We start from the raw sequence: 576,716 nt of genomic DNA on the forward strand, positions 1-576,716 counted from the left end.
GATTTCAACTGATGTCCTGGCTTCTGAAAACCAATCGGACTCCTCCTCCCCCCGCTCCGGTCATCCTGCCCCGAGAGCCCTTCAGCCCTGGGTGCCCTCCTAGCCCTGCCGCGACAACAGCTACTGTCCCTGGTCTCCTCCAGAGCGGTCCCCTGGCTGCCTCCTCTCAGGTATTCACCTGTGACCTGCAGGGCCTGATGGGAAGAACTCGTTAAGACAGGGAGAAGTACAATGAACACATTGGAACACAGCCACTGGAGAGTTCCGCCAGGGTGGCTCAGGTCTGAGGTGGCCGTGTTTCTTTCTTTCTTTCTCTCTCCCTCTCTTCCTTTCTTTCTATCTTTATTTTTCCTGTGGTACTGAGGGTGGAACCCAGGGACTTTCTACATCTGGCCTACACCCCTAAACCTATTTTATACTTTATTTGGAAACAGGGTCTCACTAAGTTGCTGAGAGCCTCACTAAGTAGCTGAGGCTGGCTTCGAACCCGTGATCCTCCTGTCTCAGCCTCCCAAGTACTGGGATTACAAGTGTGCGCCACCACGCCCGGCTTCATGGTCATTTTCAATGAACCGCGTTACCCCGGATGTGTTAATGTAGATGGGCACCCCATTTTCTGTCATTTGTACTTAGAAATTTTTTTAAATGACATAACTCTGGTATAAGCTGGGGACTGGGTGACATACCACTTACGCACTCAAGTGATCCTCTTGCCTCAGCCTCCTGAGTGTGCTGCCTGTGGGAGTAGGATTATAACCACAGAGCACCATACTTCAGATATCAGTGCATATATTTCGAAAGATATAAAGAAGAAATCTGTGAAAAAACAAAAACAAAAGGATTTTCCTAGAAAAAAGGTCGCTGTAGAAAAAGGAAGGTCACTTCCATCTACAGGATGCAGAGATGGAAATCTCCGATGGCAGGGACTATGAAACGAAATAAAGGTAGGTCAACCCGGAGTTTACACAGAGATGGTCAGCAAAAAAGACTACTAATTGGAAAAGCCAAATAGCCTTAAGTTTATCTTTCACTGTTTTAACCTGGAGCCTAAAATTTCTACGACTTCCATGAATGATCTCACATTAGTAAGAGTCTAGCCTACTTAAGGATAAATGTATCCAAGAATAAATGATAACTTGTAACATTGTTTTTCTAGACCCAGTGTTTCTAGTAACAATGTCTCTATTATTCTAGCCTCTCCTCTCTTCCTCTTCCCTTTTTTCCTTCCATCTCTCTTTCCCTTCTTCCTTCTTTCCCTCTATCTCCTCTTCTCTGCAGAGCCCCTCAGGCAAAACTCTGACCTCTGTGCACTCACGATACCTGTGGCTTCACCCTAAGGGACCCTGGGGACATGGGCTCCGGAGGACAGGGGCCCGCAGCTCCCCTCAGCCCTCTCTTCCTCCTGCCCTGGTAAAGGAGAGGACTCTCGAGCTTCCTGTTCACCGCCAAGGTGAACCGCCCTGCGTCACTGCGTCCTCCAAACCACGCGAGTGGGGCTGACCCTGGCCTGACTGTAAAAGAGCCCCCACTGTCAGTGTCTGCCTCTGCCTCCCAAGGAGCCCCGGGGGCTGAGGCTCCACAGGCTGGGTGTTGGATAGGCCGGGAAGTGCGGCCATATTCGGGTGCACACGCTTCTTCCGATCCTCAGCGGCTGACTGTTGATGAGGGGGTGTGAGCAGCGCTGTCCCCAGCACACAGGGCAGCCTGCCTGCTCCATGGCCGCCCCTTCTCCTTCTCCTTCTCCTTCTCCTCCTCTTCCTCCGCTTCCTCCTTCTTTTTCTTCTCTCCTCTTTCCTCTCTCTCTTTCTCCCCCCCCCCTTCTGCTGCGACAAGCAGGCTTCCAGGAATAGATCTATAATATATTCAAAATAAGGTGTAAATAACTGATAAAAGTTCAAGGTGTTACTTGCACAAAGCAAGTTTTCATTTTGACAGGGTGCAAAGCTTTTGGAGAAGGGAGTCAATTCATAAATCGTTAATGGGGAAACTTTAATCATGTGGCAGGAGAAATATTAGGAATTGAATACATTATATCCGATTTCCTGAGATCTCACAATAGCCGGCTCTTTTATTTAGAAAGTTTAAAAATGCACACATTCGCATCCCTCTTTCACCATTTAATTTCAAGAAATATGTTAAATGCTATTTATTTATTTATTTATTTATGCTAGGAGTTCTGCCTCCTAGTTACACCCCCGGTTCTTTTTAGTTTTTATTTGGAAACAGTCTTACTAGACTGCCGAGAGTCTCACTACATTGCCGACGGTGTCCTCAAACCTGCGATCCCCCTTTATCAGCCTCCCAAGTATTAGCGTTACAGGCACATGCCATGACACCTGGCTAATATGTCAAATGCTTTCAAGTCTTTCATTTAATTCCCCACCCCAAATCATAGAAAGGGGATAGTAGTGTTTCATATACACCCTGGTACACAGCAAGGGTCAGGTAAGCTTCTAAAATGCCCACAGCCAATAATGTGGGGCTGGGGTGTACATCCCACTTCTGTCTTAGAGGCCACGAAGCCCCTCGTGACCAAAGTCTCTTCCTGCGGGTGAAAGCAGTTTTCCTGCTTGCCTCTTGGCCTGCTGACTTAGGGAACATAGACAGCTTTAAAAATATTTTTATAAGTCTTCTTTAAAAGTCTCATTTCTAGCCGGGCGTGGTGGCGCACGCTTGTCATCCCAGCATTCGGGAGGCTGAGACCTGGAGGATCGCGGTTCACGGACAGCCTCAGCTACTTAGTGAGGCCCTCTGCAACTCAGTGAGACCCGGTTTCAAAATAGAATAAAAAATAGGGCAGGGGGTGTAGCTCGGAGGTCGAATGCCCCTGGGTTCCACCCCCAGACCCGCAAAAAGAAAAAAAAAGTCTCTTTTCTAAAATCGTCTTTATTTATGTCCTCTCTGTAACAATGTACCTGAAATGAAACCCAGTAGCCTGGTCTATTTTCACTTTTCAGCTGATGCAGAATTTAAAAAAAAATAGCATATGGAGAAAAGTTAATGAGATTAAATTAAGTTCATGTAAAATAATCCACAGGCTTTTTCACACGTGTTGCCTTTCTGCTTTTCAAAACCACAGTTGTGCGGAGCGTGGTGGGCACGCTTGTCATCCCTGCGCTTGGGAGGCAGAGACAGGAGGATCGCGCTGGTTCGAAGCCAGCCACGCTGGCTTAAGAGACCCTGTTTCCAAAAATATATATATACATATATATAAAATAGGTCTGGGAGTGTAGCCTGGAGGTAGACGGGCTTCCAGGAACCCCAGTACCACCAAAAACAAACAAGCAGACAAAAAACAATAAAACCAAAAACCAAAAACCACAGTTGTACTGTGCTGGAGACTGGGCGGCTGTTTTGTATTGGGGTCAACAGGCCAACAACCGTGTGGAAGCCACAATAATAATTATGTCGTTTATCAGCCAGCGCCACCCAGACTAGGTTCAGAGCACTTGGCGCTGCTCTCTGCAGTTAGGAATCTCCTGGCCACGCGGTGCTCCTTTAGCTAACCAGCGTAACAAAGAGCCTACCTAGGGAGGAAGGTGGCAACACACAGTGAGCTGCTGAGAGCAGTAGTCCCCAAACACAGCTTAAAACTTGTGTTACCATATCAGATGGACCTGACCTTTCATGAACAATTTCCTCTAACTCCCCCCACACACACACACACACTCAATGGTACTGGAGATTGAACACAGGGACAGTCTACCTCTGAGCTACACATTTATTTATTTATTTATTTATTTATTTATTTATTTATTTATTTGCAGTACTGGGAATGAAACCCAGGAGCATTCTACCTCCGAGCTACACCCCCAGCCCTACTTTTTTTTATTCTTTATTTTAAAACAGGGTCTCACTGAGTTGTAAAGGGCCTCACTAAGTAGCTGAGGCTGTCCTCAAACTGTGATCCTTCTGTCTCAGCCTCCCAAATGCTGGGATTACAAATGTGCACCACCACGCCCGGCTAGCTACACTCCTTTTTGTTTCAAAGCAGGGTCTCACTAAACTACAGCACACTGACCGTGAGCCTGCAACCCTCCTGTCTCAACCTCCCTACACACTGGAGTCAGAGGTGTGTGCCACCTATACCATCACACATGGTACACACCCTGTATTTTAAATATATGAAACAATAACCACAATGCTGGGCATGGTGCGCACACTTGTAATCCTCCCAGAGAGGAGGACCACAGGTTTGTGGCCAGCCTCAGCTACTTAGTGAGACCCTGTTTCAAAGTAAAGAATTAAAAATAGGTCTGGGTGTGGAGCTCAGAGGTAAAATGCTCCCTGCTTTAAGCCCCAGTTCTGCAAAACAAAACAAAACAAAACAAAACAAAACAACCTTAGGAATCCTGTCTTTATTTTATTTTTTATTTATTTAGTTTTTTGCGGGTCTGGGTATGGAACCCAGGGGCATTTGACCTCCGAGCTCAGCCTCCCGAATGCTGGGATTACAGGCGTGCGCCACCACGCCCGGCTCTGTCTTTATTTAAAATGAGCAGCGGTGGAGAATGCCATTGCTTGCTGGGTGATGGTACATGCATGCCTGCAATCTTGGTTCCTTGGGATTGCAAGTTCAAGGCTAGCCTTGACTAATTAGGGAAACCCGCTCAAACAAACAAACAGAAAAATAAGAGCTGGGGTGTAGCTCAGCGGCAAGGCACCCCTAGGTTCCATCCCCACTATTTTAAATGAAAGTCATTGTTGCTTAAGCTACCTTTGTTCTCTGCTTTGAGAGAACCAATGAACTTGACAATAGTTTTACGTGCATGTTTGTGCTCAGCGGCAAAGCTCTCCGAGCAGGGAAGTGCCACAAGCCTGCGGTGGGGCAGCGCTGTCCTGAGTTCAGGGGAAGAGAGAAGAGAGAGTGAAGACAGATCTTTTGTCCTTGAAGAGATGATAATCCAGCTAGAGATGGAAGGTCCTCAGTGAACTAAAGAATAAATGACAATTATTGCAGTGTGCCAGCGCTGTGCTCGTTCTTGGCAGGAATGACCTCACCCAACCCCCAGCAGCAGCCCCAGGGAAGCAGGCACTTGTGTGTGTGTGTGTGTGTGTGTGTGTGTGTGTGTGTGTGTGTGTGTTGTGGTACTGGAGATGTTTTGTTTTGAAACAGGGTTTCACTAGGCTGAGAGTCTCACTACACTGCTGAGGCTGTCTTCAACCCTGGGATCCTCCTGTCTCAGCCTCCCGAGTACTGAGATGACAAGCATGTGCATGGCTGACATGCCTGGCTTCTATCTCATGCCTGGCTTCTATCTCTATTTAAATGGGAAGAAACCAAGGTGAGAGGGTCACCTCACTTTTTTAAAGGGTGCTGGTGCAGATTATATGAGAAGCCATGACAGGAAACCTTCCTGAAAAAAAGAAAAAAAAAGGAAACACGAAAAAGTAAAACAAAACCCTAAAACAAAGCCAAAGCTAATTTAGTCTAACAAGATGGATGTTTATTTTTCTCACTATACACACAGGCTGGAGGAAGACAGTAACTGAGCTGACAGAGAGCCACCTGAGTGCGCAGCCAGGGAGGCTGGGAATCACAGCCTTTAAAAAAGCATAGATAAAAGCCGGGTGTTGGTGGTGCATGCTTGTAATCCCGTTTGGGAGGCTGAGACAGGAGGATCGCGCAGGTTCGAAGCCAGCCTCAGCTACTTAGTGAGGCTCTCAGCAACTTAGTGAGACCCCGTTTCCAAATAAAATATTTTAGGTCTGGGAGTATAGTCCGGAGGTAGAAAAGACACTGGGTTCAACCCCAGTACCACCACCAAAAAAAAAAAAAAAAAAAAAAAAAAAACATAGATAAGCCGGGCATGGGGCGCGCTCATCATCTTCGTAGTTGGGACGTTGTGACAGGAGGAGGCTCGCCGATTCTCAGACAGCCTCAGCTACCTAGTGAGGCCCTCCCCAACTTAGTGAGATCTTGTTTCAAAATCAAGACTAAAGCCAGGCATGGTGGTGCACGCTTGTAATCCCAACATCTGGGAGGCTGAGACCGGAGGATCGTGGTTCACAGACAGCCTCGGCTGCTTAGTGAGTCCCTCGCAACTTAGTGAGATCCTGTTTCAAAATAAAGAATAAAAAATAGGGCAGGGGGTGTGGCTTAAAGGTCAAATGAACGTAGATTCCATCCCCAGACCTGCAAAAATAAATAAATACAATTTTAAAAATAAAAAAAATAAAAACTAAAAAAATAGGGCTGGAGGTGTAGCTCATAGGTAGAATGCCCCTGGGTTCAATCCCCAGTACCGCAAAATAAATAAATAAAAGTAAAAAAAGCCTAGATGGTCATGTGCTCAGCTAAAAACTGGGACTTTAATTCCTAAAGAACAGAGCTCGGGTCAGGCAGCCTGCTTCTCTGCCTTGTGTGTGCAAAATGGTGGAAACAGGATATACATCACAAGTATTGAGTAATGATCGTTACAGAGCCTATAGCGGCCTCCAGGAGGCTTGGCACAATGGTTAGATCAAGTATTTCTGCCTGGGATGATCCTGAAACAGGGAAATGTGTAAGGAAAGAGGCAGCGGCTCGGCTCCCAGGGCTGGCCTCTCCTTCCCACCTCCGGAGATTCACTGGTTGGCCCTGAGGTTTGACACCTGTGGGAAGGTGTCAGGAAGCCAGGCGTGATGCGAAACAAGGGAGCTGCCCAGGCCGGGGCTTTTGCTTTCTGTCAGAGACTGTGGATGAGAGGCCTGGCCTCTGGCCGATGGGGAGCAGGGCAGACGAGTGGTCCCACTGCAGAGAGGCAGTGTTCATATCAGTGACAATAGGCAAGATGCCCCCGTGAAACAGTGGCCTGGAAAGGGGTCTGAGCGGGCGTCTGATGCAATAGGTTGTTTTGAAAGGTTTCCATGGACCATCTCTCTGTACTTTGGTTCTTGAACACCCCCCTGCCCCAGGCCATGTCTTAAGTGAGGACCATTGGGATGTGATGGGCCCTTTGAAAGACGGGTTCTAGTAGAGGGTCTTAAGGCCATTGAGACTGTGCCTTTTCTTTTTCCTTATGCTACTGGAGATTTAAACCAGGGACGTTCTACCTCTGAGTTACACCCTCAGCTCTTTTTTATTTTTGTCTTGGAACAGGGTCTTGCTGGATTGCAGAGAGTCCTGCCACATTGCTGAGGCAGTTCTTGAACCTGAATCCTACTGCATCAGCTTCCTAAAGTACTGAGATTATGTGTGCACCGCCATGCCCTGCGAAGGCAACTAGCACGATTTCAACCTTACACATTCCTACACATGAGGGCAGGCTCTCAAGCCACAGAACCCCCACCCTGTGTGGACTTGAGGGCTTGTCCTGGGCTTCCTAGGCCTGTAGGCTTCCTTTAGCCTAAGGGTCTATGTGAGCAGAACTGGCTTGTCACAGCAGTGGGGAGGGATGCGTACTGAAAACTGGGTGGGAGAGGGCACAGGAGAATAGATGGCAGAATAAACAATAGGGCTGGGGGTGTAGCTTGGAGGTAGAATGCTCCTGGGTTCCATCCCCAGTACAACAAAACAAAACAAAACAAAATCATGGTAGAGGCAAAGGTTGGGCTTGCCGGCTAGTTCATACATTGGCAGGTTTGGGCCAGAGAGGGTGGAGAGGAAAAGATGCGAGAGGTGTGATCTGGACCCTTCTTCCCTCACCTCCCCATCGGATCACTGGCAAGTCCTTCAGGATCTTCTCACTGTCTCTCTCTGGGAGGGCTGCTGTATGCATGCAGGGTGCTCTGCACAAAAGAGGATGGGACATCCTCCTGAGCCAGGACTCCAGGGCTGACCTCAGCTCCCACCCACTGGCTTGGCCTTGAACGGTAAACATTCATACGCACAACCCGGAGTGGCCAATCCTTTGGGGTCAGACTTCTGTCTATCCCCGTGACCCCCGTCCCATCGCACTCCACCGCCGCTCATCTCCCCTTGAACTACACACAGTCCCAGTTGACAAGCAGGAGAGCAGTTTACAAAGAGCCCTCGATTTAGACTCTGGCGCTGCGTTGCTGCCAAGTCAGGTCATACATTTGGTCCTAGAGCTCTGACATCTGCATTAAGAGTTGTTCGTCATAGTTTTTGTTTTTAACCTCGTGATCTGCTACCAGACCACACTGTCTGTAGGGTCCCAAGAATTACTATAAAAATAATAAACCTTAGGAGTTGTTCTGTGAAAAGCACACTTGTATTGTGTTGCATTTTTGAGGCCAACTACATCTTTTTTTTGGTGTACTGGGGATGGAACTCAGGGGCCTTCTACCTCTGGGCTACACTCCCAGACCTATTTTATATTTTATTTGGAAACAGGGTCTCTTAAGCCAGCGAGGCTGGCTTTGAACCTGCGTGATCCTCCTGTCTCAGCCTCCCAAGCGCAGGGATTACAAGTGTGTGCCACAACGCCCGGCAACTACATCATTTTTTAAAAATAAAATGTAAGCATTAAGATAAACTAATTTTTATGATTTATTATTTTGTAATTTGGTAGGAAGCCTGGGAGTGGATTTGATCCAAGTAGTCTCCTTGGACCCAGAAGCCTGACCCTAGCCTAGTTCCCATCACTATGGCTCCATGATCATCACCGTGGCTCTGTGATCATCACCGTGGCTCCATATTATCACCGTGGCTCCATATCATCACCATGGTTCCGTATTCATCACTGTGGCTCCATATCATCACCATAACTCCGTATGATCATCACCGTGGCTCCATGATCATCACCGTGTCTCTGTATCATCACTGTGGCTCCGTGAACATCACCGTGGCTCCATATCATCATCATCACTGTGGCTCTGTGATCATCACTGTGGCTCCATCATCATCATCATCACCGTGTCTCTGTATCATCACTGTGGCTCCATGATCATCACTGTGGTTCCATATCATCACCGTAGCTCTGTGTTCATCACCATGGCTCCGTGATCATCACTGTGGTTCCATATCATCACCGTGGCTCCATATCATCATGTGGCTCTATGATCTTCACCCTGGCTCCATATCATCACCATGGCTCTGTATCATCACTGGGGCTCCATGATCATCACTGTGGCTCTGTGTTCTTCACCGTGGCTCCGTGTTCAGTGTGCTCTTCCCAGTAGCCAGTAAGGTCTTCCCCATCCCAATTCTGATGTTGGTCCCCTGCTAACGCCCTCAGTGACTGCCCACTGCCATCCTGTCATAGCTCTGATCTTGTCAGGCCTGCAGGGCCCAAAACAGCTGCTTACCCGCCCCGCTTGGCCTTCCAGCCCCTGACCTCCTGCTGCCCCGACCCTCTTCCTGTTTTCTCCTTGTTTTCCAGTGTTCAGCCCAAGCTACATTCCTGGGAGAAGACTTCCCTCAGCCCACAGGCTCCGGGATTACTTCTCTTATAGAACCCCGTGTCTTTCCTTCAGAGTCTCTTACTGTTTGCAGTTATACATTAGTGGTATGACCATTTGATGAATGTTTAGCAAGTACATTCAGTGTGATAAATTATTACTTTTCTTTCTTTTTTTGTACTAGGAATTGAACCCAGGGGTATTCTAACTCTATATTCCCAACTCTTCTTATATTTATTTGGAAACAGGGTTTTCCTAAATTGCTGAGGCAAGCATTGAACTTGTGATCTTCCTGTGTCATTATTACAGCTTCTGGGATTATAGGTGTGTACCTCCATGCCTGGTTGCTGCTGCTGCTGCTTCTTCTTCTTCTTCTTCTACTACTACTACTTCTTCTTCTTCTTCTTCTTCTTCTTCTTCTTCTTCTTCTTCTTCTTCTTCTTCGGTGTGTGTGTGTGTGTGTGTGTGTGTGTGTGTGTGTGTGTGTGTTGCCAGGGATTGAACTCAGGGACAGTCTAACCTCTCAGCTATACCCAAACCGATTTTATTTCTTATTTGGAAACAGGGTCTCAGTAGTTTGCTGAGAGCTTCATTAAGTGGCTGAGGCTGGCATTGAACCTGTGATCCTCCTGTCTCAGCCTCCCAAGCACTGGGATTACAGGAGTGTGCCACCATGCCCAGTTTATAATTTTTCTTTATTGCTCACTGAGGAGACTATAGAGTCTCGTGCAGGGCTGTGGGCTCTGCAGAGTAGGCTCTTGGCAACCATTTGCTGAATGGCCGAGGTGGTACAAGCTTGGGGCTTGTGCTTGGGGAAGGAAAACTTTTAGCTTGTGTGGTCCTTGAGAAAGAGGGTCCCTGGTGCCACCGAGGGGACACTTGAGTGAGGAATCCCCTGAGGGTCAGAGGAGATGCTGGGGGAGTCCACGGAGTTTCTTAGACTAATGCTGTGGTGAGGAACATTCCTCTAAGTAATGGGAAGGAAAGCATGCTTTATACTTAATAACTTGGGCGTTTTGAGGGGAGTGCATTAATATGCAAATCCCTTAATTAAATGATGTCATTTTCTATAAGGAAAGCATATAACCAAATCCTTTGGCCTTTACCAGAATAATCAGATGACTGTCAATAACTCACCCTGGAAGAGGCCCACTGGCTCTCATAATGAATCAAGGACAAAGCATTTGAAGATAAATGGGCTGAACTAAAAATCGGAAACCTACTATGTTCACGTGCGTGAGTTGTTGTTGCTTGGGCTTTATTGTGCTTGAAAAGTAGTTTTATTTTCAAAATGTACATGTACCATGAAGCAATTAATCACATCTGTGAGGAAGGCCCAGAAGGCCTTCAGATAAGTCCCTGAAACCCTTCCAGAAATATTGAGGTGATGAGACCTCCGAATGACTTCCCTCCGCATATGTGATTATTACGTATTATCTCGACCGTGTTTAGCACCCACGTGTTTATTTTTGAGGAACTAGATGGTGTCGCCTATAGGGCCCCGTTACTCAGGTAGCAGCCATCAGTGAAACCAGCCATACGGTGATTACATAACACGACGTAGGCCAGCGTACTGAGAAGCGCCCACTAATGATCTTCAGTCCCGGCAGGATGAGTGACGACTCTAATGAAAATGAAAGAAAAGGAACGCCATTGAGCAGGTCTGTGTCGAAGTTACAGGAAAGTTATAAACAAGGCTGCAGTGAAAACAGTCCTCGTACGCTATTCTCGAGGGACACCACCCATGGTAAGATAAAAAGCACGTTTTAATGTGCTTCTTTATTTTACTGCTATGACTGTTTCCAGGAGCTTTGGAGAGACAGTGTAGGGGCCCAAAGGTAACTTTGACTTAAGCTTCTGGAGGGACCCAGCTCAGCACTGGGTCAAGTCAGCGTAGATGGAGGGTTAGGGCGAGGGGCCTGGGAATGGCAGCCCAGAAGGTGGGGCTGCAGGAAGTGCTTGGGGGCCTCTGTCCTCACTGGACAAATTCTCCACGACAGTGTAGGTGTTTTATGTATTATTTATGTTTTAGTGTAGGTGTTTATGGTTTATCTCTCCTACTAAGGATAGGGCCAAGGAAATGTTTATCTTATTACTCTTAGGACATGCCACAAAGCAGATTCTAGGTAGATCTGTTGAATTATTAAGTATAAATTATCCCCATCTGGCTTATTAACTCCACTGTAATTTTCTTTTTCTCTTTCTCATTTGTTACTGACAATCAAACCCAGAGGTATTGTACCTCTAAGCCATGCCCCTCAGCCCTATTTTACTTACTTTGTGGTATTAGGGATTGAACCTAGGGGTGTCCTACCTCCAAGCTACACCCGCAGCCCTTTTTATTTTGAAGCAGGCTCTCACTAGGTTGCCGAGAGTATGAATACACTGGCGAGGCTGTCCTTGAACCTGTGATTCTCCTGTCTCAGCCTCCCAAGTGCTGGGATTACAGTAGTATGCACCAAGCCTGGCTTACTGTTTTTATTTTGAAACGAGGTCTCAGCAAGTCGCTGAGTCTTGCTATGTTCCTGAGATGGGTCCTGAACCTGCAGTCCTCCTGTCTCAGCCTCCTAAGTCCTGGGATGACAGGCCTGTGCTCCTACTTTAATTCTCTTAGCAAGGATAGTAGGGCATCTTGGCCATGGTTCTCACATTTATTCAAATTATATTCTTTTGCCCACTCTACCCCTCAAATCCTAATTGTTTTATTCTGAACTTAGGGGCCAGTGATAACGTGCACAGTTCCTTCAATTCAGATGTTGTATCCCCCTTCCTAAGTTGACTCAGTTGTTCACCGCTAATGTCTAAATCGGAGAAGTGAAAAGGACAATTGTTTAGTGCTTTTTAAAGTCCCTGACCAGGATCCGAAGGGAAATCCCATTAGCTCCATTCACCGCATTTCTCATAAATCTAAAAGGAGAGCAACTATCCAAAGCCTTATTCTTTAATAGTTCTTATTTGTAAAACCTTGACAGGGCTTTATTCTAAATTGCTTCCAAATTACGTAAAGAATACTGAGAAATATGATGGGCAGTGAATCGTGATAGCTTCAGTCATCGAGTAAATAAGCAGAACAGTACAAGGGGGCTAATCTGAAAGCAAACAGTGGGATGGGCCGCGCAGAGGCAAAAGGAACTGAGGACTTCTTAAACTACCATCTGGCTTCTTAGAGTGGGCAAGTTGAAGGGCCTTTATTCAGTTCTCTAAAACTTATTCAAAAGGAGTATTTGAATATTAATATTTCCATATAGTTTAAAAAAAAAAAGGAAAGAAGACCTTTTGTAACCAAAGAAGAATGTTTAACAAAATAATGGGTAATCTGGTAATCCTCAGAGCGCCCCGTGGGTGGGAGGTTTGCAGCGGTGCCCACTGGTCCAGGCAGAGAGCAGCTTTCAGCCTTCACCTCCGCCGCTTCCTTGTGGCCAGAGTAACTTATTCAAGTTGTCATTGTGGTTTGAAATTGAGGCAAGAGGTGTAAAATTAAGGAACTCATTCAGAGAAATGCACGCAGTGATTTGTTACCTTATTTCATCAAAAAGAAGCACTAAGGTCGGGCTGACCCTCAAGGAGAACTGAGGCAAGGGACACGGCGGAAATTACACGCCACCGATGAAACTGAGCTTTTGAGAAACGTGAGGCCATTTCTTCGCTTTGGAACAGACCCCTTACAATGGCTGTTTTGTTTACTAAGCCTGGGATTTTTACATGCAACTAAAAGTGACTTCTATTGTGCTTTCCTGAGGTGTGTTTGAAAAGTTGAACGATGACGAGCCTGCCATTTATCTTCAGCAAAGACGTGTTTGAAAGGGTATTTTAGGTTTCTCCATGGTTGAAAAGACAAAACCAAGTCCTGGCGGCTTTGTGTGGTGTTCCCCTTACAGGCTGCGGTGCCTTCTGTCCGCGTGAGGGTGTGGCATCTGCCACTGGGGAGGGAAACTGGCATGTGTTGCCTTTTATAGCAGCCTGACTTCATTGTGTGTGGGGCCTCTATTTTGCCTCCTGGATCCAGTCTTCTAGTTGACTTGCTGAAGCAAATGGAATTCAAAGAGATTCTGACTTACATACTTAGTTCCTTTTTTTCTTTTGGTTTCATGATTTTCTGACATAAAATAAGTATTTGTAAACAAAGGGCAGAAGCTGAACTTGGTGACTCACTTTCCCTTTTAGGAGTAGTTATGGGAACAAGTTGCAACATATGGCTACACTTGTATGAATTGACTTTGATATGTCTTATCAATTTGAAAAAATGCACTCATGATTATATGCATATATTTAGTTTGACTATAAATGTCTAAAAGCATAAATATGTAATTGATTTTAGGATATATGTATATAGACACATACACAACAGACATATTTATATTTGCATGTGAAAAATTTAAAAAATTCAACTTACATGGTGTAATGCATATAATTAGTGTGTATTTGAATCTATAAAGAGAGAAAACCCAGGGAAAAATGTCAAAAAGCCACACTAACAAAGATGTAGTATTCTCTTGACAAAAACTGATGAATGATTTGGCATGAGTTCATTTTACGGTTCTGTTATTCTCTCTTACAAATGATGATATACTCGGGTTATCCAGTTGTTTGCACAGAATTGCAATTTGCTGTTTTTACACTCTGTAATGACCCTTGGGTGTGCACCTGGTTCCCCCTCCCCCCGATTAGTCACCATTTTTTCCATCTACCGGTTTCTATTTAGCCATGTACCATATTTCCACTCACCCTAACAAACAAATAACCGCCAGACTTGAAATAAACTAAAATAGCTTTTATGAAAAGCTGAAAAATGAAATGACTTTGGAAAACTACCCTGTACTAAAATCTTACATGTTGATTTCTGCCGGTGTGACCTCTGGGACACTCTGGCTTCAGATGTTTTCTCTCAATGACAACTGAGTCTATGCTGGCACAGCTGAGCCACTTGCTTGGGTTCAAAAAGTCTTCACGTATTATTAGGTGACACATTCATAATCAAAAGTTTAAAACTAAATTAGAGCGCTAAAACTAGAGATACTGTTTTTTAGAGAACAAAGTATGAACTATTTCTGCTTTAGGAGTAGACTTGGCTATTTCATATTATTATTGATCTTTTATTTACTAAATATAACATCTATTAGTTTTGTTTCCCATTACTGGGAGGGTCAACTGCACACATTAACCTCTGAGATACGGCGAAGGGTGTCCTACAGATTTATGTAGACATGAGATAAACTCAGCTGTCACTAGGATGGCACCAATGGCGAAGTGTTCCTGTGAAGCTGTTTGGGGCAGGCCACACCTCTCCCGAGCGCGGGCCTCTGAGTCCCGCAGGAAGCGCGCTCCTCGGGGCAGGCTCTGAGTGCTCTACCTATCCGAGGCGCCTTCACAAAGGCTTCCGTAAACATCCTCGTCGGGGCGGGCGCACTCCATCCGGGGCTCGTCCTGGGTCCGCGGCGCCCCCCCCGCCCGACTCCCCGCCGGCCCGGAGCCTGCAGTGGGAACAAGTTGCGGGGATCGGCCGAGGGCCCGGGCTCCGCGGCCCACGTCGGGGACCATTACGTAACTCCTGGGAGAGCCCGCGCGTGTGCGCGCACCGCCTGCTGCCCCTGCCTCGCCACCTCGGAGGCCCACCGACAACTTTGTTCCCCGGCCCTTTCTCCCTCTTTTGTCTGCTCGTCAGACTCCTTTTCCACCTTTGTACCGCTCCTCGTAGACGGGAGAACAAGCACGCGACGCCGTTGGCAAGGAGACGGCGCGCGGGCGAGCGCAGCGGGGCGGCCGCGCCACCCGCGGGCCGGGGCCGGGGCTCGGCTGGGGCCGGGGCCGCGGCTCGGCTCGGGCTCCGGGCCCCGCGAGGCTGCGCCGGCCGAGTCCAGTCCGCGTTTTGCGAGTGCGCGCCGGCGGCCGGCCGGGAGCGGGTCCTAGCGGCGGGGCTCGCCCGGCTCCCCTCCGGCCACGCCGGGCGCTCGGCGCGGCCGGCCGGGCGCCTGCCCATATCCGGGCTAGAGAGGAACAGAGAAAAGTTGCATTTCCACCCGAACCCAAAACTTTGGCGGCGCCGGCCCCGCGGGAGCAGGCCCCGGCCCGGCGCCGGGCCGCGGAGGGAGGGAGGGGCGCCGGCCGCGTGGTGCGCAGGAGGGGCCGGCGCCGGCTTTGTCTCCCCCCGGCCCCGCCACGCCGAGCATGGCCGCGCGGGCGGCGGCGCCCGGGGCCCGGGGCCTGCACGCGGCGCACCCCCAGCCCCTGCGCCCCCGCCCCGAGCGCGGCGCCCCGAGCGCCGGCCCCGACGCGCCTCGCAGGGAGGGCGCGGGCGCCCCGGGCTCGGCCATGGAGACGGGGCTGCTCCCCAAGCACACACCGCGCGCCGCCGGCGAGGCCCCCGCCGCGCCGCCCCGCCACCTCCACCATGCCCACCACCGCCACCATCATGCCCACCACCTCCACCACCGCCACGCACCCCAGCCGCAGCTGAGCCAGCTCCCGCCGCCGCCGCCGCCGCCGCCGCCCAGCCCCAGCAGCAGCAGCCCGGGCGCGGGCGGCGGCGCCCCTCCGCCCGGCCCCGACATGGAGCAGCCGCAGCATGGAGGCGCCAAGGACGGCGCCGCGGGCAGCCAGGCCGACCCCGCGGGCCAGCCCGCGCCCAGCCGGCCGGCCGCCGACGACGACGCGCCGCCCAAGATGGGGGAGCCGCCGGCCGGCCGCTACGAGCTCGCGGGCCTGGGCGCCCTGGGCGCGCCGCCGCCGCCGCCGCCCGGGGCCGTCGCGGAGTTTAATAATTACTACGGCGGCGCGGCCCCTGCGAGCGGCGGCCCCGGCGGCCGCGCCGGGCCTGGCTTTGATCAACATGGCGGACAACAAAGCCCCGGGATGGGGATGATGCACTCCGCCTCCGCCGCCGCCGGGGCCGCCGGCAGCATGGACCCCCTGCACGGCTCCCACGAAGGGTACCCCGGCAGCCAGTACAACCATTATCCGGGCTACGGCCGGCCCGGCGCGGGCGGCGGCGGCGGCGGCGGCGGAGGAGGAGGAGGAGGAGGAGGAGGCAGCGGAGGAGGAGGAGGAGGAGGCAGCGGAGGAGGAGGAGGAGGAGGAGGAGGAGGAGGAGGGGCGGCGGCGGCGGCGGCGGCGGCAGGAGCGGGAGCTGTGGCGGCGGCGGCCGCGGCGGCGGCAGCAGCAGCGGGCGGCGGCGGCGGCGGCTATGGGGGCTCGTCCTCGGGCTTCGGGGTGCTGAGCTCCCCCCGGCAGCAGGGCGGCGGCATGATGATGGGCCCCGGGGGCGGCGGGGCCGCGAGCCTCAGCAAGGCGGCGGGCGGCGCGGCGGCGGGGGGCTTCCAGCGCTTCGCCGGCCAGAACCAGCACCCGTCGGGGGCCACGCCGACCCTCAACCAGCTGCTCACCTCGCCCAGCCCCATGATGCGGAGCTACGGCGGCGGCTACCCCGACTACAGCAGCCCCAGCGCGCCGCCGCCGGCGCAGCCCCAGCCCCAGGCGGCGGCCGCGGGGGCGGGCGGCCAGCAGGCGGCCGCGGGCTTGGGCTTGGCCAAGGACCTGGGCGCCCCGTACGCCGCCGCCAGCCCGGCCTGGGCGGCCGCGCAACAAAGGAGCCACCCGGCGATGAGCCCCGGCACCCCCGGGCCGGCCCTGGGCAGAGCGCAGGTAAGCGCGGCGCGGGCCTGGCCGCCCGGCCTCGGCCGCGGCACTTTCTTTCTTCGCCGGGGACTTTGCGCGTCCTGCGGCGGGGCGCGGCGCCAGGCCGGGGCTGCGGCCGCCTCCCTCCCTCCCGCCGCCGGCCGAGCCCCGCGCCGCCCGCCGCCCAGGCCGCGCCGAGCCAGGCCGCGCCCGAGCCGCGCGGCCCGCGGAGCCCGGCGCCGGCCCGGAACTTTGTCCGCCGCGGCTCGGCGCGCTCCGCGGCCCCGGCCCGGGCGGGGGCGGCCCGGGCGGCCGGCGGGGGCGGCCCCGGCCCCGGCTGCCGCCCCGAGGAGCCCGGGGCGGGCTTCGAGTCCGAGGTGGGCCCGCGAGGGCTGAGCCCCGGCGGACGAGGGCGCGGAGGCGAGGGTCGATCCGGCCCAAAGCATGGCCGGGGAGAGCCATGACTGGGCTCCGGGCTGCCGGAGAGGAGTCACCTTCAGCCGGGAGGCGATGCTCGGGGGGCGCCTTCCGGATCGATGGGACTTGTGTGGAGCGGGGACTGGGCGTACGTTTTATTCGGCCCCGCTAGGGAGGCCGGGGACCGGGGAAAAGGGCCCTTTGAGGACCGTCTTTATGGGGTTCGCTTTATTTTGCTGTCACCCAAGTCCGCCCGCGGTGTCAGGAAGTGCCCTGCGCGCTCGCTGCTGCTCGCTCGTAGGCTGAGCCTGAAGACCGACTTGATCTCCTTTGCAAGGTTTGGAATTTGAATTGTGGAGGTAAACTGGCTGTAATAGTCTCCAGACAGCTGCCTCTGAGTTGACATCTAATCTGCCATCTGATTGGCTCCCCTCTCACCATTGGGCATTTAGCACTGCTGATGTAAATAGAAGTGCCGAGCCGCACAGTCACAAAACCTACCACAAATAATAACCATCACCAGCAGATGCGAGGTTGGATCTTAGTTAGAGCTTAAATTGTTACGAATCCTAGCTATTAATGAGAAGATGAAATACAGACAGACGTCGTGCTGGGGTCCAGGGCTGACCGAGCATTGACAGAACTCAGACGTTTGCTGACAGTCTTACGATGTGGATTTTACATATATCATGGAAGAGTCATTGTGGACTGGCGATAAAACCGTGCAAAAATAATTAAGCCACAGATTGTACCCGTTTTTGAATTTGTAAAGCTTTCCTAAAAGACGGCCCTTTACAGATTCAACTGCAGGGGAAAAAATGCGATCCGAACAGCACATGTAGTTAAATATCACATTAAAATTTTCGAGATTTGAGTACACAACAGCATCTTTGGGTGGTCATCACGTTGACAACAAGATTCCAGGTATAGATTTTTAGCGATTTGTGTCTTAACAGTTGTGATCATTTGAAGATAATTGTGGACGAGGACCCTCCTTTTAGTTTCAGTTGGCATTTTTACAAACCATGACACGAGAAAACCATATAATTTTTTGTAGAGAAAGATAGCTAAAATCTAAACAGTGACCATCCCCTGTGAGATATAAAAATAATCATTCTATAATCGCCCCTGATTTGGATGATCAGAAATGCCCCAAGAATCTTTTTCCCCACCTCTTCATGATTTTGTTAGATTAGGTGACGTGAGCCTTAGTTGAACTGCTTACACAGTGAATTGGGGGAACTGTATCACATGCAAGTTGTACTGGGTGCGTTTCTTCCAAATAATTTTTCTTTCATAGACATCTTAATGCTATGGAAGCTTTAACAGTCCTAATCTGTTCGAAGGGAATAACCGCGGTTGTTTATATAATTTTACTTGGCTCATTTGTTTAGGAAAGTGTAGTGTAATAATCGTCGTATATTAGAGGAGAGACTTGTCAGAGTGAATAAAGGCCCGAATTTAACAAATAGTCATGTGAATCCTGGCCGGAACATTGGTGCCCGCTGCTTTCAGATCTTTAGATAATGGAGTTTTACTTTTAATGATAATGGTTTCTTCTTGGTAGAAAACTCATGTTTTCAGTTTTTATTTTCGATTCACACATGTAAAAATATTACAGAGAAATCTGATGTAAATAAGCCCTTGCAATTAATTTTTAAAAAGACTTGTTTTGTCAGCTCGCTTCTAAAGGGGGAGTTTAAAACGATCATCTTTTTAAACTACAAACGAATGAAGTTAGAGGCAAATGTAGGTCCCTGTTACTTTATTTAGGGTATTATTTCTTAATGGAACCAATCATTTTAAATATTTTGTTTTCTTGGAATGAGACTGAATCCATTATGTCCTCAGTGTGACCCTTGGGAGTAGCTTTTTTATCTTTGAGGAGAAAAAACTACGGACATATGACCTCAATTCGCAGATTCTTTTAGATACCCTACCGGTAACGTGTGGAATGTGCCTTTTCCACACCCCCCCCTCCCTTTTCTTTCTAGAAGGCTAGTATTATTTAGTATTTGTTATGATCATTACATCAGAAAGTCATTTATCTAAAATATTAAATTATTACTTGACGGTAGGTCATAAAATACTTTTAAATCATGATGTCAAATGATGAAAATAATTCTTTTTGGCTTTTAATACATTTAGTTTCATTTTTGATTTTAGGAACTGGTTTATATTGGGGGGATAGCAAATGTTTTCAGAATTGGGAACAAAACATACACATATTGTAGGGAATGGGTCTTTTTAAGAGGAAAATAAACCATTTTAACATTTAGTTTGTTACTGGGATTTTTTTGAGATAAATACTCAGAGCAATCTCCAAAGGAATACTAAAGTCTGCTCACATACATACAGGTTTTATGATGTCTACATTTGTACTGAATCACATTAATGCTATTTTCTTATCTTCAGTTTTATAGAATAGAATTCAATGTAATAAAACAGCCTATTTACCATTAAAAAACAAGTGATTAGCTGGATTACAAAGCAGGAAGCTACAAACTTGTTCCTGATGACCTTAAAATGTGTTTAAGATACATTGTATCATAACATCACTTTCCCTATCCTCACTCCTGCAGAAGCTTAGTTTGTCTGAGATTTTAAATAGTGTAAAGACATGTTTTGGCCTAAATCTATGTATTTGCCAAGGTATGGATGGCTGCTCTAGACTTAGATGGAATTGGTAGCAGTGGTTCATATTAAAGGCCTAGCATTAAAAAAAAAGTCTAGAGTTTCCTGCTTTTCTATTATGGTTTGAAATTATAGGTTAAAGTTGTTTTTATTGGGCATCCTGATTTTTATGCTACTTAATTTTAACAGTTTTTTTTTAGTTGTAACCACTCTATAACAGCTATCACTTAGATTTATGTTTATATTAATATTGAATCAGTACATTCTAGGAAACAAGGCATTCTTACTTTTGATCTATAATGGACAACCTTAACCCTTTTTTTTTTTTAAATCTGTATTTAAGAATGAGCTTTTGACTAGGCCTTTTATACTTGTTCCATTTTTTGAATGTTATATTGTGTCAAAGATATGGAAATAATTCAGATCATACTTAGAATTTTTTCCTTTTTATATTTAACTTCTAAATAACGTGTTCCTTTACTCGAATTGAAAGGAAAGAAATCTTCATTCTGATATGAAAATAGTATTCTAGTGTAAGAGCTGATTTTAAAAACAGGACAATGTACAGGAAGAGTTCATATAAACTCGATAGTTTTTTTAGATACAGACATCTTTTAAAGAAAACAGTGCATTAGGAAAGGGTTGAGTTTTGAGTTTCATTTCTTATAATGGGCTTTATTCCTTGGTAATTTGGGGCTGGGTGTATCTAAAAGTACGATTTCTGATTTACTGGGAGCACTTACTTCTCTAGGACACGCACGGCCAACCCGGGAAATGATCGTGCATTTATTTAACCCTGTCCTTGCCTGGAGGATGGTGTGATTTAAATCTTTAGGGTGCATGAAATTTTCCTCTAGTTTACAGCCCGTCTGAGGTGCAGATTTACACGCACCGGCACCGGAAGCTCTTCCCTCCTCGGGTCGCGGATCCAGGGGCGGGCCTGGGCTCTGGGCTGGCTGCGCTGCCGGCTGGATCTGTGTGCGGCCGGGGATCTGTGCGTGGAGCGCAGTTTGTGGAAAGGGGTTAACATTCCACTCACGTTGCTTTCATTTTGGGCTGGGTGTAGATTTGTAAATTAGAGTTGATATTTATGTTTGAGAGAACTGTCGTGTGCTAACTTAAAACAACAGATTTATAGAGGCTGAAAATGGATATTAATAAAACCCAATCTTACTGTGTGTGCAATATTTGGGTTTTCAAAATGGATGTTATAAAGTTTTTATGACATTTTACAATACTGTTTCTACTTAAGGGGCCCTAGCCACCTCTTAGGGCCTTTTGGGATTGGGTAGTTTTCCGTCCTGTCCTTTCTCAGAGCTGTCTTCTGGACAGGAGGCTTTTGCAGGTCTGGGTGGACTGGGAAAGTGGCCTTGCAGGCTGAGGAATCCCCAGTTCCCGACCCTGTGGTGTGGGGAGGAGTGCCATTCCGACTGCAGACCCACCAAGAACGGGTTTCCTAGTTGTTGTTGGTGTACACAGCTGTGCTGTTTCTCCTCATGTTGGCAAATTATTTCCATAAGAAAAACTGACTCGTTTTGGCTGAATTGGGTGAATGAGTGAATGAATTCTGATTTTGGTATACCTTAGTGACTTTTTCTCTTACACATTTGATAAAACGGAAATGATTTAGGCATCGTTTAGCTCTCATTACCTGAGTGCTTCTGAGTATCCACTCATTTTACCCTGTGCTAACATGTGAGCAAATTATATTACTGATATGTGTGTACTATAGGTTTAGCCATTCCGGTTAATTGAGTGAGTGAATTTATCAGAGAATAGTATGTGACTCGACAGTAAGTTTTACTTTAATTTGGAGTGAGAGTAAGAAAACTATTTCCTTTGATTTACTTACTTGAATAGGATCCAGCAGGCAGTTTTCAAACCCACTTCTGTGTGGATCGATGCCAAGAATATTAGAAGGTTACCAAGTTTGACAGATGAATTAATGATGAAATTAATTTGTTCCTTGAATGATATTTATTGCTGGGAAAGAGACTAACGCTTAAAATCTTAAGCATAGCAGGCTTACCAGTGGATGCTCTTTCTGTTATTAAAGTCAGGTAGATGGCAGCAGAATCTGGAATAGGTCTGTTACAGCAAGACGGGCCTTTGGAGCTGAGGAGACTCTGAATCTCTGGGCATCTGCTGCAGGCCGTACCTCTCAGTGGCTTTCTGGCCTCCAAGGAAGATGAATCTTGACCACCAGTCAGGAAGTCATTCCTTAGCAGGCCTCTCTGGAGAGGCATCCTATGTGACAAAGTTGGAGAAAAGCCTGATGACAGTACTTGATTTTTTGTAATGGGATGCTAAAAAAAAAACTACACAGATAAGTAGATGTATCTTTTCTTTTTCTTTTTCTTTTCTTTTCTTTTTTTTTTTTGAGGTACTGGGGATGGAACCCGGGGGCATTCTACCTCTGAGCTACACACCTAGTACAATTTTTTTTATTCTTTACTATTTTGAGACAGGGTCTCACTGAGTTGCAAAGGGCCTAAGTAGCTGAGGCTGTCTGTGAACTGTGGTCCTCCTGTCTCAGCCTCCCAAATGCTGGGATTACAAGTATGAGCCCCCAAGCCCAGTTTAGGGGTGTGTGTGTGTGTGTGTTGTTGTGAAACATAGCATAACATTTGCCATTTTAACCACTTACAGGCAGGACACATCTTCCTTGTGGACAGCCATCCCTCCTGGCAATCTCTGGTCACAATTTCATCTTCCTAGACAGAAACAGCAGTATTTTCTTCTCCCCTTTCCATGCCAGTCTGAAATTGTTCCTATTACTGGGAGCTAAAAGTAACCCTAATATCGCCACCTTGTAGTTTCTTGGTGATCCTTCCTTAGGGTTGCGCTGGGATGCTAGTGATGTTTTTATTAGCCACACTTCTTCCCCATTCTAACTTTGGGGTAATCTCATAGATTTGGTCTTTTCAGAGATGTGTTGTGGAGGTTGTTTCTTTGCCAGATATGTCATTAAAAGCTTAAAAGCAGGATTCCAGAGCCTTTTAAAATTAAAAGGTTTGGGACATTTTCTTTTTGAGAGAAACCTGGGCCGGGTAGGATGATAGGATGCAGACACTTCCACACTAAGATTACTTTTCTGTGTTTGGTATTTCTCTCATCTTTTGCATTAGCATTTGTTTATTTATTTATTTATTTATTTATTATTTACTTTGAGGTGCTGGAGATGAAACTCAGGGGCTTTCTACCTCCGGGCTACACCGCCAGACCTATTTTTATATTTTATTTGGAAACAGGGTCTCACTAAGTTGCTGAGAGCCTCACTAAGTAGCTGAGGCTGGCTGTGAACCTGTGCGATCCTCCTGTCTCAGCCTCCCAAGCGCTGGGATTACAAGCGTGCGCCACCATGCCCGGCTAGTTTCTTTTTAAGCATTATTAGTTTCGTCTTTCTGTTATTAGAGAGAATCATTTATAGTGATTATATTTTCTCTTCCCCTGGGTGTGAAGTGTGTGAGCACGCCTGTCTCCCACCCCAGAGCAAACAGCCGGCCCCAAGGCGCTGTGCCCTCCCTTGGAGTCTCCTTAGCCCTGTACTTGTGTCCCCATGTCATTAGGTTTTAGTCCTCAGTAGAAACGCAGAAATTCTTTGTACATGTCAACTACTAAATATGATTGGCCTTTCAATTAAATTTTAAAGGCTGCTACTCAGGGATACTTCTTAGGTCCTTTCTGATGAACAGGGGGTGTGTGTGTGTGTGTGTGTGTGTGTGTAAAATGTTAGCAATATTAGAAATGCTTTTTAAGTGTTATTGATGTGAGTAGGTAGTCACCTCTTCATGTGATCAGGTACTGTACTTTTAATACCAGATTATTCTATAAAGGACACAGAAGAAACGGACTGTTATTTAAATAAGAGTCAGTACTGGGAAGCAACAATTATTAATTTTTGTGGGGACTGGGAATTGAACCCAGGGCCATTCTGCCTCTGAGCTCCATCCCAGCCTACTTTATTTCTTATTTTCAGACAGGGTCGCACTAAGGTAGGGTTTTAGTACATTGCCGAGGCTGGCTGTCAATCTGTGATCCTCCTGTCTCAGCCTTCTAAGTATTGGGATTACAGGCATGTACCACCACACCTGGCTTAATTACTTCTCTAAGGTGTAAACATTTTCGTATTTGTGTCTATTGTGAGGTGTATGTTGGATAAATATCTAGTCCAGATAGTTAATTGGCAGACATTTATTGAGTACCCATTTTCCCAATCGGCCTGTGTCGCACGTAGGTAGTAGCAGGGGTCTGGGTTGATAATGGGTACAGATAATGAAGAATATTTGCCAGAGCTCTGGATCATGGAGTTTTGGTATCATTGACTTAGAGTTGGTTCATTTTGACAGAGTGAGAATAGCAACCATGTGGTCAGCAGTCTCGTGGCCTGATATTTTGGGGGTGGGGGTGGGAGAGTGGATTTTGGCAACACAAGTAGTTGTAGGGTGACATGACACAGCTTAAGTTATTTGGTGGCTTTTCCATTTCTGCCAATCAGTTATTGGCTTTGTGCCAGAGCAAAGCATGGACCCACTACAGAGAATAATAACTAAAAAAAGGAAAGTGTAATAATCACTTTCAAATTTATATAGAATGGTCCTTTTTCTTTTTCTCAGTTTTCTATATTACATAGACTCTTGGAAAAAAGTTAAACAGTCTGCTCAGATTTAGGAAGACACTTAGATTGCTGGGGTATTTTTGGTAACTGTTTAGATAATGTATGCTGGCTGAGGAGTAAATTCAGCTACTGCTTCTGGGTCCTGAAATAAACCTTTCAGAGAGCGAGGCACTGATGATTAGTGGAGGCAGTTCCGGAATTCTTAGTATCATCTCCTGTTTCTTTTGCAATGAGCATCTTAGAAGTTCAACCATTTGCTATACTTCATAGCCTGATTTTGGAATGGTTGGTAATTCCAAAATTGATCCAGAATTTGGCATCTAATTTTTGAAACTTTAAGAACCAACTTTTAAGATCCCGTGGCTGTACATCAAGTTATAAACCTATTGTAGTATGCTTTAAATTTTACTTTGAGTTCATACTTTTTGTAATAAATTCACTTTACCCTTGAGTTATGATGACCTTGGAACTAGACATGTAAAACGTTGCTGTTGCTGAGCAAGTATCTTTCAAAGTAGCAGACATATTTCCCAGAGAACTGGTGTGTTTGCTGTGTATTGGTTTATTTCTGTGATTATGAGGATTTACGAGGGAAAGAGACTGCATTAGGAAGTATTCCGATGTCGTGGAAAGACTGCTGCTTAGAGCTGGTCAGGCCGGGCTCAGTGCGGCCTTCCGTACCTGTTTTCGCTTCCCCCCAGCGGGGGCTCAGTTTCCCTCTGGAATGTTGCTGCCGGACGGGGTTGTCGACAACCTCCTCTGAGTGGTGGAGATGCCCGTGGCATCTGTGTGCACCTTTCTGTGAGGCCCACCTGCTTCCCACAGCGGCCTGGCCTTGCGCTGTCTGTCTGTCCTGCCACCCTTGGGTGTGGTTGGGGACAAGCCCTTGCCTCTGTCCCTTAGGTGAGGCCCAGCCCCTTCCAGGCCTAATTCTGTGCTGCTCTGAATTTTTAAACAGATAATTGCTTAATCAGCTATGCACCACTGCACATCTTATTAAACTACACCAGATCCCAGACATGTTCGGTGAATTTAAACTGAGACCTGTGCTGATACTCGGAGTTTGCACATTTTATTGTGATTTTCCTCTTGCAGTGTAGTTGGAACTGATCTGGACTCCTGGGTTTGGCTGTCGATAGAGCTGCTGAGGGCTGTCCCATCCACTGTCCATCCTTCATTAGTAAATTATGTCCTCTGGCTAAGAAGCTTTGCTTTCTTTTTAGACCATCCCACATTCATGACCTGCAAAGATGACTAGCCTTTTAGGGGCACTAGTTTTTTAGGAACAAAATTCCAGAAACTTAGAACTAGAAGTCTGGGTGCTGGACTTTGGGTTCTTATTAACTAGAGACCTGGCTTCTGTATCTGCTTCAGCTTCACTGGGTCTATTATTCTTCTTGGTCCCTAACAAATTATAGTTGACTACACCTGGAGGTCAGTGCTGCTCTTGAGTAGTCAAACCAAGGGACATCAGAACTGAGAATGCCAACACCTGATTCAAACAGGTAGCGCAGAACAGTTTTATCTGAGATTTATAAGTCTATCAGGAACAAAATTTAATTCTATTATGAACAAATATTTACTGAACACCATTGGTGCTTAAAATATAGAGTAAATATAGCATATAATCTATAATTTTCTCTGGTGAATTATCATAAACTCCTGGTGTTTTACAAAGTAGAAATTAAAGTGAGTGGCTACATTACTCTTCTGTTCTTATGCAAAATGACTGTCTTTCAAAGTGCATTATCTAAGCAATGTGTGAAGAGTGGTTGATCTGGACCCGGATGAAGGCTTCTTGATGAATGCTTTGCTCTTTCAATACCAGTCACAAGGGGATCTGTGTGTGCACTGGCTTGGAGACTGTTCTTGGGCCGTGATGATGAGGAAGTGGTCCTAATTTGGATCTTATTTGGGCGTCTTTCGGATAGTGGTTTCTCTGCTGCAGAGACGCTTTCCCTAGCCTTGAGCGGGAAGGGTTCGACATTCAGGTCATTATCTCCACCGTCTTTGCCACTGTGGAGGGTCAGCCCGCGTGCAGAGCCTGCAGTGAGCTCAGCACTGCTGGATGTGGGTCCTTGGTGACTAGGGCCCGATGACTGAGGACAGACAGACATGCCAAGCAGGCTGGGAGAAGTTTTGTCAGAGTACCCTGCACATACAACAGGCTGGGGTGGGGCAGGAGCAGAGGGCACCTGTTGAAAAGCCCCTTTCTGCCTCCACGCCTGGCTGAAAGGGGCTTTTTAATAGCATGTCAAAAAAAAAAAAAAAAAAGAGAGAGAGCCAGGTGTGGTGGTGCATGCTTGTAATCCCAGCGCTTGGGAGGCTGAGACAGGAGGATCGCACAGGGTTGAAGCCAGCCTCAGCTACTTAGTGAGGCTCTCAGCAACTTAGTGAGACCCTGTTTCTAAATAAAAAATATAAAATAGGTCTGGGAGAATAGCCCGGAGGTGGAAAACCCACTGTGTTCCATCCCCAATACCACACACACACACACACACACACACCAAAAAAATAAATTAGTACTTTCTTAGGCAAAAAAAATGAGTACTTTCTTAGGCGTGGTGGTATGCACTTGTTATCCCAGTGTTTTGGGAGGCTGAGATGGAGAGCCGCAAGTCTGTGGCCAGCCTCAGAGTGAAGTCCCCAGCAACTTAGTGAGATCCTGTTTCAAAATAAAAAGTAGTGCTGGGGGTGTAACTCAGAGGTGGAATGCCTCTGGGTCAATCCCCAGTGCGCACCTCCCCACCCCTGCCCCCACAGACACACACGTGAATTTTACATTCTCATGAAGAAAGAATAAAAAATGAGATGTGATTCTCTGTGAGTTAATTTAACAGCCTATCAGTTTTTTCTCGCAGAAGAAGTAGGTTAATATTTGAAGCTTATTGTCAATCCAAATCAGTGCAGTGTGTCTTTACCTTAAGGAAAGTAGTTATTGAGTGATTCTAAAATATCTGCTGTAGTTTTTCTTGTTTTTTTTCTACGGTCATATTTTTAGGTAATGAAAAACAAATTCAAAAGATTGATATGCAAAGGGTTTAACTTCATTACTGTCGGCAGATACTTCACGGCTCCAGATAAATAGTTATACAGAATATTTGTAAATGGTTGAACACTGATGTCCTTAGATTACTGAGTAAGTAATGTCGGTGATTAAAATAGTTAAATAAAATGGTTTGGGCGCTATTTCGATATTACTCCCTATTTCACTTAACTAAAAATATGGATTGAAGCTGGGTGTGGTGCCGCATGCTTGTAATCCCAGTACTTGGGAGGCTGAGACAGGAGGATCACAGGTTCGTGGTCAGCCTCAGCATCCCGAGGCCTTGTACAACTGGCTGAGACCCTGTTCCAGAATAAAAAAACAAAACAAAACAGGGATGGGGATGTAGCTCAGAGTTAGAATGCCCCTGGGTTCAATCCCAGATCCCACCCCTAAAAATAAATAAAAATAAAAAGAAACGGATTGAATAACTGGCTTCACAGTGATCTCAATGTTGAGGCAAGGGAAGTGGTTGATAACATCCCAATTGGATCGCTTCTTCTAATTACTCTTCCTTCTGTGTTCAGTGGGTTAGAGTCACATTTGTTGTTAGGCAGTTGCTGCCTTTGACGTTTCCCTTTACCCTTGGTGCCAGCTTCCTCCGCCTTCATTTGGTGGGTACGGAAAGCGTGTGGGAGGTGCCATGCGGGCGCCCGCCTGGTGAGAGATGTGCCCACAGCCCGGTTCCTAGTCAGGAGGTCCTTGTGTGTGGCGAGACTTTGCCCTTCCCCCTCCTTTGTGAGATTTGTCAGAAAGAGACGACATTAAAACCCAGTATTTTGTTATATTCTGCAACTTGCCCAGTGAAGATGGGAAGCGAAACCAGTTTTGTGTTCTTTTATCATGCATTCATTTCCTGTGATTTCCCAAATGCAATACTAGTGGAAGGGAGGGAAGAGTGGGGGAATGGAGAAGAAAGGAATTTTATTTAAGACAGTTGTGTTTGGACAACTTAAAGGGATATGGCTTTTTTAGCCTAAATCCCTTTCATGGTATAGGTAGTTTTCTGTTTCACTGAAAACCTAAGGCAAAGTTGTAATCAGCATTAAGATATTCGCGCTAACTGGTTGTCAGTATGCTGGAGTTTGATTCTCGGTGCATCAGGAAATTCCATATAAGTATTTTATGAAGGGAAAAGTATATAAGCGGCTGTATGTAAAACTGAACCCTGAATTTGTTTTGCGTGTGTGGTATTTTTTAGGGACTGTCTAAGTTTCACATGTGAAGTAAACTAGGTAGTGTGTATGGTGTCACATGATCAAAATATTTTTCCCCTTGCTGCTGCCAGAAGCTATCTATTGCTTTTCAACAGTCTTTCTTGTTGGGCATCATGCCAAGATGTTTAAGACAACCCCTTCCGTGAGCTGTTCCATTCTTAACCTCTCTGACTGAAGTGCTGTGACCTTCACATATGTAGATTAGCCATGTGCTGTGTGAATTGAAACTGGCTGCCTCAGGAAGAAAGGGTTTTTCTTTTAATTCCACTGGGAATTTGACAGCCATTCATCCCTGACCTGGGCAGAGGTAATGCAAGGAAATTGGATTCACATGGACCGCGCACAGATCACACAGGCCTGCGTGCAGGCAGGCCGGCCTCCACCTGGCCCGGACCTGGCGCCAGGCGTGGGCACTGGGCCGAGGGCAGGGTCTACAGCAGGATGGACAGACATGTGCGGAATGTTGCCTAAGAGGAGGGGTTGTTTGTGGGCATTTTAAATAGTTCTGACCGCTTTCCCTATTTCTTTCCAACCTATTTTTTTTTTTAATTTTTGCAGCACTTGGGAATGGAGCCGAGGGGCATTTTTACCTCCTAGCTACATCTCCAGTCCTATTTTTCAGTCTTTATTTTTGAAACAGGGTCTCACTGAGTTTCAGAGGGCCTCACTAAGTAGCTGAGGCTGGCCACGAACCGTGATCCTCCCGTCTCAGCCTCTGGAACGCTGGGATTACAAGCGTGCGCCACCACGCCCAGCTCTTCCCAACCTGTTTTTGAAATCTCTTTTGAATTTTTGTTCATTTCCTGATGCTAAAGAGTTAAAAACCCTTAATATGTGGGCAGTCATGAGTTTAAGTGCTATGACGCAGATGAACTTTTCAGCGAGAACGTGAGCGCTATCCTGTAGTAGGAAGACATAGCGTGTCTGTGTTGTATGGCTTGGAGGTGAGTTAGTGTGTACCGCTGAACTCACTTGACCCTTCTTACTCTCCTTTGTAGGATTAAAAATGTAATTAATGACTAGTGAAATTTTGGATTTTTATTAGATAAAATACTTTTAAAAGACATCTAGTTTAAAAAGATGTTTCTCTTTGGCCTTGTTAATAAGCACACTTGGAATTAAGGTAAAACACAGTAAAAATAATAGTCATGCTGCTTGATTAGGTGATATGACAGGAGATTAGGAAGGAAAGCTCTTTTTATGAGAATACCAGGTCTGAAGTAGTACTCCAGCTCGTGTTTTGGAACATGAGGGTGGTTCGGGCAGTCCGAACGCTTTCGTGTGGCTTACGGCCGAGCCCTTCCTGTGTGCCTTGGGGTTTATGAAGCCGGGTGGATCTGAGATTCTGTCACTGGCACTGGGTTGTTGTTGATACCCAGCTCTTTCTTTGGGGTTCAGAAGAGGCCTATTCCTTAGCATATATGTGTGGGGAGTGTGCCTAATGGACATGGTGGGTGAAGGGGAAGCAAAGTTCCCCTTCGACCAGGGAAGAAAGGCTTGTTTCTTTTATGAGGAATGAGGAAGGGGCGCAGGAGAGGTGTCTCATGATGGTCCCGCGGGATGCCAGAGCGCAGCCTATCTGGCATTTTCATTCACTTGCAGACACGGGTCTGTCATCTCCCAGTGTGGAACTGAGAGGACCAAGCACCAGGCACATCCACGGACTTAGACAAGGAAGGAAGGTGATTGGAGAAGTGGCCAGGCCGGCATGTCATTGAGGCAGAGTGGCCAGACACAGGCTCTCGGGAGCACAGAGGGCCGGGCGAGGAGAGTGGCCAGCCGGGAGCCATGAGGCAGAGGCCCGCGTGTCACAGCCGTGAGTCAGCGGCCAAGCCTGTGAGCCTTGCCAAGGGCCGCCCGCCTAGGACCGTTACTCGGGAAATGACCTTGACCTGGTGTTCTAGTCTGGAGGGATTGGTAGAACGCTTGCAAACACACTCCTTCTCCTCCTTGGCCTCGCAAATGAAGAAACAAGAGTTTGCTTAGGAGGAGAGGCAGATGCTATGCAGTGGTTACGGGTAGCTTCAGTTACTGGACACCTGCGGGCTGTGTGTGCTGGGCATGCTGAGCACATGCCTGCGGTCCTTCCAGCAGTTGTAGGGTGTAGACAAGCGTGTTGGTGGAATCAGGGGACTTGTTCAGGCCCAGCTGTGTCTAATGCCGAAGCTGCGTCTTTTCCGGCCATCCAGCTAGAGGTTCTCCGGCCTACTGTGCGTGAGCAGAGCTGACAGCCTGGCCGCGGAGGGCCCGGAAGCCTGCCTTGTCTGCCCTCAGAGGCCCCTGCATGGCTAGGCCCCCAGTGTCAGCCCACTTACTTTCTGGTTATTGCTAATACATGTATTGATAATTTTATTGTATGATTTCATAGTTATCAGGTGAAAAAGAGAAAGGAGCTGTGCGGCCAGGGTACCAGGGTGTGTGCTGAGGTGTCCTGGCTGTGTCACCAGACAGTAACTGCACGTGTGCTCGTTGGGGCCATGCTGTGCTGTGGGCCTTTGCTTTGAGATAGTCAAGGACACCTGAAGTAGTCTGTTGGTGTTTGAAAGGAAGCGCAGACCCCCTTTTGCCTGGGCTTGTTTCAGCACAGTGTGGCTGAAGTTGCCACAGGAGGTGGCAGGCTCCGTTGATTCACACTCTGGCCTCAGAAGCTGAGAGAAGTGTGTCCGGCACATAGTAGGCGCTTTGCCACTTCCAGTGAGAGCCTCTCACCACTTGTGAGGCCAAAGTTGTGGCTCCAAGGCCATGGGGGGGAGGTGAGGAAGGGAGGCCGGCGACAGCCATGGGTGGACGGCAGGAGAGGAGAAGGCAGGCAGCTGGAGGAGAGAATCAGCCATGAAACCAAGAAAATAAATTGTGTTTGTTATGAGTTCAGAGAGAACTGCTTTGAGGGTGTAGATTGGCAACAAAACACCAAAATTAACATATCTTAAGAGAACCCAAACCAGGGACGGTGGCACACACATGTAATCCTAGTACTCATGAGGCTGAGACAGGAGGATTGCAGGTTCAAGGCCAGCTTCAGCAACCTAGTAAGATGGTTTCAAAACAAACTAAAATAGGACTGTGGGTGTAGCTCAGAGGTAGAATCCTAGTTAACACACACACACACACACACACACACACACACACACACCTGAACGGATTGAGTTTATTCACACCAAAAACAACAACAATAAACCCAAAAGAAAAACAAGTGTAAGTCAGAAAAGCCTTCCACTTCTTTGGTGAGGTTATTTCGTGGCATGCAGCTGTAACTGTCTGTTTGCCAGGGCCCCTTAGGAGCCAGGTTCTGTGCGCCTGGTCAGGGTGCTTGGGTGGGCCTGTCAGTCTTCTTATTAAGTCTTACGGTGCAGTACTGGGAAAAGTTTCTCTTTTATGTTTCCAACTATTCTTTTCTTTTAAAACTTGTCAATTAAACCAAATTTCACAGCTTTTAAGAAAGTCAGAAGCTGGGCGTGGTGGTACACGCTTATAATCCCAGCATTTGGGAGGCTTAGACAGGAGGATTTCTTTTTTTTTTTTCTGGTGGTACTGGGGTTCCCGGAACCCTTCTCCTTTGGGCTACACTCCCAGACCTATTTTATACTTTTTTATTTGGAAACAGGGTCTCTTAAACCAGCAAGGCTGGCTTCGAACCTGCGCGATGCTCCTGTTTCCACTTCCCAAGCGCGGGGATGACAGGCGTGAGCCACCACTCCCGGTGTACTGGAGGATTTCTATTGGATGACATCCTCAGTTACTTAGTGAGGCCCTCTGCAACTCAGTAACTCACTGACACCCTGTTTCAAAGTAGGGCTGGGGTGTAGCTTGGAGGTGGAATGCCCCTGGGTTCCATCCCCAGACCTGCAAACAAACAAACGAAAAGAAAGTCAGTTGTCACAGAACCTTGTCTTAGACAAGCAGCGTAAATGCCGCTCAGCCAGTCCTGCAGAAGTAGAGGCAGGGTGGAAGACCACAGTGCTGGCTCTTCTCAGGCCTGTCTCCTGGGCTTTCAACTTGTGTTTCCTGGCTTTCTGCTCCTTCAGAATATTGAGCTGAGAATATTCTAAGTGACATCCCCTATAATGCTGTTTTTTAAACATACGTATTTTTTTTAATTGAAAATAAATGGTATGCATTTAAACTGTACTCGGTGCCCTCTCCCGCCCACCTCTCCCCCCCCCCCAATGATTGTCCAGGGTAACCATGCCATAGTTATACTTTTACACATATTCGGATGTGGACCCTCATTAATCAAGTTTAGCCTTCTTCCTCTCCTATCTTTCCATTCAAACTTTGCTGAGATTTTCCTTCCATTATCTGGAGTCCTCTGGTATCCCCTATGCTCCCTAGTTTGGGCATATTAGAGGAAAGATATGTCTCTTCTCTTTCTGTGCTTGGCTGATCTCACTTAGCATAATGCTCTCCAGGACTTTCTATCTTCTTGCAAATGACATGATATAATGCTGTTTTTTTATTTTTTAATTTTTTTTAACAATTTTTTATTGAACATAAGTAGTATACATTTATACTATATTTGGTGCCCTCTCCCCCCCGCCCCCTTCTCCCCCCCCACCAATGGTTGTCCAGGTTAACCATGTCTTATTCATAATTTTACACATGTTCAGGTGTAGAACCTCATTAATCCAGATCGGCCTTTCTCCTCTCCTATCTTTCCATTAAAACTTAGCTAGTATTTCCCCTCTAATATCTGGAGTCCTACTGGTATCCTTTGTGTTTTCTAGTTTGGGCATAATAGAGGAAACATGTGTATCTTCTCCTTCTGTGCTTGGCTTATCTTACTTAACATGATGCTCTCCAGGGCTTTCCATCTTCTTGCAAATGATATAATTTTGTTCTTCTTTATGGCTGAATAGAATTCCATTGTGTGTATTTCCCACAGTTTTGCTATCCATTCATCTGTTGATGGTGATCTGGGTTGGTTCCATATTTTGGCTATTACAAATTGTGCTGCTATGAACATAGGTATGCATATGTTGCTGTATTTCTCTGAATTCAACCCCTTTGGAAAGATACCCAGGAGTGGTATAGCTGGATCATATGGTGGATCTATTCCCAACTTTCTCAGGAATCTCCACACAGATCTCCATAGTGGCTGAACTAGTTTGCACTCCCACCAACAGTATAAAAGAGTTCCTCTTTCCCCACATCCTCGCCAGCATTTTATAATGCTGTTTTTAAGCATTAAGTGAAACTTTTCCTGTCTTATTTTCTTCTATAATATTTATTTTTGCTATATTGTTTACTATAATTTTTTTTTTTTTTTTGTGGTGATGGGGATGAAACCCAGGGGCATTCTACCTTCAAGCTACACACAGCCCTATTTTTTATTCTTTAGTTTGAAACAAGGTCTCACTAAGCTGCAAAGGGCCTCACTAAGTAGCTGAGGCTGTCTGCAAATTGAGATCCTCCTGTCTCAGCCTCCCAAATGCTGGGATTATAAGCATGTGCCACCACGCCCAGCCCTACTATATCATTGTTTAATTCCAGAGCTAACAGAACCAACCATCCACATGGAGGTGTACCCCTTACTATAGGGCAGCAGTGTAGGGGAGCTCAGAAGAATTGATCATTGTTAAACTCATGCACAAAGACTTACAGAGAGGTACAGAAGGAAAAAAAAAAAAAACTTGCTTGCAACCCAGGACTCATCGGTTCAGTATAGGTTTTGTTACGTAAAAGAGGAATAGTATGATATATAAGAGTTTAAAGTGTTTTCCAAAATGTTTGCACTAATTTCCAATCCCACCATCAGTGTTTTGGAGTTCCCACTTCTCCACATCCTCGCCAGCATTTGTTGTTGTTTGTGTTTTAAATGATTGCAATTCTAGTTGGAGTTAGGTGAAATCTCAGGTAGTTTTGATTTGCATCTCTGATTGCTATTGATGTTGAAATTTTTTCATACATTTATTGGCCATTTGAATTTCTTCTTTTGTGAAATGCCTATATAGTTCCCTTGCTCATTCATTTTTTATTGGGTTATTTGTTTTCTTAGCCTTGAGTTTCCTGTATATTCTAGATATTAGTCCTCTGTCGGAGGAAGAGTCGGCAGACATTTTCTCCCATTCTGTCGGCTCTGCTGAGGTTCTTGATAGTGTCCTTTGCTGTACAGAAGCTCTTCGGCTCAGTGCAGTCCCATGTATTGACCCACCTTTTACTTTCTAATGCCTTTGGGGTTTTGTGGAGAAGGTTTTTACCTGTGCCTATGTGTGTTGCAGTGTTGGACCTATGCCATCCGCAAAGAATTGCAAGGTCTCTGGTCTGATTTCCAGGTCTTTGATCCATTTTGAATTGACTCTTGTGAAGGGAATGAGCCTACCATATGATCTAGTAATACTGCTTCTGAATACCCAAAAGAATGGAAACCAAACTTCCAAACTAATGCCTGCGTATCTGTGTCCATAGCTGCACAGTTCACCATTGCCAAACTATGGAACCAGCCAAGATGTCCATCAACAGATGAATGGATTACAAAACTATGGGATATGTGCACAATGGAATTTTACTCAGCCATAAAGAAGATCGAAATTACCTTATTTGTGGGGAAATGGATGGAACTGGAGAACATTATGCTAAGTGAGATTAGTCAGTCACAAAAAGTAAAAAATTGTATGCTCTCCCTAATATGTGGAAGCTAGGGAGAAAAAGGGTCATAGGAGGAACTCCAGATGAAGGAGAAACCATGGATGAGCAGATAAGGAGACCTAACTGAGGCGGATGGGAGGGGAGAGTCCCTAATGTACCTGATGTGCATTTACAAACATGTCAGTCAGTCACTAAGCCAAACAGGAGGAGGGGGAAGGGAGGCCAGGGGGCAGCTGGGGAAGGAGTGACGTGTGCATGGACGCCTCCACCAGCCTGTACTCCACTAGGATGAATGACTCCAGTGAGCCAATAAAAAATTTAAAAAAGAGTGTAAAGTAATGGGTTCTTTGGGCTGGGACTTGAACCCAGTGTCATTCGCCTCTGAGTCACACCCCAGCCCTATTTATTTATTAATTTTAATGTACTTTTATTGATGCATTATAATCTGGCATCATAATGAAGTTCTGAGTGCTAGGAACATACACGCACACGCACCTGGCGAGCTTCTCCCTGGCCTCCACCCCAGTCCCTTCTTCCCATGGACCTGATAGTGAAGTTGGCCTTGGCGATTTCACATACACGCCGAGCATCGGTGGACATGTTTTTCATTGCTGCTTCCTCTAGACCTCGCCAGCCACCCGACCTCCTCAGGTCTTCTAGGTTACGGAGGCTGGCCTCAAACCTGTGATCCTTTTGTCTTAGCGTCCCAAGTCCTGTGATTTACTGGTACGTGTGGTTTGTGATAACCACAAAAGGTGGTTTTAGGGCTAAAGAGCTAATGATTAAAAAACTTATGGCACAAAATAATTGAGTACTTTTAGAAATTATTTAGTTATGGCGCTGCGTGTGACTATATAATAAGTCACTTTGAAGAGGGGCCACCCGGGCTCTGCTGCAGGAGAGTTGTCAGATGCGGTGAGTTCGTTGTCGGTGGTTGAGGTGGCAAGTGGCGGCCCAGTGCCCTTCGTCTCCTGCAGCTGGGAGGACCAGGGGGTGCACAGCCCTCTCATCCCAGGAGCAGGGATCACGGGTGCTACTGTAGTTTTTTTTCAAGTTCTTGCCTTTGGATTATTCTTGGTTGATTATGCTTGGTTTCTAGCTTTGGTTTTGCACGTTAGGTTTGAGAGTGTTCTGGACAGCCTCATGCAGATGTGTGAGTTGGTAAAAAGAAAATAGGATACAGAGTGGCGGGCTCGTTGAGGGCTTGGTGTCTGTTCTTTGAGGGTGGGTGCCTGAGACTGCCCTTGGGAGTGTGCATGAAGAAGACAGGGTGCCGAGGAGTTTTAGGGAGCACTGACATTAAAAAGGACACCTTCTGCAGCAGTGTGGGAAGCAGAGACTTCTGGAAGGAAGATAGGCCCAGCTGGATGAGCACTGGGGACTGTCCATGAGAGCGGAGTGACGCTGGCGGGTGGTGGCCAGTGGGTGGAGGAGTGGCCGGGCAGAGGTAAGCGGCCGGAGCCAGGGCCGGGCGCTGAGGAAGAGGGCTCGGGATGCTTGCACGAGCAGTGGGGTGTTCTGTTTGTTCTTAGAAACTTGGCTGGAAGAGAGGGGCAGAGAACCCCTGCATGCTGGCAGCTCTCTGCCTGGGCATCGCGGGCCGCCTCGTGTCACGCTCCCCGCGCGTCCCCACGCACTCTCCAGCGCGCTGGCAGCTGTGGGGCGGCCCGGAGGCCCGTCTGTCTGTGTCCCTGTGCTGGCGTGTGCTGGGGCGCTGTGTGCCTGTGTGATCCGAGCTCGCCTACGTGGTCCTTTCTACAGCCCTGCTGGCAGAGAGGGCGGAACGTGAGCTTCTGTTTCGGGTAGCTATAAATAGAACAGGATCTTGAATAATCATTTTTGAAATTATCTTTGATGTACTCAGCAGTACACATGTATTGCGGCAATTTCAAATTAAAAGTAATTGTAAGAACAATAACACGGTATTATAGGGACAGATTCCTTTGTGTTGGGAAGTGTCTTTCAGGGTTCTGCCATGCTGTCTTAAGGACGTGAGGGGAAGGGGCCTGGGGTCCGCTTCCCTTTTCTTTCTTCCATCTTTCTCTCTCCCTTCTTTCCTTCCTTACTTGGCTCAGGCATCGTTCAGGCCGACTTCCCGCTCCTGATGGCGCAGGCCGTGCTCCTGCCTCCTCCTCCTGCGCAGGGGCCGCAGCGCAGGGAGCACGGCGCGCACCGGGGCCGCGGGCCTCTCGCAAGGCAGTGTGGAGGCTCTTGCTTGGTCTTGCTTCCTACCTGCGGAGGATGCACCGAGACCGGCCAGTGCTTCCTTCCCGGCGACGTCTGCGGCCGGTGCTTGGGTTTCACCTGTGTCGCAGCTCAAGCTTTAACCAGTGACCTGGTGGGTGGAGAAGAGTATGCATTTTGCTGTGGAAAAACTCAAATTGCTTTCTCATGATTGACTAAAATCCTGTAACTTTTCATAGCAAATGGGGCGCAAACAAATGGTCCAAAGGACAAACAGCAAATGGCCGCAGTGCTGCACGTGGTGCTGGCCGGAGTGTTCCCAGAGGTGCGGCCGAGCAGAGGACTGTCGGTACCTTTCTCCTCCTTCCGGCCCGGGCCCACAGCTGGGCTTCCCTGGAGGGCCTTCATCGATGTCAGAAAAATCACAGCCCTCCCAAAGCCTTAGATTATATGTTGCTGGAGGAATAATTAGGAAGTACTGTGGGCTGTGAATTACAAGAAATAAACTTCCTGTTTGCAAACATTTTACTTCACATCATCATTAGATGAAGCAAAAATACATTTTTAGTGTCTCTGAAAGCTTGATTATGTGTAAAGTATGTCAGTACTTTATGCCCAAATTCTTTTCTATTCATTCAGTGTGTATGTTCTACTCAGAATAATACTCTGCATTTTGGAATTTAGTAATTTGAATCATAATGCTTGACCTGAAAGGTATGAAGTGTTTACGTCATGGACTTCACTTTTGGGATATCGAATATTGATGTCAAAACGGCCGAGAAACGAAGGGAAATGCTGTTATGTTTGGCTGCTTCTTCACGTGCTGTTTTGAAGCTTTTTATTTAGGTTAGAATTTCTTAAGATAAAGCAAAAAGACTATAGCTCTCCCAGTGCACTAGGCCTTTTAGGTTCAAGGGTAGCCATAGAATGGTCAAGTGGCTACTCCATGCAGGTTATCAGGGAGAAGTTTTTTTTTTGTTTGTTGTTTTGTGGTGCTGGGGATGGAACTCAGGAGCATTCTACTTCTGAGCTACACCCCCAGCACTATTTTATTTTATTATTTATTTTTTGCAGTATTGGGGATTGGACCCAAGGGCATTCTACCTCTGAGCAATACCTCCAGTCCTGTTTTTTTATTCATTATTTTGAAACAGGACCTAAGTTGCTGAGGCTCGTTTTGAATCTGTGGTCCTCCTGTCTCAGCCTCCCAAGTTCCTGGGATTATAAGCATGTGTTACCATGTCTAGCTGAGGGAGAAAAGTTTTAAATAACGGATTATGTATTGGCCTTGTTTTCTTGTGGCTGAATATAAGTTAAGGGTTATTTTTTATATTGTTTCCTCTTTCTCTTTCTTTCTCTTTCCCACTGCCCCCCCGAACTGGGCCAGGGGTGTTATAGCTCTGAGCTATACCCCTCAGTCCTATTTTATTTTTTAATCTTTTTCTTGAAGTACTGGGGATTGAACCCAGAGGCATTCTATCTCCAAGCTACACCCGCAGTCCTGTTTTATTCTTTATTTTGAAATCAGATCTCACTAAATTGCAGAGGGCTTCACAAATACTGAGGTTGGCTGCAAACTTACCACCTCTGTCTCAGCCTCCCAAATACTGGGATTACAAATGTGTTCCACTACACCCAGCTTATATCTTTATTTTCAAATAGGGTCTCGCTAAATTACTGTGTGCTGGCCTCCAATTTGCAAATCCTCCTGTTTCAGCCTCCCAGGTACTGAGATCATAGGCCTGTGCTACTATGCCCAGCCTTTTAAAAAAAATATTTCTAAGTATTTGTGGCATCTCATAAGCAAAGACATAAAACACATGCATATTTATTTATAAAACACATATTTAGCCAGGCGTGGTGGCGCACGCTTGTAATCCCGTGCTTGGGAGGCTGAGACAGGAGGATTGCACAGGGTTGAAGCCAGCCTCAGCTACTGAGTGAGGCTCTCGGCAACTTAGTGAGACCCTGTTTCCAAATAAAATATAAAACAGGTCTGGGAGTATAGCCCAGAGGTGGAAAGCCCCTGGGTTCCACCCCCAGTACCACCAACCAACCAACCAACCAACCAACCAACCAAACAAAAACCCCACATATTTATGAGTATGTATGTTGTGTTTCTGTCAGAGTACATATATTAGTAGTTACATTTAATGCAGTTTTGTTCAGTAGAACTATATGTACGGAACACAGAAGAGGCTTGGCTCAGCCTTTTCTGTATCTCTTCCATGTGGTTTTGTTCCTGTTGGGTGTGTGAGCATTCTCACTTCTTTTCCACTGCCGCCCTTGTTTTTACTTCTGTAGCATTAGGTATCTGTATGACATATAATAAGCAACAGTACTTCCTTTTTATTGGACTGACTTGTGTGCCTGGCTCTGGTGTGCTGAGGTAATTGATTCCTTTTGCATATGATCTTACACATTTACTAAGCGTTTCCAGTGAAGATTTAAGAGCCAACATTTTACAAGTGTAAAGTGTAGTGCTTTCCACATTTATGAAGCTGTGCAATAGGAACGCAGGTGTATTTCCCGTGGACTTTTACACATGGGGGCCATGAGTCCTGCAGGGATTATGGTGAACGCCACGAGCATATGGAGAAGGCCCCGGACGTCTTCTTCCTCTCTGTCTTGCTTCGCTCTCGTGTTCGAGCTTTCTCCCCATGTCCACCTCGTGTCTGTACCCCTCCCGGGTACTTACCTGCACGTAGCTTTGCCTCTATGTGTGCATTCAGCCAAGAGCTTTTTTTTTTTTTTTTTTTTTTTTGGTGCTGGGGTTCCTGGAAGCCCTTCTACCTCCGGGCTACACTCCCAGACCTATTTTTACATTATTTGGAAACAGGGTCTCCTAAGCCAGCGCCTGCGGGCTTCGAACTTGTGCTATCCTCCTATCTCTGCCTCCCAAGCGCGGGGATTTCAGTGTGCGCCACCACGCCCGGCTCAGCCAAGAGTTTTTTTTTTCATACTTTCAGGGTATGTTCTTTCTTGCCTCCATTTGGTCTCTTCCCTTTCCTTGGTCCGTTTCTTTGGGCTTCTCAGCTACTCACGCAGTGGATCCATACCGTGTCCTGGATAGCTTTCCTACATTTCCCCTGTGTCTATTGTTAACAGTTTGACTCTTTTCGTTATATTTAGTAGACATCTGGCCTCATTTTCTTAAAAATATCTGCAGTTTAGGAATGGCAATACCTAATTTGTGCGATTGTTATGAGGACTAAATTAGATGACACACGCAAAGCATATAGCACGGGGTAAAGCAGCGTCAGTTAAATGCTAGGTGCAGCAGTGATAAAAGTTGAAATGAGGACTATCTGATACGACGGCAAGTGTTTCTAAAGAACATTCACCAGGCATGCTGACGAATGCTTATAATCCCAGCACTTGGCAGGCCGAGACAGGAGAATCCCAGCTTCAAGAACCTGTTTCAAAATAAAAAATAAAATAGCACTAGAGGTGTAGCTCAGAGGCTAGAATGCCCCTGCATTCAATCTCCAGTACAAAAAAAGAAAATAAGACAAAGCAAAACAATAGCAGCAACAAAAACCCACAAAGAATACCCCTCGTAATCAGGGTGGATCGTGAAGAGCTTTGTGAATCATGAAAATAAGATTACATCTCATTCTATAAGCAATAGAAACCACTGAAGAATTTTATTACCAGGAGGGATGTGATTTGGTTGACAAAATAAAAAATGAAGGCCCTTTTTATACCAGAATGTCCCTATCTCTTTTTCCCCCTAAAACTATAAAACTTAAAGAATCGCTGCTACTTATGCAATGACAGGTATTTAGAGTTTGACAAATACAGCATCTGTCAGAGTTCAGTGCCTTCCTCATGGGCCCTCCTCTGCTCAGTCAATAGTTGACTATAACTGTGTTTGCTTATTCTACTGGGGCAGAATATACCTCCCCAGCTTACTCCGGGTCTTGACAAGCCCAGTGGGGTTTGTGGAGTGAGTGTTTTTTTTGTTTTGTTTTTGTTTTTGCGGTTTTGGGGATGGAACCCAGGAGCATTCTACCTTTGAGCTACATTCCCAGCCCTATCTTTTTATTCTTTATTTTGAAACAAGGTCTCACTGAGTTGCAAAGAGCCTCACTAAGTAGCTGAGGCTGTCTGCGAACGGTGATCCTCCTGTCTCAGCCTCCCAAATGCTGGGATTACAAGTGTGCGCCACCACGCCTGGCCTGAGCGTTTGTTTTGAAGTGTTCCTGGCTGCTGGGGTCTTCAGGCACACCTGAAGTGTCGGGGTTCTCTTGCCTGCCTTGCCGGGCCCTTTGCTCAGTGAGGGAGGAAGGCGTGGGCTGGAATGCCTGGCTCCGCCCCCTGCATTTTGTAAAATGAGGTGGTGCGGACCCAGGCCCTAGCTCCTGAGGGTTGAGTGTGGCCGTATGTGGAAAGCAGAAAGTTCTTGAAACTGGCCGGTGCTGAGGCTCTTACTGCGGGAGCTGTTCCAAAGGCCAGTGTTGGTTTGCTTGTAGGGGTGTTCTCTCTGCTATTTGAGGTCCTACCAGAGACATTTTTCTATCCAATGTTACCTTTGCTTTTGCTTTTTAACTTCTTACCTGGGGGTGAGATGTGGAGAAAAAAAGAGTTACATATATTTTGCAACTTTGAGAGTTTGGGATTTTTTTTTTCAACTCAGAAAACTCATTCTTTTTTTTGGAGGGGGGGGCTACTGAGGGTGGAAATCAGGGGCTTTTCAACCTCCAGGCTATCCTCTCAGACCTATTTTTATACTTTATTTGGAAACAGGGTCTCACTAAGTTGCCGATAGCCTCACTAAGTAGCTGAGGCTGGTTTCGAACCTGTGCAACCCCCCTGTCTCCACCTCCCAGATGCGGGGATTACAAGCGTGTGCCACCACGCCCGGCTAAAAGCTCATTCTCAGTTTGCACAATGGCCCATCTGCCTGTTTCACATTCACTAAATTAGATTCAGTGCTGGGTACTAAATCTGAAATCACAAACATTGTCAGTCCTCTGTTTCTCCATCCATAAAATGGGGACTTACGGGAACTTCCATGATGTTGTACTGCCTTGGTCCTTAATAAATGATAAATTCACATACAACACATGAAAGAAACTTTAAAACATTTTTTTGTGGTACTGAAGATTGAACCCAGGGACATATTACCTCTGAGCTAGATCCTCAGCCCGATTTGAAACAGGGTCTCGCTAAGCTGCAGAGGGCCTCACTAAATAGCTGAGGCTGGTTGCAAACCCGGATCTTCCTGTCTCAGCCTCCCAAGTACTGGAATTAGAAGTGTGTGCCACCACACCTGGCACTTGAAAGCATTTTTAAAAAGCAAAGGCTTGTGGTCTTTGAGAAGTGCTCTCAGCTTCTGAGGTTGGGGCACTGCCTTCTGAGCCCCAGTGGAAGGCCAGGCTCTCCCTCCACTCACATCTTAGCGTGGGAGCCGGTTTGGGGCGGCCTGTGCAAGACTGGTTCTTCCTCTTGAAATCATACTTCCCATAAGAATACATTGCTGCTTTGCATTATATTTCAACCATTATATTTTAAATGTGGATTGTTTGTTTTTACCTACAAGTCTCCTGGTGCTCCTCACACTGACCTGGGGGGCGTGGATACTTTCCCTTTGACAGGGCAGAGCTGAAGCAGGGGTCTTGGTTGGGACACAGCTTGGGTTCAGGCGAGGCCTGCGACCAGGATCTGAGCCGGTGGTCCAGTCCCTGCTGTGATACGGCGGTTCTGCAGCTTGGAGACTCCTAGGCCTTTGGACTGGGGTCAGCCAGCGCTCCCTGTGAAGGGCCAGAGAGTAAGTGTTCACGCTCATGAGCCTGACGAGGTTGGTTTCAGCTCCTGGTCTCTCCATGCAGTACTGAGGCAGACATGGAGGAGGAGTCTGAGGAGGTGAAGCTACTGTTGCATTTAATTTTATATGCCATGAAATATTTTGCTTTTAATTTTTTCTTCCCAACCATTTAAAATATGAAAAACCAAAAATCGCCTTGGCTGATTGTTGCTACAGAAAGTAGTGAACCAGATTTGGTTTGAGGACATATTTTGCCATCCGCTGAACAGGGCGCAGTCCTTCATTTCAGGATCCACCCAAATCCTGTACCGTGCCCCCTGTTGGGCATCTTTGTTCGACAGCTCCCTGGTTTCCGGGATCCTGGCTCCAGTAGCAACACTTAGTTGGCATGCCACTAGGATGATTTTAGCTCTTGGGATGAAGGTCCTGAGGGTCCAGGGGAGGAAGCAGATTGCCTGAGTTTGGAAGTTTGTGAGCAAGAAGCTTGCAATCATAAACCAGGCTTCCGGGTTCTCCACAGAGTAGGTATCTTTCATTCAGTTTCTTTTTACTATTTAATTCTCCCACTCCCCACAGTTTTGAGTTTTATTCTTTATGTTTTTTTTAAATTACAAAAGTGTTTGTGAATGCATTTTCATTATAAAAATTTAACCACTTGCAAAATCATGTCCAATGACTACCTAAAATCTTATTTGCTAGCCAGGTGTGGTGGCATATGCCTCTAATCCCAGAATTTGGGAGGCCAAGACAGGTGCATCTATGATTTGAGGCCAGCTTCAGCGAGATTGTGTCAAAATAAAAAATGAAATGGGCTGGGAGTAGAGCTTGGAGGTAGTGTCCCCTGCCCAAATCTTACTTCCTGCTTCTTTTCCAAATGCTGTGACCTTTTTTCTAGTTGGCTGTCCATTTTAAAATGCTGGTCTGAACTTACAGGCTTTCCCAAGCAATGAGCACCCACAAGTAAGGTCCTCCACTGGCCTTCCCACCGCGCCTCCTGTGGGCGCATCGTGGTGGTTCTGTTTTCTTCCTTTGGATAATTTCAGGTGTGGGGAAGCCGGCGAGGGCCTGCCTGAGCTCTGCTGATGTCCTCTTCCACAGCCTCCGATGCAGTCCTGGGCCTCCTGGGTCCCTGACAAGGTTCTTTCTAGGAGTGGGCTGCAGAATGCAAGCTCTCCTGGCTAAGTGGTCTAACTGGTGATGCCTTAACCCTACTGCGTCCCAAAGCAGAGGCAGAGACAGATGTTTCAAAGTAATTGAATTTAGTAATTGAAAATTCAGAAGTAATTGAGAGAAGATGAGAGCATTTCCTATTTGGAAGTCATCAGTTGATTTTTTTCCCCCCCTGAAGTTATTTTCTATCCAGTTAGCTTTAGAAATAAGAATGGGGAGAACAGAAAGGAGGATGCATAGTGGTATAATCTAAATTTTGAAATAGCCCATTTCTTTTTTTAATGCATGGCACTAAGTAGACATCCTGGCTGAGTGCAGGCTATGACTTTATCGGTAGCCCCTCTTGAAGAAAAGGAGCGGCAGGGCCGGCTTGGATCCTGCCCCAGCCCAAACCCACTGTGACCTGGAATAGCTAAGTTGGTTGTCTCCTACTCCTCCGCCCACGGATCGCCTTGGGTTGTGCCTTCTCCCCTTAGCTCCCTTTTATACTTGAATGCTTTTCATAGTCTGCTAAATTTAAAAATACATTTTAAGTACACTAGCTCTATGTAGTTAAAGAACTTTTTGTAATCTGTATTTCATATATGCAAGTTGAAAATGAGGACATCTGAATTGTTTAATAAGGACTTCTGCATTGGTTATATAAATTCATTGCTTATTGGGTTTTAAAATATGAGAATATCCTGTTCTTCTGTTGTTCATGTCTTTGTTTGATGAGAAAGAATAAACTTTTAAAACAAATATTTTCAGAGGCACTAAAATCCCTGATTAAAAACAGTGTTAAGGGTTTTTATTTTACTGGGCTTTGGGGAGAAATATGTTAAAGTTTGTTCATATGAGTTTATCTGTGCTAAAGTTAATTAAAGTCACATGGCTCAGCAAATCTGAAATATTACTTTTTTGCTATTTATCTGTTTTACCCAGTTGATCTGCTGTTGCCCTTTTAATTTCTATTTTTTTTTTTTTTTTTTGTGGTACTAGGGATGGAACCCAGGGACTTCCTACCTCCAGGCTACACCCCTAGACCTGTTTTCTATTTCATTTGGAAACAGAATCTCACTAAGTTGCTGAGAGCCTCACTAAGGTGCCGAGGCTGGCCATGGACCTGTGATCCTCCTGTTTCAGCCTCTCAGGTTGGGGTTACAAGCGTGCGCCACCATGCCCGGCTGCTGTTGCCCTTTTGAAACACCAGTCATCTCGCGTTTTAAAGTACCTTTACAGCCTTGCTCTGGCTGCTCACGGTGCTCGGCCTGCACGCTGGCGCTGGCTCCTGGAGGGGAGGCTGCTGAGCTCTGGAACTGTGGTATGCGGCGGCGGAGAGACTGAGCTGATCGCTCTGCGGGCAGCGCAGGACGCCCACTCTGCAGCCCTGGTCTGTGCATGGTGAGGGGCACCTCACCGCACACAGGCCCTTACAGTGGGATGTTGACGCCTTGCTGATCCAGAAACCTGTGCATAAATTGTTGACTTTCTTTTTAAAAAGAAATTTTACAGTTTTGAAATTGTCGCCTCGTTTTAATTTTGAGATCTAGATGGAACATAATCCCCGGAGTGCGCTTTCACTGTCGCAGTATAATCTTCTCATGTGATACCTGATTTAGCTGGAAACAAATTAGTAACTGTGCATGCTTAAAGGAAGCAATTTAATAAACAGGATTTTAGAGAAACCTAATCAGAATTGTAAAATGATACTAGCGAATCAGTTGCATTATATAGAATTACTTGGGTAGATGTAGCCTTTAGATAAGCATGGGCAAATCTGTGTGACCGTTGTCACGAGCATTTAAAGGCCGGCCTTTCTCACTTAAGGGGGGGGGCAGGAGGACTGCCTTTGCTCTTGAGTTGTCAGTTCATTCAAAAATGTGTCAAAAATAGTCTTTTGCAGTCTTGGGCTGCGCCAGGTAGCCAGTGGCACTGCCGTAGCTGAGACGTGGCCTCCCAGTCTAGGCCAGCACACTGGCAAGGCCAGCTGTTTGGAGATGGGTGGTTTGTTATGGGTCGGTATCATGGAAAGCGCCAAGGCATGCAGCCTAGCCCCTCCAGGCTGTGGCACACCCTGCTGTTCCCTGTCAGTGTAGACAGTGGAAAAGGACCCATGCTGAAGTGGTCATCCACAGATACGCTTGCTCTGTTACATAGTTGCAGCTAGTTTTGACCACTTATTTTCAATTCAGGACTGCACATATGTTTCTGTATTGATATGATTGCTAGTATTTGTTTGCTTGTTTTTTTTAAGAGTTAGGCTTTAGGTTTTCCTTTCGAATATATTTAGACACTTCTTTTTTTTTTTTTCTTGTGGCACTGAGGGTGGAACCCAGGGGCTTTTCTATCTACAGGCTATACACCCAGACCTATTTTTTATACTGTATTTGGAAACAGGGTCTCACTAAGTTGCTGAGAGCCTAAGTAGCTGAGGCTGGCTTCTAACCTGTGCGATCCTCTTGTCTCAGCCTCCCAAGCACTGGGATTACAAGCATGTGCTACCACGCCCGGCTTTGAGTATATTTGTCTTACTACAGTGATGACCATGGTGCTAGGTTCTGGGTGTGACAAGTGTTGGGTGTAAGTGGCCACTTGGTGAGGATGCAGCGCCGCAGAGCACCTTGTTTTCTAGCTGAGGTCTGCGACGTGCAAGAGGGGCCTCTCCTCAGACCCTCCTACCAGTGCAGTGGCGTGGATTCCTGCTCCCACTGCACCCAGTGCAAGCCAGGGCTGTGGTCCTTTGTTTTTGAGAACTATCTTGCTGTTTGAATCAGCCTCTGCTTTGCAGAAGACAAGTAAACAGCAAGGGCAACCTGAGTGGGCCAGCTCCTGAGCATCTTAGCAGTGGTCTTCCTGGAGGGCTCAGTCGCAGAAGAGAGCACTGGTGCTGTGCCTGGTGCTCGCAGACAGGCTGACAGGGATGGATGCTTAGTCAGGATCTGAAGGGCGAGAAGGAGCGGACCTGGAGATGGGAAGGGCAAGAACCCTCAGCTTCTGGGGCTCTGGAGTGAGAATATTCAGAATGCCAGTGGCATTAACTTGAGTGTCTTTGTGTCCTGCTGGGAGCACTGAGGGCAGAAGCGGCCTGCACCTGGGAGAGGAGCTGCTATGAAACGTGGGCCACTCTAGTTCTCAGAGGACTTTCATTTTGCTGAATGGTGTGTGTGTGTGTGTGTGTGTGTGTGTGTGAAGATTGACCCCAAGTGCATTCCACCTCTGAGCTATGTCATAGCCCTTTTTTTATTTTTAATTTTGAAACAGGGCTCACTGGGTCGCTGAGAGTCTTGCAAGCTGCTGAGGCTGGCTTCAAATGTGATCCTCCAGTCCTAGCCTCCCCAGTACTGGGATTACAGGCTTGTACCCCACAGCCAGCTCCTCATGGCAATTCTAATGGCTTAAAAGAGCATGCTCTGTTGTCTCGGCGTCTCTGTGGGTAGGAGCATAGGCCTTGCTGTACCCTCTGCTCACGGTCCAGTGGGCTGTGTTGTCTCTGGAGGGGCGTCAAGCCAAAGCTCTGGAGGCTGTTGACAGGACTCATCCTGTGGCTGTGGAATGGTTACGGGTGTCTTAAAATATCACACTTCTCGTTTCATAATCTACTTATTGGTGGGATAATGAATAGTGCTCAAGGTAATTTTCATAAGTGGGTGAATTCATGGGAATCTTAGGATTTACAGATTTCCCAGAACATTGGGAATGGGAGGCCAGGCTGGAAAGTATTAGGACTTCAGATTAAAATGAAATGTCCCTGGCCTTTCTTTAGTCTCTCTTTTTAAAATGTCTCCTCTCCTCTCTCAACAGGACTGGTTTTCTTCTGTCCTGTGGCGTTTATAAGCTCGTATTTGTAGGTAGCTCCTCTGTTACAGTGTGTGTTTAAGTCAGAGACCGTCTCACTCCGCCTCTACTGCTCACACTGTCTTCCTGCTGCTGTTGGGCTTAGTGCTGTGAGTGAATGCATGTGTGGATGTGGCCTTTGAGGTAATGTGTTTTCTCTTCATCTAAATATTTGTTTCCCAATGTTTCTAACTCACGCCTCCCTTTGATAGACGTAAATTTCCGCACACCTTGCCCAGCATTCAGACACATCCTCCCCAAGCACTGGCTCTGAGCCCTCATCTCCCTTAAAAAGACAGAAACAGGACTTTTTCTACAAATCAACAGTTGGAATTTATCAAGGTCTACTTTCACTTGCTGTTTTACTTTGTCTTGTTCCTTAGAAGAAAGATACAATCTCGAATGCCCCCCCCCCTTTTTTTTTTTTTTTTTTTTTTGGGTGGTACTGGGGATGGAACTCAGGGGCCTTCTACCTCCGGGCTACACTCCCAGATCTATTTTTTATTTGGAAACAGGGTCTCTTAGCTTCAAACCTGCGCGATCCTCCTGTCTCTGCCTCCCAAGCGCGGAATAACTAGGGTGCACCACCACGCCTGGCCCAAATGCCCTTTTTACCTGCTGCCCCAGCTGTCGTGCTCCTCTGTGCAGCTCGCACCCATCTCCCGTCTTACTTCCAGGAACTGCATGCTGCGCTCCTCCATGGGCACTGCTAACCTTAGCATTAGTTTTTGTGTAGTGCTGTGTCTTCACCCTTGTGTGTGTGCAAGAGAATTTGTTTTTGTATGGAAAGGGGTTAATTGGTATAGATTTGACTTCCAACCCTGGTGTCCTGAACAGAGACACGCCCCAGTTGGCGTGGGGAATGCCTGTACTTCTAGTAGAACTTGGGAGGCTGAGACAGGAGGGTCACAGGTTGGAGGACAGCCTCAGCAACTTAGTGAGACCCTGTTTGAAGAACAAAACAAAAAACAAACAAACACAAAACCAAAACAAAGCAAAAAATAAAAAAGGGCTGGAGGTGTAGCTGGGAGATAGAGTGCTTCTGAACTCAATACACACACACACACACACACACACACACACACACACACACAGGAAAAAAGGGGAGGGTGGAGGTATAGAATAGAGTTGGAACGCCTCTAGGTTCAATCCTCAATTCCACACATACACACATAAAATAAATAAATAAAAATAAAAGAATATGTATTAAAACAAGAAAAGGTGGCCCTAGACACGCATTCGTGATTCATCTCTTCACATGCAGAGTCCTTCGTAGCCATCACCTGGTCAGTGCCTGGCCCTCCTGTGGGGAAGCGAGTGACCAGTGGCCAGCCCAGCCCAAGCCCTGCACGCAGCCCGCTGCCCGAACGACACCTGCCAGAACCTGGCTCTGAGCCCTCAGGATGCCAGGGTGGGGTGATGCACCAATTCGTTCTTTACCATTCCAGTGGATAAAACACGTTTGGCTACAAGATAATGCAGTGACTCTGTAAGGTGCTTTTTCTTTTTAAAGGAATTCTGAGGGTGTATATAGGCATCAACGTTTTCCTGTGCTGAAAGGAAAAGCTTGTCCGGTCTCCAGGGGCGGCCTCTGTTCAGTTCAGAGTGGCCCATTTAAAGAGGCCTTATGTGGAGTCAGTCTGCATTGCTTCGAGGGGGATTGTTTTAAACCAGCGCCCTCTATAAGTTATTTTGTGCCCACAAAAGCACCTTGGTTCCTGGTGCTCAGTCCTGCTTTTCTGGAATGCTGTGGGTGTGAGAGACCGTGAGCTTGAGGGGAGAGAGGGAGGTGCCAAGAGGAGGGAGCTTGGAGGAGGTGAGCATTCTTTCTGAAAGGCAAATTAATGGGAAAGAAAAATGGAATTTTTGGCTAGTTATAATCATGGTGCTTACATGATTATATAGTTTGGTGCTTACCTGATTATTTGGGAAGACTGGTAGGTACTCAGAGAGATTTCCCTTTTCTTTCCTTGTTTTGCCTCCACTTAGCATTTTCTTTTACTTTAAAAATGTTTTATGTCCTAATCTCTCAATTGATTTTGAGGAAAGGATTTTACATGAAGACTCATCAATTAATTATTGATAGGATATGAAACAGTGAGCAAGATGGCAAATAATAACTGAATGTAGCAGTAATAGACGTTCTGATATTGTTGAAAGATGAGTAAAAGCTTGCTCAGGTGTTTTGAGTATGCTTAAAATGGATATATTGTGATATCTCAGTTAAAATAGAGTAGAAATTCTTGATATTTCTGGTCATTTTTAAAAATTTTAATTTTTGAAAAGTTTTATTGGAAAGTGAAAGAAAGGAAGAGTGTGGGAAATTGCAATGGTTGGCAGTAGGGGGGCCTGCCAGTGTGAGGTGGTGCTGCCCTCTCTCTCCACGTGGCTGGAGAGAGGTGTTTACTTTTGACATAGGGCGACACTTAGCTCTAGTGGTAAGTCTGGGCGTTCACATCCAGCTCCTATTTTAAGGTAGGGAAACCCTGATGCCCTGGATGTAGGTTTGAGGCGATTGGAGAAGGGTGTCATCCGAGGGAGACGAGCTGGAGACTCACCTGGCTTCCAGGCCAGGGATCGTGGTGCTCTTTTGGTTCTCCTCTTTGATCTTTCTCCTCCTCACCCATTTTAAAATAGCAGTGCTTCTCACACTGTCAGAATCTCATGTTGTGACACCTGCTCAGGAGTTATGACAGCAGCTGCCTCCCGAGGATCAATCAGGCAATTAATTTTGTAAATGAAATGCTGATTATACAAAGCGTCACACGAGAGGCCCAGCGATTAAAATCAGTTTAACAAATTGTTTCAGGTGGGACTTGATTAATAATTTGCCACAAATGCTAAGGATATATGACCAGTATCCTTCGTTGCTGTTACTACCTGCCGACATGTAAAAATCTGCAGGTGAGCTGTGTGCCTCTGCCTGGGCAGAAGACAGGTAGAGCCTTATGTTATTTACACTTCAGTAGTTTGTCTAGACCCAGCCAACAATGAAATGCAAGTCGGCATCACAGTTTATATTGTCCTAGTTTATGTTTTCATGTTTTCTGCTTAAAAATAGTTGCCAGTCAGGGTGAACTGAGTTCAGTCAAGTTAAACAGGTCTTCTTTTTCTACATAAGATATTTATACTTTTCTTATAACATATGTTATGATTCTTAAACAGTGTGGCATGTGATTTATAGATTTATATTTCCTATTCTTAAGTACAGTAACAGAAATCATCATAGCTTAGGAAGTATCTTAATACTACACAGAGCTAGGTGTGGTGCTGCGTGCCTATGATCCTAGTACTTGGGAGGCTGAGACAGGAGGACCAGCTTCACGGCCAGCCTCAGCTACTTAAGGCAAGAGCAGCAAACTGGCGAGACCCTGTTTACAAATATAAATTAAAAATAGAGGGCTGGGGTGTAGCTCAGAGGTAGAATTTCCCTGGCTTCAATTCCCGGCACCAGAAAACCCCCCAAACAACAACAAAACTAAATCAAAACCCAAAGACTATTAGAATGAATGACATAATGTGGAAATAAAATACTCCTGTGTTCGGAGCATTATAATTTGAAGGTAGAGGGCACACTTGGAGTAGGGCGCAGCTGGATGTCTTTCTAGCATTCATATGACAGACATTAAGTGCCTGTCACCAGCCAGACCCCGGGTCTGGTCCTGTAGCTGTCATTTACGTATGAAACATAGCACAGTATTATTTAGAAGAGGATGTACACTCGAGTTTCCCGTATTTTGTCTTTATTTTTTATTAAAGAAATAACGGCAACACTAATTGTCAGAAGTTGAAGCTAGAAGGAGAATTAGGGTGGAGAACAAACACTTCTGGCCTGAAGGAGCTTACCGTCTGATGAGAGAGAGACAGAGTTGCAGTCAGTTGTGATCAGTGTTTGATGTCTGTTAATTAAGGGAGTTGTGGTGGGAGCCTGAGAAGGCAGAGTGTGTCGATGCAGCGGTGCTTTGGAGGGTTGGGAGAGCGGCCTGGGCTTACGGAGCAGTCAGGTACCCTGGGCAAGGCGCGTTCTGGACAAGTTGGGTGTGCAACGGGGCTAGCCAAAGGCTCAGAGGTGGCAGACTCACCTTAAGGTGAGCCTTGTTTGAATTTGTTTTCTCTTGGGTTTCCTTCTTCAAAGCAGATCTTTGATGATAATTGTGGTCAAAGAACGAGTCAGATAGGAGAAATGCTTCTAATGGTCCACATTCTTTTTGATACCATGGCAGTTAGTTGGAAGGTCTGGTAGGGAGGGAGATGATTCTAGAATTACAGAATGTTAGAGCAGCAAGGGCTCCCGCATCCCAGCCCAGCCCTTTCCATCCCATCTCCAGTCCCTCCTCTCCCTCCTCAGGAGCTGGGAGGCCCGCGGCTGAAGCTGCCTGGTAGCAGTCCCCAGCCCTGGGGGAGCACTGGCCTGGCTTGTGCTGGGCTCTTTGTGTCGACCTTGTTACTTATTACCTAGATGGTCGCAGAGGAGGCAGGTACTGTTATCAGCTGACTCTTCCTGTGGGGAGCTCTAGGGATCTGCTCATGGTCACACCGGAGGCCAGGGTCAGCAGCCTTGACGCAGGCCGGTGCCTGGCCCTGCTACCCTATCTGGAGAGCCAGAGAGTTGCCTCAAACCATGCCCCTTGTTCTTGGCACAGACTTCTACCTACCATGGCAAGCCCCTCCCCTGCTAATTAATTGGCTGTGTCTGAGCTATTCTCAGCACCCTCTGCTTCCTCTGAGGTCTTGTCAATCACAGCTTTGGGATAATCCACCTTTTAATTTGAACGGAAACTTCACAGTCCCAGGTGTGTCTCCACATGGGTGATTGCTTTCCTTACTGTAACAGAACCTGCCAGCCCGCCCCTTGTCTAGGAGCCTGGTCACCGTTCACTCTCCCAGTCTCGGGAGGGAAAGTGACGGCACAGAAGTTTTCTTGAACCTTAGGAAAGGTTCAGGGCTCACAGAGGGCACATTTCATACCTTTAAGAATTGGTTTGAGAGTTTTTTAAAAAAAAATGTGGTGAAAAGCCATAAACCAAAAGCCATATGGTGACTCTAATAACCTAAAAAGGCGATTTGTAGGAATAGGTATCTACCTGAGCAGTTATCACCTGACGGTGGAGGAGAAACCCCAGTGGAGTGACTGAAGTGGTGGGAGGGAGCGCTAATGAGGGGCACTTCCTTACACGCCATGTGGGCATACCATGTGGGCATACGGAGTTGTCAGTGTCAGCCTCAGTGTTGTGCAGGGGAAGGGGAGGGAGCCGGGGCGCTTTCACGGGCTGTGTGCTTGTGTCTCTGTTGCTTTGAACGTAATCATGGTGTATACTTACAAAGCGCCAATAAAAATTTAAAAAATAACTTTAAAAATGTGTTTAAAAATATGCATTTAATACATATTTTATTAACTTCAGGACTTTGGGGGGAGCGCCCCGTCCTGGGTGTAGTTCCTGCACCTTCTGTTTTTCTGCCTGAGCGCTCTCAGGGAGCGGCCGGCTGTGTGCTCCTGCCCCTGTGCCCTCGCCACGGCCCCTAGGTCCACCTGTTGGCGCCCAGGGCTGGCCCACGCGCTGCTTTCAGTGCTGGGGCCACAGGACCCTGCACAGAGAGGTGCAGTAGTGTTTTGGTTGTCAGTTATCCTTGTCTTTTTTTTCCTAAAGCTTTTAATTTGAGATAATTAAAAATTTATAGGAGAGTTATAAGAATACTCCAAAGAAATTTCATACACTTTCTCTTCTGACACATCATTTTAACATTCTGCCAGGTTCACCTCATTCTCTTTAAGCATCTGTAATGTATTTTCCCCCATCCCTGCGAGTAGGTTGTGTGTACCTTATCCCTTCATTTCTGAATACCTAAGGGCATCATTTCTAGGAACAAGTATGTTCTTGAAAACCTCAATGCAGCTATTACTATCAGGAAGTTTAACTTTTATAGAATACTTGAACTTAACAGCCAGTGTTCTCCTTTGGTCCATTGGTCGACTGAGCATCTCAATAGCAGTATTCTTCAGTATCAGATACTTTCTAGGTTTATATTTAGCATTTGGTCATCATCTTTTATTTTTTTTAAGTCCTCTTTTATAAGATTTGACTGTGTATTAGTCATGGTAGCCTTTTTTCTGCGAATGACCACATTAAAAAAGTCATTGTATGCTTTCACTTAATTATGGCTCTAATAAAGTAGATTCCTAATAAATAGGGCCAGATCTTCACAAGCCCTTGAGAACCAGGGGCTCAGAGCTTGTGTGTGACCATGGATGTACTCCTTGTCTAGGGATACGTAAGTCATTTAGCAATTTTCATGATACTTTACTTGGCATTTTCTGTAATGCAATTTTAAAGTTGTTAATTTTTAAACTTAGTAAAATAGGACTGACAGTGCAGCTCAGTGGTGGGACACTTGCCTAGCATGTGCAAAAGCTGGGTTCTGTCCACGACATTACATACACGCACACACATACATACTTGAGAGAGATGTGGTGACCACAGGGATTGAGGGGAAGCAGTGATTTCTTTTTTAGGTACTGCTCTGATGTATCTTTGAAACTTACATGCAGCTCACACTAAGCTCCTTTTTAATGGTTGACTTTGAAGGAGGTATTATTTTTTCTTCAAAGATGGGAAAATTGTGGCTTGGGGCTTTTGGATAATCGCACTACTTTTTTTTTTTTTTTTTTTGGCAGTACTGGGGTTTGAACCCAGGAGCATTCTACCTCCGAGCCATATTTCAGCCCTATATTTTATTCTTTATTTTGAAACAGGGTCTCACTGAGTTGCGGAGGGCCTAAGTAGCTGAGGCTGGCTATAAAGCTGTGATTGATCCTCCTGTCTCAGCCTTTCAAGTACTGGGATTACAAGCGTGCACCATCACGCCTGACTTTTATCCCACATTTCAAGGTAATTCAGGAGTGTAAGGAGATGAACCCAGGCCTTCCTGATGACAGTTATTTATTTATTTATTTATTTATTTATTTATTTATTTATTGTGATACTGGCAATGGAGCCCAGGGGCATTCTACCTTAGAACTGCACTCCCCATCCTATTTTTTATTTATTTTGAAACAGGGTCTCACTGCGTTGTGGAGGGCCTTGCTAAGTAGCTGAGGCTGTTCTCGAGCCACGATCCTCCTGTCTCAGCCTCCCATATGCTGGGATGACAAGCGTGCGCCACCACGCCCGGCCCCTGATGACAAATTTGATGTTGTTTCTATTGTGCCAGTGATGGCAAGTTGAGTTCTGCTTGTCTGCAAAATGTGATAATTGATAGTGGCTGCCTGCAGACTCACTGGGAATTAGGGAAACTAGAGTAGGATTGATCGGCAGTGTCCATCCTTGTACGTTGGTGGAAGAGTGGAGAGTTTCTGTGCCTCATATAGATTATTTGGAATTATAACTCCCTTTCATCATAATGTTACTAACATCTATCCTTATCAAAGGATAAGGCCTGTAATGTGCCAGAGAGTGGTATATATTATCTCCACCTCTGTAGAAGTTCACACTGGGAGTGGGTGTGCCCTTTGTGTGCGGATGAGTTCTTTGGAAAGTTTGCTGGTTGCTTTCTTCAGCACCACAGAGCTACACGGGATAGTAGGCTGTTGGACACATGTGCATGAATCTTGACTCAAATCCCCAGCATTCGGGAGGCTGAGACCTGGAGGATCGCGGTTCGCAGACAGCCTCAGCTACTTAGTGAGGCCCTCTGCAACTCGGTGAGACCCGGTTTCAAAATAAAGAATAAAAAAAATAGGGCAGGGGGTGGAGCTCAGAGGTCAAATGCCTCTGGGTTCCATCCCCAGACCCACATACACACACACCAAAAAATCTGTATTTATATGGGAAATATACTATGTTGTTCCTTTTTCTTTTTTCTTTTTTGCGGTACTGAGGATGGAACCCAGGGGCATTCTACCTTCAAGCTACACCCCTGGCCCTATTTTTTTTTCTTTGTTTTGAAACGGTCTCACTCAGTTGCAAAGGGCCTCAGTAAGTAGCCGAGGCTGTCTGCAAATGGAGATCCTCTTGTCTTAGCCTCCCAAATGCTGGGACTACAAGCGTGCGCCACCACATCTGGCTAGTTCCTCTTTCATAAGATCCGTCTATGACGTTGTCAATATTATATATGAATGTAAACAATATTACATATTAGGATGATAAAAGCTTTACAGTTTTTTGGGGGTGGCAAGAATGTTGAATTTGAAGAAAAATGAAAGTATATTCCACTATTATTTAGATACTATTTTTGATCTAATTTTCTTTTTAAACAATAGGTATGTACTTTTTATCCATTAAATTATTACATTTGCTAAATTAAATTAAAAGTGTAGTATAGTTCAACAGTAATTTACTCATTGAATTGACTTACAAGTTGCTGAGCTTTGGGAGATTAAGCTAATGATAAATTTTTGCCAGTTCATAAAAATCAGGCAACCAAGCTGATGGCACACCTGTAATTCCAGTACTTTGGAGGCTGAGACAGTGTGACTCACAGGTTTGAGACCAGCCTTAGCAGTTTAGTGTAACTCACAGCAACCTAGCAAGGTCCTGTTTCAAAAACAAAAGTAAAACAAGGCTGGCATTATAGTTCTGAAGTAGAATGCATCTAGGTTCAATCATAGAACCTCCTAACAAACAAACAAACAAACAAACAAACAAACAGACATTAAGGCCAGGGTTATGTAGTTCAAATGTAAAATGTCCTTGAGCTCAATCCCTAGTACCCAGAAAGAAAACAAAAACAACGACGTCAGTCCAAACTGGAGAACCTAAACAGTCTTGCTGTCTGGACTTCCTCGGTTGCACCTGGACGGCAGCTGCCCGAGGATTTGGTGTTGGTCTTCCCCAGTCACCATTTATATTCCCCGGGGCGGTCTAGGCAGGTTCCCCTGGAGGCCATGGTGCTTGGAGAAGTGGGGTGCAGCTGACCGACTCGGGGAGGACTTTGCTGTGGTGCAGAGGAGGGCGAAGAGCCAGGACTGGGCACACGGAGGGCAGAGGCCGGCGGGGGCTCCTGTGGACGTCCAGGCAGGACGGTGTCAGGTGGATGTGGAGCCCTGGGCCCAAGACAGCAGCTGAGGGACGCACGTTCGCGACACAGGCCTGGGGAGGTCGTGGGAGCGTGGTGTGCCCAAGCTTGTGGAAGATGCAGGCTTGTCTGCCGCACGTGGTGACCGGGGTGGCGCTCCTCAGCCCGGGCTCTTCTCCTTCAGATGCCGCGCCTGGGTGCTGTTGGCCTGGGTGGCGCTCCTCAGCCCGGGCTCTGTCTCTCTAGGTGCTGTGCCTGGTGCTGTTGGCCCGGGTGGCGCTCCTCAGCCCGGGCTCTGTCTTCTCTTGCGCCTCTTTGGAGTTTCTGTATCAGCGACATTGATGGAGGCTTGAACAAAACACCAATCTCACTGGTGATTGATGTCAGGTTGGAAATGGAGTTCATATGTTAGGTGTCAGGATCGGGATCTGAAAAAGTCTCATTAGGAAAGAGACTGTGACCAGAAAGAAGCAAACTGAAAGAAGCAAGCAATCAAGACATTCCCTGCTGGGGTCCACTTCCCAGCTGTCTAAAGAGGTGGGCAGGGTGGCTGTGGGGTGGGGCTACTGAGAGGACATGCAGATCTCAGGCCAGCCAGGCCTGGTGCTGCACACCTGTAATCCCAGTACAGGGGAGGCTCAAACAGGAGGATCGCAGCTTTGAGGCCAGCCTCAGCAACTTAGCAAAACCTTGATTCAGAATTTAAAACAGAATTGGAGTATAGTTCAGAGGGAGAATTTACCTGTGATTAATTTCCAGTAAACTCCCCCGCCCCAAATAAAAAGATCTCAGGCTACCTTGGTACTAAAGTAGGTTCTGGAAAAAAGAAAGCAAGAACTCTGCAATAGTTTTTGTGTCAAGGGGACTAAGAATGGACATTTTTCACTCAGAAAAGGGAAACAGCTATTGCTAATATGGCCGCAGAGCGAAGCCCGCAGATGTAAATACCGCCACGTGGCTTCTGTGGTCGAGAAGGGGGAGGTCCATTCTACAACACCCGTGGTTGTCGGCGCCACGAGGGGACTCATACACGCTTTGGGATGACCTGTGAGGCTCTCTTCTGTTCTAAGGTTGTGTGTTTTACTTCTGAACCTTTCGAGTGTTTTGAGAATTGCGATCTGTATACAGTGCTTTGGAAGCACATGGCATTTGCTGCTGCTATTTGATGCACGTCTTTGGATGGGATTCTAGGGCTCCGTGGATGCTGGACACTGCTATTGGATGGCTCTTCATGTTTTTAAGAGCATCTCTAAGTAAAGTTAATCAGAGCTGATAAAGTCAAACACTGTTACTTTTAATTGGTAGTTTATGGAAGTTACTTTGTACATATGTTATGACATGTTATAACCTGCACATGGGTTATAACATATTGACATTTTATGGTATTAATCTAAAAAGTGAAAATCCTATGATATTTTAGACTCTAGATAAAATTTAAAGTAGCTTGGAAAGGATAATGTGTCCTCTACTTTGGACTTATTTAATAATAATGCCTATGTGTGGAAAGCTAACTTCTTTACTTAAAATTACACAGGAGAGCCGGGTGTGGTGGCACACGCTTGTAATTCCCACCCTTGGGAAGTAGAGACAGGAGGATCGCGCAGGTTTGAAGCCAGCCGTGCTTGCTTAAGCGACCCTGTTTCCAAATAAAAATATAAAATAGGTCTGGGAGTGTAGCCCAGAGGTAGAAGACCCCTGGGTTCCATCCCCAGCATCACCACACACACACACACACACACACACACACACACACACACACACACACACACAAAATTACACAGTAGATATGTTTATGTCAGATAAAAGTGGCGCAAATAAAAATTGCTTCTGTCTCCGTCCTCCTCCTCCTCCTCCTCCCCCCCCCTCTCAACAAACATTCTCTTCTCATGCTCTTCTCCTTCAGATGCCATCCCATGATTTCACAAAACACATGTGTTCTCTGCACCTTGACTTAGGGCGACCAAAGCCAGTACCAAATCAGACGAAACCCACCCACCCACCCACGCTGGTCCTCTTCCTAGGTCATAGACGAGTGCTCGGGTCTCACCGCCTCTCCCCCACGTTGCTGATGGCATCAGGTCAGGGGCCGCAGTGGACTAACAGTGAAACACTTCCCCTGTCTTGGCCAGTTTCCTGGAATTCTACCCCTCGGTCCTCCCTGTGCCTTTGGAGATTGTGGCAGCGCTCTGCACTGGCGGCGGAACTTGCCACAGTGAGCTGATACCAGATTGGAAAGCACTCCGGGGTTTTAGTCCAGGTCGTAATGAACAGGTCCTGTGTGTCATGCGTACAGGTAACAGCAGTGAGCGTGGGATGCAGGCGGTCTGTCTCTCCACCCGAGCCTGGCGTTGTCTGAATCCGCAATGTCCTGCCGCTCACAGGCTTTCTTGGGTCACTTAGGTTGTTGGTTCTGTGAAAACTGCGTGGCTTCCAGAGGATCAGGCACTCTCTGTGAAACGAGATGAGAGTTTTTGTTGCTCTGCTCTTATTTTTGACAGGTTGGGAGAACGTGGCCAGCAGTGTCAGTTATGTATTACCTCTGACTTTGCAGATGTCTGCTGCATGTATACAGAATCGACAAATGATTCACTGATTAGCGACGTTGCCCCTTTATTTTTGCGAGGGTTTCATGAGGTCAGTCCGGGTTCCTAAGCAGTCACTGGGGAGCCGCGGCCCTCTGCCTCCGTGTCATGGGCTGCGTGAGATGTGAAGAGGCCAGGCTTTGTCATTTGGGTCCTCTTGGTAGGTAAAAGTCACACTCTAAAAATGAAAACCCAGAGGAGTGACAGAACAAGGGGTGACTCAGGACACCCCAGCAGGTGCCATCGCAGCGAGTGCTGCTGGGTGTGGGGCCGGTGGCAGTGCCCAGTGTGTGGCTGGGTGCTGGGGAGGAGGCCAAGTGTTATGCAAGGAAAGTGCTGGAAGGCTGGTCACAAATCTTCCAGCCCCCTGTGGAGAGCCAGAGCAGGGCTGTAGTATGCTTAGGGAAAACAGGGCTCCATGCATGTGTTTAGACACCCCAGCAAAACCATCATGGATTGCTCCACGCATGTGCTTAGACACCCCAGCAAAACCATCATGGATTGCTCCACGCGTGTGCTTAGACACCCCAGCAAAACCATCATGGATTGCTCCACGCGTGTGCTTAGACACCCCAGCAAAACCATCATGGATTGCTCCATGCGTGTGCTTAGACACCCCAGCAAAACCATCATGGATTGCTCCACGCGTGTGCTTAGACACCCCAGCAAAACCATCATGGATTGCTCCACGCGTGTGCTTAGACACCCCAGCAAAACCATCATGGATTGCTCCACGCGTGTGCTTAGACACCCCAGCAAAACCATCATGGATTGCTCCACGCGTGTGCTTAGACACCCCAGCAAAACCATCATGGATTGCTTCATGCGATGACAGCAGCTACGCACAGGTCTCTGGCCACCCCTGATCATTATCAACATCGTTTTCTTGTGCACATCATATTTTTAAAAGTTCACTATTCTGTGTACATCTCTAAGTCAGTATATATCCTGATGTGTTGATAATTAGAGCCTTTCACAACTCCTGTACCTGTTGAATAGCTGGTTTCAGTTTTCGTTGAACGGTTAGTAGGTGGCTGAAGGGTTCCGGTGGCTTGGTAGCTCTTTCAGCTTGGAGACCCTGTATAAGCTGTAACTAATGGCACGCTCACCATAATTGCCAGGGTAGGCATTGTCTTCAGAAGGAGCTTTATACTATTTTATACCTATTGTTTTAAATCTGCATTTGCTCACATCAGGTTAGATTATTTTTGCCTGTTTTCTAGATGATGGAGCACGAATTCAAAAGTTTTCTTTAGTTACCAGTAAGAGAACACTCCTCCAGTCAGTGATTCAGAGAGGAAGGGGCTCCTTCTTACTGAGCATGCTTGTTTAATCCAGATGTGTGGATACAATTTAGCTCGCCCCATGATGGCTGTTCTCCTCCTCCTACTCTTTTTGTAAAGCCTTTTCCCAAATTTGTGGTTTAAAGAATTGTGCTGAGAAAATAAGAGAACTTTTAATAAACTGTCCTTAATTTGATGCTTAGGAGCAAATACAGTTACATAGTTATCTTTCCTATAAATACATGGATGGACATAGTCTGAAAGAATGATATTAAAATATGAAGTATATCTGAAGGATACTGGGAATATATAAGTGAATTGTCCTTTAATGTAATTTTTTTGGGGGTACTGGGGATTGAACCCAGGGGTGTTCTACCTCTTAGCTGCACCCCACCCCTATTTTATTTTTATTTTGAAACAGGGTCTTACTAAGTTGCATAGATCCTCACTACGTTGCTGAGGCTGGCCACAAACCTGTGCTCTTTCTGTCTCAGTCTCCCACGTATTGGGATTACAAGTGTGTACCACCATGCCCAGCTTAATGTGAGCAATCTTAAAATTAAGCATCTGCATTCCCAGGCCAACTCTGAAAACCTGCTTACTGTGTATCTGAACTGTGCTACCCAGTATGATTGGAATTTATACACAAATATGTTTTTAAAAGTATACATCATAAGCTAGATGTGGTGACAAATACCTGTTACTCCAGTTCTAGGGAGATCGAGACAGGAGGATCACAGCTTTGAGGTCAGCCTCAGTAATGCAGTGAGGCCCTCAGCATCTGAATGAGATCTTGTTTCAAACTATAAAAAAGGGTTGGGAATATGGCTTGGATGTAGAACACCCTGGTTCAATCCCCAGTAAAACACACACACACACACACACACACACACACACACACACACACCCCACACACACACCCCACACCACACACACACACACCACACACCCCACACACACACACCCCCACACACCACACACACCACACACACCACACACCACACACACACACCACACACACCACACACCACACACACACCACACACCCCACACAGACACCCCCCCCCACACACACCACACACACACACCACACACACCACACACACCACACACACACACACACCACACACCACACACACACACAACTCCCCCCCACCCCACAGTTTTCCTTTCTTAGTTAAATAATCCTGGGGATGGAAACTTGAACTAGGCATGAAAAGGAAATCCAGGTAGAAGTGTGTGTGTGTGTGTGTGTGTGTGTGTGTGTGTGTGTGTGTGTGAGAGAGAGAGAGAGAGATACATATGCATATACACACATATATCTCCCAAATCTTATTTGGATGTGGAAGAATTGCAGCGGAGCCCTATCAAGTAATAAAGTTGCATTAGAAGCTGAGTTACTAAAACCAGACTGGTCTGTCTAAGACTCTTTGAAAATGATGGTGTATATTGTGACCTTCAAAGCACTAGTTTTATGGAATTGAAACACAAACTGTAGTAGTTGTAGATGCATGCTTGGAATCACCTATTTAGAGACGTATTTGAGGACTTTTTAAAGACCAGGTCTCACTAAGTTGCCCTGGCTGGTTTTGAAATTTTGATCTTTTTGACTCAGCTGCCCAAGTAGCTAAACTACAGGTGTGTGCCTCCATGCCTGGCCAGGGCCATTCTTAGTGTGGATGATGTTCCTGATATAGTGTGTATTTTATCTGTGTAATTAAATGGTCATACTTGCCGGGCGTGGTGGCGCACGCTTGTAATCCCTGCACTTGGGAGGCACTTGGGAGGCGGAGACAGGAGGATCGCGCAGGTTCGAAGCCAGCCGTGCTGGCTTAAGAGACCCTGTTTCCAAATAAAAATATAAAATAGGTCTGGGAGTGTACCTCGGAGGTAGAAGGGTTTCTAAGAACCCCAGTACCACCAAAAAAAAAAAAAAAAAAAAAAAAGAAAAGGCCATACTCTGGAAATATATCAATAGAAGGGTAGATAACATTTTTAGAAGGGCAGATAACATATATAATTGCTTTAGGTTAGATGTAAATACAAGGGACAAGTTGGCCTTTAGATTTTAGGAAAAGTCTTACATTTGATTTGGGTTTTGGTTTCTTTAAAGAGCTAGAGCTAATAGTGAAACTGGGGTTGAGATACTGCAGTTATACATATTTAATGTTAAAAATAGTAAGTACACAGTGGGATGAATTTGGATTGTGAATGAATATTTAATAGCAGGAAATAAGAGGAGGCTAAAATTAAATAATTTGCACTATATGAATATCTTCATGTCTAAAGTCTCACTGAAAGATACTTGATACGTTTTGAGAGGTATTGATAATCTGTATTTCATGCTTTTGATTTTTAGGAATCTCAGGGGTAAACTAACTTTTCTCATATGAGTGCAAATTAACTGAATTTTAATAGGACTGAGAGTTGGCAGCAAAGATGAGATGGGTGTTACAAAGCATATTACATTGCTGATAATATGAATTTGCTGTACTGTTATCTATTTCCTTAAAATATAGGTGTTCCAATAATTTTCCCATTAAAATTTTTTGCTTTAATTAAACCACTTTTGACTGGCCACTACTCAAAATGAAGTAAGGAGGGGCTCCTGTGCTGGGCTGTCCAGGTGGATGGGGCCTTTGGGCCTGGAGCGGGCTGTGCACTCCTTTACCGGCTCAGCCTTGGCGTCCACACTCGCATAGCAGTTCTGGTTTCCTTTTGGATAAAGTCTGGATGATAATCACATTTTTCTTTTCTCAGGCATAGCTTCTAATTTGAATGGCTCTGAGAAAGCCCTGTGAGCCTTAGATTCAGGTGTTGAGACAGACTTGCCAGCCTCTGTGCCTGTCTGACTGAGGCCGCGCAGGTTGCTTACGGTGGTCAGCCGTTAAGCAAAGGGTCATTGCCGTTCACTTCCGGTCATTGTAGGTCCCGGGTTTTCGTGGCTGGTCCAAGTTAGACAGGTAAATTCTGTAAAATTGGGAACTGGGGCATAACAGTTCTTTGTGGGAGGGGCCGGGGCAGCGCGCCATTTCCTCCTGGGTCCTCCATATGGTCCGTTCGGGTGGGCCTGGTGCTGGCCAGCCCTGGGGCTTCTGAGGCCAGGCCACGTGTTCCTGCAGGGCCAGTGAGCTGCTCCCGTCCCAGTCTACCATCCAGGGAGTGCCTGTGCTGCTTGGGTCTTGACGCTGTCCCCACCGGTGCACTCCAGGGCCTAACCCAGGCGCACTCTCCTGCCCCTAGTACCCGGCACAGTGCCGTGGTCCCTAGTCCAATGGTCAAAGTCAGTGTGCATCGCCCACTGGGCCCAAGAAGGGAGAGTGGTGGCACGCAGCCTTGGGGAGGCCTGAAGAGGGGCTGGCACTTGTTAGCTTCCTTCCTGAGCGTGGGTCTTCACCCCTGCGCCATGCCTTCCCTTTCTGTCGCTTCTCTGCAAGGAGACTGTCCTCACCTCGCTCAGCCAGCACCTCTGGTGGGGTATGGGCCCGGGCATACGCCCATGCTGCAGGCCTGCTTTGGTGCCTTTTCCTCCCAAGACACTGTATCATCTGGAATCTGACCAACTGTATTTTCTGGCCATTCTTTTGGCCTCTCTGGGCTCAATTTCCCCCCTTCTGTTTAAAATGGTGATGTTCTCTAAGGTTTCTCTACCCATTTTTTCTTTTCATGTTTTTTCCCCCTGGGTAAAGTTTGTCGGTTTACCTGCTTCCTGCTTGTTAGTTCATCCTGCACTTACTGAACCTTCCCTGTGCGAGCTCACTGCTGAGCTTCCCGGGAGATCCAGTGCACACACAGCCCCGCCTCCAGGCTCACACCTCCTCAGCACGCTGGCCTCCCCACTTATTGGCTGGCCTCCCCACTTATTTTTGGATCCCCGAGCTGCAGGCTCAGCGTGTCACTTCCTTCTTGGGCTTTCACCCGGTTTCCTCATTGGAGCCTCAGTGTTGGCGTGTGGAGTGTCCGTTCTGCTCCTGGTGGAGCCGGGTCCGCCCCTGTGTGGACGCGCATCCGCTGGTGCCTCAGCACCTGTCTCTTTTCGTTACTCCCCAGATCAGGGCCTCAGCCTCCTTACGCGGCGTGGCATCGACTCGCCACCAGCCACTCCCTGCGCCAGCAGCCGGACAGATGTGCTGGGCCAGTGCTCTGTGGGAGACCTGGTGGCTCAGCCCTGGGAGGGAGTCCCAAGGGCCTCTCACCTCTGCCTCGCACTTCCCCTGATCCCGATGGCCTCCCTGTCCTTCAGTGCGGCCTCTCTTGAGCATCGGGCTGCCCACCCCACCTGGAGCCCTTATCTGGTCTTCACTGCCATTCTAGGCCTTCCTGAGAGTCCTTTGTTCTCATGCCCGGGCCTTGAGTCTGGCACAAAGTAGGACTCTCTGTATGATTTTAGAAGGAAGAAGGGATCTACTGAGTGACCACGCCTGGCTTTGCAGCCCCAGACAGGGACTTCCTCCTGCTGCCCTCCTGTGAAAGTCCCTCCAGGTTCCCTCCTGGCTCTCCCCTGAGGCCTGGGGACTGACTCGCCAGACCAAAAAAAGTTCCAACTCTAGATACGTTTGTGAGATGCTTACCTGTGCAGGGAAGGTGGCCTGCGACTCAGTCTGGGACTCATTCCTACATTGTGGAGTTTTATCCTAGACATTTTGAATAATCTGAAATCTGTCCTCTCACATTTTTTTTTTAAAGTGGGTCTGCTGGGGATGGAACCCAGGGGCATTTGACCTCCAAGCTACACCCCCTGCCCTATTTTTGATACTTTATTTTGAAACAGGGTCTCACTGAGTTGCAGAGGGCCTCACTAAGTAGCTGAGGCTGGCTGCGACTCGCGATCCTCCTCGCCACCACGCGCGGCTTGTCCTCTCACATTTTAATGAATATTCAGATGCACTACTGCTTGATCAGGACTTGCAGACTCAGGTATAAAAAAATTAATTGTTCTAAGGACACTTTGAAGTAAAAAAGTATTGCTAACCACCCTTATCCTTTGCTCTTTATACTGGTAAATTAAAAAGAGCTGAACAAAGCCGGGCGTGGTGGGCACGCTGTAATCCCAGCATTCGGGAGACTGAGACAGGAGGATCGCGGGTCGCAGCCAGCCTTAGCGACTTAGTGAGACCCAGTTTCAAATTAAAGAAAAAATAGGGCAGGGGATGTAGCTTAGAGGTTGAATGGCCCTTGGTTCCATCCTCAGACCCACAAAAAACAAAACAAAAAGAAACAAAAGAGATGAATGAGATTAACTATTCTGTTCATTTTTTCTGTGCATAATAGAAGTTTAAATTGCTCATGATGCAAAAACCTTCCTAAAGGTTGAAAAAAAGCCTTAAAAAAAATCTAGTACGCTCCCCCCAGTGCACTTCTGGATTTCTGTTTGTTGAGTCATTGGTTTCACTGTTTTCAGAATTTGGAAAATTGTGCTTATAATATAATGAAAACTTCTATGTTTGAAATAAATGATAAATTAACAAACTTACCTTTGTTCCTTCGCAGGGCAGTCCGATGGATCCAATGGTCATGAAGAGACCGCAGTTATATGGCATGGGCAGCAACCCCCACTCCCAGCCGCAGCAGAGCAGCCCGTACCCAGGAGGCTCCTACGGCCCGCCGGGCGCACAGCGGTACCCGCTCGGCATGCAGGGCCGCGCCCCCGGGGCCCTGGGAGCCATGCAGTACCCGCAGCAGCAGGTGGGTGTTAGTTCTTCTCCTCACCTTTTGCCTTTGCCTGTTATTGTCTACCCAAGATTGGTGTGAAGAGAATTGAAGTTCATTTCACTGATTTTTTTCTTTTCTTTTAGTTTTTATTGTTTCTTAAAATTTTTTTTTGGTTTGGTGAAACAAAATTTATTACTTATTTACCTTTAAATATAAAGTCTTGGTGAAATCAAACTTCTTCAAGTGAACAGAGGTACCTGTAGTGCTGGCTGTGTGGAGCGTGGACCGTTTCTCAGCTTGGCCGTGTGCTGTAAAGATCTCAGCTCTGAAGTGAGTTTGGGATTCTTGAATTTCTGAGGTCAGACTGTCAGGGTCAGAGCTATGAAAAGGCTCTTTGTTGACTTCTCATTTACTTAAAGGTCTTTTCCATGCAGATATCATCAACTTAAAACATTTTTTAAATATCTTAATCACTTTTTTACATTTTAAAAAAGATTTCTGTATTTATTATGAGGAATTGTTCCTGTTTTCATAAATCTTGAGTTCTGTATTTTTACTTACATAAACTCTTCCTGCCCTTAAAAAAAATGTCTAACCTGCCCCCCTTTCTCCAGAATTTAAGTGGAGTTACCATAAATGACTGTTCACCTTCCAGCAGTATAAGCCTACAGTCTTTCAGAAAAACTTAGTCTCTTATATTTGAGAGTATGTCCTTGTTATTTGACCTGAAGAAGCATGAAATTTGGAAAAGACTAAATTAGATTCAGACTTGTCAGGGTATTTAGTTACTAAGAACACCAGAAAGGCTTATTTATAGATCATCACGCCGTGCCTGGTGCCCCAGGGAGCGTGTGGGCTGAGGCTGTGTGCGTTTACTGTCGCCAGCTTGGGCCGTTCCACAGGGCTGCCCAGTAGCCCTGTAGTAGTTCAGGGCTGAACATGCTTCCTTCCAGGAAATTCTTCACCTTACTGGACTACAAGTCTTTTGTGGGGGGAAAAAAGAGTTGGACAGAACCTTTGTTCTCCAGATGTGGAGAATCATTTATCATACTTTACATGCACACTAAGACTCCTAAGTTGCCTCTGAGCCTTCGCTCCTCTAGGACAAGCGCTGTCTTTTCCTTTTGTGTTTAAGGCAGTTAGGAGGGTCTCTGGATCCTGGCTGCTGGTTCCCAGGTGGCCTTCCTTATTGTCAGAAGATTTCATCCTGCAGTTAATAAACATCAGCTGTTGAAGTTGAGCATCGTGCACACACCTACAATCCCAGTACATGGGAGGCTGAGACAGGAGGGTTGCAGGTTTGAGGCCAGCACATAATGATTTAGCAAGATTTCATTTCAAAATAAAAAACGGCTGTGGAGCATAGCTCAGTGAACCCGGGTTCAGCCCCGGTCCCCTCCCCACACACTTGGAACGCCAGCAGTCAGTGGCGTGTTCTTTCTTCCAGCACTATTTTGCTTCCTACAGTAAAACTCTTTAATCAAGGCTGCTAATTGTAAGAGGGTGATATTTGTAAAATGATGAGTAGTAGGTGATTCTTTTCTCTCTTTGCCCATCCAACCTTTAGCCGCCCTTCTTAGTCTTTTTTTTTTTTTTTTTAGTGGTACTGGGGTTCCTGGAAACCCTTCTACCTCGGGCTATACTCCCAGACCTATTTTATATTTTTATTTGGAAACAGAGTCTCCTAAGCCAGCACGGGGATTATTACAAGCATGCGCCACCACGCCTGGCGCCCTTCTTAGTCTTAAAACGACTTTTTTGATGGGAAGAAATTCCAGGCAGCTGGAAGCCAGAGTCTCCATTGCACTGTAGCTGATTTGATTTTGGAGCTAATAGTTGTGTATGACGCTCCAGCCACAGGAAGAGAAGAGGTAGAGAGAGAAGAGTGGGCGAGTGGAGAGGGTGGCCCACCTGCCACGGCACTGCTCTTTCTGTACCTTTTTTTTATCATGTTCCCTGATGTGGGATTGAAAGTCATTCCAAAGGATATTTCATGGTGAGAACTGATGCTCCTTCATCTCTCTCATTGAGTTAAGGCTGTCTTGGAAGTTTTAGACATTGGCTTAGTTTGCAGAAGCAAAGTGTGAGTAAGACAAATGGAGACTGTGTGAAGAATGATTACTTGGGAAATTTCTATTATTTTCTTCCCCAAATATATAAGGCTAAAGGTAGAGGACATACAGAAATAAAGTAATCTCAGTTTCCTTGGCTTCTTGGTTTTGTTAATCCCCATGACTTACAATTTTTAAAATTGAGCAACTATCAAATATATTTGAAGGGACAAATTAATGACAGTTGCCCATCAGTTATTTCAGCAAGTTTTCAATTAAGATCTCCGTTGTTTTACTACTATCCAAAAAGAAATGGCCAGAGCTCTCTGATAGTGAAAGGAAAATGGCATGATTGGTAAGCACTGATGCTCCTGACTGCAGAGATGGCCAGCATTCAGGCGGAGTCCATTGTGACCCCCACTGCTCTTTCACCCTTTAATTTAGTTTTAATATGGTTTTAAAATACAGAATTTTGTTTCAAAATCAAAACAGCTAAAAATAACTGAATACATTTAAAAATGTCTGTTAACATTTTAAAGGAGACATACAGCTTTTATAATTCCTGTTCATGTGAACAGTTCTTAATAGTTTTAAAATGGAGAATTAGTGAAAGTTTTGAGCAGAGGTTATTAGAGTACATGCATTTACTTTGTTAGCTTTACTGTTTGTTCTTTGACAAGTTTTCATTGAGTTGCTTTGTTTGTAAGCTTTGGAGATTACAAATGTGGCCACAAACAGGAGCCCGGCACTGCGATTCTGCGCTGGTGCCGTCTGTATCCTCCCAGGGTCCATGCAGTTGGGGTAGTTATGCCTGCTAATGTTCTTCAGGGGAAAAGCTGAAAGATGATTATGACGTTGAGTATTTATTGAGTGGACATCACCACCTAGGCATGACTTGGCTCTGGATGCCTTCCAAAACTTTCCGTGTTTGGTTTGTGAACCTGTAATGAGCTGAATCCAGTTCATTTAATATTGCTCATCTATTTCTGCAGAGAATTAAAATGCAGGAATTCGAGTTTGTAAACGGAGTTGCTCACTTACCAGCTGAGTGGCAAGTTGTCTTTGGCTCTGGGGTCACAGTTTGCTTCCTGGCTGGCATTCTATTCCTGTGATAGGAATTTTAAATGAGTATTCTGTTGGGGGACAGTGCTTATATGAAATTTAACATGAATAATGTCTCTGCTTATTTTTTGTCCGAGAGTCAGGAGGAATTGGCCATTGAGTATTAGATTTTAGTGTTAACCTGGTGATTCTTGATTTGTATGGTGATAATTTTATTTTTGAAATATACTCATGGCTGGATAGTTGGAGCATGATGTGATAATAGTATATCATTTTAGTCTTTATTAACTGGAACTAGATCTGTGGTCTTTCACTTGCTGATTCTCCCACATCATCAGGCAAGTACAACCCTAAACAGATTAGTTTTTCACGGTTCCCTACAAACTAGTCTACTTGGGTTTTTATTGAGTTGAGAGGGGAAATGAATTTTCTCTGCCTCTGTGGAGAATGTTCTGCCTGGAGGCTCCTGGAATTTAAACCTGAGGATGGTTAACAGAAGAACACTGGTTGATTTCAGCGAATACAGAGCTACACAGATTGATAATCCTTTTAGTTACTAGACTCTGACTTGGAGTTCTTCAGATTTTTAATTTTAAACTTTAAAGACACCAAGGCCTTTGCTGGACCAGGGACGTGCGTGAGCAGAGTCCCTGCTTGGCCTTTGCGCTCTGTGATCATGACTGGATAGGCAGGCCTTTGCCAGCGCGCTTTAGAAGGGGTTTTTATGTAAAACAACACTTAGGAAAACTAGGCTGAGGAAGCTAAGTTTTATGTTTGTGTCAAGCAAATTTCCACTACATTTCCCCGAGTTTGGGTTATTTGATTGATAATTTAACTGTCCTGACATTGTTGCAGATGTCTGATGCCTGTTTGAATTATAAAACAGGGGAAAGGGAAAGAACAGAGAGGGAGGGGAAGGGAGGGAGAAAGAGAAAGAAGCTTATGAGTGCTTTTATTATGCAAAAACATGACTTTGTTTTTAAAAACATTTGTTTTGTGGAGAGCTTTACAACAAAGTACGGAATGTGATCATTGTTTGGAAAGTGACTGAATGACATAGAAATGAGTAGTTTGTGTTACAGTGACCATCTAAGCTCATCACTTTAAACTGAAGTAAGAACTGAGTTAGACTCATGCTCTGTTGAAGAGGAAAAGCGGTAGGTGTTCTAGACTGCCTTCAGTTATCATCAACATCCTTGGCTGTATTTTGCTGCATGTTCTTTGGGTAAAATATTTATTTCAGAACATAAGCATTTTATTTGGTAGTGTCTCCACAGCCAGGACACTTCTTCCAATGCAAATGTTTGTTTTGGCAGCAGATGGTTCTAAAAAGGAGACAAACATTACAATTGTTTGGCTAAAATAAATGTTTTCTTTGGGGTTAGTAAGGCAGCTGAGCAATTTCTAGGCTTCTCACCTGTGGTACTTTATTCTGAAAACTTTTTCTTTTGAATATAATTAAAATCATGTTTTGATGTACTTAAAACAATGTCTCTGAGAGGTAAGGCTGAGTGGAGAGAGGAGGATGGTTAAAGACTTCAGAAGGCCAGAGTATTTTGACATGGATTGTTTGATTTAAACACCGTCTCTGAATCCTAAATGGGAATTCAACGGTCAAGGTTAGGTTTTGGTTTTATCTACAAAACAGCTTAGACTTTCTGCTCTTGAGGACTGTCTGCGGTGTGGTAGGATGAGAAGGGAGATTTGGTGTGGCACACGCAGAGGATTGGTGCCTGCTGGCTCTTGGACATTTAGCCTTAAGTTTTGGTTAGCTTCTTGGGTCCCTCAGAGGCATCCACCTGTCTCTGTATGTGCACATGCGTATATAAAACAACATCTGTGCCACAATAGCCTTCTTGGGTAATGAGATGTGTTTGTATTAAATATATTTTATGTGTATACACATACACATATAAGGATACAGCTAAGAGAAGTGAAGGTAATCGTTTTGGTCATTAAAATAGTCTGTGCGGTCCATTAGCTGTGTGATGCACAGTATTTTCAGACGTCCGTGCTCTGCACTGAGCGGCTGCAAGCCAAGCAGCTTTGCTGTGCACCTGAACTGTTTCCGCTGATTGCAGGTTTGTATACACAATAGCTTTCGTTGGCTGAGGTTTGTGTTGGTTTCCTCAGTTGTTCTTCAGCAGAGAGCATGAAGGTATTTAAGGTTTACGAACAATACATTTACACCTCACATTTCTGTTTCCAAGTAGACAGCAGATGCTACTAGCTTTGATGCCAAAGTTCCCTGTACTTGGGATTTTGTACCAAGGAAATATTTTTTAAAAGGTTTTAAGATATGGTATATTTTCACTTGCTCCTTAAAATGTACATTTCTAGAATATAACTGGCTTTATTTACTTTTTATATCACTGTTGGATTTAATCATATTTGAAGCATTCAGTGTGGCATTCTTAGAGATCACATTCTGAGTTATAGATTTCTAAATCTTTAGTAATTTTTTTGAAAGAAGATAAAATAAAAATGTACTTGAAAGTTTAATGAGAAAAGACTAGATGACTTCACTTTTAGTTTGTAAAACTACTTTCATATTAAGTTTATATTGATACATTTGCATTTTATTGGGATACTTATATTATCCTGAATATCCTAGAGATTACCTACAGTGTAGATAGCCTGTTCTTCCTGGAAAGTTTATACAATTTTGTTATTCATATGATTTCTAGTATTTATTGTACATATGCTGACTTTTAACCTAAAATATCTGTTAAGCTTGTTGATTATAATTTTGTTTTTGAGATGTAAATCTTAAGTATATGTTTTAGGTGATATGGTTACATGCGTATATCATAAGTAAACTTTGCAGCTGGGTGTGGTGGTGCGCGTCTGTCATCCCACTACTTGCGAGGCTGAGACAGAAGGATCACAGGTTTAAGGGGATCCTTAGCAACCTGGCAAGACCCTGTTTCAAGATAAAAGAAAAAAAAAAATAGGGCTGGGAGTGTAGCTCTGAGGTAGATCCCCTGGATTTAATCCCAATATCTCAAACAAAACAAAACACTTGATTTGCTTTCACTAAAGAAACATGATATTTATGTTACATTTTAACAATTCAAATAAAGCTAACAATAGATAGCAGTGAAATAAATTGACCACATCCCACCAGTGCTTCTTGAAAAACACATACTAAACAATAACAGAAATCTCACAAATTGCTGGGAGTGGTGGCACAGTCCTATAGTCCAGTACTCAGGAGGCTGAAACAGGAGGATTACAGGTTCAAGGCCAGCCTCAGTAATTTAATGAGATCCCTTTTCAAAAACAAAGAAATAAAATAATAAAAAGTACTGAAGGTGCAGCTGGGAGGTAGAATGCCCCTGGGTTCAATCCCAAGCATATACATTAAAAAAAAAGAAAATATATGCCGGGCGTGGTGGTGGGCAGGCTTCTAATCCCTGTGCTTGGGAGGCGGAGACAGGAGGATCATACTGGTTTGGGAGTGTAGCCTGGAGATAGAAGGGCTTCCAGGAACCCCAGTACCACCAAAAAAAAAAAAAAAAAAAAAAAAAAAGAAAAGAAAACAAAACTAAAAAGAAAAAACTAAAATGATTAGGTGGCATATCTTAAGTCGGTTTAAATTTTGCTGAATACTAGAATTTCCTAGGGCATTTTAGGGATGTCCAGAGGTGCCCACGTCAGTGCCGTCTGACCACAGAGGCCCCTGTCATGTTCAGGGAATCTGTGTGGAAACTGGGTGTTTAACATAGGATCTCTTGCCTACTTAAATAGCCCCAACCAAAATCTTGCTCACTAAATACTTGTCTGTGATGGTGGGAGTTCCCCAGCTTCCCAGTTTCTATGGAGAAATGTGTTTAATGTAGAAAACAGACTGTATTAGCCAAATTCATCTCTTTTATTGGTATTGACTCAGAGTAAGAGCAGTAACTACCAAATAAACCAGCCAGTGGGATTGGCTGTTCCAAGTTGGCCAAAGGCTACAATCAAGTTCTATAAAACATCAAACATTCAGAGACAAAGTACAAGTAAAGAGTGAAAAACGTGTAAGTATCGAAGTCATACACAAAACTCTGCCACTGCTGAGGTAATGAAGTTTGACTTACTGGTCTTGAGGTAAAGTCTGAGCCTCCCCTGGACCCCGGGAGGGCTCAGGACCAATGCTTGCTGGGAAGGGAGCTCCCCTCGGATGGGCCATGGAAAGGCAGCCAGACAGGAAGGGTCCCCAGCCCATCCTCCGGGACGGGAGGGCAGACCTGAAGCCCGCTCTTGGAGCCCAGGATGAATGGCAGGTCTTCCTCAATCAGCAGCAGTGCTGTCAGTGCAGAGACCTGGGAAAGGAAAGGGCCAGCCGGTAACTGTGGGCCTGTGGGCTTTGTGACCTCACACGTGTCCTAAAAACTGGTGGCGGAAAGGGCCCGTCTTTCTGGTGGTTGGCACAGTGCCTTGCCTTCCCGGCAGCCTGTCGACATATCCTAGTAGTCCTCTTCCAGGCGTCTTGAAAGCTGTGTCTTTGGAGGGCCTCCTCAGGGTCTTGGGCTTCATGGAGAGGTAGCCTTCTTTCTTACCTTTCTGACTTGAACATCCTGTGCCTTTTTCAGGGATAAGACCAGATCTTATTCCCCAGGAACTAGTCAAAAAAATTTTTTTTTTTTTTTTTTTTTTACGGTACTGGGGTGGAACCCAGGGGCTTTCTACCTCCGGGCTATACTCCCAGACCTATTTTATATATTTTTTGGAAACAGGGTCTCACTAAGTTGCTGAGAGCCTCACTCAGTAGCTGAGGCTGGCTTCGAACCTGTGCAATCCTCCTGTCTCAGCCTCCCAAGTGCTGGGATTACCAGCGTGCGCCACCACACCCGGCACTAGTCAAATTTTGATGGTGGAGGAAAAGAGGAAAGACTACCAGAACGGCCAGGAGAGCGGAGCTTCCTTCTTTGCGGGGTCCCCTGAGTTCTCGCCATTCTCCTTCCTCTTTAGCATCAACAGTACAGGCGGAGTTGATAACCTGGTGACATAACTGGTCTTAGTCTTGATATCAGCTGCATCCCACCTCACTGAGAGTAACTCCAAGAGCTAGAGGATGTTTCCTTGGGTATGCGCAGGCCAGGAGAGTACTGAAGAGCAGAAGAGAGAACGACGTGGCAGTGGAGGGCCTAGCTTGGAGCTGGAAGTCCACACTGCTGCTGAAAAGCCCCCCGGAATTTGGAAAAAACATGCTTGCTAATCAGAATCTGCTGTGATTAGTCTGGCTGAAGGAATTTAAGTCACCTGGGGCCTGGGGATGTGGCTTAGTGTGTGAGCCTAGCCTGTGTGAGGCCCTGGGTTCAGCTCTCAGCACCACCACCAAAAAATAAGTCACCTGGACGAGTCCAGGTGGGGAGAGCGGCTGGGAGTGGGAGTTTAGCTTCTGTGGAGGCAGAGCTTTTGTACGGAGCCCCTGTAAAGAAAGCAGAGTATATATATTCTTGACAGCTCTGGAGTTCTCCTGTGTCTAGGTTTCCTCTCTTGTCACCTGCTGAGGTGTTCCTGCCTCAATAAATGGCAGGGCCAGCCTTCTGCTGCGTGGGCCCAAACCCCAGCCATCCCCTTTCTCAGTCTTCAGTCCATTAGGCGATCCACGATTCCTCCTTTAAAACACATGTGGAAGAGGTGCCTACGCGCCCGCTCCTGCCCCGCCGGCTCCCCTGCCTTGCCACCAGGACCTCCTCTCTGCCTCCTGGTCCCGCACTCAGTCTGGATTCAGTGTGGCAGCCCGCCCCGGGCATCCATGGGGTGCAGGTGAGGCTGGGGCTCCAGCTGCTGGGCCGCCTCCCAGGACCCCCGCAGGCTGGCCTGCTTCCTGCGGAGCCTCCGACTAGAGCGGGCGGGCACCACCACCCCACCTCCCGTGCCCTCCCTCCCGCGTGGCCGCCAGCCGCCCTCCTCTCTGTCAGCACTCCTCCTAGAACACCGGCCGGGGTGGGGAGTGGCTTGTCTCCAAGCCAGAACTGGCTGCACTCGGCAATCGAATGGAAGAGTTTGCAGCGTAGACCAGAGCTGCAGAGTTTGCAGGACGGGTTCGGCTGCTTCCCAACACCCCCTGTCCCTTGCTGTTGTAGGGGCCCCACGAGAGCCCCACGAGAGCCGAGGAGCTCCCCGTCGAGGCACTTAGCGTGGATGCTTTCGCTGTCACTTCCTCCTCGGCCCAGTCTCTTATTTGTAAATGAAATGGACGGTCACTAGATAGCAAGTAGTAACAACCTCTGCACCACGGCGACAGGCACTCGAACCAAGATGTCCTCAGTCCTGGCGTTCCTCCTCCTCTCATCCCCATTTTATGAATAACTCGAGTAGCTAAAGTGTGCCATGGGCTTCCCCATGTGGGGCCCCCACCCAGGCTTCAGGGCCCTGCACATCCTGGGGACAGGTGCAGGGGCCGAGGGAGGGCTGGCCGGCTGCTCGGGTGCGCAGACTGCACAGGCTGCACGTGACCCGTACTACCTGAACTCAGCCTGGCACACTGATGTGGGATCAGCTGGGACCGGGTGCTTCCAGGCACCAGGAGAATTCATTTGACTTTTTTTGGTGTGTGTGGTGCTGGGAATGGAACCCAGGGGCATTCCACCTCCAAACTATACCGCCAGCCTGATTTGTATCCTTTTTTTTTGAAACAGGGTCTCACTAAGTTGCGGAGGCCTCACTAAGTACCTGAGGCTGGCGGCAAACCTGGATCCTTCTGTCTCAGCCTCCCAGGTACTGGGATTATAAGCGTGCGCCACCAGACCGGCTTCATTTGCTTTTTTAAATAATGGGACTGAGCCGGGCACAGTGGACACGTTGTAATCCCAGCATTCAGGAGGCTGAGACCGGAGGATCACGGTTCACAGGCAGCCTCAGCTACTTAGTGAGGCCCTCCGCAACTCAGTGAGACCCGGTTTCAAAATAAAGAATAAAAAATAGGGCAGGGGGTGTAGCTCGGAGGTCAAATGCCCCTGGGTTCCATCCGCAGACCCGCAAAAAAAAAAAAGAAAAAAAAAGAAAAAGAAAAAAGAAAAAAAGGGACTGAATAGAACAAAAGTGGCTCACTTTTTTTTTTTTTTTTTTTTTGTGGTACTGGGGTTCCTGGAAGCTCTTCTACCTCCGGGCTACACTCTCAGACCTATTTTATACTTTTTATTTGGAAACAGGGTCTCTTAAAGCCAGCATGGCTGGCTTCAAACCTGCGCGATCCTCCTGTCTCCACCTCCCAAGCGCAGGGATTACAAGTGTGCGCCACCATGCCTGGCTTAAAAGGGGCTTCATTTTGACAGCACGTATTAGATTCATGGAAAGTCCTTTTAATGGGTATAAAACTGAATATTACCTACTATGTCTCACACTTAGAGGATTTTTTTTTTCCGAGGTGCAGTTCACATCACATGAAATCACCTGCTTACAGTGCATAGTCCGGTGACAGTCATCTGCACCTGGTGGTGCAGCTGCCACCTCGGGCTAGTTCTCGGACATTTTCATCACCCCAGGAGGATGCCTGTGCCTCCTCATAGGCTTCTCCATTGCCCCTCCATCCCCAGCCACTGGCAGCGGCCAACCTGCTTTCTCCCTTGGGCTTTCCTGTTTCTGGATGTTTGCTCTTCATAGATCCATGCGATACGGAGCCTTTGGGTTGGAGGCTTTCCATTTCATAGTTTCAAGATTCATCCCCTTTGAAGTAGTAAGCTATACATTCTTCCTTTTTAATAGCTGAATAATACTCCGCTGTATGAATATACCACATTTGATTTACCTGTTCATCTACTAATGAACATTGGGTTGTTTCTACCTTTTAGCCAGTGTGAACAGTGCTGTTCTGAACATTTCATGTGCAGGTATTCAGTTCTTTGGGTAGAAGTAGAATTGCTGGATCATAGGGTAATTTTATGTTTAACTATCAGTTAATTAATTAAGTAGTTAATTAATTTCTGTTACTTTGGATTGAACCCAGGGGCATTTTTACCTCTGAGCAATATCCCCGCTCCTAATTTATTTTTTATTTTGAAACAGGGTCTTGCTAACAGTCTTGCTAAGTTGCCAAGGCTGGTCTTGAACCTGCAATCCTCCTGCCTCAGTCTCCCAAGAATTGGGATTACAGGCTTGTTCCAGCATGCCCAGTTTATGTTTCACTTTTTAAGGAACTGCCAGACTTTTCATAGCTCTGGTACTGTTTTACATGAGAAAGATGTTTTTAGTATTGGTCTTTTATTGTCCGAGACTCTACTGTATGCCATTTCATATAGTGCACCAAATCTGCCAGGTGAATAATAGCACCTACTTTGACAGTGGGGACCAGGTGAGGTAGCTTGCCCAAGGCCATTCAGGGGCAGGTAGAGATTCTGCTTTGCTTCAAGGAGCAGCCTTGAAGGCCCCCTGGCCCGGAGCACCCCAGTGCCTGGCACGCGATGCTTGTTGATGAGGCCCTTTGGGTGCTGTAGACACGGCTTGACACCGGGTGGAGTCGTGGAGTGGAGAGTTGTTCTCTTCTGCATCTCAGGATGAACCCTCACTGGTGGTGTGAGCTTTCCGCTGCTCTGGGCCTCGGGTAGCATCGGTGTCCAGTGAGAACACAATCATTCCATCATTTTGGGCCAGCTTGGCAGGTCATGCCTGTAATCTCGATGACTTGGGAGGCTGGGGCAGGAGGATCCTAAGTGTGAGACCAGATTGGGCATATTAGTGGGACTCTATCTCAAAATACAAAGTAAAGAGGGCTGGGGTGGTAGCTCTGTGGTAGAGCACCCTGAGGTTCAGGAAGAGTGTGATCATATTGTACAGTCTTCATGGTATTCATTTTTGTGACTGTCTTTTATTTATGGCAAGTAGCATTGGTTTTATGCTTATGGTAGTAAAACAACATTTTCCATTAACATATATCTACTTGAATTAAAGTGACTCCCTCCTACTATAAGTTGTGGTTCTGTACTTTCAGGTTAACTCAGTGTACTGATTTCTAATGTGTGCTGCTGGGGAGAATATCAGATAACCACGATCAGGTCTTTGTCCCCGAGGCCTTTGGAGGGGACACTGTGCAGAGAGATGTTTGCCTTTGTGCTGTGGCAACATGGAGGGACGCTCACCTGTGGGATGAGAAGAGGACCTAAGGGAGGTTCAGGTGTATGTGTAAGGGTGGATCTTTGGCCCTCAGGTGGATACTGTCATCTCATCCATCCATTTCATTGCCTTTGGTTCATTAAGTTGAGAGACGTAAGGCCTTTGCTAGTTTGTGCACTTGTCATTGGACTTCTATGATAACCCTAGGAGAGCTCAACGTCTATTTGTGGGAACAGACATACACCTAGGGTTTAGAATTTAGTGTAGTGAGTGTTGGGTAAAGATTTGTAGGACATGCTCTGTGAGCTGCATAGGGTGGGGGAGCGGGCCTCCTGGAGTAGGTGACATTAGACCCAGAGCTATGGTAGGGCTTCTCTGGGTCTGGGGAGAGGAGTTCATGCTAGGGCAGGTGGAGGAGGGTATTTTTAGATTCAGTAATGCGTTTAAGGGATCTTTGTGAGGTTTACAGAATTTTCACATTTTAAGTTTGTACAGGGCTCTGAACATAGAATCTCAGCCCCTTGACTCAAAAATTTCTTTCCATCTTTGCCCTGTTCTGGTGCTTTGATTGATTAGTTCAGAAAGTGGTAGGACTGCTACCTAAAGGCTAGCTGGATCTTGTTTTTTATTTTTTATTTTTATTTTTGGTGGTACTGGGGTTCCTGGAAACCCTTCTACCTCCAGGCTACACTCCCAGACCATTTTTAAAAAAAAAAATTTTATTTGCAAACAGGGTCTCTTAAGCCAGCAAGGCTGGCTTCCAACCTGCGTGATCCTCCTGCCTCTGCCTCCACCTCCCAAGCGCGGGGATTACAAGTGTGCGCCACCACGCCCAGCTTGTTTTTTATTTTTTGAAGAGTAACTCTGCTTCCATATTTAGAGCCAGCATTTAGACTTCCAGAGAGGTGAAGGTTTCCTCATCTGTTCATGTATCGGGAGGAGCCAGTCATTTGATCACAGTACAGTGAGTATTTTTCGTATTTGTGGATGACCATCATCTTTTGAGTAACCTCTCTCTTTGGAGAAATCCCCACACCTAAAAGCTCTGCCTCCATCATTCTGAACTGAGAACGCCTACTTTGCAGCCTCTCTTGCAGCTGGGAAGACTCCATTTGCGTTAGGTCCTTTCAGTTCCACCGGCCTGGAAGACTGATTCGGGAGTTGCATACTTCCAGTTCCTGTGGCTTCTTCAGTAGCACTGATTTTCTGGTCAGAGCTGGGGTGGAGCCTCCCTTGATTTTGCCTTGATTATGCGTATTATCTGCTGTAGGTGTGTGGGAAAACTTCCCTTAGTTCTTGGAATTACTCTGCCCTCCTGAACGCTGATAGGGCATTTGCTAGTAGCTTCTAAGAATCAAAGGGTGCAGGAGGAATAATTCCTCCCTATGTTAGGACTCTCTTTCTACAGTTGTACTTGTGATTTAGGCCAGTATAGAATTCTCTGCATTAAGTTTCCCCAAATGCTCTGCTCCCTGTTACCCTAAAGTTTCTTGCAGTATTTCTGTTGAGACAAGGGCTTCATCCTTTGTATGTGCCCCTGCTGTTTTGGAGACCTTGCATGCTTTTTATTTCTTGTTTTCTGTTTTTCTGGGGTTTTTTTTGTTTTGTTTTTTTTTGCGGGTCTGGGGATGGAACCCAGGGGCATTTGACCTCCGAGCTACACCCCCAGCCCCATTTTTTTATTCTTTTATTTTGAAACTGGGTCTCACTGAGTTGCAGAGGGCCTCACTAAGTAGCTGAGGCTGTCCACGCAGCGAGATCCTCTGGTCTCAGCCTCCGGAATGCTGGGATGACACGCGTGCCCACCACGACGGCACCTCTTAAATTTTAAAAGTTTTTTCACTGGGCGTGGTGGCACATGGTTGTAATTCCAGTACTTGGGAGGCTGAGACAGGAGGATCTAGGTTCGCATTCAGCCTAAGCTACTTAGTGAGGTCCTCCACGGCTTATCTTGTTTCAAAATAAAGAATAAAATCGGGCTGGGGATGTAGCTCAGAGGTAATATGCCCCCAGGTTTAATCTTCAGCACTGCAAAAATATTATTAATTAATTAATTTATTTATTTATTGTGGTACTGAGGGTGGAACCCAGGGGCTTTTCTACCTCTGGGCTATACTCCCAGACCTATTTTTTTTTATACTTTATTTGGAAACAGGGTCTCACTAAGTAGCTGAGGCTGGCTTCGAACCAGTGTGATCCTCCTGTCTCAGCCTCCAAAGCATTGGGATTATAAGTATGCGCCATCACGTCTGGCTCAAAAAAAAAAAAATTAAAATAAAACCCTTTTTGTATCCCTTTTTCATCTGTTTATCTCTTTTTTTTATATTTCCTGGCAGATATTGTTACTACTATGGTGAGGTTTTTAAATTTTTGTCTTAATAGTTTACATAAACTTTTCTTTTTTATACCAACTTATTCTTATTTCACAGTTATGGTAGCTTATCATGTTGAAGATAGTTTTTAGGCTTTTAAGAAAGATTTTCATCTGGGCATGGTGGTGAACACCTGTATTTCCAGAATTTGGTAGGCTGTGACAGGAGAATTGCAGGTTTGAGGCCAGCCTCAGCAGCTTAGGGAGATCTTGTTTCAAAATAAAAAATAAAGTACGGCTGGGGTGCGGTTCAGAGAGAGGACGGCCTGGGTTCATTCCACGGTGGTGCTTCTTGGCCTTGTCCTTCTTTGCTGCAGATTTTCTTGGTGTGTCTGCTGGGCTTTGGCTTTCCCTTCTCCACAGGGAGGGCCTAGGACCCACAGGAGGTGCTGTGTCTCCTGCAGGGGAGGGACCCACAGTATTTGAGGGCCTGTTGCTGTTGTGTGCCTCCCTTCCTCCTCTGGGGATGGCTGTCGCCTGTGTTTTAGGCTAACCCTGCGTCCTAGGCTCCTCTCTGGCCTGGCTCTGCAGATGGCAGGCACCTGGCTTCTTACAGGACTGGGGAGAGGAGTGGGACGGGTCTGGATCTGGCCTTACAGATGTTTTATCCAGCCCTTGCCACCCTGTGATGCCTTAGTCTGGGGGTTCTGTGCTTTAATTAGCTTGTTTCTTTTCCTTCCACCTAGAACAATTTAAAGCTTTAATTATCACTTGTCTGTCTGCTTCTCTCCATCCAAAAAGGGTTTGACTCTTATCAGTTATCATCTTCATTGTTATTTTGTCCTTGTGGATTTATACTTTTGAAAAGAAATCCTTATTTTTAATGTCATTTTTAATGAGTGCAAACGGGAGTGCTCAATCCGACGCTAGTGGAAATCTCCATGAGACTTCCTAGTAAAGCAGCTCTCTAGCTAACTGTCGTTGCCTGGAGATTGCCACAGCGCGGCACCTGAGGATCTGGGGGGGGGGGGGTTTCAGTGGCTCAAGGAATTCAGAGACTAAGAATAAATGTATGAATAAAGGTATTAGGCAGACAGCTGGTGCCCCTGGCTGCAGGGCCTGGCCCAGAGCTGCGGTGGCGGGTGGCCCTGTGGAGGCTGGCCAGGCCATCACCTGGCCCTCAGGGAGGGCTGCACGGGGATGCTCGCCTGCTGTAGGGCCAGCCAGGGACACAGGAGGAGAGGCCAGCCCCCTCCCCCCATCCCTGGGAAAGCTACGCCACTGCAGGAAGAGGGCAGTGGAGAGCCTCCCCCACCCCAGGTGTTTTAGATTTTAAGAATACGTGGAGTGGGAATACGTTCTGTAAAATGGTTAACACATTCCTGCAAGTAGATATAATTTTTTTTTTTTTTTGGTTTTGCCTTTAGGAATAAAAATGTGGCAAGTAAAATAGTTTAAGCTTCTGTTTACTCAAAAAAGAAACGTGTGGCTTAGACCCGGGTTGCCGCAGGTCTGTTGCCTATAGTGCTGCTGGTTTTCCAAGCGCTGAGAGCAGCAGCGTCCTCCCCAGGCACCTTGGAAGCCTCTGGAGACTCCAGTTTCTTGGCCTCTTCTCCCCTGCGGAGGGACCTCTGTGCTGTGGGTATGTTGTGCTGGGGACTGAACCCAGGGGCCATTCTGCCTCTGAGCTATCCCCCTAGCCCTGTTTTATTTTTTATTTGGAAACGGTCTTGCTAAGTGGCCGACAGCCTCACCAAGTTGTTGAGGCTGGCTTTGAACCTGCAGTTCTCTTTTCTCAGCCTCCCAAGTGCTGGGATTACAGCTGTGTGCCACCACACCTGGCTTGTGTTTGTGAAATTGATATAAAGGCTCACAAAAGAGACTTTGCCAGTCCTTGGTCCTCAGAGGAAGATGAAATGGTGTATGTTTAAGGCAGAAAATTTCACTAGTACATATGTGTAAATGTAAGCTTTACCAATAAAGGATGAAATGAAAAGAACTTTGATTAACACTTGTTAACCCAGAAAATTGCTTCAGTAAGTAGTGTAACGCTCGGGCTCCTCAGCATTCAGTTGTGACCTTGCTGAGTTGGAGTTTATCTAAGGGAACAGCTTCATGGTATCTGCATGTGTGGCCCAGTGCCAAGACCAGTGTGAAACTAAAAACAACAGCAAACTGTCAGAGTAGTTATAACAAAAGTCAAGTTTGTAGCCTTATGTGTCAGGGATGAGAAATAAGAGTCCAATTTATTTGGCTGGTGTTCGGTGTTCACATTGCTGTTTGCATAGCTCTGCATATGGTCCTTCAAATCGAGCATGCTCTTTCAACATGACCGTCTACCCACTTTCATTGCTGCGTTCTCTCCTGTGGCAGCTTCATGGCTGCCAGGACACTGAGCCTGAAGGGTGAGACGAGCCTTCCGTACAGACCAGCGTCCTGGCTGGAGGCCGTCAGCTTTCTTGTACAGTTTTGATGTTCTCGTGGTGGCCTGATCCTTAGACCTCCCTTAAGTTAAAAATACTGGTGTGTGGTCCTGCCAGCTGGCAGGATGCCAGGCTTTTTATAGCCACGTCTGGCTTGGGAAAGGCGCTCGGGAGGGGAGGTGCAGGGGCTTCTCTGGTAGGCCAGAGTGGGGGAGCCTTGCTGCCTTACCAGGGCTGGCTCTGTCACCATAAATAAGTGAGAGCCATCTGACGTCAACCCTTCACTGATACCTTCAGGAAGATACTGGTTACAATAACCAAGGAACAACAACTTGAAGGGAAATTTCCCATTACTTTCGAGGCTGTTGAACCATCTGCTCGGGAGAAACTTCAAGGACCAAACACTTATACTTTAAGTAATTAATTAAGCGCCAGGTTTCTGGAGAAACATATTTATTAAATGTCACAACTGAGGACATTTAGTCTTCATTTTTGTTTTTTGTGTCCAGTGGCATTTTTCCTAAGTTATGTCCAGGGTTTCTGTGAGATTAGTTTTTATTCTAAATTGTGGCCTAGAGTCTTCTGAAGGTATCGTGTTTCTGTTCCCTCCCTCTACCCCAGTGGTGCCTAGGAAACCATTTCATCTCCTTCCCATTCTACCCTCTTCTTTGGATACTGTTTCAATTCTGAAACCCTAGGGTTAAATAGTAAGCAAAGCTGACACATTGCTTGGTTTTATTAATTAAAAATTCTTAAGGAATTTGTAAAAGTTATAATTTTATAAAATTTTATTACAAGTAATTGCTAGGCCATCCCCTGCAGTCATTCAAGACGTGTGACCCCCTGCCAACAGAATTTCATTTAATTCATGGAGAGCTGTCCGCATTCATGTGTTCTAAGAGGAGTCAAGTCTCAGTGCCGCCTAGGTCACCTGCTTCTGTCTTTGCAGGTTTTTCTGTCCTGAAGAGCAGACTAACACATTACATTTTTTACCTTTGTCTTACTCATGACTTGATGGAAGGAAAAAAAGAAAAAAATATTTATAAGGGCTTGTGGAGAGGGGGAGATGGGTTTCTTTTTTCTTTTTTTGGTGGTACTGGGGTTCCTGGAAGCCCTTCTACCTCCGGGCTATACTCCCAGACCTATTTTTTATATTTTTATTTGGAAACAGGGTCTCTTAAGCCAGCACGGCTGGCTTCGAACCTGTGCGATCCTCCTGTCTCCGGGATTACAAGCCTGCGCCACTATGCCCGACCCTTAAAACTTTTTTTTTTTTGGGTGGTACTGGGGTTCCTGGAAGCCTTTCTACCTCCAGGCTACACTCCTAGACCTCGTTTATGCTTTTTTGGAAACAGAGTCTCTTAAACCAGCGTGGCTGGCTTTGAACCTGCTCGATCCTCTTGTCTCTGCCTCCCAAGCACAGGGATTACAAGCATGCGCCATCACGCCTGGCGGGCCCTTAAAACTTTTAAGGAGCATAGTTGGTGAGCCAGTGATTAGTGTTGGGTGACCTGCAGGAAAGGCACCTTGTCCTTGGCCCTGACACTGATGGTTGAAGGACAGTTATTCACTCTCTCTCTTGGATTAAACATGCCCAGGGGCTCTGTGCTTACCAAAACCTCAAGGCTTTGTAGCGCTCCTGCTCCATTGGGTGCTCCTGCTCCCATAGGTGTTTTGGTGAGGCGTGTCTGCGAGAGCTGTAAGGTACCTGCTCAGCTCTTTGTGAACAGGCCTTGGACAGAGTGAGCAGGGTTGTTTGACGCAGAACTACCCACCACGGGCGGGGATATCTTGCTGTATGTGTTTATGTTTACGTGCAGAGAACTGGACCCGTTAGCACAACACTCACACAGCTACTGTACTTTCACTTGGAATCATTGGTTGATGCACTGAAAATAGAGAAGGGACAGAGGAGGATGTCTAAGAATCCAGAGGCAATTTATGGTTAGACCCTTGTGGATGTGTATGAATCTATTATTTTTATTATAGAAATGTGTGTGATTTTAGGACTTCAGCATTCATATTTAGGACTGGACTTTCCCAAGAAGTTATATGAATATTTTTCTTTTTGAGGACCAGTTTCTAAATTGTCATTTTCTTTTGCAAGCTTATTAGGAAAACACAACTTTGTAAAATGGGTAAACCATTAAAATAGTTCTAGTGCCGGGCGTGGTTGCGCAGGCTTGTAATCCCCAAGCTTGGGAGGCAGAGACGGGGGGGTAGCACAGGTTCGAAGCCAGCTGCGCTGGCTTAAGAGACCCTGTTTCCACATAAAAAAAGTATAAAATAGGTCTGGGAGTGTAGCCCATGGGAGTGTAGCTGGAGGTAGAAGGGCTTCCAGGAACCCCAGTACCACCAAAAACAAAACAAAACAAAACAAAACTTCTCTATTTTAGGTCCTTTGTATTCATAACTTTATGGAGTTACGTGCTGAGAACCACTTCAAAATCATATTGCACTTTTAATAAATGAGATACATATGACTACAAACAGATCTGATTTATTTCCAGGCAAATGATGGGGAATAGCAGGATAGTTCTAATATTTCTACTTATAAAGTACTATCAGTAAAATACAAAAAGGAAGCCAGGCGTGGTGGCGCACACTTGTAATCCCCGCGCTTGGGAGGATCGCACAGGTTCGAAGCCAGCCTCAGATACTTAGTGAGGCTCTCAGCAACTTAGTGAGACCCTGTTTCCCAATAAAAAATAAAAATAAAATAGGGCTTGGGTTATACCTGGGAGGTAGAATGCCCCAGAGTTCAATACCCCGTATTACCACTCCCCAAAAAACAACTTCACAAGAAACAGAAAAAGAATGAGAGTAGTATTTTGAAAGTATTTCTTAAAATAAATATTTGGAGTTGGGCATGGTGGCACACTCCTGTAATCCCAGTACTTGGAAGGGTGCGACATCACAGGTTCAAGGATAGCCTCTGCAACATAGGGAGATCTTGTTTCAAAACAAACAAACAGGCTGGGGGTGTAGCTTAAAGGTACTACAGAAGAAAAAAAGATCAATTCCTTCCTGGAAGTATAATTAAAGGCCAAAGGAGGATTACCTATCCTGTAATAGGAAAAAACAAAAAAAACCCAGCAATCAAATTGAAGAATTCAATGTTGACTAGTCTTTTGCCTTTTTAAAGATTATTTTTTCTATAACATTAAAATAACTGCAGTTTAGGGGAATTTTTTTTGATTAATTTTCTGTTTGGAAACAGGAATTTTTATCATTTAATGTTTTAATTTAGCCTTTGATCTGGCATTGAAAAACTTGAAAAGTTTTAAACTGTATTTTGCATTCTGTAATAGATGGATAATATATCGATAAACATGGACTACTGGTTGTGAATATTATTTCCTCCTGTTTCATAATTGTCACTGTTTACTGTAAATATTAGGAAACTTCTTTGAGCCTTTTCTTCGCCTTTGATTTCTTTTGCAGTTTTTACAACTATCAAAAAACTGTAGCTAGAACTATAGCTCAATTACAATTCAGAAAGTAGATTCTCCCCATTGGCCAGTAGTGATTGACCACCTTTCTCTGCAAAATGCTCAACAAAGTATATGAAAATCTCTGCTCTTTGGCACTAAGTACAGTGAGGAGGCCTTCGTGATGATTGAAAGTCACTGCACTTTTAAGCAGGGTTTAGGGAGCGATTGTAGGGTTTCCATTTACCCTAATAGCACTTTTCTTCCATCCTTGCTCTGATGTCTAAAAACCATGCTGTGCTCGGGGTAGCAAGAATTGTATACTTAAATTTTACCAACCACTGACCTAGTTGAGGAAGTCACGCTTATTCGTCATCCCTTCTTTGAAACCCTCTGCTTACTGATGTGCTGTTGATACACCTGTATTTAGGAAATACAATAAAAAGTCGGGTTTTTAAACTTTTTTTTTCTTTTTTCCTTTTTTGGTGGTACTGGGGTTCCTGGAAACCCTTCTACCTCCGGGCTACACTCCCAGACCTATTTTTTTATATTTTTATTTGGAAACAGGGTCTCTTAAGCCAGTGAGACTGGCTTTGAACCTGCACGATCCTCCTGTCTCCACCTCCGAAGCGTGGGGATTACAAGCACCACCACGCCCAGCCAAGGCCCTCTTTTTAATGTTGAAATAGATTTCTTCTAACAGCCCTGAATCTAGGTCATTACAGGTCTCACCTTCTGGAAGGTGGAACCATCCAACTGTTCTGCTGTTTTAGATGTTCGAGCTACAGAGAAAATTTAGAGCTGTAGGGTGTCAGGAGTGGGTTTGGACTGAGCCTGTACAACTTGGTATGGACTTTGCAAAGATTGTTAAAAGTACTATGTGCATTCAAATGACTAAGTACAGTAAACTTTTCATTGGCATAGTTAATTTCTTTGAATATTTATTGGTCAAATTCTTCACATAAAAGACTAAAATAATGCAAAAGTCCAGCACATGTTCAGAGTTGATTTGGCTTTTTAAAAGATTCTAGCCTTGAATATAGTTAGTTAAATGGTCTAACAAAATTGACTGGCAGTAAAGGAATCCCTGTGGACTGTGGCTCGAATCAGCCTCTTATTCTTTAAAGGTATTAAGGAGATATTGAAGGAGATACTGGTATCTCTTGTGTTAGGCTGGTCTAGAAAAGGGATACTTTCAGTTGTGCAATTTGTTTTTATATATTTCTTTTCTAATTGAGAAAGTTATCTCTTGCATAAGCAAATAGGGAGTTTGAATCAGAATATTTTTATTTTGTTCAAATTGCAGCAGCTTTCATAAATTTAGTTTGTTTCAATCTATTTTAAAGTAGACAAAAAGAGCCAGTGATTTAGACCTTCATTAACCCACTGTTTGCTTGAAAATTAGTTGAAGACTGCTTTTCTGCCAACCAGAAGGATACAGTTTTCTCCTTGAGCCCCCATTTTCCTCTTGATCCACACATTTAACCACTAGTAGATGTTTTTCCAAAACTGACCACAAGGAAACATATCTAGACTAACTCAGAAGATTTTACAATTAAACTATTATTTAATTATAGCAGTTGACTCTGGCTCTGTTAATAACAATTTGTATTATACTTTCCTGTACCTGTGCTGTTTTGGACCTTTAATATATAACCATCACCATCTAAGATACAAGATTAGAAGCAAGATCCTTTCTTTGCATTTTTGGTGTAGTTTAATATGCAGTCTTTCTTTCTCCCTCATTCAATTGGGGGCACAAAAAAAGTGGCTTTAAAAGCCCACACTTCGCCTTTGCCTGGTGAGCGTGCTGTCAGATGGAGTGGGCGCCTGCAGTTAGGCTGAGGAGGCAGCGCCCCTGTGCCTCATTTTCCTGAAGGTGTTCTGTGACTGGAGCATTCACCAGGACCATGGCAGGGCTGGCACTTTCCACCGGCATGTAGGGCTGGATTAGGAATTAGAACTGCAGAATTCTGGGCTTAATCCTGTGCTTTAAATCTTAACACATTGAGAGTATCCCTGCATTGAAATGTCTATGTGAACGTGATTGGCTACTTTGATACACTCTTTAAAATGATTTGGTCATTGTAAAATTCAGTCCTAGGGTTGTCCTGAGGATAAGCTTTAGTTCCACCTTGGGCATGATAATGGATCCTATGGTAGATCCAGGCCTCTGATTGGCTAGCTTGGAGCCCACTTCCTTTCAGGCCAGCCTCGACTCATGCCCGGGTCACCCTGCAGGCGGGATAGGCATAGCTGGATGCTTCTGGGAGCTGGCTTCTCTCCTTCCACTTAGGCATTATGTGGTAGCAGAGGGTGCAAGATGTAGAAATGTCTGACTGTGTTTCTTTTTTTTATGTGTGTGTGGTACTGGGAATTGAACCCAAAGGCATTCTACCAGCTGGGGCTGCACTTCTAGCCCTATTTTTTTTTTTTTTAATTCTTTATTTTGAGCCAGCATCTCATTGAGTTGTGGAAGGCCTCATTAAGTAGCTGAGGCTGGCTGCAAATCTGTGATCTTCTCGTCTCAGCCTCCTAAGTATTGGGATCACAAGTGTGGGTGCTGCACCCGGCTGTGCCTCCTCTGATTGGTCAACATAGCTTCTTATATTCTGTGTTGTGTCATCCTGACACAGTTCTCCTTGTTTCTGCACTTTCAGGTCCAGCCTTAACCTCTGAAAGATGGTTTCTGTATCTGTGAAACGGGTTTGACAGTATTGCCTCTATAGGTTTTTATGAGGGTTAAATGAGATTACACTTGCACAGAATTTGTATAACTCACAAAAAACCTTAATTATTTCATGTGAAAATAGTATGAATGCTTTTACAAAACATACTGTTCTTTAGTGTATTATGAATTATGACATTAACAGCTTTTTTTTTTTTTTTTTTTTTTTTTTGTGGTACTGGGGGTGGAACCCAGGGGCTTTCTACCTCCGGGCTATACTTCCAGACCTATTTTATATATTTTTTGGAAACAGGGTCTCACAAAGTTGCTGAGAGCCTCACTAAGTAGCTGAGGCTGGCTTCGAACCTGTGTGATCCTCCTGTCTCAGCCTCCCAAGCGCTGGGATTACAAGCATATGCCACCACTCCAGGCAACAGTTTTCTTTTATGAACCCAAACCAGCTATCTAAGTACCCTTCCTCCTCCTCCTCTTCCTCTTCCTCCTCCTTCTCCTCCTTTTCTTCCTCCTCTTCTTCCTCTTCCTTCTCCTCCTCCTCCTCCTCTTTTGTTTTGTTTTTTGGCTAATGATTGAACACAACTACTGTGGTGAAATAGAATGAACTTGAAATGACTATTTTCTTTGCTTTCGAGTGATCATTCACTTATATTTGTGGATTTTTCTTTGGAATCCACTCAGAAAACTTAGTAGACTCATCACCTAAGGCAGTTTAGAAAGCGTTGGGGGGGCAGGGGCAGGGATGTAGGTGAGTAATATGGAGTGTCTGGTCATCCCTCCAGGCCCAAGGGAGGCGCTGGACCGTTCTCAGAATCCCACAGTTATCTCAGGACCACAGGAATCCAGACTTTGTAATGTGCATCAGCTCCCATTGGTGAGCATGATTGAGGAGAACCCTCCTCATTTGAATGATCCAGTGAGTGTGGAATTGTATTGATCTTGCCTATCAACTAATACATGGTCCTGTTTAATTGTTGTGTCTGAAATATATAGGGCACAGATGAATCAATAAAGAATTTGGAGAGGTTTTATTATATTGATAGTTAATTTCTTTTACAAAAATATTATAATTATAATGTTATAATTTCCATAAATAAAAACGTGATCATTAGAATAAATGAACAAATGTGTTTGATTGCAACATGAACCTCTGTTTGCTTGTTGTGTTACCTTTTAGTGACTTGATAACCTTTTGTGATAAGTTATTAGCTCAGGGCAGTTGGGGCGAGGTAAATGCTTATCACATATAATGGAATATGTTTCGGTAAAAGTAAAATCCGAGTGTAATAATGTCACCAGTGTCAGTTTATGTTAACACGAAGAAATGAATGAACATACATCAGAGAGCTTGGGAATAGTGTCTAAGTTTGGAAGAATGAATTTGTAATATTACTAAATAATTTGGAATGATTAGCGATATATTTTCAAGGGGGGTATGGATGCCTCTTTTAAAGCCAGTTAATGAGCAGATTACTTTTTGATTTTCAAAGTCTTGGAAGTCAGTATTTATGCAGAGTGGATATTAGCCACAGAGGTTCAAACAGGTACAGGTTTGCCTTCTACAGAAGATAGGGATGGCTTTGTGGAAGGACCAATAGGGCAGACACATGCAGTGGTGTGCCTGTCCACTTTGTGTGTTCCATGGGATGTCATGCCATGTGTCTTCTTTCATTTTAGTTCTGTTTTGACAAAACATCACATATTTCAGGCAGCATTTCTGATAAGAGTTGTGAAATAATCCCTTTATAATTATATTAAGGTGAAATATTAATAATCAAGCTAAGCAATATGTTCTATGAAAAGTGGTTAAAACACTTAAACCCTAACTTCATCTCAGCAGTCTGGGGTTCTAAATGGAACCCTGACTCTGGCGCGCGTGTGTTTATATTTACAACCCAGAATTAGATATTTGGAGTGTGCGATCCATTGATTGACATTGGAGAAGTCATGCTGGAGTACAGGAACCAGCCGGCTACCCTCTTGTTCATGAGGTCCTCAGAGATGCTGGACTACTGTTTGAAAAAGACAGCTGATTAAACACTAATTTGAGAATTAAGATCATAGTGGTTTGTGTTCTACAGTAAAAAAATTTAAGAGTAAATTTGCTTATGTAAAAGCATGTTTTCACTTACTGTACTAGTAGCTGTGTTCTGTACACTGGCTGCAGAGTGTAGATGAGACTGGGCCCTGGAGTTGTACTGCGGAGGCTGTTGTGAGGGCTACACACACCCTTCCCTGTGTGTGGAGGTGTCAGAACAGTGTCCGGGGGGGTGCAGTTGGGCAGTGTATGTTGCTTGATGCTGACCCAGATGGACCCCTCGCAGGCGTCATGCGGAAAGACGTGTTTGTGCTTAGACAGATCCACTCGATGACTACATAGGACCCCCACACCACATCCCACGCCATCTGTCCTGTGCTTTTCAGAATGCTTTGAATGATGGTGTAGACACTTCTTACCACATGCTGTTTGCAGCATTTATGTACATTCTGTCATTTAACTCTAGAGCAGTTCTGTGCTGTCACCTCATTTTACAGATGATGAAACTAAGGCAGGGGAGAGAGTAAGTAATTTTCCCAAGCCCTCCTGGTGGAGAAGCGGGACTGAGTCTGGTGGCTGCAGGCCGAGCCTTAACCGCCGGGCTGTGCTGCCTCTCCAACACCAGCCGCTCCGGGATATTCTCAGAAGGACCCTTGGTTGTCTCACTCTCGTATATCTGCATATATTTGTAAATATATGTCATAGCCTGTTTATTGCATATATGTGTGTACATGTCCCCCCCCCTACATATAAAATAAGTGATGCCAGCTTTTTAAAATACTTAAGTGCCGCTGGGCTTGGTGGCACATGCTTGTAATCCGCGCGCTTGGGAGGCTGAGACAGGAGGAACACACAGGTTCGAAGCCAGCCTCAGCTACTTAGTGAGGCTCTCAGGAACTTAGTAAGACCCTGTCCAAATAAAATATAAAATAGGTTTGGGAGTGTAACCTGGAGGTAGGAAGCCTGTGGGTTCCATCCCCAGCACACCCCCCACCCCCATACGTACTTAAATGCCTAGGTCCGGTAAACACATCACCTTTGCTTGACTGTAGAATGTATCATTCATATTTTCTTGAAACTGTGGCATAAAATGTAAGGGGAAGAAACTTGGAAGACAGCTGGAGAAGCCATGGATGCAGTCTCTACCCTGGATAGCTGGGAGGCTGGAATCCTGGTGGTCTGATTGGGATGGGCTGGTCACACATGCTGCCCCCCACGGTTGTAGGCCCAGAAAGACCTGGAGCTGGGCTTTGCAAGTCCCCAAGCAGCAACTGTGCTTGAGAGAAACACCCGTTTTTGCCCTGGGCTTGCTTGAAATATCGCAGCAATTAAGACGTGCACAGTTGCTAGGTGCTTTTCGATCAGTAACCTCGGTCGATTGTTGTAACAGCCTGGTGTGGTGCTGTGTGTATCACTGTGGGTGAGGAAGTTGTGGCTTTGGGTACTGATGTTCCCAACGTTATACAGTTTTGAAGTGTTGTAGCTGAACCCTGTTTTTCTGATGATAAAACCGTGTGCTCTATTTCTGTCGTCCACAATTTTAGAAAAGTGTCAGGGCCCTGTCTGAAGTGCCTGGCATCGCCACCACACAGGAGGGAGTGGGCCCTGTGGCTAGAATAGGGCCCTTGGCCTGGCTTTGGCCTGGTCCAGTCATCTGGGATGGGAGTCCAGAGAAGCCATCCTGTCCAGGAACATTTGAACATTGGTACTTATCGGCGTCCTGGGGCTAACCTTGAGATGGAGGGCTTTTCTTATTTCTGTTTGGATTGGAAGTTGCAGGTAGAGCTGGGGTTGAGGGGTACGCAGCTCCACGACCAGGGCACAGGTGGGGCTGGGGTTGGGGGGACACCGCACCGACAGTCCTTTCACCCTCTCTTGTTGAAGAGACACAGGCAAATAGCTTTCTGATCCTTCATAGTCAGTTTTGCATTTCACCCAGAAATGAACCAGAAGCGTGTAATTTTTTCCTTTTTTGTTTTCCAGTAAACCTTTGGCCTCACCCTGGAAGTTCAGCTCTCTGTGCAGCCGCCTTTCACCTGACTTTCTGGCCAGGTGGAGCGGGGAGCAGTGAGAGGTCTGCTTCCCAGAAGAGGTGGTAGCATCCTTCCATGACTTGCCTGATATTTAGATTTTTAAGTTTTTTTTTTTAAGCATTACTATGTTTATTGGCATGCTGCAGTGTAAATTTGAAAAGGAAACTTAAAAATTTGATGATCTTGTAATTTATATACCAGCATTTTCATGGAGTGCTACTTACGGCAGCTTCTCAAAGCTTTTTTAGATTAAAAATTGTAGGTTATAAAAGGTGGGTTTTTTGCATACACAGTCATTTCTTTCTCACTGAGTTGTCCTTCCAAGCCTGATCTAAATGTGCTTGAAAATTGCCATCTGCTCCCTGCAGTGTAGAGAGGGCACAGAAGGACTAAGGTGAAAAGCTGTCACTTCTCATATTTTCATTCAGACTTTCACACCTTCCTGTCTTGTTGCACAGCTGCACAGTTGTGTGCAGCGGGAGTTGTTGACCATTTGGTTCTGTCCGAACTGGGCGCGGCCGAGAGGGCTGTGGGAGGGGAGTGTGAACAGAAACACCTACACTTGTGTGTCTTCTATTTTTTTGTGGGTCTGGGAGTGGAACCCAGGGGCATTATGCCTCCAAGCTGCACCCCCAGCCCCATCTTTTAGTCCTTAAAAACATTTATTTTGAAACAGGGTCTTACTGAGTTGTGAAGGGCCTCACTAAGTAGCCGAGGCTATCTGTGAACTGCGATCCTCCTGTCTCAGCCTCCCAAATGCTGAGATTACAAGGGTGTGGCACCATGCTGGCTTGCATTTATCTTCTTAAGCAGAATTTATTTTCTTCAAAAATTTCAATACAGTGTTTTCAAAAATTTCGTGTTCTGAAGTTTGAATGGCATAGATGATTTACTAGTTCTTTATGATTTTATTTGATGCCCACAATTTATTATAGACAATATTGAAAGAACTTTGGATTGCTTGTATAATTTATTTTTATAATGTTCTTGATTTAAATTTAAAAATTGATCTATTTTGGTTTTGATTAGAATGAGTGGCCATAATAAGATTTGGAAATGAAATATTATGGAAACCTGCGGGTGTAAACTGCCTATAATTTCAAATAATCAGGAACAAGAAGATCACTAAAAGGTAGGATTTATGTCAATAAAAAAGTAGCAAGATAAAATACTGTATTATAATATACTAATATGGCATTACTGCAGTCAGAGCAGTAAAGCTTGATCTGCAAGTTGATTACCCAGGACCCATACCAAGCTGAAGACAGTGTTCACCTTGTGATTTACTTGGGGACGGTCGGCAGAGAAGAAAGGCTCTTAGCCTTCAGTGGCAGATTGATGGCTCTGACCTGCATGTAATGGATCTTCAGTAATGTCTACAAAACATTGTTTAGTTAAGATGTGACTAGTCAAGTTTTGAAGAGTATCATTCTGTATGTTTCATGGTTAGAACTTGGAGCTTAAACAGAAGCCGTCTTTGGAAATGTGTCCTCCTAAGGTCCATGTAGTAAAGGTTTGGCCACTGGCCGCTGTTGTTTTGAGAGGGTGGAGCCTTTAGGAGGTGGGGCCTATTGGAAGAAGATAGGTTATTGGGGCGTGCCCTTAAAAGAGATCGTGCGGCCATGGGCCTTCCTCTCTCTCTTTTCTTCACAATTGCCATAAAGTTAGCCAATTGCTCCGCCATTTCCAAACCAAGTCTGTTACATTATAGGAATTCTTAGAAGATTGCACAAAGTACAAGTAGCCATGACACCAAAGGGTGTACTTACATAGAACCCAGGCTTTCAGAGCCTTCCCCAGAGAGATCCAGATTGCCTCTGGCTGGAAAAGAGGACCTTGGCCTAACTTTCTCCCAGGAGGCCCTGCCTCCTCAGGGTTCCACCCGCCCAAGCTCTTAACACATGGACCTGGGGGACGCTTGCCCAAACCGGAGCTCTGCGGTGACATAGCTGTGACAGGCAACAGGTTAGTTGGGTTTTAATGAAGGACTGATGCCTGTGTGTGTGTGTGTGTGTGTGTGTGTGTGTAGGGTGGGGGAGGTATATTTTTGATAGGCTGGTGACTAGGGGCCTGTAAGGGATACTTATTCAAACCATAGCAGTAGGTGACATTTGCATTGGGTTTAATGAAGAAACAACAGAAGTCGGTGTGTGGTGGTGGGAGCCATCTTCTTGACAGTGGCCACAGATTAGCCATGCTTCTGTAAGCTGTGACTTGAGTGTTGTGTTGATGAGGAGGACAGGGCACACGTTTGGATTAGTAAGGAGACTGAAGACAGCTTTTGAATGGTCTTATATCACCCCCAACGAATTTGAACTTTTTCATGGGAGCCCCTTGTGTTTCTGTGGAGAGCTTTATTGGGGCATAGCCTTGAAACCTGTACTCTAGGAAGGTAGTTTCTGGCCGTGTGGAGAGTGGCCTGGACAGGGAGCCTGAAGAAGGTGGGTGAGGCGGGCGTGAGCCCAGGGTGGAGGTGTTGGCATCGGGGTGATTTGAGGGGCGCGTGCAGGGGCGTGGAATGGGCTGAGTACTAGATCTGTGACTGACCGAGAAGCAGGCCAGGTGAGGCAGGGCTTCTGAGATGACTCTCTAGGGTACAACTGGGCAAATGTCAGCGGAGAGTTCAAGGAGTCCAAGATGGAAGCAGGTCTAAGAGATTGTGACTTGACTTTTGAACATAATTTCGTTTTGTGAGCAAAGCCTGTGGGAAAAGGAGTTGGTAGGCAGGTGAAAAAGTGTCTGAGGAGTTCAGGGTATTGAAGGTAGAAATAGGATATTCTGTTCTCAAGTGGTTCTGAGCCGGATGTGGTGGCGCACGCTTGCAATCCCAGTATTTGGGAGGCTGAGAGGAGGATCACAGGTTTGAGGCCAGCCTCAGCTACTTGTGAGGCCTTCCACAATTTAGTGAGACCCTGTTTCAAAATAAAGAATAAAAATATGGCTGGCGGCGTGGCTCAGGGTAGAATACCCTGTTGCTTAGCTACCTTTATCCACTGTGCACCCCTTCTTGGGGATCTGATTTTAATTGGGTCCTGGAGTCTCTTAACCAGAGTTAAGAATCACAATGATAGGCCCTCGTAGAAGCCACAGGATGTGCCCGCTTTGCCCCAGGAGGCTGGGACAAAGGCTGCACCCACTTGCTTACAGGGTGCCGATGAGAGGAGACTGGAGAAGCGTGATGGGGAGCAGAGAGGAAAGCAGGCCGGGAAAAAGCGTGTTGTGGAGCCCTGGCTGTGCAGCCTCTTCAGAGGAGCTGAGGGTGCCGTAGGCCAAGAGGAGCAGGGGCCGGGAAGTGCCAGGGGACCTTTTGCTGCGATTTGATTTTGAGGTCAGGTGCAGTGGTTTAAGGGGTGAATGAGGAATGGGAAAGGAGGCAGTGCACGAGGCTGTCCTTTGAGATCCGGGTGGCGAGCTCTGGATCCTGGCAGGCGATGCCCGGAGCCAGTTACTCTTTGTGCTCTCAGAGAGGAGTGAGTGAGGAGACAGTGAAAGGCTTAAAACCGAGCACAGACAGTGAGCTGAGTTCCAGAAGATGTGTAAATAGTCCATTCTGACAGCGGGAGTGAGGGGTAGTGCCACAGTCAGCCTGGAGCAGCTGGGACCTCTCCTGGAGGGCTGGGATGGTAGAGAGCCTCAGAGGCCGAGCTGGGAGGCCTGAGCCCATCCCTGAGGAAGAAGGAGCTTCTTCAGTACCAAGAGTGTTTGAAATTAGGTTTTAGGTCATTTTTGACCGCCGGTTGTGGGAGTAAGAAGAACTTAAAGGGAAAGAGCCTGAGACAGGAAGGTCTATTTTGACTCTAGGCACAGGAAAACCAGAGTAAGGGAGGACCTCTGTGGGTCTGCTCAGTGGGAGTTCTTCAGGCTCTAGAGGAAGGGAAGGCTTCAGATCTGCCCACAGGGAGGGTAGGCTGTGGCTGTTGATTGCCTTAGGGATAGAGGGCGGAGGGAGAACTCCAGGTTTGCAGGTTTGGATGGAAGAGAAGACTGGTCCATTAACCAAAAGCCTGGGTGTGGAAGCAGAGGCAGATTTTGAGGATGAGGACGGGAGTTTGATTTTGGATCTATTGAGTTTGACGGTGTTGTGCTGGTTGTGTATGCAGCTGTTCTCTGACTTAGAATGGCTCCACTGTGATTTTTCCCTGTTCGAGCAGTCGGAAGCCTACCCAGACAACTGTACCATTTTTTTTCACTTTGAACACGGTGTTCAGTAAATTATGTGAGTTATTTAACATTTCATTATAAAATTAACTCTGTGTCATATGACTGCCCGATTGTAGGCGAAGGTGAGTGCTCTGAGCATGTGCAGGGCACGCAGCGCTGTAGCTTGGTGTGCTGAATGCACTGTTGACGCACAATGTTTTCAGTTTACAGAGGGCTTGTTGGGATGCGGGATATAACTCCATCAGAACTTGACAACGCACCTGCTCTTGAGAATAACAAAGAAAGTATTTTGTATTTCTTTTCTGTCTTAAGAATCTCAGAGCAACCCATCTACTCCATTCTCATAAACTTTCCTGCAAAATACAGATAGTTGTGTTTCTATTTTGCAGATGGAAAACTGAAGCAATTAAATATTAAGTGACTTATCAAGGTTATAAAAGGAAGTGGAGCCAGGTCAGCGAACATTCCAGGTCTGTTCTGACTAATCAGGCAGTTGCTGAAGTGTGCTTTCGACCGTGACTAGGGCAGGGCAGGCGCACGCTGCTTCTCCTCAGGATGCTCGCACAGCTTCTGAGCAGCTAGGCTGGGCTCTGGTCTTCTGAGCCATGGGTAAAGTCCATTTGCAATTGTGGGTGTGAGGAACTTGCAGAGGGGAGGGGAGGTGCTGGGCCCTCTGCATTCTTAATAGCTCGAACATGACGTGTTTCTAGACTTACAGTACTATCATCTTGAAATTGCTCTTTAAAATAACAACAAAAACTAGTTTTCAAATCCTAACAGGTGATCCCCACCCCCCTTCTTCAAGTACAGAAAGGAAAAATTACCTCTGAAGAACACAGTAGGCTGGAAATGGCTTGTGAAAACTATTTTTATAGTCTCTTAAAACTAATCTTTTCCTCACAGCACAACCTTAAGTGCTTAAAGTTTCTTAAAACTAATCTTTTCCCTCACAGCACAACCTTAAGTGCTTAAAGTAATTGAATGGGCTGTGGGGTATTCTGGGAATTGTAGTTTTCTACTTTGTTTTCCGAAGATTAGTGATGTTGAAGAAATCTAAGCGGGATCAGGAGAGGCTACGCTCTTGACACATTGTGTCTTTTTGAAGGGTGTAGCTCAGAGGTAGAATGCCCCTAGGTTCCATCCTCACTATCGCCCCCCTCAAAAAAAAAGTTTTGAGCAGGGACTAGACCTTCAGTTGATCTCTGGGACTTTAGCCTGAGTCTAAGTTCTGGTAACATGACTTTGTATGGTAACTTACAAAGTATGGCTTTTTTTTGGGCGGGGGGCGGTGTATGCACGGGACTATGATATTGTACTTCCTTTCTACTAGCTATCTTTAATCTTCTTTTTTTTATTAATTTATTTTTTAAATTGGTGCATTGTAGTCATATCAATCACATTGGAGTACAAGACTTGAGAGGATATACAAGCACACATCATCCAATTAGCCCTCCTCCAGCCCCCATCCCATTCCCACCCCCTCCCTCCATCCCCCGCTTCTTTGGTGATTAACTTTGATACATTTGTTTATGTACCTCCTGCGTTTTAAAGAGGCTCCGTCCTCCAGTATTACATACCCTCTGATTGGTCACATTAGTTGCTTCACTATAGGGCCCTTTCTATAGCTCAACCTCTTCCTGTTGCCCTTTTCCCCCTAGTTATTGCTGATTAAGAGAAGCGTCTGATTTATATTTTCTGCGATATTTCTCTGTGCATGCTGCGTTGCAAGTACCAATCCCACTCTTGATGGTCCCAGTAGTGGCCTGGCTACTCAGTGGACTGATCCAGACCTCGCTGGCTCAAGCAGCGGCCTTGCCTCATGGGAGGCCCCAGTTCTGGTCTCGCTGGCCCCTGCACCGGTCTAACCGCTAAGCTGGCTTTGGTCCCGGCCTTGGAGGCCGCAGGAGTGAACTTGCCTCACGCCAGGCTCGGATGCTGGCCATTGGCCCCTGCACCGGCCTAACCCCTTGGCAGGATTCCAATCCCAGCCTCGGAGGCCCCAGCACTGGCCATGTCTCACGGCAGGCTCCGATGCTGGCCTCGCTGGCCCCAGCACCGGCCTAACCCCTCGGCAGGCTCTTATCCCGGACTCGGAGGTCCCAGTACCGGCCTTGCCTCATGGCAGGCTTCAATGCCGGCCTCGCTGGCCCCAGCATCGGCCTCACCCCTCGGCAGGCTCCAATCCCGCCTTGGAGGCCCCAGTACCGGCCTTGCCTCACGGCAGGCTCCGGTGCCGCCCTCGCTGGCCCTAGCACCGGCCTAACCCCTCAGCAGGCTCCGATCCTGGCCTCGGAGGCCCCAGTACCGGCCTTGCCTCAAGGCAGGCTCCGATGCCGGCCTCACTGGCCCCAGCACCGGCCTAACCCCTTGGCAGGCTCCGATCCCGGCCTTGGAGGCCCCAGCACTGGTCATGCCTCATGGCAGGCTCCGATGCCAGCCTTGCTGGCCCCAGCACCGGCCTAACCCCTTGGCAGGCTCCGATCCCGGCATCGGAGGCCCCAGTACCAGCCTTGCCTCAAGGCAGGCTCCGATGCTGGCCTTGCTGGCCCCAACACCGGCCTCACCCATCGGCAGGCTCTTATCCCGGCCTCGGAGGCCCCAGCACCGGCCATGCCTCACAGCAGGCTCCGATGCCGGCCTCGCTGGCCCCAGCACCGGCCTAACCCCTCGGCAGGCTCTTATCCCGGCCTCAGATGCCCCAGTACCGGCCTTGCCTCAAGGCAGGCTCCGATGCCGGCCTCGGAGGCCCCAGCACCGGCCTTGCCTTATGGCAGGCTCCGATACCGGCCTCGCTGGCCTCAGCACCGGCCTAACCCCTCGGCAGGCTCTTATCCCAGCTTTGGATGCCCCAGTACCGGACTTGCCTCAAGGCAGGCTCCGATCCCGGCCTCGGAGGCCCCAGCACCGGCCTTGCCTTACGGCAGGCTCCGATGCCGGCCTCGCTGGCCCCAGCACCGGCTTAACACCTCGGCAGGCTCTTATCCCGGCCTCGGAGGCCCCAGTACCGGCCTTGCCTTACGGCAGGCTCCGATGCCGGCCTCGCTGGCTCCAGCACCGGCCTAACCCCTCAGCAGGTTCCGGACCCGACCTCGGAGGCCCCAGCACAATCCTTGCCTCATGGCAGGCTCCAATGCCGGCCTCGCTGGCCCCAGCATCGGTCAAACCCCTCGGCAGGTTCCAATCCCGGCCACGGAGGCCTCAGTAGTGGCCTTGCCTCACAGCAGCTCCGATGTCGGCCACTGGCCCCAGCGCCCGCCTAACCCCTCAGCAGGTTCCTATCACTGTCTCTGTGGTTATTATTTCAAAGGTTCCAGGTGTAATGTATCAGATCTCTGCCTCCCCTGAGTATTGGCCACTGGCATTGCCACTGCCTCCACCGTTTCAAATCCTTCCCAGGCTCTTTTTCCACTCTGAATGTTGTCCAGTGTTCCTAAGCATGTGTGATGGTAGCATTCGACATTTGGTGTAATTTCTCCCCAAAAAAAAAAAGTTGGTAGGATCTGGTTTCTGCTTCTCCTGAATACAAGTCTCCACCACCATCGCGGAGAACTCTTTCAACACCGCATTTCTCCTTGGTCTCCGCTAAACTCTCTCCTTACAGGTGATGTCTGAGATTCTTAACAATATAGAGAAATAGCAGTCCTCTTTCACGGCGAATTTTTCCATAAGTTCCAGTGCATTTAGATAAGTTTTGTCTGCATCTCCAGTGTCCTGGCATTCATAACGGCTTTCTTACCTCCTCTCTGATATTTTTCTTTATCTTTTTCTGTTCTGGGCCCGGTTTCTCCAGGGGTCTGGCGTGCTACTCGCAGTTCGGCCCGGGGCCCAGAGTCCCGCGACCCGGGCCCCATCTGGCGTGCCCCGTGCGCGACCCCTGCCCAGAACCCAGCGTCTTACTGGGCCCAGTTTCTCCAGGGGTCTGGCGTGCCCCTCTCTTTAATCTTCTAACTTAGGTTTTAAGTTTTTATTTGTATCATGGTTATATGTATAAATGTTTACACGAGTTTTCATCTAAGGCAGCCCTCACCTGCCCTTCTTCCCCACAGACAGCTATCCAGCGCTGCTGGCTGGTGCTTCCTGTGCACCCCCGTGTTCTGAATTGCTTCCTGCACTGCTCCTTTGATCTGTAGGTGTTCATCTGGAAGATTATTTGGCATCCCTGTCTCCCCTGCCCTGATGACCAGATTGTTTCTGACCCTCTCAGCCTCTCAGTATGCATTTGTCGTCATTTATATTTGATCACCGTTAAAGCTATGTGGTTGCAAGACCGAGGAAATACTGTTCAGGAATGAGCCACGCAGCAAGCTGTTACTTGCTTGTCCTGAATAGTTCTTTGCTTTTCCTGGAGTGAAAACTTCTCTAGTTTTTTCCCTACGTCCTGTGTACTTGTCACTCATTAGCAGCTGTAACCGGCCCTCTCTCTTGTGAGATATTCAGCTACACGGGGTTTGTTCTAGAGGCTTTCTGGCTTACTCCAGTCTCTAGGCACTCACTTTATCTGAGGCACAATTCCTATCTTGGGCCCTTCCTTTAATACCATCCTGAAGTTCCCTCCCACCTGTTTCCTGGGTTGGATCTTTTCTTCACTGTATTTTGTTTTCTTCTTATTTTGGTTGGAGCCCATCCTCCAGAAGCTTTCTAGGAAGTGTTGCGAGGAAGTAAGATCTTTCAGGTCTGAACATGATTTAGAGATTGGAAATCAAATTTTGGAAATAATTTCCTTCAGAATTTTAAAGCAATTCTCACTTTGTGTGGGGGGGGGGGCAGTACTGGAGCCTTAACCCAGGGCCTTGCACGTACTAGGCAAGTGCTCTGCCACTGAGCTACTTCTGTAGCTCTCACCTGTCTTAACCACCAGTTTTGCCATCATTAGTGCAAAGCCATTCTTGTTCTGTCCTCTCTGTCGGCTTGCTTCTCCCCACCCTCATGTTATAGACCCCCACCCAAGTGTCCTGAGGTTACATCATGGCCCAGGTCTCTCCATTGATATGTGCAGCAGCTCAGGGTTTTGGTGCAGTCTCAGAAACTCTTGAACTATTTCATCCCCCTTCCTGTTTCATTCTTACTCGGCTCTTTCTAGAACCCTCTTCATCTCACACCATATTCCCTGTACTGTCCAGGCTGGCCTTGAACTGCTGGGCTCAAGCCTCTTTCCTGCTTCCACCTCCTGAGTATCTGGACTACAGTTGTACTACCACACCCAGCTTTGGACTTACAACTTTTCTATTGCTTACTATCTGTTCTGTTATTTTCCATGTCTTTTTTTCTGTCTGTTCCCTTTACTTTACTTGTACTACCGTATTTTAATTTCCCAGAGCTCTTTCTGTTCAGTCCAGCCAGCCAGCCAGCCACGTTCCCTCCTTCCCTTCCTCCCTTCATCATTTCGTTCCTTTCCAGGTACATCCTACCTCTGAGCTGTACTCCCAGCCCTTTTTATTTGGAAATAGGGCCTCACTAAGTTACCAGGCACTGGCCTAAACCTGCCATCTTCCTGTCTCAGACTCCCAAGTCTCCTTTTACTTTCTGAATTCTCTTTTGTTTTCCATATTCCTATACTTGTTTCAGTACAGATTATTTTTTCTTGTTTCTTGGAGATATTAACGATTGTACTGTTTTTCATTTTTTATTTTTAATTTTCTCCTTCTTGTTTGTTTTGGTCTCTGTTTTTGTGCTAAAGGCTTTCTTTCCTGAGCTAAGAAAGGCCTGGCTATCTGGGTGCCTGGGTGGGCGTGCTGGCCGTAGGTCTTCTTGGCGGGTGGTTTCAGGGCTGGGGACGCACTCCCATCCATCTCTCTGTATGTGCTCTTGCTGGCTGAGACTGAACGCTGGAGGCTGTTGGTAGGTGCTGTTCAAGGGGTCTCAGTTCTCAGTGGACGCTGTTGTACCTCCACAGCGGTGTTTCTCTTGCAGGGAGTAAACCTTCCGGCTTCTGCCAGGATGGAGGAGCTTTGCTTAGAGGGGCAGGCTGCTGCTTAGCCAGAGTGGTTGGCTTTTAACCATTTTTCCTGGTCTAAGGTGCCAGCCACCACCTGCCCCTTCTGCAGCCCTGAACCCACTTGCCCATTGGCCTCCACTCTGCTCTCGGGTGGCTGGTGCTACAGTGCTGAGCCTCTCCAGGACTGTCTAGCTCTGGATCTAGAGCTAGCGTCCTTAGATGGAAAGTAAGTTCCTACTGGTCCATCTGTTTGTAGCTTCCAAAATTTTGTTGCTGCTATTGTTCCTGTTCTTGTGGGTTTGTTTTTATAAAAACGAAAAGCAGGAAATGAAGAGCAAGCTGTATGTTGTTTTGTTTTTAGGAGGGACTGATAGGAGATGTAAGCATGGATTCTGCTATCTTTATTCAGACATCTCTTTAGGTTATAAACATGTAAGTCATAAAAATTAAAATAATTTTGCAGCTTTTATATTTGGAGGTCTGCCTGATGTTGTATGCGGCTTTATAAATACTTTTGTAATTTATGTGAATATGTACATAACTGTGGGTTATAATCTATCTAATATGTAAACAGAATTTTCACAGGCATTAAGATGTAATTAACAGCTATAAAGAACTGTCTACACCCTGATTTCTTCTGGGTGGCTTGTAGTATTTCCACAAGTTGAAAACTCAGTGTTTTTTGCAAGTATCACTGACACTACTTCATTTAAAACGCAGCTTAGTACATTTTATTTTCTGCACAGACATCTGAAAATTGTGACCACATTCTGCCCCCTTACGTGATTTCCCATTTAACATAGCCTGGCATGTACCGAGTTGTTGTAATGTTATCTGTTTCAGAAATATTTTCTTCTAAAGGGATGTGTGTATGCACACACACGTGCGTGACCCAGCCCACCGCACTTGTCTTCTGCTGATCGCGGGTAGCGTGCTCTGGGCCGTGGCAGGCAGTGTGCTGGGCTATCTCCCGTACTCCAGCCCAGCAAGCCTCGCACGCTGCGGCGGGTACTCCTGCCACTATGTGGTGGCACTTTCTGCAGTGTGTGTGGAGGGTCCTGGGGCCTCGCCTTCTGCCCTTAACTGCACCTTCTGATCCTGATGACTGGCAAAAGGTGCACAGATGACATTCCTGGCTCAGCTGAGGAGTGCAAAGGAAATTGTCTTGGACATTAGAGTGTAAGTTGAAGGTGGCATACATGCTTCCATTTGGAAGGTGAGGACTGGCGGGCAAGTAGGCACAGGGAGTCCTGGGGTGTGGCCGAAGCTGCAGCCGGGGAGGCGGGGCTCAGCACACAGATACTGTCTGGAAGGTGGCTCTGCTGGAGGGTTGGAAGAGGGCGCCAGGGTGCCATGCTGGCCTGGACTCATTTCCCTGGGTGCAGACTGCTGGCCGGAGCCCAGTGCCACAGCCTGGTGCTGTTGGTGTGAGCGCTTTGCCTCCTGGGGAAAGCTGTCTAGCTGTTTCACTGGAATATTTGTATTTCTAACTACATATACCAGAAACTACCTGGACATTGTTGGAATCAGAAATACCATTTGATTTTTTTTTCCTTTTGAAAAAAGGAACAGTCTCTGAATTATTATTTTGAAGCTTCAAAATAATGCTCTGGAAATATCTTTACTTTTCTTTAAGCCTTCTGAATGTCTTCAGATTAAGTATGAGAAAGGAAATTTACCCTTGGTATGACTTTTTATAAACAGCATTTCTTTTCAAAAACAGTCCAGCGGAGCGCAAGTTCCTCTTTCCACATGCTTCCCTTTTCTGCCCGTTGAGTCCAAGATGAGTGTCCTACAGACCAGGTGAGCTTGTGAAAGGAAGGGGAGAGCCGGATGGCTATTTGGAATCAGTAGAATGTCCCAGGCCAGCTGCTCCCTAGCAGGAGATAAGTGTCTCCTTCGTGGGGCGTTGTGAGACAGGCCCGTGCTGGGCTTGCGGCCATCAGCGCTCTTCACCACGATTGAGGTCCCAGGTCATGGTTACGGTTGGTTGGGGTGCCCCATGACAGCCTGCTCTCCAGCGCAGCTGGCTTCCACGCTGGATGGGCTGGAGGAGGGTCACTGCAGGCCTGGCTTCTGGCCCTTACGAGTTGAGGACCCTGTCTCTGCCACACCTTGCTGTCACCATGATGTCTCTGCCTTGGTGCTGGTGGACAACGAACTGAACCTTTGAAACCAGGAGAGAAGAGAAACTTTTCTTCCTCCAAGTCGTTCTTGACAGGCATCGTGGTCATGATGATGAAAATGCCGATAGTCACTGTAGCCCTGCTCTCTGTAAGGAGGTCTTGTAGTGCTGCCAGTGCGGGCTCGTGCCATCCGTGGCCTGTGTGAGGACCGGCTCACGCGCGTTGATCTCTCTTCCACGTGGTCTTCACTTACTGGTGGAGCTTTGTAGGTAGAGTATAGCCCAAAAGTATGTTCATTCACTCTTCCTTCCTGGAAAGAGAGTTGAGGAAATGTCTTTTGTTTTGCTTTTGTTGCTGAGGTATTTGAGTACTTCTATTGTAGCATTGTAACGTTGATAAATATTAAGGCTCTAAACCTAACACAAGGGGGAAGTGACTTTAGAAACCAACTCAGTCCATTTTGGCTGCTACAACAGAAATTGGTTTCTCAAAGTCTTGGAGGCCAGGGTCCACGATTGGGGCGCTGGTAACATCATTGTCCAGCGAGGGCCATCCCTGCTTCCCAGGCAGCGTGTCCTCATGTGAGGGAAGAGGGGCAGCCAGGCCTCTGCCCAGGAGTTCTCATCCCACCAGACGGCTGTACCCTCAAGGCCTGGAGGTTCTGCCTCCAGATACCTTCACCTCGAGGGCAGGCTGCCAGCATAAACACTGACACGACATCTGCTTAAGACAAAGCAAAATAAAAAAAAAAAACAGATGAGCTGTTCAGACACAAACCTCTCAGAACCGCAAATGCGGTCTGTTTTGAAATAGAATTTAGAGATGATTTTAGTCAACTTTTAACCCATTTTTTTCCCATGCTACAGGTGTAGAATATCTATAAAATATAAATATAGTGTATAATAACAACAAAATTATAATAGCTAGAGAACGTATTGCTATTATATATTAATATTATAATATTAATATATAACAATAGAACACATAATATGAGGTTATGATTTCCAATATATTTTAATTCAGCTCTGTTAATTTCACTGAAATATTGTAGCATTGAAACTTGGGACTTAGTGGGTTAGTAATCCTTATGGTGTTTTTTGTTTTATCAATGTGAAATTGAAAGATTTTGAAGAATTTAACAAAATTGTTAAAGAGGTAACTAAGAATAGTGATTTCTACTTTTGTGACCAGAAGTAGTCAAAAGAAGAAACATTTTATATTTTGTAAAACTGATTAAAATGACTCATCTTGCCGGGCATGGTGGTGCACACTTGTAAACTTGTAATCCTCACACTTGGGAGGCTGAGACAGGAAGATCGCACAGGTTCGAAGCCAGCCTCATCTACTTAGTGAGGCTCTCAGCAACTTAGTGAGACCCTGTTTCCAAATTTAAAAAAAAAAAAAAAAAAATATATATATATATATATATATATATATATATATATATAATAGGTCTGGGAGTATAGCTCAGAGGTAGAAAGCCTCTGCGTTCCACCAAAAAAAAAAAAAAGACTCATCTTTTATCTCTAATGCATTAAATTATGTTTTCAGTTGAAACTTTTGATTTCATTTTAATTGGTATACTGTGCAAACATTGTATCTGTATGTTTTCAAAAGTAATTTAAAGATTTGGACACATGCTTTTATATTTGATTCAGAGTGACTAGTGGCCATATTCACTGATTTAATAATTTTAGCTATTTTTTCTAATAATACTTCTAAAAACAAGTGACTGCCAAATATTTTTTGTCTCACATAGGTCATTTGTTTTGGTATAGTTTGTTCATCCTCTGTTGTCTTAGTATCTGGCTGTAAAGAATGAGTACTACTTTTTAAAATTTTAAATTTATACCTATAAGCTGGGTGTGGTGGCGCATGCTTGTAATCCCAGCATTTGGGGGGTTGAGACCGGAGGATTGTGGTTCAAGGACAGCCTCGGCTACTTAGTGAGGCCCTTTGCAACCTAGTGAAACCTGGTTTCAAAATAAAGAATGAAAAATAGGGCTGGGGGTATAGCTTGGAGGTAGAATCCCCATAGGTTTCATCCCCCGTACCATGAAAGGAAAAAAAAAAAAAAAAAAAAAAACCCTGTATTTTTGGATTAAGAATTTGTATATATTTTGAAGATAAACATTGATAGCTATATTTGTCTTATAAATATTGGCAAAATCCTGTAGTGAGATTACTGAATTTACAAGTTGTTAGTCTACACAGATTTGGTTTTCTTGAAAATTTGAAATTAAGGAAGTGTAGGTCTTAGTGACCTATATTGACTATTTGTTCTAAAATATTGGTACATGTAAAGACCAAATTTTATTGTTTGTTTTCATACTAATTTTGCAGATTTGTAAGCATGCAAGTAGAAGGCCACCTATAATACAGATACCAGATAATATGTGAAGAGATAGATTGTCTAGACTGAGCTATGGAGTGCGTGTCTATATAGTGCATTCTATATGCCCACTGAGGGTCTTTTAAAAAAATGTGATGCATTCCTGGAGGAGGGTCTGTTCTGAGAGCTAGTAGTAAATACATACTTAACAACTTTAGACACCTATTGAAAATATGTACTCAAAAGTATTTTAGACTCTCATTTCTGATAATGCTTTAATATTCATAGTAATCAGGCTAATGGGACGGGAATACCTGCAGTTGCTGCTAATGCATTGCTCATTCCCTGGCACACTGTCCTCACCCAGCAGCCAGCTGGAGGCTGAGGTGGGCAGGCGAGGCCGAGGTGCTGGTGGTGCCTTTCCCAGGGAGTCCTCACCCCTGTGGTCTGGTTGGCCCAGGGCTCTGCTTCTCCAGCCGCTCATGATTGCACTCTGTCATCTATCTCTAAGGCCATGGATTACAGTGTCTGAAAAGTGGGAAGGCTGGAGGCTGAAACGCTGCTCCTGGCCTTCTAGTGGGGCCGCTGTCCTGCATTCTGTTGGCTGATGGCAGGGGAGCCAAGGAGAGGTGTCTGTTTCACAGGAATGCCAGTCGGTCCTCCTGCCTCCCTGGCGAGGTGCGCATGTAGATGCCAGCAAGCGGCACGTTGGGCCCCAGCCTGGCTGAGTGGAGAGGCGGGATCGTGGCAGGGCACTCCCGCAGCATTCTGAGGCTGTTTATAGCCAGACCCTGCCTGACCCCAAACACGGGGCAGCCAGCCTGGTGCTGGAGGCCACGGACCTAGGCTGCCCCAACTTCAGGGTCACACGGACCAGGCAGGTTTGCCACTCAGCGAGTCCTTAAGTTTACGCTTCATTCGTTATCTTTTATATATCTATGGTTTAAAATTTCTCCTATGCTTTAGTGGCTGTGTTTTTAAGAGCTTGCTTAGAATTAAGTCTTGTCAACGACTGAATTTATTTGGTAACTTAGGACTGGTGGGAAAATATGGATTCTGGATTTGTTAGAAAAACAGAAATGCTTTTAAAGCAGTACTTAAAGTGGTAGTATAGATTCCACAAGCAGGCATAAGTGCTACTAATTTAGTATATGAACATAAAACATATGTTCAGAATTTTAAAAAATGTGTCTTTAGACCAATTTAATGACTATTGGACTTTGACCCAATTAAAATGAGAACATCTTACCAAGCCTTATTTTGCAGCAGTATTTAGTTGTTCTTTCCCTCAAGTGTCCCCCAAACATCTACCAACCAAATACCTTAATCTCTGCATATGCTTTACTTTTGGGATTTTCATTCTCATTTTTCTGATATCAGGAATCTAGAATGCTAAGCAAGATTAGCTGGTCTCAGAAAGGGAGCAGTTGTATGTTTTCCCTCCTATGTGGAAACTAGAGAAAAATGGGGTAACCAAAGGGCCCTCAGAGGACTCAGGACTCCAGCAGAGCGATGGGGTGGGAGGGAGAAGGGGTAGAGACAGGATCAGGTAGCAGTGTAGTAATGCTACGCACACCAAGTTGTCAGTCTCTGTGACAGGCCAAGGAGGGCGGGGCCTGGAGGGACTCGCACCCTATCACTGCACCTCTGGACGAGGTGTGGCTACAGGGTTGATCAGTGTATTGAAGAAGGGTCTGTGGGTTTTCTGGGGTTATGTCAGAGAGGGCTTTATTGTTATCTCAAGAAGTTTTACAATTAGAATATAAGTGACTTTTTCTCCTCTCTATTGATCTGGAAAAAGGAAAGATTGCCCATTAATAAAGACATACCAGAGCTTCGTGCACCTCGCTGGCCCAGGGCCTGGCAGGGGGTAGGCGATGAATACATACTTGTTAAATCAAGGCAATAATAAAGGTACATGAAACCCACTTAACAAGACTTAAAGTGGACTGGATGTCTTGTTTACTTATGCAGCAGACAGTATTAAAAATGAATCCTTAGAAGGATTGGAGATAGATCTCTTGCAATCCTTTTGAACATTGCATAGGTTATGGGGGGGCTAATATAGCTGGGGACTTAAGTGACTAGATTGCTCCAGGTCACGTCCTTAACAATTGGCAGAGCCAACATCTGGTCTGACCGACTCCACCTCTATTGCTGTTAATTACTGTTTTATACTACTTTCATGAATTTGTAGCTGCCACATGGGAAGGAATACCCTGGCTTGAGAGTATTTGCTTCCTGTACGCTCTCCTTCCACGAGGTCTTTGGGACAGTGTGACTGGCTGCAGAGAGCAGGAAGCCTGTTGTCACACCCTGTGAACAGGGGGCTCTTGCTGTGAGGTTGCAGAATGGTCACCTGCAGGTGTGTGTCCTGTGTGCCGTGTGATCGGTGCCTTCCTGGGCCTCTGGGGACTGGGCTCGGCGGGGATTTCAAAGCGTTCACTTCTGTCTTTCCTTCTTGAGGAACCATACTGTGCCCTTTTTCTAGTGGCTTCCTGGTGTTTGAATGGCATATATATACTTAGTTTGAAGACTGAGTTTGCCTGTGTTTCTTCATGTTCTTAGATTTGAAAATAGTAAACAAATTAATAAATGAGCAATGCACATTTAATATGGTTTGATGACATTATATATATATATATATATATATATATATATATATATATATATAATCATCCTGAAATGTGCTAAATTAAAGGGAGGGTTGGAGTAGAGTCTGGAATAAAATAAACCAAGATTGAAGCAACAGCCTCTTCTCTGGGTGAGTGATCTCGAACTCCAGTCCCTTTTTACTAAATAGAGTTGCACTAGATGAGATGCCGTGTCTGAAGGTGGGTGGCCAGGGACCTTTCACTTCGTGCTTAATAAATGCTTCTTCCCCCATTTCACCTTCTCTTGAAATCATCACTGGTCATATTAACCCGTCAGCCCCCACTCTGTTTTGCTTAATGGCTTGATGAACTTCCATCGATAATTTCCACTTAGCAAGTCGGAGCCTTCTGGGAGTCCAGATAAGGGGGCAGTAGACGCTGACAAATAGCAAGACACTGCAGATGGTGATGGCGTTCCATGAGCCTGCTGGAGTGGCCACACCTCCCCACATCCCAAGTGGACAGGCCCCTGCAGTCAAAGGCTGCTCTGTGTGCCGAAATCTTCTTGTGCTGTTTTCGTGTGGTTACTGTAGGCCCAGCCTCTCACGTGGTGACAGTGTGACCAGCCCATCTCCAGATCTGCTTCCGTTCCCTCTTATGAGCTCACCGGACCCTGGGGAGTGTGGCTGTGCTTGTGCTGTCCCTGGCACTTGCACGAGATCTGACAGATAGAAGGCTTTCAGGGTGCTCTAAGTAGGGCCTGCATACAAATTTGAAATCATGTAAAGCTAACCCATAGTCTAGTGACTAGAAAATTCTGGGTTAGCCCACTAGATAGAATTTTCTGTCACTGTAGTTGTGTAATAGTTCAGATCAAGAGATACTGACATTTTATTAGTTCACAGTGAGTAGTTTCTTTTCTTTTGGAAAATATCCTTCTTTAGAAGAAGTCAGACAGCGTAATTAATACGGTCTTTTATTGCTTTACACTTAACTATTTAGGCATTACTATTTTGTAAAATTTGATATAAAACTTAGTCATCAGTTTCTGAAGAGGAGGAAGGGTGATTTCCAAGATAAATGGAGTGTAAATGTAGACCCCTGAAGACACAGAGCAGTGTATTTGAGTCTACAGCTGGCCTGCTTTGGTGCTGTCTGTCTTGTTATAGTTTGCACATTTGATCATGTCATACAGTGTGGATTATGTTGCAAATCCAATAGAACCTTGTGCTGTGCTTTACTACAGCACTTTCAGCACTTTACTTTGATGGTGTGATAGTTTGGAAAGCCTCGTGCTCAGAGGTGGTGCTTTGCGGGAGTGATTGAGTCATGAGGGTGCTGATTAATCCATGAATGAATCCATTGATAGCTGAATGGAGGCAGGACAAGTCCGGGAAGGACGCAGCGGCTGAAGGCTGGTCCTGGAGGGGTTAGTCTTGTCCCCAGTCTGTTCTGTCTCTGCTTCCTGGCTGCTGCCAGCTGAACAGCTCCTCTGCCATTGTTCTGCCTCGTTTAAGGCCCAGAGCAATGCGGCTGGCCAGCCCTGGGCTGAGACCTGAAGTCATGGCCCAAACACTGCTTTCCCTCTAAGCTGTTCTTGCTTGGTGTTTGGTCGCAGCCAGGAGAAGCTGCCCCTAGCCAGCTGCCTGGGGCTGCGCAGGGCTTCCTCAGGTGTCCACAGCCTCCGCAGATGCAGCTACTCCTCTGTCCCCCGGCCCCAGGACTGGGTGTTTTCCTGGAGCCCTGTCCTGTGGGGCAGTGCAGAGAATCCTGATTTTGTTCTCCTTTCCTCTACTGATGAATCTCCTGAATTCTGGCCATTTTACCATGTGAGAGGAAGAGTCCTGACACTGGTACGCCCGCTTTCTGTTTTTTACTGATGGAATTGCTATGTGTGCTGTGGGGCCACTCACCTTTTTGTGGTAGAAAACCCAGTAGGTAAAAGGAAAAGTAATGTAGAACTTCCCAATGGGAACTGATTGTGAGTGTGCACTGGCTGGTTAGGTGCAGAGCTTTCCATAGTGCTAATTGGAGCACCGTAAGCTTTTCTAATATCTGTGCTCATCCTGCAGTTCAACTAGTGACATCTATATTTCAAAAGAATAATTTATGAGTTTTAAAAATGAATTGCATAGCTGGGCGTGGTGGCGCACGCTTGTAATCCCTGCACTTGGGAGGCAGAGAAAGGAGGATCGCACAGGTTCGAAGCCAGCCTTGCTGGCTTAAGAGACCCTATTTCCAAATAAAAAATATAAAAATAGGTCTGGGAGTGTAGCCCAGAGGTAGAAGAGTTTCCAGGAACCCCAGTACCACTAAAAAAAAAAAAAGAAAAGAAAAGAAAAAAAAGAAAAAATGACTTGCACTTGTGAAATTCAATGCTAAAGGCTTTGTAAGGTGGAGTGATTCATAGATCAGATAAATTGCATTCCGCTGTAAGTCTTAGCCTGAACGTGGTAGAACCGTAACATTATGATGGTCTCTCCCTGCCAGCTTCTCCTCGCAAAGATGCCAGACCCTGCTCAGATTTAAAACAGTGCCACACTTCTGCCAGCGAGCTGCTCTTTAAAATGAGTTAGTTCTTCAGGAAAAAAGGCACAGAGAAAGCTGCACTCACTGAGTATGTTTTGTATTTTTCCTTAATAGAAGGATGGCTTACTGCTGGGCTCCGTGGTTGTTGGATATTATAGAGGTTCTACTGCAGCTCTGTTGGCGATATCAAGAAGGATGCACGTTGGCTAACAAATCTAGCAAATGTGATAAATATCCCTGTGCTGTACATTTCTGTGAATAACATGTTTGGATAACATGCTCAATACTTTTGCTAGAGTTGCTGTCCTTAAATTGCAAAATCCATTCCAGATTTTAGTGTTACTGAAGCAGATTGTTAAATATTCGAAACCACAGGAGTATTTTAAAGGAGTCTCTAAAATTTATCTGCATATACTCTCTTTTTGAAGTTGGGCCTCTGAAAAGATTGAGAATTGTATCTTTTGATATTTATTGATTTTTTTTTATTGTGCCTAGTGGGCACTGAATAGAGTTACTTACAGAAATTTGACCAGGATTTATATTTTGGACTGACAGCAATTATGTGATCATGCAGAAAAAGCTGTGTTGGTAGAAGAGTAATTGACTTGTATTTCTGTTTATAAAGTGGTGTTGAGGCAGTGTATCGATCCTGAACCCATGCCCCGTTACCCATTTGGTCCTGTAGACTCAAGGTGGAGTCCTGACTTTTCTTTGTAGACTTGAACCTAGCTTGTTTCCTCTTAACCTAGCATACACCTGGATGTCCCTTGCAGCCTGTACCTTCCATCGTGGCTCCTGTTGCCCTGGACCACTGTCTGCTCGGACTGAGACTCTGGCTCCTGATTGGCAGCTGGGCATTTCATCGGGAAATGTGACTGGCAGCCCAGTTCTCGGGGGCCCATTGGTCTTTCTTGGACCTGCTGTTTGTTCCCATGAGATCGTGGCGCTCAGTCACCTGAGTCTGGAATGCTTCATTGCTCCCCTCCCTCACCACTACACCTGAAGCTCGTGCTGAGGAAGCTGCCGTCTCCCTCCTCACTGCCCGCTGTGGTGGAGGCCGTTGCCATGGCTGGTGTGGCGGCAGTGGTGGCAGCCGGTCACCTGGTGTCTTTGACAGTTTTCTTGGGCTTCTAGATCCTTCTCACCTTGAAGTCCACCGGCCCTAGGGGGCTGTGAATCCATTGGAATTAAATATTAAGGTTTCCGTGTATGTGTGTAGATGCATTTTTTCTGGCCTTTGTATTCTCAGGGATTCTGTGAATCCCAGATGGTTGAGAACCAGTTATTGTTTGATTATTCTTTCTGATAGAGCTTTTGTGATAATCTTTCTAAAATAAAATGTAAACACAATGTGACTCTTCTGCTTAAAGTTATTTAGTGAGTGAATACTGTCGGAAAATGAAAAACAAGCTCGTGAGCCTGATGGCCTGGAACCTCTGATCTGAATCCTGTCTTCTTTTTCCACTTTCTCTGTTCAGCCTCCATCCTAAGGAGTGAGATACCTGCAACTAAATGGCACCTAGTGCTGTTTCACTCTGTTTTCATGCTCTGCCCTCTGGCCACAGTGGTTGCCCGCCCTCCTGCTCCTGTTTGCTTCAGTGCCCTGCTGTGCAGTCTCCCTGCCTCCTGGCTCCTGTCTGCAGTTACCTCCCTGAGTTACAGTTGCTTGCTGCAGCCAGGCACGGTGGCACACACCTGTAATCCCAGTACTAGGAGGATTACAGGTTTGAGACCAACCACAGCAACTTAGCAAGACCCTGTTTCTTTTTTTTTTTTTCTTTCTTTTTTTCTTTTTCTATTTTGGTGGTACTGGGGTTCCTGGAAACCCTTCTACCTCCAGACTACACTCCCAGACCTATTTTATACTTTTTAATTTGGAAACAGGGCCTCTTAAACCAGCGCGGCTGGCTTCGAACCTGCCTGTCTCTGCCTCCCAAGCGTGAGGATTACAAGCGGGCGCCACCACGCCCAGCCTAGCAAGACCTTATTTCAAAATGAAAACTAAAATAGGGCTGGGGGAGTAGCTCTGAAGTAGGATGCTCTTGAGCAACCTTTGGTATCAGGGGAAAAAAATCACTTGTTGCTATTGAATGTGTCCCCTACTAAATTCCTGTGATTTCTTAGTACTTTCACAGTCGTGTATATATGGCCTGGACAGATGCTCAAAGGATTGGGCTAGACTGTCTGCCTCTGAAAGCTGGGCACTGTACCCTCTGGGCATCCTGGCTTCTGTTCGGCCACCTAGCATCTTTTGAAGGGCGCGGTCTCTCACTCTTGTCCTATGTACTGGACCAGTTGCCCTTCACCTTCCTGCCATTTCAGAAACTCTTTATCAGTCAGATTCTTAGCTGTAAACAGTGAAAACTAACTAAGTGTGGCCATTACAAGCAGAAAAGGAATTGACAGGCAACTGGGAAGCTCATAGAACTGCCAGGAGGGCTGAAGAATTGGATCAGAAGAAGGGCAGGAACAAGGGAAACTGCACTGCAGAACCAGGTCCTAGGTATAGGGAAGACACCCTGCCCCTGACGCTCAGCACGGGAGGCCACAGCCTGTCGCTCATTCCGCTCTGCCAGGACCCTGCACACACGTGCGCTCATTCCGCTCTGCCAGGACCCTGCACACACGTGCGCTCATTCCGCTCTGCCAGGACCCTGCACACACGTGCGCACACACACCTGAAATTGGGCCAGGAAGAACTTCTCCTGTCCTTGCCTCCTGTGTTGCTAGCTGATACGGCAAAGACAAGAGCATCTGCTCAGCTGGGCCGCGTGCCCGCGCCCTGGGTGCCCGCGAGATTGGGAGCTGCCTTTTGGTCCCTCTCTGAGTCTCTCACCAGATTCATCAAGTGAGGAGTTACCCAGATACCAGGAGAGGTCCTAGCCAGGGCAGGCAGGCAGTTGGGTCACCACACTGCTGCTTTAATACTTCGCCTGGGTACTTTAGGAATTTTTTATTGGTTTTGTTACGATGCGATTGTTTGCACAGTGGTTGGCCATTTAGCGTTTGTTTTCACATTGGCATCTCATTTGGTGAGGTGGATGGAGGACTATAATGTCATCTGATCAGGAGGGGAGGTGAGGGCACTGCCCAGCAGAGGTAATGCCTTCTCAGCAAGGGGAGGTAGCAATTAAGGACCCCGCTGAGCCCGCAGGCTCCCCTGCGGCACCAGCCTGTCCACCTGTGCTGTGCGTGGCGGCGTCAAGGTGTGTCCACACCCAATCCATGAGCACAAAACCACTTCCAATGGATTCAGTTGCACACGAGCACCACTGGTTCTGCGAGAGCTAATTTGGCGTTTTGTATTCTCATTCTGTCTACGTGTGTTGTTTAATGTTGTAACATCTCTCTGGTTGACTGCAGCCATATGTCATTCAAATGGAACCTGTACTTTGGCATTGGCCTGACAGTCACTGAGCTGTGGAACACAGCAATAAAAATTATGAAAACCGTATCTGTTCATTAGACCAGTGGAATTTATAAGCACGTTTGCGACTGTGCCCTACAACTCTGCACTGGCAAATGAGAGTACAGTAGATTAAGCCTTTGCACTCTTCCCCCGCTGTGAATTGTATATTTGTTTCACACTTGCAGATTGCTGTAAAAGCCAGATAGATGAGCACTTTAAAAGATTATAGCAATAGAAAATGTGTTTTGGGAATGAACTGCCTCAAAACAAGTGCTATAAGAGGCATTCTAGTGTATTCTTTTTCATATCACATTAAACACTTCTGCAAACTCTGTGAATTTTATTTTTAAGAGTATTGGGTAGATTTTCTGTTGCAGGAGCAGAGGATTTAAGCTGTGTTGTTTTGTAAAGTATTATGCCAGCTTTGTAAACATATATGCTGCATGCGTCTACATGCAGAAGGGCGCTTAGTGCTCCAGCAGTCTTTCACAGGAAAACGAAGTCCCTGTTTTCATGATGGCGAGAGAAAAGCAAGGCAAGAACTGTACAGCAACCCGCTCCCCGGCTCCCGTGGCGGCAGATGGTGAATTCATGAGAGGCGGAGGCTCCTCCAGCGTTGGCTCTGCTCCGGTGGGGCTGGTGCCCTCTGGGCTTCCAGACACCCCTGAGGGTGCATTTGAGCTGTCAGGTGGATCCAGGTGGCAGGAGAGGGCAGGTAATGTCACCCAGAGGGTGAGGCTGGGAGTAAACATAGAAAGAGCTCTTACCAGGTGGAGAAAGACTTCTCAGAGTGAGAAGATGGTGTCACTAGTTGAGTTAGGAGAATCAAAGCAAGGGAGGGATGTGATAGGAGACAGAAAGAGGAGGTAGAAAATGGAATACTGGTAACGAAAGGAGAAAGGAAAATAAGGAGACTGTGTTGAGGGGAAATAGAACTACAATGTGTTGGAAAGGTAGTAGGTAAGAAGGCACAGTATATATGTATCCGTTTTTGCACTGCCAGGGATTGAACCCAGGGCCTCACATGCTAAGTGCTCTGCCACCAAGCTAAAGCCTCAGCCCCACGGCCCAGCATTTAAAGTGTCAGACGTCATGCTGTATATGATTTAAGAAATGTCCCTAGCTAGGCGTGGTGGTGCACACCTGTAATCCCAGTACTTGAGGGGTTGAGACAGGAGTATTGCAGGTTCAAAGACGGTAAAAAACTTAGTGAGACCCCATTTCCCAACCCCCCCAAAATTAAAAAATGGGCTAGGGGTGTAGCTCAGAGGTTCAATACCCAGCCTCCTCGCCTGTGAAAATGTTTATAGTTGTTTAAAAATTTACTATGTAAGTTGTGCATAAGAAAGCATACGCTTTGAGGGTTTGAGTGGGTGGTGGCTTTAAAGTTTTATCATATGAGGAAACATTTGTTCGTTAGAATAGCAAGTACATTTTGAGTTGAGAACAGTTTGCACAGTCATTTCCCCTGTTCCTAAGGCATAGAAGGGGAGGCTGGAGAGAGGGTTTAGAGGTGTGTGCTGGTCTGGGTAGCTCCTTAGCAGATTAGAAGGATATTTCTACAGGAGTTCCTAGAGCTTGCCAGGCCTTCTATCTCTCCTGTGCATGTGTCTCTCTCATCTCTCTGTCTCACTCACTCTGGGTTGTGTGATCTGGAAATTACATGTGGGCCACTCTTAGAACCCCAGAAGGCTGATTTTCTTTACTCATGGTTGACCTGGGGAGTTGCAGCTTGTTACTCGGGGAGCCATAGAATTACTTATCTGGACCCAAATTGGGGTCTAGAATATGGTATTTGAAATTTTTGGTATGCCAGATTTTAAATTTAGGCATATCATATTTGGAGAAATTTCATAATTTAGTAGTTTTATGTCTGTGCTTAGACTGCCTTTTAAATGTATTCGTACACACAGGTATGTGTGACTCCATAACATCACGGGTAGAGCGTTCAGGCTCTTCTCTCGGTGTCTGCACAGGGGTACACCGACCTTGTGCTGCGCCCGCACTGCGCCGGAGCCCGAGGGCGCATGGCCCTGCCTCAGTCATCGGCTGCTTTCAGTCTGCTCACACAGTGGTGTGGTCCAGTGTGTGTTCATGGCCCCATTCTGGCAGGACCATTTATGTCAGTAATTCCAGTTCAGCTCTTCACACCGCCAGTGCCTGTTTGCCATCTGCTCTGCTTAGCCTGGCTCTGGGAGTTGAGCAGAATCCTTCTCTGTCATTACCTGAGACTGGCCTGAGCTGTTCTTGATCCCCTGTGTCCCTCTCTTCCCTGGCTGGTTACTGTGACTCAGCAGAGTCCCCTTTCCCCCCATTGCTGGGGGCAAGCTGCGCCCTGCCTCAGGCCGGCCTTGCGCTGCTGTGTGCACACGCCTGCGTGTATACAGAGCATGCTGCGCCCTCCTCTGCTGTGTGGGCCGGCCCCACTCCAGCTCCACGTGCACTCTGATCGCAGGTGTGTTCTTAGCTCCGCCTTTGGCTCGCACTCCATTTATGGGCAGCAACTGTGGACTGCCTTCGGGGCCTGGGATGCTTCTGTTGCCACCGTGTGCAATAGAAGGTTGAATTGATATATGGGATAGAATAGGAAATAGAAGAGATGTTTGAATCCATTGGGAAAACAAAGCACAGATGCCAATACTAACAGTAAGGTGGCTGCTGTGCCTCCATTCAATCTGACCCAGGGGACCACAGGCCTAGCCCAGGCCCACCGCCAGCTGCCTCGCACCCTCGCACACACTGGTTCTTGTCTGCACCGCACAGAGGGATGCATGAGAGTCACTGATCGGACTCGAAGGCTCCGCTTCCCAAGGAGCAGCACGGGCCAGCGAGAGCGTCTGGGTGTGGTTTAAGGAGCTTGGAAGTGATGTGAGGTGCCGCTGGCATCCCGGTGCGGTGGAGGGTGCTGTGTGACAAGTCTCATGAGGTGTGCTCTTGGTGACTGCTTGGATCTTTCTGGAGGAGAGGCAGAGCCCATTGCTTCACGCTATGTCTCACCATTGAGGCTTCTCTGGTGAGGTATCAGGGTGGAGAACAAAGTGTAGACTGTGCAGGGGCCTGCTCCCGGTGGCTGCCGGCGAGGGCAGCTTTGGGCTCTCCAGACACGCAGTGCTCTCCTCAGGGGCTCCGGGCTCATGCGTCTCAAGTGCTCAACGCTGACTGCCTTTATTCTTCTTAGAAGCTTTATTACCGGCGTTGGGTAGCAGCTATGTTTTTCTTCTAATAATTTTTCCCAGAGTGAGTATTTGTCTGAGTCTTCCTCTGCACCTGGCAAAGAACCTCGTAGTTCCTGTGGGACTTGGTGACGAGGCCTGCACCCGCACACCCGCATGGTTCCTGTGGGGCGCGGTGACGAGGCCGGCAGTCAGTACCTCCCACGGATCGGTGGCATAGTTTTCTTTGGAGATCTGTGTAAAAAAGCAAAAGAAGTCACAGCCCTCCCTATCGGCTCTTTAGTTTTATCCCCATCTCTCCTTCCTTTCCCCTACCCCCGGAACGCCGCTGGCTCCGTGCTTTCTCCTCTCCGGCTCAGAGTCCTCTGGCACTGTTTCTTGCTCGCCACGCAGGACCTCAGTCCCCATTGGCACTCGGCTCCTTTTCTTGCATTGGCGTTCAATTCTGACCCTGTGTTACTGCCTCCACTTTGAGCAGCGGCCAGGAGGTCCAGTGAAAGCTGCTGCCCCCGCCATGGGGATGGTCATCCAGACCTAACTCACTCTGATGTGGTGGCACTGGAACTGTTTACCTGGGGTTTTGGGGGAAAAGAAACAAAACTTGCCATGCTCAAATGCAATGCTTTTTAAACTCCGGATGTGATCTATTAATGGGAACATGTAAATAGTGTATCATACTGCAATCTGTTATTAAAAATGGAAGAAATTTAGTATAAAGAATAGAAAATATGGAGCCAGATGTGTGGCACAGGCTTGTAATCCCAGTACTTGGGAGGCTGAGACAGGAGGATCTCTGTATGTGGCCAGCCTCAGCTACTTAGTGAGGGCTTCCACAACTTGGTGGGACCCTCCCTGTTTTAAAATAAAGAATAAAAATTTGGGCTGGGAGTGTAGGTCCAGGGGTAGAATGCCCCTGGGTTTCATCCTGAGTGTCACAAAATTACACACACACACACACACACACACACACACACACACACACACACACGAATGCTTATCTTAGTAGAGGCATCCTGTGTGTTCAGTGTTGTTATATGAGATGTTTCTTCTGAGTTGGAAGAAATATTCAAAAGCCATTATTCTAATTAACCTTCAGTTTTTTTTCTTTCTTTTTGGTACTGGGAATTAAACCCAGTGGCATTTTATTTTATTTTTTACTTGGAGATAACGCTTCACAAAGTTGCTGTCACTGGCTTTGAACTTATGATTCTCCTGTCTCGGCATCCCAAGTATTGAGATTATAGGCATGTACAACTGTGCTTGGCTTAACTTTGGGTATTTATAAGCTTTTTTGATTTTTCCTTCTAAGGATAATTTAAGGATTTGTTTTATAGTTTGAAACATAGAACAGAACGTGGTACATTCCCAGGACAGCCTGATGGGAAATTGTCAGTGACAGGCGGCTCTCCTGGATGGTCTGCAGGGCTCTCCCACCTAAGCAGGTGGCCTCCAGCAAAGCCCCAGAAGGTGTCTGCTGGAGGTGCTTTCGCAGGTGGGAGTTCCATTGGGAGGATGCCTGTGGAAAGATGACCCTCCCAGCCCAAACACTGGGTGTATCCTACATGCTTCACTGACAGTGTGTGTGGTGGTCCTAGTCGGCCAAGGGAGTGCTGGGGACATTTCTGGGTTTACCAGGCTACTACTTGCATGGGACATGGAGTATGCTGGAAACAATTCGCAGTCTCAGGACCACCAGGTGATCAGATCACTACTATTGTCACTGTTTTTTTCTGGCAGTGAGAAATAGCTGTAGGCATTTATTTATTTATTTATTTATTTATTTATTTGTTTGTTTGTTTGTTTGTTTTTGTGGTACTTGGGCCAGAACCCAGGGGCTTTTTTACCTCTGGGCTATACTCCCAGACCTATTTTATATTTTATTTGGAAATAGGGTTTCACTGAGTTGCTGAGAGCCTCACTAAGTAGCTGAGGCTGGCTTCGAACCTGTGCGAGCCTCCTGTCTCAGCCTCCCAAGTGCTGGGATTACAAGCGTCGCCACCACACCAGCCTTAGTTGTAGGTTTTAAGTGAATAGTTTCATCTTATTGCTTTGGGGACAGTCCTTCACTGATCTTACAAGGAACATTTTTGATATGTCACATGAGTAACTAGATATCACCTTTCTCTATGACATGTAGTGTGTATCTTATAAAGGATTTATTTAAATGAAAATCATTGTGGGATATTGTTTGAAACCTTTTCCTTTTAATGTAATATAAGAAATAATTTGTATAGTTAAAGTAGAACTAGAATATGTTCTAATTTCAGGACTACTAAATACTTTGGCCTGAAAATCTTAACTCTGTCATGGGATTGGAAAGGCTATATCAATTATTTTTACTAGTTACTATCCTAGAAGAATAGCAAAGTAGCTTTTGTATTTCAGTAATGTCACCTGCAGAGTTACTCAAAATAAATGTATCATCTAAGAATATTACATCCACGTTGAAATGTTTTGAGGAGGTCAATTCAGATTTTATGATTGTTTATTTTCATGTGTATACTTTACAATGTCTAGTTTTGTTGTTTCGTTCATGTTTGGCGGAGGGTTCTGAGGATTTAACCTAGGGGCATTTCCTACCTCCAAGCTACACCTCAAGCTTTTATTCTTTACTTTGAAATGGCCTCGCTAAGTTGCCGATGTAAGCCTTGAACCTGTGACCTCCTGTCTCAGCCTTCCAAGTACTGGGATTGCTGGTGTGCTTCACCATACTAGGCTTATCTAGTTAATTGTGTGTGTGTGGGGGGGGGGTGGGGGGTACTGGGTATGGAACCCAGGGGTATTGTACCTCTGAACTACATCCCCAGCCCTATTTTTTAAAAATGTTTTTATTTGTGAAACAGGCTCTCACTGAGTTGCAAAGGGGCTCGCTAAGTAGCTGAGGTTGTCTGCAAACCAAGTTCCTCAGTCTCAGCCTTCTGAATGCTGGGATTACAGCCTGCGCCACCACGCCCAGTTTGTAGTTAATTTTAATAGAGGAGATGTGGAAGAAAGTGAAATAGTTAATTTGTTTGCAAATTCCACATTCTGTTTCTAGGTATCTTTCTATTAATGATTTTAAAATGTCCACATATATTTTTTCCTGACCAGTCTGTTGGGAATACTTGGCACATGTTGTTCCACATGATGAAGTGGAATTTCAGGTCATCTTTCTCAAGGGAAATGATTATTTTCTATTTTTATATGAACAATTTACTTTGAAATATTTTTATGTTTCAAGGGCTTTATTATTTTATCTAAGGCACCTTTATTTTATTTTATTTTATTTGTCCTGGGGATTGAACCCAGAGACATTCTACCTCTGAGCTACACCCCCAGCCCTTTTAATTTTTTTTTTTTTTATTTTGAAACAAGGTCCCACTAAGTCACTAAGAATCTTGCTAAGTTGCTGAAGCTGGCCTTCAACCTGCAATCCTCCTGTCTCAGCCTTGTACTTATTGGGGTTACAGCATGGGGCAACACACCCTACCTTACCATTTTTTTAATAATGCTACAACCTTAAAGTATTACTTAAACTATTATCACTAGTTTATCATGTAAGTTAAATTTATGCACTAAATAGTTCAAAATCAAGGACTCTCCTCCCACACATACTTTTACCTTAAATTTTATGTATCCTAATGTAGACTTAGCATCCTGTATCAAAAAATCTGACATCCAAAATCCAAAACTTTCTGAGCCCTGACATTGGATTCAAAATGTTTTAGATTTTGGAGCATTTCTGATTTTGGATTTTGGGTCTTTGGATCAGGGTCGCTCATCCAGTAATGTCTGTACAAATACTCCAAGACCTGAAAAATCCCAAATCTCAAAGACTTCTAGCCAAAGCATTACAGATAGGGGCTCTCAGCCTGTACTTTGTAAGTTTATCAAAACCACACCGAGGTTTACAATTTCAGGTTTTAAAATTCAAGAGAATGTATGCGTAGGTCTGTGTGGCCTGTCCCCTCCCTCTGCAACCACCCACAGCCTCCCTGTGTCCTTGCCCAGGGTGCTCTGCTGCCCTCCTCCCAGCCCTCCCCCACAGGCCAGGACTCCGGCACTTCCCAGCAGCCTTTGAGTGGCTGCTTCCTCCACCTTAACCTCCAGGTCCTCCCCAGCCCTTCCATTCACCGACCGAGTGTCACAGGGAGAGAGCCTGTGACTCCAGTGGGTGCAGTTGTGTGGTGTCCTCAGCCCAGCAAGCACAGGCTCAGCTGGTGACCTCTGAAATCTCTGCCAGTTCTCACAGTGTGTGCTGAATTCATGTCCAGTAAGCTGCAACCAGGCTCAGCAGTCCGAGGATGGTGGACCGGGTCCTTCTCCTGCCTGAACCTTGGTGTATTAATCCCGATGACACATCCACCATATGCACCGGGCACCCCAAGTGCTGCTCTCCACTCGCCCACACGGGCTGTGCTCCGAATCAGGGCCGGCGCTCGGCTGCTGCTGCGCATGCGTATTCCCTCTGGCTCCCCTAGCACTTGGGGTTCAGGGGAGGCATCACAGCTTTGTGAGAGAAGGTGGGCTGCGAGTGCAAATATCTCTAATGCAAAGCACTCGTTTATTTATAAACACATTCCTCTTTTGTTATGAGTACATTCTAAAAGCCAGGGAAAATTAAAATGAAGGCCGGTCGTGGTGGCGCACGCTTGTAATCCCTGCGCTTGGGAGGCAGAGACAGGAGGATCGCGCAGGTTCGAAGCCAGCTGCGCGCACTGGCTTAAGAGACCCTGTTTCCAAATAAAAAAAATGTAAAAATAGGTCTGGGAGTGTAGCCCAGAGGTAGCAGGGCTTCCAGGAACCCCAGTACCACCCCCCCAAAAAAAAAGAAAATTAAAATGAAGAACGCACACTTGATGCTTGTGCTGTTGGAGAGCCAGGCGAGGCTCCCCAGTGGAGTGGGGGCAGCGCCCTCCAGGCGGGCGTCCCGAGGCCCAGGCCTCCCGGGCTCCTGCACATGGCCCACTTCGCTCCTCTCCATTTCCAGGCTCACTTGCATTTACATTTAGGGACAGGTCAAGTAATGAATACATTTCTCTCTTGAAAGATTATACAAAGTATTAGACTGTATGTTTCCAAAAGATTATATTTTTTAATATGCTGGTTTCAAATTTATTGTTTTTGAGGAGTTTATGTGCATTTCTTAACCACTTCATCCACTTTTCACCCACTTCATCACCAAAATCCCCCAACCAACCGACCTTCCTTCCCTGCCCTTTCTTCCTTTCCTTGTTCCCTTCTCTCTTTTTGGGGTCCAGAGAGAAAAGATGTATAAAAAGAATATTGAAGCAGCTACCCCTCTCCAAGACTGAGCTTAGACTGTTGGTAATAGTATAGTCAGATTTTTTACCCCTTTGAATCTTTCACTAAAACAACACTAACAACCCCAGGACAGAACTCTAATTTGAACTTTACACAGTGTATTCATGTATCAAAACATCACCCGGGACTGGGGGTGTAGCTCAGTGGTAGAATGCTCACCTAGATGCAAAAGGCTAAGGGCTCAGTCCCCAGTAGACCCCCCCCCCCGCCCCAGCGCACCGTAGAAAAGCACCATAGCTCTTTTAAATCCACGCACACACCTCATGACCACCTTCCCTGTGCAGTAAGAAGCTAGAAGCTGGCCTGCAGAGAATGGTGTCTCTTCCTCTCTCTCCTTCCCCTTCTGCTCCCTTGCAGAACAAGGTACCAGTTGCTAGTCCTGCCACTGGCTCTTTTAAGATTCTAGTTCTCTTCTGGTGTGTGGTGATTTTCTACATCCCCAACCTCATTCAGTTATCTCAAAGAGCACAGTCTTTCAATCTGGCATTCCAGGCACACATGCACACATTCACGAGGTTGCAAAATCGACATTGCAGCCTCAGCAAAGGTTATCTCTTGAAAGCTCCCTGAAATTCCCCCTTGGCACATCCATTTTGGCAGCTGGTTTATATAGGAAAGTGGTAAGGCTCTAGGCTCTTCTTTTTGTGCTTTCTAAAAATAGAAATCTCTGGCCAGAGAGCAGATAGTTAAGACTGCCCATTGTGACCTCAGCCCGGCTTCCCCAGTGCTTCTGTGTGTGGCTATCTGGCAAATGGTGTCCTTACCATGTGCCATAGTCCAAGTCGGTAGAACTTTAAAACTGTGAACACACTGTAGCCGGACACTAAAGTCTTACTAGTATCTCCTGTTCTAACGCGTGAAGTACTGTTATACTGCTCTAACTTTTGATTTTGTAATCTTTCGCTCTTTATTTTTTTGTGGTACTGGAGATGGAACCCAGGGGCATTCTACCTCCGAGCCACACCCCCATCCCTATTTCTTATTCTTTATTTTGAAACAGGGTCTCGCCGAGTTGCAAAGGGCCTCACTAAGTAGCCGAGGCTGTCCTCAAACTGTGATCTTCCTGTCACAGCCTCCCAAGTGCTTGAATTACAAGTGTGCACCACCATGCCCCGCTTATCCTTTGCATTTTTTTTAAAAAAATGTTATATTCACCAATTTGGGATTACCTGTTACAGTTTGAGCAATAATGTAACAAGAAAGATGGAAAAACTAAATTGTTCTCCAGCCAGGTGTGTTCATTATCAAGGCAATGACCGCACAGGTGCTTTCTTTGGCCGACACTTTGTTGGATGGAGACAACCAAGTCCCGGAGGAGGAGGCAGAACAGGCCCGTTTATTTCTAAGCAGCTTTTTCTAGGAATCCATTGCTTCTGTGAGCAGAGCTGACCTATTTACTGCTATAGATTGCCTTCTGAGCCCATTCTTCCTGTGGAGGCTGTGACGCCACAGGAGCAGAGCCTTACAGAGTCTTGTGAATGTTTTGCCACAGCTGTGATTCTTGCATTTCAAAAAAATGACTGCCTAAGTTTCCTATGGACAATATGTATTTGTTATTTGGTTTCCAAATATAAGTAGTGGTAACCTAGTTATCAAAGCTTCCACATTATAAATGCACACAGTTCCTTTTGCTGTGGGTCTTTTTCCTTCTTCAATTATTATGAAAATAAGGCGCGTCCATAGATGGTTTATGAAGATTTTAGGGCCCTTTTTTTCAAGACTAGGCAGTGTGAATTAGCAATATTTTACTCTTTAACACCCTCCCCCACCTAAGAATTTTAGAATACAATGTATCATCCTGTGTATCTCACACACACACACACACACACACACACTCTTTCAAAACTGCACATTTTCCCTTTTATGCTTATGTTTTATCAGAATGTACACTGTAGACTTTATAGGTCCATGGTATCGAATGCCCTCGGTGGATCCTTGGGAAGAAAGTGTTTTAAAGTGCATAATTAGGGCACTTGAGCATAAAACTACAATTATACACTTGTGTGTTAATTTTGTGTACAGTAAGACTTTTAGTTCAACACTGGTTGTAAATGAGAGGAAGCATTTTACTGCCAGTGAATGCTTGCATTTTATGAATACTTAACTCAGATCTCCTCTAATTGGCTGACCTGGAAAGGAAGGTGAAACATCTGTGGTTAGGTGGTAGAGGAGAATACAAAATATTACTGGAGGTTTCTTTTTAGTGATAACTAGAAAAGCAATCCCGTTCTTGTGTGTTGCCGGGCTTGCTGTGCCTTTGGAATTGCTCGTGCTCTTTTAGCTGCTGTTACACAACAAAGACCGCAGAGTGAAAGCAGTTTATTTAAGTCAGTGAAAATAATCAAGAGTCAGAGGGTATAGATTGTGGCTGATCAAGAATCTTTGGTAGAAATAAAAGATTGGAATGATATGATTGACCCTCCTTGGCTGACCATGCACTTGGTAATCAAATTCTATACTTGAGAGTTAAGGCACATTCCTCGCAGCTTAAAGGGGTTAATTTATGAAAACCAAAAGATGAACCACTTTACAAAATGGATAATAATGTTGCAGAATTTGGTATCCTAAAGAGATAGTGCAGACTAGAAATATAAATTAATATCAGAAGGGTATAAATAAATTCATGGCTAATAGATTCATAATGGTTATTAAGAGGAGATAAAGGCTGTTTAGGACTTACCCTGACTTCTGGAAATTGAGGTCATGTGCGGCACCACCATTTAGTTCCCACCGCTTTAAAGAACAGTCACCCTGAAGAACATTGGTCCGACCTACTATTCACTTACGCTGTGAGTTGCTAAATATAGAACAGTTGAATTTAGAATAAGCAGAGAAATTTTGTAGGCAATTAGCGATTGTAAAGAAATAAAAAAAAATCACATGTATACTATTTTACCATAGTTAAAAATATTATATTGTGGGCACCCTATTAAGGAAGTTTAATAAACTTGTCATTTCTTTAAAAAAAAAAGGCTTATAACTGATCACAAATGAGAGCTTTTCATGGTTGTTTCACAAATCAAAAAATGTAAGTTTATTTTCTGATAAATTTTTAAAATTTCTAAGCTAGGGAGGGCTGAATTATTCCAGAGAGTAATTGTTCAGCCTGTTCAAAGTCGGCAGTGCTTGTGGCCTGCAAGGTCCCTACCTGCGGGGAGCCAGAGCGCAGCAGGGATGGCACAGGCTCCCCAGCCGCCTGCTAGCCTGCCCCGAGCAGGACACGGCGGCCTGGGGATGGTTAGCCAGGTCCTCTTGCCCCAACCCGGGTCTTCTCCCTGTCACTTGAGGGAAGCTGGAAGGCTTACTGTATGTACGATGCATGTAACAAGTGCTCAGTGCATTTTTGTTGAGTGTTTTCTTATTTTTCAAGCATAAAGAACTAATTTTGAGAAATTTTGGAATACTGGTTTCTTTAGATGAGCCTAAGGACAAGAGTTGTTTTTTGTCTTAAACAGAATGTGTGTGTGGGCTGCGCACCTCGCCATTCAGGAGTCTCAGTTGGGAGTTCAGCTTAAGCGACTATGGAATGGAACAGTTGTAAGAGCTTGACCTTGTAAACTTCATTTATTACCTTCTAGCACATTATTTCTGACTGGACATGTTGACATAATAAAATTTCCTCATGCAATTGATTTGGCCATGCATCAGCTTAGCATCTGAATTCCTTGCTGTGGGGAATTTTCATTCAGTCTCAGGCATGAAAAATAGCTTTTGATCTCCATGTGAAATCAGAAGCCAGCAGAATTGGCCAGAATTTGCGGAGCTGTTGTGAACCCGAGATTTTTCTTACACTTTTTGCCGCCCCTTTTGTATAATTTACCTAGAAGGGCCTAAATCTATGATGAAAACAAAAAATTATGGAGCTTCTGCTGTTAACGATAAATTGTCATAATATACTTTTTGATAACCCTTAGAAAACAGCAGCAGTATGTCACTGGAAATATTCCAGGTGAAGTGGCCCAGGCCTGTAGTTCCAGTACTCGGGAGGCTGAGACAGGAAGATCATAGGTTTGAGGCTGCCTTCAGCAACTCAGCGAGACTGTCAGTAACTTCATGAGACCCTGTTTCAAAATAAAAAATAAAATAAGCTAGGGAGTAACTCGGGGTAGAATGGTTCGGGTTTAATCCCCAGTACCAAAAAACAAATAAATAATAAAAAAAGAAACACTCATCGAGCCTTTAGGAACTATTAAGCATCTGTTGTTCAATTATCAAAGACAATTTATATCTAAGCATTAATAAAGCAACAGCAATCTAAGCATAACGATGTTGTTGGATTAAGAATATGAAAAATGTGGGGTCAACAGCTTAGATACTTCTGCATTAACCGTATATACATAATCTGCCAGTCGTTAAGGTAAAATTTATAAACAAGATGCCCAGATTTTAAACATACAGTTTGACAAGTTTTGATAAGTATTTACATCCATGAAACTGCCATCCAGATTCGGATCTGAAATATCTCCATCATTCCCATGAAGGACGCGCCCCTCGTGTCTCTCCCAGTCTGTCTCTGGGTCCCGTGACCATGACTGTGATCTCTATGACAAGAAGTTACACTTACCTGATTTTGAATTTCATAGAAAGAGATCATATAGTGTGTCGAGTATGCATACATACGATATTATTCTTTTTTTTTTTTTTTTTGGTGGTACTGGGGTTCCTGGAAGCCCTTCTACCTCCGGGCTACACTCCCAGACCTATTTTATATTTTTATTTGGAAACAGGGTCTCCTAAGCCAGCGCAGGCGGCTGGCTTCGAACCTGCGCGATCCTCCTGTCTCTGCCTCCCAAGCGCGGGGATTACAAGCGTGCGCCACCACGCCCGGCACGATATTATTCTTTTTAAAACACAGTATAGTTCTGGAGGGAGCTGTAAATAGCAAACTACTTTTTAGGACAAAAGAATATGAAGCTGATGTGAAAGTTACACTGAGCAAGAACCGTAGGTTCTAAAGAGTGGAATTAGTCCCCTTACCCTAAACCATATCCAAAATAACTCAGAGTGAGCCACAGACCTACATGTGAGAGTTAAAACCACCATAAAACCTCTGCAAGGAAACATAGGAGGAAACTCCTCGCATTGGAGTTGGGAGTGATTATGTGTATCTGACACTCAGCGTAGGCAGCCGAAGAGGAGCAACACAAGCTGGGTCACATCAAAGTCGAAATCATTGTGCATCTAAGGATACCATTAAAGGAGCAAAAAGGTAACCCACAGCGTAGGAAGAGCAATCTATAAGCCATGCATATACCGGGGGATTAATATCCAGACTCTATAGAGCACTCAACAACAGAACAAACACAAGAGCCAGGAGCGTCATCAACAGACTTTCCCTGGAGGCCGGTGTTCAGCGTACGTGATCACCTGGGCTAGCAGTGCCTGTCCTGTGGAGCTCACGTCCCACGGGGTGGGCTGTGCTGGTCACATCTGTGGGAGAGTCCTGGATGTAAAGGTGGATGTCACAGAGATGTGGAGGTGTGCTTTAATTATACGGTGTGCTTAGTTTTCAAACCTCTTTGACTGTAGAACTGATTTTATAAGATATCATGTAGGATGACTGGCCCTTGGAGGAGCCATGGGGAAATGCTGGCTCAAAGTCCTTTTAGCCAAAGATGGAGCAACCTCTAGGGACCCCTCTTTGTGGAGAAGACCACAGTGGAATCTTCCTCCTAGCCTTGTTCCAGATGACTCCCTTCAGGGAGGGGCTTGGTGTCTGCAGCCCAGGCCTGGTTGGCCTGCGCAGTGGAGTGGCAGAGCACTGTCCTGGGAAGGACCTCTTTTTGCCTGTGCTGCCTCTTCCTTTGCAGGTTGGGGCACCAGGTAGAGGTAGGATCTTTAGAATGTAAAATTATGAAATAATTTAAGCTTAAGTAAAATCCCAGAAGTGAAGATAGCACCTTGTGTAACTACAAGATTATAGATAGATAACTAACATTTTGCCAGTTTGTGTCACATGCTATACCTGCTTAACCAGAATTACACCCCGAGCTGCACACACACCCTCTCCCTCCTCTCTCCCCTCCCTCCCCTCGTACTGGGGATGGAATCCAGGGGCATCTGATCTCCAAGCTAAACCCCTAGCCCTGTGTTTTATTTTGAAACAGAGTCTCACCGAGTTGCAAAGGGCCTCACTAAGTAGTAGCTGAGGCTGTTCGAAGCGCGGTCCTTCAGTCTCAGCCTCCAGAATGCTGGGATTACAAGCATGTGCCACCACGAACAATATGCAAGGCTGACTTGCCACCCTGTACGCTCCTCTCTCTTCCCAAAGAGTTGTACACTTCCTTTTTGAGGCATGATTTGTACCTTTGATGTATGTGTGCTCATAAATAATATACATTGCTATTTTGTATATTATATGCATACACATGCTATGATAGTTCCTTGATATTTTCTTGCTTTTAACTCAATATTGTATAGATTTGAACTGCTGTGATATGAGTCTTATGTCTTCCTTCTACTACTGCATGGAAAAGTTAATTTTTTTCTCTCTCCCTTTTCTACTAAAGTTATATTATATCCTCGCTTCCGGGTGACTGTAAGTAGGACTACACTAAATATCCTTTCTGGTACACGTGGCTATAGAATGGACTTCCAAGGTGCATTGCTAGGTCATGGGGTCAGCATATCTTTAAACCTGGGAAAAACACTTTCCTAATTTATTTTAGAAAGAAAAAAGGAGAAGATAAGCTTTTATGATCTTGTTAATTTTGGATTGCCACGAGATGTAATACAGGGTCCAGAATAATGTGATACAGAGATTTGAAAGTTAATACTTCTATTTTTTACTAGGATGGTTTCCTAAAATAAATACTTGAAGCAACTGGATCATTTTTAGGTATACCTTCTTCTCCAATAGTGTTTTAAAGCATTCAGAATAATTTTCTGATACAATGTTTGCTTGTGAATCCATGAAAATTCCCTTTATTTAGAAATGAGTAAACCAAATACTTGTTTTTAAATAACAGAAAAGTTCCGGTTCCAGGCATTTTCTAGATATTTCCACTCAGTTTAGTTTGGTTGTGTTATTCTTATTTAAATGGTGCTAAAAGCGTGGAGCATTTGCTGGGCAGTGATGAAGTGTTCGGGTAGCTGCAGATGGGAAGAGTAGGCACCGTGTCCGTGTCCTGCTGGTGGGGAAAGGCGCACACGTGTCTGGGGCTTGGGTGCTCCATGAGATTTCCATTTTATGGCGTGTTCCTTGCTTGGTTCAAGTTTTGCATAGTGGCAGCTCTCCACTAAGCAACATTAATTCATTCAACCAGTATTACTTGGCCCTCCTGTCCTCTTCTGGGGACTGCCTTAGTATGGGAGCTAAGATTCCAGGATGAGAAGAGCAAGTACACAAGCACATAGCTACAGTGGTCACTAAACAACCAAGTCAGATGGCCTCACAGGCCTCACCGTGGCCAGGCGCTACATGGTGGGTTGGGCTGAGGCCAGAGGGGCCAGTGTGGAGGCGCAGTGGCCGCGCCCGGACCACCTGAGCAGCCAGTGGGCTCTGGGCCCTCGTGTTGATCCCGTCACATGGTAAGAGATGCGTAGGTTAAGAAGACTGAAGACCCCATAGTGGATCTTGGAGAGCCCAGTATCGGATTTGATAAAACAGCAATGGTCAGTAAAGACTTGGACCTTAATTCCAGGCACCTGGGGGTATTTATTATATTGAGAAATTGGACTTTATTGGTAACACTTTGAAAAGAGTTATACTTTAGAGACACTGCAACTTATAGTTTAATAAATAATCGCAACATTCATATAACCTTCTAGATAGGATTATTAATTTTTTACAGTATTACTATGAATAAATAATGATGATGATGATGATGATGATGATGATGATGATGATGTAGCGAGCGCCACACTGCAGTTGAAGATGTACATGTAGTTCATTTTATCCACACAGCTGAGGCACAATAGGAATTGGACTGAGATTTCCTACATTACAACCCCGAGATTCCTCAGCTGACCTAGAGTTTAATAGACTCTTATTCACCACTCTCAGTTCAGGACTGTGGTCCAGTTTCAGGTGACTGGCCCCAAACCCCAGGCCTGTCTACCAGAGAGCCCAATTGGAATCCAACGAAGGTTTCCTCATCCCAGGTTCACAGAGGGTGGCGTGCCAACAAGATTGGTCCCAAAGGAAAGAATAGATCGTGTGTCCACGAGGACAGCAGATCCATGTTCAACTGCAGAAGGCTGAACCAGGGCTCCGCAGCCGAGGTTGGAGGCCTGATCTGTGACTGTTACTCTGGCTTCCTGGGGGATTGGCTTATACCCCTCCTTACCTCCTACCCTGACCTGCCCAAACCTTTGTGGAATTAGAACAGATAGCAAGTTTGGTAAGTTTGTGCTTGCTCTCCGGTTGCTAGGTTCCTGCTATACGTCCAGTTGTTGTCTTGCTTAGAAGATACTGCCTCCGACCCAAACGGCGCTTCCATGTTGTGTATAAAGGTTTCTCTAAACCAGCAAGTCAACATATTAAAGCACAGCTCCTTGGGGAGCTGCTGGCTGTGTTGACTGAGCTCTGCAGTCATTTTAACACTGGCAGAAGTGTTATCCTCACTGCTTCAAATCAAACTGCAAAGATGCCGTGTGAAATATAGTATTAGATATCAAATCAAACATATGGGTGTTGAACGGGAGGATGTGTGTTGTCGTGGTGAACGGTATCCCAGCATGTGGAGTTGTATTTTATGGAAATTCTTTGGCTTGGCTTGTGGCAGGGACATACATTCATTACGAGATATCAAGCTGCAAAATAAATAAAAGCAAGGATTCGCCTGTGCTGTTAAATGGCTCTCATTGCAAACGGGTCTGCTCTGGGAGCCCAGGCTCCCTGGTGCGAGGTGTCAGCCATTGCAGCAGCACGTACTGTGACCATGCTGGTGGGCTTGGAAAATAACCTGCACTGGGCTGAAAGGAAGAGGAACTTTAGTTTTTGGCATCATTTTCCTTTTATCCATCAGATGTGCTATGAATCAGTGCATCAACTTGTCTTAGATATAGAGTGTTTTAATATTTTCCTCCTTTACCATTTTTCCCCCTCATCCAGTGTTTCTGTATGAATTTGGTGCTGCTTATTTTCTTAAGGGCTTCTGGGGCTCGCGTCCTTGGGGCGCATAGAGGAGCCTAATTGTGGGGTCAACAGAATGACTCCGCTGTTCTCAGACTTTTGCTGTCCCAATACTTTGCTTTTCTTTTCCTCTCTTGCTCTTGATCCCAATTAGGGGGGAAACCAACAAATTTCTCATTTAAAAAACAGAAAAAATATTAATTTTTTAAAAAAGTCAGAAATGCTATGAATAATGTATTTATTGCATGGGAAAGGATTTTCCTCATGAACAAGGATTTCAAGAATATTTAGACTTATGTAAATTAGACATAGAGAAGTATGATTTAAGACACTTAGGTCAATTTCTCTGATATTTACAGAGCAGTATACTTTGCTTCATTTGTTATTATTATTGTTATTACGATTACGATTATATTACTATTATTACTACTACTACTTATTTTTATTTCATGATATTAGAGATTTAACCCAGGGGGTTCTACCACTGAGCTATACCCTCCACACTTTTTACTTTTTATCTTGAAACAGGGTTTCCTTAAATTGCTGATACTGGCCTGATCCAGTCTCAGTATCACAGCTGCTGAAATTAATAGGTGTGTGCTACTGTGCATACCTTATTAGCTATTTTATAAACTAAGAAGAGACTGTGCCTTATTAGATATGAATCTCCATCAAGAGCTCATATTAGTGATTATATAGTTTGATACACATGGGTTGTTTTCTATGTATTTCTGCTAGTTTTCCACCATTATAGCAAAGACCTAGAGCAATCTCTAAGGAGACGTTTTCCCCTCAGTTTGGAGGCCCTGGGCCATGAGCAGCCGGATCCATGGTTTTGGGCTGGGGGTGGGGGGAGCTTATGGCAGCAGCGTGTGTTGGGGCAGAGTAGCTCACTTCATGGCCCGGAACGGTAAAGAGAGCCATAGGGTGCCAGAGCCCCACAGCTCCCTTCCAGGACATGGCGTTAAGACCTAAAGGCCTCCAGCGGGGCGCAGTGGCACATGCCTGTGATAATTTGGAGGCTGAGAAAGGAGAATTGCAGGTTCAAGGTCAGCCTCAGCAACAGAGTGAAACCCTCTTTCAAAATAAGCCAGGCGTGGTGGCACACACTTGTAATCCCAGCACTTTGGAGGCTGAGACGGGAGGATCGCACAGGTTCAAAGCCAGCCTTGGCTACTTAGTGAGGCTCTGTTTCCAAATAAAATATAAAATAGGTCTGGGGTAGAAAGCCTCTGGGTTCCACCCCCAGCAAACCCCCCCCCCCACACACACACACATACAAATAAAAAGCCTGGGAGTGTAGCTCGGAGGTAGAGTGCCCCTGGGTTCCATCCCCAGCACGAAAACAACAGCAGAAAAACCCTCTCCCCCACCAGGCCCTATCTCTTCTTACATATGTGTTTCCCACACGGGGGCCTTTGAGGAACATTTAAAATCCAAACTAAAAGTATTATTGTTTTTGAAGGGTCTCATTTGGTGGTAAAATAATGCATTTTTTACTTTAAGCAAAAATAGTAAGTGAATTGCTAACCGGCCCAGATCTGTTAGACATGCAGGTGGGCACTCCAAGTTCAGTTGTTCTGAACTTGGACGTGCAATGTAGGCGCGCTCGGACCCTAGGGTCCTGTAGAGCGTCAACGTGCGACCTCTCCACTCTCGCTGTTGCTTGGGCCGGGGCTTCACACAGTGCATCTTTAATTTTCTTGGGAGAGACTTTATTTATTTATTTTTTTGCCTCTATTAAACTTTATTTCCCATTAGATTTTTAAGACATTATCAATATTTGATATCTGATAAAATATGATTGTTCTTCAAGGCAGAGTCAAAAGTATCTTTTGACTTCATTGACAGTGTGCGAATAGAAGGCAGCAGGCCAATTTATCTAATCAAGAGAGGATTAAGATTATTGAGCGCCCAGGGAAGAACCCACATTGTTACTGAGCTGAACTGAAGGCATGTTTGATTTCATTTCCTCGCACCGTTTGGTCGTTCTCATTTGCTTCTCCTGACTTTTTCAACAGATGCCACCGCAGTATGGACAGCAAGGTGTGAGCGGTTACTGCCAGCAAGGCCAGCAGCCATACTACAACCAGCAGCCACAGCCCCCACACCTGCCGCCCCAGGCGCAGTATCTGCAGTCCCAGTCCCAGCAGAGGTACCAGCCGCAGCAGGTGAGCCAGCCCACTCGCCCAGGGCTCCATTCCTACCCTGGATCTTTGCTCAGAGGCAGACGGTGCTCTGAAATCTTCCTGTCCCGTTTTAATAATTATGTCTCAGGGGACAACACATGTAGTTTTGAGAGCTAACAGACCTAAACCTATACCTGCATTTAAGATCCAAGCTGAGTCCTCCCTCCTTCATCTCTCCCTGCATGTGGAGGTTCCAGAGTGGGAAGAATGACGCATTCGGTCGCTGCTTGCAGTGCTGGGTGGTGACGGCAGAAAGTGCCGTTCATTTCCTGTTGTCCTCTGTGTTTCGAATCTTTCAGGAAAGTGCGCTGCGTTCGTGAAGGCGGCTTGGAGCATGGTTGCACTCTTTACTTGCTCCTGCTACTTGGCACATGAATGATATTTTTATCTTCACCTTTTTTTCAAAATGTTCTACTGCATGAAAACATTGCTGCCTTTTGATAGTTTATTTCTCTTAAACTAGTTTATAAACAAATAATTGCATCGATTTCAATATATTAGAATATGCATGAGATCATCCACATTGAGTCAAGTAGTTTCTAGTTTAAATTAGCCTCATTAAAATACTCTCAGGTTATTGGGCGCTATATTTCAGTTCACTTGATTAAGAAAAATCGTACCTGTGTGTTTGGTAAAATGATCCGGTCTCCTTTTGGTTTAGAGGCTCACAAGGGCAGCGCAGGGGAGCTGGGGTGAGATGCTCTGCTGCTGAGCCCAGATGGCCCGCGTGGCCTTCGGGCCGAGCCTCAGAGCGCCGCCGCCCATGCTCAGCTTCTCCCCGCACCTCCCCTGCTGTGGGCTGTGGGCTGGAGGTGGCAAAGAGAGAGCCACGTGTGCCGTGACGTTTTCATTTCTAAAGGGCTTTTCATATGGCGTGAGTGGATTGTTGACCTTAAGGCAAAACTAAAACCATACATGGAGCATGACTTTAATCAACTTTGTGAATTGCTTAAGTATTTTCTTGAGTTTTTTCTTGTCTACTCCCATGTGACTCTCATTGCAGAATTCTAAGGAGAGTTTATGAAACTTTAAACAAAACATGTTAAAACCATGGGAGAGAGTCAAGATCCTATGCAATCTTGCTTCCTGCATATCTGTTTGAAAAATTTGGGTATTATAGCTAGGGTTTATAAATGTTGTGGTGTACATTATTTCAGAGTTGTCTGGTTTAGGTTTTATTAAAGTGGGAACATTTTAAAGCACTTCAGTACCAGCTCTTCTCAAATGAAAGGGACTGGTATCTGGGCTCTGGATAGATAAGAGTTAGGGGCTTTTTCAGGGGCTTTCAAAGCCTTATTGAACTTATCTGTAGACATAGAATGTTTTGTCATGTCATCAAATTTTAAAGACTCAATAGAGAGATTACATTACTTATTTTACTCTAGTGTGCTGAAATGAATCTCTGATTGTAAAACCAATTTGATTAAGGATTCGAGTGCCTGTCATTTCCTTCCAGACCAAGCTCAAAACCTAACTTCCTTTATGAAGGAAGCATTCACTGATGGCTCCCAGCAGATGGCAATTAGTTATTTAATATCCTTCACATTTAAATATGGAAAGCATACTACAGGTACCATCTCAGTATAATGAATACTGTTTTAATATGTTCAGTTCGTGAGGCTATCTTGTGTTTTGATGGTACCATTATCTTATAGATTTGAACGCAGTAAATTATTTGGTAAGAAATACTATACAACCATGATGTTTAATGTAAACATTGTCATTTTTATATATTCTGAGTAAACCCAAAATACCTCTAAGCATGTTGAGAATATCTTCTTGTACATTCACGAGCTGTACGAGATCTGCGTGCTCTTTAAGTATCACTAAACTTGTTGTAGGACACGAAGGCTGAGGTGGGAAACTTTAGGTGGCCATGGCAGGTGCCGGCTCCGAGCAACAGTCCAGATGTCTAGGACGTCAGAAGGCCAGGGTGCTCGGGAAAGGTTCTCCCGAAGTGAGATCTAGGGTTGTAAATGGAGAGAGTTAGCACCTTCAACACAGGCTGACACCCTCAAGTCAAGCTTAAGAGTAAAATTTACTAAGAGAAAAGTATCAAAACCAGGCCAAATTCTAATAAGAATTTATTAATTCATATGCATTTAAAATCTAAAAAGTTTAACTCTATTTAATCAGCCAATATCTTATAACAATCAGAACATTCCTTCATACAGTCTTTCCTTTTGCCTCCAAGAATAGTGAACGTAACTATTGATTTTATAGAAGACAGTAAATAATATTTTGTCTTTTGTCAATGTTACTAACGCAAAAGTTAGTTTTAGGGTCCCATTAAGGTCCCATTAAGGTGCCTCGCTTTTGTCTCGAGTGGCTTTTCTTTCTCTGTAGTGTTCGCGATGTGATCACTCTGAGGCTGAGCTACGTCCCCAGCACTTTTTATTTTTTATTTTGAGCTAGGATCTTGCTAAATTGCTGAGACTGGCTTCAAATTTGTGATTCTCTTGCTCCAGCCTTTTGAGTAGCTGGGATTCTAGGTGTGTGCTATTTGCCCAGCAACATTTTTTATGTTTAATGTTTTGGCTAATCAGTAGATTCCTACCTTATTACTATTATTTTGTTTATTTTTGGCAGGGCTCAGGATTGAACCCAGGGCCTTGCACATGCTAGGCGAGCTCTCTACCACCGAGCTGCATCCCCGGTATATACCTAAGTTTCAAGATGCAAAGGTGTCAGGATAGGACACATGGAGTAGTCCTTTCCCATCCTAGGCCCCTCACCACCCAAGCCTCCCCTTTTAGATAACAACTTTCTAGAGATTGAAAAATACTTTTTTTTTTTTAACTCTGGCAAACTATAATATATACTGTGTATATTCTTTTCTTGCCATCTTCTCTCATTTAAATATATTTTCTGGAGTTCTTTCCAAAGGAGAACATCAAGTGATTCCTCCTTCTTTTTTATAGCTTTATTTTACAGACATACCATAATATATTTAACCTGCTCTCTTTGATGGACATTTAGATTATTCTAGTTGTTTGCAATTAAAGTTATGCGGCCTTGATGCCACAGTGTGTGTCCTTCCATGAAGCACAGTGTCTGTAGGCTAAGTTTCCTAGGCACAGCACTGTTGGGTCATAGGGCGAATGGCTTGTTCTTTTAGTAGATGTTGCCAGATTGTGCCCCACAGAGGGTGTGCCACCCTCCCCCCGTGTGAGAGAAGGCTGCATCTGCACGCACTAGTGACACGGTCTTATGAAAGCCTTGGACTTTGGACAATCTGATAATATAGTTTTAGTGTATAATTATCTTTTTTTTTTTTGTGGTACTGGGGGTGGAACCCAGAGGCTTTCTACCTCTGGGCTATACTCCCAGACCTATTTTATATTTTATTTGGAAACAGGGTCTCACTAAGTTGCTGAGAGCCTAAGTAGCTGAGGCTGGCTTCGAACCTGTGCCATCCTCCTGCCTCAGCCTCCCAAGCGCGGGGATTACAAGCGTGCGCCACCACGCCCGGCTGTGTATAATTATCTTGCTATGAGTGATGTTGAGCATCTTCTTATTTATTTATTTATTTATTTATTTATTTATTTATTATTTTTGTGTGTGTGTGGGTCTGGGGATGGAACCCAGGGGCAGTCTACCTCTGAGCTACACCCCCTGCCCTTTTTTTAATTCTTTATTTTGAAACAGGGTCTCACTGAGTTGCAGAGGGCCTCACTAAGTAGTAGCTGAGGCTGTCCGCGAACCGGGATCCTCCGGTCTCAGCCTCCTGAATGCTGGGGTTACCAGCGTGTGCCACCACGCCCGGCTCTTCTTATATATTTAAAAGCACTTATGTTTTCTTTTTTTCAGGACTGTAAATTCATGTCTTTTAGTCTTAAACTTTTTATCAGGGAGACTAGATATTCATCTATAATGAATTACTACCCTTAAATCTTGTCATTTGTCTTTTGAAAATAATTATGGTAGGTTTTTTGTAATGCAAAATCATTTGTTAAAAATATTTTATATAATCAAAATTATTCTCTTCCTGTATGGTCTGGATTTTAATTTTAGTTAAAAACCTTGTAGTATTTTTATATAATTGTTTTACATTTCACTTTTTGCATTCTATGGAGAAAGATATGGTCCAACTTAATTGTTTTTTTCCTAGGTAAATGCATATATGTATATGTGTGTATGTATGTATACATATTTATATGCTTGTATGTCAATGTATGTATGTATGTATGTGTGTGTATATATAATTTTTGAGCCAGGATCTCTAAATTGCTTAGGCTGACTTCGCACTTACAGTCCTCCCTGTACTGGGATTACAGGCATGTACTCCTGTGCCCTGCAATACTGTACTGTTTATTATTATTTAGTATTGTGCAGGGTTAAAATATACTTTTTTTCTTTTTTCCTTTTTCCTTCTTTTTTCTTTTTTTTCTTTTTTTGCTGGTCTGAGCATGGAACCCAGGGGAATTCAATCACCAAGCTACACCCCCTGCCCTACTTTTTATTTTTTATTCTGAAACAAGGCCTCACTAAATTGCAGAGGGCCTCACTAAGTAGCTGAGGCTGTCCGCGAGCCGCGATCCTCCGGTCTCAGCCTCCCCAATGCTGGGATGACGAGCGTGCGCCTCTCAAATGCTGGGATTACAAGCTTGTGCCACCACGCCCAGTTTACATTTTCTTACTGTTGGTATCTAGATATATAAGAAACTTTGTTTTTTTATTCTTTATTTTGAAACAGGGTCTCACTAAGTTGCAGAGGGCCTCACTGAGTAGCTGAGACTGGCCTTGAACCTTCGACCCTCCTGTCTCAGCGTCTCAAGTACTGGGATTATAAGTGTGTACCACCACACCAGACTCTATTTTATTTTATTTTGAAAAAGGGTCTCACTAAGTTGTTGAAGGTCTTGCTAAATTGCTGAGACTGGCTTAGAACTCTTGATCCTTTTGTCTCGCCCTCCCAAGCACTAGGATGCAGATGTGTGCCACCACGCTGTTTGTGTATTAACTTTTTGTTTGTATCCAGTGAATTCTTACCAGTGCTGCAAGTGGTAATCTTATTTTGATTTTCTTAGGTTTTAAAGAAATGCTGTTCTGAAAAATCACCTCCTTCCCATTTTTTTTGTCTTTCTTCAGAGTAGCTTCTCCATGTATATCGAGTAAGAGGACTGCTGGCCATTCTCTCTTGTCCCTGACTAAAATGAAGGCAGCTCCAGCAGCCCCTTACTAAGTATAAGAATGTAATGTGCACTCTTTCTTTTTTCTTGTTTTTCTTGCCTACTTTTGGGCTGAGCAAGTCTCTTTTTCTGGTTTGATGCGATCTTCTTATGATAGAGGCTAATTTTTTTTTTTTTTTTTTTTGTGGTACTGGGGTTCCTGGAAACCCTTCTACCTCCGGGCTACACTCCCAGACCTGTTTTATTATTTATTTATTCATTTATTTACTTTTGGAAACAGGGTTTCTTAAGCCAGCGAGGCTGGCTTCGAGCCTGCGAGATCCTCCTGTCTCTGCCTCCCAAGCTCGGGGATTACAGGCGTGCGCCACCACTCCCAGCTAGAGGCTAAATTTTTTTAGATTCACAATTTTATGTCTTCTTTATTATTTATTGAGATTGTCACCTTTTTACTTATAATGCTACTGAGATAAATCACCTTCTTAACATAGTATTAAATCAAACTCTTGTTCTGGAATAAACCTAGACTCAGGATATATTGTCTTTTTTGTAATCTGTCATTGGATTAAGTTTACTAACATTTGTTTAGGTTGCTTGAATCAGTAGTCACGAATGCGCTGAACTGGAATTATCTTTGGGATCTTCCTGTGTGTAATGGGGGCTGTGACTGAATTGGAGGCTGGGCCCTTTCCTAGTCACGGGAGTCTGTTAAATTTGGGGTTATCCATCTTTGAGTCAGTGGTAGAAGCCATTGTAAAACCCTGCAATGTGGCTCTTAACTCTTAGCTTTTTTTTAACCTTTGGTGTTTTGAACCTCTGATTCTATTTTTGTGTATGTGAGAGTATAAATCTAATCAAATAATAAATTTCTTCTAGAATCAGTTTTGTGTTATATTTTAGGTATTATTATTATTATTATTATTATTATTATTATTATTATTATTATTTTACAGTACTGGGGATGGCACCCAGGGGCATTCTACCTCAAAGCTAAATCCCCAGCCCTATGTTTTAGCCTTTTGTTTTTGAAACAGGATCTCTCTGAGTTGCGAAGGGCCTCACTAAGTAGCAAAGGGTGTCTGCGAACTGTGATCCTCCGGTCTCTGCCTCCCAAATGCTGGGATTAAAAGTGTGCGCCACCACGCCCAGCTTTGTAGGAATTTTAAAATTTTACCCATTTACTTAATTTATTGACATAAAATACACAACAGTCTTTATTAGTAACTTCTGTGATATCCAGAGCTAAGGCATTTTGACCTCAGTCCTCCTCTTCCTCCCCTTTTTCTGGCTCCTCCTTCCCCCTTGTCTCTGCCTCCTTCTTGTGGTACTGGGGGTTGAATCTAGGGGCATTCTACCTCGCAGCTACATCCCAAGCCCTTTTTATATTTTAATTTTGAAACAGGATCTCCCTAAGTTGCTGAGATTGGCCTCCAGTCTCTCAGCCTCCTGTTTCAGCCTCCCGAGTACTGGGATTACAGGCATGTGCCACCATTCTTGGCATTTCTTTTGCTTTACTTACTTACTTACTTACTTACTTGCCTTATTTATTTATTTATTTATTTATTTACTTATTTATTTGTAGTCTGGGGATGGAACCCAGGGCCATTCTACCTCCAAGCAACACACCCAGCCCTATTTTTTATTCTTTATTTTGAAACAGGGTCTCGCTGAGTTGCAAAGGGCCTCACTAAGTAGTTGAGGCTGGCAGAGAACCGCGATCCTCCTGTCTCCACCTTCCAAACGCTGGGATCACAAGCGTGCGCCACCACGCCCGGCATCTTTTATTCTTGATTAAAACGTTTTCAAAGTAACTTTGGTTTTCTCTGTTAAATGTTATTTTAAAACACTAACTTTTTAAATTTGGTATTGGGGATTGAATCTGCAGACTTCTACCTCTGAGCTACACCCTCAGCCCTTTCTATTTTGTATTTTTGAAACAGGGTCTCACTCAGTTGCTAAGGGTCTTCTAAGCTGCGGAAGCTGGCCTTGCACCTGCGGTCCTTCTGCTAGCCTCGCAGGTGCCGGGGCCGCAGGCATGCGTCACCGTGCCCGGCCTAAAGAATCAAGTTCTGCACACGTTGAGCACGTGTCGCTCTCTGCGTTACTGATTTTCCTCCATCCCAAATCCAGTGAGTGCTTAGCCGTTTTGAACCTCTTTTGTCTTATTACATTAAATACATCTAAAATATTTCCTCCCAAGTGCAGCTTTGGCTGATTCTCTCAAATTTTGATATGCACTATTGTTTTGTTAACTTTAAGTTCAAAGAATGTTCTTACTTCCTTTAATTCCTTTTTCTTTTTGACTACTGAAGATTGAGCCCAGAGACATCCTACCTCTGAGCTATATACCCAGCCCCTCCCCTTCTTTTTGTGGTCCTAGGGATTGAACCCAGGGGCATTCTACCTCTGAGCTACAGTTCCAGCCCTATTTTATTTTGAAACAAGTTATTGCTAAGTTGCTGAGGGTGGTCTCTAATCTTTGATCCTCCTGTCTCAGCCTCCCAAATCCTGTGATTATTGGCATACGCCACTATGCCTGGCCCCAGCCTTTTTAATATTTTATTTGAAACAGGGTTTCGCTAAGTTGCTGATGGTCTTGCTAAGTTGGTGAGGCTGGCCTCAAACCCGCAATCCTCCTCCCTCAGCCTCCCAAGTACTGGGATTATCGGCTTCTGCCACCATGTCTGCCTTAGTTCCTTGCGTTCTGGATATGGTGTCATTGAGGCTGGCTTGCACTGTCAGAGGGATTGGTGGGCCTTCACTCTGTCAGTGCCTGTGGGTACTGGTATTCTGAAGTCCCATTTAATTTTTATTTCGTGAAGTTTTCATTGCCATCATCTCCTTGCCATGCAGGCGGATGCCAGCACACACACGCTGCCACCCAGTTCCACGTCACCAGTATTTGCCATGTTCATCTTGGCATCCCTCTCCTTCTTGCCCGTCCCTCTCCTTCCCCTCCACTGTCCCACCCCCTGCTTTCTGCAGAGTATTAAGTTACATCTCCAGCCTGACATCTCACCTCCAGATGGTTCCATAGGTGTCTCTCAAAAGCCAGGGCATTTTCTTCCGCAGCCACAGTTCTGACCTTACCCCTTGCTGCGGAGAGTAGAGTGGGATTCCTTCCACTACTCCCCTCCCATTTGGATGGTCCCTGTTGTCTCGAATGCCACGGTACTTGGTTTGTTTCAGGCATTATTTAAAGAAGGTTTATAAACCACTTTGCTTCTTAAGCCTTACTACCTAGAACATGCCCTGCCCTGCCCAGGCGCCTGGACATCTGGGGGACCCCGGTAGTTGCGGGAGTGGCCTTGGCTGTTTGGTCTTGATGATCCTTCATTCCCTGGCGGTGCAGGTGGTCCACAGGCTTGGAGGTGAGCTCTGTAAGTCCTGGCCTCAGTACGTGGGCGCCGCGCTGCCTGCGTGGGCCGGGCCGCTTCCCAGGGACCGCCGGCGTGGGGGACGCGGAGCAGTCCCCTCTGTGCTTCGTCTAGGCTCCCCTCCGCCTGCGTCCACATGGGGAGGCTTCTTGCTGGCATATCTTACCGACATGGTGTGCATGCTGTGAGCTCGCGCATTGGGCTGACATGACGCCTGGTGGTCCAGTAACAGTGACCCGAAGGATAGACGAGCAGGTTCAGGTGGGTGGTTTCTAGGACCACGTCAACTGAAATTCTCCCCGGAGGTTTTGTAGACCACATCAGCAAGTGCTCATTTTGACCAGACACCCTGGTGGTGGCTCGCCCGTGGTTACTAGTTCTCCAAGGAGCCCCGCTCTTCATTCCTCCCACCTCTGCCTCAAGTTCCAGGCTCCTTATCATGTTTCCCAGCTTACCCAGTGGCATAGCCCTTCTTGTTTCCTTACGTATTTGAGGGGAGTTGTCTCGTGCTTTGCACACCTTGGGGGCCTGGTTCCTGTTCCACGCAGTCGGCAGACAGAAGTTAGAGTGTAGCACTAGCCGCTTCTGTTGGTCGAGAGCTCCTCTCTCCTCTTGCCGCCTTTCACATCTGGCATCCCGCGATCCACCTGAGGGTCAAAACAGGCGTTTTGGTCAGTAGTCTAGAAAGATCAATTAGTAGACATTCAGAGTGTCCAATCTCCATCTTGCCAGAACTGGGATTCTTAAAATTTTCTACTTGTTTGATATCCTTGAAATTGAAAACTACATAAACATATAATGTATCCAACATAATTTGGAAATATTGATAATAATCTCATTTTAATAAAACTTTAATAAAGCTTCCTTATTCTTTTCTTTTCGGTGGTACCAGGGATTGAAGCATTCTACCTCCAAGCTATATCTCTAGCCTTATTTTCATACTTGATTTTGAAACAGGGTCTCATGAAGTCACAGAGGCCTCACAAGTTGCAGAGGCTGGTCACAAACCTGCAGGCCTCCTGTTTGAGCATCCTTAGTGCTGGGATTTCAAGTGTGCACCACCACACCAGGCTGTCTTTAAATAGATAATATCAGCTACACATAAAATTTCAAATAAGAATAATGTACTGAGTCTATATGAAAAAATAAAAGGAAAGTGGTATATTATGCTGTATATTAATCAGGCGCTCAGGCATGAGCACAGTAGAGGTACTTGATGTCTCTGTGAGGCCAGCATGACCTTGCCGGCGTGACCTTGCTGGCGCCAGAGGAGGCAGCTCAGCTCCTTGTCTTCACCTCTCATTCTAAGCGGAGCGACTTTACCCCTGAATTGGGGGGCAACTCTTGGTAACCTTCTCAACAAAACAAAACATAATCTTTTCTAAATATACATGGTAAGAATACATTGTTCGTATCCACATAATGGAGCTGGTTTCTAGACTTAGATAATTAGCTTTTGTGTTGTGCTGTTTTTACACCTATATGGATGCTGGCGCTTTTGAGGTGGTGTGTGATGTGGGAGGGTGATCTGTTGGGGCAGTGGACCATGCCTCCTGGCTCATCTAGCATCCCCTCCTTGAAACGTGCTTTATCTTAAGATAACTGTCTCTTGAAATCTTGTCAGATGAAGTTACCTGTTTCTTGAATTTTCTGAAATAAAATTTAGACATGGTATGACTTACTTATACAAAAGTTCAAACATCAGTTTTCCCTAATGTAATAGAAAGGAGCGAGGAAAGGACAGAAAATCATTTGTAATAAAAAAGTGTGTTTTTCTAAAGTAAATGCCCAGGCAAGCCTGCAGGAGAGGCCTGTGGAAGGGGCGGAGTCTCACACAGGGAGCTCTGGAACTGTGGGCCAATCAGGACGAAGGAGAATATCCTGCGGCCCCCACAGAACCTCAGCAGGTTAGAACCTGAGGGACCAAGGGCCACACCACAGTAGTTATGTGAGAAGAAATACAGAAAGACATTTTAAACAACATGCTCACAGGACTGTTTTAAAAAGTGGCACGCGTCTCAGAAGTACGAGACTGATCTAGGTTTATAAATAAAACAACTCATTGTACAAGTGAGTACAAATATTATCAAACTTATATAATGTACCACCAATTCCACCAGGACAGCAGATTAGATACCCTGTCTCTTGACCACACATTCAAAATGGCGGCTCAGCTCTTGGGGTTCAGAGACGTTTGGTCACGTTGTGTTATTTCTCACACTCTTCACATCATCTCTCCTCCCTACCCAGCTGAAACTCTCAGCGCATGTTATTATCTTTATAATAGCATACTGACCTCCCTGTCCCATTTACGGTTAATTCCTGAATTTACTCCATTATAAGCTCTTATTTAAGTGATTCTACTAAAATAGTTCTTTCAATATTTTTTTCTTTTTTAAATGACAGGTAAAAATGTATGCATTTACTATGCATAGCATGTTTTGAAGTTTACACTGTGGAATGACTGAGTCTAGCTCACTAACATGCAAAGCCTCATATGGCTATTTTTGTGGTGAGGACACTTTATATCCACTCTCTTCGCAGTTTTCAAGAATAGAGCATATTATTAACTATGGTCCCCATGTTGCACAGTGACCTCTTGGACTTTCCTTCTAGCTGGATTTTGTATCTTTGACCAGCATCTCCCCCATGTCCAGCCCTGGAGGGTGTGTGTGTGTGTGTGTGTGTGTGTGTGTGTGTGTGTGTGACTGAGGATGGAACCCAGGAGTATTATAGCTATACTCCCAGCCCCATTTTATTTTGATTTATTTTCCCCCCTCTCTCCTTTCTTCCTTTATCTCTTTCTTTCTTTCTTTCTTTCTTTCTTTCCTTTCTTTCTTTCTTTCTTTCTTTCTTTCTTTCTTTCTTTCTTTCTCTCTCTCTCCTTTCTTTCTTTCTCTCTCCCCCCCCCTCTCTCTCCTTTCTCTTTCTTTCTTCCTCCCTCCCTTCCTCCCTCCCTCCCTCTCTCCCAGGGGCATTGTACCTCCGAGCTACATCCCCAGTCCTATATTTTAGTCTTTTTATTTTTGGAGCAGGGTCTTCCTAGGTTGATGGGGTTTGCACTGCTTGCTAAGGCTATCCTCCGACCTGCGATCCTCCTGGATCCTTAATTCCAGGGTCTCTGGATCTCTTCCTGCCTTGCCCTACACACCCTGCTCTCCTTCCTGGATTTTCCTTACCTTCCTACCCTCCACGTGTCGGCCTGTGGTCAGAGCTCAGTGCTGGAGATGGAAACCTGTCTCCACACCCCCCTACCAGTGTGACTCATTTGGTCTCATGGCTTTAAATATCTAGGAGCTTGTAATTTGAGACACATCTCTGCAACTTGGACTCTCTTCTGCCCTCTATATCTTTGATTGTCCAGCTCTTACTCGGCTTTGCAAATTCATACGTCTACAGCCTTCCTAAACTTGGTGCTTCCGAAGCCAAACTCTCAGTCCTCATCCCTTCTTCCACAGATCTTCGAGGACAGCCCGGTGATGGGCCCAAGCTTGCCTTGGACCAAAGAGAGTGTGGGGGATGGGAGTTGACAGTGCAGTGGGCAAGCGCGTTGCCCAGCTGGGACTCCAGCTCAATAAGTACATAATCCATCCTTCCTAACATTGTGTTCAGAAGCTACGGAATCTTCCTTGGCTCTTCTCTTCAACTCATCCTCTTTACAAGATGTGTTTAGAGTTGGGCTCCACCCAACTGGTGCCCTTGCATCCCATATCCCAGGTCTTTATGCTGTTTCCTGCTCCTCGTGGGAGGAAGTCAGCTGTAGGAGAGGAAGGCCTTTGGTTTGTCATTAGTATTCCTGACCGGAGGTCAGTGCTTGACACAAGGTAGAAACATCGTAAGCACGTGGAATACTGTTGATTCAATCATTTGAAATGTCTCTTACTTGCTGGAATGCAATACGCAGCCTTCCGGGTGCTGAAGAAGATAAATGTTCACTGCTGGGTACCACGGGTATGAAGATTTTGTAACCTTTCTTTTTATTGCTTTGAATGTGCCTATAGCTGGCTCTCTTGTATGTTGTTTATACATGCATGGGGGCAGACAGCCTGCCAGAACTGCTGGGTAAGAGAACAGCGACAGCGTAGGCTTGGTTTATTTTTCCGAATTCTTCTCTAGAAGGACAGATTATACCCTCTACCAGCTCACATGTATTCATTTTAATACATATTTTCCAGTGGTTCTTATTTTATTACTCTTTTATTTCTAGCCATGATTCTTTGTAGTTATTTTCTGAGCCTCAGCAATGTGAAGAGACCCCGCAGAATTCTGAACTTGATCTGGAGCTGCCTGATTTCTTACTGTGGCTGTGGGTACATCAGCTCTGGAAGTCCAGTTGCACTGGGAGAAGTACAGTTGGACAGTTGTGATTTCCCGACTTCCTGCTGACCAGGGCCTCTGTAAATATCCCTTTGCTTTTCCAGTACCCCTTTCTCTTGTCCGCTGCTCCTGCAGGGGCAGGAAGAGCACCTCGGTGGAGGAGCCGCTCGCTCTGTGCCCCGTGGAGGCCAGGAGGCTGGCCAGCACCGCAGGAAGTACTGTCTCTCCCCCGGCCTCACTCTCCTCAGCACTCTGACTTGTCCTTCTCTAAAAATGTGTCTGTTTATTCTTAAGGACTTAACACTAAAAAGAATAGCCATTTGAGGAGGTTGCTTCCATTTTAAAGTATTTTATGCATCCTAGCCTACTTCCTCAAACCACATTACCTGAGACATTATACTTTAGTTAGGGGGAGACTTTTGTTTTTACTGTAATTTTTTTTTTTTGGGGGGGGCGGGTTTGGGGATGGAACCCAGGGGCATTTGACCTCCAAGCTATGCCCTCTGCTCTATTTTTTACTTTTTATTTTGAAACAGGGTCTCACTAAGTTGCAGAGGGCCTCACTAAGTATCTGAGGCTGTCTGTGAACCGTGATCTCAGCCTCCCGAATGATGGGATTACGAGCGTGCACCACCACACCCGGCTTTTACTATAATTTTTTAAACCTCAGGTCTATTGGGAAAAATGCAGAAGACACAACCACTAGGCGAATCAAAGCAGGAGCACTGTGTGGGAACCTCACACTGGTGCCTGTGACTGGTCCGCGCTTGCTGTGGACCTGAGGAGCCCATGGGGAATGCAGGAGCAGGTGCCCACCCCGAGAGCGTGTGGTCACAGGGGAGGCACGCTCTTGAAGAAGCACCAGCCTTGGTTAGTGAAAATAGAGGGGAGAGCTGGGCGTGGTGGCGCACGCTTGTAATCCCCGCGCTTGGGAGGCAGAGACAGGAGGATCGCGCAGGTTCTAAGCCAGCCGCGCGCGCTGGCTTAGGAGACCCTGTTTCCAAATAAAAATGTATAAATGGGTCTGGGAGTGTAGCCTGGAGGTAGAAGGACTTCCAGGAACCCCAGTACCACAAAAAAAAAAAAAAGAAAGAAAGAAAGAAAGAAAGAAAGAAAGAAAGAAAGAAAGAAAGAAAGAAAATAGAGGGGAGCCTCCCCACAGCTTCTGAACTTGTGGTCTGTGAGGCCGGCAGCAGTCAAGGCCGTTTAGAAGGCACACGTCAATTATGCTGGAATGGGTGACTTCTTTTGCTTTATTCTCTGTTACTATAAGGGAAATAAATGATTATTGTTCTTTCGCTTTTTAACAAAAAACAGTTGTTGCTTAGTAGGTCACTTCTCACAGTAGATCATTGAAAGTGGAACCAAGTGCGAGTCCACGTCTGCTCAGATATGAGGAGGGAAGACACATGTTTATATTTTCCAAAATGCCACTGTGTTTAGCCGTCTTCATGGTCAGCAGTTTTTAGATGGAAAGTGCAGTGAACTGAAAGTATTTGGCAAGTGGGTATTTGTTTTGAAAAGAAGGAAGTACTATTGGAACATGAAGGTAAAATATTTTAGAATTATTTAATATAAAGTATCCACCATAATCAACACATAATAGGTGTAATCCCATAGAGTTTAACTTAGGAGAAATATTTTCTGATATGCTAAACTTCAGTGAAATGTATTTCTGAATTGAGACTTGTAGGGACAAGCCACTGACGTCGCCCCAGGGGCACGCTGAGCGCGGTGGCTGCTCTGTTGTGTGGTATAAACACTCTTTGTTGCTTTTGTTATCTGACTACTATTTGAACCTTTGCTTGTTATTCGTATGGCAAAAATAATTCATAAGACGCTCCTCCTTCTGCAGCTTTTGGGAAAGTTGAACTCAGAAGGCCAGCATCATGTCACCAGCAGGTGTTCACTGCTTTCTTTTGCTTTGCAAGGTTCTGCGATGAAAGCAGAGACGAGAAAGGGCATTGAGATGCCGTCCTTAATTCTAAATTAGCTTTCGGACAACAACACAGGGGTCCTTTAAGTTACCTGATGCCAAAAAACGATGTAGGTGTATGAGCATTACTCCTTGTTTTAAAGGAGGTTACTAGTGAAGGCTTGGGCTGTGTTTGGATTTTGAATCCTCCTGCTCACCCCATTGGCAGTTGTCCTAGGCTTTGGCTGGAATCTAAGTTTAAACAATCTGTGCACACCTAGGAAGGAACTTCTAGACTACTTGGCGGGGACGCAAGGGCCACTCAGGACAGACTGCCTTCTGGGTCCCACTGGGGACGTGTCTCTGCCCTGGGGCTCCTTTGGGGCACCAGGGTGGGGAGGCCCGAGGTGCTCTCCTCTCTGTTCCTGCAGGAAGGCCTCAGTCACAGCGAAGGCCAGGTGTGTGTGCACTTTAGTGGTTGTCATTCCTGAGCTACTGAAAGATGCAGAAGAATGCTCTGCGCACATTAGAATGTCACTGGGCGTGGGCAGTGTGGCCCCATCCGTAGTGGTAGTGGCGAGCACACCTGCCCGGCCTTTGCATCTCTGTGATAGCAGTGAGAAAAGCAAGAGAGAGCCTTCATGTCTTATACATCGCTCTCCCAGTATTAAGGTGTTTTTGGCTTTTAATGGAAAGCTTAGAAGTTAATTTTTTTTCGTACTGGAGATTGAACCCAGTCTACCTCACAGCTACAATCACAGCCTGTTACTTTTTACTTTTTTAAATTTTGAAGTAGGGTCTTGCTGAGTTGCTGAGGCTGGTCTCAACCTGCAATCCTCCTGTCCCAGCCTCCCAAGTAATGGCAGTACAGGTGTGCTCTGCTGCATTGAGCTGATAGTTACCTTTATGTTTCCCAGTGTAACTGGGAATCTGACTACATTGGCTTTTAATTTGATAATGCCATTAATTTTCATGTTTAAGATATTTCTATATAATTTGTTTCTTTTTTTTTATCCATAATCAAAAAGGGAAAGTCAGCCAGGAAGCGAGGCATGAGGAATGGTGTAGTGGTGCCTTCGTTTTACTACTTGGCTTCAGAAGGCAGTAGAAGGCAGCCGGCTGAGGGGCGCCCTGGAGGCCGGGCAGCCTGGAGCAGCCTCCCAGATCTGGGTGCAGGTGCGCGCTGCCACGCCCTTGCTCTCTGCTACTTTCAGTTGCTCTCATTTGTCTTTAAATTGGCCATTTCAGTATATTGAACGTATAAAGAATGAAATAAAAACCCACTTTAGATATACATTAAAGTTCTTCCTCCATCACTTGCTTTGATTTAAAAAGTCTTACTCAGAATAACAAGCTATCCATACATTGGATTCCAGAGTAAATTTTTCTAAAAATATTTGAAGCACTTAGTTTTGGAATTTGCTTGTTACTCCCCCCTCCCCGCCCCTGGAATAAAACGACTAGAACAAGCTTAGTTTACTGACTGGTTTTCTCCAAAGTGCTGGGCTTCTGGGTGAGGAACAGTCCTGTCTCCCTGTATTAGCCTTCGGTGGGGAAAGAAGGAGCCAATTAAGAATCAGGAAGGGAGAGGTTTCGGATAAGTGTGCAGCTGTGTTTCACCAAAAACAAAAAGATGGGGAGGGGAGTATTTGCTTCAGAGTTGCCTGGGTGTTTCCTTAACACCCAAACCCTAGTCTGTGGGGGAACATTGGCATCTGCATGTCACTGTACAGGCAATTTGATGTATACCAAAGTTTGAGAGCCTCTGGAGTGCCCAGATACTGGCCAGCGCTCTCCAGACTTCCTCCCCAGCATGCCACCTCACTTAGCACTAGTAACCTCGAGAGGCTGCACAGCAAGCGGTGCCTGCTAGTGAGGAGTTTAGGCTTTATTCCAGCTGTTTAGTCTACTAATGGCTCATTGTCTCCATTACCATTTACAGTAGAGATACATTTTGCTCCAGAGCTGGGCAGATAGGTGAGCTTGCATTCTATTGGTAAGACCCTTGCCTCTTTCTTTCTTTCTTTCCTTCCTGCTCGCTTGCTTTCTTTCTTTCTTTCTTTCTTTCTTTCTTTCTTTCTTTCTTTCTTTCTTTCTTTCTACTGGGGATAGAACCCAGGGCATTCTACCTCTGAGCCACACCCCTCAGCCCTATTTTTCAGTCTTTTTTAGCTTTTGAAACAGTCTTACTGAGTTGTGAAGGGCTTTGCTAAGTAGCTGAGGCTGTCCGCGAACCGCAGTCCTCCAGTCTCTGCCCCCTGAATGCTGGGATTGCAAGTGTGCGCCCCCACGCCCAGCCCACGCCACTTTCTAATGCAGTATTTTCAAACTTGCCTGCACGTTAAAAGCACCCAGAAGGCCTGTCGTAATGCAGATTGCTGGACTCCTCCCCCAGAGTTCTGTGTCTCTGTGGCACTACCTGATTAATTCTCAAAGCTAGTGACTTCCCAGGTGTTTTAGTCAGCTTTGTCATCATTGTGAACAGAATAACTGACCAAGCAACTCGGAGTAGGTTTCTCACAATGGAGGGGTGTGGGGAGAGCTGCCTAGCTCATGGCAGCCTCCTGGCAGGGACCCTGTGCTCCAGGACAGATGAGGCCCCCAAGGTCACCCCAGCAACTCCCTCCTGCCGTTCCAGGGACACAGAGGAGCTTCGGGGACACTGCACCCTTTTTAAAGGCCGGCTCTGCAAACTGCCTCTATGCCTTGGGGTTGCTGGCGAAGGCCTTGCCGACTGGAGGCACACCGCGTCCTCGGTGCCAGGGACTTCAGAACCCACCCGCTGACCGCCTCTTTCGTCAGTTGCCGGAGTGGAGTATCATCCTTGCTGCACGGCACTCATATTTGTTTGCTTTCCTTTAAGAAAAGCAGTAAGGGATGACTTCAAAATGAAAATACAGCTCCCGGTTTGGAAAATTCAAGGTGTTTCTTTTAACAGGAAGTGGCTAAAATACATTTTACTTTAATTTTGATATAATTCACGGTGATCCCAAATTTTGAATCTTTATTTTTTCCCAAATAGAAATGTAACTCACTTTTTATTTTATTTATTTATTTGAGGGTTTCGGGATGGAACCCAGGGGCATTTGACATCCAAGCTACCCCCCCTGCACTGTTTTTTATTCTTCATTTTGAAACAGGGTCTCACTAAGTAGCTGAGGCTGTCTGCGAACAGTGGTCCTCTGGTCTCAGCTTCCTGAATATTGGGAATGCAAACGTGTGCCACCACGCCTGGCTGCAACTCACTCTTTAAAAGTAACATTTTTCTTATAATCATAGCAACACTGTTGGATTATGTTGCCATTGTAAATGAATCTCTAAAACAAATTAGATTTTCTCTTTATTTGTTAGAGAAGGGATCCTTTTGGCCTTTCATATAAGTAAAGGTTATAGTAACTGGATGCCAAGTTCTTTTGGGTGTATTTTTTCTTTCTGTATTCTTAAAACTATGGTGGTGAAAGAGAATTTCATAGATCAAATCACCCACTTTAACAACCTTTGAGAAGTCATGAATTATTATGCTAATGGTAAAATAATTCAACAGAATCTTTCTTGTGTTTTGCCATTTTGAAAGCATTATTGATATGATGCAAAACAGCAATCAATAGCTGGCTCATTCCCCGCTGTATTTTGTTGTGTCTCTTCTATTACTTGTTTCCCTTTAGCCTGCTTTCTTTTCTCCTTCTGCTCTTTTAGCTTTTACTTGATAGGCAGAAAAAAAAAAAAAAAAGAGCAGAGGAATCAGACAACTTTTAGAAGTAACTCCCTGTCCAGTTTTAGGGATGGGATGGCAAGGCCGGCTTGAGGCTGGACCATTCTAGAACGTCTTTCTCTTTGGCAGTGCAAACTCCACCTGTTTATAGAGCAGACGGCTTCGTCACTTCATTCCAGCAGGTTGCTATCATGCCACTCACGTCCCTCAGGTCACTCCCTCTAATTAAAGTGTGTGCATAATCATGCAAGGTGGCATGCGTAGATAACTCTTTAAACTGGAGTTACTCAGGCAGCCTGAGCTTGTATTGAATATGTAATCCAGACAGTCACAGTATATTTGAAAATTCTTTAGTCAGTAAGTTTGAGAATTCTTTAGTAATTTTATTTTTATTTCAGTTGTTTAGAGAAATACTATAATGTTGAGTGCAGTTATTTGTAATCTCAATGAAGTTATGATGTCCTCAGTTCTAGTGAATTCCTTTGTTGATTTTATCTTTGTTAGTTCTTATCCTTTAACTTTATTTTGGTTTTTAAGAATCTCATGAAAACTATGTATCTTCCCCTCAGGAAAATATGCACATACACAAAATATACTTGAATTTCAGGGAGTCTTCGATGCCCCTTTTTCTAAGGTCAGGAATGCAGGCTCTGGATCTGGGTAGGAAGGGGTCACCTTGCTTTCTTGTTTGGTGAAGGCCCCATGAAGTGTGAGTCTGAGCTCCTGCAGCTGAAGTGGGGCTCCTCTTGGTCAGGACCGAAGGGCTTGGTGTGCTGGGGTAAGGATTGGCACTCAGGGATATGAAGCTAGCAGCAGGCTTACTTCATTTCATGACTGATGAGAATCCTTTCAGGTGTAGAAGCCTTAGCTTGCTGTTCCCAGTCTATGTGGGGTAGGGACAGGGGGTCGGGGGGCAGGTATACCTGGATACTACTGCCCCAAAGGCCCGAGGCCCTTGCTAATGCTTGAGCAGAATTCCACAGTATAGGTGCCAAATGACGTCTTAATACCTCAAATCCCATGTTGTGGGAATCTCTTAACTATCGTAATTTAATGAAAATGCTACACTGTACTTAATCAGCAAGTCTCCAAATTTATAAGCATATCTGGGGAGCTTGTTGCAAATTCAGATTCCTGGGCTCTAATCTCAAGTCATGATTTGTCAACTGTGGGACAAGGCTCTGATCTCAGTCCTTGTGTGGTGGGTGCTGAGTGGGAAGGTTGTTCAACACACAGGCACTGGAGAAGGAATGTCTGGGCTCCCATCTCAGCTCCACCACTAGCCAACTGAGTGACTCTGGGCAAGTTCCTTGACCTCTTGTGGCTCAGATGCCACATCAGTGAAAGTGCAGTTGGCTTTCTGTATCCATGGATTCAGCCACTATCAGATAAAAAATACTCAAAAATACTACCATCAGATACAAAATACAGGAGGTTTGGTGGCATATGCCAGTAATCCCAGTACTTGGGAGACTGAGACCAGGAGGGTTGGAGGTTTGGGGCCCATATTAGCAAGACCATGTTTCATAAAAAGCAAAAAGAGCTGGGTGTCGAGCTTGAGATAGAGTGCCCCTGGGTTCTATCTCCACCACCCAAATAAATAAGTAAATCACAAATCAAATCACTCCTGTACTAAACATATACAGATTGGGCTCTTTGTCATTAACCCTCATCTAGACAGCATGGCAGCTGCTTATATAGTATTGTCCACATATTTGGTATCCTGAATCATCTGCAGATAATGTGAGGTTTGGGGAGGGTTGTGCAAGTTTTGTGCAGATGCTACATATTTTGGTAAAAGGGGCTTGATCATCTGTGAGTTTACTGGATGGGATGGGGTGGTACTAGAATCAGTACTTGACACTGAGGGATGGCTGTGCTTATTTCATGTGGACAATGTGAAGACCAGCATCCGGGAGGCTGAGACCGGAGGATCGCGGTTCGCGGACAGCCTCAGCTACTTAGTGAGGCCCTCTGCAACTCAGTGGGACCCGGTTTCAAAATAAAGAAAAAAAAAATAGGTCAGGGGGTATAGCTCGGAGGTCTAATGCCCCTGGATTCCATCACCAGAACTGCAAAAAAAAAAAAAAAAAAAAAAAAAAGTTTATTGAATGAGTAAAACACTTGGGAAAGTACCTGGCAAATAATAAATGCTGTGTAGTCATTAGCTGTTTCTGTGTCACCACCTTTAGTATTGTAGTTATGAGTTAAAGTCCTTGGAATTGAATTAGCATTTTGATTCTCATTCTTAAATGTGTTTTTAAATAACATAAACACCAATAACTGATAGTAATTGAGCACTTCAGTTGTGCCAGGCATGGGCTTAAAGGCATAGTTATTACTAGCTGTTAGGAGGTAGGGCCCTCTCTTCCAAGTGGGACCCTCTCTTAGCAGGCAAGGCAGGTCCCTCTGTCATGGCTTTGTAGATGAGGAAAGGAATTTTTTTGTTGTTGTTGTAAGTTTTAGAGCTGGGATTCTTGGATACTGTAGGTTTTAAAAGGTATTACTTTTACTTACATTACTTTTTACCTACAAAAAGCATGGGTAACTGAACAGTGGCTCGTTTAGCCTTGAGAGTTAAAAATATTGATTAGTAAAAGTCTTACTTATTTAGCTGGGTGTGGTGGCGCACGCTTGTAATCCCCGTACTTGGGAGGCTGAGACAGGAGGATCACGCAGGTTTGAAGCCAGCCTCAGCTACTTAGTGAGGCTCTGAGCAACTTAGTGAGACCCTGTTCCCAAATAAAATATAAAATGGGTCTGGGAGTATAGCCTGGAGGTAGAAAGCCTCTGGGTTCCACCCCCAGTACCATCACCACCAAACAACAACAACAAAAAAGTCTTACTTATTTAGTCAGCAGCTCCGGAGTGTTTCTGTTTGGTATTTTAGGCACTGTGATTTTAGGTGGCCACATACCTTTTCTCCTCACTGGGTCAAGTGGCAATTTAGGGGGATGTTGTTGTGGGGGTGGCGAGGAAGCAGGTAGACGCGCTGAGGGCACCGCGGCTCCCTTGGCAGTGCTGGAGGCTGTGCTGCTCTCCTGTCTCCACTCCCTGCAGACGCCATCTTTGCTGAGGCCCACACTGCAGAAGCCTGTGTTAGGGGCCGTCCTTGTTGGTGTGGCAGGTGTTTTGTAAGTGAGGAACCTGCTGCCAGAGCCACCCAAACGCATCAGTAACAGGAGTCACAAAATAAACTGTATGGGCCTGCCCCTTTTCTAGAATGGATTTTTTTTTGGGGGGGTGGTACTGGGGATAGACCCCAGGGGCTTTTTCTACTCCCAGAGCTATTTCATACTTTATTTGGGAATAGGGTCTCACTGAGTAGCTGAGGATGGCTTCGAACCTGTGTGGTCCTCCTGTCTCAGCCTCCCAAGCACAGGAATTATAGCGTGCACCAGCACGCCCGGCCTGTAATGGCTTTTAAAAAAGTAGAAAATGTTTCTTCAGGCCTCTCGTGCTCTCGAGCTGACCTGTGCTCTCCCTGGAACATGTCTCCTCACTTTTCTTTAATAAACCTCTGCCTTTGGAAAAGGAAAATATTTCTTCGAATGAATAGAAATCAAATAATCTGGACATCTCCCTTTGGACTCATCAGTGTGTGGTGTATTAGAGGGAATATGGCTTTAAGCTAAGCTTTGAATTGGCCCCAGGAATTAATAGCAGCAGAAAAGCATTTGCGCTTTGTGCATGTGACTTTGATCTAAGCTGGCCACGCAAGGGGACATTCCAGGGCGGACTTGGAAGGACTGTAGTGCTTGACCATTATTCTAAACAGTCACAGCAGTTAGCATGATCCGTGCAGGAGCCCTGCTTAGCTGCCTGTTGTCCTGTGCCTGAGACAAGCTGGAGGAGAAAAGAGGGTGCTCCGGCCCCCACCCACAGCTCACAGAAGGGAAACAGTTGTTCAGGGTCTCACAGGAAAGAGTGAAGTTGAAGTTGGATTTGGGTTTGTTGGCACGGGGGCAGCAGAGGTCTTCTTGGAGTCCCTGGCCTAGGAGAGCGGCCTGGGAGGTGGCCCTGAGTAGGGTCAGGTGTCAGATTTGGGCTATGAAGGCGGCAGAGACCAGCCCAAGCGAGTGTCCTGGCGCCAGCAGGAGCAGCAGGTCTCTCACTGTGGGGATTGGGGCAAAAATGAAGTCCAGGTCAATTCAGTTAAGATGACAGGGATTTGTATGTGTGCGTGGGGGAGTGGTTAGAACAGCTAAACATCAGGGTTAAATAGCACAGCAGACACGTTGAAGATAAAAACATGTGGGGTGTTAAAAAACGGAAAGATGAGAAGATCCATGCGTAAAATGTTTTCATCTGGAAGGCAGTGAAGGTAACTGGGAATTTGTTGTAGCTTTTCACATGAAAGTCCAGGTCCAACTTCAACCTCACCCAAAGTGGTCTTTCATACTTTTAGCTTTATTTCCATTTAAATGGAAAACTTTAAAATAAACCAAAAGACAGGGTTGTGACGAGGCCCATAGGCATGGCCCTGAGCTTTCCACGCCCCACGCAGGTTTCATTTCGCCTGTAACTGCCACTCCTGTCCCCGCTCTCTTGCCCGCTCCACTTCAGGCTTAGTTTGGGCTTTAGCTCAGGGCTCCCTGCGTGCCAAGCGTGCACTCTCCCACCTGGGCCACCTGAGTCCTCCAGCATTATGTTGAAATAAAGCCTAGACATTGTAGCATTTAATTAGTCAGTATTTTAGTGTGTGCTGCTAAAAGATAAAGGACTTGTAAAATACAGCTATCACGTTTAACGTTTCTTCTACAAATTATCTAGTAGTTCATGTTTTTGCTGGTCTAATAAATGGAATAAGCATTTTTATTTAGATTGTGTAGTAGTTTGAGCCAGCATCTGAATAAATCTAAATTCTGTTAGTATTTTTAACCTCTTCTTTCCTGAGGTTCCCTCCATCTTCCCTCCCTCCTTCCTTCTCTGCTTTTATTTTACTCACACCTATTGTTGAGGAAACGGAGTCATTTGTCCAGTGGAGTTTCCCAGGGCTTTGGGGTATATTGATCAATTTATGACAGTTAACATGTTCTTGTTTCTTTATCTCTCTTCTAAGTGAGGAGCTGATATGTCTGCAGGTTTTGTCTGGCTCATTCTCTTCTCTTTCTGTTTTGATTACCCCTTTTGCGATGACATCGTCACGGTGCTCTACAGTCTTTCCTTCCCTCTTGATTTCCAGCATGTTTTTGCTATATTCATGTGTAGTCATCCTTCTGCCTTAAGACTGACTGCCAGTGGGCTTTGTGGTACACTGTCCCCGACAGTTACCATGCTGTTAACATGGTCAGCGTTTGGATATGAGCCAGTGCTGCATTGGGTTTTGTGTTTGTCTTCATGCATTTATTTAGGTGTTGTGGTGTCATTTTCTAAGTGCGATCCCGTGAGGGCCATTCAGCTAGCCATTCCTTTGGCCTTCATGGGGTCCCAGTAAGTGCCAGGCACTGGGCATCCAAGAGAGCATGCCTTCTCTCTGAGAAATGCAGAGTCCAGCCTGGGAGAGTCAAAAACTTACGACGCAGCTCCACTCCTGTAGGAGGGTCTGCCTAGAGTTGCTCAGCGGTGTCTGGGCAGTGACAGGGCTCATTTCTAGTGGAACTTGGGGACAGCCAGGCAGGTGCTCTGCAGACACAGGGGCAGGCAGGGTGCCCACCTAGGAGCAGCTCTAGAGCCCTGCGGGCACAGAGGCACAGGACCAGCAGGGAGGGATGACACCCGGCACTAGGAGAGCCTCTGGGGGTGGGAGGAAAGGCTAGGCTGGAGTGCAGCCAGAGGGTGTGAAGATCGCGGACACTGGACTTGATTCCTTCCCGGGGGAGGTGATTTGACACCCACACAGGGGCAAGAACACAACGGGAGGTCATAACACACTTTCTTTGGCATAAGGATGGCTTCCCAAGGCCATGGCTGCCCCTGGCACCGGGCGTCTGTAGCAGGATCTCATCTTCCTCCCCGACTAGAATATCTTACATGACAGGACGACTCCTGTTTTACCTTTAGTAATTGGAGTTGATGATGGCATTTTCGAGGCGGGAAGAGAAAAGGTGCAGGAGAGTATTCTGACCTAGATAAGACAGTGTGTTAAGAGGCCACTCAGTCTTTGTCCCCTTGACGGCTGCAGTGAGGGGCTGTCTTCCCTCTCTTCCCACACACCTGTGCTTCATGCAGTCGCTGGAAACTTGGCTTAACGTGTGAGAATTGTCACGCTGCGGATCTGGAAGGCGGGCCGCCTTTTGCTTTGTGCGTCCAACCTGGAGCTCTCCTCCGCCAGCAGACCGCTAGCTCTGGAGCACCTCGTCCACTCCTCCGCAGCCGCTGCCGTCTGTTAGGACTGAGCTGTTCCTTTGCATGGCCCATCTTCCCTGCTCTGGTTTATATCCCACATGCTCTCTGGGGCTCTGTGTGTCCCTCCGCTCCCTGCCCTGTTGGTGGTACTTTTTATGTTGTAGGTAGATACACTGTGATGCCCACATAAACCCGCGAGTGTAAATTCACACTTTCTATCAGAATTTTTATTTATTTATTTTTAAAATAATTTTTTATTGAACATAAATGGTATACATTTAAACTATATTTGGTTCCCTCCCTCCCCCACCCCTGTTTTCCCTTCCCCCCTCCCACCAATGGTTGTCCAGGGTAACCATGTCATATTCATAATTTTACACATATTCGGATGTAGACCCTCATTAATCAAGATCAGCCTTCCTCCTCTCCTATCTTTCCATTCAAACTTTGCTGGTATTTCCCCTCCATTATCTGGAATCCCACTGGTATCCTTTGTGTTTCCTAGTTTGGGCATATTAGAGGAAACATATGTACCTTCTCCTTCTGTGCTTGGCTGATCTCACTTAACATAATGTTCTCCAGGGCTTTCCATCTTCTTGCAAATGATATAATTTTGTTCTTCTTTATGGCTGAATAGGATTCCATTGTGTGTGTTTCCCACAGTTTCGCTATCCATTCATCTGTTGATGGAGATCTGGGTTGGTTCCTATACCACTCCTGGGTATCTTTCCAAAGGGGCTGAATTCAGAGAACCACAGTAGCATATGTATACCTATCAGGATTTTGTATTAACAGAAATTTTACTTGTGGAGGTTTGTGCTACAGAAATATTTGCGTAAAAACTTTTCACGAGGATGCTTATTATAAAGTTGTATGAAGTAGGGAAAGACTGGAAATAACATTAATGCGCTTCAGCCGGGGACTGGTTATTACAGTAAGTTAGAGCGCCTATCAGTAATGCAGTACTGCATTTCTGTAAAAAATATAAATAGGTGTAAATATAGAATGAGGTCTATAACATATAGTGGCAAGAGACGGGAAATGATGCTATCTACAGAAAAATATCTCATTGTATAAGAAGGAAAATGACTAAATTCACATTATACTCCATGACATGTTTAAAAATTATGCAAAGATAAAAACTGCTAGGACAGCACCCTCTGCGGAGGCACGCTCTTCTCACTGGTGAGCTCTGTGTATTTTAGGCTATGGAAAATTTTCTCCTATTAAAAATTTTTAAACGCATCCTTGATGTTTTAATTGTTCTGCATTTCTTCAAAGTCCCATGTTGCCAGTGGTATTTAATTTATTTCATAAAGAAAGAAAACAACTCACACCCTTGGCTTTTGCTGTACACTTTTGTGACAGTTTCGATCTTAACCCTCTTGAAACAGAAATGGTCACACTTCATGCAACATGTGGTAAACGTACTCTAGTGGCACGCACGAGTGTCCACTGTGTTGTCAAACACCTAAGTGAGAACTTCTGAAACAAGTGTGCCCATGCCCCAGGCACAGCCTTTTCATACTGTCTGCAGGTCAGTTTCCTTTTATGTTTGATTCATAAAACAAAAAACTTAGATGAAGGTGGGCCTGGTGGCTAACCCTGTAATCCCAGTACTTGGGAGGCTGAGACCATGGTATTACAGGTTTGAGGCCAGCCTCAGCAATTTAGTGAGGCCTCTGCAAATTAGTGAGACACTGTTTCAAAATTAAAAAAATAGGTCTGGGGGTGTGGTTCAGAGGTAGAATCCCTGGGTCCAATCCCTAATTACCCCCCCTCCCCCGCACACACACATTCAAGAAGAAGGTTAAGAGCCCATCAGTTGTTTATAGGTGAGCTGTAGAACAATAATACTAAAAATTCTGGCTAGGTGTGATGGTGCATGCCTATAATCCTAGTATTTGGGAGGCCGATTCAGGAGGATCCATAGGTTCGAGGCCAGCCTCAGTAATTTAGTGAGACCCTGTTTCGAAATAAAAAATAAGCTGGGAGCCAGGCATGAGCGTATAATCCCAATTGAGAGGCTGGGACAGGAGATTCACAACCTGAGCAATATAGTGAGACCCTGTTTAATTAAACAAACAAAAAAAGACAGTGGTGTGGGGAGGTCGGGAGTATAGCTCAGAGTTGAGTGCCCCTGGGTTCAGTACCCCTATGTATGTATGTATGTATGTATGTATGTATGTATGTATGTTTGTATGTATGTGTGTGTTGTAACCAGCTGGTCACAACAGTACACACCTGTAATCCCAGTACTTGGGAGTCTTAGACAGAAGGATTTCAGGTTCAAGGCCAGCCTCAGCAATTTAGGGAGACCACTGTTTCAAAAAAAGTGGGAGGCTGAGGGTATACTCAGAGGTACAGTACTCCTGGGTTCAATCTCCAGTGCCAAAAACAAAAACAAAAAGGGCCAGTGGTGTAGCTCAGTGGTGGGATACTCCCGGGCTCCATCCCTAGTGCCACCGGATCATACTCGCCTCAGTCCCCATTGTGCACTGCGGTATTGTTGGAGTATGGTACTCGTTCTCTGTATATGAAGCAGATAAATGCAGCCACTCTTTATACGAGTGTACATCCACACGCTAGTGTGTACTAGGGTAGACTTATAAATGACCAAAGAGCAATCCGTAGAGGGCACTAGAGGAGCGCTGCGAGAGAAAGGGCGCCCCTTCCCGCCAGGCCTGGCCTCTGGCCCCTAGACACAGCAGCCAACCCGCGGCCTCCTAGGTGATGTCACCAGGAGCCTGTGGCTAGTTGCCAAGTAGATTTTCAGTGACCTCGAGGGGGGCTTGCCTAGAGAGTTCTGAATTATCCAGCTGGTTTTTGTTTTGTTCTCTTTTGCTTGTTAGCCTGGGTCTGTAATCATTCAGCCGACTTGGCCAACTGGTGGGCCAGCTCCACTCCCTGCAGTGAAACCCTCGTGCCATCCAGGGCGGGGCCTCCCCTGGTGTGGCTCTCCTTTGGACACGCTCTTTCAACCCTGTTGGTAGTGGGTCTTCATATAACTATTATTTTGGTATTCACTTGCTTTTTAACTAGTAGAGTGTTAATTCTCTTTATATGTTACATTTTTGTATTAAAATTTCCCTGATCAAACTGAAAAAAAAATATAAATCCATGCTCTCTTGTTTAGAAAATGCAATGCTAAACATTTTCTTTATATTCTGATGCTTACATTTTTAATTATTTATTAAATTACTTATATTTATTCTTCTCGAGATAAAAATAAATACATGCCAAAAATAAATACAACTGTAAAGGTGAAAAACCTCAAGTTTGCATGGGACACTATGGGATATCACTTTGGTATCTTTATTGAAGCAGCCAGACACCGGCTTGAGGCCCCTGGGTCTGGCGGTGGTTAAGGCGGGAGCCCAGTCACTCTCCTGTGTGCGGGCTCAGCCCGCTCAGTCCTCAAGCCAAAACATAACCTGGCAGAGCAAGTTCCCTCGTAGCAACTCCCACTGAAGTTCATTTCGGTTTTGCTTCCAAATATATTTAATAATGGAAAGCTTCTTGTGGTTAGGAAGAGTATTTGAGATTTTAAACTTTTGATAAGACCTTAAGGTGAGATGCGAAGCCAGAATACATTTCTCTGATAGCTTTCAGTCTGCGGTTCGCATTGTTTAGTTTCGAAGAATGGCATTTATAAATTGAATTGGGTGTCCATTAGTTGTAATGATTCTATCAGTTCCTTTTTTTTTTTTTTGGTGGTACTGGGGTTCCTGGAAGCCCTTCTTCCTCCGGGCTACACTCCCAGACCTATTTTTATATTTTTGAAACAGGCTCTCTTACGCCAGCACGGCTGGCTTCGAACCTGAGCGATCCTCCTGTCTCCGCCTCCCAAGTGCGGGGATTACAAGCGTGCGCCACCACGCCCGGCTATCAGTTCCTTTAAAATCAGTTCCTACAGCTGTGAAGAGAGTATAGGAAGCGGTGTAAACAGCTGCAAAGTAGAGCACGTGTGTCTTTACTGTTTCCCGACCGCAGTTCCCTGAGAAGTGCCCGGCACTGCCTGAAGCTGTTGGCACGTGTGAGTGGAGGGCAGGGTCTGCTCATTTCTGTGCCCATTGTGAGGCTGTCCTGCACCTTTGTGCTGTTTCTGTGAAGGCCCCTGAATGGAGGCCTTGTGCCTCACTTGATTTGAAATCCTGCCTCTTAATCTCAGGGAACTTTGGGGCTCCCAGCAGGGAGTCTGTGACCAGTGTGAACCTAGGGTCTGGAGCAGTGTGGATGGTGGGAGGGGCGGGGGTGGCCATGATCCCGCAGCCCCTTTGTCCCCCGCAGCCTAATAGTCACCCTCTGCTGGCAGCCAGAGTGAAGTGCTGCCCTCAAGTGTCCGGCTGCCTGTCCGTGCTCCCACCTCCCTGACTGGCTACTGCGGCCGAATCCTCTGACAGCACAGGACCAGTGGTGTCGTTTACATTATTATAAGTGGTTGACTATCTGATTTGGGGGGAGGTGGAGATTTCTCTTAAGAGGCATACGAGTTGTTGACATGTTCTTTATTTTGGAGCCTGGTTAGAGGCAGCTGACACTGGTCCCCAGCGAGTGGTGGCTAGCTAGGTCTTGTCTGTGCAGCCTGTATACTTTGTAGTCCCAGCTCCTGGTGCAGAGTTTCTTGGCATAAGCAACTGTGTAATTTTAAGTGTATACTGTGTGAGAAAGGGGTGGGGCAGCAGAAGCTTTTTATAGGGTTTCACTAATAAACAGTCATTTTCCAAGTAATATTTAGGGATTTAATAGGAGAAGTGGAACCTGTATGTGATGGGTCTTTAATGCCAACACCTATTTGAACTGACGGGGAAGGGGAGCTTTATTTTAAGACAGTATTTTCCATTCTTCATCTTTTTTTCCTTCTCCTTTTCTCTATGCAATTAGAAACGAGTTCTTCAACTTGTACTGCCAGTTGAGGCATGCTTTCATAAGCCTTAGCAGTCTGGCCTGCTGTTCCCTTCAGGTGTATAATGGCAGGCTGAGTAGCTGAGTGTGCATTCTTGAGTAGCTGGAGATCAGGTGTACAGGGTGTGGAGTGTGATTGTACACTATCATGTCTGCGTAGTGCTGAGGCCCCGTGGCCTGGAAGAACAGGCTCAGGATGCCAGCAGCCTGGCATCCTCTCGGCCCGTGGGGGCTCTGGGGGGTGTCTTGTCCCCACTGCTGTCATTCTCTGAAAACTGTGCCTCCTCAGCGCATGGACTTCTCTACATGAGTGTTTATTGGTTGTGTGGGAACCCCAGAAGACAGCTCAATTTATACTATTGTGTGAGTAATTGAGAGAGCTTAAGATTCAGTTAGTAATACATTTTTTGTCAATTATTTTGAAAGATCTGAGGTAGTATTAAAGGCAGTTTGGCCCCAATCAGAATTAAAAAGGTTTAAGCAACATGATGAACTTTTCATTTGCTCTTGTTTAAGAGTTTGGCTACAACTGACTTCTCCCCATTTTTAGCCAACTAGTCACCCTCCTGCGCAGTTCAGTTGCAGTGCTAGTATGGCCTCATAGTGAGAGGAGCTGCTGTGTGTGTGTGTGTGTGTGTGTGTGTGTGTGTGTGTGTGTGATTTTATATATATCAAATATATATGTGTATTTCTGTGGTTCATTCACTGCTTTTCTTTTTTTGTGTGTGTGTGTAAAGTGTACAGGCAATGATAGCTATCACATTACTTGATAATTTCTGGTAAGGTTTTGCTTCAGTTTGGTAACTGAAGAAGCTTAAAACTCACTGAGCTATTCAGGCATGGTGGTGCACACTTGTAATCCCAGCATTTGGGAGTCTGAGACAGGAGGAGGATTGTGGTTCGCGGACAGTCTCAGCTACGTAGTGAGGCCCTCTGCAGCTCAGTGAGACCTTGTTTCAAAATAAAGAATAAAAAACAGGGCTGGAGGTGTAGCTCAGAGGCAGAATCCCCCCAGGTTCAGTACCCAGTACCGACAAAAAGAAAAAAAGAAAGAAAGCAAGCAAGCAAGCTCACTGAGATATTCATGAAGTACTTTGTCTTTGTGTTTGTTTAGGATTTGTCTCAAGAAGGCTATGGAACTAGATCTCAGCCTCCTCTGGCCCCTGGAAAACCCAACCATGAAGACTTGAACCTAATACAACAAGAGAGACCGTCAAGTTTACCAGTAAGACATTAATGTGCTGATCTGAAAATGCACGAGTTAAAGCCATTCTTTGTGTTCGTTCTACTTTATGCTCTAAAGTGGAGAGAGAAATTTCTAACTATTGTTTTAGGGCCCAATTCTTAGGGCATTGTAGTTCTTGGCGAGCCCGTGCCCCTCAGGGCCTCCCGCAGAGGGAGGCCGCGCGGGGCCGCTGGTTGTGTGCGGGAAGCCGTCGCTGCGGGAGCTTCGCCATTCTGCAGCGTGTTGGTCTTTTGGGCAGTGGACGTAACAGGTGTCTATACACGAGCTGAAACAAAATCCCCCGTTGCAAAGGATAGAAGTGACGAGATGAATATTTGGTAGTGATTTGAATTATTCTTGGTACTTGGTATTTTTATAATGAGATTCTTCAAAAAGAAAGTAATGTAGTTTGAAATAAGAGTAGTAGCTATAGGATTCGGTATCAGGTCGTTCCCATAAATAGTTCATCTATTTTCGGTTTTATTTTTTAATAGAGAAACTAATTTAAATGAAGTTTCTTTTATTAACTAAAATAATAAGTCTCCACAAATAAATGTTAAGAATCACTGTTACTGCTTAATTTCAATTAAGAACATTTGCTCAAGATGAGAGTTCAGGATAGCCATTATTTTAATTTGAATTTCAACTGTGTTTATACTAAGTAAAATCCATTGTATTGTATTCCCTCTAAATAACTGAGAGCAGGCATTTGCAGTGAGTATTGTACATGACACATGGTACGCACACCACACCCATGTTAGGTCATGTGTCCGGCCTCGGAGAGGAAGGTAAGTGATGGCTACACGGTGTGCTCTGCCTTTGACTCTCTGGTTCAAGTGTTTGAAACCCTGTGGTTTATAGGTTTTATTTCTAGGTTGGGAGTGAAATCGTATTCTGTATGTTTTCCTGTTTTTCTAATCGTTGTGGCGTTGGTGTATTTATTGTCTAGTTACTTGGGTTTTGGAATGAAAAAGGCGACGGATTCTATGTTCTGTGCAGTAGCTTTTTTTTTTCTCCCCAGCAGATAACTCTAGCTTGGTGATCGTGGGGAGTATGGGGCACTGTCACTAAATGCAGCATTTATTGAATATTGGGAAATTGGTCTGTGGTTTTTTGAAATGTAAATTGACCCACTAGCAGCAGGTGGCTGGAGAATTCCACTTTTCCCCACCGGTTCTTTAGTGTTCTTGGAGCCAGTTCGGTGGCTTGGCATGGGCTGCCTATTTGTACTGTAACACAGGTTGGAAACTTTGTCATTCAATACGTTTTCTGTGTAGCCTTAAGAATAGTGTGTGTGTGTGTGTGCTGCTTTCTTCATTCCCATTGCAGGTGTCCCCCCCCCCCCCCTTCTCACGAGTTCCTGGCAGTGGCCGCTTGACAGCGACCTTTAGCATAAGTGGGATTGGAAAGAAGCATCGCACTCCCAGAAAAGTCACCGAAGCATGGAGCTCTGGGGTGGATGCCTTTAAAACAATGGCTTGGAAGAGGGCAAATGTATTTTGGGAAGTGAAACAATGTGTATATTTATCAATTATTGGATTTTTCTGAATTATTTTACTTAGATTTCTCTTTATATTAGGATAACTTAGTATCTTCTTATGATTTCCTTGACTGCGTCTAAGGATTTTTTAAGGTTACTGATGGTGAAAATTTATGAAAATTTAAGAAATATCCCAATTGGTACTTTCTGTTAGTTTGCAACTCAGAGATATATAGGCTTAAATCACATCAGTGTTTTGTTGTAGAAAGCAAAGTTTCCAGGTGCTATGGCGAGGATATAGAAGTACGGGCTGTTGAGTGGAGGATGTGATGATGGGCTGGTATACCTCAACCCTCGGTCTGCTGGGGCATCGGCTTCCTTTACACGAGGCTCAGCACACCACTTTTCCTCCACAGGGCTTTGCGTGTAAATGTAAAACACTTTTTACATTTACACGTGCGTGTAAAACATTTCTGTATGGCTTTACAGATCTGGGTTGCTGGTTGTGTGTGTGTGTGTGTGTGCGCTTCATTCATAAGTTGTTCATAATTAAGGCAATTAGGGCTTCAGGGAACAATTTGTTGGTGTTCTCCAAGGGTCTAGTATCATGTATTTTACAGTATTACTTTCATTAAATATTTTAGTAACCTTAACTTGTCTAGTTGATGCTTTAGGGGCTGTGAAGCTGCTATCAAATCTGAACTGGCTGTTGGAATCTTTGTAGATTTACTCTGAGGCTACACTTTTCCCTTCCAAGTGTCAGTGACATAAATTTTATCTCTTTACATACAGACAGCCCTTCATATTTTCATCTCTAGTTTTATAACTTTTGAGACTAAGCAAATTGTTAAGTCATAACAAAACCTTTTGAAAAACACAATAATTCTAAAGTGTAATTTTCAAATCTGCCCATTAGATATATGACTGTAACAAATAGGTTTCTCAAATAGTTATTTCTTAATCTTTTTTGCCTACATTGAGACAAATTATTTGTTTGTTTATTTATTCATTTATTTATTTACTTATGGTGGTACTAGGGATAGAAGGCAGGGGCCTTCTGCATCTGGGCTACACTCTCAGACCTATTTTATATTTTATTTGGAAACAGGGTCTCTTAAGCCAGGGAGAGTGGCTTCGAACCTGCGCGATCCTCCTGTCTCTGTCTCCGAAGCGCGGGGATTACAAGCATGCACCACCACACCCTTCTACATCGAGACAAATTTTATAACAAAACATTGAGACAAATTTTCTAATTCTTTCTCCATGTCTGTTTTTTTCTTTTTTCTTTAGTGTGTCTGTTATACTTTTACCAGCTTTCCATAAGAAATCACAGCATTCCCAGTATTCATGTGCTAGACCTTCAATGTGATCTCAGTAAGCTCTGGTCTCTCCAGGCTTGAGCCTGCTTCTGTGCCTGTGTGTGTCCTTAGGCTCTTGGCCATCTCTAGTAGTGAATGCAGTTGTGTTTTCCAGCTGACCCAGCTGGATTGTCACAGCACCCACAGAAAACAAAGAGCTGATAAATTAATGCTTGTTCTCTTGTCGTGGGGCCATGACCAGTAGTATTTACCTTTTGCTTAACAGACTCAGACTTAAGCTCAGAGCAAATCTCCCTTAATACCGTCCAGTTATTTCTGCACCTCTTCATTCAGCCTCTTCCCCACTGAGGTACATTGTTTAAATATCCTTGGCATTTTATTATTGATAAATCTTAGACTATAGCATGTGATATAAAAATTAACTTGAAGAGCTCTCTTCCATTATCATTTGAATTTGAGCATATTTATTAGTTTTCTCTACCTCTAATATTGGTAGTAATGAAGTCACAATTTAAGCAAGAGATACAGTAGGAGGTCTAAAAGATGCTTTAGCTTATTTACTCCTGTATTGTATGAACACTACAATCTAACAGTACCCCCTACAAGATGATTTAGGGGTACTTTTTGTTGAGCATTTTGTTAAATCCTTATCTTTTGTGTCATTTATTATTCATTTTATTTTTTGTTATTATTAGACAGTGGGGATTGAACCCAGGAGCATTCTACCTCACAGCTATACCCCTAGCCCTCTTTAATCGCTTTTTTTTTTTTAGTGTGTGTGGGTCTACTTCTAAGCTACACCTCCTGCCCTATTTTTTATTCCTTTATTTTGAAACCGGGTCTCACTGAGTTGCAGAGGGCCTCACTAAGTAGCTGAGGCTGTTCATGAACTGCGATCCTCCAGTCTCAGCCTCCTGAATGCCGGGATTACAAGCGTGCGCCACCACACCCGGCTTAATTGCTTATTTTGAAACAAGGTCTCCCTAAATTTGGAGAGGCTTGCAAGTACCTGAGGCTGGCTTTGAACCTGTGATCCTCCTGTCTCAGTCTCCCAAAATACTGGGATTACAAGTATGTACCATCATGCTCTGCTAGTTACTATTATTAAAATTTTTTTTTTGTAGTACTAAGAATTGAACGTAGGAGCACTCTACCTCTGAGCTATGACCAGCCCTTTTTTATTTTTTGTTTTGAAACAAGGTCTTACTAGGTTGCTGGGAATCTCACCAAGTTTTCTGAGGCAGATCTTGAACCTGCGATCCTTTTGCCTCAGCTTCCGAAGTACAGGGAACACAGGTATAAGCACCATGCTTTATTAGTTTTTTTTTTTTTAATAACTATCTTGGCTATTCAGTTTAAACGGGAATCTTTTCATGGTATTTATTACATTGTATTCAGTATTTTCTTAAAATAATGCACATAAAACTTATTTTTAATAATTCTTTAGCTGGGCATCGTGGGCACGCTTTGTAATACCAGTACTTGGGAGGCTGACACAGGTGGATGGCAGGTATGTAGCCAACCTCAGCTACTTAATGAGGCCGTTTGCAACTTAGTGAGATCTGTTTCAAAATAAAGAATAAAAAATAGGGCTAGGAGCGTAGCTTAGAAGTAGAATGCTTCTGGGTTCAATTCTCAGCACCACAAAAACTAAGTAATCTATATTTTCAGAATTATCTTTTAATTGATTATGAATCTTTTGGATGGTATTGAATTTATGCCAAGAAAGCTTCTGTCCTCTGTATGTTCATGATACCAAAGGTGGGCGTGACAGCTGCCTTTGCAGGGCAGTGTCATTTCAGTTTTACCATGTAACTTAAGTTTTAAGAAAAGAACATAAAATAGGACTTCCGAGAAGATGGTGACCAAGAAAAGCGGGGCTTAAGAGCCCCGCTAACAACCAATCTCCATTATCACAAAATCAGTGCCTTTCATAGCCAGAAAACACCATCACCAGAGAAACAAAAAAATTACCAGGCTCCAGAGAGGAGGGGGACTCAGAACGGAGCTCAGAGCCACAGAGGAGGTACGCTGGCCTCACAGTTGAGGATGCGGCGAGTTCACCGGATGGCTACGGCTACAGACCAACGCACTCAACAGCCCACCAGGCTCTACAGAGGAGCGGTGGACAGCGAGCCGAGGTGAGCCGCTGTGGATCAGCCTGGTGGGATTCGGCAGATTTTTCGGCGCAGGGAACATCTAAGCTCCCAGTGGCTGAGCTCAGCACACGCTGCAGGGACTCAGAGTGGAGCTCAAAACCAGAGAAGAAATATGCCAGCCTCACGGCCGAGGGTGTGGCAGCGGCGCCATATTGCTACCAGCGGCAGCAGCAGCAAATTCACTGAGTCCACTACAGCTCCATCTGCTTACTCAACAACAGTGAGTCAAATTGTGGGCCCCAGAGGAGAAATCCCAGTATTGACTCCCAGGGACTTGACCCAGTGGGGGAGTGGCGGTGGCAGAGATATCACACCATAGGAGAATGCCCAACCGGGCACCCCCCATAGTCTAAAGCAGCCTCTATTGACTCCCTGGGTCTGAGACTCTGTGATACAACCCAGTAAAGGAGTAGTGGTGACTGAGATACCACAGACTCGAGATCCAGAGCACCTTAAGTGAAGTTGTAGTGACCCAAGGGAAGAACCCAGAGAAGGCACAAACTCCCGAAATCATGGGAAAGCGGAATAACAATAGAGCAATGAATGCCCACAACTCCACAACATCAGAACCCGATAAAACAGAAATTCAGAGATTTCTAGAAGATCAAATCAGGAAAATAGCTGTAGAAATAATAGAGGTGTGTCAAAAAGAATTCAGAGAGAGCCAAAAAGAGATAAAGGATGCAATTAATGAAGTAAAGGCCTCAATTCAAAGCATGAACAACCGATTAGACCACATGGAGAATAGAATCTCGCTCTTAGAAGATGATCACTCCAAAAATGAATGCATAGTTTCTAATCTAGAAAAAAATATCTGACAGCAGGAATCTGACATTGAAGAAATATGGGCCCATTTTAAGAGAGCTAACCTAAGAATAATTGGAATAGAGCAGGGAAAAGAAGGTGAAACCAAAGGGATCAACAATCACTTCAAAGAAATAATAGCAGAAAATTTTCCAAACATAGAGCAAGAGGTCGGTACACAGGTCCAGGAAACTTATAGAACTCCCTTTAGACAGGATCGGAGAAGAGGATCCCCACACCACATAATTGTCAAAATGACCACTGTGGGAGCCAAGCAGAGAATCTTAAAGGCAACAAAAACAAAGGTCCAAGTGACATTCAGAGGCAAACCAATTAGAATCACTCCAGACTTTCCAAACCAAGTCATGAGAGCCAGAAGGGCTTGGAGTAACATATTCCAAACTCTGAAAGAAAACAACTTCCAGCCAAAAATTTCCTACCCAGCAAAACTTTCTATCAAATTAGATGGAGAAATAAGAAGCTTCCATGACAAACAGAAACTGAAGGAATTTATGTCTTCAAAACCAGCGCTAGAGAAAATACTCAAAGAGATTAACTACAAAGAAGAAATAGGTAACACACACCAGAACCAGAGAAACAAGATTTTCCATCCAACAGACAACTAAGATTAGTTATCTGTGGAGATTCATTATTTATGTTAGTCTTTTACCTATCTCTAAATTGTATTGTTTGCTTTTATTGTTGTTAATTTTTAAGATTTCTAGTTGGAATATTAATATACCTTCAGATATAGCATTTGGAAATATTTTATCCAATTTTATTAGTAACTTTTAACTCTGTTTACATTGTCTTTGGATATACAATATTTTTTTTTATTTTTTAGGGAGTTTGTATACTCTTCTGTTGCCTGTGCCATTGACATCATATCTAAGAAATCACTGCCAATTTCAATGTTGTGAGGTTTTATGACCCAGATTTTCTTCTAAAAGTTTATAGTCTTAAGATTTATATTTAGGCCTTTTATCTATTTTGAGTTAATATTTGTATATGGGATTAGGTAAGGGTCCAATTTTATTCTTTTTCATGTAATTGTTATTTTTCAACAATATTTAGTTAAAAGATTATTATTTCCTCCACCAAATGTTCGTGGGAACCTTGTGAAAAATAACTTGACAATATGGAAGAATGTATCTCTAGACTTTTATTTAACTCCAATGGTTTATATATCTGCCTTTAGAACAGTACTACACTGTTTCAATTATTATAGCTTTATATGGTTTGAAATCAGAAAATATATATATTCCAGCTTTGTTCTTTTTTGAGATCATTTTGCGTATCTAGAGTTCATATTCCATATTAGGATAGATTTTTTTCTGAAAAAGAAATATATATATATATATATATATATATATATATATATATGATAGTTTCACCTAAAAAAAAGAAAGCAAAAAGAAATATTGAAATGTTATCTTTAAGTTATCAAAAGCTTGGTATCAGACAAATGAAACTGTTATGTGAGATTATAATTTTTAATTTTGGATAAATTGCTATAATACTAGATGTCAACCACTAAGCCAAGCATGGGAAGGAGGGATGGGGAGGGAATGGGGTAGGGATCGGGTGGGGGCTGACTGGGCGATGTGTGCATGTATGTCTACAAAAGTTTTTTTGTTTCCCACTATGATGTATGAATACAGTGCACCAATAAAAAATTAAAACAAAAAAAAGAAGCTGGGCTGGGGTGGTGGCGCTCGCTTGTAATCCCCGCGCTTGGGAGGCAGAGACACGAGGATTGTGCAAGTTCGAAGCCAGCCACGCTGGCTTAAGTGACACTGTTTTCAAATAAAAATATAAAATAGGTCTTGGAGTGTAGCCTGGAGGTAGAAGGGCTTCCAAGAATCTCAGTAGCAAGCGCGTGCACACACACACACACACACACACACACACACACACACGCAGAAGTGTGCACTTTAGATAACCAAGGTAAAAGTAGAACAAAAATTTTCTTAACAACACATTTTTTACTTAGGAAAATTAATTGGCAAACACATGTATAAAAGGAAGTAAACCCAAAAAATGAAGGTTTTATATTTTTCCTTTTTGGCAAAGCAGTACTTTGCCCTCCAGTATTGTTCTGAGTTAATATTGCTCAGGATAGAAATACCTAGTTTGTTTTATCCTTGGAGGGGCACCAACCAGCCCCTGCACTTGAGATGGGCGGGAGGCCTGCACGGTGGTCAGCAGTGGCCACCACGTGGCTGCTGATTTCTAACTGCTTGTGAGAACGGTCTGCTGCGTCAGGATTTCGTGGACTATGGCTCTAAATGCTGGCTGTTCTGGAAGGCCAACCAGGCCATTAAACCTTTCTGACCTTTCCCCCTGACCTGGGAGGCGACATGGGAAGAGTTCTGTCTTCCTCAGTTAACTGAAGCCCGTGAGTGTGTGGAATAGTGCTTCTGGCACCTTCGTTGAGTTTGCAGTTCTTGGGCTTTTAGAAAGACGAGTTCCTTTTGGCCTTGTGAAAGGAGGGGTAATAAATGCACGTAGTTCTTTGAAATAAAGGGTGTTAGACGGGATATTGGAAACCTGAACGAACAGTTAGAAAACTGTTATTGCCAAGAATATTCTTTGGGGAGTTAGGTCTCAACAACGGAGCACACAGCGTTCTGCCCGCAGTCTAATAGCACGTGTCCTGTTGGGTCTTCGTCTGTCTGTTTTGTCTTTAATGACATGTTGGGGGTAAAAGGTCAGGTACTCTGGAAACATGGATATTGATGATATGTTAGTCAAACATTTAAAGTATGTAGATGCGATAATAACGTTGCTTTGAGTGATTGAAAACTTTTGAGAAATGTAAAATGAAGAAACTTTTGAACTGGGTCAGTTTCCCTCCACATTCTCAACTCAGCCATAGCAATATAAATTGTCAAGACAGCTGGGTGTGGTAATCCCAGCATCCGGGAGGAGAGACCAGAGGATCGCGGTTCACGGACAGCCTCAGCTACTTAGGCCCTTCGCAACTCAGTGAGACCCTGTTTCAAAAATAAAAAGACTAAAACATTAGGGCTCGCGGTGTACCTTGGAGGTACACCGCCCCTGGGTTCCTTCCTCTGGTACTGCAAAATAAATACATACATACATACATACAGACAGACAGACAGACAGACAGACAGACATAAATAAATTGTCAAGACTCTCTTAACCTGTTGACAGGTTTTTGGAAAAACTCTTTTGATACTTTTTTATTTGCAGCTTGAACTTGATTTAAATGGTTGTCATTAAAAGGTTAGTAGTGTAGCTGTCTTCCATTGATTGATTCTTCTCAAATCATTCTGAACATTTAAAAAATTAAAAGCTAACTAAGGAGAAATCTCATCTGTTGCTTCGCTTCTCTCAGAGTTCAGGCATGGATAATGCCTGTGAGCAGATAAAAACCCAGGTTCTTTGAAAAGTTTTCTCGAAGTGGTATTAAAGTGGAGTTCTAGAGGAAGCCCTCTATAAAGCGGGAGGGTGCTGGGGCTGGGGTGGGATTCTTTGCAAGTTGCAGCTCTATTCCCTGAGACATCTACTTAATCACTTGTGACGTTTCAAACTAAAGATACACACACGGGGGATCGAGTGCAGGGGTATTCTACCTCTGCACTGCACCCCTAGCCCTACTTTTTATTTTTTTGAGACAGGATTACAGGTGTGTACCACCATGCCCACCTAAATCCTGATATGTTTTTGATGTTTGGGGGGAAGTGTTAAGTGGAACATACAGTACTTCAGTTTCTCAGGATTTATCACGTTCAGGGAGGTAATTTTAATCCTTGATCTATTTTATACAGACCTCAATTCTTTTTAGATTAAAGTTAAGTGACTCTGACAAATATTTATTTTCCAACTGGATTATTTCTTTAAGATATGTTGTTCTATAATTTTATTTCCCAGGGTGTTTTCATGATACTGGTTGTCATTTTGAAAAGAGAGTAGACTTGAGTTTGACCAGTGTAGGCAGTGGGGAGGTATCTGTTTTCTGTCTCTTTTGTTCAGAACGCTATGCTATTTAAAATTTTATTTGTTCTGTAAGTGAAAATCCAGTGCAACCTCAACAGTTTGGAATTCTTCCAGGGAAAAACATACTAAATATAATGGAAATCTTAAATAAATTAATATTTAAAAGAACTATAGTTTGCTTTTAAATAACTCAAATGTTTGTGTTTAAAGTGTTTCCAAATTGACATCTCAGTCCTGCTGAGTAAATGGATGAGTTTTATTTTTAGTGCCACTGGGATGAAGTTCTGGCCCTGGCGTGTGCCAGGCATGTCTCCACCAGAGCACAGCTCAGCCCCAAGCGGGCAGTTCTGAATTCAGGGTAGTCAAGACATTTGCTTAGGGCAATGTGTTAACTTTACATTAAAAAAAATTTTTTTTAAACAGATCTTAATTAGACATGCACCCGCTCGTTCATGTAAATATTCTTAAGGTTTCTACTTAAAATATGGGTGGGTGAATTCCAACCCATCTTGTAGGGTTGCCATTTAGTCCTAAAAGTTAATGAAGGAGTAGTATACAGAATAGACACAAGACAAAACTGAAGATTAAGAAAGGCTGAAACATAACTGATTTGCAGGATATTAGTTTTGATACTAGAAGGATAATGATGATCTGTAGTTGATAAATGGGGCTCATTAAGCAAGGGATGAAAAATGCAGTTATTCCTAGCTAGCAGAAAAGTCAGCACACAAGTTTTGCCTTAACAAATGGAGGCCCAGCGGGCCTTTGACATGGCTCGTGGCTCTTGGGCTGGCCTAGGGAGGCCGCAGGGATCACAGATCGCTTTGCTGTGGTCTGAGTAGCCCCCAGGTCCCCACGAGAGCCCAGCTGTGATGCCTGGGGTCTGCCTCTTACCAGCAGGCAAGGAAGGGAGACCCACCCGAGCCCACTGAAGGGCTAGAGCTGGCGGGAGGCCACAAGGTGGGGCCGGGAAGACTGGCTTTGATCTCTCAGTCATTTTCATGTCTCCGGCCAGGAAGAGCCCCTGGGCCTGGTGCTGTGAGCACCCTCACCTGAGCCTGCTGCCTGGGTTCAGCCCTCCACACTGCAGGGCGGCAGAAGGGCCTCTTCAGAGAGCAGCAGCCCACGGCCACGCCCAGGCAGGCAGTGGGAGGCCACTGCAGCACTTTGCTGCCATCCTTCTTGGTGGGAAGTAGGTTTTAATTTACAGATTTCCACATCCAGGTAACGGGAAGGCACACATCTGCTTCATACAACAAGGGGTATAGAATCAGCAGGAGCTCATAGTAGCATCTGTGGACTAGTTATTTGCCTTTATGTTCTTTTGGGCCTGGAAGTAACCATTTTAAATATTAACTGTCAGCTTAGGAGTGGAAATAAATACATGTAGTGAAGGTTCCGCCTGAGCCAAAACTCTATTCTTCCATCACAATGTCAGATTTTAGAGGTGTCTCTCTCTTTTCTCATCTTTTTCTTTTGCCTTCTCTAAATTGTTGTAAAATAACTGAATGGTCTTGTTTTCCTTTGTTTGGGTCAAGAAATTTTAGCTGAAAATTGTTACTGTGTGAAAGAAGATTATTGACTCAACAAGCCTTCAATTTTCCGTGAATAACACTCCCACCCCCTAGCTTCGGGAACACGCCGCGCATGTATTCTATTTTAAAATACAGACTGTAATTTAAAACAGGCAGTTTGATGCCCCACTGAACTTTGTTTAAGCCTGGAATAAAAGAGAGAGAAAAGCTTTAAGCCACAAAAAAGTGACTAAGCTTTCCCAACTGCTTCTCTTCATAATGCATTCTATTAAGAAAAGCCAAAGCTTCCAGGTACTATTGTGCCTTTCTGCAGGGCCTAAATTTTACCATTTTTTTTAGAGTGTGGTATGTGCATCGTTTTACTTTATTTCATTATTGAACCATTATTTTTAAGTGCTCAGAAGAGCATTCATTTGTAGTGTTGGTGTGCATGTATTTGTGTATATTGTACATGCTCAATGTGTTTGAGAATAATATTAATTCTAAATTTAAGTATATAATTTTTAGTATTCATTTATTAATAGCTAATTTCTAAGGGTTGCTTTATTTAAGTAATACCTAGATAACATGACTGAAATTACAGATATTTAACTGTAATATTACTTGCGGTCAGATCACTATAAAAATTGATTATTTGAAAGTAGTTTATATCACTTGCCTTTCCCCCACCTCTCACAAATGATCAGCTTACCCTTGTAGGAGGGATGGGGACAGGCTTTCCGTTTTGATGGGACAGAGCGTTTGGAGCAGGGGGTCGGTGCTTATGGTGAAGCTGGATGCACACAGGCTCCTTCTTAGCCAAGCGACTGGTCGTGAGCAATTTCTGTGCCTTCTCAGGGTCTCTGTTTTCTTTGAAAGAAGAGTGATTTAGAGGTAGGAACCTCAAAACACCTCCCAGTTACTAAATTTACATCAAACGCCATCTGTGTTAGTACCCAAGAAAAAACACTTAAAAAAAAAAAAAAAAACTCCTTTCTCTGCTCTTGAGAAAAAGTCTAATGAATGAGTGGAGTGCAGGAATCTGGAAACCTTAAAGTGGCTCATAGTGGCTCTTGGTGCCTCCCTGCCATCTCGGGTGCCTGTGCCTTTATAAACTTGGACTTTAGACCAGGGGAGAGCCATTGACCTTTTTGAGGACTCTACCTCTAACATCCAAAGGTTTCGGAGGTCCCCTGTCCCCTCCATGTGCTTCGCTTGGGAATCTAGATCTAGTGTGTGAGAACAGGGGCCTGTGGACGGACACAAGGAGATGAGTTCACTAGGGGCGTGGAGAGGTAGGCAGACCCAGCTGTCTTTGTCGCAGAGAATGTAGCACTCTGAAGTCTCACTCTGTGACACCCAAGGGAGCCCAGCAGGGACAGTTTCCTAAAGCAGGAAGATTCACACCATTTGGTTTTCATTTCTTGCTGGTGGGAGGCAGGACATGAGGTCTCCATCCGCATCTGACACCTCACGTTATTTCCTTTCTTGAACTGCACAGTAGCTGAGTAAACGCTGCTCACGTTGAAGGTGAGATTTACCATGAATGGAAATGTTAGCAACCCAGGGGCATGAAAACCACAGCTGTCCTAACGGAACCCGAGCCGGTCTCCTGGGTAATGCCCAGCATTTCTGTGGATGGTGTGTCTCTGTCCTTGCAGTTTACCCCCACCCTTTGGAGTCCTTGGAGCTCGCCGGTTTCAGCTTGGGTAGTGGTGTGACAAGGCTTTTGTTGCCTTACTCTTCCTTTCCTTAGGGCACTTAATGGTGTGTATTAGCCAGGGGCACAGTGAGCGTCTCCCTTTCTCAGGTCAGGCTGAGGGGCCCCCATCCATCCAGTGAGCACCCCGAGACCTGTATCCAGGACTCTGATGTTGCGGAGCGTTCTGATGTGAGTGGGGAGCTCCGTGCACTGTCTTTCCTGTGGTGGCCCTTCTGATGACCAGAAAGACGCCTGACTAGTCTCGTGTAAGTATGCTGTGTAGGAAGGAAGTTTGGCTTCAGAATACCAATGTAACATTGTACTTACTGAACACTGTTTTCAAAAGTTTTATATAATTGAAAAATTCAATTAACAAACACTGGACAGTACTAGTAAAGAAGAATAAACATCCCTGGAATAGTGAGGTCTGTGCGGGCATGCTAGGTGTAAGGGCAGGAACACTACAAACCTGGCTTCCCCACAGCTTTCCCCATTCTTCTATAGTTTGAAAGTCTGGGACTTTCAGGTTACCAAGATAAGCAAATTATAATGTGCCTTTCACTTATCAAAGCCTTCATTTTCAAAATGCCATTACTATTGCTGCAGGCAGGGAGACAGCTTTAGAGAATTAGCTCACTGATGAGGTTGAATCCAGCTCTTAAAAAGTGGTAACAGCTAGAATTGAGACGTTGCTGAAAAAAAGACAGAGATGAATACTATATGCTCTTCAGGTTTTCAATCTGAGTGATCAGAATACGTTGGTCCTCTTGTTGACAAATGCGGGGAAATCGTCGTGTGGATTGGCTTAGAAGAGAAAAGAATACCCCAGTTTTTGTGCATGTGCGGTACTGGGGCTTGAACCTAGAGACATAGCTGCATCCTGCGTCTCACTAAGTTGTTGAGGCTGTGCATGCATCTGATTCTCTTGTCTCAGTCTCCCAAGTACTGGGATTGCAGGTGTGTGCCATCTTGCCCCGCATTCCTGAATAACTTTGCTTGAATTCCAAAACTCCAAAAGAAAGCATCCTTGCTAATAAAGCCTTATTTTTATATAGTTTTATACAAGAGGCAAAACATTGTGATAAACAGAAATTGTTGAAAGAACGGTAGCATTAGCTATAACTTTCCATTTCACTTAAATTTGTGGAGGTGGTCTGGAGAATGCAGTGGAAGTGTTTGTATAAACACCCTAACAAATCTATACCAGGTGTTCCTGTCTCGCCCCTGGCAGATTAGAGCACAGTCTCAACAAATGAGTGAACCTAGGCGGTTGGTTCAGCTGGGACTCTCAGCAAGTCTCACTTTTTGGCTCTAAGACAGGGGTGTATATAGAGGCAGGTCTGTCTTTGTGTGATATACTTTTGAATGACTGAGACTGTGCTTACCCCAGTTCACTTTGGAGAAAATTTTATTAATTTATCTCATAGGAATTTCTCCTTTTCTGAGATATTTTTGGGTATATATTTAAGCCTGATATATAATTTCGGCTCCTTCCTTCCTTCCTTCCTTCCTTCCTTCCTTCCTTCCTTCCTTCCTTCCTCCTCTTTTCTTCCTTCCTTCCCTTCCCTTTCCTTCCTTTCCTTCCTTCCTTCCTTCTTTCCCTCCCTTTCTTTCCTCCCTCCCTCCCTTCCTTCCTTTCTTCCCTCCCCTTCCTTCCCTTCTCCTTCCTTCCTTCCTTCCTTCCCTTTTCTTCCTTCCTTCACTTTCCTTCCTTCTTCCCCTTTCCTTCCTTCCTCCCCATTCCTTTCTTCCCTTTCATTTCTTCCTCCCTCCCTCCCTTCCTTTCTTCCCTTTCCTTCCTTCCTTCCTTCTTCCTCCCTCCCTCCTTCCTTCCCTTCTTTCTTCCATCCTTTCTTCCCCTTCTTTCCTTCTTTCTTCCTCCCTCTTCCATGAAGATAGTATACGTGAGTGCAGGACCTGAGTTTTAAACTTGCTGTCTTTTTTTTCTGGAGGCAGCAGGAGTCTAGCCCATGCCTTCACACTTCCACCTGTGCTAAGCAGGTGGTTTACTATCGAGTTACAGCCCTTTCTCAACGTGCTATTTTCAGAAAATGTTCTTAGTTTGTGAAGAGTCTCATACCTTTGAGCAATATGAGTATACATTTGAATCCTAGCAAAGAAAATGGAGCCTAAGTCAGATTACCCTGAGCTCTACAGGGGTATGTTAAAATAAACAAAATTCTCCCCCCTCTTTTTTATTCCTTAAAAAAATTGTCATTTTGCTCCCTATGTAAAAGAAAAAAGATTTTGCTTTAGGGATGAAAAGAAAAGCTTTTGGCTTAATTAAAAAAATTTTTTTAAGCCAGGAGTTGATAGTGCATCCTTGTAAGCCCAGTTCTTGGAAGGCTGAGACAGGAGGATTGGAGATTGGCAATCAGCCTAAGCAATTAGTGGCCCTGTGCAACTTTGTGAGACCCTCTTTCAAAATAAAAGAATAAAATAGGGCTAAAACAGGGCGAGGGTGTAACTAGTAGATAGAATATCTCTGTATGCAATCCCTGGTACCAGAAAAATAAATAATTTCTTAAAATCCTTGTTTTTATAAGCCAGCGCTGAAACATATTGTAGTAGTCAAGGACAGCCAATAATGAGCTCTTTTTCTTTTTGCAGTATTGGGGACGGAACCCAGGGACATTCTACCTCCGAGCTACATCCCCAGCCCTATTTTTTATTCTTTATTATTTTGAATCAGGGTCTCAACTGAGTTGCAAAAGACGTCACTAAGTAGCTGAGCCTGTCCACAAACTGCGATTCTCCTGTCTCAGCTTCCCAAATGCTGAGATTACAAGCGTGCACCACCATGCCCAGCTATTAATGCGTTCTTAACATGTGTGTGTGTATCTTTAATGTATTTGATTCCTTTCTTTGGAGCTTGAATTCTCAGATGTGAAAATAAAGACCCTGGAACGGCAGGAGAGTTGCCTGGAAGCCGGGCAGTTAGAGGCGGCAGGTGGAGTCGCCGCCACCCGTAGCTTGTTCTGTTCCCTGCAGCTACTCCTCCTGGGCCATCCATGCTGCTGCTACGGTGTCCTGGGCGCCATCACAGCCAGAGCTAAGACTCTCCGTCCCTGAAATGAAAGTCTTGTGCCCATCTCAACTGCGCCCATCATTTTGACGTTGGTCACAATTATGAGTGTTCTTGAATGAATAAAAAGCATTCACATTTTTCCTACAGATATCTTTGCTTTTCATAGCTACTCTGTTCATGTTTTCTTTAACCTGCATGCTTAATGTTGACATCTTTAATTAAGGCACAAGATCTCACATTATACAGAAAAATTCAGTTACATTTAGGAGTCATTTATTGATTGCCTCTTCTGTCTAGATTTTTGTATTAGACATAGAAATAATAAAGAAAAAATATAAATTATTTCACTGGCTTATTATTTTTATTTTTAGCCATAACATTCACCAGTAGGAAAAGAAATTAAGAAAATAAATAACTATTTTCAGGATGCCCGTTTCCGTTTGTTTTGGTACTGATTTTACCCTGGGTGCATTAAATCTCCAGGCTACACCCCAAGCTTATTTATTTATTCTTTTTTTTTGTGGCGCTAGTTGAACCCAGGGGGAGTCTGCCTACAAGCTATACCCCATCCCTATTATATTTTATTCTCACTAAGTTGTTGGGGGCCTTGTAAAGTTGCTGGTGCTGGCCTTGAATTGCAGTTCTCCTGTCTCGGCCTCCTAGGTATTGTACAGGCCTACAACACCACACTTAACCAGGGTGCCTTTATTTAAAAGGTTTGAACATATTTTCTCATATCATTCAGAAAACCATCTAAATATTGCAGGATCCTTCTTCCCAGGAGCCTTTGCCATCCTGTGGCAGTCTCCATTGGGAGAAGATAAAAGGTCCGAGGCTGCACTCTCAACGCTAGGGCTTTGGTCAGCAGAAGAGGGTGGGGACAACATTTCCCTTGCACTCTGCCAACACTTGCCTGGTAACTGGTGTGTGCCTTTTTTGACTGACTTCATGAGAATTTTGTTATTTTTACTACTTTTTGTGTAATTTAATTGACATTTTCTATTTTATATAAGGATGAAGACGATATTAAAAATCTAGACACCTTTGATATAATTCTGGCCTGTTTTGGAGATGTGAGGTTTTAAACAGTGCACCATCGCCAGGCATGGTGGTGCATGCCTGTTCCCACGACTTGGTGGCTGAGGCAGGAGGGTTGCTTGAGCGCTTGAGTTTGAGACCAGCCTCGGAGGAGATCTGTGCAGGTCACTGAAGGACCGCAGAGGTCCTGCTCATGGCTGAAGCTCCGCCTCATTGACTCCTTGCCTGATACTCCACTGTTAAACACTAACACCATGGACCTCTTTAGACCCAGAGTATGTTGGTGTAAATACCACTGGAATTATTTTATATTCATTCTGAGTTTTATATTTGTCACCTCAGAGAAGAAAATAAAATTGGGGGTGGGAAAACATACCTTGCAATAAAATCTCCCAATATTTTATTGTTATTTTTGGTTTGTTAAACTACTGAAGCTAAAATTATTTGGACTGGTAGTGAAGATGCAGAATCCTCTCGGATTTGTGTCATGACCAGCTAGCCATGAAAACTTACGGCTGTGTCCCTGAATACACCCATAATTCCAGGCGCACTGCTAGCCCCTGGTTCACACCTCTCTGCACTCCCAACATGATTGTTGACCTTGGACCGGGAACTGATTGGCCCTGCGATTTGAGATCACCCTTCCTTGGATCTTGGCAATTTGTGGAGTAATCAGTAAAACCACATGCAATGAGGCCAAGCAAAGGCCCGGAGAGAAAGGCCTTGTTGTGAAGTCAGCGTTCAAATCCTCGAACTTCTGAGCCTTCAGATTCCTGAGAATGATCTAGGAGCACCCACTTTGAATGACAGGACTGTTCAAGGGGGTGGGGGGGGCACATGAGAATTCTCTTTTTCCTTTTTCTTGTGTCTTTGGTGCCTGGGATGGAGCCCAGACACTTTTGTTCTACACTCCCAGCCTGATTTCATTGTTTTATTTTGAAACAGAGTCTTAAGTTTCTGAAGGCCCTGCTAACTTGTTGAGGCTGTTTGAACGTGTGCCACCATGTCAGTCTGATGATGTGCTGTTGAGTCAAATAGCTGGTCTTATTTTTTGGCAGTGCTGGGGATGGAACCCAGGCCCTCATGTATGCTAGGCAAGGGCTGGACCACTGGCCTATAACCCAGCCCCCAAACCTAATGTTGACCCTTATTTAAAATGTTCTATAGGTTGTGGTGAGGGGGTAACCCTAGTAATTATATTAATTATAAATAATAATAGGGAAATTACCTATTTAGATTCTGCCTTTATTTTTAAACCCAATTGGTTAGATGATAAGTGGTATTTTGCAGGGGCCAACACCTTGGAGATTCTTGTCCTATTCTAAAGCTACAATTTCAGATGGTTTTATTTATTGGTGTTTAAACTATATATAAGATCCAATGGTAACTAGTGGAAATGTCCCTGGGCAAGTTATAGATTAAATGAGAATAGATAAACACATCCTACTGTCTCTCAACATTCTTATTGATTCTCCTTTCATATCCGTAGTGTGTCATACTTATCAATGCCAGCTTTACTTTTTAATTTGCCTAAGAACAGAATTTCTCATTAAAACAATAAAAACATGTAAAGTATAATATAAATCGTGGTTTTTGGCCTCACTGATGAATTGTTTTAATACTGTCATTCCTTTTTTTTTTTTTTTTTTCCTATGCTGGGGATGGAACCCAGGGGTATTCTACCTCCTGGTTACACCCGCAGCACTACTTTTTATTCTTTATTTTTGTAACAGGGTTTCACTGAGTTGCAAAGGGCCTCACTAAGTAGCTGAGGCTGTTCTCAGCCTCCCAAATGCTGGGATTACAAGTGTGCACCACGCACAGCTATTATTGTCATTCTAATAAAAAGTATGTCCTAGATGCTCTAACTTAGTGATCAAAACTTAATAATTTCTGTATAAATTTGTTCAAAAACAGCCCAATGAATTATTTTAACATATTTATCTGAGATTTTTAAAGTTTATTTGTACTTATACCTGGGGCCACTTTTCGACCAGAGCCCTGCTATGATAGCATGCTTCCCTATTATGTGATTTTTATATAGGATTTGTAATCATTTTGTTTCTAAAAGAATTTGAGCTGACCTACAGTAAACAACTTGTGTATAAAGAGACTACTCCAAGTGGATTACATATGGTAAGAAGATTTTGAAAGAAGCAGATAATGCCAACACAGGCACCATGGGTGACCATTAAACTGAAGGCTGCCCTTTAACTACTTTGTCAAAAATCAAGGTTGCTTACTCATTTGTATAAGATGAAACGTATCACTTCTCAAGGGAAGAATGCCATTTTTCTTTTGTTATTTTGTAGAAGAAAATATTTTATAAAATATATAAAATACTTTTATGAAAATAATAAATAATGATACCAAAATATGGGTTTTCAAATAGTGGTAAAAATTATTTCATGTTATTTGGTTTGGTTATTCAAGATTAAATTAGGCCTTGTCACTTTAATGAATTAGTGATTGACTATTTTTTCCTCAAACTTGCTTAACTGCTTTAACTGCCAAAATTATACATCTAGCAATTGTGTCCAAAGGAGTAGCTTACTGACCCCATTTGCATTTCATCACAATTTAAAACGAGTGAAGCATAAAACAGGTGGCAGGTTGAAAATCCATTTTTCTCTGTTTCTCAGGTTAGGTGTGTGGCTTTGTAGTTGGGCACATTTTTATGTAGTAGGTTTTCCTGGGAGAAGATCGCTAATCCCTGGTTATGAGATCAGGCTCAGAGGGGGTGAGATTGGCGGTGGCCCACGCCGAGCAGTGTACTAAGTGCCTCCATGGTGTAACTGCTGTAGTTCATATCTGTGGCGAGATTTGTGCACTTCATTTTGTGAACCTCTGAACTTTGTAAAGTATAAAATTGTAGTTCTGTTCTTACGGAGAACCCATAGTCTCTTGAACTCCGTAATAAGTTTCTTGGAAATACTGAAGTTGCTTTGATTTCTACCCTCTGCACCGCCAGGACTGCTCACGGGAGGAAGCCACCTCTGGTTATATTTTGGTTGCTGCACCTTACACTTTAGAGAGTGGGTATGGGCAGCTGGCCACAGACCCACCATGGCAAGTGACACAGGCCCTGATTTGAAGCCACAGCTATTTCCCCTGGAGTGGAGGGGAAAATGGATCGATCTGCCCTTCAGATCTGTGAAAAAGGCAGCTGTGTCCTGCTCCTGCTCCTGCAAGGAAACGAGCCTTTTGGGGAACCGCAAACCATTGCATAGGATTCAACAGGAAGATAATTTATTATGCACTATATTTGATCTTTAAAAAGAAAACATTGTTATGTAGCTGGTTACAGGTAGAATATTGCTGGGTTCAATCCTCAGGAAGTGCACACGCACACACACTCACCTAATATGGGCTAAAACTCTCTGTTCATTTGTTTGCTCATGTAATAGTTTATGACTAACTTCAAGTAAAAGAAAATCCTGTAGTTTGGTAATTATTCCTTGTAAGAGACTCTTCAAAAACACTAACTTCAACTGCATTCTTTTGTAATCAGTAACCTCAGGGAAAATAACTTGCTTAGACTTTTGGGGCACTCTTAACCTTGGAGAGCTTCTGCTTTGCAAAATTGTTTAGCTGCATAATTGTGAAACAGCACTGTCTGGGCCAGCTATGTTCATTTACAGTCTGTAAAAATGGGCAAATTATTAGTCCGTGTTGTCCATGCGAGGGTTCAGAGGGTGCTGGGGTTAGGAGGGTTGGAAAGAAGCGCGTCAGGCGAGGCCAGCTGCTCTCCTGGAGCTCGGGCTCAGGCGCTTGAGCTCAGTGCCAGCTCCTTGTACTTACAATGCTCTTTGACAAATGCCCGAGTTTCCCAGATGCACAAGCAGCAGTTAGAGGGGTGGCGTGCAAGTCCCTCGAACATTCATAAGGTCTTCAGTTGCTCTTAATTTGAATGAGAAAGGAGATGGTGGAAACTATTTTTATTTTCTCCTGGGAGCAAGAGAAAAGGAAGGTGAATCTCTGTACTGTGTAATTTAAAAATCGGACCCCATTGAGAGCCACTCTTGTTTACCTCTTTCTGCCCCCTGGTGAGTTTTACTAATATAAGTCTTTCCCTAGGAATATGAGAATATGTGGTATGGTCCGCCTCATAACCTTCCTGGATATTTTTATAATTTATCATCAGCTGACACCGCCTGGGTAGAATATTCTTACCACTCCCTCTGGCTGCTGGAAGTCTGAAATTACATCTTTGTCTTTGAAGTCAGGCATACTGTTAGCGTTGCTATGGTGACAGGGCGGGTAATGGCCTCCACAGACAGGAGATTGGTATTTAGCGTTTAAATGCTGCTGTACACACGGCCTTGATTTTTAGAGTGGTTACTGAACTATCCCCTTTTAGTAAATGTTTAAAAATTACATTTTTACATGGTCTTACTAGATTAATAGTCATGGTTTATTTCATTTTAACTGCAAGGATAAAAGCATTATTCCATTAAATGGGTAGCTTCGCTCTCCTTTGGTTTATGCATTATTAACGCAGGCTTTCCTGTTTTGCTTGTAACATTTCATAGGCATTTCCAAACACGCAGTCAGATTCGCTCTGCTGTGCCTTTGTTTTTTGGACTTAACCCATTATCTGCCTGATCTCACATGATTTCTGAGGAGATAAAGTTCTAAGGAACTACACTTTAGAAATATTAAAAATGAAGTGTTTTGAAAACTGCATAATAATGTTGATTAATGAGTCTTTCTTCTTGAATTGTAGCAGGAACTTTATTTTAAAACGCCTCTCTCCTTTCCGGTTCTTACTTACAGCCTCCCCATCCCCTGTCCTTATGTGAGTACATGAAGGAGCAGTTCAGAGCTGTGGGGAACTGTGAGGTATTTTGAAAAGGTTTTAGGTGAAGTAAATTTAGAAGGAATATTCTCTCACCTGCTACATCTGTTTGGTCTAAGATCATGTACTTGTACATACATATGATTTTTAAAATTTGTTATTACTTTGTCACTAGCAAAATGGTGAATCTTGGGGTTATTTTTGGTACTGGGGATTGAACCCAGGGGCAAACTACCTCTAAGCTATACATACTCCAGTCAGTCAGTCTCTGTCTGTCTGTCTGTCTGTCTCCCGAGAGGGATCCCAAGATCCCTCTCTTTATTTTGGCACAGGGTCTTCCTAGGTTGCTGTATGTCTTGCTAAGTGGCCGAAGCTGGTCTGGAACCTGCAATCCTCCTGTCTCAGCTCCCCAGTTCTGGGATTATAGGTGTGCACTACCATACCCAGCTAAACTGGTGACTCTTAAAGGCTCATGTGATACACACACACGTCCATGCCTACCTGATATGTAAATTGCTTCTACCTTCATTTCACATGCCTCATGACACGGAACTTGTCACTTCGTGGACTACTTTAGTGATGATACTTTATTTAGGAAACACATCTATCTTTATATTAACTTGGATGTTTTCTTGGATCTGGGTTCTCCTGCTTTCTTAAACCACAAAAAGTAAACCTTAACCCCACTTTTGTATGCTGGTCTTTTCATTTTTTAGTTTTCATTCATCTCAAATTTCAGCAGTTTAACTAGTACTTTTAAGTATTTTTCCCTGCTAGTGGTTTCGAGTTCTCCTACCACTTTTTTTTTTTTTTTTTTTTTTAGGAGAACGGATGAGGTGGGTGTGATGATGCATGTGTGTAGCCCCAGTACTTAGGAGGCGAAGACAGGAGGATCATAGGTTTAGGGCCAGCCCCAGCAACTTAAGTGAGGCCCTCCACAACTTAGTGAGACCTGGTTTCAAAATAAAAAATAAAATAGGCCTGGGGGTGTAACTCAGAGGTAGAACACCCATAGGTTCAATTCTCAGCACCACCAAGAGAGGGGGTCTTGAATATTGCCCATGTTGACCTCAGGTACTTGGACTCAACCTGTCCTCCTGCCTCAGTCTTCAGAGAAGCTGGAACTGCAGATACAGGTCCCTGCATATAGCTTCTACCCCTTCTTAATTCTTTGACACATTTCATTTTGTATAATCATCTCCAAATTTGATGTCCACAGTCAACAGAATACACCAAGGGCATGGTGAGTAGAGCTGGCACCGCCCCCCCGTCCTGGGTGACCCATGGGAGTTGGGGTTCCAGGGCGTCCTCTCTGACAGGAGCTGCACTTGGGTGGGTGTCTCCCCTCTTTTGTTTTTGAAGTACAGTGTACACATTTACCCTACCAAATGCTGTGTGAGTAGTTTCAAGCCATTGTTCCATCTCGCTAACGTGTATTAAGATCCTGAATCCTGTAATTGTTGTTTTTAGTGTAATTCCTGCCTTGTGCCATTTGTAAATTTGTACCTCGTAATAGCCACTAATATACAGAGTTCAGTGGGCCAAATAGAGACGTTCTGATGCTCCAGCCATCCCCAGTCATCCAGGTAGCGAGTTCAGAGCTGTTTTCTGTTCCAAGCCATGTGCCTACCAGCCACACCATGTCCTAGGAGCCCTTGCCAGAGGCTATGGACTATTTTGGAAACCACAAAAATTAGGACTGTAGTCTTGCAGTATAAGTATTACAGTCCTTTTTTCAGAATTATTCATTGTGGATTATACATGATCTTCCAATGAAACAAGCACAAAGGCTATATGCTAGTTGAAAGTTATACATCATTTCCTATTGAGATAATTTTATCTTCATCAAAACAAGTTCTGTACATGAAAGAAGGAAATCAATCTCCCGTTCCAGTTAGTTGGTATTGCCAGGTTCATTCTAAGCCTCAGCTTTCCCTATGCCCAAGAACAGCTGAGAAAATCAAGAAAAGGTAGGAGGACCTATGCCCATCCTGAGACGAGCCCTAGAAACAGCTCCTGCGTATCATATGTCAGGGGTCTCACCTTGGGATCTTTGAAATTAAGCAGTCCCATTTGAAGGGCCCAGGATTTTAGGAAGGAGACTGGTGACCTGTCTTGTCAGGGGGGCAGTGGAGGCAGGGGCCTCCACTCCTGTTTGTGTTTAGCAGTGTATCTGTGCTTTACCTTCTACTGTCCACTGCTAGATGTCCAGGGTTGAGGGGCTTATAGACAGTAGGCATGTAAAAACTGGCCCAGTCTTCTCTAGGGACCTAGACCTTGGGCAAGACATGCACTTGGCCTAGTGCTGGGTAAAGGTGCAGGGCCCAGCTTCTGTAGGTCAGAGGGGCTGTGCCTTCTTGGGGACTTCGTGCAGGGTGAACCACGCTTCTTTCCTGAGTAGATTCCCAGGTCCTTTTGTGCACTCATGGGTAACAGAAACACAGCTTGTGCTTGGGTTTGTAATAAACCGTCTCCCTGCTCCTTCTCCCTCTACTCAGAAGCCACGGACGGAGGCGTCTGGATAGAGGTCCTTGGAAGGCAGAGCATTTAAAATTTAAAAATTTAGCAATAAACTTTGTAGATTGGGAAAGAATTCCTTAGACTAGTACTGGTTCATGGAGTGGCAATTAGGCAATATTCTCTAGATCTGGTGTCTGGTGATCGTAGGCCTTTCATTGGTCGACCAGAGGCCCTTTACCACTGGTGACCATTGAGCCATCTCGCACTAGCCAGCGGTTTTGGCTCTTGGAGTAAGGGAGGGGTAAGCTCTCACTTCACTGACATCCTAATGAGATTTCCAGAAGTGTATTTTGACCCTCTCCCCATGAATTTTGAGAATGCTGCCCTGTTTATTACATTTGCTGGTTAAAAGTACACGTATCCCTCATATTTGTAGAAGACTGGCTCTAGGACCCCATGTATAACAAAATCGTTGGATGTTTAAATCCCGTATATAAAATGATAGAGTATTGGAATATCATCTGTGCACATCCTCCCATAAGCTTTCAACCATCTCTAGGTTACTTAAAATGCCAGGTACAGTATCAATGCTATACAACTTTTATACTGTATTATAATGAAAACAATGACAATGACAAAAGTTCGCATATGTCCATTACAAACACATTTTTTTAATATAATCAATCAGTGATTGGTTGAATCCATTGATACAGAATTCTTGGACACTGAGAGCTGACCGTATGTACCAGGCCCTTGTATATTCTAGGCCAGCACTGTCCACCAGAGCTTCCTACAATGATGAAAACATTCTCTGCCTGTGCTGTCCAAGATACCAGCTACTTGCCATATGTTGCTTTATGGCCCTTGAAATATGGCTAATGAGAGGAATTGAATTTAAAATTTTAATTAAATTTAAATAGCCACATGTAGCCAACTCTAGATTATGGATGCTATATACTCAGTATCTTACCACAAACTGAGTTTTGGTGAAAACAACAATATGCTTACAAGTTTTCAAGGTCTTGGCATGTAAGTTACTGATTTGCAACGCATTCTGAACTAGCATTTAACCTGATCTGTATAAATAAAAAGAGATTGAGGGGCACTGGAGACTAAATCCAGGGATTTATACCTCTGAGCCACCACCTCAGCCCTTTTTATTTTTAATTTTGAAACGGGCTTGCTAAGTTGCTGAGGACCTTGCTAAATTGCTGAAGCTGGCCTCAAACTTGTAATCCTTCTGTCTCAGCTTCACAAGTGTACTAGGATTCTATGCATGTGCCACTGTGCCCAGCAATAAAAACAATTTAGATGTAGAGTTGAGTTTTTGTTTTGTTTTGTTACAGTTTTGTTGTGTGGTAGCTGGGATTGCTCAGGGGCATTCTACCACTGAGCCATACCTCTAGCACTTTTTAATTTTTATTTTGAGACAGGGTCTTGCTAAGTTGTTGGAAACTAGCATCAGACCTGTGGCTTTGCTGCCTCAGCCTCTCAGGTACTGGGATCGCAGGAGCGTGCCACCACACCCGCTCAGATGTGGAACCTTCATCCGGGTCAGGGTTGTGATATATGGCCCCAAAACTAACAATTCAGGAGTAAGAATAATTGCATATTCAGTGATTGAATCTTGTGCACTGGAATACCCTTGCTGTTGTTGTTGTTTTAAATTGTACTGAGGATTGAATCGAGGGCCATTCTATTTGTGAGCTACACATCCACCCCTGTTGTATTTAATTTATAAAATTTGGAACAGGGTCTCATCAAGTTGCTGAGGTCCTTACTAAGTTGCTGAGGCTGTCCTTGAACCTGCAATACTCCTGTCTCAGCCTCCCAAGCACTGGTATTACAAGCATGAGCCACCAGTGCCCTGACTGCCCTCTCATGCACACAGTGATCGCGGGCAGCAGAGCATCGGCTACCAGCAGGGCCCAGACAGTGCTGTAACCCACAGGAGCAGAGCTGCTCCGTGGTCCAGGTCCTGCTCACCTTACATGTAAGAAGCTTGGGCGGGAGGTGATGGCGGCAAGGTCTCAGCACTATCCCTGGGGCTGTAATGTGGGTCTCATTTGAGAAATAGGGTAGAGAAACTTGAGAAATAATGCCCTGAGTGTGTACTATAGACTCTTAAGTATCAATATATTTAAGATATTTTTGTTTCTGTTTAATTGAAAAGGCATCAAGAGATCTTTTCTCCCATGCCTCATCATGTACAGAGCACCCTCCCATGGATGTATTTGGGGCCAGTATAGGGGTGTTCATGTTTCTGACTTTCAAGGCCCAAGCCCATTTCTGCTGGGGAGGGGGTGGTGGGCGAGCTGGTAGCCAGCAAGGCTGTCAGGGAGGGCGCTGCCTCCCACCGTTCCCGCCTCCATCTGGGGAGGGGGTGGTGGGCGAGCTGGTGGCCAGCAAGGCTGTCAGGGAGGGCGCTGCCTCCCACCGTTCCCGCCTCCATCTGGGGAGGGGGTGGTGGGCGAGCTGGTGGCCAGCAAGGCTGTCAGGGAGGGCGCTGCCTCCTGCCGTGCCCACCACCGCCTGCCAGGTTCCGCTTTCAGGTCCTCCCTCCTTAGGTTCAGAACGTTCTTAAGACTGGACTTTACATTCAAAATGCTGGGTGAGGGTCATGTGAATACTGTGTTCCAGGACTTCCAGTTGGTTGCAGCCTTCTCCAGAGCTGAGATCCGGCCCATTGTCCCCGCCCAGCTGCCTGGACACTAGCTGCCCAGTGTGGACCTCAGACCTGTTTCCTGTAGCTGAGGGCTAAAGACCGAATTGTTGTTCTCAGAACTGTCCCACACCTGGAAGCATCTTTACGGTGTTAAACTGCTTGCAGTCTTTCCCCTCCCCCTTTACAGAGGGGGCAACACCAGAAACGAGAAGCACTTGTTTTCAGTATTTGATTCTGTGGCCTACTGTACTCTTCAGCTTCCGCATCAGAGTAGACGACGGCACGTTACTGCCTGTCGTTCTTAACTCATTCAGGGTATAGGCCAAATTCGCTCTGTTTATGATGGGAGAAGGGATATATGGACTCATTTTGCTCAGCAACTCTTGAGTGTTTGTGGTGTGCTTACATGATGGATACATAACACTCTTCAGCAGGCGTGTTGGTGGCAGTGTGCATTCACCCGTTTTACTGAAGATGTTCACACGTTCTCCAAATGTCTTTAGTACTTCTCTTAGAAGGGTGGGTATAGTCTTACAATTAAAATATTTTCAGCATAATTTTAGTAGTTTACTCATTTTTTGTGAGGAATCTTTAGAAAGGCTAACAGTCGTGGGGTTGAATTATCTGACTATATCCTTTGAATCAGTTTGTTTTAATACATTATCAGTTTTAAAAATACAGATCCTTCCACACCTCCCCCAGTAGATCAAATATATGCCACTGGTGGAGAATCGTGCTCAGTGTCAGTGAGACGCAGCCTCTGATGATGGCTTTGTTGACTCTTCCCTTCCCCAGCACTGAAGTGGAGTTATTATCTTAAAGCCATTTTATAATAAAATGAAATTACCTTTTCATTTGGTCATTGACTCAACCATCAAGACTCAAACTTGGCTTTATCGCCACTGTTGCGGCCATTTCTTCTGTAGAAAATCGACACATAATTATTGTGTATATTACCAGAGTACCACTTGATGTTTCAAAACATGTATTCATTTAGATTCATAAAGAAATTATAAAAAGGTAAAGGATATTCAGCAATAAATTAGTTTCCTTTTTTACCCTTTAATGTCTTGAAATAATTACTTGTAAAATTTTAAAATGAAATCTCAATGTTTTATTTACATTTTTTTAATTTTGGGAAAGACCTCTTCAGAGACCTATATCTGTATTTATTTCTTTAGAAGTATAGTGTAGTTGTCATAATTTATCTTGGTAGGTTCTGTTTTAGTTGGTTTAAATTTCACTCTAATTTACCTATACTGTATATAATTGCGTTACATTCTTAAATCAAGTAAAAAACTTACAGTTCCTTATAGATCAGAAAATAAGAAAAAATGTGTTATAAATTTTTTATTTAAAAATAACATTCCTGGTTATCCTAAGCATGCAGTTAGTAAGTATTTATTATAAAGGTGAGAGGATTGTTGTTTTCTGTGTCTTCAATTTTTCTGTGCATATACTGAGGAATCATCCTATCCTATGCACTGTTTTATAACTTGGAAGACTTAATGTACTGTCTTGCCAACATGGTTTCATACCATCATTTTAAATGATTGCAAAAGATCCATCTGGAGTAAGCCTATTTAAGAAAATGGCAAACCTAAGTATACTGTTTAATTAAGTGTTGGATTTTTAATTATCTTCTTTGTTATATCAATCCTTAGTGTTCATAATGATACTTGCACATTTAAAAATGCCGAATAGTTTTTACTAAGAATGATTTAATGCTACTTTTAAGATACATCAAAAACATGGAAGAGATTTTTAGTCTGTTTTATAAACAAATAAGCCTCCTCAAAATAAAATAAACTCAGTATATTTATTTGAATTCTCCTTATTTACAGAAATTGTATAATGTTTCTCTTGTAAAGCCTAAGTTTAATGTGCGCGGGAAGTCTGGTCTGAGAGGGAGAGCGCCTCATTCTCAGGAGCACTAGCTCTTTGCCAGTGTCAGCTGGATTCCAGGAAGCTTTTCCTTCCCTCTTGCCTTGGTGTGCCTTGCCTGCCCTGGAGGAGCTAAGGGCCCCTGCAGGAGCTCTTGCACTCCTGCTTCAGTGTTCTGTCTCACAGCCTGCAGTTGTGGGGCGTGGTCCCACAGCGACTCGAAGGGGATGCTGGCCTGACTCACTCAGCTCAGCCTTTCGCTCCTGAGCCCTGCCGTCCTGCTGCCCCGGTGGCCTAGGACATGAGTGATGTCAGTGTCCCTTGGTGGCGCGTGGAGTCAGCTTTTCTCCATTCCCTTCAGTGTTGCCAAAGCAGATGCTAAGTCTCCTTTGAGGAGCTGACGGTGTCTGCTGGTGGCACCTTAGAGTCCACTCTGCCTACCAGACAAATAGCCCGATGGAAGCTAATAGTTGTTTCTGGCATTTGAAGCCAGAAATCTTGCTAATTTCCTCCCCTGATTTAAAAAAAAAAAAAAAAAAAACAAAACTCTTTATGCGTATGTACTGAGACTTACTGGATGCATATTCTATGCAGGGAAAATTAAGGTAGAATTGAGAGATTTGTGCTTTTAAATTATTTTATGATAGCATAGTTTTATGTGTATACTCAGCTCATGGAATATTATATGTATGTGTTCTGTATGTAAAAATTCTAAGTTTGGAATTATTATTACAAAGCTTACATTTTATATCATCTTTTTGACAGCTTAACCTCAGTTGACATGACTTCTTGTACTTGAAAAGGCTTATTCTTCATTGTATTTTAGGAAGATTTACTCTTATGTTTGTGGTCTGTACAGATTTTGTCATGAGTATTTGGGGAGAATCATCCTTTGGTTCTTTTTTATCTTAGCTTGTAGATAATGAAAAATATATAAACAATCCAAGTATCAATGTAGATGAGGTGCTAAATAAATTGTAATAAGCACCAGAGGACATCCGAACGTGTTAATCTCAAAGCTGCATGATGATTTTAATGTTGTGAAAGGTTAGCTTTTCAATTGCAAGACTTAATTACTTTTCAGATGAATATTTCATAACAGTTATTTTTTCCTTGAATATAAAACTACATCTATATTCTGTTCCCCATGTGGTACATGTGGAACAGCTGGGACCAAGAGTTTCTGATTTTTATTTGAAAACTATTAATTTTAAAGGATCGAAGTTACAGTCGGGCAGTGCTCTGCGCCATTATTTTGCAGATTCTTGGCTGGAATGTGGCTGCGCAGTTGGGGTCCTCCACACAGAGGCTCCCCCCTGACCCACAGGCCCTGCTGGTCTTAAGCAGCTGGCTTTTGTGCTTAGCACCCCACTTTGTCTTAACGTTATGCAAAGTGGGTATCAATTCAGAAATATGATTGTTAATTATTATGTGTCAGCTCTGCCCAGTTTAGAGGAGGTTGATGGTAAACTAAGTCTGCAGTTCAGTTCATGGATTGTGCTAGTTGTAGAAAGCATAGATCAAATTATATATAGTTTAAAATAAAAATGGGGAAAGTTGTCATATAAATAGGGATCATCTTTACTAGCTTCTGTTTCTAGTTCTTTAATAGTAAACATACTATGGAAAGTTTGGAACCTAATGTGGAATGTTAGCTTCCTAAGTATTTGGATAGGGACTTTTTGAACACTAAAATTTTTTGTTACTACTTTAATTACCAGAAAGTTATCTTAAATGTACATTTGCAGTTTACTGCAGGCCATTAAATAAATCATCTTTACTAAGTTCTAAGAATTCAGAATAGATTTGCAACTTTTGTCTTGAGGAGGTAGGCAGTATACGCTTATAATTAGTAGGATATATTCTTTGCACATTTACAGCCCATGAAGTTTTGTATTTGTAATTAATTGTTTACTTTTCATGACATACCAGCTAGAGTGGACGAGAACAGACTCAGCAGAGGGGCCACAGCTTCTTACAGTGTATCTAAGATATTTAGGATCTGCTCCCTACTTTTTTCTTCGTAAATGGGCTCGTCCTCATCTCTGTGTACTGGTCATTTATCGTTTGCTAAGACAAACCTATAGCCAAACATATTGTAATTAACTGTTTCTTGCTTAACTTGAAATTCACATTGAGAATTTAAAGTGAGCAGGTAATACTTTAATATTGCTGTCGACAGTTTTCTAAAATTTAGAAATACACACTTTAAACTCTTCACTTTATTATTAGGGTAGTCTAAATGCTTAGGAGCGTAGTTTCAACGTGGGGGAAAGTTTCTACAGTACAAATATAGATAACTTTAGCAGCCATTGGGCTAAGTTATTAAAAGAGCTAGCAGAGAGGCTGTTACATTTTGTGGAAAGTTACCTGTTTTTTGTTAAGGTCGATAGGTTTTATTTTTTAGTTGCCTTGATTATAAATTTTATATCAACCATCATTAGAAATATCTAGTCAATAAAATGGTCACAATTTTATTATCTTTCAAAATCTACCTTATTTTTGACCATTGGAAGATATGTATTCTGAATATAAATTAGTTTTATACATCATTTATAGTATACATATACATCTGTGTACATACATATTTTCTTTAGATGAGAATGTTCACCGATATCAAGGTACAAATTTTCAATGGCTGTCTTTAAATAGGTATGAAAAAATCATGAAGATAAATGAGCTGTTACCCAGCAGATTAATGATTAATTTGGAGATAGTATTATTTTTGGTGCTTTTTTCTTTTGACTGACTTTCACTGCTCTGTGAATGATGAATAAGAAAGAGAAAGGGGGAGATAGAAGATGGGTATATATTTTGCACATTTGGTATGTAAGATTTGCCTCAGTGTTTTTACAAGGCAGTAATTTTAATTTGTCCTATAACTGAAACAAAATTTCCAGTCTGCTCTTATATATTAAATCCTATGTCATATTCATTGTTACCATAGTGAAATGTAAATTTTAGACTTTTCCCAATATTTAAAATTGTTTGGATTGGTCCTTTAGCCCTTTTTTATCATGTAGACATATTATATTAAAGCATAGATACTGTCTGAGCCTCCTTTTGGGGCTTCTGGTAATTTTGAAAGTGGAGAGTAGATTCATAAGGAATCTAGATTCATCTGATAGGGAGCTCAGTTTCAAGTTGTTGTTTAAGTAAATCTTTGCAGTAGATGTGTGCAGAGTTCAGAGTTGTGCAGATTTTGGGTTACAAATCCTCTAGTGTTTTCTGCTCACTGTGTCCTGGGAAGGCTGTCCCTTCCCTCTCCCGGGTCCCCAGTGTCCTTTGCAGTCCCTGCCCCCTGGGAGGGCGTGCAGGGCCCTGCTGGTGGGCCTGCAGTGTCCGGTGGGTCCTGTCTCTCCATCCAGCCTCTCGGTACTGTTGCACCCACCTGGGGAGCAATCATTTTAAACTGTTATCTGGTAATGTTGCTTGGTAGCCACATTTCCCTGTCAGTGCTGACTATTGCATGCTGCCATAAATACATGACTATTTCGTTCCCTTTGCCATCACTTTACAAAGATGAGGGGAATGGGAAGTTGAGAGTGAATATTAGTGATGAGGTGTCTGTGTCTGAAAAATATAAAACAAAGATGTGAAACATATGGAGAAGAGGAATGTGGAAACTCCTCTGTCTTAACTGGCTGTACATGGCCCCGAGCTGTCAGAAAGCCAGTTCTGGGGAGCTTGATTGAGAAGGCGAGTGTGAAGGGAGCATGTGCTTTTCCCCTGTGGTCCCCACCCTGTGCTGTCACCCTGTGGGGAGACCCCACTCACTCCCTGTGCTGATCAGCACCTGCTCTTTGTCTTAGAACACGTTGCAAAAATATGCTGGGTGAACACAGGACCCCTGGAGCCTCAGGCTCTCATCGCCTCTGGTGCCATCAAACATCTACTGCCGGGGTGAGGAGGGTCTGGCCTGAGTCTTGGCTGCCAGTCCTGACTCTGCGAGAGCAGCAATCCCTTCCACCCTTCTCCTCACTTGCTTGTTTTGCCAACATGGGAACAGAGGTTACTTTCCACCGAACCATTGTCCGGTTCCTGAGAACATGCATGCCGTGTCTCAGTAAATGGGGCTCCATGTCCGCGGTCAGTGGTCACTCTGGCTTGAGGATCTTTGCCGGCTGCTTGCAGCAAAGGCGGCCGCCCGCCTGTGGAGGCTGCGGGCCCCTCGGGAGTCCCTGCTGGCCAGGACTTAGCTTCCAGGCGCACTCGTTCTCTTCCTTGGTTGACATTTTTCATAAAGCCGAGAATTTCACTTTCATGAAGTGTATTTCTGGAAGACGCATTCCAGATTCCAAACAGTGCGACTTACAAGTGAACTTGAGTCGTGTAATTTATTTGTAAATTATTTTAGGAATAGACAGGGAGTAAAAATACACCCACTCTTCACATTTCAGTAGGTCTATGCTTATGTGCATGGAAGACTTCTCCAGAAAACACACTTCTCTTTATATCTCAGTAGATTTATGTTTATGAGCATAGAAAAACCACCCAGAAAATACTGTGTATGGATGCAAGCCTGTGTTCAGGCTGCTTCTGTGGGTCTGGGCTAGCTGCCCCTCTGCAGCCTCTGGGTCTGGGTGGCCCTGTCCGCCCCCTGGAGCTATGCTGCGAGCCCTCCTGTCTGCTGGTGTGTCTCAAGACCACAGGCTGCGTGCGGAGAGTGTCGTTTGGGCTCAGAACACACAGCACAACTAAGCTCCTGAACTCATATTTGTAGGCGTCATGAGGCGGAAATCAGGAAAACTTTTAGAACCTCGCAGTAATAGAACAATTGCTTTATATCTAATACCCAACAGCCGAGTTTTTAACCTTGACAGTCACCCTTCTTCCAGTGGTGCTAGTTTACAACCATATTAATCCATAATACAAATATGTGACTTTAAACGTGTGAGTTATGTGGTTAGGGGAACTTAGGTTATGCAACACTTACTAAAATAGAACATTAAAAGAACACTTCAGTATTATATTCGATTTTCTAAAGAAAAGACATTGACTGTTAACTAAGAAGGCTCCATGATTTTGTTTTCTTGAGTCTCGTTTGTTTTGTCTCGTTTGTTTTATTCCATGAGATGAACCAAATCTAGGTTCAAGCAATTCATATTTGTAAATTAATATTCCTTTTTCAGTTTCAGTCAGTAAAGGGCAGATTTTTTTTTTGGTGGTACTGAGGTATAGACCTCCAGTCTATACTCCCAGACCTATTTTATATTTTATTAGGAAACAGGGTCTCACTAAGTTGCTGAGAGCCTCACTAAGTAGCTGAGGCTGGCTTTGCACCTGTGCGATCCTCCTGTCTGCATCCCAAGCATGGGGATTACAGGCGTGTGCCACCACACCCGGCTAAATGGCAGAATTTAGAAAATTATACTTATTTTATTTTTTGTGGGTCTGAGGATGGAACCCAGGGGCTGTCTACCTCTGAGCTACACCCCAAGCCCTATTTTTTATTCTTTATTTTGAAACAGGGCCTCACTGAGTTGCAAAGAGCCTCACTAAGTCACTGAGGCTGTCCATGAGCCATGATCCTCTTGCCTCAGCCACCTGAATGTTGGGATTACGAGCATTCACCACCACTCCCCGCTGAAATTCATATTTAATAAGAATAAAACCTTTGAATTTTTAGATAAAGATGTTTTAAAATGAAAATATATTTTTAATGTGTGCTACTTAAGATTGAATGCTCAGGAACATTCTATTTCTGAACCACAACCCCATTCCTTTTTTATTTTTGAAACAGGGTCTTGCTGAGTTGCTAAGGCTGTCCATGAATTGTGATCCTCCTCTCTAGCCTCCCACGTACTGGGATTATGGGTGCAAGCCACCATGCCCAGCTCCTGCTTTTGATTTTTGTCTTTTAAAAAAGTTGGGTACTTCCCTGTCCTCTGTCACGTTAGAAATGTGTGTTACTTAACCATATTGAAATGCTGTACTTAAGATTATTCAGTGAATCTTCCATGATGTTTTAAATTTTAGAATACTGTAAACGATTTGTCCAAAGCTATTTTAATCCTATTTCTAATACTGTAAACTTTTTGTAATTAGTAATTAACACCAAAAAGCGGTGTCCTTTTAGGTTGTAGAACAGCTGTGTGTGCTACTCATGTTTTGAATGTCCCGCTCTTCCTGTGTGGCCCTCCCCAGCCCTCTCACGCGCCCTCCTCCGTGGGCAGTCTGGGCTCCATGGGCTGGCTGCACAGGCCGGATGCGCTCGTGGCTCCGGCTGCCTTTGGGCTTTGGTCGGCTCTGGGCTGTGGCTCCTTGGCCCACGGCGTTCTGATGCTGGTCACATCTGAACAGCCCGGTCGCCACTGTGTCCTCTTTGTTTTTCCTGGCCTTAAAATTAATTGTTGAAGAACATTTGGGAAATTTCTTTATAATTAAGAAAAACTGATTGTTGGGATTTGGGGGCTTTTTATTCTAAAAGTTTTGAATCTATGGCATTCCTTTTGCTTTTACTTGCTTTGTAATTTGGGAAGAATTATATTCTTTTAAATCTCAGTGCCCCTAGTGCAATGAACCTCTTTTCTGTTATTTTTCTTTTCCCTTTTGAATACCTAGCAACACTGATAGAAGCGATTGCAGGAGCTAACTGAGCAGAGCTTCGCGTGGGGCTTCCTGCAGAGGACTCCGTCGTTCATTCCCTTGTTACTTAGCCCCAAGTTCTTAACTTAAAGTGGGCGTGCTGACACGAAACAGAATGTAAAAAAAGGAGAGAGAGGGAGAGAGATTAAATAGAGAAAAATATCTGAACCAGACAGACCAGGCAGTAACAGTGGATGAACCTAGAAATGAGTGAGTTTTCTATTGAGCCTGACACATGTGGAGATTGAAACACCCGTTTATTACTTCATGGCTTCTGTACGCCAGGAATCTGCGCATGGCATAGCTGAGTCCTGTGCTCAGGATCCCGAGGGCTGACTTCAGAGTGTCGCTGGGGCTGTGAATGCACCTGAGGTGTGGGGGCCCTGCATTCCGGACAGCCGAGGAGTTCAGGATAGCCTGCTCACTTAGAGCCAGCAGTCTTCTAACCCTTTTCTCTCCCCCTTACTGAGGATTGAACGCAGGCCTCATATGTGCTAGGCAGGGGCTTTACCACCGAGTTACACCCCCATTTCTTTCTATTTCATTTTAAGACAGGGCCCAACTCAGTTGCTGGGGCTGGCTTCAGGCTGTGTGTCCTCTTTCCCCGGCTTCCCTGCTAGCTGGAATTACAGGTGTGTGCCACCACACCTATATGCTGATCTACTCTACTAATTAGGTCCAGCTAATTAGTAGAGACCTCTTAATTAGGTCCAACCTATCCAGGATAATTTCCCTTTCTATTAATTTGAGTCAACTGATTAGAGCCTTTAATTACATATGCAAAGCCCCTTGACCTTTGCCTTATAATGTAGATTAGTGTTACATTATACAGCAAAGGTAATTAATCCAACTTTGCCATATAATATAACTTACTGGAACTCTCAACATACAGAGGTCCTACCTGCCTTGAGAGAGAGGGTGTGGGAGAAGGGAGTGAATAGGATGTGCACAGTAGCTGGGACTCTTGGGATGGTCTTTGAATCTGCTGGCCCACGTGTGGGAATGGATTCCGGAGGACTGTGTTGCCTAGTTGATATAGTTCTGCATTTAAACATTTTTTAAAGAAATAATACATGAAGTTTTAAAATAATTCATCTTATTCATTGATAAGTGATTCCCTCAGAATTTCTCCCCCCCCTTTTTCCTTCAGAATTTCTAAGTGAAAATTAAGAGACCTAAATTATAGAAGGAATTTTAGCTGATATATGCCAAATCAAAAATAGCAGATCTCAAAGATGTTTATTTAGCATTTCCAACATGCCAGGGACTGACATTTAGAAGTCAGAAAGCAAGTGGTCTAGACCAGGAGTTCTGTTCAGTAGCTGGGGTGGGGCTGGCTGAAGACAGGGGAGGTGCGGCAGGCAGCTCCTGCCACAGGTGCAGGTGGGCTAGCAGTGCGCTGCCCCTCCCCTCCAGCCTTTGCCTTTCCTGGGATTAAAAGTGAGTAAACCTACTTCCTTAAGAATATTTATTTTAATGAGCTCATGTCATGTTGATGAAAGATGATAAAAACAAATTTGAACACCATAGTTTGAAGTGAGAACTCTAAGCATGGGATGACTCTTGGTTTCTAGTTATTTATTGAAACCGGAGGCTCTTACCTTTCTACTTTGACTCTTTCTCATTGGTATTCTTGGAACTCAGGTGAGCACATAAATAACATCAGTCTCCTCCTGTGGAACTGGATATGACCAGCAAAACCAGCAGGTATTGGAAGTAAGAATGATTTATATTTGGAATTTCTTTCTTTCTTTCTTTCTTTCTTTCTTTCTTTCTTTCTTTCTTTCTTTCTTTCTTTCTTTCTTTCTTTCTGTGGTACTGGAGATGGAACCCTTCTACCTCCGGGCTACACTCCCAGACCTATTTTATATTTTATCTGGAAACAGGGTAAGCCAGCAAGGCTGCCTTTGAACTTGTGGGCTGGCTTCTAACCTGTGCGATCCTCCTGTCCCTGCCTCCCAAGTGCAGTGATTACAAGCGTGCGCCACCACACCCGGCATGGATACTTCTTTTTAAAAACAAGCCATCTTCTAACAAATGACCCACCACTTCTTGACCTTAGAAGGGTACAGTGGTATATGCCTGTCCTCCTAGTGACCCTGGTGGCTGAGGCAAGAGGATCCCAAGTTCAAGCCCGGCCTGGGTGATTTAACTTGACCCTAACTCAAAATTAAAAAGGACCAGAGATAAAAGGGATATAGCTCAGTGTTAGAACACCCCTGAGTTCAATCCTTAATACCCCTCAAAAAAGGTTAATCTCATAATTTTGGTTAAAAAAAAAGTCCATTTAAAAGTCTTTTTTTTTTTTTTTTTTTTTTTTTGGTGGTACTGGGGTTCCTGGAAGCCCTTCTACATCCGGGCTACACTCGCAGACCTATTTTTACATTTTTATTTGGAAACAGGGTCTCCTAAGCCAGCGCGCGCGGCTGGCTTCGAACCTGCGCGATCCTCCTGTCTCTGCCTCCCAAGCGCGGGGATTACAAGCGTGCGCCACCACGCCTGGCTAAAAGTCATTTTAAACCTTCGGTTTCTTTGTGTTTTTAATATTTTTAAAGAAAATAAATAGAAAACTCAGAAATAAATGGTACGTTGGTGTTACTGTTGCTGGTGTTAAGAGTTAACACATCGTGCTCTCCTGTGTCTCACAGTATATGATAGGTTACAGGATGAGCAGCTTGTGCGGAATGATTGTGCATGATGGTGGCCTCTCATTGTGTCATCCCGAGTGAGCAGTGCTTGTCTAAGACTTTGTGCTGTGAATAAGGTAGCTAACAGCTGCATGTGGGTATTTTGCACTCGAAATGTGGAGGGAGTGACTAAGGAACAGATTTTAGATGTATTTAGTTTTAATGCATTTACGTTTACATAGCCTTATGCAGCTAGTGGCAGTAATGTTGGAGGGCGCAGATAGTTCTCTGGAACTGCGGGGAAGTAAGTGCGTTATGAGTTCACATTATGGAGTGGTAGCTGAATGAGCTTTGACTTCCCTTCTGATGCTCAGATTCTGTGCTTCACTCTTTACTCTAAAATACTTCCGATGGATTTTAATAGAATCTGCTGCGTTGTTTTATTTGTAAGTTTCTGATTGCTTATCATATCTTTTTACTTTTATGCTGTGAAATAGATTTTTTGGTTGTTGCTTTAAACATAACTTAGCTTTTAAGCATTACAGAATTGTCACTATTAAATGGAGATTGGGGACAGTGAAATTCATAAAGGAAACCCTCTTTTTACATTTATAACCTCCCAAACCGCCTCTCGTCAGGGAAAATGAGACTTGATCTGTTTGACTTGAATGATGGCCAGCTCCTGCCCCTCACTGGTTCTGGTTCAGTTTGATTGACCAGTTTATCTCAATAGTTATAATGCCCCGCTTTCTTTAAAAGTCCTTCATAATGACTTATTGACCTGCTCTACAGTGTTTATGAATAGAAAACAAGAGAGGAAATCTCCAAAGACACGTTTGTGGTATGTTGAAGTCTGTGCTGTGGTGTGTGTCTGTCTATGCTTTTTCCTGGCTCAGAGAGTCCTGGCTAGTTTTAACATGGCCTAAGTAGAGGTTCTCTCTTTATCTGAAAAATTTTTCCTTGTAGAACATTTTCCTACAATATTTTCCTGGGCTAATTTAGGTGTGATTTCCTAAAGACACCTGATGTGAAAACAACACCTTTTTTTTTTTTTTTTTTTTTTTTTTTTTTTTTTCTCAAGAAGGGACTGACAATGCCCAGGATTTTAAGAGAGAAAAAAAAATATCTGGGTAGTCAACTCTGAAAACTAATGTAGTTTTGAATTTTGAGTTTTTTCCTGGAATATATTTCCATTATATCTGTGTATATTTTGTATTATTGATGGTCTGAATTCTAGTAAAGGTGTAAAATCTAAACAAGTTCAGGTTGAACACCGTTCAGAATTCTACTACGCGAACTCTTCTGGGAGCTTTAGTTGTATAAACTTTGTAATAACGAAACCATATGAATTCTGGAATCATTCATGCTTCTTTGTTTCTCACAAGGGAAGCATTATTGACTTTTTTTGCAACACACTGAATTTTAAGACACATTGAATTATATTTATAACATAATTTTATTTTTGGATCATTAGCATTTTTAGCAATAAAATATTTTAAAATGAAAATGTATACTGTTTTAGGCATAGTGCATTGTACATTTGATAGGTGGCAGTATAGTGTAAGCATAACTTTTACTGGAAAACAAATTTCTCTAGTTCATCCTATTGTGATCATTGTTTTATTGGTGGTTGGGAACTGAACACAAAATATCTCTGAAGTATGCTGTATTGTGACCTCTTTATTTTTATCCTGGTGCTCTTTTATTTGAAAATTATTTTGACCATAGTAATTGTACTTATTTATAGGTTACAGTGTAGTGTTTGATACATAATCTGGGTAAATAGCATACCCATCACTTCAGACATTCAGCATTTCTTTGTGATGAATTCAAAGTCTCCTTTAGTCTTTTGAAATGTATACTACGTTACTGTTAATTCTGGTCTCTCTAGGTACAGCTGAACCTCAGAACCTACACTTCCTAATTGTGACTTTGGACCCACTGGCAGGTTTTCCCTTCGGACTTCCCCTGCTCTGCCCCAGTCTCTGGCAACCAGTGTTCCTTCTCTGCCACCTGGAGAACAGCCTTCGTGGACTGTTCCTGTGACCGAGTTCATGTGCTGTCAAATAGTTTTATCTTAAATAATCTTGTTGGCCCTATACCTGAAAGGCTAGTTATCTTGAGGTCTAGAGGAGGGTGATATAGTTGTGCCTAGGATTAGAAAGGATAAAGGTTAAATGGTCCCTTGAAAACATACCATGGAACAGCAACAAAGATCCCACATTTGGCCCTCTGCCGTCATCACATAGCACGTGCTGTATTGTGTCAGTGAAATTGTGATAATTAAAGGGCAAGTGAAAGCACGTATGAAACATCTCTTCTTGTGACTTACCTTTTGTTGGCTGTGGGCTTTTGTTTCAATGAGTGGGCAGCATCACCTGGAACAGTAAAATGTCTGGGCTCCGACTTTCCCTGTGGGTTTAACTGCTGCTGGAATGCCCATGTTACTTAGGGCCACCTCCTCCGGCTCCACTGCACCCCTTCACGTGGACGGTAAGAGCTCACGCGGTGTCCTGCTTCAGCATTCTGCTGCTGTCGGCGTGGGCCTGATTTCTTCATTGAGTACAAATGAAGCCACTGGACATCTTATTTAGCCACAAGCCATTTGGGTTGTTTCCACTTTCCGCTATTATGAATAGTTCTGCCAGGAACAGTCATGTGTCAGTCAGTCTGTAGATGGAGTGTTCTCATTCCTCTGTGAAGGTACCTGGAAGCGGAATTGGCTGGGACGTTTGTGCCTAACATTGTAAGAAACCCCTGAGCTGTTTTTACATTCAAAAAGGCAGTGCCATTTTACATTCCTCCCTCCAGTTTCCTGTCCACCCTCAGCAGCAGGCATCTTCTGGCCCGAGCCAGTGGCCATTCGGAGATGACGGGTTAATGTGCATCTCCTTGAAAAGCACCGCTGGCCATTCGAGGGCCTTCCCTGGTGAGATGCCCATTCACATCTTTTGCCCATGTAGATTGGATTATTTTGTCTTCCTGAGTTTTAGGAGCTCTTCGTGGGTAGAAGTCTTTAATGGTGTGTATGATTGTAGGTATTTTCTCATATTCTGTGCTTATCATCTCAGATTCTTAAGGTGTCTTTTGAAGCAAAAAATGAACTTTCTGTTCATCATTTTTAAACCATTTGGGCTTTTGGCATGAAATGCATGATCACCTACTACTGACGGGTATTTTTACTAGATATAGAATTTTAGTTTGACAATATTTTTTAATAGTATTTAAAAAATACTGGCTCGTGTTCTGATTTCTTTTGAAAAACCTATATTATTCTTGCTGCTCTTTATGTTACGTGTTTATTTTTTTCCTGACTTCTTTTAAGATAAGATAATTTTATTGTGATATGGCTGGTGTTGTTTTCTTTGTCTTTTCGCATTGGGTTTTGCTGACTCTTTGGATTTATGGTTTTATAGTTTTAATCAAATTTGGGAAAACTTCACCTTTTTGTTTTTTTCTTGTGTGCCTCTTAAGTTGCCGAGGCTGGTCTTGAACCTGCAATCCTCCTGTCTTGGCCTCTCAAGTACTGGGATTGCAGGAATGAGCCACCTCACCCCAACACCCCAGCCTAAAAAGTTTTTGCAATATGCTGTTTTAGTAGGTGGGTAGTTACTTAAAATCCGATTTATTTCAATAGTAGGAATATCTTCGATAATATAATTAAAAAGATAATATAATTTTGGAATTTTATTAGCTTTAAAGTACCATTTCCTTAGACAATCATTTTTTTTCCTTTTAATAGACTGTATTTATATGTGATGTATTACTTTTCTTGGCTACATATTTTGTAGTCTTCCTATGTCATTCTTTTTGGAAATTTTGTTTTATATCCACATTGAGGTTGACCCAAGTGTATATGATACCTTACATTTTCTAAGTTTAAAACAATAAAACTATTTCTAAGGTCACAGAATTGTTTAATGAATGAAAGACAGAGTGCATATTCAGCACTCATGTCTATTTATAAAGTGAATAATCTTGAAAGCACTAGTAGCATTGTTAATGTTACCAGGTTGTGACTTCTTCCTGTTTTGTAATTTTGACCTACTAGTCTCATTTATTAGACAATAGAATCATTTGAAAATTCTCAGTTGAGCTGGGTGTGCTGGCGCACAGTTATAATCCCAGCATTCGGGAGGCTGAGACAGGAGGACCGTGGTTCGTGGCAGCCTTAGCTACCTAGTGAGGCCCTTGGCAACTCTTTGAGACCCTGTTTGAAAAAAAATGGAATAAAAAATAGGGCTGGGGGTGTATCCTGGAGGTAGAATGCCCCTGGTTCCATTCCTAGTACTACAAAAAAAAAAAAAAAAAAAAAAAAAAGAAAAGAAAGAAGAAAGAAAGGAAGAAGAAAGTTCTCAGTTGAGGAAAAAAAGCCAAGTTTGCCAAGCGTCTATATTTTGCACACGTAGTAGCATGGAAAGCTGCATAGCTGCTGAGACGCCGCGTCCGGCCGTTTTCCTTCCTGGGCCGTGGTCCGTGGGTCCTAGTTCCCATATGCAGAGCACCATGCTAGGCACATTGGCTCATCTTTGAACTTTCTGAACCTGCCACGCTGGCACTGATGATTTTCATTGCTCCATTGAGGGTGTTGGGAATTACTACTGCTCCGTCTAAAATTGAGCGCGGCAGTATTTCAGGAACATTGGGATCTCTAGGAAATAGAAACGCGGAGATTTTAGCCAGTTACTTCCTTTATACTCTGATGCAGCATTGACTTCTCCTTTTTACTGCCTATCTTAAACACCTTTAAAGGAAATATGTGCAAAAATTTAGTATTTCATTTTCAATATTCATCTAAACTGCTTACATTCACAATCACAGTATAGCCATGACTTGATTTGTACACCCTTGGTGACAGGCACTGTGTGCCTTATTGTGACACAGAGGTGAAATACACGGCGATTTGCTTTAGGTTTTGTCTGGGCTTGGGGCAGAGCTACCCCATCTGTTTGTCCTGGCAGAGTTTCTGCAGGGTCCCTAGTAGGGCTCTTACCGGTGTGTGTATGGGGCAGGGTGGCGGGTTCAAGACAAAGGGCTGTGAGGTGGCCTGGATCTTGGTATGTTGGGGAAGTGTCGGCAGTTTTTACTGAGGGATACATACTTTTGGGATCATATTTTTATTTATTTATTTTTAGTGCTGGGCGTGGAACCCAGGGGCATTGGACCTCTGAGCTACACCCTCAGCCCTGTTTTTATTCTTTATTTTGAAGCAGTCTCATTAAGTTGCTTCACTAAGTGGCTGAGACTGTCTGTGAGCCGCGATCCTCCTCTCAGCCCTCCGAGCGCTAGGATTACAAGTGTGCGCCACTATGCCTGGCAAGATTATATTTTTAGAGAAACGCTTCTTTATGGTTTCAGGGGTATCAGGAATTAAATCATTTTCATTCACTGGAAGAAACAATTTTATGATAAATCTGCTCAGCAACTATTTTGATGCTTCCATTTTAGCACTGACTGTCTAATCTCTTATCTTTTGTTGTTGAGTACAAACAGTTTTGATTTGTTTAATTCAAAACTTAGCAAAAGCCAGAATGATATCTAATTTCTCAAACATGTAGGAAGCACCCTCCATTGCCGTATCCACAGTGGCCAGCGCCTTTCTGACAGTTAGCTCTGTGTGAACCTCTGCCTCTGACATCAGGACAAAGGTGTTTGGCTTTCTCGAGGGCTTTAGTAAACGGCTGTGGAAGGTTATTAATATATTGTTATCTGAACCAGAAAGGAGAAAGTATTGCTTTCTTAACATCAAAACTGTGGAATCAAGCATGAGAAAACATAAAGGAGTTGAAAGCACATATGCTCATTTGCACTAGGATAAATTGTAATAAAAATAAACTAACAAAAATAGACAACGTACAAATGTATAACTAATTTAAAGGTGGTAAAAAGGAAATGAAATTGTCTCACCTCTGTACTGTGGAGTAGCCCTTGGGAAAGCCCATATATTGTCAAAAGAATATGTTCAAAGCTGAAATGATTGAATCATGTGAGTTGTAGACTCATCTGTGGGTCAATCTGTGGATAGGCGGTGGGTTTATTGGCAGTAATGTAAGCGGGCACGGTGTAGGTGAGGAGGTCGGTGCCTGGGAGCGGACCTTGAGCATGGATGCCACGGCCACCGCCTCTGCAGTTGATACTAGCTGGCCCCATGGACTGACAGCTCTGTAACGGTGAGGAAATGAACCTCCCCTACGTTCTTCTTGTTGGGGATTTGGTCAGTTTCTGGGAAAGCAGACTGAAACAAAGTGTAAACACACACTCGCATATCACCACTGCGTGGTGGCTTCTGAATTCCTCAGTTTGGCACTGTTTAATCCTGCCTGCCTCCAGATGAGCTCACAGCTTGCCTTATGCCTCATTTTCCCATTCTTCACTGATGTCTCCATATAATCCAGTCTTAACTGTTTTGTTGAGACCATGTTATTGTTTTCCTTATTATATGGGTTAAAAGTACTGTTCCCTACTAAGCTAGGTATTATATTTTACTATATATTTTTTTCTTGGATAACTTTTGGTTTCGCCTGGAGTTTACAATTGCCCCAGTCCCCCCAGCCTCCATGTGCTGTATTTTCTTTGAATATCTGACTAACTCTCTGTACCCATCAACAACTGCACAAGATGAGTGGGGCATGGTGGCCCACATTTGTAATCCCCGCGCTTGAGAGGCGGAGACAGGAGGATCGCGCAGGTTCGAAGCCAGCAGTGCTGGCTTAAGAGACCCTGTTTCCAAATAAAAATATAAAAAATAGGTCTGGGAGTGTAGCCCGGAGATAGAAGGGTTTCCAGAAACCCCAGTTCTACCAAAAAATAAAAAATAAACCTTCTGACTTTTAATACTACTCTCTTCAAATGTTTTGTGTTGCTGTTGCAAACTGAAGTGCCATTTGATGACCGGCCCTCTCTGTATGTGTGACCTTTTCCTACATACCCTGGGAATAGAATTGAGATTTTCATCTAGTATGCTCTAAAATATGACTGCGCCTTTCTATAATTCTTTTTTTGTCCTTCCTTGTACTAAGCACTTAAGTTTGTACTGTTCTTCAGTTTTGTACAATTATCTTACAATAGTTAATTGACTCTCACTCTTTACCCCTAACTCTCTTGGACTCCTGGATGTTAGATACAGTGGACTGATTGACTGATCTTCTCTTTCCTCCAGTAATTCTCCCTTGCTTATGGTTTCTGTCTAGAAGATAAACTTAGCTTTATCTACTAATTGACTCCATTTTTTTTTACATTTTATTTCAAAATGTTTTTCCTCGCACCTTGTTTATTTTTCATAGCATTGTTTGTTTTTTATAGAAGCAACATTTTTGTTCTCTCTGAAACAATATTTTTTAGTGTTTCTTCTCTCTTGCATTGTGTTTGTTTCTTTTGAGTCTACATTTGCTTGTACTCTTTAATTATTTCTTTTATGCCAGAAGTTTACTTCAGAGTGTGAGCCTTGTTCACACTTGGGCACAATGCACATTGAAGTGCTGACCGGAAGCGCTCAGTGTGAACTGGGGCGTGAACGTTGGTGGTAGCTCTTCGGGATATCCTTTGGTCAGTCAGCCTTTTCTCTGGGGACTTGCTAATCCTGCTGTGTGATAGTCTTTTCTCTGGTGTACTCTATTTTTCACAGAGGACCACTGTAGTCTTCTGCTTGTATGCATGGCAAGTAATGTTTAAACCCAGTGGCTACATTCCAGAGCTGGATTGGCAGAGAGGTTTAAGGTCTCAGGACTGAGCACTTATTCTCAACATGACATGGTACCATTTCACAAATTGCCTGTATTAGTTAACTTTTTGTTGATGTGACCAAAAATACCTGACAAGAACTACCTAGAAGAAGACAGGTTTACTTGGCTCAGATTTTCAAAGGTTCGGTCCCCTGCTGGCCGGCTCCAAGGCAGAAATATCAGGGTGTGGCCAAGGGCAGCTCACCAGACCTTGGCAGCCAGGAGGCCAAGAGAGACTGGAAGCAGCCAGGGACAGATGTAGTCCTCAGGACCGTGCCCCAGTGACCCACCTCCTCTGACCACAGCCTGCGGCTCAGCACAGCAGGGAAGGTCCCGCGTTCTGCCTTTAGACTTTCAGTAATTTCCCCACATTTGTCTAGTGGCCTCTGTCCATTGAATTTCCCAGGTTATACCAGCTTTGCTGATGGCTCCTGACTGGCACCTTATTTCCTGTGCTTATTGAGGACTGACCTCCCAACTCTCCATGTTTCTTCTCTCCATTTTGAGCTTTCCCCGTCTGCATATATCGTTAGTAATATTGTGACAGTTGAAAATCGCCTCAAAACTTGATTTTGTTAAAAATAGTATTATCTCGCCATTTCCTTGTGTCAGGAATGCAGGAAGGGTGGGGCTGTGGCTTGGCACCTCTTCTGTTGCTGCAGACAGGTCCTGGTGAGAGGTGAGAGGGAGGTGGGCGGCGGCTGGGCTGGGGATGTCTCCAAGGATCAGGACAAATGCTTGGATGGGAGAAATGCAAAGCTCCAGCCTCTGGGTGAGCCTGGAGCACAGTCACCAGCAGACTGAAATTTATCAACTTCCTCTTGTTTTGTTTTTTGTTTTTTGTTTTTTTTTTTCAATTTTCTATCCAATTGTCTCTTCAGTATATAATTTTGAGGTCCTTATTTTTGCCCCAGGGGGCTGCCTGCCTCCTAAACATCACCGTGAAAGCAAGGGTTTCTGGGTACATGGGAATGTCCCAAAGCAGCTGTTTTCTGGATTAGGACTGGGATGTTGTGAAGGCCTGTGTGGTGCCTACTGTCTTATTAGGAAACTGATATGAACAGTTTGGAGGTGTAATGCAGTGACTAAATGTTACTAGAAAACAGAAAAGGTGAGCATCTATACATCCCTGGAGGGAGCCGCAGGGGTTGGAGCTGGGGCTGGACTATTCTGTGGGTGAAGCTTCCCTGTAAAATTGGAAAAATAATCAGACAGTTGAGCTCAGGCTAAAAGGAATTTATTTCAGAAGGGGACTGTTTTTTCTTTGGAAACAGGGTCTCAAGCCAGGGAGGCTGGCTTCGAACCTGTGCACCTCCTGTCTCCGCCTCCCAAGTGCAGGGATTATGAGCCTGAGGGCACCATGCCCGGCAGGGGACTGTTTCTTTGTGAGTGAAGATTTTATTTCCAACTGAAAGTAGGCTATTAAATACTGCTTTTTAAACATTTTAAGTTCTACCTGGGCGTGGTGATGCACGCTTATGATCCCCATGCTTGGGAGGCTGAGACAGGAGGATTGCACAGGTTCAAAGCCAGCCTCAGCAACTTAGCAAGACCCTGTTTCCAAATAAAATATAAACTATATCTGGGAGTGTTGCCCATAGGTAGAAGACCCCTGAGTTCCATCCCCAGTACCACCAAAAAAAAAAAAAGAAAAACAACAACAAAAAAAGTTCTATGGGGAAAAATTCCTGTATTTTGGAGCATTGGGATTCTTTCAATTTGTGTCTAAAGAGTAGCTAAGTTTTAATTGACAGCAGTCCTTAAGAAAGAAGCAAAGAAAAATAATGTGGTTTTGTAAATATCATAAATCACAAAAATGATTTGAAATTGATAGTACTTTTTAGATGACCTCACCCAAAAATCAGTGTAATACCCCTGCTTTAATAAACCGATGGCCAAAATCTTTGTTTTTAGCATTTGTAAATAGAGCGTGAAGGGAGATTTTTAAGTCAGAGGAAGTGAAATGTTCGTGTTTTAGAGAGAAATGTATGAATCTGGAAGAAGTAGATGTAAGTCTGCTCGCATTAAATGACACATGTCTTAGCATTGGCTGTAATGGATCAGTTGCCACTTAACTGACATAAGGGCCTCTTAACTCCTGTTGTTATATTGCATCGGCGGTTTATTTTTTGTTAATTTCCCTTTAGTATTCAACTTCCCATACAGTAAAATTTTTCCCTTACAGAGATAAACAATGAACATGTCTTGGTTCTCTCTTTGTATTATTAAAACTTACACATATATATTGGGTTTAATTGACTCCACTTTTCATAGCCTGAAAGCACGAGCCATATTGATAATAAAACTGGAACATCTGCGCGCTGTTGCACAGTTCTGCAGGAACTCCTCCTCCAGGGGGACGGCGCTGTCCACGCCGTCTGCAGAGCTGGCTGGCCACGCCTGGCTCCCGCTCGCTCGGGTCTGCTGGCCCAGCGTGATGGTCCTGCGCATGCGCCGTGAAGCTGAAGCCAGACCACACTGCTTTCACTTTGAGAAGCGACGGCCCACCACCGTGGATTGTTTTCAGAGTTAGCTTCTTGCCCCTTCCTGTCTTTCTGTCATTGTTAATTTCTAGCCAGTAAGTATCCTGTTCTTGGGATGCCTTTGCCTGATCTGTCAGGATTCTCAGGGCAGGGCAGTCCGTCCAGGGAGGCTCTTAGCTCCCCTTCTGCAGTTGTGTGTGGGGTGTAGACAGTAGGGCTGGAACCCAGGGGCATTCTACTCCTGAGCCACACCCCCAGCCCCATTTTCTTCTTCTTTTTTTAATTTGAAATGGGGTCTCACTTAAGTTCCTGAGACTGGCCATGAACCTGTGATCCCAATTCATTGTGTATTTTAAGTACAGCTTTTTAAAAAATGTCAGTTCTAAGTTTTGCTTAAAAGATCTTTTAAGTCGCCTGGCTGGTGGCCGCACACTTGTAATCCCCACGCTTGGGAGGCGGAGATAGGAGGATCGCGCTGGTTTGGAGCCAGCCTCACTGGCTTAAGAGACCCTGTTTCCAAATAAAAAAAATGTGTGTGTGTGTGTGTGTGTGTGTGTGTGTGTGTGTGTGTGTGTGTGTGTAAAGTAGGTCTGGGAGTGTAGCCTGGAAGTAGAAGGGCTTCCAGGAACCCAGTACCACCAAAAAAAAAAAAAAAAAAAAAATCTTTTAAATCTCCAAAGTTCAGTTGAGTAGTTTCTGTTAACCAAATCCACAGCACATGCTTCCTGCAGAGTACACTCAAGCTTCAGAGTCGGAGGAGGCAGGAGCGAGGCGCTGGGCTTGGGGCCTGTTCTGCCTGCCCGTCACTGTGCTGCAGCGCCTCACAGGTAAAACGGGCACTAGAACTTATGTCTTAGGTGCAGATTAGTGTGGCCTGCTTGGAGCGGTGCCTGGCCATAGTGACCACCCAGCCAGTGCTTGCCGTCGCGGCCACTGTAATCACTAAAGAGCCCATGGCCTTTTACACATGCTAAGGAATACTCATCTGGATCTTTTTTCTTTTTTTCTTTTTGCTGAACTGGGGGTTGAACCTAGGGTCATTCTACCTCCAAGCTAAACCCCCAGCACTATTTTTTTTTATCCTTTGTTTTGAACCAGAGTGTCACTAAGTTGCTAAGGGCCTCACTAAGTAGCTGAGGTTGGCTGGGAACCCAGAATCCTCCTGTCTCAACCTCCCAAGTACTGGGATTAGGAGCATGTGTCACCATACTCAGCTGGACCTAATTTTTTACAGGCAAATGCTACCAGTTTTGAAGGAATTACACTCTGATCATACAGCAGTAAAGGTTTTAAACATGTTTGAAACACAAACTGACTGTTCATCATAAGCAATTTGTAAAACACTAAAAAATTAAGGGAGGGGGGCACCGGCCTTTCTTCCATTCCAGAATGATTACTGCAGCCACGTCTCCTCCAAGGAGATGCTAGGATCCCCTAAGATTCCTAGGGGGATGTGCGGTACCTTTTCGGGCTTCTCCCTTGGCATGTGTTCTCTTCCCTGAGGACGCTTGGTTCTTTAGCACGCTTAGTGTGTTCTCATTCTTGGTAGAGTTCCTAATCGTAAGCTTTGCTTTCTGTTGATCCTCGATTCCGTTGGCTTGGTGGTTTCTCCATCCCTGTGATGTGTTTCAGGTTCACGTGTGACATTAATGTAGCTATTTAATCTATAGCAGCTAGTGAGCGTATGCTTGGCGGCGATGGAGCCCATAGGTCATTATGGAAATGGCAGCGTCTGCTCAGCTGCTGTTCCGCTCTAGCTGCTTGTTTTTGTATAGATGGACAACCCACTCTGAGGAATCTGAAATGAAGGAAAATCGGATTTGTCAACGGTTTTGGGGCTGAAGGTAGAAGGATTTAACTACCGATGGGTTTGCTGGTTACAAAGTGGAGCCTAAAGAGGGAGGAGGGGGCCTAAGAGGACAGAACACGAAGCAGACGGAGAACGTGAGAACTGTTTGAGTGACAGTCTTAATTAATCACGGGGGCCAAGAACTTAGTCTACAGTGTCCGACTTGAGCCGTCCGTGGGAGGGTGCTTCTGCTGCAGTAGAGAGACGACTCGCTGGGTCGTCTTCACCCATCTGCACCGGGCCTGTGGGGTGCCACGCACTGGGTGCTGAGCGCGGAGGAAGTCCAGGCGCACATGGCGCCCCGCCAGGCACCCCAGCCAAGCGGGCGGCACAGCCCCTCGCTGGGCGCCCCCTGCCTGCCAGCTCCGGTCACTTCATCTCCGGGTGCCTGGACGCCTCAGCCAACTCAGCCGCGCTGCCTTCGTTGCTGTGAAGTGGTTGTGTGCTTCAGCATAGGGAACCTGCCCATCACGGGGCCCTGCTCTCCTCGTCCTCCGCACCTGGAGCTGGTATTGTCCTTTTCTCCTTGGTACCAAGCTTTAGCTCATTAGAAAACAACAGTAAATATTAATGGCAGGTGTGTCGTCCTTACAGTGAGTGCTGTAGAATAGGGCAGTTTTCTTCCATTTCTGCTTGTGTATTCTGTTCATGAGTTGGGACCCGGGTCCATAAGGGCTTTGGCTCAGGGATCTGACCCCGTATTGGCTTCTGGCACCTTCTCGTGCGCACCCACCTTCCCTGGGCATTATGAACTAGAAACCTGGGGTTATTTTGATTTTTCTCCTATTGCTTTTGTATTGAGGAATTGAACCTCTGAGCTACACCCTCAGCCCTGTTTTAATTTTTGGTTTGAAACAAGGTCTCACTAAGTTGCTGAGGCTGTTCTTAAACCTGTGATCCTCCTCTCTCAGCCTCCCAAGTACTAGAATTCCAGGCGTGCACCCCCACGCCCAGCTCCCCCGTTCTTTTGGCCTCGTTTTAGGTTTAATTTCTTGGCCCTGGCTGATCTTATTTTCCCATTCTGCTGTGTGCGTGCGTGTGCTCGCTCTCCTCTCTCTCTTGTTCGTTGAACCCGGGCCTCACTCATGCTAGGAATGTGCTGTGCCCTCATTAATAGTATATTTCCACTCCCCTTTCTGTCTATCCCGTGAGCTCTGCAGTCTCCTCCAATCCTGCGAGCCACGCGCTTTCTCTTACATGGCTTCTCCTAAGCACTCCTCGAAAGAATTGCACAACTGTGGCATCAGTTGTTGTTTTTTTTTCCTACACGGTATCATCCTGCATCCTGGTGGTCAGGGTGAAGTAAGGCTCACATCTTTTCATGGTCCTCAAGATTCCAAGCAAGAAGAGGGATAATGACACGTTTTTAACAGCCACAAGATAATGCATGTTAATGTTAAGTGGCTGAAAGTTGTGGGAAGGTACCTTGGTAAGTATAGTAGAACAAAACAAAATAACAAAGTTTGCTGTCTAACCAGTACACTAGCTTTACAATTCACTAGATTCTTAACTTTTTAGTTTTTTCATTTTTGGTACTGGGGATTGAATCCAGGAGCATTCTACCCCCAAGCTGCAGCCCAAGCCTTTTTTATTTTTAATTTTGTGAAGTCTGTAAGTTGATAAGGCTGGCCGCGAACCTGGGATCCTCCCGTCTTTGCCTCCCAAGTACTAGAATTAGAGGAATATGCTGGCATGCCTGGCTAGCCCCTAAATCTAAGGGGAAACACCACCTCCTGTTGAGGTCTGTACTTCCAAACAGCAAGCTCAGTGCCTGGCAACCTTAACCACGTTGGCCCGCCTATCACGTTCTGTGCATAGCTAGGGTATAAATTCAAGTTCTAAAGTTTTTTAGTAAATTGTACTTAGATCTCCGAGGTCACACATTGGGCCACAGAATAGCTGCACAGCTGTGGCCAGATTGCTTACATTCTACAGACCCCTGTGTCCTCTTCCTGAGTCGAGGCCGTGGCTCTGGACGGCCGGGCTCCGGAAGCGGCACGAGGAAGCTGCTAATCGCCCAGCGCGGCAGCCAGCCCACAGGCCCGCAAGGCCACCTCAGTGGCCACAGGGCAGCCCCCTCCTGCCTCCCTGCCGTCGGCTACTCACCAGTGTTGACCCCTTTGGTGTAGTTCTTGACAACCAACATGATTTTAAGCCTTTATAATGAATAGTGTAAAATTTCTTACACAAAAGTCTTTCGCACCAATTCAGCAGCCCTGGAGGAGCGTGTGCTGTCCTGCTGGGCGCTGGCTCAGTCTCAGGAGAACAAACCTAAGCAGGAGGTGGTCGTCCTTAGAAGACTTGGAGTCCACAGAGTTAGAGTTAATGAGCTGTTTACACAGCAGATTTCCCTAACTTTTTAATTAAAAAAAATTTTAGTTCTATTGTACTTATCACAATTATGTATTAGCAATGGCTTTTTATAGCTAATCATGTTTCATATCCAAGATGACTAATAATTATGACTATAATGGCAACAACCAACATTGAGGCTTTACTTGTCAGCAGGCACGTTGGCAAGTCCTTTATGCGTTTTAACTCATGTAATTCTCATGACATTCCTACGAGGACCATTCTCAGTCTTATGTTATCCTGAGCTCTTGCCCATGGCTGCACAGCTGGTAAAAATGATTGGCACACAGGGAGACTGGCCCTGCGAGTGGTGCTGTGTTAGCTGTCTTTCAGGACGCCCATCAATGCATGGGAAGCATCTAGTTGCATTTCTAGGATTGTCTACCATATTGTACCGACTTCAAATTAGAGACATTCTTTAGGGTAAAAATTCATACTTGTATATTATATCCTTGAATTAAAATAATTTAAAAGATAGGTTGATGAATTCATTGTGAGGATACTGATTTTTAATTATTTTAATTAGAAATAATGAATTTTTTTCACAAACATAAATATAGTAATAAATTCTAAATACCCAATTTGTGTCATTCATACACACACACACACACACACACACACACACACACACACACACACAGTGACGGTACTGAGGATAGAACTCGGGGGTATTCTACCCCTGAGCTATATCCCCAGCCTGATTTTTTTATTCCTTATTTTGAAACAGGGTCTTACTAAGCAGCTGAGGCTGTCCATGAACCACATCCTCCCATCTCAGCCTCAAAATGCTGGGATTACAAGTGTGCGCCACCACACCCAGCGTGTCAAATAGTTTTGATACTTTGAAAATTCTGTTGAAATTAGCTGTAGTGTATGTAACCTGCTTTTTCGTTTGTACCTTGACTTCTCAGGAAGATTTTTGTTCAAGTCTGCATTTTAAAATCTTTAATTTTGAAAATTGGTCAAAGATATGTAACAAAGATGTAATCCTAATATACTAATAAAGAAAGGAATACTTTTTAAAAGTCACCAAAGTTATGAACAATAACTTTGAATATAGGTCCTAATTTTATAGTTTGTTCTTTCTGTAGAAACTTTTATGCATATACTAAAATATAATGTGGTCTATAATGGCTCTACAGGGTGAGATAGAAGCATAAATTGCATAAATCCTACTTTTTACCTTTGGGTTTCTATCTTTCCCCCGTTTAAAAAAAAATAGCTTGTTACAGACATGGGCCTCCGCGTACTGTGTTTTGTAACCCTTCATTTAGGAAAGCTGTTCTTGTGGTTTGTAAGTTTTAAAGTTCACCAAGAAAAAACAAAGTGTTATATGTTAACATTTATCATGATCCAAATGCCCCTCCTGAGGTGTTCATAATCATAATACAAATCATAATCATAATAAAATATAAAAAGCCAATTACTTTTGTGTAATTTTCACAGCCTTTGGGTTAAAAAGACTATTAGCTCGTTTTCAGTGACTACCGCTTTGTTCTGTGGTGTGTTTGGGTTCTGGTGTACCTCTTTGGGAGTGCTGTATTTGTTTTCCTTATCGGAAAAGGGGCTCCGGGAACAGAAGGACGGAGGCCAGCACCAGGGCTGCACCTTCTGGAGCGTGGTGTTAGAGTGGCCGCCCATCTGCCAGGCCTGGCCCAGCACGTGCAGCAGCTGCCTCTGTTCTCCCCAGCAGCCACAGCCTGCCCTGCCCAGGGGCCGCTGGGCCTTGGGAAGGGATTGGCCGTGGAGCCACCCGGGGGCCTGCTGGGCCCTTCGTGTGGCGTCCAGAGGCCCGAGCCATCAGCCACCCAGCGGGTCATGGAGGGCGGCAGCTGTATCATTCCTATGACTGTTTGGGATTTACAAAGTCAGCTGTGACTTAAAAATAGTTTGTAGTAGATTGAAAGATCTCATTAATATTTTTAAAATTTAAATGCCTTCTGTAAGGAGTTGAGTTTTTATCACTGAAGTTTAACAATTTTAGGCCATAGTTATATTTGCATATAGTACATGTGCAATTTATATCTTATTTTGTAGATTTGTTATATTTATTACATGTTATATACTGTGTGTATGTATAAAATGCATGAGGGATAAAGTTACTTGCTGGGCCATTCCTGTTAAGAAAAAATGGGTCCTCCCTGTTCCCTTCCATACCCGACGTTGAACCCAGAGGCGTTTGTCTTCCAGGCTTCATCCCCAGCCTTGTCTTATTTCTAATTTGAAGCAGTCTTAGTTGCTGAGAGTCTTGGCGCAATTGCTAAGTCTAGCCTCAAACTTAGGATCCTCCCATCTCGGCCTCTCCAGTACTGGTATTACGGATGCCAGTCATCACACCTGGCTTTTTTTTCTTTCTTTTTTAAATAGTCCTAGGGACGGAACGGGGCTTTGCACATGCACTTCTACCACAAGCCATATCCCTTGTCCTTTTGATTTTGAGATAGAATCTCACCAAGTTACCACGAACTTGGCCTTGAACTAGTGATCCTCCTGCCTCAGCTCCCCAAGCAGTTGGCACTGCAGGTGCGTGCCGCTGTACCCAGCCGAGAGGTTGCCTTATCGCCTCAGGTTTTTATTTTGTTAAACATAGTGTTGTGATTCTGATCACAATGTTTATTTCCCAGTAAGTGAAATGTTTGTGTAACCTCATGATAGATGTGAGACGTGTACATAAAATGTATTAGGCTTTTAAGGCTATAATATTATATTTTTGAAATCCGGATTCCTCAGCAGGGTATGGTGGCTCTCACTTATAACCCAGTGCTTGGGAGACTGAGATGGGAGGATCACAGGTTCGGGAATAGCCTTATCAACATAGACTCTCAGCAACATAGTGAGACCCTGTTGCCAACCAGAAACTTTAAAAAAAGTTTGAGGGTGTTACTTAGACGTAGAATGCCTCTGGGTTCATCCCCAGTACCATAAGGGAAATCAAAAAAAGAAATACTGATTCTTAAGAGAGGGCACCGTGAAGTCACTTACCTAAGGACAGTGCCACAGCTGTGCCAGCATGACTATTCTGACTCTCAGAGTTTCCTGAGGTAATATTTATTCCATTGACAAGCATAAGTTAGAACCACTGCTCTTTAGTAAATGACAGCAAAATAGTCTCATTTCCTTTTAAAATAATCTGACTTGTGACTAATTTTGAATTTCTCTTGATAAGTATAAACAATACATTCTAAAATTTGTGTAAATCAAATGCAAGTTCCAAATGTTACCTCTTTCTAAAATACATGCTGTATCATTTTAGTGAATAGATAATAATATTATTGAGTGACACTCAAATTGTAAACGCGGTAGCTATTAGATGTCCGGGCTCACAAAAGGCCATTTTGCCGTAACAAAGGATCAGGATCGTGTAGGAACATGAAGGCCAGCTGCGTAGAAGCTGAAATACACATTTTTAAACTTTTGGCCACCTTTTGCTCATACATTTCTGTGTTCTTTTCCAAAAGTGTGACTTGAGAATATTTGAAGTAAAGACAGTAGAAATGGTGACTGATTTTGAAATGTTCTTCACTTTTCGTGAGTCAGTTGTCTTGAAGGGACAGAGTGGACAGGTTATTTACAGTTACTAGAGCTATCTGAACTCTGCCAATCACAGGCGTTGCTTTATGTTTAATAACAAAGGTATTTCAGTCAGACCTAACTATATGCACTGATGGTAGATTGTCTTAATACAGAATGCGCTAAAGGATTTTAAAACTTAAAAATACATGATCTCAGAAGTTTCTTGGTGGGACACTGTAGTTGTGTAGCACAGTGTAGAGACCCGCTCTGGGCCAAACCTGGGGCTAACTCGGAGCTGAACAACGTGGGACTAGGTCCTCCTTCCACTAAACCAACTTTCTGAGTTGTAGTTTTCACTCGTGTGGACACTGCAGAGCTCCTGAGAAGAAAATGAGGGCGAAAGCCGGGCTTGGTGGCGCAGGCTTGTAATCCCCGCGTTTGGAGGGCTGAGAGAGGAGGATGGCACAGGTTCGAAGCCAGGCTCAGCTACTTAGTGAGGCTCTCAGAAACTTAGTGAGACTCTGTTTGCAAATAAAGTATAAAATAGGTCTGGGAGTATCATCCGGAGGTAGAAAGCCCCTGGGTTCCAGCCCCAGTACCACCACCACCACACACACACACACACACACACACACACACACACACACACACACACACACACACACGAGGTTGAACATACTCTCAGAAGATTGTCATGAGAATATAAATAATTAAAGATTAAGTCAAAATATGTAAGAGTTTTGTAATTTGAGTTCTAATTTAGATATAGAGGTATTACAGCTGATAGTATTACTGTAATGTTGCATTTTGGTTTTTTGAAGTTTTATCAAGTATTTTTGTGACAAATGTGAATTTAAGCCTTATCTAGTCCTCACATTACATACTAGATAATACATTTTGGTAGTTGTAGTTACAGTTCTATAATTACATTAATATCCAAATCAGCATACTGTATTGACTTCCCGTTTGTTTTCTTTGTTTGTTTGTTTTAAAAAAATCAGACTCTGCCTTCAGTTTTACATTAGTAGTTAACCCTTGTTCCAGGGACCTAAAAGTCACGGCGCAGCACTGGTTTGTTGGAAAGGAAAACAAGCATGTCGTTTACTGTCGCATAGTGGAGCATGCTAAAGTTGTCCTGGTAGACTTGTCTTTTAATATTACTTTAGGTAGAGAAGTTCTTAATATTTATGTAAAGGGAATTATTTTAAACCTCATTTTCAAAAGCATATCAAATGAGTAGTCCCTCCAAGACAGCCAGTAGGCATAAAGCTGATGTTCTTAATGTTCTGGTTGACTGTGTACATTGTAGGGGTCATTGGTATAAACACAGTGTTTTCTCTCTCTGGCTGAATTTAGGGTCACAGTTCCTCTCGTGTTCTGGCCCCTGTTCTGGAAATGTCTGTGGGTTGCATTTATTCTTGTGGTGTCCCTTTCCTTTAGGACCAAGTTCAGTCCTCACTGTCACTCAGTAATTTTTACCTTCGAATAGCACTTTGTAGCTTCTGGCATGTTCTGCCTTATTATCTTATTACGTATTTACAGTCATGAAGAGGATTTGAAAGTGGCACGTATTTTCAGCCTTTCTTTGTAAGAGGTAAAAGATGTGGAGAAATTGTTATTTACAAAGTTCAGATGGCAAGTTCAGATTTACAAGTTCAGATTAGCTGAGATTTAGACATATATTTTAACATACTGTTATTTCTACTTTATCATACTGGGGTGTTTTTACATTGCAATTTACATTAAAACATACAAAGGAATGCATTTGAATATCTAAAAATACTCCTGGAAAGCTGGAATGAAGTTAATTGCCAGCTATTTCCTAGTTACAAAGTTATTTCCCTATGTAGGGATTCTGAGAAGGATGCTTCAATGTGGACAGAAAGCAAGTTGGAGTACCCTTGTGATGGGAAATGTGTGCCTTGATGTAGCTTTTTGCTTCCCTTCTCCTTCCGCCGGCAGCCCGGCCTGCGCTGGTCCTGGGCGGGTCTGCCTCAGCCACTGGCTGTTGCTCTGGAGATATTCTGGAGCACAAGTGCAGTTTCTTACTATGTCTCAGCTGGTCTGTTGAACACTGGAGGGGTGAAAATCAACCACTATGTTTTCTCCAATCTTTTTTTTTTTTATAGAATAGTAACTCTAGGCTGTATTTAGCTGCCTGAAAAAGATGAAAACAGCATTCTTTTTCTCTGATTGTGGTGGACTATGGCTCTTCAGAAAAGACTGCCATGCAGTCTCAGCAGGCTGCAGTGTGTAAGAATATGCCCCGCCATTCAGCAGCGCCCTGGAAGGGCTCTGCTCTTCAATGGTGAGGTTAGCCTCATGTGACCTGTCCCCAAGCTCCTGACCAGTAGCTTTGGTTCCAGGAGGCGGCGGAGGCACTGCCATGTGCTGGGACACCTGCTCTGGAGAAGAGAAGGTGCTCGGTGAACCCTTCCTCTGGGGAGCTGCTGCACTGAACAAGCCCTGGTTGCACCGGAGGCCTTCACAGGAACTGTTCCTGCTGGGCGTGCCCATGAGGAGCGTGGCTCAGTCAAGACAGCTCAGCCGTACCCACTGGTTAAGACAGTGGAGGGGACTTCTGGGGGGTAGCTAAAGCATAGTGCCAGCATCTTTCTCCTGGTGCGCTTTTGAAGGTCAAGGGTGCTAGCGGATGGGCCTGGCGCTGAAGTGCCTAATAAAGCCACCGTGTAGCTTTTATTATTACTCAGCAAATCCCAAAGAGAGTTTCTCTCTCCTGGCAACTCAAGGTATGGTTATTACTGTATTTTATGCCACCCTCCCTCCCTCCCATCCAGGGGATGGAACCAGGGCTTCACACATGCTAGGCAAGTGCTCCCCCTCAGCTGCACCTACAGCCCTGTTTATGTTATTTTTAGATAGGGTCTTACCAAGTCCCTGATGGCCTGGAACTCGGGTCCTGCTGGGGTAGTGGGGATCACAGGCAGCGCCTGGCCCTCATTTGGTCATTTTATCCGAGTTTACCTGTGCTTCCTTAGAAGGAAGAGGTTTCCTTTCCGGGGGAGTATAGCTTCAGACACCAGCTCCTGGAACCAACTACTTCATTATCTCTGCCCTAAGTTGCTGATGGCGCAGGAGAAAGCCTACTGATGTTTGTGATTGAGATATTTTATGCAGTTCTACATCTAAACTATTTTTGGGTTTCTGCTTATATTGACAAAGGCAAAATAAGGAGTGTAGATGCTTTTGTATTTTTGTACTTCTAAGCACTTACCACGCTGTCTGAACTGGGTGCTCACTCTTGCTTGTATGGGGCCAGTGGGCTCCTCTGCAGATCTTCTTTCTAGGAGGTGGAGCCCTGGTAGTGGTGGGGGAGGATGACTGCTGCCTGCTGTCCCCAGGTATTCCTCTGGAGGAGAGGGACTGAGTCTGAGGATAGACCACACATGTGCTCCCTGAACAAAAGCAGGCTCCGGTCTCCCAGGGTGGACGGCTGTCCTGCTGCACCTGCTCCTGGTGAGGACCAGAGGGTGCCCGGCAGTATTCAGGTGTTCACTTGAGTGCAGACGTGTCTATAGTGGCCTGCTCTGCCTTCCCCTCGAGCTGTGGTATGTTAGCTGTGAGCATCTATCACCAATGGCTTTGTAAGTTGCAAAGCATGCTGGTGATACCAGCTTGTATTTTTGTAACTGAGACTTAGAAAAAAGTCCTCGTTGGCAAGTTAGAATGAGAATAGATTTCATAATTATGATTCAACTTAATATCTTGAGGTAAATGTTTGGCTTCAGAAGTTAAACTTGTGACTTTTACAAGTTTTACTATTTTATGTTCATTTCACTGGTCTTTATATCTCTAATTTTGAAAATCTAGCCAAGGGCATCCTCCTTTACTCCCTCTCTCCCTTCCTTTAATCTGTAATTTCTAAGAGGGCTAAGAAAGCCTCTATATTGGCGTGTTGTTATAGAAAGCTGATCGCTATAATACACAAATCCACATACTTTTGGGGAGGAAAACGTTCCCACGCCTGCTGCTGTGTGTGCTGTCTGTGGGCTTCCACCTTCACGAAGGTGTCTTTATGGCTGTGGTAAATTTGTTCTTGGGAAATGTTTCAACTGACATTAAAATAGTTTCCCAGAGTTGCTGAATAGTGCTGGAGTGTTTTAACATGGGCTGCAGGATGTGCATTAGGTTTCGTTCATGAGCTTAGAAGGCTCTGATGTACCCTCACTATTCTGAGCATTTATTCCATCTTGCATGCAGCCCATTTTGGTTGAAAATGGGCTGAAAAGTACAGCTGTCGATAGAACAGGCGGAAGCGGTGCTGCCATAATGTGGAGAAACAGACGCGCCGTCATGGCGCTTTAGAGCCTCGTGGGAGGGGACTTCTTCCACACAGAGGGCAAACTGGAAAAGGTCGCATTTGCAGCAAATGAAGAATCGTACAGAAAGTGGCATTAATCTTAACTCAAAAAAGGCATCCAAGTGACAGCTCAGCAGACCTGCAGGACCAGCGGCCAGGGACAAGAGGACGCGAGCGTGGCGTCGCTAGGAACCCACCCTGCTGCGGTGCCCACGGGGAGAGCGGAAAGGCCGTGACCACATCACACTGAAGCTCTGGGGGGACGTTAGCCTCAGCTCTGAGAACCAGACAGGTGCTGGAGAGAGAGCGTATTTTAACCTGGCTGGGGCCTGAGCACACTTGGATTGGAGAAGGAAACTTCTGACTACATGGTGGAGAATGGATTCCGGGGAGCAAGAATGGGGCCAGTCCTGGTGGGACTCGAGTGTGTTCCTTATCAGGCTGAGTACGTCCCAGAGATGCTGCGCGCAGCCTGGCAGTGTCACCTAGAGCTGCCAGAGGAGGAATTGTAGACATCGGAAAACGGGGTTGTAGTGTGGTCTGGCCTTGGGCAGCACAGTGGAGGTGCAGAACCAAGAGCCAGAGTTTTCAAGGAAGGACGCCACAGACCTTAGGAAGGATGCTGGGAAGGTGGGCAGGGCTTGGGAGAAGCGGTTTTCCTGGCTGTTTGGTTTCCGTTTGGCCCTCCTTTCCTGAAGGAGTTGCCCATCTGTGCCAACATGGTAATGATCAGTAGATTAAGTAGCATTATTGTATGTGGCCTCTCCCCTGCCCTGACTACCTTTATCAGTCCAAATCTCAGAGCCACCCACTGATTAGCAGCAGGGCACGTCTCATGATGCTTTCCAGGGCGCTCCCTGCAAGTTGGGACACTGTGCCATCAGAGTACTTGACTCTACCACTGCCTTGAAAATCCTGTGTTTTCTAAGTGTTTAGCAAGCTTTCCTCCTCCTGTGAACACATTAAAAATAGAAATCTAAGTGATAAAAGACCATAATTCTGCGTGTCTTTTCATAATTTACATTCCCTTATTTTCCTCTTAACATTAATATAATTCTTTAGGACTTTTTTGGTTTGTTTTTAGTACTGGGGATTGAACCCAGGAGCATTCTCCCTCCGAGCTTCACCCTCAGGCCTTTTTATTTTTTTATTTTGAAAGAAGATCCTCTGAGTTGTTGAGGCTGGCCTTCCCCAGCTGCCAGGTACTGTGGGCGACAGGTGCGCACCGTTGCTCCTGGCTTTTCACTTGTTTTTATGAAGCATAATTTCTTAACATAAAGTCTCAAAGTAACACTGAGACTAAGGAGATGAAATATTAATTTTATTTCACAGTTTTTGAAAATTTCAAACAAATTGTAATTTAAAGGATAACATGGTCTCTCTCATAGTCCCACAGAAAAGCGACGTGGCCTTCGATTTGGAAGACATTGCGCGTGGTTGTGAGGGGGAGCTGGCCGTGGGCGCCCACCCAGCACCTTTGCTGCCCCTGTGCTTCCGGGTGGCTGTGCGGGGTTCTCTCGTGCGGAACTGCTTTGTAACTGTGTTAATTTCCAGGAGTGCTATTAGAAAGAATTAGTTAGTTCTCAGAATTGGAGAAAAATATCTACAGAACAGTAAAATCTGTTCTTACATGTCTTTGTGTATGTTTATAAACTTTAGTGGCATTTCTAATATAAAATTATTTTTATCTAAAATGATAATACTTGGTTGCAAAAAAATAAAATAAATGGTTAGCTTGAGCTTTAACTAAAGATGAAAATCCAGGGAGGCCAGAGTAAGGAAGCAGGATCGGTGCGTATTACTTCCTCACGGATGTGCATTACGTTTTGTTCATGAGCTTAGAAGGCTCTGTTGTACCCTCACTATTCTGAGCAAACTTAACACAATGCATCCTAAGTATATAAGCAAACAACATAACTTCAGGTCTTTAAAAAAATGCTTTCTAGGGGATCTGTCTCCTCTCAGCCTCCTCCGGCAGCCCAGCACTCCAGGTGGAAGGGCTGCCGTGGCTTGGCGGGCTCATCTCTGCTTGCTTTGCTGTATTTTGGCGTGTGCGTCACAGCGTCGCCCTTGTGCCAAGAAGGTCCGCGTATCAGCGCTTCCCTCCATTCTGTGCCTTCCCTCCCTCTTTCTTCATTCCCCTCCTAGCTCTTGCCCCATTAACAACATCCAGACCAACCCAGAGCCTCTGCCCTTGGTATTCAAATGGCCATTCAGAGCATCCTGTCTTATTTCAGAAACATACAGTGCAAATGAGCTCAAAATGGATTCTTGCCTCAGAAACCTGATTAGAGGGCATATGGGACCATCTCCACGTCTACCATTGATGTGCAGTTATATATGGCCTATTCGTTAATAATGGTCTGTCGTTTTATTAAAATACTGGTGGGGGAATAACTCGGGGGCCATGGCTGGTGTAGAATACTGTCGGATAGTCTCTCCCTAGCCGTACTTCCTCTCTCCTCCAGCGTTTAAAATCGTCCATCTGAAGAGAGGAATTATGTTAAGAGTTATAGTATAAGGCCAAAGTTATATTATTTAATTAAAATATCACTACAGAGCCAGGCATGGTGGCACACGCTTGTAATCCCAGCATTTGGAAGACTGAGACAGGAGGATCACGGTTCATGGACAGCCTCAACTACTTAGTGAGGAACTCGGTGAGACCCTGTTTCAAAAATAAAAGAATAAAAAATAGGGCTAGGGGTGTTGCTTGGAGGTAAAATGCCCCCAGTATGTATTTATACTGTATCACTAAGGTCCAGAGATGTCATTGAGGGATTGGCAGTTTCAGTTCTCATTAACTAACCTAGCTACCAATGAATGTGCAGTATTTATTTCAATCACTAATTATTAGGAAATAAAGTTTCTAACATTGGGATGATGTCAACAAGAAATGTGTAGTCAAAGGAGAACCTCTTCCTGGACCCTGCGCATGGAGCGCCAGCAGCCTTTGCCAGCTGGGAGGAGCCCGCGCCACCTGTCCCCAAGAGGTCTGCAGGGCACAGTGATGAGTGCAGGTTGGAAGTTCTTATTTCAGAGTGGAAACTAGTCTTGAGTCATAAGTGAGTTCACTGGCCACGGTTATTTTTTGTCAGAATGTTTTATCTTTATGTAGAAATAATCATACATTCTTGCTTAAATATAAATATAGTTGGTCGTCTAAAGAAAAATGTAGTGTATTTTAGGTGCAGATGTGTGTACAAACTCACACTCAGACGCACAAAGCTTGGCAGGCACTGCAGAAACGCTTCTGCCCTTCAGCGTGGCTGTCGCACCTCTGAGCACCTTTCCTGAGGGAATAATCCACAGAGCTGTGGGAATGCTCTGGCAGCAGGTTGTTTTTTTGGTGTCTTATTTAGACTAGTGAATAATTAGAAACAACCTAAAGGGCTCTCGGAAAGGACCCAGTTTAATGAGTTTTCACACATCACTTCAAGTGAAAATTTTATATGTCTAAAGATATAATGGTTATAATGACTTTTAGGATGTTGGTGAAATGGTTAATGTTAAATTTAAATAAACAATTTTTCTGTTTTCTAGATTTTCCATATTTGCACTTATATTACTTTAATAGCAAAGAGCAAGCATTCTAAATATTATTTTCTGTTGTTAAATTAATATTGAAGATTGCTGCCAGACTAGGACTAATGATTTTAGGCACTCTAAAGCTTTTAATTTTTGTTAGGCACATAATGGTCTCAATACGTTCTAAACTTTGGGAAATAAGTGTTATTAATAAAAACCACGTTAGTTTAATTCTTTTTCATTTTCTTTTTTCTTTGTTCCCTCCTTTATTTTCTTCCTTGTTATCCCCTTCATTTTTATTGTGGTAAAATCCACATAATGGGCACTTTATCATTTTAACCATTTTTTGTATGCACTTCTGTGGCATTAAGGACATTCACATGTTTCTGCAGCCATCAGCATCAGGCATGCCCAGAACCCTTCCTCATCAAACTGATACTCTGTGCCCATGGAGCCTGGATGCTCGGGTCCCCCGCCCTGGGACCCCTTCCACCTTCTGCTCTGTGCGCGTGCCTCCAAGATATTTTCTTTGTTTTTAACCCAGATGACACTAAAGACACTCAGGATGTTAAAAAACAAAACAAAAACAAAACCCTGCATTTGTACCATGATCTTTGCAAATGTGTGGCTTCGCGCTGGGGGAGGTGCCGGGAGGCCACACCCTTCACTGCCCGCTTAGTGTTGACGCGCATCTCCAGGTAGAAGAGCCCACTGGGCACTGGTGGCCTCTCAGAGATGACCACGTGTCCTTCAGTGGTCCTTCTACCTGATTACCACCTCAGTTTGTAAGTGGGGTGGAGCTGGGAGCCAAGAATATAGTTTAGTTATGTTCTGTCCTGAAGAAGGTCGGTAATTCACTAAATAGTATAGTAACGAATTAAGGCTTATTTGTCTTTTAAGCAGACTTTCTGTGCAATCAAATAATTGAATTATTTTCAAATATAATCACTCCTCTTTACTTGGCTTCAACGATATTCTTTGTCCAGGCTTTAGGAGAGCAAAGACCTGCCTGTCATCTGAAGTGCCAAAGCAGTACATCATGTGCTCATAGGTGTTCAGAGTTAGTGATAGGAAACAACCGCCATTGAAGAGAAACTGCAGGGAATCCTGGAGAAACACACCCGTGTTTTGAGTAAAGGGCAGAAGATCAGGCCGGGGAGTAGGTCAGGTAGCTCATGGAGCTCTTGAGGCTGTGAGCAGAGAGGTGGCGTGCAGAGAGCTGTTAGGTGCCTGAACTCCTACGGTATCCGACGACCTGGAAGGAGAGGGCTGTAGAGGTCAGTTAGGAAACAGGTGCACGAGCTGAACTCTTGCCCTAAAGTAGGCAACAGCACTGCATTGGGAAGTAGCTCCCTTAGCTAAGGTAGAGACAACTGTGGTCTCTGTCCAGGTTCTATGTGTGGAGTTTCATTCAGCAAGGATTTATTATATGCTCTCGTGATAGGTACAACACTTTATCTGAGTCAGCACCACACAGCCCCCTGGACGTCATAAAGGATGTCAGATGTGCATCACTTAGATTCTCGTCCATTAATGTTTAGTTGTGAGTGACAAGATTAACTTACAGTAGTCTGCTTTATGTGCATTAATTTTCTCAATTTCTTCCAACATTCCTGTGGTGCCATGAATTCATTCTATTTGCAGAGGTTGGAAACGATGCACAGAGGGGTTAGGTAACTCCAGGCTCAGTCCCTGTGGGGCAGGATTTGAACAGGGACCATCGGCCCACACGCCCTGCGCTTGTGCTTGGACCCACCTCTTGAGTGAAGAACGGGAGGTGTACAGCCAGCTCGTTCCAGCTTCTGTGGCTGGTTGCCTGCTTCTGCTTTTTTTTTTTATAATCTAAGCTGTGAGCAGTCTTTTGGCAATTGTCATCCCTTCTCAAGTGCTAGAGAAACGTGGAATAAGAAGGGGATTTCTAAAGTGCAGTGAAGTGAACTGTGTGGATTGTTCTCCACAATATGAGGAACTTAAAGCGAGCACACTGCCAATTCATTGACTCAGGGCTTTTGTTCTTATTTTTCTCTCTCCATTCTTATTGATTCTAGACTTCTCTCTAATTTTGCAAACATTAATGTGTTTCAGCTTTATTGCCTGCAGAAATGACTCTTCTGCTGCAACATGACTTTCCATCAGTTTAGGCAAAGCAAATCCTGTCTTTTTGTCTGTTGAGGTTGTGCATGTGTGCGACTGCAACATCTCTCCTCACGGTGTTTAATCCTCTACTGCAAGGAAGTAAGTGTTACCCCTTGTTTTTATCTAGGAAACTGCTACTTCATTCTTGTTAGTTTTAGAGGAGATTGATAGATTGTGATCATTCATAAAACCATCATAGAAAATTTATCGGTTCAACTTTTTAACAAAGTAAAAGTGGCCTGGGTCAGTGTGGTTACCTGCACCTGTTCTTGCAACAGCCTGCGGGAATTTCTAAGGACAGGATTCCTCTTACTTTTAATCCTACCTCCATTGGTCTTTTATTTATGTTGTCCTCCTCCCCCACCCGGGCTTTCTTGGCTTTCGGTGTGGATCAGGCAAAAGTTAAAATCGAAGAAATTTTCCGCACTACTTTATGTTCTTCCTCCTAACATTTGTTTTTAGTTCAGATAACATAAGCCTTTTAACCTATGGTCAGGTATTTTTGTGTTTTTGTCATTGAAGCATTTATATATCATTGATATTTAAATATTGGGAAATGGACTTAATTGTAAGAATTAGGTATTAGAACATTTTTGTAGCTTCGCTGAGGTTTAAAGAATTATCCAAAAGGTATTGTAGTTCCATAATTTTCTTTCGTATAAATTCTGTACCTTGTCCTCAGTGGTACATGCCTATAATCCCAGCTGCTTGGGAGGCTGAGGCAGGAGGGCTGCAAGTTGAAAGCCAGCGTGTCAACTTAGCAAGACTCTTTCAAAATTTAAAAAGAAAAGAAGATGAAATCTAGAGCCCAGAACAAATCATGTAGTGGTTGTACTTTGATTTGTTAAGTAGACATAAGTGTGGAAAGAGTGCCAAGCTTAATGTGAAGAATGTTATTATTTTCATATATAGGCATTTTATGGTGAAGTATAAAATGAAATTTATAGAAATTATTTTGAAATCTTAAAAGTCTTTGTTTTAGGAACTGTGACCCATGAACAACTGTCACTACAGTAGACATAATGCTCTAATAGTTTAGTTGTAGAAATAGTAATTTTTGTATGGTTTTATCAGAGGATTTATTTATTTAGTTGGAACTGGGGATTGAACCAAGGGGCATTCTATAGCTGAGCCACACCCCAGTTCTTTTTAATTTTGAAATGAGGTCTAACAGTTGCTGAGACTGGCCTTGAACCTGAGATCTTCCTATCCCAGCCTCCTGAGAACTGGGATTAGAGTATACACCACCATGCCTGGCTAGGACTTATATTTTACTACAAATGAATTTATATGTCTTAAGCACCATAAAATTCATTACTATTGTCTTTCTCCACTACAGTTTTTGGTAAATCCTATTTTTCAAAAGTTAAAAGTTGTTTCTTAGAATGTGAAAACCAAGAACCCACAGATGGAGGGATCACAGTGTTTCCCAGGTTTACTGTGGACAATCAAAGACCAAGGCTTGAAAGCAGCTGGGGAAGAAGAGAATGTCACCTATAAAGAAACAGAATGACAGCTGGCATCTGTAGTCAGTGGCATTCAGCAGCAGCATGGATACAGAGTAGAAATTTGGCAACATAATTTCAGATACTACTAAAGAATTATAAAATGCAAACCTTGAAAGGTCCGCAATAGCTGAGGAGTTTGTTGCCACAGATCTCTGAGGTCTCTGGAGGGGACTTCTGTGGGAAGTAATGCAGGAGAAAGGACTGTTATCTCAAAAGGGAAGCTGGAAACAGAAGTCAGAAATATACATGTATATTTCTGTGTATATACTTGAAATAGCACATATTTAGATAAAGCCAAGCAAACACAATAACAAATAGTAATGGCAGGCCGCATACTGGCACACACCTGAGCGCACAGCCATTTTGGAGGCTGAGGCAGGAGAGTTGCTTGATCCGAAGAGTTTGAAACCAGCCTGTGTGACATGGTTAGACCTTGTCTCAAAATAAAAAGTTTAATTTGTGGAATTAAAAACAAAATCAGCCGGGCGTGGTGACGCACGCTTGTAATCCCCGTGCTTGGGAGGCAGAGACAGGAGGATTGCGCAGGTTTGAAGCCAGCTGCTCTGGCTTAAGAGACCCTGTTTCCAAATAAAAAATATATAAAATAGGTCTGGGAGTATAGCCCAGAGGTAGAAGGGCTTCCGGGAACCCCAGCACCACCAAAAACAAAAACAAAAAACAAAAGAACTGTACTGCTATTCAGTAAGAACATAAGCTAGGAGGAGGAAGATTACACCTAAACTTATTCTACTATCTAGAATTTTTTTTTAAAATAAAGCTTGTTTAGTAAAATTTCAAGGGATACCAGGTATGGTGGCAAGTGCCTATAATTTCAGTAAGTGGGAGGCTCGGATAGGAGAATTGCAGGTTCGAGTCCAGCCTCAGCAACATAGGGAGCTCCTCAGAAACTTAGACCCTGCGTCAGTATAAAAATAAACCTAACAAGAGTCAGCTACTCTGAGTAGCTCAGAGTTAGAACACAATTCATGGCCACCCACGAAGACAATGGAAAGATTGGGGGGGTCACAACATAGTAACCAAGAGGAGAAGAAAACAGTAGAATGGGATTCTCCTAGTTTGGTCGGTAGGAATCTTCTGAAAGTCAAACAAACTGTTCTCAACTAGAGCATCTCAGAGCATCTTAGACATCAGTAGACCTACTCCTAATTATGACAGTCTAAAAATATTAGTGGCACAATCAAATTGTGAAACGTAAGTAGCTTAAACACACTCTTTGAGTTTGTTTATAATATTGACCAGGTTAGAAAGCGTTTTCTTTCTATCCCGACTCAGTCACATTATTAAGGCCAAAGTTACTGAGAATTTAGTGTTCTGTAGGAGTTTTATGAGTTCCAGAAGTATTGTTCACATTCCTGGGAATATTAGGTCCTTACCTTATGAAATGAGTATTTTAGATGAAAATAGGAAGGAGGGCATATCTACATGATACAGAAAGAATAGTTGTGGGTGCTGGTTATGGGTTATTTGGTTTGGTTGTTTAATCTTTGTGTCCCTACTTTGAAATTTTAATAATGCCTCCCACGTATTGAGCTTTGGTCCAGGCTACATTTTATTAATTGCTTTATTCACTTTTCATAGTCATCACAAGCTCTGCAAACATACGTATTTTTTGTCCATTTCATCACTGAAAGCCAAATGTTCCAAGAAGTTTTCCCACCTCAGTATGACAGCTGCCAAGTGGCAGGTGCAAACCACAAACCCATGTTTGCTTGACTTTAAAACCCCACATTTTTCCTACAACAGTTCTTTTCTCATTCTTCAAGCATTTTTTTTTTTAAGTGAGTGGCGGAAATCCTTTCCTTTGGTTTTTGTTCATCTGTGGTCTCTCTCCTAAGAGGTTGTGCCTTTGTGAAAGCAGCAATTCGGGGAAGTCTGGCGAGGTGTCTGGGTGTCCTAAGCTGTGTTTACACCTAGAGTCGTGGGAAGGTCCTGCTTCTCGGAACTGGTAGTAGCAGCGCTCCCCCGAGAGGGAGAAGCGTGACCCATTGTCTTTCAGACTCCGTTACAGGAGTTTCAACCTTGATGCATCTAGGAGCTGTATTTGCACTGTTGTACATAGAGGGGGCACCAAACCTCATGCTGTAAAATACCCATGTGGGTGCCACTGACCACATCTATGGGACAAAACGCTGGCCATTGCTGGCCAGTCTGTTGTTTAACTTGAAACAAGAATGTTCATGAGAATACAGGTTCTCCACGAGCTGGAACTCTTGGGCAGGGCGGCGTGGCATCTTGTGCCTGTGATCTCCTGTCATCTACATCCCAGAACACAACACTGTCCTCTGGCCAGTCTCCTTCTCAGAGCAAACTAAACACCTTCCGGCCCAGGGGCTTCTCTTCACTGCTTTCACAGGAGTGGAAGGGTTAATTTATGAGCACTTTCAGCTATCAGAGATCTGATGATATCTTTATGTAGGCATGAGAAAAAAGAATGTAAGATGTTGTTGACATGCTTGTATTGGTTACATGTTTTACAATACTTTGGGTAAGTAAGTCAAATAACGTGTATTATTAAATCAATATCTTTTTTCTTTAGATTATTATTATTATTATTAATTATTATTGTGGTACTGGGGTTCCTGGAAACCCTTCTACCTCTGTGCTACACTCTCAGACCCATCTTTATATTTTTATTTGGAAACAGGGTCTCTTAAGCCAGCGAGGCTGGCTTTGAACCTGTGTGATTCACCTGTCTCCATCTCCCAAGCATGCGCCACCACGCCCGGCTCTTTAGTTTTCTTAATATGGTTACTGGGTGATTCTAACTCGTCTAATGGGGATCACATTTGTCCTTACATTTCTACTGGATAGCAAATATTTAGAAATTTGTCAACCAGATTTCCTTACCTTGAGCACTGATCATCAGCCTCAGTTGAAGTCTGGAACCACCCGTGAGTTTTCACAACATCTCCTACACAGACCACACTACAGATCAGTTATGTTGGAATTGCTGGAATGGGGCCAGGTATCCCAGCAACCCTGGCTGCTGGCTGTCCTCATGTTAGTCCATTTTTCCTGGTATCATTCAAACGCACCACTTCTCGTTGGTGTACTCTATTAAGTAAGAGTTAATCTGTTAATCTTTAAAGAAGAATAATGTATTTTAATATAAGGAGTGAAAGCTATGGTGAGCCAGGGTTTCAGATCATTCTGCATAAAATAGGTTCCAGGGCAGAGGGTGACAGCCAAGGGGGCTAGGAAGGGACCCCAAGAAGGGCCAAGTGCGGCGTGAGTCTTCACGACGGGGCCTCCGTGTCCTCCAGTGTGGAGCCCCCTCCTGCAGGGCGGCCTTGCAGCTGGTGCACTGTCTCCATTCACAGAGGGAGTTGTTTCTGCAGAAGAACTCCCAGCAGGAGTACAGGAGTTTGAGGACACTGATAGTTACGAGGTCCTCGTTCTCATAGAGAAGTGACAGTCACTTGGACGGAGAATACATCTAATTCGGCCAGCTGTGAAGGAAGACGCCATTGGAGAGCCTCTGCACACTTCAAGGAACTACTTCCTGGGGCCCAGGAACCCAGGTTTTAGTCCCATGTGCTCGAGTAACTGTGACCTGAGGCAAGTCTCAACCTGTTTGGCTTCCAGTTTCCTAACTAGGAGATAGAAAGGTATACTCAGTGCCCAGCATTCCTTTCAGGTTGTGAGCATCATTGCAGATAATGGGGCGGCAGTAAATGTGGCTGGTGACGCAGCACCTCAAAGGCTTGGGCTTTCCCAGCGGGTATCAGTCAGTGCCTGACGGATTTGTCTTACTCTTCTGACGCTGCTGTCGGTGCCTCCAAAGCTTGACCCTGGCTCACAGCGATCTCAGTAGCCATCCACTCTCCTTTCTACTGTTTAGAACCGACACTCGCTAAAGTGCACCGACTTGACGCTCCTCCTGTGACTCGGGTGATGGGAGGTGAGCTCTGTATCGGGCTGCTCCATCCCGGAGCCGAGGCCTCACGTGAACAGGATAATATAGGCGAATGCCAGGCACGCTGCCACCACCTCGTGTCCACTCCACTCGGGGAGTCAAGGCCTGTGTGGATGCGTTTACACTGAAAGCAGGCTCTGTCGTGAGCCAAGAACCCAAGGGTGCCTCTTGTCCTGGGTGAGCTTGGTGTCCAACTCTCACACTCGGTACCACGTGGAGGTTTGTGCTGAGTGTGCTCTGAGGGTAGAGGGTGCTGCACACAGTCTCACGGACTTTTTTTTTTTTTTAAATCTGACTAGAAATTGATTGCACCGTAGCCAAATTAGATGTCAGCTCAGAGGGAATTCAGTGGCAGACCTGAACAGAATAGAAGTGACAAGCGAAAATCAATTAAAGGAGCCAGCCGCATGGGTCTCCCTGAACACAGGCCAGCACTGTGGGATCTTACACTCAGCACCTTGCTGGAGATCAGTGTCTCGACACTGTGCACCGCTAACGCTCAGATGTGAAACCTTTGCACATCGTGACAGTTTTGAAGATTGCTGAATGCTTGAATATTTCCTGGCTTCTTGTTTTGTTTTGTTTTTCATGGTTCAGCATATAAACCTTTGATTTGGTGACAGAAATAAAAAAGGTATAAGCCTTGGTTAAATACTGTATTTTGCACTACCAACTCCCAAGGAGACAGAGCTTAGACGCTATCGAGGGGGAATGTGACTGAGATTGGCATCCCTATGCTTAAACTACGCAGAAGTCAAGACTCTAGCAATATTGTTGGTATTCTCTGTCCATTATTGGAAATGCTGGTGGTGATATTCTAGGCAAATTATTTCTTTTAACTCATCTCCCTTACCTCTTAGGCAATCCTGGTTCTCCAACAAGAATTCCGTGCACTAACCTAATACTCTTTCATGGAATTATCTTCCTTGACAAATTGGCCACACTAAGTTTATATTCTGTAGAATGCTGATTGTTACACTTAATTTGCTATTATGAGTTTTTAAACAAGGGGAGGTATGCCATGAATCATTGGTAACCTGAGTCCTGCCATGTACGTGATATGATAGCCTCTCTATACTTAAATGGGATAAACTAACTTGTAATATACTTCTAAAGGATTCAAGCATTTTTTACATCTTACCTAGCACAGCTACTAGTAGCTTCACAGGCATAAAACTTTGTGAGTTACTAAAGTTTCTAGCTTTCTGATATATTTGCCATGCACAATATAGTGTGGGATGATGTTATCAGCACCATTTAATTAATCAGCTTTTTTTGTGTGTGGGGGTCTGGGGATGGAACCCAGAGGCATTCGACCTCTGAGCTACACCCCCAGCCCTATTTTTTTATTTTTATTCTTTATTTTGAAACAGGGTCACATTGAGTTGCAAAGGGCCTCACTAAGTAACTGAGGCAAACTGTAAATCCTCTGGTCGCAGCCTCCTGAATGCTGGGATTACAGGCCTGCACACCACACTTGGCTTAATTAGCTTTTTAATAGAGGGTGATCTTCCAAGTTCTAAGGTAGAAGACACATTAGTTTTCAGTTAAATGTGAACCTTTAGATTGATACCACAACTAGAACCCATTAAATCTCCTTTGTAAACTAATGAGTAATATGTCAAACATATATTTTGTTACATTTATTCAATAGAAGTTTTGATTACCTTTTGCATATTAAACACTGTGCTGCTCTCTATGCTATGCCAGGAATAAAAGATGAACAGCACAGTATGCCGCTCTCTGCATTCTAGGCACATGTAGGCTGGAGTTGACAGTCAGATCATCTCGACTTCGCATCCTGAAGAGTGACTGGCTGACCTGACTGAGGGTGGCAGCCTGGGAAGAAAGAACTGGCATTTGATGCCGTCTCCACCCTGTGTCCAGCATACTTTACTCAGTGCTTAGTCTGTGGTGGAGACTTAGAGAGTGACTGTGGAATAGTGTGAACTGTGCTTTGAAGAAAAGAAGAGTTGATGAGAACCAGCAAGAAAGTAGATATGGAGAGAGAGAGAAAGCGGTCCTGCTTCTGACCGCAGCGAGAAGGAAGACAACTAAGAGTTTGGGCTCAGGCAGATGGGCGAATAGTTTGTCAGTTACTCTCAGAAGAATACAGAGTTGCTAGAGATCAGTGGGATAAGAAGTGAGCACAGTTTCTGACTTGCTAAATTCAAGTATTTTGAAGAGCATCCTCATGGGATTGTTCAGTACGTGGTTGGGAAATTCTAGTCAGGCCTGGAGCCCAAAGGGACAAAATGATGATAAAGATTCGGCTTCGTCAAATGTTTGCTATTTGGACGTGATGAGAACGTCTGTGAAAGATGCGTAGAGAAGATAATCTTCACTCTTTCCCTTTTTGGAGGTTCTGGGAGTCAAACCCAAGGGCCTCACACTTGCTAGGCAAGTGCTCTACCAATGAGCTACCCCTCAGCCCAAAGATAATGCCTGCAAATTGATAATTTTCACAGCTGATTACATTACTCTTTACTCTAAAGGGGACAAGCTCAGAATCAAGCCCTTCAACAGCCCCTTCTGGTTGGGGGAGTGTCATGGAAGCTGCCCGCTGGACAGCGTGTTCAGTGCCTTTCTGTCCCTCTTCCCAGCAGGGCAGTGCAAGTGTAGGGCACAGTGACCTGCCGCCACAGCCTTCCCACCCCACCGCTGCCTGTACCAGCCCCAGAAAGTCAGCTCTGGTGGGCGCTACATCTTCCTTGCCTTGCAGCCAGGCCGAGTCAGAGCCTCCTGGGGTCCCCTTCTGTAAGGCATAGTTACTGGAAACGTCTCACATGCAGACACAGGGGTAGTCTGGTCCAGGGAAGGGTGGTAGCAGTTGCTCTTTTGCCTTCGACTCTCAGAAGACATTGGCTGAATTAAGTTCTTGAACCAGCCTAGCCAAGACATGCCATCAGATGACAATCACCTGCTATTTTGCAGCATTAGAAACATTTCTATGGTGATCTTTATAGATCTTTGGATGGTCCGTGCTTCATTTTCATATCAATAAGGTAATAACTTAACCCCCCTTCTTTCCATCCTAGGGATTGAACCCATGGACAGTCTACCTTTGAGCTACACCCTCAGCCCTTTTTTTATTTTTGTAACAGGGTTTTGCTAAGTTGTGAGACCTCAAACCTGTGATCCTCCTGTATCGGCTTCTCAAGTACTGGGATTACAGGTATGCGCCAAGGTGCCTGGCTCAGTAATACCCTAATATGCAATTTTGTTTAATTTCTTTTGTCTAAAGCCACCTCAGTATGAATTTAAGCTTCTATATGCAATTCCAAATAGTAGGATGATTTGGTTTGGTGTTTTTTCAGATAGTAGATCTGTCCAAATGGCTGTTGAGCACTTAAACTGTGTCTATTCCAAGCTGGGATATTTTACAAATATAAAATATAATTGGATTTTTGAAGATATAGCATGGAAAAATAATTAAATATATTATTAAAATTAATTCCCGTTTCCTTTTACTTTCCTTAAAGTGACAAATAGGATACAGTAAATTATATTATGCAGGCACATATATTTTGGCCCAACAGTGTTGCTGTAGACAGATCTGCTCCAGATACAACCCCCACTACATCCACACAAGCTGCCCCGAGGTGGACTTGTCGGTGATGGACGCTGTCATTTCTAGTGTCTCTGCCCAGTGTATGAACCTGTGGAAACCCATAGTGATGCGGGTAAACTTGAGAGCCACCTTTGTTACTTATGGAGAATTTGGAAAGGGCAAAATAGAGGGATAATTGACACTTACTGAGCTACTAAAAAGTAATTCTTCAAATATCTAGTGTAGAAATGTACTTTTCTTTGTTTTAGCTATAATTTCTATAAAAATGACTGTAGCATTTTATAAAATATGTATTTATTTTCTGCGCTGTTCTGAAAGGGATTCAGAGAGTCAGTTGGTCACATGTGTTTTTAGAAAATGAGCAATAGTATTTGAAAGTCCAGTAAAATAAAATTTCATATTCCTTTGGATGATGACACCTTTTTGGGTGTCTCCTGAGATCAGACCCCATTCATCTGAAAACAAAGCGCTGTCAGCCTTTGAAGGACATCCCAGGAGTGCAGAGCGAGCCACTTAGAATGCGCCTTTTCAGAATCCACTTTGAAGTTGAAGCAAACACTGTCCCAGCTCCTGCCGCTCTAGTGCAGGTGTTGTGAGCCCAGCCAACTCTAAATGCAAACTGGCCCTGTTTCCAGGGAGAAAGTGATAAAAAAAAAAGATGGGGTATAATTTTTAAACTGCCTCCTTTTTATGATAAAACTCTCGGCCTCTGGGAAACACTTACTACAGTGTGGCTATTTACTGGTTGCCCGTCCACATGTGGGAAAGATAACCTTCAGGTCTCAGCCTGCTGTACATGTGTTCAGTGTGAGGACCTGCACTGCTGGAGTATGGGGATTACTGTCTCTAGCCTGCCTCCTTCATTTCCCCATAATTTAGTTTCTAAGCTAATCTGTAGCATACTTTCGAGGGGTACTACGGGGGAGAATACACAACGGATGGACCTTGCCTACATGGATCTAAGGAACAAAATAGACATGTATGTGGTTGCATATAAAATGACGTCAGTCTAGTCTTCAGAGTACAAAGTGAAATACATTCTAAAGGTGGGGTCATGGAAGTCTTGGAATAAAGCATGGGGGTTTCAGAAGGGCGGAATTATGGGAAAGTGAAGGGCATTCATATGGATAAAGAGCTGAAAAAAATACGGTAGCTTCAGCCACAACTCACCAGAGAGGGCGATTAACATTCCATTAATGAGTTCAGGGGGATGAAGCCACATGGCAGATTAGGAGCAGACTCCCCCATGGCCCGTTATCCCAAGGTAAGGAGTCTAGACACAGTTCTTTAGTATTCTCTGGGATTTTAAGTGGAATGACATTCAGATCTGTGTTTGCGGAAGAAAACACCAGGGCTGTGAAAGAGGGTAGTGTCAGGGCAACCAGTTTCACAGTATTGTGGCCCCTGACAGCGGGAGGCAGTCTCCAGAAACTGAAACAGGAGCAGAAGCTGGGTGGGTTTGAAGGACAGGATTGGAGAGGGACCTGGCAACGTTCACAGCTTCTTCCTATTCCCCTCATTTAATTCTCTTACCAACCCACGGAAGCATCTGTCACTACTACATTCACCAGGAAGCTGAGGCACACATGCCAAGAACTGGCCCCAGGACACAGGGCCAGTGCTTGGCGGGGTTGAACTCTGTCCTGCATAGTCTTCCTCAAGTTCCTGGTCTTCCTCGCTGTCTCTCCAGACGGGGGAAAGGCAGAGTTGAAGTCCTCAGATCTGTGGCCCAGCAGGTTCTGCTTCGGTTGAGGCAGGAAGGAGGGGAGGCCTCGGTACTAAATGCTGAAGCTCACCAAGCTCTCTTCTCATCTCACCCTCACCTTCCTGTGCGAAGCTCAGTCTTCTCTCAGAGCTCTGCTATGAGCCGGTGGCCTGTGACTCCATCTCCTCTCTTCTCCAGCTGCAGCCTGTGCCCTGCCTTGTTTGCCTGTCAGCTGGCCACTTCTTGGCTGTACACAGCATGTCAAGTTGTTAATGCCAGGACCGTGTGTTCAACTCAGGTCGCAAATTTGGTTGTCATCCCGGGTACTCCTGACTCACCCTCATTTGCACCCATTTTATTAAAACTAGAACCATCTGAAAGTCTCATGAGTCCTTGAAGTAGCACCACCCCACACCGTTCTCTTCTGATGAAGAGAAACACATTGGCACCATTTGCCGGACTGAAAGTCCCAAAGAACTTCAATAAAATTGAGAGCCAATTAGCAAATTATGTGTCTTGAAAGTTATTAGTACTATATTTAAAATAGAAGATAAATAGAATGAAGATAAGCTTTGAACTTTCTTTGATGAAGAATTAACTAAAAATGGTTCAGGTAGTTTTTTATTCTTGCTTTTTAACCTAGGTTGATAGCATCATTTTGTTATTCTTTTATACTTGGATATAAATTAAGCACTTACAAATGATTTAATTTGAATATTTTATGTATGTATGTATGTATGTATGTATGTATGTATGTATGTATTTAGTGGGTCTGGGGATGGAACCCTGGGGCATTCGACCTCCGAGCTACAGCCCCTGCCCTATTTTTTATTCTTTATTTTGAAACCAGGTCTCACTGAGTTGCAGAGGGCCTCACTAAGTAGCCGAGGCTGTCCGTGAACTGCAATCCTCCGGTCTCAGCCTCCCAAATGCTTGGATTACAGGCGTGCACCACCATGCCCGGCTTTGAATAATTTTTAAATTCACATATTTACTTAAAGTGTTGAGTAACCATCTAAGGTGCAACCTGAAAAATAAGTTACCTTTGTATAAATCCAAACTTAAACATGTTGAAAGGGTTAGAAGATGTTTGAATTTTTAATATATAATACATATGCCACTCCATGTTTTTGTTACTGATACTGTTGGTACTGTACATCGTAGGCCCGAATGAGAAACGGGGTCTTGACCGACACTGAAGCCGCCATCAGCTGTTGTCCGCAAATGGAGATCCAAAGTGTGGAGCAGAGTGGTGGTTGAAAAACATGTATTTTATTCAAATAATTGTTTCTCTGTTTTTTTCCTTAAAGCTTTGTTACTGATTCTTGTATAGTTTTAGGTAATAACTGAAAAATACTTAATTAGTGGCACACGAATTTATATTGTACTTCCTCTTGCCCATCGTCTGGATCCCTTAATTTTCCTCCAGAAGAGAAGATAAAGAATTTGTGACCATAAAAGCAGCAAACTGCATACAGTTAATGACCACGGCGACAGAATGTTGCTTATTTGCAGAATGTGGCGCGTCAGTTACGTGAAAGCCATGCTTGCCCTCTGCCCGAGGTGCGCACCTGGAGGCCGCTGGCTGGGGCGGGTGGGCGCAGGGACACCTGTGCGGGGCCACTGGACCACTGCAGCCCATGGCAGCTCCTCCGCTGCTTCATTTCTGGCCGGTATGTCTCATGGCACACACATCCAAGGAGGGAGATGATTGTTTGTTTGTTTGCGGTACTGGGAATGGAATCCAGGGGCATTCTGCCTCCAAGCTACATTTCCAGCCCAATTTTTTACTCTTTTTTATTTTCTCTTTTCTTTTCTTTTCTTTTCTTTTCTTTTCTTTCTTTCTTTCTCTCTCTCTTTTTTTTTTTTTTTTTTTTTTGGGTAGTACTGGAGTTCCTGGAAGCCCTTTTACCTCCGGGCTACACTCCCAGAAATTTACATTTTTATTTGGAAACAGGGTCTCCTAAGCCAGCGTGCCACCACTCCGGCAGTTGTTTTTATTTTCAAAACAGGGTTTCACTGAGTTGCAAAGGGCCTCACTTAGTAGCTGAGGCTGTCTGCAAATCGCAGTCCTCCTGTCTAAGCCTCCTGAATGCTGGGATTACAAGCCTGCACCACCACGCCCTGCGGGAGATGGTATTTTATAAAGATCTGTTCAGAGTCTCTGAAGTCCCCTGGCCTCTCCCTCAGACTGCTGGGGTGGGGACCTGGGCTCCAAGGCTGGGAAGGCCAGTGCCCAGCAAGGGCTTCCTGCAGAGTTTCTGCTACCACACGCTCTCCCTTCTGCTCCTAGAAACCGCCACCCACCCTTCATGGCTGCATGCTTCAGGAGTTGCAACTCATTTTGCAGCTGAGGGTGGGTCTGGAAGCCCTGCAGGAAGGACTCAGCCTATAGTGACGAGGGGGCGGGTCTGGGGCGCCAAGGTCCAAGGCCAGGCTGCAGCCCAGGGACTGGGTTCCATTTGTGTGGTAGAGGCCAACTGGGGCAAGCACAGCGCTCACCACTTGTGTTGGTGAGGAAAACCAATTAGCAATATATTTTTTAAAAACTGAGCAAAGCCCAGGCTTGTAAAGTTTCATCTGCTCTGCCTCTGCTTTACTGAATGCGATGGGCCCTGTTGGGGATTCTCCCTTCAGTCTTTGCAGCCTTCTCTGTCACGAGTACTTAGTGGCCTTGGGCACTCTTGCTAGTCATCTTCAATAGGAGTTTTAAGTGGGTTGATGCAGTCTAGAGATCTTTGAGTGTTAACACATAGATCAGGATGTGCCTTTAACCCAGCTAGGAGTAATCAGCTCTGAGCTCTTTGGGTTTTAAACTGTAATTCACTGGGGACATATGACTTTAGAAACTGTATTCTGTTGTTGCTAATTATGCACATAACTTTGAATTTGTTAGCGAGTTCTATTTCTTATCACATTTAAGTCACATAAGTTTTGGGAACATAATTGGTGGCCTAAGAATGTATACTGGCAGTTACTACGCCAAGACTGTGGTACTAGATGCCCCTTGTCACTCCAACCTACCTGGACAGCAGGAGCAGTGGCAACTTAGGGCAGACTCTCTGGTCAGGACCAGGAGGGTCGGGCTTTGGGTGTGCATACTTGTTGAGTGTCAGTAAGTGCTCTGGGTTGGCAAGCTTTTAACTCTTTCAACTCCCTAGCTTTGTGAATACTGATTTAATGAAAGGACTCCATTTTCTGTACCTCAGAAGGAATATGTATATTTTTAAAAAGCAGAATAAAGTATTTTATGTAAACTGGGACAGTTTGAAAAGTGTAACATGAATTAAATAAACACATCTTCCTCCCTCATTTTCCCATTTTTCTGTCACATTTGCCCCATTGGTGAAATACTAGATGTCAGAGCAAACTCTACTCAGGAGTGATCATTTTACTGTTATCTTAAAGATCCTAACCCAGATAAATGTTACCGCACTTCACATGCCTAGATGGAAGTTTCTAATGATATCTACCTCTAGGAGCAATTTTTATTTGTTGTAAACACATGGTTTATAGTAAATTCTAAAGTTAAGTTCTACCTACCTAATACCCATAGTGAGTTTAGGACTCTTTTATGTCTTAGTTTCTTCAAGTAAACCTGAAATGTTGAGATAAATAATACATTCCAGTAAGACTTCAAGCAAATATATGTCTTGACCAACTTTGCATTTAGATTGTACATAGTCATCTTAGGCTATTTATACTTTCATCTTTTATCCAACTTTTAAAATAGTGACTTCATGTTAATTATTGGTAATAATTGTTTTTAAATAAAATAAGGCATTGAGCTCACATTTTGTATGAGTCTGAGTCGATTTACCTGCCTCTGCAGACTTGCCACTGAACTCGAGTGCGACGTATGGAAGAAAATTAATTCCACACCATTTAACTTCAGCTGTAGTGAGGTCCTGCTTTCTGGAGCCCTGGCTTTTTACTCTTCCCAGTATGAAAACAGTGATATGTAGCCTGTGTTTCAGGGATTCTGGGGTAGCCTTCATCCTGCACACTGACCAAAGCTGTTCACAAACTTTTGGTAAAGTGTGACATAAATAGAATGTTACTGTCAATGCCAGGTTTCCTTTTATGTTTGGCTATACATTGTTTATTTAGGAAACCTCGTTTTTGTTAGAAACTTACAAAAATATATATTGGACAAAATGGAGTCTACCCAGTATAAAGATGCCGAAAATGCTTGCTGGGAAGTAGACGTTTCAGACATTAAAAATGCACCCTTTCCTCCTCGATGCTGCATGCCAAGCCTTTTGTGGCTTTATAAGAGGAAGGAAATTCTTGGTATAAGTGTGGTACTCTGAGTTTTCTTTTGCATTTCCTCAAGCTATTGGATCTATCAAATGCAAATCTATTGTTTTTCAAGAAATTTGAAAAGCATTTGAATTTTAAAACATCTGATCTATAAGTAAAAGGTATGAATTATGAAGATATGAAGGTTGTAATGTTTTCATGTCTGAACATGTACATGCTATTTTAGCTTTAGTTCTTACTGTAGTTTGTAAGTTGATTTGTTGGTTTTCAGTTAAAGTTGAAATTTATATACAGTTCTATTAAATGACAATATGGGCTGGAGTATAGTTCAGTAGTGGACGGCTTACAGGAGGCCTGATGTTTGATTTCTGATCACCACAATGAATGAATGAAAGACAAAAGAGCCTTATTAAACAAGTGCAGTCCCATTCTAAATTCAAAAAGCAACCTATCGTTGTTTTTTTACCAAAGCAAAACTTTAAAAAATTCAACCTCTCCTAAAAGAAAAAGATGATAACTCTCTAGTCATGTAGAAGTTTCTAGAAATTATTAACTGAAAATTTTAATTGTATTCTAGAATACTTCATCTCAGTAAAATAAAAATGAAAACTAAAGACACTTGAAGATGAGAAAATTTTTAATATTGTTTTGATTCTTCTTGTCTATGTTTGGAAAAGTTAACTTGGTTAAATTTGTTAAAAATGCAAAACATGTTAATATGCAGAAAATAGAATCATCATAGGACATTATAGCATTTGTGTGTGTGTGTGTGTGTGTGTGTGTGTGTGTCTGTGTGTGTGTGTGTGTGTGGTACTGGGGTTCCTGGAAACCCTCTACCTCTGGGCTGCACTCCCAGACACCTATTTTTTATATTTTTATTTGGAAACAGGGTCTCTTAAAGCTGGCTTTGAACCTGCGCGATCCTCCTGTCTCCGCCTCCCAAGTGCGGGGATTACAAGCGTGCACCACCATGCCCGGCACATTATAGCATTTCTAATAGAACATTTCTGTTATCTCAAAACGTCACCCCTGGCCATTCAGAGTCAGCCCCTTTCTCATACCCAGCTCCTACAGTACCTTAGGTGCTATAGATTTGCCTTTTGTAAAATGTCATATAAATGGAATCATATAATCCTCCTCTTTATCTTCTTTGACTTATCATAGTTCACTTGAAGCCGGGCACAGCATTCCACTCCCAGTATTTGAGAGACTGAAACAAGAGGGTTGCATGTTCAAGGCTAGCCTCAGCAACTTAGTGAGATCCTATTTCAAAATTTTAAAAAGGGCTGGTGGGTATAGGGTACAGGTAGAATGCTATTGGGTTCAATTCCCAGTTACCCATCTCCCCAGGTGCATTTGATATTCTTTCATTTTATTGCTGTAATTGACTTAATTTTTTATTGATAAAATAATTTTCTGTTATAAATTACACTATAGTTTTATTTAGTTATTCACCGTATTTTTGTTTTGTTCAGATTTGGTCAATTATTAATGCAACCTATATAAACATTTTCATACAGGTTTCATGTGAACATACTTTCATTCCTCCTGGATAAATACTTTGATATAGGATTACTGTTTCATATGGTTAGACTACATTTACCCAAACTGCACTATTTTTCTGGAACATATATATTACAAAAGTCAATTCTCTTCACTAACACCCATGTTTTTATCATGGGAACAGGAAAGTTATTCTTCCTCTTAACCCCCTCCCCACCAAAATAAAGTAGTCCCCCAATGCCTTATCATCTGGAGATATACTCTGAAGATATCCAGTGAATGCCTGACACATGGATACATCAAGAATCAATCTGACATGGCTACTAAGTAGTATATATATGTCTACTAAGTATATAACTGATATGGCTACTAAGTAGTGACTACCAGGCAGGTACTGTATACACCGTGGATACTTTGAACAAAGTACAAAGGAATTGTTCATATGCTGAGTGGTACAGAGTTGGTCAGTGTGGTATTTCATGCTAGTATGAATGGTGCACAGTATAAAACTTAGGAATGGTTTGTTTCTGTAATATTCTGTTCTATATTTTTGGATCCCAGTTAACCACAAGTAACTAAGCGGTGGCAAGTGAAACCACTGGTATGGAAGGTCTGTCATAACACTACGCTCTGGTGCGGAGCCTGGAGGGTTCCACCTCCGCTCGTGTTCAGGTCTTTCATCCTTCAAGAGACTACCGTGATCATATGTGACCAGAACTCTTGAGGGCTGCCCTGTTATTCAAGGCCAAGATGTGCTCGATGGTGTGCGGTAGCTTTCCTTAGTAACGCCGTCACAGATGAAGAGCCTGCGCTCTCCCCAGGAGTGCGTAGGAGTGTGGCTGCCTGCCTCCTGGGCCAGGCTTCATCCACACTGTGCTGCCTGCAGGCTGGGTTCATTGATTCCCATATAACCTGACCCTCGGGCACCATTTCCTGGAAAGAGAGTGAGTGAGTGAGTGAGTGAGTGCAAATTATCCCCTTGTATTTTTTTTTTAATGGAAATACCTATCTCCTGAATGATTGGTATTTCTGGAATCCTTTAGAAATAAGATGTTTAAGGGTTTGTTTCTAGATCGTTAGTGAACAATTTTGAATGTTAAAATAAAATTTGTAGCAGAGTATTATTTCCAATTAGTATCTGTTTTTGAAGACTTCCTCTTTTCCTATATAGTTTGTTATAGAAGATATATTTATTTTAGAGATGAGAAGGAAAATACTGATATATTCCCAGTTAGTTATCTCAAAAACTCCCCTTTCTAAATTCACTTCTTCCAAAATGTCCTGTGTCATTCACAGGTACCACCTATAGGCATTCTGATTTCACTGATGCTCCTAACAGGGAAGGCTGTAGGAACCAGTTCCTGTGAAAGTTAAGCAGAGACCTGGCCCATAAGGAGCCACATAGTCAGGGCTCTCTTTGGACCAACAGGGCTTTGGGAATATCTAAAAAGAATTTAAAAAAGATTGTCTTCCCCAGATAATTCTTTTATAGCTTTGCAATTACTAGTTTAGTTAAATAGGCAGATTCTTAAAAATAAGCTCGATATTAAACAAGAGTTCCTTGTAAGGTAAAGGGGAAAGCTTGTAGTTAAGTTTATCTAATCGTATATATTCTTCCTCTTCTGTTGAGTTGTATTTCCATTCCAATTCTGTAATCAAGATAGCCTTACGCAATTTAACTCAAACGTTGGAAGGTCTAAAAAAGATCTTTGTGATCTTTGGCTGTAACCACCATTGCAGTGTTTCTGAAACCCAGCTATTTTGGGAGAAGTAGTTTAGGACAAGAAACACAGTTTTCTTATTTGCTATTTCTCTTATATCCATACCAGCAGAGTTAAGACCAAGGACGTTTGGATTGTGAGGTGGTAGCAGATAAACCAAAGGCCCATACTATGTGCACACAGTCATTTTCTGGCAATAATAGAGGTTCAGTTTGTTTACCTAAAAATGTGTTTTTAGATTATTTTAGAATCTGATTCTCATATAAGCAGTCATCTTTATTATACCTCACTCTCGGGGCACAGTGCCTGACTTTTACGTGCTTTGTTTATGAGGCTGCCAAAGCTGGTGTGTCTGCATGGCATGTCTTCTACACAGGCTTACGGCCGCTTTCACCTTGCCTCTCTACTAACCTCAGAGAGATCGGGACCAGGAGAGGGAGTTGAGTGTGAGCAGCAGCCCTGGTCGCTGTGGTGGCGCGTGCCTACGTCCCAGTACAGGCAGGCCGAGGCAGGGAGATCCCAGGTTAGTAGCCAGCCTCACCAGTTTAGCAAGGCTCTTTGCAATTTAGTGAGACATTATTTCAAAATAAAAAGTAAAATAGGGCTGGAGGTATAACTGGAATGCCTCTGGGTTCAATTCCCAGCATGAAAAAAATTAAATTTTTTTTGAAAATTAAAGAAAAGTAAAATAAGCCTGGGAATGTAGTTTGGACGTAGGGTACCTGACTTCAGTTCCACCCAGTGCTGCACACAAAAAAAACACATTTGCCACATTCTTGTCTTTTTGTATCTTGAGAATTTACCTGTGTGTGTGTGTGCGCGCACACACACACACACCGGGGATTAAATCTAAGAGTTTGCTACCTCTGAATTATACGCTAGCCCTGTTTTATTTTTTTCTTTTGAAACAGGGCCTTGCTAAGTTGATAACGCTGTCCTCAAACCTGCAATCTTGCTGTCTCAGCCTCCTAAGTATTGGGCTTACAGACATTCGCCTGTTTTATTCAGGTGTTTCTTTCAAAGGTAAAATTATTCCATTTGTGAACTCTAATTAAAACTAGAAAGTTTATTCTTTGGCTTATGCTTTAAGAGTTCTAATTTATCCAACTGTAGTATAGTAAATTTGATTGATTAACTTTGTGTGTATAAACTGTTGGGTAAACAGGCAGGGAATACTGCTTAAAATAGCAGTGAATTATGACCAAATTAGATCATACAGTAATAGACAAATATGTAGAAAATGACTAATTATTTACTTTTGATAAAATTCAAAGTACCACTTATATAGCATTCAAAAGTTTTCCAATAGTTCTAGATAAATACTAGAAGTATAAAAATAACTTTTATACATGTGACTTCTTTAGGTATAGGATTCTTAATGATTCTTAATCTACACATACTTTGTAACTTACATGTAACTTACAGCATTAAACGAGGTCGGCTCCTGTTCAGCTTCTCATTCAGGTATTAAAGGAATGTCCCTGTGTGGTGACCTCTGGCCTGGCGTGACCTGTTGCTCGGGTAGCACATTCTCCATGCAAAGCCAAAATTTACCTTTTTTTTAAATTAACTATAACTTGTTACATGTCTAAATTAATGATCATATCTTAAAAGTCCCTAAGTACCATCAGCATATAAGACTTAGTCCTTGTAAAGGAATTTAAAATCTACTCTGGTTAGAGAAACCAAAGCACCAAATATATATTGATCATCATTAAATACAGCAAAGCTGGTGTCTGGTTTGATTGGTGTTTTGCTTTCTAGTAATATTAGTATGTAATACAAGAGGGTATCAGCAACCAAAAGGTAAGTAAGACTTTTAACCTACATAATCATGTTAGTTCTATGTGTTTTGTTTTGGAGATTGGGCCTTGCTGTGTTTGCCAGCGTCGTCTAAACTCATGGGCTCGGGTGGTCCTCCTCCCTCCATCCCACCAGTAAGGGGCATGTGTTCCACCAGCCCTGGCTCAGGCTGAGCGTGGGTCAGACCTCGTTACGTGCATGCCTGTATTATAATGAGCTGTGCTGAAGTTGGGTTCATAGGCGTGAGTTTGTATCCTCGTATTTGAGTTCTCAGGCTGCAGTTTGTTTCTTCATACATGCTTAATTGTTCCACAAATATTCCTACGTCTCCACTGTGTATTTGCGGTCCCATCGCACACATTTGTGCTTCCACTGAGCTCATTTCACTGTGCTCTGGGATTGAGCTCTTTGTGCTCCTTCTAGAGAGGTTCTTGTGATGTTCACATTCAGTAAAGGGAGAGAGAGAGCGGGGCGTGGTGGGCATGCTTGTCATCTCCGCACTTGGGAAGCTGAGACAGGTGGATCGTGTAGGTTCCAAGCCAGCCTCAGCTACTTAGTGAGGCTCTCAGCAACTTAGACCCTGTTTCCAAATAAAGTATAAAATAGGTCTGTGAGTATTGCCCAGAGGTAGAAAGCCCCTGGGTTCCACCCCCAGTACCCCCCCACACACACACACACAAAGAGAGTCAACAAGAAAGCTTTAAAAGTGGCAGGAGGAACAGAGGTTGGGCCATCTGGTGGCTGAGCATTTTGGGGGCTGGCATGTACAGAGGCCTGTGGTGAGCAGGGGCCACCTCTCACGGCCAGGAGCAAGCCACGGCCACGGGGCATCGGGAGGGAGGCTACTGGAACCATAGTGTTCCGCTTCCTGTTGATCGTGGTAAGGAAGCAAGGTTTAGCTTACCGTCTTGAAGGCCTTTGGGAAGTTTGAGGAAGTAGAGATGTGGGAGGCCTCGCTGTGTGGCTGCCCTCCAGAGCCGCGGGGTTCTGGGCCTCTGCCTGTGAGCGCACGGCCCCTGTGTTTCCTAACTTAGTGTGTACAGCACATCAGTCAGCTTCTGCTGTGTGACGAACCAACTTATAACTTGGTGTGCAGAACTGGATTCACTTACTCTGTGCACGACTCCACCACCTGGCCGCCTGGCCTGGCTCGGTGGGTGGTTCTCCCAGGGTGCTGGACTCAGTCTTCATTCTCAGTCCGCAGCCGGCAGCCTGGGGCCTCACTTCTCTGGCCGAGGGTCCCTTGGCTCAAGCAGTATGGCAGCTACACGTGTGTCTCTTGAGCCCCCAGGTTGGGCTATGTTATTCACATGGCAGCCCGTTCGGTTTCAAGAGCTCAGTTAGAAAGGCGCATGGCTTCTCGTCTCGAGGTGGGTGGGCCTGGCGCCTGTGGTTGAGCTGTGCACTTGGGCCCATTGGCGGTCAGTTGAGGGTGGGGACGTGGGCTCTGCCTTTGGGTGGGGCTGTCCTGTCAAGTCACTTTGCACGGTTGTGGCTCTTCTGTGCGCTCTGTACCCGCTCTCAGCCAGGCCCCTGGTTGGTAGCCAGCGCCCTCTCGCTGCTGAGGGAGTGGGCGAGGGTGCCCTCGTTGACTTAGAGGAGGGAACAGGGAGGCATGCGTGCACGATGCCCACTGCCTTTGTTTTAAATTAACAGTCTGGGTATGAAGATATAGCTAACCCCCTCGCCTAGAGACTCACGTGAGTGTATAGTGTGAGGAGAAAAAGTAAAATTATAGCATCATGCACACTGTTCTGAAACCGTGTTACACGGAATTCAGTATAGCAAGTGCCATTTGGTTGTACCGAGGTATTTTATCATTATTGTCAATATTTCCCGGGCCCGATTAAGGTTTTAGTTCATCTACAGTACACTCGGAGAGTGATTGCTCCACCGGCAGCGTCTCGCAGTCCAAGGCTATTGTGTGTTTTGAGCCAGACACGGAGCAGGCCCAGCACGTGTGTCCTTGGGCTGTCTGTGGGCCGCACGTGCTAAAGAGGAGAGTGAGGAGAATTCGTCCGCAAATGCTGGCAACGTTTCACTTCTTACATCAATTGCAAAGTGCCATGATGACGATGATGAGGAGGAGGAGGAGAGGATAGAGGATAAAGGATAATGGCTAAAATTAAGACTTTGCCACCCAGTCCAGCGTGTTTCCTGTGAGTTTGCACGTGCGTGCGTGTGTGCGTGAGAGAGACAGCGAGACTGAGACAGGCTTGTCCCGCAGCTCATATTGTCTAAACCCTGGGACGTGGCTTGTTAGTGTCCGCTTTTCCTTAAGGTAGGTAAAAGTATGATCAGCAGAGCGGGGTCTAGTCGCTATACTGATCTTTTTGGCTCAACCAAGGCAGGCACAGCAACAGTGGAAATGAAATAATATTTTTGTCTCTTGGAGACCAGTACAGGCAAAAATTACTTTTACTAAAAACATCTAAATTTTTAGCCGTATTCTTATGAAGAAATATCATTGTGACAGAGAATCTGTTTCGTTCTCATTGGTCATCACCAATCTCTTCCTTCCACCCCACCCCCTTTGGGTTGAATGACTCACTTAGGTAATTTTGCCTTTTGTATCCCTGCCTGCAGTTGGAGGCAAATTTTATATCCTTTTAGTGTTTAATTATGGTACCGTTATAGTATCTGATATCACTGGAGAAAATAATGGGTTATTCTTCAGTTATTCAAATAGAAAACTAGAACTAAGGTACCTCCTACCCTGTTGTTTCGAAATAAATCACATGTGAATCAAATATATAAGTGTAAAAAGTAAAGCCAGTCCTTAAGTCTTTTTCTAAAGAAAACATGAATGGATATTTTTTAAATCCTGGAATGAAAAATTCACTTTCTATCCAGCATGACACAAATTCTTGAAAGCATGAGGAGAGAAGTGGATAGATTTGTCAACCTGGCCAAGACAGCACACACCTGTACTGGAGGGACTGAGGCCGGAGGACCAGCAAGCGAGGCCGGCGAGGCAGCATAGGGAGACTCTCATCCCCCCAAAGGTCCTTCTGAAAATAAAGTTGGGCTGGGATGTCGTTTGGAGGTTTAGTTCCCCCAGGCTCTATCTCCAGCCCTCACCCTCACCACAAATTAAAAAAAAAATTCTGATTTTCATTCTGCTTTTAGAATTTAGCATGTAAGCATTTTCCTGTTATAAAATGTTTTTTGAAAATCGAGTTTTTCATAATTATTTATGTGGTGCTGGGGATGGAAGCCAGGGGTGTTCTACCTACGAGCTACATCCCCAGCTCAATTTTTTTTTTTTTTAAATTTTGAAACAGGATCTCACTGAGTTGCAAAGGGCCTCACTAAGTAGTTGACGCTGTCCTCAAACCAAGATCCTCCTGTCTCAACCCCCCAAGTACTGTGATTACAGGGGTGTGCCACCACATCCGGCTTTTTTTTTTCATGATTTTTTAATGTTATATAGCCATTCCCCGGTGTTATACATTTCCAATTTATTATTATCTTAAATAATGTTTACAGTATTCATGCTTAATATATAAACAGGAGGTCTAAAATTGTTTTCTTAAAATAGATTTTTCTGGGCCGGGCGTGGTGGCACACGCTTGTAATCCCTGCGCTTGGGAGGCAGAGACAGGAGGATTGCGCAGGTTCGAAGCCAGCCGTGCTGGCTTAAGAGACCCTATTTCCAAATAAAAAAAAGTATAAACAATAGGTCTGGAAGTGTAGCCAGGAGGTAGAAGGGTTTTCAAGAACCCCAGTACCACCACCACCACCCCCCAAAAAAATAGATTTCTCTGGCAGATTTCTGAGTGTGCTCGAGGGTCCTGATGTACACTGGAATGTTTTTTTATTTGCATACCTTTCACAGGTGCTGGGGAGTCTGCTTACTGAACACACAAGCCTTGACTACTATATTTTTAGTTTTTACCAACTTAGAAGAGCAGGCATGTACTTATATTCCCATGATTATTATTGGCATTGATTAGCTTTTAATGATGTTATTGACTTACTTTACACAATTGCTTTTACTTATTTTTATATATTTTCTTAATTTTATTTTATTTTTTTATGGTACCAGGGATGGAATCCAGGGGTTTTTGTACCTCTGAGCTACACCCCCAGCTCTATTTTTTAGTCTTTTTATTTTTGAAACAGGGTCTCACTGAGTTGCGAAGGGCCTCACTTAAATAGCTGAGGCTGTCCGCCTCCCAAATGCTGGTATTACAAGCGTGCGCCACCACGCCCGGCCTTTCTATTTTTTATTCTTTATTTTAAAACAGTCTCACTGAGTTGCAAAAAGCCTCACTAAGTAGCTGACGCTGTCTGGGAACCACAGTCCTCCTGTCTCAGCCTCCCAAATGCTGGATATAAGAGCATGCGCCACCAGCCTGGCTGTTCTTGATTCTTTTTACCTGATAGTGTATCTGAGAAATGTATCCCATCTACATAAACATAGTTACCTTGCTCTCCACTCCCTCCCTCCTCTGTCCTCCATTTTCCCTGCCCAGCTCTGCTGCCAGCTACTGGGCTCAAGTCAACCTCCGCCCTCAACCTCTGAAATAGCTGAGACCACAGGCACCCCGCCACACTGTCCCTAGATCTTTGTAACAACAGGATAAGATTTATGTCTTGCTGTGTAGTAATTTTTTCAACACTCTCTTGTTGATGGACATTTTAGTTTTCAGTTTTTCACTATTAGAGGCAAATCCGTAAACCTTCTTGCAAATCTTTATTTTGTTCTCAACATCTATCAGATTCTTGAGTTAATAGCGTTAATGTACATTTTGGTAGGTAACTGCCAAATTGTACTTCATTCCAAAATGCATTCTTATCAGTATTATTTTATCAAAAATTTTAATCTTTGGTAATCTGTTGTGAGAAAGGTGAGTAATGTACTTTTTATTTGCATTCCTTTAATTATGAGGAGGGTTCTTTATACAGGATTATAAATGGGCGTTATTGTGATCCTGATATTAGAATAAAAAGAACTTAAATGCAGCACAGTTTTAGCATTGTTTTATTTTAATGATAATGCTGAAATTAGTATTGTTCGTACTTTCAGTGTGCTTTACAGGTAAAAATGGAAAAGGCTTTGAAAGTAAAAAAATAAATAAATAAATAAATAAATGATAACCAGCTCTACTTCTCAGAGTTTGGAGCACTAGGAGTTAATCTAGGGGCCTTCTGCCTCCAAGCCACACTTCCAGCCCTCTTTATGTTTTCATTTTATTTTGAAACAAGGTCTCATTTGCTGAGACTGGCCTTGAACCTGAGATCCCCCTGTCTTGGCCTTCCAAGAATGTGCCACTGTACCCAGCCCTACTTCGAAATTTTTTTTAGTTCAATTCCCCCCAGTTTAGTTACTGAAATGATTGGCAGTTGTGATTGTTATTTTGAGTTGGTGGCAGGGACTCGGGAAGACGGCGTTGAGAGGGCCGGTGGCTGAGCTGCTGAGTGCATCTGCTCCACTTGAGGTGCTTCAGAATTCCTTCCAGGTGCCACCCGCTAGGGCACCTGCGTTGCATGTCGGTTGTAGCGCGATTTGAACTCGTGATTGAACAGGAAGGCCTTGCCTCTGCAGGCACTATGTTTCTTCCACTTTGTCTCTTGTCCCCTCACACCCTGACTTGAAGGAGCCCTGTGGAAGTTTTCTGCCCCAGGGAAGATGTTTCTCATCAGAGTATTCAGAGTTACGCAGAGTATTCAGACTTATCTTTACATTCGTGGTAACATCTGTGGCAAAGGAAAACACTGGCCATTATTTTACACTTTTATCTTTGGTAAAACTTGTTACTCATTTTTTTTTTTTTTTCTGATTCTGTGTATCACCAACTAACTGTAAGTCTCCCCAATCTGAAGTTTATAAAAAGGAAAATGATGGCACCATTTATAATCTCATCTGTTTCTGAAATTGTTTTTAAATTGTGTAATGCATAGATTTCCAAACTCATGGGCTTACCACCCTCTTTGCAGAAAGAAAATCACCCGCTTCCCCGGGTGCTTCTCTTGCCCGTTCGCCCCCACGAGCACCCATGACTGCCTGCCCACCGCTCCTCCTGCCAGGCATCAACTCTGGGAATCTATGGAGTAATGAAAGTCATCAGTTTGACTAACTTATAACATTAAGCACAAAAGTTGTATGTAATCGATATCCCAAATTATTTATTAATGAATTGTAAGGGTGTTTCTTTTGAGAAATTTAGATCAGATATATGATGATTTAGTGAAAGCAAAAAATTAACATTTCGATATCAATCCCCTATCTACCAGTTTGTCATCGTCTTTCTACTGAGATTGTATTAACTTTTCCATTTGTACAGTTTTAACCTGAAATTGTGATTACTGCATGGTCAAATTAAATTCGACGATGTTGGTTGGCTATTAACTTAAGTCCCATCAGATTAACACAGATGCACTCATAACTTTTATGAATTAATGGCAATTTGGGCTTGTGAAATGCAAAGTAATTATCAACTTTTATTTTAAAATATTTAAAAGTTATGGCAAAAGGAGCAAAAAGGGCCTGGCTGGTTTCTGTTGATATGTTTAAAGACTCCTACCTGGGAATTATGTGAAGGTGAAGTACCCCCTGACTCCCACTAGAGGGGGATTCCTTCCAACCTAGGTGAAATGCACCCTTAGACAAAACAGGAGAACCTTTGCAGGGCACTTACATTCCTTTAAGAATAAATCGATGTTGATCACATATTTTTAGGATCAGGTAGTTTTTTTTTTCTTTTTCTATAGGTATGGAAATTAAAATCTTACACAAATAATGTAAAAGATACTGAAGTAGGGCACACTTGTTTTAAAAGTATGCCACCTAGGACTCTCAGAACACTTCTGAGATCTGCTGGAGATGGGGTCCTGCGTGGAGTGTTGCGGGCGCCGTGCGATCTCCCTTGGCCCTCGGCCCCCTTGGCCCTCGGCCCCCATGCGGGCCTTGCTTCTCAGCAGAGATGAACACCGGAGAGTTCTAATCTGCACTGACAGCTTTGCTTTGCTATCACCTGTAGTTGTCAAACATAGTAAATTCCTATCTTTAAATAGATTTCTATTTGGCACTAAGTTTTCTTGCTACCTCGACTTTTCAGAATATGTTAAAAAAAATTCAGAACTCTTTAGGTGTTTTTGCCTGTTTAAATTTTAATATGTTTAAAAATGTATATATCTTAACACATATCTTCATCAGGACTTAATGCGGTGGTTAGTGACTGAGATATGTCGTTATAATTAGTGTGTATAATTGACAAGCAAATGTCATAATGTTAACAGTAAAGTTCAGCAAATTTGTTTGTGCTTTCCTTTTAACTAAAGTTTTTAATCTTTAATTATAAAATATCTGAGGATAAGCTGGATGTGGTGATGCATACCTGTAATCCAGTACTTGGGAGGCTGAGACGGATTACAAGTTCAAAGCCAGCCTAAGCAACTTAATGAGGCCCTGTTTCAAAACAAAAATAATTTTCAACGTTATATTTTCAACTTTTGATGAAAAAGGGCTGGGAGTGTTGATTGGAGGTATAATGTCCCTGTATTCAATCCCCAGTACCCCGAAATTTAAAAAACACATTTGAGGTTACTAACCTAGTAATTGTGGACGACAGGACTTGAGAAATTCGATCATATGTAAAATGCAAATCGCTTCTTTGTTTTCTTTTCTTAAACTAAAAGTCTATAATAAGGCTTGTTTCTAAATCTAACAGTTAGCTTTGGAAATGGAAGTGTAAACAGAAATGCTGTCAGTGAATCTTATAATGATTTTCCACTGTAGTTGATGCAACATTGCAGTCTTTAGCCTAAAATCATATTTGGTATCAGCAAATCATATTTGGTATCAGCAACATATGGTTTTCATCAACATGCGGCTGCTCATCTTCTCAGTCCATGCCGGAGCCCGCTTTGCACTCTGCATCAGCCTTTCAGCAGTGTGCATGTGTGCATGTCTGTGCGTGTCTGTGCGTGTCTGCATGTGTGTGCGCGTCAGTACTGAGTAAGGGACACAGAGCGGGCCTCACTTTCAGTAGCAATTTCACTAGCAATTTTTGTTGTTGTTGTTGTTGTTGTTGTTGTTTTTATGTTACTGGGGATGGGACCCAGGGGCATTCTACCTCAGAGCTACACCCCCAGCCCTGTTTTTTTTTTCTTTATTTTGGAACAGGGTCTCACTGAGTTGCAAACGGCCTCACCTTATAAGTAGCTGAGGCTGTCTGGGAACTCCGATCCTCCTGTCTCACTCCGGAATGGTGGGATTCCCAGCGTCCACCACCACACCCGGCAGCAGTGTCTTCTTTTTAACCTCTACTTTCCCACAGCATGGCAGTCTAACTGGAGTTATCTTCATTTCTGTATTTCTGTCCCCCAAGGGAAGAATCTGATTTTGTTTTGTAGAAAGATACATCGGTCAGACCTCTGTGCCGTCTGCGTAAACACAGCACGGTGCCTGGTTCTGGGAGGGCTCAGACCCTCTGGGGCGCTGGCTCCAGCCCCTCCTGCCAGCCTCGCCTCCCAGGACTCTCCCACAGGTTCACATTTGTTCCGCCGTCTTCGTGCTCACACTCTTCTATCATGTATTGGCTCTTTGTAGCAGTCAGAGCTAAAAGCTTTATACACCAGACTGAATAATTATGTTTAAAAAACAGTAATTATCAATGCATGTCTTGTTCCACGCAGCTTTTTTAGTTCATGTTAATGGGCTCTGTCTTCGAACGCACAAGACTGGCAGCCAGCTTTAAGTTTTGCCATCGTTCTCAACTTGTTGCGTAGACTCTGCTGCCATTTCCGGAGCACTGCTTTCAGGATCTCTTGCTCTGCAACATTCCAGAGATTCAGCACTGCCCACTCTGATCCGAGCAGGGCAAGCAACTACTAGCAGGCCCACCAGCGGAGCGAAACTGCCTCCCCAGTGAGCCTGGCTTCCCGCGCCGCCTGGCTGGAAAGGTCAGAGTCCTCTCCAGACTCGGGGAAGGACCCGCCTTGCTCTCCTGGGGCAGGTGGATCCCACCCACAGCGGCCGCGAGGACTCCCGTCTCTCCACCCTAGCAGCAGACATTGCTGAGCGGCCTCCTCGGCTCTGCTTCTGTGGCTAGCCCCAGGCAGTTCTTGTCAGGGCCCAAATTAGGTTTTTCCTTAGGATTTCAGGTTGAAGTCTTGGCCTCGGAGGATGCAGCCCTTGGACTCAAGGTGTGTAGTCTGGCAGTTCATGGTGTGGGGTTCCTTTGGCCCCGGGTGGGTTGGAGGGCTCCATTTGGGAGCATTTGGTCATTAATAAAATCCTGAAGTTTCAAAATTTTCTCGTTAAGGTTTCCCTTTGATTGTGATTGAAATGAGACTTAGTCTTGACATTATTTTTCCTTGCTTCTTTTCTTTGTTGTGGAAGGTTTGAAAAATAGAACAGGAAACCAAGAGTTTGATTTAGTAGCCATTGACTTTTAAATCTGATTTATCCAGGGAGCAGGAGCAAGACTTAAGGAAATATCTTCTCCAGACGGGGAAGTGGAAATGTTGGCGGAGGCTAGAGCATCCTACGCAGTCAGTTCACAGCTCGCGTTTAGTGGCCTGGCTTCTGCATCTTCCCCTCTCAGCGTTGACCCTGCTGGCCCAGTTACAACCAGGTTAAACCCAGCTGTCCCTTAAGGAGCCCACAGTGAGTGGGTAGAGAAAGACTTATAAACAGATGTGCTGTCCTGCAGTGGGCTTGTCTCCATGCTAGGATTCTTTATACTATGGCCAAGCGTATGAAGGAGTGGGGTAGAGGGGAAGGCTTTCTAAAGAGCTGGTCCTGGGCTGAGTTTGTAGGATTTGGGTTATATCGAGACAAGAAAGCAAGGCAGGAGAAATGAGAGCTATTGGGGGTAAGAGCACTATGAAAATATCAGCGGTAACTAAAAGTAGTTAAATTCTGCCTGTGTGGCATGATTTGGGGTCAGAGAGGTTAAAGGTAATTTATCCTATAGAGAACGAGAAGCTATTAAAAGATTAAACTCTAGGCAGTGGTCAGATTGCAGTTTAGACAGATGACTTTGGCCATGCTTGGAAGGATGGATGGGACAAGGATCTGTCAAGGGCTATTGACTGGCGCAGGTGAGAGCCACGTGTCCTGAGCCGGCAGAGTCCGAGCAAAGAGGACGCATGCTTGGGACGTCAGTCTGCGGGCCTGCTCGCTGTTGCTGCCGCAGGTGGGCTGTTGGGGATGAGACCAGTGAATATGTAATGTCACTTGACAGAGAACACCAGAGGAGACTTTTTAGAATTTTAAATATCCAGACTTGTGTCCTTTATGAGATGCTTGTGTTTATGTGTTTTCCATTTTTTATGTCATGTAAGTAAATAGAAGGAAGTACATATTAGAAAGTGTGTTTTTGTTTTCTTTTTTTTTTCTTTTTGGTTGTACTGGGGTTCCTGGAAGCCCTTCTACTCCGGGCTACACTCCCAGACCTGTTTTATATATATATTTTTATTTGGAAACAGGGTCTCTTGAGCCAGTGCGGCTGGCTTCGAACCAGCGCGATGCTCCTGTCTCCGCCTCCCAAGCGCGGGGATGACAAGCATACGCCACCACACCCCGCTGATTTGGTTTTCATACAGTGCTATAGGAATACAGCGTGTGGAGCAGGTGCCAACCACTGCTTGGAAAACCACGAGTTTAGGAGTGGAGGGAGGTTGGTGGGAGCGTTCGACACCAGCTTGGGGGACCCTCTTCCTGGCTCACTGAGGTACTGCATCTTTGGCACCACTTTAAATGGTCTATTGATAGTTATCAACGTCTCTGCTCGCCGTTCTATAATGTACTTGATGTTTTAAAAGCGCAGTAGGCATGCTGTAATGACAGATCAATGGCTACTAAAATACTACCAAAGTCAAGGCCGGGCATGGTGTGCACGCTTGTAATCCCCGCGCTTGGGAGGCGGACACAGGAGGATCGCACAGGTTCAAAGCCAGCCACGCTGGTGTAAGAGATCCTGTTTCAAAAATATAAATAGGTCTGGGAGTGTAGCCCAGAGGTAGAAGGGCTTCCGGGAACCCCAGTACCACCGAAAAATAAATAAAATAAAATACTACCAAAGTCAAAACAATTTGGAGGATACAAACTTAGCAAGACTTTATATCATATATATAAGACATATTCATACTTTATAAATATTTGATAGAGCCCAGTTCATATCTTAATATGTTTTTGTATTTCTATGTTGGAAATTACAAAAAGAAATGATGAATTCTAAATATAGCTAAAGCAATTTCACAGTATTTGACTGTGGTCATTTCTGAATTTTTTGCTTTTTATCTATCACCCAGGGTACATGCACAGTATTCATTTTGCATTTGATAAACTTCTAGGGTCGGTTCTTGTGGACCTGACTTCATAGTCCATCCGTCCTGCGTATGCAGCGAGTCAAGGGAGGCGAGGAGCGCCACCTCCGTCTGTGGTGGGTCTAGCAGGCCGTTTTTGTACCCTTAAATTCAGTTTTTATAGACAACAATCTAAAACTTTTTCCAGCCAATCCAATTATTTTCAAAATATTAGGTGCTTTTCACTTTTGTGGGTCTGTAGAAAAAAGATACATCTATTTGTAACAAATTTGACATTTTTTATTGTTTTGTCTGAATATCAGCAATATATATATATATATATATTTCTTTTTTCTTTTTTGTGGGTCTAAGGATGGGATCCAGGGGCATTTAACCTCTGAGCTACACCTCCTGCCCTATTTTTTATTTTTTTATTTGAAATCTGGTCTCACTAAGTTGTAAAGGGCCTCACTAAGTAGCTGAGGCTGTCTGCAAACTGTGTCCTCCGGTCTCAGCCTCCCGAATGCTGGGATTACAAGCGTGCGACACCATGCCTGGCTAGCAAGTAAAATTTTTAATTCCAAAAATTAACTAGTTTTTTTAAAGGTCCACCCAGGTACTCAGGATTGGTCAGGTATTATAACACATTCACAATTGACCTTTCTTTTTTTATAATTGCTTGGGTAAAATAACTGAACTATCTGGCTTCCTGGTAACACGCCCTTTTGGTGAGTGAATAGGTCCTTCCCAATGTTGTATCTGCCCCATGAATCTCTCTAATCCTTGCAATGATGTCTTCCTTTACCCCTCCCATTCCTTCTCTAGCATTTCTTCTCTACTTTCGTGCTTTGCCTTCTCCTAATCCAAAGTAAAGTTTTCTGGGTTGACACAGTCTTCAGACTGAAGCAATTTCTGTAGTCTCTCTGGAAAAGGATGAAAATATATGTTGAACCCAGAGGTCCAAACAACCTATTCTCCTGAATGAATGTAGTGAAACTACAACCCAGGAAACCAGTTTTGTATCCATGCAAAAGTATTATGACTATTAGGGCTGATTAAGGGTAATATTTTAAAGCTAATGACTACTAGGGCTGATTGAGGGTAATATTTTAAAGCCAATCTAATGAGAAATATTTGGCTCTTCTTAAATCCTTTCACACAAGTTCCATTTTATTATTTTACTAGACTTAGAATTCTATGGGCTCATCACTGTTCCATGGCGTATACTAAGTACTCCATTGAGTTTTCCCGTGGCATCTTTCCCTCCTATACCAGAACAGATTCTTAAATATCTTGCAGAATGAATGGACATGCATAAAGCTAAGTCTAATACTCAAACACGTATCTCTTGCTCAGTACAGTGTATTTCCTGGAGGAAATCCTTAGCACTTACTTATTTGGCAATAATATAATTTGATTATTGGAAAAATGTTCAAGGCTGGGTGTGTTGGCACTTGTCTGTAATCCCAATACTTGGCAGGCTGAGACAATAGGTTCAAGGGCACCCAGAGCAACTTGGTAAGACCCCGTTTCAAAATTAAAAAATGAAAATGCCTGGGGTGTAACTCAGAGGCAGAATGCCCCTGAGTTCAGTATCCAGTACAAAATGATAATGATATTTATTTTTTTAATTTTTTTTATTTTTTATTTTTGGTGGTACTGGGGTTCCTGGAAGCCCTTCTATCTCCGGGCTACACTCCCAGACCTATTTTTACATTTTTATTTGGAAACAGGGTCTCCTAAGCCAGCGCACGCGGCTAGCTTCGAACCTGCGCGATCCTCCTGTCTCTGCCTCCCAAGCGCGGGGATTACAAGCGTGCGCCACCACGCCCGGCCTAATGATAATGATATTTAAAGGCTTCTTTTTTGAAGCGTGCATGGACAGAAATATGCATTATATGTTATCAGTTCATTGTCTTCTTTACCCATCTTCTAATTTTAAATGGCAATCAGAATCCCATAAATAAAAAAAAAAAAATAATTCAATAGACTATTTTGGCTGACATGTTCTTTGGACAAAAAAAAGCCTGAATTTTCTGCCCAGTTTTATAATAAACTTATCATGAAAAATATTTATGGAGAAGTCAATTTGGATGAACCATGAGGAGGATCAAAGGTAAACATGTTATGTTAACCTTAAAATAACAAGCGAGAGGAAAGTGGTGCAGTGTGGGGCTGCTGGTATCCACAGAGCCACCGCCCTTCCGCTGCCGCTGTTCCAGAGCGCCCTCCGGGAGCCGCAGGCTGCACGCAGCACTCAGCTCTCTCCTCCGAGCCTTCTTCAGGACCCACTCTTCTTTGTGTTTCTTCCTTCCTGTATTCTCTGCGTTTCTTTCTTTCCATCTTTTCCTGAAACCGCTATTCCTTGAAGTCCTAAAATGCGGATCCCAGGAGGAAGCCCCAGAATGCTGTGGCTGGGTCTGGATGAGAAGGCCAGAAGCCACAGGTCCCTTGTCCCCAGAGTTGTGCAACTCACTGCTGGGAGCTGGCACTCACTGTTTTACCTCATAATATTTAAAGTCCAAAATACAGCTTCTGCTGCTGCTTTTATGGTGGTACATTATTTTTTCTTTTTCTCTATCTCTTTTATTCTCTTTTGTCAATAATTTTTAGTATGTGTTTGAGGCACCTGAGATTTATTGCTATAAAATAGAAAAGTAAGCAAAAGAATCTAAGATAAAGGAGATTTTAAAGCAAATCCTAAATTTGTTTGACCTCATATATTACCTTTAATCCATGTCTTGGTTAAAAACAACTAGGGAAATAATTAGATGTCTTAGAGAAAAATTACTTCAATGTTCAAACTGGTCCTCTGGTCCCCACCTGTCCTGGTTCCCCAGTACACCGTGCCTTTCCTCCCTCTTGGCCCAACCTACATCTCAGGCTTTCCCAGAATGCATTCCTTCAGCTCTGCAGCTCACAACCAGGCCTCCTCTCCAGCCCCAGCCTCCGCCCTTCCCCTCCACGCTGCTGGGCGCAGGCCTTCCACGCCCCCTTTGGAGCCAGCGGCACTTTCTTCCCCATGCAGCTCCTTTAGACTTTCTCTTCCGACACCTCATTTTCATTTTCTGTTGTATATGGAGACAGCATAATGTGGCCCAGCCCAGCTCCACTATGTAATGTTATGATCCCAGCAAGATTATATACTTAGAGACTCCATTGTGTCCAGCTTGTTATATTCCTATCTACTCACACTTGGTTAATAACAAACAAGTTATGATCACTCAAGAGTTCTACTGATATATAATAACTAAAGTGAAGTGCCCCCACACTCCTGCCGCATTCTTCCCTATTCTACGCTCTTCCTCGAGGATTCTCTAGAACCTGGGCGAATGTGCTGACTTGAGTTTATTTGGTTGGTTAGTTATTTTAGTGGTACTGGGAATTGAACACAGGGGCATTCCACCTCCAAGCTCTACCCAAGCCCTATTTTATTTTTATTTTTGAAACAAGGTTTCACTAGGTTGATAAGACTCTCACTACTTGCTGAGGCTGGCCTAGAGCCAGCGATCTTCCTGTATCAGCCTCCTACGTACTGGGAGTGCAGGCACGCACCACTACACCTAGCTCACTTGGCATTTTATATTGAAGTTCTGTAGAGCGCACCAGAAGGAAGAACTATTGATGGGTAATGCTTATTGAAGCTGTTGAGTGGGCATAATTGACGCTGAAACCTAGTTGGTCCCAATTTATCTTACTTAAACATGCACGTAAATCAAGTTCTGCAGCTGTGGTCACAGATTCCATTGTTCAGCTTTACATTCTGCTGCCTGGATACACATGTTACATGTTTGGTACTAGAAACACGGTGGCAAGAATAGTAAACGCTTGTTTCCATCAACCTTATGCTCTGGACACAATTTGTAGAATGATATTTTGCCAAGGCTCAGTCCAAGGAAAGATATAAATTTTGGTTATAAGTACACGTTCTTCTTTGATTCAGTTGTATTATCTGAACCTATCTGTTGTGTTTTACAGAATGCAATAGGATTCCAATTTGAGTTATAAAAATTATGAATAACAAAGAGATTAGTAATCTGTAAATTTTCAAACAAAATAAAAAGTAAAATTTGTTTTTCAATAAAATATTTTTATTGTGGAGCATTCTATAGCCTGGGGATGGTATTTGACAGTGACTGATGTCAGTCAGGCCCACTCTGGTTGTTTGACATCTGACCGTCATGAAATCACCTATCCTTCTCTTCTCCTCCTTGATGTAGTGTAGTGTCTGCCTGCTTGTCACCAAGGTTGAGAAGGAAACACAACAGAACAGTGTCGGCAGCTCTGCCTGGACCCTCGGCCAGGCCTGGAGGAAGGCCAGAGGCCTGCGCCCTCTTCCTCCGGCCAGCCTACCTTGGCGGGTGCCAGCCTCAGGGGTGCAGAAAGCGCGCTGCTTCTCAGTCCGTTCTGCATCTCAAGTGTCATCCCGGAGTCTGCCCGCCAGAGTCAGTCCTCACTACACATTTTGGTATTTCTGGAACTGTGCTGTTGCCAGCCCTGTGTGGCTGTGTAAATTTAAACAATTGAAATCATGTCTTCACGACTAGCCTCATTTCAATAGCTCGAGCCAGGCACGGTGCTTTTAGAGAGCTTTTCCATCTTCACAATAAGTTCTTTTGTCCAGAGCTGGTTTAGAAAATAAAGGTGTCATGTTCTTCTATGGCACTGAGCTGGAACCCGGGGCACTTGACCTCCAAGCTGGAACCCGGGGCACTTGACCTCCGAGCTGGAACCCAGGGGCATTTGACCTCTGACATACACCCCAGCCCTATTTTGTTTTCTTTACTTTGAAACAAGGTCTCACTAAATTGTGGAGGGCCTCACTTAAGTAGCTGAGGCTGGCCGCGAACCCTGATCCTCTTGTCTCAGCCTCCCAAGTACTGGGATTACAAGCATGCGCCACCACGCCTGGCCACCATGTTTTTTAATTGACTAAAAATTTAGGAACTATAGAAATAGAGGTCAAAAAGAATTTGCTGTTCTAGTGACATGCTGTAAAGCAAAGAGATACTTATTCAGTAAAGAAATACAAGCCATAATAAGGTTGACACGTCCCATTAGATTTGCAGAGTAGAAAAGTTTTAAACAGAGTAATGAATTTAGGCATCCTTCCAGTGGAAACACTTGCAATGGGTCATTTATTCATTGATTTGCCTGGGGTTGTGCCTGGGGGCTCCCAATATAGCATTTCAGACTTAGCATGTTTAGATGAGCGTTGTATGATTCTACCTATTAAAATGGGTCTGCTTTTTATGAATGATACCACAGCAAAACTTGTATTTGTTTTCTGTTTTTAAGCAAGTCTATTTTTCTTTAATCTAAAGCTTACATCAACTCTAATTCTTTCCTGTTCCTAAAATCTTTCCAGAGTATATTTTCTAGTGCACTTTGCTTACTCTTTAAGTGTATGTGACTATAACTTAGTGAAAGTATGTTTAAGGTAACAATGTCGCTGAACTGAAACCAGCAGCTATTTTTCTTTTGGAGTTCATAATCTTATGAACTCATTTTTTGTAATAGTAAGGACTTATTTTTATAATTTTAATTATATAAATCTGTTTATATTCCTAGGAAAGTAAAGGACTAAATTTATTCTTTATTAGTCATGACAACTAAGTTAGAATGATAGAATATATATTGATAAGGCAAAAGGATATGTTGTTTTCCCATAAAGGAAGCAGTGGGGGCCGCTCTCATTAGTGATCTGGGAATCCATGTTGGGTTGTGTGCTTCTTTTGTTCTAGAATTTCCCAGCCTCTGCTTCTGCCATCTGCTGGTGGTTCAAACACTTGCATGTTTGATTTTAAACAAATTTACTTTATCCTTATTTAGGAAAATTTTGGGGAATGTTTTATTTTTATTAACCTGTAATATTTTGGTGAAGCTTTGTTTGCTGTGTTTATCTTTTCAATGGTAATTTAGCTTCCCCCTCCACTCTGCCTTCGAGGACTAGATGAATATAAAACTTAGAAAACAGAAGACTGTAGTTGGGTGTGGTGCACACGCCTGTCACCCCAGTGCTCGGGAGGCTCGGACAGGAGTGTCACAGGTTTGAGGACAGCCTCAGCACGTAGTGAGACTCTGTATTAATCTAGTGAGACCCTCTTTCCAAATAAGCAATAAAAATCAGGCTGAGGGTGGAGCTCAAAGGTAGAATGCCTCTGAGCTCAATCCCCAGAACCACACACATACACCAAAAAAGAAAAAGATAGAAGACTCTGACAGCTAAAATGCATTCAGTTAAGAGAGATACAGCAGATTTACTGGTGGAAGTCTTGAGTAGCATGGGTAGGCATTTAAGAACTCTTGGTATCTTATATAATTTCTGGATTTGGATTAAATATGGAATAGCTGTCTTCACCTGATAATTGGCAATTAAAACTACACGACTAGCTGTTAAGCAGGCCTCTCTATATTTGAATCCAGGTGTAATGCTGGCAGATTGTTTTCGAAATACACTACATTTCTTCTAAGATTCTATCAGTCTTTAATTTCAGTAGGCTGTCTGTATTTATTAGGGCAAACCTTTAAGTCGATCTTCATTTATTATTCTTCCTGCTAATGTTTACTAGTCTAATGTATTATCATTATCTTGGGGGGAAAATACAAGTATTCTTCATCCACAAATTTTCCTATTAAATGAAAGGAAGCAAAAATTTTAAGAGATAACCAAATATAAGAACTTTATTTTCTGCCACCTTTTGTCTCCTTTCCAACTTCTTTAGAGATCCTTGACTGACTCTCTATTAGTTATTTCTCATCATTTTCTCAAAGGAAAAGTAACCCAAAATATTAATCTCAGGTTTTTATTTTTTTACAATGAAGAAAGCTATGAGATAAAGTTGCCTGTCTCAGGCAATAGAACACAAACCCAAGTTACAGCTTCCCAGGCAAGTGCTCTTTATATAATATTACAATAATGCTTGCTCTTAATCCTCCCAAATTCAGGAACTATATGATGTATTGACTCTTAACAGAATCATCCCACTTAAACTTGTATAACATTGGCAGCTTCACATAATTGAGCCTTGTATTTCAAGACTCCTTTAAATTGTTTAGATCTGTATTTAATAGTGAAAATAATATTTTATTTAAAACTGCATTCTAGCCAGGCATGGGTGGCTGCATGCTTGTAATCCTAGTACCGAGGAGGCTGAGACAGGAGAATTGCAGGTTTCAGGACAGCCTCAGCAAATAGGGAGACTCTCATTAACCTAGTGAGACTCTGTTTCAAAAATAAAAATAAAATAGTGTAACTCAGTGGTGGTATGCTTCTGGGTTCAATCCCCAGTGCCATACATACACACAAAAAGTGCATCCTAGTACTTGGAAGGCTGAGAGAGAAGGATCACAGGTTTGTGCCCAGATTTAAAAAAACAAAATTGAGCTGGGGATGTAGATCAGGGGTAGAGTGCCTTTGAATTCAATCTCTAGTACCACCAAAAAAAGTTGCACATCTCAACTGGAATGGATTTGTGTGTACTCTTATGTGATGATCTCAAGATACTTGTGAGACCTAATTAATATGAAATTAGCCAATAGGCCAGCCAGCTCTGTAATGTGACATATTCTTCGACATTATATATAGAACAAAAATTATGTGGTGATCACCTTATTGAAATTGTGATGGCAACTCCATTTCTACTAGAGTAAACGTTCCGGCAGGTGCTGCGCGCTGGCAGGCAGTAGACATAGGACTGGACTGTGTGGCACGTTCTTGGGCTGTGGGCTGTCCGTGTACAGGGAAGTTGCTTTCCTAGTGCTGTTGATAAGGTGAGGGGGGCTACACTGCAGCACAGTTCAGATTTTTGTCAGATTCTGTCTGGTTTTTTTGTTTTTGTTTGTTTTTTTTTTTTTGTTTTTGCGGGTCTGGGGATGGAACCCAGGGGCATTTGACCTCCGAGCTCCACCCCCTGCCCTACTTTTTATTCTTTATTTTGAAACCGGGTCTCTCTGAGTTGCAGAGGGCCTCACTAAGTAGCTGATGCTGTCTGTGAACCGCAGTCCTCCAGGTATCAGCCTCCTGAATGCTGGGATTACAAGCATGAACCACCATGCCCGGCTTGATTCTGTCTGTTTTTATAAGAAGATATTAGGAATTAAACATGGCCTCAGGTGCTGCGGATCTCAAAAGTGGTCCTTTTAAGGGAGCAAGGTGTTAGGCTGGAAGCAAGCTTATTTACTTGTATAATTTAGAACTGTCCTGTTTTTCTCTAGGGATAATTATTTTGGCATACTGTTTTGAGGACTTAATTTTCCAGTAATAATAAAAATGCATTATCTTCCATTTCCCACCTTTAAAGACTCCTTCATTGGAAATGTGCACTTATAATTAGAGATACATTTGCGGGTTCGTTGATAAAATTCCTTACCATAGAGTTACCACGACCGTATCAATACTGTTGAAGCTGCTTAAGATTTTGTTGGGAAGAAGCAAAATATACATCCTGGGAAATGGGCGCTGAGTTCTTAAAGTGATAATGCAAACGAAACATGTCATAACGCAAAAATGACAAGTTTGGAAGCGGGAGAAAAGTCTGGAAGATTATTCTTTATGTCTAAATTCTGCTTTTTTGCTTTTTATTTTTTGGGGGTTGTTTTTGTTGTTTTTTAGGGGGTTATGTTTGTTTTTTTTGCGGGTCTGGGGATGGAACCCAGGCATTCGACCTCTGAGCTACACCCCCTGCCCTATTTTTTATTCTTTAATTTGAAACAGGATCTCACTGAGTTGCAGAGGGCCTCACTAAGCAGTAGCCGAGGCTGTCCGCGAACCGCGATCCTCCAGTGTCAGCCTCCGGAATGCTGGGATTACAGGCGTGCGCCACCACGCCCTGCATTACATTCTGCTTTTATTCTGGTTGTTTTGACTGTTTGTTGGCTTTTTGACCCGGCTTTATTGCCTTAGTGTGCTCATGTATGTGTAGTAAAGGACTGAATTGTCTGAGAGAATTGTAGTTGAAAAAAATCTCACAAATTCGAAGCAAAAGTAATAATAAATATCATTATCTTGTTTGCTTTGTTGCCAGAATAGTCCAGTCTCATACTTCTGAATTCTGTTGGTGTCTGGATTGCAGGGAATTGCTAAGTAAGGGAATTTGCCCGTGTGATGTATTTGCTTGTGCACAGCCAACGCCAGTGGTGTGTGTCTCAATGTGCCGGGACAGCAAGACTCATTAGCACCCTCTCGGGCGGCAAGGCCATTGTGCGCGGCTGGGCGCAGGCTGCAGAGCCCCGAGCCCCCTCGGCCGCCCTCCTGTGAGCTGCGCAGTGCGCTGCTGCTGTGGGCATGACCTTAGAAGGCCACGTGGAAAGGACAAGGAGAGCGAAGAGGGAGTGGCCGGACTCTCGCCACGTGCCAGGATATGTTAAATTATACAGGAAATTTCTCCCTTCTCCCAAGCTGTAGAGATGCCAGTTTAAAGCACTTAATTGACTGCTTCCTAAGAAGTCACGTACATTTTTATAAGAAATGCCTCTTAACCTACCTCCACCACTCCACAAATTAAATTTTCATTTCAGAATGACTTTTGTTTCTTATTGAAGGGAAAGGGAAATAGAAAGTGAAACAGTAAATGAATGCATGTTATTTAAAATGAGAATTATAAATAGGCTTAGATTGGCTGTTGCACATTAAATGTGGTAAAATCAATAAAGTCTTAAGTAGTATTCTAAAAATAATTTTAAAAACATTTCCTGAACATCTGAGAATTAAAACAAAAATTATAGTTCTGTTGTAACTATTTTTTGTTTCTTAACAGTATATTCCTATTTTTGTCTCATTTAATTTTTAATCTCCTTATAAAAGTATAAGCTTCTTTTCAGTCCTCTGAATATATTAGCTCTGCTTAATACGATTGTGAATTTTGAGAAGTTACTTAATGCTGCTGAAGTATATAAATAACAAGTTGTTAATTTAAAAATATTACCTGTGCTAATGATTAATTTAAAAAACATTACCTGTGCTAGATACTGAGAAATCCTCATTTTAGAAATGCAGAGGACGTTTCTTTACCATGTAGAGACTTTGAAGGAGTTAAGTTTTGATAGTAAATAAGTGATTTTTGTAAAAATAATACCTTGTTTTATGTTGGATTTTCTGATTGGCAGTGGAAACCTCTGTAACGTGCTGTGTAGTATGTTGGGCTTTCTGATTGGCGGTGGAAGCCTGTATGATGTGCTGTTTAATAGTACATGCAACCAGCCCGTGCACACGAGGTCGAGACGCATGCCGTGTCCCTCAGTAAACACTTCCCACTGGTCTGTGCACGCACTCTCTCCTTCTACGTAGGTTTTGTGGAGAAGTTGACCTCCCTAAAGGATACGTTCTCCAGGGAAAGAAATGGAGATCTGCCAGGCTTGTTGGCTAGAGTCATGGACAAGAGCAAGGCCTGTCTGAACTGCCACTCAGTTTTTATTCTGCGCATTTGCAGGGCTGGTGATTAGAGTGGCTTTCGCCCAATTATGCTGTGATTATTCTGCTGCACTGTAATTGACTGGGGAGATATGCTAATACCTGTCATTTGGGATGATAAAAGATGAGCGGGGGACGCAATGCATTATTTAGCTGGCTGTGTGATAGATGAGGGATGTGCAGAGTGCTTTAATTGCTGAGAAGAGAGGTTAAGCTGAACGAACGGATGAATTAGAAATGAGTTTTTTTATGGCTTGTGGAGAAGTGAAATAAAGGAAAATGTGCCTTAAACTAAAGAGCAGATAGAAATGAGCTCGAGGAAGCTAGATCTTCCAGGCAGCTTGCTTTATCAATCTAAATGCAAACAAAAAATGCAATTTGGAGTTCAGTAAATAATAGTCAGAATAAATATATGCAAGGGATTTTTATATGAAGCAAAAATATAAAAAGGATCGTTTTTATTTTAGGTGACAATATTTGTAATTTGTATCATCTTAAATTCACACTATTATACCTTATTCTGAAATGTAAAATGCAACAGTTCTGAATTTTAGACTGTGTACATTTTGAATATTAGTTTAGAAGAATCTATTTCTTACACCTGTGTAGCTTTCAATGAATGCAGGTAGAGGAAGACAAAAAAAAAAAAATGAGTATGTACCAAGAGGATGGAGTAATATAATGAGTGAGAGAGTACAGACAGCCCAGGGCAGGAGCAGAGGTGCAGTGGGAGGCCCTCAGCTCAGAGTTGGGGAGTAGTATTTTCATGGGGAAATTTTTAAGGAAAAAGTGGTATTTCCCTTTTTGTATTGTTTCCTTTTGTCATACCCATAAGTATTCTTGTATCCATATTTTTTCAGAAATCATCTTAAAATGTTTTGTTGTAACCTGCATCAGTTGCTTAGATGAGGCTGGTGCCATGCATATTTAATGGGAAATTACTTTGCACACACAGTTTTGCACAAGTGGCCTGGGGGAGACTGGAGGTCGGGCCTTGCACACACTGCCACTTCTAGACTTTCTACTTTACCAAATTATGATGCAGGAAGATGTTCCCAGCTGTGAGGAAGCAGTGGGAATACAGGTTGCATAGAAGAAGTTGTATTTTTTTGAAAAGTGAAGGAAATGTTCTTCATATATCCAGATATATGTATATATGGAGCCTGCGTGATTCATCTAGCCCAGAATAGCAGCACTTGCCAGGCAAAGCTTTCGGTGGGTGGGTGAATGGTCCTGGTCCTTCTAGACTAGAACCCAGCGCGCCGGGCGGCCAGCAAGTCACCTCGGCCAGACGCAGCGCTCTGGCTCTCAAGTAAGCTTGGTGGGTGCTGAGCGCATCCCTCCAATATAATCGGCCCTATTTTTGCGTATGTCTTCAGAAACACAGTGAAATTCTTTACAGATATTTTCTGTCAGTGTTCTTTTACTTCCAAAATAGACACTTGTATCTATGTTACAGAACATCTTGTAAGGCAAACTAGAAGTTAAAAAAATCCCGTCATGTACACGTCCATAATCCCTGTACTTGGAAGGCTGAGACCGGAGGATCTCAGGTTTGAAACCAGCCACAGCAACTTAATGAAGACTATAGCAATTCAGTGAGACTCTATGTCCAAATGAAAAATAAAATAGGGCTGGGGGTGTAGATCAGAGACAGAATGCCCCTGGGTGCAATCCCCAGGACTCAAAAAAAAAAAAAAAAAAAAAAAAACCCGAGGAAATGCAAAGCAGTTGATTTCAAGGAATTTAGAATTAAATGGACAGAAATAAAACACAACAAAGTACAAAAAAACAACTGCATCAAAATGCTGTTTGTATGAGCTTGAAATATACCAGTTGGAAGTACCGCAGTTTAGAATGCGAGCTAGCCATGTTGAAGATGGACCGGCTATCTTGACTGGATTTTCTTGTCTACTAATATGAATAAAGCAATATACAACCAGCTTACATTTTTAATACTTACTATTTATTATTTTAATGTGCCATACAATTATTTAATCCTGCCCTCTGTGTCTGAATACATTTGAATGCTGAGTAACAGAGTGCAACATGTTCAGCAGGATAAAGCCATACCTGCTGATTGTCACAGTTCCTGGGGATGCCTAGGCCCATAATGGGACAAATCAGAGTCTCCACAAGTTGAGATACAGACATTGTCAGGTCTGTGGTCCCGCCTGAGGTTCAGGGTCTTCTTCTACGCTCACTGGTTGGCAAAATTCATTCCCCCCTGGCTGTAGTTCTGAGGTTCCACGTTCATGCTGCACACCAACCAGGGGCCCAGAAGTCCCTGTAGATAACTTGCAGTTGTCTGTACATGATCTTCTGTATCACTTTACAGCAGGCAGGAATGGGATTCAGTTTCCTCCCAACTCCCAAAGAATCACCTTGGACAATCGGCTTTTATTAATTAAAAGTCAACTGATAAGGGACCTTAATTACATCAGCAAAATCCTTTCTGCTCTGTGAAGTGACATAAGCCCAGGGGTTTATCTGTCATATTTACAGGCCTGCGGGCACCCAGGGGAGGGCCTTACATAGGATGTGTCCACCAGGAGCTGGACTCTGGGGGCATCTGAACCTTCTGCCTCCCATAGCTACTGACTCACAATTGCCGTCAGAGTTTAGGGAGATAAAGGCTTTTTTTTCTATATATGCTCATTTTTTTTTTTTAATGCCGTTCTGGAAACATGAAAGTGGGATATAATGGAGTGTGTTTGACAACCAACATGGAAAACCAATGATCAGCTCGTTTAGCAGAACTACCCATCATGTAGAGTTTTAGTCTAGTGTTCTTGGCATTGGCGGCTTTGGGGTGGAACAAGAAAAGTCATTTCTTACTGTAGACGCTTCCTGTGTAGTCACAGGTTTGGGGGGCCTTGTTTTCAGTTTCTTAGTGTTTGTTGAAAAGTTCCTGTGGTCTCAATCTTGTCTTCCAGTAGTTATGTTTGGTTAGTTTTTTTGTTTGTTTGTTTGTTTGCTTGTTTGTTTTGCAATACTGGGGATGGAACCCAGGGGCATTGTACCTCTAAGCTACACCTGCAGCCCCATTTTTTAATTATTATTCTTTATTTTGAAACAGGGTCTCACTGAATTGCAAAGGGCCTCACTAAGTAGCTGAGGCTGTCCAAGAACTGCGATCCTCCAGTCTCAGCCTCCCAGATGATGAAATTACAAGTGTGCACCACCATTTTTAGTCTTGTTATTTTTGTTTTTTTTAGTCTTCTTTTTTTTTTTTTTTTTTGAAACAGGGTCTCACTGAGTTGAGAAGGGCTTCACTAAGTAGCTGAAGCTGCCTTCCAACCTCTGGAATGCTGGGTTACCTAAGTGTTCACCACCACACCCGGCTCTGGTCAGGATCTTATGGGTGTCTGCAGCCATGCTAATGACAGAAAATGAAGGCTCTGTTAATTCGTAGTGAGTTTTAGAGAGTTGAAATGCTAAGGAAAAAAATGTCTTAACAATATTTTTAGAAATCATTGTATTTATGTTCATTTTACTATTTGTTTTGGAGCATAAAAAGAGAATAAAATTCAAGTTTTAAAACTTTTAATAAATAATTATATATATTGTTTTCTACAAATTCTGTGCATCTATCCCAGATACAGTATGGCATGTGAAAAAAATCCAAACTATCTTTGAAATGGAATGTCTATGTACTTGGTGTCAGATCTTCTTGGGAAGAAGGCAGAATTCCATTCTTTAGAGCCAAAGGTATAAATAGGCAGACATAAAGGAAATCTGGTTTTTTTAGTTATTCAGATTTTGAAAATGTATCAAATTTTTATCAACTCCTCTGTTAACTATAAAAGGGTGGTTTTCTCATTTTCCAGAGTATTCACTAATGTTGATATGAATCATTCTTTTGCAGAATATTTTGAGGGTTTTTGTTTTGTTTTCATGATACTGGGGATTGGACACCAAGGCATCTACCTCTGAGCTATACCTTTTTTATTTTTAAATAGAGTCTCACTAGGTTGCCAAGGCTGGCCTCAAATGCGGGATCCTCTATCTCAGCCTCCCAAGTGCTGGGATTCCAGGAGTGCACTGCCGTGATGTTGACCTGCTTTATTCTGGTCTCTGTGAAGGTCCCCTCCTTCATGGCTTGGTGCTGAACAGGAGTAAGCCTCCGATCACAGTGCAGGCAGCGTCATGTGTACAGATTTTGTGCTTTCCAACCCATGCAAGGTCCAAGGACATCAGCATAGGAAATTCCCTGCAGTTGGATAAACAGGTCCATTAGACCCTCTGTTGCAGGGGTTACTATGGCGCACCGGAAGTACAGTGGGGTGTGGGCCAGAGGGGCTTCCGGGGGATTTGGCTTAGCTTGTGGAAGAATGGAGGAGCCTCTCAGAGGGCAGGGGTGAAGAGATACATTTGACTTGGGGGCGGTGGACTTGAGGCAACTGGGACGCCTTGTTCAAAGGTCCCTCACCTTAGAAATAAAGGGTTTTTTTTAAAAAAATATAAAACAATATATTCATTTATCAACAGTGTATGGTGTCTATTGACTTAAGAAAAGCCTTTGGAGACTATATCGATTAGTTGTGTATCTTAAAGCTTTTAGAATCAAATGAGAAAATGCAAAAGTGCTTGTTGGAAAACTGTAAATTATATAAATGAAGGTTTTACATGTCATTTAGAGCAGCTTGTTATATAATAGATTTATGTGGTGTTGGGAGTAAGAGAAGCCAAGGAAATGACTCCATTAGCCAGAAAACTAATGTTTTGGATCAGATGAAGAGTCAGACAAACTAAGTCAATGGTTCTTAAAGAAGATTGTTTAGGAGACAGGAGATTTGTGTTCTAGTTTCTTGTCTGAAGCCTTTATTACATAATGAATTTGTCTGTAAATATCAGTAGTATACAGTATAACATTAGGTTCGTTAAAAATAACATAGCATGGAAATTAGTACATAGTTAAGTTAAAGAAAGGTTATTTTTGTATTTTACAAGCCTTTTCTGAAATTAGTACGACAAAGAAGAGCCCTGGTACTAGTTTATTTATTGCTTTCCATGGGCTTGGTACTATGGAAAGTTCTGGACTTGGCAATGATTAGTAAGATTCCAGTGACCCTCAGCTTCCTTAGTCCCCCCAGTTCCATTGCCTGAGTATACCCACTGGCCTCCGTCCCCTACCTGACCTGGGAAGGACTTGGTGAGAGACACTGCAGTGTGTGTGTGTGTGTGTGTGTGTGTGTGTGTGTGTGTGTGTGGTACTGGGGGTGGGACCCAGGGGCTTTCTACCTCTGGGGCTATACTTCCAGACCCATTTTATATTTTATTTGGAAACAGGCCTCACTAAGCTGCTGAGAGCCTCACTGAGTAGCTGAGGCTGGCTTGGAACCTGTGCGATCCTCCTGTCTCAGCCTCCCAAATGCTGGGATTACAAGCGTGCGCCACCACGCTCGGCCACTGCAATCTTTTTTGAATATCAGTGCTTCTGTGTTTGACGGTGTGTTTTAGGATTCACATGTACGTTTAGGAGTTTAAATGAGATGCTCCTTTAGTTTCCAGGGGAGAGATCATTCCAGCAATTGCTCTTAACATCCACACTGCCAGTTCGCATCAGTGCTGCCCTTCCGGTGACTCCGATCTTGAAGGCACGTCGGGAGGACGTGCACCGCTCCTGGCAGGGTGCTTGAGTTTCTAATTACCGGATTCCTGACTTAATTGCAATTACCTGGACAACCAGGCAGGGTGAACTTTTGGAAAAGAGTGTAATTAGTGAAACAGGAATTTCGTTGCCAGCTCCGCGTCTAGATACCAATACCAAACAGCCCTGATGAGTGTCCACACCTGTGAAGGTGGGGCATCCCTGGCAAAAGCAGTTCTTGAGATAATGACAATAGAGCGTTTCAGATTTAATTTAGAAACAACTGTGATGGTAAAGCAGAGAATGTCCAGCGTTTCCTATGTCACGGGGCATAGTAGGCATGTGTAGCTTTTAAAGGTGAGTAATTACCTGGGAGAAAAATTATTACGTAGCAAATACCAAGTGGTTCTATGTGGGTGTGAATATACATATTTTGACTAAGTGTGAAATATTGGAGGATAAAATCATTTTCCAGTATTCAGTTGTTTCAATAATTTTCCTTAAACAGTACTTTTCATTAAATACTAATTCACCAGCAACAAAAATTTTAATGTGTGTTTACAAATATAGATTTAATGTTATTGTTGAAGCTTTTTAATATCTTTAAAGAAAAGTCTGGGGTACTTAGTTTTTCCATTTCTCCACTTTCTCCTCACACCCAAGGGCTCCACCATGCTGTCTTATCGTGGACCCCATCCTGAGAGGATAGTGGACATCTGCGTATGGCTTATTCTCCACACCTGGGACTCCGTTCTTAGCCCTGCTCTGTCCCCCTCAGCCTCTCTGAGTTCTGACCTTCCTTTCCATCTCAGCAGATTTCTTGTCCACACCAAGGTTAATTTTGCCCACCTATGGCTAGGTAACTCACAAATGATCCATTAGAGCGTTTTCCCCGCGGAGCTGTTGGTCATTTCGTTCTCAGCCTTCTTAACCCATGTGAGAGCACAGTGACCCTCCCGCGAGCCTGGACTGAGGCTCTGGGTGGGCAGAGCCTGCAGCGGGGTGGTGTGACTCACCTCCTGTGGCTGTGTATGCAGACCATCCCCAACTGGGACAGTCTTGCTTAGTTTTTGTCATAGCTTACTTCCTTCTACTTTTTTAATAAGAAGAACCTCTACGTTTGCATACGTTTAAGCATGTTTTCTCTTGGTGCATTTACAGCAGTAAATTCAGAGCATGCCGTCTGGCGCCCAGCACATGTACATGTTAGGCCTCTGCTGATGGCCATGTAGATAGAACAGCAGCCGCCCAGGTGGGAATGGGAATGGTGAAAGCCTGCAGAGTCGTGGTCATGCAGACTGCTGCGTATGGGTGGCCCCATGCGCCGGCCTGTGTGCTGCTGCTGCACTGCTGTTCCTGTTCTCAGCCCTGCGAGGCAGCCGCAGCAGGTGTTTCCCGTCTGTGGAAGCCCAGGCCGGGAGCTCACTTTGTCCCGGGGCTGGTGGGCCTGGCACAGGCTTCAGTATGTTAACTGCCGGTTCTCACTGCGTTCACATCCTAAGGTTGCCACATTTCTGGAAAAAAATACAGATTTAATTTCAAAGCTTCAGTGAAAAAATTTTAAGTATAAACCTAAATATCACATGGTATACTTACAGTCGAGATGTATTTCGCGTTTTTCTGATGTACAAATGTAACCAAGTTCCAGCATTTTATCTGGTCATCCTAATCCATACACAGAGTGCCTGTTCCACGCCAGTCCTTAAGTGATAGAAGTGCAGGGCGCGCCGATCTGTCCGATCCTGGACCTCGTCCCAGCATAAGAGCCCTGCTTTGGCCCCTAGACCCCCACTCCCGCAGCGGAGGACTGTCAAGCTGAAGTGACTGGGAGCCCCAAACCTGCAGCCTGTCGTCACGGAGCATATTTTTATGGGAAAGGCACCACGGTAAACTTTTCCAGCAGCTAATGAACACTAAATTTGCAGTGGGGAAGTGAGTCAGTAAGTAGTAAAGGCGCTGGCGATAGCCCATGCGTGCCGTCCCTTCTGGAGATATGCCGTGTTTGCCAAAGCGGTCATGACATGCCGAACCTACAGTCCCAGGAGCGTCTGGCGCCGGCTCTTCTGCTTTCTGATGCTCTTGTGCTCCTCTCCGTTGCTGCGAATTGCTGTAGACCTGGGTGTGGTTTTTAAACTTTACCTTGAGTGTTCATAGAAAGTATGAGGGAGGGCACTTTAAGAACCGATGACTGGTCTGATCAGGGCTCCCTTCTTACCTTGCACCTGTGATGTTTGCTGTCTTATCTGTCGGTCTGATAGTTCTTTAAGATACAATTTAAGACATTAAGTTTCATGTTAAAATGTCCGAATGAGAATGGATGATGGACGGGGCCAACGCTCCATCCTCACCAGAGGATTTAAAGACTGGGGGAATGCCTCGAGGTGGATTCTCCCAAAGTGACCTTCTGTCTTCCCTTCTTTCTATTTTTGAACCTTAACAAATAACAGTCACGTGCCAGGGGACAAGCAGCTTGTGCAGGTGAAGGAGCTCTTGGTCCTGTTCTTCCACTGTGCCTTGGGTAGAAAGAGAGAGGGAACTGACCTTCACAGAGCAGCGCGTGGAGCTGGCTCTGCGCCCACGCTTTACGATTTCTTTTTTAACACACTACCTTAGGAGGAGGGGTGTGTCCCTACACAAAGATGACTTAATTCTGTTTCCTTATAAGAACTCTGTGTGTGTGTGTGTGTGTGTGTGTGTGTGTGTGTAAGAACAATTACTTTATCAGACATGTGTGTTACCTAAATAATTTGTATAAAGTGTAAAGCTCCTATGAAATGTCCTTGTAGTTAGTCAAGCTTCCTAATTTTATTTCTGGTGGTGGTTTATGTCTACTAGTCCCTGATACGATCCTCCTGTTTCAACCCCAAGTAACATGTTAAAAGTTTTATGCAAAGAAAACTTACCCATAAAGTTTCTGTCAGCATAAGTTTTTACTCTTTTATGTAGCTATTAAAAGAAACTTTAGAAATGATATACATCTTAGGAGAATTTGATCCTTTGCTTTGAAAATCAATTACTCAATAGTTAAAAATTACAGAAAAGAAGGAAAGTTAGAGTTCAGTTTCTAGCATTATTATTATTGTTGTTGTTGTTGTTGTTAATTTGCCATTCTTCCTTCTATAACATTTTCTGAGGATTATATATAGCCTTAGAATTTTAAATTCTCTTAATAATTACATATAAAATATAATTACATTAGTTTTAAAGTATCTTGCACTAAGTATCCAAATATCTCATTGTAGAAAGTCTTAATTTAGTGACATTTGTGTCTAAACACTGTCCTGCCTGCGTGATGCTCTTAGGACCTTTCACAGGTTGCTCATATCTGAGTTTAAGGTGGTCTTTAATTCCAGAGAAGGAAGCACATTTAGTCTTTTTTTTTAGGACACTGGTGATGCTATTTTACCATTTTCTGGGGAGCTGGGCCCAGATCACACACACCCCACCAGAACCAGTCTCCTTGTGCATAAAATGCAGCTGGTTGTCCCTACCTACTGCCTACCGAGATGGCTAGTAGGATTAAATGACACTAAAAATGGCTTGGATAAAGAAATAAAATAGCGCGCGCTCGCGCGCGCGCGCGCATGTGTGTGTGTGTGTGTGTGTTTCTGGGGATTGAACCCAGGAATATTCTACCTCTGAGCTACACCCCCAGCCCTATTTTTCTTATTCTTTATTTTGAAACAAGGTCTCACTCAATAGCCAAGGCTGGCTGTGAACCTGGAACATCCTGCCTCAGCCTCCCGAGTCCTGGGATGACAAGTGTGCGCCCCCATGCCCAGCCCTCCAGTAGCTGTCATTACTGTGTCCCCCTTGTTGTCAAGCAGCCTTCCCAGCGCTTCCTTTGATATCGCTGTAAAGAAAGATTTCTCAGCACTCTTGCCAGTCTATCAGTGAAGAAATGGGTGTCAGAGGTTGAATAGCATGCTTGGGGCCAAGGAGTGAGTGAGGAACAGAGTCAGAAGAGAGCCAGGTCTAGACTGCAAAGCCGGTGCTCCCAAGCCTCATCAGGGCAATGTAGACGAGCGCCGCCCGCCATCTCCCGGGCCAAGGGCTCCCCTTGCGGTGTCTCCCGGGCCAAATTCTCAACGAGAGGTGGGGCTCCAGACTGGCCTGGCACACCCTGCCAGGTCAGAGCCTCTGAGCCCTGACCCGAGAAAAGGGTACAGTTTCCTTCCCTGAGGTTCCCGACCCCTCTGTGTCCATCACCGAGGCACCTCCTGCCCACCGGTGCGTGCAGACTCTTGCACACTGTGTAGCCTAGCACTGATAGACTGAAGCCTTAAATAGGACGTCTTCTGCTGGGTGTAGTGGCACACGCTTGTAATCCCCGCGCCTGGGAGGTGGAGACAGGAGGACTGCGCAGGTTCGAAGCCAGCCTTGCTGGCTTAAGAGACCCTGTTTTCCAAATAAAAATATAGATATAAAATAGGTCTGGGAGTGTAGCCCGGGGAAGGGTTCCATCCCAGTACCACCAATATGTGTGTGTGTGTATATATAGTATATATATATGACTTCCTTTGTGTTGGATCTGTCCAAAGCTCTTTTTTTTTTTTTTTGCTTTATTCCCCACATGTCGCCATTGATGTATTAATTGATCTAGCAGGTATTTAAACATGTACTGTGCATACTATACAGCATCTGTACCTTTCTGTCTTCTGCTGGCGTTTAACCATTTCCTTCCTGCCCCTGCCTCTTCCCCTCGTCGTTTTGGTCTGCTCTGTACACAGGGATGGCTTTTCCATAGGCGCAGTTGATTCCTCAGTGGACTGTTCCCAGGAATTTAAATTCAGTTTATGATATACCCCATATGTTTAAGACCTAAAACAATTATAGACACTTCACAACTCGGAACTCTATAAAATAAACTATTTATCACATCCAGTTGCACCGGGGACCCATTGTCGATGGAGAGCTGTGCTAGATCACAGATGGCACGCTTCATGGGTTATGATTTCACAAACAGCCTGTCTCCACAGTTTGGTTCTCTTATATTTCACTCTTGTGAATCCTGTGGGGGGACAGCAGACAGAATGAAAAAAATCTGAAGCATTATCAGTCAAAATTATTAGCATTCTTTATAAAATATATCTATTGCTCCTTGGATCCCTTCTGAATTTAATTATGAATTCCTTTGTTGTATTAGAGGTGGGCATCCTGCCAGGTCAGGTGGGATGCTAAGAAGACATGTGTATTCTGTCCGTGATGGCGTGAGTTAGTTGTCCTCGGGTGTATCGGTTTATGGTCTCTTGGTTTATGGGCTGCACATGACAGCTGTTGTGACTCACCCACGAGGAGATAAAGTGAATACATTTGCAAGTCCAAGAAATTGGAGAACTAGAGAAAACATTGTGTGAGACACACCAAAGGGCAGAAATGAGAAGATAAAGATGCATTTGAAAGCAGCAGAGGCTGTGCCAAGCTGCCTTCTGCTGTTGTACATGCCGTGACTCTGCCTCGTACTTTTGCATTTTGCTCTGTTGTTATTTACAAAGGCATTTCCTTACCAAGTGAAACATAATTTTGACATGGTCGTGTGCTAGGAACATAGTGTGAAGTAGTGAGTACGGGAAAGCATACTCAGTCAGAGGTACGCGCACACACACACACACACTGCTCTCGGATGAAATCATCGGTCTTCATGGTGTTGGAAGGGAAGGTGTTTGGAAACAGCATCCTTGTGCAGTGTGTGTGCATAGACCCTGTGCAGACCTTGAGTTGTTTTGTTTTATAATACTGGTACCAGGGGTTGAACTCTAGTACCTTGGGGTACCTTGCCACAGAGCTACATCTTTGTATTTTTATTTATTTATTTTATTTAGGCATAGGGATGTGCCAGCTTGTCAAAGCTGACCTCAAACTTGAAATCCTCCCATTTCATTTTCCTAAGTCAACAGAGATTACAGTTGTACATTACTTTGCTTGGCCCATGCATAATTTTAATATAAATAATTTAGCCTCTCTGGACCACAATGTTACATTTTCAAAACACACAATCAAGCCAGGTATGGTGGCATGTGTCTGTAATCCTAGTACAGAGGAGGCTGACACAGGAAGATCACAGGTTCCAGACCAGACTCAGCAAGTTAAGGAGACCCTCGGGAACTTAGCAAGATCTGTTTCAAAATAAAATAGATGGGGTTGTACTTTGGAGTTAGAATGCCAAGGGTTCAATTCCCCTTACCAAAAATAAAACATAAAAACACAGACTAGGAGTAAAGGCTTACTCTTCTGAAAATTTTGTTCAGTGCTTAACAGCTAGTTGTGTTTCTCTTCCAAAGTTGTGAGATTTCACCTCTCTTCACATCTTGATATTTTCCTTCTGCCACGGTCTATCTGAAATGCTGCAGGTTCTTTTTTTCCCCCTGCAGTTCAGTGTCAACACCATTACCATCCGCTGAAGAACTCTAAGAATTGATGAAGTCTAGTTTGGTTAATACTAGCATAAGTTAGCTGTCAAAGTCTAAATATAGCTCAATCCATTTTTTACATACTGTTCATGTTCCGAGTGTGTCAGGTACTGGAACCTTATTTTTGCAATTTATCACTATTGTCAAAATACTCAGTAGCAAGTTCCTGAAGGCTGTTCATGGCCTAAAATTGTCAACCATGGGCTACCTGGTTACAAAGCTCCTAATCACAATTTAATGTGATGTGTGAAGCCCATTGCAGGTTTGCATTACAGGTTCCTTGCAGGTAGGCTTCAGCCGATGGCAGTAACAACGCTACTTCTACAATGTTTGCTGGTGAAACCTGCCTCCCCGCATGTACAGTGAGGCTCGGCTCAGCCTCTTACCGCTCTTGAGCATTTAATTCCCCTTGCCAGCATTTATTCATATTTCTGGTACCAATAATGTTCTCTTACTCATGGGCAAGCCTGTTTGAATGCTGAGAACTTAGACCAATTCCCAGGGTCTAAAGCAGACATGAGGAATTTTCTCTGTGGCGAATTCAACATCAGCTTGACAGTAATAATCCTGAGTGGTGGGTAATTAGAGGCTTCGAGCCAGCCAGGAGTCATTCCACAAACACACCTTTCTTTTTAGCAGCCAGCACTTACTCTCCACGGCCAACAGAGTAACTCTGCAAGGTGTGCTCCAGCATCTTAACCAACGAGGATAGCATTTTCCCCTTAAACTTTAATTGTTCTCCTAAAAGAGATGATGAAATTTATAATTATATTTTAAAAGATGCACAAGTTAAAAGACTGAAAGTCAGTTTGAATGTCATTTTGTTTACAAAACAAAATGTTCTTCTCTTGGTAGAGAATGGCAAGCAAGTAGATCACGCGGCATCTTATTTTTGTGTATGTGCTATACTCAAAGATGGATGTTTTGCTGTACTTGGAAAAAAGTCCAGGAGGAAGTATGGCAAAGGATGGGAATTTGCTTAGCTCTGAGTGGTATCACTACTGGTGATTTTTGTTTTGTTTTCTGATATATTTTTTGTTTTTAAACATAAGTCATGTTACTTAAAATGTTTCTTAAAGTAGATGTTACCAGAAAATATATATATTTTCTTGTTGCTAAAACTCTATTTTTGTTTTGAGTTATTAGTAAGTGAAGTCAATACTAGCAGAGTCTTTCTCTGTTGGATAATATTCTATATGGGAATTATTGGAGAATCTCTGCTCTTAGAATACAAGAACATGAAATTGACTAAGAATTGAAATTTACACCTTACTTTTTTTTTAAATACTGAACTGAATCTTCTGTTCTCCTGAGAAGCATTGATAAGCACTCAAAGATGTAGATTTACCTTGTGCAGTAGATGCTGTCCATCTTTAAAAACCCAGCAATACGTTCTTATCTTTAACTGCGAAAACGCAGCTTCCCTTCATATCGTTAATATATGTAAACCTCCTTATTTCTTACTAGTTAGAAATCTTCAGTAAAATAAAGTTAACACCAAATGTCACTCCGTAATTGCAGTAATGATCACGCAGCTGTGCTGTGCTCGTGCACAACACCGCCAGCCTCCACAGGCGCTCGGCTTCGTCTCCTGCCAGCCTCAGTTCCGCAGAGGGGGTGTCGGGAGGCAGCCGCCTCGCTGGGCACTGCTGGGTGGCCTGCCAGCCTGAGTCGAGGTGTGCCCGTGCGGCTTGGTTGCTGCGCCTCACCCTTCACGCCCGCGGCTTCTGCTCCTGATGTTTATTTGCTTGCTTGCTTCTTTTCCTACTTACTTTCAAGTATTTTTCTTGGCTCTGTTAAGAACTGCTTTATTTATGAGCATGTGAATTTTCTAGGAGGAACCCTTACACTTAAATGAACCTGTAAGAAGCCCATAGAAAAGCAAGCGCCTGCAGCGCTAATAATGAGAACTGACAAGGCGGCCCTGCTGGGTTTATTTATGACCTTCTGCCTTTGTTAGCGCTTGTGAGAAATTCCTTTCTAACCATAACAATATTGTTGGAGTTTGGCACTGTACAGAGCAATCCTACAGAGCCCCGGGGCCCCAAAACGGGCGCTCCTTCCGCTCCTAACAGATTGCGGTGCTCCTGGCACTTGTACATTTTCCCTCATTCTTCTTTCATTTAAGTCTTAAGTAGTTTTCACCGATCTTTATGTATATGTTTTTAAAGAAGATAGTGCTTTTATTCTCAGAGCCCACATCCATTTTATGTATGGTACAATGTCTTATCAACTTAGTCGGGTAGAGGAAATCTCAGAAGGCAAGGTCCCGAAAGCCAGGCAGAGGCAGGTCTGTTTTGTACAGGGACAGACCAGGGGGTCAACATCCTGCCAACCGATGGACTCGGTGATGCTCCTGAGCACTGCCACGGGGTCACACGTTCCCAGGGGACGGAGGAGCTCAGTAGAACAAATCGCCCTCGGATTATAATTTTTTTGTACTCTGGTTATTCAACTCCATTTCAGTACTTTAAGACTATCTCCAGCTTGTTTGTTTCCTTCTACCATTTCCAAATGAAACAGGCATTTTAAGAGCATCCGTTCACAAAGAGGATTGTCTTAAAAATTGTTATTTTCTTTGGAAGTAAAATAAAATAGGTAACATTAAACATGTAGCCCTGAGAACAAGACAGATGATACTGTTTCTTGTGGAGTTCAGAGCATAGGAGCTGCGCACATTGGTAGTCACGGCCTCCTGATGGTCGGGCCTGTTGCATAAGATGCCCACAGTGGCAGAATCGCGATTTCTATTAAATTCTGTGTGGAGCAGTGATAGGCATGTGACTTTTCTCTCTCCGAGCATCCTTCCGTTCCAGGCGGCAGCTTTTGTGAGAACAAGCTCTGCGTGGCCCACTTGACTAGCAGGGTTTGTTCTGAGTTGATGGTGCATTCGTCTTCATGGGAATATTGGCTTCTCTGTCCAACTTCGTCTTGTCATTTTACTATCAGTGACATTCTAAAAATATAAATATGATTTTATGCTATTATTCAGTTGTCTCTGATCCTTTCAAAGCTCTTTTTCAGAAAAGTTCAGTGGTTGTTTACCATAGTGTAGGCATGAATTATTCTTATTTATTAAGTTGTGCCATGCCTATATGATCAAGTCCCTAGGATTCTTTTCTTTTATCTCACAAAATAAACTTCAGCATTTATTAAACTGATAACTTCTCAAATACAAAGGAGAAAGTGAAAACCCTCCCAGACCCAGTCACTCACAACAAGCACGGCTAACATTTTATTGAGCATCAGTTTATACCTGTCGGACGTCTAGAAAAATGGCATGTGCATACACGTGTATTTTTGTATACATATATAAATAATTGTATTTCTATGTTTTATGCCATTATGCTTGAGATAGATTCTTTGTTATTACTTGATTTTTACTCAGTCTTTTCTATAAAATTGTTTTAATGTGACATATTTGTATAGTTAATATATACTTTTAGCTCACTACTAAATTGATTTTAAATGCTTTCTAATTTTTTGTCATTATACTGTTCTGTATACTTGCTATTTCCTATTTTAAATTTATCTCCATACCATGTGAAATGTAATAAAAATCAAAAGGATTTGGGCTAATGTTTATGAAATGGATTCTTCTTTTTTTTTTTTTTTTTTGTGGTACTGGGGTTCCTGGAAGCCCTTCTAACTCTGGGCTACACTCCAAGACCTATTTTTATATTTTTATTTGGAAATAGGGTCCCTTAAGCCAGAGCAAGCGGCTGACTTCAAACCTGTGCCATCCTCCTGTCTCTGCCTCCCAAGCGCGGGGCTTACAAGCGTGCGCCACCACGCCCGGCTGAAATGGATTCTTGATCATTAGCTCCAGGAGTTCTCTTAGCCTCTTTGAGACAGAGACCCATTTCCTAGAAGAGGAAACTGAGGCAGAGGCCATCACGTCACTGTGTAACATCTCACAATGATGCCCCGCGATTGAGAGAAGGCCGCTTCACCTGGGCCGGGCCGTTCCCAGGCAAGGCTGTCTGGCCTGCAAGGGTTATAGTCAGATTTGCCAGTGGCCACCTGCTTAGCATACTGATCATTAGCATGGCTTTGCCTGATGCACAGTTGTCTGGTAAATGTGTGTTGCAGGATGGAAGGATGCACTCACGCCACTGCTGTCTACTCCTTGCTCCTTGTAAGTGAGGTGTTTTTCTAGAAGTTATTTGCAAAATATTTATCCTGTGCTGACAATGCGTTTTACACTATACACAATGTTAAAAAACAATGTGCATCTGAATTGTGTGTTTGTATGTGTGCACATGCATTCATATACCTAGCAACTGCCTGGTGACCATCTGTATATGCTTGGTATTTTGTATTCATATCCCACTTAATATTCACCATGTCATAAATATTATTTTCTCCATTTTTCTGGATGATGACGCTGAGAGACTTGGTTGTGATTAGGTGAAGAGGAGATGATAGAGCCAGGATATGACTCCTGACTTGTCTAACTCCAGAGTTCACTGGAGCAACGACAGCTCTCACCATACGGCTCCTTCACAGTCCGTACTGAAGGAGCCCTTCTGGAGCCAGATGCCCTGCATCTGCTGCTTTATCTAGAGCCGCTCATTCACCCTCCCAGCACCACCACAAGGTTATTACTTTTATTGCCCACACGCTGGCTTGATGAGTGGAGTTCAAGTTCTAGTTGACGTCAGAATTTATGGTCTTAGTGGGGTCAGTGGGGCAGTGCTATGAGCTCACACGTCCAGGCCCCTTTGGTCTCTCCCTTGTGCAAAGGTACCAGAGTGCACGTGGCCTGTGGATGTCACTGCTGCGCCTTTAGGGATCCTGCCTCCTGGTTTGTCTGTGCTGTCTTCGAGACGCCTCACAGTCTGGGAGCGATCACTGGAGGATGTCTTCATTCTACTCGAGGGCCTGGGAACTTGCCCAAGCTGTGGGGTGACTGAGTGTGAGGTGGCTGAGGAGCTGCTGTGCTTGGGGCCAGGCGAGGCTCCAGTGCGCTGCGTTTCTTGGCCTCTCCCAGGCCACCAGTGCGGTACTGTTACCACCATTGTCTTCTTGGTGAGTATTTTCAGGGTCAGAAGTTTCTGTCTGGAACCTCCTTTTGAAGAGTACTTTGTGAAGTAACTTGCTATAAAGTGGTTGTATGCTCTTAGGAAAAATTATATAAAAGTGCACTTGAGTGCAAGCGCTTGAGATCTTAAGTGACCAGCTGCCCCTGTACAGAAATGGAAAACAACTCATTTTGGAAACCTCTTATCTAAGTGAATCTATAAATCTTAGCAGAAGCAAGAAAAATACATGGGTTTGAGTTTGACTTTTGGAGAATACTGCATTGTTGAATTTTAAGATAAAAAAAAGTTCTTCATAAAATATATCCATCTGCAATCTAGTTAAGCTAATTTCTGAATTCTTTATTTTCTAAAGAATTTAGAAGTCTCAAAAATGATCTTTATGGAAATATAAAATTTTCAACTTTTGTTGTGTCAAAACCATGAGACCATTGCTTAGAAAAATAAATTTAAATAATTTTCAAATCTTTGTTGAGTAAATCAGTTAACTCTTTGTAGATTTTTGGAGGCTTATTATAAAAGAAGATATGTAATTAGGGAAGAAAACTTGGCTCCAAATGAATGCGGTTTTAGTCTGGGTTGATGTGATGTAGCATTTATTTCATTGTTACTCAGTTTCCAGATTGTCTTTAAAACAGGAGTTACTGACTCCTGGATGTTTATATAACAGAATCAGAACATACCAATTATATTTTTAAACTGATATCCTTCACAGTTCCCGTAGCACTTGTTTATCCATTTCATTGACCCCTTGACAGAATGATAAGGATTAAAGCCCTCATTTTACACTTGAGTAAAAGGTTAGATTGGTGCCGGGCGTGGTGGTGCAGGCTTGTAATCCCCGCGCTTGGGAGGCTGAGACAGGAGGATTGAACAGGTTCGAAGCCAGCCTCAGCTACTTAGTGAGGCTCTCAGCAACTTAGTGAGACCCTGTTTCAAAATAAAATATAAAATAGGTCTGGGAGTGTAGCCGGGAGGTAGAAAGCCTCTGGGTTCCACCCCATTGCCACCAAAAAAAAAAGGTTCAATTTAGATTGTCTTGCCCTGCTCTGATCACCGAAGGCACCGAGCATCAACGCTCTCTCCCAGTTAGTACCCTTCTCCTGCAACTCCTGGTCCTCTCCTTGTGGCAGCATTCTGTCACAGCTTCCTCTCACTCTACTCTTAACCTCTTACGCACCAGGACATCGTTTACAACCTTTATCCGTACAGATATTGCTGGAAGGCCCTGTTTGTAAGCAGGGTGCAGACAGTACACATGGATGCCGCCCCTGCGCTAAGGTAGGGGCTCACTTCAGGACATCTTGCCGGCCCCTCCTCTGCTTACCATGGCTCATCGCTGTCTTCACACACTCATTTCCCCCTCGTTTTGTTTAAATTTAATTTAATTTAATTTTTGGTTCTGGGGATTGAACTCAGGCATTTTGCCTCTGAGCCACATCTTCTGCCTCTCAATATTTCTGTGAAACAAGGTCTTGCTAAGGTTCTGAGGCTGGCCTCAACCCTGCTGTCCTCTTGTCTCAGCCTTCCAAGTCCCGGATTACTGAAATGCAGAACAGTCACCTTGCAGTGGTTAAACAGGTACAAAATAGCATTGCTGAGGCTTGAGTTTGAGTAGTCTTTCTGTGGTGATCTGTGCACACGTTCCCTTTGTACTCCATTAGCATTCTGCAGGAGACAAATGGGGGTGGAGGAAGGAGCTGGGCTGTGGTCCAGCGGGCAGTGGGCGGTGAGGCCCAGCGGGCTCTGGCCCATCGCTGCTCCTGCTCCCTTCTGCAGGCTCAGGACTGTGGCCTCTGCTCCTGCTGTGGCCCACTGCTGCCCTCCCCTCCTCCTCTGCGGTGACGTATCCCTGCGTTGTTGTTTGTTTCAATCAATGTCCTGAGGTTTGTGTTAATATTTTTAGCCCCAGTTCATTCAATGTCACTCCTGTGCAGTATTTTGTTTCTTAATATTCCCCAGTTTATTTGCTTTATATTGGTGGAAAATTAATCATCTCCAGTCTTTTGCTGTTACAATCTGGAAACAGTCTTCTGTTTTATACATACAGGCACCTGATGTAAACCTTGGGGTGGAATTTCTGGGTCATACAGGAAATACATCTCTAACTTGACAAGGTGCTGGCCCAGTGTTACCCAAAGTGGTTAGACTAATTTACATCCCTGCCCTATGCATGCAGTGGTATAAAAGGTGTTTTCGTTTTTCCAGTGTTTTATAATCATGATATTTCAACTTGAAGAGTCTCTATTATTTAGTGTTGCTGAGAGTTTCATCTGATTATCTTATATAAGGACTCATGTTGCACAGAAATATAATGTATATGAGAAATGATTATCTTGACCATTCAAAAATGAGTCCAAGTGAATCTAGAGAAGATGGGGGAAATAGAAAATTGGCACCAAATGCCATAGTAATAATTGCCGTGGGCAAAATCTACTGATAAACGTGAAAACTGGTGGACAGAACTTTAAGGCAGTGCGGGTGCTCGCAGAGCTTCGAATCTGCTTCCCAAACGCTTACTCCCACGCAGTGTTCACAGGCCACACCTATCGAGAGCGCCATCCCCTCGTGTGTGGGCTAGGCTTGGGCGAGTGTGACTAGAGAAAGCTAGGAACCGGCCACTTAACCCTGGAGACACCTGGCCCAACCACCTCCGCGGGCAGGTCGCCGCCCGCAGACACCTTTGCCGTGTGCTTCCCCAATCTGGAATTCAGGTCTAAGCGTGAGAAATCCCTAAGCAACGGCAAATGGCAGGACATTCTACACAGTCCCCGTCAGTCAGGAGGAACCAGGAGAGATTAGACTGGAGGAGATTAGGAGACACGCAGGTCACTGGAGCGTGGTTTCCAGGACTGAACCTTTGAATGGAAAGAAGGCAGTGATGAGAAGCGGGTGAGACACGAATGCGTCGTGTTCCGCTGGAGTGTGGTGCTGTGGCTGGGCCACCCGCCAGCACTGGGGCGGGGAGCAGTCCAGAAGCTTCAGGACCGTCTAGCCACTTTCATGTAGGTTAAAAGTAATTTAAAATCAAGAGTTTAAAACTTGTGGTGAAGGGTACAGGGGGAAAAATATATATATATATATAATGTTCATATGGTTCAAGTGAATGGGGAAAATATCAAAATAACTAAGTGTTTCTGTTTTTCTACCAAAAAAACCCTTCCCTTTATTACATGTAGACTCAGTGTCATTGGCAAGTTATGCATATTTCTGCTCTTGTTTTCTTAAGTTCCTAATTTATTTGCAGTTCCTATAAGTCTTAACTGTTTTAAAGAATTTCCTTGCTCTGTTGCTAAAGAAATGTCTCCTTAGGGTTCAAGCCTTTTTGTTTTTAAGTTTTATTTTCAGAGTTTCTACGTGCTTAGCACTGCACTTCTAAGACAAACAGCGGGCTGCTTTTACCATGAGAGATGCAAAAGGTGGTGTTGATGGCATTTTTGTTCAGATTTGTGCTGTGCTCTCAGTGGTAAAACCTGGAATTAGTAGACAGAGTCTAAACCTTGTATTTTTACAGATCTTGTTTCCAGTGTTCTTTCAGAGCACATGGATCTTTAGTATTTGCAGCTTCATACCTGCAGTGACATTTGTAAACCCCAACATGTGGGCCCGTGCCCCCTCCTCCCACTTCTGAACAGCCCCGCCCCTGTACTGACCTGACCCTCAGGGAAGCCACAGGCAGCAGTGCTTCTGGAGTAGAATACAGGCTTCAGGTAGTGCACTGAGAAAGATGATCTGTTAAAGGAAAACATTGCTCATAATTACCTTTAGATGTTGTTGTGCTGTTTTTAAATGTTCAGCTCAAGCCGGGCATGGTGGCGCACGCTTGTAATCCCCGTGCCTGGGAGGCTGAGATAGGAGGATTGCACAGGTTCGAAGCCAGCCTCAGCTACTTACTGAGGCTCTCAGCAACTTAGTGAGACCCTGTTTCTAAATAAAGTATTAAAAAAAAATAAGGTATGGGAATATAGCCCGGAGGTAGAAAGCCTCTGGGTTTCACCCCCAGTACCACCCCAAAAAAAAAAAAAAATCAGCTCATTTCACCCATTGATTCGTATATAGAACTGGGCTGAGTAGGAAGGCTCTGCGGCCCCGTGACATCAGAGCAGGCTAGAACATGCATGACTATCTAATATAGGTCCTCATCATTCTCATTGCTGTTGGTTGTATAATTTCATAAAATGTTAAATTTATGACTAAATTTTTTTGCAAATTCATTCTCAAATGCCACGTGTAATTTTAATCATGTTTAAAGTGATCTATGATCCTAACTGGAGGATATGATTTTTTCTCTTCCCTGTGAGTATATTAAAGCCCATCTCTGTTGTCTCCCTAGTTTCTAAAAATGTAAGGCTACATTCCTTGACATGAGCATGGAGAGACCATTCCCAGCCGCCACCCGGGTGGCTTGAGCCTCGGCCTCCTCTGCAGCCTGTCTTCAGTGCTGGGCTCTCCCTGCGCCCGCAGCGGGCACACTCCAGGCTCCTGCGCTCCCCGTCCACCCTCAGGTGCCGCCGTGCCCCAGCCGCCCAGTGGGCACCCTTCACTGTGCCCGGCGTGCTCGCGCAACAGCCCCAGGAGATGTCTGCTCCCAAGACACTGGCTGGCTGTGCTGTGCTACAGACCCACAAACACGCCGTCAGAGGCTTTCTGCCTTGTGCTGTCATTCTCCTGTCTCGTTTGTCTCTACATTGAGATCCCGGGAAAGAAGGATTTGAGTGCATAGGCCCACACAGGATCAGCCAGCTGAAAGATAACCGTGGCGCTTCCCAGGTTATTTATGGGTATCACATCGTCACCACCCTCGTTTCACCAGGATGCTGCAATCAGCACTAAAACACCCGTGCTCTCGGAGCAGCACAGAGCAGTGGTTAGGACACTGGGATCTTTAGCCTGACGTGAGGTCAGTTAGGGGTCCTCAGTATGTGGGACACTGGAATCACGTGAAGAATATCTTGACTAGTGGGAATAATGAATGAACCGCAGCAAAGCACATCCGATAGTTCGCACCAAAGAAAATGGACGTGATATCCCGACCCGCAGGAGGCCCTGGGCAGACGGAGTGGGAGCAGTTGTAAAATGAAGATCACTGTGGCTGGCAGGACCCTCGTTTGTAGCCAGGCCTGGGAGGCTAACCCGACGGGTAATGTTATTTACAGATTAAGGTTAATTCCAAATTTCATACAAGCAAAACAAATTATAAATATATCTTCTTACCAAATTATGTTTAAGTTTAAGACTGCCCAAACTGTGTTAGAAGGTCTATTTGTATTCTTTCACATCTCACAGCTTCTGGAAACTGAGTTAATAGAGGAGGGAAGAATCTCCTGGGCCAAACTCTAAAACTAAGAATATTTTAGGAACCCCGTGAGGCCTGTGCAATGGAAAAATATTCCTTACGTGTTGCATATTTCATACTTACATTGTTTACCACCTCTAAATTTAGAATGGCAGCGGGGTTCATACTGTGAGCTTTAACCCAAAGACCTTTGAGAAAAGCTTCTTATTTTAGGTGCTGTTCTTAAAAAAAAGAAACTGTAACCATTATAATTATTCATAAGAATATGCTAAACTCTGAATCTTGCTTTTGTAAAGTTTCACTGTAGCTGATTATTCTATAAATGTCCCCTTAAAATGAGAATTACCCATAATGGAATCTTTCCTTAATGAAGGAACACAGGTGAAGCCAAGTACAGGGGAACACGCCTGTAAGCCAAGTGCCTGCGGGACTAAGACAGGAGGACCTCAGGTTCAAGGCCACCCTAAGCAACTTAGTGAGACCCTCTTTCAAAATAAAACTGGAAAGGGCTGGGGATGTGTCTCAGAGAAAGAACACCCCTGGGCTCAATTCCCAGTACCAAGAAAGGAAGACAGGGAGAGAGAAAGTGAAAGTTGTTTTTCAAAAAGTGGTTTTGGAAGCCAGACATGGTGGCACACACTTGTAATCTCAGTACTTGGGAACCCGAAACAGGAGGACTGCAGGTTCACAGCCAGCCTCAGTTACATAGGCCCTTTGCAACTTAGTGAGACCTTATTTCAAAGTAAAGAGTAAAAAATAGGGCTGGGGGTGCAGCTCAGAGGTAGCCCCTGAGTTCCATTCTCAGTATCACACAAAACAAGTGCTCTTGGCTACCTCTCTCAAAATGAATTTTGACTTACAATTTTTCTCTTATTATCCCTGGCTTTTGGGTATGACTTCATCATTGGTGGGGTTTTGACTTTTTAAATCAACACCAAACGCTTTGTTTTCCAGTTGACTTCAGACACAACTCAAGTCTGTGATACATATACTGTCCTATAACAAAGAGATCGTCTAGATATCTGAACATGTTTAAGTAAAAAGTATGCTATATATAACCTGGAGAAAGAATTAAGACCTCCACATTAATACTCAGAATTTTTATTGTAGACCCCGTCTTTCTTGTATCTTTGCATTTTTCTCATGTAGAAAGGAAATCTAAGCTCTTAACTCACTTGCTGTCTAGACACATGAGAGCAGCAGGGATGTGGGTAAACATCTTGAAATACAGTATTACAGTAGGGCGTGTGCTGGGAAGAGTAAGACTAGAAACATCCTGGATGGTTTTCTTGTCTGTCAAATTATTAGCTCAATTCTAATATAAAGGTCAAGGTGTATTTGCATCACGTGGCTAAAACAGTAGCTTCAAAATACGGTTAGAAAGCACGGAGTAAGCTCACAGCACATTTTAAAAGAACATAGAGCCTACTGAGACTGAGCACTTGACCTCTAGGTGTTGATTGGGAACAGAGGCTGAGGAGTCATTGCTAAGTCTTAATAGCCAGCTCGGTAGTTTGCAGTAGGACGTTTGTGGTAAATATTTAGGAATACTGCGCGCGCTGCGTCGCTTCCCGTGGTGTCCACAGCTGTGTCGTGACATCTGCCTGTGAACAGCCCCGCCACCGGAACCTCTGCTCTTAAGGAAGTTAGAGTCTCTTTGAAGGGAGATTTACATTTCATGCTTATTATTCTAAAAAGTGAAGAGAGAGACTGCTTTCAGAGATGGCTAAGAGACTTTTTTTCAAGACCATTGAACTGGTGTTTTAACCTATGCTTTAAACCCAAGGGAAGTCTCAGTGAGAAATCATTAGCTGAATCCTATTAAAACCCTGAAACAAGAGACCTGAGCTAGTGTCATTGATTAAAACACCTGCTCTGTTTCCAAGCCAGTGTTTGTCCCTGCTCTCCTGGGGCACCTCTCAGAGCGGGCTGCCCAGTGTGCAAGGCGCTGCTCTGTGGCAGTGCAACGCCAGCACCGGCTCCTAATTGTACGGAACACCGGAGCTTAGAGTATTTTGAAGTTCATTTGCTTTTTTAAAAACCCACTTATTTAATTAAGCAAGGGAGTAAAATTTTCTGTCTTATTCCCAGTTCTTTAAGCTGTAAAACATCATCGGTATTAAGTGAATTTATCTTTTAGTAGGCTAACTTAATGCTAAATTGAAAACCATCAAAGCCAAAGATGTCTTTTGATGTAGTGAGTCATAATGTATTAATGTAAAATATTTTCAGGGAATTTCATAAGCAATATATAGACATGAGCAATATTTAATCTCTATGTTCTGTGTCCACTTTATTTACGCGCGGATCCTTAAAGACGCCTCCTGTGCACTCCTGTGAACGTGCTTTCCTTGCCCCCTGCCCCCGTGCATCGAGTCAGGGCGTCATTATTGTCTTGTATGTTCATTCATAACTGTTTCTCTTGTCAGAATCTTCTGAGAGTGTCTCTGCTCTCGGGTGGCATGCCATTCTATGCGGTTAAATCTCTCTGCTTGTCACTTGGCTTAGAATGAAAAATTTAAGTGGACGGATAGTGGGAGAAGAGGATAGTGACAATCACAGAGGGAGATTCTTTGCAGAGGACCTTAAGTTGTGTGGGAGGCAGAGACAGGAGGATCGCGGTTCAAGGACAGCCTCAGCTACTTAGTGCTGGGAGTGTAGCTCCGAGGTAGAATGCCCCTGGGTTCCATCCCCAGTACTGCAAAAATCAGTTAATTAATTAATTAATTGATTGTGGAGGGGGGATGGAACCCAGGGGCATTCTACCTCAGAGCCAAGTCCCAGCCTTATTTTATTTTGAAACAGAGTCTCACTAAATTGCAGAGGGCCTCACCAAGGTGCTGGAAGCTGTTTACGAACCTGCAGTCCTCTTATTTCAGCCCCCTAAGTTATGGAAATACAAGCGTGCACCACCACACCCAATCTAAGTTTTAAAGTAAAATGAGTTTGTTGTTTTTTAGCTTTTACGACTGATTTTTTAACAATAAGTTAAGCATTGATAGCAGGAGTTAAATTTTTGGTGTGCTGGAAAGCATTCACTATTCTGAGTGACATCAGATTTTGAAAACCCAACTTGATAGATTTTACAAAATTAAATTATGATGTCAAAATAGTGTGTGTCCTGGCCACGAAGCCCTGAAGCCATTGCCTCACCCAGCAATGTGGTGGGGTCACATCCAGAGGGGGAGGGTGGAGGGCGAGCTGTGGGGCTCCTCCCTGCAGCCCCACCCGCCAGCTCTGCAGCAGATTCCTGGGAGCCAGGTAGCTGGAAGGTGCCTTGGCTGGGATGAGACGCGGGACAGCCTCTCTTGTTTTACAGGCTCCATAGATCTGATGGTACTTACAGAAGAAGCAGAGAGTTGGTGCCCTGCTGACTGAATTGTCCTCCAGGGGAGTATTAGTTACAGAGCTTCTTTGTTAACTAGACTGGATGCTTAAGCCACTGTTGAGCTTTATTAGCCTGTTTTAAGATAGCTCTACATATGGATACCCTAAGTATCTGCAGGGCGGGAATATTTCCATATAATTTACATATAAAAGTTACGTGTGTGTATAACAGTAATATAAAAATTATATCTTTTTATTGCTCTTCTGTTACTCCAAGGTCTAGTCGGCACTGAAATTCTGATGACATGTGAACAGGAAGAAAGCCACCGTTTTTATATTTTCCTCTCGACAGTTCCTTGATCAGCTTGTTGAATAACAGAAATGTTTTTGATGCCTTTGCAGCTTGAATGAAACTCTCTGAACACTCATCTGTATTACTTTTTCAGTCATAATGTGGAATTTTAAGGGAGGACAGGGAAGGAGTTTGTAGGTCGTGCAGAGAATTACAAAAATTTTGAAGTAAAATTTGTTTTTATGAAGAAAGATTTGCATAAAATTATTTAACAACAGTTGATGGTTTTTTGAAAAAAGTGAATCTGTGTTGTCTTGTCTATGTTTAATTCCATGTGTAGTATTATAGAAAACTGTTCCCAGACAACCCACCAAATTGTGTTTTCTCTGAAGAAGCAGGGGAAACAGGTTTCCTCTCGAGCGGCCTTGGCGCACTGGCCTCCTGGAGGCCCGGGGGCTCTCTGGGTTGAGAGGATGCGGCACGGGAGCCTGTGCTTGGAAGGCCTGAGCTGCTCAGCTCACCTGACTGAGTCTCTCCCCTGCAGTCCAGCCTGCCCGAGTCTCCCTCCCCAGTGAGGAGGCCCAGGAGTCAACTTTGCCAGGCCACGTGGCCCTGGTCACAGGCACTCTGCCCACCTTGGCTCCAGACAGCCTGGCAATCCTGAAAGGAGTGGGTGTGGCTTCTTCCTTGAAACTCTGTGGATTCCAGAATTCCAGCTTCCTATATTCTTCAGAGGCCACAAAATAGTATTGTCATTTTTTCCCAATATTTAAGAATGTCTAGCTTGTGTGCAGCATTACCCACAGGCCACAGCTGGTGGTGCCCTGCAGAGAGCCACTGCCAGTGTGGCCCGTGGCACATTCAGGAGCTGATGGCCTTGGGGAGGGAGGGAGACCCCCGCGGTGACTGGAAGAGTTTCCAGGAGGCCGACCTCTGCTCCCCTCTGGTGCCCGCCACAGCACCAGGGCTGTGAGCTGTATGCTGCACGAGGTCAGCGGGCAGCCTGGAGTGGGAGGGATGGACGAAGCCAGGTCCCTTGCTCTCTGGGCAGCACATCGGTGTGTGCGAGTGTCTATACCTAGTAGCCTGAGTTTGTGTTGGAAAAACTCTGATAATTGCCTTGATTGCTGAAGCATGACTACTTTCCGCATTGTAGTAGCTTGTTACTGGCTTAATAACCTTCCTCTCTTTCTATCTGGCTTCTCAAAAGATGTATTCAATTTAGAAGGCCTAAATGGAGCTATTGTTGAACCCAATAGTCAAGTTAAACACAGAATTTTATCAGCTGAACATGTGCAAAATCATGCATATGTGCCCTGTTGCAGAAATGTTGATGTTTTATCTCTGAATCTAAAATGTGATTCAACTTAGGTCATTTTATTTTGGAGACTGATCATACTTTTTCTAGGGGTGATATTTTCAATTGACCATTAATATTGTGATGATTCCATAAGCATAATTATTTGTTATTAAAATTACTTTTTACCTTAGATGTTATTCTTAGCACAAGACAGTTTTCCCAACCTCCATCTGTTTGTGAGGTTTCCATCATCTATACTTCAGAATATATTTATTAATCATTGAAAATTTGCTATTAAAAAAGAGAAAAGTTCGCCGGACCTGGTGGCGCACGCTTGTAATCCCTGCACTTGGGAGGCTGAGACAGGAGGATCGCGCAGGTTCGAAGCCAGCCTCACTGGCTTAAGAGACTCTGTTTCCAAATAAAATATAAAAATAGGTCTGGGAGTTTAGCCCGGAGGTAGAAGGGCTTCCATCCCCAATACCACCAGAGAGAGAGAGAGAGAGAGAGAGAGAGAGAGAGAGAGAGAGAGAGAGAGAATTTCATTATATGCTCTATCAGATGATCAACAGATAGCAAGATCTATGGGACTAGAGTCCTGATCCTGAAGTTGTTTTGTGACATTTTGGGGTAACCTGAAAAGCTCTGACCAGCTCTGCCTCACCTTGCCCCTTTTGTATTTCTGGACTAGGTTTTTTCTTAGCACTTCAAGCATCTTCCTCCATCATTTTTTAAAGCCCTGCCTTCAGAGGTCCCATAGTAAGCAAAGGTAAACATGAACAAAATGGCATGAGTCGAGGGTGTCTGCTAGCATTCACTCTGCCCAGAATATTCAATAATGATAATGCTGAGGCAGTAGCATCACTAGGTTTTTCTGAGTTTGTCTGTAGAAATTTGTTCAGATTACCAGGACAAATATTTTCCATACTGAAATTCAGCCTTAGAACTCACTGAGTGTCACGCTCTGGTCTGGCTCATGTTTGCAGAGTTGAGGACCTGGGAGTCTGGTCCTGAGCATCTGCTCATGGTGGCCCCATCCAAGGTCGGGCACAGCTGCGAGGGCACCAAAGTCTGTGTCCCTCTCGTGTTCTGAGGAGGGTGCTGAAGACTGTTTCTGTCCTTCTTCCTTTATTTTCTTCAGCACCTGTATCCCAGCAATCCACCTGTCAACAATATCTTTCACTCTCTGAGCTTCAGTTTTCTGAACCTGTCAAACAGATTTTAATAACTTCCTCCAAGGATGTTATGAACAAATTAGATGGGATTAATTGCATAAATTTATTATATAAAGGCATGAGGTATAACATCAGAACTCATTTCTACCAACATAAATTCAAAGGGATTTGTTTTCACAATGTCATATAAAATACAAATATCTCTGTTTTATTATAATGTCATTTTATAGTTATTTAAAATGTAATAACTTCTTACCACAAAGTTTGGCTGAAATGTTGACTGTTATTACATTACAATGTCCTAGTTTGAAACTGAGTCTGCCACCGTTGAATTCTAAACAGAGGGGCCTACAGCCAGCCAGGGTTGAGCTCATCAAAGTCCTCATTTAGGAACCAGGCGCTCTATCCCGCAGTCCACAGCAAGTCCCCGCACAGAGGAGTCTGTAGACACTTTGCACAAGTCTAGTGGACTCAGTGCCTACCACAGAAAGGAAGACTGTGAGCATGCATTTAGGAGAGACAGGCATTTTAGAAGATGATACTAAATCTTATGGGTTCATCTTAAGAGAGAACTCATTCAAGTCTTGTAATAAAAAGTGGCTGTACTCTGAATCTTGATTATCCAGCAAAACATTGTCTCTGAAGGCCTATCATGATGATTTTTGAATAGTGTTTTGGTTTAATATTGGTCCAAATATGTGTTACTCTATAAACACCCTCCTTTCTTTATTTTTAGGACTTGTCTGGATCCATTGATGACCTCCCCACGGGAACTGAAGCAACTTTGAGCTCAGCGGTCAGTGCGTCCGGCTCCACGAGCAGCCAGGGGGACCAGAGCAACCCCGCGCAGTCGCCGTTCTCGCCCCATGCATCGCCCCACCTCTCCAGCATTCCGGGCGGGCCTTCGCCTTCTCCTGTTGGCTCGCCCGTGGGAAGCAACCAGTCACGATCTGGCCCAATTTCTCCTGCAAGTATTCCAGGTACTCATCTTCTTTCCTCTGTCACAAAGGCACATCTAGGGGCATCAGTTACACACGCTGATATTTTATTGTACTACGTGCTGTGGGAGGAACACATTCTAGGTGTATAACTGCATTCCCTCCAAAGCATACCAGAGTCCCCATAGCTAAAGATGAACATAGCCACCCATTTAATAAAATGACCAACTACTTGGATATTGTTTGTTTGCCAAGAACAAAAACTACTCTCAAAAAAATATATATGCTTTGTAAAGATTCTGTTAAATAAGATCCTCTGTGGATCAGTATGCTAAAATGAGATTGTCACTAGCAGTGGCCTAATTTTTGAAGTCCTATTCAATATGTACTAGAGTACTTATTTCTAAAATGTTTTTAGAGGTTAAATTTTCCCAAATGTGATACATGCACACACTGGTCAGTGCTGGCACATGTTTAGAGCATTTTGCTGATGCAAACTCATAGCTTCTTTCTAAGTCAAGGAGCTCAGGTTCCAGTCAGCGCCTGTGTTCAGCTCATTCACCTGCCGTCCGTGCTGTCTCTACTTCCTGGATTATTTATTGCGTTGTTTATGTACTTTTCAGTTGCTTCATCCTGGTTCAGCTTTCTTATATCAAACATCATCGACTCAAACCCCAAAATTACAACTACCCTCCCTTCCTTCCTTCCTTCCTTCCTCCCTCCCTCCCTCCCTCCCTCCCTCCCTCTCTTCCTTTCTTTCTTTCTTTCTTTCTTTCTTTCTTTCTTTCTTTCTTTTTTTTTTTTTTGTAGTACTAGGGATGAAACCTAGGGGCATTCTATCCAGGAGCTACACCCCCAGCCCTATTTTTTAATCTTTATTTTGAAACAGGGTCTCACTGAGTTGCAAAGAGCCTCACTAAGTAGCTGAGGCTGGCTACAAACCTGGATCCTCCTGTCTCAGCCTCCCAAATGCTGGGATTACAAGCGTGTGCCCCCACGCCCGGTTCAGCTACCTTTTCTTTAACACTAAACTCTCTGTGATTTTTTTCTGTGTTTGCTAACATGATATAGGTGAGTTCCAGAAAGAACTTTCTACCTACCTATCAGAATGGATATTGATTATAAATTTTTATATTTCTTTTAATATTTTATAAATTGTTTATAATACTTATAAATAATATTTGCTGTGATAAACATAGGTAACATGCCAATTGTGAAGTCTTACATATGAATATTTATGAACCCCGAATCCAGTTTAAGATTTAGAATATTGCTGGAGCTGTTGTGTCTATCTGTATGTTTCTTCCTAATTCAGAGCTCTAGTCTTTTCCTCTGCCTCAAATATTTTTAAAAACTAGTCTTCGTTTTTTTTAGAATTTAACTGTAAACATAGAGTACATGTCCTTAGTTTTATTTAGTGCATTTTTCTTATAGAAATATATCTTGCCTAAGATGACTAAGTTTTTCCTCCAAACTGAGATACTTTTGACCACCTAAAAAAGTGCTATTAGTAATTAGAGTGTGCCCTGTTTCAAAATAAAAAAGGAGTGGGGTATAGCTCAGAGGTCAGATGTCCCCAGGTTCAGTCCCCCGGGAGGAATAATGGAAATTATAATTTTAATTATAATGTTTAGTAAAAGTGGACTGACAAGCATAGTTAGGAAGGCCCTGGCAAATTGCACCCCGTGGCCCAGGCATACTGTGTGTTCTGCTCTCTCTGGCTTTTGCTAACCGTTATATTTCTAAGATTCAACCATAATTTGGATATGCCTATGGTTTTAATGCTTTTGCTTAGGGCACATTGATGGGGCCTTTCTTTCAAATGTGTTTACTCATCCTCACAGTGATTACGCGGAAGCCTGGGATTCTGTTTGTAATGGCAGTGGAACTGTGCACTCCAGACCCCACAAGGCGCTGTTTGGTTTTCACATAGTTTTTGAGGTGTCACCTACCAAAGTGTTGGAAAATTATATTTAAAGATTTTATTCCTTGAGGATAAAGCTCATTCTTTATTCCGAATTGAGTCAGAAGGACTTGAATTACCTGAACACAAATTTTTCTGAGTTATAAAGACATTGTAGTTCTTTAGTTTTGAGTCCTCTGGTTTGGGTAGTTGGCATTCTGGAGATTTTTACATTTATTATTCTAAATGGAGGTTTCTGAATTCGTCACTAATTGATCTTTGACATTGTGTGGGACATGAAACCTGTCAGAAGAGATCGCTCTGGAGCAAGGATCCTGGATGGTGCGGCATTAGATTATACTGTGCCCTGTAGAGGAGGTAGCTTAGCCAATTTAATTACTTATGAAGTCCACTCTTGTGCTTGTAGGAGGGTAAAAGGAGGTCAGTGGACCATGCACAGGCTCAGCTGCCGTCCATATTGCCCAGTGACTTCAGGCGTGGGCATGAGGGAAGACCAGGGCTTCTGTATCATTTATCTCACCAATTCCTTTTATCATAGAAAACTTTCGGCTTTCATCGGGGTTGCTGGGGATTGAACCCAGGGGTGTTCTACCTCTGAGCTGTACCCCATCTCCCCCTTTTTTTTCATTTTGTAATAGGATCTCACTAAGAGCACACTGGCTTCAAATCTCAATCCTCCTGTCTCAGCCTCCCAAGTACTAGGATAACAAGTTATGCCACAGTGCCAGCTGCATAGAGCTTCCTTTTTAAACGCTGCCAGCAGTGGGAATGCTGGGTCTGTGTTTTGTCTCATTGCATTAATCCGTGCAAGCTCAAAGGTGGATGACTTTTTTTTTTTTTTTTTGGTGGTACTGGGGTTCCTGGAAGCCCTTCTACCTCCGGGCGACACTCCCAGACCCATTTTATTTTTGGAAACAGGGTCTCTTACGCCAGCGCGGCTGGCTTTGAGCCTGTGCGATCCTCCTGTCTCTGCTTCCCAAGCACAGGGATTACAAGCGTGTGCCACCACGCCCGGCAAAGGTGGATGACTTTTATAGGGTGCTCAATAAACTATTAGTGGCGTTTAGTACAGGGAAGAAACTGGGCAACAAAACTTTCACCATCTTTACTGATAGATTCTTGGCATAAATTCTTAACTCTCTTTGCTGAGCGTGACATGTATAGAGTATTAGTCATATAAAACAGGAAAATATAGCGTTACTCAAGGGGGAAGAACCTCTCAGAAAATCTCATAAGGGTATTCGTTCACCTTTCTCCCACATGAAGGTGGACCTTAGTAACATCAGATGTTACTCTGTTACACTGGCTTTGAGTAACAGCTGGCAAGTCACACAAGCTTCCAAGCTTCCCTGTGCCTTGGTTTTTCACCTCTACAAACAATATTATTATTATTAATTATTGTTATTATTACCTGCATTATTATATTGATTAAATTGCTGCAACATGAGAGAGGTATGTGCTAAGCATTCAGTACACCTGGACCCCTGTCATTGCCATCACAGTTATTGCTTTAATTCAAACCAAGACCTGGAGACTCGACTGTGGTCATTAACATTAAGAGGAGGACAGTTGATGTAGGCTCTAAGTCTTCTGATTCTTAATCCAGTGGTGGTGGTATACATTTTAGAAGACATGCGTATAAAGTTTTCAGTTGTGCTTTGCTGTGTTTACCAAGGTTGTTCACCTGTAGATGCAAAGGTAGCCATAAAAAACACAATTTTCATAAAGTTGAATCCATTTTTCTTTCACCTAGAAAAAACCATAGGTTCATAGCTGCTCTTCTTGGGAGTTGGGACTGAGAAAATGAAGATGGCAATATGGTATCCCAGAGATTTCCAGAATATTTGCCGTCACATTTACTCATAACAGTTTTATCTGGACAATCGACTCTTAGCTCGCTGAAATCATGGCGCGTTGGTTTCTGTGTGGCAGGCAGGCAGGCAAGCAGCGCACGACGCAGTAGAGTCCAGGGCTGACGCTGATCTTTCCTGCCTGTGGAGAGAAGACACCAACCAAGGGCCAGTGGCTGCCCCCCACCCCACCCCACCCCACCCCACCCCACACACACTGCGCAGGCTGCTCCTTGCCCAGGACCGTGGGGGCTGCGCTTTCGGCCTGCTCTGTAGGGAAGGCCACCCTCTTGTCAGTAACACAAAGGAGCCAGGGCGCTCAGCCCGTGGGTCACCACGGGAACCCAGCATCACCGATTTCTTCCCTTCTTGCTGTTCACCCGGCTAAGCCTGGGAGAGTTCAACTGGAGGCTTTAATAGTTGTGCATCGTGTGACGCTACTTTCTTTTATACTTTACTGGTGCGTTTTAGTCTCACGCCATAATGTGGTTCAGAATGATCGTGACGTACTGCTCCGCAGCAGTCAGTGGTGCTGCTTTAATAGCATTTGCTTAAAAATCATAACAGGCTTTTGTTGAAAAAAAGTATAGGCTTCTATTTCCGTTTCCCTCCACCTAGTCATGTTATGTGCCCGTTAAAAAAAAAAAAAAAAACTAGAATCCCTAAAATCAACTTTCTTTTTCTCTGGGAAGTCAAAATATTGAGAAATCGGGCTTAGTTGTGCATGTAAGCCTAGTACTTGGGAGACTGAAACAGGAGAATCACAAGTTCATGGCCAGCCTCTGGGTAATTTTGTGAGACCTTCTATCAGAATAACAAAAAGGGCTGGGAGTATAGTTCAGTGGGACAGCACCCCTGAGTTCAGTCCCAGAAACACTAAAAAAAAAAAAAAAATGAAAATACCGATTTATCTAACTTACATTAGGCCTTATGTTTGTGCAAATTTGGTCACGGGTAATAAACTCACTTTGGAGTTGAACAGAAAGTTGATTTTTTATTTTTAACTTATAATTGAGTACGAATATACTTTCATGCAGAGAATAACGAGGCCCATTTACCTCCTTCTTTACCCATTTCTAGTCCTTACTTTTAAATTGTGTCTGTCTGTCTGTCGTATACAGCCTTTCTTCACTTGGCTTTCATTCTAGAGTGACGAGCAGCTGTCCTGGGGAGACGCCGGGAGGTCTGGGCTCGGTCCTCAGGCGCTGGACGGCCTCCATCCCTCCAGCAGCCCTCGCCTGCTCCTTCCCTCCTTCCTGCATTCCCGGCCTCTCGTCTCCGCTGCCTCCTCCCTTGTCCTCCACCAGCCCAGCTCACAGACTGGCCCTCGAGTCCTCGCCTCTCCAGCAGGTCCTTGTAAAACACACAGCTGTTGTAGAGCTGAGAGCGGCCTGAGCTGGGATGCGGGAAGCCAGAATGGTGTGGGCTTGTAGTCTTGCTTTCCTAGCATTTATTGGAAAGAGCAATCGTTTCCTCCATCTCTGCCGTGGTACGTGAAATTGACCGCTCATGAGAAGCACCACAAAGGGAGGTGAGCAGAGCCCAAGGCCTCCCTGACAGCTGGTTCTCATCCTGACCTTGGAAGCCATTCCTCCGCCTGCTGCAGTTCACCGGCCTTCCTGCTGCCTCCCAGCCGCCTGTGTCCTGGGAGCACCAGCTGGGAGACTCCGGCCAGCCACTGGGCCTGCACATCCCTTCGCCACGGGCCTTTCCTTCCTGCTTCCTTTTGGAAAGCAGGATGGAGAATTCCTGTGGTTTGGAGCCACATAGATCTCTCCCTTTGTTTGGGAAAGGGAAGTGGGGTCCAGCATAGCAGACAGCCATCATTTGGAGATAAAGATTCAGCCCTGCTCATATAATCTAAGCAAGCATTTGAGAGCAGAAACAAACCTATACATTTCTCTTCCCCCGGTGCCAAGGTGAACTGTCTTGCCTTTTACTTGCCTCTTTCTTTTCTCTCCCTTCACAGCAATGTATTTATATTTAGAGACAGAAACAAGATGTCTCTGTCTTTCTTAGCGGTAGTCTCCACGTATGTGCGCTTAAATTAAGCAAACGTACGTCAGATGCAGTTAGTTCTGAAATGCATGGTATTAAGCACTTTTCTTCTAATAAATGATGTTATCATGGCACTTGTGTTGTTTCTGGGGCTGTATTCTAGAGTTGTGTGTTTTGGTTTAAGGAGAAAACCCTCCTGGGTATTGAGCGCATTGGCTGGGTCTTGCACTAGGCCTAATTCCTCCAGCGTAGGGGAAGCTGACTCAGCACCACATCAGAACACATTGCTGTGTGGATGGTAATCTCACTCTTCTTGCCTCCTGAGCCAACCATTCGAGTTTACTAACAAAGCAAAAATGTAAATAAGCTGAACTTTTTTATTTTTATTTTATTGGCAGAGGCTTTTGTCAGCTTTTTCCTGCCTGTGCTGTAAGCAGCGGCCATGTTTAAATATTAAGAAGGGTGAGCGTACGGTGGGGGAGGGTGACGGCAGGCAGATCTTAACTGTTTATAGCCTGAGAGACACTACTGTTTATAAAACTGCAGATGGTTAGACTGCTGATGAAAACCCATCGGTGTAGCTAATGAAGATCTCACGGTATTCACTGCAAATTCCGGAATAGATTTTCCCTCATTCTGCTTTTGGTGTTTGGCATGCTTACCAAGTCCACTTGTAGGAGGAATTCAGTCACCTCCATTTAACTACCGCCCACTGATTATGATAGATTAGGACAAAAAATACAAAATTAGGCACTAACATTAGCACAGCAAATGGACATGGGTTTTACATCCATTGTTCCCATGTGGTACTAGGTGTTTGTTTATAGGATGGCCAACCCAAAACACATCTTCCTAGACGTCATAGACAGAAATCAAATGAAGTTGCATGGGCTGTGAAAGTTCAGCCCCTCCCTGTGTGCGTCGTATGAGCTTCGCCCTTTGCTTTGCCTTTGGAGGTAGTGGCCCAGCACCCCAGGCTCGCTGCTGGCCCAATGAGGGCGCGCGGCCAGGCGAGTCGGGAGGTTTAAGAGCTCAGAGGCCTTAAACCTCTGACAAAGGAGGCTGAGAAGAGCTGCCCCTCCGTGTCCCTAGAGCTGCAGCCTCCCCACCCCAGGAGGCACTTTGTCCCTTCACCGACACACTCCTGCCTGGCTAGCACCAACAGTCGCTGTCCCTTGGCAGGCCCCAGGCCTCTCTGTAGCTTAAGGGCCTGTAAAAGGGCTTAGCCAGAGAGGGCCCTGTACACCCACGAAGCCCCAGTTCCTTTGTGCTGAAGCTCCCTCAGCAGCTCCCCCACACACATCCAGCATGCTAACCACCATGAGGACTGCATACCCCAGGAAAGCTCAGGCACTAAAAGCTTGAGCTCCCAAACGGGCATCATGCGTTCAGTTGAAGCTGGAAATAACTCCTTAGGCAGCGCCGTGATGTATTTAGAGGCCTTCTCCCTCCCCGCCCCCCAGAGCAAGTGGGAGCTGCGTAGACTTTTATACGAGCCGGTATGGCTGCAGATACAAACCAGAGGATATTCTGGTCAGAAACAAATTTTCTTGCTTAATTTGACATTCAGACAAGCAGATTCTGGAAGCCTGCTATAATGGGAAAGAGAAAAACGAATCGCAGTTAGGAGTTAGTCATAGGCCAGAGTGAACAGGAGGATTTTAGTGAGGGGAAGTGATAGTTCCTGGTGTCATTTGTCAAAATTAGTACCTATAAAATGCACAATAAGAACACAAACCAGTGTCTCTCTTTCATTTAATTCACCCTCACTGTATTTTAAAATCTTTTAGAGCCCAAACCAAACCCATTCTAAGTAAATAAATTTTTCACCTCTTAATTCACCCTTACTTAATAAAACTCGGGGTAAATTACAAGTTTGTCTCTATATGGAAATGGTTCCAAGGCAGCTTCCTTTCAGGACGGCATCAGCAGACTCCAAGCCAGCTGTGCTGAGATGACAGGAGGTTTTCACAATCACCCTACCTGACAGTCCTGTTCCAGGACATCCGTCACGTGTGCCTTCTGGCCTCTCTGGAGCTGGAAATCCTGCCACAGCTTGTTGCATGGGAGATGCCTGCTGCTTATTGGCAAACTGAGCAGGAAAAAAACACTTTTTAAACACAAAATGCCATTGATATATTCATGTTTTTAATCTGTGGCAGCACAGAAAACATCAATTCAGCAGTTCTACAAACCAAAGAGAACTTAGCCAGGATTTTTTTTCCCTTACAAAGTAAAATATTTGTGTGTTACACAAAACAGTAATTTCCGATCCTTTCCAAATGATGCTTAGCAGGAGTTAAGAAAGCAACGATGTATTGTCGCCTGTCTTGGGGAGATGGAGTGCCGCCTCACGAGGGGCTGTGTTGGCGGCTTGGCCTGAGGCCTCCCCCTTTGACACACTGTTTCTACGTTCAGCCAGAGGTGCTGGTTCTGCAGCCTCCGCCACCAGCTTGAGAGAGCTTGGTGTGGCTGTGAGGAGACCTGCCCTGTCGCTCAGCCAGGCATCCTCGAAGGTGGCTTCTGTTCCCCAAGAACTAGTCCTCAATTCTTCCATCCCCTATGTTTCAAACTTAGTATCCCCTTGCTCTTTCCCCATGGTCAGGAAGAAGAGAGTGCTAGGAATTTCTTGCGGAGCACATTCCCACCTGGCACCTCTCCCCTCTTGGTTGAGAGAGCGGTGCCTCAGCTCCCGCCGCCTCCCCTTCCCTTTCTCTGGCCCACGTGAATGCACAGGAGCGCCTCCGTCGCCAGGGCAGACCAGGGTGCCTTCCCTGCTCTGTCGGCCCAGCTGTGGCCCCTGGGCATGGTTGACCCCCAGCCAAGCCCCACGCCTGTGTTTCGTGGCAGTGTCCACTCGAGAGGCTCCGAGGCACCAGTCTCTCCCTGGGTTTCGTTCCTGGCAGTGCGCAGGCGCCACTGCAGCCCGTGCGCGGCCAAGTCTCTGCATCAGCAGTGCGCTGCCTCCACCACCAAGCTGCCATACTGAGGGCGCTAAGTTCTCGTGTGAACGCATTTTAGCTTAGGAGGAAGTTTCAAAAAGCTGGACTGTTTTGGAAAGCAGCAAGATGAATAGTGCCTGTAGCCAAGATGCTCCTGAACTTCTGATGTATTACCATGTTTTCCAAAAGGGAAGAATTCCAAATCGTGGAAGGAGCAGGCATGTTACGGAGGGTCGTGCGCTCGCTTCCCTATCTTCTCACCACCCTGGAGCCAGGATGATGGTGATGTGTCCGTTGATTATAGCCGCGCAGCCTCTTACCGATCAACTTCAGCGCTTGCTCCCAACTCACACACTAGCACCTTTGATTTCTCTCCCATAACAGGGTGGTATGGGTTGTCATTGACTAATGAGGAACAAAATTGTTTTCGGCATGAGACAAACGGAATGCCGACACCAATCCCAAAACGCATTAGTCTTTAATAATCCACATCTGCGTGCTTATAAATGCCGGAACCGGGAACTGTTAATGCTGATGTTCCCCTCCCAAACAGAAAGTGGCGCCGGAGTTTGTACTTGCAAACGGCATTAGCTACGTACAGCTCCATGCCAAGCGTGGGCCTCGCTGAGGATGCCAAATGGGATGCTTCGGGAATGGACTTAGGAAAGAGGCGTGTTTGGCTTTCGCTTCCAGAGGCATCCAGTGGGACGCGGTGGGACGCTCCTCAGCCCCAGTGCTCACTTCCCTTCCTTTCCCCTCTTGACCCACGCATTCCCTCTGCAAGGCACCGAGTGTCTTCTGGGCTGCAGGCACCCTCGTACTTGTAAGACCAGGGGAGATGCAGTGACCGTGAACATGAAAGGCCCTGTCCTCAGGAAGCCTGAATCAGATGCAAAAGCCAGGAAGTGCGCCAGGAAGCCTGTACTACATCAGGGGATGCCGCAAGGAAAGGTCAGGCTGCTTCCCTAGGTAGTAGATCTGGGCGGTGTCCCTTCAAAATTGATATCTGAACAAAGGAAGTGCAGAAACACGCCCTGGGAGTGCTTGGGTAATGAATGGCGACTAGCAGAGAAAGGGGGCGTGCGTGCGCAGAGGCCCTGGCCTTGTGCTGAGCCTAGAGCCTGGGGTGAACACCAGGAGGCAGTGGGGCTGGGACAGTTGAGGGGAGGGGAGGGGAGGGGAGGGAGGAGCAGCTAAGGACTGGCTCTGCAGTGGTCCCCCTTGTCCACAGGTTTGCTTTTTGAGGTTTTAGTTACCTACAGCCAACAGTGGTCTAAAAATATTAAATGGGAAATTCTACAAACAGTTCCTAGTCTAAACTGCACAATGTCCTGCATATCATGATGAAACCTTTCACCAGCCCGCTCCATCCCAGCCAGAACTGGAGGCACACCCTTGCCCTTAGAGCCACACTGTCTATACCACCCACCTGTAGGCACCCAGGAGCCATCTGGTATACCACAGTGACTGCCCCAGTGTCATAGCAGGTGCTTGTGTTCAGGCAGCCCTGATTTTACTCATTAGTGGCTTGAAACGTAAGAGTAGTGATTCTGGCAGTTAGGATGTGCCAGACGGAAGCTTCCTTTAAATGAAAAGGTGAAAGTTCTCAATACAGACAGAAAAATCCTGTACTGAGACTGCAGTGATGTATGGTAGGAACAAATCTTTTGTGAAAGAGTAAAGAAGAAACTCAGCGAGAGCCAGGAAGCACTGAGCCTGTGTGAGGATTCTAGCAAGGGAGCTCCTGAAGCCAGCAACTCCCAAGTCCCGCACTGCCCGGATGAGAGGTCACAGACTCTGGAACAGTTTGGACCGAAAAGTAGAAACATTACTGGAGAAGCCGCATCTGCCAGTGGTGACGCTGCTGCTACATTTCCAGCAGGTTTAAGGTTAACTAAGAAGAAAGATGCCAGCAAAAGCAATCTTCAGTCACAGTGAAACTGGGCTTTCCTGGAAGGAGCTGCCAGCAGAACCACCATTCATGAGAGCACCGGGAGCCAGGACCTGCCCCCATGGCAGTGCGCAGGGCCGCGATCAAGCCGGCAGCACTCCCAGACAAAAGCAAGACTTACATTCTAAGAGAGGGGCCACATTCATAGAATATTTATTAGAGTATACTGTGATAATTTTTCTATTTTGTTATTGTTGTTAATCTCTTGCTATGCCTAACATAGGTAAAACTTTTTTGTAGGTATTTTTATATAGGAGAAAACATAGTTTCTGTAGAGTTTGGTATTATCCGTAGTGTCAGACATCTACTAGGCATCTTGGAATGTGTCCTGGTGCGTAAGGGGAAACTACCGCGTGGGTCTGTGTGGGTTAGGGTAGAATTTAGGGACTTATTCAAGTGTGATGGGAAAGCCCTAAAGGTTGAGCAGGCCGGGAATGGCATGATCCGACTCAGGTTTAAGGGCTCATGTGCGTGCTGCGTGGGGTGTGCACCGTCAGGGCAAAGGCAGACGCAGTGTTGGCAGCTGTCTAGGCCCTGGGCGCATGTAGCCCTAGCAGGGGTGAGAGCTTATTTTTTTAATTTCTTTATTGATGCATTGTAGTCAGACATCTTAATAGAGTACTTCCCACCCCATTCCCTTACCCCTCCCTCCTTCTCATGTTTGGCTTAGTGATTGACTTTGATAATTTGTGAATATACATCTTGTACATTAGGGAATTTCCCTCTTCCCCCCTCCCAGGAGGTTATTGACAGAAGAAACTGGTAAATGGTGGTTCCAAAGAAGCAGGTGTCTGAAGGGCCAGTCAAGATTTTGATATCGGCCATGGTACAGTTGAGACTCTCTTACTTACATTCCAAACAAAGAGGTTTTTTGTTTTCTTTTGTTTTGTGTTTTGGTACTGGAAATTGAACCCAGGAGTATTCTACCTCCGAGGCACACCCCAGTCCTACTTTTTTATTCTTTGTTTTGAAACAGGGTCTCACTAGGTTGCAGAGGGCCTCGCTGGGTGGCTGAGGTTGGCCATGAACCTGTGATCCTCCCATCTCAGCCTCCCAAGTACTGGGATTACAAATGTGCGCCAGCACCCCTGGCCAAGAGAGATTTTTAACAGGCATTGGATATGAGAATCTGGACTGGGGAAATACCCAAGCAGGAATACTAAGCTGGTGAGGCATTTGCCTTCTGGGTACCTCGCCTGCATCCCAGTCTGCAGAGGCTTGTTTAGCTCAGGTGGCTGGGCTCTACACATGCTGGGTTCGGGGCGGAGCCTGAGAACTGGCAGTCCAACCAGCTCCTGGTGGATGCTGAAGCCACTGGCCCATAAGCTCCTGGCCTCCAGAATGAGCGGAGGTCAGCATCCTCAACACTGGTGCGAGGGCACCCGGGGAAGGACGCGCCTGGGCTGACCCGGTGCCTCTTGACTGGCCTCACGTGGGTGTGCCTTGGGGCTGCTTTACACTTCTCCAGGTGGCTATTCTATGCAGCAAAGGTTGAGAAATGTTAAAGAAGGATTCTGAGGATGGAAGCCTTGAGTTCTTGCAGCTTACAGAGGCTGAACAGTTCTAGAATGTGGATGCGGCCTCAGTGCCCAGCACAGCCATCCCTTCCTGCAGCGTTCTCCGTGCATGACTTAACACAGCTTCTGATCACAGAGAAGTGACTCACTTTTTAGGGTAATGCATTGCCTTTTTCCTGACATTTTTAGAGCTAAGTTGTGGTTCCTTTGGGAACAATATCATAAGAAAAAAAAAATCTTGTGTTAAAATACTATTGTATTCTTATGCCTAATTTGATTAGTAGTAGAATCCTTTATTTTCACAATTATTACTTTTGAATCCATGTCAACATGGATTCAAGAATTATCTTATTTAAGTTATTCTTGAAAAAAGGCAGCCGTGAGCTTTATTTGGGAGCACTGAGCCTCAGCGTACAGTCCGTTTGTTTTGTTTCGTCAGAAGCACAGTGGGGATATAGACGAGCATCCCCTTCAGTACGACCAGCTGTGATTTGGGACTAGATCTTTCCCCATAATGCTGAATTAGAATAACATGTTATTCCTTTTGCCTGGAATGTCCAGCCCCCACCTGTTATCAGATTGGCAAACTCCTACTTATCTTGGAACCCCTTCTTTTTATCCCAGTGCCAGGAACAATAATGCACAGCTAGTAGAGGGTACTCAACAGACTTGGGCCAAACTGAAGAATTCACAGTTCTCTTGCAAAAAAGGAATTTAAAAACAGAGTCTTAAAATCAGTTGCTTGAATAGCTTTCCTCCTGTGCCGTGGGGCCATCTTCCTTCCTTTGTGCTTTTACACATCATTTTACAATCCTTCTCCCTCCCTTCTGAAGGAATAATTTTTCTACTGTGACAGAGCATGCTGCTTCTTTCTTAAAAACAAAGCTGGAAGTAGTGTCAATCTAAACTTAGCAGTCTACACCAGACCTTTACACACATAGAACTGCCCGATTCTGGTCCATCACATAGACAGAAATTGTGCCATATACATATTGTATCAAAATTCTGAAACTGCCTAATATCCACATGTTCACTGCTCAGTTTTTAAAAGCCAGTATGTTATTAGTCACTACCTCCATCTTCACAGAAGAGGGGCAGTGGTCCTGGGAGAGTTTTGTCTGCACCCAGTTGCTGTTCCCGCTGCCATGTGGCTGGCACCAGCGCTAGTGGGCAACCACAGTGGGGAGCGCTGCTGGCCGCCTGGACTGGGCTTCAGCAACACAAATAACACTCTCCAGATACTTGCAAATGATAAGTAGGAGAAAAGGTCTGTTTGTGAAAAAGATAAATGTCTAAAGTGTACTTGCTAAATACTTAAGATCTAAAATAAAGGAATTAATAGTGGACAGATGAGGTTACCATTCAGGACATGTCATTCCCTCTCCGTGTCCTCTGTTTTTGTCTTGCCGCCCTCAGGATGGCCCCTGGTGCCAGCCCAGAGAGCTTAGCTCTGCCTGGGTCCCGGCCTGGTGCTGGGGCTGGCCAAACTGGGCTTCACTGTGCACCTGTTAACTCTTGAAAAATCACTTGCTAAAACTCAGGCATAAGCTGGGCATGGTGGTGCACGCTTTGTAATCCCCACGCTTGGGAGGCTGAGACAGGAGGATCGCACAGGTTCAAAGCCATCCTCGGGTACTTAGTGAGGCTCTTGGCAACTTAGTGAGACCCTGTTTCCAAATCATATACATACACACACACACACACACACACACACACACACACACACACACACGTCTGGGAGTATAGCCCGAAGGTAGAAAGCCCCTGGGTTCCACCCCAGTACCACTAAAAAAATAAAGAATAAATAAAACTCAGGCATGTGCCCTGCTGTGGACTGTGATGTCAGAACAAGTTAAGCACGTGCTTGTTAGACCTTTACATCTAAGTAATAAAGCACCTGGAGATTTTACTCAAAGCCTGGATTTTTCTTTTTAAGTTTCTAGAAAAATATAGTGCCTTGGCTTTCTTTTTATTTTACAAGTAGTTTATACAAAGGTTTAAAAGTTTCATCACAAAAATAAGGTCCCATTTTTAGCATAATTATAAAAGTCATGAATTTTTAGAAAATAGCATATGACCTTATGTCAATAAACTGACTTTTTCTATAGCTTAACCTACAGGCGCATGTCGCATACCACCACCTGTGGTTTTATCTGTTGGCTCCAGTTTTATATACTATGTTCTTCCGTCAGCGCCCGGTATTCCCCGACTGTGACGTTTGCCCTCCTCTCACATCTGGGAGAGCATCAGAGAGTCCTGCTGCCCCAACAGGTGGGCACCTTTCTCCTTTTGGCTTGGAAAAGGAGGTCCTTCTGCTGCGGGGCATACCTCTGCTCTTCAGATGCAAAACGATCCCTGGTGCCAGCTTGTGTGTGGCAAGCTCTTACAGACCCCTGTTTATACCTGACTTGTCAAGAAGCAGCGGAATCCAGAAGGAGAAATCCTGACAAGAAAGGATGGAGGCGAGGGAAACTTTTTTATTAAAGGAAGAGAGTGCCTGTACTTTCAAAAGGCCGTCTCCACCGGAGTGCAGAGCCGCTTCGCTGGAAGAAAGAGCAGGCGCTCGGCTAATCTTTCTCCTGGGGGCCCAGGTGGACAAATTGGCAGCCCTGTTCACAGCTTTTTTTTTTCTCCTCCCCTTTGTATCATAAGAACTGCTAATCGGATCCATGCTGCTGCAACTGTGGTTAGTTATTAGCAGAATAAAAGCAGATTTCTTCAAAAGAACGGGTGGGGGAGAGAACTATACAAAATTGCAAGGTTGTTAGAATCTTAAATGCACAGCAGTCGATTTTTTTCCCTTATGCTGAATTATACGATGAATACAAGTCTTTCATCTGTCACTATACCCATTTCTTCAGAAGGCAGCCAAATATTAAGCTTCTCAAACAAAAAAAAGTATCTTAGAGGGAAAATATTGAGGATGAAGAAGAATGGGTAAGAGAGGGGAAATTACACTTTGTTTTTATTAATCTGTCCTGGCGAGGGAAGTAGCCACTGCCGGCTGTCTTTGGTCCCCCTCCCCTGCCTCCTCCCTCCCATCAAAGCAAGGATGAAAGCAGGTGGGTGGGCCCTGCTCGGCATTTTGTGTCTGGTGTTCCGTGTGAGCCAGGTTCAGAAACAGCCACTTTTTAGATAGATGACAGAGTGGGATGGATCAGGATTCCCAGGCAAGCAATATCATGTCTAAGCACTGCTTCCCTCCCCAAGCAGGTTTTTCCAAACCCCCAGGTCATTAGATCCCAGAGCTCTAAAGCCATGCCAAAGGTGCATTTTGATGACGATGCCAGACTTGTGGTATGAGTATCAATGGCTCCGTGCGTCTGTAACCTTCACCAGGGATTCCTCCTGGAGCCTCAGGATCCCAGGATTGAAGTGGCTTCTGCCCCCAGCTCAGCCCAGCCCTACTTGTCTCTTAACATTACCTTTTCACGTCTTCACACCTAAAATTACGTAGGGTAAGTTTGCAACCTTTCCTCAAAGTTTTGTCTTTTATTTATTGGCTTTTTTCCAAAAAAGAATCGTTTTTCGTACATTGCTGGAGCTCTGTGCAGGACGCTGGCCAGGCCCAGCCACACTGTGCTCCGCAGCAGAGGACCAAAGCAGCGGGAACGCCAAGCGTGCCCGTCCAGGGCTGGTCAGCACCCCAACCCCTGGCAGGGCTGAGGTGGGCATGTAAGGAGGCGGGTCCTGGGGCATGTCTTGGAGGCCAGACATATCCATAGTCTCTTTGCCTTTGTCAGCAGGGTGTGACAGTGGACCCCAGCCACCCACCCCATCATCAGGGCCACCACTGCTGCCATGGGCCCCGTCTTTGGAGCCCCGGCAAGCCTTCCCTTCTCTAAGTTGTTCTTGTGAGGCGTTTTGGTCACAGTGATGGGAGAGCCAACTGGAAGGGAGGGAAGAAGGAAACCAAATCAGGCCACAGGAAGACCAGAAGCCATAGTCTCCCCATACCGTAGGGTTCTTAGCAGTAGCCCTGACCCCAAAAAGTACACTTTAGTGCTGTGAATCTGCTGGCTGGTGTTTTCAGACTTGTGTTTATCCTTCACCAAAGCTCTGGGGGCGTTTAACAGTGGATCGGGAAGTCCGTTTCTGCCCTGTTGTCTGGTTTGACTTATCGTACACCTTTTGGTTCCAAAGGTTCTGCGCCGCAGGTTCTCTTACAAAGATTTCTGCCGTAAAGTGAACAGACTGCTAGACTGGCTTCACTGTGACAGGCATTGTGTAATGTTAGTACATGTAGATTCATAAAAAAGATGGTACTGGGGAAATTCTAGTTTGACTCTAGTAGGCCAGATAAAGAGCGATGTAAATATACCAAGTTATAATACATGTATTGCACATGCATGATACAATTGCAAATACCATGTCAAGTGCATTATACAAATGCAAGCACAAATACAATATACAGATACAGGTTATACTGTATTATAATATGTCTTTTTAGTTGAGGGAGAGAAAAAACACACAAACCAAAGCACACAGCATTGTAGAAGGACCCTTGTCGGGCATGGTTCTGAGAGGACTGCAGCGTGTGACGGGTGCGTTCCTCAGCTGGTCAGTCTTGGACCTGTGAGTGAGGTTTACAGAGGCATTCCTAACCCACAGACCACAGTGGGGAGACAGTTAAAGCTTAATCAAGCAGGTGTTTCTTTATTTAGATAAAGGTATATGGGGAAGTGCTGACAAGTTGAGGGAATATGAAACTTCCTCGTTTCCTCCCTATCTCTGGTGTATACACATCAGATAGGACTCTGATTTATCTGTAGTTGTAGAACCGAAATTGACTTTTAAGCCATATTTCATGGAGAGGTTTGTCTTCTAAGACACAGATTGACCATTAAGCCCGAGTCCTGTGTTCTCGTGTGGAGGGCCGAGGTATGGGGAGTACTGCCTTCTGTTTAGCGCTGCTCTAATTGGAGGTAGGATTCGTTAACAGAGAAGAGTTGTGTCGACAACTTGTTCACAGACACTCACGCCCTTCCCCCCATACAGTACCTTCTGTCAAGGATGAGACTCCATTTAAAACACCCTGGGGCACGCACGCACACAGCGAGCCGCGGCAGTCCTGAGGACTGTAAGTCCACCTCCGAGCACTTCAGCTGAGCTGGTAACTGGCCGCCGAGCTGGCCCTGAGTGGATTCTGTAGTTAGATGTCGGCTTTAAAGCATATCAGCGTGATTATCCGTCTGTGTCTTGATTCTGAGAATGAGAGATTTTTGTTTACTTTTTCAAAGCAAATGAAATAGAAGACACTGAGCAGAAAAACACTATATCAAAATAGTTTGTTGACTTTCCAACTTACCTAAGTAAATGCCTAAGACTAGGACATTTGGTGAATTTATGGATTATCAGAAACTCATTTATTGCCCACATCATTAGTCATTATGCAGATCTTTTAGGAAATGGCCATGAAGTCCTCCAGTTTGATATTAAGGTATATAAGATACTAGTGACGTCCACGAATATGGAGCCCACCATGTAGCACAGCAGTGCCACTGTTCAGCAAAATCAGAGTTGTCCTTTATCATGGTAGAAGAAACATCCCTAACCAGTACTCTGCATTGCAGACATTTAGTCCCTGTAAATGTGACCCATGGTAAGGATTCATACTGCTCTTACCGATGGGATTGTCAGAATTTAAGAAATTCTTCTACAGAAGATGTGTAGTGCGTCTGGCAGGTGGAACAGCATTTTCCTCTTCATATTGAGGAGAGTGCTCCATGAGGGTACTTTAGAATAGCCAAGCCAGATCTTTGTTCTGGAGGCAGCAGAATTGAGTCAGAGGACGTGGCAGATAAGCTTTGATGATGGGCCTGATCTACCAGTTAATACTGATATAGTATTAACTGGTATTGAGAACTGATAGGCATAGTCCTTGTTTCTTCATAAAAGCTGACAACACCAGAATCTGTAGTCTAGGGACAAATTTATATACCTTACTTTTCCTACGATTTGGTCTCTTTTACCTCTCTAATTTCATGGAATTTATGAATAAGACCCAAGTCTCTGTTATTAAAACCCTTATGAGCTCTGTACTTAACCACAAGGAAGATCAGCTAACAGAATTGTCTGGGTTTCTGAGGTTTGATGCGCCATTTCACATTGAGTGAGTCAACCTTCTTGTATCACTAGTAGAAGAATATCATTTGAAACATTGCCTTAGATATTGTTTAACTGTTTCAGATATTAAAGGTAACTTTCTCCAGTTTATCTGAGAACTTATAAGGCAAAAAAAAATATGGATCCTGAGTGTCTCTTTGTCTCTGTCCCCTTTTGCCTGAGGTCATTTAAAGTAGGAAAACTTGAAAGGGGATTAGGTTTCTGGCAGCTGTGTTGTCCTCCGGACTCCAGATTTGCTCTCTTGACTGATTAAGCCAGTATCCCACCTTTTATAGTTAACTCTATCACAGCGTCGTTGCCTTTTGGATCTGTGTGAAAGCAAAGAAAACATTTTCTCTATCTGCAATTTTTTTAAAAGATTGGTGCTACTAAGCCTAGTAGAATTATATGGAGATTGCACAGTATTACTTAAAAGGGATAGATGGTTTGTTTGCCATTGGTAGTTCAGAGAGAAAGTTCTTGTTCTTTTTGAGTTTTATACTTGTGTGCTATAGTAACAGAGAAAGGGGAACTAGCCCGGGGAAGTCTCTATAAGGAGTTAGCCTCTATAAGGAGTGAAAATGGAACCTGTCATGCCATGCGTGCCGTTGGCATCCCACACAACGGTGGTAGCGTGTACCCTCACCAGTTGCATCAGATCGATAGTTTTGATTTGCTTGTTTTGGGTTGATCTAAAATGGTTGAAAAATAAAACTGCAATTAATGAATTGTCTCAAACCTTACCTGTGAGGTAAACTTGATTATGTGCTTACAAAAAGTGCTAAGAACCCAGTGTAACCCCCAGATGGGGTTCAGAGAGGACACAAACCAAGTTCTGTTATTGACATTTATTTATATAAGCTTCCTTATAAAATATGGTTGTGTGTATCATACTTTTTTGTCATTGTTTTTATTATTTAATACTCTTTGATGTTTATTGACCTTTCAAGCAAGTTTTCCTGAAGGTTTTCTTCGTGATGTTATCATTTAGAGCAGGGACCAGCAAACTACAGGCTGGGGAACAAGTCCAGCCAATCATAGTTTTGTTTTGTTTTTTTAAATAAAGTTTTATTTTCACTATCCCACTTATATATTGTCTGGCAGCTTTTGAAGCTGTTTCAAGCTGAGTTGAGGTATCAGAGTAGAGAACCTACTGCCTGTGAAGCCTATAGTATTTACTATCTAGCACTTTACAGAAAAGATTTGCCTGGTCTTGATTTAGAATAAGATAAAACTACATGGCCGCTGATAATTAATAGAGATCAAATTAATTATGAGTTTGAACTTGCTCCCTGGAATAAACAGCCATGCACTCCTTCATTCACCGGTGCTTGTTGAGTACTTACTGCGCTTTGGGTTCAGGAGACGAAGTGTGGAGGTAACAAAACAATTCTTTTTCTTCATGGACTTTACACTTTAGTGAGACGAGATGAATAAACATAGGAGTGAGCTGAGAATTGTGAAGTGTGTCATCCTGTGCCCAGCAGTGAGAACATAAAGCCTTGTCTTGCTCTGTAACTTGCACTAAATTGTAATCACTTAGTCACTATACTGATTGTGTTCTAATTTACCAAAAACATAGTTATAAGTCAGTGTTCTACCAGTTCTGTCATCTACTAAAATCCTGGTGTCCTTTTGCTAAGAGTATTTAATTTGAGCCGGGTGTGGTGGTGCACGCTTGTAATCCCAGCACTTAGGATGCTGAGACAGGAGGATCGCAAACGTTTGAAGCCAGCCTCAGCTACTTAGTGAGGCTCTCAACAACTCAGTGAGACCCTGTTTCAAAATAAAGTATAAAATAGGTCTGGGAATAGAAAAGCCCTGGGTTCCAACCCAGTACCACTAAATAAATAAATAAATAGATAAATAAATAAGGTATTTAGTTTGATGATTATCTTCATCCAGTTCTTAAAAGCTTTTTTTGTGTGTATATGGTACTGGGTGCAGATTAAACCCAGGGGTGCTCTACCACTGAGCTATATTTTTATTTTTATTTTTTTATTTTATTTTATTTATTTTTTTTGTGTGTGTGTGGTATTAGGGGTGGAACCCAGAGGCTTTCTACCTCCGGGCTATACTCCCAAACCTATTTTTTTATATTTTATTTGGAAACAGGGTCTCACTAAGTAGCTGAGGCTGGCTTCAAACCTCTGTAATCCTCCTGTCTCAGCCTCCCAAGCGCAGGGATTACAAGCATGCGTCACCACACCTGGCTATTTTTTATTTTTATTTTGAAGCAAGTCACACTAAGTTAGCCTCAAACCTTTAATCCTCCTATCTTAGTCATTACTATCAAAACTTATCCTAATGTAAAGTTGTAAAGAAAATATTAGCAAGCAAAATCCAACAATATAAGAAAGTAATACACTGTAACAAAGTGGCATTTATCCCAAGAAATCAAGTTTGGTTCAATATCAACAGTTCTGTTAATATTATATACCAAGCCGGTGTGGTGGCGCATGCTTGTAATCCCAGCATTCGGGAGGCTGAGACCGGAAGATCGTGGTTCACGGACAGCCTCAGCTACTTATTGAGGCCCTCTGCAACTCAGTGAGACCTGGTTTCAAAATAAAAAATAGGGCAGGGGGTGTAGCTTGGAGGTCGAATGCTCCTGGGTTCCATCTCCAGACCCGCCAAAAAAAAAAATTATATACCAAATAAACCCAATGGGGGAAAATAATCTAACAAACTTCAACACCCAATCATGATTGGGGGGGTGCTCAATGAAATAGCAACTGGGGCTGTTTTTTTAACTTGGTGAAGTGGATATACCCTCGTTTCATTTATATAGTAGAGACACTTGATAGGCATCTCTACTAAGGACAGACGAGACAGGTATAACCACTGTCTCTGTCTTTGTCCAACCATGTACTGGAGGTAGTAGCCAATGCAGGTAGACAAGAGAATCCAAGTAAGGGCAAAAGAAAGACAGAAAACGGGGAGAGAAAGGAGAAGGTGTAGGAGGAACTTTCTCTTAACAGGAGAGGAGGAGGTGAGGGAGGAGGAGAAGGAAGTAAAACTGTCTCTGCTAACAGAAGTAATATGTCTGGAAAAAACAGAAGAGAATTAATGAATCAGTGATAAACAACTCAAACAGCAAAAGAATTGGCTACAGTAACAAAACAGTTAAAAGACAATGGTAGGGATAATGCCATTTAGAAGAGCAATAAGGAAGACGAAATGGTATTAATTTACCATAAAGTGTGTGAAACCTTGATGTACCTGAAAGAGACTAAGAAGACTTGAAAGATAAAAGCGTTTCCTGTATATAGTAAGACAAGTTAATACTAAAGCTCATATAGAAAAACAAACCTGCGGGAACACTCAGAAAACACTGCAGAAGAAACGTAGGAACTGAGGAAGCACTGTTCTTACAAGATGTAAAACATGGTTTGAAACCATTACAATTAAAAATAGTGTGGCGCCGGCACTCCATAGGCACACAGACCACTGGAACAGAAGAGGATTGGGAGTAGAACAGGGAGAATGAAACCAAATGTACGTGAAAGCTCAGTAAGTGACAGGCGTACCATTTCAACTCAATGGGTTACGAATGTAGTTTTTAAGTTTAAAAATGCAGGAATAGAGCCAGGCATGCTGGTGCACTCTTGTAATCCTGGCACTTGGGAGGCTGGAACTGGAGGACTGCACATTCAAAGACAAGCCTCCGCAATTGGTGAGACTCTCGGCAACCTAGCCAGATGCTTTTTCCAAATAAGAGATAAAATTGGTCTGGGGATGTACAGAAGGAGGCCCGGGGGAGGGAGAGAGGCAGAGGCAGACACAGACACCAACCCCAAATAAATGAAGATGAAAGCATGCTTGTACTTAAGGAAGACTAGGTAAGTTCCTCTTCAACAGCAGTATAGGGAAGAGCTTTCTAACTATGACTCAGAGTCCAGAGGCGGTGAAACAGCTGACAAATCTGACTACATTTTTTAAAATTCCATTACAAAAGACACTGTAAATAAATTCTCAAGACAACCGGCAAACTAGGAGAACATGTTCCCAACCAAGGACTAAAAACCCACGTAGAAAACGGCAAGAAGGCATGATGAAACAATTCACAGGAAAGATAAAAATGGCCCTCAACTGTGGGAAGATGGCAAGACTCATTCTAAGAGAAGTACAAATTGAATTTACTGATAGCATGTCTCACATGTGAGACTGGCCCAAAACACAATTTGAAACAGTGCTGCCCCGTTAGGGACATATGGGCATACGGCTCTTCAAACACTCCAGTGGCAATATAAGGTGGCTCAAAGTTTCTGAGGGAATTGGGGAAATGCAAAACCTTTCACCCAGGAACTCCGCTCAGGGGACGTGCTTTAACGTTAGACCTCAAATAATACCCAGGTATGAAACCAAAGACTGGAAACAGCCCAGAGCCCTGTGCACAGAAGACCGTTAACAGTGGTGCTCTCGCCTCCAGGAGTTTGGTGCAGCTATTTTTAATGAGAAATATGTTATAAACAGATAGGAAGCGCTTTCTGGGGCATGTTGTTAGGTGAAAAGGGGAAAGGATACTGCACACCTAGTTTGTGCCACTTTCCACATACAAAGAAGATAGTGTAATAAATACTATGACCAAGCAAATAAGTAAACTGATGTAGATTGTGAGAACTACGTATATGCACAGTAACTCGTGGTCACACATGTATACCCACATCAAAATGCAGTCATATGTCCATGCAAGGGAGTTCACTGAGTCAGCCTGAAAGCACTAGCTCCCCAGTGTCTGCGCCAGCAATGTAGCCGAGCTTGGTCGTGGTACCGCAGTCTCCCGTAAAGGAAACCAGGACTTGTGGAAGTGCTTGATTCCAGGGCTGGGACAGCACAAATACGAGATGCGCCTGGTGGTTCTAAAAGATAAGGAAATGCTCAGTGAAAAGAGCCAGGCTTAGCAACAGCACAGGAACCAACGAAACGAGAAAGGAGCTGCCAATGGCCAAAGCCGAAACAATTTTACCAACAAAATAATTACATTGGATTTTTACCATGACATCATTATAGACACAGGGAAGGTTTGAAAGCAGTACAGTCTGAGTGGCCAGGTTCTACATGGAGTTGGCTTCTTCAGGTAAATACAGGTAGAAAAGGTAATTCCCTTTTAAATAACTACCAGATTTGGAAAGGTTTGACCTCTAAGTCCACGGTGTAGACGGTGTAGACTTGGTGTGCTTGGCTCACAGGGCCCCGACCTCCCGCTCCCTGCGGAGTGTGGACACAGAGGCGTCATGTCACCTGCCATGCTTACACCTGTGCACAGGGGAGGTGAAGCTATTTCCTAGCAGCTACAGCGACTTAGTAGCTATAAAACAGTGGACCAAAAGGGGATGCATGAAAATTAGAAATTTAAAACATTCTGTCCATACCAGTCTTTAGCACCGAAAGATAATATTTCCTCAACAGGATGAACTTAAACCTGATTTTCTTGTTGCCCTGAAGGACATCACTCTTCAGATTCCATCACACACCCTGTAGTGGTTTGGCTGTGGCCATATTGTATGAATCGGGAGCTGGGTGTCTTGTAGCCTTTTTGAGGTTTTTCACCTAATGCAGTGTGTAGGAGAGCGCTGCCTTGGGTGTGAACAGTGTAAGCCACAGCGCCCTGTGTGACCATTGAAGTGCGGTTTGTTTTTACTGTCCTGGGTCGGCGAATCCAGTCTGTCATGCAGAAGTGATCATTATAACGTAGGCACTTTCTGTCTTCCTGCAGCTGATTCCCCAGTGACGCTCCACAAAGTCAGGGGGGGTTGACTGCAGAGGCTTAAGTATCTAAGTGGACTATAGCTTGGGGCTGTGGCCCTGCAGTGGACACACAGCAGCTTTTGTAGATCTGTGGCCACGTTGTTGACCAGTACTGCCCTTGACATTGTTTTGGTCCAGAAGGCTAGATGGTTTTGCCGTGCATCCGATTTGGTGTGAATAGTGTCTTTCTCTGTGATTTATATCCTGTGATTATTACCTATTATCTCTCCATCATACTAAGGAGAGATTAAGGGAGTGAAAGATGTAATTCCTGTCTAAACGAGCTTGTCTGACATTTGGAAAACTAAGCTGAACAACACTGAAGAAATGGACAGTAAATGGATGATATTTGAGTATTAGCAATAAAGATTGAAGGAGATGCAGAATAATCTCTTCTTCCGAATAAGATGTGTCTGCTCATTCGTGATGGGAGATGTCTAAATTTGATTTGAATCTCTGGTTGACTAATTACAAAGATTTTTACTAATCTGCTGATACCAGTCTATGGCCTGGATATGGGTGAGTAACTGCTGGCCGCTCTGCATCCCAGCACGCCTGGGGATGAGTTGAGACTCAAGAGGCTGCATTTGGCTCAACAATCTTGGATTTTTTAAATGTTGAAGTGTGTCAGGCATCAGCTACAGGTTGATTTGTCCATGAGTTTGGGGACCCATTCAATAACTAATTTAAATTTTAGCAAGTCTACCAGCAAGTACTTTTATCATGTTTCCTCTTCATTTTACATAAAAGTAAAAAAAAGATGGAATGCCATTCTCTTATTAGCTCTTTTTCTCCATGGGTGTATGCCTTATATGGCCATAAAAATTAAATGTAGCTGTGTCTTGTTTTGCACGATGACAGTACTAATTCAAAGGTCCCTGTCCCCTTTCCCTCCTGTGTTTTACAGGCAGCCAGATGCCTCCTCAGCCACCTGGGAGCCAGTCGGAATCCAGTTCCCATCCTGCCTTGAGCCAGTCGCCAATGCCACAGGAAAGAGGTGAGTCTCAGCCATACCCTGCAAGCTCTTGTGCTTGAGCCTGTAAGGCCTTTCCCCACCCATGCATGCCCTCATAAGTAGTTCTTTCAGAGTGCTATGTTTCCTTATCAGATAAACAAGAATATACCTGCCACAACAAATATGAAGAGGGGATTCTTTCTTAGCGATCAGGTGACATTTTACAAAGGGGCAGTTCAAGGTGTGCAGTTCAAGGTGTGAAGCATTCCATGTCCACATGGTGCCATGAAGTGTGTCTGTGCGTGGCTGCAGCGGAGTTTGGTCTAGCTTTGCACAGAGAGCTACAAAATGGTGCCATATGGGCCTCGGCCCTGATCCCTAATGAGTTCAAAAGTCGGAGGGAGGGAGGCAGTGCGTTTGTGTGTGCTGATCTGACCAATCATTTATTGCCTGATATTTAATAGTAAGATTTTTAAGTGTATAAAAAGACCCTGTTGTATAAAATTGTGAGATTTCACCAGGCATGGTGGCGCACACTTGTAATCCCACCATTCAGGAGGCGGAGACTGGAGGATCACGGTTCGCAGGCCCCCTCAGCTACTTAGCGAGGCCCTTCACTAAAGAGTGAGACCCTGTTTCAAAAATAAAAAAAGACTAAAAACTAGAGCTCGGGATGTAGCTTGGAGATACAGTGCCCCTGGGTTCCATCCTGGTACTGGGGAAAAAAAAAAAAAAAAAACAATGAAATAAAATTGTGAGATTTCCCAGTTGGAGCAGACCTGAAAGGCCACATTGTCCAGTTACCTCGGGGACAGAGATGAAGAGGCAGGAGAGGAGGCAAGGCGTTCCCGAGGCCTTGGAGGGGCTGCCGCCCCACAGCTGCAAAGCCCTGCCCTTCTCTCCAGGCTTGTCACCTGGTGGAGCGTTTGCAGGCCCCGCCTGGGTGAGACCCAGGCCTTCACCTGGCCACCTCGTCCTTCTCCCCTTCAGTGGCGAAGCTCCTCTGGTGTCGGTGGTGGTTAAAATCCACGTTGGTGTAGACATATTGGTATAAAACTCACACTGCTATACCGTCTGTGTCCTGCAGCCTGTGGGCCAGCATATTGACCTGCCTCCCTGTGCCAGGAAGATGCTGCCCTGCTCCACATACTGAAGGCTAGAAGCTGCCTTGGGAGGTGATGATTAAGGGCTCTGACCCCTAATGTTCATGATGATTTCTGTAAGAGTTGTAGAGATGACGACTTGCTGCTAGTTAGAATTATGAGGTGTAAGTTATTTTATGTCAAAAATGCCCTCCGCAGCATGCAGTGCTGCCAAAAAGGTGGATTAGTTTTATCTTATACATTATTTGGGTTGAAATGAATGTTTAGTAGGGGTAGAGTGAATTTTTAATTTTTAATGCCTTTATTTATTAGCTTTTTTATTGTAATTTAAAGTATAGTTAACACTTTAATGCCATTATCAAGATAGTTCTCGGTGTTTTAATCATGGACTTGTTAGTGGTTTTCCTGTTTTAGGATGCCTGAGAATCACTTGCAGGACCTCTTCAGCCTGCTCGCTGGCCACCCCAGGTTTCTGGTAGACGTTGGGGTTGCTGGTGTGAGTGTCTGAGGAGCCCACCTGGGGAGCTGCTGCCCGCCCGCTCTCCAGCCGCTCTGTGGTGTGAACTGCGCCTGGCGCTCTCTGTGTGCCTCCTCGTGAGCTGCCCTGCTGCGCTCTCACCGTGTCCTCTCTTGAAGTTGCTCCCTCGTCTGTGTAGCACCTCCTGGAGCTCCAGGCATCTTGAGGGCCATGCAGGAGTCCACGGGGAGAGGGGCTGGCACCCCTCTCTGTGTCTGCCACGGGCTGCAGTACTGGGTCAGGGAGGTGGAGGGAAGGAGACCTCTGCTCTGAGCCTGCGCAGCCCACGCCCAGGACCCGGCCAGAGATGTCTGCCAAGGTTCCAACCCCCGCCTGGCCTGTAGTAGCAGCCACACTGGCACAGTGTGCTGACGCCGTCGGGCCCCGGTGCAGCTCCCCTTGTTTGGAAGCAATGTCAGCCTTAGCATAGTACCACGGAGGCCAGAGGGAAGCCCTGTCAGCAGCTCCCAGCCCTTCCAAGGCCTAGAGCAAATGGGAAGGAGCACAGTGAAAAATCCCAGTTCAGTTCATCTTTAACTCACTTTCAAGCAAAATCTAGACATTTCCACTAATGGAACTGCAAAGAAATTGCCATGGTTCTTAGTATTTTCTTCTGATTGCCTAAGATGCTAAATCTGCGTTGATGTTGATGAACGTTTTCTCAATCCTCCTCTGAAAGGCCGTGCTAGATACATTCTCTACATTGTTTTTGTGTGTGTGCTTTTTATTGGTTAGACAACTCCCTAAAAAGCAAAATTTTATTTACAATTACTATTATGTTAAATGATGGGTTGACATACATGAGTTAACATTCCTCTAAAGTTGAGTATCAAGGATCAAAAAAATGATTTTATTATTTGCTGAAATTTAGGAAAAGATGTTAGGTTTGTTTTGCCATTGTTTGGTGTGTGCCAATTTCACACACAGTGCAAAGCAGATGTAAGAGAACCCTTCTGGAAAATTCCCCCTTTGACTCCCATGTATTGAAAAGTAATTTAGCCTCGTTTATATCCTTAAAATTGGTATCGCTCTCCCTCTCATTTAGGGAAGTTATAAAAGAAGCAGATATGAAAAGGACAGGTTATCATCTGTTTTCAAAAATATACTTCTCAGAAACCATGGGCTTTGGTAAATCTGCAAGGATGATAGTTTCTCTGCCACTGAGGGCTAAGATGTCGAGCTAACAGTCCTTTTGCATTTATTTTATTTTAATAATTCAGATAGAGGTGTGATAGGGAGATCCCACAGTGTGTCCATTTTCTTGAATGTTTGCTCAGGAGATACATTTTCTTCCATGGCAAAAACTTAGAAACACTTCCCCACACGCGGGGTGGCCCACTTCTGTATGGAGGCCCAGTCCTTAGTCCTGCCCGAAGGCCTCCTAGTGCGGACATGTCAGTGTCAAGGCTACCACCTGAAGCCATGTCTTTCTGGGCGTAAGGATGAGCCCTTGCTCCGCCACCATTCCCCCTGCTTGGTTCTTCTGGGAGCAGCTTAGGTCAATACACGAGATACTCTGTTTACGAGTTTTACACACCTTGGGCTGTCCCGGGCTGGGGCCCCTGGCCCTGCAGTACCCGCCCAGCCCATCTCTGGTTCAGTACCCTTTCCCATGGTGGTTCTCATGAGGTCTTGTCAAGAACATCAGTCACAAATCCATTCCCTCATGTTGGGCATAGGTGAACATAATTATCAATTTCCATAGCTGTATGTTTTCCATCTGTGAATCTATTTGTGTGAGTGAGTTTGGTTATGGCTCTAGAGGTTCCAGAAAGGAGAGAAATGCTCAAGATGTTTATTGGCCTCCTTGTTCTCTGACGCAGTGCTGGCTCCTCTTCACCTTCACACATCTTCCGATACGAACTTGATTTGGTGTTCTGCTGCGCGAGCTTCTTACCAACGAATAGAGAAAATTAGTTCAAGTGCTTTGGTCTTTACTTCAATACTGATGTAAATTTAAGAGGAGAAAAAGGTCAAAACTTTAGCTTGACATTCTGTAGTAACACGTTTGCTATTTTTTAAACCAAATCATCTCTCTTTAGACCTCCTATAACAACATGCTGAACTGCTACTAAATCACTTCAGCAAAAAAAAATGAAGCGTAATATAAATATGACTGCCTAAGCATTGAGGTATAGTAGCTATAACAAGAAAATTGTAGCTAACAAGCTTGGTCTTATCCTTGTTTCTTCATCTTTAACATGTATATCTTAAAATTCAAAAAGAGCAGTGTGAAATGGCTTACTAATGTGTTGCTCTGTTTTTCAAGAGGGCTTGGAGGGAATGTAGAGCAGTCATCTGAGTAGATAAATAAGTATAATAATTATTAACATTAAAGCGATCACATTTTTAACCCCTATAACGCGTTAAGCTTAATGAAACTAGCAAATGCCCTTCTGGTTTATTGGATTAGCAATTAGGTGAAAACATTGAAAGAAGGCTTATTTATTTGGACAGATGTAGAGAGGTCAGAATTAATTTTTCGAAAACCTTTTAATTGAATTCCCTTTTAATTTTCACAGTGGTGTCTAGTTAAATATTCATGCTAATGCTGGTGGCTTTCTAAAGGTCTGAACTAGATCTAGATTCTCAAAATCAACACAGGTTGTTTAACCCTTTTCATCTAGCATGCCAGCAGGGACTTCCTGAGCGTAATCCCATAGTATTTGAATAATTAGAAGGTAGTAATGAGTATTTAATTAGTCCTTGAGATATGCTGTAACAGAACCCCTAAGAACTTTTGCTTTCGGACACGGATCGCGTGCAGAATTGATGCTACTGCGGGACTGTGATGTGCTAGAAAATGTATTCCATGGCCGGAGGCAGCTCTTCGGCACTGTTCTGTGACCGCTGGATCTGTGCAGAAGGCATCCTGGGTGAAGCTGCCCAGAATCGTTGAATAGCTGCCTCCGACCTTCATTTTTTCCCTTTTACCAACCTACTCAAGGACCTTATTTTGCTCTGTTCTGTTTAGCCTGGCACTAAATGAATTTCACAGTGCACAGGCCCAGTGGGGAATTCGCTTTTTGCTTTTTCAGCGATACTGCAGTTAGGACCACTGGACCAGTCCTCTTTTCCCCTTCTAGTTGTAGGACTCTACAAACAGATAACAAAATTTTACATTTTTTTAAAATTCTGGCATTCTCTCCAGCCAAACATAGGGTTCTTGATGGCTCACCTTCCAAATGTGATCTTCACTGAATGGTATTTATCAGTAGCTACATTTTTACAAATATAAATAGAACCATTACCCAGCAAAAGTATCTAGCAGACGCGGTGTGATCAGGCATTTAGATGTTCTTTTGTATGCTGTCAAAAAAAAAGGTGAATAAGATTTTAATACCTTAATACTTTTTTTTTTTTTTTTTTTTTTTTTTTTTTGCAGAAGGATTCACATTTATTGGTTCAAATACAGTACCTAACACTTGCTAAACATGCACTTCACACTAATTGGTCACATTCCACAGGTAGTCAATTCACATACAGGGCCCACCCTTGCCAGCAGCAAGCGTGGGAGGTAGCAGAGGGCCCGAGCAACCCGCGGAGCTGCCGGTGGTCACGCAGCCACGCAGGGCTGACGGAGCCACGCTGGCCGGCAGCCCTGGCCGGCCCTTTGGGAACAAGGGCTCAGAGACATCCATGTACTCGATCCCTACAGGACTGTGGGTGGACGCGGCCCTGGCACAGGCGGCCCAGGGTGGCCATCGAGCTCCTGTGGCATGCCTGTGGCAGGGGTGCGCCCAATGCCTGGGCACACGGGAGGGGCTGGAGGCTCTTCACGGTGGCGTGTCCCTAGCGGGACAGGTGGGAAGGACTCCCCAGGCGCAGCCCAGACATCACAACATGGCCACAAGCCCTATCGCAGGCTTGGGATGGCAGCGCAGACAAAAACACCAGTACCCCAGGGCAGGCCAGCTTCTTTCCCGACAGAAACATGTAAACAGTGCGGGAGCTGCAGTACTCTTTTCCCACAGGACTCCTCAGAGAGGAATCGGCCAGGATGTCACTCAAAGAGGTAGTTTTTTTCTTTTTTTTTTTCTCATGGAAATTTGAGTCAACAACATTATCACCTATTATAAGACATTTCAGCAAAGAAAGCAATGGTCATTAAAGGATAAAGGGGATCCTTTGGCTGGCAGGGCTGGCTCCAGGACGTGGAAGACCAGTCTGCACCAGGATCGCAACATCTTTCCTGGGCTTGAGGCTCTTCTGGCCTTCCTCCCAGCTACAGTCGGTTCCTGAGCAAGCCATGGCCCCTGTAGGGTAGCACGCCCAGCAGAGGGGGGCCAGGTGGTGACTGGACCAGACACGGGTGCCAGGCTGGCGGAAGCAGAGCCACCATGGCCCACGTGGCAGGACAGTCAGAAGTCTTCCAAGCATCAAAGTAACCCAGGCTTGGCTCAACAGTCCAGTTCTGGCCCCCAAGCCCAAAAGAAAGATGTTGCTTGTGGCAGCCAAGAGAAGGGTTTCCGAGGGCCCTGTAATTAAATACACATCCCTGAGCTGTGGCCCTAGAAACCCGTGGCTCAAGGCTAACCCGTTTCCAGCACCTGGTAGGATGATTGCCGTTTCTCATCCTGAGACACAGATAAACATCATTTCACGGACACTGGACATAGATGCTTCCAGGCGAGGAAAGAGGGAGGATGATGAGCAGTGGACGCAGCGGGGAATGTGGGGTGCTCTTGTGGACCAAGGCAGGGGAGTAAGAACAGTGTTTTTTTTTTTTTTTTTAGGATTTTTGTTTTTGTTTTTTTTTTTTAATGTTAAAAATCAATAAAGAGAAATTCAAAGTTAATAAAAGAGCTGATTTGAAAGGATGAATTTCTTAAAACAATTGACAAAGGAAAAAATATAAAAACCAGGGGCCCAAAGCTGAAGACTTGGAGCTGCTGCTCAACTCATGCCCCTGCTGGGAGGCGAGGGTCCTAGATGCTGGCCAGCCTTGGTCGTGGCTGAGACGTGGCCCATCCGGGTCTGTCTCTGCCCCATTCCCCGGGGAATCAGGAACAACAATTGTGGGCAGCAGAGCAAGGCTGCTAGTCGAGAGGGCCAGGCTCTGAAGACTTGGTGACACTGCTAGGTACTCGCTTCCCTACGAGCAGGGGCAGGTCAGAAGCAGGTGTGGGGCAGCTGCCTCCAGTGACAGCAGGGAGACCCTGGGGGTCCCGGTCCCTACTGTGGCCTGCAACCAGGACGGGAGCTCCCTGCCTTCTCCCTTCTACTCCTGGAGGCCTGCCCACCTCACCTGAGGGCTGGGCCCAGGTGGCTACCTCTGAGCCAGGGGGAGTGCTGTGAGGCAGTTCTGGGGGATCTCTCCAGACTAAGGCAAGACCACTACACCTTTCAGAGGACTCTCAAAGTGTACGAGGGGAGCCAGAGAGCACGAGCATCAGATGAGGCTCCAAGAGTCCAAGCTTTGTCTCGGGTCAAGAAAACGTTCAACAGTTTCGGAAGGGAAAGCCTGCAGGTGTCAACACTGTGCAGGGAGGCAGGAGTCTCCTCTTTCACACAGCTTTCCAGATCACATCTTTATGGTGAAAAATTTCTCACTCAAAGTGAGTGCTTTTGGTGGTTGGGATCAGAGAGAAGACAGAAGAGAGAAGAATTAGAGATAACATGCACAACTTTTTTCTTCTTCCACTAGCAAAAAGCCTGCCTGTTAACCAAACATTATGGGAAGAAAGGCACAAAAAACAAAACAACAACAACAAAAAAAAAACAAAAACAAAAAAAACCCTCCCCCTCCAACCTTTCTCTGTGTCCTTCAAACCAAATTCACAAATGCATCTAGTGGCTGACCTAATGTCTCCACGCAGCTAGCTACACTCCTACCTTCTCCTCATAATACCTGAGTCTGCAATGCAACACATTCACTTTACCCTGTTTAAAAGAAGCCCATGTCATAAAAGGACTGGGTGCAGAAGACATTAAAGGCGGTCCACAGGTCAGGCTCCGGCTCGGAACACACAGCCACTTGGCTCAGAGATTCTGCAGGGCTCTCGGCAATGAATGGGCTCTTTGTTCTGTGGAATCTGCTGCAAACATTTGTAAAAATGCATTTATACAATGGCAACTTGCAGAACCTTTCCCCCACTCCACAAATTAACAACTTGCTCTGTTTAATACTACAGTATTAGAGAGATATATTCTTGCCTCATCAAAGAGCAATTTCCTTTGACACCCAATGCAATGGGAAAATGCTTAATTTAAACAGCAATTTCAAAAAAATAATGTGACAGGTGGAGGTCTAAGCAAAGAAAGATGCTGCACACAGGAGCCGTCTTAGAGGAGAGGTCTCTGCTATGTGTCTCCTCCCCTCTCTTGAGGAAAACAGCCTGGAATCTGACCTGTAGCCCAAGAATGTGATCTAGATGGTTAAATAAAAAATTCAGGGGAACAAGAAAATACTGTGAACTTACAAATAAACAGACAGACACACATACACAAATCTTCCCACTGATAGATGAAAGAACATACTAGTTGGAGCTTTTCCTGAGGAACATGTCTCTTTCTCAAAGCAGTTGGGGAAATGGCATTGAGGAGTACTGCTCTGAATTTTCCATCTATCAAGGGACAAAAGCATCATTTCGCTGGTACCCGTAACATCTCACCAGAAGGAAATAAGTCACAATCAGAAAGACTACCCAATATGCACAAGATACAGTGGCCCCCTGGGTAGGTTTGCCAGGCTGAGCTGGGGGAGAGCAAACAGCCTTTGATCAAGCAGGCAGAAGAGGTGCTGGGGGCCCCTCTAGCCCACCTGAGGATGCATCTAGCTAAGTGGTCCGGTCTGGGGAACCGGCTGTGGGAAATGCCTGAGCATGGACAGGGGCAATGCTGCTTTAAGGCAGAGAAGGGAAAAGTACCTGAAGGAGCTCCAAGACAGACCTGGTGCCGCCCGGGCCAAAGTCAAGAGCGGCAAGAGTAAGTCCCGGGACTATGTGGGCAGGTAGTGGTAGTGAAGGGACAAGGGGTCCACAGGCCACATCTGCATTGGCAGCAGCCAGGCCTTAGAAACATGAGGTAGTTTAAAGTTCCCCTCCCCGTCCAGGTGTGCCTGGCACCAGCCCTCCAGGCCTGGCCAGCCAGGCCACGGAAGGGGTAAGCGGGGCTAACTCTGAGCCTCGGGCGTTCTGTCTTGGCCTCCTCTGGGTGAGGTTAGGAGAAGTTGGAACAGAATTTAGGACCATAGTTTCTGTTGGGCAGGTGGGCACATGGTTCTCTCCACTGTTTAAAATGGAGACTGCACTGTTTGGGTTCAGTTCTGGGGCTAAGTCGGGGTGAGGAGAAGGGATTCAAAGGGAGCTGCATATTCTTTCAGTTGCCTGGCCTCTGTCCCACCACCCTTTGGAGGAAACGAGCGAAAGGAGAACATATGGGTAGTGGCTCCAGGACTGCGAATGTGGCACTGTGCTCCATCACTTTTCAAAAAGCTGAAAGGAAGTCAAATTGATAAGGGAGGAAGGCTGGATCCAAGGAAGGCAGGCCTTAGTAGATCCAGGGAGGGGCTGGTGGCAAGTCGTGCAGAATGAGCGCCAGAGCACCAGGGCTGGGCCTCCCTGAGAAGCTGAGCGGCGGCAGGGCGTGAGAGTGGGAGCCCTGCGCCCTCAGGACGGCCGGGCGGGAGGACACGCGCTCGCGATCTGGCCACTGTGCCCACAGTCCAAAAAAAGGCCGGCCCAGTCCTCACCTCCTCTTCCGAACGTCTCCCCACCTCACTTAGTAAATCCCCAAGTACCGCTTCACCCCTTGGTGTGCTCTTTTACCTGACAAGTCTCGTGGCTAGAAAAGGCAGTTTGATCTCTGACAGACACGTGCACATGCCTGCTGAGAAAGTGTGGAAACACCAGGGATGGTCACATCCCCGTTCCCATTGAGGTAGTCATCTTCGTCAACATTATGGAAACAGTCATCTCAGCCCATCCGCCCTCTCCCTCGAAATACAAAAGCACTATCTCTAGACAATGACAACACCGGAACATTAACATCTTCACATTCTGTAAACTGCGAGGAAATGCATCTGCTGCATTCACACAAAGGCTTGTGCATCATGTTGAAGGCCATACATTCAACTCTGTCGTGAAATAAATATATAGAAAATGAGGCTAAAACAGACGAACAAACAAAAACTCTCTGGCTACGGAGGCAACTGTTCCACGGTCGCCATCTTGGTCTCTTGGGCTCACTCCTCCGGAGCCGTCCTGCCCACCCAAGGTGTGGAGGCTGGTGCGGGGAACAGCTCATTCCTTGACCACACTTGTCTTGCAGGAATGTAGCACGACCTTAAAGAGGAGAGGCAGCTGCTCCAGGGGCACGTTGACCATCTTTCCTGCAATGTATCGAATCTCAGGCAAGCACATCATGAGATCAGGAAAGCGGTTTGGCTGATGTGTGTACTTATATTCAGTGAAATCCTGGCAAATGTACCAGTATCTCTTATTCAACTGTTCCAGCTGTGAGGCACTGGTCAGACCTCTGATGTCTTGATTGAGGAAGTTAATTGCTTTCATGCATGCATACTCCTCATTGCTGACCTTCAGCTGGTGGAACTTGTGATACAGGTAGATGAGCCGCTCGATCACCTCCATCCCTTCATCACTAAATCTATGCAGCTCTTCGTCAGAAGGCGAGTATTTGGCAGTCACATCAGCCAGCTCCCCAAAGATCTGCTTGCTGTAAACGGTGAGGGATGACAGCAGAATTAGCTCCTGCCACGTGGAGCTCAAGAGGCACGTGTAATCCTTGATTGAGAGCTCGCAGAAGAAAGGCAGCTTCTTGATCCAGGCAATTTGCCTAAAGAGCAGCTCATCGGCCAGGCGGCAAAGCAGGGCAAACAGCTCTGCCTGAGTCACCGCGTATCCGTCTTCGATCAACATGGGCGTGCCCAGTGGCTCCAGGTCCTCGGCTGACATCAGCTGGTGAATCAGACTGTACGACTGGGGGTCCAGGCTGCGGGCTTGTGGAGGCAGAAGTGGCGAGTGGCCAGAGTAGCTAAAAAGGTGCGGTATGTACTGATAATGCGGAGGCACAGACATGCCCATGTACTGCTCCCTGAATGTCACGAATCCATTTAGTTCCACAGACCTGGAGGACAGTGTGGAGCCTGGTGAGGGCTGGTTGCTCTCTGAAGCCCTGTTCCCGGGGGAACTGTGGTCGCTGTCACCATGGTTGCTCCAATGGTTGGCCTCTTCCTCAAACTCTTGCCCAGACATGATTCTTTCGATCTCTTCTTCTGATATCTGGACTGGCCCAATGCTCTTATTCCGACCTCCAGGCATGCCATCTTCCCTGATAGCCTTCCGGTTCATCCCCATCTGCAGGCATTTGAGCAGGCGGCAGTACTGGCACCGGTTCCTCTGCTTCCGAGACATGACACAGTTCTTGTCACGGCTGCACCGGTACACCCGCTTGTTGCAAATGCTCCGCTTGAAAAACCCTTTGCAGCCCTCACAGGAGATGATCCCATAGTGCAAGCCTGTGGCGCCGTCACCGCAAATGAGACAGGTTCTTTGTTCAGACCGATCATCTGGAACAGAAACAGCTGTGTGGCCTTGGCCAAGCGTTAAACTTTCAGTTTCCTCATTAGTGCCTGGATCAAGCTCTGTCAACTCATCCTGACAGAAACCGTTGCGCGGCGGCGGAGGGAGCGCGGCGGGCGGCTCCAGGAACCCCGCCGAGCCCCCGCCGCCTCCCCCTCCGCTGGGCGGCCGCTCGTCCCGCTCCATGCGGCGGTGCTCAGGACCCGCGCCGGCTTCGCTGCTCCGCCATGACCCGCGCCCTCGTCGGCGTCCTCGTCGTCGCGCACCGGAGGGAGGGGGCTGTCAGGAGCGGCCGGCTCCGGGCCGCGGCGCTCACTGCCCCCGAGGCTCCCGGCTCGCGCCCCTCCGCGCCGCGCCCCCTCAGCACTGGCCAGCTCCCTCCCCTCACCTTAATACTTTGAGCTCTCAAACTTATGGATTCTGTTTAAACTTATTGAATTTTGAATGCATCTTCATTATTTTCCTTTTCTTGTGTTACTAACCCTAAACATTAACTGCCTTGGTATAATTTTATTCCCACTATTTAATGGTGTGTTTTAGCTTCTTTTCAAAGCCTGAACAGAATGTCTTATCAAATATCTAGTCACTTTCTGTTTGCTTGGAGCCATCTTTCTCTTACTTTTTAAGCCAAAGGGTGAATGAGTTGGGGTCCCTCTGTGGATTCGACTGAGCGTCTCACGAGCCCCACCGAGCCTTCTGCTCTGTCTCACATCTCTGCCTCCACGGCAGAGCCTGGCTGAGACAGGTACCTACCACGCATGGCGGCTGGAAGTCACCCACTGCACACCGTTCAGGGATCTCAAGGTTTTATTCAAAGCACAGAACACCACACAGTTCTTGTTCTCAAATTAAAATGTGATCATGCTGCTAATGCTGGTCAGTTGCCACACACGGCATTTCTCCCTTGCATTTATTTCTTGCATCTGTTCATTCTCCCTGGAGATGTTTCCAGCTTTTGGCCGCAGTGTCCTGCGCTGGGCCCCACACCGGAGCCTGGTACTAGGTGGACTTTCCCCAGGCGGCCCTACCACACCTCCCACCGTGCTCTTGGGAAGGATTTTTGAAATTTAAAGTTTTTTAATGCTATCAGATGGTTTATAGTGGTATTTGTGCCAAAAATTAGTTTTAAAACCTTTAAAGTTACTTTTGAGTCCCTTGATTCCCCTGAGCCCTCAGTTGTCAAGAATAGATTTGCAGGTCTCCCCTGAAATGAAGGAGACCACCAAGATAACTGCTAAGGCATTGGAAGTGGGATTTAATATTTCCTTCTGTTTTTACAAACTAGATTTTTCTGTTCCTTCTTTATGTGGGGGTGAGGTGGAGGTGGTACTGGGGATTGAACCCAGGAGCATTCTACCACTAAGCTACAACCCCAGCCCTTTTTATTTTTTATTTTGAAACAGAATCTCTCTAAGTTACCAGGCTTTGGCCTTGAACCTGTGAACTTCCTGCCTCAGCCTCCCAAGTACTGGGATTATAGGTGTGTGCCACTGCACCTGGATTCCGCTCCTATTCCTTTTGACAGTAAATTTGCTAATGCTGAAATATTTCACAATTTTTACTGGTTGTCAGAAAATGTTCTCTTAATCTACCTTGCTAGTTCTTTCTAGTTCTAAAGAAGATATATCACTTTCCTACTGTGTATTATGTGCATATAGTAAATTAGCTGGTTGAGCTGTTAATGATATTCTACCCTCACCCCCAGAGGCAATTAATTTAGCCTCTGCTCTTAATTGAGGATCCCTTTTTTTATGGTCTGTGAAAGATGAAAATAAACTCAAATGGGAGGTTTTATACAAGAGAGGCTATCTAGACTTTGTTCTAGAAACCTGTTTCTAATTCCTTGAGCCTCAGTACGCTGTGTCCGGGCTGGACTGCGGGCTGAGCCAATGCGAGGCAGCCGTGGAGGAAGCAAGTGTGGGGCTTGGTTAGACTCGTCAAGGCCCTCTGTGTCTTCTCCCCAGAAATCTGCTCATCAGAAAGCTGGGAAAACATGTCACAGACAGTAAAAGGCAGCTTACATCCATTGAGAAATCCTCTAACCTTTAGAATAATATTTTAAAAGAGCCATGGTTTGGTTATTTTTGCTACATGCCACAATTTTTGAATTGACAACTAAAGTGTGCTTTTGATAGTTAACACTCGCCCAGCATGGTGGCCCACGCCGGTAACCCCAGGTCCTAGGAGGCTGAGACAGGAAAATTGCAGGTTTGAGGATGGCCCCAGCCATACTGTGAGACAGCAACCTGGCAAGATGTTGATTCAAAACAAAAAGAGGGCTAGGGGGGAAATTTTTTTAATTAAAAAATATCTTAAAGGGGGAAAGGGGACTGAGGATATAGCTCAGCTAAGTAGAATGTTCTGGGTTCATTCCCCAGTAATACTAACACACACACACACACACACACACACACACACACACACACACACACTTGACCCTCATTTGTAAGCCACTCAGTATTCTTCAATAGAAGCATTTGAGAGCATGTGGACCCAGGTAAACCCACCCTTGGGTGCTGTGTGTGGGATGTGTACCGGCACGCTCTTCTCTAATGTTCCTGCCATGGGTGGAAGTCCACTGTCTTCCCTCTTTTCCCAAGCCAGTCAGCTGGAGCCCATGCTTGGTGCCTTTCCTCCCATCTTCCCCACACTAGGCAGAGGCCCCTGCAGTGCCCCCACCTCCCCTGGTCCCGGGAGCACAGGCCCCACAGCAGCCTGCAGCTCTGCCCGTCTAGTCAGCTCTCCCTGCAGTACCCACACGTCCTGCCAGGCGGCCGTGCTCTTGGACATTGCCTTGGGAAAAGGACACCATCTGTTGGTCAGAGGCCAGCCTCCACACCCACCTACCAGGACCTTGAAAGTCTCCTCTCCAGCTGGAACACCTGCCACCAGCGGTGCCTCAGCCGTACCCCTAGGGTCACCTTCGGGTGGTGGGGCCTGGCGCCTGCAGCAGCGTCGCCAATGGCAGCTGCATGGCGTGCCCTGGCACAGTGCTGCCCTGAAGGAGAGGCCGGCGCCGAGGCCCCGTGCCTGTCATCGGTGCTGCCAGGGCCTCCCAAGTGCTGTCTCTCCATTTAGTCTGCAAGGACTTTGAGTCAGAAAACCTAGGCTCAGGCACAGACTTTGCCAGTCAGTTTTGTAACCTTGGACAAGTCATTAAATCTCCTCTTCATCCTGTGTCAGGTGAGGATCAGAGTAGCCCATGGCCTTAGTGCACAGATCAAACGAGACCTCGATCTGGTGTGATCCCTTGCACGGCACGTTGACAATAAGAGCACAAAGCATCAGGTACAAATAGTGCCAGTGTGACCGGAGTCGAAGCGGTAGGAAGTCATTTCTGACCTCTTCCCAAGGTGACACGTCAGGCCTCTGCCCTAAGTACTGATGCCGACTTCTGCAGCTGAAACTTTATAGGTCCATGCAGTGGAAGGCTGGAAGCCTTGTCCCCTTCTACCAGCTGGTAGTCATTGTGATCCCTCCCCTGATCCTAATTTACCCAGTGATAGATGATGGAAGTTTCACGCCGTGTCAGTGGCTGAGGGCTGTGGTTTGGAGGGGGCCGTGTGCCCGCGCTGCAGCAGGGGAAGGGCAGGGAGCAGCTCTGCAGTTAACCTAATAGCACAGCTGGCAGCTCGCGGGGGTGGGCTACAGCCTTGAGCGGGTCATTAGTTTCTGTCTTCCTCCGAGCAATTCATGTTGTGAAGAGAAGCAGGCAGGCAAGTAAACACCGAGGATATTAAAATGTACCACGAATATTTTTTAAAATCTATTTTTCTCTCCAAATGGGAACCTGACACCCCTTTGTGAAGAGAAATGGCCCTGTCTGTCTTTGTAGCGAAGACGCTCGGCCAAGGTGGTGCCGCGTGCGACCATTATTTCGCACTTGTGGCGGGACATCTTTTATTGAACTGGCTTGCAGAAACAAGGCAGTAATTCTGTGAATTTTTAACAGATGCCAACATGAAAATAAATTGTCCATGTGCCAGAGGAGAATCGTGCCTTGCTATCGGTGGCTCGTGGGCCTCGGGTGTCTTACTGGTACCCCGATGTTGGCCAAAGAGGCACCTCTGATGAAGAGATTGGATTTGGGGGTAATTGGCTCTGCGCTGCCCTGGGGATCCCGGGCACTTTCCTTGCGGCTGATGCATCGTGATTTGGGCCTTGTGTTTCATTTGCTTTCCCTAACAGGACCGAAAGTCTCTCAGACTTAATGTTACAGAAGTTGTTGTGTTGCCTGAAGAAGACTCGAGTTAAAATTCCTTCCGGTTTAATCTCTGGAAATTCCCTAGTTTTGCCTTCATTATCCATGTGACTTTCTAAAGTTTCCTAGGAGCCTTCTGCTTGGTGGCGCATTTTTGTCGGACAGTACTTTAACCCAGCACTGATAGTTTTGAAACTTTGGCAACCTGTTATTGCCGATTTGGGTTCCTGGAGCCTCCTGTTTGCTATGTCATCTGACCCCAAATATGCGTGAGGGCTTAAGTTTACCTTTTAAAATTAAATATCATTTATTCTATTTTTTATAACTCTTAATGCCTCTGAAGATCAGCTATCCAGAGAAGAACTTTTTTTATATCCCCATTGCATAAAAATACTCTGCATTCAGTGTCCTGTCCTATTGGGGAAATGTTATAAATTGGTTGTTTGGTCTGCTCAAGTCTGATCTTCCTTAGCTGGGCTTGGCGGCACATGCCTGTACGTGGGAGGCTGGCTGGAGAATCACAGATTCAAGGCTAGCATGCAGAAACTTAGTGAGACCTTGTTTCAGATTTTTAAAAATATAGCAGGGGGCAGAACTCAGAGGTAGAATGCCCCTGGGTTTAATACCCAGCACCACCAAAAAGGAAGTTTACTTTTTTTTTATAAGGATTTTTGTTTTTATAAATAAGAGAATCATATATAGCATTAAAAAAAACTAGGAAAAAAATATCCACTAAAGGAATCACAAATAAGACAATGCTGAAGAATATATTGAAAAGGTCTTGAAAACTCATTTACCTAATAAAAAGGTAGATAAATGTTTTAGAAATGCTAATTCTCTGTTAGACCTATTTTCCAAGATCACAGTGAAAGGATTTTTTTTCATTAGTGAAAGAAAAATGTCTGTCAGCTGCTTTCTTTTTTTAAGACTAGGTCTAATGGAGATTGAAGTAGAGTTTTTCCTAGACTTGTAGTTCATATTATGAACACTGCAGTACAACAGGAATGGATTATTTGTGTAGCAACTTTCCACCCGTAGATACAGAAAAAGGCACTATACTAAACCTAGGTACACTCTGCTTAGGGAGTGCAGGCAGAACACCCCCGGGTCAGGTCCTGGGACCGCTCACCAGTGTGAGCCGGTGCCTGACACCTGGTGACCGAGTGGTGGTGTTTCTGGCTGTCAGGCATACCTTCTGCCTTCCTGCTTCTGGCTGCTGTTTGCTCCTGCTCACAACAGTCCTTGCTTGAGTAGCTGTCTTCTCTTAGAAATGAGTCTTTGAATTCATGATAAAACAAGGAAGCAATCTTAGGATTAAGCTACTTTTGTGCAATAAATTTAAATGGGTTCTGAATGAAGATCCATCATTCACCAAAAGTGTTTGTGTTCGGTCCACTCCACGCTGGACCCCTTGAGTGGACACCAGAGAAGAGGGTGTAGCGAAGCGTCCAGGGCTCAAAGGCTGGGGAGGGCCAGCCACACAACCAAATGAGGTGCCAGCTAGGGGCCCGTTCACCACGCCAGCATAGAGCCGCCCTGGGAGGCAAGGAGTGCCACAGAGGGACAGGGCCTGGCCGGCAGAGCAGTTCATCCTGAAGTAGAGGGGAAGGGCCTTCTAGGCACACACGTGGAGGGTAATGTATGTGAATGTAGAGACATGCATGTGTCACATATGCACATTAGATCATGATAGGAGGTGTTTAATAGCAGGACAGCGCATGTGCCTAGAGTCCCAGCTTCTCAGGAAGCGGAGGCAGATGATCCTTTGACATCAGGCTTTGAAGACCAGCCTGAGTACACGGTGAAACCCCATCGTAGAGGAAGATGTGTCCCAGGCCTGGGGAAATAGCTTAGAGCAGAGCCTGTTCTTGGCATGTGTGAAGCCCTGGGTTCCATCCCAAGCGCCACCAAAAAGAAGTTTCTAACTGTGAACTGTGGCATAAAACAAATGTTTGTGAGCAGCCTCGGCAAATTAACCTCTGTGCGCCACAGTGTCTTCAGGTGGTTGTGAAGCTTCTGTGAGCTAATAACAAGCAAAGCTGTTAGCACAGAGTATGCGCTCATCAAGTGTCGACCATTGTTAGACCAGGGAATAGCGCTTTCCTGGAAATGAAACGTAGCCAATAAACACGTGCGGAGAGTGACTGGATGTGCGCGGACTTGCAGGCTGCGGTAACCTGGGCCTCAAGGGAGCTCCAGGCACCCAAGTGATGAGGAGGGGAAGGGAGAGCCCGGAGGCTGGGAGCCCTGTGCTGGCCTGGAAGTATGGCCTTTGTGGAGCAGTCGTCAGTGACTAGTTGCTGAGCACAATGTTAGCAGGTCCCTGAGAGGTGGGAGAGCAGGGTCCAGACCCACGTGAAGACCCAGCCTGGCTCTGAGAGGGAAAGTGAGTGGGCGCAGGCCGGCTGAGGAGTCTGCAGGGAGCAGAGAGCCAGCGCAGGAAGGCTGCCCATGTTGACGTTCAGTGGCTGGACCGGAGAGGGCTTGCAGAAAGGGTAGAGTGTAAACTAATCGCTGAGAAGCGCTGGCCCAACGCAGGGGTGCCTGGTGCCTTCTGACGGGGCCAAGTGCGGAAGCTGTGGCTTCCAGGACCTCTCCGGCCTTGGAGCGTGTGCCTGGGTGGTTCTGACACAGGGCCTGGGACACAGATTAAGTATGATTTTGAGGGAGCCCTCCACTCTCCCATCTAAGTCAAAACCCTCCCGGCACACACCTTAGCACCAGAACTGTCTTCTGTTGTTCTGGACCTATCTCTGAATTGTTTGTTGATCCCTCCTCCCTCAGAGTAGAAGCCCGCTGAGGGCGGACACCGCCTGATTTCCTCCATGTTAATACCTGCACTTGACACTCCATGGATGGTTGATAAGAGAGGCAAGGGAAGTACCTGGGGCCATGGGACAGTACTGTTTCCATCTTATATGAAATTATAAGTTGCTCTGTAATGTGTGTGTGTGTGTGTGTGTGTGTGTGTGTGTGTGTGTGATGCCGCAGATTGAACCCAGATGCGTTCTACCTCTGAGCTATACCCCCAGCCCTATTTTATTTTTATTTGGAAACAGGGTCTTACTAAGTTGATGAGAACCCCATTGGGTTGTCGAGGCTGGCTTCAAACCTGTGATCCTCTTGTCTCAGCCTCCCAAATACCAGGATTACAAGCACACCACCATGCCTGGCTGTTCTATCATTTTACTTTATTATTTTATTTTATTTATTTATTTATTCGTGGGTCTGGGGATGGAACCCAGGGGCGTTCGACCTCCGAGCTACACCCCCGCCCTATTTTTTATACTTTATTTTGAAACCGGTCTCACTGAGTTGCAGAGGGCCTCACTAAGTAGCTGAGGCTGTCCGTGAACCGCGATCCTCCAGTCTCAGCCTCCCGAATGCTGGGATGACAAGCGTGCGTCACCACGCCCAGCTGGTAATTTTACTTTATCATTTTTTCTGTTGGTGTGATTTATTTTTCCTTCAACTAAATTTTAAGTTCCTTGAGGCAAGGATCATATATCTTTTGCTTTGAAAAAAATTCTCTTATTCTTGCCACAGTTCCATGAATGCTAGAGTAAAATTGGGGCTGGTAGTAGGTTTCTGTAACATTATTGTGGCTTGAGTTACCATCTTGAGAGCTTAGACTGGAACCCACACAGTGAATAAAGGGCTCATAGAATCCCAGTGAGGCAGTACTGTGCCTTTGTACAGCATTCTCTTGGTGTCTTTCAATGTTGAAAAGCACTTTTGCATACAAAAGTGCTTCTTACTTGACTCTCAGAATGATCTTGTAAGCCCAGGCAAGGAGTGCATTCACTATTTCACACAGAAGAGCCCAGGGGTCCCTCGAGGGGGCCGGCAAGGCAGCCTCTGGCCACACCTGTTTGCAAACCATCTGAGAATATACCCGCTTCTCTTACCTCCTTCCTAAGAAGGTAGACTTTGCCAAGTTTTTTTTTCCTAAAGGGCAGCTGATAGTTCTTAAAAATGTGCCTTTCTGCCGGGCATGGTGGCGCAGGCTTGTAATCCCCGCGCTTGGGAGGCAGAGACAGGAGGATCGCACAGGTTCGAAGCCAGCCCCGCGCTGGTTTAGGAGACCCTGTTTCCAAATAAAAATGTAAAAATAGGTCTGGGAGTGTAGCCCGGAGGTAGAAGGGCTTCCAGGAACCCCAGTACCACCAAAAAAAAAAAAAAAAAAAAAAAATGTGCCTTTCTCTATTTGCACTGTGGCAATGCAAGTGTTTGACGTATATCCAATGTAATACTGGACTCAAGGAGTAAATTTAATCATATGAACTCTTGTATATATTAACATTATGGATGAAATATATAAATTATATTTTCAGATGAAGATTCTAAAACATTTTATATAAAATTAAGTATAAAATAAATAGTAATTATCTAATTGAATACTTTGTCCAGACTGAATTTTCCCATATTAAATATGTATATGGAACACAGAGTTCTATCATATACTTAGTATCTCAGTATACTTTCATTTTGTATAGGAAATTCATTTTATACTTTTTTTGGTACTGGGGATTTAAACTCCAGGGGCATTTTACGTCTGAGCTACCCCTCCAGACTTTATTTTTTAGTTTGCAATTGGGTCTCGCTAAGCTGCTGTGGCTGGCCCCACACCTGCACTCCTGGTTCTATACCTTGCCAGTTCCCCTCCTAGAAAGCTGGTTTCTATCCTCAGATGGCTTGTGGTGGGGAAAGCTCACACTTCTCTAGAGCTGCAGCCATGTTCTCAGCTGTCAGTTTTTCTATTCTCAAACTATGTCACAAGCTGCTATTTTAAATAACTTTCTAAAAGTAAAATACAATCAAATAAATGTCACGGTAAGTAGGTAAAGAATTGAGGGCTAAAATTAGTGTTTCATTTGTCCATTTTGAGGAGAGAAGGATTCAAATATTTATTGCATTCCAAATAAGAATTTAAGACAATGAACAAAATAAATAGATATAGAAATTACAGTCAACTTAGAATTTTTCCCCAGGAGAGAAAAGTGTATAGGCCAGAATAGAGAGCTGGAGCTGGACGTGCCCGTGTCGAGGACGGGGCCAGGATGGCCGTGGCTGGCTGGGGTCTGCCGTGGGCTCAGAAGGCCGGGCCTGCCGTCGCCTGCCTCCTTCCGCTTCAGAATACAGAGTAACAGTAAACGCTGTGGTTTGTCGAGAGCTCTCGGGGCACCAGGCCTTTTTATGAGTGTGTTTCTGAGCTCACGGCCACCCTGTGAGGCAAAGCTGAGTGTCGAGCTTGACACATGAGGAAACAGACAGTGGACATGCGGGCTTCTATATTAGGATGAAGCACAGAAAGACCTCTTTTTCAGCTAACTTTTATCTTCTTAATTTTAATAAACCTGTTTAGAAGATAAAGACGATATCCGTAACCTTAAGAACTGGAAGTTCTTTTGATGGGATTGCTGCTGGAGTCTCATCGTGATTATATGTTGTGCATCTCCTTAACTCCTGAATGCTCTTTTAACCTGGCTTCCCTTCAGTATTGTCTTCGTGCTACGAATTGCAGTAGAATTAGCTTCAAAAGTACATGTCAACTCTTTGCTTTCCTGCTAAGATAGTGCAGGCCAACGCCGGTATTACTCAGTCAGAAAGGCCGGCTTGAGCCCTCGCGGGGGGGCAAGCTGCCGTGACTGCGGGAGGGATGGTGTCAGTCCTCAGGGCTGTGACCAAGCAGAACAGGCAAATGATACGGGTGGTTCTAGAACAGGAGCCAAAAGAGGCATCAGACAGCGTTCACACTCACTGCTGTGAGAGCTACAGAGTACAACATGACTGCACGTTCTAAATACTTCTGAAAGGGTGCAGGGAGGCTCCGCCCGCCTGTGGCAGGGGCGACTCTGGTAGGAGATGAAGTTGGGGTAACCCTGGACTCCCCTGTTTAACCCTTGGGTACTGTGCATTTGTGGGTGCTGTGGGCCAGTGTGCGTTCCACTGTAGAAATAAGACCCAGCATGTCCCTTCTAGCTTGAGTATGTTGGAGATTCGGTTTTGCTTTTGGTTTTTTTTTATGTAGTAGTGGTGATTGAACCCAAGGGCCTTCTACCTGCCATCTCTACCTTCAGCCCTATTATGTTTTTTATTTGAAAATGGTCTCGCTAAGTGTCTGAGACCTAAACTGCTGAGGCCACTTTCAAACCTACAATCCTTCTGTCTCAACCTCCCAAGTACTGGGATTATATGCTTATGCCACCATGCCTGACTTCTTAGAAGTTTAGAAAGCAGAAAAACCATATCATTTCTTAGTGTTGCAGAGCATTTCAGTGTGTCCTTACAGGAGCCTCATCTGCGTTTTAAGATGAGGAAGTGTGATTCACCCCGAGTCACAGGGCTAGTACATTTACTACACCTGCCCCCTTGGGTTCCAAGCTGGTGCACAGGACTGTGAGCCGTGCCTTCAGGTGGCAGCAGCTGAGGCAGGAGTCCGCAAAGTTTTGCCACCTTCCCCTCCATGGTCCTGGGGAACAGAGAAAGAGCTGACTCAAATAAAACCAGCAATATTGTAAACACTGCCCATGAGGAGCGCTGTGCACAACATGTGGAGAAAATTAGTCTTCATTTTAATTTCTATGTCAAGAGGTGGATTTCACACTCATAGAACTGTGTCCCTGAGCTTTAGAGAGTTGGTACCCGGACCCCTTCCATCCAGGTTGCTTTTCTGTTGGCCTTGAGGGTGGAACCCATGCCTCACACAGGCTAGGTACGTGTCTACCTCCAGGCTGCCCTCAGCTCCCACCGCCCTTGGCTTTCAGATTCCTCCTCCTTCCAAGTCTTCTCACAAACTTGATTTTTCTACACAATGCCTGTGATAGTTGGGATATTTCAAGTAGAATTATCAAGTGACGTGTATTTTAAGGACTGAGGTGATTTCCCCAGGTAACAGTTCTCAGAACGTACTTGAACAAACCTGTTGAAGTGAGTGGAAAGCATCAGCTGCTGGCGGGGCAGGGGCTCGTGAGAGGTCCCCAGCCCTTCCGCGTAGACGCCTGTGTGGCTGGAGTCGTACCAGCTGGCAAGACGACCTGCGCTGCTGTCCTCGGCGGGTGAGAAAGAACGTAGTCAGAGAGAGAGAAATGCTCACAGTCTGTATGTAATTGAAACTTTCTTTTTATTAAACAGGAGTTTGAAACTCTGGAGAATTTCGTAGAAAAGCTTAGATAAATATTTCATGTAACATCTTAAGATGCAATCATTTATAGTAATTTTAGTGCTCTGATTTCTGTTTGTTTTCAGATTTGGAAAAGCAAACAGATTTCTATCTGGAAGCTGCCAATTGAGTCCAATTTCATAAGACCTATCTTTATAAATAAATTAAATAGGATAATAAGGACTAGCTCTACTTACTTGTATTTTCTCTCTCTTTAGGCAGAAGCCATGTTAAAAGGCCTCTCTCTCTCTCTCTCTCTCGCCCTCTCTCCCTCTCTGAAGCGCGAGCCATGCTCTGTGCAGGGACGGTGTACCACTCCCCCTCCTGCATTGTGGCGGCCCTGAGCCCTGGGCACTCTCTTGCCCTGGCTGGGGCAGGAGGCTTTGGATGCCACCACCCTGAGTCTCCTGAGCGGGCCGCTCCTGCTGCACACACGGGCCTTCTGGGGCGCGGACACTTGGAGCCCTCCGCCCGCCCTTTGCCGGCTTGCTCTTTGCTAACAGGAGCTTCTTCTCAGTTTCACACCCTGACTCAGGACACTAGCCAGATGAGTGTTTCCTAGTCCAGGCTACGGACTCCTGTTGGCCCTCGCTTTTGCCACGTGCACGCACCTGGCCTTGGGGTTCTGCGTCATTTCAAGCAACGTGTTCTCTCTCTGTTTAGAATCTCTCCCAGCAGGCACCTCTGTGCGTGCGCCATGCCATAGCTGTGCCAGAGGCATTTAACACTTGACGCTCACAGCGTACCTGGCATACCCTGAGACGCTTGCTTGGGTGCTCCGAGCCTCGTACAGTTCTTGCCCTCGCAGAGCTTATGATTTAGTGGGAAAGAGACATGCTAAGCAAGCCAGTAAACAAAATTATGTAGTGCCTGCAGGTTATCAGAATTGCTACCAAGGCAGACCTGACTCGGGGGGCAGAGGACGAGCAGCATGGGCCGTGTGAAGAGCAGCCCTCCAGCAAGGGACCCAGAGAGAGCCGGGCTGTGCTGACGCGGGCGCTCCTGCTGGCCTCATCTCCCGGCGGGTGGGCAGGGTGCCGAGGCCGAGAACGCTGTGGGCCAAGGGGTCAGGAGGGGTGACCGCCACACCACGCATCTCATGGGCCAGGTCTGACGTTTGCACTTGAGCTGGGTCCTGAGAGCTGAGAGCGGGTTGGAGGCTGTGGCGGGGCAGGGGAGAGCTGCCGCCGGCTTCGTGGAGGTGGAATAGGGAGGGCAGCTGGGGCGTTTCAGAAGAGTCGGTGGGCGGTGCCTCCTCCTTGGCACGGAGAGGAGGGAGGGGAGCTTGATGGCAGCCTGGGCTGGCGTGGCCAGCACCAGGAGAGAAGATGGCAGGCAGGCGGGTACAGGAGCCAGAGGGCCTGGTGGCAAGCCTGGAGCACAGTTGTCCTGCAGTGGTCAGGTGGCCTGTGAAGGAGAGGGAAACACAGTGGGTGTAAGGGGTGCAGCAGAGGCTCTGGGGCAGGCCCAGCAGGTCCACCATCTTCTGGGCACCCAGGAACTCTAAAGACAACTCACGATTTGGACCAGAGGTCCTCAGGGCGCCTCCCAGATCCCCAGCAGGGTTCCAGATGTCTTTGCGTGTGTCTTCGGGGGGGCCCAGTGCCAGCCCTCCCCTGTCCACGTCCACATGCCCTGAGCCCATTCCTGTGTGAGCAGCTGACAAAAAAAGCCAAACTGCATTTACACGGTTCCATCCATCTTCCACGTAGGTTTTATGGCGGGCACACAAAGAAACCCTCAGATGTCTCCATATGGGCCTCAGCAGACGGGACCGTCCATGTCACCTCATCCTTCTCCGGGGGGCCAGATGCATCCTGGAATCAGTAGCTTTCAGCAGAGTAACTCAAGTGGGACTTACGGGCCTCAGATGAGCCAGTACGGGCCACAAGGTAAGTGCACGCGGAGAGTGGCGGGAACTGCTGGTGCTGGTCCTGGGAGGCTCAGCAGAGTGGCGTGTTGTACGGCCATCGCCGCCTGGCCGGTGGTGAGGTGAGTGCGGCCCATAATGACCCGTGCGGCAGACACTGCGGCGAGCAGTGTGTGGTTTGTGATCATCCGTACGGAAGTGAACCCCCGCCACTGCAACACACTTCCCAATGCTGTGATCACGAGGACACGGCCCCATCCTCGGAAGGCTTCTGATTTCCTGGGGCTCATCCTGTGGGGTTCCGAGTACACACCCCCCCTTTAGCACTTCCCTTAGGACCACCAGCTCCCAGCTCAAAAACGGAATCTCCCTAAACCACCTGCAGCCTACCTACGGTGCTGGCCGGGTAAAGGGCGTCTCAGTCCTGCCATGTGTCCACTCTCAGACAGGCAGCGCCCGACACAGACGCGCGTCTCCTAACCAGGAGCCAGGGGCCGGTGGGAAGAGGCATCCGCCTCCTGGGCGTCTCCCTGCAGGCGGGGAATCCCTTCATCGAGGCTTTCATCCTGATGTGTGTATACACAGGTGTTTTTAAGTCACTTCTGGTAGTAGGAGACTCAAATTTAGCACCTTCTGTATACTTTTTACTTCAACTAGACATTAATGGATAATTTAGAACTAGATAATCTGGCCCTATTCCCGAAGTTTCTACACTTCTGAGAACACCGGGAACGTTCCTTGGGAAGAAGATGAGTGCCTGAGAGGAGAGTGTCCCGCGCGCAGCCGGCCGTGGGGAGCCCGGCGCCCCGATTCCACGATGGTGGCGCTCGCCTCCGTAGTGGGCCAGGAACCTCCAGGAGGGGCTGCGCGGCCTCAGGAAGTGCTGCCGTCCTCTGGCTCACGCCTGGGAGTTTGAGAAGTTGGCCATCAGTGTGCTGCCTTGCTGCCGAAGGCCTTGCTCTGGAGGGTCTTCAGGACTTGCCTTGCTTTGTTCTACTCACTTTCCAGCTGTCTCTGTTGTTTGAAAATTTGCTAGAATACCCCAGTGTGACCCTTTCTGCCAGCCCCTCCCTCCCTGGGCACACCTGCGGTGCTTAGAGTGTACAGAGGCTTCTTGTTCTGCTGACTTCCTCGACACCGTGGCTTGGACACTTCTCAAGCTCAGGAGCTGAGGCCCAGCTGACAGCAAGCCTGCCTCTTCCATCAGCTTCAACGACTGAGAGGCAAAGGGCTTTGTCACTGAGGGCACCCTGAGTCACTCGCCCGAAAGCCCGCCTGCTGCCGCCCTCACCAGGCAGGGTGCTCCAACAAGAAAAGAACTTTAGAAACAGTTGGAAACGCGGTTTATAATCATGGCAGGAACAGAAAACATAGACCGTTGCTCAGAATGGAATGGAAAAGAGTTCAGGGTCTGCTCTCAGCACGGGAGCTGTTGGCGGCCTGGACCCTGCGCCTGGGGCTTTGCGTGCACATCTCGAGCGGCCTGCATGCTCCTGGGTGATGCCGCAGGCCCTTCCTCTGCTCAGGGTGGAGAAGACTGAGCCACAGCCTCCATGGGGCCTCTGAGAAAACACGGAGCCTGTGCTGTAGGAGTCGATGGCAGGGAACGTGGTTTCTGCAGAATGACTTCCTTTTGGAATCAATCCCCCACTTTTATAGAATCATTGAGCATGAAAACTCTTCATTTGAGGGCAGTGAGCCTGGGACAGCTCTCACACAAATCGCTGCGTGTCCTTGGAACAATGCTTACTTTTTTGTGAATTACTTTTCCCCTGGAAAATAAGAAAATTAGATTATATTGCACTGAAAGTTGCTTTCAATTCCATGTTCCATGGGTCTAAATTTTGCTTCAATTCCAAGGTCTTTTATATCGGCTCGGCCACCGCATCCTCTCCTAACGGTGTGGTTACCGGGTGGTTTGTTTGGCTGTCCGTCCCACGCATACTTATGCAGGTTGGCATAGGAGCAACCCGAGAGAGGATGAGGTTTCCCACGCCCGGCACCTGGATGTCTGCGTGCTGGGGTGCGCGTCCTGGTGCCCTCATGTCCCACGCACGCCGCCTTGGTGGCCCCTCCTGTGTGCCCTCACGAGCCAGTGCCTGGTCCTCCATGTTTATCCAAAACCCATTGCCTGATCTCAGCCAGCACCAAAGTGGCAGGAGATGACCCATGCCACGAGGACTTCTCAGATCAAGAGACGCGCGTACTCTGTGTTTCTTCCTTAATTCTTTTAAGGAAGGACCCTTAATTAACTTCTTCCTTCTCTTAATTAACTATTCAGCTAAATATTATTTATTAGTCAGTAAAATATTCAGCTTGCATCTTTGCATTGTAAGTTTTAACCTCTCGGGATGACAAATGTGTGAAAGATGAGAAGCCCCTAGCTTGATTCTCTGTCCCCATAACTCCACGACTTCCTTCTGAGGGCTCTATGTTTATTTTACAAGATCTCAGGGTAAGATAATTTATAACCTTTTTGTGTATATATGTGCTATACACAAAAAGGTTATAAATTTAACTGGTTATAAATATAACTGGTTATAAATATAAATTTAAAGGTTATAAATTTAAACTGAACCCAGGGGCACAACCACAGAGCTAGAGCCCAGCCCTTTTCAGTTCTTATTTTGAAACAGGCTCTTGATAAGGTACGGAGCACTAGCCTGGAACCTCTGATCCTCCTGTCTCGGCCTCCCAGGTACATGCATGTCCCACCATGCCCAGCAGCAATTTGTAATCTCATTTTGCTAGCCATTTTATTGTCAGAGTCAGCCTTTCCAAAACTTTCATAACAGCCAGCATTTATTACCATCATTATGTCCTGGGCCATTTTCAGTGTTCTTCACATAAGAGCTCCTTTTAGCCGCAGACAGCAGGCTGTAAGTCAGGGCATGACCACACTGCTTCATAGAGGAAGAAACAGGCACAGAACGTATGAGCCCTTCTCCGGGTACACAGTGACCAGCGTGGTCCAGCCTGGATTCGGTCCCACTGACGAGCTGTTCCCTCAGAGCACCCAAAGCCCGAGCACAGCCATTCTGCAGAGGAGCAAGCCGGGCTGCCAGGCCGCGCAGGCCCTAAGAGCCAGGGCTCACACGAGCACGGCGCCGCCGGGCTGCCCACGCCCCCACCAGCACTCGGCCTCTGTGTTCTCCAAGCTGCTTTCTGCTCCCACACTCGGTGAGCAAAAGGTTGTGGCTCCCTTCAAGGGCTAAGCAGCATCTTAGAAATACAACAGAAACACCAAAATACTAAAGATGTTAGAGAAAAAATCCCAAAGTGAAGAAGGAGGTGAAATGTTAAAATTATATGTTAATTGTAGCCGGGTGTGGTGGCGCACACTTGCAATCCCTGCGCTTGGGAGGCGGAGACAGGAGGATCACGCAGGTTCGAAGCCAGCCTCGCTGGCTTAAGAAACCCTGTTTCCAAAAATAAAAAAAGTATAAAATAGGTCTGGGAGTATAGCCCGGAGGTAGAAGGGCTTCCAGGAACCACAGTACCACACACACAAAAAAATTATGTGTTAATTGTTAGTTAATACAAATAAGACGAAACCCACCCAAGTTACTACAGTACATTTTAGGAAGTAATGCTTTTCTACCTTAAACAAAGCACATATAATAATTATCCTTGCAGTGTTTATAAGGAGAGAGGGCCATAGGGACCAACTTTAGTAAATAACAAGGAATTATTTAATTAACATTAATTATTAATAAGTGAATTTTTATGGGAAAAGAAACCTGAAATCAATTTAATCTTCATCTTAAGTACAAAAATTTTGTGTTCTTTTTGTGTTTTCTAGAAAAATATCACTTTTTGCATATTCGGCAGCTACTGTAAAAATGAGGGGCTGGGTCTCAGTTTTGCTCTGAATAATCAGCATTACCTTTGGCAAGTAACAGCCCTGAGCTGAGATTCCCACTCAGCACTCACCTGCACATGTGCAGGACCACACACAGCTGCATGGGTCTGTCGTGACACAGCCCTGCTTCTTTGCCTTCATTTCCTAGTGTATGTCATAGGATACAGAGGACTTTCAAGTAGGTAAGTCAGGTGAGCTTCTGATTTCTTGATTTCCTTGATAAACAATGTTTTTCAGAAGGGTTTAAATGTTTATTCTCTAAATTAGATGCCCTCGAAAATCTTCCTTTTCCCCTTTCTTATAAATTCCATAAATGCAAACGTCAGAGGACTTTCAGTTGAAATGAGTGCAATTCTGTAACAGTGAATTACACATGAATATTCTTCCAACTATTTTGGCTCTAGCGAACAAGGTATAAATGTCAAATGTCTCTTACGGCCCCTGGTGTCACCATGACCCGGATTTCTACCCTGTCCATCTGGATCCCAGTCTCCAAGGTGGATCGGCTAACCACATCCTTCCCCAGGTGTGCTGGGGTGGGCAAGAGCTTGGCTTCCCAAGAGCTACTTCTGTGCCCATCTTACCCCCCACAACACTGTCTCTCCTACATTTTTTCTCAAAACAGGCTGTAATATACTTGATTGAGTTATAGCTTCGTGTTCCCTTAACCTTATGTTTAAATCAACAGTCTAAAACAAAGAGACTAATTCTATATTCTCTACTATTTTTTATTGATGAAATGTTCTAAGTCTGCCTTATTAACAGAGAAATCTAGAAATAGAATAGATCATTTTATAACAAAAGGTAGGTTGATGTAAACAAATCTTCTCATGTTAAATTTAACTTAAGTGAAAAACGTTTTTCTTTTTACCAAGAAAAGATCTTACTTAAATATAGTAACTATCAAATAAGCATATGAAAAATGCCCAAATCATTTGTCACTGGGAAATGAAAGTTAAGACTTCAGTGATTTCTGTTATCTACTATTAAAATGGCTAATGGTTTAACAATTGACGATGCCATGTGCTGACAATTAGAATGTTCATACTGTGTTTGAGGGGAATGTACACAAAATAGCCTAAGCACAATTAACAGTTTCTTATAAACTTAAACATGCACTTAGCATACAACCCAACTATCCCACTTCTAGAGCTTACCAAGAGAAATGAAATAACTCTCCATGCAGAGACCTGTCACAGATGTTTTTAGCAGCTCATTAATAAGTGCCCCAAACTAAAAACTAGAAATTGCTCACAGTGTAGAATACTACTCATCAGTACAAGGGAAACTGCTGATAGGTGCAGCCATGTGGATGGATTCAGAAGCCAAGGGCCAAGGCTGTCCTGTGTGACCTCTGTCTGACAAGGTCGAGGGGCAAACCACAGGGACAGGCACCAGAGCCACAGCCAGCGGCAGGCGCTGGGCTCAGACTTCAGATCGCAAAGTGCCGGACAGCTTTTGGGCGTAGTAGAAACGCCCTGTACACTGACCGTGCTGATGGTGACAGGGTTGTATATGTTTGTCATTACGTATAAATTCTATTGCAGTAGCCACGACTTCATGTACTAGACTTATGTTAAAATGGTAAGTATCCATGGCGACTTCATGTACTAGACTTATGTTAAAATGGTAAGCATCCATGGCGACTTCATGTACTAGACTTATGTTAAAATGGTAAGCATCCATGGCTAAAAGAAAACGAGGTGATTATGTGTTTAGCTCTAATTCTCAAACACACATGTCATAGAGTAGTGTGAGTCTATACTCACTGGTCACACCGCTGTCTTGGGCACCCAGGATGTCTGGGTTACGCAGCCTCCTTGTGTCCTCCGCAGCCGGGGGAGCCATGCAGAACCTGGCAGAGCAGTATTCATACACAGTTGCTGGATGACTGACACTAAGAAGAGTTCCATCTGCAAGGGAAACTGTGGCTTAGTAAAAGCAGTAAGCTTGGAGCCCCATATTGAGTGCTCCAGAGGCAGATAGGAGAGATTCGCCCGAAGCGGCGGTGGCGGCTGGACTCGGGTCTAGCTGCTGCGCCCCCGCTATCTCGCACTTGAATATAACTCCTGGTGGGTTGAAATCTGAATTCATTTGGTGACCACTTTTCCAGAGCTCATGTGCCAAGATGAGCCCACTTGAAAGCCGTGGGCTCCGGACTTGGCGGCGAGAGCGGTCCAGCTGAGGAGGGCTGGCCCCGCATCTGCTGCCTCCGTTGCGCTCGGTACTGCATCCATCTGCTCGCTGTCAACGCCGGTGCCAACAAACTACTAATCTATTAGAGAAACATGGAAATAAGATTGCACTCCTCGCTCCCGGCTTGTCCTCTCCTATCTTGCTTGGCTTACGTATTGGTCTCTATTTATCTTGGGAAGAAAGAAATGCTATCGACTATGTGGGGGGAGGGTCACTGCTTACCCCGGCCACGTTTTCAGGGACTGTGGGTAACGAGTGTCTTACAAGTTAGTCTGTCTGGCCCGTGATGGCAGGGGCAGCTCTCAGTCATGAGCGGCTGTGCCCGTCACCCTCCGGGTCCCTGTCCCCGTCGGCATCACCACCTCTGCATGACCAGAGCACTGTGCAGCGACATTACGTGACATGCAGACCCGCTCCCCAAGCCTCAGCGTCTCCGGGTCCCCGCCCCCGCCAACATCACCACCTCCACATGACCAGAGCACTGTGCAGCGACGTTACGTGACACGCAGACCCGCTCCCCAAGCCTCAGCGTCTCCGGGTCCCCGTCCCTGCCGGCATCACCACCTCCGCATGACCAGAGCACTGTGCAGCGACATTACGTGACACGCAGACCCGCTCCCCAAGCCTCGGCGTCATCCGTGGCCACTTTGGGAGGCCTCCTGACAGGTGTTTGTCTGCAGGCACCATGTGAGTTTAATGAAGAGTCTTTAAAGTTTGGAGGAAAAGAAAGGGGGACTCTTCCAAATAGAGGCTTCTATAATCAACATGGCCCTGGATGCTTGCTTTTTCAGCAACCCAACTGATTGGGGGAAAATAGCCGGAGCCCGAAATGGGCCCCTCACAATTATGCCCAGGCCTGCGCTGGGGACAGAGCAGCTGTGTTCCAGTGCTGCCCACGGGGCCACACTTCCTGTTGGAAGGCAGAGCCTGCCACGAGCTCCCCCAGCTGGAAGCAGGACTCCCCGCTCTGGAGTTCATAACAGGAATGAGAGCTGGAGCAAGGTGCAGACAACCAGACGAGCGTCTCCACCGCTTCTTCCTCTGTGTCCATTGACTTTGTTCATTGACGGCCAGTTAGACCCCACGTGCAATAACTGAAAGTGGTCACTGTATTTCTCCATTGTAGCTGGAAAAGCAGGCGAATCAGGGACATTTTCTCCAGTAAACTGCCTTATAAGCTTTGTCTTTTCTGGCCATGTCTAAATGCTTGTCTTCTAAAACAGATTAAAGTGTTACTTCATTTCCTTTGAAAGCAACGAGCACATATGTTTTCACTGAAAAGACTTCCCACCAGACGACTGATCAAGAGGGGGGCAAGTGCAAAGTAGCCCCTGAGTAATCGCATGAATACGAGAATGAATTACGTGAGCATCCAGACACTCGAGTGAACCAATTTGTTCTTAATCAGAGCAAGAGGAGCAGAGGAGCACTCCATTGCTCTGATCTTAGTAATCTGAAAATGAGGGCTGTGGGTTAGGGCAGAAGCGGAGGCCGCATTCCTTCCCGGTGTGGGACGAGGTCCAGCGCCTGCCGTGGGCGCACCCTGCCCATGCACGTGGCGCCCAGCCCCTGGCTACCAGGCTTGTGCCGGTCCCATGGGATGGGAGATGCAGAAGCAACTTTGGAACTTCTCAGAGGAACATTGAAATAACCTTTTACTTGAAAACAACATGAGCTCATGTGTTTGAAAGGCAGAGAGAGAGTCTGAGGGAAGAGACGGCGTGAGGGTGAACCGGCCTTCTGTTCTGGCCTGCCACCCGCGCCCTGTTCCCTTCCTGCCTCCCATGCCCCTGCTCCATTCCCTAGATGTCACATCCCTCGTCCTGCTAGTTCTGCAGGTGGACGACATCAGAGACTGTCATTTCTTTACACAGAATAAAGATGAAAACAGGTTCTTGTAGGGCAGAGCCTCCTCCAGCCACAGTCCCCACCCCCAAAGCCTACCCAGCAGACGGGTTCAGTTCCTGAGCCACTTAGAGAAGTCTCAACCCTCCTAGACGCTCCCCTGAACCCCAGTCCAGTCAGATTATTCCCATCTCCATCTTTGCAGTTGTTTGCATTTTTTCTTATCTTGCCCCTCCTGTTCCAGAACACACACATCCACTTAGACTGTGAGTGTCTTGGGTGCAGGAGCCAAAGTGTACTAACTCTATATCCTAATGCCTAGAACCATTCTCAGCACAGAACATGTTTAGTTATGTTAGTTGGGGGGAGTCTTTCAGAAAGTATAAAGGCTGATTGAGAAACACTAATCAGATTACTATAAACATTTGTCCTTTTCCATTTCTTTTATGCCATTGCTTACTGGGCCAGCAGTCATTGGCTGAGCAGCATGCTTTGCTGGACAGTCCAGCCTGCACACTCTTGCTTTTCCTCACTGTAGATGGTGGTATCCATATTTCATATGATTACGAGTGAGTGCATTGGGCCAAAGCGCTTAACTAGGCGTCTAGCACAGTTAACAACTACTGTATTATTCAGGTGATGTGTACGCATTTAATGTACTTGAAGTTAATGTGTATGTGCATCAGTGTAAAAGGCATGGAAGAAAAGGGAGCAGCCCCTGCAGCAGCTGGAGCCCTCGCAACCAGCGTTCTCCCTGCGCGTGTGCGCCAGAGTGAGCAGGGCTCCTGTCCCAGCGTCCGGCCTGCCCACTTCGTCTCGGGCTCCCTTCTTGGCGTGTGCAGTGCCGTGCTGCAGTCATATGCTGCGGCTTCAGGCACGATGCCTCACTGGGTGCCTGAGCAACATTCCAAACAGGAGGTTCCCCAAGTTGGAGCAGAGCCACATTGGGCTGATGCTGGAGGCCTGCACAGCCCCTCCCATACAGTCTAGAGGGTAATTGTGCCCTAAGCGCGTTTGTCCTGTTGTAACCGGCGGGCATGGGAGTGACGTGGTAGGGTGGTTCCTTGTCTGAAGACTTGGGAACTGCAGGAATGCTTTTGGCTAAAACACAAGAATGTAAGGGATGGAACATGTTGAAGTGCTTGGTTCTCGTATTTCCCTTTAAGATTAGCTGGAATTGGGTAAGGGCTGAGTGATGTGTACATCTATGGTGCTACCGTCGTGTGCTCCATTAAGACAGGTGACTACAAGGCACCATAAAAAATTGAAGAAAAAGAAGATCAGCTGGCCTTTCCCCTGGACACTGCAGGGTCCTGTGGGACTCTGTCTTTGGGCTTGCTCTCTAAAGACCTTGGGCTTGTATATAGAGAGAAGGTTGGAGACTGGCAGCCTCGTGACCATCATGAAGGGCTACTGGGCATCGTGACTCACACTCTGTGTTGAGGGGATGTTTTCACAAGTATAAAGATTTTTTAAAAAAACATTAATTTGTGTTTGCCTTTTGTTTAGGTAACTACTCCAGACCCCCAACGTATAGCGGGGTGCCCAGTGCAAGCTACAGCAGCCCAGGGCCTGGGATGGGTATCAACGCCAACAACCAGATGCACGGGCAAGGGCCCAGCCAGCCATGTGGTGCTATGCCCCTGGGGCGAATGCCGTCAGCTGGGATGCAGAACAGGCCGTTTCCTGGAAACGTGAGCAGCGTGCCCCCCAGTTCTCCCGGCATGTCTCAGCAGGGAGGGCCAGGAATGGGGCCACCCATGCCCACCGTGAACCGTAAGGCGCAGGAGGCCGCCGCGGCCGTGATGCAGGCTGCTGCGAACTCAGCACAAAGCAGGTATGCTGCTTGGAGGGGCCGGGCCATTTTCTGTGTGTGGACACGGGACCACATACCCAGGTGGCTGTTCGTGTCCCTAGAATGCAACAGAGTAGCAGGACATACTGGACCTGGCTGTAATAGGAAGATCACGGTTTACGATCCATCGAGGAAAGAATCTGGGTGGGGCACATCATTTGTGGTCGTGACTTGCAGCGTCTGTGAAGTCACTACAACCAGCACCCAGCTCACTTAGCAGATAGGAAGCCACCGCCATTGCCTTTAAGATGAGATTTAAGCAGAAATGCTAAAACAAAAGCCATTTAAGATATTAAATACAGAAAAAGATTCCAGCCCCCCACCACCACTCTTTTTAACCCTGCCATGAGGTCTCTATGAACTAGAAACTTTGTGTACATATGTGTATTGTGTGTTGGTCTGAATGTATCCATGTGGGATTTATATGCTTCGTACTTTTATGTTGTATTTTTTTCTGGGCAAACCTCTCTATCTGTCTAAACCAAAATTATAGTATTGCAAAGGTAATATTTGAGAAAGGTTAAGTTGATAGAGCAAGGCTTTACCTTCTATTTTTTTCTTGCTTTTCATCCCAATTTTGAATAATTCTTAAACACTTGGCCTATATAAAAATAACATAATTAGAAATTTACGAGGCAAATATGATTGTGATTTAAAAGCATCACATATAAATATGTTTTAAAACAAAACATACTGAGCAATATGTTTCTCAGTGGTACCTTCAGAAGAAAAGAGAAGATTCTAGCTCTTGTCAAAGGGAGTCAAAGCTAATTGTGTGAGCATGCATGTGTGTGCGTGTATGTGTGTGCGTGTGTGTTTAAGTGTTCCTTTGTTCCTTTTCCTCTGAAGCTGATGTCTTGGAAATGTTGGGACTCCTCAAGTCTCATTGTTTGCTCCCAACAATAATAATAAATTTCCCTTGAGGAATTAAAATGAAAATCGACCATTTTCTCTCTCTCTGTCTCACCCCTATTATAAACACTGAAAATCTTCTAAGCCCGGCACTGGCCTCATGGCCCAAGGCCCAGGATGAAAGTAGTGTTGGAATAGACCTGTCTGCACACACTGGTTTGGCTGATCCAGTTGCAATTCTAACAAGTTGTCTCCCTTCTGTTGCGTGGAAAGTATGAGATTGCAGTGGGCTCGGGCCTCTGGTGGTCATCTGAGAGCGATGACTGTAGAGATCAAGGCAAAGTCTGCCTGACGAGGGGGTCCCGCCTGCTCCCCTCTGAATCGCGTGCACCCTCTTACAGAAGCTGCTGTGTGCGCTCCACGCACTTTTGTGTCTGTTCAGTAGACCCTTCGAAAGCTCACCTCTGCATACTGCCCATTTCCACTCTCGAAGAGTTTAAATGGGGGCTGTTCATTTTAGTTTTTGATTTGACCAGAGTTAAAGCTATTCTTCAGATCTGGAAGCTGAGATTAGATCTGAGAATTTTACTTTTCTTTCTCCTGTGCCTCCCCTCTATCTTTTTTTTTTTTTTTTAAGGATTTTATGTCACGCCCCTCGACAGCTGCATGGTCAGGATATTCTGCTGACTTGCCCATCCTGTAATGCCACACCTAAGTGTGGAGTAGTGTGTGGACAGGGACTCAAAGTTGTGCTACAGAACAAATCCAAAGAGGCTGTTCTTCTGTTCCACTTTAGGCCACCATACATTAGGTCGCCTGCTTATCCCAGCCAGTCTGGGGCTGGCGGACGCCCCATGTTTCCTTCCCAACACCCCAACTATGGCAGCTCCCAGGCTCCCATGATGCACCAGCCTGACCAGTACGGGTAGGTAGCAACACGCCCTGGGCTTGCTGCGGGACCTGGGCATTTTCTTTTAAACTATCAGCAAACATGCCCTCTGGCTGCCTGCGAGAGGAATGCCCAACCAGACAGTGAAAGGCCTCCCAGGAGACCCGGCTCGGAGGGCTTGTCTGTCTGTCCACCTGTGTCTCCCTTCGTTCCTGTGAGGTGGAGCCTGCATGCCGCCCCGTCCTGCTCGCGCATGGCTTTGGTGTGGCTGCCTCCCTCATGCCTGCGAGGGGATGAGAAACCTTCATCTCCGCCCACTCCGGTCCTCCCCTCCGCTGTCCCGTGCTGTCTGGTTGTCTGTGTTGTGCAGCACTGTTCTCGTGACTCTGACAACATGCCTGCCACCCCAGGGCAGCAGCCCTGGACACCACACTCCTGGCCACGCCGACCCCACGGCCATGCCAGAGTTCTGCCGACAGGGTAATCCAACACAAAGGTTTTAAATGCAGTGCAGCCTTATTATTATTCAATACAGGAATTACATACAGCAACAAAAAGTATCTCTCCTTCCTTCCGCAAAACTATGTGAAATCGGGCTTGGTCACCACCTTTAGGTTAATGAATTGCTCTTAAAACATATTATTGTGTGATTAGTGGTATTTTTAACGATAAGATCGTGGGTACAAACTTCATCACACTTAGCGGTTTCAGTAGAGACATTCCTCTCTTCGGTTACAAGAAAACAGAGATCGTCAGCTAGCTTTGTCTGAATGGTGGGTTCAGAGGCGCTGTTTTCGCTACTTGTTATGGGTGCATGACAGAGAGCTTCCTAACAGTCTTGTGTTTGGTATACATTTATTTAGACAGCAAACACAAACGATCATTTTGTAGCCGAGAGTCCTAAATTCTGTAAACATGGTCCTAAGTGTAGTCCAACAAATACTGAGTTCTGTACATGTGACCTGCCACGTGAGAGAACAGCGCTGAAGGAGGTCACCCTGCGTGTTCTGGGGAAATCGCCTTTCCTCCCGACCTCCCCTGCTCCCGTCAAGGTCAGTGTGGAGTCAGGCAGGAAGGCCGAGTGGGGGAGGCGCCGTCCTCGGCTGCTGGCCCGCAGGCTCTGTCCTTTCCAGCTCAGGAGTGCTGTTGCAGCCCACAACGCTGGCTGGCTGTGCCTTGCCAAGCCACATTAAGCAGCTGTGTAAAATGAATTTAAATGGCATGCATCAGAGTAAAATCTCTTCCACTGGGGCAGAAAATCAATGTTAGCTAACTAGCACAAGAGGATCAGATCTGAATTTTGGCCAGCAGCATCCAGATAGCTTCCTTAGAATACAACACCTCCTCCTTAATTAGAAATAAGAGAAAGAAAAATGTTGCACTTATTCTGTGTAAATCTTGCAAAGTGCACTTGGCAAAGGCTGGTCTTTACAGCCACACCTGCATACAGGCTGAGAATTTTACTTTTCATACCTACGGTATCCTTTCTAAAAAAGAAAGCAAACAAATTGTCTTCCTATTTTAAGTCTTCCTTCTGTTCCACTTTGCGGTATGCATAGTTCTTGTGCCTTTTTTTAAAAAGCACAAACGGGGTTTTGCAAAGCGGTGTGTTGCACTTTTCTGTGCTGGGGTCGGGATGCGCTCCTTGCCTCCCGTGCGCCGTCTCTCACTGCGGCAGCCCTCATTGTTGGATCAGCTTTGACTTTCTTCCTCCGATGACAGGAGAGCGGGGTTGGTCACGTGAAAAGCCAGTTTGTGAAAAGCCTGTTTCCCTCTCGGAGAGGAAGGATGGCCGCCCTTCAGGCCTGGCGTCCACCAAGCTTGTCCTCGGTGGCCTCGTCCTCGAGCCGGAGTCCAGCGGGCCTGGGGCCTGAGAAGGAGCCGGATGAGCTAATGCTGAAGGAGGGGAGCGGGCCAGGCGAGTGCGTGTCTCATTAGAAACCGCTCAGGGAGAGCAGGGAGAGTGTGGCCGTGGTGTTCCAGGCTTTCTGAACTAGTTGAGTATAAGGTAATACAGAGAAAAACACGTCTTCTACTTGCTACCCTGAAAAAGCTAAGGAACAAACAGACTGCTGGGTTGGTTTTTTTCCATCTTCTGAGTAAAGGAATTCTTGATTTCGGTTATGAGGGGATTTACAATGGGAGGTGGTGGACTTCGTTGTTCATGTGCTATATTAGTGGTGTAATGATGCCTGGTCATTGGGAGGTAATGGCCTATAAGTAATATCTGGTCAGAACTGATACATTTTGTACTCAGCAAATGCACTGCTGTGTTTAGTTTTGAAGCATTAATAGCTCGTGTATTACTATTTTGAAGATAAGAGAAACAGGGTTGAATATAATACTTGACCTTACTAAAAGCCCAGTTCTGCTGGTCATCAGTAGCATCAGAATGGAAAGATTCAGAGCACGGCAGAGCCACAGGTGGCCAGAAGCTTGGGGAGGCCCCGGGCATCTTCCTCCTGAAGGGGCACCACCGTGAGCCTCGGCAGCTGCAGGCTTGTGACCTTGCAGTGACTGGATCCATTCTCTGCCACTTTGATGATTGAAGTATCACATGCACACTCTTACACATGCACACACGCGTGCACACACGCATGCACACACACACACACTTTCCCTTGTTACTAGTGCGCTTTGCGTCTATCCACTGAGCCCAGGGAGTACCTGGTAGTGCTCAGCACTTGACAGCTCTGCCGAGTAACCTGCTTCACGAAGCTGGATATTTCAGAAGCTGGATTTTTATCTTGGAAATGACTCAGGAGGAAGCATGACCTCACTGAATTTAAAGAAGCTCTAGAAAGCCCTAGATCTTTAAGGCAGGATAGACGAATAGAAGATTTTAATTCCTCAAGCACCTTAACATGTATGAACTTCAGTCGAGTGTTGAGTGACTTGAGTTTGGTTCACAGGTATGGTGTGCATCTCTCTTTACCATAACAGGCTCCGAGAAGATGTAGCGTTCAATTTTAGAAGGACGGAATCTTAGTGCTGGAAGGAATTTAACCAGCTTTCCAGTCTCCACTTCTTGACTTTATGGTGGAGGAAAGGAAGACCTCTGAGGTCACTGCGTAGGAGACAGCACAGCACAGTCAGGGCCCTTGCCCTCTTTGTTCTATCTCTAACTAGGGTTTCCAGGAAGGGAGGGAGGGAGGGAGGGAGGGAAAGGAAGAGAAGGAGGGAAGATGAGAGGAGAGGAGAAGTAAGATGGGAACTTGGGAGGCTGAGACAGGAGGATCACAGGTTTGAGGACATCCTCGGCAAGTAGTAAGACTGATCAGCCTAGTGAGACCCTGTTTTAAAATAAAGTACAATAGGATTAGGGGTGTACCTCTGAGGCAGAATGCCCCTTGGTTCAATCCCCAGGCAGGCCCATAAGCAAGAAAAGAAAGAAAAGCATCTCAGGGCTTGGGTCCCCTCCGTGTCTGAAGCCATCCCTGCCATGGGAACCTAAGGAAGCATCTGAGCCGAAACCCTCTGTGCTGAGGGCTGGGTGGGCAGCGGGGCCTCTGCTCCTCAAACCAAACCCCTGCAGAACAAGTGGCATTTGCTGACACCCAGATGGCCCTGAATTTTGGCCCGAGCAGTTGTGTACCCCGACATGGGCCCTGGTCCCTCTTCTGACCACCAGGAGAAGGAACCCTGATGAAGGTTTTTAAGAACAGAGAGCAAGGCCAGCTCTGAGTCTCTGCTCATGCCCAGAAGGCCATTTTCTAACTTGGGTACAAGCACCTGCCACTTAATGCTCGCGCCACGCCACAGCTTGGCCACCGAAAGTAGTTTTTTTTTTAATATTTTTAGTTTTTAGTCAAATGGAAAATGAAAATTTTAATTAATATTATTATTTTTTTAGCCGCTTGTTAGCAGGGTGGAGAAACACCATGACATCTTAGCTATAAGGTGCTTGATTGGTAGCAGCATAGCCACTTTGGGTCTCAAAGTAGCTGACGTTATGTCAGAGGTGTGGCCCGTCCCCACAGCTGGCTCCGCTGACGGAGGGGATGACCTGGCCTGGCTTCAGGGCACGCAGAGTCGCCTCTGTGTCCCGTGTGCCGCTCACATCCACACGCCTTCTAGCAACTGTTCCTTATTGAGGTGCATTTGTAATTCATCATATCCTGGGTTGCTATTTGCCAGCAAGGCACTTTTTCTGTGTTATTTTCCTCTGAAGCCAGTATGACGCAGTCTTGCTGATGGACGAGGAGCCGCTGATGTGGAAATACCTTAATGGAGAAAGTGCATTAAAATGTCAGAGAGAAGGGGCACAGACCTGTGAGTGCTTCAAGCCCATTGATGATGGGGTCTCTGGGCCCTATTACCAAGATTCAGCCCTATGCATTTTGGACAATTAGGTTTTAACATAATAGCTATGATTTGAAAATTTGTGTTATTGAAAGACAAGGGAAAAAGATCTCAAAGGCCGAAATACACTATTTCTGCAATTAAATGTAAGCCTTTGCATTATCATCAAAATACAGTCACTTTTGTCCTTTTTTTTTCTTTCAAAAAGTAGAATTTAAATGAATAAATTCTGTGTAGTATTTTAAGATTATGATTTCAATTGAACCTTTCAGAGTTACAAGACTTACGGAAATTCTAAAAGACATTTATAACTCTTCAAAATACAGAAAAATACTAATTCTAGAAAGACCAAGAGAGCTTTTATTTTTAAATTTATGCCATCTGAGGATTCAGGGTGCGAAAGGTACATCAAACCTTCAGCTGCCTAGAGTCCACAATGTGTCCTAACTGGCTAGTGATTGTCACCTAGCGATATCAAATGCCCTGAGCCAGCCACAGACGGAGGAGGCCACGGGCCTGCACCTTAACCAGACGCATAGGTGCTTCTACAGTAGAGAGCCACTCAGGCTCAGATTGGTGTTTGGGATTCCTGAAGACCATTGTTGCCAAGCACAGATGGAAAAGGTGGGACAGGTGCTTCCTCCTGTGCTGTAAGCAGTGGGCCGACCGGGGTCACAGGCTAGGTGGAGTTCAGGTCACCTGGTGATCTGTTGACTCAGGCAGAGTTCACCTCCTGCACCTTTCTCACTCTGCCCGAGGTGGCCTCTTGGCATCAGGACCCTCCTTGTGCTCTCAGTCGTCAGACCCCAACCCGCATTCTCCTGAGAGCCCGTCTGTAGTCCTCACCACCTGTGGTTAATAGCAGTGCCATGGGAGGCCAGGGCTCTGGCCCTGCTGCCTTAGGCACTTGCCTTCGCTGGTGGCCTCACAGCCCCCTGACATCTCTGCCCATGTGCTCACACAGACTGGGCAAGCTGGGTCATCAACATTGGGCACCCACCTCTGACACGCGGCACAGCACAGCAAATCCAGTCACTCTGCTTAGAAAAGAGCTGCTGAACTCACTCACCTGCGGGTACCGCGAAGGCCTGAGCTGCCCCTGCGCCGCTCTCAGGCTGACAGCAGAGGGGCTGAGGTCTCCCGGCCCTGGGATCTGACAACCCCCACAGTGCTTGGGGCTGAGGTCAGCAGGGAAGGTGTATCAGGTGACGAGGCTGTAGTCAGGATCTTAGGATGGGTGGCCTTGTGGATAACCCTAGTAAGGGGCTGGACTCTAGTAAATGCTCCCCAGCACCCTGGTTAAGGACTTGGGGTGGCGTTCCCTTGGTGACCTTTAATCTGAACCTTCACCCTGGTTCTTATTTTGAACCTCACTTTCGCCATCTATAGGTTTGAATAACCAAACCAGACCAAAGGCTTAAGCCTGTAAGGCTTGGAGAGTGAACTCATCCTAGATCCTCACCTTTGACAGTGTCTGCAGCTTTCTGTCCTCACCTGCTGCACAAGGCCAGGTTGGTGAGGACATGAGAATTTAGTTTCACTCAACACTCGGGCCTTTTCCAATTTTCAACACTATTGGTTTAACCAACTTAAGTAACTGTGGCTCAGGCCATCTTTAGCTCAATAAATCTAAGAATTTGGGGAGGTTTTCTTAACTAGAAAAATACTCTATTTACATTCCCTAGAAAGTGAGTTCTTTGTTAGAGGGTTTTATAAAATAATGCTGTGGTGCAGCACATGGGGAAGAGAACTCACAACCCAAATTAATATTTTTAAGCCACTGCACAGGTCCATTGAGGTACAGGAGACGTGCATATATAAATATCTGTATTTTTAATTATCTCTAAGCATCAGTCAGATGAGTTCAGATCAGCACTTGTTAATTAGCTGCTTGGCATGTGTGGAGTTCCTACACCCTCTGTGTCTGAGGAGGCGCGTACTCCCCTCCTCCAGCTGTGTCTCCTCAGCAGCTGGAGCACTTCTGGGGGGTCACTGTACCTGCCTCACACTTGTCATCTGAAGAAAGACGCCCTGCATCAAAGGTTTGGATATTCCTAGCAATGAAAAGGAGCAGCCCTCCTTTTAAATGGATTGACACTCCTTTCTTAGCGGTATTATGATTTGTCCTTTCTTACTGGAATTATAACTTTGCGTTTTAAGTTTAAGGAATGTGGTTAGGAAGGCTGCTTTCTGTGAGGGCACACAGTGGCCACTGATGCTTCTTCCATGCAGCGTGGAGCTCATTTTCTTCAGACCCGGGGACTGTGTGCTGTGCTTGTCAGAGGCCAGTGGGATTCTGTGAGACACCAGCACCCGCCAAGGTCTGGGACACCGCCCACCGGCTCACACCCCAACCCCCGCAGACTCCAGGCAGCCAGTGTGCTAGGAATCAGTGGGGAAGTGCTGGGATCAGCGCCTCTGAATTGATATCATCAAAACATTTTAGCTCATTTCTCTGTGATTGTCCGTGAACTGTTGGCTTACCAAGTCGGGGCCAACCTTGAGGATGCAGAGAACACTCTTAGTTGTCAGTTACAGAAATTCAAGCACCGACCGTGTCCTCACACTCGGTCAAGGATGTCCCTTGCCTCAAAAGCTCCAGCTGTGTGGCCTGGTGAGGACCAGTTAGCTGCTTTAGGAACCAGGGGTCTGGTCCCTGCATTGGGACAAAAGGGAGGCCTGGATACCTCCCGGCAGGTGCTGTGGGGCGGGAGCGTCGGAGCCCCGTGGGCGACAGGTCCCTGTGCCGTAGCAGCTCAAGGGAAGGATGTTTGTGATGGTGTCAGCTTTCGAGAAACCCCTGGTGGAACATGCAGACCATTCAGTGCTCAGTAGAAATTGCTTCACCAAGATGGTAAAAGCTCTTCAGACAGGCAGACATGGCCAGCCGCAAGGCTTTGGAAGCAGCTGGCATGTGACAGCAGGTCACAAGGCTGTGCCAGGCCCAGCCAGAATCCGGCTGTGCACCGAGCAGCTCCTTGGGAGAAGACGCTGGCCAGGCCACTATTGTGCTCCTGAACGAGTCTCTTATAGACCTGTGCCAAAATATTATTCCTCTTCACTCATAGGGAAGAAAGAAACATCTCTGTTACCAAAGGGCTCGGGGTTAGCTCTATGGCACTCAACAGTGACTGGCTTGCCGCGCTAGCTCTTCCGCCGGCATTATAGATGAAGGAGTTTGTTGAGTGAACAGGCTGCCTCGCAAGAGGGCACTGCTGGTGTGAAGAGGGGCGAGCCTGGCACAGTGGCTCGGAAGTCCTTCCACCTAGGCTGGGAAGATGGCTCAGGCCCCCCTGCCTCTGTGACGTCGCTTTGGGGGCACTCAGAAGCCTGTTGGACTGCAGGTGTTCCCCCAAGCTCCTATGCCTGGAGTCGTCCACGATGGTGGCCGCCCGCTACCCCTTCTCCCGCACAGGCCGCACGTGGGAGCCGTCTGGCCACGGTGCTCTCGCCCCTCTGGGCGCCGCAGTCTGCTGGGCTCACTGCCCCTCGCGGTCGAGCTTTTCCTTGCTTTCCACCGCCTTGTTGGAAGGCGCTGGCACCTCTTGTGCACTCCGGCGGTATTCCGTTACCTGTGGGCCCCACATCATCCTCCCTGCTGCCCGCAGGCAGAGAGTAATACCCATAAGCACACAGCTCAGTGCCATTTTCTGTTTAAGAACCCCTAGTCTCTTCCTGTGTCTCTTGGGGTGGAGATAGAACCTCCCCAGGCTGCGGGCCCTTGTTACCACCCCAGATCCCCAAGCCCTGGTGCCTGCCACCCTGCTCCCCCCGGCTAGTTCCTGTCTGGTGTTTGGACCCTGTGGGGCACCATTCATCCCCTCGGAGCCCAGCCTGCTCCAGTTTGGTTTGTGTTTTGTTTGGGCCACTATGCCGTGCCTTCCCTGACCCCACCTGCCCGCAGCACCCATCCTGGACAGATGACCATGACTATGACCACTGACCGGGTAGAAGGGTTTTTGTATTGAATTCTATTATTTCTAGGATGTTTCCTTGAGCAAAAGAGATGAAATGGCTGGGTTTGGTTTGTTTGTTGTTTTTTAAACAGCATGTGGTTATGTATTTGTACAGGAATCGCCAGTTTTTAAATCAGGGCACTCGGTTTGCTCTTTGTCTTTGTTTAATGACACAAATGCCGCTTTGCCTTCACGGGATTGATTTCTAGCCAGGGCCAGCGGCTCGTTGACATTATCACATCATTTCACCACCAGCATGGCTAGCGCACTGCCGTGGCGTGCTGATTGATCAGCCACACCAAGAATTGGCTTGCGCTCTGCAGCCTTCTTTTCTGTTTTGATTGTTTTGGGGGCACACATAGCGTTTTCTCTCTTTGTGTATTAGATTTAAAATAATCTCAACTGGATTTCTCCATCTTAGTACTGCTGTGAAGAGCCACCATGTAATTCTGCGGAAATCTCTTGGCTGTAAAATGTTTGCAGTTATATTCTAAACAGGGCATCCTGTTAGTGTTCTGTACACAATTGGCGCTCTCCAAAGAAACAAAGAAACTCAGGTAAAAATAGAGGGCTGGAGTTGGGGCTTTTAGGGTTTTGAGTTCTGATTCCTACTGCTGGGCCTGACTTGGCAGTACGCCGTCTTTGCTGGCTTTCTAACTCACCTGCACCCACACTGGGGTCCTCTAGAGAGAACTGTGTGTTTGACGTCTTGCTCAGCTCCCAGTCGAGGGTACACTGCCATGTTCCTTCCAAAGCCATCTTCGGGAGTGGTGTCTGCAGTGGGTGAGTCGGGCCCTTGGAGGGAGCTCCCCTGCCTTCAGACACAGCGTCCTTGTGCCTAGGCCATTTCTTCTGTCTGACCCTGCCCTTCTGCAATGAGCTATATCAGAAATTTATTCATTATCAAGATACACTCACCAAGAGAAAAAAATGTCAATTGCTAAAATGATAGGGCCTCAAAATCACATATAGACTTGATTTAATTATAACTTTTATTGTAGTTGGCTTAAAAGTAAGAAATTTTTAAATACTCAGTACTCTCCAGGGTCCCACACTAATATTTTTAACTGCTATATATTCTCCTGTTTGTCCTCATGCTGGACCGGTGGAAATGGCCACTTAAAAATGGGCATCTGCTTCCATTTTCCATCCCACCAGAGCCAGCAGCCCCTGTTGACAGAGAAATGTCCTGTAATCTTCAAGAAACCTCCAAAGCAAACAAAGGGAAAATCTACACAGTACTGTGGGTGTGTAGAGAACCCAAAGCGAGAAGGAACGCTTCCAGAATGCTTTTGGAGTCCGCTTCTCATGTGCTCCTTAGAGGAACCCAGGCTTCATCCAGCAAGGAGAGGTGTTGCATACACCGTCTCAACCCAAGACCCACTTCACTAAGTCCTCTGGTTATTGTGCAAACCCTCCCTAGTGCTTTGCGTTGACCTGGCCAGTGGGTAGGCAGCTGGTCACACTCCCAGCGTGCGGTCACGCTCACCTTCACGGCGTGTGGTCTGGCGGCCACTCAAACCAATTCCAGATGTGCCCCAGATTGCCCCAAGGAAGGCTCATTCTCACAGCTGTGGATTTCAAGCCCGCAGAATCAGGACAGTGTATTCACAAAACTAGACCTGTCTACCCACTAGCAGCGTCAGCCCCTGGTCCAAACCCCAGGAGGTGTGCTTCTCCAGGTACACCCTAGGTTTTGCTAGGATTTTATGTGGAATGCGCTCCCCTCATCTCACCCGTATTTCTGCCTGGCTTTGTTTCCTTGCGCTCAATTCCTTCTCAAAAGGGAGCGCAGTGCTTCACCTCGTGGCTTCCCTGAGTGGGTGTCGAGTGCTCCCTGGCCACCATGGTCAGAGAGACTTCGCGGTCAGGAGCGCTGCCCACTAAGGGACCGGCTGCTGAGGCAGCCTGGCCGTAGCCCACCCTTGAGGCTGCCGCAGTCCTGGCCAGCCTCAGCCTCCCAGATCAGAAGCTTAAGTCCTCTTACATTAGTGACACCGTGAAAAGCCAAGAGTGCCAGGGGAGTCGGAGCCCACAGTCCTGCGCTTCCTCCCCCGGCACGGGGTCTCTATCTGCAGCACTCAGCAACATGCATGTGAGCCTGCGCCTGGTCGGTAGAGTGCCCGTGCCTGCCATGTCGCCTACGGGCCCAAGCCCTCCTGGCGCAGACTTGAGAGCATTAATGAGAGGGTCTTTGCCCATCGATGAAGGACCAGCTCCCACTTTGACAGGTGGCCACCCGCCATGCTGTGGCCCCCGTGCACACCCTGCCTCCGGGGAAGATTCTTCCCTTGCTCCCTCCTTGGGTATCCCAGGATCCTACAGCACACAAGGTTCACTCTTTCCAAAAGAGGGGTGCTCTGTGCACCTCCCTGAGACCTGCACCCCAAAAAGCCCAGAGAGGATCCTAAAAACAACACTGTCCTGAATAGTCCACGTCATGTGGTTAAAGATTCATGCACGCAGCAGAGAGACCGGCGCCAGGCAGGGCGAGGCTGCTGCTGCGGCTCACGTCCTCGAGGGAAAGACGCCCAGCACGCTGAACTGAGAGCAGGGGTCGCAGCTCTGTCCTCTGTTCCTGCCACTTGCTGATGGTGTGGCAAGCTGCTTAACGTCTCTGATCCTTTTTCATTTATGCATGAACATAGCTCTTCTTGCCTTCCTTTAGGAAGTCAAAAAAGTCAAACAGGCAAAGTTGCTAGGACTGTACTGGGCGTGTTTAATTACTTTGTGAGTCATTAATGTTACCATCATTACTGGCCCCTCCATGTTGAGGTCTAAACACTGAGGCCCAGGGAAGCCAAGTGACTTGTTCCCCTGAACCGCACGGGCCCTGGGGAGTGTGGCTGGTGTCAGACAGAGGCAAGATCCCTGGCTTTTTAACCAGACTCCTAAAGCCACGGGTGTGGTTTGCTTGAGGACCGTTGTAACAAGCAGCTGACATCTAACACATGGACCTTTAAACATTTGATTTTTGGTTATTTTAAGAGTATTCTTAAGAAACCATCACATGCGCTTTCCTTGCCTCGTGATTGGAGAGGGGAGGTGCTGGCGTGGGGAGAAGTCGTAGGCTGAGGTTGATGGCACGTCACTTAATCCTCTGCCTGTTGGATCTTACACTTTGACTCTTAGTGCCACCATGCTAGCTGTACTTGATGGTGCCTTTTGCAGTGATAAATACGTTATCTTATCAGTTCATTCAGTAATCGAGGTTTTTTAGTGCCCGTCATGTGCAAGTGTTGATTAGGCCCACATCCTCCTCTGGCAGCCTTACACACCTGCCTAGAAGGGCCCAGAAACTCTTTGAGCATGACCAACAGCCAGCATAGTAGGCACGGGTGCAGCTTACAGAGGGCACCAAGGCAGACAGCCTTGAGGGTGGAGCGGCCACTAAAGCAGACCTTAGGGAAGGGACAAGGCTGGCTGTGCCTTGAAGCAGTTATGGTTTGGAAGTGGTCTTCCAGAAAAAAGCCTGTTCAGAACTTAAGGCTGCTCCTCCCCGCTTCATCTGCTGAGCCATCAAGAAAGCAGCCTGTATAAAAGCTGCTTCTGCCACAGCGACATGAACGTGGGATTGCCTCATGGGAACCCAGGGTGCCAAAGTGCATGCCAGCGGCCCAGACCAGGTGAAGCCTGCCACACAGGGAGGTGCTGGGGTCAGCCAGAAGCCCTGAGATGATCTCAGGTCCGTCCTGCGAGCCGCAGTGAGCTGTCTAGTGCCCAGCAGCAGTCAGCACTTGTCCACAGTGGACCCAGTGAGCTGGGGTCAAAGGCCCTGCGGTACCTGCTCTTCTAGAGACACACCCACACGTGCTTCCATCTTCCCGCTTTCTAAGCACATTCTTTCCAAGCTGTTGTTGAGTATTAATATAGAATTTCCCTGAATGGTATGTCTGTTCTTTAAAAAAAAAAAACTTGTTACTTTGACTTGTCAGATAGTCCATGTTTCAAGTTTCTTGCCAGCCAGAAAGTTAAGTCTACTGGAAATGGATACACTAAAGAATCCATACATTGTAGGAGTTTTTTTTTTTTTTTTTTCTTCTCTTTTTTTGCAGTACTGGGGATTAAACCCAGGGACATTCTACCTCCTAGCTATACCCTGAGCCCCCCCTTTTTTTCTTTACTTTGAAACAGGGTCTCACCAAGTTGTGGAGGCCCTAAGTAGCTGAGGCTGGCTGCAAACCTGCCATCCTCCTGTCTCAGTCTCCCAAGTACTGGGATCACAAGCCTGCGCCGCCATGCCTGACCATATATGGTTTTTTTAAAATGATGTTTTTACTCTTGAAGAATTTCAAGTGAGGCATGGTGGTGCCACATCGCCATAGTCCCAGCATTTGGGAAGCTGAGAGGATGATCACAGGTTCCAGACCAGCCTCAGCAACAGAGTGAGACTCTTTCAAAATTAAAACAGGCTGAAGGTGTAGCTCTGAGGTAGGGAATAACAGCAGCAGCAAAATAAAATCTCACAAATATATTGTCTGTCATACATTAATAGCCACCAAGTGGTAGTTTCATGGTAGTGGAGGGTGTCATGTGATGATATTAATTTAGAACAGATAGAGTGCCTGTGGACTTATCCCTCTTCTTAGCTTTACTCCTGAAAGTACCATCACTCCCCAAAACTTTGAAAAGTTTCTTGAGGCTGTTGCTTACATACAGCTGCTTGACTGCAGGGCTGGAGTCTTGTAGTTTCCCCACCTGCCAAATTCCTTGCTATTACCTTGGCCTTTTCCCTGGGAGAGCCAGGCTCGGCGCTGCCGGGCTCTGCGCTGCCGGGCTCTGCGCTGCCCCTGCCTTCTTCATCCCATTACGAGCAGTCAGAGAAGCAGCATCGTGACGGGCGTCTCCTTTGGATTGAAGAATGCTTTTCTCTTTTATTAATCTTTTATTAAGCATAGGGCAAAACTAGTGAAACTAAGTCAGCAAGGAAGGTTGTCTGTGTGCAGGAGGGGAGAGCGGGGTGGGCAGGGACATTGTCACACTGTCACAAGTACAGACCTAATGCCCTTCCCTCGTGTGATAGTGAAGCCCTACCGAAACAAAATGGAAGTCTGCTGTCCACTACATAATGGTAGTATTGAGAAGTCAGTGCGTTTTTAAGAACCTAATTTTATGATGTTAAATGACAGGATTGAAGAGTGTTGACATTGCTTTCTCTCATTTGCATTATATCAGAAAATTTAAGACAAGTATATTTTCTTAATAACTCCTACACTGCTCACTTGTTTTCCACTCTTGACTTTGGCTTTAATGAGAAGATACTACGTGGCACTAATAGTCAGATCTTATTTAACATCAGGCATTCATTTTGCTTGCTTTTGTAATTCCTGTTCTCATCTCAAGTTCCGTACGCTAGCTAATATTCCTCTATATAAAGAATAACTCCGAACACTTGACATGATTATGAATATGTAACTTATTTGTTAACTTAGGATATTTGAACATTTTAAGTAGTGCCTAGCTGTAGAGTTCAATCTCTTTCTCTAGGAAATAATCTGTTTTTCAGAAAACATGAAAACGCCAAGCCCGCCCCCTACCTGAGCGCGGAGGCGGCGGCGGGCACACCGCTGTGCTGCGGGGTCAGCCTGTGTGTGTCTCTGCTTTCTCTTCCCCAGGCAAGGCAGCTTTCCTGGGATGAACCAGAGTGGACTTGTGGCTTCCAGCTCTCCCTACAGCCAGCCCATGAACAACAGCTCCGGCCTGATGAACACGCAGGCACCGCCGTACAGCATGGCACCCGCCGTGGTGAACAGTGCGACAGGTAACCTGGCAGCTCCTGCCCGAGGGAGCCTGGCCCATCTCCTCCTGGGCCTCGGCGCGCCCGGGCCGGGCATCTGGGGGCCGGGGAGCAGTGCTGCTTTTCTGTTTGGGGGACACTTGCTCAGTTTATTTGAGACTGGGGGACTGCGTTTCTATTCATTCTGTGTTTCTTCAATATATGGTCATGAAAGTGTCACTAGAAATCATTAAACATACATGCTAAGTGCCCTTTATGTTTGAAAATTATTAGGAATATCCGAAAATTCCAGAACAGGAACTCGGCATTTGGCAGTGGTAGAGATAAACACTGAGAGTTCACATTTTGGAGGACATGGTTGAAGGGCAGAGGAAGGGGAGGTCAAAGTCCTTTTTCATTTAAGAAAGCCCTTTAAACGTGTGCGTGGAAGTAGCTGCTTCAGCAGTGCTGTCTGCAGATTGTCTGTGTTGAGAAATTGTTGCCAATCTTTCCTCGTGTTTAGTTCTCATTCCACTTTATACACTTCGTACAATCTCAACGGTTCGATTTTTACAATTCGTGCATTTCTGAAACCGGGCGTGGTGGCGCAGGCTTGTAATCCCCGCGCTTGGGAGACTGAGACAGGAGGATCGCGCAGGTTAGAAGCCAGCCTCAGCTACTCAGTGAGGCTCTCGGCAACTTAGTGAGACCCTGTTTCAAAAAATAAAGATTAAAAAATAGGGCTGGGGGTATAGCTCGGAGGTAGAATGCCCCTGGGTTCCATCCCCAGTACCAAAAATCAACAACAACAACAAAGTATTCTGGCCAGGCACCGTGGCACCTGCCTGTCATCCCCGCTGCTCAGAAGGCTGAGGCAAAGCTGAGGCCAGCCTGGGCAACTCAGGCCCCACTCAAAACACAAAGGGCAGGAGCAGAGTGCAGTGGTGGAGCGCCCCAGCTCAATCCCCAGGCATCAAAACCAAAACAAAGGACATTGTGTCATGGGGAATGCGTCACACAGAGCAGCTCCCTGGTTCTCACTCTGAGACCCTGAGCCACCTGCTAAGGGTCCTGGAGCATCACAGAGCAGAGGGTGACTTCGCAAGAGAGGATGCCTGCCGCGTGGGTGAGAGGAGCAACCCTGTGGCAGCTCTTGCCGGCGGGACGTGGCTGTAGCCGCTGGGTGTCTCCACTGCCCTCTGACAGAGCCCCGGCCCGGGTCGCCTTTGTCCTTCTGCAGCCACCTGGGCCTCTTGTCTCAAGGGCTACACTCACTTTCTGTTCCAGTTCCCGTGTCACCTACTCAAGTCTCACTGAATAGTGCACTCCTGGATAACTTCCCTTTAAGGGTTTCTGAGGAAAAGTTTTGGTAAAAATGGAGGATTTGTTTGTTTGTTATACTAGGGATTAAACCTCGGGGCATTCTACCTCTGAACTACACCCCCAGACCTTTTATATTTTTTTTCAACACAGGGCCCTCACTAAGTTGCTGAGACTGGCCTTGAACCTATGATACTCCTGTCTCAGCCTCCCTCCCAAGTACTGGAATGACAGCTGTGCAGTACCAAGCTCCTGGCTGAGAGGATTTTAAACAAGTACAATGGCCTTCCTGGCCTTGAGCATCCATTGACCCCAGGGAGGCAGGAGTTTTACAGTGGCCACCAGCGCGCAGGCCCAGCAGCCTGTCGGTAAGGAGCCTCCGCTTCCCTGGCCGGCGCCATCCCAGGTGACAGAGGAGGCAGGCTGCGACAGTCTGTGTTTTGTCTAGCTTCCTGAAATGAAATTACTTCAGAGCACTAAAACTACACGATACATTTTCACCTAATAGAAGCAGTACTCATTTCCCTTTCCTTTGGACCCCAGAGCCACAGAAAAGCAACAACAGATGGCGCAGCTCCCTGCCTGAGGTGTGTGTGCTCCCACGGGCCAGTGGCCCAATGGGGATGCACAGACGGGGCCCTCTTGTGATTATTAGTGTCCAGTGGCCCAATGGGGATGCACAGACGGGGCCCTCTTGTGATTATTAGTGTCCAGTGGCCCAATGGGGATGCACAGACAGGGCCCTCTTGTGATTATTAGTGTCCAGATGCTTCATACAGATGAGGTCTGTTCGATGAAAGGCTATTATCCTCACAGACTTCTGTATGAGATAGTATATTTTTATTGCATTGTGCATTTTGAAATATTGAATTTTTAATAATTCAGACATTTATCAAATTTCGCTGTTCACATTTATGTGATTTTATTTCAGCTCTATTAAGTCAAATGCTACCTGATAAAAAGTAATCAGTAGGTTCATCCAAGGAGCAGTGACCATCTAGCATTTGCCATCTGTTGCCAGCCCTGTGTGAACCTCAGGAATCACACAGGACCTCGTGGTAGCTCCCGGGAAAGGTTTGGGGCTTGATGGTGTCACTTGACTTGAGATGGGTCAGGAGTGGCCCATCGTCACATCCGTCTCCTTGATCTGGGCCCATGGCGGTGAATTACCAGTGATAACAGCAAGGCATTCTTCTGCCCGGTGCACTTCAGGAGGAGACGAGCGCGGGCCAGGCCTGGCAGTGGAATTTCCTGAATCTCACTTAGCAGCCAGTGCAACTGGCATTCCAGTGTTCTCTTCACTGAGTTCAAACAATTGTGTTGCAGACAGTGTATGGGCAAAGAAAATCCTCCTGTGTAGTGACAAATTGTTACAGGCTTCAGTGAGCAAGTAATTATTTAAATGGAGTCGGTGTGAGTCTGAACGTGACAGCTCTCTCTTCCCTTAAAATGCCAGGGCAGGCTGGATGGAAATGGCAAGGATTTTTCCCTCTCAAGGATCATTTTTTGGTTTGGTTTTAACTATTTGGATTAAAAGGTTAGAATTATGTGTTATTGTGGGCAAAGTTATAAGTCATGTGTCAATTCCTTTATTGTAGCTGCACTAAGTTGTATTGTGCTTATAATATTCATTAGCCATCCGCTTTTCTGCAGTTAAACCCTCACTTAAAGTGGACATTCAAGTTCCAGAAAACATCACCCATCTGTACTTCAGAGTTAGCCTTTCCAGAAGTCACTGCACAGAACGTAGAGTGCTCCCACTCGCTACCATGAAGATAGTGGCTAGACCGCCACACCTGCCACTGTAGCCAAGCCTTCCTCTCACCAGCCCAGCGCTGCCAAGCCCCAGGCGCAGTGCCCTGTTAGGTCCTGCCTATCCAGGGCACCCTGGCTCCAGTGGCCCTTCACAAAGAAAAGTCAGCCACACTACCCCAAACTTACCACCAAGCTCCGGGAGGCTTCCAGCATGCTTGGCAAGGCTTACAGCTTGCCGAGTCCCATCAGGACTTCAGAGGGCGGCCCAGGAACCCACACTCTGAAGCTCCCTGGGGAACCTTAGGGTGTGAGTGCCATGGAGCGGAGGGGTCACCTGGCAGAACCCTCGCCAGCCTTGCTTGGCATGAGCCGTTGCCCATTTTCGGGACCACTTGGGAAGACTGCGGGCTGTGCGGCTGCTTTCCTGGGGCTCTAGGACCTTCCACTCGGAAGTTTGGGTCCTTTGCACCCTGCCTGGTAGTTGATTTTCTAAGTAGTTTAAAGGGATGGTTTTTTGTTTTTTGTTTTTTGTTTTTTGTTTTGCTTGCTTGCTTAAAGTTAGTAACTTTAATGAATTGCTGCTCCTCCCTTCAACCCCCAGAAATTCAAAGAATCTGATAAATTATGAAAACCAGGTCTCCCAACCCGGGGGAAAGATGCTGAGGCCCTGCAGAAGTACCCTGGCTGCCAGGCTGCAGGAGCCCGGGCTTATGGCGGGCACCGCCAGCTTTGGGGTCGCTGGGTGGGAGGGTCACTCGGGGTCCACCCAGCCTCACGCACTCCCAGGGAGGCTCTCACGTAGACACGTTCACGAGTTCTCTCCAGGCCCTGCAGACCCAGAGACCCTAAGCTTTGCTATTACCTTGCATGTATATTAACAGGGTACTTTATATTTTGCCACATATGTGAATAGTCACGAACATATTTAGATGTACACAAACATAGACAGGCTGTTTATGCTATCAAAATGAGGAATAAACTATTCTGCAGAGCAGGGTATGTTGCCATGAAGAGTGCAGCGGTGTGTGTGCTGGTCCCAGCTCCTCTTCCTCTGTGAAGGACTCTGCAGCCTACTGGGAGGGTCAGGAATGAGTGAGCGGTTCAGTTTAACAGTGTCACATGTTCTTTATGTTCTTTTGAATGGGTCAAATCCAGGGTGAACAGCCTCCCTGGGACCTTACCATGCCTGCAGAAGAAAGCATCCCAGCTTCGGGTTTCACTGTCCACTCCAGAGGCCGCCCCCATGCTGTGTGCTCAGGCCCCGGGCAGTGCCCTCTGGTCACAGGAACCTCATTGTCCCAGTGTCTCAGCTTTGCATGCTGGGAGAAAGAACGACACCTGACTTAGCACATCCTTAGAATAGTGGTGGTCTCCCTTTTCTGGGAAAGGGGGAAAAAAGATAATGTTCTTCGGGTACCATTGCTCGGGAGGGCATGTGGCTTTTTGCAATGATTCACTGAGGATTCTGGTAAGAAGTCAAAAAAGGCATTTCAAGGCTGGGCGTGGTGGCGCTCACTTGTCATCCCCGCACTTGGGAGGCGGAGACAGGAGGATCATGCAGGTTCGAAGCCCGCCGCGCTGGCTTAAGAAACCCTGTTTCTAAATAAAAATATAAAAATAGTCTGGGAGTGTAGCCGGGAGGTAGAAGGGTTTCCAGGAACCCCAGTACCACCCCCTAAAAAATTAATAATAATAAGCGTTTCAGCAAAAACAGGAATAAAAGCCATAAGGGAAGACCTTATGATCCATTTAGTAAAATAAAATTTACATTGTCAGGCAGAAGTACTAAATAAAACGGTCACTCTAAATTTCTACCCTTATTTATCTTGCAAAATAATAGAACAAATCCAGACATAGGTGGTGCACACTTGTAATCCCAGTTCAAGGACCATAGGTTCACGGCCAGCCTCAGTTACTTAGCAAGGCTCTCGGCAACTTAGTGAGACCCTGTTTCAAAATAAAGAATAAAATAGGGCTGGGGGTGTAGCTCGGAGCCCCTGGGTTCAATCCTTCAGAAAATAACAGGACAGGGTGTTGTTGTTTTTTTTATCATACTTGCATGCTCCATTTTAAAGTGTATAATACAGAGTGAGGAAATTTGGGGCGTTTCAGACCAACATATGCTTACATTCATGTAATCTGGTTTTTAAATCAGTACGAATCATCACTAATTATCTTAATACTTGCTGGCGTCATTCTTTCTGCTTCAGTTTGCTTTTGTGTATATAAACACATTTAATGTGTAAAGTATGACTTTACTATTCCTATTTTCAAAATAATATTCCAGCAGACATAACTTATGCTGCAGCACTGGCACTGGCCCGCTGGAGAAGCGGGGCTAAGCGGCGCCGAGGTGCCGCAACCTCCTTTCTCTGGAACCGCGCCGGCTTCATCTCTGAACTGCGCTGTGGATAAAAGCGAGGACGTGGGGAATTGCACACACAGCCCTGCGTTTCAGGCTTGTGCTGCTTTTATCCTTCCGCGCTTCTAAAAAGGGTGTTTTTAAATGTACAGGTTTCCTAATTCCTATCTTGTTAGACCCCAGAGATAGACCCGCACGAAATCAATCCCCTGCTTTGAACAAGGCGGTCTTCTTGGTGTAATATCTCTCAGCTGCTTTTTTGAGGCTTCACACATTCACAAAAATAACAGCATTTTTAGCTGATCCCAATAGATTTTTCTCTGCAGCTGCATCACTTGAAAAAGCTTTTTGTTCCAGTTCTTAAAGTCTAAGTATTGAAAGTAATTTGAAAAAAAGAAAAACATCCCAATTATGATTTGTGTGTTGAGTTGACGCTAAGGGCTGACTGGGCTGCAAATGGGCTTTGAGAAGCCAGCCAGTGTGTCCGCAGCAAACTCGGGAGCGCGCAGAGAGCGCCGTGCGCGTGTCGATGGAGGCGCGCGGGCACGTGGCGGGGCCCGTGGTCTCTTTCTGCAGTGATGCTGACGATATTAGCAAATTAGCACCGCAGAGCTTGCCAGCTAACTCACCAGAGCCTGCTCACGCTCTCCCTGCTGTAATTAAAACTAATTATTTTCTAAAACATAGTAATACATGAATATGTGCAATAATCGTTTTGTAGTGGGCAATCTGTGGAGCCTTTGTGAAGCTGGGTCGTGGGGCTTTGGTTTTCTTTTTGGTACATTGGGCTCCCTGTGTCCCCCTGGCTGGGACAGCACTTGCCTTTGTGATCTGTGAAATGGGCCCTGCTCGGCAGATGTCGGGCTGCCCAGACTTCACCCGGGAATGTGTTCCGGGGCCTGCCCTGTGTAAGGCGTGACCTCCACCTCCTCCATCCCGGCCTCCATGCCGCCCACTCCCTGCTCCTCACACATCTGCTCGTGTCTCGCCGGCAGCCCCGCCAGCCCAGGAACCAGCAGATGGTTTCACAGTGGGGTTCTGTGGAAATTCAGCTGTTATTCCCTGGATAGCAGCACCAATTCCCTACAGCCTTGTTCTTCCTTTACAAAAAAAAAAAAAAAAAAAAAAGGAAACCCATATTTTTAACCTGAAAGTGTCTATTAGTATTTGTGTAAATCATTTGTCCCTTTGGTGAAGCTTTCTCTAACCTAGACAGAGCTGATAACATTTCTGAGCTAAGATAGAAGCAGGGGTTGGCCCCAGAGCCCTGGGTGTCTGAGCTGGCCGTGGAGGGTTGATGACCAAGGCCCTGCTCCAGGCTAGGATACACCGCTGCATTGCAAGCGATCAAGCGATCAGAAATCCTTCCCTGTGACAGTTTATTTTCAATTATTGTTTTTGAAGTCCTCTGTGTATAGCACTCTCTTATCGTATACTCGACCATGTGCAAAGGACAGTATTTTTGAATGGAACAATAAGAAATTTCTGATAACCTTGCAAAGTATGGATTATTTGAATTGAGGAAATGAGAAGCCACTAAACCCTTTATTACCCAGGTAAAGGATACACACGCCCAGCGTTTGCTTCTCACACCTGATGAGCAGTTTAAACATCTGGCTTATTTCCACTTGCCTACTCTATTAAAGTGGTGATAATTTTGAAAAAATCATGCTGATGTAAGTTGGCCTTCAGTGTTGGGTCTTGGGCATATGGAGTGGGTGATTGCCTTTTTCTCTCTCTCTCTCTCTCCTGACTAAAAAGGATTGCCAGAGTGTGATACTGTTCTGAAGTCGGAAATTGGAATGTTCCGGGTTACTGTTTCTCTTTTTTCTCCCTTCAAGGAAAACTCAGGTGCCCCGTGCCGCACTCAGCCGCTCGCGCTGGCAGGGCATGGCTGGCAAATCTCATGTATAATCCTGACTCTCTCTCCTGTTTTCGATTAGCATCTATGGGTCTTGCAGATATGATGTCTCCTGGCGAGTCCAAGCTGCCCATGCCTCTCAAAGCAGATGGCAAAGAAGAAGGCACTCCGCAGCCCGAGAGCAAGGCGAAGGTACTCCTCCCGCACGTGTGCGCTGCCTGGCCGCGCTCGCCCCTGCCCTGGTGTCGGCTACAGTCCTCGTCCCCCGTCTCCCTCCTGCATGCCTTCATTCTGTGCAACGTGTCTGTAGTCTTCTTTTCTTTCCCCACCCCCTTCATGGCGTGGATCTGAAAGTTACTAGTTCTTATGGCATTAACTCGTGGCCCGGGAGGGGGAGGCGGAACAAGACCCACCTAGAGTGCTTCCGGGGTGGGGGAAGCAAGGGGTCTTGCCTGGGTTCGATACTTGCAGCCATTTTCTCTGCCTTCAGTTTGTAGCTTCCTGTTTTGGCCGCCTCAGCAACAACAACATACTTAATATTTTGCTTTCCTGCCTTATTTGATAAATAAGGTGAACAGCTTTTTTTTTCTTTCTTTCTTTCATAAGGGGTAACCCATGCTTAGCATTCCACGTAAGCTTGAAGTAAGCATGGTGGCTTGTGGCCTTTGCAGCATCCAGCAAACTTACCAAATCATACTAATTAAGAATGTTGTTTTAATACCTTTATATATGTGTGTTTGTGTGTGTGTGTCTGTCCGTGTCTTTATATATATATACATATTATATATATAAATTGGTCTGTTAAACTGGATGTTTTGTTATCTTAAATAAAGTTTGCCCTACCTTTGTCATTGTTTTTTATTCCTCTACCACAGGATAGCCACAGCTCTCAGGGTATTTCTCAGCCCCCAACCCCAGGCAACCTGCCAGTCCCTTCCCCAATGTCCCCCAGCTCTGCTAGCATCTCCTCCTTTCATGGAGATGAGAGCGATAGCATTAGCAGCCCAGGCTGGCCAAAGACTCCATCAAGCCCTGTAAGTGGCTCTGGTTGTTTGTTTTTGTTTTTTTTGTTTTTGTTTTTTTTGGGGTTTTTGGATAATTAATTAATTCTACTTTAATGCTTGCTTGTTGATTTGTTTGATAAGACTTCTTAATTGATCCATGAAAAGGTTTTCTTTATAAATAACTGTATTAATAACAAAATGTGTAGAGTTTATGCGCACCGTAGAAGTCGGTTTCTGGTAATGTTTGGAGATGAGGCACCTGGACAACACATGCGCACTTACTGCTGGGCCAGACCCCACACGGGGACGCCGGGCTCTCACGAGGGCGCTCCAGTGAACCAGCCGCCCCTTATGCGTGGACAAAATGACACGTTTGACCCCTGACTTTAGTTCGTCACGGGCTGCTCCATTTAGAGCGTTGCATTTCAAAACTGCCGACCTATCATAAATGAGTAAAAACGACAGTCTGGGCACAGCATGGTACAGCATCAGCCCTGCTTTGTCTTCAAATTGTGTCTGAAATTAACAACAAAGTTATAAAAGTGTTAGTGCATGTGAGATTTTAGACATGTTTATCTAGATTATTAGAATTCATAGAGGTAGAAAAAATGATGTTCTGCATAAAACTGCTGGTAATCTTAAAATAACTGTTGACTTCCGTATGATATGTAAATAACAGAACTGGTAATACACATATCGGGATTCTTTTAGTTTTAACGTTCTTCTGTTCTTAGAGTTGGCCTTTATTTTCCTACTAAAGAAATTAATTCTGTACTATTAAAAAAGAGTAATGTGCTGTAGTAACCTTTATTTTGCATTCATATAGGAAATCAAAAGATCTTTTTTTTAAAAAGTCCTTAACGTGCAATCCGTTGCCAGGAAGGCCTAATTAACACGCTAGTTTTTGTAAGGCTCTCTATTGAAGAGCACAGCTCAGGAAAAGTGAGCTGGAGGGAAACGACCCTGGCTGTGCAGGATCTGGAAATCTAGTCAAAACCCGAAAGGGGCCTGCTATGAATTACCCACTCCCTGGGTTAAACACAGAGCGGGTGGCTGTGGTGAATGTTTGTGAAGCCGCGGGAGCTCTGGTAGAACCAGCACTTTCCCTGTCCCAGGAAGGAAGGGCTCTGTGTCCTCGCCTTCCTGGTCATGCTTCCACCGCGCAGCACCACAATGAGAAGTGAAACGCTCCTGGGCAGGAGAGGCGCTCTCAGGAGAAGCCACGCTCCTCGGGTTTGACGCCCTCGTGCTACTTGCTTTGGGTCCCAGAAGGCAGCCCACATCGTGTGGGGTTTCCCGTAGCCCTCCCGGGCTTTGTGTTTTGTTTTCTTTCTCTTTATAATAGGAAAAGGTGTTTTGAATTAGTAACACTCTTAAGTGAACAGGTAGAATTCAAGCAACCTTCCCAAAACGTTATATTGGCTCAAAGGAAAAATCCCAGGGGTGGAAAATATTAAAAGTTAAGATAATAGTTAAGAATGAAAATTCATTAAAAACAAAGACCACTAACAGACCATACTATATGTTTAAATGCTCGTCTTGCTGATCTTAGAGTGACAGGCACTGTTTGCTAACTTACTAGTTGGATTATCTCCACTCAGCCAGCCCTACAGGAAAATTCATCAAAATCCTACCTTCTACTTAGTGTTGACCTCATTTTCTGATTATAATTCAATTACACTTGAAATTGCATATGAAATTTTTATTTTTTCTAAATCTCAATTTTTTTCCTTGTGCCATAAATATTTATTTATTTATTTATTTTATTGTGGTGCTGGGGTTCCTGGAAATCCTCTACCTCCGGGCTACATTCCCAGACCTTTTTTTTTTTTTTTTTTTTTTTTTTTTAATTTGGAAACAGGGTCTCCTAAGCCAGCACGCGCAGCTGGCTTCAAACCTGCATGATCCTCCTGTCTCTGCCTCCCAAGCGCGGGGATTACAGCGTGCGCCACCACGCCCAGTGCCATAAATTATCTTATGTTTAAAAATTTATAAGCAAACTTCTCTGATGCTAGGTAAGGACAAAAGAAGCTGTGCTGGCTGAAGTCGAAGTGGTTAGGCTCTTGCTCTATATTGAGAAAATAGCCACTTTTTTGAATGAGATGGAAATTCAGGAAGGGGACCAAAGGACCTCATGCCCCTTCTGCTACCCAAACACTGCCAGGGATGCAACTCAGGAGTATGTACCTGTTCCTTCTGAGATGCCACTTCCATGTGTGCCTGAAATTGCTCTCAGTAGCATCCCTAATAACACCTGTCTAGCAGCAGGCCTCAGACTGGAAAAATAATAACGCTGCTGCTGCTTTGACAGTGTACTGTGGACCAACACTGTTTTGTTACAAAACATCCTAAAATAAAAATAAACATTTGTCCATACACATGCGCATATACATATTACCAAGCATATGGTAAAGACTCTGAGAATGTAAATCTGCCTAAAAGGCTCGCAGAAAATGTACTTTTAGGCTTAATTAAAGTATATGCAAGGAAAACATTTGTGGCACCATAAGACCGTCTTGCTATAATTTTTCTGCAGTTCCATTCCTTTTCTTGCCTCTGCCACAGTTTCTTGGAGTAGAATACAATTTTAGCAGCATTCAAGGGTCACTTACTGGTCCTTGGTGACCTGAACAAGTGACCCCGGTGTCAGTGCATCACTTTTAGGATAAAGTCCTCTCTGGAGGCTCCCTCCTGGCTCTCGTCTGCAGGCAAAGAAGGGGTGTGTTTTGTTTCTTCTTGTGTACTTCTTTGTTCAGACACCCATTTGGGGCTTGGAATGTTTGGCTGGTGAGCGAGTCTTGGGGCTGCCTGCCATCTTGCCAGTCCCCCATCCCACTGCACCTTGCTCATGGAAACCCATCGCGTGGGATATTTGAATCAGCTCTTCCCACGTGAACACTGCCAGAATTTTCATACCTTTTTTATCCACTTGGGCATTCATGGAACAAACATCTAGCCAGAACCATCAGTCCGCAAGGCAAGTCTGTTGGAGAGTGGTTGTCAGACAACCACATATGAACACGGTTTTCCACACGGTAACAAAGTGCTGCAAAGAAAACAGGAAGGGCATGAGGGTCCACCTGAGGCCTGACGCGGAGGGCGAACAGGTCTGCAGGATTCTCTACCACACAGAGGAGGCCGGCCACTGCCCTATGGTGATGTTGGCCTGAGTTATGGTGCCACAAAGTGCTCGGGAAAGGTCTTAAAAATTTTAAAGATAAAACTATCAAGAACTGTTTCAAGCTTGCAGTGATGCACACCTGTAATCCCGACATTTGGGAGGCTGAGAAAGGAGGATCGCAGTTCACAGCCAGCCTCGGCAACTTAGTGAGGCCCTGTTTCAAATTAAAAAAAAAAAAAAAATAGGATCTAGCTCAGAGGTAGAATGCCTCTGGATTCAATTCAGTACCATGCCCCCCCCCCAAAAAAAAACCCTTACATTTATTACATTTTTCTAATTTTAGAACAAATTGAAATAGCGCTCATTAACAGAGAAGGTTGAGAAAAGCTGAAAAACATAGGCAAACAGCAAATCAATCCCTTAGGCTGCTGCAGGGCGTGGGGTCTGCTGCACTCACTGCAGGGGCAAACATCTTGACACCCATTGCTCCACCCACAATTAGCCATTCCCCAGTTCCGGGTTAGAGAGGACACAGCCAGACGCACAGTTAGATGTATGTTCAGAATAGCTTGGCACTGTTCACAGTCATTTTAAATTGAAATGACTACTTTTATTTCTCATATCCTTAAATTCAATCTCAAACTTTACCTCTCCATTTTTCACAAGTGAACTTTAAGAAGGAAGATGGGTTTTGTTTAACTGGTTATAGGAGGCAATACTATTCCTCTTATCTTTAAAATCTTCATTTTTAAAACACACTGTACCTGCCAGGTGTGGTGGTGCACCCCTATAATCCCAGTACTTGGGAGGCCGAGGCAGGACAGCTTCAGCATCATTGCAAGACTCAGCAACCTAGAAAGACCTTGTTTCAGAATAAAAATTAAAATAGGGCTGGAGGTGTAGCTTAAAGATAGGATGTCCCTGGATTCAATCTCAGTACCATCACTAAAAAACAAATAATCGTTGTCATCTTTGGGTGTGAGAATGTGGAAAATGTTAAAAGCTTATCATTTAGATCTATAATTTTAATATAACCTGAGTGCAAAACATATGGGCACTATAGAATAAACCCAGATATATATGGATATGCATATATACTTAAGCTCTTAACTAAAGTAATTTCTAAATGACTTGAAGTTTAACCTCAACACCAAAGTGAATTCTACACGCTATTTTTTACCCTCCCACTCGACGTTTTTATCTCCATCAACTCGATCTCACCCCTGCTATCTAGTTTTAAAATCTCAGCCCAGGTGGCTCTGCAGGGACGTGTTAGAGCGAAAGCTGACTCTCAGAGGTCAGCCTGTGGCAGGGCTGACTTCGATTGGGTTCCCTTGAGAAATGAGCAGCCTCTAACTGTGACAGCAGTCACGCTGCTGAACCTTCTGGATTTTAGCAATGCATTTTAAATCATATTAACACCAAATAAAGAAAAAAAGAGGGAAACTCAACAAAGGCCCTGTTTAAAATAAAGCCAGTGCCTGCCTAGTAAATATTCATGAGTAAATGAAACGTTTGTTCCAGGGAAATCTTTATTGAGGACCTCACAGTGATTTTGTACCATAACCCTGACATTGCAGATATTATAAATATATAGATGTTGTTACAAGGATAGAGATATAAAAGACAAGGAAGAAATACAGCTGGGCACTTAAGGGCTGAAAGTTTTACCTGCCCGGATCACATGGATCCAGAGTGTAGGCCCCAAGCAGTATTAGATATCACCAGATACATAAAAGGCCAAGAATTGGAACATCAGTAGAAGCCACAGGAGCACATCAGCACAGCACCTAAAAGGAAGGGAACTGTTTAGCTGTAGATGTGCAGGGAATGTGGCCCACGTGCGACTCCAGCAAGGACTCTAAACGGCAGATGAAGAAGCTTATTTAGCTATTGACAGCCCTTTACCTCAGCAGAGAAGCCCAGGAAATCCTAGGTAGGGAGCCCACCATCAGCGCCAGAGCTTTACCGGCCTCTGTTTCCGAAGTCCTTCTGAGCTGGGAGCCACGCTGGCAGCGCAGCAGCAAGAACATATTAGCGATTCCTGTTTTAACTGGGAAGGGTTGGATAGCATTTAGTTTTACGGGCTCTATGATACTACCTGTGAAAAGTTTTAATTTACTGTGGTCATTCTCCGAGCCACCACCCTTTTTAAAAATGACATGAGACTTCATTGGAATCTTGCCTTCTGGGATTCAACGCTTATATCACAGTTTAAAAATAAGGTTTTGTTTTGTTTTGGCCTTTTGAGTGTCTAAAAAAAGGGAGTTTGGGCCCTTTTATTTAAAGTCAAAATAAATTCTTAATTAAGAAAATGTATAGTTTGTGCCTGAACTAGTAGCCTTCATTCCTAATTGTTGTGTGATAGCAGTAGACTTTAATCTCTTCTCTTCTTGTATTTGTGGCTCATCACTGTTTCCTCGCCTTCTCCCCTACCTCCATGCCCATGTCCACACACTCCTCTGGCACTAGAAGTCTAGCTCATCCACAACCACTGGGGAGAAGATCACAAAGGTGTACGAGCTGGGGAACGAGCCAGAGAGGAAGCTGTGGGTTGACCGCTACCTGACTTTCATGGAAGAAAGGGGCTCCCCTGTCTCCAGTCTCCCCGCAGTGGGCAAGAAGCCCCTGGACCTGTTTCGGCTCTATGTCTGCGTCAAAGAGATTGGTGGTTTGGCACAGGTGAGGATGGATGGATGGATGGATGGATGGATGGATGGATGGATGGACGGACGGATGGATGGATGATTCGTGGGCACTATAGATAGGCTCTTCTAGAAGCTTTGTTTGTATATATAGAATCAGGTTATTCTCCCTCACAAAGAGAAAGCTAAGCCTATATGATCCATGTCTGCGAGCTGGAGGGAGACAGGATTGGGGGCCCTGGCTCTGTCACCAACTCCACTGTGACCATTGCAGGTCTTTTACTCAGACCTCGGTTTCCTCATCTGTAAAACTAGATAGTTGGACTAATTTTCCAGCTCTTGAATTCTCTGGAATCCACCATGTATTCATAGTAAGTACTTCAGGAATGTTTTGCAGAAGACTGAATTAGTTATCTGGCTCAGATATGAACCAGATTCGCTGGTTTTCTCTAGCCAGAGCAACTTGTCAAAGAGATTAACTCATCCTGGTAGAGCTGTGCTCAGGACCCTGGGAGCGAGGAGGCGGGTCTGTGGTTTTCAGAAGGGCTGGGGCAGGGTGGAGCCTGAGAGTGCCCAGGCCCAGATTCCCGTAGCTTCCATTTTCCAGGCTATACCAGTGCCCACAGGACTGATTGACTGTTTGGAATAAGTGCCCCCAAAGTTTCGTGCCCTCTGCACCCTGCTCTGCTCCCTGGGCCCCCATTCTTTAGTAAGAAATCTAGTTGGTGTAGACATATCCTGTCAACGGGTAAGGAGCCAACATGTGAGTCAATGCCTCATTGGGCCTTTGTCTTTCTGTACACCCACGAAGTGCAAAGTCATTAGCCCCAAAGAAGAGATGAAGAAACTGGGTAACAAAGTACAATTGTGTTGTGGCCCAGGGATGCTCCCACGTAGGTAGTAGGGCCAGGTCTGTCCGCCTCCGGTAGTTCTTGATCCTAGCTGTTCATTAGAATCCCGAGGAGCTTCCTGAAGCTGCCCGCCAGGGCCCCGCCCCAGATCCACAGACAGTCGGTCCCTGATGGTCTGGTAGTCAGAATGAGGCACCCTGGCCTCCACACTTTACCTAGTGACGGGTCACTAAAGATCCAGGGACGAGTCCTCTTCGTGCATGCCACGCAGGGCCTGCTGCTGCCACCCTGGGGGACCCAGGTGGGGCCTTGGCTCTTGGCTTTGCCCTTCACTGCCTGGCCATCCACGGAGGGTCTGAGGCTTGTGGAATTGTGTGGTGCCAGCCTCGTGAGTGGTGATCAGCAAAGCATGATCAGGCGCACCTCTGTCCCCTCCTCTGGACCCAGCCTCCCCTGCACATGCACATATGTTCTTCTGACAGAGACTTCCGACTCTCCAAGACCGTGAGGGTTACATTGCACCCGCCGCAGCAGAGGACTGTGGCTGCGGGCTGGCTCTCTTTGACCATCTCCACAGCGTGTGAAACCAGCTCGGTCTGCAGATGAGAATCTTGGCTAGCATAGTAATGACAGAGTCACTTGCACGTAGCCAGGATGCGTAGGAGGTGGAGTCACACGTGCCCCATCTTGCTCTCTACTGAGTGGCACCAGATGCGCCTGGAGCAGCTGCTGCCCCACTCACAGACCGGCTCAAAGCCTCGGTCACAGGGAGTCCCAGGCAGCGTGGCGTTGTGCACACTCACGGGCCCACTGTGGGCAGTCCTGTATGTGCACCAAGGAGGCATTTCCCTGAGCACTGCACCATTTCTTCATATGCACCCTTCAGTACTCAGTGAATGGGTGTGAAGCGCTTTGAGAAAGGTGGAATCTGGAAGTTCATTGTTTCATGGAAAACCACTGTCCCCTTAACCCTTACCATACTGCTCGGCACAGCAGACATCAAGCGGTACAGCCTTCCCCAGGTTATTTGCAAATGAAAATGCATGTGTTCAGCCTTTTATAACCTGTACCCACATAGGAGTGAAAAGGTTGAAATGATGCCCCAGCTCTCTTTTGCGCAGTAGCCCATCTCCAGCCTGTGTGGGGCAGGATGATCCCACGTGGCACTTGGAAGGGGCCGCATCCACCTTCGCGCCCAGGCCCTCTGTGGCTGGGGGCACAGTCTCCTTTGGGAGCTGAGGGCTGTTGGAAGGACATTGGTTTTCATCTCAGTGCTCAGACACTTCAGCTGCCAAACAGGCCTGCGTTGCCTTTGAAAGCCCGCTGTAGGCGGCCTTTTCCTCCTGGAGCTGGGGCGGGGTGTGAGTGAGCAGCGGAGTCCGGAGGGCCGAGGCCCTGGCGGGGAGCGGGCCTTCTGTAGCGATCAGCAGGTTCCTTAATGGCTTCATAACTGTAAACGCTGTCTGCACAGTACTGAGTGGGAGTAATGAGCATTAGTTAAAAAGGGCAAATGAAAAAAAGTAAACCAAGACATTAAGTGCTTTTTTTGTCTCCTGGCTTTAAACAAGCCACTTTGCTGCAAACCAGTGATCCTACCATATTTCCCCCCTCTAGGTTAATAAAAACAAGAAGTGGCGTGAGCTGGCAACCAACCTAAATGTAGGCACTTCAAGCAGCGCGGCGAGCTCCCTGAAAAAGCAGTATATTCAGTACCTATTTGCCTTTGAGTGCAAGATCGAGCGAGGGGAGGAGCCCCCGCCGGAAGTCTTCAGCACTGGGGACACGAAGAAGCAGCCCAAGCTACAGCCGCCATCTCCTGGTACGTGGCCGGCTATGCCGGGCGGGGGTGGGAACAGCGGAGGGGAGGCCAGGACCACCGAGGACACGGCCACTTGCTCTTTGCTGTTGGGGCTTTTTTGGTCAAAATAGACCTTGGAATTCTGAGCTATATATCGTCATTTCTGACCCAAGAACTTAAAAACATTCCATTGAATGCTGCACACAGCACACACACATCCACGTTAACCTGTTCCAGTGTTCTGCGCTGCTGGACAGTGCCCCCGTAGGTGCCCACTCCTCCCCTGCCAGGCACTGAGTGGTACCGTGGAGAAAGGAGACTCAGACCTAGTTTCTGGTGCCCTGCCCACTGCATGGCGAGGGCCCGCACGTGCCTGCTTGTGAAATGGGGTGGCGGGCCAGCGGGGAATCACCAAATCATATATTGTGACAAATGTGACTCCAGTTCTGGGTGTTGGCTTCACTCAGGTAAATCCCACCCACTCTATTTCTGGCCACAGGTCATTACGGGGCCACTTCCAAACCCAGGGCCATGGCCTTTCACCACTCTGTTCCTGGTCCTGGATACAGATGGGAGGCCACAGGTGATGCCTGCATCACACATCCTGTCCTGAGTTTCCTAACAGCTATAATTCCTGAGCACATGGTTTTCATGTTGTCTTCACATCAGCCCCGGATACGTTTGATGTTTAAATATCCTTGAGAGCCGGGTATGGTGGTGCACGATTGTGATCCCAGCATTCAGGAGGCTGAGACAGAAGGATCGCAGTTTGAGGGCAACCTCAGCTACTTAGTGAGGCCCTTTGCAACTCAGTGAGACCCTGTTTCAAAATAAAGACTAAACAATAGGGCTGGGGGGATAGCTCAGAGGTAGAATGCCCCTGTGTTCCATCTCCATTACTGCTAAATAAATAAATATCCATGAGAGCCGGGCGTGGTGGGGCATGCTTGTAATTCCAGTAATTGGGGGGCTGAGACAGGAGGGTCGCAGGTTCTCTGACAGCCTCAGCTACTTAGTAAAGAATAAAAAAAATAGGGCTGGGCAAGTACCTCAGAGGTAGAAAGCCCCTGGGTTCAGTCCCCAGTTCTGAAATACATACATACATACATACATACATACATACATACATACATACATACATATTGGTGAGGAGCAAAGGCAGCAGGCACAGCGTGCCTGCCTGGAGACAGCAGGAGGTGCACGTCTTTGGCTCCGTATCATTCACTCATTCGCGTGCTTTGGCCTGTACAGAGGTGCCTCTGCAGCAGACTGTGTTCACCTAGAAGCCAGAGAAAGAAGTCACTTCCTTTCCACAGAGTTCCCCTAGCTGCCGTCTGGATGGCCAGGATGCTATTGAAGGCTGCCAGTCAAAGGAACTTTTTTGCATACTTTCAGACCCAGTATGTGCTCATAGTGAACATACCTGGATTCAGAACTATAGGTTCCAGGTACAGGAGAAGTCCTCCTCTCCAACCCCACCCTTAAGAGAGCAGCCTTTGCTGCCTAGGGTGTACCCAAAAAACAGGGAAATCTAACTTTAAAAACCATACAGCAGCCGGGCATAGTGGTGCACACTTGTAATCCCAGCATTTGGGAGGCTGAGACAGGTGGATGGTGGTTCACGGACAGCCTCAGCTACTTAGTGAGGCCCTCCGCAATTTAATGAGACCCTGTTTAAAATAAAGAATAAAAAATAGGGCAGGGGGTGTAGCTCGAAGGTCAAATGCCCCTGAGTCAATTCCCAGCACCACACACACACACACACACACCAAAAGAGGAGGAGGAGGAGAAGCCTATGAACAGCTCAGAAACTATTTTTCCAAAGTAAAATCCCAGTGAGTGCAGGGACCAAAGTGGTAATATCTGCGAAGACCTAAGGGTGTGCTTTATCCTCAGGGAGAAATTTGTGTCTGCATGGTCTGTACTTGTGCATGGAGAGAGCTCTGCCACGTGCCCTCCTCGTGCAGGAAGCCCACTGGGGCAGCCCGGGAAGGCAGCGCCTGCTCTTCTCAGACGCGTTCTCCTCTCGGCCACTTCTTACCTGCTGCCTCTCGGGCAGATCACCACTTAACCACACAAGAGCGACTAGCTCGCAGCCCCTCTAGGCCCAGGCGGAGCTCAGCCCCCTGTGCCTGGAGTCCTGAAAGCAAAGCTTCAGCCTCCTGGCCTGTGTGAAGCGGGTCCAGCCGGAAGGGACGCTGCAGGGCACTGCAGACCCACAGAGAGGCCCAGGGCTGGAGCAGGGAGTCCTGTGTCCAAACCGACCTCTCGCTGCCACTGCGAGCGTCACGTGACCTCCCCCATTCCACGCTAAGGAGGGTGTCCTCCAAAATGTGTTGTTAAAGAAGAATGGTAAAATTATTCCTATTTTCCGTGTCACGGTCTCATTTGTTTATATAATTTTACCTACTTTTTTAGCCAAAACTGTTCTTCGTTGAAGTCATCTTTTCCCCTAAGACGTAACTATAATTTAGTCCTTAGCAGCTAAACTAAAAGATTCCTAAAAAACATACTAGGTTTTTTCCCCCCGACAGTCCCTGGGCCAAGTAGAACCCTAACTCACTCAGCTCTGTGCTGAGAGCCCACACGTCATGGCTCCCCACCCCGCCTTGATTTGACAAGGCTCCTGTGGATCTAGAGTTCCTTCACCTCCAGCAGTGTCTTCCACGGGCACCCTGGGCACCCAGCTGCGCCCACAGAACCTGGCGAGGCCTTGTGGTGGCAGCTGCATCTCCAAGGTGCTGGTGGGGCCTTATGCCGAACCTAGAGAAGCCCGGAGTTCTCATCAACAGCACGAGGCCGGGGTGGGGGCTGAAGGGCTCAGGGAGGAGTGGGGAAGGGAGGGGCCAGGAAGCTCCACTTTCAATTAGTGAGTCAGTAACCAAAAACCCATCCATCTTTGCTGGCAGGTGGCTGGCTGAAATTCTATTATTAGCTGACAGGTGATGTCACAGAACCTGTCATGGATCCAGCTAGGGAATCCTCAGTGGAAGATAAATGAGAAGGGGCTCGGTATAAACAGAGGTGCCCTCTGGTTGACCTCCAGCCACCAGACCCGGCACATCCGCGCTTCCTCTCCCACCCTGCTCCCCACACTCCCGCCAGAACGGGGGCACCAGGTTCGGCCCGTGTAAATTATCTTCCCAGCTAGGAGCCTGGCTGTTCTGTCTGAAGTGTGTGAATGTACTTAACCTTCAGTAACCTCTCCATTGTTTACTTTAGAGTATACATTTGTAGCTTCTGGCAAAGGAAGGGATGTCCTAGAGAGCGCCAGCCTTCTCTATTAATGGAGTTGTAAGAGGCTGCATTCATATTTTTTTTCCTAAAAGGAAAGGAAAAACATTGGCAAGAGAGAAGAATTTTTTTTATTAGCTGTAAATGTGAATACTTATAAATAAGGGTCTTTCTGAAATCACAGCCTGTGGGCCGTGTTTCTAAGGGGGCTGTCCAGGCTGGGGTGGAGTCTGTCTGCATTAAGGAGCAAGTTCTCATCTGCAGCACTGTAGGGGCGTCACATCTGCACGATTATCCTTGTATGTTTCTAAGACCACCTTATTTTATTACCACCTACTGTTTTAGTATGCATTTCTAGAGTTTTGCCAAAATTTGTAAGCAGGAATTAATCCATTTTTCTTCTTGGATACCTACCTACGTGAGCAGATAGTCGTCGCAAACGTCTGAGAAGTTCCCTGAATCTCCCGAGTGCCAGACTGTGGTCCCATCGACACACTGCCTGTGGCCAGTCAAGCCAGGGGCTGGGCAGTCCTAAGCTAGCCAGACACATCTGTGCGTAGCTGAGGCTTTCTAAGTGGAGGTGATACGTTCACTTGTGTTTCAGACTTCTCCGATGTTTACTCTGTAATCTGGGGGTTTGGTTAACCTACATTTCCTCTGAAACAAAATGTAAGTCGCAGTAATTGTAGTGAGTCACGGGCACTTCGTAGAAAAGGAAGAATCAACAGGAACATGCAGAGTCATTTCCAGCCAGCCGTAGTGCTGTTCTGGTTACAGTTCTGAGCTATTGACCGTGAGCTCTGTGAGGGCGGGGTCCATTGTCTGTCTTGGGGTGGGAGGGTCCGTTATCTCTTGTGAATCCACTGAACATTAACATGCTGAGCACTGTAGATGATAAAACAGGGGACCTTGAAATAGTTTTTCCTACAAGGTAAGGTTTTCGAGAATACCGCTTGAGTTTTGGAAAAAACTGCCCAGTTCTGAACTCTGTTATTACAGTGTAATTGTAAGTTAAAGCAAAAATCTCAGAACTTTGTCAGCAACATGAAAGAACTCCAAACCAGTATGACTTGTGTTTTTTAATAACAAATGTGATTCCATACTTTAAAAAGTAACTGTGTTACTTCCGGCAGCATAGGCATCTAGGGTTTGGGAAGGTGTTACAATAACATAAGGCTCCTTAATTTGGATCTTTGCTTTTTAACTTAAGTATATTTTTCATTGCCTAAGATGCAGACTAAGTTTTCTAAATTTTTTTCTAAAGTAGCACAATTGTCTGTCAATTATGTGCTAAAATTTTTATCCCATTTTTCTCTATTTAGACAGAATATCTCCAGGATAAACAATACTAAAGTAAATATTTCTCTGCCTAGAGTCTTTTGCTTTCTTGAGCTAAATACTCAAGAAAGCAATTACCCAGCCAAAAGGTATGAATATGTTTTATGGCTCACAAATGAAGTTTACCTCCCTATATTTTACTAAGAAAAGGTTCTTACTAGGGGTAGGGTGTAGCTGAGCGGTACAGCACTTGCCTAGTATGTGCAAGGCCCTGGTTCCCCCGGTGTGCATGTGCACACCCGTGCCCCTCTTCTCTCTCTCTCTTCCTCCTTATCTCTCTCTCTCTTTCTCATTTTGCATTTATACATTCTCTTTCTCATTTTCACCATAACCAGTGAGAGAGCAACTTATTTGACTACATTATTATCAGCAGTGGTAAGATTTCTAATAGATGGTATCCTTTATTTTTTCTTTCTTTCTTTTTGCGGTACCAGGGATGGAACCCAGGGCAGTCAACCTCTGAGCTACACTCCCTGGCCTCTTTTTTATTCTTTATTTTGCAACAGGGTCTCACTGAGTTGTGGAGAGCCTCACTAAGTAGCTGAGGACCGCAGTCCACAGTCCTCCTATCTCGGCCTCCCAAGTGCTGGGATTACAAGTGTGCGCCACCACACCAGGCTCTAGATGGTATCTTATTTAAAATGATTTCACTTATATAACATAACCTCTGGTTTCTCTCTTGCCTTTTTCTTGACCACTGTCAGCTAACTCAGGATCCCTGCAAGGCCCGCAGACCCCTCAGTCAACTGGCAGCAATTCCATGGCAGAGGTTCCAGGTGACCTGAAGCCACCCACCCCGGCCTCCACCCCTCACGGACAGATGACCCCCATGCAAGGCGGGAGGTACGTCCAGAGACTTCTGCGAGCCATCCCAAGTCAGATGTACTGGATCTTTTGATTTTTCTAAGCAAACAGTTTTTAAATGTTGACCACGTGATTTAGTCACGTCATTTACTTTGGATGGTTTTTGCATTCACGCCTTCAAGATTGGTGTATCTCTGAACACAGTGTTGGGAGGTAATTCTGCTGTGTTTTTAAGCTTTCACTCTTTGCATCTCTCCAGAAGCAGTACAATCAGTGTGCACGACCCATTCTCTGACGTGAGTGACTCATCGTTCCCCAAACGGAACTCCATGACGCCGAACACCCCATATCAGCAGGGCATGAGCATGCCAGACATGATGAGCAGGATGCCCTACGAACCCAACAAGGACCCCTTCAGCGGAATGAGAAAAGGTACCCGCAGGCGCCTCTGCCCCGGGGCCGTCCAGAGGGTGTCCGCTTGCAACTGCGCCAAGCCGGGTCGCCCATTCTGCCGGGTCTGTTCCCTGGGTTTGGCAGTTTCCAGCTTCCTGCACTCTTAAGTTTGGCCCTGGGGAAAGTGGTTAGGATCACTGTGCCTTACTGTCCTTATCTTGAAGTTGGAAAATATTAGGACCTGCTTCAGTTCACAAGGATGAATTGAGGCCCAGCACACAGAGCCTTAAAAGACCAGTTTGTGCCTTTGGTGAAGAAGCACGCTTGGTGTCACAAGCGTCTGCGTGGTGTTCAGTTCGTGTGAGCCAGGAACACTGAGGTGCTAGGTGGGATACTGGTAATCACACAGAGCCCCTGCCTTCGAGGAGGTGACAGACTCAGTGAGTTAAGTCACAGTGTGTAATTAAAAATGGTGATTGGTAAGAAAGAGGAAAGAAAAAGAAGAAAAGGTACAAGCCGGACGTGGTGGCGCACGCTTGTAATCCCAGCACTTGAGAGGCTGAGACAGGAAGATCGCGCAGGTTCAAAGGCAGCCTCAGCGACTCGGTGAGACCGTTTCCAAATAAAATACAAAATAGTGCTGAGAGTATAGCCCAGAGGTAGAAGGCCCCTGGGTTCTATCCCCAGTACCACAAAAAAAAAAGAAAGGAAGGAAGGAAGGAAGGAAGGAAGGAAGGAAGGAAGGAAGGAGGGGAGGGAAGGAGGGAGGGAGGGGGAGGGAGGGAGAAAGAAGGCAGTGGTAGGAGGGGCGGGCGGAGGGCCGCGCTGGGGCATCAGCTGTCCATGCCTGAAGTAGGATGCTGGAGACAGTGAGCAGCAGCCACTGGGCCAGGCCCTTGGGCTCTGGGCAGATTGACGCCTGTCACCAGGTAAGAGATGCTTATGCATGGAGGGAACATGACTAGATTTCTGGTAAAAGTGCATGAATAGCTGGCCAGATATCCACAGAGCATCACTGAAGGTGCTTTGGCTGTTGAGGTGACAGGTTGGAGCTGGAGGCCAGCAGTGGAGAGAGAACCATTGCTTCATGATTTAGAGGTGTCTGTGGGTGGAATATGGGGCTACAGAGCCAGATGGTGGCGACCAGAGGGGGCGGCTGGGGAGCCACAGGGTAGCTGGGAACTGCAGCGTCAGGACACACTGAGGTGGTGGGCAGCGGCTCACTCCAGAGCCGCGGTGTGAGTGGCTGTGATTTTGGAGCGCTGAGCTTAGAAGCGGCTTCGATAGCTGCGGAGTGGCAGAGGTGTTGGCTGAGAAGGCGCAGCAGCGTTCTGGGCAGAGGAAGCACCAGGGCGGCTCCTTCGTCAGCCCCGGGCCTCATCATGGAGGTGGCCTCAGGCCACTGCCTTGAGCCCCTCCCGCAGACGAGCTCCACGGGAACCTGACGGAGTGGTCCTCAGCATCCTTCCAAGTGTTGTCAAGTCTTGTCAATGGAGACACAACACAAATATTGTCAGAAAAAGCGCCAAAAAGTAGTAACATTTTTACAGAAGCATTTATTTTGTAAATAATAGGACCTCTTTGTATTTAGATGTTAAAATGTTGTCCAAGTAGAAAGAAGCTAACAGCCTTGGTTTTCACAATTTTTATGTGAATGAATGAAAATAAAATTAAGAATCTCAAGATGCTAAATATTGGACACACAGCATTGAACGGCTGAGGTTTATAATAGTATACATAACTGCTACAAGAAGCAAGATAATCTCCAATTTTTTCTTTCAAGAGTTTCAGGGCTGCTTGTTCCAAGTAAAAATTTTGCAGAAAAGTACAGTAAATCTGTAAGCTCAGAAGTTCAAAAGCTTTGTTGATGTTAAAGCGGCCGTTTTTCTTAGTGGTATGAAATGCTAGGTAGAACATTTTGTTAGTGCTTTGTTATCTGCACCCCATTTTTAGACAATGAAAATATGGCAATAACATGAAAAAATTAATCATATTTGGAATCTCGCCTCACAATCTATTGTGAAGCATTCCAAAGTCCTACATAGCCACTGTATTCGCTTGCATTTCCCTTTTTCCTTATGCCTATGTTTTTCTTATGAGAGTGAATCTGGGGAGGGCTGTGATTGTGGGGTTACCTGGCTGGGCACTAGATAGATGATGTGTTTTCATCCGTGATGAAGGTGATGCGATGACGAGTACCATGCCCAGGATATTTCAAATCACCTGCTCCTTACAGTATTGATAGTTTAATACCAAACTAAAAGGGATAAACAGAAGATCCCCAGGAGACAGATTCTCACAGCCCTGTTGTGAATAGTTCCCATTCTTCTGTCTGCCTTGAGCTCTGTGTGAACTTGGCGGTCCTTAGCTCAGAGTAGCATCATGGAAACATGCTCTCCCTTGCTGCTGTCACTGTGGCATGGCCGTAGGTGCTGCTGACCCTTGGTAGGGAGGTGCCTGGAGTCAGGAGCCTGTGCGCTGCCTGTGTGCTCACGCCTGCCTCCCCCGCTCACGCCCCGCCTCACCAAGGCAGTGATGGGCTGCACAGAAGTGAGCTTAGTCTTCATGTCATTAAACAGTGTACTTCTAGTATCTATTAATATCTGTACACACAGCTCTAATTACTCCTGTTAATATATAGACATCTACATGCTCTAGAACTGGATGGGTTGTTTCCTAATATTTTCTTGTTATAGACAATGATGCAGTGACTGTTTCTTTTATTTATATTAGTGCATTAGCAGTGATTATTGAAGAAACAACAGTGTTTCTGCAAATAATTTCCTAGAAGGAAAATTTTCAAGACAAAAGATAGGAACTTTTCCCCCAAGTATCTTTTATGGTTTAACAAACTACCCCAAACTTAATGGCTTCAAACAGCACCACTTGATTATGTCTTAACTAGTTGGTGACTGGTGGGGCTTGGTGGCTCCTGACTCTGCCTGTGGTCAGCCAGGACACCAAGGTGGCTTGGCACTGCTGGAGATGAGTGCCCTGGAGTGGCCAGTCCACCATGGGCTCCCCTGGGGACTCGTGGGAGTTGTGGCTGGGCTTCCTTGGAGGCTTGTCTGTGTGGCTTCTTGGGCACCCATGACATGGAGGGTGGGGTCCAAGAAGCAGCTTCCTGGGGCATGTGTCCCAGCCTCAGGCTCTCGGAAGTGCTTGTTTGTACCCATTTGTGAGAGTGCCAGGGTCAACCTGTCGTGTGACCCAGCTGCAGTCACTGTGGGAGGGGATTTCTTCTGGGGCACAACAGATGTGCTTCTGGGGCTTGCCACAGAATCGCCTCCCAAAGTAGGTCCTGGCAAAGGTTGCCTTGATTAACTCCTCTAGCAAGCGTGCAAGAGGGTGTGTGTTCTCACCCCGTGCTAACAGTGATTATTATCAGACATTGTCACCTTTTTTTTTTTTTGGTGGTACTGGGGTTCCTGGAAGCCCTTCTACCTCCGGGCTACACTCCCAGACCTATTTTTTACATTTTCATTTTGGAAACAGGGTCTCCTAAACCAGCGCGCGCGGCTGGCTTCAAACCTGCGTGATCCTCCTGTCTCTGCCTCCCAAGCGCGGGGATTACAAGCGTGCGCCACCACGCCCGGCAGACATTGTCACTTTTGCCAAACAAAAAGGACCATATTGTTTTAACTTGGATCTCTTTAGCTGTTTGTTCATATCTTTCCATGTGCTGAAGAGCCATTAGTTTTGCTTTTTCTGGTAAATTGTTATCATTTTTCCCTCTTGATTTTTAAGAACTGTGTATTCAGGAAGTAAGTTACTTCACCCAATTATGCCGCTCAGTTTCTATCTGTTTTCACATCTGCATACGTAGAAAGTATCTCAGAACTGGTTCTACCGTGGGTCGCCGTGAGCATGGAGACCAGGCCGTGGAGGCGCTGCCCAGGAAGCGGTCGGGCCAGCCGGCGTCCAAGCTTGCGCTCAGTGTCATAAAAGTAACCAGCATAGAATGAAGAGACGTAGTCGTACCATATATCAATTAAAATTTATATTAAAATGTTTAAATTTGCCTCCAGTTTTCAGGCTCCAAGCTGATGCTAAAGCGTTTACACATATGACCTCAGCGGCAGCCTGCCCTCTGTAGAAATATTCCAGCTTTGTTCCATCTTAAACTCTGATAACTCTCTTTATCCTGATTTGGAGTAATTCTGTACAAGGGTTATTTCTGTTGCGGTTCACATTCTTTTTCCTGTAAGGGAAGGGAATTCCTTTTGCACACAGAGTGTATGTCTTCCTCACAACCAGCTCACCAGGTGCCCTACCGATCTCATTTTAAAGATAAGAACTAAACCAAGAAGTCAGGAGGTGCCTGGGTAGGGACGGGCCTGCCTGTGGGTCAGCGTGTCCACCAGGACAGCGCCCTGTGACCTTTGCAGGTTCATTCAGGTCATTGGTTGTAGAGTGTGGATGTCCGTGTTCTTGTTGACCATCCTGCCCCCTAACGTGGCCCTCTCCACAGTGCCACCATTACTTTGAAAGGCCAGCAGGAGGCAGCCTGGTTCTGGCCTCTCCTGTAAGCTCTAGCCTGAGGCCTTTAGGCTGTGGGAATTATCCCACTTGCTGTGTAACGTGCTATAATCATGGATTCCGCCACCCGTCTGTCTCTGGGCTCCGCTCACACTCAAGGCGAAGGGCTCTGCAGGGTGTCACGGGGTGGCTATGCAGGGTGTCTTTGGGGTCCTCTTAGGATTTTGCCCACACAGAGCCCTTCTGACTCCAGACTTTATGCTCTCCCATAACTGCTGTCATCTGCCATATAGATAAAACGCCAGAGACTACAAAATTTCTAGAAGGGATGTATGGTGCCTTAACTCTTCAAACGCTTCATGATATGCCTTTTATTTCAAATATTGCAGTGCCTGGAAATAGCGAGCCCTTTATGACGCAAGGACAGATGCCCAACAGCAGCATGCAGGACATGTACAACCAAAGTCCCTCGGGGGCCATGTCCAATCTGGGCATGGGGCAGCGGCAGCAGTTCCCCTATGGGGCCGGTTATGACCGAAGGTGAGTGCTTCTCAGGAGGAAGACAGATGACTCCTCACACTCTGAGCCCTGATGGCGGAGCCCCGGGGCAGTGAGCGGCCTCTCCTGCCAGGAGTGAGCATCCAGTAGCTGCCTTCAGGGAACAGCAGGAGCAGGACCTGGTCCCCAGGCAGCCAAATGGCTCTGTATTTCTGTAAACAAATGCTCAGAAGCACAAGTCAGGTGGGCTGGGCTGGCTGTGACCGGAGGCTTCTTCCTGTGAATTTGCCACATCCAGCACCTGCCACCCTCCATGACGAGGCCACCCAGCTGCAACCAGATGTGCTCCTGAGAGCAAAGGGCTCCTGGGCTGCCCTCCCTCCCTGGCATTCCTCAGGGGACGCGTCCAGGTGGTGGCCACGCTGGGCTTCCAGCCTTCTGGGAAGGGCGTCTAGGGCAGCTCTTCTGATGTTTCCACTCTCCCTTTAAAGAGAAAGCATACTTTGCACCTTCATAAGCTCCTCTGAGAAAGCCCCCCTGGGCTGTGGGAGCCTCTCCAGAGGCAGTCACCTGACATGAAGTGGCAGGTCCAGCCACAGGACCAGCCCAGGCCGGCTTTGATCAGACAGGAGGAGAGTCTGGGAGCGGCCATCCCTCTCCAGCCTATAATGGTGACGGCGCAGGGCAGGCTTCCTTTATAGAGACATTTCACCCTAATTTAACTGCTGTCGTCACAATAGCCTAGCCCTGTGTTGAAATGTTCTATGTTCCCTGAGGAAGGGAATACTTGAAAAGGCTTTACTATAGGATTTTTTAAAGAAAAAAATGAAGGAGGTGTGGAGAGGACCCTCCGTGCTCCCCACCATGCCCACGCCGGCTCGCACACACAGGAGCGCCTTCCCTGCCTTCTCCAGGATCTGCTGGGACATTTGCCCAGGGCCAGCCTGGTCTGCCGCCTCCCGGTGCAGTCACTGGGGCCCAGGGCAGGGCGGCCCAGTGGGAAGCACTTTCACTTTAATACAAATGGGGAAGTTTAGAAGGTCCTTGTTTGACCAGATAAAGTTTCCTATCTGGCAAGTTCACCGAGCTAGTTCTGAAGAGTGCATGGTAACCTGTGCTCAGAGTGAAAGAATTCTTTCTCATGAATGGCTTAAGAATTTTTTTTTTTTTTTAGCAGTACAGGGATATTCTACCTCAGAGCTACATCCCCAGCCCTATTTTATATTCTTTATTTTGAAACAAGGTCTCACTAAGTTGCAGAGGGCCTCACTAAGTAGTTGAGGCTGGCCATGAACCTGCGACCCTCCTGTCTCAGCTTCCTGAGTACTGGGATTACAAGAATATATCACCATGCTAACTTGATTTTTTTAATTTGTACCCTGGCCATTTGTAATGTTTAGTATGCTAGATCAGAATTTAGTTAGATTTAAGTTTATTTTGAGGGTCCAGTAAAAGCTGCTACTTGTTTTTTGGTTTTTCTAAAGATTAGAAGAAGCCAGACATTGTGGTGCAGGCTTGTAATCCCAGCATTTGGGAGACAGGAGGATCGTGGTTCGCAGACAACCTCAACTACTACTTAGTGAGGCTCTTTGCAACTCAGTGAGAACCTGTTTCAAAATAAAGAATGAAAAATAGGGCTGGGGTGTAATTTGGAGGTAGAATGCCCCTGGGTTCTATCCTCAGTACTGCAAATAAATAAATAAATAAATAAATAAATAAATAAATAAATGAAAAGTTGTCCTGGTACATATTTATAAAAGGATCCCAAGTAAATATACTTTTTTGTTTCTACCATCAGAGAGAGGATTACTTTATTGTGATGTTTCCATTTCTGAAAAGTGTTACCTATTCAACCGAGATTTTTATCCATTTCACTTATTTCTTTCTTCCAAACTATAAACTCCCCTCAAGATAGTCATGGTAGTTAGTAAAAAAACTTCTACAAAGTCAGACTTTTTTTTCATATTGGGGATTCAACCCAAGGGGCGTTCTAACTCTGATCTACATTCCTACATTCCAGCCCCCCCCTTTTGTTATTATCTTTTCTCTTTTTTCTTTCTTTCTTTCTTTTTTTTTTTTTTTTTTTTTTTTGTGTGTGTGTGTGTGTGTGTGTGTGTGTGTGTGTGGTCCTGGGGATGGAACCCAGTACATTCTACCTTCGAGCTACACCCCCAGCCCAATTTTTTGTTCTTTATTTTAAAACAGGGCCTCACTAAGTAGCTGAGGCTATCCACAAACCATGATCCTCCTGTCTCAGCCTCCCAAATGCTGGGATTACAAGCGTGCACCACCACGCCCAGCCGTTATTTTGTTTTGAAACAGGGTTTCGCTAGGTTACTAAAAGTTTCACTACGTTACTGGAGCTGTCACTGAAGCTGCAGCTCTCGTGTCTTAGCCTTCGAGGTACAGACAAGTGCCACCACATCCGGACCTACCGAGGCTCCTTACATGTGATATTCTAAAAAAAATTTTTTTTATTGCCTGATCAGATTGGGGATATATTCAATTTAATTATTCTCTTTTTACAAGATTCTATATTACTAACTTACACCAGTTTATTTTTTATGATTCCAAATCTGTTGCTCTTGCAAGCATGCTATTTTTATGGTTTTTATAATTTCTCAATATAATAGCAATTGAAAAGTAAATGTGTTTTTCATTTCTGTGTTAAGATTCAGTAGGCATACATTTAAATTATTGCTGTTATTTTCTGTAGCCTTTTAGGTTATAGAACTTTTAAATTTTGAATACTTGAATCTTATTAGCTATTATTAGCTAATTCAGCATCATTGGAATTAATTTTTGAAGTGTACCTTTAAAAACTTAAACATTTTATATTCACAAGTAATGGAAACATTCTCCATATTCTGAAAAGCTTCTAGAAACACTCACTGCCTTGAGTCTCAGAGTTCTCTGCTCCTCGCTCTCCTCCCTGCCTCGCATGGATGTGGAGCGGCACCTCCTGAGGGAACTTGGGTGGCTGGGTGGGGCCTCCGTCTTTGAGGCAGAGGAGGCTTGGACAAGTGCTTACAGGGTGCCTGCCTGCTCAACCGGTATTCCTCCGACACCTATTAGCCCACAGCCTGAGCCAGGAGTTTGGCAGCTCTCCCGAGATGGGTGTTCCCATCCCTCGCTACAAGTCGCGGCGCAGCTGCCGCCCAGAGAGCTGGTGGGAGCAGCGTGTGCAGAGAGGCTGAGCCAGTGGGGCAGATTCTCCAGAGATGGGTGGCTTGTGTCCGTGTTCACCTGTGTCCTTTGTATGTTAAGTTCCCTATGAATGCCTCGTTCTAGGCATGAACCTTACGGGCAGCAGTATCCAGGCCAAGGTCCTCCCGCAGGACAGCCGCCGTATGGAGGACATCAGCCTGGCCTGTACGCGCAGCAGCCGGTGAGTCAGCCGTGGGCGTGAGTCTCTGTGCTTTCCTTTCTTTGAATCGAAAACTCAAGCCTATGTTGCTTCCAAAGATGTTTAGGAGTTAGAATAAAAATGATTAGCATTTACTGAACATTCAGAATATATTTAGTGCTAAAAAGTACTAAAATTGTCAAGCCAGCAAATTAAAAATATAGCTCTTGATATTTTGAAATAAATGTAAGACATTTGTGAAGTTAAGTATGTTTATTCTTGTAAATACTGGCAAGCCCAAGTTAGAGTGAAGTAGTGAAGAATATAGTTACTGTGTGTGTATCATGTACAGCTGGACCTCTGTATCTGTCAGTTTTCCTAGTCCATGGGTTCAGCCAGCCACATATCAAAAATATTTGAAAATGTTCTTTAAAAATATTGCATCTAGCTGGGTGTGGTGGCGCACGCTTGTAATCCCCCTGCTTGGGAGGCGGAGACAGGAGGATCACGCAGGTTTGTAGCCAGGCTCGCTGGCTTAGGAGACCCTGTTTCCAAATAAAAATATAAAAAAATAGGTCTGGGAGTGTAGCCTGGAGGTAGAAGGGTTTCCAGGAACCCCAGTTCCATATATGTATATGTATATATGGTCGCATCTAGCCAGGCATGGTAGCACAGGCCTGTAATTTTAGTACCTAGGAGGTAGAATGCCTCTGGGTTCAATTCCCAGTACCAAAAATAATAATGATGATGATGATGATGATGATGATGATGATGATGATGATGATGAATGAATAAAATAAAATGAAATAGGGTTTGGGGGTATAGCTGAGAGGTGCTAAGACCCCAAGCACACTTTTTTTTTTTTTTGCCATTATCCCCTAAACAATGTAGTATTCATTAACTTTGTATATATGCAAAGACTGCACTGTAGTATAGAAGGGACTTGAGCTTGCTCGGATTTTGGTATCCACAATTATCCTGGAACCAATCACTCACAGATCCCAAAGGATGACTGTATACTCTTGTTTAAAAAGCCATTGTAGAGCAGAAGTTTGTCAACATTTTAAAGACTATATAGAAAATACAACTCAAAATGTTCTGTACTAAGAATGAAAGCAGTTGACTTTTTTAAAATAATGTATTATTTTGAGTTATTATTATATGACCCCATATTTTGAGTAAATGGAGCGTATCGTGCTGGTTAATGGCAGCCACTACAGCTTAGCTGTGCAACCGTCCGCCTCCCTTGCAGCTATCAGAACTGATGCTGGGGACTGTGCTTCTTGTGTAGTTTGTCAGATACACAGGCTCCTAAACAACCTTTCAATCTAAGATCTCGTAAAATATTTTAAAATATTTATTCACAGCCAAGCATGGTGGCACATGTTTGTAATTCCAGCATTCAGTAGGCTGAGACCAGAGGATCACGGTTCACGGCCAGCTTCAGCTACTTAGTGAGGGCCCCGCAACTTAGTGAGACCCTATTTCAAAATAAAGAATAAAAAAATAGGGCAGCGGGTATAGCTCAGAGGTCGAATGCCTCTGGGTTCTATCCCCAGACCCACAAAATAGTTAAATAAATAAAAATAAAAATGTTTATTCACCAAGTTATTTTTAAACATTTATTTAATTTTTCTGGAGCATATATGTACAGTGGGTTGTATCATTAAACTAATGAACATTAAACAATTTTCAAGTTAAATAAACAAATACTAATTAAAACCTCGGGTACTCATCTCCCCCTTACTAGCTCTGGTCCCCAGAGAGCCTCCCAAGAGGAGAGCTTAGAGTAGATGCTGGTGTGGAAAGCCCAGCAAGGCTTTCAGGGAGGGTCCAGCCCTAGGATGTCAGGTGACAAGATCCAGCCTGAGGGGTGAAGGCTGCTTTGAAGCCATTATGTAATGAGTCCAGACCTCCGTCTAACCTGGAGCCTTGGCAGGGGTGCTTTCCTGGGAGGCTGATCCTCTGACTCCTGGGCCACGTTAGTGTCCCCCCAAGCCCCTGCCCAGCATCCCCGTGCGGTCATCAGGGCTGCGCTGTCACCGTGCTACAGCCAAAGGAGAGGAGCCTTTGTTTTTCCCACATAAAGTTTCAAACCCATGAAAACAAATTGGGGAACCCTCTTTGGAGCACGTGCCAGGCATTATTGACCACGGAAAGGCAGTCCCTAAGTCGTTAGTTCTTGCTGTTCCATAGGGCTTCCATTTTGAAATGAACATTTCACCAGGTAATGACTGTTTTGCATAATTTGAGTGAGTGTTATTATACCTGTAAGAGCACATCAGCATGATCTGTCTTTATGTGGATTTCAGAATTACAAACGCCATATGGATGGCATGTACGGGCCTCCAGCCAAGCGCCACGAGGGAGACATGTACGGCGTGCAGTACAGCAGTCAGCAGCAGGAGATGTACAACCAGTACGGAGGCTCCTACTCTGGCCCGGACCGGAGGCCCATGCAGGGACAGTACCCCTACCCCTACAACAGAGAGAGGATGCAGGGCCCGGGCCAGATGCAGCCCCACGGGATCCCGCCTCAGATGATGGGCGGCCCCATGCAGCCATCCTCCAGTGACGGGCCCCAGCAGAACATGTGGGCGGCGCGCAACGAGATGCCTTACCCCTACCAGAACAGGCAGGGCCCAGGGGGCCCCGCGCAGGCGCCCCCCTACCCGGGCATGAGCCGCACAGACGATATGATGGTCCCCGACCAGAGGATGAACCACGAGAGCCAGTGGCCTTCGCACGTCAGCCAGCGCCAGCCTTACATGTCATCCTCAGCCTCCATGCAGCCCATCACACGCCCGCCCCAGTCGTCCTACCAGACACCGCCATCGCTGCCCAACCACATCTCCAGGGCGCCCAGCCCGGCCTCCTTCCAGCGCTCCCTGGAGAACCGCATGTCTCCCAGCAAGTCTCCCTTCCTGCCCACCATGAAAATGCAGAAGGTCATGCCCGCAGTTCCCCCATCCCAGGTCACCGGGCCGCCCCCGCAGCCGCCCCCCATCCGGAGGGAGATCACCTTTCCTCCCGGCTCAGTGGAAGCATCGCAGCCCGTCCTGAAACAGCGGCGAAAGATTACCTCGAAGGATATCGGTAAGGGCTCCAGTGCTGGTCCACACCGTCGGCGGTATGACTTTAGTTGAGAGGTAGTTGGCATCGGTGTCAGTGGAATGAAGTTCTTAAGGCTGCAAATTATCAGGCTGTTCTCATACAGGAGCAATAGCTGGAAGCCACTAATCCCAATTAAGAAACAGGGCTGCTTAAAAGCTGGGATTAAAGTGGTATTTTTAGGTGTGAATGTTTTTTGCGTGGGAGAGTTGAGCTCCAGGCGCGAGGTCAGGGATTCTCACTGGTTTTATATACTATGTTTTGGGCCTAAAGATTTGGCCGTAACCACGTCATCTAATCTGTACAGTGTGTGCCTAACAAACCCACTATGATCACAGCCAAAGAAACGCCAAGAGAGACCGGAGAGAATCCCAAGGCAGGCCACGCTGATGGGGCGTCCATGGGGAGAAGTAAGGACCGGGCTGGGTCCAGCCCACTGTAGGGCCGTTGTGATCACACAGACTGGCAGATTCAGGCCGGAGAGCCTTGAATGCTGCTGTGCCTGTTCTTCCTCTGTGAGAAGATGTGAATATGAATTAGAGACCCGGAATGTCTGGGAGCACACACAGTTCTGCGTTCATTTTGACTTTTAACACAGCAAGGGTTATAATAGTTCTGGGTTGTATGGGGAAATTTTTTTCAAAGATCTCAGAATCACTTAAAATCACTATAGTGATGAAAAATTAAAGATACTAGTTAATAATAAAGATGTTTTCCATCATTGAACATTAAGAAGATATATGTGTGGGTATGGTGGTGCACGCCTGTAATTCCAGTACTAGTACTTGGAAGGCTGAGACCAGGAGGATTACACATTCGAAGCCTGCCTCAGCAGCTTAGCAGAGCCCTCAGCACCTTGAGGCCCAGTAGAGTACCCCCAGGTTCAATCCCCGGTACCACAAAAAGGTGGGGGGGGGGGTAAAAGAGGGAATATGTATAGAGAGAGTTAAAAAAAAAAGTAGAGTTATTTTTTTATATCTGAGGGACTGAGAAGGGAGATAATGAGATGTAGGCACTGAGTGCCATTTTATATATAAACATAAATAAATACTGTGTGTGTGTGTGTTGCTGCTGATTGAATCCGGGAGCATTCTACCTCTGAGCTGCACCCCCAGCCATACTTTATTTTTTATATTGAAACAGCGTTTCACCAAGTTGCAGAGGGTCTTACTAAGATTCTGAGTTGCCGATGCTGGCGGCAAACCTGCAATCCTCCTGTCTCAGCCTCCCAATTACTAGGATTACAAGAATGCGCCACCACGCCCAGCTCTATCTTGGGGTTATGAGTATATAAGTATGTGTGAATAAATAAGTATATTTAAATTTTTTAAATCTCATAGTGCATATATGCCAGTGTTTATCTTCAACCTAGGGAACTTTTTATTTTACAAGGGAAGTTTGGCTCTTTTATTGTAAGAGTAATATGTGTCACCTTAGAAGATTTGTAAAGTAGAATAAAGGAGGCCCAGCCGTGGGGCCCGCCCCGCCTCCAAGGATCGCCACGGCTGAGAGCACTCCCTGCCCCGCGGCTGTGGCCGGGCAGCCAGGAGGGCAGGTGACCTCCGCGAACACGCTCACACTCCCTCCGCCAAAAGCTGGACACGTGACGGGTCCATGCTTCAGCTTCATCATATGCGAATCTTGCTTCTCTTTAATTGACTTATTTTCTTCAGTAATAAGAGGGAAAACAAAAAATACAGCCTTCTAGTTGAGCTGCGTGACTCAGTCCACTCTCTTGAGGGACCTGCCGCCGAGGCACGGCACCGTCACCAGCACGTTCTGAGGCCAGATGCACAGAAATAGGAGAGAACCAAGATCTTTGCATCCGAGCCATTTGGGAAGTAGATTTTGCTTTGATATTCTGCATACTGGCCAGCCGTCCAAGACACCATCTTGAGACACTTCTGAGAGGCCCAAGAAGACAGAGGCCACAGCTGGGTTGGCTCGATTATTAAAAGCCGATGTGTCTTTACAGACTCTGTTGGGTGCTAACAGAACACCTGTGAGATGAGAAGGACTTCCGTGCCCGTCACGCCCACCCACCGCTGGGCACTGGCAGCTCGGGCTCACCAGCAGAGCACAGCGATCCTAACGAGTTCTTGGCGCAACTCAGCACCTCCATGTACAGGAGGAAGATGGCCGGGCTTGACTCTCAGCGCGTTGGTTTGAAACCAGTGTCTAACGCAACGCTCTCCCGACTCCTCCGTTACTTTCTGCACCTTCATGCAATTAATGTTGCTGATAGCCTTGTTCTTTCCCTTTTCAGTTACTCCTGAGGCGTGGCGTGTGATGATGTCCCTCAAGTCAGGTCTCCTGGCTGAAAGCACGTGGGCTTTGGACACTATCAACATCCTTCTCTACGACGACAGCACTGTTGCTACTTTCAATCTCTCCCAGGTGAGCCGGTGCCGGACCAGCCAGTGGCCCTCTGGAATGTCAGGAAATGAAGAAGTGCTGACGCCTAAGTTACTTGGCAGTGACTACTAACGATTTTAGTCACTGAGCTGCAAACCAGCATTAATCAGTATATAGTTGCCTGAGAAATTAGTGTGGGATTACATTCATTTCTGTCTTTGGTATGTGTACACACATACCTGCATTTCTTATAGGAAAACAATGAGGGGGGTGGGAGAAGTAAATAATGTCAAAATTAAACTGATGTTTAGAATGAATATTAGCAAGCCATTGGAAATTAATCAAAATATAACATAAAGTTACGACTGTCAGTATTGAAAATACAGTTGGTTGCAGTGGGGTGTTACCCAGCTTTGGGAGGGGGGGCCTCCAGATGTTTTAATTAATGGAGAAGTGGTACAGTATAAAAATATAAAATATACAAAATTAGGAGTTTAGTGAGCTCCATGTCCCACCACACTTACGAGAGTCGTGGACTCTCAGCCAGGCCTGTTTCTAGGTCAGCTCCCTGTCATTCCGCCTCTTTCCGGGGCATTTTGAAGCCCAGTACTCTCCATGAGCTTAGCCCCCACCCCGGTTCAGAGTTGGGCTCGATGCAGCTCTCGCATCACGGCTAAGAGGGCAGGATAACCAAGAAGCGCTCCCAAGAGTCGACTGGACCGTAGACTTTAAGAAATATTTCAAAATTAAAGTGAGAAGAGAGCATTCCCTTACAGTTCTCTTCATTCTGTGAAAAAAAGCCAACTCATCTCATGTCCCCACCACCACTGAAATAAGACCAAATGTCCACCTCCTCTTCTTTCATTTAAGTCCTCAGTGTAGCCCAGAAACGTAATTTCCAGTTGACAAAAAGGTGTATTAATAAGGCCATAAAATACACATTGCAAGTTGACTGTTTTAGCAAAAATGAATATTTAAGAATTTACCTAGCCTTGGCTGGAATAATTCCTTTCTCTTCCTACAGTAGGTGAACTGTCACTGGCCACACGTTTTCACACCCAGAATTGTTTTATTAATGTTCTCTTTTCCCTGGGGGATGAGTAAACTTAAAGAGCGAAGGGAACTCATCCAGTCTCGCAGCTGGAAACTCTTCTTTGGGGACTATAAGCAAGTACTCTGCTAGAGTCGGTACTTGGGTTCCTTGCTGTTTAGTAATTGCTCCAAAGCCCCTTCCAAAAAGAAAATAGACAGTAGGTAGAAAAGTATGGTTGATTTCCACAGCATGTCACGAAAGAATCCTTTCTATTGCGCGCGTATTCTTTCTGGCCCCCACCGTGGCAGGCGGGTGGTGTTCCGGGGAGGGTCAGGCTGGACGGGCCTGGAGCGACCTGGTTTCTTCTCGATGCTGACGCCTTTTGCTCAAAGGAGGCACAGCAACCTCTGTCTCCCAGCAGCATCTGACTTTCAGCTAGAGCCGTGAATAACGAAATGTAAACCTGCATCTCACGAAACATTTTAATTCACTTATCAGGGACTAAATTGATTTGTTTCTAATTTTCAGTGTTTATGAACTACTACATTGCTGAAATTATCTCCTCTAAAAGATATATAGAGAACGTAAATTAGGGTAACCTATGGCACCTGAGACAAAAATAACCATAAAAGACTAATAACTGTATAAATCCTGGCAAGCAAGTCTCAAATAATAGACAGGAACAGAGTCACTTTGGGTGACAGAGCCTATAAAATCCGCAATTCTACCCCTCCAATAATGAGTACATTGTAGCTGAAGAGGAAAGGGGGACTTAAAGAACAGCAAAGTGCTCCCTCGTCAATAATATTAAAAATGTGAAAACGAGAAGCCCATTTTCTGGTTGGCAGAGTAAGGAAGTCTGCAGCCGATAGGAAGTGTGCTCAGCATTGGTTTGGCTAAAAATGTGAGGTTCGGGGATTTGGTTCTAACACGTATGTGATGAACCTTTCGCAGCCCAGCCAGAAGGGCATTGAGACATGCTTGGAAATACTTACAAACACGTACCGGTAGTCTCAGGATTATGACCCTCTCTGTCACAGCCAATGTCATGACCTTGTACCTGTTCTTTCTTGTTCTCCTCCTCCCTTTCCTCCTCCTCTCTAGTTGTCTGGATTTCTTGAACTTTTGGTAGAGTACTTTAGAAAATGCCTGATTGACATTTTTGGAATTCTCATGGAATACGAAGTGGGAGACCCCAGCCAAAAAGCACTTGATCACAATGCATTGAAGAAAGACGACAGCCAGTCCCTGGCAGACGATTTTGGGAAAGAGGAGGACGCCGAGAGCCTCGATGAGGACGAGGACGACGAGGAAGACAGTGAGAAGACAGAAACGGAGGCCAAGAGCGGCGCCGCCCTTGCCGCCCCCGATGCCCCCGCAGACCCGAAGGAGAAGCCCAAGCAGGCCAGTAAGTTTGACAAGCTGCCAATCAAGATTGTCAAAAAGAACAACCTGTTCGTGGTGGACCGGTCCGACAAGCTGGGCCGCGTGCAGGAGTTCAGCAGCGGGCTCCTGCACTGGCAGCTCGGGGGCGGCGACACCACGGAGCATATCCAGACGCACTTTGAGAGCAAGATTGAGATCCCTCCTCGCCGGCGCCCGCCGCCCCCTTCAGGCTCCGCGGGGAGGAAGAAGGAGCCAGAAGGCAGAAGGGAATCCGAAGAGCCGCCTGAGAAAAGCATCATAGCCACCATCGACGACGTCCTGTGCGCTCGGCCAGGGGCCCTGCCCGAAGAAGCCAACCCCGGGCCCCCGGCGGAGAGCGGCAAGTTCCCCTTCGGCATCCAGCAGGCCAGAAGTCACCGGAACATCAAGCTGCTGGAGGACGAGCCCCGGAGCCGCGACGAGACTCCGCTCTGCACCATCGCACACTGGCAGGACTCTCTGGCCAAGCGCTGCATCTGCGTGTCCAACATCGTGCGGAGCTTGTCCTTCGTGCCCGGCAACGACGCCGAGATGTCCAAACATCCAGGCTTGGTGCTGATCCTGGGGAAGCTGATCCTCCTTCACCACGAGCATCCCGAGAGGAAGCGGGCGCCGCAGACCTACGAGAAGGAGGAGGACGAGGACAAGGGGGTGGCCTGCAGCAAAGATGAGTGGTGGTGGGACTGCCTGGAGGTCTTGCGGGATAACACGCTGGTCACGTTGGCCAACATCTCTGGGCAGCTAGACTTGTCCGCGTACACGGAGAGCATCTGCTTGCCGATCCTGGATGGCTTGCTGCACTGGATGGTGTGCCCGTCTGCAGAGGCGCAAGACCCCTTCCCCACGGTGGGACCCAACTCGGTCCTGTCGCCTCAGAGACTCGTGCTGGAGACCCTCTGTAAACTCAGTATCCAGGACAATAATGTGGACCTCATCTTGGCCACGCCTCCATTTAGCCGTCAGGAGAAATTCTATGCTACGTTAGTTAGGTACGTTGGGGATCGCAAAAACCCAGTCTGTCGAGAAATGTCCATGGCGCTTTTATCGAACCTTGCGCAGGGGGATGCACTTGCAGCCAGGGCGATAGCTGTGCAGAAGGGAAGCATTGGGAACCTGATCAGCTTCCTAGAGGACGGGGTCACGATGGCGCAGTACCAGCAGAGCCAGCATAACCTCATGCACATGCAGCCCCCGCCTCTGGAACCACCTAGTGTAGACATGATGTGCAGGGCGGCCAAGGCTTTGCTGGCCATGGCCAGAGTGGACGAGAACCGCTCGGAGTTCCTCTTGCATGAGGGTCGGTTGCTGGACATCTCAATATCAGCCGTCCTGAACTCTCTGGTGGCGTCGGTCATCTGTGACGTTCTCTTTCAGATCGGGCAGTCATGACACAAGTGAAGGCATTTGCGTGAAGATTAGAGGGTCACATATAACTGGCTGTTTTCTGTTCTTGTTTATCCAGCGTAGGAAGAAGGAAAAGAAAATCTTTGCTCCTCTGCCCCATTTGCTATTTACCAATTGGGAATTAAAGAAATTATTAATTTGAACAGTTATGAAATTAATATTTGCTGTCTGTGTGTATAAGTACATCCTTTGGGGTTTTTTTATTCTTTTTTTTTTTTAACCAAAGTTGCTGTCTAGTGCATTCAAAGGTCACATTTTGTTTTTCACAGATTTTCTTTTTAATATTCTTTTTCATGTTGCATTTTTTTGGGGAAGCGAATTGACTTTAAAGTTTTGGCAAAAGATGCTAAGATGGGAAAAATTCACCATACTGAGGCAAAATAAGTGGAAAAATATCAATTTCCTATGTGTTTTATTCTTCAGAGAATTAAAAGAAAAAAAACTGCATCCCATCACCCAAAGCTCTGTGCAATAGGAACTTCTAGAGATATAGGTATAGGGGCTCAAGGAGGTTTGTCAGTCGGTAGTCAGAACCATGAATGATACTGGTTTCTCCACAGAAAAATGGTTACATTGGGCTAGGAGCAAAAAACGTTTTTTAAGTTAGGATTGAAAATACATACCTGATAGCGATCAACGGAAATTGCTTCCTCACCAACACCGCCATGTCTGCTGTCTGTCGTTTGGCCTCCACATGACAGTTCTTCACAATTCCTTTAATCATTTTTTTTAATATTTTTTTTTTTACTGCCTATGGGCTGTGATGTATATAGAAGTTGTACATTAAACATACCCTCACTTTTTTCTTTTCTTTCTTTTTTTTTTTTTAGTACAACGTTTTTAGTTTCTTTTTCATGATGTGGTAAACTACAAAGTGATGGTAGATTTAAATAATTTTTATTTTTATTTTATATATTTTTTCATTAGGGCCATATCTCCAAAAATAAAAAAGAAACAAAAAATACAAAAAGCAAAAACAAAAAAAAAAAAAAACAAAAAAAGAGGGTAATGTACAAGTTTCTGTATGTATAAAGTCATGCTCTATTTCAGGAGAGCAGCTGATCACAATTTGCTTCATGAATCAAGGTGTGGAAATGGTTGCTTATGGATTGATTTAGAAAATGGTTACCAGTACAGACAAAAAAAAAAGAAAAGAAAAAATACAACTCAAAGGAAGAAACACAACTTCAAAGATTTTTCAGTGACAAGAATCCACATTTGTATTTCAAGATAATGTAGTTTAAAAAAAAAGAAAAAAAACTTGATGTAAATTCCTCCTTTTCCTCTGGCTTAATGAATATCATTTATTCAGTATAAAATCTTTATATGTTCCACATGTTAAGAATAAATGTACATTAAATCTTGTTAAGCACTGTGATGGGTGTTCTTGAATACTGTTCTAGTTTCCTTAAAGTGGTTTCATAGTAACAAGGTATTTACGAGAAATAGGGAAAATCCAGCAGCATCCTCACCTTGTGAGACCCCGAGGTCAAGAGACGCCTTTTGGGGTGACCTGCTTTAGAGTGAGCAGCAACGGTTTGATCTTCTCAAAATACTTAGCTAACTGGTCTTTCTTTGAAGCAATTAACTCTAACGACCCAAGGTATGGTCGTCTCCAGTGTAGACCAGGAGGTGGCCGCCAGCCCTTGAGGTGAGACCTGCAAAGCTGAGTGGCCAGAATGTAACATTCTGCCCTTGACTTACTCCCTCTTCCTTCTCACCCGAGTTCAGTCTCCCCCATGTTTCTTCTGTGTGCCTCAAGAGTTATCTTGCAATTAGTTTACTCCACCGTGTATAATATTTATATTGTGCAATGTTAAAAAGAATATGTTATATTGTATGTGGTGTACATAATGCAAAGTGATTATTTCTATTTCAGGGCATATTATTATTCTCATATTCCTTCCTACCTGGTGCACAGTAGCTTTTTAATACTCTCAGTTCTAATTTAACCTTCTTCCTGGGTCATTGGCTGTTATTGTGTAACAATCAATTTCTTTGAAACTGCTGCATAATTATGCTATTAGTGGACCCCCTTCTGACTCTGATGCCACCTCTGCCCCTCTTCCAATCACAGTGTACTCAACAATCCCGTCCCTCACCACACCTGTTATCTTGGTTCCCATTACTCACAGTACTATACAGAAGAGTTAGGCAGGAACACGCAGTTATAATCAGTGTGAGACGTGACTCTCTCTGTCACCAGAAAAAAATAATAATTTTTCCTGCAAGCCGTCTCATCATCTCCCAACTCCCACACTACTTAGACAGTCTTCTTACATAACAATGCAGCCAAATATATGTTGAATTAAAAACCCATTTATAATTCTACTTTAAATACATCTGCTTGCTAAGAACAGATTTCAATGCTCCAAGCTTTAAAATATGGAGATTTGTAAGAGGAAATTCAATATTATTCTAATTTCTCTCTCACAGAGTACGAATCCAAGGTGCATACAAGCTCTAAGGTTATCTAATATCCCGATTCTTTTGAGAGTCGTAAGAGTAAAGTCATTAGGAAAGACTGTTATTGTTGTCACCCTCCGGGCCGTAGCCGACACCCAGGGTCGACCACTGAGCAGCGTGTGTGCACAAGTTGACAGGCAGCACAGTCTCTAGGCTCCTTCAGGAAGATGCTAGCATCCTCTCTGCACTCACACCCAGAATCAGGACTCGCAGACACCCATGAAGAATTCACAGCCCACTTGAGATCCTCTTGCCTATAAACTGACTGCTTTGTTCTAAAAATTAGTTGTTGTTTTTTTTTTTTTCCTATGAGGCTTTTCAAAAAATTTACAGGATGCCCATACTTTAAATGTGTACCAAAAAAAAAAAAAGATAAAAATAAAGGTGCGAAGAAAGTTTAGTATTTTGGAATGGTGCTATCAAGTTGAATCTGTTGGTATTTGAGTGAATTTTTTTTTAATGTCACATAAGAGATACTATTGGGTGGCATCTGCTCCGAAGTAGCTATTCCAAGTGCTTTGAGTGAGAAACAATCCGTTTTTGCTGATGAACATGACCTATTCAAAGCGCAGCTAAGCTCTTTTTAAAAGTTAGAGTGTAGAGTGATTTTTTTTCGAGTGGGCATGGACAGTCTTACCAGCGTGAGCTCGTGACTGCCTTCGCCCAGAACTGCTGGGTCAAATCACACGTCAGTTCCCCCCTCCGTGAGAAAGTATTCTCAATGAGCCCCGGTTGAGAGCCAGACAGCCATGCTTTGCCTCTTGGTGGGCTGTGGGCTCTCTGTCTGGGGAGCTCAGCCCTGCGCCCCTAGCCTACCCAGGAGAACCTGGAAAACACTTTCACATCATGGGCAGGCAAAGCAAGCTTTTTGCAACTCTTAATATTTCTGGTAGCACTCTGTAACCTAAGGTGACACTTTATTCGCTACTTTTTCAGAGTTGTATCAAGCACATGCCGGGTGCCTTCCTCTGTCTGGGCTCTGAGTCATTGTGAGCAATGGGCTTTTCTCATTGGATGATCAAAGAAATCAACGAACCTTCCCTATACAGTTTTTATACATTAGAAACACCTCCATATTTATGCACTGAGAACGCCGGTTTTGTTGAATGAGAAAGAGAGGCTCCAAGCCACCTGACATGGCCCAGAGACCTGCCCGTGTGACCTGAGGATGCTCTGAGGCCCTCCCACCTCTAAAATGTTCCAGGAAAGCACCTGGCTCCTGCTCAGGCTCACAGGAGGGTGCTTGCGAGTTTCCCAATAGAGGGGAAAACAACAGCAGCCTGATCCCCAGGGCCCGCCACCCACTGCAGCCCTCAGGATGCGGGAGGGAGTGAAGCTGCCGGAGAGCTCCACCAAGGCCTCTTGGGCCCCCGCTGCCAGGTGTGACTGGTCCCCAGGCCCTGCCTCGCCACCCAGGGCCTGCCAGGGGCCGCGTTAGGATGATCCAAGTTGTACAGCCCTCCGAAACGTCAGAGTCGAGTTTCCAAATTTACTCAAAGTAGGATTTAAGAGCATGAAGCCTGAGGGGAAGTTGGGGCGGGGAGGTGATCAGGTGTGTCAGAAGTGTGAGACTTGTTTTCCCAAATCTGCCTTCAGAGACTTGGAAGTTTTACCCTAGCTTTTCCCAACATGCATTCTAAAAAACTGAAGAAATCTCAAAAGTAAATAAAAATAAATATCTATATTCTCCTTGTTGTAATCTGAGGTCCTTAAGACCTCATGCAAGACTGAGATGGCCTTCATTAAAGAGCCTTGGTGGCCCCCAGCATCTCCTGACTTAATTACCCCAGGGTCTTCTTTTTAATAATTTCTATGAACGTGCTGCAGATCTCTGGTCAATACCAGCTAGCCCGTGACCACAGGTTCTTTCTTCTCAAGCTGAAGCAGAGTCGTCCTCAATAAAGGAGACCTTTGTTCCTGCAACCTTGAACAAGGTGCTTAGAATTTCAGTTTCTTCACCTGCAGTTTGGGTATCCCACCTATCTCCGTATTGGTAAGGATTAAATTGGTTGTGTATAAAGGCCTCGTAAAATGATTGATCAGTATCTATTGATCCTAAATGCACTTACACACACACACACACACACACACACACACACACACACACACACACGACTGCTACACTCCAGCATGTTTTACATAGTTTGAAAATAAGGCCTGAGGCGGTGTCTTCCTGTTTTCATGACCCATCACACCAGGTGTGACTTTTTTTCTTTGTTTTGGGGTTTTCTAGGAAACACCATAAAGGCTTAACGTGCTGCTGGCCTGTGTTCAGAGCCAGGCATGGCTCTGTATGGTTTCTTATTGATGTCAGTTTTGAAGTCAGACATTCAGAGGTGGCAGAAGACCCCACCTTTGCAGCACACCCGGGAAAGTGAGTGTCTGGGAGACAGTTGTGTGATAAATGTGTGCCACCCCCATAACACCTCTCAAAGGTCGAGTACAGCAAGCGACCGGCCACAATATTTGATTCTGTATTCCTCTGCTGCACAGAGCAGTGCTTCCCTACAGACAGGGAGCCATCTCACTCAGCCGAGGGGCGCAGTTCTACGGGGTTCGGGATGCTCTTCATTCTGTGCGAGCATAAGGTCACGTAAATGAACGAGGACTGAGCTTTGTTCTTCCACCTAAGTTTGGCATTTCGCTGGCCCGAGATCTATATGTTCTACAAAACAGATTTTCCCAAAGAAGATCTAAACGCAGCTCCTCGAAGGTACTCCTCACCAGACAGGTTCGTCGGATGAAGACCACAGCACTGCAGGCCTGCTTTCTGGTAAGTGGTGATTGCTTAATATTTGGGCTTTATCACACTTGAGGGAGTTGCATAGCTCCTGGTTGTTCTCCACAGACGCCGTGGTATAGAGCATTACCCCCTCCGCCCTCAGCAGCAGAGGCAGCACACCAAGTGAGACCCAGAGTGTCCCTGTGCCCAAGAAATGTTCTCAGCTTCACGCAAAATCCAGTGGAGACCGGGGACTTAGGCAGTAGCCATGCTGGACAGTGGCCGCGGATCAGACGGAGGGCATGCAGGCACAGTGTCATGCGTGCACTTTCTATCTGTACCTCTTAATATGTCATCAAAGTTTAAACCAAAATCAGGAGCCTAGATTATTCTAGAGCCTTCTGAGGACATCTTTATAATCCCCAAGGGCTTCTCCTGTGTGTTTTGTGTTGAGAAAGGTAGTCAGGGTTGGGGGTGTAGCTCAGTGGTAGAGCGCTTGCCTAGCATGCTTGAGGTCCAGGGCTTCGTCCTCAGCACCGCAAAGGAAAGAGAAGGGAAGACAGGAGGGGAACCGGGAAGGAGAGAGGGAGGTGCACTCGCCCCCTCCCTCCCAATACAAGCAGGTCGCGTGCAGGTCCTAAACCCATCTCAGGCCCACCATTTGTGTAGAACATGAGCAACTTGGGTTTGAGTCCCTACCACACACAGATACTCCACCAGGGACCCTGGTCCTCAGGGTCTATCAAGTTACTTCCCTCTCCCAGCCTACAAATCTGCCAAAACTGCATTGGAGTCTCTTTGCAAAATACTTTGAGCCCATGAGCGTCCACCATGTCTCTTTTGCCCATGAGATATTAGAAAAGTCAACACTAACCAAGCCCCAGCTGCCTTTCAAAGATGAAAACCATGTTCCTTGAGGGCGGGGGCCTGTCCAGCAGCACCCACTTGACCCTGGGCCCCATGGTGTTCTGCTTCTGGACCCTCCTGGGGCCATGACAGTGTCCCGCCTAATGACCGCTGGCGTCCTGGCCGGACGGCACCTGGAGTTTCAGTTTCATGGCACTCTTACTTCCTGTCTAACTTTTTATTCATCCACTGTGACTTAAAAGAAGACACCTGAGGAACAGCAAGTGACAGAGGGCATATGGGGAGACACCAGTTGCTTATGTTTGGCTCATGACCTCAGAAATACCGACCCCATGCAAGAGGTTACTGTTCCCACGGTGGGAGTGACATGGTGTGTTTTACATGTTTAGGGGGAATACACTTAGTGTGGTTAAAAAAAAAATAAGTGCAATGCTCGTGTTGTTGGTTTCGTGCGTTTTTTTACCAAATGGTGTGAACATATGGCCGGCACTTGTCTTGGCCATAAGATCTGAAGGGAGGAGGCTGCTGATGGCGAAGAGCCATTGTGATTTATCGAGATGAGTTTCGGTTCCAAAGGGGAGCTTTCAGCGAAGGCCTCTCTCCGCCAACTTTTTATGTGCAATCCCCTCTCTCCGCATTTCACATGTGATGGCTGCCATTGGTGGCAACGGGAGGTTGGAATGCATCTGGAAAGAGAAGTCGGTTTTGTTCATTAGTGAAAGTTTATCTTGGTGGGCTCTGTTTTCAAAAATTAAGTGTGATGTGTTAGCTGGGGACTCAGTGCTGAGCAATCCAGTCTTGACATAAACTGCATCTCTTCCCACCCACCCAGACTCTGTTCTTAATGGCCGTGGTTAAATGGTGAAATTCCTCAGTGCCTGTAAAGTGCCTGTGTCCTCTAACGCTTGGATAGAGAATCAGACGCGCTGTTGGGATGACGCTCTCCACAAGGCTCTTCCCGGCACCCTTATGGAGCTGGAGGTGAGAAGTCTAATATTTTCTGTTTTCTGGAAAGCGGATCAGAAGCCAGGCTTTAGTGCAGCCCTGCACAGGAGATTTCACAGGCTCACATACCCTCCGGGAGAGGCGTGCATTCTCAACTTCAGGCAGATACAAGCTCCCCACATCCACTGACCTGGGCCCCCAGCCTCCAAACAGAAAGCTCCTCCCCACCCAGACAGGCACAGGCAGGGGGTGGCCAGGAGCTCCCATGGAGCAGGGCCCCGCTGCGTGCATCTTCCTGGAGGCAGGGCTCCTTGTTCTCTCGTGCCCCAAACAGGGACCCCGATGCCAAGTTCGCTCCTCTCCACGCCTCGGGGCCCCAGAGCCAGCAGCCCAGCCACAGACACATTTAATAAACTGTGGTGCTTTTCATTCCCAAAACAAATACCAAGCTCATCATGTGCCACATGATGGAGACCACACCCACGGCAGCTGGTAGGCGCTGTTCCTGTGAGGGTGGTGCTGAGACATGCACCAGGTGTCACAGGAGGAGGCAGGAGTCCAGCTGTCTCAGAGGGGCCCCTAGGAAGGCTTCCTGTAGGAGACAGCCTTCGCCAGGCAGAATGCCAGCCACCTGAAAGATCCCTGGACATCCTGGTATATGAAAGCAATCCAGCCAGGCGCAAGGGACACTGTAATCCTAGCACTTGGGAGGCTGAGACAGGAGGCTTGCAGATCTGAGGCTAGCATTGGCAACTTAGTGAAACTCAGCAACTTAGTGAAAAATTATTTCAGAATAATTTTTTAAAGAACTGGGGAGTTGCTCAGAGGTAGAATGCTCCTGGGCTCACCCTAGTACTTATTTATTTCCTTATTAATTATTATTTAATAGAATAGTTAAATTACTAAATAATAAATATTTATCAAATTTTAATTATTAATTGTTTTTAAATTTAAATTAATTATTTAAATTTGCTTATTTATTAAATTTGAATGATTATTAATTGATAGTTTATTTTATTAAGTTTAAATGATTACATAATAAATATTTATTGAATTACTGAATAAATAAAAAGAAAATACAGTGATGACTCTTGAGGCTGAGAGAGGAGGATCACAAGTTCAAGGCCAGCTTAGGCAACTTATCAAGTCCTTGTCTTAGGGGAAAAAGAAAAGGTAGGTATCTGGGGATAAAGCTTAGTGGAGGTATGTCTCTGGATTCAATCCTCAGTACCAAAAAGTAACAGAAATAAAGAAATCCAAAATATTTCAGCTGCAGGCTTACAGCCGTGGTGTGGGTGGAGGGGTGCAGATGGGATGGGAGGGGCGGGTGGGCACAGGGCCCCAGCACCTTGGTCCCAGCCACCACCCTGCGAAGCCGGCATTGGGGAGCTGCTGAGAGCTGTCGGTGCTGGGGCAGCAGCTTAGACCCAACGTAGGGAGGCGGAAACGGGGCTTGATGACCATCGGGACTTGGCAGAGGGCTGAGGGAGATCTCAGGCTTGGGTGGGAGAGGGGAAAGGTCCACAGCCATAGGCAACAAAGGAGAAAGTGAGACCCTGGCGCCAGAAGGCAGATGCGAGAAAGGCGCAGCCTGGGGCCAGCAGGCGTGCACACTCTGCAGCTGCTCCGCGGGCTCATGGCAAGGGAAACCGAGGTGGCTAGCTGGGGGCCCCAGGAAACAGAGCGTGTCGCCACTTGTGGGGGGGGGGCGCTGAGGCCATCCCATCTGTAAATTGGTAGAGGACTCAAAGGAGGTAAGACTCAGGAGGAACACAGAGGTGTGCTACCGACCGAGAGTGAGGGCCAGGCAGGGCTATGGGAGCGGGGAGGCAGCAGCTTGTCCCTGAGAGCCTCCAGCAGGGCAGCCCTGCCCCACTCAGACCCTTGCCTGGGAGACCTGTGCAGGACCACCAGCCCCAGGCACATAAGCCCCTTATATTTATGTTGTTTCCAGCCACAAAGTATATAGCAGCAACAAGAAATGCCTACACAAGATGTGTGGTGCCCGTGGAAGCCCAGAGTGCTGTCTTGGCATCTGGGATACGTGGGTGGGACTTGGCATCTGGGAGCCCGAGGAAAGACCACGGTGTCACTGGCGTGGGGTGGTTCGTGTAGGTCACCTCAGAGCACAGAATGCTGCATGTGAATCCAGTTCAGAATACAGGCATTGAAGAGGGGCCAGAGTGAGCAGGAGACCCAGGAAAATCGAGGTTAGGAGGTGCCCAGGAAGCCGGCGGAGCCAAGGGCAGGGGCAGGCAGTCCACAGCAGGCCCAGGCCTGTGGCCGGTGACTGCAGTAGCCAGCAGCGAGGCACCGTGGAAGGGGCAAGGGTGTCCTTCACCACCGTGGCCTCCTCTGTGGGCCTGCATGGAGCTGTTCCTCAGAGAAGACGCGGAAGGCCGGTGTCTGCTTGGGGACCCCCAATGCTCGCAGCTCATTAGTGGCTCCAGGGCGTCCTTCGTGCCCAGCAATCTCGCCCCTTCTCATGCATGAAAAACTAATTCGACTTTGCTCTTCAAAAGTTGTTGGATCGAGAAGTTGGCATCCAACACTCTTCATGGTGTTCTCTCTGGCCCTGTGCTTCTGTACCAGGCTGTGACCTCATCTGGGGAGCTGGCTGCAGGGTCAGAAATGAGGCCGAGGATGCCCATGCGGTCTCCAAGGCCCCAGCTAGCATGAGAGGACTGGGGTGCAGCCCACAGCTTGCTCCAGGGCGAGCGCTCCTGGGGACAAGAGCAGGCTTCGTCGAGGGTATAACTAGACACTGGGGCCTTCTGGACAGGTCCAAGGTGGCCTTTATACTGACTGCCCAGCACTGTGAGCTCAGGGACCTGGAGAAACCCTGCAACACTGGACACATGGCAAGCGGCCAGTCCCCATTTCGAACTAAGGCCGGGATCCCAGGTGAGCCAAGAACCAGGTAACAGTGCTCACCCCTCCAGACTGCCGGGCTCCCATCGGCCTGATGTTTCTCTTGAAATCTTTTCTCTAGGCTACCAGTGCCTCAAGACCAGCTTTCCCACCCTACCAGAACAGTCCAAGGTAAGCAAGCACCTGGCTTTACAGTGCCTCACCTCCATATGCAGACACATGGGGCGGGGGATTGGTGGGTGGTCCGTGGACAGTTCACAAACAGGCCAGGGCCTGATGCCCCTTCACACCCGTCCCCTGACAGCCTTCTGCATCCCAGGAAGAACACCGTGGCTGTCACCTTCTTCAGCCCTCTGCTCCAAGCCCGGTACTCAGGTCTGTCTGCTAGAGTGTACGCAAAGAGACACGAAATGAACTCCTGCTTTGACAGAGCTGCGCCCCAGACTGAAGATGAGGGTGCTGCATGTTCTGTGCAGCGTGGCCCACCCTGCCTGTCTCGCGTTCCCCTGGTCTGCTCTGGCCCACGGGCAGTGCCCAGGCCCAGCCACCTGCTCCCTGGACACACCCCCTCCTCGTTCAGCTTCTCCTCTGTCACCGCGCGGCTTCTCTGGTGGCGCGCTCTCTCTGACATGGGCGCTCCTGCCCCCAGGGAAGCGCCCACTAGAAGACGAGTCCTGGGCATATTTATCTTCATTTGTTTAATTTTGTACAACGCATTCAAGTTTTCAGTATTTCCAGGAGCCTCCCTTCTGCCGGGCTATGGCAGTGGTTTATAAAGACCCTGAGATGCAGCTTCTTTTCCTTGTGACCCAGGGATTATCTCCGAGACTTCCTTTTGATTTGAAAATGGCTCTGCTCTTTCCTCTCTGCTATTGGTGTTTAGTTTTATGGCACAATTCCCATGGACTATAGCTTGTGGAATCTCTACTTTTGATATTTTTCTTCTCTTATTTCTCTGGTCATTACTTTTCTGCTTTCTTTCTTTCTTTCTTTCTTTATTTATTTATTTTTGTGGTACTGGGGATGGAACCCAGGGGCCTTCTACCTCCGAGCTACACTCCCAGACCTATTTTATATTTTTTATTTGGAAACAGGGTCTCTTAAGCCAGAGGAGACTAGCTTCGAACTTGCATAATCCTCCTCTCTCAGCCTCCTAAGCACTGCTTTGTTTTCTGTTGTTGTTGTTGTTGTTGTTGTTGTTGTTGTTGTTGTTTCTGGAGGCCCTGTCGCCCAAGTTTCCTGAGCAGATACTCTGTGTTCTCTCCCTTATCTTCCTTGTTATTTATAATTCCGCCTCCTTATGTTTTCTTTTGAATGCTCAGAGAATTTCTTAAGTAATTAGTACAGCTTTCTGTAATATCCAATCTGTGATTCACTGCTTCTGTTGAACTGGAAAAAAAAAGCAATAAGTAATTAACGTTTTACTTCTAAAACCAATACTTTAAAAATCTCAGATGGTCTTCTTTTCATAGATGAAATTTCCTCCCAAGCTTCTTTGAGGATATAAAGTTTTCTTTCCAGTTCTTGGAGAAAATCAATTTCATAGGAAAATATTTGCCATAATTCCTTATATAAGCCCCTTATTTTCACTTTCTGAATCTTTTTACATGTCCAATTATTTTTCTCCCTAATGGATAGGATTTGAGATGGATTTGGTTGGAAGTTGTATTAAAATAGTTCACACAAAGGAGTAAGGAGAAACTTTGCATTTTCTGTATTTTCATTTATTTCTCTGGAAGGCCTGTGAGCCACAAAGCCGAGGGTGGGAGGCGCCATGGGAACAGCACAGACTCAAGCCCTCTGCAGCCACCAGCTCTGTGGGCGACACTTCTTCCAGCCAGTGACTTCAGGCCCATCCTTGCAACGTGCTCAGGTGGGAGGGACTTTTCCCCAGAACATACAAAGGGGGCTTTGTGGAGGCAGTTGGGCAGCATTCAGGGGGTCCCGGCGGGGTGGGGGAGGGGAGGAGGCGGCAGGGAGACTATGGGGTCAGAGGAGAGTGGGGGTGGGTTGAGGTGGGGTGCGGAAGGTGCATGTTGAACATTGGCCACTGTGTAGACTCTTCCTGAACCGGGGCAGCCACCTCCGTGGGCTCTTACAGAGTATCCGCACTTTACTAACCAAGCCAGGCTGAGGTGGCACCGCGCGTGGGCAGGAACGCCTGTCCTGGGCCTCTTCAGCAGCCCCAGGACACCCCTGGCCAGCTCTGGAGCAAGAAGAGCTCACCTCCACCAGCCTGGATGGGAAATAATATTCCAGCTTTTACTGTTCTTTGTGACCTAGGACATGGCCAAGTTCTTATTATGAAAACCCTTATACAATATATTCTTTTTTTTTTTTCAATACTAAGGATGGAACCCAGGGGCATTTAAGCTCCAAGCTACACCCCTAGCCCTTGCTTATTTTTATTCATTATTTTGAAACAAGGTCTCACTGAGTTGCAAAGGGCCTCACTAAGTAGCTGAGTCTGTCCGGGAACCAGGATCCTCCAGTCTCCACTTCCCAAATGCTGGGATTACAAGTATGCTCCACCACGCCCAGTTTATATACTATCTTCTTATGGAACATTTTATTTTTAAATAATTAAAGATTCATGGGAAGCTGCACAAATAGTACACAGAGGGCCCCTGTGCCCTTTGCAAACATTCGTCCCAAAGTTTACATCTTAGAAAATAGCACAGGATCAAGACCAGAAAACCAATGTGGGTACAAGGAGTGCGTAGGTGTAGATACTCACAGGGCCACGCTGGCCCGGGGGGTGTCAGGCCACCCTGAGTGCTAAGGGTCCCTGTGGTACTGACCTCTCCCCATGGAGGGCAGAGCAGGGGCCAGCGTCCGTCCTACAGAGGAGGGTACGATGCTCCTGGGCAGAGCTCCAGGAACCTCAGGTAGGGTGCAGAGTGAATGCATGATGAAAATTGGGTGCCCAGCCCTAACAAACCAAAGGGCTCCCTGTGTCCGTGAGTGAAGACGTCATCCTACAGGAGGCCGGGGACAGACAGGTGCTGGGCTGCTGTGCGGATGAGGATGTTATTTTTGACGATATGAAAGGAGTCATTAGAGAGTGCAGTAATGGGCTTGTCGCTTTTGCTTGGTGACAGCTCTACCTGCTTCTAATTTCTCCTGCACCTCAAATTACCCTTCAGAGCAACTGTCCTCCGGTCGAGCCGTCCCAGCCGGCACAACCAAGCGAGGAAATAAGATCTATGTGTCTTCAACGTGCTTCTCAGAGAGAAGATTGATCAAAGCAATTAGAAGTTTCCGGAATTGCCTGGAGAAGAGAAGGCCAGCTGGGGCCGAATTGGAGGAAGGAGGAGAGCATGCTTAATAATGACTGCGGGTTTCTGAGGGGCTGCCAGAGCCACGGTGGACCCTGCTCCAGCATCAACCCAGAGCGACAAGGAGAAAGGGTTCCAGCAGCACGGACGTGGGTCGGGCATGGAAGAGCCCTTTGGTGCCAGGCTTCTTGGGGGCTCCTGCGGCTCTGGAGATGGGGAAGCTGCAGCCTCTGGGAACAGCACCCAGATGCAGGATGCCCTAGAGCCTACACCAAGCTAACCTAGAGCCCAAGGTGAGGTCCCCTTCAGCGCCTGGGTCCTGCGAACCTTTGGGGACCTTAATTGCAGCAGTCACAAGGCCTTCTGTCCCTGGGCTCCCAGCGTTCATGAGTGGCATGGTCTGAGGACTTGGTGGCAGTCATTAGAGCCAGGAGGTAGCAACCTTCAACAGCTCAGCCCTGTGCAGGACGAGGGGTCAGGATACACACATGTCCTCCCTTTAAAGACAGGGACTGATGAAGCTGTATGTATGAAATCAAAGCAAAGAGGTGAGGGAGAGAGAGCTCAGACAGGCTGACGCCCTCAGCACTAGGGACATATGGCATTTGTCAATCAAATGCAGAGCAACCTTCAAAAAGCCATTAGAAGGCAGCCCCATGCCGGCTCCGCCATTTGTGCCCACTGATGGCTGCCCTGTCCCACGGTCCCACAGACGCACCATTTCTGGGACTAATTAGCCTTCCAGAGGGCAATCAAGGGCCCTCTGCTGGATCTTTCTTAGGAACAGAGCCGTTAGTGGCTTCAAATGCACACCACTAGACATGGGCAGGAGCCAATTAAACAGAGGCTGCCTCCCAGGGCAGCGACCTCCTCCCCTACCCAGCCTGAGCCAGCAGAGGGCCCAGCATCCCCTGCAGCCCTCCTCCCTCTGATATTTGTGCACCATGTTAGCAGTCCTAGCCCTGATCTCATTAACCTTCAGAGCCCCTCCCGGGCAAGACTTGGGTCTATCACTGCGGGGTCTCCAGAGCCCAGAAGGCAGCCCCGGTGCAGAGCGCATGCCCACTTAGTGTGTCCAGATGCTGGAGTTTTGCCCCAGCTGAGTGACTCCCGTGAGATTTCCTATGGGGAACTTGCTTTAACAGGCCCAGAGTGTGTATTTCCGGCTGTCTCTAACATTGACGTGGACACAGGGAATGGTTGGTACTGTATTATCAAACTCACTAACCACGCCCACCAGTGTCCGTTAGAAATGAGCTTCTCTGACTTGGTCCAGGGTGCTCCTTTATGCACCTCCGAGGGATGGGACCGCAGAGTCAAGTGGAAATGCCAGTGCCAGCCAAGGGTCCAGCTGTGCCGCAGCAGCCCCTAATGAAGGAGCGTCTCTCTGTACCGACCCATGGGACCTGCCCTGAAGGGCTGCCTAGTTACCGTGACCCACCTCGGGGAAGAGGACCGGTTCCCCCAGTGTGTTAGTCATCTTCCCACCATGGCAACAAAATACCGGGGATGACCAGCCTAAAAAGAGGAAAGTTTATTTTGTCTCCGAGGTTTTTGGGGTGTTTTTTTTTGCACTTCTGGGGGTGGAACCCAGGGGCATTCGACCTCAGAACTACACCCCCTGCCCTATTTTTTGTTCTTTATTTTGAAACCAGGTCTCACTGAGTTGCAAAGGCCTCACTAAGTAGCTGAGGCTGTCCACGAACCACGATCCTCCGGTATCAGCCTCCCGAATGCTGGGATTACAAGCGTGCGCCACCACGCCCGGCTTCTGTCTCAGAGTTTTGAAGGCTTCAGTCTATGGACTGTTGGCCCTGTTGCTGTGGGCCTGTGTTGAGACAGCACATCACGGCAGGAGTGCCTGGCAGAGAAAGCCAGATGCAAAAGAAAAAGAGAAGAAGTGGGATTCCCTTTGAAGGGACATCCCAGTGACCCAACTTCCTCCCCAGCTCCCACCACCTCCCACTAGCCCACAGGCTGAGAACCAAGGTCTCCAAGCTTTGGGGACACTCCAGCTCCACGCATAGCACCTGGGTGTCACCTTACTTTGGTGTGTGTGGCCCCACTGCGGGCTCCCCAGTGTCTCTTGCCTTTGCCGTCACTTCTTACCACCTCCTCCCACTTGCGTGTATAGTGATCCGTAGCCTCCTACACGCTCCCTCCCGCTCAGTGCTTCTGCTTTCTTTGCCCTAAGGATGGGATGTGGACCAGCAGGGTCGCCGTAAAGCCTGTGTGAAGCCAGCGATGAGATGGCTTGGTGCTATGGCAGGTTAGAAAAGTCAAACTCCACAGTCCCAGGAGAAAGGGTGTTAATGTGTGGCAGAGAATGTGGGTGCAGGACACCATGAAACGCACCCAAATCCTCTGAATCTGCCTCCCTGGTCTTTAATCAGGCGCTGACTGGTGACCTGCAGGTGGCCCTTGACCCATAACACATCGTCTCCTGGTAAGACCTGCCAACAAGCTGAATTCTCGAGCCTACTGTTCTTTTCTGAACATAAGAGGTTAAAAATATGTCCAGAAGCTAGGCACGGTGGCTCACGCTTGTAATCCCAGCATTTGGGAGGCTGAGACAGGAGGATCGCAGTTTGAGGACAGCCTCAGCTACTTAGTGAGGCCCTTCGCAACTCAATGAGACCCTGTTTGAAAATAAAGAATAAAAAATAGGGCTGGGGGTGTATCTCAGAGGTAGAATGCCCCTGGGTTCCATCCCCAGTACCACCAAAATATATGTGTGTGTGTATATATATATATATATATATATATATATATATATATATATGTATACACGTACATACACACATACATATACACATACATACACCCACACACACATGTACATGTCCAGGGCAAGGGTGTGTCTCAGTAGTACAGCATGTATTTATTATGTACAAGGCCCCGGGTTCAATCCCCAGCACAGAAAGAAAGGAAAGAAATAAGGAAGAAAGAAAGACAAAATGTCCATTGTCGAAATTCTGAAAAGCTTGGAATCATGAAGGCAAAAATTGAAAATAAAAACTACCTGTAATTCTGGCATCCAGAAATAGTTATTTCGATAAAGTGCTCATTTTTATAAGCAAACTTTAAAATTTATCATAAGCCTCTTCATGTCATTAATTTTTAAAAAATTTGAGCCATAGTGGCTGCCTGGGGCTCCATTTATTTCACCAACCCCTGACTGTTGAACATTTATGTGTCCCCACATTTTCACCATCATAAAAAATGCTGCAGTGAACATCCTAGAAGATAAATCTTTGCAACTATCTGTAAGTAATTCATTAAGATAAATTCCCAGGAGTAAAATTGATGTATCAAATGGGATGGCTGTTTTAAAGATAGCAAGACAGATGGCCAAGTTACACTGGAACTTCACATCTTGAACATTCCAACAGAAAGAACCTTGCTCCTTGAACCCCACTGGTGGGCGTCTTTTCCAAATTAGAGAAAGACAAAAGAAAGTTATTTTCATTTATTTGTCAGGAAACTTGAACTTTATTATATGTTTTAACCCTCTAGATTTCATCTTTTGTAAATGTTTTATGTATATCCTTTGTTGATTTTTTTCCACCAGAATATAAATCTTTATAAAAAGTGATTCTGAAGGCCTGGTACACTGGCACATGCCTGTCCTTCCAACAGATGAGGCTGAGGCAAGAGGTTCAGAAGTCTGAGGCCAGCCTGGGACGCTGTTTCAAAAGAAAAGAAGGCTGCTGCTGTACTTAGTGGTAGAATTCCCCTGGCTCAATTGCCAGTATGAGGGGAAAGAGTTGATCCTGTTTGAGTTATACTCTACAAGAACAAAAAGAAAACACAAAACCTCTGTTACTCTCTCCTTTCTTTTTTTTCTTTTCTTTTTTTTTTCTTTTCTCCCCCCCGCCTCAGTTTTGTGTTTCAGACCTCCATCTCTGTATCTGTGAAATGAACCATCCAATCAAATGGCCTCCTAACTCCAAAGGCCGATTCACAGAGCTCAGGTCTGATTTTTCTTTTTCCTGTGTGTGTGTGTGTGTGTGTGTGTGTGCGCGCGTGCGCGCGCGGGCATTCTACTTCTGAGCGCCACCCCCAACCCTTTTTATTTTTATTTTGAAACAAAGTCTCATGAAGTTGGGAGGCTGCTGCTAACCTGTTAGCATCCTGCCTCAGCCTCCTGAGTACTGGGATTACAGGCTACTCTGCAGGGGCCTCTGCTAAAGGCTCTGCCCATCTGCAGCCTGCTCCTTCCCTGCCATTAGCAAAGCTGCAGGAGAACTTGAATTTCAAATGTCTGCCCGGGTTGAGTTTTGCACTTGAATAATCAAGTTAGGTCTTCTAATCAGGCTCCCAGGTGTGAGTGGAAGCCATCCCTCCAGGGCCAAAGGCCTGAGTCCACACCAGGAACCTCCCCAGCTGGGCAAGGCCTAGGCGGGCAGGTCTAAGAAATATAGATGGGCCTACCTGTCCCGTTTATTGGCTGAGGGCTCACTGCCCATCACACGGCAGGTCTCAGTGTAGATTCTGTGATACGGAATAATTTACGTTTACAAAAGCCGGTTCCAGAATAATGAACGTCCTTCTCCCCCTATACCCAGACTCTCATCCAGACAGCCCCCCCCCCCACACACACACAGTGTGAACTGAAGGGTTTCCAGCACTAGGAGATGGGAATGCCAGTTTTTACTTTTTTTTTTATATGCATTTTCTTTTTCTTAAATTTATTTATTTATTTATTTATTTATTTATTTATTTATTTATTTTTGGAGTACTGGGGATGGAACCCAGAGGCATTCTACCTCCAAGCTCCAAGCCCTATTTTTTTGCTCTTTATTTTGAAACAAGGTCTCACTACATTGCAGAGGGCCTCACAAAGTATCTGAGGTTGGCTGTGAACGCAGTCCTCCTATCTCAACCTCCCAATGCTGGGTTTACAAGCGTGGCTGCCACGCCCAGCTGATTCTGCACTTTTCTGTAACAAGTGTGAAGTGAAGTTGAAGAAGTGACCCCACCTCTCTCTGTTCCCCTCTCTCCTCAGACACCAGCTCCATGTGACTGACCTGATCACACCCCGCAGCCGGCCTGTTGGTTGGCTTCTGCTGTAACCTTGCTGCGCACCCCACCACCACCATATCCTGATGTCCTGTCCACCTGGTGGCCCAGTGCCTGCACTTGAATGGAGTTTCTGGAGGATGGACTTTCTCTCCATAGCCATCTTGTGATATCGAGAACTAAAGTTATAACCTCTTAAAATGGGGGCAGAATTCACTGCCCTGCATTTGCAGACTGCATCTCCTGATGCCTGGGCCAGTACACAATCAAACACACCCTAGGCGTCGAACACTTGTGATCTGACACATGCGCTCCCCACACACGGCTGTGCGGTGCCTGCCCCCGCTTACTCCCAGGCATGGAAGGCCCTCTCTGGCTCCAGGCTCGGTGTTTTCTTGGGATAGGGGAACAGCTGTTTTGTTGGAACAGTTGGGGAGGGTGGAGTGGGTACGCGGAGAGAGGCGCCCACACAGGCGTGCAGTGCTGCCAACTGTTCTAAGTACTCAAACTGGACACACGTGGTCCATGAGTGGCTGCCTCAGACTCATAAGCTTCCGGTCACTTCGGCTGGACATGTGGGACTGTGCGTCTATCACTAAGGGTGGCCAGCTGTGGACCAGCCTAGGGCCCTGAAGTCCAGCCTGGCTGTTCACCAACCACAGACAAGTCCCCCGAAACAGGACCTCCCATCAGGGTTCCTCGGGGCAGGTAAAGGGGCTTGGCAGGCAATGCCCTTGTATATGCAAAGGGGCAGCTCCTGGCTTAGTGGGGGCAAGCTGCTCCTGGGGGGACAGCTGAGGGCAGCCTGGGAGGGGAGGGTCCTGGCCCAGGGCAGGCTGGAGCCTGGCTGCTCACCAAAGTGAAGGTGCACTCGTGTACATGCATTATTAAGATTCAGAACTGCTAACGGGAGTTGTGATAGCACACAGACATTTCAACTTCATAATGTTGTTGTTGTTGTATGTGTATGTGATACTGAGGATGGAACCCAGGGACATTCTACCTCCAACCTACACCCCCAGCCCAATTTTTTATTCTTTATTTTGAATCAGGGTCTCGCTAAATTGCTGAAGGCCTCACTAAGTAGCTGAGGCTGGCTGTGAACCTGCGATCCTCCTGTCTCAGCCTCCCAAGTGCTGGGATGACAGACGTGCACCACCTTGTCTGGATTATACTTCTTTAAATGTAAGAAAATGGGTTTCCTGTCTTATATGAAGATAAGTTGGGGTATAGGAAGGCTTTTGAGTCAGGAAGGCCTCATGCAAATTACTTCACCTTCCCTCTCCAGCTTTCTCACCTTTAAAATGGGGATTATAATACATCCGGGTCTCCTAATGGACAAGGGAGCGTTTGTGGGGTTCCCATGCTGGGATGTAGGTGTGCCTGAAACTGTGGGCTTTCTCTATGTTCTGTCCACTTCTCCTAGTACCCCTGAACCACAAGCAGGAGGACGGAGGGGCCTGAGGTCTACTGAGGTCGACACGGTGTGGCTGAACCCCTGCCAGCCCCTGGGGAGTGAGTGAGCGGAGAGCACAGCTGGTGCCGTGACTTGGATATCAGTGAGTGCCCCTCCCCAGCTTCATGTGCTGAAACCTAATCCCCACTGTGAGGCACTCACAGGGTGGCAGCCTAATCTAACTGTCTAACTGTGGTGTTTAGACAAAGGGCCTTTAGTGGAGATGAAAGTCCTCAGGCTAGAACCCCCATGGTTGTGTCCTAGTGGCTCTAATACAAAGGAGGAGAGACCAGAGGAGACCCACTCATGCATGCAGCTCACACTCCCTGTCTCTGGCACTGTGATGGCCTGTGCCACCTTGAGACTCTTCCAGCAAGGAAGTCATCACTAGGTACAGGCCCTTGACCCCAGACCTCCAGAATCATGGGCCAAAATAACCCCCTTTCTTTGTAAAGAGTCTGTCTCCAATATTTTGTTATAGGAACAACCAACTGACTAATATACTGGTCATGTAGGACTTATGTTTATTAAGAAATTGGGTATTATAGTTGGATATAAAATACCCTGTTGGAGCTGATATAATTGAGTCGGTAAGGGTTGTAATCCCAGCAGTGGTACGTCCATTGTAATGGATTTTCCTGGGTGGTACCCAGTGGGCCTGAAGGGTGTGGTTGGAGGAGGTGGGCCCTGGGGTGAGGCCTTGGAGATCATATGGTTCCTTTTCCTCCTGCTCTCTTGCTTCCAGCTTCTGTGATGTGAAGGGCGCAGCCCATGTGCTCTCCCTCTATCCACCTCCTGCTGCCATGGCTCTGAGATGTGGTCCCCAGCCTCACATGGACTGAACCTAAAGCTGTAAGAAAGTAAATCTTCTTTCCTCTAGTCACATGGTCAACCTTTTAGATTATAGCTGCAAGAATGCAGACCGGTACATAAGGCAATTGGTTAAATCGTTATAATCTTAACAAATGCATTTTAATTTATTTTTAATTGGTACATTGTAGTCATACATCTTAACTGGGTACAGATGGTGGAGGCACACATGCACACATCACTCATTTAGCCCTTCCCCAGTTCCCTCCCCATTTCCACCCCTCCCTCCTTCTCATGTTTGCCTTAGTGATTGACTTTGATATGTTGTGAATGTATATTATGTATTGACAACATAATATTTATGCATTTAATACATGTTGTGTGTGTAATATTATGTACCTAGTGAGATAGAGAGGAAGGGAGGAAGGAATCTGAGGAGTCTGCTCTGTAGCAGGAGCTGTGTATACAGCGTGAACAAATTAACTTGGATGCTGCCCTGACAGACAGGAAACAAAACAGATAATGAAGAGTACAAGTGGGAATCCGTGTCACCAAGGACAAAAATAAGGTGCTATGCTAGAGCATTGTGGGGTTCCCAGGCAGATGTATCACGGAGGGCTCCTCTGAGGAGGTAGCAAGAGTTAGACCCGAGGACCCGGGGGAGCCCTGAGGTGGGAGCCCCTGGCTTTGGAGGAGCCGAGGGGGAAGGTGAGGTGGAGAGGGTGGGCTGCAGACCCAGGGGCCTCCTCAAGGATGTGGCCCTGGGCCAAGGCAGCGGCAATCCCAGAGGACAAGTGGCGCCTGGCGTGGCCACGAGGAGCCCCTGATAGGTGGACTTGGGGTAGGGCTGAAGGTGCTCTGGAGTCACCAGGAAGGGCTCACACTATGATGAGTGAGTCCACAAAGGGCCCTGGGGTGAGGGGTCAGAGGTGTGAGTGCATCAGGAATGTGAGCCGGGCACTGGGCAGAGGCAGGGGCACTGGCCATAAAGCCCAGGAAGAGAGCCCGCCCAGCCCCAGCCACCCGGGCAGGACCCTTGGGCCGGCGTCCCAGGGAGGGTTCTGTGGGAACAGCCCTCTCCACCACCCCACTCTCAGGGGCTGGGTTTCGTCCTCAGTTTACAGAGCGGCCGCCCAAGCTGGAGGCTAAGTGTCCTTGGTTAACAGAGTAGAAGGGGAGGGGAGGAGCCCACTCTGCCCATTTCTTCCTGAGGAGTGGGGATTGTGCCAGGGCCCCCGCAGCCCCTCTGGCCCTGCTCCTGCCTCTCAGCAGGAGGGGTAGGTCTGCCCACCAGACTCAGGTTTTTGCAGGCCAAGGAAGACAGAGTGCTGCATAGCTCTTAGGTCTGCAAGGGCCTGGTCTCTGCCCTCAGCATCTCCATGTGCCTCAGCAATTTGGGCAAAAGGAGGCCATGGATGAGGGTGAAGTGAAGAGTCTCAGAAGAGGCAGGGGGCTGACTTCATAGGGAGACATCCATTAGGCCCTTCTGGCTGCAGAGGTCCAAGGCAGCCAGCAGAAACAACCCAGGTCTGCTGTGGGCCCCAGGTGGAGGACAGGGTGCACTTCCCGAGGGACTGTCCTGTGTGGAGGGAGATGCTGTCCCCTGAGGCTCCGCCTGGGGGTGGGGGGCAGCATCTTTCCGGGAGCACTTCTGAGTGCCCCTTTCCCCTTGGAGGCACAGTGCCCGCCTCTGCCTCCTGCACATGTCTGGACAGTCTCTGCTCCACAGCCTTCTCCATCCTGAAGGCTGCTGTGTTCCTGCCTCCCGGCCACCTGGCCCAGCTGTGGTCTCCATGGCAACGATCACCTCTAATGGCTGCGCCTCCCTGTGAGGTCATGCCCGCTGAGACTTGTCACCTCCTGGCTGCCTCGCCCCACCTCACAGCCTCACCAACCCTGCACCAAGCCACCTCTGCACACCACGCCAACGGTCTGGCTTCATCCCTCCGATGTGTGTCCTCCCATTCTCTTGTTGTGAAGAATCTCAAAGATGGTTTCCTTCAACATTTGCTGACCTGCTCTGGACTCTGGTCTTATTTGATTTTTATTTTTTCATTTATTTATTTATGGTGATCCTGGGGATTGAACCCAAGGATATCTACCTCCAGGCTGCACCCAACAGCCCTCTTTTTATTTTTTTTGTAATTTTGAAACAAGGTCTTGCTAGGTTTCTGAGGGTATCACTGGGTTGCCAAGGCTGTCCTCAAACCTGTGCTCCTCCTACTTCAGCCTTCCACGTACTGGGATTGCAGGCATATGCCACTCTACTGGTGACCCTGGTCTTTTGACAAAGAAGAGTAGGATAACTGGGTGTCAGGATAAACCTGGCCAGTGATGTCCCTGCTGTGTGGCATCCAGAAGGCCTCAGGCTGTGGTGGTAGTTAGACCAGGTTGGAATCACTCCTTAGCCATCAGGAGTATTCTGTAACTGATTATCTGGCACCTACTGTGATTGGCACAGGGATACACCATTGGGAACAGGATCATCATGGTTAGCAAATAAACAGACAAGATACCCAGTTAAATTTTAATTTCAGGTGAGCAATTTTTTTTAGTATATCAATAGTATTTGTTGTTTATCTGAAATTCAATCTTAACTGAACATCCTATATTATATCTGATAAGTGTGAGAGAGAAAGAAAACAAGTAAATGCAAAAGTAACATCATTCCGCTAAGATTCTGGGTGAGGATAGGAAGAAAAAACACACTGCTCTGTGAAAGCATGCCTGGGGCCAACCACCTGGTTAGGAAGGGCCTCCTGGAGTCCTGGAGCACAGGAAGGAATCTACATACACAGAGCCCAGGGGAGAGCACTGTAGGCAGATGGCTAGCAGGTGCAAAGGCCCTGAGGTAGGAACCATGCCCAAATGCCAATGTAACTGGAACCACAGCCAACCATGCCAGTGTCCTGGAGTGGCCAGCAGGCAGGTGCATGCACACTTGAGTTGGTGACATGATTGATCTGGCCACAGTGAGTAGGTACTCAACAAACTGTAGCTATCACACTTTAAGCATTAGAATTTAAAAAGTCGGGCCAAGTGTGAATTCCAGACATTTTGTGGAATGTTTCTTCAGTGTACTAAGTTGTCACGTTCTATGCTAACTTTCTGTAAAGAGGCCATTTCAGTGCACACTCAGCCAAGCATAACTTATTTTCCTGTACATTTAAAAAACTGAGATGCAGAATATTATCTGAAATCTCTATTTTCCATTGCAAGAAGTTAAAAAGTGAGGTGGGCCACTGCACATGGTACATGTAACTGGAAAGTGCAAATCAGCAAGAGAAGGCTCACGTCGATTCAGGCCGCCGGACCCCGCACTTCCCGCTCACCCTCACACTCCTCACCCCCACGCTGCTGCGTGGCTTGGGGTGCCCTGCTCGACACCTCTGAGCACTGGCTCCCCCTCACCTTGATCTGCAGGACTGTCGCGGGGGCCAGGAGACATGTCTATCACAGTGCTTTGACGCCCCAAAGTGGCGCCGTTTCTCTTGGTCTTGGAATTGTCGTTGTTTTGGAAGGTTTTTTTCTGGGCAGGTTCCTTGCAACCTGCTGAGGTGAAAACAGAAGATTCAACAAACTGCTTGTGAGCATTAAAGGAAAATTCAGAGCCTGCACATATGTCTAGCCGTGTGTGTGTGTGTGTGTGTGTATGTGTGTTGTGCTGGGGATTGAACCCGAGCTATTCTACCTCCAAGCTACATCCAGTCCTATTTTATTTTTTATTTAGAAATAGGATCTTTCTTAGTTGCTGAGGCTGGCCTCAACCCTGCAATTCTCCTGTCTCAGCCTCCCCCATTCTGGGATTACAGATGTGTGTCACACGCCCTGCTGCAAAACTTATTTCTTGAAGGCCAACCACTCGTGGGTGGTGTTGAAGGGAGCTGACACTCACTCTCCTCCCACTCATTTGGACTTCTTTAGCCTCCGAACCCAGGCTTACTTCCTGTTTACAATGTCACAGTATCCCAGTGACAGCAGGAACCGGGAGGTCTGTCTCCAACAGAACCTGCCTCGGTGGGACATGTATTGGTAAGAATGATGCGCTCAGAACGCACTTTTTAATTTGAATTCATTTTTGTAGCTTATTCTACAGAATCAGATCTTAACTCCATGACCCACCAGCCACAAGAAACATTCCCGGGTGGCCCAGGCAAGGCCAGCAGCAAATTTGAGACCATCCACGTTACCGGGAGAAAAGGCTGGGCACCAGATCACCACTGCTCAGTGTAGGGAATATGGGCACGCATGTGTATGGGTTTTGTGGGTCATGCAAGCCCCGTGTTAAAGCCATGCACAGAGGTTCCAGAGCCCAATGGCCCCAGGCCCAAGCCCTTTCTTTCCTGGTCACTGCAGCACTGAAATTGCTGGCAGCTTCTCGACCAGCTCTACGCCTGCGTTGTTATTCTGAACCTCAGCGGGGCTCAGCCTCTGTGGCACAGCCATGTTCCGGGGAAGTGAGCTGAGACTTTATATTTTTGCTGCACCTCAAAAGAAAACTTTCCACTTTAAATTAACGGTGTGTCCACTGCCGGTATTAGTGGTTACTACCTGCACCATAAATCTCTTTTAGGGATGTGTGAGAGCAGCATATGTAATGAAATGTCAACGGGAAACATGATTTAAATCACCTTTTCATTAATATAACAAATGAAGTGTACCCAAATTTGAAAGTATAGTCCTTTGGGCCTAATTAAAATACTGAGCAAAATACATGCATACGTATATTTTAAATGAAGACATTCCATAACTAGAATTAGCTCCAAAAATTAATTCAAATTGAAAAGTGCATTATGAGCGCATTGTTATTATTAACACACCCAATACACCTCCTCTGAGATATGCCAGTAATGTGCAGCTGATTTAGAGGCGAGTGACGAGCAGACTTGGCTTTAAAAATACCGCACGACCTGGAAGTCGGCCTGTGTGTGCCTTGTGGCCACTTTACTGAGCTGCCTTTGGGCCCGAGGGGAACTTCCAGGGACCAGGGAGGAAGTCACAGCCTGGACATTCTCCCTGGCTGCAGAGATCCTCTTCTCGGCCCAGCTTCTGCGGCCCCAGGGCCTGGCTGGAGTCTGAAGGGGTTGAACCCTGTTAAAATGGAAAGGGGTGTTGGCCTCTTGGGGCCTGGAATGCAGACAGTACATCCGGGAACGGTTCCCTAAGTGGCCAGAAGATACACAGAGAGGACCAGGGGGCGGGGACGAGATAGCAGGAGCCGCAGTGAAGAGCAGCGGGCCATACTGAAACCCAGCCTATTCCCGCTACCAAGTGGGGGACAGGGAGTGAGCATAGAATTTGCACGACCCCACCCTGGACCTTCAGGCCAATGTACTAGGGGATGCCCCTGGCCCATGCAGGACCCCATGAGCTCACCTTCCGCCAGTTTGGGGGTGGCCCCTGGGATTGATTTTGGTCGGTGGCAGTGGTACTCCACAGGTCAGGCCACCTGGCCAGAGAGCCCCTCAGCCCCTGGAGACAGGGCCTTGCTTCTAGGCTCTGAGCAGGACTTTTTACCAGGCCCCTCGGGATGGAGATAAGCTTCTACACTGGGCAGGAAATGGACCCAACATGAAGAGAGGCGAGGTGAGGTCACTCGGCGACCCTGAGCTCTGTGGAAGGGCCTGGCATATGCCCTCTAGGGACTTTTAAGCCAGGACACATTACAAAGAACAGGACTCTTTCCAATCAGCAGTGGGAGGTTTGTGTTTGCTGCCGGACAACCTCGAACTTGACCTGCAAGTCCTCCAAGCCTCCAGTCCTCTCCCGTGCATGAAGATCCCAGCAGTATCTATCCTCTGGGGCCGATGTAAGGGTGCGATTAGATACTTCAGATGAAGGATCGTCCCTCCAAGTAGTACGTAGTGCATAATTGTTAGTCATTATTCTCATTATTCTGTAAGTTACGGGCTCTTATTCCAGCCCCCGGGGACTGCTGGAAAGTCAAGGACCATAATAGTAATTGATATTTGAATAGTGCTTTATAGTGCGCAATACACTCCCCTGTGCCGATCTCCTTGGAGCAGCTGGCGATGCAGGCCAGGCTCTGTCGCGGTTGTTCTTATTTTCACTGAGGAAGCTGAGGCTGAGGGCCTGCGGCTCGCCCAGCCTTAAGTACCTCCTAAATACACGTTCCAGTTCCAGACTCAATCTCTTATTGTTCCAGTTCCAGACTCAATCTCTTATTCCTCTGCCGCCGCCTCCTGCCCTGAGGGTGGGGGAAGATTTCATGTGCGACCCCAAGAAGGTTTTGCCAAACTGTGGTCGTCACATCACAGACCAGGGCGGAAGGAACGAAGCCGGGCGGGGGGAGCTGCCCAGCAGAGGTGAGCCTAACCGGGGACGCGTCTCTTAGAACACGTCTGTCTGGTCAACGAGCACCTTTGTTCCCAGGTAGTTGCTACTGGTCTCCATGGTGACCAGAAGACCCAAGGTCCTAGGTCAAATCTTTCCGTTTCCAGATGATTTCGCCAGAAGGCTGGTAGCTGCTACCAAAACCTCCGTATTTAACAGCAAAGTATTAACAAACAAATAGTAGAAAATTCTGGGCTCATGAGAAGTCCTCAGAATGTGATCTTTTGTATCTGAAAATGCTGCGCCATTTTCCATGAAGACAGGCCTAGAGAAAAAGCTACTACCCGCCAGACCCTTCCCGGAGATGGCTCCAAGTAGAGGCCTCGCTGTGTGTGGCTGGTAGAATTCATAAACACATTTTGACTGCTTTGTTTTAATGAAACAAACATAAGTATCCTCCAAGCAGGCCGGTGCCCCAAACTTCTCGGCCGCACTAAAGTAACACCTTGTGGTTACTCTGAATGACACCTCCAGGGCAGAGTTCAGAGCGTGGCCAGATGCGGGTGGGGCGGAGGCACTTAGTGCTGGCCTCCCTGGGGTGAAAGGCCATGTCCTGGTCCCGCCTTCCCAGGTGGGAGGCACACGGGCTGCCACGTGGAAAGTCATCAAGCGAGAAGGAATAATGGTTTGTGTGCTGAGTGTACAGAGTCCTGTGCATACCTGGGCAGCAGATTCCCAGAGCCCACTGCTCCCTGGAGCGAGAGGGGACACAAAATATCACTGGCTTGTAAAAGCTCCTGGGTAGAACTAAGCCAATGGGAGAGGAGGGTTTTGAAAGGTGAAAGGGTGTTGGCCACCAAACCTTTGAAACACAGGCCAGGAGGCCGGGCCTCCAGTGGGGGCCTCCGCGCCTCCACCAGGCACGTTCCCACACTGGGCCCCTCCCTCTGCACATGCTGGGAAGATGCCTCCTCTCCCCTCCAAGAGTTGGCCATCAGGACTGCCATGTGCATTCTAGTGACATTTCAAGGAGAGGAGTGGCAGGATTTGGATGTGATTGTCTTTGGGGTTGAGAGGAACAAGGGAGAGACACGTGTCAAAAAGAACAAATAAAGCCGGGCGTGGTGGCGCACGCTTCTCATCCCAGCATCTGGGAGGCTGAGACAGGAGGATCACGGTTCACAGACAGCCTCTGCTACTTAGTGAGGCCCTTTGCAACTCAGTGAGACCCTGTTTCAAAATAAAAAATAAAAAATAGGGCTGGGGGGTAGCTTGAAGGTAGACTGCCCCTGGGTTTCATCCCTAGTAACACACACACACACACACACACACACACACACACACACACACGACAAACAGTTCCTTATTGCTGGAGTACACAGGGCTCCTAGTACAGCCACGCCCATATATGTGTGAAGAGGTAAGATCTCCGGCAGGTACCTAAACCACACTGAACCCGCTGTATAAACGCGTTTTTGCTAAACATGCATGTCTGTGATAAAGTTTACTTTCTAAATTAGGCAGAAGTAAGGGATTCACAATCAAACCTAATCATAAAATAGAAAAATTCTAACAATTTAGATGAAACAGATGAGTGTGATTTTTTTCCATTTGAGTCAAGACAAATTATTAGCATTTTCAGTTGCGGTTGGCTGTGGGGAGTTAACACACCTCAGAAAAGGAAGCCCAGGTGAAGCAGGACTCCTGTGTGCAGTCAGGAGAAACTGAGGCGGGAGCAAGCGGGGAGGGGCGGGCTCCCTCTGACAGCGTGGACCTCCCCGTCAGTGCTACGGACGGCACCAGGAAAGGGTACGACTCGCACTTGCCTAACAGTGGTGACACGGAAGCCACTGGATGGGCAGAGGTCAGGCCTGGCCTGAGGGGGTTAGACTGCAAAAGTCACCGGGCATGGGCCAGACACCTCTCCCCACCTCCCTCGATGTTAGGTTTCTGTACTGCCCTGGAAGAGAACTCAAAGTCTCAGACGCTATAGCAAAAAAAAAAAAAAAAAAAAAAAAAATTTTTTTTTTTTGGTGGCACTAGGGATTGAACCCAGGGGCATTCTACCTCAGAGATCCACCCCCAGCTTGATTTTTTATTCTTTATTTTGAAACAGGGTCTCACTAAGTTGACGAGGGCCTCACAAGTTGCTGAGGCTGGCTTCGAGCCTGCGATCCTCCTGTCTCAGCCTCCTAAGCACTGGGATTACAAGCGTGAGCCAATTTTTTTTTTTTTTCAGTACTGGGGATGGAACCCAGGGACATTCAACCTCGGAGCTACACCCCCTGCCCTATTTTTTATTCTTTATTTTGAAACCGGGTCGCACTGAGTTGCAGAGAGCCTCACTAAGTAGCTGAGGCTGTCTGTGAACCGCGATCCTCCTGTCTCAGCCTCCCAAATGCTGGGATTACAAGTGTGCGCCACCACAAGTGAGCCAATTTTTTAAAGTATTTCTTAGCATTTGGCGCATATTAGCTACTGATGGTTTTGGACAGAGCCAAGAGGCTGGCTGAATTGTGCAGAGCAGTGTCAGACAGGCAGCGGCTGCCAAGGGCCACAGCCGCTGGCCTTTAGTTACCAAAAGAAAACAGGATTCTGCCAAGAATCCAGGAGACCGATGGAGGTGTTCCCAGCCGCAGTCCACACTCCAGGCCAGAGACCTTCAGATTGAGCCAGTTGGTGTGGGGCTGGGTAAGGAGCCCAGCCTGGGGAAGCAGAAGAGAGTCAAACTCCACCCAGGGATGTAAGCAGGAGGGCAGAGACCCTCAGGAGATGCTTGCTAGCCTCTTCTCCTGACCTCCCCACGCTAGACCTCAAGGGTATCTAGGTGGGAACCAGCAGTGTCCCGCAGGCCTTGGGCACAGCTCAGGGAGCGCTGAGGTCAGAGGGCTGGCACACAGGCACAGGTGGCTGCCCCAACCGAAATGCTGGGTGCAGGGAGGCTCTGTCCCCAGGAGGAGCTGGGGCGGGGACCAGCAGCTCTGACTTGGGGTCCTCTGAGCACAGTTCACCTGGTGCCCTGACACAGGCGAGCGCCTTCACCCCAGGAGCCATATGTTCTCTGGGGCCAGGGAAGAATCTGCTCCCCACAGACCTCATGGCCACGCCCTACAGGGACCACAGGCGCCTCCCGCCGAGGCCCAAGATCTCGCTTTCTAAGAGGGCCAACCGGGAAGGATCCTGGACCAAGTTGGCAGCTGAAGACCAAGGCGCCTGGCAAACAGGGTTGGGGAGGAGGACCGGCTTCCCAAATGTGAGCGCACCGGGCGTGCACCTGTGCACAGGTGTGTAGCGGGGGAGCACTTCCAAGCAAGGGCCCAGCCGGGGGTCCACGAGGTCTTGCTAGTCAGCAGGAGTCAGCCCATGCATGGCTGTGGTCAGCATCCTGGCAGCAACAGCGGGTGCTGGCGCGGGCTGAGCGATGGTTCGGCAGGCACCGGAGGTACTTCCCTAGCCGGCCACCGAGGGGCAGCGGAGGTTCCTCGGGCAGCCGACAGTCTAACTGGAAGTGGGTGTTAAGGATGAGCAATTCCATTTTGCAAAGTGGAATGTCAAGGATTTAGTCTCAAACCCACCCCTAGCCTTTGGTATTTGACTATCTTTATCCTTGGCAGTGTGTGATTCCAGTGTTTCAAAGAAAGAACTTTAAAGGTTCAAAAAGCTCCAAAGATTTCAAGAAGCTCTTTTTAAAAGCACTTTGATGGTTTAAATGCAGACACACGAATTACATATCTCTTAAATTACACAGGGTTTTAACTCTAAGGGAAGATGTCTTGGGGTTTTGTCTTGGGTGGGTAGTATTTTTTAACTATACGCATCATAATCAGGTTGATGGGGAGGAAGAGGAGGAGGAGGAGGAGGAGGAGGAGGAGGAGGAGGAGGAGGAGGAGGAGGAACAACAACTAGGTGAAGGACTTGCTGCCACCTGGCCTCTCAGATCTCAGAGGAGGAATAGGGCACTGGGCTGGGTGCTGTGTGTTCCTTCCAGGCCAGGGCAGCCTGGGGGCCACACCTGAGTCCTGCAGGGCCATGGGGAAGCCCTTCCTCCCCCTCCTCATACCATCTCCACCCTGCAGTGGGGACGCTGCAATGAATGCTACACAGAACAAATGGATGCAGCAGTCACATCTTCTCTCTTGGTACACCTGCAGCTTGCCCATGACCTACAGTGACTGATCAAGTGATCAGTCTCCCCAGACCAAATCTTCAAGAAACCAGCAGCGGCTGGAGGCTCTGAACCTTGAAAAGAGCAGTTTGGTGTGTGGTAGACACTCAGTTATGGGCTGGGCTACATGGGCTGGATCCCTGCCCTGGTGCTAATTATCTGGTGGCCTCTCTAATTCTCAGTGTCCTCATCTATAAAATGGAATAATAGAGGTCCCTGAATTGTGGTGGGGATTAATATAAATTGTGGTGGGGATACATATAAAATTTGCAGTAAAGGGTCTGGCCTATAGGGACCTTCAAGAATATGTGTTGGAGCCAGGTTTGTAGCACACAACTGTAATCCCAGTACTTGGGAGACTGAGGCAGGTGACTCGCAGGTTTGTGGCCAGCCTCAGCCACTTAGTGAAGCCCTCTGAAACTTATTGAGATCCTGTTTAAGAAAATAAAATAGGGCTGAGGGTGTAGCTTAGAGGTAGAATGCCCCTGGTTCAAACCTTAGTACCAAACAAACAAACCAAAAAAAGAAATATGTGTTGGCAATGATGGTGGTGATGGTGAGGGTGAGGATGGTGATTGTAGTCATAATGATGGTGGTGGTGGTGATGATGGTGATGGTGGTGGTGATAATGTTGGTGATGATGATGGTGGTAAGGATAATGAAGATAATGGTAGTGATATTGATTGAGGTGATGGTGAGTCAGCTGCTGCTGCTGCTGGTGGTGATGGGTTGCAATAGTAATGATGATTGATGATGGTGGTGGTGATAATGGCGATGGTGGTGATGGTGATGATGACGGTGGTGATGGTGGTGATGGTGATAGTGATGGTGGTGATGGTGATGGTGGCGATGGTGATGATGGTGGTGATGGTGATGATGATGATAATGGTGGTGGCAGTGGTGATAATGATGGTGGCCATGGTGATGATGATGGTGTTGATGATGATGATGGTGTTGGTGGCGGTAATGCTAATGATGGTAGGGAAGGTGATGATTGTGATAATGGGAGCTTATAAGAATGATGATGGTGATGGTGAATATGATGACGATGACGGTAGCGATGGTGATGATGATGGTGGTGATGGTGCTGATGGTGGAGGTGGTGGTGATGCTAATCATGGTGGGACAGTGATGATGGTGGTGATGATGGTGGTGATTTATGAGGATAGTGAAGACCATGGTGATATTGATGGGGGTGGTAGTGAGACTGATGTGATGATGGTGGCCTCCTAGAGCTCTCTTTCAGCAGCTGGGGTCCAGCATTATAACCAGATTCACAATACTTGTGCCTCTGTCTGTGCCCTGTGTTCTGGTGCACAGCAAGTCTCATCCCTTACCCTGTTAGTCACTCCCAAGTGACTGACCCTCCCTTGTGGTCAGTTCTATGGAGAACCAGCCCTCACCCCTACAGCTCTGGCAGCTGGTGGTCATTCAGCACGGTGGGTCACCCCAACATTAAGAGCATGCCCTCCTCCCCTCCCAGGCCTAAGAGGCTTGTCTGCGGGTGAAATGAGCCACCGAGGCAGCCTCTCCTCCATGCTTGGGCAGAGTGGACTTTTCTGGGTGTTTCTTGAGCTGCAAAAGGGTCTTCAGCAGTCTTGGCCTTGTGCATGTATAAAGAGATGGAAAAAAAGATGTGAATTCTCTAAACTATTTCTTAGAACAATAAACATGGGAACGTGATTTCCCTGGAAGAGGGGATTTTTGGAAGATAGTTTTTAGGGTCATGGTCTCTCCCAGAGAGGTTGAACATATGGGAAGCAGGCCCTAGCTCCATCTCCTGGCTCTTCGCTGCAGCAGTTTACACAGAGAACAAAGATCCCTTGCTCACGCGCCATCCCTTCTTAGGAGTTTTCTGTATTCCCCCTACTCCATAAGTCACACGATGCTAGTTCTGATTTTAAAATATTTTGTTTATCTTTGTATTCTGTATTTATCTATCCATCTGGTTCCTGGGCCCCGGTGCCTTCTGGGACTGCAAGGTAAGGCAGTGCCCACACTGGCTTTCGCAAAGGTCTCAGAAGCACCGAGCAGGCAGCAGGGGCTAGGGAGGCCCCCACTCTGCTTCTTCTGTGTGTTTTGTACCTTGGCTGCATGCCCCCTCTCAAGGTAGGTTCCCTCCTTGTCCTTCGATCTGGGAGACTCCAACCGTCCTGTGTTCAGGACCCTCGCTGTGCTCCCGGAAGGTCCCCCGACACAGCTCCACCTCGAGATGCCTCTAGAGATGAGTCCCAGGGGCAGGCACACGCCTGGAGCGTCTAACAGCCCTAGCACTCCTAGGGACGTGCCTCCCCTCTCTCCTTCAGAAACTTTGTGATTTGAAGCACTATCACTGGACTTTTAAAAAACCAAATTCTTCATCCAATCAGTTTCATCTCAAATCCAGTAATGTTTCAAAATAGAAAACCCACCCTGTCAGAATGTCAGGCAGAAAGTGCAAACTCTTGATTTCTCCATATTCACTGTGGGGCTGGGGGCCGCTGGGGGTGGAAGCCGAGCTGGAGAAACCCAATAAGGCGCCCGCCATCGTCCTAATCTCTCTCTATTACTGAAATGGATGGCAAGATGGGGATTACTGCAGCTATAAATCAGCTCTGTGTTTTGGATAATCTAATACATTTTTCAAGTGTTGTTCTCGCCGGTTGGCATGCACGGAACAGCTCAGCTGGCACAAAGCTCACCATCAATCTCTGCCATTCATTCCCCACCCGGCCTCGCCACCTCCTCCGAACCTTCCTAATATTTTATACATAAACCAGTTTGGATTCACGGGGCATTCCAGCTAGTAAATGCTCTGAAGATTCATCTTTATGGACTAGCAGCCCAACCTTGTAGGCGTCCTGGCTTCTTAAGATTAAAAGGAATTTTATTTGGTGTGTTAGGCTGCAAGGGGAGTGGATGCTGGGGTGGGGGGAGGTTGCTAGGTTCTGTTATTAGCGTGTGAGCTCTTCTCTAGGGAGACAAGGTGAAGGGCTGGAGAGGGGGCCTCGAGGGTGGGGCTCTCAGAAAATGACCCTCTTTATTTTCCTTCTTATCCCAGACCCTCCAGGCAATGCATCCTGGGCCCTTTGAGGCTCCCGGAGGCCCAAGGAAATGGGGAGGACCAGTTTCAAGGACCAGGTACGTCTCTCTGTGGGTTACGTCATTGCATCCCAGCATCCCAGGGAAGTAGGACCAGGGATCTAATAGCTAAAGATGACTGCTGGGGGAGGGGCCCGGCCCACCAAAGGAAAGGAAAATAGTTGCAGTTTCATTTGCTTTAAAGCACAACCCTTGTAATAAATGCTCCCGGCAAATGTGCTGAGCAAACACCTCCGCGTTCATCAATATGCGGGGGCTGTTTATTGCCTCATAAACTTGGAAGCAAGTGATATTGTCTCCTAAATCAATGGCTGCGTGGACAGCCTCGGCGCTACAGGAGAACAGTACATCCAGGCTGCGCCGGCGCTGAAATTAATGGCCAAAGCGGTGACAGAAAGGTGCTTAGTCACTGCCGAAGGAATCGGGAGCCATTCCAGGGGCCGGCAGCCTCTGGGCCCGGATGACAGGGCAGAGCATCCTTACGGTGTGCTGTGCTAAGGCAGGCAGGCAAGGACAGGACAAAGGAGTAGAGGACCTGACCCTGCACGGGCAAGCGGAGGCTCCGTGTGCGGGCCTACTTGCATCTTCACCGTGCAGACTCACCCGGGAAGCCAGGCTGCCAGATATCAGATGTGATCCCTGGAGAGGGTCAAGAGGGTGGCGGAGGCCATCCCACAGCACCTGGCCACTGCCACAAGGTGCAGCTTCCAGGGAGGGACCTGCCATTGGGAACGATGCCATGTGTAAGAAATCTGTAATTGAAGGGCAGGAGGTGCTTGCAGGACAAACCAGGCTGCCCTCCACACCCAGTGTACATTAAATGATGGCCCCCAAAGGGTATGTTCATGTTCTATGCTCCGGGATTTGCAAGTGTGACCTTATTGGGAACAAGGGTCTTTGCAGATGTAGTTATGGATCTTGAGAGAAGGAGATAATATTGGATTATCTGTGTGTATATTATCTGTATTATTACCTCAATCTAATCTGATGACAAGTGTCCTTATAAGAGAGACAGAAGGAAATTTGAGACAGAGGAGGAGACACAAGGAGGGGAGGGAATGGCCACCTGGAGGTGGAGATGGGGATTGTAGCAATGTGCCCGAGCCGAGAAATGCCAAGAATTGTCATAGCTGCTTGACTTTAGGCTTCTGGCTGCCAACGCATGAAAGAATGAATTTCTGTTGTTTTAAGCAGCCAGGGTTGTGGTTATTGGTAATAACAGTCACAGGAGACAAATATGCTTCTTTTCCCCAAACGAGGGCTCATCTGCAGTCCTCTAGCAGCTGCTCCTACATTCTTGGGGACAACAGAACTGCCCAAACGAGTGAAGGCCCCCAGGCCTGGCAGAACACCACGAAACCCCACGTTCTGCTGCTCTGGGCCTTAGCGGTCCTCAGTGCCATTCAAAGTGTGGCAGGTATTTTCATGTGACTGATCTATTTATCTGCTCACATGACTCCTGCCAGGTAAACAGATCAACTAAAACAGCAATCACTAAGCCAGGCGTGGTGGCGCACACTTGTAATCCCCGCGTTTAGGAGGCGGAGACAGGAGGATCGCACAGGTTCAAAGCCAGCCTCAGCTACTGAGTGAGGCTCTCAGCAACCCAGTGAGACCCTGTTTCCAAATAAAGTATAAAATAGGTCTGGGAGTGTAGACTGGAGGTAGAAAAGCCCCTGGGTTTCACCCTCAGTACCACACACACACAACCCCCCCCCCCCAAAAAAAAAGGGCAGCAATTACTCCTAGAATTTACTGAGGCCAAAATTGGGCTGTGATACTGGTATGCTGATGGCACCCAAGTGGTGTGTTCTGTCCCAGGTGTTTTCTTGTCTAGATCCCACCTTTCTCAGGATAAATGTTTATTCCCAACTCTTCTCCAGTCCAGTTTTCTCACTTGTTTTCCATGCCTGGGCCCATCCCTTCCATCTAGGGAAGAGGGTGGACAGTACCTGAGTCCGGGCACAGTCATGAAGCAGCCATCTTACAAGTAGGTGAGCAAGATGATTTACTGGTACAGCTGAAGTTTACGCAGATTCCCTCTGGTCGACTGAAGAGCTTGCCACTGGAAAAATCTAGTACACAATCAAGAGCCTCGCCGTTCCCTTGATGGTTGAGTGCGGCTCAAGGTTAAATTCTGCTTACAAGATCAGAAATCCCCCAAAGTTTGTTCCCACAAACCACTTGCTCCCAGAGATAGAGTCCTCTGCTGACATCAGCCTGTGAGAGACTGCGACGGGTTTCAGGGTAACAATTTATTGACCAATAGCAGGAAATATTTAGACGTGACTACGTACAATGGCCAATATTTGTATGTTTTCGGCCTACAAAATGGCAATTTCATACGCTTCCACATTAGTCTCTCTGCAGGTATCCGTATGGCCACGGTTGTTCCTCTGAAGGCCCCATATGTGGGAACCCAATTATAATCACAGAGGGTCTCAGCGAGCAATGAACCGGAGCAAGGATGCTGGTGCCTAGATGGTGACAAACAAAAACGTCCCCCGACAGCTGTCAGCTGCAGCCAGCCTGGCACGTGCGGCTCAGCCGTGACGTTTGCCTGTTGAACAAACACAATTTCACTGAACACCCAACTCTGAACAAGGTCACTCTGTGACAAGGATGGAGAGAGACAAAAACGAGGCCACTCCATAATCACCTTTGAACACAGACAAAATGTGCACATTGTTCAAACCACAGAAACAACCACATATCCTTCCCATTGGTCCAGTAGACAGTGGCTCCTTCTTTACCACTTATAACCTCACTCCAGTTCTTTGTGACCCAGAAAAAAATTAGTGCTACCCAGTGTCATGATTTAGATGTAGAATATACTCTAGACTTCAGGAAGATAAGGCAGCCATGTTGGAGGCGGGACTCGGTTGCCAAGGAGGGGTCCATGGGGTGTGGCCTTGGGGATTGTATATGGTCCTGCCTCCCCTTGCTCTTTCTTGCTTCTGGCCTTGGTGATGTGACAACAGAGCCCTCGTGCTCTTCTCTCTCTTCCCACACCATGCCCTGAGCTCCACAGACTTCATCTGACTTCACATGGACTGAATCCTTGAAATCTCCAGAGCCACAAGCAAATAGATCTTCCTTTCTCTAAGTTGTGTTCATTGGGTTTTTGTGTCATAGCAGTGGGGATGCTGAGTGAAACACACAATCAAACCCAATCTTAGTGTTCTGATACCCAGTCCAGAGCGATGGCTCCCCAAATCTTCTACAAGTCCAAATCCTACGACAAGCGTCCACTGCCACTCCCTTACCGAGGCAGCCCAAAGTGCCCATGGTATGTATTTTCCCCTGTGCCATTAAGTAGAAGGATCCGAACTTTATTCAACTCTCTGTGTGTTCCTGGTGCCTTTGCCTAGTGGGCACTGATAATACATCACAATGGGCCAGCCTGATCTGGCTATCTCTACACTGAGGACAGGCCCACTACTACCACCATTACCACCACAGACACAATCACTACCACCCACATCACCACCACCGCCACCACAATCACTTTCACCATTACTAAGGCCACCACCACTACCATGGTAATTACTTCCACCACTAACTACTATGACTACCACCATCCTCATAATCACCGCCACCCCCACAACTGCTACAACCACTACTCTGACCACCATTACCAGCACAAGTCACCACTATCACCGTTACTCTGCTAGGTAATTTGTGAACATTTTATCCCTCAACTCTGTGGGTAAAGTAGTTATCTCTATTTTCCCCAGTGAGACTATTATGGTTCAGAGAGGCATTAACGACTTCATGTTTGTATTACCTACAGATGCATTCATGTGTTGAGATCCCAGCCCCTAACCATCACCACATTATAATAACTTCTGTCATTACTATGACCACCACCACCATGATAACTTCTATCATTAATAAGACCATCATCGCCACTACCCCCTGAGTCACTAATCAATATCACCACCACCGCGGTCGTTATGAGGTGGTGGTGACGGCCTTGGTGGTGGTGATGAGATGATTAGGCCAAGAGGGTGGAGCCTTCATGAGGAGAATTAGTGCCCCTCTCAAAGGAGGGGCCAGCGAGCTCCTTTGTTCTTTCCACCGTGTGGGGACACACCAGAAGGTGGCCATCTGCAACTCAGAAGATGGTTCTTACCAGAACCCAACCAAGCTGACACCCTGATCTCAGATTCGCAGCCCCCAGAACTGTGAGGAATACATTTTTGTGGTTTATAAGCCTCCCGGTCTCTGGTACTTTTTTTTCTTCTTAATAGCAGCTCAAATGGATGAATAACTGAGTAATTGGCTCAGATCACATAGCTAGTACCTAGCAGAGCAGGACCTGGTCCCCACTCAGCCAGGGACACTGTCCCGCTTCCTGCCTGGCCGAGGCCCCCGTGCTTGGCCCTGTTCACCCTCCCTTCCCCTGGCAGGTGCCTCTGTGACTCTCAGGGCAAGTCCTGGCCGACCCCTCTGCCTTGACTTGTAAACCGTCATTTCCTTAAGATGGCTCCACACATGTATGCTCCAGGGTCTCATGTGTGGATTTCAGAATGTAACTTCTACGGGCTAATCTCATTTTCTTCATATCCAAGTTCCTGAGTCTCTCTCCTTCCCTGCGTGCTCCAAGTGCAGTGAACACATAAATTCTTTCCAGAGCCAAGAATAGAAACTAAGATTTATGAGTCTCCGTCTATGACTGTAACCCGCAGGATCGCTTACACTCTGTATCCTTTATTTCATGACCATATTTTTCTTCATAAATGGCACCTTTTTAAGATGCTACATAAAGAGGCCCAATTCAAAGTTTTAAATTCAAATTATTTGGGCTATCTGAGAATATTCTACGCATCTGAACTGTGGGTGGAAAATGCCCTTTGTACACGCTTGAATAAGTCCAAAACAGCTTAAAGGATTTTCTTCTTCAAGTTTTCAAAAAACTATATAATTCACTTCTGGACTGAAGGGGAAAATATGATAAATTTTTACACAAAAGCGAAGGCTTGAGAGAGAAATAGCTTATGTGGTTCTGAAAATCAGAGGGTCTGCAGCAAATGCAACCCAGTGCGCAAGCAAAGAGCCATCGGTTCATAATGTAGATGTCAAGGGTGTCCCCAGAGAACTGGGCTCAGCTGGGTTTAGGGGAGTGTCCAAATTCTGAGATTGCCTCTTCGTGTGTGTGTGTGTGTGTGTGTGTGTGTGTGTGTGTGTGTGTGTGTGAGAGAGAGAGAGAGAGAGAGAGAGAGACAGAGACAGAGACAGAGAGAGACAGAGAGAGAGAGAGAGAGAGAGAGAGAGAGAGAGAGAGAGAGAGAGAGAGAAACACCTACCAAGAACAAAGATTAGAAACTGTAACCAGGCTTACCATGAAGTTTTTACAGTCATTTTGACGCTATTGAATGTGAACGGGGGACTTTTTTCCATGAGGGAATCGCAGCTTGGCCCAGTTCACAGAATGGCATCAATATTCCTGATGCCGCAGGGAATTCCTCTTTTCTTTTCTCTAAATGTGCTATGGTCTAGGAGAAGCTTCCAAAACCCCTCCAAAGCCGGGCGTGGTGGCGCACACTTGTAATCCCCGCGCTTGGGAGGCAGAGATAGGAGGATCGTGCAGGTTCGAAGCCAGCCGCGCTTCTGGAAACAGAGACCCTGTTTCCAAATAAAAATATAAAAAATAGGTCTGGGAGTGTAGCCCAGAGGTAGAAGGGTTTCCAGGAACCCCAGTACCACCAAACAAAACAAAACAAAATTCCTCCAAAAACAGGTCACTGCACTGAGCTGTAGGTCTGTGACTGGGCCCTGCAGTGGTCCTGCACCAGCTCTGGCCAGCTTCCAGGGACCCAGGGAGGCTCCAGGACCTACTCTTAGGCTTATCACCTGCTAGACACCAAGTCAGGCCAGATGCTGTTTCTTGAGAGAAGCCAGGGAGGTAGGTTCAAGGCTTGCAGGTAGGGTACACAATTACTTTCTCCTCAATGCATCAAATTTTTTTAAATTGCATATTTGGAGGCTGAGACAGGAGGAGACAGCCTCACCAGTTTAGCAAGACCCTTAGAAACTTAGCTAGACATTGTTTCAGAACAAAAATTAAAGATAAAAAGGGCTGGGGTGTAGCTCAGAGGTAGAATGCTCCTGGGTTTAATCCACAGTGCCAAAAATAAAACAAAACCTCCATAGAACACTTATTCCATCTATTTTGCTCATAGACACACAACTCACTCTCTCTCTCTCTCTCTCTCTCTCTCTCTCTCTAACACAAATCTGGAGCTGGGCATGTTGGCACATCCTTGTAATCCCATCATTTGGAAGCCTGAGACAGGAGGATTGAGGTCCATGGCCAGCCTCAGCTATTTAGTGAGGCCCTTTGCAACTCAGAGAGACGCTGTTTTAAAATAAAGAATAAAAACTAGGGCTGGGGGTATAGTTCAGAGGTTGAATGCCCCTGGGTTCTACTTCCATTACCGCAAAAAATAAAATAAATAAATAAATCTAATAGCCCCAGTTCCCCAGCTGCAGAGGAGAGAGGCTGTTTCCATGTCCTCAGTTCTTCTCTCACCTTGGTGACCGTGGTCACTTTCTGGGGAGCATTAAAAGACTCCCTATCTCATAAACCCCTGCTTGGGCCTTGTCCCACCTAGGAACCCTGTCACCCTATTGCAAGCAGCAGATGTTCAACTGGACTCTACGCCTACCATGAACTGCTACCTTCTCAAAGCCACGACTCAGGGTGCTGGGGCCGCTCTGCCCAAGCCCCACCACTCTCACCCCGCCCTCACTGGCGCCCTGGAGCCCACCCACTCCTTTGTTCCCCAGCCCATCCTGCACTGGCTCCAGCCTATGTTTGTACCCTCGGCCCTCAGGGTTCTATGGCCACATCTCTGGAGCCCCAGGGATACGTCCCCAGGCATTAAGATCCAGGGCTCCTCTCCGCAGGGTCGGCCTCTGCCGGCTGCCTGGAGCTGCACGGCCAAGCCCAATCAGTGCATCTGCAGTGGCGTCAGAAATACATTGATTTTTGTTACAGCCAGGAGGCCCATCCAATTAAAAATAATCACTGGCCTGTTCCAAGCCTTTCTTTCCTTGCCAAGCGCGTTGACTGCCAGCCGCTTGAACAGCGTTGTTTGTTGACTGCCGGAATCACTTTCACAGCTGATGGGAGAACTTTGGGAGCGTCCCACCACTGGGCGTTCCGGCCTCACACTACACTCCCGCCTGGAGGGGTTAGGTCCGGGGCAGCTTTCCTTGTCTGGGGCTAGAGTTGTCCCCAGCTAGTTAGTAAGGCAGGTCAAGGTGGTTGGGAGAGGGATGGGGAGAGATGGCCTGTCCTTGCTGTGAGCCCTGCCTTGAAAGTATTTATAAATTTGAAGGGACCCAGGTGGAGAGACAAGCTGTATGAAATTACAGAGCAAACCATAAATACACGTCTCTTGCAACTACATCAACATAAAGGATTAAAGACCTGTAGGTAACCAGGCGTGGTGGCGCACGCTTGTAATCCCAGTGCTTGGGAGGCTGAGACAGGAGGATCGCGCAAGTTGGAAGCCAGCTTCAGCTACTCAGTGAGGCTCTCAGCAACTTAGACCCTGTTTCCAAATGAAATATAAAATAGGTCTGGGAGTATAGCACGGAGGTAGAAAAGCCCCTGGGTTCCACCCCTAGTAACACACACACACACACACACACACACACAGACCTATAGGGTAGACAAGACACGTACCTGCCCAGACAGGATTGTTTTTATGCTTATTGGTGGAGGAGTGACCAGAATAGAAAAGACAGATATTGGTACTAGACAATGGACTAAAATCCTGACTCGGTCACTTACTAGCTCTGTGACCTCAGGCAAGTTACTGAACTTCTCTGAAGGTCAGCTTAATCATCTTTAAATATAGCTGGTAACACCTTCCTACAGACAGAGAATGGCGTTAGCATGTCTAACACCTTTAGAAGGGCACCTGGCGCATACTAAATGATCCATGAACAAAATTTTGATTACTGTTTGCAGTTCTCTGTAACTTTCCGCAATCTTCATGATATCTATTTGTCCAGTCTGGAAGTATCTCAAGAGTCTATATTTAACTTTTTTTTTTTTTTCCTTTTTGGTTGAGCAAGGGAAGAGAAATGCACAGAAAAGATGAACTGTGAGATAACACTTTTTTCTCCCTGGTCATATTCTTTCCTTCCAAACTTTTCAAAGACGTGTCAAACATTGCTTTTTAAACCAGATTTCTGGATGCAGAGGTGCTAGCCGTGAATCCCAGGTAGGTGGGGCTCACCTTGCTCTTCCAGCCTTGCCGATCTACTTTTATGGTGTGTAGCCAAGGCCAGGTGAGGCAGGGCTGAAATCATCTCTGCCTCTCAGTGGCTTGGTGGTCCAAATGTCCCACGGCTCACTCTACTTGTTAAATGGGAATGATAAGAGTGACACCTTCCTGGGACTGTTGACCAAGGTTTGAGTTTTCAGTTCCCACTAGCAAACGAACTATTATTTCATGTGAACCATCATTTCACTCTTCCAAAATAACTTTTTCTAGGAATGGAAAAAGTAACAATAACTCAGATTTGAAATTGAATCCGCTCTTTATCCTCACCAGAACTTTGCAAGACCAGTCCCTTTTTTTTTTTTTTAATTTCTGGTGGTAGTGGAGATTTAAACTCAGGGGCATTATTCCTCTGAGCTACACCTCTATCCCTTTATTTATTTAATTAATTTTGAAGCAGGGTCTCACTAAGTTTTGGAGGGCCTTGCTGATTTGCTGAGGCTGGCTGAGAATCTGTGATCCTCCTGTCTCAAAGGTAGCCATTCTAATAAGTGTGCAGTGGCCTTTTTGTGATTTAAATTTGCATTTCCCTAGTAACCCATGCTTTTGAGCATCTTTCCATGGGATTATTTGCCATCCATATGTCATCGTTAGTCTTATCTGGCAATATAAAATACGGAATTCCTTGCTCACATCTTCTGCCCAGTTTCTAATTGTGTTGACTTCGTTTCTCTTGAGTTATTGAGAGATTTACAATTTTTATTTTAGGTGCAAGTTCTTTGATACATGAGTATCATGCAAATGCTTTCCCCTAATTCACAATACGCCTGTTGATTCTCTTACCATTATCTCATTTTTAATCAATGTATTGCTTTTATTTTCTCTTATGGATCATGTGTTTGGTGTTTAAATCTTTGCCTAAACCAAGGTTAGAACATATTTCCTTCTGTTTTCTCCTATAGTTTTTTTCACACTGAGGTCCATGATCTGATTTAATTTTCGCATATGGGCTGAGGCTTGGATAGAAGTTCACCTCTTCCTTATAGATGTCCAGGTATCCCAGCATCATTTAGTGAGAGGTTAGCTCCTCCCCATCCGATGGCTTTTGCACCCTTGTTGAAATCAGTTGACCATCCATGTGAGGTGTGCGTCTATTCTGGAGGACGTCTCAATCTTCATTTTACAAACCTGCGTGGACAAGCCGGGCGTGGTGGCGCACGATTATAATCCCAGCATTTGGGAGGTTGGGACAGGAGGATTGCGTTTCGCAGATAGTCTCAGCTACTTAGACCCTGTGTGACTCAGTGAGACCCTGTTCCCAAATAAAGAATAAAAAATAGGGCTAGGGGTGTAACTCAGAGGTAGAATGCCCCTGGGTTCCATCCCAGTAACACACACAACACACACACACACACACACACACACACACACACACACACACAGCATTTCTTAAGTCCAGACCACAGCGCCAGATGCCCAGGGTGCTCTGGGCCGCTCAGAGCACCTCAACCCCACTTCCCCCCAGCCTTCATTTCCTTGAATTGCAAGCCGGCTGGGAAACCTTCAAAAGAAAGACAAGTGAGGAGCAACTTTTCTTTTTTATTTTTTTTTCTCTTGGTTTTGGGGATTGAGTCCAGGGGCATTCTACCTCCAAGCTACCCTCCAGCCCTTCTTATATTTCGTCTTGAAACAGGGTCGTGCTGGGTTGCGGAGAGTCTCACTGCATTGCTGAGGCCGCAGTCCTCCTGTCGCAGCCTCCCAGGTCCCGGGATCACAGGTGTGCACCACCTCGCCACTTCCCTCTGTTTCTAAAAGCCTGGAAGGCCCCTCCCAGCCCACCTCGGCTGCCCTTCCTTAACACACAGCGCAAGCGGGCTTTGCGGGGTGACTCGCCCATCTTCCCAGCAGTTAGAAATGAGATGAAGCCATAACCAACTCTCTACTTGGCAAAGCACCTGGACAAAATAGTATGCTTAATGAAATGATGAACCGTCCCTGCAGCAGAGCCACATTTCATTCATTTAAGTTTTATTGACTTCTGATGAATGTGTGCCCAAACCCTAGCCCGGCGTGGGAAGGCCGAGCAGGCGTCCGCCACCAGCAGGGCCGGCCAACCTTCCTCCGCCCCTGACCCTGAGGACTCAGCGCTGCCATCTCTGTTCCGTGACCCTCGTGCCCTGTGGATAGCTGAATGGGTATGGAGCTGGAAAAAGAATGATAAAAGTGTTTCCTTTTTCAAAGGAAATCGGTCTTGGCTTGGCAAAATCTCAGAGGCCTCCTCATCACTCCTCAGCAATGAAGTACTGGCTTGAGGACACCCACTGGCCTGGAGACCATGTGGTTTGTATCTGTGTGATATTTCTAGAAAGTTCTGGCATGCATACAAAAGACTATTATTTATTATATTATTATTACTATTATTATGCAGCACTGGGGGTGGAACTCTGTGTCTCCTGCACCCTAGGCGAGCACTCTTATCACTGAGTTATAACCCCAGGACCCCGAGTACTTTTAAAAGGGAGGATTTAATAAAGTAATTCATTGGGGAAGATGCCATCCGCTTCATCTCTTCTGTAAAATCCACCGCACACTTTGCTGCAATACAGACAGTGGTCCTGAAGCAAATTCACCTGCTTAGCTAAATTCAGCTGTTTTCTCAAACTTTGGGTAAGGACTCTTTTTTTTTTTTCCACTTAATACCTAATAATATCAGGAGGCTTCGTAGAAAATGACTTTCTAACCGGGTGTTGTGGCCCATGACTGTAATCCCAGTATCTGGGAGGCGGAGATGGGAGGACTGGATTCAAGGTCAGCTTTTTCAAGTACTGAGATTCTCAGCAACCTAGGGAGACCCTGTTTAAAAAACAAAAACAAAAACAAAAAGGAGGTTGGGGTGTAGCTCAGAGGTAGAATGTCCCTGGGTTCGATCCCCAGGACTCCCTCACATACACACAAGAAAATGACTGTCCAAGGGCTGGGCGTGGTGACACCCCCCCCGCCCCCCCCCCCCCCCCCCCGTAATACCAGTACTTGGGAAGCTGAGACAGGAGGATTGAAAGTTCAAGGCCAGCCTCAGCAACTTAGCAAGACCCTGTTTTAAAAATAAAATAACATTGGAGTTATAACTCCGAGGTAGACTGCCCCTGGGTTTAATCCCCAGTCCCTCCCCCCCCAACAAAAAAGATTTTCCAGAAAATTCCATAAGATGCTTCAGCATCGGCGTGTGCGGGTCTATTCTCTGCAACTAAAGTCTTGGAATGAGCAAAGACGAGGCAGTGAAGAATGTAGGGGCTTCCTCAGGCTTCTGCTCCCTGGCACTCACAGCTTGGCCAGCCTGGAGAGAAACAGTCACATCTTCAGCCACCCTGGGGGAGGCGGGGAGGAGGCCCAGCCAGGGCGCTGGGACAAACCAGTCGAGCGAGTCAGGAAGAGTCGGTCTCCCCAAAGCTGCGCGAACGCTGACCTATGATTACACAGGAAGCCGCGAGCGCAGAGGTTTTCTTTCTTCTAGTGCCAGTTTCCCAAAGAGATTCATCTTCTCCAAATGTCATGACTGAATTGCACACAGTTTTTCCAACCCACTTCCTTCTGTAGTGCATCTCTATCCTTGTCCAAATTCGTCTTTGGGATTAGGGATTCACTGTGCAACACTTTCTGATCTGTCTTTTAAGAGGTATCAGCCTGCAAGGAAGAAAAAAAAACAAAAAAAACATTGGAATAGCACGCAGAAAGCTGCTCTCGCCCCTCGGCTCGAGGCTTCTGCGGCTGCTAATGTGGAATTCGATTATGTGCCGACTGTCCCTGTGAAATCGGCTCTCGGCAGCCAGGAAAACCACGGAGTCAGCAAATAGAGCCCCACCTTCCCTGCTCGCCCTCGCCTCCCCCACAGTGCTCTGGGCGTCATCCGGGGCCTGTGCATTCATCCTAATTCTTTATGCCTTGTTACTCTGTCAATTTCTTAATCTATTTATGCTGACTTTATTTTCAGTGTGCCTGTTGTCAGAGCACAATTCTGAAATTGCTTTGGTTGTTTTTGAAAAATGGCCCTTACCAGACCGTAATGCAGACCCTGAATATAATACTGTAAGCCCCAGGCGGTTTCTGGGGTCCACGGCAGCTGTCTATGTTTAGAGCCGCATGTCAACTCTGCCTTTGGAAGGGCTGGCGGGGAGAGGCCACTAGTAAAGCAACGTGTGACAGGTTGACGTGCGCATCTCAGGCGCTAGAGCTAAACACACACACACTTCTTCCCCCGTTGGAGGATTTCTTCAAACCTCAATAAATGCCCTCCCCTCTCCTTGTCTTCCGTTAGCAAACTATACACAATGCAAATGATCCAGAAACCAATTAATTTTTAGAAGGGTGCAGCTGTTTTGCTGTATTCACAAGACACGCGGGGCACACGGAGGGTGTGTGTCTGTGAATGCACACATGTGTGGAAAGCGCTGGGCTCTCGTTACAGAAGTGCAGCGCATCCAGTTATCAGCCAGGGCGCTGATATTTATGATTTAGAATGCTTCTAAATCGCTCTCCACCTGCAAGAACCTGCTAAGGGAGGAGCACGCGGGGGCGAGACGCTACCCCGGGATGGTTTCCAGTAGCACAGTGAAAAATGTCGCTGTGTGCTGGGCTTGGTGGCGCATACCTGAAGTCCCAATACTTGGGTGACTTGGAGGATTCCAGGTTCAAGGCCAGCAATTTAGTGAGGCCCTCATTAACTTGGAGAGATCTTGTTTCAAATTTAAAAATAAAATAAGATGGAGGGTATAGCTCAGAGGTAGAACACCCCTGCATTCAATCCCCAGTACATGCATGTACACACACGCGCACACACACACACACACACACACACACACACACACACCCTTCTGGGACCAAGGGGATGCCTGGTGGACAGGCAGAGATGCCTGTGTTGGTATTCTGCAGCCAGGCTCTGATATCTTTTTTTTAATTTTTTTTAATTTTTTTGGTGGTACTGGGGTTCCTGGAAGCCCTTCTACCTCCGGGCTACATTCCCAGACCTATTTTTACATTTTTATTTGGAAACAGGGTCTCCTAAGCCAGCACACGTGGCTGGCTTTGAACCTGCGCGATCCTCCTGTCTCTGCCTCCCAAGCGCGGGGATTACAAGCGTGCACCACCACGCCCGGCCCAGGCTCTGATATCTTAAACCCTGAGGACTCTGGGGACTCCAGAGGCCAGCCCCACTGTGGAACTTGGTTAGATGTAGATTTCATAATTATAAGCATCCAAGTCGTTCTTCTCTGGTAGTTTTGCAAACTGTCAAAACAGCAAATTGTATTCCTGCAAGGAAAGGCTTAAGTCCTTTTGATTCTGCATCATTCGCTCCACACTGTTTACAGGCCACCCAACAGTTGTCCCCTCTTTCCCACTCATACCTGCAAGGAGGAGCTGGGTTTTATTGAAGTAGAGGGATGATGATTCCATAATTCCAATTTCCAAGGTTATACTGCCCCTGAACTAAGACAATCACTGCAATTTCCTCATTGGTCCAGGACTTGTCATGTGACCCAGTTATAACCAATGAGACCCAACGCAAGTGGCTGATGAGGATTCTGGGAAAGGCTTGTCTTCCTCTTCAGCTAGGAAGACAAAGTGACTAAAGGAAACGCCCTTCTGCATCTTCCTCACCTCCCTGTCTCCAATGCTTTTACAATGATGATGCCATCCTTGGAGTGGGGAAGAATCTTTTGACCACGAAATAACAGCCTCGTGCAGCTGGGCAGCTGCATGCTGAGGTGCCGAGGTGAGCCTCCTGGCCAGGTAGGACCCTGAACTGCTTCCTCCCATGAGTTTCTTATGAGGATTTGTTTTTTATTTTTACTTTTTGTGGTACTGGGAATTGAACCAAGTGGCATTCTATCACTGAGCTACACCCCCAGCACTATTTTAATTTTATTTGAAACAAGGCCTCACTAAGTTACAAAGGGCCTCACTAAGTTCCTGAGGCTGGCTGTGAACCTGTAATCCTCCTGTTTTAGCCTCCCAAATACCAGGAGCATGCACTACCATGCCCGGCTTAATTTTTAAAAAATAACTTTATTCGCTGGGCATGGTGTTGCACCCTTGTAATCCCAGCATTTGGGTGACTGAGACAGGAGGATCTTCTGGAAGGAAGGTGCCCCTTCTGTGGCCACAGGAGTAGGTTGCTCATTACTACCATCACCGCTATCACCATCAACATCACCATTATCAGCACCATCACTATCAATATCACCATCATGACCATGAACATCACCAGTGTTACCATGAGCATCATCACCATCACCACCGCCATCATCACTATCAACATCACTGTCATCATCACCAGCATCACCACAATGACCATGAACATCACCAGCATTACTACCAGCATCATCAGCATCACCACCACCATCATCACTATCAACATCACTGTCATCATCACCAGCATCACCACAGTGACCATGAACATCACCAGCATTACTACCAGCATCATCAGCATCACCGCCACCATTACCCTCAGCACTATCACCATCATCATCATCAATATCACCACCATCACCATTATCATCACCATAATCATCAGTATCACTATCATCATTATTATCACCATAATCATCAGTATCACCATCACCATTATCATCACCATCATTGTTATTGCATTTACTAACTATCCACCCAACATCAGATCTTCTTTTATTTTAACAAGATTTTCTAGAAATAGCACTCAAATCAAAGTAGTTCTTTGGTCAAAGATGTACCACCACTACTTAGGAAGACATAGGTGCAAACAGGAGGTGCAACCTTCACATCACATCTGTTGCAAGTGACCATGCACCTCAGCGATGCACCATAAGCAGTTGCTGGGTGGCCCGGGTGGCTCTGCTGCACTGTACACAGCTGGAAGCGGCCTCTCTAGACCAGCTGGCTGGGGGCCCACGTCAGGGCTGCTGGGATGACTCTCCTCCAGCTGTCACGCTGCATCCTAGCTGAAGGGGTCAAAGGGGCACTGGAGGAACTACTTCTCACAATGATGGTGAAATTGCCAGAAATCAAGAGGGAACAGAGGTTGTGCTGTGGCTGAATTCAGAGCCAGCATAGTACCACTGTTCCCAGGTATCTCCTGGCCAAAAGGAAGCCTGTGGGCAAGCCCAGAGGCAAGGGGCAGGGTCAGCCAGCACATCTGAGGTAGCACTCACCCTCCCTCCCCAGCCTTGGTGCTGGAGGTCCTCCGTGCTCCTCCACTCGAAGACCCTCCAGGGTGTGTTAAGGAGCAGAGGCCAGCTGGGGAGGGCAGGGTGTGCAGGGGCCCGAGGCAGCCCTGGAGTGGCACATGTGTGGCGGGACTTGGTCTACTTACTGAGGGTTCTGATTCTGTTTCTGCCAGTTGCCAGCCTTGTGATATTGGACGTGTTTCTTAACCTCTCTGAGCCCCCGTAGCCATGTGTGTCTGTACAATGATGCTAACAGCCTGTGAGGCAGGGTGAGGATGGCGAGTGGGAAGCCCTGGCCCTAGCCTCACCAGGATCTCACCGAGTGTTGGCTTCTTCCGCTGCTGCTGCTCATGCTCCATTGGAGCAGCGGGACTTGGGCTGAAGAGTCAGCAGGCATGATTGTTCCCTCTGCCTTTGCTGTGGGCTCCAGCGTCTCACTTAGGAAGCTGTGGACGATTCTAAGGTCCCATCACTGCTGCAGCCTCCAGGTACCGCAGACACCAGAGCAAAGCCTTCAGGACATCCAGGTCCTTTTTTTCCTCTTGCTTGACATGGTTTGGGGACCGAAGAGGGTGCAGAGAAGTCTCAGGCTGCAGACAGCTCTGTGGTGGACTCTCCAGGGGGTAGAGAGAGGAGCCCCTTTGTAGGACAGCAGCTCACACATCCTCTGGGCAGGTGGCTCTTACCCTCTGTAGTGTTTTCCCCAGGAGAGTCAGCAGAGGCTGGGATGGGGAGGTTTAGCCTCAGGGATGAGACCCAAGAAGTCTGCCGAGACTTGAGAGGAGCGCCACAGCACGCCATTGGCATCAATGCCTGTGGCCTCTGCATCCCACTGTATTAGTGACCAGGTTACCCCCAGCGGTGATCGGGAGCCAGGCCCCAGCCCCGGAGATGCTGGGGTCTGCACTGCCCCATAGGTGATCTGAGAGCCTGGTGCTCCAGCTTTGCAGAGCTCTGCAGCAATGGGCAGCCACTGGTGCCACAGCACAAAACACACCCTGGCACTCAGACCAGGTGTCGAGACTCCAGGCCACAGGCCGGCTATCCCAGAACTGCTTTTTTCTTTGTGTTGCTGGGGATGGAACCCACGGGCATTCTACCTCTGAGCTACACCTCCAGACCAATTTTTTATTCTTCATTTTGAAATGGTCTCACTGAGTTGCAAAAGGCCTCACTAAGTAGTAGCTGAGGCTGTCCGTGAACTCAGATCTTCCTGTCTCAGCTTCCAAATATTGGGACTACAAGCATGTGCCACCACACCCGGCTAGAACTCTTTTAAAAAACCAACTTTATGGAGATCAAATTCACAAACTCACAACTCACCCCTGGGAAGCTGCAGCTCACGGCAGGCCACTTTGTCTTCGCTCCTGCTGTTGAGGTAGAATGGGTGGGTAGCCCTGGCCCTTGTGGGGACCCCAGTCTGTGGTGCTGCAAGAGGCCTGCTGGATTCCCACCACCCTAAGCCACGAGGAGATATCAGGACAGAATTGATCCTGTCAACGCCCTCCCCGAGGCACAACCCAGGCGTATAAAAGGGTGCAAAGGTTTTGTTCTTTGAATGCTTTTTGAGGCATTGAAACAAATACTGCATATGCACATGCATGCTCATGAACACATATACAGAGGTAAACACATGCATATACATACACATTCATGCACACACATGTATACACACTTGCACATACATACATGCATGCATGCATAGACACATCCACACATGCACACACATACATACATACAAACACAAAATGACAAGAGTCAGACACTGACAAGGGCAGCATGTTTATGTCATTGTGACAAGGGAGAGAAAAATCAATCTCTCTCTCTCTCCCTCTCTCCCTCTCTCACTCTCTCTCTCTCTCCCTCTCTCCCTCTCTCCCTCTCTCCCTCTCTGTCAACTTTGTGGGATGTTGGAGATATATGGCTCAGGCTTGCAGAGCCCTCCTCCCTCCTCTCTGTGGCACCTGCGTTTCCCTTTCATCTTATCCGGCCGCCCAGGCCACGGCCCCTCCTCTCCTCTGGCCGCCTACAGCAGTCGGGTGTGTGGAGTGACACAGAACGTTCATTCTCAGTTTGGTGGCCTCGCTCATCCTGGACGGAGCCACCCTCATCCTGCAGATGACACCCTAGAACTAGTTTAATGAAATAACGTTATCCACTCGACAACAAGCAATTCAGTGGTATTTTTTGCCTTGGTCCAGAAGGACCTTCTGGACAGATAAGTGGCATTTTACATTGGAAGCAGTTATGGTTGTCATTGCCGAAATGGCTGTCGCTAGGAAGGTGATTTGCTAGGGGAAGTGTCGCGACTCCTGCACACACTGCTGCAGGATTCACCTTGCGTACCAAACCGGAATGTTCGGTCTGTCTCCTCTCTCTATTCGTTCTTTGGAAGTAAACCTGTATCAGCCGAGGATGTCATTTCCTGGTTTGGCTGGAGGTCTTCAGCAGACTAGCTTCTAGATTTTTCAAGCCTGATTTGTTGGTTCTGGTGTTTTTGTTTTGCTTTGGTGCTGGAGATCAAACCCAAGATCTCAGACCTTGTACATACTAAGCACATGTGCTATACCACTAAGCTACAGTTCCAGCCCTTGCTCCATGATGTGAAATCTTCGGCTTAAAGAATGTAGTGAATACAAATCGCAGTCATAAATCACATGGGCAAAAAATTGTAACTCATTTTTTAAAAACAACTAAACTTAGTTTTCATCCTACATCTTATTTTTGCTTTATGGCAGAAAAAACTAGCCAGTTACAGATCAGCTCAGACACTTCATGACCTAGCAGCTGTTTTGTGCATAAGACCATTTTTAAATTATTGTTTTTGGTGGTACTGGGGTTCCTGGAAGCCCTTCTACCTCCGGGCTACACTCCCATACCTATTTTTGAATTTTTTATTTTGGAAACAGGGTCTCTTAAGCCAGCAAGGCTGGCTTCGAACCTGTGCGATCCTCCTGTCTCGGCCTCCCAAGTGCGGGGATTACAAGCGTGCACCACCACGCCTGGCTGCATAAGACCATTTAAAACCAGCATTTTCTCCCCTTTCCCTGGGGGTCATCTCATTTCAGTGGCTGCTGGGTGGACAGAGGTCTAACTGGTATGGCAGATCACATAGGCAACCTTATTCTCACCTGTCCACTCCAACTCTGGCCTCTGCCATGGGGCTCGCTTTGGCCGATGGCATTATTAGCAAATGAGAAGTAGCTTGAGGCTTGCAAAGCACTAGCCTGAATAGATCTGCTGGCTCTCTACCTCCGCTCTTGCCAAGAGACGCGCATGCCCAGGCTGGCCTGTAGATCCCAGGAGAAGAATGAGACAGGTGGAGCAGAGCTGGCCACGCCCAAGTGTGATCAAGGCCTGCCTCGAGTGGCCAGCCATCCCAGACATCGGGGAGAGCAGTCCACACAGATGCAGGCGCCGGGAGCGCCCAATTTGGGCTCTCGAGCTAAGTGAATGTGTTTATTATGCAGCATCCTAGCAGGAGTAGATGCATGGTGCCCACAAGGGCCTGCTCTCTAGGGGAAGCGTCTGCACTTCTGCACTAGCATTTGTAGAGATATAAAATCTTCCTCTCATAGTTCATTATGGCTGTCAATTTCGAGGGAGCTCCGCCGTGGCCTGGGGCTCGCTGGGTCAGTGTGACATCCCAACCTCCACCGAGGACCACTCCTTCTCAGGGTACCAGGAAATTGGCTGCCCTCTGGAGCCTCCCAGGGGTTACAAGGAATGTCGACCAGCCCTGGTTTTCCCTGGTCCCCAGGAAACATCTCCACTCGATTTCCTCGGTTGGTAGAGGTATGGGTTTGTCTGCACACGGTGCTGGTCCCCAGACCTCCAGGCAGGAAGATCCCCAAGTCATCCGTGCGTGCTCAGCCTCCTAACTGTCTTGGGGATCTGTGGTCACCCCTGCAGCAGTCTGGGTCTCCTCTGCCCGGGATCTGATGTTTCTCTGCTCCTGTCCCCGCCCACCCTGGACATCAGCCCCTTTCTAAGGGACTCCCCAGCACTCAAGCCCTTGTTCCCTCCAGCCTGGGTAGTCGTCATTTTGAGGAGGGGGATCTGATCTTTTAGCGTTTCCCTTCCCAGTGTGGTGCCCCTGGAACACTCCCGCCTGGGTTTCTTCAGAGAATTGTCTCTCTACATCAAAATGCTCAGCTCTCGCCTTCAGGATAATTCTCTTCCATGAGATTCCAGAATCAATTTTCATCTGACAGGCCAGGAACAACTTGATCCTTCTCACCCGCCTTATGTCTCTGGGTTAGTTAGCTTTTCTGGTTACGTTTCTACTTAACCATTTGAACTAAGGCAGGAACGACAGTGTCACAGGACAAGGAAACGTAGGTGGAAAAGACCCACAGTTAATGGCACCAAAACCATGGTTAATGGCATTCCTCCCGCCATGAGAGTCTGGTTGAGCCGAGAATCCCTTTTCTGTGAGGTGATAGGCCAGCCTGCCCGGTGGGAGCCGCTGTGAGAGCCGAGACCCAGTGTCAGACTCGTGCTGTCTTTGGACTTTGTGCAAGGATCTCTACCTCTCGAAGCCTCAGTTTCCCCATCTGTAAAACAGGGGGTGCAACAGATGACATTTTTGATCTATTCCTGCTTTAAAGTTCTGTGATCTTAGGATTCATGCCAAGAACAATTAAAGCCACAGCCAGATTTCTGATCTTGCTGAACTGACTACTTCTTTCGAAAAAAAAAGAAGGTACATTATATATCACACCTCACCTGGAGCATTTCCCTCTGGGTCTACCTCTCCTTCCCCTCCTCCCCTTCCCCATACATGTCTTTGAGATCAGCATTAGTGAGTTAATATATGTACACAGCAGTATTTCAGCTGTCACCCCTCCTTCCTCCCCTCTCCCCTTCCATCCCTCCACTGGAGTCTCTGATCCTCTATCTGAGATTACCCTGGCCTCCCACTTCCTATCTAGCTTCCATGGATGAGAGAAAAAAATATGACTATCTGCTTTTTGAGACCAGCTAATTTTGCTTAGCATAATATTCTCAAATGGCATCCATTCTCCTGAAAATGCCATAATTTTGTTCTTCTTTATGATTGAGTAAAATTCCATTGCGTGTCTAAACCACAGTTTTGTGATCCATTCATCTGTCGTTGGGCTCTTAGGCTGGTTCCATAATTTGGCTGTTGTAAGCTGTGCTGCTATAAATATGAATGTGCCTGTATCACTATGATATTCTGCCTTGAATTCCTTTGGAGAGATGACCAGGAGGGATATTGCTGGGTCATATGGCGGTTCCAACCCCAATTTTCTGAGAAACCGCCACGTTGATCTCCATAGTAGCCCTACTGGTTTGCAGTCCAACTAACAGTGTGTAAGAGTTCCTGTTTCCCTATAGCCTCACCAGAATTTATTGTTGTTTGTGTCCTTGATGTTTGCCATTTTAACTGAGGTTAGATAGAATCTAATATAGTTTTGATTTGCATTTCCTTGATTGCTAATGATGTTGAACATTTTGCATATTTATTGGCCATTTGTATTTCTTCCTTTGAGAAGTGTCTGTTCAATTCAGTGACAGAGCCTACAGATTGGGAGAAAATTTTTACCAGCTACACCTCTGATATAGGACTAATATCTAGAATATAAAAAGAACTTAAAAAAACTTAACGCTAAAAAAAATAATGGGCAATTGAACTGAATAGACCATCTCCCTTTAAACAGTTTTCCTTGCAGTTTCTAAATCTGATTGTTTCTGCAATTGTCAGGCATTAGTTTGACAATGGATATCAGGAGACAGCTGGATCCCCATGGAAACATCAGAGTGGAAAAAAAAAAAAAAAAACAGGCTTTGAAGTTAAACCAGACCAGGGATTATGTTAGGAGGTGGTCAGCTAAAAATAACTTATAAATACCTAACAATGGCTTCAACCATCAGGCCATTTATGGCTTACTCAACAAGAAGTCTGGAAGCAGTGGTCCTAAGATCAGCTCAGCAGCCAGCAATGTCAGGCTTCCATCTGCACCTTAGCGGGCCACCTTTACCCTTACTATCTTGGGTTTCCATTTGCACCTTAGCCGGTCAGCTTTACCCTTACCATCTCGGGTCTAAGAAGGCTGCCATGCACCTTAGCCTACACCACATCTGAACAGGCAGGAAGGAGAGGTGTATAGGGGAGGGGGACATTAGTCCTTGAGCTGTCCTCCCATTTTTATCAGGGAGAAACTCTTTCCCAGAAGTCCCTCCTCCCATAGTTTTCTCTTCCATCTCATTGGCCAGAATAGGTCACATGCTCTCCTATACCAACCACTGGCAAAGGAGAATATGATTCCCATGACTGGCTAAGACCAATCATAATTTGTGACCTGGAGCAGCCAGACTGCCATGAAAAGCTAGGTCTCAATGGCCAGGAAAAGGGGGCTGGGAGTTGGTAGGCAGCTACCAGGACCTGCAGCCTGGATCTTAATTTGGTCATCACAGTTGTCTGTGTAATCCTGAGCAGATCACCCAGGTTCTCTGAGCACCACTGCCTGCGTTTGAAAGACAGGACCATCATGCGAGTCCACAGGGCTGTTGGGAGGACAATACGTGGACAGTGTCCGGGATGTCTGAGTGAACCATGATGTCCTGTGCACTCAGGAAGCAGCCAGGCTCGCCCTTCCTCAGGTCGCTCTACAGGATGGCGGGAGAGGACAGGAGCCCTCTATTCCCAGTTTTCAATTACGATAATGTCTCTTTCCATGACAGGACACGCATAAGCGTTGCCAAAGTCAACAAGCCCGGCTCCAGTGTTTACTGCTGCGACACCCGCTGCTCCGACAGGACCCTGTGCTGTTCTGTACATATTGGTTTTGGACAGTGACTGCTGCAATTTTGTCTTCAGATTTCTTATGGGGGAGATTTAGCATCTGGCAGCATGGCCTGTAACTGCGAGGGGCCTCCTAACAAGCACTGCGGTTGGTCATGTGCTGGCATCAGCGAGGACAGGGGAAGGGCGCGTGCTTGCAAAGGCGCTGCCTAGTCCTGTCTCCTTGTTCAGTGGGCATCTCGGCACGGTCGGGCCGAACTTGGGTTTGCTGCTCTCTCCTCCACCGTGGGCCGTCGGCTCCCCCTCTAAAACAGCCCACGCCCAGCCTCTTGCCACGGCTCCTCCTGTTCACCCTCAGCCCAGCCCCAGCCCAGGCCTCTGCCTGACTGACTCACTGGCCATAGCTGCTGTCTGCTGACCAAGTGTCAGCAGCCAGGTACCACTCAGCAACGGAGATGGCCCCAATCTCCCATCTGCTTGGGTCCTTTTGTGACTTCCTGCGGTGAGTGTGGTCGAGTCCGGGTCTTTCCCAGGGCTCTGAACCCAGCGATCTGTCCCTGCCCACCTCCCAATCCCTCTCCTCACCCAGGGCGGGCCTCACAGGCACTTGATGGCTTAGAAGGGGCCTGCCATTTTGGAATTCTGAATAGCTTTTTCCTTGTCTTTTTTAGAAGCAGCATTTTATTTATTTATTTATCTTATTCTATTTTTTTATTTTTGGTACTGGGGATTGAATCCGGGGGCATCCTCTATCTGAGCTATACCCCCAGCCATATTTTATGTTTTATTTGGAAATAAGGTCTCCCTAAGTTTCTGAGGCTGGCTTTCAACCTGCAATTCTTCTGCCTCAGCCTCCCAAGCACTGGGATTATAGGCGTGCATCATGATAACCAGCTCTTTATTTGTTTCTTTGTTTGTGTTTTTATTTATCTTATTATTTATTTATATTATTTATTTATTGTTAGGGTCTTGAAATGTTTCCCAGGCTGGTCTCTAACTCCTGGACTCCTATGTCAGCCTTCTTATTTGAGACCTGATGCTTTAGGTAAGCACCACCAGCCCACTGCCTGAATAGCTTCTGCTAAGCCAAGCATGGGAAGGAGGGATGGGGAGGGAATGGGGTGGGGATTGGGTAGGGGCTAACTGGGAGATGTGTGCATGTGTGTCTATACAAGTTTTTTATCCCATTATGATGCATGAATACAGTGGACCAATAAAAAATTTAAAAAATAGGTTCTGAACAAGGGGCCCCACATTTTCGTTTTGCAGTGGGCCCCACAGATTCCATACCTACAGGTCCCCCAGTCCCTTTGGTCTCTGAAAACCATAAACATCCTCTTTATTCTTAGCCTCAGGAGTCCCCCAGTCCTCCATCAGATCCTGCTGTCCAGTGGTGGTCATCAGAGAGGGTGGCCCTGCCCAGAGCTCCCCCAAGGCCCGGGCAAACCCCACGGTGTCCCCACGTTGTTCTCCCAGCCCCCCTCCTGTGAAGCCACGCCCTTCATTCCTGGGGCCTCTGGTCTTGACTCCCCAACCCCCCACCAACACAGGAGCAGTGCCACTGTGTCCCTTCTACACCTGAGACCGCACTTGAGAGAGTGTAAAAACCACACGCTGAACAGCCTGGTGTGGTAGCCCATGCCTGTCATCCCAGCACTTGGGAGCCTGAGACAGAAGGATCACAGGTTTGAGGTCAGCCTCAGCAACTTAGGAGACCCTGTCTCAAAGTGAAAATAATAAAAAGGGCTGGTGGCTCCGTGGGAGAGTGCCCTAGTCTCAACCCCCAGTGTGGGGGAGGGGGAGGAACCACAGGCTGAGAGAACAGATGAACTAACTAACCAACAAAGAGCTGGAAGCAGCCATCGCATTCCAGAACCTAGTCTCTGGTTTTGGCCGGGGTGATGGTTCCAGGAGATAGCAAGCGCTACTCACAGAAGGACTGAGATGCGCTGGGACTCGATTTGAGCGAGGGTCTGAAGGGGCTGGAGTGTGCCACGTCCCCTGGCTGCGCTGGCCCTGGCTCTGCTGGAGGTGCACTGAGCGGGTCTTCTGAATGGTCGGTGAGCACTGGGGAGGCTCTGATAGAGTCAACTGGGGTGAAGGGCAGCGCCCAAGCCACCCCTAGCCCAGCGAAGGCAGCCTCCACCCCTCCCGAGGCTGTGAGGGGCTGGGCAGGCAGCTGGAGACAGGACCTGGCCCCAGGCATCTCTAACCCAGCTCCCGGGCACCGTCCCCTGTCCTGGGCTCCAACAAGGGGCGCTCTCCTCCCCGCCATGCCCCGAGGGCCGGCCTCGGCCTCAGATCTGCTGGGTTTACACCCCAAGGGAGTCGGCAGGGGTCTGCCCTGCTTAGGGGCCAGTGGAGCACCTTTGGGTCCCCCGTGAGCTGCAATGCCCACTGCGCTGTCCAGTCTCCTCTAGAGAAAGTCAAGTCTGCGGTGGATGTTAAGTTTAGGGACAAAAAGCTACCATGTCACCCCTAAAGAGGACTAACGTCGTCCCCAAACCTCCTGGCCTGAGAGTGGTGCCAGGCAGCCAGTGGCTCCAATTCCAGGGCTGTGGTAACAGGAGAAGACATGATGCTGGTGGAGTGCTGGCTGAGAGAACATCTACCTGCGGGGCGCGGTGGTGCACGCCTGTAGTTCCAGAACTTGGTAGGGTGAGACTGGAGGATCGCGGGTTCAAGGCCAGCCTCAGCAACTTCATGAAACTCTCAGCAACTTAAGGAAATTCTGTTTGAAAATAAACAATAAAATTGGGCCGGGGGTGTAGCTCAGAGGTAGCCTGTCCCTGGGTTTAATCCCTAGTACAGAATAATTCTAATATTAATACTACTGCTAATAATAATGTTGACTGCCCACAGGGGTAGCGGGGTAGACAGGGGCCTCTCAGGCAGTTGTCTTGAATCGCGCAGCAGAATGGACTAGTTTACGCAGAAAGGGAACGACTACAGTGTACCGGACAGGGCGTGGGGTTCTGGGGAGGGGACATGGGTCCAGGCCAGGGTCTGGGATCCATGCCAAAAGTCACATAGAGAACTGGGATCACAACTCCAGTTTGACCACAGCAGCACCTGCGGCCATGTCCCAGCTGCACATGATGGGGAGGGCAGCTGGGTGCCGCAGACCAACCTGCTGCTGTCCCCAGCACTGGGGTGCGCCTGTGCCACCTGTGCCGGCAAAGCGGACGCGCCCAGGGCTTGCTCCTACCCGCTGTCCACTCTGAGCTGCCCCCATGCATGGCCGGGGCAGGTGGGTGGAGCCTGCGTCCTGGCTGCAAAGAGAACTGGGTTGTGAATGGGCTTCTCTGCTGAGAATGGGGGTTTTCTCAGGAAGAGGAGGAGCACTACATTGCACACTGGAGGAGGCAGGAGAACCAAGTCAATGAATGGAGAAAAGGAACCCTCAGACTATTCCTCACCTAAGCTCAGGGCTCGCTTCTCTGCCAGGGCTCCTTTGGCATCAGCATGGCAGTGTTCACGTGGCGCCGCACAGGGACAGGCTTTCTAAGACCAGGTGACAGGCTACTGGGCAGTGATGTCTGACATGGGGTCCTGCAGGGCACAATTCCTGGCATTTGTGGCTTCTGATGGCCCCTGCTTTAAGCCATGATAAAGTCCAACTGGTGACATTTCTCTAACAGGTTATTGGGCCAATGGCTGACTGCTGCCCAAGAGAAATTGATAATAATAAGAACATAATATGCCAGGCGTGGTGGTGCACGCTTGTAATCCCTGTGCTTGGGAGGCCGAGACAGGAAGATCGCACAGGTTCGAAGCCAGCCACGCTGGCTTAAGAGACCCTGTTTCCAAATAAAAATATAAAAATAGGTCTGCGAGTATAGCCCGGAGGTAGAAGGGTTTCCAGGGACCCCAGTACCACCACAAAAAAAAGAGAACATAATAAAATAATAAAAATTAATTTCCATCGGGCCTTGCACCGAAGCAAGTGTGTTCAATGTTCTCTCTCTAAATGCTAGCTGGACCCCTGCGAGGTATGTGTGTCACCACTTGACAGTGAGAACTCTGGTTCAAGAGCAGCCAGTCACCCACACCATGGGAGTGAGGGGGTGGCAGCGCACCAGCAGCGCAGCCCGGGCCCCAGGCTCTCGTCTCCCTCGACCCGGTGCGGCCTGACGACGTGTGAACGTGGATTTCCAGTCACAGTCCCACAGAGGGTCACATACATTACTCACAAGGCCACGGCAGGTGTAGGGGCAGTCGCTGTGCTAAGGCCGGCCTTACCTCTCCTCAGCACCCCAGCCCCGCTCGGCCCTTTCTGTGCTCAGAGGAGTGGGGCCAGCGGCAGGGGCTCCTCAAACCCGGATGGTCAGAGCCCGAAGGGAAAGCTCATCATGTCTCCGAGAAATGTAGGTGACCGAGGACTCCTCTGAGACCCCAAGAGGGCCAGGAAGCATATCTCCCCATCCCACCCAATGACAGAAAAGGTCCAAGCCTGCGTGACACGGGCAGGTCTCCAGGGAGAGGCCCGGCAGCCCGGCAGGTTCTGAAGAGATCGAGGCGGCTCTCGGAGATTGTTCCAGCTCATCTGGAACCCCAGCTTGCCGGCGGGTAGGGCGGCTGTTCGCAGGGGTCGGGCAGAAGCCGCGGCAGGCTGGTTGGGCTCTTCAACCCTTTTCTGACTTATTAGCAAAAGGATGCCAGCAAACCAAGCACCTAAAACAAATCAAGAGAGAGGAGACTGTGATCAGAGCAGAGACATGCACGTGGTGGGCTGCCTGGGCCCCGCCCGCCAGCACGCTGGGTTTGCGAGTCCCCCACAGAGAGAACCCCAGAGCGGCCGGGCCCAGCTCTAGTCCCAGCTCTAGTCCCAGCTGTCTGCGGCGTCTTCCCAGGTCAGGAGGCCTGTTCTGCGCCTGCTATGGAGGGAACCCTCCCTTACGCTTGCCCTCCTCTCCTCGCTCTTCTCAGGGTTCATCTTCAGCTGCCTTTTCTTTCTGAAGCTGCGGGGATGACACAGGCTTCCAGTGCTCAGCCCTCCTGTCCCGGAAAATGAGGCCGAGCCCAACGCCTCCCTGGCTGGCGTGGCCTGCCCTCCTGGCTGCGGGGAGACAGCGCACAGAGGCCCACGTGCCTGGGAGCACCGGCGCATGACAGCGGAGCCTCCTCCCACAGAGCGCAGGGACCACGCAGCTTCCCCAGCCACCCCGGCTCATTTCCAATCAGCTTTTCCATTATCTCCACTGAAGTCCTCCAGAACCACATTAATTGCCTGTAACCACAGCTGGGTGGTTTGTTCTTTCTAATGCAGAGGATGCAAATTGTTTAACCCTATTTTTATTTTAAAACTTTGAGGGTTATGTAAAATTTGAGGCACTAAAGCCAAAGCAGCCAGCTACTCATCCAGGCACGCGGCTGCAGGGCAGACCTTCTGGGTGAGGAGTGGGGAGCCCAGAACATGTTCTGAGGGCCTGAAGTCACCATCACACCAACAACAACACCAATTCCATCACTAGCACTACCCTCATCTCTACCACCATGACACCATAACTACCACCACCACCAATACACTACCACCTTTACCACCATTAAAACTGTCATCACCAACACCACCAACACCAACTCCATTACTAGACTACTCTCATCTCTACCAATTACCATACCATAACTACCACCACCACCAATACACCACCACTAACCTTCACTCCAACTTCACTAGCACTGCCCTCCTCTCTACACTATCACCAACTATAACTACCACCATCAATACCAACACTATTACCACCACCCTTAACACCATTACACCACCAACTCCATTCTTAGCACTACCCTAATTTCTACCACCACCACATCATAACTACCACTACCACCTTTACCACCATTAACACCATCATCCCCAATACCACCAACACCAACTCCATTACTAACACTAACCTCATCTCTACCAATCACCACATCATAACCACCACCACCACCACCACCACTAACCATCACACTAACTCCATCACTAGCACTGCCTTCATCTCTATACTGTCACCACCAACTACCACACCATCTCCAACGCCATCATCACCACTTCCAACACCAACTCCATTACTAGCACTATCCTCATCTCTACCGATATTAAACCACTCACCACATCATTCCTACCAACACCATTTCCACCATCGATACCAATGTCATCATCAACACCAACACCAAAACCACCAACAACACCATTATCTTCACTACCAACACCAACTTCATCCCTAGCCCTACCTTTGTCTTTACACTGTCACCAGCACCCACCACACCATCCCCACCCACACCATCATCAGTAACAACACCATCATCAACTCAACACTGACTCCATCATTACCACTACCACCTCCACCACAACACCATCACCACCGCCACCACCACCATCATCATTAGCAACACCGTCACCAAAGTGTCTTCAACAGCACCCTCACTGTCAACAACACCCTACCAACACCGACTATCACAACAGCTATCTTTGTCTCTACACTCTACCACTCGTCCAGGGCCTAGGATTCCACCATTGTAGCCTCGTTTCTTTGGCTTAATCATTGCTTCCTTCAGCCATTCTTTTTGAAAACATTTGTTTAGTATGAGGTGGTGGGACTCAGTTCTGCTTTTCCCCAGGACTCAGTGTCCTTAGAAAGAGCCAGCTGCTGACAGAAGGTTTTTCAAAACAGGAGCAGAGTTAGAAGCTGTGTATGTGTTCATGCCCTAGCATGCACACATGACACATACATGTTTTGCAAGTTAAAATAGTAAGTGGAGAAATCTGAAGAAGAAAGATGTCTGCTGACTTGTAACCACGCTACAGTCACTACTGCTTCTATGTTTCTATCTTCCCAGAGGCCGGTTTTCCCTCTTTTCTTGGTCAAGAATAGATCACAAACACTGGACATACTGGAGATGAGTGCTTCTCAACTTTTTTCTGCAGGAGAACCCCTCAGAGGGCTTATGAAGACACGGACTGCCCGGCATACCCCAGAGCTTCTGACTCGTAGAACTGCCATGGGGCTTGGGAACGTGCCTTTCTCCCAGGCTAGGGCTCAAGACCACCCTTGAGAATCAGCAGAGTGGTCCAACACACACGCACATACAAGTATGTACTCACTCAGATAAGCGCTTGCAGGATGGAGCAGACCTTTTTAATGTAAAAACTCCTGTCAAAATGAGCTTGAAGGATGTGGAGAAATAAAAAAATAAAAACAGGGAACTGAAACCGTGCTAAAGTCACCTAACCAGCAGAGAAAAGCAGTGTTAGAATAGGGTTGGCCCAGAAATATGAATTTTGGAGACTTGTATAGAAAACATGAATTTTGCCGGGCGTGGTGGCGCATGCTTGTAATCCCCGCGCTTGGGAGGCAAAGACAGGAGGATCGCGCAGGTTCGAAGCCAGCCACGCGCGCTGGCTTAGGAGACCCTGTTTCCAAATAAAAAATGTAAAAATAGGTCTGGGAGTGTAGTCCGGAGTAGAAGGGCTTCCAGGAACCCCAGTACCACCAAAAAAAAGAAAAAAAAAAAGAAAAAGAAAACATGAATTTTGAAGGCCAAAGAAACATTGCCTACCATAGGCGAGGGGTGTGGCCATTCCAGAACAGCTGGATGAAGAGGAAGACTGAATGAGCAGGGACCCAGGGAAAGAGGGCAGTGGGGGCGGGGGGGGGGCTGGAGGAGTGGGAGGTGGGGACCCTGGGTCAGAACTGGCATCAGCTGCCCACCAGCACTTCCCACTTTCTAGAATTTCTGATGAAGTGCAAATATTCCTGGAGAGGTAGGGCCTTAAGTCCTTGGGCCTGGGAAGGCGATTCTGAGACCCCTCCCCATGCTATCACCATCACCGATGGGATCAGGACGTCCAGCCTCTAGCCCTGTCGTCTCTGGGTATCTTCAGCTGATATATATTTGGTGGTACAGGGGTTCCTGGAAGCCCTTCTACCTCTGGGCTACACTCCCAGACCTATTTTTATTTTTTTTGGAAATAGCGTCTCTTAAGCCAGCGCGGCTAGCTTCGAACCTGCGCGATCCTCCTGTCTCTGCCTCCCTAGCGCGGGGATTACAAGCGTGTGCAACCATGCCCGGCATTTTCAGCTGATATTTTAACTCTCCAAACATCCAGGGAGGAAAGAGCAACCGGGAAGCACAGAGCTCAAATGGACCAGGTTAAGAATCGATATTCAGATGGAACGAAAGCTCATTTGAAGCTAATCTTAATGGTTCTAAAAAAAAAAAAAATAGGGCAGGTTACCAGGTAGCTACCCAAGGTCTCAACATTTCTTGAAAAAGGTTCTTCTACCCGGGGTTCATAGCATATTTGTGAGTGGCTGAGAGAGGTGTGCTGGGGTCCAGGGTTCTCCAGTCTGCTGTCATGAGACCTAAGCACGAGTGCATTTGAAAAGCTCGGTGGCCAGGATGCTCCCAAACCACTTAGATCAGAATTGCCTGCATCACTGTTTTGCCCTACACACACACACACACACACACACACACACACACACACACACACGCCGCGATTTGGGGAGGGAAGGAGCAGCCAAGTCTAAGACCCAGGGTTTTGGTCTGGTTTCAGGATCAGAGAAGCCAGGGCTGCCTTGTCCCCAGACCTGCTTCAGGAAATCACCTGGAGTCTCTTCACTCTAAGTGGGTGAGCAGCTCCGCCTCCCCAGGACTTGTGAGTGCTAGGATAATGTGTGTGAAAGCGCCCCGGGCATCCCACAGCTGGCAAGGTGCTCACATGTAATTTGCGATTGAGAAACTGAGTCTGTGAGCGCACCTCCGCCTGGGCTCTCACCAGGAAAAGGAGCCGGTGGAGGGGGAGGTAGCCAGGGTCCTTTGAACTCTCACCACCTGGGCTTGGTCCTGCTGCCAAAGAGGTAAAGCCGGTCAAAGGGGGTCCTGCATCACCTGGAAAGAAAAGACCCATAAACGATGTGGATCTTCTCCCAGCACCTTAGGGAACAGCCTGAATCCACGCGGGAGGAAACAAAACCAAGCGGGTACCCAGCTACTGGGCCGCCCTCCACCTCCGCCTGGCCAGCGCCTCTCCTTTCTACAGACTTGCTTTGGGACCTCTTGCCTGTTTCTGCCATCAGCCCTTTCTGTCCTGGGCTAATCGGTAGGGCTGAGGGATCACAGGTCAAGGTCATGGCCCCTCAGTGCTACAGGCAGATCTAGGCTTGGGCTTTTAGAGCCTAAAGGAGTGCACCTGGAGAGGGGGTACTTGCAGGGACACCTGCAGAGGGATTTCTCAGTCGAGGCACAACTGCCATTTTGGGAAGAGAATGCTTTCTTGTGGGGCCTGTCCTGTGCATCCCAGCTGCACTCCCCGAGTCATGATAAGCAAAAATGTCAGCTAGCGCAGTGGTATGTACCCGTAATGCCAGGACTTGGGAGGGTGAGACAGGAGGGTCACAGGTTCAAAACCAGCCTCAGCAACTTAGCTGTTTCAACATAAAAAAATAAAAAGGGCTGAGGGTATAGCTGGGAGATAGAATGTCCCTGGGTTCAATGCCTAGTATTAAAAAAAAAAAAAATTCTGGGCGTGGTGGTGCATGCTTGTAATCCCCGGGCTTGGGAGGTGGAGACAGGAGGATTGTGCAGGTTCGAACCCGGCCTCACTGGCTTAAGAGACCCTGTTTCCAAATAAAAATATAAGTGTCTGAGAGTGTAGTCCAGAGGTAGAAGGGTTTCCAGAAACCCCAGTACCACCAAAAAAAAAAAAAAAAAAAAAAAAAAAATGTCGCTAGGCATGGTGGCCCACGCTTGTAATCCCAGTACTTGGGAGGCTGAGATAGGAGGTTTGAACAGGTTCGAAGCCAGCCTTAGCTACTTAGTGAGGCTCTCAGCAACTTAGTGAAACCCTGTTTCCAAAACAAAATATAAAATAGGTCTGGGAATGTAGCCCAGAGGTAGAAGGCCCCTGGGTTCCATCCCCAGTACCACACACACACACACACACAAAAAAAAAAAAAAAAAAAAAAAAAAATTGTTGCCAGCCGGGCATGGTGACTCGTGCTTGTAATCCCAGCATTTGGGAGGCTGAGACAGGAGGATCAGGGTTCATGGACAGCCTCAGTGTGGCCCTCTGCAACTCAGTGACACCCTGTTTCAAAGTAAAGAATAAAAAAATTAGCGCTGGGGGTGGAGCTCAAAGGTAGAACGCCCCTGTTCCATCCCTAGTACCACAGATAAATAAATAGTCTTTAGGCATTACCAAGTGTCCCCAGGGAGTTTCTCCCCCCTCATGTGAAACACTGACATGGAAGCCTCCCCTTCGAGCTGGGTTCCGGTATTCCTTTATTTAAGTTCACACCAGAATGAGCCACAGGATAAAGGACAGAGTTGTTTTAACAGAGTTGTTTTAACTGCAGATGGAGCTGCTGGGGACGAGAGAGAAAGAACAGGAATAGGCTTTCTTCAAAGAGCCCTTAAGGCCTCACTGAAGCTCTGGGGGCTGCAGCTGGTCGGGGTCAGAGGGGAGGCGGAGGGCGGCAGGTGCGGGGCGCTGGGGTGTCAGAGCTGGCCTGTCCTCTCGGGGGACAGCTTCCTGGCAGCTCCTGGGCGCTTGCGCTTGAGCAGGCCTCAGGGGAGAAGCACAGCCAGGGCAGGTGGGGGCGTGGCTCTGCCGTTGGGGGGGGGGGGAGGGATGCAGTGTACGCACACCTGTGCCCTGGAGGAACCGGGCCAACAGCCACCAGGAATGTCACCGCGTTACCGACAAAGGAAGCTGCTATTTCAAATGACTCCTTACATTCGATTACGTTACTTATTTTCTCACTTTTCTACCATGAACATGGAGTAGTTACTCGTAGCCAGAAAAAAAAAAAAAAGAAATCAGAAAAGTAAAGAGTAGCCAGGCAGGAGAAGGCAGGATGACCCCACCTTGTCAGGACACCCCTGGGCGCAGAGGCCCCTTTCTGGGCGTCACCTGCGAGGCGAAGGCGCCCCCCTCGGAGGTTCCAGAGTTTGGAGCGCGCCCAGGTGAAGCCAGGCGCCCCGGAGCGGGGGCGGGTGGAGAGGACCCGGCGCCGCGCCCCGCACCCCGTCGGGACCCGCGGCTGCCGGGCCGGGGCGCACTGGCCAGAGCCCGGCACTCGCGCGCCCTCCCGCGGCCGCTCGGCGCGGTGGCCGGTGGTGCGGGCGCGGCGCGGCTCGGGATGGGCCGGCGGCGCTGAGCTGCTCCGGGTCCCCTGGGCGCCGGGTCCCCGGGGCGCCGCGCCCGGCGGCGATGCTCTGCGGCCGGGGCGCCCTCTGCTGGCCGCAGCGCGAACGCCGCGCCTCGCGCTTCCTGCTCCGCCGGGAGTCCATTGGGTGTCCTTGAAGACACCGACACGCAGGCCCAGGTGGGCTCAGCTGAGCGGGAGAGCCTCGGGGGGCGTCTGAAGGGCCGACTGCGTGGCCCCGAGCCCGCCCGGCCCGCGAGTGGGGCGGACATTTGTCCCGCGTTGACGGCGGGCAGTGCTGAATGCGTGGGGACGGCAGAGGGAGCAGGCCTGGACCCAGGCCGCCGAGACCTGGAGGTGATGCCAAGGACAGCCCGGCCCACGAGCAAAGCCGCCCCAGACGGGTGACCCTGGGAGGGGATGGACCGTCAGAGGAGAGCTGTGGGCTCCGCGCTGCAGGCAGAGAACCCCGAGGATCCCCGGAGCAGAGGCTCAGCTCTGCGGAGGGTCCCTGGGCAGGGTTGGGAAGTGGGGACTGCGTGGGGCTCCTTTTCTTTTCCTTCGTTCTTTGATTTTTTGGTACTGGGGATTGAACCAAGGGACATTCTAGCTCCGAATGACACTCCCAGCCCCTCTAAAAAATACTTAAAAAATTTTTTTTGAAACAGGTTCTTGCTAAGCTTGCTTGCTTGCTTGCTTTCGTTTATTTTGCGGTACTGGGGATGGAACCCAGAGGCATTCTACCTCCAAGATACACCCCCACCCCTATTTTTTTAATTCTTTACTTTGAAACAGGGTCTCACTGGGTTGCAAAGGGCCTCACTAAGTAGCTAAGGCTGTCTGCGAACTGTGATCCTCCTGTCTCTGCCTCCCGAATGCTGGGATTACATGCGTGCGCCACCATGCTCAGCCTCTGCTAAGCTTCTGAGGCTAGACTTGAACCCATAATCTGCTGGTCTCAGTCAAGTGGTAGGATTACAGGCCTGCACCACTGTACCCAAATTGTTTGGGGTTTTCGATCCATCTATACACTGTAAGCAAAGTTTTTTTTTTTTTTTCAAAAGTAAAAAATAGCTGAACTTGATGGCACATGCCTGTAATCCCAGTACTTGGGAGACAGACTGGATCACAGGATTACAGGTTCCAGGCCAGCCTTAGAAACTTAGGCCTTAAGCAACTTAGACCGTGTTTCAAAATAAAAAAATAAAAAGGGCTGGGGGTGTAGCTTAGAGGTAGAATGCCCCTGGTGTTATTTCCAGTACCCCCAAGTATATACATACACACATCCACATATACACATACATGCGTACATAGACTGGCATCGCTTTTTCTAGTTAGAAGATAAGCCATGCCCACTGCAGCAAAGGGGGAGAGCCCAGAAGAGTACAGAGAACGGTTAAAGCTCACCCCATTCCCAGCCCAGTGATAACGGGGTGGGAGGAGATGCATCACATGCTAAGTGGCTTTGATGGCACTCACACTGAAAATGACGTCACATGGCCAACCTTTCTATGGTTATGGCTTTTGCTGTCACTTTATAAACCCAGCTGTAAGCTTTTTTTTTTTTTTTTTTTTTTTTGGTGGTGGTGGTACTGGGGTTCCTAGAAACCCTTCTACCTCCAGGCTACACTCCCAGACACATTTTTTTTTAAATATATTTTTATTTGGAAACAATAAAAACCTGTGCTTCAAACCTGCGCGATCCTCCTGTCTCCGCATCCCAAACGCGGGGATTACAAGTGTGCGCCACCACGCCTGGCCAGTTGTAGGCTTTTTAAAGAGAGCTATTCATCCTTCAAAACGTGACCCACAGTAGGAGCTGGTGCCTCTGTAGGTGGCGGGTGCTTTGCTATTGTGGCTCAGATCTGCCTGGACAACCCTGGGTGAGCCGGGGACAGGCCTCGGAAGACATTCCCACAGTGAGTAGCCAGCTCTTGCCCCAGGAGTGAAGCATCCAGTGTCCAGAGGAGAGGAGCGTGTAACGTTGAAATTGAGCGGGGGTCGTGAAGGAGGCCAACGCCAACCAGGTTATTAAAAACTGCTGCTTTAGCCGGGCGTGGTGGCGCACGCTTGTAATCCCCGCGCTTGGGAGGCGGAGACAGGAGGATCGCGCAGGTTTGAAGCCAGCCGCGCGCTGGCTTAGGAGACCCTGTTTCCAAAATGAAAATGTAAAAATAGGTCTGGGAGTGTAGCCCCGAGGTAGAAGGGCTTCCAGGAACCCCAGTACCACCAAAAAAAAAAAACAAAAAACAAAAAACAAAACAACAACAACAACAAAAAAACCCTGCTGCTTTAATCAAACCTGGCACCTTCGGGCGGGTCTGCCGGCTGTGGGGAAAGGGACCGATGAGCCATGCAGTCAGCAGAGTCGGCCAGTAGTCCCAGTCAGTCAGCAGAGCCATGTGTCGGAGCTGAACTACTGATGTTTTAAGGGGGCTCGGGGGTGGAGCTAGCAATGTGGGAATGCCGATTCTCTCGTGACATCCGTAATCTTGCGACCTCTGGAGTCAGCCTCGCAATGTCTGGAGTCTCGAGACACCTGGAGTCTCGCAATATCTCCGCTCTGGCTTCTGGGGTTCTGCCTCCTGTCCCCGCTGTGGGGTCCCATGGGGAAGGGAGGGGGACCTGACCTATCAGAGTGGAGAGAGAGGCCTCGCAGTCTAGCCAGCCCAAACAGAACTGAATTGGATGTGGAAAAGGGTTTGAGGAGGGAGGACAAGAACCTGGTGGTGGTGGTCAGGCACAGCAGGGCATCAGAGGCTTGAACTAGCCAGGCACCGTGGGTGTGTACAGAGGCAGTGCGTGCAGCTTCTTTTGAACACAGTTCTCTGTTACAACTGTTGAATGTCATTTAATAGCATTAAGTGGTAAAGTATCCAGTCTCATAAGGTTTCAAAAAATAAAGGGGTGAGACAGAGGTGTCCATTGGACTGTTTTCCACGTGTTTTTTCCCCAGTATAGGTGAAAGGTCCCTTTGTTCTGACTCTGAAAAGCTCAGGAGCGTTTGCTTGTTCAGCACTGTAATTCCCTTTTTGAGTTAAACTGATGGTAGTCTAAGCCTCAACTTACCTCTTCTGCACTCCCCACCAGAGGGGGAGTCCCCTTTCCCTCCGATTCCTCTCATGGCTAGAAAAAAAAAAAAGGCAAAACATTGAAATCTCTCTGCTAACTGGTGAATCCAAGACCACTTCTCTTCAAGCAGAAATGATGCTACATTTCCCAGCCCCCTGCTCCAGCTGTCCCCAGCCAGCAAGGAACAGTCCCCCCGCTTTACACCATTCTTACTGAAGACCAAAGCAGGGCATTGCAGGCAGCCCTGCTTGAGGTCAGTGTTTGCAAACTGCTTGCCCTTGAAAGGCTTTCAGTTATGAGTCTAGGCTTATAGCAAGCCAGGATCTTTCACAGAAACAGAAAGCTGAAAATACATTGGTGCACAAGATGTTTTGTGTGGAAGTTATCTCACACACACCAAGTCAGGATTTCAGTTACCTCCTGATATAAGAAGGATATACTGGGACAATTTCAGTGGTATTTATTTTTATTTATGATTTACACCCTTTCAGCTTCTAAGAAGATCAGAAGCAGCTTCCAATAAAAGGCATGTACATAACCAGACATGGAGGTGCACACCTGTAATCCCAGTACTGGGGAGACTAAGACAGGAGGATCACAGGTTCAAGGCCAGTGAGTGGTAATTTAGCAAGATCCTGTTCCAAGATAAAAATAGAAAGGGCTGGGGTGGAGCTTGAAGGTAGAATGCCCCTAGATTCAATCCCCAGCATCAAACAAAACAAAAAACACCCCCAAGCTCCTGCCTACAATAAAGGTTCTAAAGTGGGAAGAGAACATGGAAAATTCATGGAGGAGAAGGAAGCAGGAAGAGGCAGACCAGTGTGACTCAAGGTGAAGGTTAGTTTCGAGCTTCCTGGTAGCTAAAGCCAAGGTGGAAATGTGAAGACCCACGGGCGTCTCCCTGTCTGAACAAAGACACCGAATCGCACAGCGGTGGCTATCCGTGGCCTCTGGTTCTGTGTTCCCTGGTGCCTCCTGGAAGGCCTCTGGGGAGAGCAATGGAGGGTCCTGGCACAGCAGGCTCGGCAGGCACAGGAAGCCCGCAGGCTGGAGAGAGCCCGGGCCAGAGTGGGACAGTGGGAAGGCCAGGCAGGGAGCCTGGGCCTACGCCAGGGGCCTGCTTCCCTGGCTTCACCCTCCACAGGGCATCCCCAGGGGCAGGACCCTTCCAGCCCACATGTGTTCATGCCCCTAGGCCCGAGGAGGAATGAGAGTGGCTGGGGGAGCGGGAGGCCCTTAAACTCTAGGCTGGGCATCCATGCTGTACAGAATGGAGCGGGGCCTGAGAGGGGCACAGGCTGAGCTCTGGGTTAGGGCCAGCCCTGCCTCTGCCATGTGTCCTGTGGCCTCTAAGGAGGCCGAGGGTTCTGCTTCTGTCAGGCTTTCCAGATAGAAAGTTCTATTTGTCAAGGAAGGAGGCTAAGTGCATTTTACTTACTCATTAGTTGATTTTTTTTTTCTGTACTAGGGAGGGAATCCAGGGGCATTCTACTTCTGAGCCCCTACTTTTTATTCTTTATTTTGAAACAAGGTCTCACTGAGTTGCAAAGGGCCTCACTAAGTAGCTGAAGCTGTCGGCGAACCTGGATCCTCCTGCCTCAGCCTCCCAATGCTGGGGTCACCATGCCCGGCTCTTGTTAATCTTTAATGGTTCCATGTAACTTTTAGGTAGGCCCCCACTCATGTTCTTGGCCCTGGCCTGGCCAGTGCGGAATTTCAGGCTGAAATTCTGTTTCCTACCTAGTTAGCTACCTCGGCAAATGGGGTGGAGGGGACTTTGCAGGTCAGATGTGGGCTCTAATCTGTGTTGTAGAGTTGACCATCATCAGCATTGTTACTAGTCCTGAGGATTGAACCCAGGAACGTCTACTGAGCTAGCCCCCAGCCCTTTATTTTTTAAATTTTGAAACAGGGTCTTTCTAAGTTGCTGAGGGTTTTACTGTTTCTAAGGCTGGCTTTGATCCTGCAATTCTCCTGTCTCGGCCTCCCAAGTACTGGGATTATAAGCACGTGCCATCTATAGATAGGTGATCTTCAGTTAATTCACCCGGATTGAATCAGCCATGTAGCCTTGGGAGAAGTCCCCCGACCTCACCTGACCTCAGCGTCCTCTTCCCCATAATAAAGACAATAATAGCATCCACCTCATGAGGCTGTGTGAGGAGCAAATGAGCCAATATGTGGACGACTTTTGGAACACTTCCTGAATACAGCAAGTGCCCATCGATGCTGTCATCACATGAACAGGGCCAGTTACTCTTCCTCCCTAGAGGGTCTTATCTAATTGCCCCTGGTGGTTCTGGGGATCAGGCCCCTTCGCTGCACCTGCCCTTGCTCAGTGGCCAGAAGCCCCTCAAGGGCCTGAGGTGTTGGACCCTGGCCCTGTTCCCTACTGACCACAGCCCTCCGTGCTCCCACAGGCAGCCTGGGGGTCTCGTTGTCACCATCCCTAGGAGGATCCAGGTGGAGGCTGCACCCACTGCCCCCTGATGTTCACAGGGGTGCTGCCTGGTCACCACTCAGCCGCCTGCTCCCCACCCTCCGGGAGAGTTAGCCTCAGGGAGACCTAAGGTGTCTGTCTGGTCAGCTGGCTGGGCTCTGCGCCCCCTGCTGGCCGCTTTGGGTCGCGCCTCGCTCCTTTTTTCCCCCTTTCCCCATTCTCTCTTCCCTGTCCGGGAACAGGAAGTTCTTAAGGAAGGCTGTCTAATGGTTGCCATGGCCTCACCTCGCACTGCCAGGCACTTAACAGTTGTGCCTTAGATGGATGAATGACTAACGAAAATATCACTGTCATTTGTCTAAAGCTTACAGAAAATGTAAAGGACTTTGTCCCGTTGCTTATAGGCAAAATCAAAACGTTTTAGTCCCGGACCCACGCCCCTAGCCCGCTTTCTTCCCTTGCTCCCTCTGCCCACCACCCAGCACCGGCCACCCAGCCTCAGGCTGCTCCCCCGCCCTCCCACCTCAACCCCACATCTCACATCTCCTGTGTCTGCCTGGGCCACCATTCTCATTCATCCTGTCTCTCTCTCTCTCTCTCTCTCTCTCTCTCTCTCTCTCTCTCTCTCTCTCTCTCATAAATTTGGAGGGTGGTTAGGTTTTTATTTTTATTTTTTATATTTTTTTTTGGTGTTGTACTGGGGTTCCTGGAAACCCTTCTACTTTCGGGCTACACTCCCATATCTATTTTATACTTTTTTTTTAAAATTTGGAAACAGGGTCTCTTAAGCCAGTGGGGCTGGCTTCAAACCTGCGTGATCCTCCTGTTTCAGCCTCCCAAGCGCAGGGATTACAACGGCCTGGCCATTCTCTAAGAGGAGGCCTGCAGAGGAGACCTGTCCCCAGTACTGCCCTGCACACCTGGGTCATCAGCCACATCACGGTCCTGGTCGGCTAAAGTTTCCTGTGCCTTGCCCACCTGTCTGCAGCCTGCGGACTGCAGACCTATATTCCCAGGTTCCCACGCCACTTCCTGACTGTTTCATTTGGATTGTGAGTCCCTCTGCTCTGCTCCACTCCCCGGGCACTACCCAGGGAAAGGCAGTACCCCCACTGGCTGCCTGGACAACAGGAGGATCCTCCCTCGTGGTCAGAGAGCTGGACCCGAGGTGACTGGATGGGTGGCCTCCAGAGGGGGGACAGTGACACCTGGTCGATGTGACCACAGTCGCTTCTGAGGCGTGGAGCCAGGCAGCGTGCCCCCGCAGTGACCCACGGAGCCCAGGCTCACTTGCGGGCAGTAGCACAGACACTGTCAGCAAAGCACATCCCTGGGATAAGACTTGTTGCAAGTGCTATCGTGGGTTGGGAGCAGAGAGGTCATGGTCCTCAGACCGCGGCCCCGGGACCAGGAGCATCAGCATGCCAGGGTGCTGGGCAGAGCTCGTGGGCCCCCTGGGGACCCCAGAGCACAAGGTTCTGAAGAGCTGACTGCTGGGAGCCAGCCAAGCCCTGCCCTGTGAGGAGAAACGTGGCTGGCAGGCCGCGGGTGTGTCACAGGGTCACAAAGCATTCTCGGGGATTCCGACTCCAGCCCAGGCAGGCTGAGTCAGAAGCCCTGCAGGTGGCTATTTCAGAGGGCTCCCCGGGCCACTTGGATTCAGATCACAGTCTAAGGACCCTGAATCCAGGCAGGTAATGATGAGGCGCGAGCCCCTCCTTTTCTCATAGCGGCATGCCAGTCTCCCCTGTGCCCCACAGATGCCTAGTGGTTCCTCAGGGTTCAATGTGCCCTGGGTGGAGGTAGGCCACCAGTGATGCCCCCAGTGATGTCCTGCTCAGCAGCATTGTGGACTCTGAAGCCGAGGCCCAAGAGGCTCCCGCCGCTGGTGAGAGGTGGAGGCTGGGCATGACCGGAGGCTCAGGCGTTGGGAGGCTGGCTTGCGCTCCAGGAGGAGCGTCCCTGGTCCATGACAGCGTGCTGTGGACGACAGTGCTGGTGATGCTCGGAGCTGTCTGCTAGCGTCAGCTCCAGCTGGCCAGCCGTGTGGGCGGGGCAGAGGCTCTGCCACGAGCCGCGCATCCTGCAAAGCACTGAACACGCCGCCTCACTGTGCTCCCGCGACGCAGACACGAGCGTTCCTGTGCCCCTTTTAGAGATGCGCGCAGTGGGCCCGCACAGCCTCATTTGCCCAAAGCCCTCTGCTGTCAGTGGCGTCCCTGTGGAGGGACCCTGGCTGGGGGCTGAGGGCAGGGGGTGGAGGCAGGTCTGGACTTGAAGGCCTGTGCGAGTGTAAAGAATCTTTGAAATTTTTGCCAAGGTGAGTTTGTTGTGAAGGAGTTTTAACAACACAGAAAATATTTGTTGGATATCATAGCATTGAATGGACTTTTAATAACTGGCGTGTGTATGGACAAGGTTTGGAAATGACTGCTCCGGGTCAAGGACCCTTTCGGGAATGTTCTCTGGGGCAGCACTGAGCTGGGGCTTCCTGGACCCCACTGGGCTCCTGGAAGTGTTCTCTCTCTCTGTGTATCTCTCCCGCTGGCCCACCTGCCAGTCACCATTGCTCAGTGTTAGTGCTGAAGGTTACTGGCTTCGGCCTCGCTGGCCTTGAGGCAGCGAGACAGGGAACAGAGTCACTGCCGGGTCAGGAGGGCCCCAGGCCCACGAGACTCTCAGTCTGCCGTGTGTTGAGAGGGCTGGTTAATCTTGGTGCTCACGGCCCTGGCATGTGGTGTGAATGACACCCGGATGCTGGAGGGCTGATGTTAACCTGGCAGCCAGACTTTCCTAATAACCGCTGCTGCCTCCTGTCAGACACAAGCCCAGAAGCTGGCTGACCGGGGACAGGGTGTTTGTCATGCTACGTAATTAATGCGTGATAGCGCTCAGCTTGGAATGATTTAGTGACTAGTGAAAAAGTAAGATACAATGCTGAGACTTACATTAAGGGTACAAATTGGGGAGATTGGTGGAATTATAGGTCTTTCCAGGCCATATTAGCTTCAAGGAAGAGAATGGCTGGCTGGTTTGTCTAATTTATTTGACCAACAACTTTGTGAGCAGGTGTCCCTGTCCAGGGAATTCCTGAGAGCCCTTCCTGACCCAGGGTGCTCAGAACAAAACTTTAACTCTGGTTCTCTGGAGACAAAACAAACCTTCCACTCCAGAGGTAAAGAAGTAGTCTGAGTTCTAGAAGGTTTTGCTGATGCTACAAGTGGGAAGGTTTCAGAAGGAGGTGAGACACACATGGGGTTTTTAGAGCCCTGGTCTCTGCAGACTCAAAGACCAGGAGCTGGCAGGATAAGGTCCCTCTCCATGGTCAAATTCAAGCTCCCTTTACAAATGTGCGCCAGCTTGCTCTTTTAAGGCAGTGTGCGTGAGTGCTGTGGGGCGGAGCGCAGTCCTCTGGGTGTGTTCTATGGAGTGTCACCTGCCAAGCTGCAAACTGGAAGACCACCGTAAGCCTAGCATGCCAGGGGCTGCAGGAAGACTAGTTTTCGGAGCCTTTTCATGTACCAGTATTGGGAATGGCCTAGGAAAATTTGAGAAAGCTATGATTATTAATATATTTCAAAAATTGGGTGAGGGGCTAATATGTGCAAGGACTTGGTTTCTGTCTAAAAGCAGGCAACTATTTCAATGTAAATTAACCTAGCTCAAAGTAATTAACCAGTCAATAGGAGAGGAGAACTAGGCCTTTCTCTATCTAAAGACAGATCTACATAAGCCAGCTAAGATGGTAGGAGGGGTCTACCTTCATGAAAGTAGACATCTCACCACACCTTATTGGGGGAGGTACCTTACAGGGAGGTTCACTATGTCAGAGTCACGTAAACAAGATGGAGGTCATGGTATAAAAGGCTGAGTCCACGTGTAATCCCTTTGGTGTATTCATTTCGAGTCACCCCCCCATGCCATTTTGACATGGGGCTGTATTCCTATCTTTCTAATAAACTTCTTTAAATCTCCAGCAGCTGTCCAAGCTATGCATATTTATTCTTAGCTTAGGACAAGAACCCGTGGTAATTTTCTGTTTTTGGTCATTTTTGAGTTTTGTTATGGGTTGGGGGAAAGTGTGTCCGGGACCCTAACAGGGGTCCCCGGGACCAGTTTCACCACAACCATATTCTCCCAATCCGTAACATTTCAGATGAGGAGACCACAGGCGTTTTAAAGGCACGAGCTTTCTCAGTTTGCCTGACTTGGCTTCTCCGCAGCGTTCATTCAGAATGGCCTTCGAAGCTGGGCGTGGCAGGGCAAGTTTGTAATCCCAGCATTCGGGAGGCTGAGATGGGAGGATCGCAGTTCACCGGCAGCCTCAGCTACTTAGTGAGGCCCTTCGCAACTCAAAAATAAAAAGACTAAAAAATAGGGCTGGGAGTGTAGCTTGGCGGTACAATGCCTCTGGGTTCCATCCCTGGTACCGAAGGTGTGGGGGGGGGGAGAATGGCCTTCGTTGCCGGTCATGGTGGCGCACGCTTGTCATCCCAGTACTTCAGAGGCTGAGACAGGAGGATAGTAGGTTCACAGCCAGCCTAGCTACTTAGTGAGGCTCTCTGCCACTTAGACCCTGCTTCAAAATAAAGAGTAAAAAAATAGGGCGGGGGGGTATAACTCAGTGATAGAATGTCCCTGGGTTGAATCCTCAGTACTGAAAAAAAATTATATATATATAAAATAAAAATGTATACAAATATATGTGTGTGTGTGTGTGTGTGTGTGTGTGTGTGTGTGTGTGTGTGTATTAGGTCAAAGGTGTAGCCCAGAGGTGGAAGGCCCCTGAGTTCCATCCCCAGTACCACAAATGAACAAACGAACAAACAAACACAGCCTCAGATAAGCGAGGGAGCCGCTGTGGACTGGGGGAGGAGCTAGGGGGACGGGAGGGAGCCGCTGTGGACTGGGGGAGGAGCTAGGGGGACGGGAGGTCTGGGGATGGTAACTACTCAAAGACCTTTGTTCACACATGAAGCCACTTGTGTGGATGTAAACACTACCTACAGGGCTGGGGCGGGAACCAGAGGAAGCACAGAGAAGGCCGAGTGCACGTGTGTTCATCACTCTGGACCTCACTATGATGTAATGTCACAGCACCAATCGTTTAAGAAAAGAACAGCTTTGCTTTTATGTCTTCAGGTACATCTGTCATCTACATGTGCTTGCCTATGTTTTTAAACTATTGTTCCTGGGTTTTTTTCCCCCAAGTAAGTGCTCATGCCTTGTCAAATGGTAATGAGGCAAAGGACCTGATCCAGCTTATGTAAGAAATATAAATTAAGGTCCTAAATCACTTCGCTAATACTGAAACTGCATGTGTGTCTGGGTGACTGTGATTCTAATTTTCTCCAAAACAATTATCTGCCATCAGACAAAATTTGCTAAGAGCCTCGCTCACTGTCTCTGCTGGTGAAAGATGCTTGCTTTCCTCCTCTGCACGCTCAAAATTGCGGCCTTTGACGTTAATCCTGAAAACACCAACTGAGCCCCAAACACTTGCTCTGTCATTCAGTGACTCTGGGCAAAGCAAGAACACCTCACTTGGACATGATAAAAGCTCTAAAAATATGTACTTTGCTATCTTTCATGGGAAATTCAACTATTTGAAGAATTTTTTTTTGTTTTTTACCTGCACTTAACTATTTGCTTTAGAGAAGATACATGAAATGAAAATAAAATTCTAAAAAGCCAGTTGTGGTGGCGCACACTTGTAATCCCAGCGCTTGGGAGGCTAAGACAGGAGGATTGCACAGGTTAGAAGCCAGCCTCAGCTACTTAGTGAGGCTCTCAGCAACTTAGTGAGACCCTGTTTCCAAATAAAGTATAAAATAGGTCTGAGAGTATAGACCGGAGGTAGAAAGCCTCTGGGTTCCACCCCCAGTACCCCCCCCCCCCCGCCACACAGACTAGGGGAAAAAAGTAGCCTGGTGTGGTGGCTTGTAATCCCAGCACTTGGGAGGCTGAGACGGCAGGATCATGGTTCGCGGACAGCCTCAGCTACTTAGTGCTTCACTCCACAACTTAGTGAGACCCTGTTTCAAAATAAAGAATAAAAAATAGAGCAGAGAGTCGCTTGGAGGTTGAATGCCCCTGGGTTCCATCCTCAGACCCACAAAAACAAACACACAACATTCTCCATGAACCACCAGACCTAGAAGAGATTAATTTTTGCATCAAATAAATACCTAAATTCAATGGATTTTAGTTACTTTTGTCCCATGCACCCCCCCCCTTTAATTTCGTTAATTTCCCCTTAGGCTACAATGATTAATTTACAGGTCCAGTCCCACACTATCCATGAATCTAAACAAAATGTATGACAAGCAAGATAATTAGGTGTCGTTTGTTTTTCTCCCACACTGGGAATTGAGCCCAGGGCTTTGTACATGCTAGGTGTTTACCACTGAGCTATATCCCCACACCTTTTTAAATTTTTGAGACAGGGACTCACCAAGTTGCCCAGGCTGGTCTCAAACTTGGTGCCCTCTTGTCTCTACCTCCCGAGTCACTGGGACTGCAGGAGTGGACCACTGCCTTCGGAATGAGCAGGCTATGGTTTTTTTGAGTGTCAGTGAGTTGGAGTGAGGCTGGCGATGGAGGATTGATCACCCACCATCCCATCTGGGCTTCGCTTTAGGATATCTATTCTCTCTCTTTATCATTGGAATCGAGGCTTCCTCTGCCATGCACCTTGTAAGGCAGTTCCCATTCCCAGGTTGTTCAGAAATTATATTTTCTTGACTCTGAAAACAAAAAACAGCAGCCCATGGACTTACTGCTTCAGGGCAGCTCTAACTTACCAGGATACACATTTTTTTGAAAGCACGGAGGTCTCTGAAGTCACCCTCTCGGCGGACCATGTTTCCTCTAATCGATCTTTGGGTGCCAAGATTCTAAGGTAAAAAGCTCAACACTCGCCCGATGGAAGCCACGGCCCATCAAAAGCTTCCTTAATGTTGGCTTAGACAGGAAATGGAAATGGCTGGCGCGATCCCTCCTTTAAAGCATTTCTGGTGCTCAGCCTCCATGAAATGGATTGCTTATGGGAAGATAATGTCTGTTCTATTCCTTTTTAAGTCTGTGAAAAATGTCATCCTGGTTAATAGGGTGATTAAAACTCTTTATGCTCCAGGAGATAAATGTGATTATGTTTGTCATACTCTACCCAAGATGAAGACAGCAAGGAAGGCAAACTTGAAATTCCATAACGCTTCCTCTCTTCCACATCCAGGAACATTCAGAACTCAATACACAGATGGTACTTCACATAAAGAAAAACATTATCTGTTAAACATTTTTCCTTTCCATTAACCAATTTAACAATATGCCTCTGGTATAAAAGAAATAGACAAATGACTAAACCCTCTGATATCTGAGTTCTGACTGTGGAAAAACACTGCTTGAGTCATACGCTTGTTTTCTTTTTGGATTTTCATCTGTGATTCATTTTTGCTTCAAAAATGCATCTGCAGCCCATGCTTGGCACCCGTTCCGGGGGCTCTGTCCCTGCCAACCTCCCCGCAGCGCAGCAGGTTGCTCAGGGTCACCCCGGGTGTGTCTCCAGCCACCGTCAAGGACAGCGAAGGCATAAGGACAGATCTGTCCCATTAGGCACCCCACCCAAGCCGTCTCCCCTCAACTTCAGCACATGTTCATTTGTTCAGGCCTCCTCCGTGCCAGGCCTAGTGGGAACACAGTGCTCCGCCATGGCCCTGGCTCCTCGGCAGGTGCCCTCAAGTTCCCAAGGCCCTAAGAGGGAGTCCTACCCTCAAGGAGCTCACAAGGCAGGAATCTATTGAACAGAATCACAGTTAATAATGACTTCTGCTTTTATCACACCAGCAAGCTAGGAATTCTCATTTTCTACTGCCCAGTGGAGCGCTTTTAAAAATCAATAGGCATTCTCCATCTAAGGGAAACGAAAGCCGAGAGGCTGGCTGTGAATAGTTGTGGGTCGTGCCCATTCTATTAAGGGCGGCCTGGACCAGCCACATACCTGTTGGGCTGGGATCTCACCTTCCCTTCAGCGTGTTTAAAGGCCTGAGGTCTTGTCTTCACAGAGGTTTACTTAAGAATGAAAGATGGGTGCCGAGTTTTTGTGCTACTCCTCCACATTCGCTGATACATTGCATAATCCTTTCTTTTTAGTCTTGGATTCTTAACAGGTTACATTTGAATCCCAGACACTGATTACACCTGTTTAATTAACAATACAGTAATTTTAACAGGGTAGCATGGTCTAGAGAAAAATGTTACATTATGCACTTGACATTTCATTTAAAAATTTCCCTTAGAACTAAAAGGTTTCATTATAACAGAAATTTCAAATGTACTTTATTAAACCTGATTGCTGACTAATTAGAGCCAAAGCAATTCTGAGGAAATTGCATAACTGATGTTCAACCAGAGGTTATTTCTCTGGACATACTGACATATTAAAGTATTTCTCTTCTTTAAAAATTTTTAATTTCCAGTAAAAATAATTGCATGTCGTCATTATTCTCCATCTGTTTTCTGGAAGAGATCATAGAGGACATGCGAGGGTTGGGTACGAGGGGAAGAATTAGCTTCGGTGGAGGTAAGAAGGAGGTACCAGTTACTCCATCTGGAGACTCAGCACTCAGGTGGCCTTCTGGCTAAAACACCAAGACAAGTGGAAACTGAGCTGCTTTCCTCGCAAACTGAGGCAAAACTACAGGTTGTCAGTGTTCCGGGACCCAGAACTAAGTGTGTGTGTGTGTGTGTGTGTGTGTGTGTGTGTGTGTACTCAGGGACATTCTATCCCCTAGCTATACCCCCAGCCCTTGTTTTTGTTTTGAAATAAGGTCTTACTAGGTTGCTGAGTCTTGCTAAGTTGCTGATGGCTGTCCTTGAACCTGCGATCCTCCTGTCTCAGCCTCCCAAATACTGTGATTACAGATATATATCACTACAGCTGACTCAGAACTAATTTTTTTTAAAAGCACATTGTGTGTGTGTGTGTGTGTGTGTGTGTGTGTGTGTGTGCGTGCGCATGTGTGTCTGGGGATTGAACTCAAAGTCATTCTACCTCTGAGCTGTACTCTGATATCATCATTATTATTTTAGCCCAAATGCACCTTTTCAAGTTATCATAGTCTGTTACTGGCTTTTTTGTCCTATGTATAAGAATTTATAGGGCATACTCCATGTATGCTGATAAATTTCACAATCCCTTCCTTTTAGTCTTGGAATTTTTTTTTTTTTTTTTTTTTTTTTTTTTTTTTTGCAGGTCTTGGGATGAAACCCAGGGGCATTTGACCTCCGAGCTACAGCCCCTGCCCTATTTTTTTATTCTTTATTTTGAAACAGGGTCTCACTAAGTTGCACAGGGCCTCACTAAATAGGCTGAGGCTGCGAGACCAGGATCAGAGCCTCCTGCCAAGAGGTCAGGCTGGTGCTGGGGTCAGCGAGGCCGGGATCGGAGCCTGCTGTGAGGCAAGGCCAGTGCTGGGGCCTCCAAGGCCGGGATCGGAGTCAGCCGAGGGGTTAGGCCAGTGCTGGAACCAGTTAGGCTGGGGTTGGAGCCTGCTGTGAGGCAAGGCTGGTGCTGGGGCCTCCGAGGCCGGGATCGGAGCCTGCTGAGGGGTTAGGCTGGTGCCAGGGCCAGCGAGGCCAGTATTGGAGCCTGCCAAGGGGTGAGGCTGGGATTGGGGTCTGCCATGAGGCAAGGCTGGTGCTGGAGCCAGCAAGGCCGGCATCAGAGTCTGCCGGGTGGCCAGGCCAGTGCCAGGGCCATCAAGAGTGGGATTGGAACTTGCAATGCGGCAAACACAGAGAAATATCACGGAAAATAAAAAAAAAGATGCTTTCCCTAATATGCAAAAACTAGGAAGAAATGGGTAATAGGATATCTAGTTGAAGAATGGGCCCTATAGAGGAGCAATTAAGGTGACCAATCAGCGGGGATGGGATCGGGGAGGATGGAATCTCTTTAAAACTCATGATGTACGTAAACAAATATATCAAAGTTAATCAACAATCAAGCATGGGATTGAGGGAGGGGGAGGGAATGGGATGGGGATTATTGGATAAAGGCTAATTGGATGATGTGTGCTTGTATATCCTCACAAGTCTTGTATTCCATTGTAATGTACGACTACAATGCACCAATTAAAAAAAAATATATATATATATATATGAAGAAGCTGAGACTGTCTGCGAACTGCAATCCTCCGGTCTCAGCTTCCCAAATGCTGGGATTACAAGCGTGTGCCACCATGCCTGGCCTAGTCTTGATTTTTAAATAAGTTACATTTAAGTCCCAGACTCTTGATTATACCTGTTTAGTTAACAATACAGTAATTTTAACAGGGTCAGGGAAGTACCGGCACATGTGTGCTATTATACAAACCAAAGGCTACACTCATGCCACAGAGCCATGATGCCTCCCGCTGTGCTGGGTCCACCTGCAACCTATCACTTGGAGATGGTCTCACAGTGACAAGTCTTCCAAATTCTCAGTCACATGCTGACAAAAAGGCTCTTGAGACTCATTTAATCAGATACATTGAGGTACTACCTCTGAAAGGGGTCTGCTTATATTTTCAATCATACTTTTATTTTAAACTTTTTTTCAGGCATAAAACTTGGTTTATTGTTACAGACATAATTCCTCTGGTACCCCTCCACTTGGGGAAGTTATTGTAATGATTATTATTTTTCAATAGTCATCTTAACTTTGGGAAGACATTCCCGCCCCCAACACAGACACAGGCTTGTGGAAAGACTTCCTGCAGTGGGGGACTCCGGACAGATGGGGTCCATGCCAAGGCCTCGTCAGCGATCTGCGTGGTTCCTAAGGAGACGGTGCTCCCTTGGCCCTCTCCTGGTGCCTCCAGAGCCACCCTGCTGGGACATCATTCTGGAGCGCGCCCACGCCCTCTATTTAGACTTCAATGCTTCCTCCCACTCCACAGCTGATTGGGAGTTCTTGGGAATTCTTGGGAATATTGATTGCATTTTACTTCGAAAGTCTTTCATCTAGAGAAAGAAAAAAAATCAGTCATCAAATGTCAAAAGAAGAGAGAAAGAGCCAAAGCTACCAGAGGTGACACCTTTACTGCTCATGGTGGCTCAGAGCAAAAGAAATAACTGGTAACAACTAAGGTCTATATTCTAGGTACTTGATAGAATATACCTCTTTTTCCAAGTATGAATCCTTTAACCAAATAACGTAAAACTTCACTCTTGTTCCGGAAGGCAATGGACACAAAATGATCAATCCTCCAGGATATGTATTTGCTATCAGAATGTGCATCATTTGGCTTTCATATATAAAAATGCAGTAAAGGATGGGATTTCTATCTGAATAAATGAATATACTTAGTCATTTACAGTTAGAATTTTGAGCCAGAGGAAAAGACTAGAGGAGAAATTTAGTAGGAATCAATGAGTGGTGGATAAATTAGAGCGTTCTTATGTGCCAGGCAGTGTGGAAAAACCATGTAGAGGTTTTACTAGCAGAGACTGACTTGGAATTTGAGATTCAGGGAAGGGTAGAGATCTTACTCTGCAGTGTTGACACAGTGCTGAAGTTCACCTGGGCACCTGGTCTACCTCCAGCCCGCCCCAGGTGGGAGGGGAACCTGGGAAATTTTTATATTAGACAGTGCTGGCTAATGTAAAAATTAGCCAGCACTCTTTGATATATCTGTTTTTAGCTACAGGGTTCTGCTCTGAAGATACTGTTTCAGCAGCTCTATACCACAACTTTTTCTTCATAACTAAGAGTCCGTTAGTGTGTGTGTGTGTGTGTGTGTGTGTGTGTGTGTGTGTGTGTGTGTGTTGATGCTCTTTTATTTGAATTGAGGTCGCATCTTTACCTAGTTTCCAAATACAGGAATGCATCATGCTCAAGACACGTAAATCCTTAGCATTTATCGCATTTCTTAGTGTTGCTGCTGGCAGCAGTCTCTGGTATCAGAAAGTCCTCTGTTCAAACCCCAGCTCCACCACTGGGGAAAGCTGCTTACTCCCTCCAGCCTTCGCTTCCACATACGCAGAATGGAAATCACAACCACCCACCTACAGGGTCAGGAAGATTGAGACAACACATGTAAAGCACAACACCTAACGCACAGTAAGTGCTCAATATGTGTGAGCTGTGATCACCATGGCATGATCAAAATAGGTGCTGTGGTCTGAGAACAAAGCTCATATGGCCACCGGTAACACAGTTTGCTAAAAGCATTAGTTTGTAGTTGGATATCATTTTGACTGAACTATCCTAATACTTGAGCTAGGTAGGCTTTCCATTGGATGGAGCCTGTAGAAGACAGGTGCCAACACTCCTGGTTCTGCCCAGACACCGAGCCTGAAGACACAGACGTCCCGGATGTGCTTCTTCTCGCCCACCTGTCCCTCGCAGCCCCCGTCTGTACAGGGATGAGCATCCCCCTCATGAGAAGTTCTGGACTGGAGCGCACTAGGGACGGGCTGGAGCTGTGACAGGGTGCTTCTGGCTGTCACAATCACACTGGACTACGATGTACACGTGGTGGGAGTTGGGGACACATGCTCAATGTCCAGGAAGGTGCCCCCAAAGACCTGCTTTGTCCAAAGCACCAACCACACCCTAACTGAGGAGTCTTGTATAGACTTTGTGTGTATGTGTGTGTGGTACTGAGGATGGAACCCAGGGGCATTCTACCTCCAAGCTATACCCTCCAGCACTATTTTTTATTCTTTGAAATAGGGTTTCACTAAGTTGCAGAGGGCCTAAGTAGCTGAGGCTAGTCCTGTCTGAGCTTTATTGTCAGTCCAAATACTGGGAATCACAATGCCCAGCCTTGCACAGACTTTTGTTGTTGAAAAACAAACATCTCTCCAGCCAGGGTCTAGAGTGTGCTTCCTGGCTACCTTCCCTCCACTTTTCTGGCTGAACGACTGTTGAAACTTAGCTTAACGATACAATTTTCAAATGGGATCAGATGTCCAAGGCATGAGTGGCACCATTTACCATTCCCCCTTCTCAGCGATACAGAATCTGGTCAGCTGCTGGTAACAGCAGTTGGGAAGTGAGGACAAGGGCGGCAGGAGTGAGGGACGGCTGCTAGCCACCGCAGTTACGCTCTATCCCTTCCTGGCCTTGTTCCTTCTTTCCTCTTACTTCCCAGTCCTGCATTATTTACTTATCCCCAGGGTCATAAGTGAATAACTGAATCATAGGAGGAATCATATCTGGAACCAGCCAACCAGGAACAAATGGACTTCAGGCCGAGGTACAGGAACGGAGGGCAATGAAATGAAGAACACTGCTTAGCCCTATCCTCTAAAGCTTAATCTCTAGAAATAGAAACCAGAGTCTCTAGAGAAGTTATAACAGGGTCTCAAGTTGCTTTAGACAATGGAGCTCCATACACTCTCCAGGTTATGTCTGTAATTTCTGAAATCCTTGCAGCCTCAATCCTAGTAACCGGGCAGCTGCTACAATTAAGAGCTCTGAGTGTCCACATGTCCTTCATCGGTCAGCCCAGTAGTGTCTGCTCCCACACTTGCAGGAGGGCTGTACGGCTCCTCAGAGGACCTTGTGATGGAAAGGCCTTTGGGTATGGCAATGATCACAGCACCAGTGGACATTGTCAAGGTTCTGGCAATTTAGTGTCCTCATAAAATAGGACAGAACAAGAGCAAACACCATAAAAAGTACCTTTGGGTTGCAATTTCTTGAATAAGGAATAACAGTGCCTACCATTTGGGTCTCCTAAAAACAAGCGCTGGGCAAAGATAGGACTGTGCTTTTTTTTTTTTTTTTTTTTTGGTGGTACTGGGGATGGAACCCAGGGGCCTTCTACCTCTGGGCTACACTCCCAGACTTATTTTATACTTTATTTGGAAACAGGGTCTCTTAAGCCAGCTGAGACTGGCTTCAAACCTGCGCAATCCTCCTGTCTCAGCCTCCCAAGTGCGGGGATTACAAGCGTGCGCCACCACACCTGGCTCTGTGCTATTATTTAATCTTTACAGTTCTCTGTAGCTGAAACCATGACCACCACTTCATAGAAACAGAAGTCAGAGGGGTTAACTTGTGCACAGTGACATATTTTGTAAGTAGCATGGCCTGATATCCAGGGCTCTCCCCACATCCCTACATCTCTGTGACCTGGGCCAAGTGCCTCTAAGGCTACTGCTGAAAACAACAAGTCAGACCTCTCATAATGGTAGCCGTGGCGTTTGAACAGTACGATATATTGCTAACACTCACCCATGGCCAGTGCCCATAGACTTCTGGAGATGAGTGGGTTCCACTGCCCGCCCGCTGGAGTTGGGTGACCATGGGACAGTGGAGGAGTGCCCCGGGATCGGCACTCAGCTGCAGGAGCTGCCTCTAGTCTCTTCCCCACCACTGCATCCTGAAACTCACGTTACCACGGTGGTGCCTCAAGACCAGAGGGGCCTGACTGCTGAGCTAGCACATGGAGAGCGTCCCAAGAGCGCCACTCAAGCCCACAGTGGCACCTACCCCAGTGAGGAAGAAATCTTTGTTATTTTAAGGCACAGACTTGGAGATTGTCTTTTATTGCCGCATAACTCAACCTATCCTGACATAAAGAGAATTAGAAAAAAGACACAAGGCGTGCTCTGATGCCCTTCACAGTACACTAATTTGGCTGCAGCACAGGAGAATAAAAGCTCAACAGCTGGAGAAGAGGGAACAGGAACTCTGCAACTGAGCTTAAAAACCTCTAACAACCACTCGGAACAAGCCATCACCAGTTTCCCATGTTCAGGGAACTCAGCACATCAGTCAGTCCTTTTATATGATCCTGCTTCCTGGGGAATCAGAACATTTCTAGGTGTTTCCAGTGAAGTGGTGCATGGCCATTTTTATGGGAGGAGTCCTGCCCTAGGTCTGTTTGATACCATTCAGCTAACCAGCACTGGCTTGGTTTACTGAGAAGATGCTGAGTGCAGCCAGCAATGACTCAAAGATGAGATGTGTCTGAATGTACCATTTCATTTGTTTAAATATTCAATGGCTTTAGGAAGCCTAACATGAAATTTTAAACCTCAGCTTTCCATTTCTAAGTTACTAGTGCTATCATTTAAATAAAGGATGGAGAAGCATCTTTTACTTCCCCCTAAATTCTTACTGTATCACCTCCATAAAGTCTAGAATATGTACAGCAGAAATAAAAAGTGAATATGTAACTTTCTTAGGAATGGTAAGTACCCATTAAGATGGCCAGTGGTTAACAATGGGGCCCAACTCAAAAGCAAAAGCTTTCTGTTAACACAAATACACTGAGTAGAGGGATGACAGCTGAGCCTCTCGGCGCTGAGGCTCCCTTCACTGCCAAGCCCGCGCCCGGCAAGAACCGATTTACACCACACACCTTGGCAGTCACGATACCGGTTAGCTTGACAACAGGTCAGGTTCTCAGAAGTAGGTCTAAAACACTCAACTGGGCTTTATTTTAGGTAAATGTACAACGTAAGGATGTTGCCTTCCAACTCGACGGCAACTGTCCTACCTCTGTCGGGCCTTTTTCTAAAAGCTACTTGACTGCATTCACTACTTCATAACAGCTACAGTCTTATCACTATCATTTTCATGGATGGCCCTCATGGTCCTGCTACACATACACATACACATACACACACACACACACCCCTACATGAAGCTGCAGCCATTTCTATCTTTTATGGCCCAGCTGATCGACAGTCCCAGGGGAGTGAAGGCAGCAAGATGGACCCATTCCAAAGATACTGCTGTCTGCACACTTTTGTTTCTATACTAGAACAAGTTACTTTAAAAAACGGTATATAAATGAACACAGATATAAGACAGCCAGAGTGAATTAGCATGTACTTAACGAAAGACGGAGAATTTCTAGACTTTAATAAACACCAATATGCTACTTGTTTTTGGACCAGATGGCAGCTACATTTTATTAGTAAGGCAAGGACTGGGATCTTAGAAACACAAAAACCTTCTTTGATGCAGTCACTTAGGAACTGTGAAAAAATGCCATCCAATATTTGGTTGTTAAAGAGCTCGAAGGTTAAACAGCACAGTGCACCAATTTTTAGAAACAGAAGTTTATTCAAAACTTTGGCATATATAATCCCATATCTGCTATCTTATCAATAACTTCAGAAAAGCGGCTTCAGACAACTTTAAAATTTGAGATCCTTCTGAATTCCCCAAAGAGTATCTGCACTCTTTCGCAAAGCCGCCTCTTCTTCCGGGGTGAGCTTAATCTTGATAAAGTCGGTTATACCATTTTCTCCCAGGACACAGGGGATACTGAGGAACACTTCCTCATTTATTCCGTAGAGACCCTTAATTATGGTGGAAACTGGATGTGTTCTCCTGAGATTCTTCAAAATGCTTTCTGCTAAGTCAGCCACAGACAGGCCGATGGCCCATGAAGTGTAGCCTTTCCTCTTGATAATCTCGTAGGCACTGGCAATCACCTCTCTGTGGATCGCTTTCCACTGCTCGGGGTCGGCCTCGGTTCCTATGGCCGCGTTCACATCCTTCAGCGGGACGCCGGCGACGTTCACGCCGCTCCACACGGGCACGCTCGAGTCTCCGTGCTCTCCCAGGACCCAGCCGTGGCAGCTTTCCGAGTGGATACCGAGTTTCTGGCCGATCAAGAAGCGGAAACGCGCCGTGTCCAGATTACAGCCACTGCCGATAATGCGATTTTTCGGAAACGAACTCAACTTCCAGGCTACGTAAGTTAAGATATCCACCGGGTTGGAGACGACGATCAGCTTGCAGTTGGGGCTGTACTGGACGATGCTGGCAATCACGGCTTTGAAGATGGCCACGTTCCGCTGGACGAGGTCGAGGCGCGTCTCGCCTTTCTCCTGGCGCGCGCCCGCCGTGATGATCACCAGGCGGGAGTTGGCGGTGACCTGGAAGTCCTTGCTGCACACGATGCTCGGCATCTTCACGAACAGGCTGCCGTGCTGGAGATCCATCGTCTCCCCCTTCAGCTTGTCCTCGCTCGTGTCCACCAGCGCCAGCTCGTCCGTCAGGCCCTTCAGCAGGATGCTGAAGGCGCACGCCATGCCCACCGACCCGCTGCCCACGATGGAGATCTTGTTGTGGCACACGGGCTTCTCCGCGGCGAGGTTCTGGATGAGCTCCCCCTTCACGGTCGCCATGCCGGCCACCGGCCTGAGGCCCCAGGGCGCTGCCCCCACGCCCCGCACGCCCGCTCTCCAGCCGGCGCGCAGGCCCGCAGCCCAGCTCATGGCGGCAGCTCTGCGGGGAGCGCAGGAAGGGAGCTGAGTGGGCGACCAGGACCAGGACCCAGGCTCGACGGTTGGGCCGGGGCCGTTGGCCGCTACTGCGCAGGCGCTGAGGCTCACAGCCCCCTGGACCGCACCAAGCCCTCCACCAACCCCTCGGGTCAGCAGCAAGGCTGGGCAAGGCGCTTCCTCCCCATCAAGCGCATCCCGGAGTTTGTTTTTCAGACACGCATTCTCTTAAGGCCACCTCAGATCCCTGGAATTATTAGTTTTCTATTCTTAGTATGCACACCCTCGGCTACAGGTGCATGGGCTTTGTTGCCAAATATGGCCTGCTGGAGGGCCTTTTAATTAGGAAAGAATTCACTGCCCTTAAACCAGTCCTGGCCATGCACGCACCTAGGGAAGTCAGCAGGAGCTTGACACCAGAAGGGGCCTCCTATGTGTAACCCTAATACAAGTCACCAGGAGAGGATGCCCCTTCTCATACCAGAGGAAAGCCTGTGATTGAGTCCCCATTAAAAACACCTCACGTAGAAGGATGTTCAGGCAGACCCCTATAAGAATGAAGACATCTTAAAATGTTCTTAAAATGGCAAATTTTAACCAATGCACAAATCAGGTTGTTGAATGAACTAGTGAGATAAAATTACTTAACTAGTGCACCTGTATGTCTCACCTCCTCTATTCTTGGCGGCAGTCTGGTGAGCTAATTTCAAGTTTCTGAGATGTAAACTTTATATCTGATGAAATACATGCCCTGATAAGCCCAATAAGCTACAAAAGCCCCAATTAACACTAGAGCACTTTCTCCCCACTTATAAACAATGTGGACCATGTAAGGACCGCTCAAAGCACTCCCTCTCGTAAGACAGCAATATGCTCCCCAGAATGTGACTCCTTGGGTACGTGACATCCTTTCATAATCAGCAAGAAAAGATTTCAGTTTGGGGATACTGAATCCTGTCAAATGAATAATTTATATTCAGGGCTTGAAAAAATATTTTCATTCTTCCTACCACTGGAAAGCAGCCCATGAAAAAAGGACAGTAAGCAGCTGAGTTGGCGAGGGACAGAGGACGTGTAGCACTTGGTGGAGTTCTTGCGATCCTGTTTCCGTGCGCCTAGCTGGCCACCTGACCGCTTTCCAAGGCAGTAGGGACCAGGCACTTTCCATGGTCCAGCCACAAGCTCTGTAACACAAAGCATAAGCGCACCACACACGTGAGCGCTCTGTTCTGGTGACCAGATTCACAGTAGCCATATGTCAAATTAAAAACTGGATTTTAAAAATGATCACCTTTACTGACTGCTGGCCAACACTGTTGAAGAATCCTTTAAAGGAACCAACAACTTTTGATAGCTATCTTTGATCCCAGTCCTCACTTAAAATGTTTTAACCTGATTCCCACCTTCTTCTTACAGTGATTTCCCTGACAAGTCAGATGTTGTCCAGGATAAAGGCTCTTAAGCATGAAATTCAAGGACATAACCCATACCTGGATGGTTTCTTTCTACAGTAATTTTCTTCCTAGAGATTGAATTTCTTCAGACATGCAATACTTGATAACTGTCTAGTTAGTTATTCTTTGCCAAACTAAATCAATTTGGAGGAGGAAAAAAAAAAAATTCTCCAAAATAAAAGCACTCCAAACAAAGCAGCTTCTGAAAATTCACAATAAGTCTTCAAATAAGAAGGAAAGCACAAAGAGATGTTCCTGACCTCCAGAGATGTAGGTCTACTCAGGTGCACAAGTCAAACATGGCCAGATGCTCCCCAGTGGCCTCCAACTCAGGTGGCTCCTTACTCCTCTTGAATCGGGAACCTAACTCAAACGATCTATTGGAATGCAGTAAGATATTACAGCAATGGCTGGGTTACACCGTAATTCTTTTGGCCACACCACGAAGGAAGCAGGAAATGCAGGTCCGGCTTGTCTGGACCAAGTGCCTGTAACTCAGACTCTGCCCTCCAGCTGGACGCCTACAGCCGGCTCCCATCTCTCTCTCTCTTTTTTTTTTTAAATCTAGGAGTCCAATTCTAATATCTTCTCACATATCTCTGCCAATCCCCAAGAATGGATTTTTAAAATCCTATTGTACCTATATCCACCACTTTGTACCTATCACCATTATAAGACGTGTCATGGACAATTAAATGTAAAATGCTTCTGAACATGTCACTTCTCAGAGGGGCCACCCTCACTTATTAGCACATTTGTCCTCTAGAACAGAGCTGAACACATAAATAGGGATTCGGAAAACGCAATGGTAAAAACAAGAGTACGTAAGTCACTGCAGACCCGAGTTCTCAGGATTTCAGATACTTTACATACATACATATATACCCAAGTACTGGGGTTCACAGGCATGCACCACTGTCCTGGATGCAGCAAAAAGGAGCTAATGGTATTAATCCTTAGAATGAAAAAGAGGGAAATATTGTATTGTGATGTAAAATATGAAAAAAACAGATTCATTACTGTGTATCTAAATATTATAAATCCCATCTAAAAACAGAAGGTTTAATTTTATGGCAATAGATTCTAACTGCATAGCTGTTCTTTTACTAACCCACCCCGTTTATTCTCATTGGTTGGATTAAGTGATAGAAGTCATACTGAGTTCTCAAAAACAACAGCTTTGTTCACCTCACAAAAAGACATGAAGAATGTCTGTGCATGGAAGTTACTTTGAATTTGAAATAGAAACCAAAGTTGACTAAACTCAAAACTGCCCAAACAGATCGTCCCCAGATGTAAAGGTTAAAAACTGCCTCGAGACGCTGCCGTGGCAGAGCGCAGGGTCCGAGGTGGGGACAGAGGGCGGGCAGGGGAGTGCTGGCTGCGCTGGCCGGCCAAGGCCCAGGGGCTGCGAGGGGCACCAGACAGACCCCGAGTGTGCAGGCGGCGGGGAGGTGCAGCTGGACTCTCAGCAGCACCTTGGCCTTCAGGGGGACTCTGGGGGAGCCTGTCCTGTGCACAGTGGGACGCGCAGCAGCATTTGGCCTCTGCCCGCTGGATGCCATAGTGCCGCCCCAGGTTTGACAGACTCCAGATGCTGCCAGATGCCTTCCGGGGCCGGGAGGGAGAGCTCTACCCCAGTGCAGAACCGGTGAGTTAATAAGCAGGGTGCAGATCACAGAGGGCTCACAAACCGTTAAGGGAACACGGACTTTCCTAAGGCAAGAGAAGAAGCCTGATTTCATTCAGCAAATATTTAGTAAACACCTGCTACCTGAGCACTGTCGCAGGTGCTGATGACACAATGATAAAGATGATCTTTGTTTTCAGGATATACATTTCTACAAAGGGGGATAAACAAGAAATTAGTCAAAATAATTTGATTTAGCAATAGGCACTTCACAGGAAAGACCGATAATGTCAGAGTAAGTGGGTGGTGGGAGAGAAGAGGATCCTCTAGATGCAGCTAGCTTCTCTGAGGGGGTGAAATAAACTCGGGCTGAAACCCTGGATGGCAAGAAAGCACCGAGCCTGGCCCCTGAGGGAGCAAGGGAGAGGGAGGGGCGGCAGGGCTGAAGGGCAGCAGGTGGGCGGAGACTGGAGGGCTTCAGGACAAGGTCAGGGAGGGAGGCGGGGCTCCTCCTGCAAACCTTGGGCACAAAGCCAAACAGGTTTAAATGAAGGAAAGACATGATATGACTCACATTTAAAAAACATCTCTGGCTATTAGATGGGGAAAAAATTCTAGGGAGAGTGAGTGAGAGGCCAGGAGACTGGACAGGAAGCTGTGGGCTCTGGGTAAAGATGGCCGGAGCAGAGGTGGAGGAGTCCCCTGTGTGCTGCAGCAGGAGACAAGTAGGGCTTGCTCCTGCATCTGAAGGAGGGATGAGGAATGCTGGGATTTTCGCCTGGGCTTGTGGTTTGAGCGAGGGGAATGGGGTGACAGTGGCACTTTCTGAAATGGACAGACTGAGGGAGGTGCACGCTGGGCAGTGGGGAAATCAAGAGTCCTGGCTGGGACCCGGGTCATCAGACAAGCTGCGAAGACGGCAGGACTAAGGCACTGCAGAGGAACTGCCGAGATCACCCCGGCCAGGCGTCCCAACCACAGCAGCCGAGCGGCGAGGAGAGCACCATCCGGTGGCTGGCGAGACTGGGTGAGAAAGCGTGCTCAGGAAGGCAATCTGCCTTTCCTCTGGGCAGCTTTGTTGACCCAGAAGCAGGCTGCAGGCTGAGGTAAATGGCAGTTCAGTAGGGAACACGCGTGATACCTGCAGGACACCCAAGACTGTGTCCAGTCAAGTGGGCCCCGAGCCTGGAGCCAAGGTGGGGATGTCCCCGAGTGGCAGGAAGCTGTGGAGGAGAAAGACAGGGCAGAGGAAGGGCCTTGAGCATCACCGTGCGGCAATACAGCTGCAGCACTTCAGAGGCAAGCCACACCAGGACTGAGGAAAACTACAAAGGAAGAAAAGAGCTGTAAAAGCCCCGAATCTGTTAGCACACGCCTGAGTCATCAAGAAAATGTTAAATTACATTTGGCACAATTTAGATCCATAGCATTTAAAAATCTTTTTCTTCCTAAAATTTTTAGAAATAGGTCAGGTAGGAAAATTCAGTTTAAGAGAATACTTCATCAGAACTCGAAGGAATGGGAAGTGCGGGTTACAGACGCTGGCTCGTCACCTGGACATGAACTTACTGGTGCACAGTGCCACTCCCAACGCATTCAGTCGTTCCAGGAAAGTCTTTCTTGGACTGGAAGCGTCTGAAGGCCCAAGAGCTCGACAGAGGGAAGGACCTCTGCAAGGCCTCGAGGCCTCTGTGCTCTGGGGGTTTAGTCAGCGCTACAAGAGCAAGCCATGCCTGGCATGCTGACGAGTGGCAGTCCGAGGAGGGGACGGAAGCTTCTCCTGGGGGCAGGGCTGATAGAGACCCTCGGAAGCACTGAGGTGAGGTGAGGCGCAGACGCAAAAGGGGGATGCTCCAGCCACCTTTCAGTCCTCCCTGCAGGTCACTCCAAGATGGCTGCCATCACAGTCACTGGTCTTAATCTCTGAACTCAGACTTGGTTTAAATCTTCGAAGTGAGCCAGGGGGAAGTACACAGCATTTAAAGTCCATTTTCCTTCTTAGATATCCTCAAAGTTAAAAAGTTTTAAGCTTTTTTTGCCGGGTGTGGTGGCGCACGCTTGTAATCCCCGCGCTTGGGAGGTGGAGACAGGAGGATCGCGCTGGTTTGGAGCCAGCCGCGCTGGCTTAGGAGACCCTGTTTCCAAATAAAAAGTATAAAATAGGTCTGGGAGTGTAGCCTGGAGGTAGAAGGGCTTCCAGGAACCCCAATACCACCAAAAAAAAAAAAAAAAAGTTTTAAGCTTTTCCACAGTTTTACTTGCATTTGGGGTCTAGCAGTCACTCTACAATGCTCCTTTATTTGAGATGAGCAAGTAAAAATAGTATAAGGATAAATGTACCAACAATAGGTATAACAGAATATTGATAAAAATTAAAATTAGCAAATAGTCAAAAGAAATTTAATTGTAATTAGCAAAAGCTCCCAGGCTGGTCATAAAGTTAAGAAGCAAGCCTAAATCTTAACATTAAAAATATACCTGGTAACAGCTACAAAAAAAAAAACCTAAATAAAATCTAAAGTGTATCAAATATTGTATTAGAAGGACTATGTTACTTCCCTTAAACTCTCAGAGTAGGAAAGCCACATGCCCACTTGTAGAGCATTATTAAAAATATTTATTTACGTTTTACTTTTTGTTTGTTTAAAGAAAAGGAGGCCTGGGTTCTCGAGAAAGCAATCATGGAGGCATTGTGGGGCTCTCAAAACTCCAACCACAAAATTACTCCCATATGAGCCCTGACAGCAGCAAAAACTTAGGAGAGAAGCAGTAATAAGGGGATGATTTCCCATCTATTGGACATCAGAGCAGCATGTTTCAAAGTAACAGAAGTCACTAATGGCCAGGGTGCTAGGAAATGGGTATATATTGTTATCTTCTAAATAAATTTTTCTGGAGGCTATTTAGTAACAGATACCAAACATCTTAAAAAACAGCTCAGAAGCAGAATGCCCCCTCTCAATCCCTAGTACAAGTAAGTAAATAAGACATACTTTGTCTCAACAGTAACATTTTATCTTTTTTTTTTTTTTTTTTTAAAGATACCGGGGATTGAATCAAGTGCCTTCTACCTCTGAGCTACGCCCCCAGCCCTATTTTGTTATTTTTTCACTTTGAAATAGGCTCTTAATAAGTTGCTGAGGGCCTCACCAAGTTGATGAGGCTGGTCTCGGACCTGCAATCCTGTCTCAGCCTCCCAAGCACCAGGATTATAGGTGCGTGCCACCACACCTGGCTCAACATCTAATCTTTAGCACAAAATTTTCAGTCAAGAAAAGTACAATACCATATATGCCTTCATGTTCATTATGATATCTAATAGTGAAAAATTACAATCTTAACAGCCACTGGCAAGGGACTGATTAAGTAGGTTATAATATGCAATGAAGTACTACGTAGTCATTGAAAGTAGTGAAGATTTATATACTCTGCTGTGCGAAGATGTCCCTGCTACCATTCAGGGAACAAAGATCCCCAAGTAGCACACCCAGCACACAGAATTCCTATACCAACCTTTATGCCTGCAGACACACAGAGTAGGTCTTAAAGGGTGTTCCTACTGTGATGATGCAGCTCAGTGGGTTTCTGATTTTTTTCCCTTTTATACCTTTCTTTTTTTAAACAATGAATATATATATAACCAAAGTTATCTTTGTTTTTTATTTTTATACTTAATTAATTTTTAAAATTATTATTATTATTATTATTTTTGGTGGTACTGGGGACGGAACCCTTCTACCCCCGGGCTACACTCCCAGACCTATTTTTATATTTTTTATTTTGGAAACAGGATCTCTTAAGCCAGCAAGGCTGGCTTTGGACCTGAGCAATCCTGTCTCCACCTCCCAAGCGCGGGGAGAAAGAGGAGAAAGAAAGCCAAGGCAGTTTAGCCATGAATAAGCCTCTTCCGAAATAAAAAATAACGACACTTATTATAAATAACAAAAGGTGCCAGGGGTGGTGGCGTACACTTGTAATCCCAGTACTTAGGCTGAGACAGGAGGACTGCAGGTTCAAAGACAGTCTCAGCAAGTAGTGAGACTCTTATCAATCTAGTGAGATCCTGTTTTAAAATAAAACTAAAAAATAGGGCTGGGGATGTACCTTAAAGGTAGAATGCCCCTGGGTTCAATCTCCAGGTCCCCCCTCCCCGCCCACAAAAAAGGTAAGAAAGTTAAACAGTTATTACCTTTGGATATCATGTAAATAACTGTAAATAGCATGGTTCCCCTCGCCCCAATTAGGGAATTACCAGTTAGTATCAATCACAAGAACGACTCAGAACACGTAATTCAATTATTCTTTAAATTTAAACCACCTGTCCTCATGGAGCCATCCAATCATACTGCCCAGAGTGCACTCGCCTGGCCTGAATGGTCAGTCTCCCAGGATCCTGTGCACAGCTGGTTTAGGGGCCACCGAACCCACAGGACACACTTTTCTTTTTCACAACTAAGTCAACTGTATGAAATGAACATTGCTTCAATCGTATTCAGGTGATAAAATATCATAATGCAGAGTAATTGATGAACACATCAAGCAATCAAGCTGTGTTTGCTGGCCCAAAGGCTGGTGAGGGCAGCGGGGTGGATGTGAACTTGTGCTGACTTCTACACACAGGGAGAGTTTTATTCACTCCCGGGCAAACTTATTCACTTGGGGTGCTACTGAGAGAGCTTTCACTAGCTCTTCTTTTTTGGGACCTCCTGATTAAATGATATACTATTATATAAAACACAAATATATATGTAGATTGGATGTATTTTATGTATTCTGGGTAAAATGAAAACAGTATTAAAAAAACAATGAGTGAAGAAAGAGTAAAACCAAAATATTCTTAAGAAACTAAAGAGTTTTAAGTATTTTTAACATGTTCCCTTTTAGGCCACCAGATGTAGCTGTGAATTAAAATAGGAAATAAATATGTAAGCACTTTTGTCAAGCTGCTCCAAGTCAGCCATTAGATGGCATCCTTTTTTTTGTGTGTGGGGCAGGGGGCTGGTTTTATAGCAGATCTAATATATATTTTAAGGTAGCTACCAACGATTATTTGACACCTGGTTTTGATTTACTTGCATTTATCTAGAAATGCTATCTCAAATATTTATTGGGTGTACAGACTTAGACCATTTCTACACATCATTTTCTAACCAAGACTGCTGTTCTTAGGCACAGAAAAATGACATTTTCCCAAAAGAGGCAGCACACAGGGATATGAGTCCATCGAGGACTCAGGTCAACCTCAGGCTTATCATCAAAACACTAAACGCAAGAACGCTCTAAATGCTGAGCTAAAATATCCCGTACTGCTCTGGATACGCTTGGGGCAAGGCTGCAAGAATCTGCTAGGAAACAAGTAAGGCTTAGAGGATAACAGCTTGCTGGGGAGCCCTGTCTCAGCACAGTGCCTAACTCATGGTACACCCACACAAGGTTTCTGAATGAACAAACAGCAAATTAATAAACACGACTGTCTTTATTTTTATTTATTTATTTTTTTTGTGGTACTGGGGTTCCTGGAAGCCCTTCTTCCTCCGGGCTACACTCCCAGACCTATTTTATATTTTTGAAACAGGGTCTCTTACACCAGCGTGGCTGGCTTCGAACCTGCGCGATCCTCCTGTCTCTGCCTCCCAAGCGCGGGGATTACAAGCGTGCGCCACTACGCCCGGCTACCACACGACTGTCTTTAAAAGATGTGCCCTTAGAAAGGAATCAGTGGATTCATTTTTCTGTGACTTTCTCAGATGTGCAGATCACACTGATGTGCCTAGTGACCCATGCAGGGAGAGACTGTATATTTGCATTCTCTTTTTTAGTTAGATATAAAGACACAACATTAAAAGATTCCATGTAATCTTAGTTAATTTAGTAGTGCCTATCAGAATTTTTTCTCCCCCAAATATTTTATTTAGGCAATAATCATGTTATTAGTGCCATAAAACAAAGAGGTCCACAGTCTAGAAACTAAAATAGCACAGTTTATCCCATAAAACCCAATTCTCAAGTGTATAATAACCTAATGTTTTTGGTCTATGAAAATTTGCATTGATTCATTCTTGTAACTTCTAGATCAAGACAATTTATATTTTCATAACTTAAACTTATGCTCATCAACTATCAATTCCATATAGACAACGTACAGTATGGTGCTAACAGGCCGTCATCGTCATAGAAACGAGCAGCTTAATAACATCACTAAGTACATCCACCACCCCCTCCCACAGTTCGTATGTCGTCAGGGAAGTTTTATAAACTCCAAGGCAGTTTATTTCCAGTACAAATTAATAAAATTAGAATGTTGAAGTTTTTTTTTAAAGGTAATATTACCATTAAAGTAGTATTTTAAAGAAATACATATGAAAGTAAAATTAAAAATTCATCCACTACCCATAATTCATTCTCATATTTCTATGATGTTCTTGTTCTCAGATTTTCACTAGTTGCAGATACCTGCTCTCTTATTATATAGAGCTATGAATCCTATTTTTCACTTTCCACAATATCCTAAGCATTTTTCTAATGTAAAGGACAGCTTCAACAAGGTCTACTCTTTTATAACAAAAGAACACCCAGTCCTATAGTGGGCTTGACATCAACTACCATGTTGAGAGATAAGGCTCTCATTAAAGACACCCAGAAAAACACGGTAAGTCATCAAACACTCTGTGGATCAGGTCACACTCAAAATCAAACTCATTACCTCCTTCCCTCCCCTGGGCCCCTTTTACATGCTCCTTTACTTCCTATTCTTGGCACATGGAGATAAGATGGACAAAACAACCTAGGTTCTGAATACTGAGACTTGATCAAAGCTTGATTCTGCAAATGATAAGTTATCTGATCCTGGGCAAGTAACCTGACCTCTGAGCCTCACATTCCTCTCTTGTAAAATGGAAGATAGAGTATCTGTTATATTGTTATGATGAAGACTAAGTAGTCTGCTATCTGAAATGGAAGGAAAATTGAGGTACTAGCAACAATCATGAAAAATCATTATAAGTTTTCTGACTTTCTAAGTAAGCCCTAATTTATTGTTATAAATAATGACTAGCCGGGCGTGGTGGCGCACGCTCGAAATCCCAGGACTTGGGAGGCTGAGACAGGAGGATCGCAGGTTCAAAGCCAGCCTCAGCTACTTAGTGAGGCTCTCAGCAACTTAGTGAGACCGTGTTTCAAATTAAAGTATAAAATAGGTCTGGGGGTGTAGCCTGGAGGTAGAAAGCCCCTGGGTTCCACCCCCAGTATCACACACACCAAAAAATAATGACTAGACAGCAAAATTACTCTAAAAGTAAAGGTTGGTCAGACAAGGGGAGGAGCATTATCATATGTCAATAGTATATTTTGAGCGCGATGAACAATAATGCCCATCTTTACTTACGATTAAACTGAATGTGGAAAGCTTAATAATGTCTACAGTGTTGCTGCACACCTCTCCCCATCCCCCTTTCCCATTGCCTCTGCGTTTCCCTCTCTATTGAATTATTCCATCACCATATACATTCTATATGAAATCCCCTTCACTCCTTTCTGCTCACCCCAACCTCTAAACCTTAGGAGTACCCAAGCCCCCCCTCAGACCTCTTCATTTTTCTCTCTACCCCCGCTTCCTTGGGAGCTCATTGGTCTCGTGTGGCTTTAAACACCAGCCATCCACTGTTGTGTCCAGTACACCTCTTCACTTTGAACCTCTCCCTCAGTTCTGAGCTTTTATATCTAACTGCTTACTGGACTCCACATGGCTAAAAGCTCAAACTCAACCCCAGACCGAGCCCTGATATTATCCCCCAACACCTGCTCTTCTCATCCATCTTCCACATGCTCAGGCCAAAATTTTACCTTCACTCTTCTCTCACACCCTGCATCCAATCACAACCCAGTCCTTGCTGATTCCACCCTTGAAATATGTTCAGAGCCTTTCTTTATCAACTCCACTGCTGCCCCCTGCTCTACACAACTGCCAATTCTCACCTGTCATGAAGACCTGGTCCACATACTCCCTACTGAGTGTTTAAAAAGAAAAAAGAAAGAACCCATCATGCTTAATGTGCAGCTTTTACACACACACACACACACACACACACACACACACACATGTGCATGTAGCTTTTAGCTTTTACACACACACACACCTAAGTATACACCCAGATATAAATAAACACACAAATAGGCACAGTTAGTCTTAGAAATTTTTCCCAATAATGTGTTAACAAAAAAAAAAATAATTTAAATCATTTTAAAATGCTTTAGCTATTTTACAAGGATATATATATATATATATATATATATATATATATATATATATATTAAACAACCCAGGAAGTTGTTTCAATTAATATTACTCAACAAATTCCTACCATCAATTTATACAGAATGAATATTAGATATGAATCATTCATCAATTATATTTGAAAAACTTAGTTATTCATGATTTACTAGTAATGAGAAGTTGCCTAGATATTCAGTCACATTCCTCAATCATTACTTTCTAAGAAAGAGACCACAGGATGTACAAAGTTGAAGACCAGGAGAATTAGCGAGCAGAGTAAAAAGCTTCCAGCTGCTTACAAGGGTGTAGTTACTCACACTGTGAACGCCCAGAGCTTTCCAGACCGCAAGGCTGAGCACACCAACCCCACACCAGGCACAAAGTGAGCCCCAGCCCAGGGCTCTCAAGGCAAGGGAAGACCCACTCTCCGGCAAGGCGGCCGTAGCCATACTTCCCTGAAATGAAGACAGAAAGGCTTGGGTAAAATAATCAGCTTAGAATAAACATGCTGGGAGTGTTCTTAATGAGGCCTAGTACTGACTTGTAAGCAACGTGACATTGGGAGGGTGGACCAGCCAAGGTCAAAAGCAGTTTTGCTACTGAGTGAGCACATGACTTCCCTGGCTGACAGGTACTCCAGGATGCGAGGCACTGTGCCAGGTAAGTCTTCCAGAGAAACCTTTAAACATTCCCTGGAGAGTTCTCTCTCCCCATTCATTGGCATTTCCATTGGAATAACATTAAAATGATTAGCTAATCTGATAAAAAGAGAGCACATTTATAACATTGTCTTCCAGCTGGAAGGAAATTTCCATTTACTAGAGACCTTTTCTTTTTGAGAATAATTTTCTTTATATTGCTCAACCCACTTCTTAGCATAGGTTTTTCTTGGACACGTCTGGTTTGTGTCCGTGAATGCAGTTCCTAGCACAGAAAGCCTTTGCTTTGCGGGTCTACAGCCCCATGCATCGTGTCGTGACGAGGTCCACAGGTACTCAGTGTCTGCTTTTTGCTACTCTGTAGTTATACTTAGACCGAGCCAGACCACCAAGATATTTTCTGTCAGCCATTTTCCATGCTATAACACAACGCACATCTTGTTCCTCTTCCATTCTGCTGAGGTCTCAGCACAGTCCCCTGGCACCACAGACCTCACATTAAACGTACTGACATTTAATTGGCCTGATTGTCACCAAACTACCAGCGCCAGTTTAAATGCCTTGGCCTAAAAAGCCATTATTCCCCTGGAAAGAATAGAAATTGACCTATGTATATATATTGTTAAAAGTTTACATAAACCACATTTGTTTCACTAAATTAAGTAAAATAAAGATAACTACTTATGAAAATAACCCTAGTGACCCAGCAATATTCACAATAAAAATCTTAATTTTACCTTAGATTAATAGATTTATATATCAGTCTCATAAATTGTGAGATGAAATAAAAATTAGTTATTGTTTAGTTATTATCTACATACTTATTAAAATGAATTTTAGTAGAAACTAAGTTATTTTTGTATGCCATAATATTAAGTAGGGACACTGAATTACTTTTTTTTTTTTTTTTTTTTTTGCAGTACTGGGGTAGAACTCAGGGGCATTCTACCACTGAGCTACACCCCCAGGCCTATTTTTTTAATTCTTTATTTTTAATAAAGGGTCTCACTGAGTTACAAAGGGCCTCACTAAGTAGCTGAGGCTGTCCATGACTGCCATCCTCCTGTCTCAGCCTCCCAAATGCTGGGATTACAAACATGTGCCACCACACCCGGCACTGAATTATTTAGATAAGCAAACTTTGTGTGTATTTATGTTAATTCTGTAGTTTCTTCAGTTGTTTTAACTAAATAGATATTTAGTTAAGCATATAATTTTCACACACAGGACTGCATTTAGTCTCACAATCATTTTATAAAACTGATATGTGAAAAGTGCCAGTTAAAAAATCTCAGCCTACTTAATAGATCAATCAAAGAAGCTCAGGGGTGGATTCTCTGGCCACCTTAGCCCGCATGCTCCTCTTTCTGCTCGTCTAAGGAATTACAAAGAGGAATGTACGTGCAATCAGCTCTTAACGTTTAACTCCCAGCTTTCTAGCAGGAGACTCAGCTGAGAATGGCAATAAGACACTAAGGGAATGATCTTCCTCCTGAAATAGAGGCAGTGTAGGTAGCCCCAACTGAAAAGCTGGTCAGTTTAAAATCATTTGGGGTTGTAATTTGAACCTGTGTTATAATTAATACCTGAATTCCCAGGCTAGCAGACAGTTCATTTAAATAGCAATATTGCTAAAAGTGGTGTCATTTCCCCCTCCCCCGAATAACTGAAGATGGGGAGAGTACCCTGTTTAACAAGTTGATTAATCCATGTGTGCCTCAGTTTCCTGTTCTTTACTGGGACCCACATACAGTAACAGTGCCTCAGAGGGCTGTGTGGGGGCTGAATGAGTAAAGTCCTTAGAAGAGAAGCTGCACATGGCAAGCATTCAGATGTCAGCTATTATTATTCTATTACTAAGAAGAAGACTTCTGGTGGTGGTAACCTCGACATACACTGCCTAAATCTTATTCTTAAACTGCCGCTTGCTCAGTATAAACCCATCAACTGTGTGCTCCAGAACCCAAGTTATTCTACAACCTATTTGACCTCTGAGAGCCTGCATAAATGGTAATTCCACTGTTTCCAAGAGAGAGAGGCAGAACCTCCTACCATAAAGAAAGCAGCTCCCAAACTTCCTGGTCTCAGGATCCCTTTATGCTTGGACCTCAAATATTTTAAATTATGTGGTTATATTCATCAACATTTAATGTATGAAAAACTTATCCATAAGTTTTTCATACATTATTTATCCATATCTATTTTACAAATAGTAACTTCCTTTTTTTGTGGCACAGGGATAGAATCCAGGGGCTTTCTATCTCAGGGCTACACTCCCAGACCTATTTTATATTTTTATTTGGAAACAGGGTCTCATTAAGTTGCTGAGAGTCCACTAAGTAGCTGAGGTTGACTTCGAACCTGCGCGATCCTGTCTCAGCCTCCCAAGTACTGAGATTACAAGCATGTGCCATGACACCTAGCCATGAATAGTAACTTCTGAAACCAAAATTAGTACAAAGACAGGCACTGTTTTATATTTCTTTTAATTTTTCAGATGTCTAACCTAATAAAAGGCAGTTGGATTTTCATACATTTTAATTCAATCTGTTTAAAATGGTTTCTTTTGTTCTTGTGTTTGAAGTATATGAATACTAAACAAACATGTGGTTGAAAAGAGAAAAATAATATACCAAAATTTAACAAATCACGCTTTACAGTTTAGCTACAATATGGAATCTGAAGTAATATCAATCAATTTTCTTCTGATTTGTTACATTAAAATCTATTAGCTGCGTATGGTGGTGTACACTTGTAATCCTAGTACTTGGGAGGCTGAGACAGGAGGATTGCAGGTTCACAGGCAGCCTCAGATACTTAGCGAGGACCTCTGCAACTTAGTGAGACCGTGTTTCAAGATAAAGAATAAAAAAATAGGTCTGAGGGTATAGCTTGGAGGTAAATGCTCGAGTTGAATTATCAGTACCTAAAAAAAAATCTACTAAATCTATTTTTCACTTAGAATATATCTTTTATTCCCATGTATCATAATCATTTAATATACTGATTTATCAAATTATATAGATCTTTCAATTACTGATACCATTTATTAAATAGTACGTTAAAATCATCATTAATATCACCATAAAATCTTATCAGCAAAGTTTCTAAGCACTGAGCAGTTGTCAAGCCTGATGACAGATAAGTTTTCTGACATCTCATTTTCATTTCAAATCCTAAATTTTAACATTGACTACAAATACGGACAACTGCTTGCTTAAAGATGCAGGCTTGTTTTGTTCATTCTTTAGAAAATGTCTGCCAAACACTACTTCTAAACAACTGACAGAGTTTTCAGTCCCCCCCGCCCCGAGTACTGGGAACTGAACCCAGGGGCACTCTACCTCTATGAACTACACTCCCAGCCTTATTTTATTTTTAATTTTGAAGTAAGATTTCCCTAAGTTACCAGATGCTGGCCTCAAACCTGTGATCCTCCTGTCTCAGCCTCCCGAGTACTGGGATTACAGGAATATGTCATCACACACAACTATTGGTTGTTCTTTCAAGTAAAAATGATATTCTATGGGGAAAAAGTGGCAAGTTCAGCTTGTAACTCAAACATACAACTGCTTTTTCTGGGAAAAAAAAATCATACAGAAGAGCTGGGTGTGGTGACGCATGCTTGCAATCCCAGTACTTGGGAGGCTGAGACAGGAGGATTGTAGGTTTGCAGCCAGCCTCAGCTACTTAGGCACTCCGCAATTTAGTTAGACCCTTTTTCAAAATAAAGATTAAAAAAATAAGGCTGGGAAGCCAGGCGTGGTGGCGCACACTTGTAGTCCCGAGCTTGGGAGGCGGAGACAGGAGGATCGTGCAGGTTTGAAGCAAGCTTCGTTGGCTTAAGAGACCCTGTTTCCAAATAAAAAAAAAATAATAAAAATAGGTCTGGGAGTGTAGCCTAGAGGTAGAAGGTTTCCAGGAACCCCAGTACCACCAAAAATAAAAAGTTAAAAAAAAAGGCTGGGGATGTAGCTCGAATGTAGATGCCCCTGGGTTCAATCCCCATACCGTAAAAATAAATAAATAATAAATAAATAAATCAGAAGTACTTTATGAGTATTTTACATTTCTTCTCATAATTCAAATATCCTGATTTAGTAAAACTAAAAATGTTATTGCTTCAACAATGATTCTTCTATAATGCTGCTTTTTAAACTACTGTGCCTTGTAATGAGAAACAAAAAATCAACAGTTTTACTGTCCATTGCTTCTGTACCATCAGTGCCATTATCTTTTCATTTTTATGAAAATAGTTCTGACTCTAGAGACCCACAAAAGGGCCTTGAGTGTCACCAGTGTTCCATGAACCATGGTTTGAAAACTACTGTGTTAGGCCATGAAGGGTATGTGAGATGATCAAATCTAGAGCAAGAGGGAGCGCCGAGTTGTGGACATGTGCGTCTGAGAGGATCTTCAGCTTTCATCCCATTCTTAAAAATATCTGTGACTCAGCCAGGCGCGGCGGCACACTTGGAATCTCAGTACTTGGGAGGCTGAGAGAGGAGGATTAGATGGCAGGTTCGCAGCCAGTCTCGGCAGCTTGTGAAGCCCTCCACCATTTAGTGAGACCCTATTTCAAAATAGAGAATTAAATAGGGCTGGGAATGGGGCTTGGAGGTAGAAGGCCCCTGGGTTCCACCCTTAGTACCACAAAAAATAAGACAACAACAACAAAAAATCTGTGACTCAAGGACTAACATGAAAACTTCAGCTTAGAAACCAGTCAAAATTCTACTGTTAAAGCACCACTATCAGTCAAGTTTTACTGATTTCTGCCACAAGATAGTTCTGCTCTAAAAGTATTTTATAATATAAGGAGCAAATGACCCAGAAGGTCCAGAACAGTGATTTGGGTAGTTTGATGGCCCCGGGACTGTTCAGAGGGAACGTAAATGCACTTTAAACGTGGCCTTTTGTCATTACAGTGCACATAAGGCTTAAGTATGATGATTAAGGTGTGGACAAGGAATTCAGTTGGTTTGATTTTTCACATAATGCTCTTCTCCCATAGCACACAGCCAAGTGTAATTATATAGTTATCTGTGTGAATATTTAACATGTATCTCCCACATACCTGCTTTTGGGGAACAAATGTGTTGCTCACTTTTGTATCCCTTGCACCTCACTAGCACCTGACACCAAAGATCCCAAATAAACATTTGTTGAAGGATTGAAGTAATGATAAAACCAAATGGGATGTGAGGGTAAAGATAGGACACTACATAAGAACAAGAAATTACAAGTAAACGCAAAGACAATTCTCCATCAACCAGGGAAGTGAGGCTTAACCTTGCTCTCGGAGGGAAGGTTTTAGGTAGATTATAGTTATACCTAGTGCCTTAGGTAGATTATAGTTATTCAACTAGTTTACTTAGCACCTACTATGTGCCACATACTTTTCTCAGGACTGGAGCTATAGCAGTGCATGACCCTGTGTTGAAGGACAGGTTTCTCATTGACACTAAGATGCACTTTATTCAAATCTAACATCTCTGAAATAGAAATACTTCTTGCAATCGGTATCTAGGGTTTAACTGGAATTATTATTTTTTCTTTATAAATAAATCATTGGGGCCTTTTTCTACTAATAGCAGAGTTTCTTGGATTTAAAATCATACTGTTTCCAGGCATAGTGGCAGTATGCATGTAATCCCAGTACTTAGGAGGCTGAGAGAAGAGGACTGCAGGTTTGAGGTCAGCCTCAATAATTTGGTAACCTAGTGAGACCTTGTTTCAAAATAAAAAAATAAAACAGGGCTGGAGGTGGAGTCTGGAGGTAGAATGCCCCTGGGTTCAATCACCAGTGCCAAAAATAAAGACTACCCATTAATTTGTACATTTCCTGAATTCATGAAGCATAAATAGGTTTACTTCTAAAAACAATGTGAAAGGCCATCAACACTTTATTTCTTCCTATGCAAAAAGCCGCCATTTATTGTAAACAATAACAATGTTATGAATGGATTTTAGTGTCACAAACCTTATTGAACCATTCGGGGCTTCTCTTTTTAGCCAGTGATAATGTTGTAACAAATCCAGCAAGCATTCCTGCTGCGGCAACAGAACCAAGGAAAATTCCACCTGCCAAGAGTTTAGGGGGAGGAGGGGTTAAAAACACACACACACACACACAACCTTGAGATTAAAACCTAAAAATGTATATAGGTAAGTTCGAGGTACTTTTAAAATTCCATTCAAAATTACTCCTGAATTCGAGAAATGATGGCTAAGACTCTCCTGCCAAAGATAAACGGCGGCTGCTGTGACACCTGCCTGACCTCACGACTTCTGGTTCCTGGGGTCACTCTGAGGTTCCCAAGTGCAGAGCAGGGGCGCGCGGTCCCGTCTCCCCTCCCCGGGGCAGCGGCGTGAAATTTCCCCCGGGGTGGAAAAGTGAGCTTAGCAATTAGAAAAGACAGGACATGAGGAAGACTGCAGAGGTAGTGGCCAAATGCGGCATGCACGGGAGAAGAGACGAAAAGCCTGCCTGCCTGCCCAGGGCAGCTCCTCCCGCTAAGATGTGCGGACCCCACGCCGGGCTCAGGGACAAGTCCAAGTGACGGGCTCTCAGCGGGGTGCGCAGGGGGCCCGCTCCAGGGCCCCGGGTGAGCGCGTGCAGACACCGCACCTCACCACACCACACCTTTAACCAGGAAAAGCCGATCGTCCGCGGACCCGGGAGCCTCCAGGCGCGAGGAGGGCTCGCCAGGTCCCGAGGCCGACGTCTCCATGCTTTGAGTTTCCACTACTGCGCTCGGCTCAAGTGGGCCCGGGTGGAAGCGGGAGCCGGGCAGGGAAGAAAGGTTCCGCTGCTACTTCCTCTTGTGCAACCTGAAGAACGGTCCGGAGTCCGGGGCCCCACCCCTCGGTCCTGCGCCGCAGCGGGCGGAAAGGATGGGCGGCCGCCCGCAGCATCCCAGGCTCAGCGCCCGGGCAGAAGCCCCCAAAGCCGTGCCCCTGGGAAGGTCACTCGTCCTTTCCAAGGGGTTGATCGCTAGACTTTAGTAACTATGGTCTACCTTACAGAACGCTCGGCACTCACTCTAGGAGGCCGTGAGGGGTCGCGCCTTGAGCAGGCGCCCAGTCCCGGCCTGGGTGGAGAGAGACCCCGGGACTCGGCTTCCCGATCAGCCTTCCATGGTGGCACTGATTTGGCCCGCTCCAGCGTTCTTCGACTCTAAAATGCAGGCCTCGGTCTTCTCTCTGTAATTTTGGGAGAAACTTCCTGACCGTTGTCAATTAAATGTAAGAGGCAGGTTTAATCTCTGGAAGGGAGCCAGCCCACTCGCTCTTTCCCCCGCCATTTGATTGGTCGGCCTTCCGCAGGGCGGGGATGGCTACTCAGAAAAGCAAAAGCGAGACACAACCTATTGTGGGGTTGCTAGAGGCCGCCCTAGAGCTGCCCGGGAGCACTGGCGGCTGCAGGCTGGTCCTCGCAGCCTGGGAGGCTGGCATCCCAACGGTGAGGTGATGGATTCAGTAAATGGCCATTGAGAGGAGAAGGATACTTGTTAGTAGATCATCGCTGCCTCTCAGAGACACCTGACATCATCTTTCAAAACGAAGCAGCACTTCATTACCCTAGGGCCTGGGCTTCCTGAGGAAGGGGATGGTGTCTGTATTCATTTTTACGTCTCCTGGCTCTCAGTGTATAACTGGGTCGGTGCATAATAAATGTACGTCGAATGAACGCATTCATTTTTGCATCCGTTCAATGCATCTAGTAGCTCAAACCTGACTTCAGGGCCCAAACCATTTCTTAGGGGTTTGAAACTATGCTTATTTAGCTTCTCACAGCCTCAGTGTCATCATGTGTCAAATAGAGAAACACTACCCACCTCACAGGGTTGTTCCATTAAACAAAGCACTGTATCTAAAGAGGTTGGCCTACCTAGCCTGGCTCGAATACTCAGTAAACTTAGTAAACTGAGCAAATACTCAGTAAAGCGATTCCAGTAGCTTTTTTCCGCAGCATTGCCCATGGAACTGGTAATAATTACACATGCCTATCTTCTACTGCTGGAGATTATGGCTGTGGAGACCCTGGGCAGGGTAGGGTTTTTGAGCTTCCCGAGTGCTCCAACAGCCAGGCTGAGGGCTCTGCTCTGCTCTGGCTGGATGAGGTCACACAGAACCTATTCACCTTTGGTTCCTTTGAAGGACAACATCAGCCTGAAAGGGCCCTTGAAGCTTGCAATGCTGTGCTGGCTTGAAAGTCTTAAGGACTTACACTTCCCCTCACACGTAATAGTTGTGGTAGCTTCTAACGTTTACTGAGTGCTTTATAGTTTGGACGTTGAATGCTCCCAAAGGCCCATGTAATAAAGGATTGGTCTCCATGGCAGTGCAATTTTCAGGTGTTAAAATCTTTAAGAAATGGGGCCTAGTGGAATGTCCTTCGGTCATGGAGTGGGAGATCCAAAGGGATTGTGGAATCGTGGTCCTTTCTCTTTCTCTCCTTTTTCTTTTCATGCTATGAGTGGTCTTCCTCCACCAAGTACTCCCACCAGGATGTACTGCCTAAAAAGCTTTTGCTTTTTAGGCAGTACACCAGCACCAGCTTAAAAGCAAAAGTTCCAAAACTGTAAACCCAAATAAACCTTTTATCTTTATAAGTTTACCTCAGGGCATTTTGTTATATTGATGGAAAGCTGATCAACACAGTCTGCCATTGTGCTAAGTGCTTTAGATTCATTATCTAATTTATTTTTCTCCATGAACCCAGAAAGACTTAATTTGCTAAAGCTTCCACAGCTTGCTGTTAGGGAGAAGAGCTAGGATTTAAAAGCAGGCCCTGAGCCACGCATGGTGGTACACACTTGTAGTCCAATACTTGGGAGGCTAAGACGGGCAGATTGCTGGTTCAAGGCCAGTCTCAGCAACTTAGTGAGGCCTTCTGCATTTTAATGAGATCCTGCTTCAAAATAAGAAAGTAAAACAGGGCTGAAGGTGTATCTCAGAGGCAGAATGCTCCTAGGTTCAATCTCCAGTGTTACAAAAAATAAAATAAAGTAAAAGCACGCCATGTGCCAGTGGTCCTCAAACCTGAGCTGCAATCACCTGGAAAGTCTTGCTGGACATGCACTTCTGGTCTTATTCCTAGACTTTTTGATTCAGTAAGGTCTGAAAACATGTGTGTCTAGAAATGCAGGCTCCCCGACTCTCTTCCTCTTTGTCACCCCCCAAGAAACTTTTTGTTTTAAGGATTATACTATTATTTACTGTAAGAAACAGAAAGAAGATAATTAATCTTTAAGTCTAGGGAAGATTCCAGGGTCCCATAATCCAAACCCTGTCCCCATTTGGAGAACAACTCTAAACCCCATGGTACCACTGTCTGCTTTTGTGATGGAGGATGTGGCTCGCATCCTCCACTTTCTTTCTAAATCCCCAAAGTAAAGGACAGTTTTCTTCTTTATTACTTGGAAGCTCATTTTCCAAATACACACTCGGCTGAGAAAATACAGAAACCAGTGGCTATTCTAGAGCCGTAGGTGAGCAAATTGCATTTTGAGGCTCCTTGTTGAATACACAGCAAGAGAGAGGACTGAGAGGTCCTGAGCGGGCGCATTGGCGAGGCATTTCAAGCCACACTGGTCCCTCACCAGCCCCAGGTGCCTGCCTGCGGCTTGCTTTGTGCCAAGTTCTGGGAGATGGTTTTCCCTGAGCCTTAGAGGCCTGGGAAGCAAAAGACAGGAATTTCTGGCCCTGAGATTAGGACCACATTCCAGGCATCCCAAGTTAGAACACTGAAAGAAAACATTTTGAAAAGATAACGTTACCCAAGGTCTTCCATTCCCACAGTGCACACAACTAGGAATTTTGAGCGCAATCTGATGAACCGACCTGCTTTAGGGATTTCAGAATTCCGCCTAAACCTGATCCTGTGGATATGCATAACGCAGGCTCCAAACAGGTGAGTTGCAAACACCCACCACACAGTCTGTTTATAAGACAGGGGCTTGAGTTCTAAATCAGCAGGACAGCATTTTGTTGCAGGACTTTGGTGCTGCGGTCAAGGCCAGTAAGACTGTCATTTCAATGCAAGCATGATTCCCTTTTAGGAAAATGTAATAAAAATGTCTTGCTGTAGAAAGGAGGCCACTGGGAAAACAAGCTTATCAGAGATAGATGCTGTTGCTATTTTGGTGTTTGTTTTGAATCAGCTGAAAGCCCATACCAGGGATGCATCTGGCCACATTCTTGTTTCAAACTTTTTGGCTCCTGTAGATTCTATTTTGAACTTTGACAGCTTGAAATCTACGAGCTTTATGGTTCTCAGAATTGTGGTGGCCCTAGATTTATCTAATTTAAAATACTCATGAGTTGGGTGCAGAGGTGCACACCTGTAATTCCAGGACTCAGGAGGCTGAGACAGGAGGATCGCAGGTTTAAGGCTAGTCTTAGCAACTTAGCTAGACCCTCAGCAAGTTAGCAAGACCCTGTTTCAAAGTAAAAAATAAAGCTGGAAGCCGGGCATGGTGGTACATGCTTTGTAATCCCAGCATTTGGGAGGCTGAGACAGGAGGATCCAGGTTTGCTGACAGCCTTAGCTACTTAGTGGCCTTTTGCAACTCAGTGAGATCCTGTTTCAAAATAAAAAAATAAAAAATAGGGCCGAGTGGGGGTAGCTTAGAGGTATAATGCCCTGGATTCCATCCCAGTACTGCAAAATAAAATAATAAACAAAAATTTAAAAATAAAATAAAAATAAAGCTGGACGTAGTGGGTTATGCATGTCATCCAGTACTTGGGAGGCTGAGACAGGAGGATTGCAGGTTGTAGGCTAGTCTCAGCAACTTAGCGAGATCATGTTTCAAAATAAAAACATAAAAGGGCTAATGGTGTAGCTTAGAGGTAAAACACACCTGGATTCAAGCTTTAGTACCACAAAAATAAATAAACAAAACACTAATGGAGTTTTAAAGCATTTCTTTGTAGCTTCAATTACTCAGTATTTAAAGTATGAGGCTGGATTATTTTTAAAATCTGAAAAGGGTTATATATGGGCCAAACCATTCTTACTACTTCTTGATATAAGACAATTGTCAACAATAGCTTTAAAAGTTATTGTCCAATTAATGCATGCATGGAAAAATAAGATTTGCACGGTGGATTTCATACTGAATTACTAACAGAGGTTACCTTCAAGGGAAGGGAGAAATGAATTTTCTATCTATAGTTCTACTTTCTGTTTTATTAAGTAAAATGATGGCCAAAGCAACTTTTTTTTTTACATATTTGTTTAATGTTGGGAAACATTTTGACAGATCTCACATATTACGTTTATGAGAAGAAAAAAGAAGGAAAATAATAAAATATTTAAAAAATGTATCACCTTATTTAAAAGATGGATTTTCTGGTTTAAGTAGAAATATTATGTAGGTTTCCAGGGTAACTCGTCTCACTCTCCAGCAGGATAGAAGGGACAACTTCTTGGGAAGTGAGGACAACAGCAAGAAGCATTGTGTTATAAGGCGGCCTGGCTGGCCGGGGGCCTCTCCATGCACTGTCAGGACCCTGGGATTCTTCTCAGCACCTCTGCTGAGTCTCCAGAGGTGCAGCTCCTCCACAGGGCACTACCAGCCCATACAGCGCAATGTAAGTGGGAGGCATGGCTGTAATTCCTCTCGAGTGAGCTTAAGCCCAACTTCCAAAGCTGGAGTCTCATTATTCACTTCTGCTAGTCATTACTCATCTTTTGGGATCACGGGTTGAATGATTTGTCTGTTTTTTTTTAATCACAGTAAGTAAAAGTTGCTACTAAAGGTTCTTCAATTCAATTTTCTTTATTGTAGTGTGTATCTTTCCCATCTCTTCCTCTGCTATCAGTTGAATTGTGGCTGTTAATGATCATCCAGAAATCTTTTTGAAAGCTGTTATATTTTGTAAGTCACTATATTTGTCTGTGAGCAGGGGTGGGTACTGGGGATTGAACCAAGGGGCATTCATCTGTGACCTACATCTCCAGCCCTATTTTATATTTTTATTTTGAAACAGGTTCTCACTAAGGTGCAGAGGGTCTAGGTTGCTGAGGCGGGCTGCAAACCTGCGATCCTCCTATCAGTCTCAGCCTCTCAAGTACTGGGACAAGCATGTACCACCATGCTGGGCTTGAGAACTACTTTAGAAGAGGCCTGAGGGGTGATGTTTGAGCAGAAATCCAGGCTCTTCTAAATATCAACTATCATTGTAGAATCAGGTTTTGAGGCCTTAGGAGCCGGGGCCACATATATACGGAACCCAGACAGTCCAAGCTCAGATTTCAGAGGGGGATTTGTGGAAAGGAGCTACTTTCTAGAAATAGGCCTGGCAACTGAGGTCCAGTAAAATAACCCAGTAGCAGGTCAGGTTTTCCTGGGCCACAGAACTCATGTTTATGGAAAGAAAGGCTTTCAGTCCATGTGGTCTAGCTGTGAGAGGAAGTAGGGTTTGTAAATAGATAGCTCGGTGACAAGGAATCAGGATGGGAAAAGGTGCAGAATTGAGGTGGGGGTGGGGGTAGGGATTCCAGGAGGTTTGTCCATGGGGAGCAGGGCCCCAGACTCTGGGCAGAACTGAAGATCTAGAGATGGTAAGTAATTGGGACACAAGCCCAGTTAAATAACAAGGGAGCTAAAAAGAGATCTGGGCCAAGCGCCCAGTTATCAAACCTGGCGCGCTGGGACAGAGCAGGCAGACCCTGATGATGTTGAGGTCCCAGGCTCACAGGTGCGTGCTGATCCAGGGCAGAATGCAGTCTGGTTCTGCTCAGGGATCCTGCAGCCCCTAGAGGTGGAGGTTACAGGCAAAGGAGGGGACACACAGGCCCTCTGCCGGTAGTTGCGGGATGTGTTCACTTGTATGGGGTCCTCCATGTAGGGTGGGGACATTCAGATTGAATTATTTTATCTACTTACTTATTTTCGTGGTACTGGGGATTGAACCCAGAGGGAGTCTATCTCCAGGATAAACCCTCAACCCATTTATTTATTTATTTATTCATTTATTTTTTGGTACTGGGGATGGAACCCAAGGGCATTGTACCTCTGAGCTACACTCCCCAGTACCATTTTTTAGTCTTTTTTATTTTTTGAAACAGGGTCTCACTGAGTTGCAAAGGGCCTTGCTAAGTAGTTGAGGCCACCCGCAAACCATAATCCTCCTGTCTCAGCCTCCCAAATGCTGGGATTACAAGTGTGTGCCACCACGACCAGCTTCTAATTTTTTATTTCTTATTTGGAAACAGAGTCTTGCTAGGTTGCTGAAAGCCTTGCTAAGTTGCTGAGGCTGGTGTTGAACCTGAGATTCTGTCTCAGCCTTTCAAGTACTGAGATTATAGGTGTGCATACCCAAGCCTGGCTCTAATTTCTGCTGGTCAAGCCTTGTATTCGGGTGTTGGGCCCAACTTCCTGGGGAAGGGGTGTCTTTTCTGCTCCACAGAAAGGTACTTTCTGGGCCAGTACTGGCTTTGAAAACATGATGATTTCATATACAAAGGCTAGAAACCAATTATAAATACCCCACGGGTAGGAGTGTATCTCCTACCTCAGCTGTGTCAAGACACAGGAAAACCTTAAGAAGCACTACACAGGATCCAGCTGGAGTTTTGCAACCAATTGTATCCTTAAAGGAGAATTGCAATTAGTATAAATTTGAAGTACCTTTGGAATTCAGAGAATAAGTCAGGAAAAAATGTCTCTCTAAGAGTGCCAGGATGCTCAAACTACCTGAATTTATATAACATGGAAAACACACACACACATAACACACACTTATACACACACGTGACCTGTGGACACATTTTTGTAATTTTGGCTCACCAACGATTTCTCTCTGTGTCATCAGAGAAGCATCTACTGTGGCCTCGCACCGCGTAGGGCATTTTAGTAATGGTTTGCTGAGTTTTGACCCCTTTGATTTACTCTTGCCTATTGAGTAATGACCTCTTAGAATGTGATTATACAGCTTAATAAAATATTTCACTGTTCAGTAAATTACAATGTCATCTAGACAGTCATGTTTTATTTAGGTCAACTGTACAAGGCCTGATGCCCTTTTTAAAAAATATTCAAAGCATTTGATGGCTTCATTGCTGAGAGCACTATAAATAAATGCAACCTCAAATTCCAGACAATGTAACTGATGTGTGAAGTGGTACATCAGAGCTACCTTCAGGAACAATAACCCTTTGAAGACCACAGAAAGAGCCTGGGTTAGTTGTCTGGAAACCAGGATCCAGTTATCAGTCCTGCCACTAGGAGGGAGGGATCAGCTAGTGTGTGTGTGTGTGTGTGTGTGTGTGTGTGGTACTCGGGATTGAACCCAGAGGTGTTCTACCTCTGAGCTATACACCCAGCCCTTTTTATTCTTATTTTTTGGTTTGAAACAGCATCTCGCTAGGTTGTTGAGAGTCTCATTCCTTGCTGAGGCTGGCTTTGAACCTGCGATCCTCCTGTCTCAGCCTCCCAAGTACTAGGATGACAGGTGTGCGCCACCACGCCTGGCTTCCACTTCCATGTCTCTTACTATGGGCTTCATGTTCTTCTCTGTAAATGGAGGAAAGGATGCAAGAGATGAACACTCCTTCCATGTACGTTTCGTGGCATGTCAGTTCAGAGACTATTGGGTGTCACCTGGACAGACACACACACACACACACACACACACACACACACACACACACCACAGATTTTGTGAAACAAGTTCAGCAAACACAATCTGTCAGGGTTCTTTGCTTCAGGGCCTCTCAGCATCTTCAAAGGAGGGTAAAAGAAGCTGCAATTCTAGGACTTATTTGCCCTTTGCTTAGGGCATCTAGTGGGCCTGGGCCTTAGAGTATAGTTTGAGGAAATACCGAACTGGCCAGTTACTAGGGTCCTTCCTAGTCCCCAGACTCTAGCCAAGTTTGGAGAAATATGGCTATTCCATTTGGAAAGCAGAGAGCAACACCTCCTCTCTGTCTTGTAGCTCCTGGCCAGATCCAAAATTCAGTGATGTCTCCACTTTGCAGTTTGTCTGAAGCAGAGGGTGGAGGGAACAGCAAAGATCAGATTTCATGAAGGGGATAGAAACTTTTCTTAAGTGAAAAAAATAAGAGCTTACTTTCCCATGTCAAGCTGAGAGCTATATTCTTCACATTCTAAGAGAAGAAAGAGCTATTTGCTGGGGGGTGGGGGTGGGGGGCACAAGTGGTCATGAAAAATCTGCTTCATTCCAATCAATTAGGAAGAAAAATGCAGGCCCCAGAGCACATTCTGAATTGGTAGAGTTGAGGAGCCAAAATAGACTGATGTACAGTAGAATTAGGTTTACTATTTCTGTCCCTGCTATATATTTATCCTTATTTGGTTGCCTTTTGCAGAGTTGCGTGACTATAGAAATGAAAGTGACCTTGAATTATGTAGCAGATCATCTTGTATCCGGGAAGGATTTCACTCCAGTTCTCTTAACTGCAGATGCAGCCTCGGGTGCACCGCGACCCCTGATCTCAACAGCTACACAATTTCTCCCAAAGGAGCCAGGTAGCCCTGTGCACCGTGGCTATGAAAGAAATTCATGATGCGTTGTATGTCAGTCACACTCTTAGCTTCTGAGCTAAACAGCTACAGGCAATCGCACTTGCAGAGGTTTCTGTGTCTCATCACACCATCTACTAACACTGGCTAAAGCAAATTGATCAGGGTTGCCCCATAGAGACAGTTACCTCTAACCCAGCAACTTCTCCCAGCGGGAACTGCATTTTCCACGCGGCCCGCACAGTATCTTGACTATACACCTCCTGTCATGCAATTCTGCAGCTGTTCTCGCTCCTAATGCTCCTGCAGCTGTCCTGCAAGGTCTCCAGCTGTGCGGCTCACTAAGAACAGCGTCTCCTGCAATCGTTTGTGTGGATGGCACCAGCGTTACGGTCCTGGGATGGAAAAGACACCCCACTTCTTGTGTGAATTATTACATGTGAGTAGATCATTGAAATCTGCACAAGTGGTAGCCCTGTGGCCGCTGGCAGCTTATGTACCCACACGTGCCCCCAACTTTCCTACCACGCAGCCTCTGAAAGCCAAGGTCCGTTCAGGCCAGAAGGTGAGGGGGCTGGCTATCCTTCCTAATATTCCCTGCAGTTAAGTCTAGTACCCCAACCCTATCCAGTCCACTGTGAGATCCCCTCTAGGAGGGAAGTCTTAGTTCAGGTCCTGGCTTCTCCCTGTACCCCCTTTGGCCCTTTGTAGTGGCCAAACTCATAACTGACCATGTGATGGATGGGCTGAACTGAGTGCTGAGCAAAGCTGGACTCATTTTTAGTAGACTTTTCACAAGTTCCTCCTTTCATAGCTTTATCAGTAAAATTGGTTGTGTTTGAAGCTTGTTAAGTATTGAAAGCCAAAGAGTGATTTATGTGTCACCTGGAAAGAGGCATCTAAGGCCAGGCCACCGGTCTCTCTCCTTGACCACAGCCTTGAACATATTTATAGGAAACTTGCACCCAGAGATAGAAGGCATGTTTGTTATATTTTACAAAAGCACACAGCAAGAAGGTTTGGTTATCTACTGAGCAAGATGAATGAGAGAAATGTCTCAAAATTACTTCGACTAGAATAGAAGTTAGAAACAAGCTGGGTGTGGTGGTGCATACCTATAATACCAGTACTTGGGAGACAGGGACAGGAAGATCACAGGTTTGAGATCCTGTTTCAAAATAATAAAGGGGTCTGAGGGTGTAACTTGGGGGCAGGATGTGCCTCTGGATTCTATCCCTAGTGCCAAAAAAAATAAATAAATAAAACAGCAACAACAAAAGCAAGCAAACAAAAGCCAACAAAACCAAAAAATAGTCAGAAACAATTAAATGAATGTCAGTAGGAAAATATCACATTTTCAGAAAATATCCAAGCCCAGGAAGGGAGCAGTCTGGCCTGCAACCCTCCTGCTCCAGACACGGGCTGTTTTGTTAGCAACAATGTGGAATTGCAAAGATAACTGTACCTTCCCTTGAAAGGCCCCTACCCAGGCCCATCTCTCCTGGTGCCACCTTCGAGATGTCCCTAGAGAGCAGGACAGACTTAAGCGAGGGCAAATGGAAAAATGGGAAGGCTCAGCCATGTTCCCCAGGAAGAAACAGTTGAGGGAAAGAAAGTTTTTTAGGTCAGAGGAGAGAATAAATTGGGAGACCAAAGAAGAGGGTAGAAATAGAGCGTGGTGGCTGAGACAGGAGGATTGCAGGTTTTAGGACAGCCTTAGCAAATTAGCGAGGCCCTCAGCAACTTAGTGGAACCCTGTTTCAAAGTAAAAAGGGGTAGAGGTATTGCTCAGAGGTAGAATATCCCTGGGTTCAAACCCCAGTACCACATGACCACAGACACACACACACACACACACACACACAAAGAAAAAGAAAAAGAAAAGAAACTTTCAAGAGACATAGGAAAAAGTTATACTGGGTAGAGTTTATCTTATAATTGAGAACCTTCTATAAACTTGAACTGTCTCCAGGACGGAATTAGGTACTTTGAGCCCTCCTGTTTCCTGTCACTAAGACTTGACTGGAGCATCATCCATCCAGGGCGATGGAGGAGAAATGCTTTCCCTGAGTGACAAGGGAGAATGTGGAAGATGGTTTATGTCACACAATATGGGCCTGCTCAGCTCTGCTATCTCTGAAAGTTGGTTTTGTCTGCAAAGCAAGAGCAAATTTACCTCTCAGAGGAAAAAGATCACACAAATCAGTACGAAAGCCCTAATAGGAACCTGGGTAATGATCAGAAAGTTGTGTGTGACATCCCACTTCAGGGCTCTGGCAGGTTAGGGAGAAAAATAATTAGAAAGGAAAACTTTTAGAATGAATCGAGGTCCATCTTTGTGTTTTCTCCATCTTTCCTTTAACTCATTAAACAGAGAAAAAATAATCCCACTCTGAGGACCACCAAGCTTAACTGCCACATACAAGCAGACTCAACTATCTTTGGGTGGAAGATTTAGCTATTAAGGTTGTCAATATTTTTCCTTTCATTAATCAACTTAATGCAATTCTCGTCAAAATTAAAATCCGATCATCTTCAAAATTTGACAGAATGATTCAAAAGTGGTATGAACAATAACTAGTTGAAAAAAGTTCAAGGCATTTTAGAAGCTGCGGTGCCCGGAAGAGGTGCTCTGCAGGGCCAACGTGCGTGACGAGGGACAGCCATCTAACTACTAACTGTAGGACAGGAAAAGAAACCTAGATCTGCAGAACAGTACAGTGGAGACCAGGACACACTCAGGTGTACTAACAGCTTAGTGAGCAGTTAACATATTTCACACCAGTGGAGACTGTTACATGATGACCTGGGGACTAATGGCCAGTTATCTGGAAAAATTTGACTTCTACCTGATATTACACTGAAACCATGAAAGTAATGAAAGAAAATATAGACGAGCATCTATTGGAATACGCAGGACTTAAGAGAACTTTCTAAGTATTTTACTAAGGATATGCATATAGGACAACTTTACTACATAAAATCTTTTTTTTTTTTTTAATGCGGTACTGGGGATGGAACCCAGAGGCATTCTACCTTTGAGCTACACCCCCAGCCCTATTTTTTTTTATTTTGAAACAGAGTCTCACTGAGTTTCAAAGAGCCTCACTAAGTAGCTGAGGCTGTCCTCGAACCGCAATCCTCCTATCTCAGCCTCCCAAATGTTGGGATTACAAGTGTGCCCCACCATGCCCGGCTGACTACATAAAATCTTAAAACTGCCCTTTGGCAGATAAAGTGACCTTGTTCACTTAATCCCATTTCCTTTTCAACCTTGTCTGCTTTTCCCTTATTATTGCAGGTAGACAAGTGACCAGTTCTGACCAATGGAACATAAGCAGAACTCAGATGGCATTGTCTCTTCTTCCTCTGCCTGGAACACAGACCTGAAGGCTAGCGCTACAGCAGCTGTTTAGTGACCATATACTAAAAGGCAGGAGAAGGCCAAAACAGGCAGGGATGCTCACCCTCACATTGCCAACTCTCTGAATCGGCCCCAGCAGCTGCCTCCCTGGGAGGTGCTTGCTATGTGAGACCATGAGTCCACTTTATTCAAGACAGTGGAGCTGAGATTCCCGTCACTTGAGGTTAAATTCATTCCTAATTGACTCTGAGTTTAAGGCGAAAACTATATTTTATTTTATTTTTTAAAAATATTTTATTGGTGCATTATATTCATACAAGGTGAAAACTATATTTTAATAAAAGAGAAATGACAGGAAAATATTTGCAATATGCATCCTAAAAGTGAATACCCCAATTAATATAAAAAAGAAAAAGATAAATATTCTCTACCATTTGTGTATGAGATCTCCCCAAAAGACCCATGTATTGGAGGCTTGGTCTTAAAAGAGGCAAAGTTCAGAAGTAGGGCTTTTGGGAAGTGATTAGATCATAAACATTCTTTCTGGTCTCATCAATGGATTAACCCATTGGTATAAGGTGTGGAAACTATAGGAGTTGGGTGTAGTTGGAGAAAGTAGGCCCTGGGGCCATGCCCTGGAAGGGCCTTTTTTTTCAAGCTTAAGCAAATTTTATTATTATAAAGGTAGAAAGAAGGGACAGAACAATAAAGCACTATGTCAGAGAGAGGGACTCAGTGGAGTGTCTTGAAAGTAAGACACTGAAGTTTTTGAACACAAAACAGTTTTTATAAGGATTCATTATCTCCCATCCTGCTTAACCAATAGTCTTCCTACCTGCCCCCTGACCAGATGCAGGTGTGGGCCTGCCCATTATCTCTGGTGCAAGGCTTTGTTATGATAAGCAAGATCTCCCGTCCTGCTTGACCAATAATCTTTTTGTCTGCTCCTGACCAGATGCAGGTGTAGGCCCACCCATTATCTCCTGTGTGAGCCTTTGTTAGGACCAAGATGTGTTACTTGTTTAACAAAGTCAGGTGTCACATGGTATATGCCCTCTTTGAGAATGACCCTGTACCATTCTCCAGCTTTCTTGGGGAGTTTTAGATTTTTTAAAAATCTCTATCTGCTAGAAGTTATTATGTAAACTTGCCTTTAGAGTATGGAGGCCTTGGACTACAACTCTTTTTTTTATAATCAATATAGGGTTCTCTTAATATCTTTAGTTTAACATTCCATATTTAGCTGCTCTAACAGCTAACTTTTAGCTGACCGAGGTCAATATGGGCTGCAGCTTTTGGCTGACAGCTTAGAGAGAGAGAAAAGGATTTTATTGTTTTGCCTAAGTATAAAAACTCATTCTTATTAGCCATTAATACAGGTCTTATTAACAATCAATACAGACTCAATCCCCATTAATCCTAAAGCAATTTTCAAATATCAGCACATTCCCCCCTCTGTCTATTAACTTCCTGACACCCATCAAGCCAAAGGGAATGGGGGCGAAGAAAGTCAATCAAGCTACTTTCATGCTGGGAGGGGTTGAAGTGGGGCTCCGGCCTTGAGGGTGAAAGGAAGTCACTTGGGTGGATTAGATCAGCCGATGTTTAAGGTGTCCATGGCTGTCCAAAGGGCTCTGGCAGATGTTTATCTGGCATATTATATTATTTGAAGCATCATCTGGAGCTTAATGGCTTTAATTCTCTTGAAGACAAACTTAACCACACAATTTAGTAACCAAGGGCCAAATATAAGTATGAATAGAATGGCCTTCAGAGGTCTCAAAAGATGTAGACTTAACAGAAACTTATTGTGTTTTAACTAAGTTTTATATAAAACCATCTTTATCACATGCAACATATTTTTATAAACTTTATTTCTTTACTAACATTTCACAAATGCTTTGCGACTTGCCTCAACCCTTTGATTTTATCCTAGCCCTTTCTTTTCCTATTTGGGACAATCTTAGGATAAACCTTACTTTATACAAAATGATTTTTTATTTTTACAAAATTTTCTTTCTTTCTATTTTTTTCTACACTCAAAACCTTTTATACCCATACACTTTTTACATCTGTCTCTTGTTTTTTTACATACAAGCTGACCCCAAAACAATGTCATTTTACAATGTTGTTAATTTCTTTTAAGTTCAGCCAGTGAAAACGACTTATGGACAGATTGAACTCCAACCACCCCACCCCCAACACACACTGCTGTCAGGAGAAACCTTCCTTTTAGCCCTCTTGAAACTGGTCCTGGATGCTTTTAGATTTGGGTGTCTCTCAGGCCTCTGTTTGGAGAAGGCTGTATCATGGCATGGAGGGGGAAGACATCCGGGAAGATGGCGACCGAGAAAAGCAGCACATACCAGTCCTGCTGAAACCCGATTTCCATTGCCTCAAAAACAGTGGTCTACAAAGCCAGAAAATACTATCAGGAGAGCAATAAAATGATAGGCACAAGGGGCAGGAAAAAGAAGTTTAGAAGACTGATCAGAGAAAAGAAAGGAAAACCGCCCACCTTGTGGTGGTGGGTCCCATGGTGGCGTCATCTTGCCTCACAGCACCTGACTCCAGAGAGGAACAGAAAAATAACCAAGGACCTGAAGTGACCAGCTGCAGGCCGTTGGAGTTGTAAGCCATCAGTTCTTCCTGCGAAAACACCAGCTACAACTTCCAGCACTGGTGGCTGAACTTACCACGCCCTCCAGTGATCCAGAGTGGAGCTCAACAGCAGAAAAGAAATCTGCCTGCCTCTCAGCCGCAAGCACAACAGCAGCACCATCTTACCTCACTGCACCTGACTCCAGGGATGATCAGGAAAACATCCAAGGACCTGAAGTAAGCAGCTACAGATCATCAGAACTGTAAGTCATCAGTTCCTCCTGTGCAAACATCAGCCACAACTTGCAGCAGCAGTGGCCGAGCTCACCACACCCTCCAGAGATCCAGACTGGCATGAAACAATACCCAACACCGTAAGTAAATCTGTGGTCCCTGCTGGAGAACACCCAGAACAGCACCCCCCAGGGACTCACTCAACCATGATAAATGCCCTGGGTCTGAGACTTTAAAGTTCAACCCAGCAAAGGAGAGGGGTTGAGTCTACAACTTGCAGCAGTGGCAGCTGAGCTTACCATACCCTCCAGAGATCCAGAGCAGTGCTCAATAACACCATAAGTGAAGCCATGGTCCCCATGGGAGAACACCCAGCGTGATGCCCCCAGGGATTCATGCAGCTGCGATAAATTTTCTGGGTATGAGAGTCTGTATTTCAACCTGGAGAAGGTGGGTATAGTCTGCTGTTGGACATAGCAGAGGCTTAGACAGACTCAGGCTCTGATTAGAGGAAAGTGTTGGGGGAGACCTACACTTAACACTAGACCCATCAAGTAGGATCTCCAGGATCACCACAAACCACCCGATTGTGGTGAATGGGGAGAAGTCAGACTAGAGAAGCCCTAGCAGTGGAGAACAGAGAATCTTACATTGAGTTTGGTCTCAGAGGCATACACCACCTACAGAGGCAGGGAAAGACTGAGACTCCAAATCTGTGGAAAGCATGGAGGGTGACCTGCACTTAACACTAGACCCAGACCCATTGATACTGGCCATCTGCATAGACTGAGAAAGACTCAGAGAACCAGGTTTACAGCAGGAAAGTTACCAGTGGCACTCGGAATCTGCACAGAGGGAGACTGCAGAGGCCAGTCTGCTAAATATTCATTTGTCTGTAGAGTTGCATTAATTTGTTGTTGGTTTTTTTTTTTTTTTGGTGTGTGTGTGTGTGTGTGTGTGTGTGTGTGCCTGTTTTTGTTTTTTTTTTTTTACCCTTTTCCCAAATCCTCTCCCAAGCTGTGTTGGTATTGGGGAATGGCTTCAAAATGTATTTGAAAATAGCTTTGGTATTAAAAATCTCTGAGAGCTTGGGTGTGAGCAGGAGGCACTCAGATAGGGAAGGGACCTCTCAGAGTTCACGGCACCAAGGATGATTAGCAAGAAAATAGAGGGAGTCCAGGGACTTTTGCACTTTAAAGACAAGTAACTTCCAACAGACAAGCTGAAATCCCCCAAAGATGTGGGGAAATGCCATGAGCCCTGACTCTGATAATCAAGTAACACCTCTTGGGGTCTTAAAGACTTGAGCTTACACCTATAGGTAGAAGATTTTTGGTCAGACAGGATGTATGATAGTGAACCCTCACATCAAAAGACTTGCCCCGGAGAAGGGGCAGATCTAGTCAGGTCAAAAGATTGGTTAAGCAAAACTATGGGATAAAATTCTTTATAAAACTGTTCTGTATCCAAAACTCCAGTAACTTCTTTTCAAGTTGCTCCACTGCATTTATTCCTTTAATGCAGTGATTTAACTCTGTCCTATCTTTCTGTCTTTGTAATAATAAAATTGCTTAATCTTACAACAACATAAATAAAAAGGGTTTTAGTATTATTTTCTTTTTTAAGATAGCTAAGAAAAAGAACCCATGGCTACATCTCACACTGCTAGAGTTTCGGAGCCCAACAGGGGCACTGACAGTTTTCACCATAACACAAGCTTCTTCCCTTATACATACCTATTCTCTTCTATCTCTTTTCTTTTTTCTCTTCTTCTCTCTTCCTTGTCTTGTATTAAATCCACTTTATATCACTATACCAGAACCTCTACATTGGTTACTAGAATACATTTATACTATCTCTAATTTCTAATATATACTACCTTACCAAAGTCATACTCTCATTCTATTTGAGGCTTTACCCTATTCTTCCATTTACAACTTCATTTCCCTCCTCACTCTACCTTCTAAACTGGCCAGCTATGGGCGCTCTTCCTTTCCAGTTTCTACCCTGAGGGCTTTTTGTTGCATACAGGAGCAGTGTCTAGTTAGATGACAGTGATGTTCCTATAACCTCTAATACAGAGTCTGTGTACAGTAGGGGCAGGGATTTTTCCTGAGGACATAACCTGCATATGAAATGAGCAATTTTTCCCGAGTTTTATTTCACATAGGTCTTTTTAACAGAGTGTCCTATCTTTGACAGAGGCAGAATGGATGGGCACTCATTGGGCCTTACAAGACAATAGTGGGTTTCCCCAGAACTCCGATATAGGTTGTGACACTGATCTAGCATCACTTACGAGAACATAAGGCAATATGAGCCCTTACCTTGAAAGGCGTGAGGCTCTCAAGTTGCTGTGTGGTTGCTGATGAGTTTACCTAGTGAGCTTGAGGAGGGTCTGGAGTCCCTTCTTGTCTCCTACTCTAGTTGAAGGGGAATTTTCCCCTTAGCCATAGCTAAGTGGTGGCAGGGGGTGTTCTCCACAATCACAAAGAGCCCATTGGTGTCGGTTATCCACTCATCCTCCAGGATCCGATCACATTTTGGGGATGGTTACTAACCGTTCAAGATGCAGTGGCATTAGGCCACTATCAGCTGGAGACCCACATTGGGCGCCAAAACTGTAACAGTGTGAGAGGCGATGTGGGTTCCTGTTCTTAGCCAGTTTAGAAAAAATAGCCAGAACGATACTGCCGCAAGCTTAAGCAAATTTTATTATTACAAAGGTAGAATGAAGGGATGGAACTATAAAGCACTGCATCAGAGAGAGGGACACAGTGGAGCGCCTTGAAAGTAAGACACTCAGAAGGGCCTATTCTGTACCCTTCCACACACACTCTCTGCTTCCGGGGCCACCATGATGCTAGCAGCCTCTACCACCACATGTTCTCACAGCCATGGCATTCCGCCTCACTCAGGCGCAAAATAATGAGCCAGCTAACCACAGACTGAAACCTCTGAAACCATGATACCTTTCTTCCTTCAAGTTGATTTCCTCAGGAACCTTGTCACAGTAATGAAAAGCTAACACAATATTCTAAGTTTAAAAAAAGGCAAAGAATGTGAAGATAAAGAATAAGCAATTCAGCGAGGGGTGGTGGCACACGTTTGTAACCCCAGCATTTGGGAGGCTGATACTGGAGAATTGCGGTTCGCAGACAGTCTCAGCTACTTAGTGAGGCCCTTCGCAACTCAGTGATACCCTGTTTCAAAAATTAAAAAAAAAGACTAAAAATAGGGCTGGGGGTATAGCTCAGAGGTAGAACTCCCCTGGGTTTTATCCCCAGTACCGCAAAAAATAAAAGAGCAATTCAAATGTCTAAGAAGTTCATTAAAATTGTTAGCTTCACTGGCAGAAAACTATGTATTGAAACAATAACTTAATGTTTTCCTGCCTCTAAAATTTGACAAACATTGGAAGAATCATAATATTATCTGACAAAATGTACTAAAAGTTTTGGCATGTCCATACCCTTTGGGAATCTGTACAGAGAAATGGTTAATGAGGTGCGAGGACTTGCTGTAAGGATGTTTCCAGCAGAGCTGTTGGTAATTGCAAAATGATAGAAATGGTCTAAATGAGCAGTAACAGTGCTTTGGTTAAATAAATTATAGGATTGCCTCATGTACAAAAAGTATCTATCCATTAGCCTGCTGTAATAGAAGTGTATTTGTTGATATACAAATATGTCCATTATTCATTATTAAGTGAAAAGCAAGCTTAAAAACATTGCAGGAAGGATTAAACACTTCTATTTTCACTAATGAGTATGTTATATATTTACTCACATATGTCAAAAATGGCATGGAAGGAAATACATCAGGGCATTAACATCATCCCCGGACTTGGCTCATGTCTGCTCATTACTGTCAGACACGTGTATTGCTTCTGATCTAAGAAAATCATTACTTTAAAAACGTTTCTCAGTGAGCACAGGGAATTAGAAGAATTGATTATTTAATGGCATCAGGCTGGGATAAGCTGAGGTACTTGGCTTAGAGTAAGGATAGCAGAGCATTCCAAGCTTTTCAAACTTGTTCCTGTGCAAAGTAATTCACTGAGCATTGTTGAAACCAGCTTCATGACCAACTTCTGCTAGCCTCCCCGATCGATGCATTTTGCTTTAGACAGCTGGATAAAATCCGGGCTGCTGACAGCAAGGTTATGGCTTTAGGAGTTCTTCTGCTTTTGGGGGGACTTTGCTTTTCTCTGTTATGATCCAGTATGAATGGTTTAAAATTTAACTCTTGGGGGATCATTTTATTTCTAAGATTTGGAGAGGGGGATAAAGGTATGATGCTCTTTGGTAGCCCCTAAATATTGGCTGAGGGATAACTATTGGATTCCTGTAGACACATGATCAGTTCTGGCCTTAAGGGCAATGAGAAGGCAAATGACCAAAAGCAAAATTATATGGAGGGGGGTATTGAGGATTGAACCCAGGGGCATTCTACTTCTGAGATTACCCTGAGCTCTTCTTTGATTTTTTTTTGTTTAAAAACAGGGTCTGGATAGGTTACTGAGAGTCTTGCTGTGTTATTGAGGCTGTCTTCGAACCTGCCATCCTCGTCTCAGCCTCCCAATTACTGGGATTACAGGAATGCACCACATGCACAGTCAAAATGATCTTTTGATAGCTGGATTCCGGCATCTATTGTACTGTCTGTCTACTTCCAACTTAACTATCTTCCTTGTGTCTTAGTACATCAAACCCTGAGCAAGGATCATCTTTCCTTTACCAAATTTCTTAATCTTGTTTCCATATAACACTCAAAATGACTATTTTCCTTGCAGCAATTATCATCATGACCTTGCAAAAGCCACAAGTGCTGGCTGGAAATTCTCCAGGATTTCTTTTTTAAGGAAGGAAAATCATCCATTAAACTAAGAGCATGACTGATAGGAGGAAGTAGGTTACATAGGAAAATAATGAAATTTACTCTAATAACATCTATTACTGAGGGCCCAGCAGGAAGCACAACTTCCTTCAGCTGGCTCAGCAGAGTCTCTGTGATGCGGGGACCCCAACAAGAGGCGGGGACACTGGGAGACAAGCAGAAGCGGGAGGCTGTGCTAACCTGGCCCAGAGGGAAGTTGGTGGTGTGGGGCTGGGTGTTTTGAAGCCCACTGATTTCCCAGAGCTGGGCAGAAGGCACTCCCTGGCAAAGCTGTGGTTGTGAAAGAATGTTGCCTCCCTCAAGCAGATAGGGAAGCAGGAGGTAAGGGAGGGGGCACATCTTGCCTCCAGCTCTCTAGTGCCCCCCCTGCTTCCCATTGACAAATCCTAGCAGAAATCAGCGGACAAGGTCTCCATGAGAGCTCACAGGCGCAAGGAAATGGACAGAGGGAGAGGGAGGGAGGGAGGGAGGGAGGGGGAGAGAGAGAGAGAGAGAGAGAGAGAGAGAGAGAGAGAGAGAGGAGAGAGAAGGGGAGGGGAGGGGAGGAGAGAGAGAATGAGAGAGAGAGGAAGAAGAAGGAGGAGAGGAGGAGAAGAAGAGGATGGAGAGGAGGAGAAGAAGAGGATGGAGAGGAGGAGAAGAAGGAGAAGGAGAAGGAGAAGGAGAGAAAGGCTGGGCGTGGCTGTGCACGCTTGTAATCCCAGCATTAGGGAGGTGGAGACCGGAGGATCACGGTTTGTGGACAGCCTCAGCTACTTAGTGAGGCCCTTCACAACTCAGTGAGACCCTGTTTCAAAAATAAAAAGACTAAAAATAGGGCTGGGGGTGTAGCTCAGAGGTAGAATGCCCCTGAATTCCATCCTTGGTATATAAATAAATAAATAAATAAATAAATAAACTAAAAAAATAGGCCTGGGGTTGTAGCTTGGAGGTACAATGCCCCTGTGTTTCATCCCCAGTACCACAAAAGAAGAAGAAGAAGAAGAAGAAGAAGAAGAAGAAGAGAGAAGAGGAGAGAGAGAGAGAGAGAGAGAGAGAGAGAGAGAGAGGGCACAGTGTATCTTAATTAATAAAAATAAATGAAAACAAAACAAAAAATAAAGACAATGAGCCAGGCGTGGTGGTGCATGCTTATAATCCCAGTATTTGAGAGGCTGAGACAGGAGGATTGTAGGTTCGCAGCCAGCCTCAGCTACTAAGTGAGGCCCTTTGCAACTTAGTGAGACCCTGTTTCAAAATAAAGAATAAAAATAGGGCAGGGGGTATAGCTCAGAGAGAGATTGCTCCTGGGTTTCATCCTCATTACCAGAAAAAAAAAAAAAAGACAATGAGCCTTACTTAGCTTTCACTAATGTATAGGTCTGGAGCCAGAAGATACATGAGAGAAGGTGGAGGCACTTATCTGGCTTGCAACAATGAGAAAAGGTGTGGAACATTTTGAGCCAAAAGAATTAAACAACCCCCAAAGGGAAGAGCTAGGGAAGAGCAAGAGTGACACCCAGGCTGTGTCTCAGTTGTCCTTTTGAATCCGCAAACTGGACACAACCCCCCCCCCAAAAAAAGGGCATATTCAAACAAAGATCCGCCACAAAACAGAGAAGGACAAGCAATATACGTGGCAGGTACCCAATACAAACCGTTGATGTGCGTAGACGCACAAGAAATATACCTGCTGTCTCTGAGCTGGTAATGAAACAAAGACCAGGATCTCACATACCCACTCTTTAATGCCCCCTTCCACAGTTTCAGTTAAGCTTGACAAAAGGAAAATCTAAACTATGTAGATTCCAATTAAGTGGGACAGGGATTGAGTAAAAGATGCTCTCCCCTTGAAGTTACTGAGCTCTCTCTCTCTCTCTCTCTCTCTCTCTCTCTCTCTCTCTCTCTCTCTCTCTCTCTCTCTCTCTCACACACACACACACACACACACACACACACACACACACAGAGTTTCAAAGGTAATTGGAGGATTTCAAATTGTTATCTTAATTAGTTTGAAATAGGCTTGAAAGTAAAAAAAAAATACATATATCCATTAGTATGGCTATTTTCTAACTTCAGTTGCCTTTAGCTACTATGAGTGAGTTCTTTCATCAGGTGGAAGGGGAAGGTATTTGAGACAAAGGCATGTTAGGAACAGCTACCTGCTCTAGAAAGAATGAGCTCAACTGCCATGAGAAAAGCAAGAAGCCCTCCTACCGGCCCCTCACCTCTCACTCCCCACCGCCCAGGCCACCGCAGTGGTGCTCCAACTCCGCATGCGTCTCAGAGGGACCAACCACATCCCGGCACAGCAGTCACCACCCTTCTCATTGCTGTCTCTGCACATTTCTTCTTGTTTTTGAACTTCCTGTAAATGAAATAAGACAGTTGGATTTTCTTTTGCAAGTAAGTGTCTGTTTTTCTTTTCACTCAGTATAGTACTTGTGAGATTCATCCACGTTCATTTCTGGTGGCATTCCATCGTATGACTGTTCCCCACTCTATTGATGGGTGATTGTGTTATTTTCAGTTTAGGGCTATTATGAATAGTGTTACAATGGCCATTTTTGTACTTGTCTTCTGATGCATTTCTGTTGGGTATATACCTGGGAGTGGAACTTCTGAGAAATAGGATATGGATATAGTATGTCGTGCCAAACAATGTTCCAAAGTGGTTTTGTCAGTTCTTTCTTTCTCTCTCTCTCTCTCTCTCTCTCTCTCTCTCTCTCTCTCTCTCTCTCTCTCTGCTGAATAACAAACCACCTAAAAATGTAGAGGCTTAGAAAGAATGGCTCATGGTTCTGTGGGTCAGCGTAGGGGGCGGGGCTCACCTGGGATGGCTCGTCTGTACTCACGAGCGCTGGCTGGCTCTGGCCCTGCACCATGCACCGGCAGTCGGCTGTCAATGGGAGGCCTCACGCCTGGGCCTGGCACACAGTTGCCACGAAGAGCAATGGAGCTGCAGCGTATTCATCAATCAATGTCATTAGAAGCCATGATCACCATCATCCGCCAGTGCTGCTGGGTTCATTCACAAATGAAAGTGGCAGGGTTCCCAAGACCAGCCAAAGAGAGAACATTCCAGCACACCCGCTTCTTTTAAGCTTCCTCTTGTGCCACAGTTGCCAAAATCATGCCACGTGGCCAAGCCCAGGCTGAAGCGAGGGAGAAACGGACCTTGCGGAGAGAGAAACTGCAAAACCACTTGGCAGCTGTATTTGTTAATTGCAAATGCATGCACAGATGGGAAAAATTTGTGGTCACTTTTTGATTTCCCACAATATCTTGTATCAATTTATGCCCTTACGACCAGTCACTTAGCGTCCAGCTTCTCTTCCTCACCAATACTTCGCATTATCAGTCTTGTACATTTTGGCCATTCTGCCAGGTGGATGGTAACATCTTAGTGCACCTTTAACTTTCATTTTCCTAACAATTAATGCTATCAAACACCATCTGTGCTATTATGCGTTTGGATATATGCTTTCTGGAAGAGCCTGTGCAAGCCTTTTGTCCATTTATAATTGAATTATCTACCTCCTCAGTTATTTATAGAATACACATACATAATAAATATGTACTTTATAAAACATACATACTTACATATTTGTAAAAATACACATGCACTTTACATACTTTACATATGTACACATACTTTATGTATTCTCACAGCTTGTAATTTGTTCTTTCATTATTTTCATGATTTTAATGTTGTCCTTTTTTTTTCAGTACTGGGGATGAAACTCAGAGGCATTCTATCTCTGAGCTACACCTCCAGGCCTATTTTTTATTCTTTATTTTGAAACTGGGTCTCACTGAGTTGCAGAGGGCCTCACTAAGTAGCTGAGGCTGGCTGCAAACCCGGATCATTCTGTCTCAGCCTCCCAAATCCTGGGATTATAAGTGTGCACCACCACGCCCGGCTTAATGTTGTCTTTTGATAACCAGAAGTTCTTAATTTTTTTTTTTTTTTTTGTGTGTGTGTGGCACTGGGAATTGAACTCAGGGGCATTCTACCTCCATGCTATACCACTAGCCCTATTTTTTTTTTTTTTTTTTTTTTTTTTTTTTTTTTGGTGGTACTGGGGTTCCTGGAAACCCTTCTCCGGGCTACACTCCCAGACCTATTTTATATTTTTTTTTATTTGGAAACAGGGTCTCTTAGCCAGCGAGGCTGGCTTCGAACCAGTGCAATCCTCCTGTCTCCGCCTCCCAAGCATGGGGACTACAAGCGTGCGCCACCATGCCCGGCCTATTTTTTAATTTTGAAACTGGATCTCGCTTGATTGATGAGAGTCTCACTGCTTGCTGAGGCTGTCCTCAAACCTGAAACCCTCTATCTCAGCCTCTCAGGTACTAGGATTACAAGCATGTGCCACCATGCCTGGTGGAAGTTCTTAATTTTAAGTTTTTCCACACTCTCCGTTACATTTGCTGTTCTTTGTGTCCTGTTTGAGAGCTGTTTGCCAACTCCACGGTGACCATCTTGTCCTGTGTTATCTTCTAGACACTGTATGGTTTCACCTTCCCCATCAGGTCTGAGATCTATTGTGACTGATTTGGGGGACCGAGGAAGGAGATCAAAGTTAATTTTCCCCCACATAGATACCCATCCTTCATTGAAAAGACTACCCATTCTTTTCTGATCCTTCTTTTCAAGGAAAGTGCTCTACTTGTTCTGTGTTCATGGATCCCATAGCTACTTAATTTTCATAAGCTTTATAATAAATCTTGATATTTGGCAATATGTTTTCTAATGATTTTTCTTCATCAAGATTGTTAACATGCTTCTTAGCCCTTTGTATTTGCATATAAAATTTGAAATCAATTGGTCAATAACCTGCAGGCATTTTTCATTGGGACTACACAAAACTTGTGAATTGATTTGGATAGAATTAATCCTTAAAATACTGGATCAGGGCCAGGTGTGGTGGTGCATGCCTATAATCTCAATAATCGGGAGGTTGCGACAAGAAGATTACAGGTTCAAGGCCAACTTCAGCAACTTAATGGGACCCTCAGCAAGTTAAAGAAACTCTGGGGAAAAAAACAAAAAGAGTTGGAGGCATAGCTCAGAGATAGATTCAATCTCCAGTACCAATGTATGTGCACACACACATATTATGGTTCAGTATTGAATATTTCTTGATATGATGAATGTTCATCTAATTCAATGACTAATGTTCATATCACTGTTTAAGAACCTAGTATATTCTTTCATTTATTTAAGTCTTTAAAAATTCTCTCAGGATGTTTTATAGTGTTTACATAGAGACTTTGCACATCTTCTGTTCAATTTGCTGATTTTTGCTTTTATTGTATGTGGTATGGTCTTTTAAATTTCACTTTCTAATTTTTTTCTAAGACACAGAAACGCAGTGCTAGCCCCAGAGTTGCCTTGTTGTTGCCCTCTGAGGGTGATTCTATTAAATAATAACGTAAATCCTAAAGTTTTTTCCTTTAATTTTGTTTTTTATTAGTTTTGCAATGACATGCTTGCATGTGGTTTACTTTGTATTTATTTTGCCCAGAGGTTATAGAACTTCTTGAGTCTGTGACTTGATTTATTTTTTGGTCAGTTTTGGGAACTGATTTCTGCACCATTCTCTCTCCTCTCATGGAGTTTTAATTACAAATATATTAGAACATTCTAACATGCCTCACATATCTTTTTCATTCTTTTTAATTTTTGTATTTTTCTCTCTGTGCTCCAGTTGGAATTTTAAAACTGACCTGTCTTCCAGTTTTCTAACTATCTTCTGCTTTTTAACTATTAAACTTTTGAGTTTTGAATTCAATTATCATAGTTTTCAATTGTAGAATTGTCATTTAATTTTTAATAGATTCCAATTCTTTGTGAAGATCTCCATTTTTTGTCTTTATGACCATTTTAATCATAGTTGTCCTAAAGTCTGAGTCTCATAAATTTAATATCTGGACCGAATGTGTTAATCTATTGTCTTGGCTTTTTTCTCTTAAATTTTTTCTACCAGTCGTTTATTCTGGTGTGCCTAGTAATTTTGGGATGAATACTGGACTTCTTACAGAGGGAATTTGATTTTATTTTTGCATCAGATTGCCTTGATCCAGTCAGATTGAAGTTGAGTTTCAGATTTTACAAGGGCTATTCTCTCTCTCTCTCTCTCTCTCTCTCTCTCTCTCTCTCTCTCTCTCTCTCTCTCTCTCCTCTCTCTCTCTCTCACTCACTTTTATCCCTCAGATGTGGCCCTTTAGGAGTCTCAACTGAGGTCAGGAGTGCTTTCCAGAAATCTTCCTTTTCTAGAGTCTTGAACCGCATGTTTTATCTTCCTAGCACTATGGGGCTCAGTAAATCTCTGGCTAGCAAGTTATGTGTTGGATGGTTACCTATTCCTTGCCTCTTGACTGTGCTTAGCTTAGAAGTAGGGCAAGATCTGGAGTGGAAACTACACAGAGGATGTGGGTTACTTCTCTAGGACACGGTTTCTCAAATCCTTTCAGATGGTTGGCAATTAGTTTTATTCCGTCTCCGCAGCCCAGTGAGACCCTGGCAGCATTAGGTCATCTTATTTGTGTACTTGGCCTTTAAGCCCCAGAATACTCCCTGGGGAAAATAACAGTGGCTGCTATCTGGCTCCCTCAATGTGTTTTATGTCTCTCTAGGTGTTTGGCTTTTGGGTTGCCCACTACCTATTGTTGTTTTATGGCTGTGTAATTTGGAGGGCTTTTTTATGGTGCTGGGGACTGAACTGAGGGGCATCCTACTTCCAGGCTACACCCTCGTACCCCAAGTTGATTTTATTTTTCATTTGGAAACAGGGTCTTGGTGTTGTGAGGGAGCCTTGCCAAATTGAGCTGGCTTTGAACCTGCAGTCCTTCTGTTTTGGCCTCGCAGGTACTGAGATGACAGGTATGTGCTGCCGTGCCTGGCTGAGGTGAGGGGGGTTGTGCCTTTATGGCTGTATTTTTGGGCAAGTTAGTCTCATACAAGCTCCTCATTCCTATATGGAAATAGAAGTGCCCCATTCCTTAATTTTTAAAGAAGAGTAATATGTTATCCAAAATCTGCATTGTGTAAAGGGAATATTCTTTCTCTCCTGCTCAAGTATAGAAGGCTTCTCGGGATGCCTCTGCCTTCTCAGCCTTGTTGCTTTATTTGTCATTTGACTTCAAGCTGACTTGGAGACTTTCGACAGTTTGGTCACACATTCTAGAACTTTCCATCAGTGTCTGAGGACCTGCCTTGCCTCAAACGGATCTCTGGGGAGCACAGTGATTTTTCTTGGCTGCTCAGCAGTTGGGAGTGTAGCCATGGCAGCATTAGATGATTCTCCAAAAGTGGAAAGGGGTGAGCTTTGGGGGATCCATCCGGTAAAATATGAGTCTATGTCATGCAAAGCCCAATAAGGGGAAACAACTAAAATAAATAACTCCCTCTCTTAAGAGAGAATTATATGGCCATTGCCATGTCTAAGGAAATGGTTTCCATAGGAAACAATAATAAAAATAGCATTATTTTTAAATGGGGGAAGGAATGACACTTCCCCACTTAAAATAACAGAGGCAATGTTTGAAGATTTGGTGTTTATGTTACAGCATCCCTTGCTGGGTTCCTCCTACTCTGACAAAATGGAAAAGAGTTTGTTCCTCATATCCTCCATGTGCTTGACAGAGATATTAAAACATTTCCAACCTAAACAAACAAACAAACAAACAAACACTCCAACCTTTTCAATAGGGCAGAAATGTGTAAGTCTCAACAGAAACCAGATGTTTCCTTTCTTTTTTCTTTTTTTTTTTTGCCATTGTGAGCTGTTTCCCTTTAAATTATTGAGGTTTCTTTTAGCAGACTGAATTTACCAACTATCATTACTTCTTCTCAGAAGAAATAATTTGGCTTTGATGAGTGCAAAATGATATTTGCAACTTTTATTTAATATCTTTGACTTGTTTTGTGTGGGTATCCAGAAATTACTCCCTGTGTAAAGAAACTTTCTAAAACACGTCCCTTTCTTTCCGATGGTGGTATCATTCAGAATATGGGAATGCAGACATTGGATTGTGAACAATGTAAAAATAATTTTTTAGTATTTACATAACAATTTTTTAACAGTCACTTTCTGCTTTTGGAGGAGGAGCAGCTGAGCCCATCAGAGACAGATTTGAAGGAGTCAGGGTCGACCCTAGGTGCTCCGGAGGTGGGAGACGACCTGGCCAGGTAGACTCACAGATCGACACTCTCATGGGGTGAGAGGCAGCCACCTGCTCGCAGATGGCTGACCACACCATCTCTCTATTCTCCAACTTTATTTATTTTTTTATTTTTTTTGGTGGTACTGGGGTTCCTGGAAGCCCTTCTTCCTCTGGGCTACACTCCCAGACCTATTTTATATTTTTGAAACAGGGTCTCTTACGCTAGCATGGCTGGCTTCGAACCTGCGCGATCCTCCTGTCTCCGCCTCCCAAGCGCGGGGATTACAAGCGTGCGCCACCACGCCCGGCTATTCTCCAACTTTAAAGAGACAAAGAGTTTTAGAGCTGTATGTGACAGGCAGCAGTTAAAGATGAATTCTAATAGCATCTTCATCATGGGTCATAGCTCTGCTCAGAAAGTTCTCCAGGGGGATTCTGCTGGCCTAAGAGGATGTCTTGCCTAGCCATCGGCCCACATGGCACTTAGAGGTAGCTATTAAAGCAAAGTGGCTATTGTCCTCTAACGAAGTCACTGTAATCAGGCTAGCCTTGGCCAGTGCGGTTTCACTGTTAGAGCCTGTGGCGGCATCTGAGCATGCCCAGTTCTGTCTGCTATTGTTAAGGAATTTCAACACCACAAAGGATATAAAAGACAAGAGGATGGGAAAAAAGAGATGGGAGTGCTAGTGATACCTTGCTATTTAGAGGTAGTCTGAAAAGGAGCTGGGAAGGGGCAACACAAATTTTAAAAAAGGAAAAAAAAAAAAAAGGAGATGCTTTGATCTTGTGAAAGGAATCCTCCCATCCTTCAAAGTGAAATTCTAAAGCTACCTCCCTTTAGAAACCTGCTGGTGGCCCAGCCAGGAGTGAACACCTGGCCCCTCTCCGTCAGCATTTATAGGCTGCTTTTAGGCACTGGTGACTCTGCATGAGCCCACTCACATTATCAGGGTAGAAGTGCTTCAGTGGGAGATGAAATGTCTGAAGTCGCTTTGTGCCTCCATAGGACCCAGGAATTAGCATGAGTCCAGGTGATCCCGAATGACATAGCCTCCTAAGCTTCAGTTTCCACACCTATAACAAGAAGATTTGGCTAAGATCAAGTGTAAAAAGAGGATATGAATAGGACCTACTTAATTGGAATTGTGTAAAGACTGAACAAAATAATGCAAATAAACTGCATAGTAAGCTGCTTGGCATATAGGGATAGTCAAATAATATATCAGTATATAGACACATAAATATCAGTACTTGACAAGCAGCAAACTATGCAGTTGATTCGTTTTTATGGATATATCTATTTTGTATATTTGTTTAGATGTCATTATTTATGTATGACTCACAACCTATATACCTATAGGTATCCATGTATATATCCACATATATAACTATATAGCTATATGGTATATAATATGTACTACCCTTGGGCTGCTGGCTATGTTGAAGGAAGAAAAAGCAGTGCCTGGTATTCTCTAAATAGACACCCCCTGACCTCTGCAACTTAGACCCTGTTTCAAAAATAAAGGATAGGTGGGTGTGGTGGCACATGCTTGTAATCCTGGTACTTGGAAGGCTGAGACCGTAGGATTGCAACTTTGCGGCCAGCCTCAGCTATTTAGGCCCTCCACAATTTAGTGAGACCCTGGTTCAAAATAAAGAATAAAAAATTGGGCTGGGGGTGTAGCTTGGAGATAGAATGCCCCTGGGTTCCATCCCCAGCACTGCAAAAATAAATAAATAAATAAATAAATAAATAAATAAATAAATAAAATAAAAAACAGGGTTGAGAGTGTAGCTTGGAGGCAGAATGCCCCTGAGTGCAATCCCCAGTACCACAAACAAAACAAAACAAAAAATAAAAAACCCAAACAAAACAACAACAACAAAAAAAACAAAAAACATGTTTCCTGCTTCTAGTTAGCTTTCACGTTGTCCTCATTGTAAGGGAGGCTGGCCAGGAGGTGGGGATCCTACACAAGAAAGCATGCTTCCCTGGGAGTTGCTTTCCTGTCCCATTAGGGGACCTCAGTAGCAAATTATGCTGGTTGCTGTTATCGCCTTTGTTGTTGTGGAAAGGCTGCTAAGTGATTTCATTGTCAAGTTCCTGGGCTTATAGAAACATCTTTCCTATTCAGCAAAGACTTCAGGCTAATTGACAGGTTACATTAGAACAGGTCCAGGAACATCTTTGGTACAGTGCAGAACAGAGCAGCTCGGTCCTCTCCTCGTTGCTAAGGGACTCCTCTCCGGGTTTCTAGGGTAACTGTCAGTCGACGCGCTCGGGGTGCTCAGACTATTCCTGGTATGAGGATGGCAATCTGCTCCTGTGCCCGAAGGCCCCTAATCCCTTTCACTGTTGATGGCTTTCCTGCCCGCCGTGCTCGCTCCTCATTCTTCCTTCAAACCTTCAAACAGGCATCTCCATTCTACACGCCCTCTCCGGGGACAGCGTGACCTCCGTGTTTCCACAGGCAACACCCCCCAGCCACACTCCTGCGCGGCACCTGCTCCTTTAAAGACTCGCCTTTTACTGGCTTCGGTGGATTTACATTCTGGTTCTCTCTCCCCTCTGACTAATTCTTCCTCGTTGCCCATCTTTGCTCCTACCTCCTGCCCCTTACTTAATACCAGCACCCCCCACGGTTCTGCCCCGAGCTACCGTCTTTTCTTGCGCTCTATATTTATTTCCACTTGAATCCATACACTCACATGCTTACTAAACTAATGGGTCAGTGCGGAAAGTTTAATAAAAAGTAAACACACACACACACACACACACACACACACACACACACACTTGTAGACATAAGCACTAAACGTCTATGTATACTTATGAATTGAGTTGCAAATTGTATAAAACGAATCATTGTATGTTTGCGTGGCATCCTGCTTTTTCTTTTTCTTTTTCCATTCCTTCCTCTTTCTTTCTTTCTTTCTTTCTTTCTTTCTTTCTTTCTTTCTTCCTTTCTTTCTTTCTTTCTTTCTTTCTTTCTTTCTTTCTTTCTTTCTTTCTTTCTTTCCTTCTTTCTTGTAGGTTCTGGGGCTGGAACCCAGGACATTCTACCTCTGAGCTACACCCCCAGCCCTATTTTTTATTCTTTATTTTGAAACTGGGTTTCATTGAGTTGCAAAGGGCCTCACCAAGTAGTAGCTGAGGCTGTCCTTGAACCGTGATCATCCTTTCTCGGCCTCCCAAAAGCTGGGACTACAAGGGTGCATACCACACCCAGCTGCATCCTGCTTCTAAAATGGTTTGAAAATACTTACAGGTCAGCCAGTCATGGTGGTGCACACCTGTTATCCCAGTAATTGGGAGGCTGAGACAGGAGGATTGCAGGTTCAAGGCCAGCCTCAGCAACTTAGAGACTCTGTTTCAAAATAAAAGAATAAAAAGGGGCTGGGGGTAGAATGCTCCTTTGGTCAATATTCAGTATCTATACATATTCAATGTAGGTTTTTCCCAGATTTTTAATGAAGATGACTTTAGAATTATGAATCTATTCTTTATCAAAATCTTTTTAAATGCTGGACGTGGTGTTGTATGCTTGTAATTTCAGCATTTGGAAGGCTGAGACAGAAGAATCACAGTTCACATGATCCTCACTTAGTGAGGCTCTTTGCAACTCAGTGAGACCCTGTTTCAAAGTAAAGAATACAAAATAGGGCTGGGGGTGTAGCTCAGAGGTAGAATGTCCCTGGATTCAATCCCCAGTACCGCAAAAAAAAAAAAAAAAAAGTTTTAAAATTATAAAACATGTAGAAAATTAGGGAAAATGTAGATAAGTTGAAAGAAAAAAAGGTGCTTTTTTTTTTTTTCAGTACTGGGGAATTGAGCCCAGGGTCATTCTACCTCCAAGCTATACCACCCATACCCCCAGCCTGAGTTTTTACTTTTTTATTTTGAAACAGGGTCTCACTGAATTGTGGAGGACCTCACTAAGTAGTTGAGGCTGGCTGTGAATCTGTGATCCTCCTGTCTCAGCCTCCCAAGTACTGGAATTACAGATCTGCACCACCACATCCAGCTAGAAAAAAAGGTTTTTAAAAATTTTTTTACGATTATTTCTATTTAATTTATTATTATTATTATTATTATTATTATTATTATTATTATTAGGTGGTACTGGGGTTCCTGGAAACCCTTCTACCTCCAGGCTACACTCCCAGACCTATTTTATATTATTTTTATTTGGAAACAGGGTCTCTTAAGCCAGCGAGGCTGGCTTCGAACCTGCGCAACCCTGTCTCTGCCTCCCAAACCCGGGGATTACAAGCATGTGCCACCATGCCCAGCCTAGAAAAAAAGTTTTTAATCTTCCACAATTATACCACTGCAGAGAGAACTCTCCATGACACATTTTGTTACTCTTTTTTGCTTGCCTGTTGTTTGCATTGTTGAAATCACAAAAATTTACAGTTTTGTTATTTTGTTCTTTTTCCCTTAACATAATAACACAAAGTCTTTCACATCTTGAAATTCTTTGCAACATAGTTTTAACATAGTACAGATTATCTCAGGATATAGGCATACCATGGGAAAAGATCCGGATTTTTACCATCATTTTAAATGTGCCTAATTGTATTCATTGGCTAGGGATATCATAGCAAAGTTGGATGCCTGGGTGGCTTAAACAACATGTATTTAATTTCTCACAGATCTGGAGGCTAGAGGCCGGAGATCAGATGTCAGTCGGGGTTGGTTTCTTCTGTCTTCTGAGGTCTCTCCATGGCTCAGAGGTGGCCGTCTTCACACTCCTTCCTGTGTGTGTGTCTGAGACCGTGGGTGAGGGCCCGTCCTCTTGAGAGGCCCTTTCTTCAAATACATACAATCTGAGGTCCTGAGAATAGAGCTTGAACATATGTGTTTGTTGGTGATGAGGCACAGGTCAGTCCCAAATGTGTATATTTTAAAAAGTAATTCTTCCTTCATGCTCACTTAAGCTAGTTTCTCAAATGTTTGACCAATACCCTGAGGGCTGTCTTTCATCATCGGTGTTGGAATTTTCTTTTCATCCCTTGATTGAAGGCAAGTAGGGTCTCAGTCCAGGTCTGGACCCAATGCCAGCTCCCCGGTGACACAGAGTGGTCACTCTCCCGGGACCCTCTGCGGTATCGCGTGCACCGCCATTGCGGCAGTCTGTCTGTGGGAGTTGGTCGGATCTTTTTTTTTTTCTTCTGTGGTCCTGGGGATGGAACTCTGTCATTCTACCTTTAATCTACACTCCCAGCCTATTTTTTATTCTTTATTTTGAAACAGGGTCTCACTAAGTTGTGGAGGGCCTCACTAAGTAGCTGAGGCTGTTCATGAACCGCGATCCTCCGGTCTCAGTCTCAAGTACTGGGGTTGTAAGCGTGCGCCACCGCGCCGGCCCAGGTGGTGGGGTCTTTAGGAGCTGCAGCCTATTTGGAGGGAGTAGGCCACTGGCTGTGTCCTTGAAGGCACACCATCATGTATCTCATCAGTGGCACATCTCTCTTCTCTTCTTCCTCTTCCTCTCCCCTCCTCCTTTCTGCCCACCATGAAAGGTGCAGTTGTGCTCTGCCACATCCCCCCCCTCCATGATATTTTGCCTCATCACAATCCTACAACAATGGGGTTGAGTGTCCATGGACCGAAACCTCTGGATCATAAACCTCCATAAATCCCTCCTTGTGTTAAGTTAGTTATCTCAGGTATTTTGTCACAGCAATGGAAAGCTGACCAACACTGGATGGATCAAGCTTACCAACAATACCCTACCTTACCTTGGTACCTGTCGTGGTCTGGATTTCCAATCCCCCTCACCCCCAGAGAAGCTCATGTGTTAGGTGAGGTAGCCAGCATCAGAGGCTGGAGAAGGTGGGGCGCTGGGTGCATGGTATTAGTACTGTACTCTCTATTTTTTTGAGGTACTGGAGATTGAACCCAGGGGCATCTACCTCCTAGCTACACCCCCAGCCCTATTTTTTATTCTTTATTTAGAAACAGAGTCTCACTAAGTTGCGGAGGGCCTCACCAAGTAGCTGAGGCTGGCCACAAACCCAGATCCTCCTGTCTCAGCCTCCAAATGCTGGGATTACAAGTGTGCGCCGCCATGCCCGGCTCACCCTCTCTTTCTCTGTCTGCTCCTACTACCACAAGCTTAGGACTGCTTTCCTCCTCCACCATGCTCAAGAGCCCCTCTGCAAAGCTGAGCTGACTGACCATGGGCTGACCTCGGAAACCTCCAAACCCTTTGAAATCCTGGGCTCTAACTAAACCATTTTTCTTCTTCTAAGTTGTGTTTGTCAAGTATTGTGGTCATAGCAACAAAAAAGCTGACTAATGCAGCGCCCTACACTTCTAAGTTTCAAACCTCACATGGCTCTTTGTCTCTTTTTCTCCTGGGCTCTCCCTGTCTATGCTCTTCTTTCAGTCTAAAGAGATTTTTCAAAGCTTTGCCTCAAACTCACTGAACTTCTGTGTTCATCTAGATACCTACATTTGTTTCACCATTAAGACACATAGCTAAGAAAACAGAATTTTTCCTACCCACTTTCTCTTTTGCCAGACGGATAATAAGTATTTAGTGGGAAGCGCTGATTGAGGTTATGTAACACGGCAGTTTGCGTGCGGCAATGGTCTCACATATGGACAGGAGGGACCATCACAGAGGCCTGGGGATATTTATGTGTAGCTTAACATTTCACCTTATTTACATTTTCCCAGTAGATTAAGCATGCGTTTCCTCTTTTCTACCTCTAACCCATGATGACAGTTCCCATATTCTGTCTAAGCCTCAGTGACTAACACTGCTCTCTATCTCAGTAGACCACAGTCAGGAATGGCCTCACGATTACACAACAGAAAATGTCAAAGGGAAATTTCCTTGTATTTGGTGGTTACCAGAGGAGAGATTTTCTGAGATAACATATTGTTTGAAAACTTTTACTCATTTCTAAACAAATTGGGATATCAAATAATAAAGTAATTTCATCATTCAAAAATATTGAGAAATATTGTAGGAATCCAAAATTATAGATAATAATATAACAAAAACATGATGATCTCTCTACACCCACCTTATAGCTTAAGAAGAAAAAAATTGTGTGTTCAATTTAAATTCCTATCCTCTTTTTCATCCCCCCTATCCTTTGCAGAGATAACAAATATTCTAAATGTTGTGTTTCACACCCATTTGGTTTTTTTCTTCTAAATATTAGCATACATGTATTTAATAATAAAAATATATTCTATTTTATTCATCTAAAATATACCATAATCTGTACAGCTTTTAGTAAACTTCTTTTCATTTAATGTCATTTAAAAATGTACATGTTTATTCTCATAACTCTAATTATTTTCCTTTACTCATATAATATTCTATGGCATGAGTAATCTATAATTTCTTTAATTTATATGTTCACTAATTTCCTACTAAGAAACCTATAGGTTGTTTCTACTTTCAAGGTTTTGCAGTGTTTTGAGGGATGGTCTTGGACATGTCTTCTTGTGCACAGCACTAAGGACCCAGATGGAGACGTGTGTGAGGGCCCTGTTGTTCCACCTCCTTGGTGATATCTGGAATTATTTCACCTGTGTTTTTTGTTTGTTTGTTTGTTTTAACAAACACTTATGCCCCAAGCACTGGGATTACAGACTCTCCTCCACACCCAGCCATGTTTGTTTCATATACTTGCCCCCGGCAGCCATTTTTAGGCCTGACATAAGTTGTTTAAAGGACAGTCATCTCCTGTCCCTTTGGCTTAGTTAAAACTCTTCCTCTTGTAGTTGGTTTTGTTATCATTTATTATTGTTCCTCCCTCTAAGGCAAAACCCAACACACGTCTCAGCTTCTGGCCACCATAAAGTTCTAATGGTCACCACCAACATCATGTGAATGAGTTCTTGTATGTGTGTGTGTGTGTGTGTGTGTGTGTGTGTGTGTGTGAGTGTGTGTGTGTGTGTGTGTGTGTGTGTGTGTGAGCTCAAGGAATACAACCCTTTAATAAGGACATGGCCCTACAGGTATCTCCTCTCTCCTTCACTTGATGGTTGAGCCCCCAACACATCTGACTCCCGTGACCTCCCGCAGTCACCGCCAACCTTTTGAGACCTTTGCGTAATACATCTCTCTTGTTTTCTGCACTTTCATTTTCCTTTCTCACTGTATCTCACCAGCCGGATACACCAGGACTGAACTTTCCCATGGCTAGACTTCTCCTAGACAGTGGTCATCTTATTTGATGGCCATGCTTGGACCTTGAGACCACATTATAGAGAAAGCAGAGCAATAGAAACCACAGCAGATGTCTACTGCTTTATTTTTTATTGTGTGAAATAACAAAGAACTTTAAGTAAGTAAGTATTTAGCTTTTGGTTGGTGTCATGGCTTATCAATCCTGAAGCTCATTTTGTATTCTAGGCTTGAGGACATGTGTTGAGGATCTTGGAGGAAGGAGTTACGAATATGGACAGTGAGAAGCATGGGGTGCAGCCTATAGTTTACAACTGGACGCACACACATCAATTTGAATGTGTTTTTATATTTAAGAAGATAAATACATATATGTGTACCTATATTTTATAGAGATAGAAATAGAAGCTGAGTGTGGTGGTACACGCTTGTAATCCCAGCATTTGGGAGGCTGAGACAGGAGGATCATGGTTCGCAGCCAGCCTCAGCTATTATTTTAGTGAGGCCCTTTGCAGCAACTCAGTGAGGCCCTGTTTCAAAATAAAGAATAGAAAATAGGGCTGGGGGCGTAGCTCAGAGGTAGAATACCCCTGGGTTCCAAGCCCAGTGCTGAAGAAAGAGAAAGAAAGAAAGAAAGAAAGAAAGAAAGAAAGAAAGAAAGAAAGAAGAAAAGAAATAGAGACACACAAACACATATATGTTTTCTACTAAAAATAAGGAGGGCCAGGCTTGGTGCTGCCCACCAGTAATTCCAGTACTTGGGAAGCTCAGAAAGGAGGATCTGAGGTTTGAGGTCAGTCTTAGCAACTTAGGGAGACACTGTTTCAAAATTAAAAAAAAATACAATTGGGCTGGTGGTGTGGCTTGGAGGTAGAACACCGCTGGGTTCAATCTGTAGTAAGAAGGAGGAGGAGGTGGTGGTGGAGGAGGAGGAGGAGGAGGTGGAGGAGGAGGAGAGCTAGGACCCTTTGGAGAAACAAGAGCAGAGCTGAGACAGGAAAGTAAACACGATCCTGGAATTGGATGAGATAGTAGGGAAGCAAGTGCCTAGGGAATGTCAAATTACAGAGTACGAAGCCTAGAGGCTACCACTAGCTAAATCTGGAACAATTTGAATATAAAAATAACTACTCATAATAATAGATTGCAGCCCATTGAAAAAGTAATCTATGAGGCCATACTGGCTTGAACACTTAATGTATTGATGCATCAGTACTTAAGTGGGGAGGAAGAGAAAGTGTTTCCTTACCATAAAATGCCAAAAAAGAGAAAAAGGGAAAGAGAGAAGAGGAGAGAGGAGGGAAGGAAAGCGAGAAAGGTAGAGAGGGGAGGGGCACAAGAGGGGCATGAAAAGTGGGAGGGAGAAGGAGGGGTAGAGGAAGAGAGAAAGGGAGGGAGGGAGGGAAAGAGGAAGGAAAGACAAAAAGTGATGAAATCATTATTGATACTAAAATTAACTGGTGAAAGTTTAATGAGAAATAGTCTTACAGTCTTTGTCATTTACTAATTACAAAGAAGAAATAGTAATTTTACATTTTAAAATGTAAGATGGTAAGCCATCTTACCCAAATGATCAAAATGAGTATCACCAATTTGGTTACAAGCCAACATCATACTCCTTTTTACATGATACCAAGAAAGAGGCACTGTCTCTTCACTGGTACTCCTACCAAAATGCAAAGATGATTACATAAATTAAAAAGGAAGGCTGAAAACAGTCCAGGTTTACTAAAACAGCATACATTAGCCTGGCGTGGTGGTGCACACTTGTAATCCCAGCATTCGGGAGGCTGAGACAGGAGGACCACAGTTCAAGGACAGCCTCGGCTACGTAGTGAGGCCCTTCGCAACTCAGTGAGACTGTGCTTTGAAAATAAAAGACTAAAGAATAGGGCTGGCGGTGTAGCTTGAAGGTAAAATGCCCCTGGGTTCCACCCCCAGTACCGCAAACAACAAACAGTCTATGTGTGTTGTTCCCTAAGCGGCACGGCTAGACTGTATCTTCCTATATTATGTTCTGAAATGATTTTCAATCCATAAATGAGTCTGTACTCAAATTACTGTCTCAATGTGAAACTTAACATATGAACAACACAAAATTATAAATATTAAACGTTTTAGAAAACATGTTTTCATTATGGAGTCATCCATCATCACAAATATCCCTGATATTTTTTTATACCCAAATAGGAATCATCTTCAGGTTTCACTAATGTTGTCAGATGTTTGTGGGAAAACAAAGACACATGCATTTCCCCCCTGCGTTTAGTTATTGGGCTATTGATTCCACACCCCAGTCCTGAAGAAATCCTCAGGAATAAGTGACATTGTCAATTTCCTCTCCTCCTCCTCCTCCTCCTCTTCCTCCTCCTCCTCCTCTTCCTCCTTCTTCTTCTTCTTCTTCTCCTTCTCCTTCTCCTTCTCCTTCTCCTTCTCCTTCTTCTTCTTCTTCTTCTGTAATAGGAATTGAATATTCTACCTCTAAGCTACACCCCCAGATCTATTTTTTAAAAATTTGAGACAAGGTCTCACTCAAGTTTCTGAGGGCCTTGGTAAGTAGCTAAGGCTGGCCTTGAACTTGTGATCCTCCTGGCTCAGCCTCTCAAGTACTGGGGTTATGGGTGTGCACCCCCACGCCTGGCTTCAATTTCCCTTTGAAAGAAATAAATAGTGATAACTGCTAATTAGAAAGAGAAAATAACAATATAACTTTCACCTGCATTTAAATGTTCTATTCAGCCGGGCGTGGTGGCGCACGCTTGTAATCCCCGCGCTTGGGAGGCGGAGACAGGAGGATCAAGCAGGTTCGAAGCCAGCCGCGCACTGGCTTAGGAGACCCTGTTTCCAAAATGAAAATGTAAAAATAGGTCTGGGAGTGTAGCCCTGAGGTAGAAGGGCTTCCAGGAACCCCAGTACCACCAAAAATAAATAAGTAAATAAATAAATAAGTAAATAAATAAATAAAATAAATGTTCTATTTACAAGACACGTCTCCATAATTCTTTGATCTCAAAACCAGCCTTTGTGGTTGGCGCACGCTTGTAATCCCCGCGCTTGGGAGGCGGAGACAGGAGGATCAAGCAGGTTCGAAGCCAGCCGCGCACTGGCTTAGGAGACCCTGTTTCCAAAATGAAAATGTAAAAATAGGTCTGGGAGTGTAGCCCTGAGGTAGAAGGGCTTCCAGGAACCCCAGTACCACCAAAAATAAATAAGTAAATAAATAAATAAGTAAATAAATAAATAAAATAAATGTTCTATTTACAAGACACGTCTCCATAATTCTTTGATCTCAAAACCAGCCTTTGTGGTAGGCAGGTCCAGGTACTTATTCCAATGTGGTTTTACCCCCCAGCAGTGCCAACATGGGTACCAAGCAAAGCCTGTCCTTGTATCTGGCTTCCGTGTAGGCACAGAATAAATAAAATCAAAACAAGTTGTTTTACTGATTAGCTTTAGTTCAAAAACAGCAATAGACATTTTTCAAAATCCATCCTTTACAGAGTAGACCAAACGTTTCTGAAATGCGCTTTGGATTCTTGGGGGACTCTCTGTGGCTAAGCCCTGTTTCTAGAGGGAGAAGCGTTCCTTTGGTTTTCTCACACCCTTTGAGGAGCAGGGGCCTGGACGGTGCAGAGGTCAGCGTGAGAACGGCGCTGGGCTCCTGGGGGAGGCAGACCGCAGGCCTGGTCTTCCCGGCCTCCCCGCGCTGTCTCCGGGCTGAGCTCAGCATCGCTGTGGCAGAGCTGTTTCCATGCTCGTGACAGCTCCCTTTTTGCCATCACCTGCACTAATCTGTGGCTCATTTTACTATTAATTAACAAAATAGCTTGGGCCTTTGCAGCTCTTCCTGAAATCTGCCTCTCGAGCGCTGAGTGCATCTTTGGCTTCTCAGTGAGCTGGGGCCTGGATCTGGGGAGCTGACTTTGGTCTGAGCTTGAGGCACCAGAGGTGCCCTGCCCTGCAGCTGGAGAGAGCACAGGGGGCTTCTTCAAGTGCTCCCTTCACCGAGGGTGGGAGCTGGAGGCCCAGAGGCAGCAGGTGAGCAGGCAGCATTGTCCAAAGGCAGTGTCCTGGCCTGGCTTAAGCCACCGCTGCCCGTGACACACTGAAACCTGTTGAGACCCTAAGCTCTCCCACAGTGTCAAGACCGAGAAACCCAAAGGAAAGTGGAGGGACCATTCCATACTAAAGAGATACAGCTAGGCATGGCGGCACACACCTCAGGGACTCAGGAGGCTGAGGCAGGAGGATCACGAGTTCAAGGCCAGCTGGGTAACTTAGCAAGACGCTATCTCAACAACCAAGGGCTGTTGATGTGGCTTAGTGGTAGAGGGCTTGCCTGGCATGTGTGAGGCCCTCGGTTCAATTCCTAGTACTGCAAAAGATGGCGGTGGGAGGTTTAGGCCCAACGACTTAGTGTAATGGGTGGTCCTGGGTTGGATACTGAGCTGGGAAAACTACCAAGGACAGTATTAGGTCAACCGATGAAAGCGTCATACGGAGTATACATGTGTGTGCATATATATGTTGCCCATAATTACGTGAGTCTGGAGAGGATATACACCAAGTTGTCACCATTGGTTACTAGTGGTAGAGTGGGGTGAGAGATTAAGGAGGAAAAGATACCACTGGGCATCGTGGCACCGACCTGTAATCCCAGTATTTGGGAGGCTGAGATAGGAGGGTCGTGGGGTCCAGGGCAGTCTCAGAAACCTAGCCAGACCCTGTTTCAAAACAAAACCATCAAAAGGACTGGGGGTATAGCTTGGAAGTAGAATGCACCCCCCCAATGAAATGGTATGAATGATACAATTCCTTTTTTGCTAAATGATATACATAATATGTGCATGTGTATATTTGTGTAAGAAATGGATTATATAAGGATGACCTTAATGATTCTTATTTCAAGACAACAGAAATTTGAATGATCTTATATTCCTTGTATTTATCTGTAATATAATATTTTCCATGTATAGGTATTATTTTTTATTGGTGTATTATATTCATACATCATATTGGGGTAAAAAACTTGTGTGTACATACATGTACACATCACTGATTTAACCCCTACCCAATTCCCACTCCATTCCCTCCCCGTCCATCCTTCCCTTGCTTGGCTTAGTGACTGACTTTGATATGTTTAAGTACATTGTGTGTTTTAGAGATTTTCCTCTTCCCCCCTCCTTTCTCCTCCTTTAGGTTGTCTTGTTTGCTCCTCTATAGGATTTCCTTTTTTATCTAGAGTTCCTCCTATGACCCATTTCTCCCTAACTAGTTATTACTTTTTATAAAACCTTATTTAGTATAAATACCAAAAAGTGACATTTCTATGTTAAAAAGGCAAGAAAAATTCACCTGGGGAAATTATGAGAAAAACTTTACATTAAATCTGTTTGTACTTCCGGGAAGATGGCGACCGAGAAAAGCGGGGCTTAAGAGTCCCGCTAACAACCAATCTCCATTACCACAAAAAGAGTGCCTTTCATAGCCAGAAAACACCATCACCAGAAAAACCAAAAAAACCACCAGGCTCCAGAGAGAAAGCGGACTGAGAACAGAGCTCAGGGCCACAGAGGAGACACACGCGCCCGAGGACGCGGCAGCAGCGCCATACTGCCGGCGGCAGCGGCGAACTCAATGGACGACTACAGCAAGCCAGGTGAGCCGCTGCGGAACAGCCAGGCGGGATCTTTCGGCGCAGACAACATTTAAAGCTCCCAGTGGCTGAGCTCAGCACACGCTGCAGGGATTCAGAGTGGAAATCAAAACCAGAGAAGAAAAAATACGCCAGCCTCATGGCCGAGGGCGTGGCAGAGGCGCCATATTGCCACCGGCGGCGGCAGCAGCAGTGAATTCACCGAGTCCAGTACAGCTACATCTGCGTACTCAAGAACAGTGACTCAAAGTGCGGGCCACAGAGGAGAAATCGCAGTATTGGGCCTCCTGGGACTTGACCCAGTGAGGGAGTGGTGGTGGCAGAGATATCACACCATAGGAGAACGTGCAACCTGGCACCCCCCCATAGTTTAAAGCAGCCTCTATCGACTCCCTGGGTCGGAGACTCTGTGATACAACCCAGTAAAGGAGTAGTGGAGTCTGAGATAATACAGACTCGAGATCCAGAGCACCTTAAGTGAAGCCATAGTGACCCAAGGGAAGAACCCAGAGAAGGCACAAACCTCCAAAATCATGGGAAAGAGGAATAACACTGGAGTAATGAATGTGCACAACCCCACAACATCAGAACCTGATAAAACAGAAAATCAGAGATTTCTAGAAGATCAAATCAGGAAAATAACTGTAGAAATAATAGAGGTGCTTCGAAAAGAACTCAGAGAGAGCCAAAAAGAGATAAAGGATGCAATTAATGAAGTAAAGGCCTCAATTCAAAGCACAAACAACCGATTAGACCACATGGGGAACAGAATCTCGCTCTTAGAAGATGAGCAATCCAAAAATGAATGCATAGTTTCTAATCTAGAAAAAAATATCCAACAGCAGGAATCTGACATTGAAGAAATATGGGCCCATCTTAAGAGAGCTAACCTAAGAATAACTGGAATAGAGGAGGGAAAAGAAAGTGATACCAAAGGGATCAACAATCTCTTCAAGGAAGTAATAGCAGAAAATTTTCCAAATATAGAGCAAGAGGTTGATACACAGATCCAGGAAACTTATAGAACTCCCTTTAGACAGGATCGGAGAAGAGGATCCCCACGCCATATAATTGTCAAAATGACCAATGTGGAAGCCAAGCAGAGAATCTTAAAGGCAACAAAAACAAAGGGCCAACTGACATTCAGAGGCAAACCAATTAGAATCACTCCAGACTTCCCAAACCAAGTCATGAGAGCCAGAAGGGCTTGGAGTAACATATTCCAAACTCTGAAAGAAAACAACTTCCAGCCAAAAATTTCCTATCCAGCAAAACTTTCTATCAAATTAGATGGAGAAATAAGAAGCTTCCATGACAAACAGAAACTGAAGGAATTTATGTCTTTAAAACCAGCGCTAGAGAAAATACTCAAAGAGATTAACTACAAAGAAGAAATAGGTAACACTCACCAGAACCAGAGAAACAAGAGTTTCCATCCAACAGACAACTAAGATTGGTTATCTGTGGAGATTCATTATTTATGTTAGTCTTTTACCTATCTCTAAGTTGTATTGTTTGCCTTTATTGTTGTTAATTTTTAGGATTTCTAGTTGGAATATTAATATACCTTCAGATATAGCATTTGGAAATATTTTATCCAATTCTATTAGTAACTTTCAACTCTGTTTACATTGTCTTTGGATATACAATATTTTCTTTAATTTTTAGGGAGTTTGTATATTCTTCTGTTGCCTGTGCCATTGAAATCATATCCAAGAAATCACTGCCAATTTCAATGTTGTGAGGTTTTATGACCCAGATTTTCTCCTAAAAGTTTATAGTCTTAAGATTTATATTTAGGTCTTTTATCTATTTTGAGTTAATACTTGTATATGGGATTAGGTAAAGGTCCAATTTTATTCTTTTCCATGTAATTATTATTTTTCAACAATATTTAGTTAAAAGATTATTATTTCCACCACCAAATGTTCGTGGAAACCTTGTCAAAAGTAACTTGACAATATAGGGAAGAATTTAGCTCTAGGCTTGTATTTAACTCCAATGGTCTATATATCTGCCTTTAGAACAGTACTACACTGTTTCAATTATTGTAGCTTTATATGGTTTGAAATCAGAAAATATATATCTGCTAGCTTTGTTCTTTTTTTAAGATCGTTTTGGGTATCTAGAATTCATATTCCATATTAGGATAGATTTTTTTCTGAAAAATAAATATATAAATATATGATAGTTTCACCTAAAAAACAGAAAAAAAATATGCTCTAGTAAGAAAGAAAGCAAGAAGAAATATTGAAATGCTATCTTTAAATCATCAAACGCTTGGTATCAGACAAATGAAACTGTTATGTGAGATTATCATTTTTAATTTTGGATAAATTGCTATAATACTAGATGTCAACCACTAAGCCAAGCATGGGAAGGAGGGATGGGGAGAGAATGGGGTGGGGATCGGGTGGGGGCTGACTGGGCGATGTGTGCATGTATGTCTACAAAAGTTTGTATCCCACTATGATGTATGAATACAGTGCACCAATAAAATAAAATTAAAAAAAATAAATAAATCTGTTTGTGCTTTATCTCATTTTTTGTAGTGCCAAGCATAATTATTACTTTAAATATCTTGCATTTGGACACAAGATGTTTCCACATGTGCTGAGCACACATACGGATGCCAGCAAACCGTGTGGGTTGGAAAGAAGTAGGGTAGCTGATTTTCTGTAGAATTTTGTTGGGAATAGTAGTTTCCAGTCACTTTTTGTTAGTCTACCACCCTCAGATATCCCCATGTCAATTTCACAGTCCTCCCAGGACTGGGTCCCTTTGACTCTAGTACCTTGACCACAATGGGTGTGTGCCCATCCTGGCCCCAAAAGGTGCGCAAGTCACGCAGTGTCCTGGGATCTGAGTGTCTTCCCTGTTCTGGTGGACAGGACCATCCTGCCTGGTGGCTGCCTGAGAGCTGATGAGGTGGGTTTGTGGAAGGCTTTGAGCTGCTCAGATGAAAAGAATGAACCTCTACTTTTTTCAAAATAAGATCACTCCTGTCGTCAGTGGGTCCACTGAGTTAGCCAAGAACAGGGAATGACTGCTGGAATCAAAGATGCCACCGCCAACCGGGAGGGCAGCTGGCTTCCCTTAGTGCCCCCGGGAGCACCTCCCATCACACTGGCCGGCTCTTCCTAACCCCTTTTCCTGGAATCCCTTCCCAGAGAAGCAATTCACACCTGGGTCCCGGTTGACTGTACTCCAGCTAGAAACATCATGTGTTTTCCTCCCAGTCTACTCACTTTTGTATACCCACTCCTGTTTCACTGAGATACTAAGCCCTGTTGTTCTGCCTTGTCCAAATTGCCACAGTTTGCTACAGCCAGGGCCAGAGAGTTCTCCTCCCTGTGACATCAAGATGCCAGAAGAGAAAAGCCGGGATCAGCTACAGGGACCGCATCTAATCTTGACTCCATTACTTGCTGTAAGGCCTCGGGCAATCACCTAACCTTTCTGATCTTTAGTTTCTTCTTCTGTGAAGTAAAGATAATCCCTGCCTCACCAGGTTGCCCTCTGAATTTAATAAGCCGACTATATAAACAGGGCACTGCCTAATACAGGAAGATACTTGAGACATTTTTATAAGCTTCTTTAATTATTTAATTCCTCATGTGTCTCCCAAACTAGACTGTAGTCTCTCTAACCATATTGAACTTTATCACGCTGCCTCATGCATGACAGGCATGGAGTAATTATTTAACAGTTTTCTGAAGCTGTAAGACAGAGCATGCGCTCTTTCAAGTCAATGCTCACTTTTTGATTACTTGCGAGGCATCCTTAAAGAATTCTCTGGGCCTCATTTTCCTCTTATGCAAAATAAATGTCTTGGTCTATAATTCTGGATGCCCTGAGGTTCCTCTAAGCACTGAAGTTTGTCATCTATATATTCCTGGAGGGCAAGGAATATATAGATTTCCAGCCGCTCCACACTTGAGCCAATGGTGGATACAGAAAGAATCCATCCCAGCTGCCTCACAGTCTCCCCCCAGCCCTACCTCCTGCCCCTCTCCCAGTGACGGGCTCTACTCCAGCAGACTCTGTTCTTTGCACAACCAGAACTTTGCAGGCGTGTTCCAGGCCTCTGCTCCTGCTGTTTCTCATTATTCGGGTCTCAGCTCCACAGCGGTCCTCAGCAGCCCAGGTTTATCCCAGGCCCCTGCTGTGGGCTTTCCTTCTTGCAATCACTCTCTGAAATCATCATCATTTATTTGTGTACCTGTTGTTTGCTCCTTCCACTTTTCCCCTAGCCTCCAAATACTAACTTTCCATCTTGGGTCCTTTTACATCTCTGCTGCTAAAACTGTCCTTGGAACAAACCAGATCCCGAAATAAGTAACGGTAAAACCAGAGCATTAGTGAGTGGGTGAGCTTCCCCTTCCCGTAACAGAAGGTGTCAGTTGGTAGAGAGCTAAAATCCAGGGCCAGCGCCTCAGGTTCCAGCGAACGTCTCAGGATCTCAGTCACCTGCACAAGCACAATAATTGCCATAGGTCTTAGAATGCCAGTTATTAATTAGTCATTAATTAGCAATTATGTATGGTTTTAGTTAATGATGGTCCAGGAAAAAAACACAATCCCTAGAAAGACATCTATAAACAATAATAGCATAGCATATCTAGAAATCATGTTGGTGTATCTTGTTTACTGTGGAAAATGTAGATTTAAGAATAACCGATATGAGGACTTCCGGGAAGATGGCGACCGAGAAAAGCAGGGCTTAAGAGCCCCGCTAACAACAAATCTCCATTACCACAAAATCAGCGCCTTTCATAGCCAGAAAACACCATCACCAGTGAAACAAAAAATCACCAGGCTCCAGAGAGAAAGCGGACTGAGAACAGAGCCACAGAGGAGATACACCGGCCTCGCGCCCGAGGATGCGGCAGACGCGGCAGCAGCGCCATACTGCTGGAGGCACCGGCGAATTTACGGGACAGCTACAGCAAGCCGAGGTGAGCCACTGCGGAACAGCCAGGCGGGATTTCTCCACACAGAGAGCATCTAAAGCTCCCAGTGGCCGAGCTCAGCACACGCTGCAGGGATTCAGAGTAGAAATCAAAATCAAGAAGAAAAACGCCAGCCCCATAGCCGAGGGCGTAGCAGCGGCGCCATATTGCCACCAGCGGCAGCAGCGAATTCAGCGAGGCCAGTACAGCCACATCTGCGTACTCAAGAACAGTGAGTCAAATTGCGGGCCACAGAGGAGAAATCCCAGTACTGTACTCCCTGGGACTTGACCCAGTGGGAGAGGGGCGGTGGCAGAGATATCACACCATAGGAGAACGCGCAACCTGGCACCCCCCACAGTCTAAAGCAGCCTCTATCGACTCTCTGGGTCGGAGACTCTGTGATAAAACCCAGTAAAGGAGTAGTGGGGTCTGAGAAACTACTGACTCGAGATCCAGAGCACCTTAAGGGAAGTCATAGTGACCCAAGGGAAGAACCCAGAAAAGGCACAAACATCGGAAATCATGGGAAAGAGGAATAATACTGGAGCAATTAATGCCCACAACCCCACAACATCAGAACCCGATAAAACAGAAAATCAGAGATTTCTAGAAGATCAAATCAGGAAAATAACTGTAGAAATAATAGAGGTGCTTTGAAAAGAACTCAGAGAGAGCCAAAAAGAGATAAAGGATGCAATTAATGAAGTAAAGGCCTCAATTCAAAGCACAAACAGCCGATTAGAACACATGGAGAACAGAATCTCGCTCTTAGAAGATGAGCAATCCAAAAATGAACTCATAGTTTCTAATCTAGGAAAAAATATCCGACAGCAGGAATCTGATATTGAAGAAATATGGGCCCATTTTAAGAGAGCTAACCTAAGAATTATTGGAATAGAGGAGGGAAAAGAAAGTGAAACCAAAGGGATCAACAATCTCTTCAAAGAAGTAATAGCAGAAAATTTTCCAAACATAGAGCAAGAGGTTGATACAAAGGTCCAGGAAACTTATAGAACTCCCTTTAGACAGGATCGGAGAAGAGGATCCCCACGCCACATAATTGTCAAAATGACCAATGTGGAAGCCAAGCAGAGAATCTTAAAGGCAACAAAAACAAAGGGCCAAGTGACATACAGAGGCAAACCAATTAGAATCACTCCAGACTTCCCAAACCAAGTTATGAGAGCCAGAAGGGCTTGGAGTAACATATTCCAAACTCTGAAAGAAAACAACTTCCAGCCAAAAATTTCCTACCCAGCAAAACTTTCTATCAAATTAGATGGAGAAATAAGAAGCTTCCATGACAGACAGAAACTGAAGGAATTTATGTCTTCAAAACCAGCGCTAGAGAAAATACTCAAAGAGATTAACTACAAAGAAGAAATAGGTAACACTCACCAGAACCAGAGAAACAAGAGTTTCCATCCAACAGACAACTAAGATTGGTTATCTTTGGAGATTCATTATTTATGTTAGTCT

General features: G+C 45.6%; 4 protein-coding genes across 6 annotated transcripts; 1 reads left to right on the forward strand and 3 right to left on the reverse strand.

Annotated features, from left to right (window-relative positions):
• The first annotated feature begins 15,588 nt into the window (after nucleotides 1-15,588).
• ARID1B (AT-rich interaction domain 1B) lies at nucleotides 15,589-419,879 on the forward strand. 3 transcript variants are annotated; one of them, XM_080700338.1, is made up of 21 exons: nucleotides 15,589-16,923; nucleotides 66,721-66,915; nucleotides 136,617-136,766; nucleotides 167,542-167,652; nucleotides 262,707-262,748; nucleotides 304,437-304,680; nucleotides 329,584-329,673; nucleotides 353,869-354,048; nucleotides 363,439-363,766; nucleotides 379,399-379,544; nucleotides 386,880-386,989; nucleotides 387,673-387,831; nucleotides 393,395-393,604; nucleotides 396,033-396,237; nucleotides 401,493-401,631; nucleotides 401,852-402,024; nucleotides 406,854-407,004; nucleotides 410,254-410,350; nucleotides 412,621-413,404; nucleotides 415,686-415,816; nucleotides 417,912-419,879. In XM_080700338.1, the coding sequence occupies exons 1-21, from the start codon at nucleotides 15,595-15,597 to the stop codon at nucleotides 419,619-419,621; spliced, it is 6,684 nt and encodes a 2,227-aa protein (XP_080556464.1). In that variant the 5' UTR covers nucleotides 15,589-15,594; the 3' UTR covers nucleotides 419,622-419,879. The 3 variants fall into 3 exon arrangements, with proteins under 3 accessions (XP_080556464.1, XP_080556466.1, XP_080556465.1); XM_080700340.1 differs by lacking the exon at nucleotides 262,707-262,748; XM_080700339.1 differs by lacking the exons at nucleotides 262,707-262,748; nucleotides 387,673-387,831.
• Nucleotides 339,495-340,979, reverse strand: LOC308266241 (nuclear receptor subfamily 6 group A member 1-like; the record flags this gene model as incomplete). The annotated part of the gene is made up of 1 exon (XM_080700341.1): nucleotides 339,495-340,979. One exon carries the CDS (start codon nucleotides 340,977-340,979, stop codon nucleotides 339,495-339,497), a length of 1,485 nt encoding a protein of 494 aa, XP_080556467.1.
• Nucleotides 419,880-503,370: 83,491 nt separating the features above from the next.
• Nucleotides 503,371-528,452, reverse strand: TMEM242 (transmembrane protein 242; the record flags this gene model as incomplete). The annotated part of the gene is made up of 4 exons (XM_080700250.1): nucleotides 503,371-503,469; nucleotides 521,377-521,514; nucleotides 527,702-527,802; nucleotides 528,365-528,452. The coding sequence occupies 4 exons, from the start codon at nucleotides 528,450-528,452 to the stop codon at nucleotides 503,371-503,373; spliced, it is 426 nt and encodes a 141-aa protein (XP_080556376.1).
• Nucleotides 508,609-509,607, reverse strand: LOC308266222 (L-lactate dehydrogenase A-like 6B; the record flags this gene model as incomplete). Its single annotated transcript, XM_080700311.1, has 1 exon — nucleotides 508,609-509,607. The coding sequence occupies one exon, from the start codon at nucleotides 509,605-509,607 to the stop codon at nucleotides 508,609-508,611; it is 999 nt and encodes a 332-aa protein (XP_080556437.1).
• Nucleotides 528,453-576,716: the final 48,264 nt, after the last annotated feature.

The sequence above is a fragment of the Muscardinus avellanarius genome, assembly GCF_963383645.1.
Source record: "Muscardinus avellanarius genome assembly, chromosome: 8".
Classification (NCBI taxonomy): Eukaryota; Metazoa; Chordata; class Mammalia; order Rodentia; family Gliridae; genus Muscardinus; species Muscardinus avellanarius.

What these genes read in the sequence shown, in the direction of transcription:
- ARID1B (XM_080700338.1), top strand. Translation starts at nt 15,595, where the DNA reads ATGGAGACGGGGCTGCTCCCCAAGCACACACCGCGCGCCGCCGGCGAG. An exon ending in GCGAACTCAGCACAAAGCAG is followed by an intron (nt 363,767 to 379,398) that starts GTATGCTGCTTG and finishes TCTCTTCCCCAG; the next exon opens with GCAAGGCAGCTTTCCTGGGA. An exon ending in AGCCCGAGAGCAAGGCGAAG is followed by an intron (nt 386,990 to 387,672) that starts GTACTCCTCCCG and finishes CCTCTACCACAG; the next exon opens with GATAGCCACAGCTCTCAGGG.